Here is a 576,716-nt window from a genome sequence, read left to right as displayed (position 1 = left end):
CGGGCACGGGTGTTGAACTCGTCGCTGCGGGCACGGGTGTTGAACTCGTCGCTGCGGGCACGGGTGTTGAACTCGTCGCTGCGGGCACTGGTGTTGAACTCGTCGCTGTGGGCACGGGTGTTGAACTCGTCGCTGAGGGCACGGGTGTTGAACTCGTCGCTGCGGGCACGGGTGTTGAACTCGTCACTGAGGGCACGGGTGTTGAACTCGTCACTGCGGGCACGGGTGTTGAACTCGTCGCTGCGGGCACGGGTGTTGAACTCGTCACTGCGGGCACGGGTGTTGAACTCGTCGCTGCGGGCACGGGTGTTGAACTCGTCGCTGCGGGCACGGGTGTTGAACTCGTCGCTGCGGGCACGGGTGTTGAACTCGTCACTGCGGGCACGGGTGTTGAACTCGTCGCTGAGGGCACGGGTGTTGAACTCGTCGCTGGGGGCACGGGTGTTGAACTCGTCGCTGTGGGCACGGGTGTTGAACTCGTCGCTGTGGGCACGGGTGTTGAACTCGTCACTGCGGGCACGGGTGTTGAACTCGTCGCTGCGGGCACGGGTGTTGAACTCGTCGCTGAGGGCACGGGTGTTGAACTCGTCGTTGCGGGCACGGGGGTTGAACTCGTCGCTGCGGGCACGGGGGTTGAACTCGTCGCTGCGGGCACGGGTGTTGAACTCGTCGCTGTGGGCACGGGTGTTGAACTCGTCGCTGCGGGCACGGGTGTTGAACTCGTCGCTGTGGGCACGGGTGTTGAACTCGTCGCTGCGGGCACGGGTGTTGAACTCGTTGCTGTGGGCACGGGTGTTGAACTCGTCGCTGCGGGCACGGGTGTTGAACTCGTCGCTGAGGGCACGGGTGTTGAACTCGTTGCTGTGGGCACGGGTGTTGAACTCGTCGCTGAGGGCACGGGTGTTGAACTCGTTGCTGTGGGCACGGGTGTTGAACTCGTCACTGCGGGCACGGGTGTAGAACCCGTCGCTGTGGGCACGGGTGTTGAACTCGTCGCTGTGGGCATGGGTGTTGAACTCGTCGCTGTGGGCACGGGTGTTGAACTCGTCGCTGAGGGCACGGGTGTTGAACTCGTTGCTGTGGGCACGGGTGTTGAACTCGTCGTTGCGGGCACGGGTGTAGAACTCGTCGCTGTGGGCACGGGTGTTGAACTCGTCGCTGCGGGCACGGGTGTTGAACTCGTCACTGCGGGCACGGGTGTTGAACTCGTCACTGCGGGCACGGGTGTTGAACTCGTCGCTGTGGGCACGGGTGTTGACTCCGGGAGCGTGTCTTCTGGAGCTTCATCCCTGTAGATCAGCGATGGGGGGAGGGGGGTGTAGGCCATGTAGGGGCGGGGGCGATGTTCGGAGTAAGGTTAGGGTGGTAGATGATGGTCGTAGGGCAACCTGCGGGTGCCAGGTCCCGGTGGGAGACTGTATCTTGTCGGCCGTCGTGGTGCACCACGTAGGCATACTGGGTGTTGGCGTGAAGTAGCTGGACCCTCTCAACCAGGGCTCTTCACGTGTTTTCGGAGGAGTACCAGCCCCGGTGTCATCAGCCAGCACGGAAGCAAGATCCCAGAGGTGGATTTCCTATGGAAAACAAAGAGGCGGTCATGAGGCGCCTCGTTCGTGGCTGTGCAAAGGAGTGACCTAATGGAGTGGAGCGCGTCGGGGTGGACCTCCTGCCAGCGGAAAACTGGGAGACTCCTAGACCGTAGGGCCAGGAGGACGGCCTTCCATACCGTTGCGTTCTCCCTATCCACCTGTCCGTTTCCACGGGGATTGTAACTGGTAGTCCTGCTCGAAGCGATGCCCTTGCCGAGCAGGTACTGACGCAGTTCGCCGTTCATAACCGAAGAGCCCCGGTCACTGTGGACGTAAGTGGGGAAACCGAACAAGGTGAAGATACTATGCAGGGCCTTAATGACAGTGGCCGCGGTCATGTCGGGGCAAGGGATTGCAAAGGGGAAGCGGGAGAACTCGTCAACGACGTTGAGAAAATACGCGTTGCAGTCAGTAGAGGGGAGGGGCTCTTTGAAATCGATACTGAGGCGCTCAAAGGGCCGGGATGCCTTCACCAGGTGGGCCTTATCCAGTGGATAGAAGTGCGGCTTGCACTCCGCGCAGATTTGGCAGTCCCTGGTCATGGACCTGACCTCCTCGCTGGAATAGGGCAGGTTGCGGGCCTTGATGTAGTGGAGAAGCCGGGTGACCCCCGGGTGACAGAGGTCATCGTGGATAACCTGGAGCCGGTTATCTTGCACGCTGGCGTATGTGCCGCAGGACACGGCATCTGGGGGCTCGTTGAGCTTCCCAGGACGATACACAATATCGTAATTATAGGTGGAGAGTTCGATCCCCCACCTCAAGATTTTATCATTCTTGATCTTACCCCGCTGTGTATTCTCGAACATGAAGGCTACCGATCGTTGGTCGGTGACGAGAGTGAACCTCCTACCTGTGAGGTAATGCCTCCAATGCAGCACAGCTTCCACGATGGCTTGAGCTTCTTTTTCGACTGAGGAGTGTTGAATCTCGGAGGCGTTGAGGGTACGGGAGAAAAAGGCTACGGTCCTGCCTGCCTGATTAAGGGTAGCGGCGAGGGCGACCTCTGACGCGTCGCTCTCCACCTGGAAGGGGATGGACTCATCCACCGCGCGCATCGCGGTTTTGGCAATATCTGCCTTGATGCGGCTGAAGGCCTGGCGGGCCTCAGCCGTCAGTGGGAAGATGGTGACTTTGATCAGTGGGCGGGCTTTGTCCGCATAGTTGGAGACCCACTGGGCATAATACGAAAAGAACCCGAGGCATCTTTTCAAGGCCTTCGGGCAGTGGGGGAGAGGGAGTTGCAGGAGGGGGTGCATGCAATCGGGGTCGGGCCCTAGGATTCCATTTTCGACGACATAGCCGAGGATGGCCAGTCGGGCAGTGCGGAAAACCCATTTCTCCCTGTTATACGTGAGTTTGAGGGCTTGGGCAGTTTGGAGAAAGTTCTGAAGGTAGGCGGCGTGGTCCTGCTGATCGTGGCCGCAGATGGTGACGTTGTCCAAGTACGGACATGTGGCCCGCAGCCTGTACTGGTCCACCATTCAGTCCATCGTTCTTTGGAAGACCGAGACTCCGTTGGTGACGCCGAAGGGGACCCGGAGGAAGTGGAAGAGACGGCCGTCTGCCTCAAAGGCCGTGTAGTGGAGGTCCTCCGGGCGGATTAGGAGCTGGTGGTATGCGGACTTCAGGGAGAACACCCGGTAGTGTGCAATCTGATTCACCATGTCCGCTATCCTGGGAAGGGGGTACGCATCGAGGTGCGTGTACCAGTTTATGGTTTTGCTGTAATCTACAACCATCCGGTTCTTTTCCCCAGTCCTGACGACCACCACTTGGGCTCTCCAGGGGCTATTACTGGCCTCGATGATCCCCTCCCTCAGGAGCCACTGGACCTCGGACTTGATAAAAGTCCTGTCCTGGGCACTGTACCGCCTGCTCCTGGTGACGACGGGTTTACAGTTAGCGGTGAGGTTCGCGAAGAGTGAGGGAGAGGTGACCTTAAGGGTCGCGAGGCTACGTACGGTGAGAGGGGGTAGGGGCCCACCGAACTTCAGGGTCAGGCTCCTGAGGTTGCACTGGAAGTCCAGTCCTAACAGGAGAGGAGCGCAGAGATCGGGGAGGACATATAGTTTGAAATTGGCGTACCCGGCGCCCTGTATCGCGAGGTTCGCGACACAGTACCCCGGGATCTGCACTGAATGCGATCCGGAAGCGAGGGAGATTGTTTGGAACGCGGGGGAAATTTGGAGAGAACAGCGCCTTACCGTGTCTGGATGTACGAAGCTCTCCGTGCTCCCGGAGTCAAACAGGCAGGGCATTTCGTGCCCATTGAACCGGACGGTCATCATCGAGTTCCTGAGGTGCTTGGGGCGTAACTGGTCGAGGGTGACCACGCCGAGTTGTGGGTAGCCGGCGTGGTCGGAGGTGGTGGGGTGGTCTCAAGATGGCTGCCCCCGTCGGTCGCACGTATCGGGCGGCGATGAACATGGCGGCCAAGATGGCGGCCCCCATGAGTCGCACGTGTTGGGTAGGGTTAAAGGTGGCTGCCCCCACGGACAGCACGAGGCTGATGACGCGTCCGAAGGGGGAGGTACCCGCAGGCATGCAGCCACACTGCGGGGCCTGCGGGCCTGTGAGTCTGAAAGTCGGGCCTGTGATTTAGAAGATTTGGAGCTGGCCAGGCAAACTTTGGCAAAGTGTCCTTTCTTGCCGCAGTCGCTACAGGTCGCGTTCCGAGCCGGACAGCGCTGTCTGGGGTGCTGGTGCTGGCCACAGAAATAGCAGGGCAGCCCCCGGGTTGGGCGGGAAGCCGCGCGGCACAGGCCTGGGACACCCTCTGGTCGGGTGTCCACGAGGGGATCGCATGGTCAGAGGGGAAAGCGTTGAGGCTCTGAAACGCTACTTCTAAGGAGGTGGATAGTTTTACCGTCTCTTCTAGATCGAGGGCGCCCTTTTCGAGCAGGCGCTGTCTGACATAGTTGGACCGGACTCCAGCCACATAGGTGTCCCGGATGGCGAGTTCCATGTGCTGTGAGGCCGTAACGGCCTTGTAGTTGCAGTTTCGCGCGAGTACTTTCAGGTCGCGTAGGTACTCCTCCAGCGATTCCCCGGGGCGTTGACGGCGAGTGGTGTGGAGATGCCGTGCGAACACTTCGTTCTCCGGCCTCACGTATTGCCTTTTCAGGATTGCGACCGCGTATGCGTATGTGGTCGCTTCTTAGATCTGCAGGGAGATTCTGTGGCTCACCCGGGCGTGGAGGAGGCTCAGTTTCTGTTCGTCGGTGACAGAGGGCGAGGAGGAGGCAGCGAGGTAGGCCTCAAAACAGTGGAGCAGTGCAAAAAATCCCTTTGGCTTCAGCGGCCTGTGAGTCGAGTTCCAGTCGATCAGGTTTGAGAGCTTCCATCGCGATGTTGTAGCTGATTAAATTGATGCGACCATCAATTCACGCGAGGCGGAGAGTTGAAGTGAACAATGGTTTTAATCAGCTAGAACTGTGCCTGCCTGCGACTGCTCTGTACTGAGAGCCGTCTACAGGGCAGCAGATCCATATACCTCCCCCGAGGGGGCGGAGCCCACAAGGGCACCAACATAGTACAATGTAATGTAATGTAATACAGTGGTGAATGGTTGCCGTAATACATTCACCACAGTCTGGAATTCACTGCCTGGGAGTGTGGTGGAGGCAGGTTCAATCAAGGCATTCAAGAGGGCATCAGATAATTACTTGGATCGAAACAATGTGTAGGGGTACAGGGAAAAGGCAGGCGAATGGCATTAAGCCATGTTGCTCGTTTGGAGAGCTGGCGCACACACTATGGTCCCTTCTGCACCGTAACAGTTCTGTAATTCTGTGGGAAAGATCATTGAAACATATGTTGTGAATTGTGGGACTAGAGACAGACAGTGCACTCCTTGTCGGTAGTATCAATGTGACGGGCCAAATGACCTCCTTTTGTGCTGTCTGATTCTACCACTCTGTGAAGCTGATGCCTCTTGAATGGACTGTGGGGCCAGGTGGTTTAAAGACCAGGGGCTGGCGTGAATCCCGCCCCCGCCGGTTGCCGAATTCTCCGGCACCGGAGATTCGGCGGGGGCGGGAATCGCACCGCGCAGTTGGTGCCGCCCCCCCCCCCCCCCCCCCCACCCCCCTGCGATTCTCCGGCCCAAATTCTTCCGGCCGAAGTCCCGCTGCTAGAATGCCTGTCCCGCCGGCGTGGATTAAACCACCTACCTTACCGGCGGGACAAGGCGGCGCGGGCGGGCTCCGGGGTCCCGGGGGGGGCGCGGGGCGATCTGGCCCAGGGGGGTGCCCCCACGGTGGCCTGGCCCGCGATCGGGGCCCACCTTCCGCCTTCGCCACGGTCTCCACCATGGCGGAGCCAGAAGAGACTCCCTCCACAGCGCATGCGCGGGGATGCCGTGAGAGGCCACTAACACTCCCACGCATGCACCGCCCGGAGATGTCATTTCCGCGCCAGCTGGCGGGCACTTCCGCCAGCTGGCGGGGCGGAAATCAGTCCGGCGTGGGCCTAGCCCCTCAAGTTTAAGGCTCGGACCCCCCAAGATGCGGAGGATTCCGCACCTTTGGGGCGGCGCGATGCCCGACTGATTTGCGCCGGTTTTGGCGCTGGTCAGCGGACATCGCGCCGATACCGGAGAATTTCGCCCCAGTTCTTAACTGTGCCATAGGGAACAGTGAGGGCGAGCAGTATGGCTTCTGGGAGCACAGTGTTTTATTGATGGGTGGTGTGTCATTTTACAATTCTGTTTCTGGTATGTGTGGGTCAGTACTGGTTTGGAAATTGCACCCAGTCATCTGTTGATGTATCAAGAAGTGCCAAATGTGGAGGAACCTTACCTGCATTCCCTTGGCAAAAATTACTTGAAAAATGGAACATAAGATAAGATAGGGTTAGGGGAGGTTTCAACATTTTTTGCACAATTATTAGGACGCCCACAAGGTCTATTTATTTATTTAGCGTGCCCAATCCACCTAGCCTGCACATCTTTAGGTTGTGGGTGTGAGACCCACGCAGAGGGGCGAAAGCGTGAATTCCACACGGACAGTGACCCGGGGCCGGGACCGAACCCGAGACTTTGATGCCATGAGGCAGCAGTGCTAACCACTGCACCACCTTGCTGCCCGCCACAATGTCCATTTATATAATGATTTTAACACAGAAAAACAGCTCAAGGTGCTAAGCAGAGGCAACATGTAGAAACATATGTTTATGCGGACAGCTGTTGCAATCTGGAATGCGCTGCCTATAAGGGAGGTGGAAGCAGATTAAAGAGGGATTGGAAATAGAAAAATATTCAGGGTTGTGGGAAAGAACAGTGGTGATGTGCTCCAGATGTGTTCTCATCAAGGCACTTTACAGGTGCAATAAAACTTCCTTATTTTTATATTTCATTCCTTTTGCAATGAACGCCAAAATTCCCCATGTGTCTTCCTACTCATTTGTTGTACCTGCAAACCAACTTTTTCTGATTCATGTGCCTGAACATCCAGATCCTCTGCACTTCTAAGTTCTGTAATCTTTCTCCATTTAACTAGTATGCTGCTTTTCCATTCTTCCTGCCAAAGTGAACAAGTTCACATTTATTGACATTATACTCCATGTGCCAAGTTTCCCCCACTCTCTTAACTTGTCTATATCCCTTTACAGACTCTCTACATCCTCTTGACAACTTACTTTCCTACTTACCTTGATATACTCAGAAAAGTTAGCTGGCGGGACTTCCGGTGGCGGCGATGAGGGAGTAAGTCGCACATTTGGTGGCTCTTGCTCCGGTCGGACTTTTAGACCTTTTCCCCTGACTTTTTTGAACTTTTGAGCGCTGGATTGGAAAACAATATCACTCTAGATCTGAATCCAAACAGAGTTATATGGACTTAAGGAGTAGAAGGGAGCGAAAACAGGCGAAGAAGGGGCTGAGCAAAGGCTATGTGGAAGTTCAAGCGGGAGGAAAGATGGCCGACGAACGGACCATGGAATGGACGGTCCAGACGGCACTGGACAACATGCTGAAGGTCATGAAAGAGAGCTTTGCAGCGCTGAAGCGGGATAATCTGGAACCACTTCAGAAAGCATTTGAGCGGCTGGACCAATGGCTGGACGCCCAGGTTAAGAAGGTCCAGGCACTGGAGAAGACAGTGGAGGAGCAGGCGGATTTCCAAACGGTAGCGGACGTGGAAATTAGAAAGCTGAAGGAGAAACAAACAAGGCTGATGGACAGGCTGGAGGACCTGGAAAATAGTCTCGCCGACAGAACCTAAGAATCATTGGCCTCCCGGAGGGGGCCGAGGGAGTGGATGCCACGGCGTATGTGGCAGACATGCTGCAGAAGCTGGAGGGGGAGGATTTCTTCCCGCGACCGTTGGAGCTGGACAGGGCACACAGAGTGCAGGCGAGGCAGCCGCGAGGGGGGCGGCCTGGGCGATGGTGGTCAGATTCCACAGGTTCTACAGTGGGCCAAGAACTCAAAGAGCTGCACATGGAACAACAGTGTCCTGCGCATCTACCAAGATCTGAGCCAGGAGGTGGCCAGAAGGAGGGCAGCCTACAGACAAATTAAAGAGATTCTGTACAAAAAGGAGAAGTTCGGACTACTTTTCCCGGCGTGTCTTTGGGTCACATACCAGGAACTGCAACATTATTTTGAGGATCCCAAGGACGCGATGGACTTCGCAAAGGGACATGGACTGGTGCCGAACTGCGGACCCATGGACTCAAGTTAGAGAGTTTTAAGTGATGTTTACGTGTTTTCTTAGATTGCCCTTCTGTTCAGTTATTTTGTTCTGCACGTTCTTTTATTCACAATTCGGGGTGCTTTTCGTTGTTTTTTTGTGTCCTCTTATGTATGGAAGTGTTGTCGGGAAACAACGGGAGTCAAAGTTATCCGGTGCTGGGGGGCTTTACGGGTTCTCTTTGCTATTTTTCTTTTAATGTTCGGATGGGGGTAGTTGGTAGCGTCCACCTCTTTACACAACTTGAATTGCACTATTGTTGGGGTGGTCTTTGTTCTTTGTTTGTCTTTTTCTTTTTTCCCAGAGCGATTGCTCGAACAGGGCTGATCTGGGGAAGTGGTGTGGATGGGTGGGGGGGGGGGGGTGGGGGGGGGGGGGTGGGGGGGCGGGCGGAAGGGAGCGGGGGAATAATAGGTGGGAGACAGGTTGGCGCCGGAGTGGAGAGCCATCAGGCTAGCTGGGTGAGCTAGTCAACAGGAGCAAGGTGGGGGGGGTGCATACAGCCAGTATATAACAGGGGTCAGGTTACAGGGGGTTGTTGCTGGGGGGGGGGGAGGGGGCAAAGTTGATCTACTGATGAGGGAGGGAACAGAACCAGGTAACAGTGAAGAGGTCGGGGGTGGGAGCTGCCAGGTGTCGGACCAGGGGAGGCGCGGCACATGGACTAGGGGTAGGCCCAAGAAAGGGGATGGTTGATCGTCATAGGGGGGGGGGCAAGGTGCCCTCCAACCAGGCTGATCACCTGGAACATCAGAGGGCTAAACGGGCCAGTCAAGAGGGCACGTGTGTTCGCGCATATAGGGGCTCTGAAGGCGGATGTAATTATGCTGCAGGAGACACATTTGAAAGTGGCGGACCAGATTAGATTAAGGAAGGGCTTGATCAGCCAGGTCTTCCATTCGGGGCTTGACGCTAAGACCAGAGTGGTTGCGATCATGATTTAACAAACGGGTTCAATTTGAGGCGGACAGCACAGTTGCGGATGGGGGTGGTAGATTTCTCATGGTCCGGGTAAGCTTGAGGGGGTGAGGGTGGTCCTAGTGAATGTTTACGCTCCAAACTGGGATGATGTAGATTTCATCAAAAGGCTGCGGGGGAAAATTCCGACTTGGATTTGCACAAGCTGATTATGGGTGGGGACTTCAATACAGTCCTTGATCCCGACCTGGATCGGTCGTGCTCCAGAACGGGCAGGGTCCCGGCAATGGCAAGGGAACTGAGGTGGTTCATGGAACAAATGGGGGGGTAGACCCCTGGAGAATCAGATGGCCGACGGGGAAGGAGTTCTCGTTCTATTCACATGTTCACAAGGTTTATTCTCGAATCAACTTCTTTATTATGAGCAGGGATTTTCTGGAGGGGGTGAGGGATACAGAATACTTGGCGATCACTATTTCGGGCCATGCTCCACATTGGGTCGACCTGCAGGTCTGCAAAGAAAGTTACCAGCGCCCGCAATGGAGGTTAGAGGTGGGATTGTTGGAAGATGAGGGTGTGTGTGTGAGAGAGTGGGGAAATGCATGCAGAACTACCTGCAGATCAACGATACAGGGGAAGTCTCAGCAGCGGTGTTCTGGGAGGCGCTGAAGGTAGTGGTGAGAGGGGAACTGATCTCAATTCGAGCCCATAGGGACAGAACGGACAGGGCGGAGATGGACAGACTGGTTCAGGAGATGATACGGACGGACAGGGAATATGCGGAGTCCCCGAAGGCAGAGCTACTTAGGGAACGACGGAGACTGCAGGCGGAGCTGGGGGCGCTATCCACTGGGAAGGCCGTAGAGCAGCTCAGAAAGGCAAGGGGCACGGTGTATGAGTGTGGGGAGAAAGCCAGCAGAATGCTTGCACAGCAACGTAGGATGAGGGAGGCGGCCAGGGAAATAGGGACGGTAGTGGATGGGGCAGGGAACCGGGTTGGAGACCCGGCAGGATTGAACAGGGTATTCAGGGACTTTTACAGCAAGCTGTATACCTCGGAACCCCCCACGGGGCCGGAGGGGATGAGGCGCTTCTTAGATGGGCTGACCTTCCCGAAAGTGGGCAGGGGGCTAGTAGAGGGGCTGGAGGCCCTGATTAAGGCTGAAGAAGTAATGGGGGGCCTGAAGGCCATGCAGTCGGGTAAAGCCCCGGGGCCGGGCGGCTACCCAGTGGAGTTCTACAAAAAGTTCTCGGGGATAGCGGGGCCTGTGCTGGTTAGGGTGTTTAACGAGGCGAGAGACAATGTGGTTTTACCCCCGACGATGTCGCAAGCCACCATCTCGCTGATATTAAAACGGGATAAAGATCCAGAAGCATGTGGGTCCTATAGGCCAATCTCCTTGATTAATGTTGACGCTAAGGTACTGGCCAAGATCCTGGCGTCCAGAATCGAAGGCTGTGTACCGGACGTGATTGTGGAGGACCAAACAGGGTTTGTAAAGGGCAGGCAGCTGGCAGCCAACCTAAGAAGGCTACTCAATGTGATTATGATGCCCGCGGAGGGCAGAGAGGAGGAGGTAGTGGTGGCAAAGAATGGCGAAAAGGCTTTTGACCGGGTTGAGTGGGATTATCTATGGGAGGTGCTGGGATGGTTTGGGTTCGGGGAAGGCTTTGTGGACTGGGTTAGACTGCTCTATCAGGCCCCGGAAGTTAGCATAAGGACGACATCCGAATATTTTTACCTATACCGCAGGACAAGACAGGGATGCCCCCTCTCTCCTTTGCTGTTTGCATTGGCCATAGAACTGCTGGCAATTGCTCTGAGAGCGGCAAGGGGATGGAAGGGAATGGTGGTGGGGGGGGTGGGGGGGTGGGGGGGGGGGGGGGGGCGGATAGAACACAAGGTCTTGCTCTATGCGGACGATCTGCTTTTATATGTGTCGGATCCAGTGGCAGGGATGGACGGGATTATGGAAATCCTAGGGGAATTTGGCCAGTTTTCGGGGTATAAATTGAACATGGCAAAGAGCGAGATGTTTGTTTTGCAGGCGAGGGGTCAGGAGAATAGGCTGAGGCAGCTGCCATTTAGGCTGGTTGGGGACAGTTTCAGGTATTTAGGGATACAAGTGGCGCGGGACTGGGGCAGGATGCATAAGTTGAACTTGTCCAGACTGGTGGAGCAAATGAGGAGTGAGTTTCGGAGATGGGATGCGCTCCCGCTGTCACTAGCGGGGAGAGTACAGACGGTGAAGATGACGATCCTCCCAAGATTCCTGTTTATTTTTCAGTGACTCCCTATTTTCATTCTGCGGACCTTCTTTAAAAGGATCAATAAAATCATCCTGGGATTTGTTTGGGCGGGGAAGTCCCCGCGGGTAAAGAAGGGGATGCTTGAAAAGAACCATAATGAGGGGGGACTGGCGTTGTCGAACCTCAGCAACTACTACTGGGCGGCTAACATAGCCATGATAAGGAAATGGATGGTGGGTACGGGGTCGGTTTGGGAGCGGGTGGAGGCTGCTTCCTGCAGGGGCACCAGATTGGCAGTCCTGGTCACGGCTCCTCTGCCGCTCCCTCCGGCCAGGTACTCCACCAGCCCTATAGTGGTGGCGGCTCTGCGGATTTGGGGCCAATGGAGGAAACATACGGGGGAAGTGGGAGCGTTGGTTTAGTCCCCAATATGTGACAACCACCGATTTGCCCCGGGAAAAATGGACGGTGGGTTTCGAGCGTGGCGGAGGGCTGGGGTGGGAAGGATGGGTGACTTGATCCTGGAAGGGACCTTCTCGAGTATGAGGGAGCTGGAGGAGAAATTCGGGCTGGCAAGGGGATTTCGTACGTAGACAGGTACCGTCCTTTCCATGCCTTCCACCGAGTGGTATCCAGGACAGGGTAGTTTCCAGGGGAGAGGTAGGAGAGGGGAGAGCCTCGGATATTTATAAAGAACTTATGGGAGCGGAGGACACACAGACCGAGGAACTGAAACTCAAGTGGGAGGAGGAGCTTGGTGGGGCGTTGGAGGGCGGCTTATTACGCTCTGAGGAGGGTAAACGCAACCGCAACATGTGCCAGGCTCAGCCTGATTCAGTTCAAGATCGTCCACCGGGCCCACATGACGGTGGCCCGGATGAGTAAATTTTTGGGGCTGGAGGACAAGTGTGCCATATGTGCGGGAGGACCAGCAAACCATGTTCACATGTTCTGGGCATGTTCAAAACTCAGGAGGTACTGGCAGGAATTTGCGGACGTTATGTCCCGGGCACTGAAAACAAGGGTGGTGGTGAGTCTGGAGGTGTAAATTTTTGGGGTCTCGGAAGATCTGGGAGTCCAGGAGGGGATAGAGGCCGACGTTCTGGCCTTTGCTTCCCTGGTAGCCAGACGACCAATACTGTTGGCCTGGAGGGACTCAAAGCCCCCAAAGACCGAAGTATGGCCTTCGGACATGTTGAGCTTTCTCGGCCTGGAAAAAATAAAGTTCGCTTTAAGACGATCACTATCGGGGTTCGCCCGGAGGTGGCAACCATTCATCGACTTCTTTGCGGAGAATTAATCGTCAACTGGGGGGGGGGGGGGGGGTAGAATAGCGTAGAGTAGGGGAGAAGAGTAGGCGGGTTTATTTGCGAGAGAGGAGTTGCTATTTGCACTATGTTTGTTTTCTTGTTATTGATATTTGCACACTACTGTATATTGTTGCTGTTTACAATGCCAAAAATACCTCAATAAAATTGTTGGTTAAAAAAAAGAAAAGTTAGCTGGCACACATTCGATCTCTTCATCAAGGTCATTGATATAGATTCTAGATAATTGAGGAAACAGCACTGATCCCTGTGGCACTAGTTACAGCTTGCCAGTCCATAAAAGAACCATTGATCTTAACGCTCTTCTTCCTGTTAGCCAACCAATGCATTATACATGTTAATAAATTATCTCTACACAATGTGCTCTTATTTTGTGAAGTTAACTTTGATAAGACCATAAGACATAGGAGCAGAATTAGGCCACTCAGCCCGTCGTGTCTGCTCCGCCATTCAATCGGGGCGGTGTAGCCACCTGGGTTGGCCACTTCCCGACTTAAAATGGAGAACTGCAAAGGCTGCAGGGAAATTCAGCCAACACAGGCAAACACTAGCAGGTGCAAGGTTTCCTGTGTATTAGACTTTGCAGAAGCCCAGACAGCACCAAAACCAGCAGCCATCTGCATATTAATGAGCGATCCCCGGGAACAATTGAAACATTTAAGGTGAATAAGGCCAAGCCAGACTCCTTGGCGCCAGCAGGAGCCAAGACAAAGGAAGGCCAACGGACACTTAGGGACCGCCCAGCGATTGGGAACAGCCCCAGTGTTGGGGAAATCGATCCAAGTGGTCGGAACGTGGTCCAATCACTTGGAACCAGGTACGGGGTCCGCCCAAAGGGGAGGGAAGCCCCTGGGGACTATAAAATAAAATCCCCAAGTTCAAATCGTCCTTCTTGGCAGGGTCACTCAGCAGCGAACCAACCCTTGAGAGTGAACTGCCCAGCTGCCACAACAACCAAGTAAGTCTCCAGTCAACGCACGCTACGAGATAGGCGCCCCTAGCTACCAGTCCATGCCAGCTTTTGAATCCTGCAGACTCAGGACCGAACGAAAGGCCATTTGTTCCCCTGACCTGGTGGGCCAGTCCAAAGCTAAGTATAGGCCGATAGTGTAGAGATAGTCTAGAAAGTAGAGTTTATGCCTGAGTAGTGATTGACTGTGTACAATAAATGTGTTTTGATTTGAAACTTACTAATTGGTGTGTTGAGTTATTGATCAGTACTTGAACTTGAACCTCGTGGTGGTATCATAAAGATACCTGGTGACTCGAGAGCAAAGGTTATAAAACAGAGCAAATTGAACCAACCAAAAGTTAGCAACATATTACTGGCGACATCTGACGGGACCCGACTTAGAAGTGGCTTAACCACTCCGGGAGAATCCAAAATTTGAATTACAATCCAATTGGGAACAGAATAACCACAAGTGTTCAAGCAGTTCTGATCAATCCTCGTAATTCGGAAGTGTGTTCATGCATGTGTAACTAACAGGGCTATAAGGTAAAACTGATAGATTTTTGTTGCGATAAACTGTCGGGAGTTTGTATTCTGGAAAATAGCGAAAGCCGTACCCGTAATTACAGCACCGCCTTAGAACTCCTCGTTCCAAATTTCAAGAGAGTATTTAGAGAGGAAAGATGGCAATGCAGGCAATGCAACGCCTCATGAACCCTGAAGAATTTGTGGTCGCAGCGACCAGCAGTAGAGTAGGTCAGTGTCCCGTTTGGGAAGAGGAGATCAGGAAGTACCTCAAAGGGAAAGGATGGCCCCTTTGGAGTGAATTCTGTGACAATGAGGAAACAGGACCCAGGAGTATAGGACATACTTGGTGGGAGAACCTGTCAGAGATTCATAAGAAAAGCTTGGGAAAAGCTCGCAAGCCGGTGGCAATCGTTTCCTGTCTGGCACAATTGCGAGGCACAGAGGAGGTCGTTCGGACGCTCCGTAAAGAGATAGAAGGAGTACATCGAATGAGCAAGATCGATGTAAATGAGGTTGAGAAAGAGAACATAGAGTTGAGAAGGAAGTTAGCAGCAAAGGACGGAGAGGTGGATGATGCCAAGTGGGCACACCAGTCTTGTCTGGCGCACCTAAGCAGCTTCCAGACACAGTACAAAAAGGCATATCAGGACACACAACGTGCAGTCCTGGTAAGAGAGGAAACAGAGAAACAGGTAGAGGTATTGCAAAGGCAGTGTAGCAGTGTAGCGACCTGAAAGCAGCATTACGAGCACTCCATGCTGCCACCACGGAGCAGAGACAAAGCTCGTTAGATCACGCAAAGTGCCAGAAGCAGATTGCAGAACTGCAGTCTTTGCTTTCAGTTCAGAATGGATTCCACAGCACCTTTGGATCCAGTTAGATACAGAAGACCGCCCGGATTGGGAAGAATTAAATGAGACCGTGCATAGATATGTTCAGGGAACATGTGCGCAAGGAAAGCCCCAGAAGAGAAAAGCGCCCCAACCCCCCACAGAGCAGATAGTTCAGACACCAATGAACCCAGTAACCACCCACCGCACAATCACATCGAAAGGAGACACGGAATTCCTGTACACGACCCCATTAACCGTGACCCAATTACGGGACGCGTGCGAGAAAATCACACCGTTCCTCCCCACCTCAGACCCCCACCACTCCTTTGCTGGAGTAAAGCAGCAGGCGACCATGTACGGCCTGGATGACCGTGAGCAAGTGAAGCTCACAGTTTTGAGTTTAGACCCTTCAGTCGTAGCAGCCCTTCCCGACCCACAGAATGTAGGAGGAGGCACCCTTGCAGAAATGCACACAGCGATCCGAGACACGATCGGCTACAACAGAGGTGACCCCGTAGAAGGCCTGAATAAGTGCATGCAGAAAAAGACAGAACACCCCACAGCGTTTGCTGGATGCCTATGGATTCATTTCACAGCAGTTTTCGGTAATTTAGACCGTGCCCATTTGTCCCAAGACGGTATGGCCAAATGGACCCGCACCCTTATCTCCCATGCCACAGAGGCAGGACAAAAAGCCTGTACCAACTATGGCCCTTCAGAGGAAGCCCACAATGAGAAATGGGTTTTTAAAAGATTGTCCCGCACCTGGGAGCAATCTGTCTAAAACAAACCCGTAATTAAGAAACCCGAAGAACAGCAGGCAGAGGCCGATATCCACACAGTTAAGGCGCACCAGAACCCCAAATGGGTAAACGAAGGAAGGAACAGCCCCCCACAGAAACCACAGGAGTATTACAACTGTGGACAGTTAGGACACTTTGCACGAGAATACAATGCCCCACGAAAGCCACCGAGAGCCCAGCAGGCAGGCACTCTGAATAAGAATAGGACAGAGCCCATACATAGTGTGAGCTCCCGTTCAGACCAAGCAGGCCTGAACGGAACGGACTGACGGTGTTCGGGCTCCCCCAGTTGGGTCTGCGACACCCTTTGGGATAGGTCCGGCCGATCAGTAGTTGCAGCAAAGATACGGGGACAGCCCATCGAATTTCTCTGGGACACAGGAGGGTCCCGCACCACAATTAATTCCTCCACCATGTTTCAGAAAGACACGTGGCCCACTACAGCCACAATCACCCTCAGCGGCTTCACAGGCCACTCACAGCAGGGACACATCACAGCCCCTGTACCCATTCAGATTGGCAATATAACGACAAAGCACCCCATAGTTTTAGTCAATCTACCCCACACAGCAGAACACATTTTGGGAATTGACTTTATGAACTCCCACCACCTTTCATTTGGTCCGGTAAACCAATATGTCTGGAAAATGGCAAAATCCGCAAGAGCCCCCGCAACACTCACAGTAGGTGAATACGCAAACAAGATTAGCACAGTCGGCGAATTTTTGTTTGACCCGACCACGATTAGCACAGACAAGCAGATTAGGGCAGTTCTGCAGAAGCACAGGACAGCATTCGCGACCCACAAACACGACTGTGGCCGGATGACTGGTTCCGTTCAAATCACAGGACCTGACCCTAGACCCCAAAAGCAATACGGATTTCCCCAAGAGGCAGAGGGAGAAATCTTAAACGTGATCGACCGCTTATTAGAGCAGGGCGTACTCAGATCAGTAGCCTCTACTAATAATGCCACGATTTGGCCAGTGAGAAAGCCCGATGGATCATGGCGACTGACCATCGATTACCGGGAACTCAACAAAGTCACCCCCGCAGCAGCCCCCACAGTAGCCACAAGTCCCGAGACCATGCTCAAACAGGGACTCAACTCACAATACTTTACGGTTTTGGACGTCAGTAACAGATTCTGGTCCATTCCATTGGCAAAAGCGTGCCAATACAAATTTGCCTTTACTTTTAAAAGTCAGCAGTACACGTGGACATGCCCTCCACAAGGATTCCACAACTCCCCCTCCATTTTCCACCGACAGCTGGCAAATGGTTTGTCAAAATTTTCTCGCCCCGAATGTCTGGTCCAATATGTGGACGACCTATTACTGCAGACAGACACCAAGGCAGAGCACATTGATCTTCTGTCCGAACTCCTGGAACTCCTACAGCAAATTGGTTGCAAAGTAAACCCAAAAAAGGCCCAGATTTTGGAAAACAAAGTGATATATTTGGGTACGATTATCACACACGGTAAACGCGAGATCGAGCACAAAAGAATTAACTCGATTGCCAAATTGCTCCTTCCCCAGAATGTTTCAGCCCTCCGGTCATTTTTAGGACTGGTTGGCTACTGCCGGAACCACATTGACGGTTTCGCCAGCAAGGCAGCACCCCTCTCAGACCGCCTAAAGAAAGGAGCCCCTTGGGAATGGCTTCCGCAGCATACGGATGCTGTGGATGCTTTGAAAAGAGCCCTCATTGCAGCCCCCGCACTACAAGTTCCAGACCCGCTTTCGCCCTACGCTATAGAGATAGCGAGCACCGACTGCACCCTTTCGGCCGTGCTCCTCCAGGAACGGCACGAACAGTTAAGACCCGTGGCTTACGCCTCCAGACTTTTAGATCCTGTGGAGCAGGGATTTTCGGCCTGTGAAAGGCACCTGCTCGCAGTTTTCTGGGCAGTTCAATATTTTTCTTACATTACAGGACTAAACCCCATCACTATCCTCACAGAACACACCCCCACCCAACTTTTACTGGACGGACGACTTAAGGACGGTACAGTCAGCCAAATTAGAGCAGCAAAAGGACCAAGACCCACACTTTCTTAGCCGATAACCTTCAGTCCCAGGCACCCCCAATGAATGTGAAATCATCTCACTGCACCACAACACAGGCCCCTTTATTGTGAAAACACCCCCCAAAAAGATAGGTAGTTCACCCCAGAGCCGCCAGCACACAGACACGTGCGAACCCTTAAGAAGATATGTGGATGGATCTTCCACTATATTAGACGGGAAGCACATTACAGGATGCGGCATTTATGTCGAGGACGCGCAGGGACGCGCCCTAAAAGAAATCTCACTAAAACTACCAGGGCACTTAGGCGCACAGGCGGCAGAACTAGCAGCCATTGCGTATATTATAGATCACCCAGATTCCTTCCCCAGCCCAGCAGACAGATACTCGGACAGCCTCTATGTCTGTAACAGCCTTACAGAATTCCTACCCCTGTGGAAAGCAAGAGGATTTGTTTCCGCAGACGGAAAACCCCTCCCCTCAGCCCCATTGCTCCGCCACATTTTAGAGAAAGCACAGGACAGGACCTTTGGTATTGTTAAATTTCGCAGTCACCGCCGTTCCTCCCCCCCCTGGAAATGTAAAGGCCGACGCATTGGCAAAAGCAGGTTCCAGGCATGGATATTTTTGGACACCCCCTGAAAGCGCACCAGTGAGTGCAGTTCAGGTCTCGCAGACTAATATCGAGGATTTAGTGCAGGCCCAGAAGCAGGACAGCAATCTCAGGGAGATTTTAAAAGGACAATTTACAGCACCCTATGATAGGTTTAAAAATGCACTAACCACACATGATGGTGTCGTGTTAAAAGACACCCTTTATATGGTTCCTGAACAGGACAGGAATCAGCTTATTTGTTTGTTCCATGACAGTCATGGGCATCAGGGAATTGATCCCACTACAGCCCACCTCAGGCAGCTCTGTTGGTGGCCAAGTTTAAAAGAAGACGTAACGCACTACGTTGAGAATTGCCTTATCTGTGCCCAGAACAACCCGGACAGATACGCAAAGAAGGCTCAGCTTAGTCACACCCGCCCCGTTAATGGCCCCTGGACTAACCTCCAGATCGACTTTATAGGACCATTGTCCCCTTGCAGGAATGGTTACAAATACGTATTAGTTGTCATAGACACTTTTACGAAATGGTTAGAGGCATTCCCATCCAGAACGAACACGGCAAAGACCACCGCAAAGATCTTAACCCACCACATCTTTACGAGATGGGGACTCCCCCGCAGCATTGAATCCGACCAATGTTCCCAAGTTATGGGACGTGTCATGAAGAACGTCCTCACGATATTTGGCATTACCCAAAAATTCCACATCGCACACCACCCCCAGTCAAGTGGTATCGTGGAGCGCATGAATCGGACCCTAAAACCCACACTCAGAAAAATGGTCCAACAAAACAACACCACTTGGGATTCAGTGCTCCCTTTTGCGCTGATGTTTTTGAGAAATACTATTTCAACATCCACAGGTTACACCCCACACATTCCCATGACTGGAAGCCCCATGAAAGGCACAGAATTTTTATTAGGATTGGACTTGACCAGCCCCGAAGTGACGGCCCTCACACACGAGAATGCAGTCAAACAGTTAGTCGAAAATGTAAAAGCGGCTCAGCTAGCAGCCGCAGTAAGATTAGGCACACGAAAGAAACAAAGCAAGGCCTGTTTCGACAAGACAGTGCATGCGACTGAGTTTGAGGGAGGACAGCAGGTCATGCTCTCCATCTATAACCCCAGCACATTCCTGTCACCTAAATATTCGGGTCCGTACTCCATTGCAGACAAAGTAAGCCCCTCCGTGTATAAAATAAAGTACCCCAACGGAAAGACTGCGTGGTTCCATATTAACCAGCTTAAGGCATATGGCCCACAGTCCAGCCACGCACACCACGTCATGCTCGACGCAGCAGACCACACCCCGCCCACAGCCAACGTATCCCTACCCTCCCCCAACACGTCCACCCCATCCACGGCCTCGACTCCACCCCCGAACTCTAGACTCCGCCCTGGAACGCCAACAGACAGCAGCAGCAGAGACAGCGACTGTGACACAGACAATAGCCACAGCACGCCTCCCTACTATCCCAACGCAACAGGCCCCACACCCAGCGAATCTGAACACGATTCGAGTGATCCCTTCCTGATCACATTCCTCAACAAACCCCACCAAAGACCACTGCCCTACGATGACGACTCCGTCCCCACGGAATTAGATACGACATTTTGGCACCTTGACAATTCATTCAGGCTCGTCAGAACGACGAGATGGACCCCAAATCGCACCATGCAGCCCTATCAGCCCTAATACATTCGAGAGTATGGCATCCGGGAGAAGATGACGACTTTGAGACTGACTCCCAAAGCGAGAACCCCTTTGCGACCCTGTTCGCAACTGATAACTGAGGTGTCCAGATAATGTTTTAAAAGGAACCGCTTGAGAAAAAAAACACGGTGTCCTTTCTGATGGAACCTGCAGCATGTTGTTCAATGTTTGTTTGTTACTGTTATTGTTATGTGTTGTATGTAAGATCGGAAAAAAAATTTTCACTGCCCCACGCCATATTTGTCTGCAGAAACCTGTGAAAACTTGCCAGCACGCTCATCGGCAGAAACCTCTGAGAGCTTGCCATCCCCCGTTCATAACTGCTCTTCAGGTTCGACGGTAGAACCTTTACAGCAACCCCCCACGATGACTACATTTCTTGCCCGTTCTTGCCGGTTGCTCAGGCAGTGGAGAAACAGCATTGGTCTCCGCCCTGCCTGAGGACCCCCCCTCTGGTCAGCTACGCTCGGGTAGAGCACATTCGGCATTGATCACCGTCCTACCCGGGGATTCCATCCAAATCTTACCCGTCGCGGCCCATACGCACCTCATTTTGGCACCCTTGGTTCAAAAAGCTTTGTCTTGTTTTCGGGCAACCCTTAGGTTGCCATCCCTATGCTATTTACATCCTCAAACATTTGGATGGTAAATCGCACAGCCTGCGAGGCGGCTCGCACTGTTTCAGTATTTTTCAGTGTGTCTTGTCCTGAATATTCGGTTTTTTTTAAAAATGAGGGCGTCACACATGGTGACAAAATTGTAAAGGGAAATTGGCACTAAAGGACAGACATGCTAACAAATGAGATATTAACCAAGATAGTAACAGAGACTATGCTTGATCCCTCAGAACTCCAGAAGCCCCAAGGAAAGAAAAGAAGAGAAGAGAAAGAAGAAGAACAATGAGGACATCCTCCGTGTTGATCACCACCATTATAATGTGTATTTGGTTGCGCACGAACGCGAACCCCCTGACCCCAACCCCCCCCGTCCGTTAATGACTCACTTCCCCATAACACCCAGAGCCCAGTAACAGACAACACCACACCATCATGGTGTGATAAGCTCATAACGTGGTACTCCCTTTCCTACGTCGTCGAATCCCTATTAGCATTGGCGATATTCTGCAGCATCGTGCAGACTATCCGCATGAGGAAATGGCGAAGGAGAGCCTACCGCTCTCGCACCCCGGTATACAGGATAAGATCTCCTGTGTTCGGTTATGACCAGGACCCCGAACCCCTCGACCTATAATAAAGGACATTCTTTTGCGTTCTTTTTGTAAATTTAAAAAAAAATGTGTTTCATTTACGACGGAAAGATTGTACAACCCTGTGCTTGACTGCCAAGTCAGGAAAAATGTGAATGCTGCTTTCATTTTTGTATTGTTAGGAAGTTAGTATGATTGAATGTTTGAGTGAGTGTAGTTTATTGAGGATAGTTAGAGGTACCGTTTTTTATTTTGTAATGCATGCCCCTTTATGACATAGCGCCACTTAGAATGTTAGTTAACAATTTCTTGCATAGCTATGGTCAGTGGAGAGGCCATGGAAGAGTGCTCGCTGGGTCAGGGAATGAAGAAAACGCAGTTATGTGATCCTTCACGCTTCGTGTTAGGGATCACAAGGAGGGTGTGTAGCCACCTGGGTTGGCCACTTCCCGACTTAAAATGGAGATCCACAAAGGCTGCAGGGAAATTCAGTCAACACAGGCAAAGACTAGCAGGTGCAAGGTTTCCTGTGTATTAGACTTTGCAGAAGCCCAGACAGCACCACAACCTGCAGCCATCTGCATATTAATGAGCGATCCCCGGGAACAATTGAAACATTTAAGGTGAATAAGGCCAAGCCAGACTCCTCGGCGCCAGCAGGAGCCAAGACAAAGGAAGGCCAACGGACACTTAGGGACCGCCCAGCAATTGGGAACAGCCCCAGTGTTGGAGAAATCGATCCAAGTGATCGGAACGTGGTCCAATCACTTGGAACCAGGTACGGGGTCCGCCCAAAGGGGAGGGAAGCCCGTTGGGACTATAAAATAGAGTCCCCAAGTTCAAATCGTCCTTCTTGGGAGGGTCACTCAGCAGCGAATCAACCCTTGAGAGTGAACTGCCCAGCTGCCACAACAACCAAGTAAGTCTCCAGTCAATGCTCGCTACGAGATAGGCGCCCCTAGCTACCAGTCCATGCCAGCTTTTGAATCCTGCAGACTCAGGACCAAACGAAAGGCCATTTGTTCCCCTGACCTGGTGGGCCAGTCCAAAGCTAAGTATAGGCCTATAGTATAGAGGTAGTCTAGAAAGTAGAGTTTTATGCACGAGTAGTGATTGACTGTGTATAATAAATGTGTTTGATTTGAAATTTACTAATTGGTGTGTTGAGTTATTGATCAGTACTTGAACTTGAACCTCGTGGCGGTATCATAAAGATACCTGGTGACTCTAGAGCAAAGGTTATAAAACAGAGCAAATTGAACCAACCAAAAGTTAGCAACAGCGGCATGGTAGCACAGTGGTTAGCACAGTTGCTTCACAGCACCAGGATCCTAGGTTCGATTCCCAGCTTGGGTCACTATCTGTGCGGATTCAACGCGTTGTCCCAGTGTCTGCGTGGGTTTCCTCCCACAGTCCAAAGATGTGAACGTTATGTGGATTGGCCGTGCTAAATGGCCCTTAGTGCCCAAAAATGGTTAGGTGGGGTGACTGGGTTATGGGAATAGGATGGAGGTGTGGGCTTAATTAGGGTGCCCTTTCCAAGGGCCGGTGCAGATTCGATGGGCCTAATGGCCTCCTTTTGACTGTAAATTCTATGATTCTATGATATGTTTCTCATCCCATTTTCCTACCTTCTCCCCATAACCCCTGATCCCCTTATTAATCAAGAATCTATCTATCTCTGTCTTAAAGACACTCTGTGATTTGACCACCACAGCCTTCTGCGATAAAGAGTTCCACAGATTCACCACCCTCTGGCTGAAGAAATTCCTCCTCATCTCTGTTTTAAAGGATCGTTCCTTTAGTCTGAGATTCTAGTTTTTCCTACAAGTTGAAACATCCTCTCCACGTCCACTCATTTGTCAGAGCTCCAGGAGAATCAGGGGCACAGGTGAGTAGTGACCATCACTAAGGAGAAGGTTCTGGGGAAACTGAAAGGTCTGAAGGTGGATAAGTCACCTGGACCGGATGGACTACACCCCAGGGTTCTAAAAGAGATTGCTGAGGAGATTGTGGAGGCATTGGTGGTGATCTTTCAAGAATCACTGGAGGCAGGAAGGGTCCCAGAGGACTGGTGCTAATGTAGCACCGCTGTTTAAGAAGGGAGGGAGGCAGAAGACGGGAAATTATAGACGGTAAGCCTGACTTTGGTCATTGGTAAGATTTTAGTGTCCATTGTTAAAATGAGATTGCGGAGTACTTGGAAGTGCATGGTAAAATAGGACTAAGTCAGTCTGGCTTTGTCAAAGAGAGGTCACGTCTGACAAATCTGTGAGAGTTCTTTGAGGAAGTAACAAGGAAGTTCGACAAAGGAGAACCAGTGGACGTGATTTATTTAGATTTCCAGAAGGCCTTCGACAAGGTGCCGCATAGGAGATTGTTAAATAAGTTAAAAGCCCATGGTGTTAAGGGTAAGATCCCAGCATGGATAGAGGATTGGCTGACTGGCAGAAGGCTGAGAGTGGGGATAAAGAGGTCTTTTTCAGGATGTCACCCGGTGACTAGTGGTGTGCCTCAGGGGTCGATGCTGGGACCACAACCTTTCACAATATACATTAATGATCTGGAAGAAGGAACTGAAGGCACTGTTGCTAAGTTTGCAGTTGATACAAAGATCTGTTGAGGGACAGATAGTATTGAGGAAGCAAGGGGGCTGCAGAAGGACTTGGACAGGTTAGGAGAGTGGGCAAAGAAGTGGCAGATGGAATACAATGTGGAAAAGTGTGAGGTTATGCACTTTGAAAGGAGAAATGGAGGCATAGACTATTTTCTAAATGGGGAAATGCTTAGGAAATCAGAAGCACAAAGGGACTTGGGAGTCCTTGTTCAAGATTCTCTTAAAGTTAATATGCAGGTTAAGTCGGCAGTAAGGGAGGCAAATGCAATGTTAGCATTTATGTCGAGAGGGCTAGAATACAAGAGCAGGGATATACTTCTGAGGCTGTATAAGGGTCTGGTCAGACCCCATTTGGAGTACCCTTCAGACAAAGGTAAAGTGCAGGTCGGAACATTGGTCAAAAACTATGTACTGGTGAGTATATACATTGTGGTGCCCTGACCGCTAATTATTAGCTATGTGCTACAGCCAGGCCAATTCAAGAGTTATCTAACTTTCTTATTTTACGTGGCTTTCTCTCCTTCTAGGTGTTACCCCAGACAGCACATTAGAAGTGGAGGAGGCCTGCTGCGTGTTTCGCCCTATTACCTGTGATGCCCTTGGTGGCCGACCTCAGGAGGGCCTGGGCCTGGATGGGCCCGATTGACTATTGGATGGCACAAGTGATGACAAGTCACATTGTTCTCCCCATTGAGATGCGCCACTGTCAGGTGGGGGAGTTTTGGAAGGGCTGAGGTGATTCAGCACCTCCCCTGCAGGAGACACTGGCATGGGCCCCATCACTTCCTCCTCCCTCAGGGTGCTCAATGGCCCTTAAGCTATTCCATGGGAAGGAGGTGAGGCCAGAGTGTGCTCCACCACCACCTGGCACTGCCACTCTTGGAGGCCTGCCCTCATCAGAGCCATGGTCTCGATGCCCTCAACCATGGAGCACTGAGACTGGGACATGTCCCTCAGTGAGTGAGACATGGCCCTCACTGCCTCGGTCAGTCCCTCTCACAATGTACAATGTCCCTCTGTGCGGGTGACATGTCCCTCTGCGACTAGCCAAGGTCAGTAAGCATCTGGCCAATGCTCTCAATGCCCTTTGTGAATGGGCCATTCTCTGGAGCTTGGCAGTAATATCCATGTAGGCCTGGGACATGTCTGTCTGTGACTGGGCTCCCCTGTCCTGCGCGTCAGTCATGGACAGCGCAATGTGCCACAAGCCTTGGACATCCTGACCCATGGCTGTGATTTATTACCCCAGGCCTTCCACTGTGCATTCCACCTGTTTGCTATTGGCCAGGGTACCACACATTGTCAGCAACATCTCCTGTTCCTGAAGGTGATTGGACTACTCCAGCTGCACCTGCAGCCACTGGAAAGTTGTTGACATCCTGTAAATCCTGGCTCTGTGTCTGCACCTCCACCAGAGATAGGATCATACTTTCCAGAGGTGCGAAGCCTGCCTGGACTACAGCTGTTCCCTGGGCTCGGGCAGTCCTCTGACTGCCCGCTCCCTTGGTCCCTGCTTCAACCTGGTGTGTTGCAGCATGTGTGAAGTGCGCACCAGAAGGTGACCCAGGAGCCTCTTCACTAAAATATCCCACCAAGGTGGTAGCCTCTGCGAAAGTGAAAGGCTGCAGGCAACAGCAGTAATGAGAAGTCGGTGCCTTCAGGAATGGTGGGTTCTGTAGCTGGTGACATGTGTGTGCAAGGCTCCTGACCAAAGAGGACAATGCAGGTGTTGAGGTTTGGTGGAGTGTGGGATGTGAGGGAGATGCAGGCAGGTGAGCTGTAGTTGGTCTCTGGGGGATTGGGGGGTTGATGTGAGGAGTGAGGGGCGGGAGTGATGCCAGGTGTACAGAGGCGGTGACTCACCCAAGCTGCCCTAAGGAGGTCATTCATCTTTCTGCGGCAGTGGATTCCAGCCCTTCTAGTGAGGTTGGCAGCAGTGACCGCCTCTGCCACCTCCTCCCAGGACCTGATAACTACAGCCGGCTTCTGTCTCCGTCCCACCCTGGGAAAGAGGGTGCACCTCCTCTCCTCCACCTTGCCTCGAATTCTGTCCAGCTCACTCCAGGAAGCATGGCGCAGGTCTGCTCGGAGCCACCTTCTTGGGTTGAACGAGAGTGTGTGGGCAGCTTGATCAGGCTCTCCAGCGCTAATTCCAGATGCCAGCGGGAGTGGGAATTGCTCTGAATTCACACTGGGAGAGTGCTGGTCCATTAGTATGTCCTGAATCGCTGGTCGAATCGCACCCAAAGCGCAAATCATCGTCTCCGAAACGGAGAACCCAACCCATGATCATAGAATCATAGAATCCCTACAGTGCAGAAGGAGGCCATTCGCCCATCGAGACTATACTGACCCTCCGAAGGAGCACCCCACCTAGTCCCACGCCCCCGCCCTATCCCCGTAACCCCACCTAATTTTTTTTTTGACGCTAAGGGGCAATTTAGCGTGGCCAATCCACCTAATCTGCATATCTTTGGACTGTGGTAGGAAACTGGAGCATCCTGAAGAAACCCACGCAGACACAGGGAGAATGCGCTAACTCCACACAGACAGTCACCCGAGGTCAGAATCGAACCTGGGACCCTGGCGCTTGTGATGCAGCAGTGCTAACCACTGTGCCGTCCCGGTGAAACAAAGATGTTTCTTTGTTGATGACATTGTTTTCCATTTTGTATAAACATAGGTCTCAGCAACCAAGTTCTACTCATTCTGCTCCAGAGATTATTGTCTTATCTGGAATGTTTAATTGCTCTACCTCCCGCTCGGAGTCTCAACAAGTCTGTACTGTTCTATGCTATGGAACTTTGCCATGAGTACAGTCTGTCAGTCTCCCCATGCTTTCACTAATACCCCCAGCATCTCACACTGACTCTCGATTCTTGGTGAATAGCAATTATTATTTAGGTCTGGTTGTGGTTCAGTGGATGTTGTTTACGTTTCCTAATCAGATTCAATTCCTTGTTCCGAATTCCATAATCCAGACTGACATACCAATATAGTACTGAGGGAGCACTGCACTGTCAGAGGGTCAGTACTGAGGGAGCACTGCACTGTCAGAGGGTCAGTACTGAGGGAGCACTGCATTGTCAGAGGGTCAGTACTGAGGGAGTGCTGCACTGTCAGAGGGTCAATACTGAGGGAGCACTGCACTGTAAGAGGGTCAGTACTGAGGGAGCACTGCACTGTCAGAGGGTCAGTACTGAGGGAGCACTGCACTGTCAGAGGGTCAGTACTGAGGGAGTGCTGCACTGTCAGAGGGTCAAAGCTGAGGGAGTGCTGCACTGTCAGGCGGTCAGTACTGAGGGAGTCCTGCACTGTCAGAGGGTCAGTACTGAGGGAGTGCTGCACTGTCAGAGGGTCAGTACTGAGGGAGTGCTGCACAGTTAGTGGGTCATTACTGAGGGAGTGCTGCACTGTCAAAGGGTCAGTACTGAGGGAGTGCTGCCCTGTCAGGAGGGTCAGTACTGAGGGAGTGCTGCACTGTTCGGGAGGGGGTACTGAGGGAGTGCTACAATGTTAGGGAGGAGGGTACTGAGGGAGTGCTGCACTGTTATGGAGAGCGTACTGAGGGAGTGCTGCACTGTTGGAGGGGGTACTGAGGGAGTGCTGCACTGATAGGGAGGGGGTACTGAGGGAATGCTGCACTGTCAGAGGGTCAGTACTGAGGGAGTGCTGCACTGTCAGAGGGTCAGTGCTGAGGGAGTGCTGCGCTGTCAGAGGGTCAGTACTGAGGGGGTGCTGCACTGTCAGAGGGTCAGTACTGAGGGGTTGCTGCCCTGTCAGGAGGGTCAGTACTGAGGGAGTGCTGCACTGTTCGGGAGGGGGTACTGAGGGAGTGCTACAATGTTAGGGAGGGGGGTACTGAGGAAGTGCTGCACTGTTAGGGAGGGGTACTGATGGAGTGCTGCACTGTTATGGAGAGCGTACTGAGGGAGTGCTGCACTGATACGGAGGGGGTACTGAGGGAATGCTGCACTGTCAGAGGGTCAGTACTGAGGGTGTGCTGCACTGATACGGAGGGGGTACTGAGGGAATGCTGCACTGTCAGAGGGTCAGTACTGAGGGAGTGCTGCACTGTCAGAGGGTCAGTACCGATGGAGTGCTGCACTGTTGGAGACGGTACTGAGGGAGTGCTGTACTGTTGGAGACAGTACTGAGGGAGTGCTGCACTGTTGGAGACGGTACTGAGGGAGTGCTGCACTGGTGGAGGTAGTCCTGAGGGAGTGCTGCACTGTTGGAGACAGTACTGAGGGAGTGCTGCACTGTTGGAGACGGTACTGAGGGAGTGCTGCACTGTTGGAGACGGTACTGAGGGAGTGCTGCACTGTTAGGGAAGGGGGTACTGATGGAATGCTGCACTGCTAGACAGGGATACCAATGGAATGTTGCACTGTTAGTGAGTGGGTACTGAGGGAGTTCTGCACTGCTAGGCACATGATACTAAGGGAGTGCTGCATTTTGGAGGTGGTACTGAGGGAATGCTGCACTTTTGGGGAGGATGTACTGGGGGAGTGCTGCACTGTTGGGGTGGATGTATTGAGGGAGTGCTGCACTGTTGGGGTGGATGTACTGACGGAGTGCTGCACTGTTGTAGGCGGTACTGAGGGAGTGCTGCACTGATGGAGACGGGACTGAGGGAATGCTGCACTGAAGGAAACGGTACTGAGGGAATGCTGCACTGAAGGAAACGGTACTGAGGGAATGCTGCACTGTCAGAGGGTTAGTACTGAGGGAGTGCTGCACTGTCAGAGGGTCAGTACTGAGGGAGTGCTGCACTGTTAGGGAGTGGGTACTGAGGGAGTGCTGTACTGTCAGTGAGTCAGTACTGAGGGAGTGCTGCACTGTTGGGGTGGATGTACTGAGGGAGTGCTGCACTGTTGGAGGTGGTACTGAGGGACTGCTGCACTGTTGGAGGCAGCACTGAGGGAGTACTGCACTGGTGGAGGTAGTACTGAGGGAGTGCTGCACTGGTGGAAACGGTACTGAGGGAGTGCTGCACTGGTGGAGGCGGTACTGAGGGAATGCTGCACTGGTGGAAACGGTACTGAGGGAGTGCTGCACTGTTGGAGACGGTACTGAGGGAGTGCTGCACTGTTGGCGACGGTACTGAGGGAGTGCTGCACTGTTGGAGACGATACTGAAGGAGTGCTGCACTGTTGGAGACGGTACTGAGGGAGTGCTGCACTGTTGGCGACGGTACTGTGGGAGTGCTGCACTGTTGGAGATGGTACTGAGGGAGTGCTGCACTGTTGGAAACGGTACTGAGGGAGTGCTGCACTGTTGGAGATGGTACTGTGGGAGTGCTGTACTGTTGGAGACGGTACTGAGGGAGTGCTGCACTGTTGGAGACAGTACTGAGGGAGTGCTGCACTGTTGAAGACGGTACTGAGGGAGTGCTGCACTGGTGGAGGTGGTACTGAGGGAGTGCTGCACTGTTGGAGACGGTACTGAGGGAGTGCTGTACTGTTGGAGATGGTACTGAGGGAGTGCTGCACTGTTGGAGACGGTACTGAGGGAGTGCTGTACTGTTGGAGACAGTACTGAGGGAGTGCTGCACTGGTGGAGGTAGTACTGAGGGAGTGCTGCACTGTTGGAGACAGTACTGAGTGAGTGCTGCACTGTTGGAGACGGTACTGAGGGAGTGCTGCACTGGTGGAGGTAGTACTGAGGGAGTGCTGCACTGTTGGAGACAGTACTGAGGGAGTGCTGCACTGGTGGAGGTAGTACTGAGGGAGTGCTGCACTGTTGGAGACAGTACTGACGGAGTGCTGCACTGGTGGAGGTAGTACTGAGGGAGTGCTGCACTGTTGGAGACAGTACTGAGGGAGTGCTGCACTGTTGGAGACGGTACTGAGGGAGTGCTGCACTGTTGGAGACGGTACTGAGGGAGTGCTGTACTGTTGGAGACGGTACTGAGGGAGTGCTGCACTGGTGGAGGTAGTACTGAGGGAGTGCTGCACTGTTGGAGACAGTACTGAGGGAGTGCTGCACTGTTGGAGACGGTACTGAGGGAGTGCTGCACTGTTGGAGACGGTACTGAGGGAGTGCTGCACTGTTGGAGACGGTACTGAGGGAGTGCTGTACTGTTGGAGACAGTACTGAGGGAGTGCTGCACTGTTGGAGACGGTACTGAGGGAGTGCTGCACTGGTGGAGGTAGTACTGAGGGAGTGCTGCACTGTTGGAGACAGTACTGAGGGAGTGCTGCACTGTTGGAGACGGTACTGAGGGAGTGCTGCACTGTTGGAGACGGTACTGAGGGAGTGCTGCACTGTTAGGGAAGGGGGTACTGATGGAATGCTGCACTGCTAGACAGGGATACCAATGGAATGTTGCACTGTTAGTGAGTGGGTACTGAGGGAGTTCTGCACTGCTAGGCACATGATACTAAGGGAGTGCTGCATTTTGGAGGTGGTACTGAGGGAATGCTGCACTTTTGGGGAGGATGTACTGGGGGAGTGCTGCACTGTTGGGGTGGATGTATTGAGGGAGTGCTGCACTGTTGGGGTGGATGTACTGACGGAGTGCTGCACTGTTGTAGGCGGTACTGAGGGAGTGCTGCACTGATGGAGACGGGACTGAGGGAATGCTGCACTGAAGGAAACGGTACTGAGGGAATGCTGCACTGAAGGAAACGGTACTGAGGGAATGCTGCACTGTCAGAGGGTTAGTACTGAGGGAGTGCTGCACTGTCAGAGGGTCAGTACTGAGGGAGTGCTGCACTGTTAGGGAGTGGGTACTGAGGGAGTGCTGTACTGTCAGTGAGTCAGTACTGAGGGAGTGCTGCACTGTTGGGGTGGATGTACTGAGGGAGTGCTGCACTGTTGGAGGTGGTACTGAGGGACTGCTGCACTGTTGGAGGCAGCACTGAGGGAGTACTGCACTGGTGGAGGTAGTACTGAGGGAGTGCTGCACTGGTGGAAACGGTACTGAGGGAGTGCTGCACTGGTGGAGGCGGTACTGAGGGAATGCTGCACTGGTGGAAACGGTACTGAGGGAGTGCTGCACTGTTGGAGACGGTACTGAGGGAGTGCTGCACTGTTGGCGACGGTACTGAGGGAGTGCTGCACTGTTGGAGACGATACTGAAGGAGTGCTGCACTGTTGGAGACGGTACTGAGGGAGTGCTGCACTGTTGGCGACGGTACTGTGGGAGTGCTGCACTGTTGGAGATGGTACTGAGGGAGTGCTGCACTGTTGGAAACGGTACTGAGGGAGTGCTGCACTGTTGGAGATGGTACTGTGGGAGTGCTGTACTGTTGGAGACGGTACTGAGGGAGTGCTGCACTGTTGGAGACAGTACTGAGGGAGTGCTGCACTGTTGAAGACGGTACTGAGGGAGTGCTGCACTGGTGGAGGTGGTACTGAGGGAGTGCTGCACTGTTGGAGACGGTACTGAGGGAGTGCTGTACTGTTGGAGATGGTACTGAGGGAGTGCTGCACTGTTGGAGACGGTACTGAGGGAGTGCTGTACTGTTGGAGACAGTACTGAGGGAGTGCTGCACTGGTGGAGGTAGTACTGAGGGAGTGCTGCACTGTTGGAGACAGTACTGAGTGAGTGCTGCACTGTTGGAGACGGTACTGAGGGAGTGCTGCACTGGTGGAGGTAGTACTGAGGGAGTGCTGCACTGTTGGAGACAGTACTGAGGGAGTGCTGCACTGGTGGAGGTAGTACTGAGGGAGTGCTGCACTGTTGGAGACAGTACTGACGGAGTGCTGCACTGGTGGAGGTAGTACTGAGGGAGTGCTGCACTGTTGGAGACAGTACTGAGGGAGTGCTGCACTGTTGGAGACGGTACTGAGGGAGTGCTGCACTGTTGGAGACGGTACTGAGGGAGTGCTGTACTGTTGGAGACGGTACTGAGGGAGTGCTGCACTGGTGGAGGTAGTACTGAGGGAGTGCTGCACTGTTGGAGACAGTACTGAGGGAGTGCTGCACTGTTGGAGACGGTACTGAGGGAGTGCTGCACTGTTGGAGACGGTACTGAGGGAGTGCTGCACTGTTGGAGACGGTACTGAGGGAGTGCTGTACTGTTGGAGACAGTACTGAGGGAGTGCTGCACTGTTGGAGACGGTACTGAGGGAGTGCTGCACTGGTGGAGGTAGTACTGAGGGAGTGCTGCACTGTTGGAGACAGTACTGAGGGAGTGCTGCACTGTTGGAGACGGTACTGAGGGAGTGCTGCACTGTTGGAGACGGTACTGAGGGAGTGCTGCACTGTTGGAGACGGTACTGAGGGAGTGCTGTACTGTTGGAGACAGTACTGAGGGAGTGCTGCACTGTTGGAGACGGTACTGAGGGAGTGCTGCACTGGTGGAGGTAGTACTGAGGGAGTTCTGCACTGGTGGAGGTAGTACTGAGGGAGTGCTGCACTGGTGGAGGTAGTACTGAGGGAGTGCTGCACTGTTGGAGATGGTACTGAGGGAGTGCTGCACTGGTGGAGGTAGTACTGAGGGAGTGCTGCACTGTTGGAGACGGTACTGAGGGAGTGCTGCACTGGTGGAGGTAGTACTGAGGGTGTGCTGCACTGTCAAAAGTGTCATCTTTCAGACGGATGGCTGCCCTCCGAAATATAAAAGATTTCCTAGCACGATTCTGAAGAAAGGTAGGGGTTTTCTTGAATCCTGGAATCGACTCATCCTTCAATCAATAACTCGAAAACAGAGGCCGGGATTCTCCGTTCCAGATTCTAAGTGCACCCGCAGCGGAGAATCACCCGCTCACGCTGTCACTTGGAGTGCCGGCAGGGAGCAATTCACGATGAGGTGCTAATGCGTCAGCGCGCTGACAACGTGCATCCCGCTCCAGTCCTGAAACCCCAGGCATCTGAGGCGGGAATGCCCATTGAGAGGCTGACAAGCTGGAGCAGCTGTTAAACAGCCCACACTCTCATTGCAGCCAACAGGAAGGCAGCTAAAAGACCCACTCCCAGGTTTCTGGATGCTGACTTCAGCAGAATGCTGGGTGCCGTTGAGGCCAGGCACCCTTTTCCCCAGGGTGGGGCAGAGACAGCAGCAAGGTATAATGAATGAAGCCTAGGAGGAGGTGACGGAGGCAGTGAGTGCTACCAGCCTCACAAAGTGGACCAGCAATGCAGGGGGAAAAATGAACAATCTCCTTTCAGCTGCTCGGGTGATTAACCACCTGTGTGCCCCTGAATCACTCCTGTCCTTGACCCCTCACATCTACCCCCAGTCCCCTATATGTTGGTAACAGTCCACTTGCCAGCATGTCCCTCAGAGCCAATCCTCCAGGAATGCCCAACACATGCCCTGCCGTCCTTGGCTAGGCGTCTGGCCACACCTGCCATCAGCTAGAAACCGCTCCCCAAGCCCCCGTGCCGGTGTCTTACTGTGTCCTTTTTATGTTCCCAAGCATAAAGCTGGCCATAATCGGAGGGCGGGCAGGGCATCCCAGAGATTGGGATTCACACCCCCTTTTGAGAAAGGGCCATAGAACCCACGGGGGGAGGCCAAGGAGAGGGCAGTGGCTGACATGGAGTTCAGCATGCGGCGTGGAAGTGCGAGACCAATGCAACTCAGGTGATCCTATCTCAGTGAGTCCATCCTCTCCTGTCCACCCAGGCCTGTCCTTCCCAAGGCCTGACTCCGTCTATTTTGTCTTCTAGGATCCGCATCAGATGAGGCCTGGCCATCAGGGGTGGCAGCTCCCCCATCCTGACTCTCAGAACACTCCGGAGCACGACTCCGGGGAAGACACCGATGTCTCGGCACTGCTGTCACCTGCACCGCCCACCATCACAGAGACTATCACCTCGGTGGATAATGTTAGTGATCAGGCTCCCGGACTCTCCTGGACAGAGGGTGCCCTCTAGTGAGCACCACACACTTGCTGCAGCACATCAGGTGGAGGCAGGGACATCCGATGGAGCGGGTGGTCGGCAGGCTGACCAATTCCAGGGAACAGCTGCCACCAAGACACATGTCCTGAGTCGGATGCCCTGAAGTTGCGATAAAAATACACTCCTTTTGTGGTATTATGTCAAAGAATGGTCCCAGTTAAATATTCAGAAGAGAGAATGATTTGAGGATGACTCCAGACCCAACACCCTGTAAACCTGGAGAAGGATTGTGCTGTTGTTACTATTCACATTTCCCATTCATAGAAATGATTTGGGCAGATCCACAAATCGAATGATCCTGCACAATGTTAATGAACTAAATGGGAGTTTTGGGCAGTGCAAGGTATTACAGGAGTCACAGGCAGATTGGGAATGGGGAGCTGGCCGTTGGACGGTGCAGAACAGGTTAGACTCACTGCAGTGCAGAATGAAGCCTTTCGGCCCATCGAGTCTGCACTGAACCTCCGAAACAGCATCCCCACCCAGAGTCGCAGGCAGCACTTCTTGACCCTAACATGCACTTTATCCCATAAGTGCCTCTCACTCCCAGACACACTTAACTGGATTCTCTGCAGCCCCGCACCAAAATCACATTTGGTACGGGGCGGAGAATCCACTTTTACGCCCAAATCGGACTCAGTCCGCAGCTACCCTAGTGGGGGGATCAAGTACCGGGGGGGGCGATCGGGCGGGTTAGATGGAGCAGTGCGGGGCAGATCTTTGGGACCTTCTTTGTTGGTCCAGGTCCACCAGCTGAGTCCGCCATCGCGTTCGGCGTGACCGCAGGAGGCCGCCACCGTGCGCATGCGCGGACTCGGAACGGGAAGTGCGGGGGCCCATATCCACAGCTAAAGGAGCGAGAAGCACTCCGGGGCCCTGCCAGCCCCCTGCAGGTAGGTGAACAGGTCTTCATTTTTTTAAGGAAAGTCTGACGTGAAACGCCAGCATTTTTACACCGGGCTGGGGACATAGCCCCATTTTTGGAGAATCCAGCCCACTGTGTCCCAGCCTCTCACCCCCAGCAGACACTGCAACACAGCAAAGCCCCTCTGCACTAACGGAAAGGACAGGAAGAAATTTGGGTGTGTGAATTGAGGCTCTGGGAGCTGTTGCAATCAGCTTGCTTTGGCCTTTGTGATTTATCTCCTTAGTTACTGTTGAATGTTTGTTTAACTGCTGAATTGCCAAGAGCACAGTGTAAACCGAATAGAATGGGCGCGATTCTCCACTCCCACGCCGGTTGGGAGAAACGCCTGGGCCGCCAAAATTTCCCACGACGCCGGTCCGACGCCCTCCCGCAATTTTCCTAAGCGGCGGGAACGGCCCGGTCGAGTATCGCGGGCCGCAGGCCGGAGAATCGCCCGAGACACCCAAAACGGCGATTCTCCGGCACCCCTGCTATTCTCAGGCCCGGATGGGCCGAAGTCCCGCCAGTGTGACCCCAGTTCATGCCGTCGCCATGCACACTGTGGTGGTATGTATTAGGGGTAATACGGTACACCACGTGTCGACAGGCTATTGGTGGAGGGATGCCAGGTCCTGATAGGATCTGCCACCTACTGGACTCCACCCAGAAATGCCGGTATAAGAACCCAGTTTTTCCCTCCATTTCCCTCAGCAGCTGCATTCTGTAACCACACTGCTGGGGATAAAGTTCTGCTTAATAAAGCCTTCAATTGACAGTACCTCAACCTGCCTCGCGTCATATTGACGGTGCTACAATTTATTAAGCAGAATTTAAATTGAAGAAACATGGAGCTCCGAATCACCCCGGAGTGCCTGCGCATCGCACCCCAAGCAGCTAACTCGGCCTCTATCTTCAAACACTGGATGGCATACTTTGAGGGCTACCTCCGAACGGCCCCTGGCACGCGGACTGACGAACAAAAGATGCAGGTCCTCTAATCCAGGGTGAGTCCTGACGTCTACTCCCTTATCGAGGACGAGGACGGTTTCACCGGTGCCATCGCCGCGCTGAAGGATATCTACATCCGGTCCGCCAACCAGGTTTTTGCTCGCTACCAGCTCGTCACACGACGGCAATTTCCGGGGGAATCGCTGGACGAGTTTTATAATGCCCTACAGATCCTGGGTCGAAACTCCAACTGCCCGGCGGTAACAGCGAGTGAACACACAGAGCTCCTGGTCCGCAATGCGTATGTGGCAGGCTTGGCCTCTTCCCAGATCCGCCAGAGGCTTCTGGAGAAGGAATCTCTGGGACTTACAGAAGCTTGGTCCCTGGCGGCATCCCTCGATGTGGCCTCGCGTAACGCTCGCGCCTACGCCCCCGACCGCATTACAGCCCCTTGGGCTCCGTGGACCCCCGCTGCGGTCGACTCTCCGGCACCGCCCCCCCATCCCCGCAAACCTGCGTGGCCAAAACACTAGACCAACCGGGGGGGGGGGCCCCGCTGCTATTTTTGCGGCCAGCCGAAACACCCTCGGCAGCGATGCCCGGCCCGCGCGGCTACCTGCAAAAGCTGCGGGAAGAAGGGCCACTACGCGACGGTGTGCAAGTCCCGCGGGGTCGCCGCTATCTCCGGGGAAGAAACGGGACCACAGACCCAGCCCCCCCCCCCCAGCGATCCACGTGTGACCAACGGACGCCGCCATTTTGGACCCCGGACGCCATGAGGGAGAGATGGGCGCCGCCATTTTGTCCACCCCCGACCGCGCTCGATCCGTGGACGCCGCCATCTTGGCTGAAGGACCCCGACACAGACGGCCACATACTGCCTGATTACGATGCTCAACTTCAACAACCACGTCTGGCTTCGACGACCCTCGACCAGTCGCGACCCCGGACGCTCCAGACTGCAACCACTACAGTCCTAGTAAATGGCTACGAGACGCCGTGTCTTATCGACTCTGGGAGCACGGAGAGCTTCATTCATCTGGACACGGTAAGGCGCTGTTCCCTCGTAATTCGGCCAAGCACCCAGAAAATTTTCCTGGCAGCGGGATCCCACTCCGTTCAGATCACGGGGTTCTGCATCGCTAACCTAACGGTGCAGGGGAGGGAGTTCCGAAATTACCGGCTGTATGTCCTCCACCATCTCTGTGCGCCAACACTCCTAGGGTTGGACTTCCAATGCAACCTCCAGAGTTTAACATTTAAATTTGGCGGCCCTGTACCCCCACTGACTGTCTGCGGCCTCGCGACCCTCAAGGTTGAACCGCCTTCCTTGTTTGCGAACCTCACCCCGGATTGCAAACCCGTCGCCACAAGGAACAGACGGTACAGCGCCCAGGACCGAGCATTTATCCGGTCTGAAGTCCAGAGGCTGCTGAAGGAAGGCATCATCCAGGCTAGCAACAGTCCCTGGAGAGCCCAGGTGGTAGTTGTTAAGACCAGGGAGGAACAGAGGATGGTCATCGACTATAGTCAGACCATCAACAGGTGCACTCAGCTAGATGCGTACCCTCTCCCCCGCATATCCGACATGGTCAATCGGATTGCACAGTACAAGGTCTTTTCCACCGTGGACCTCAAGTCCGCCTACCACCAACTCCTCATCCGTCCCGGTGACCGCAACTATACTGCCTTCGAAGCAGACGGGCGGTTATACCACTTTTTAAGGGCTCCATTCGGCGTCACGTACGGAGTCTCGGTCTTCCAACGAGAGATGGACCGAATGGTTGACCAGCACAGTTTACGGGCCACGTTCCCGTATCTCGACAACGTCACCATCTGCGGCCACGACCAGCAGGACCACGACGCCAATCTCCAAAAATTCCTCCAGACCGCTCACGCCCTGAACCTCACTTACAACAAAGAAAAATGCGTGTTCCGCACCGATCGTCTAGCCATCCTGGGCTACGTAGTGCGTAATGGAGTGATAGGCCCCGACCCTGGACGCATGCGCCCCCTCATGGAGTTCCCTCTCCCCCACTGTGCCAAAGCCCTGAAACGTTGCCTGGGCTTCTTTTCTTATTACGCCCAGTGGGTCCCCCAGTACGCAGACAAGGCCCGTGCACTAATCCAGTCCACTACTTTTCCCCTGACGACAGAGGCATGCCAGGCCTTTAGCCGCATCAAAACGGATATCGCAAAGGCCACGATGCGCGCCATCGACGAGTCCTTCCCCTTTCAGGTCGAGAGCGACGCATACGATGTAGCTCTGGCGGCCACCCTCAACCAAGCAGGCAGACCCGTGGCCTTCTTCTCCCGAACCCTCCATGCTTCAGAAATCCGCCACTCCTCAGTGGAAAAGGAGGCACAAGCAATAGTGGAAGCTGTGCGACACTGGAGGCATTACCTGGCCGGTAGGAGATTCACTCTCCTCACTGACCAACGGTCGGTTGCCTTCATGTTCGATAATGCACAGCGGGGCAAGATCAAGAACGACAAGATCTTGCGGTGGAGGATCGAACTCTCCACCTTCAATTATGAGATCTTGTATCGTCCCGGAAAGCTGAACGAGCCATCCGATGCCCTATCTCGCGGCACATGTGCCAATGTACAACTGGACCATCTACAAGCGCTCCACGAGGACTTCTGCCACCCGGGGGTCACTCGTTTCTACCACTTCCTTAAGGCCCGCAACCTCCCTTACTCCGTCGAGGACGTCCGAACAGTCACCAGAAACTGCCAGATCTGCGCTGAGTGCAAACCGCACTTTCTCAGGCCAGATAGAGCGCACCTGGTTAAGGCCTCTCGACCCTTTGAACTCCTCAGTTTGGATTTCAAAGGCCCCCTCCCCTCCACCGATCGCAACACGTACTTCCTGAACGTCGTTGACGAATACTCCCGTTTCCCTTTCGCCATCCCCTGCCCCGACATGACAGCGTCCACGGTCATTAAAGCCCTCGGTACCATTTTTACACTGTTCGGTTTCCCCGACTATATCCAGAGCGACTGGGGGCCCTCCTTTATGAGTGACGAACTGCGTCAATTCCTGCTCAGCAGGGGCATAGCCTCGAGCAGGACGACCAGTTACAACCCCCGGGGGAACGGGCAGGTAGAAAGGGAGAATGGAACGGTCTGGAAGGCCATCCTGCTGGCCCTCCGGTCTAGGAGCCTCCCAATTTCCCGCTGGCAGGAAGTCCTCCCGGATGCCCTTCACTCTATCCGGTCCCTGCTGTGCACCACCACGAATCAAACGCCTCACGAGCGCCTCCTCCTCTTTCCTAGGAAGTCCTCCTCTGGTTCGCCACTTCCGACCTGGCTCGCAGCTCCGGGACCCATTCTGCTCCGGAAACATGTGCGGGCGCACAAGTCAGATCCGTTGGTGGAACGGGTGCATCTCCTTCACGCCAACCCGCAATACGCCTATGTGGAGTACCCCGATGGGTGACAGGACACGGTTTCCCTGCGAGATCTGGCGCCCGCCGGAGCTACCCACACCCCCCCAACGCCAATCACCACCTCCTCACTCCCGCCGGTTCATCCCGCAGCCACCCCCTTCCCGGGGGGTTCGGTTCTCCTCCCAGACCCGCCCAGGAGTAAGGACACAGGGGACAGCGCTACGCTCCCAGAGTCGACGGGACTCGAGCCAGCGCCATCACCACCACGCCCGAGACGATCGGAAAGGACGACCAGGGCGCCCATCCGGCTCATCGAATCACTTTAACTCTCAACGTTTTCAGTTATTGTGTCTTGTTATAGTTATGGCATCATACCGACCCCGTTTGGCCCGTTGGCCCAGTTGAAGCGATAATTTTGTGTTTTGTTCAAAGTTACGGCACAGTACCGACTCTGTAAACCCCTACCACCATGCGGACCACCATCCCGCCGGGTTTTTTTTCAACAAGGGTGAATGTGGTGGTATGTATTAGGGGTAATACGGTACACCACGTGTCGACAGGCTATTGGTGGAGGGATGCCAGGTCCTGATAGGATCTGCCACCTACTGGACTCCACCCAGAAATGCCGGTATAAGAACCCAGTTTTTCCCTCCATTTCCCTCAGCAGCTGCATTCTGTAACCATGCTGCTGGGGATAAAGTTCTGCTTAATAAAGCCTTCAATTGACATTACCTCAACCTGCCTCGCGTCATATTGACGGTGCTACACACACCTGCAATTTAAAGTCGTCAGCCAGTCGTGCTGGCTGACGCTGAGCAGGGAGGAGGTGAGCGGACTGTAGCTCAGCGCCCGGAGACCGGGTCGGCTTACCTGAGAAGGCTGCGGCCAAAGTGGGGGTCAGGGAGTGTGTGCAGGTGGGGGTGTGTGTGCGGGAGTGTGCAGGTGGGAGGGGGGGTGCGGGAGAGTGTGCAGGTGGGGGTGTGTGTGCGGGAGTGTGCGCAGGTGGGGAGGGGGGTGCGGGAGAGCGTGCAGGTGGGGGGGGGGGAGAGCGTGCAGGTGGGGGGGGGGTGCGGGAGAGCGTGCAGGTGGGAGGGGGGGTGAGGGAGAGTGTGCAGGTGGGGGGGGTGAGGGAGAGCGTGCAGGTGGGAGGGGGGGTGAGGGAGAGTGTGCAGGTGGGGGGGGTGGGAGAGCGTGCAGGTGGGGGGGATGTGCGGGAGAGCGTGCAGGTGGGAGGGGGGGTGAGGGAGAGTGTGCAGGTGGGGGGGGTGAGGGAGAGCGTGCAGGTGGGAGGGGGGGTGAGGGAGAGTGTGCAGGTGGGAGGGGGGTGAGGGAGAGTGTGCAGGTGGGAGGGGGGTGAGGGAGAGTGTGCAGGCGGGAGGGGGGTGTGGGAGAGTGTGCAGGTGGGAGGGGGTGAGGGAGAGTGTGCAGGTGGGGGGGTGCGGGAGAGTGTGCAGGTGGGGGGGGTGAGGGAGAGTGTGCAGGTGGGAGGGGGGTGAGGGAGAGTGTGCAGGTGGGAGGGGGGTGAGGGAGAGTGTGCAGGTGGGAGGGGGGTGAGGGAGAGTGTGCAGGTGGGGGGGAGGGAGAGTGTGCAGGTGGGAGGGGGGGGTGAGGGAGAGTGTGCAGGTGGGGGGGGTGGGAGAGCGTGCAGGTGGGGGGGGGTGTGCGGGAGAGCGTGCAGGTGGGAGGGGGGGTGAGGGAGAGTGTGCAGGTGGGGGGGGGGTGAGGGAGAGCGTGCAGGTGGGAGGGGGGTGAGGGAGAGTGTGCAGGTGGGAGGGGGGTGAGGGAGAGTGTGCAGGTGGGAGGGGGGTGAGGGAGAGTGTGCAGGCGGGAGGGGGGTGTGGGAGAGTGTGCAGGTGGGAGGGGGTGAGGGAGAGTGTGCAGGTGGGAGGGGGGTGAGGGAGAGTGTGCAGGTGGGGGGGTGCGGGAGAGTGTGCAGGTGGGCGGGGTGAGGGAGAGTGTGCAGGTGGGAGGGGGGTGAGGGAGAGTGTGCAGGTGGGAGGGGGGTGAGGGAGAGTGTGCAGGTGGGAGGGGGGGTGAGGGAGAGTGTGCAGGTGGGGGGGAGGGAGAGTGTGCGGGGGGGGAGGGTGAGGGGGAGTGAGCAGGTGGGAGGGGGGTGAGGGAGAGTGTGCAGGTGGGGGGGGTAAGGGAGAGTGTGCAGGTTGGGGGGGATGTGGGAGAGTGTGCAGGTGGGGGTGAGGGTGCGGGAAGAGTGTGCAGGTGGGAGGGGGTGTGAGGGAGCGTGTGCAGGTGGGAGAGGGGGCGGGAGAGTGTGCAGGTGGGGGGGGTGAGGGAGAGTGTGCAGGTGGGAGGGGGGTGAGGGAGAGTGTGCAGGTGGGAGGGGGGGTGAGGGAGTGTGTGCAGGTGGGAGGGGGGGTGAGGGAGAGTGTGCAGGTGGGGGTGAGGGAGAGTGTGCAGGTGGGGGGGGTGAGGGAGAGTGTGCAGGTGGGGGTGAAGGTGCGGGAGAGTGTGCAGCTGGGAGGGGGGTGTGAGGGAGTGTGTGCAGGTGGGAGGGGGGTTGAGGGAGAGTGTGCAGGTGGGAGGGGGGTGAGGGAGAGTGTGCAGGTGGGGGGGGGATGCGGGAGAGTGTGCAGGTGGGAGGGGGGTGAGGGAGAGTGTGCAGGTGGGAGGGGTGTGAGGGAGAGTGTGCAGGTGGGGGGGTGAGGGAGAGTGTGCAGGTGGGGGGGGGCGGGAGAGTGTGCAGGTGGGGGGGCTGAGGGAGAGTGTGAAGGTGGGGGGGGGTGAGGGAGAGTGTGCAGGTGGGAGGGGGGTGCGGCGGGAGAGTTTGCAGGTGGGGGGGTTGCGGGAGAGCGTGCAGGTGGGAGGGGGGGCGGGAGAGTGTGCAGGTGGGAGGGGGGGTGAGGGAGAGTGTGCAGGTGGGAGGGGGTGAGGGAGAGTGTGCAGGTGGGGGGGTTGCGGGAGAGCGTGCAGGTGGGAGGGGGGGTGAGGGAGTGTGTGCAGGTGGGAGGGGGGGTGAGGGAGAGTGTGCAGGTGGGGGTGAGGGAGAGTGTGCAGGTGGGGGGGGTGAGGGAGAGTGTGCAGGTGGGGGTGAAGGTGCGGGAGAGTGTGCAGCTGGGAGGGGGGTGTGAGGGAGAGTGTGCAGGTGGGAGGGGGTTGAGGGAGAGTGTGCAGGTGGGAGGGGGGTGAGGGAGAGTGTGCAGGTGGGGGTGGGATGCGGGAGAGTGTGCAGGTGGGAGGGGGGTGAGGGAGAGTGTGCAGGTGGGAGGGGGGTGAGGGAGAGTGTGCAGGTGGGGGGGTGAGGGAGAGTGTGCAGGTGGGGGGGGGGGGGCGGGAGAGTGTGCAGGTGGGGGGGCTGAGGGAGAGTGTGCAGGTGGGGGGGGGTGAGGGAGAGTGTGCAGGTGGGAGGGGGGTGCGGCGGGAGAGTTTGCAGGTGGGGGGGTTGCGGGAGAGCGTGCAGGTGGGAGGGGGGGCGGGAGAGTGTGCAGGTGGGAGGGGGGGTGAGGGAGAGTGTGCAGGTGGGAGGGGGGTGAGGGAGAGTGTGCAGGTGGGGGGGTTGCGGGAGAGCGTGCAGGTGGGAGGGGGGTGAGGGAGAGCGTGCAGGTGGGAGGGGGGGTGAGGGAGAGCGTGCAGGTGGGAGGGGGGGTGAGGGAGAGCGTGCAGGTGGGGGGGGTGAGGGAGAGTGTGCAGGTGGGGGGGGGTGTGCGGGAGAGCGTGCAGGTGGGAGGGGGGGTGAGGGAGAGTGTGCAGGTGGGGGGGGGTGAGGGAGAGCGTGCAGGTGGGAGGGGGGGTGAGGGAGAGTGTGCAGGTGGGAGGGGGGTGAGGGAGAGTGTGCAGGTGGGAGGGGGGTGAGGGAGAGTGTGCAGGCGGGAGGGGGGTGTGGGAGAGTGTGCAGGTGGGAGGGGGTGAGGGAGAGTGTGCAGGTGGGAGGGGGGTGAGGGAGAGTGTGCAGGTGGGGGGGTGCGGGAGAGTGTGCAGGTGGGCGGGGTGAGGGAGAGTGTGCAGGTGGGAGGGGGGTGAGGGAGAGTGTGCAGGTGGGAGGGGGGTGAGGGAGAGTGTGCAGGTGGGAGGGGGGGTGAGGGAGAGTGTGCAGGTGGGGGGGAGGGAGAGTGTGCGGGGGGGGGGAGGGTGAGGGGGAGTGTGCAGGTGGGAGGGGGGTGAGGGAGAGTGTGCAGGTGGGGGGGAGAGTGAGGGGGAGTGTGCAGGTGGGAGGGGGGTGAGGGAGAGTGTGCAGGTGGGGGGGGGTAAGGGAGAGTGTGCAGGTTGGGGGGGATGTGGGAGAGTGTGCAGGTGGGGGTGAGGGTGCGGGAAGAGTGTGCAGGTGGGAGGGGGTGTGAGGGAGCGTGTGCAGGTGGGAGGGGGGTGAGGGAGAGTGTGCAGGTGGGAGGGGGGGCGGGAGAGTGTGCAGGTGGGGGGGGGTGAGGGAGAGTGTGCAGGTGGGAGGGGGGTGAGGGAGAGTGTGCAGGTGGGAGGGGGGTGAGGGAGTGTGTGCAGGTGGGAGGGGGGGTGAGGGAGAGTGTGCAGGTGGGGGTGAGGGAGAGTGTGCAGGTGGGGGGGGTGAGGGAGAGTGTGCAGGTGGGGGTGAAGGTGTGGGAGAGTGTGCAGCTGGGAGGGGGGTGTGAGGGAGTGTGTGCAGGTGGGAGGGGGGTTGAGGGAGAGTGTGCAGGTGGGAGGGGGGTGAGGGAGAGTGTGCAGGTGGGAGGGGGGGTGAGGGAGTGTGTGCAGGTGGGAGGGGGGGTGAGGGAGAGTGTGCAGGTGGGGGTGAGGGAGAGTGTGCAGGTGGGGGGGGTGAGGGAGAGTGTGCAGGTGGGGGTGAAGGTGCGGGAGAGTGTGCAGCTGGGAGGGGGGTGTGAGGGAGAGTGTGCAGGTGGGAGGGGGGTTGAGGGAGAGTGTGCAGGTGGGAGGGGGGTGAGGGAGAGTGTGCAGGTGGGGGGGGGGATGCGGGAGAGTGTGCAGGTGGGAGGGGGGTGAGGGAGAGTGTGCAGGTGGGAGGGGGGTGAGGGAGAGTGTGCAGGTGGGGGGGTGAGGGAGAGTGTGCAGGTGGGGGGGGGGCGGGAGAGTGTGCAGGTGGGGGGGCTGAGGGAGAGTGTGCAGGTGGGGGGGGGTGAGGGAGAGTGTGCAGGTGGGAGGGGGGTGCGGCGGGAGAGTTTGCAGGTGGGGGGGTTGCGGGAGAGCGTGCAGGTGGGAGGGGGGGCGGGAGAGTGTGCAGGTGGGAGGGGGGGTGAGGGAGAGTGTGCAGGTGGGAGGGGGGTGAGGGAGAGTGTGCAGGTGGGGGGGTTGCGGGAGAGCGTGCAGGTGGGAGGGGGGTGAGGGAGAGCGTGCAGGTGCGGGAGAGTGTGCAGGTGGGAGGGGGGTGTGGGAGAGCGTGCAGGTGGGAGGGGGGGTGAGGGAGAGTGTGCAGGTGGGGGGGTGCGGGAGAGTGTGCAGGTGGGAGGGGGGGTGAGGGAGAGTGTGCAGGTGGGAGGGGGGGTGCGGGAGAGTGTGCAGGTGGGAGGGGGGTGCGGGAGAGTGTGCAGGTGGGAGGGGGTGTGAGGGACAGTGTGCAGGTGGGAGGGGGGTGAGGGAAAGTGTGCAGGTGGGAGGGGGGGTGAGGGAGAGTGTGCAGGTGGGAGGGGGGGTGAGGGAGAGTGTGCAGGTGAGGGAGAGTGTGGATATTATCGTCCATCCGCGGATGCCACATGTCAGCCGCTCTGATATGGCAGGACGGTGACGAGGACACGGCCGCAGGACGGTGACGAGGACACGGCCGCAGGGTGCGTGTGGCTGATGGGCACAGGCGACTGGCACACTGGTGAGCAGTACGGTGTGAAGTGACCGTTGGGCGCAGACAGTGACCAGGTGTTATGCTGGCTGCGTATCTGCAGCGCGACCAGGCCACCGGGGCACACAGGTATCCCATGCAGCCCGGCTGGCGAGGTGTGGAAGAACCTCCGAGTAACATGTTGTTTCTCTGCCCCCCACCACCCTCCTGCAGGTCACCATGTATACCAACCAGACAGCAACGTTCACTGCCGTGGTTGGAGCCGCAGCTCTGGAGTTTGCCATCCGGCAGCATAGAGTCGGACGGCCCACAGTGGCTGCAGATGCAGCGGTGGCCGGTGCAGCAGAGGGGATGGCCGCGGAGTGGCCCGTCGTCGACACGCAGGCCGCAGGCGCTCAGGACCCGAATGTACAGGGGGATGCCGAGGGGAACATTGACCGCCAGACGGCGAGGAATGCAGAGGAAGTGCTTGGGGGGAGCAGGAGGAGGGGGAGGAGCAGGCGGAGCAGGTGGAGCAGGAGGATCCACTGATGGTGGTGCCAGGGTGCCACAGGCGTCCAGCAAGGCCGAGGGTGTACCGTGACAGAATGTCGTTCGAGGCCCTACCGGACATCACATGCAGGAGGAGACTACGGTTCAGCAGGGAGACGGTCGCACATATATGCCAGCTCGTGGCACACCTCGCACCACGTGGAATGGGAGGAGGACACGCGATACCAGTCTCCGTCAAGGTGACGGTGGCCCTAAACTTCTATGCGACCGGTTCCTTCCAGGCGCCGAGCGGGGATCTCTCCGGGATATCACAGGCATCGGTCCACAGGTGCATCAGGGCCGTCACCGACGCCTTGTATGCCATCGCGGACAGGTACATTCAATTCCCCGAGGACTGAGCACAGCAGGAAGCACGGGCACGTGGATTCGCCAAGGTGGCCGGGATACCGATGGTCCAGGGTGTTATTGATGGTGTGCACGTCCCCATGCGCCCACCTGCAGACAGCAGGGACATGTTCATGAACAGGAAGGGCGCGGACTCCATGAACATTCAGGTGGTGTGCGACCCCCACATGAAGATCATGCACGTGTGTGCAAAGTACCCCGGCAGTGTGCATGACGCCTACATTCTGGCACAGTCGTTCATCCCCGCAATGTTCGATGGATGCCCCCCCCCCAGCTGAGGGGCTGGTTGCTGGGCGACAAGGGCTATCCATTGAGGTCATGGCTGCTGACGCCAATACGGAGGCCTCAGCCCAACGTGGCGAGCCTATACAATGAGGCCCATGCAGCAACCAGGGGTGTGGTGGAGCGGTGCTTCGGGCTGCTGAAGATGCGCTTCAGATGCCTGGACCGATCAGGAGGGGCCCTGCAGTACCAACCCGACAGGGTCTGTCGCATAGTTGTGGTCTGCTGTGCGCTGCACAACATTGCCATGCAGAGGGGAGATGCACTGGTGGAGGAGCCGGAGGGAGGACGGCACCGGAACCAACGCAAACGAGGGGGATGGGGAAGAGGAGGATGCGGAGGATGAGGATGATGGGGCGCATCAGGGTGGGGGGAGGGGCGCAGGACGCAGACACTGCCCGGGTGCTGGTTACGCCCAGGAGGCTGCGCGACGGCACCGCCGGGGACCGCGGGCACGTGACGCGTTGGTGGCCGCACGGTTCTCGCACTGTGGGGGTGGGATTCGCTGAACACTGCCACTTGCACCGTCACTCCTGTACACGGGCACCACAAAGCACCCACCACCTCCCCCCCCCCCCCCCCCCGCACCCCCGCACCACGTTCACGGCAACAATTCCACATCACCTTAACACTGCTGCACGACGGGATTGCACAACATTGATGATTGGGTAAGCGGATGTGAACAGTGCCATGTTGAATGATGACAGCCCACTCTGCAATGAGCTGTGTGCTCTGATTCGCCAGCCAAGGTCTGACTCATGGCTATAGCTGAACCATGCACTCCGGTGGTCACAGCCTTCCTAACGGATATTTCACCACATGCCCGTGGGGTGGCTGGCGTCGTTGTACTGAGGACAACGGTGTCCGATTATGGGGGGGCGGGGGGTGGGGGGGCGAAAAGGGTCACCACATCCGGAACAGACCTTGAACGGCTCGTATACCACGACGCCAATCGGGCACCCTCCCGAGCCCCCTGGCACCGGACATAGCACACAGTCTTACAAGTCAGATTTAACAGTGCGTTTATTCGTGTGGTAAACATGGGTGCCCTACCCACTACAACTAAACTGTGCCCTGCACCCGTGCCAACTTCTTATGTGCCTAACGACTTTGCCTTACGGGCCCTACCACGACGTCTAGGTGTGTTCCCAGATGGTACAGCAGGAGTGGAGGTGGACTGGTGAGAATCACGGCCTTCGACATGGCTCCCCGTCGGCGCACGTTTCCTGGGGCGGCCCGGCTTCGATGGGCCAGGCTGCTCTGCGGGCGTGCTGGATGGCGTGGTGCCACCCTGACCTGCCCGCTCCCCACCAGATGCGCCAGGGACGGAACAGGGGGAGGCTAAGTGTACCGGGACGTCCCTTGGTGGAGCTACTGGGACGGGCCCCAGAACCTCCTCCTCCCTCGGGGAGCCCGGTGGCCCCCGGGCCTCACTGTAGGACGGAGATGCGCTCGGAGACATGCCCCGTCTCACCCCCGACACCTGGCGCTGCCAGTCCTGGAGGCCTGCAGCGGTATCGACCACGGTCCGAATGTTCGCCGAGACGGGGCCCAGGGAGTGCCACATTCCTGCCAAGGTCTGTGCGATCTCGACCTGTGAGTGCGCGACGCCATCCATCACGTGCGCCAGGCGGTCTATGTTCTCCGCGACTGACTGCTGGGACTGAGCCATTGCTTGCTGGGACCGGGCCATGGCATGGTGAGACTCAGCCAGGGCCCGGAGAGCGGCGGCAATGTTGTGTTGGCTCTGGCGCATGGCTACCTGTGAGAGGGCAGCCCGCTCCTGGGCCACGGATGACGCGTGCACGTTAAGCCCAACGCCTTGCAGAACCTGACCCATGGCCAAAACCCCTTCACCCATTGCCTCCACCGCGGACGCCACCCGTGCGGTGTCGGCCTGGGTGGCTGCGATGAGCGGCACCACTCCCTGCTCCTGGACGCGGATAGACTGCTCCAATTGCGTGTGCGGGTCCTGGAAGATGGCCCTCATCCCGTTACTCCGTCCCTGGGTGTTGTTGCTCTTTTTAGCCTTAGTTTATTAGCTCTGATTACGTCACCTTTGCTCACGAGTCGCCAGGTATCTTTTTGATACCGCCACGTGGTTCAAGTTCAAGTTATGATTAATAAGTCAGCTCACCGCTTCGTAAAATTGAAATCAACGGTCATTTATTATATACAACAAGTAATGTTTATACAATAATCCTACTATCTATATGATAAACCTATCACTACTGGCCAATACTTAACTTTAGAAAGAGCCCACCAGGTCAGGGAAACGAATGGCTTATCCAATCGGATCTGGCCCGCGGGATTCAAAAAGGCTGATACGGGTCGATGGCTAGGAGTCTTTACCGGATAGCGATCGCTGGATTCAAATTTACTGTTGCCGGTTGCTGTTCTTGCGAAGGTCTCGAGCAGGCGAAGAAGGGAGAGAGAGCGATCTGAACTTGGCCCCTCACTTTATAGGGCCCAGGGGCTTCCCGCCTCCCGGGGTGGCCCTTGACCCTGAGTCCCAAGTGATTGGACTTGTTCCCAATCACTGGGTTCGATACGTCCAATTGCGAGGCGATTCCCCGATCGGGGGGTGGTCGTTCACCTACCTTTGTTTCGGCCACTGCAGGCGCCGACAGGTCTGGCCCGGTATTCAATTGCCAATATGTTGCAATTGTTCCCGGGGATAGCTGATTAGACTGCAGATGTCTGGGTGGATGGGCTGTTAATAGCCCTGAGTATCATCTGGGCCAACTTCCCCAGAGCCGAATATGCTATTCTGTCTGAAGCTGTCCGTTTGTGTCTTGTTACCTGCTTTTCCCAGCAGCCTTTCCGGTTAGCCATTTTAAATCGGGTTTTGGCCAAATTAATCGGGAACCAGCCATTTTACGTGGCTACAGTGTCCATACGCATCAGTTGTCCGGGTGGGTCAATTACATCCAGGAACCCGGGAACCGTCTGGGTGGCAGCTGGTTGCTGGGCCTGGGCTGCCCTCTGACCGTCCAGCCCCTCGGCTGCTCCAAACTCCACCTGCTGTACCGGCTCGGCTGTGGGGTGCGCACCAGACTGTGACCCAGGAGCCTCATCACTTATCTGCCCAACCGAGGTGAGTGTCTCTGCGATGGTGAACGGTGTGGGAGACAGCAGTGCCGCAAGCTCGAGATCATCATCCGTCAAGAAGTCTGGTGTGGACTGGTCCCCCTCATGGCCCGGCGCAAGCTCCATGCGGGCCATGTCGTCTTGACCTCCAGTTCGATCCAGCGGGTGGGTGGCCGTGATGTGGGCTTCGGCATGACTGTCCACCCTGTGCCCCTGACTAATGTCTGTCCCAGAGGTCTCAGCGTCCCGGTCCTGTGTCCCAGACTGTGAGGTCTGCCCTCCTGTCCGACCAACTGCCAACCTCTGGCGTGCGTCCCTGGGTGCCGTTGCAGTGGGTGGCGTTGCGCTGCTTCCTGGGCGAGACGCCCCTGAAGGTTCGGCGGATGGCCCTGGGGAACATAAAAGATTCGGGGTTTGTTAGACACGGTGGCCCGGGTGTATGGTGGTGGTGGGTGCACAGTGTGAGGGGGGATGGGATTTGGGGTGCAGTGGCCAGAGTGTGAGGGGGGATGGGATCTGGGGTGCAGTGGCCAGAGTGTGAGGGGGGATGGGATCTGGGGTGCAGTGGCCAGAGTGTGAGGGGGGATGGGATCTGGGGTGCAGTGGCCAGAGTGTGAGGGGGGATGGGATCTGGGGTGCAGTGGCCAGAGTGTGAGGGGGGATGGGATCTGGGGTGCAGTGGCCAGAGTGTGAGGGGGGATGGGATCTGGGGTGCAGTGGCCAGAGTGTGAGGGGGCCGATGACGGGTTGGGGGTGGCGAGGACATGCAGGGTTCTCTGACTTGCTTCTGCGCCTCCGACCTGGCATGGCGCGATCTCCCGGGTGGCGGATGCCCCAGCGAGGTCCAGGGCCCTCTGCTCGTGAATGGTTAGGGGGTGCAGGACCGGAGAACCCCCTCCGGTTCTCATGCGCTCCCTGGTTATGTGCTGTCTTGTCCTGGGGGGGGGGGGGGGGGGGGTCGGATAAAGCATCCCCATTAGGCGGGTATCATCAGGGCATGCAGATATTGACAACATTGTTGCTGCTTCAGGAGACAGCACGCCATGGGTTCGCTCCAGGGGGGTCCCGGGGCTCATGTGGGTCGAGTAGATAGTTGGGCACCGTAACCCCCCCCAAACCCCTGACCCCCCCCAACATTGCCCCTGATGCCCCAGTCCCCCCAACACTCCCAACGTCCCCCAAACCCCCTGACCCCCCCAACATCGCCCCTGATGCCCCAGTCCCTCCCAACGCCCCCCCAACCCCACTTCCCCCCCTTCCCATGCCGGGGGGTGGGGGGAGCCTGGGGGCATCCTCATGGCACTTACCCTGGCAGCCCGGGTGAGGTCGTGCAGCTTCTGGCAGCACTGCTCCCCCGTCTGGGGGGTCTGCCCCACAGCACTGACTGCAGTGCCCACCTCCCGCCAGCCGCGCCTTACCGCGCTGGATGGCTGGCGATGCCCACATCTTGGGCAGAGGGTGTCCCTTCTCCGCTCCACCTCATCCACCAGGGTGTCCAGGTCCGTATCCCGGAACCTCGGTGCGGCTCTTCGGGGCTCAGCCATCTCCTCAGTTCTCCTCCGGGTCCTCTGTGCGCGATTCACGCAATTTATGACGCAGCGGTGCATCATTCGGGCGTCGCATGGTGACGACGCGGCCTTCGCGTAACGCCCCCCCGAGGTTCCTGCGGCCCTGATCCTTGCCCTTTTTCGGGCCCTGAATCGGTCGGGATCGGGGCCCTTCCGCGCCATCGTGAACCTCGACGGCGTTCACGACGGCGCGGCCACTTCGGCGTGTGGAGAATCGCGCCCAATATGTTTTGTTTTATATTTTGCCAATCAAAAATCTAAAGGGGATATAGAGGTCAACCACAATCCAACTGAATGAGGAATCAGCTTCAGGGGCTGGATGCCATATCCTATTCCTATTCTACTCTCACCAGGAAGGGGTTCACTTGAAGTCAAGGCTCCTGAGTTGGTGTAAAGGTTTCATTACGTTTGAGTAATGTTTGCGTCTCCCTATGGGAAGAGGAGGTGGTGGACCATGTTGGATGGCAGCACGGTGGCACAGTGGTTAGCACTGCTACCTCACAGCACTCGGGGCCCGGGCTCAATTCTGACTTTGGGTGACTGTGTGGAGTTTGCACGTTCTCCCCGTGTGTGCGTGGGTTTCCTCCGGGTGCTCCAGTTTCCTCCCACAGTCCAAAGATGTGCAGGTTAGGTGGATTGGCCATGGGAAATTGCCTCTTGGTGTCCAAAGATGTGGAGTTATGGGGTTACAGGGATAGGGCGGGGGAGTGGGCCTAGGTAGGGTGCTCTTTCAGAGGGTCAGTGCAGAGTCAATGAACCGAATGACCTCCTTTTGCAGTGTAGGAATTCTATGGTTCTATAGTTGCCTGAGCAGCTTGTCAAGGTCATTTGGCAAATGCTTCATCACCAGAATTCTCAAACAAGCACCAAGACTTAGCTTGGTCGGTGGTGAGAAAGGCCCTCCCCGTCAGACCCTTCCTATACGCCCAGAGGCTCACCCCATTCACATGTTACCCTTGAGGCAACTGTGATGGGGACGAGACTATTGTTCATCTCCTTATGGACTGCGCCTTTGCAAAGAAAGTCTGGAAGGAGATGAGAAGGTTTTTGTTAAGGTTCATCCTGAGCAGTTCCATGAAACAGCACTCTGTGCTCTGCGGGCCGTTACCATTGAAACCAGAATTATCGCTGGAGAGCCTGACAAGCTGAAGCTGCTTCTAAGTGCTGCACTCTCCCCACATTCTCATTCTAGCCAAGAACATGGCTGCCAGGAGACCTGTGCCATGCTTCCTGCAGATTGAGCTGGACAGAATGCAAGACGCAGTGAAGGAGAGGCATCCTCTTCCTCAGGGTGGGGTGGAGACTAAAGTCAGCTGTAGTAAACAGGGCCTGGGAGGAGGTGACAGAGGCGGTCAGTGCTGCCAGCATGACGAGGAGGACTGGAACCTAGTGCCGCAACAAGATGAATGACCTCCTCGCCACCTATGTGTCCCTGACATCACGTCCATCCCTCACATCAGCCCCCAATCCCCTCGAGACCAACCACACCCCACCTGCCTGCATCTCCCTTACAATACTTCTCCACCAAACCCAACACATGTATTGTCCTCTTCGGCGAGGAGCCTAGCACACACATGCCACCAGCTACAGACCCCTTTAGAACTAGCCTGCATGTGTCTCACCATGTTCTTTCTGTGTCCCTAGAACAAGGTGTCCCATAACAGGCGAGAACACCAGAAGATCTGAGGGGGCATCCCTGATCTTGCAAGCAGACCCCTGAAGAGCAGAGGGCAATAGAACTACTGGGCAAGGTCGAGGAAAGGGCAGTAGCTGCCACGGGGGTTTGCAAGCGGCAACCAATGCAAAACTGATGTCCCAATAGCGCTCTCCCACAGACCACTCCATCCCAAGATCTCATCATGTCTCTTGTCTAGCAGGATCACGGATCACCAGCAGATGAGGCCGGTCCGTCCGGGGTCGCTGCCCCCCAACCACATCCCCAGCACATCAGTCCGGGGAAGACACCAACTTCTTGTCACTGCTGTCACTTCTACAGCCTTCACCATCGCAGAGACTATCACCTCGGTGGGGCATTTTAATGAAGAGGCTCCTGGGTCACCTTGTGGTGCACCCTTCACACATGCTGCAGTACATCTGGTGGAGGCAGGGACTCCTGAGGGAGCAGGCGGTCAGAGAACTGCCCGATCCCAGGGAACAGCTGCTGTCTGGACAGGTCTCGTGCTTCGGGAAAGAGATGTAGACACAGAGACAGAATTTACAAGAAGGGGTGGCAGCAACAATCCAGCGCCTGCAGGTGCAGCTGGAGGAGTCCACCTGGCTTCATGCACAGCAGGCAATGCATAGCACCCAATCCAACACTAAATGGGCGGCATCCACAATGGAAGGCCTGGGACAAGAAGTCACAGCCATGGGGTCAAGACATCCAATGCTTAGGGCACACTGTGCATTGATGGCTGAGGAGCAGGACGGAGAGCCCAGTCACAGGCAGACACATGCCAGGCCCAAATGGACATTGCGGCAGCGCTCCAGAGCTTGGCCCAGCCACAAAGGGTCATTGCTGAGGGCATCAAAAGCATTGGCTGGATGCTGACTGACTTTAGCCAGTCACAGAGGGACATTTCACAAGCACAGGGGGGCGTGACCAAGGCAGTGAGGGACATGTCTCACTCACTGAGGGACGTCTCTCAGTCACAGTGCTCCATGATTGAGGGCATCGAGACCATGGCTCAGACGAGGGCGGGGCTCCAGATTTGGCAGCACCAGGTGAGGGTGGAGCCTCCGGAGCTCACTCTGGCCTCACCTCCATCCCATGGAATACGAGGGCCAGCAAGCACCCCCAGGGAGGAGGAAGTGATGGGGCCCATGCCGGTCCCTCCTGCAGGGGAGGTGCTGGAACACCTCAGCGCTTCGGAATCCCTCCCATCTGACACTCTGGCACTGGTGTATCTGATGGGCAGCAGGCAGAACACGCGGATGCGTCATCATCCTTGATACCCATGGGCAGCACCGTGGCACAGTGTATAGCACTGCTGCCTCATGGCGCCGAGAACCCGGGTTCGATCCCAGCCCTGGGTCACTGTCCGTGTGGAGTTTGCACATTCTCCCCGTGTCTGCGTGGGTTTCGCCCCCACAACCCAAAGATGTGCAGGGTAGGTGGATTGGCCACACTAAATTGCTACTTAATCGGAAAAAAAGAATTGGGTACTCTAAATTTATTTGTTTTAAATAATCTGTGACACCTGAATGTCTATCAGGCCCATCCAGGTCCAGGCCCTCCAGGGGATGGTCACCTAGGGCATCACGGGTCAGAGGGCGAGACATGCAGAAGGCCGCCCCCAGGCTGTGCGGTCTGGGGTAACAGCTGGAAGGAACGGTGGGCCACGTAAAATACGAAAGTTAAATAACATTTGAGTTAGCACAGGTGTAGCACATAGATGATCGTTAGGGGTAGGGCACAGTAATGTATATACTCACCATTAAACACTTTTGCACCAACAGTCCCACCTGCCACTAACCTTTGTCTGATGGGTGCAAGGGTGTAGCCAGATGGGGAGGTGTTGGGGAGAGGATCTTGGATGATGGGGTGGGGCAGGGCCCCATGACACATGAATATCCTATCTGCTGTCACCCTCAGAGAGAAGTGGCAGGGCACAGGGCCAGGAATGTGAGCCTTCCTTTATGACAGCTTACCCACGAGTGAGCCCTAACCGTTCACCATCTCCCGAAACATCCTCCCAAGGATATATGGGCCTGTGAGATGGATTGGTCGGCACACATGCAGGGTGAGGCACGATCAATTTGGCTGGAGACGAAGTTGAATTCAAACTGAGGCTTTATTAGTGTCTGAAGTGTGGCCTCTACAGCAGCTGACGAAATGACTGCGAGCTCAAGGCCACGCATATTTATAACCCGGCTCCTGGGCGGAGCTAGCATGCTGGGGCCCAGGTGAACCTGTAGTGCAGGTTCTATCGTACATCCCTTAATGTAGGAACACAGTGGTTTACCACACAGGGGTCACCTGGGTGGACAGTGAAATGTGATCCTAAAGCCAGGAGTCAGACTTTGTCAGACAATGAGGAGCACGAGAGATCATCTCATAGTGAGTCATCATCACCCTCCATCCTGTGGACATGACCCACTAATACTGCCGGCCTAGGGCCAACACCCTGCTGTGATGCTGGTAGGACTCTCAGAGGGGGGAGGGGGAGCTGCAGTAGTGGGAAGAAGTGAAGAGTGACAGGAAATATGGAGTGAAGGACTGAGGGACAGGGAAGGTGGAGTGATGGACTGAGGGACAGGGAAGGTGGAGTGATGGACTGAGGGACAGGGAAGGTGGAGTGATGGACTGAGGGACAGGAAATATGGAGCGAAGGACTGAGGGACAGGGAAGGTGGAGTGATGGACTGAGGGACAGGGAAGGTGGAGTGAAGGACTGAGGGATAGGGAAGGTGGAGTGAAGGACTGAGGGACAGGGAAGGTGGAGTGAAGGACTGAGGAACAGGGAAGGGTGAATTGTTATGGGGAAGTGTGTTTCATTTTGAAGGGAGTTGTCCCATGTGCAGCGATCCTGGATGTCATGTTGGGTGGCCTAACCACCCCCTGCCGGCTGCACGCCCAGATTGTCCTAGACACCCTCATCAGATGAGGCCTGGCGTGCTTCTTCCTCCAGCTTGTCCGCTCAGCTGCGCAATGTTAAGGACGCAGCCGGCCATAACGATGCTCGAGACCCTCCTGGGCTATATTGAGAGCCCCACCAGAGCGGTCCAGGCATCGGAAGTGCATCATGAGGATGTCAATACGCTGCTCAGTAACGCTCCTGGTTGCTGCATGGGGGTCATTATAACAGGTTTCTACGTAGGTCTGGGGCCTTAGAACAGGTGTCATTAGGGTAAAGGCTGTTAGTGAGACAGCATCTGGAGTATTGTATCCAGTTTTGGTCTCCTTATTTGAGGAAGGATGTGGTGGCATTGGAAGCAGTTCAGAGGAGGTTCACCAGCTTAATTCCAGGGATGAAGGGGTTGACGTATGAGGAGAGACCAAACAGTTTGGGTTTATACTCGTTGGAGTTTAGAAGGGTGAGAAGGGATCTGATTGAGGTATGTAAAATACTAATAGGGATTGATAAAATAAACGCAGACCAAATATTCCCCCTTGTGGGGCAATCTAGAACGAGAGGTCAAGGATATAGAATGAGGCAGTAGATTTAAAACTGAGATGAGGAGGAACTACTTCTCGCAGAAGGTGGTGAATTTGTGGAACTCGCTGCCCCATAGCGCGGTGCAATCTGAGTCATTAAATGCTTTCAAGAGGGAGATAGATATATTTCTGATTCAAAAACGAGTTAAAGGGATATGGGGAACAGGTGGAGAGGTGGATTTGAGACCAGGAAGAGATCAGCCATGATCTGATTGAATGGCGGAGCGGACTCGAAGGGCTGAATTGCCTACTTATGCTCCTAATTCCTATGTTCCTATTAGCCATGACCTCAGCAGGTAACCCTTGTCGCCCAAGAGCCAACCCCTCACCCGAGGGAGTGCCTCAAAGGTGCCGACAAGCTCAGCATGCGCCAGAATGTATGCAACATGCACGCTGCCTTGGTGTCAGGCGCAGACGTGCATGATGTGCAGCTGGTGATCACACACCAACTGCACATTCAGCAAGTGTAACACCTTCCTATTGATGAAGGGCACCCCCAGAAAACCAGTGCTCATAGGGGGACACGCATGCCATTGATCATTCCCTGGACCTGGGGCATGCCAGTGATGGGGATGAATCTTGCTGCCAGGCATCCTGGTGACCCTGGTTCAGATTGAAGGTTATTTATACTGATGACAGAATGCATAGGGCATCCGCCACATCGCGGGTGCGCCTGTATACGGATGTCTGAGAGATACCAGACAGTTCCCTGCTGTTGGCCGCGCTCTGCTTCACAAACCAGCCGTCCTGTTAAGTGAGCTAAACCAGCCCCCATTGAGGGTATGCCACCCTCATCACATTCCCCCCCCCCAACCCCATCCCCGCCTGGACCCCTCGATATGTTGCCATCTGCACTGCACCCCTGTCCCCATCAGAAAATGGCACCAGGGCGGTGATGTGGGAAGTCTCTATCCTCACCACAGGTCCCTGTCAACAAAGGCACTGGTGGATGCCGTAACTACTGTCATCGATAGGTTATGCTGCCCCTGTCCTGTGCCCCCATGTGGGGTTTACTGTGGGTCTCCTCACGGTGGGTTATGTGTTGTCCCACCAGCAGGGTGACAATTGGTTATGCGGCGGAGAATCGGGACCGATGCCCTGAGTCGACGGGCTAGGCACTTGAGTCGCTCTCAGCTAATACCCCAGCCATGGAAGCCAACCCCAGCAAGCCCAACCATTTTGGAGAGTTTTTAAGAGTTTTCTTACCTTCTCACTGTCCCTCTACAGCCATGGCACCCAGGCCCCACCAGTAAATACTTGCACCAATGTACGCCCATGTGACTATCACATAAGGAGGGTAGAGCATCGCAGAAGGGTGGTGCATACTGTGCCCAACCCGCTAATGATATTAAAATCCATGGCAGCAACGGTTTTGTATGGACCAGCCAGTGCGGGCACAAACTTTGATTTTGTCACCAGAATCGTCGCTGGGTGCAAACCTGAATTTTTTTCAATTTCACAGGATTTTCCGCCCGATCGCGATTAGTGTTCCAGCATTGTGAGGCAGAGAAACCGCCGCTGATCTACGCAGACAATTGAAACAGCTTTGCACCATTTGTAATAACCGTTTTGAAATGTCTGTAATGTTTCTCTGACTGTATTGATGCACCTCAGACTGCAACATGATGTATGCAAAAAACCTGAATATTATTGTACTTTGTTTGTAATGTTCTTTCAGATATTTTACAAATGAAGTATATTTTCGCAAAAGAAATCTCACCACTTTGGTTAAGATCAAGCGTAGGATCAAGCCCGAGATTAGGTGTAATACCTATTCTTGTCAGCTTGGAGCTATATGCCCTAGGGTAGCACGGTAGCATTGTGATTAGCACAGTTGCTTCACAGCTCTAGGGTCCCAGGTTCAATTCCCGGCTTGGGTCACTGACTGTGCGGAGTCTGCACGTTCTCCTCGTGTGTGCGTGGGTTTCCTCCGGGTGCTCCGGTTTCCTCCCACAGTCCAAAGATGTGCAGGTTAGGTGGATTGGCCATGCTAAATTGCCCTTAGTGTCCAAATTGCCCTTAGTGTTGGGTGGGGTACTGGGTTATGGGGATAGGGTGGAGGTGTGGCTCTTGGGTTTCCAAGAGCCGCTGGAGACTTGATGGGCCGAATGGCCTCCTTCTGCACTGTAAATTCTATGATTCTATGTCCCTTTTCTGGGGAACATGAATTGGATTCAATTTGAATTTGAATTGTTTTTTAGAGATGGATAAAGAGCTTACCCCATCACTCTGCGCATTGGCTTTGTAACTCTTGAGGAAGGAATAAACATTTTTGAACAAAGTTTGCGTAGTGTTTTCACTAAAGTAGAATCCATTTTAAGAGCAAATATTTTGTTGAATTTGAATAAAGTTTGAAACAGCTCCCAGTGGGTTTGAATAACTTATTGAGTGTTTTTTTCCCCAGAGGGATTTATAGGCACCATAATTCTGGCTTCCACAGTGGCAGTTATGAATGAGTTAATATATTCTACAATGGGTTGCTATTCTGCATTGAAATTATGCCAGCCTTAAATTATTCAACAAAGGTATTTGGCAGATGGAGGAGGGTTTATTATTTAACAGATCTTCCATTTTCTGAATACATTACAGGGGATTAATATTGAACAATTTAACCGTCAACGCAGTCTGTGGAGTTAGACAATTGGTGATGTATTTATAGATAAATTAACAGCAACAGGCTTGTTCAATGTCCAAATTAAAGTTAATCAGTCAACATGCCTGCAGGCTGCTGTCTGTTCTCAGCTCTTGGGATTTAGCCTAATTCATTGCAACTCCGTTCTCACAATCTTCACGTCACTGACTAACGATAAATGACGTTAATTCTCAAGTGGAGTGACAGAGTCTTACCTTTAACTAAATAACGGGGCAAAATGGGACTCATAGAATCCCTACAGTGCAGAAGAAGGCCTTTTGGCCCATCGAATCTGCGCCCAGGCTCCAAAGTCGCCCAGGCTCCAAAGTAGCACTCTACCTAGGCCCACTCCCCCATCCCACCCCGTAACCCCCGTTGATCATGGCCAATACGCCTAACCTGCACATTTTTTGAAGAATAAAGGGATTAAGGGTTATGGTGTTCGGGCCGGAATGTGGAGCTGAGTCCACAAAAGATCAGCTATGATCTCATTAAATGGCGGAGCAGGCTCGCGGGGCCAGATGGCCTACTCCTGCTCCTAGTTCTTATTTTTGGACTGTGGGAGGAAAGCGGAGGAAACCCACACAGACAGGGGGAGAACGTACAAACTCCACACAGTCACCCAAGGCCGAAATTGAACCTGGGTCCCTGGCACTGTGAGGCAGCAGTGCTAACCACTGTGCTAACCACGAGCACTGCTGCTGCCACCAATTGACTGAAATGACATTGATACGCACATGCACACTTCTGCCATCAGCCTGGTGAGGACACAGCCACCTTCCACTGGTACTGTGCAGAGACAGCGGACCATAGAATTAACCAGCGTCCAATATTGATTTGACACTTGAGGTGTCAGTTTGGAGCTCAATGCTCTGGTTGACACCCTTCAGCTCGCATGGCTAAAACCTGGTGAGCGGCAGGCAGGACCCTGCACAAGCGTTTTTCAAGAGACCATTAACTACCAAGTTGCGGGTTGCTTTCTACTGGCTGTTATTAGGACTCTATAAGTGTTCGGTGCTTGCCATAGTTCGTTCCTGTTGTAACCCTCTTCAGGGAGTGCTGTAACAGTAATGGAAAGCTGGGCAGCACAGTGGTTAGCACTGTTGCTTCACAGCGCCAGTTGCCCAGGTTCGATTCCTGGCTTGAGTCTGTGCGGAGTCTGCACGTTCTCCCTGTGTCTGTGTAGGTTTCCTCCAGGTGCTCCGGCTTCCTCCCCAAAAGATGTACTGTTCGGTGAATTGGACATTCTGAATTCTCCCTCTGTGTACCCGAACAGGTGCTGGAATGTGGCGACTAGGGGATCTTCACAGTAACTTCATTGTAGTGTTGATGTGAGCCTATTTGTGACAATAAGGATTATTATTAAACAGGTGCTGAAGGACCTTTTGTGAACTTCAAGGCCTCTGCACAAATCAGTTGCTCCCAGATATGGGTGTACTCATAGGCATTCCACCTGAGAAGCAGCATGGCTTGGAGAATGATAAGAGGTGAGGTGCTGCTCCTCCAGCTTGCACTGGGCTTCACTGGAGCATTACAGCAGGCCAAGGATGGACATGTGGCCATGAGAGCAAGGTGCCAAAATGGCAAGCAACAGGAACGTTGGGGTCATGCTTGCAGATTGAGCAAAGATGTTCCACAAAGTGGTCACCCAGTCTGTGGTTAGTCTCCCCAATGTAGAGGAGACCTCATTGGGGGCAGCGAATCCAGTAGACCAAATTGAAGGAGGTGCAAGTGAAAAGCAAGCTGGAAGAGCAGCATTTCATCTTCCGATTAGGCACTTACAGCCCTCAGGAATAAACATTGAGTTCAACAACTTTAGACTGTGACCTTGGCCTCCATCCTAACCACTTTTTTTATATCCCATACATTGTTCGTTCCTATGCAAAAATCCTCTCTTCCCCCTCCCCCACCATGTCCGCACCGCCCCATACCATCTGGCATCGAATGGATTGGCAGAGAGGGCCGCAGATGGTTAAACAGGGGCTCAAGAAACAGATGTCTGGCTCGATGGAGCCAAGACTGGCAAAAATGTTATTCTCGTACAGGGCCATGCCACATGCAGTAACTGGGGTGCTCCCGCTTTGATGTAAACGGGTTGTAGGCTTCGTACATGACTGAGTTTGATTCTCCTGGACATTGGCGCGAAGGTGCGCCGTAACCAAGGTTTGCAAGGGCGTTGTCCAGTTCGGCGTCGACCTTATCGCCACTTCGCACCTAACAATGCGGTGTTCATTCCTAACTTCAATGATGGTGCTCACTGGCTCTCTGAGATTGTCTTCCATCAAACGGCACCAGTCTCTTGCCAAGTTCGGGTCCAGGGGCAACTAATGAAATAACACCTGGATCACATTCGGAGGTTGCTCCCTCGTGAAGTGCTTCGAAAGAAGCCTGTCCTGGATCCTCCGGGTCCATTGCCGGACCAGCCTGCTGTGACACCTCCAGTGTCTCTCGATGCTGACATGCCCGGCGTGCTGTCTTCCACAATGGAGACGCCAACTCCGCAGTTCAGCTGCCGCCTGACGACCATCCACCACGACGGTCCTGCTGCAGACGACGTTCACCAGGGAGGTGGACTCTGACGGATCAGCTCCATGATGCCTTAATGGAGCCGAAGAGACTCAAACGTCCTTCACCTGCTCCTCCTTCTCTGCCTTAATCCGCATCGAGGGAGTCTTCTGACGTGGGGGTGGGGAATGTAATATCTTGCACGGAACCTATGAGGTGGGAATGCTTGTCTTCCCTGTGCTCCTTGTGGAGCACGAGCTCCCCGCTAGAGGCGGGGTATCTCAATTAACCAATGGATTAAGGCACCGACCAGAACAGGAACCCGGTAAGATCTACTGGGCAATGTATATATTGTTTGTGTTTTACTCAATGTGGACTCCCCCAGTCCTTATTACAACATAGAAGGAACCCATTAAGCTCATCGTATCTGTGATGATTCTCTACGAGTGCAACTCAGCTAGTCCCACGTTGCTGACTTTATCCCAAATCCCTACAACACTTTTCTCTTCAGATAATTATCCAAGTCATTTTTAAATGCTTCAATTAAATCTGCCTGCTCCACATTCTCAGGTCCACTCACTAAATAAAAATAAATCCTGATGTCGCCTTTGGTTCTTTTGCCAATCAATGCAAACAATCAGAATTCAAGGCATCATATTGGTCACATTCGCTGATATCAGGTTATCATCAGGGAATGACTGATCTCGAGGAGACAAATGGTAACCTCTCCGCACAAGAATTTATCTGCGATAGTTTCAGAGCGTTTGGGCTGTATTCTGTCTGGTAACTCTTGATCTGAGAGGCTGTGGGCTGTTTGTAGTTCACAAAGATGTGCAGGTTAGGTGGATTGGCCATGATAAATTGCCCTTAGTGTCCAAAATTGCCCTTAGTGTTGGATGGGGTTACTGGGTTATGGGGATAGGGTGGCGGTGTTGACATTGGGTAGGGTGCTCTTTCCAAGAGCCGGTGCAGACTCGATGGGCCGAATGGCCTCCTTCTGCACTGTAAATTCTATGAAGTTCTATGAAGTTGACTTCAGCTGCTAATAATAAGCCTGGACAGCAGAGGGAGTCAACCGATAAACTTGTGTAGAGAAATCTGATTGGTGTGAAGGCAGTGGTATGTTTTCATCAACGAACAACCTGTGTGTGAAAGTGAATATGGCCATCTGCCAAGGAGCAGAAACTAGCTCCCATAGAAAGCCAGGAGCAGAGGGCAACAGGACGTAGAGAGGGTGCAAGGTTACTCCAGCGACATCAAAGAGCGGTCACACAGGTTCACCCTCTTCCCAGTCCCTCCGGCAAAACCATGAGCATCAGGAACTCTGCATGATGTTCAGTATTCCTGGCTGAGTCTTCCAGCCTGGCTTATTACAACAACCACCACATCACCAGCTCCTGGGTAATCCAGATTAATGTGTGTCAGAGGCTTCCCAGGAAGCTGGTCAAAGCATAACTTATCTGACAAGGTAATGGTCATAACCCAGTTCACCAGCTCCAAGTAAAACTCCACAACAAGCTGAAAAGTATAGGCGGGGATCTATTTCAGATTCTGTAAAGCAGCTATGTCACTGAACTCCCAGCTTCACCTCTCTACTCCCCTCTGTCACTCCTTCCACTGCTTCTCACTCAATACCCAGTACTGGATAAATCGCAAGTCACTCCAGCTAAACAATGCAAAGACAGAAACCATTGTCTCCAGCTCCAGTCACAAACTCTGTGCGATAGCCACTCTGGTCCTCCTCGGCCATTGTCTCAGACTGAACCTGACTTGTCAATCTTGATATGCCATTTGTCCTCAAGCTGAGATGCTAACTCATTTCCATCACTAAGACCAACTATTTCCACTTCTGTCACGTCACCGACCCTGCCTCTGCTAAAACCCTCATCCATGCCGTCGCTTCCTCCAAACTTGACTATACCAATCCTCTCTTGGCTGCCCTCCACCCTGGTCTTCCACCCTCCATAAACTCTGCGACCAGAATCCTAAATTGCATGAGGTTCCGTTCACACATTACCCGCAGTGCTCACTGTCCTACATTGACTCCTGGGCCAGTTACACCTAAAAGTTCAAATTGTCCTCTTTGAGTTAAAGCTCCTCCTCCAGTTTTATAACTTGCCTTGCTCATTCCCCTGACCCCACTCTCTTGTACATCCTCCCCTTCCTTTGCCCCAACATTGACGATCATAGATGCAGCACCCAAGACCTAAGCCCTGGAATCCTCACTCTAAATTTTTCTGTATCACTATCTCTGTTTAAACAACTCCTTAAAGTTCCATTGCTTTGGCCATTCCTCTGCTAGGGTGGTGGTGGTGTAATGATACTGTACCAGAGACCCAGGTCAATGCTTTGGGGACACGGGTTTGAATCCCACCACAGCAGGGGGTGAAATTTGAATTCAATAAAACTCGGGAATTAAAAGTTTGATGATAACCATGAAGCCATCATCGTAAAAACCCATCTGGTTTACTAGTGCCCTTTAGGGAAGGAAATCTGCTGGCTTTGCCTGGCCTGGCCTATATGTGATGCCAGACACACAGCAAGGTGGTTAATTCTTTTTTTTTTAATGCTAATTTAAAAAGTTTCAGAAGAAACAAAATCATACAAAACAATGAACCAAAGGTACACAAAGAACAGACTAACAAGCAAAAGCACATATTAACTTAACCCTCCAAAAATTAACTAAGCCTTCTAACAACTGACGGTGAATAGCTCCTTAAAAGAGGAAGTGAATGGCTACCATCTTAGGTAGAACTCCTTTACCGACCCTCTAATGGTGTACTTAACCTTCTCCAAGAAAGGCACAAGGTCACCCAAGGCTCTGGGCAGAGTAGGAGACCTCCACCAGCAGAACTCATCTCTGGGCTATTAATGAGACGAAGTGAGGACATCTGCCTTCACTCTCATCTGAAACACCGGTGAATCTGATACCCCAGATATGGTCACCAGCGGGTATGGATCCAAATCAACATTGAGTATCTCCGGCATGGTGTTGAAGAAAGAGGCCCAAAAGCTTACTAACTTGGGACAAGACCAGAATATGTGAGTGTGGTTAGCAGGTCCCGAGAGCAACGCTCACACTTGTCCTCCACCCAAGAGAACAATCCACTCATCCTCTCTTTAGTCAGATGCGCCCTGTGTACTTTAATAAAGACATGGGGAGTCGTCCACACCGAGTTAAGTAAGAACAAAGTTTTCTTTACATGAACGACCCAGTAGATCCTTACCGGGTTCCTCTCTGGTCGGTGCCTTACTGGCTGTCCTCTACAGGCTAATTGAGATGCCCGCTTGTAACGGGGGAGCTCGTACTCTGCAAGGAGCATGGGAAAGACAAGCATTCCCACCCTATAGGACCCGTGTGGGATATTACATTCCATCTCCAAAGTCCGAAGACTCCCTTGGTGAGCGATGAGGTGGAGAAGGCGGAGCAGGCTGATGTGCGCCGGTTGGTGATCGCCATCTGCGGCAAGAATGTCGTGGCAGACAATCATCAGGAGGCAGCTGAACTACGGAGTCGGCATCCAAGACCTCAGAGGTCAGCATCTCCATTCAGAATCGGAAGACACCACATCGAGCATGTCAGCGTCGAGAGAGACTGGAGGTGTCACAGCAGGCTGGCCTGGCAATGGAGCTGGAGGATCCAGGACAGACTTCTTTCGAGGCACTTCACAAGGGAGCAACCTCCGAGAGCGAATGTGATCCAGGTGTCATTTCATTCATTGCCGCTGGACCCAAACTTGGCAAGAGACTGGTCCTGTTTGACGGACAACAATCGCAGAGAACCAGCAAGCATCGTCGTTGAAGTTGCGAAGGAACGCCACGTTGTGGCACAATCAATTACTCACGAGTCGAGAAGTGATGAAGTCAATCGAGGCTTTATTAAGCAAGGCTTGTTCCCCAGCAGCTCAGTTACAGAATGCGGTTGCTGGGAGAACCCGGGCTCTTATACTCCGCTTACTGGGTGGAGCCAGCAGGCGGCAGATCGAATCAGGACCCAGTGTCTGTCTACCAATAGCCTCTCAGCATCACAGGTACCGTACTACCCCTAATACATACCACCACATTCACCCCTTGTTAAAAAGGTACCCGGCGGGGTGGTGGGTCGCATGGTGGTAGGGGTTTACAAAGCTGGTCCTGGAATTATCTCCATACAGTGGCTATGCCTTGATCTCAACAGTTAACTATTTACAGATTTTGGCTGAATTATTTACAGATTTTTGCTTTGTCACCCGGATTCCACGAGTCGAGTGGGTGCCCTGGTCGTCCTCGTTGATCGTCTCAGCCCCGGTGGTGGTGCAGGTGCAGGCTCGGGCACTGTCGTCTCTGGGAGCGTTGTGCTGTTTGTTCCTGTTTCCTTACTCCTGAGCAGGCACGGGAGGAGGACCGATCCACCCGGGAAGGGAGCGGCCGTGGGGTGAGCCGGCGGGAGGGAGGGGGTGATTGGTGTTGGGGGAGTGTGTGTGGTTCCGGCGGGCGCCAGGTCCCGCATGGAGACCGTGTCCTGTTGGCCGTCGGGGTAAGCCACGTAGGCGTACTGAGGGTTTGCATAGAGAAAGTGAACCCTCTCGACCAACGGGTCCGATTTGTGCACCCGCACATGCTTTCGGAGCAAGATGGGTCCTGGGGCTGCCAGCCAGGTCGGCAGCGACGTTCCGGAGGAGGACTTCATAGGGAAGACAAGGAGGCGCTCGTGAGGCGTTTGATTAGTGGTGGTACACAGCAGCGACCGGATGGAGTGGAGGGCATCCGGGAGGACATCCTGCCAACGGGAAACTGGGAGACTTCTGGACCGTAGGGCCAGTAGGACGGTCTTCCAGACCGTACCGTTCTCCCTCTCTACCTGACCGTTCCCCTGGGGGTTGTAACTGGTCGTCCTGCACGAGGCAATGCCCTTGCTGAGCAGGAACTGACGCAGTTTGTCGCTCATGAAGGAGGACCCCCTGTCGCTATGGATGTACGCGGGGAAACCGAACAGTGTAAAGATGGTGCAGAGGGCTTTAATGACTGTGGCCGCGGTCATGTCGGGGCAGGGGTAGGCGAAGGGGAAACGGGAGTATTCGTCCACCACGTTTAGGAAGTACACGTTGCGGTCGGTGGAGGGGAGGGGGCCTTTGAAATCCAGACTCAGGCGTTCAAAGGGATGGAAAGCCTTTATCAAGTGCGCTCTATCTGGCCTGAAAAAGTGCGGCTTGCACTCTGCGCAGATTTGGCAGTTCCTGGTGGCTGTTCGGACCTCCTCAACAGAGTAGGGGAGGTTGCGGGTCTTCACAAAGTGGTAGAATCGAGTGACCCCCGGGTGGCAGAGGTCCTCGTGGAGGGCTTGGAGGCGGTCTACTTGTGCGTTGGCACATGTGCCGCGGGATAGGGCATCGGACGGCTCGTTCAGCTTTCCGGGACGATACAAGATCTCATAGTTATAGGTGGAGAGCTCGATCCTCCACCTCAAGATCTTGTCGTTCTTGATTTTGCCCTGCTGTGCATTATTGAACAGAAAGGCTACCGACCGTTGGTCAGTGAGGAGAGTGAATCTCCTGCCGGCCAGGTAATGCCTCCAATGTCGCACAGCTTCCACTATGGCTTGGGCTTCCTTTTCCACTGAGGAATGGCGGATTTCTGAGGCGTGGAGGGTGCGGGAGAAAAAGTCCACGGGTCTGCCCGCTTGGTTAAGGGTGGCCGCCAGAGCTACATCGGATGCGTCGCTCTCGACTTGGAAGGGGAGGGACTCGTCGATTGCGGGCATCGTGGCCTTTGCGATATCCGCTTTGATGCGGCTGAAGGCCTGGCGGGCCTCTGTCGACAGGGGGAAGGTAGTGGACTGAATTAACGGGCGGGCCTTGTCTGCGTATTGGGGAACCAACTGGGCGTAATACGAGAAGAAGCCCAGGCAGCATTTCAGGGCTTTGGCACAGTGGGGGAGGGGAAATTCCATAAGGGGGCGCATGCATTCAGGGTCGGGGCCTATCACTCCATTACGCACTGCGTATCCCAGGATGGCCAGACGGTTGGTGCTAAACATGCATTTTTCCTTGTTATAAGTGAGGTTCAGGGCGTTAGCGGTCTGGAGGAATTTACTGAGGTCGGCGTCGTTGTCCTGCTGGTCATGGCCGCAGATGGTTACATTGTCGAGGTATGGGAACGTGGCCCGCAAAACGTGCTGGTCAACCATTCGGTCCATCTCCCGTTGGAAGACCGAGACTACGTTCGTGACGCCAAATGGGACCCTTAAAAAGTGGTAGAGCCGCCCGTCTGCCTCGAAGGCCGTGTACTTGTGGTCACTCGGGCGGATGGGAAGCTGGTGGTATGCGGACATAAGGTCCACGGGGGAAAAGACCTTGTACTGTGCAATCCGATTGACCATGTCGGATATGCGGGGGAGAGGGTACGCATCTAGCTGCGTGTACCTATTGATGGTTTGACTATAGTCTACGACCATCCTCTGCTTCTCCCTGGTCTTTACAACTACCACCTGGGCTCTCCAGGGACTATTGCTGGCCTGGATTATGCCTTCCTTCAGCAGCCGCTGGACTTCAGACCGGATAAACGTTCGATCCTGGGCGCTGTATCGTCTGCTTCTAGTGGCGATGGGTTTGCAATCCGGGGTGAGGTTCACAAACAAGGAAGGCGGTTCAACCTTGAGGGTCGCGAGGCTGCAGATAGTGAGTGGGGGTATAGGGCCGCCGAATTTGAACGTTAGGCTCTGGAGGTTACAGTGGAAATCTAACCCTAGGAGAGTGGGAGCGCAGAGGTGGGGAAGGACATAAAGCTGATAATTCTTAAACTCCCTCCCTTGCACTGTTAGGTTCGCGATGCAGAACCCTTTGATTTCTATGGAATGGGATCCCGCTGCCAGGAAAACCTTTTGGGTGCTCGGCCGAATGGAAAGAAAACAGCATCTTACCGTATCCGGATGGATAAAAGTTTCCGTGCTCCCAGAGTCGATCAGACATGGCGTCTCGTACCCGTTGACCATCATCGTTGTTGTTGCCGTTTGGAGCGTCCGGGGCCGCAACTGGTCCAGGGTCACTGAAGCCAGTCGTGGTTGTTGCATCGGGGCATTTTCTTCAGACCCCGTGGAGCCATCTATGCTGGGGTCCTTGGCTATCAGCCAAGATGGCGGCATCCATGGATCGCATGCCAATTCTCCGGGGTTCTCCGGGGTTTTGCCGTCTCATCGCGAGTTGGTGGCGTGCGTAGACTTGGTTTACGGGCCGAATGTAGACCCCTTTCAGCATGGTGAGCGCCGTCGGGAAATCCTCCGCGTCTTCAATGAGCGTGTAGATCTCCGGGCTCACCCTGAAATGCAGGACCTGCATTTTCTGGTCTTCTGCGGTCCGGCCGGGGGCCATTCGGAGGTATCCTTCGAAGCATGCTAGCCAGTGTTTAAATACGGCCGCTGAGTTTGCTGCATGGGGGCTGATTCGCAGACACTCCGGGGCGATCCGGAGCTCCATAGTCTTTTTAAGTCTGCTTAATAAATTGCGGCACAATCAATTACTCACGAGTTGAGAAGTGATGAAGTCAATCGAGGCTTTATTAAGACTTGTTCCCCAGCAGCTCAGTTACAGAATGCGGCTGCTGGGAGAACCCGGGCTCTTATACTCCGCCTTACTGGGTGGAGCCAGCAGGCGGCAGATCCAATCAGGACCCAGTGTCTGTCTACCAATAGCCTCTCGGCATCACAGGTACCGTACTACCCCTAATACATACCACCACACACGTCGAAAAGTGCGATGTTCCGAAGAGGCCAACAACAACCTTGGCAACTCCCTTGTAAATCTTGGTCACGGCTTTGCGTCGATGTCCAGTAGAATCCAGCTTGGTCGTATATGAAGCCTAAGATCCATTAACATTTCAGCAGGGCTACCCCTGTTAATGTGTGCGCCGTGGTCCTGTACAAGAATGAGAACCTTGCCAGTCTTGTGTCCATCGTGCCAGAGTTCTGTTTCTTGAGTCCCCACTTAACCATCTGCCAAACCATTTGATGCCGGATGGTAAGGGGCGGTCCGGACATGGCGAATCCCATTGTTCTTCACAAAATAGGTAAATGCTTCACTCGTGAATACCTCAGGGATTCCATGGGTGGGAAAAGAAATATGCAATCGCTCGATGGTTGCCCAGGAGGTGATCGACGTCATCTTGTGGACCTCCAGCCATTTTGAGTGGGCATCCACCAGGACGCGAAACATCAAACCCAAGAAAGGACTGGGGAAATTAAGCCAAGGGCACCCCGACCACTTGGTGGAAGGCGATTCCAGCCAGTGTGCGACGTGTGGACGCCGGTCTAGGCGTACCTGCCAGCAGCAGGAGGGTCAGCGCTCCAGATGCCCTGGTCGAGGCGGCATCAGCCCCAGGGCCAGGCCCTGCATCTGGATGAACCAAAAGAGGCCGAGGATGAGGTGCAGCTGAACTGTTTGGCAGTGCCCCATGTGGCCCCTATCTGTGTTCCGATAATGTGAATGGTCGTGTGCTCCAAATGGAGCCGGTACGGGATCGGCCATGTCTGTGGTGGAGCAGAGCACTTTTGACCTTATCAAACAGGGAGTGCAGACTTTGTCTTTGGTGACACAGTGGCTTGTTTGGCCACTTATACAGGGGAATGACTAAATATCGTGGTTCAATTCTGGTCGCCACACTACCAGAAGGATGTGGAGGCTTTAGAGAGGGTGCAGAAGAGATTGACCAGAATGTTGCCTGGTATGGAGGGCATTAGCTATGAGGAGCGGTTGAATAAACTCGGTTTGTTCTCACTGGAACGACGGAGGTTGAGGGGCGACCTGATAGAGGTCTACAAAATTATGAGGGGCATAGACAGAGTGGATAGTCAGAGGCTTTTCCCCAGGGTAGAGGGGTCAATTACTAGGGGGCATAGGTTTAAGGTGAGAGGGGCAAGGTTTAGAGTAGATGTACGAGGCTAGTTTTTTACACAGAGGGTAGTGGGTGCCTGGAACTCGCTACCGGAGGAGGTGGTGGAAGCAGGGACGATAGTGACATTTAAGGGGCATCTTGACAAATACATGAATAGGATGGGAATAGAGGGATACGGACCCAGGATGTGTAGAAGATTGTAGTTTAGTCGGGCAGCATGGTCAGCACGGGCTTGGAGGGCCGAAGGGCCTGTTCCGTTCCTGTGTTTCTTTATTCTTTGTTCTTTGTTCTTTTGTCCACCCTCACTCCAGTGGTTTATGGGTGCCAGTCGGTGTGCCTTTGTTGTGCAAGGAAATGGCCCTGGCCTGTTGGGCCGCGATTGGCTACACCAGCTGCAGTTGGACTGGCAGCATGCCCTCTAGGTGGGTTCTGGCGGTCTGTGTACAATACTGAGCAAAATCCCAGGGGGTTTCCAGCCTGAGTTGGGTACCATTGGCCGTGTGGAGTTTGCATATTCTCCCCATGTCTGCATAGGTTTCATCCCACAACCCAAAAGATGTGAAGAGTAGGTGGATTGGCCACGCTAAACTGCCCATTACTTGGAAAACATTTTTATTTTAAAATCTTTTTTAAAAAGAGAAAGAACGGCCCCAATCCCATATGGAGACACATTGCAGGACATGTTCCTTTCGAGAGTCAGAATGGATCAGTAAACTAGTGGACTGAAGATGCTGCTTCACTTGATTGAAGATCTCCTCCTGGAGTGCTTTCCAAAACCATTTCTGGTGCCTCTTCAACAAAGCATGCAATGACGCTAACAGAGTGGCCAGATTTGGGAGGGATCTATTGCAATAGTTAATCATTCCCAAGAAGGACTCCAACACTGTACTGTTTTTGGGGCGGGGCTCTCTGGTGGCTTTTACCTTCTACTCCATCGGGTGCAACCCTGTAGCCCAAATAGGTCATTTTGTTGGCCTGAAACGTATACTTTTCCCTTTTCAAGCTCACGCAGGCATTCGAGAGTCTTTCTCGCATTTCTTCCAAGTTGGCCAAGTGTTAATCTTCCGTGGAACTGGTAATCAGGACGCCATCATAATAAATGGCAACTATGGGCAGTCCATGCAACAAAGTTTCCATGGTGCGTTGGAAAATGGCGCACTTTGATGATACCCCAATGGTAACCGAGTATACAAGCCTTTGTGCATGTTGATGCAAAGGTACTCTTGGGATGCCTCATCTAACTCCAGTTGCAAGTAAGCATGGTTGCTGTCCAGCTTTTTGGTTTAGTCCTTTCATGGGACGTGGAGGTTATTGCCTATCCCTAAATCCCTAAGCTTAAAGTTAAGAGTCAACCACATCTGGAGTCACATGTAGGCCAGACCAGGTAAGGATGGCAGATTTCCTTCCCTAAAGGACATTCGTGAACCAGATGGGTTTTTACGACAATCGACGATGGTTTCATGGTCATCATTAGACATTTAATTCCAGATTTTTATTGAATTAAAATTTCACCCTCTGCAGTGGTGGGATTCGAACCTGGGTCCCCAGAGTATTCTGTGTCTCTGGATTACTAGTCCAGTGACAATACCATTACGCCACCACCTCCCCTGAACATCAAACCCCCAGTGAATTTAGCGTAACTTTCTGCAAACTGTACCGGTCTAATGATGGCTAGGTTTTTAAGGCACTGAAGCTCTGCTTCCACTTTTTCTAACATAGAATAAGTGACCTGTCTGGCCCCATAAAATCTTGGTGCTGCCTCTGAGTCTGCATATATTTTGGCTTGGAACCCCTTTTCCTTCCCCAGTTCATCCCAGAAGACCTCAGAATTCCTTCAGATGACTTCGTATAGGTCCTTCTCGCCCAGTTTGAATATTTCCACCCAATTCAATTTTATGTATTGGAGCCAGTCACGCCCCATAAGCTTGAAGCCTGTCCACTTACAACGAAAAGTGGGAGCCAGATCGACTGTGTAGGAGCAAGTCCAAGGCCTGAGTATTGAGCTATCTTTTATGTGGGGTTCCTCCCTCTTAGTTACAGCTCAGTTGAACACACAGATCTGCAGACACACATCAACTCCAGTTAAGACAGTCTTATTATTCCAAGCTTGGTCCATGTACGTGGGAGAGAGATCTGGGTAAATGCCAAAATCACTGTCTGACACCGGTACAAACACACCAATAATAGAGTTTTCCAAAAATCAATAGCCCACCCTAGTTGGACTTGATCCAATCCTTGTAGCTGTCAATTTTATATTGACCAGTAAAATTTACTTTAAGCAACATGATGATTTGTGATCATCTCATGATTTAACCCCATCCCGCCACCTGTTGTTTACTAAGATACTGTGTCCATTTTCTGACATTCCCGCCCTACGTGTCACAGTCAGTTCCTAACCACCTCATTGTTCATCTAGGGGCAGGATGCCAAAGTTGGTTCCTCTTTACACCATGGATTGTCTGAGACAGGATATTGGGGGCACTGATAAGAACTATTTACTGAGCTGACCGTGCTATTGCTGACGACACTACTTCTGTATATCCCTGTTTGTCTGAAAAATATGGGCAAGTTAGCTAGCTTAAATTCCATCATGCATTGTCGTCACTGCTTGTAGCAAGAGTCCCCCCTTTTGGCCCTTGGCTAGCCCAAGAATAGGCCATTAAATAGACATACTGAATTTGTTGGATTCAGGCCTAGGTGTGGTAAGAGCAGTAACAATTCCTCTTTATCTAGGGGGCGACTGTCTTTCCGACATTCCCTAATTTGTCGTCTGAGGCAACAGAGTGTAATAAAAAAGACGAGCAGTTTAAACAGCTGCAGAATTACAACAATGTCCATGGATGAATATTACTATTCAGTCCCGAATTCGAATATTTTAGAGAAAACGTTCCGTGATTTAAACAGTTCGTCAGCCTTCTCCGCGTGAGTCTTTATGAACTCCCGCTCCTTGTTCCAGAGGTGATCAATCTGCGTCGCCTGCTTCTTAAGTCCTTCCCAGTCGTGGGAGTCCCTTCTGGATGTATCGGTGAATCTGTCAGTCATCATCAGTCTGCTCGAGGGCATCTGCTTCCACGATGGACTCATTCCCGTATGGAGTCAGCTCATGATGGCCAAGGTAATTGACTCAGATAAGTTGGTTAGAACAACATTATGCCCAGGCAATTCACACACAATGCTTCGCTTGGTATAATTGCTACATGATGTCACAATGTAGTAATTGGTCAAATACTGAGCAGTATTTAAACACAGTCTGGTTGTTTGCTTCGACCGCTAACGTGCTGTTCTCATAGGTCGTGTACCCGCAGTAATCTTCCGTACTAATGGCTTTCTCCGGGCACAACCAGTTATTTCCCCCACCCCCTTTGCATACCCGGAGGTCGATGGAGTATATCTTATCTGCCTTTTCGATTGCATGTTCAGGGGCATCCTTTAGTTTAATTAACAATCCATTCCCATAGTATCCCAAATTGTTTACCCGGAGAAGTTCATGAGTACTGTTCTCCTCTGCCTGGGAATATGCAACATCATTCCCACTAGGAGGGTGTGGTTATCATTGGCAAAGGAAATGCGACTGGCTAACGTCAATTCCCTTAGGCGTTCAGGAGCTTGGTGAGTCGTTTTTATCCAAGCGTTCAATTGATCATTGCTCACCCAATTATGTACTCGGTATGCATCCAGCTGGAGTAGGTTGGCCTGGAGGCTTTGTAATAAGTGTGTTGCTTACATATTACATGCCTGCACTCTGTGCACTTTCTGCGAGATCGCACTCTGTCTATCAATTAACTCATTAATTATTGTCTGATATGACTGCAACTGTTTAAGTTCCTTCCACACTAACTGATTGACTTGCTGGTTAAGGTCTGTAGCCGTTTCGGCATCCTGGTATGTGGCCTTAACTGCAGCGCTCATTTGCCCTTTCATAGCCTCAAACTCTTCACTTATTTCTGCGATGTCAAGGGTGTTGACAGTTGAAACTCCTGCCCCATATCCTCCAACTGCTAGTTTCACTATGTCTCTCTGTTGTCAATTATGTGTTTTCAGTCTATTCTCTTCCAAAATCTCCCTCTCCAGGGCTACAAATAATCCCTGGCCGTAGCCATAGGCTGGTAAGTGTATGTTGGTGAGATTAATCATAACTTTTACATGTTCATATCCCGGTACTATTGTCACTGATTCATCAGTGGGGGTCAGGACTAACCCATGTCCCATTGTGTGGCTAGTGATATGCTCATCACATTCGGGCTTGGGGTTTGTCCTTGGGCTCGGTTGTAACCGAGCTGTAGCTCGCTGGTGTCACAGTGCTGGTGGTAGGTTTCTGCCTGGTCCCTACCTTTATCTGGTGTGGTCCTTGCTTCCTATAATATCCCGTCCGATTCTCGGGCTCCTGTGCTGCCTGGCTGCCTACCTCACATCCCTGGTACAAAACTGCTAATCTGTCACATATCATTTCATGATCTTTAGTACGGTTCGGTGCCTGGAAGGGATCGATACAGTGAATCTCCAGACGGTCCCCTATAACTTTATATTTCGCAATAAGGTCATTCGGGCCATCGAGGGCATTAACGTTTTCTGATCGGTCATTTTAAAAAATGTCATGGTGTTGGTAGTTCTGGGGTATCCTTCCCAGTCAGTTTGGTCCAATCTCTATGCTGTTGTTGTGCAATTACCTGACCCTTCAGGGAATGCAGGCGGTTCACCAGATCTTTCATACATTGGAGTACAGTCCCTTTAATTATCTCGTGTTCCACCCCTCCAGTTATCACCTCCTCCGGGAGGTGCATTGCTCTTCCTGTCATTAACTCAAAAGGGGTTAGGCCCGTTCCCTGGGCGGGGGTGGCCCTTTGTCGCAACAATATTGCAGGCAGGGCCCTTACCCAATTATTCCCTTCCTGCAATGTGGCTTTGGCTAGGCTGTTTTTTAAGGTTTGGTTCATCTGATTTCCCATTCCTGAGCTCTGAGGACCGTATGGGCTGTGGAATCTCTGCTGGATTCCCAAAACGCCACAGGCCTCCTTCATGGCTTTTCGCATGAAATGGGTGCCTTGATCGAAATCCAGTTGGAGGGGCCCCCCACCTTGGTATTATTTCATTAGCCACTATCAAAGCCACGGTACTAGTCCTTACATGGGACTTCTTCCATCCACCAGGTGAATTGATCTCCAACCACCAAACAGTATGTTTTACCCTCTACCCGAGACAAAGGCCCAGTAAAATCGAGTTGCAAATTTTCCCATGGTCTCTTGGCTGACTTCCCATTTATCTTGTAGGGATGGCCTGGTTCCACCAGGGCGCACTGTGTACATCGATGGCAGAATTGGGCCACATCCCTGCCCCTTCCCTTCCACCACTACCATTCCTCTAATAGTTTGATCATATTGTCTCTCCCGTGTGCGCTTGTCCATGGTATATGTCTAGCAGGAATTGTTGCACGGCCTCGGGAGCTATTATCTTTCCCTCTGGCCTCCATATTCCGTTATGGCCAATCCGTCCCCCGTTATTTCTCCACCTCTCTTTTTCCTCCGCTAGCGCTTGTTCTTACACCTGCCTTACATCAATATCGGCATTATTTGTGGCCTTCACGACTGCTATTCCTGGAGCCTGCATCTCCACCTGGTCCTGCTCTAATAGGTCTTTCGCTGCCTTATCGCCCCAACTATTACCTTGCGTGCATAATTCTCAATTTTCCGATGGGCTTGGACCTTAATCACGGCTGCTTCTAAGGGTTCTCAGATGACCAGGATCAAGTCCTTGATTAAATTCTCATGCTGTATGTGTCCTCCACTGGAGGTCATAAACCCTCGCCTACTCCAAGCTGTCATATAATCATGAACTACGCCAAAAGCGTACCTACTGTCAGTGTACACATTGATTTGCTTTCCCGTGCCCCATTCCAGGGCCTTTGTTAGAGCTATTAATCTAGCTATTTGTGCTGAGTGGTTCCCGGGAATCTGTTCTCCTGGAATCAACACACCTTCACTATCCACTACAGCCCATACTGTACGGGGCTCTCCTCCTATATACTTCCCTGCCGCATCCACATAAAAGGTGTTCACTCCCTCTCCCACTAGTGGCTCTTCTGCCAAGCCTCCACTTGTGTCCTCCTCTACTTCCACAATGCATTCATTCTCCGTTCCTTGTATCGTTAATCCTATCGTGGGATTTTCCCTCATATTGTTACAGATTTCCACATGTCTGTCCTCCGGTAAAATATTAGCTTCCCACTTTGAACATCTACTATCTGAGACACGCTTCAGTCTTCCAGCCTCTAAGAGTTGAACAATAGCATGAGGGCTATGGAAGATTATCTTACCCATCAGTGTGATGTGTTCTGGTGCATTTATTGCCCATGAAGCTCACGCTGAGGCCCGCACACATCTGTGCATGCCTGTGGCCACTGCGTCCTTTTGGGCAGAGTAATATCCTACTGGTCTTAATCTATCCCCATGCCTCTGGGCTACTACAGCGGCTTGCATTCCACTATCCTCCTGGCAGAACATATGGAATGGCTTACTGAGGTCCGGCTACCCCAGGGCAGGCGCCTTCACCGTCGCTTGTTTTAGATTGGAAAAAGCTTGCATCTCCTCCTCCCCACACTCTATTTTGTCTTCGTTAGCCCTTCCCCCCCTTTGCTAAATCTTGTAGGGGTTTCGCAAGCATTGCTTACCATTTTACCGTTCCACTAGATTTTAAATCATCCCACTATTGCTGCACTACTAAAAGTCTCCAAATAATTCTCGAGGCTACTGCAAACCTTGTTCCACTTGCAGTTACCTAGAAAGTAAAACACAAAGGATCCATCCTGCTTGGGGCAAAATGTGTTAATTAGTCTGGACATATCTGACAATTCAAAGTTAAAGTTCTCAATTCCTGTAAAAAATGCATCTTCAGCTGTTAACAGGCAAGGGTTAATTCTCTGCTGTTTGAAAAGAGGCGGGGTAAAAGTTTTCAACTGGATGTCTTTACGTCACCACCCTTCTTTGTTTGACTTAACCAGAAACACGATGAGGGACCTTCATTAATCTCTACTTTACACCCATTTCCCCCCCCCCCCCCCCATAATTTGTTTCCTTTCTTCCTAGTTGTATCAGTTGTGCCAGGAATAATTATTTTTTCAACCTGGCCCGAAGTTTTAACACAAAATCAATCCAACACAGGATTAGCCATAATAATTTTAGATACCCCAAACTCCAATCAATCCTATTAAATTAAAATGATCTCATTCTTACATGTGTGAATTTGTATCCAGATTAAAATTCCCACATGTTGATCAAAAATATCCTGGAATCATGCCTCTGGGCAGGAACATAACTGCAGGTTTTTGTCAACTGTTTTGACTTAAATCACTTCCACAAGGAACTCAACACACACAATTTCAGACAGCAAGTGCTTTTAATAAACAACATGAATTACGTAAATGTCCTTGCATTTTCTTTTTTACATTTCTGGTGTCTGTAATTTTAAAAACTCAAGGTTAATTCCCCAGAAAGATAAACCTTAATGATAACATTACTATACGAATCTCCCCAAAACAAACGAAACACGAATAGCTGGTTTCTCCGTCCCGCTGCACCAGTTTTCTGGTTGAGCACGCCGACGGGATGCTCCGTTTCACCAGCTGGTCAATGGGGTTTCCCATTTTGGGGCAGCCCCAAGCCGTCGGGAAATTCCCCGGGTTGCCGGCAAAACGGAGCATCCCAACGGCGGAGAATCCAGCCTGATACTTTTGCTTGTAAAGTTCACAGATAATCATCAGCCTTCTCTCGCTGAACTGCAAACTGACACTCTTTTGGCTAAAACAATAAACAAGATCCTCTACTCTTTTTCATTATAAGACTTAAATTATTTATCTTTTTCTTTCCATTTAAGCCAATCCTCAACACTTGATTTCATAGGCATTACCTATCCTTCACCAAATTCAAATCTCAAAGGTATTTCACTCAAACACATTATGAACTACAAAACCTTTGTTCCCTGACGGGGGTGATGTGATAGCATAATAGCATTCTCACATTTGCTCCAAATTCCTATAGAGCATGCTTAAAATTTCTACTTTTAATTGGTGTTATTGAATTTCCATAAATCCACAATTCAATCTTGTATCAAGTAATTTACACACATATGTTTCGGAGCAATTTAAAAACCAATCAATAGCACGCTGAAATAGTTAACTTTTGTGCTCCAATTTATTTTCCTTTGTCCTTTACTTTTTTCTTCAAACCGATTCAAATTCTGTTACTTCGCCAAGTTTGAAAGAAATCTTAACAGTGATGTTTCTCCACGGTTACTCTAAGCAATGGGGTTTAAATCTTGTTGTACATACAGACTCAGAGTAATGACACCAACTTTGTCTGACTTGTCACTTAGTCTGAACCTCTCTCCATTTCTTACTGTGTCTCAGTTCAGAGACTGTCATCGTAGCAGCAAGTATGACAGCTGCAATTGCTTTAAACTGCCCGACCAACCAAGCGTTCTGCTCGGTCTCAAGCTCTTCTGAATCATATCCTCTCTCAACCTTCTTTTTCAACAATCTCTTATGCTTAATATCAATGGTTTGTATCATACTGCCATTGGGTCCCCACTGGGGGGTTCCCTGTTTTGACCACCATCAAATCATCATGGGGCCCTACCCTTTCCAGTCTTTTTAACGTGTGACGGTTTATCTTGCACTACTCAACGGCGTGGTACAAAGGTCCGTCTTTGCCCACTCAACATTCGCACGTTCTCAGTGTTGCATGTGTCTGCCGCGACCTACTCCACAGCTTTTACCCCTTGTCGGGTCGCACAATTTATGGATCTGGCCGTCTGATACTCACCTCCTTTACCTACCGGATGGTAAATTAAAATGCACTCACCCGCATAAGCGACGCATCATTCTGCCGGAATCCTATGGACGACCCTGCTACAGCGCCAAAATCTGTAGGAGCATTTCCAAGGCCTGAGTATTGAGCTAGCTTTTACGTGGGGTTCCTTGCTCTTAGTTACAGCTCAGCTGAACACACACATCTGTAGACACACCAACTCCGGTTCAGACGCTTTATTATTCCAAGCTTGGGCCATGTTCACTGGAGAGAGATCTGAATAAATGCCACAATCTCTCTGTCTGACACTGGTACAAACACACCAATTATAGAGTTTTCCAAATATCAATAGCCCACCCCAGTTGGACTTGATCCAATTCTTTCAGCTGTCAATTTTATATTGACCAGTAAAATTTACTTTCAGCAACCTGATGATTTCTGATCAGCTCATGATTTAACCCCATCCTGTCACCTGTTGTTTCCGAGGATACTGTGTCCATTATAAAGTTGTTTTTCTGACATCATGTCGCAGTCAGTTCCTACCCACCACATTGTTCATCTAGGGGCAGGATGCCAAAGTTGGTTCCTTTTTACACCATGGATTGGCTAAGACAGGATATTGGAGGCACTGATAAGAACTGTTTACTGAGTTGACTGTGTTATTGCTGACCACGCTACTTCTGTATATCCCTGTTTGTCTGAAAAACATGGGCAAGTTAGCTATCTTAAATCCCATCATGCATTGTGGCCACTGCTTGAAGCAAGAGTTTAAATACTTATTACTGCTATGTTCTACAAATACAGGTTTAATGGTTAATAATAATTACTTGGTACACTTTCTATGATTAATCTCAATCCTTAATAAACTAACTTATGTAGAACTATTTTAGTGTTATCCTTGCTATTCAGTTTTAAGGGGTCTCATCTCAGGACACCCCCGTCAGACTGTTGCCCGCATGCCACTAGAGCCACCCTGGACCCCTTGATTTTTAGTGCCTCTCCTGTATAAGTGGCTAACTGGGCTGCAGTGTTCTTCAACCTCAATGGCTGGATCCCGTCTTGCAAATATTGATAAACTTGTTTGCCGATAACGGTCGCTGAAGCCCCGGTGTCTAATTACATCTTGAAAGGGCATCCGTTGACAAGTATCACTGTGGTTACTGGAGCCACTCTGCCCATGTCAGTGTGGTGCGATGTTAGCACATTCCACTCAGCTGACTGGTATTCCTCCGTACTGTGAACAACTGCCAGTTTTTTTCCTCTTCCTGGGCCAGGCAGGCTCTACTTGTCTCTGCATCTCTGCTGCAAGTGACCTTTTTTACCACACCTGTCTGGTGCACGGCTTCCCCTGCAACAAAAACATTTGTTGAGACTTGCCTTCTCGGCAGCACGGTAGCCTTGTGGATAGCACAATTGCTTCACAGCTCCAGGGTCCCAGGTTCGATTCTGGCTTGGGTCACAGTCTGTGCGGAGTCTGCACATCCTCCCCGTGTGTGCGTGGGTTTCCTCCGGGTGCTCCGGTTTCCTCCCACAGTCCAAAGATGTGCGGGTTAGGTGGATTGGCCATGATAAATTGCCCTTAGTGTCCAAAATTGCCCTTAGTGTTGGGTGGGGTTACTGGGTTATGGGGATAGGGTGGCGTTGTTGACCTTGGGTAGGGTGCTCTTTCCAAGAGCCGGTGTAGACTCGATGGGCTGAATGGCCTCCTTCTGCTCTGTAAATTCTATGATAGACTTCTGATCAAGGTGCCGGCTCCTGCCCCAGTTCCCTCCGTGGGTGAATCATCCCCTTTCTGCACCGTAAGCTTTGTTCCTGGTGCTACTCCTTGCGGCCCCTTGCTCCAACTGGTGGAGCTTGCCCCCAGGCACGTTTTGCAATCCTGGATGCTTTTCTCAGCCCCCTCCATGGGTAAAGCTATATCCATCACCTTTTTTAAGTCCAGCTCTCGTTCTGGCAGCAACCTCTTCTGAATAGCTGTGTTATTCACCCCGCACACCAGCCTGCTGCGTAACATATCATTCAGAGGCGTTCAAAAACATAATATTCTGTCAACCTTCTCGTGCCGGCCATAAAAACCGCAACGGATTCACTTGGGGCCCTCCCCATTGAATTGAATTTATGCCGCCAAAGGGTGACAGAGGATTTCAGGTGATAATGACTAGTAACTAATTCCATGGGATCATTAAATGATTTGGAATCAGGGGTCTATGGGTAGGTCAAGCTTCTTATTATACTGTAGATCTGGGTGCCACAGGTTGTCAGCAAAATTATTGTTTGCCTTTTGTCCCCTTCTATGTCATTTGCTCTGAAAAAGTAACGCATCCACTCCAACTTTTGTACCCAGTCTTCCTAATCCGCATTGAAAGGGACAAGCTTACTAAAGCTGGCATGATGGTGCTCCTTCCACTGTGCCCTGTAAGTAACTAGGAACCGGGCCTGGAAAAACGACCCTGCCTGCCCCGCAATCGGGTCCTTCTCCCTCGTCGCCAATGTAGTAACAGGAACTTCAGGCAACCATCAGCCTGAATAACAGCAACAGGCAGTTTATTTAAAGGCAGAAGCTATTTACAGAGAGTATAGAGGAACATTACAATACCAGCCTGCAACTCCAACTCTTCTCCTACCTCGGTACTGTTCTGCAGGTTTTGAAGGTTATAAAAGACTGCTGAAATCACACCCACTTTTCCCTGATAGGCTGGGCGTCAGGTGGCCTCCGAGGTTTGCCGAGGCCGCTGTCAGGGAGGTCACATGACCACCGACATTCACCGCAATCAAAAGCTTCCCTCCAATCATGCTCAAGAAAGTGGGCACCATAATACCATCTTCTATATCGTTTGCCGGCTCAAAATGATCAAACTGTTTAGTATCAGAGCTCCACTGTCCCACATTCTCATCAAAAGTTGCAACAATGCTGAAAAGTCCCATCATTTTTACTCGTGCAGGTTTCCCGTCTGCATGTTTTGCAACCACGTTTCCAGCAGCTGATGTGTTGGGTGCTCTGCTGCACAGACGAACCAACACGGTTGCGAATGGTACAACTCAGTTTTATTACTAACATTTATTTACAGTGGTAAACTGGTTACTGAGGTTCGATCATAACCCTCAAATCTGTGGACCTATTCCTAATACTATCTTGTAGTGGCACTCAGCACATGGTGGATGTCTGAGTGGCTTGCTCTGAGCTCTGTGCCCGGAGCTGTCTCCTGCTGGAATGCCCAGGAAGTGTCGTGATCCCTGTTTTGTAGTGTGTATGCTCTTGCCTGTGATTGGCTGTGGTGTGTGTGTTGATTGGTCCGTTGATCTGTCCATCAGTATGTATGTTTGTGCTATGATGTTTACCTGAATATCATGACATCCCCCCTTTTTTTACAAGAACATGTGCCTATGTGGTTATAAATAGAGATGTGTACTGAGTGCAGCTAAGTGTGTGTGTGTGCAATATCTACAGTATGTTCATGGGGCTAAACTATATACAAGGGGCGATGTCGGGTGCGACATAGCAACGGGGTTGTACCATAAACAAAGGACGGGGAAATGTTGAACGACAAAACAAACTCCTGTAACGACAAGTAAGAACAGAATCATATTAACACAGTGGTATTATGAGTTCAATGTACAAACAGGCTTATAAGTCCAGTCTAGTAGGTGGACGACGAATTCGGGTTGACCGCCTCAAGGGTGGGTCTGAATCCACCGGCTGAGGAATGGGCCTGGCCACGGGCGACGACGGAAGGGACATGGTGGCAGGAAGCTCCATGAAGTCGATACCAGGAACAACAGGAGGGCACGGTGTCGGTGTAAGTTCCCGTAGCGAGCGTGGAAGTAGGCGAAGAGCCCGGCGATTGCGCCTGCGAATGGATCCATCCGGCATGCGAACCAGGAACGAGCGGGGAGCCACGCATCGGAGAACTTCGGCAGGTGCTGACCAGCCACCTTCTGGCAGGTGGATGCGGACGTCGTCCCCAGGCGCCAGGGCGGGCAGATCAGTTGCCCGTGTGTCATATGCCCTCTTCTGGCGAACGCGCTGCTGTTGCATTCTGTGTAGTACCGGAGCATGGTTGGTTGTGGGTACCAGAATGGATGGCACAGTGGTCCTGAGGGCGCGACCCATCAACAGCTGGGCTGGTGAGAGGCCAGTGGCTAGTGGGGCCGAACCATAGGCCAGCAGCGCTAGGCAGAAATCCGATCCAGCAGCAGCAGCCTTGCAGAGGAGCCGCTTGACGATGTAAACGCCCTTCTCCGCCTTTCCATTGGACTGGGGATGCAGAGGGCTGGACGTCACGTGTGTGAAGCCATACGAAGCAGCAAAGGACGACCATTCCTGGCTGGCAAAACAGGGCCCATTGTCCGACATGACAGTAATCGGAATGCCGTGGCGAGCGAAGATGTCTTTGCAGGCCCTGATGACAGCGGACGACGTCAAATCGTGCAGGCGTATGACCTTTGGATAGTTGGAAAAGTAGTCAATGATGATTACATAGTCCCTGCCAAGCGCGTGAAAAAGGTCCACACCCACCTTCGCCCAGGGGGACGTCACCAGCTCATGGGGCTGAAGCATCTCAGGAGGTTGCACCGGTTGAAACCTTTGGCAGGTTGGGCAGTTGAGCACCATATTGGCAATGTCATCACTGGTGCCCGGCCAGTATACCGCCTCTCGGGCCCTCCGTCTGCACTTCTCGACCCCCAGATGGCCTTTGTGTAGTTGGTCGAGGACCAGCTTGTGCATGCTGTGCGGAATCACAATCCGGTCCAGCTTTAAAAGGACACCATCAATGACGGCCAAATCGTCTCGGACATTGTAGAACTGCGGGCACTGTCCTTTGAGCCACCCTCCCGTCATGTGGCGCATCACACGTTGTAGAAGGGGGTCAGCCGCAGTCTCCCGGCGAATACGGGCCAGACTGGAGTCGTCAGATGGCAGATTTGCCGATGTGAAGGCCACCTGCGCTTCGACCTGAAAGACAAACCCCTCCGAATCGGGCGGTGTGCTCACTGCTCTAGATAGGGCATGCGCTATGATAAGGTCCTTTCCCGGGGTGTAGACGAGTTGGAAGTCATACCTCCTGAGTTTAAGTAGGGTGCGCTGGAGACGAGGGGTCATCTCGTTCAGGTCCTTATTTATGATGCTGACCAGGGGGCGATGGTCAGTCTCAACGGTAAACTGGGGGAGACCATACACGTAGTCATGGAACTTGTCTATTCCGGTTAGCAAACCCAGGCACTCCTTTTCGATCTGCGTGTAGCGCTGCTCTGTGGGGGTCATGGCCCGCGAGGCATAGGCGACCGGGGCCCATGACGCAGTGTCATCCCGCTGTAGGAGTACCGCCCCAATGCCGGACTGGCTGGCATCAGTCGAAATTTTAGTGTCACGAGATGTGTCGAAAAACGCCAATACCGGGGCTGTGGTGAGCTTAATTTTGAGCTCCTCCCATTCCTGCTGGTGTGTGGGCAGCCACTGGAACTCCGTGGACTTCTTGACTAGGTGGCGCAGAGCCGTCGTGTGGGAGGCAAGGTTGGGAATGAACTTCCCCAGGAAGTTGACCATGCCTAGGAAGCGTAGCACTGCTTTCTTGTCTGCCGGCTGCGGCATGGCTGTGATGGCGCTCACCTTGTCTGCATCCAGACGGACCCCTGACCGGGATATGTGGTCCCCCAGAAACTTCAGCTCGGTTTGGCCGAGAGAACACTTGGCTCGGTTGAGGGGCAGGCCGTTTTCCCGTATGCGCACAAAGACGCGCTGGAGACGATTGATGTGCTCCTGTGGTGTGGTGGACCAGATGATGACGTCGTCCACGTAGACGCGCACCCCTTTGATGCCCTCCATCATCTGCTCCATGATCCTGTGAAAGACCTCGGATGCCAAGATGATGCCTAATGGCATTCTGTTATAGCAGAACCTGCCGAAAGGGGTGTTGAAGGTGCACAGCTTTCGGCTGGACTGATCCAGTTGGATCTGCCAAAAAACCTTCGAGGCATCCAGTTTTGTGAAGATTTTAGCCCGGGCCCTTTCGCTTGTGATCTCTTCCCATTTGGGTATGGGGTAGTGTTCCCTCATTATGTTGTTGTTGAGGTCTTTTGGATCAACGCAGATCCGGAGCTCGCCAGAGGGCTTCTTAACACACACCATGGAGCTGACCAATGGCGTGGGCTCCGTGACCCGGGATAGCACCCCTTGGTCCTGGAGATCCTGCAGCTGCTGCTTGAGTCAGTCTTTGAGTGGCGCTGGGACCCTGCGAGGTGCGTGAATGACCGGGGTGGCGTCCAGTTTGAGCCGAATTCTGCAGGTATAGGGCAGTGTTCCCATGCCCTCGAAAGCCTCCTGGTTGTGGGCGAGGAGCGATTGGAGCTGTGCCCTGAATTCTGCATCCGGGAAGTCAGTTGTGCCTTCTGGAGACAAAGCGTGCACTCGTTGCACGAGGTGGAGAACCTTGCATGCCTGTGCGCCTAGCAGGGAGTACTTTGATGATCCGACTATTTCGAATGAGAGTGTGGCTGTGTGTGTGTTGTGTGGCACCTGGAGCTGGCAGGATCCCATAGCCGGGATAACGTTCCCATTGTAGTCGACCATCTTGCAACGGGATGGCCGAATTGGCGGTCTGACCTTCATGGCGTAGAAGGCTGACCATGCTATGAGGTTGGCGGAGGCGCCAGTGTCCAGACGGAATGTTATTGGTGATCGGTTGACCGTTAGGGTGGCACACCATTCATCACCCGGATTGACAGTGTTCACTTGCAACGGCTGGTTGGACCTGGCTGGAGAAATCCGGTTCCCATCAATGACCGCAACACGGAAGGCGTCCCGGTTGTCTGTGTCACTGGTCTGGATATCGTCTGGGCACGACTCGTAGTAAGGAGGCTGAATGGTCCGCACGTCCCTGCGAGGCTGTCGGAATTGGGGAGCATTGGCAGGTTGAGCTGCTCGACAGCAGGCAGCGTAGTGGCCCATCTTGCCACAGCGGAGGCATTGTCGGTTTCTTGCGGGACATTGCCGCTTTAAATGTGCGGCTCTGCAGTTGCCGCACGTCGTGACGTCATGGCGTTCGTTGCACCACCGCACATGCGCAGTTCGGTCGTGCGTCGAGCGCGCCTGCGCATCACATTCCTCAGTGTCGATGTCGTTTTTGGCACATACAAACGCGGGAGGCCTTGAAACGCGCGCGAAATGGCCGCCCTCGTCCGTGCCGCGGGCCGGGAGGAACTCAATCGCCTAGACCCATTCGGCCTCGTAGGACGCCTGCCTCACCGATCCGGCCGCGTAGGACCCCTGCCGCGCCAATTCAGCCACCTGAAATTGGGAGTAGTGGCTAGTCGCGTTTTCATGCAGGCCACAGGCTTTGATTGCAGAGGCTAGGGTGAGGCCTTTAATTTTTAGGAGCTGCTGGCGTAGGGTGCCCAAGGTGATCCCAAAAACAATCTGGTCCCGAATCATGGAATCGGAGGTGGTGTCGTAACCGCAGGACTGCGCGAGGATACGGAGATGCGTAAGGAAGGATTGAAAGGGCTCATCCTTACCCTGCAGGCGCTGCTGGAAGAGATACCTCTCGAACCTCTCGTTGACCTCGACGTTGAAGTGTTGGTTGAGTTTGAGAAGGACCGTCTTGTACTTGGTCTTGTCCTCACCTTCCGCGAACACCAGGGAGTTGTAGACATGGATGGCGTGTTGACCTGCCGTGGAGAGGAGGATGGCGATCTTTCTGGTGTCTGAAGTGCTCTCCTTTTCGTTGGCTTCCAGGAAGAGCTGGAAGCGCTGTTTGAACAGCTTCCAATTAACGCCGAGGTTTCCAGCGACTTGTAGCGGCTGCGGTGAGCTGACGGTATCCATGACGCAGGATGGCAGATTCCGGAGGATTTGTAGGTAGGTCCCACAGTTACACCTGGTACTATGATGTGTTGTGTACTCTGCTACACAGATGAACCAACACGGTTGCGAATGGTACAACTCCGTTTTATTACTAACATTTATTTACAGTGGTAAACTGGTTACTGAGGTTCAATCATAACCCTCGAATATGTGGACCTATTCCTAATACTATCTTGTAGTGGCACTCAGCACATGGTGGATGTCTGAGTGGCTTGCTATGAGCTCTGTGCCCTGAGCTGTCTCCTGCTGGAATGCCCAGGAAGTGTCGTGTTCCCTGTTTTGTAGTGTGTATGTTCTTGCCTGTGATTAGCTGTGGTGTCGTGTGTGTGTTGCTTGGTACGTTGATCTGTCCTTCAGTATGTATGTTTGTGCTATGATGTTTACCTGAATATCATGACAGCAGCTACTTAGCTAGCACACATCCATTATCGACAGTTTTGTTGTGTATTTGGAGAATGACACTCAGGAACACTGGATAAAACAAACAAGCAACACTGTATTATGGTGTGTCCTCTCTTATACCTGCTGTTTCTCTGTTTGCCGCTCCACACCGCATTACTTCCTTGTATATATTACTACAGCAGGGCTCTGTGCTGAGCCAAAGGGGCAAATATATAACACTGGTGATGTCAGAATGAATCATTTGTTTCTGAACCCATCACTCTTCTTTCCTCGCCTCAATTCTCCCCTTCTGATTTCCTGCTTTCAAACATCCGCCTGTCTGTTCTTACAGGTAGTCTGTCCCTCTTAAATGGAAGCTGTATTGATTGGCAGGAGGCCTTTGCTGAATACTTTTGCTGTAGCAGTCAGACACTCAAGAATTGCTCCCTGCCTAGCCAGAGCACACCCAAGAGAAACAGCACAGATGAAAAGGACTCATCTTACACTCGCAGCCACCAGCTTGGATATTGGCAACTGCATCTACCTTGGAGGTTGCAGTAGAGTCAGGATCAGAACACTGTGAGTCATTGGGTTCAAGTGGGCAGTAGCTCGGCCATGGGGTGAAGAATAATTTGTTTGTCAGATCACCAGAGGGCGACTTCTCTATGAGAAAAAACTACTACACAAACTCAGATGGGGCAGTATGCAACATTGCATTGAATGGGTTTGTACAACAAGATGCTGGGTGTATCCTTTAACTTATCTCACTTTCTGCAAATAAATGGTGTGGCTATGGGTATCCACAAGGGCCCCAGTTATGCCTGACTATTTGTGGAGCATATGGAACACTCCTTGTTCTAGTCTTACTCAGGCCCTCTCCCACAACTTTGTTTCTGTTACATCGATGACTATATTGGTGCCGCTTCATGCTCTTCTCTGAACCTGGAAAGATTTATTGATTTTGCTTCCAATTTCCACTCCTCCCTCAACTTCACATGGCCAACAGAATAACTACAGTGCAGAAACAGGCCCTTCAGCCCATTGAGTCAACACCAATCCTCTGAAAGAACACACGACCAAGCCCACACCCACCCTATCCCCATACCCCAGCTAACTAGCACATCTTTGGACTGTGGGAGGAAAGTGGAGCACCCAAAGGAAACCCACGCACACACGGAGAGAACGTGACAGACACTCAAAGCTGGAATCAAACATGGGCCCCTGGTGTTGTGGGGCAGCAGTGCTAACCACTCAGTCATCATGCTGCCCTATCTCCAACACTTTCATTCCCTTCCTTGTCATCTTGGTCTACATTTCTGGTGATAGCCTGACCACCAATGTTAATTACAAATCCACCGACCTCCACATCGACCTTGACTACAGCTCCTCACACCCTACTTCCTATAAGGACTCCATCACATTCTTCTAGTATCTCCGCCCTCGCCACATCTGTTTCGATTATGCCACCTTCTAAACAGCACTTCTGACATGTATGCCTATTTCCCTCGACAATAACCCCCCCCCAGCACCCCATTGTGATTGGCAGGGTGCTCAACCATGTCCGACCCATCTCTCGCACCTCTGCCCTCACCACCGCCCATCCGTCCAAGAACCATGACAGGGTCCATCCTTCCTTCCTTTTCACTCCACCAGCCTCCGCATACAAAGGATCATCCTCCGCCAACCCCAGCATTATGCCGCCATTAAACACATCTTCCCCTCACCCCTCCTGCCAACAGTTCTTCAGCCAGAGGGTGGTGAATCTGTGGAACACATTGCCACAGAAGGCTGTGGAGGCCAAATCACTGAGTGTCTTTAAGGCAGAGGTAGGTAGGTTCTTGATTAATAAAGGGATCAGGTATGGGCAAAGGCATACCTCAACACAACACCTCTAAAAAAACACTCCACAGTAAATGCAGGCACTTTGCAAATAGCAGAGGTTCTGCAAATCCACTTTACCTGGAAGTCGGCTGCTTGGTCCCTTTTAAGTAAGGTCGCCATGGTCCCAGGTGATCATAGGCTGCTTTCCGCTTTGAGGGGGAGAGCTGACCGGCGGTGATTTAACCTGAGGATTACCACACCTCGGGCGAGGGGCAAGGTTGCGAAGGCAGGGCCTTCATGAATAACCTTAGCCGGTACGGGAGTTACTTTTTAAGTACCGTGAGTTCTAGGCCCATCATGCAGTTGAACGCTTGAAATTTTGTGACTGATGTGCAATTTTGTTTATTGGACCTGCATCACCAAACATGGGAGTAACATTAGCTGGAAGGTTACTTGATGCTATTGCCAATTCAGCAAGCCCCCTTCTCAAGGTGTTCACCATGCAGACTGTGCTGTGATTGGTAGGCAGAGCAGCTGTCACCTCCAGGAGGGTATTCAGTCTCCAGCTCCACGACTGATTCAAAGTTCTCTCAGGGACTATTGAGACAGAGGTTGATATATTTCAGGAGGAGGTTGAACCAACGAACCACAGCCCACGTCCTGAGTTTTAGGTGTAGGTTGAGGGATAATTGGTAGCTGAGAAATCACTGCTTCCCATCAGGCCGTCCACATAACTCAGTCCAACATTCACAGCTCATCTCGATTGGGGCTTCCAAACTGAGAATGAGGGCCCGCAGGCAATACTCTTACTATCCATGACTTCAAGGATAAGACACAGGCGACCCTCTTTAACAGCATTGTATAGTCAGAACTCTAAGCTCTGAGCTCTTTCAGTTACCAGAGGCAAGGGCAGCCACTGAATCTCAGGAGTCGATGCTGTGACAGGCTGTTAGCAGTTGACTCATGTCTCAAAAAAATCAGTGGGGAGTGTTGCCATAGTGATGTCTCAAAAAGTGCTTATAAATGGAGGAGGGGCCGGTGATGTGACTGTGAAGATCAAAACAGCCAATTATATCTGGCATTTAGCTTTAATAAAACAAACTGAGGTGGCAATGCAGAATCTAACCCTAACAGCTCCCGTTGGAGCAGATGTAAGAGACTGCATAATTCACCTCGACCTTTAACAGGTCCTATGTTAATTGTGTTCAAAATGTGACTGGTTCCCTTGGTTACCTTGTTGCTCCCTGAGACGCCAGTTCCTCAAAGGTGCTGCTCAGGGACAAGTAATCCAGGATGACAAGTGTCCCAGGGAAGGTGTCTTTCCAACTCTATTCATAGCAGATGTGTGTCCTCATTAATATTTATTCATTACCTTTGTGAATTTCTGCCGATCTGATCTCTTCTTGTGAACCTGCTCCTGACACATTTATGCTACAGTTACCACACTTCGACTCCTAGCTGCTGTATCTGCAACACTCACGAGGTGTGTAGAATCAGTGACATTACATAAGTCTTGACAAAGTGCCTTCTCTCTACACTTCACCAGAAACTCAAGGGCTGATAATGGACCACATTCATTGCCTTCTTTAAGGAACGACTGGCCCCTGCAGTTTGACAGGGCTCAGTGCCAAATTGCATATTAAGCAGATGCTGACCAATATTACTGGAGGTGCAATCTCAATGGCTGATCAACTGTGTCATCACAAACATATTTCCCTAGTTCTGCTCTTGGATCCTTGGGGAGTGAAATAATGGAAAGAACATTGTCCTGGTCAAAGAGAAGGATCTGCCCCACCCCACCACTGAATTTGTCGTTATAGTCTGTACTTAATGGCAACGGGAGGATCCCGTTGTCAGGAGCAGATTCTCAAGAGAGCGGGCGGCACGGATGACACAGTTGATCAGCCATTGAGATTGTACCTCCAGTAATATTGGTCAGCATCTGCTTAATATGCAATTTGGCACTGAGCCCTGTCAAACTGCAGGTTAGCACAGTTGCTTCACAGCTCCAGGGTTCCAGGTTCGATTCCCCGCTGGGTCACTGTCTGTGTGGAGTCTGCACGTTCTCCCCGTGTGTGCGTGGGTTTCCTCCGGGTGCTCCGGTTTCCTCCCACAGTCCAAAGACGTGCAGGTTAGGTGGCTTGGTCATGCTAAATTGCCCTTAGTGTCCAAAAAGATTAGATGGGGTTACTGGGTTACAGAGATAGGGTGGAGGTGTGGGCTTAGGTAGGGTGATCTTTCTATGGGCCTGTGCAGACTCGATAGGCCGAATGGCCTCCTTCTGTAAATTCTGTGGGTTGTGCTTCTGACGTGTTACTGATGTGGGTGGTGAGTCTCAAAGCAGGTCAATGGTTTCATAGTTCTACCAAACAGTCGTCCAGTTGTTCCCTCTCATACCTAAGATTGTAGTAAGAAGTCTTACAACACCAGGTTCAAGTCCAATAGGTTTGTTTCAAATCACTAGCTTTCGGAGCACTGCTCCTTCCTCAGGTGAGGAATCACCTGAGGAATCACCTGATTCACCTGAGGAAGGAGCAGTGCTGGGCAGCACGGTAGCATTGTGGATAGCACAATTGCTTCACAGCTCCAGGGTCCCAGGTTCGATTCCCGGCTTGGTTCACTGTCTGTGAGGAGTCTGCACGTTCTCCCCGTGTGTGCGTGGATTTCCTCCGGGTGCTCCGGTTTCCTCCCACAGTCCAAAGATGTGCAGGTTAGGTGGATTGGTCATGCTAAAATTGCCCTTAGTGTCCAAAATTGCCCTTAGTGTTGGGTCGGGTTACTGGGTTATGGGGATAGGGTGGAGGTGTGGGATTGGGTAGGATGCTCTTTCAAAGAGCCGATGCAGAGTCGATGGGCCGAATGGCCTCTTTCTGCACTGTAAATTCTATGAAAAGCTAGTGATTTGAAACAAACCTGTTGGACTTTAACCTGGTGTTGTAAGACTTCTTACTGTGCTCACCCCAGCCCAATGCCGGCATCATGGATACCTAAGATTGCCATAGGATCCTGACTGGTATACTTAGGAAGCCTAAGACCTGTTTGAGACAAGTGATCAGGACAACTCAAAGAAACACGGCATAATGTGAAATCAGAGCACTTCAGATCCAGATTGTGCGCATGAGATGTGAGATATGTAGGCCTGACCCCAATATTACTGGCATAGAACGAGTGTTGGGAATTGGGGATTTCTTCCGCGTATGGCAGACTCTGAAAGATGCTCTTTCTGAACAAGTTTTCGTCACAGATGACACGCATGGTTGTTTACTCAATTATGCATCTAGTTGAGGAGATCGTGACAAGGACACAAGAAAGACTCACATTTGTTTGACACCTCACTGCATCATCGAAATGAATCAAAGCATTTTGCTCATGAATTCCCTTTAAGTGAAGAGAGCATTATGTCGGCGAATCTCAGCAAGAGGCGATCTGCACATTTTTTTGATCTTATGAAAAGCCTTCCTGTCAAAGCTGTGCAGCAGTTCTGTGGGAGATAGCAGATCTCCGTGTGGAAAGTGGCCCTCAGTTTGACTGTCAAGCCCTTATTTCATTGTCAAAATCCTCCTACTCTCATTATTACTAAAAACAAACTGCACCGAGAATCCACAAACCAACTGTCTCACAGATCGGCACCAGCTGAAACAGAAGCTCATCTTTTGAAAGGTTTTCATCAACAGAATCATTGTCTCAAAAATCTCCTTGACTTAACGGGTGAAGACAAGAAGTGAGTGAGTAAAATAGCTGACCATACATTCTGGGTGCAATTCACCCGGAAGATTTCTATGTCCAGTTTCGGGCGTGTTTAGTGGGGTGTTTCACGGTGACTGCAGCTCCGAGAAAAATCTCGCTATTTAACGGCCTTTACTGTTTTTTTCGCCTTGGGGAGATTCTCTCCGCGAGGCAGTACTTAGAGGTACTTTCAGCTCGCCAGCAGGAAAGGCTCCTCGCAGATCGGAGCGCCATTTTGGAAGGTTGGCCTGATCTAACCCCCCCCCCCCCACCCCGTTCAGGCCCTCAACCCCACTTTTCTGACCCTCCCCTCACCCCTCCAACTTTGAGCAGGCCTCCGGGGAACTCCTCTTCAGCCATCCTCTACCTGGTAAGGCCCCCCCCCGGCAGTGCCCCTGCCAGGGTGCCCAGGTGGCATTGCTAGGATGCCAGGCTGGCAGTGCCAAGGTGCCCGAGTGCCAGAGAGAGGGCTGGGGTGCCACCCTGCCATGTCCCTGACCACCCAGTGGTCACCAACGGCCTGGGAGACCCCTCCCCAAGGTACCATTATGCCTAGTCCACTTTTGTGTGGGCCAGTACCAAACGGGGGGCCTGGCGAGGTCTCCCAGGCACAGCCGTTGAGTCCAGGGTGCCAGATTAATCTGGCCGGCAGCTCTCTCATCTCAGCAGTGCCACCAGGAGTGGTGGCCACACCTCGTACTGCAACAGACCCCAATGAAGGTATTAGACAATGGAACCTGGACTTGTCAGGGCCAAGCTGGCAAGCCCTGTCAAAGCTCACACCTTAGGGCATATAGAGCACAACCAGAAGGCACCTCTCCACTGCCCATCCACAAGATGAGCAGCTCTTGCTGTGTGCAGTCTGGAGACCTGAGGTGAACCTCTTCCACCACAAGTAAAATACCTGTGGTGGAGGAGGCACATCTGTGGCTGACGCAAAATACCTGTGGTGGCTGGAGGAGGCCCTTATGTGGCAGACATCTCCTCTGCCTCAAATAAAATACACATAGCATATAGAAGGGCAGGCAGATGATAATTATGACACCACTGGAATGGAGCTTAATCACACCCATGTTCTCATCCCACCTGTATTCCCCTTTGGAGGTGAGCATAGCCAGGATGGTGGGTGTCTGATGTTATAATACAAACTGTATTGAGGTCTGGAGTCAAGTGCCATTGGTGGAACCCAAACTGAACATCAGTGAGCTCAGTATCGCTTGGTATCACTGTAAATGACACCTTCCATCATTTTGCTGACGATTGTGGGTAGATTGATGGGTTGTTAATTGGTTGTTGGATTTGTCCTGTTTTTGTGGGCAAGGCATACATTTTCCACTTTTTCAGGTAATCTTCCCAGCCCCACATCCCTCTGAGGTATTTGTGCTGTAGCCAGTTAAAATGGCTAACTCCCAATTTAAAATGGCGAATGGCAAAGGCTGATGGGAAAGTCAGCCAACAGGACACAAACAAGCAGCTGCGGGTTGAGTGTGTATTTACCTCTGGAAAGGCCAGACAAGATCGCTACCAGCAACCATCAGCACAACAAAACACCAGCCACCTGCATACTAATGAGCAATCCTCGGGAACAATGAGCAACATTTAGACACATAAAGCCAAACCAGACTTTCTGGCGCCAGCAGAAGCCTACACAAAGGGAGGTGAACGACCACTTCCAGACCACCCATCGATCAGGGAACCGCTCCAGCATTGGAGAAAATCGAACCAAGTGATTGGGACAAAGTCCAATCACTTGGGACCAGGTACAGGGTCCGCCCCAAAAGGTGGGAAGCCCCTAGGGACTATAAGAATCAAGCCCAAGTTCAAATCGCCTTCTGCTTCTCTTGACCGGGTCACTCAGCAATGCGAACCAACCCTTGACAGTGACCGGTCCAGCCATCGCTGAAATAGAGTAAGTCTTACTTCAACGCTCGCTACGAGATAGGCGCTCCTAGCTACCAATCTGTACCAACTTCGAATCCTGCAGGCTCAGAACCCGAATGAAAGGCCATTCGTTTCCCTGACCTTGTGGGCCAGTTCCGAGTTAAGGATTGGCCTGTTAGTCGTAGAAGTAGCTTAGACGTAGAATTTCTGCATGAGTAGTGATTACTGTGTATAATAAATGTGCTTTGATTTAAATCTTACTAATCGGTGTATTGGATTATTGATCACTACTCGGACTTGAACCACGTGGCGGTATCAGAAAGATACCTGGCGACTCAAGAGCAAAGGTGATAAAACAGAGCAATTAAACTAAGGCAAAAGTTAGCAACAGTGCTCATCTAATTTTGGCCTCTTGTGTAACCCCAATTTTAATTGCTCCCGCCATTGGTTCTATTCTTCCAGCTGCCTTGGCCCTAAACTCTGGAATTCCCTCCTTAAATCCCTTTGCTTCTCTACCTCTCACTGTATTGCTTTATGACACAACTGAAAAATTACCTATTTGACCAAGCCTTTAGTCACCTGTTTTACTATCCCATAACATGTCTCAGTGGCAAACTTTGCTTTATAGTGCAATTGTGAAGCACCTTGTGATCTTCTATTATGTTAAAGGTGCTATATAAATAAAGATGTTGTTATTGTCATTGCAAATGTCAGTGTTGTAGCTGCATAGAAGTATCTTGGCTAGAGGCATGACTCTACAGTGTTACTCAGGCCTAGGGGAGATTTGAGCTTTGACTGTTCTCTTCTGTTCTGATATGCAGAATGGATATCTAGGGCAAGGTCTGTTAGTCCAACTGGCTTCTGCTTACATGAAGATTTAATTGAGTCAAACATTTTAAAATACTTTTACAGAGTTTGTGATGGGTATGAAGTTCCTTTGCTTGTATTTGATTTTAAAACATGAAGAATAGGTGTGGGAGTGGGTTGTAGCGCTCTTCAAGCCTGCACCGCTAATCAAGAAGATCATACTAAACATTTACATCAGCTCCCAGTTCTTCGTTTTCCACCTGCTTGATCCATGTTTGCTACTTTGGCAGATTCTACAGGTAGGTTACACTCGATCCCCTCACCTAAGTCATGTAGTTGTTTTCCTGTAACACTGATGACCAAAGGAGTCTCACCATCTACATTTTGCAGAGAATGGAAGTTGCTCCAAATGTGAAAGGTGGATATAAGAGAAAATGATGACAAGTCTCAACCATCTTCAAAGTTGAATTGGTAGAGCCACTGGAATTAGGGTGGTTTCAGGAACCTCCTGTTACCAAACTCTGTATTATCAAAGGGTAATATAAACACACAGAATTCTTCAAAGAAATAGTGTGCTGGAGGAAGGACATGATATTAAAACCTCCGTGCCCTGATGTTGGAAGTTTTGACTTCACCTGAGATCATTCTGCTTATATATCTGGATGGCTGTAATCGCCTGGCTATGTGTGAAGGTCAAGTTTTCTGGCCAAAGATCTTTCCTCCACCTAAAAATGATAATGTTTGGAAATTGCTGGGGAAATAAGGGTGTGTTTAATGGTGCTCATCATTATTAATGTATAAATAACCTAGCAACTTGAGGAAAAGCTGCCCTGTAAGTTAAAATGCACCACACATGTAGCCACCTGGGTTGGCCAACTCCCGACGTAAAATGGAGAACAGCAAAGGCTGAAGGGAAATTCAGCCAACAGAGGCAGAAACTAGCAGGTGCAAGTTACTGTGTGTTAAACTCTACAAAAGCCCAGACAGCATCGATACAAGCAGCCATCGGCATAATAATGTAGCAGCCATCTACATACTAATGAGCGATCCCCGGGAACAATCAAAACATTTGGGATAAACAAGGCCAAGCCAGACTCCTCGGCGCCAGCAGGAGCCAACACAAAAGAGGTTAACGGACACCTCAAGACCGCCCATCGATCAGGGAACCGCTCCAGTATTGGAGAAATCGAACCAAGCGATTGGAACGAAGTCCAATCACTTGGAACCAGGTACAGGGTCCGCCCCGAAAGGCGGGAAGCCCCTGGGGACTATAAAGTTAAGCTCCCAAGTTCAAATCGTCCTTCTTGACCGGGTCACTCAGCAACGCGAACCAACCCTTGACAGTGACCGGTTCAGCTGCCGCCAAGAGCACGTAAGTCTTAAGTCAACGCTCGCTACGTGATAGGCGCTCCTAGCTACCAATCCGTACCAACTTCGAATCCCGCAGACTCAGAACCCGAACGAAAAGCCATTTGTTCCCCTGACCTGGTGGGCCAGTCCGAAGCTAAGTATAGGCCTGTTAGTTGTAGAAGTAGCTTAGAAGTAGAATTTATGCATGAGTAGCGATTTACTGTGCATAATAAATGTGCTTTGATTTGAATCTTACTAATTGGTGTATTGAGTTATTGATCATTACTTGAACTTGAACCTCGCGGCGGTATCATAAAGATACCTGGCGACTCGAGAGCAAAGGTTATAAAACAGAGCCAATTGAACCAACCAAAAGTTAGCAACACACACTACCTGACAATTTGTATCACTCCTGGAAGTTGATCCTCAACCTTTCCTTCGGTTTCAGATATCTACCCATTAATTATCCACTAAACTCACCTCTGAAAGTTACGGCTGGCACTTAACAAGGTAAGGACACTTTTAATGACGAAGTTTATGTTCTTGCAATGTGTCACATGTTAACTGATACAATTCTATGTCAGATAATATTCTGCCCTTGAGTGTTACATTCACTGCACTGCCTACAAAGCACCGCCAGGATTTTCAAAGGGCTGTGAGGATGGAACCAATTGCATTGGAATTCCGGTGTCTCTGGGACAATTTTCAAATGTGAAAGGGCTAATGGGTGGATGGAGTCGGGAATGTGCTTTCTGCCGATTGCCAGCTCCTTAAGGAGCTTGTAAGCTTTTTCTGGTGAGCCTAGACAGTCTTGTCCACAGCTGTTGCGTTTGCTGCAAGGCCCAAATAAATCTCTCTGCAGTTGTCTTGGAAACAAATCTGAGGGACCATCTAGCACCAGCTAGAGCATTAGTCCTTACCTTGGTGTGGAAGACCATTGTCCACCTTATTCCACTTCTACAGCGCTTGCTGTTCTAATAGACGAGGTAGTAGCAGCCCCAATATGTTTTCTAACTGCCTTTACTGCAGGCACCAAGCTTACCTCCTGATGAGCTATTTACATTTAAAAATAATGTTGCAAGTGTGGTTACCGATTGGGCACAGGGTTGGGACCTGAATTCCTCTAGGTGTCAGGATCCCATTTCCCAACTGCACATTTAAAGCCCAGCCCAATATCTTTGGAATTTTGCAAGCTGGCAGCTGGTTCAATATGTAACCAATTTGCTTTTCCATGGTGTTGCAGGCTTGCAGTCAATTCTGATGTATTATTCCAGGTTCAAAGGCAGAAGAATACTTGGCCAAAAACCTACATTAAAATTTACCATTCTAAAGTTCAGCCTCGAAAAATAGATTCCACACATTTAATTCTTCTTGGGCAGCCCCTCATGGTCGATGATGACTTGTTTCCTCTCCGGGGACGTGGGTTCTGCGGTGGTTGAACAATCCAATCCTGGATCCACAGACTCTGCCACAGGTTTGGTAGGTGGTGTTTGATGAGGTGGGTGGGTGGTACATAGAACATAGAACATTACAGCGCAGTACAGGCCCTTCGGCCCTCGATGTTGCGTCGACCTGTGAAACCACTCCAAAGCCCATCTACACTATTCCCTTATCATCCATATGTTTATCCAATGACCATTCAAATGCCCTTACTGTTGGCGAGTCCACTACTGTTGCAGGCAGGGCAATTCACGCCCCTACTACTCTCTGAGTAAAGAACCTACCACTGACATCTGTCCTATATCTATCTCCCCTCAATTTAAAGCTATGTCCCCTCGTGCTAGACATCACCATCCGAGGAAAAAGGCTCTCACTGTCCACCCTATCCAATCCTCTGATCATCTTGTATGCCTCAATTAAGTCACCTCTTAACCTTCTTCTCTCTAACAAAAACAGCCTCAAGTCCCTCAGTCTTCCCTCATAAGATCTTCCCTCCATACCAGGCAACATCCTAGTAAAACTCCTCTGCACCCTTTCCAATGCTTCCACATCCTTCCTATAATGCGGTGACCAGAATTGCACGCAATACTCCAAATGAGGCCGCACCAGAGTTTTGTACAGCTGCAACATGACCTCGTGGCTCCGAAACTCAATCCCTCTACCAATAAAAGCTAACACACCGTATGCCTTCTTAACAACCCTCTCAACCTGGGTGGCAACTTTCAGGGATCTATGTTCATGGACACCGAGATCTCTCTGCTCATCCACACTGCCAAGAATCTTACCATTAGCCCAGTACTCTGTCTTCCTGTTATTCCTTCCAAAATGAATCACCTCACACTTTTCTGCATTAAACTCCATTTGCCACCTCTTAGCCCAACTCTGCAGCTTATCTATGTCCCTCTGTAACTTGTAACATCCTTCTTCCAGCTAGCCAATTTCTAATCCAAACTGCTAAATCACCCTGAATCCCATGCCTCCGTATTTTCTGCAATAGCCTACCGTGGGGAACCTTATCAAACGCTTTACAGAAATCCATATACACCACATCAACTTCTTTACCCTTGTCAACCTGTTTGGTCACCTTCTCAAAGAACGCAATAAGGTTTGTGAGTCACGACCTACCCTTCACAAAACCGTGTTGACTATCTCTAATCAAATTATTCCTTTCCAGATGATTGTACATCCATTCTCTTATAAACCTTTCCAAGACTTTGCCCACAACAGAAGTAAGGCTCACTGGTCTATAGTTACCGGGGTTGTCTCTACTCCCCTTCTTGAACAAAGGGACAACATTTGCTATCCTCCAGTCTTCTGGCACTATTCCTGTAGCAATGATGACATAAAGATCAAAGCCAAAGGCTCAGCAATCTCCTCCCTAGCTTTCCAGAGAATCCTAGGATAAATCCCATCTGGCCCAGGGGACTTAACTATTTTCACACTTTCCAGAATTGCTAACACCTCCTTATGAACCTCCAGCCCTTCTAGTCTAGTAGCCTGTATCTCTGTATTCTCCTCGACAACATTGTCTTTTTCCTGTGTGAATACTGATGAAAAATATTCATTTAGCACCTCTCCTATCTCCTCGGACTCCAAGCACAACTTCCCACTACTGTGCTTGACTGGCCCTACTCTTACCCTAGTCATTCTTTTATTCCTGACATATCTATAGAAAGCTTTAGGGTTATCCTTGATCCTACCTGCCAAAGACTTCTCATGTCCCCTCCTGGCTCTTCTTCTTCTTCTTCTGGATTCTGCACGCTCTTTCCGCTCTTTTCGCTTGGCCTCTGCGTGCTCCACCCTGCAACGCTCGAGGTGAATGGCGCCTTCGCGGATGCTTTCTTCTCCAGTTCGTCCGTTCTAAGGCAAGTGATTCCTACGTGTCGATGGGGATGTTGCATTTATTTAGGGAGGCTTTCAGAGTGTCTTTGCAGCATTTCCTCTGGCTTCCCAGTGATCGCTTGCCATTGTAGAGCTCGGAGTAGAGCACTTGTTTTGCGTCGGGTATATTGGTAATGTGGCATGCCCATCACAGCTTGCCGAGCATGACTAGTGCCTCAATATTGGAGACATTGACCTGGGAGAGGACGCTCACGCTGGTACGCTGATCCTACCAGTAGATTTGCAGGATTTTGTGGAGGCAGTGTTGGTGATATCTCTCCAAGGATTTGAGGTGTCTGCTGCACATTGCCCATGTTTCTGATGCACACAGGAGGGTGGGACCATGGCTGCTCTGTAGATCATGTGCCTGGTGCTGGGTTTGAGGTCTCGGTCTTCGAATACTCTGTTCCTCAGGTGTCCGAAGACTGCACTGGTGCATTGGAGTCGATTTTGGATTTTGTCATCGATATATGCTCACACCGAGACGAGGCTCCACAGGTATGGGAAATGCTCTACATTGTCCAAGGGCTCACCGAGGATCTTGATAGTCGGGGAACAGTTTTGTGTGGCAGGAGTGGGCTGGTAGAGAACCTTTGTTTTCTGGATGTTTAGTCTGAGGCCCATTCTCTCATAGGCCTCGGTGAATGCGTTGATGATGGTTTCTAGCTCGGCCTCAGAATGTGCACACACACAGGCATCATCTGCGTACTGCAGCTCGATGACAGAGGTTGGGGTGATCTTGGTTCTGGCCTGGAGGCATCGGAGGTTGAACAGTTCCCCGCTTATCCGGTAGGTTATCTCCACTCCAGCGGGGAGCTTCAGGGTGATGGAGGGAGGGGGGGTGGGGGTGGCGCATACGTTTAATACTTTTAGCCTGTTTGTAATTTCCATATACACCACTGTTGCAAACTCTTTTAATATACTCATCCGGCACAATTCTTGAGATTGGCTTTGGACCCTGTAGAGGTCCTGTCACACTGACCTACCTGGGATTGCCCAGGAAGTTGAAACTTCCACTGGACAATTGCCCTACTCTCCAGGATCCTCCGTGAATATCCCTGATACTGAACTAGATTTTGGGGTCAGTTCCACAGCACTTGGATAGTTATCCAGGACATTTTACACAGATTAACCTGGTCTAACATCTGGATAAATACACAACTGACCCTCCAATTACTCACACTGAAGTCGGCCTGACCCGACTACCCCCAATCCAACCCATCTATGCCCCCAAACTCCCAACTACTTCCTGACCACCCAACTGCCAATCAACCTGACCAACCTCCAATCCGACCTGATTACCCCCAAGCCAACTAAGCCCCCAGACCCAAATACCACCTCACCCACCTACCACCTCATCCCTACTCACTCATCCACCTACCCTTCTGCCACTTTACCTCACTGCCGTTTCACCCACCTACTCATCTCACTCACCTGCCAGCTCACCCATCTGCCATCTCATCCAATTACCCACCCTATCTACTTATCCACCTCACCCTACCTACTTCCACCCTACCTAATCATTCACTCATTTACGATGTTCAATGTGAGGGCAGCCCAAAACCCAGAAGGGAAACTTGGAATGACGGCTCTTAACCATTTATTTTTTGCGACTTGGAAAACAATGTAAGAAAAGAGATGAAACCCAGTGAGGAAAGGGATCAGTCTTGATGTAAATTATTCAAATAACAAAATGTTTATTGAACTTTGAAACACAACAAGAACGGCAACAGTAAAGACTAACATTTACAATTACTACAATAATGTTTAGTCAGACAGTATACTTCAATACCCCAAATCTAAATCTATCTACTTTCCTAAACTCCGAAAATACGCTTTCCCGAAAACAACATCCCATAGGTTTTAATGGACCCAAATCCAGCAAATAATTACCACACATGACCTGTAGCTTTCGTTCGGGAACCTTTCTTCTAGTTTGGGTAGAATCTATGGGGGTCTGACACAGTCAGACTTCTGATGCTTTTGTTTCTGTACAACAGCTTGATTCTCTGTGAAAGTTCTGCTTTGCAACTGGGTACGGCTATGATCTCGATCCATAGACCGCTCGTCTCCACTTTGCTTAACAAAGTACCTGTTTCAACCTGCCACTAAGCTAATTTGCATGTAACAAGTCCTCAGTGAAGCTAAACCCCTATCAGTTTATTCTTTTATCCAATTCTTTACATTTCATTCCAACTTCCTAACAATTCATCCACTTACTCATTCATCAACATTCTAAATGGACAGTTATGTATATTATGGCAGCTGGTGCCATTAAAAAAAGGGAGCATGTTCTCTCTCTCCCCGCCCAAACCCCCTGCTCCCTGAATCTACTCTGGTTCAACAAAGGTCCCTGAGGGATGCTGCGCTCAACATTTCTGGAAAAGCCAGGATCCGAAGGTCCCGGTGCAAATGCAGAACAGCATCAAGTCGGGGAACATTCAAGCAAATTGCCAATCCAATGATGATTGCCACTCCTCGGAAGATCTTCATCATCATAGAATTTACAGTGCAGAAGGAAGACATTCGGCCCATCGAGTCTGCACCGGCTCTTGGAAAGAGCACCCCACCCAAGGTCAACAACTCCACCCTATCCCCATAACCCAGTAACCCCACCCAACACTAAGGGCAATTTTGGACACTAAGGGCAATTTATCATGGCCAATCCACCTAACCTGCACATCTTTGGACTGTGGGAGGAAACCGGAGCACCCGGAGGAAACCCACACACACACGGGGAGGATGTGCAGATTCCGCACAGACAGTGACCCAAGCCAGAATCGAACCTGGGACCCTGGAGCTGTGAAACAATTGTGCTATCCACAATGCTACCGTGCTGCCCTAAGGCCAAGCTTGTTTTTGTTTAGTATAAATCTTCAGGATTTTCTTTAGGAGCTTTTGTTCATGCTCGTTTGGAAAGCTGGTCAGTGTATTTAGGGTTCTGATACTGCACAAATGCCTCTTTGCATTGGGGGATGTAAGATGTAATTATCATCACGCAAGATGTAAGTAACTTGGTTGTTCACAAAGCAGTGGCTGGTATTAGCATTCAGGTTGTAAGAGATGGGGAAGGGCAATTAAACAGGTTCCTGAACAATGGTTTGTTCAACTCCTGTTGCAGGCATGGATGTCAATGTAAGACCTACAGCCTTTTACAGCCTCCCATAGCGAGTGCGGAGCCATCAAATGCAAAGGTTCATTGACTCGCGCAGTGTAAAACACCACCAGCAGGAGGGGCTGTAAAGCTCCAACCATCTGTTTCTTTCTGTAAACAAAAGTCTCTCGCAATCACTAAGATGTATGATTAGTTCAAGGCACCAACACATTTTAAGCAGCTTTGTTTGAATGACCGCCAACCTGAAGGACGTACGGCAATGAACAGCTGAGATGTATTTCTCTTCAGTTACTCATGTCGCTCAAAGCTATGGCTTAATTTACTTATCTCCTATTCTCAGCCAGTGACATAAGGAATGACCTTTCCACTGATAATCACATAAATGCTGAGAAGAGCAATCAGTAAGATGCTGAATGAAAGAAAAGGAAAGCTCCCATTCATGTAGCCCCTTAGGATGTCCCAAAGTGCTTCACAGCCAATGATGTGCCTTTGAAGTGCAGTTACTGCTGTAATGTAGGAAATGCAGCAACCAATATTTGCACAGCAAGCTCCCACAAACAGGGGTGCAACAATGACCGGAAAATGTATTTTCCTGATGCCAGTTGAGGGATAGACTTTGGCCAGGACGCCAAGGTGGGCTCTCCCGCTTTTCTTCAAAATAGTGCAGGCGGATCTTTTCCCGCCACCCGAGAGAAGAGAGGCATTGGACTTAATATTTCATCCAGATGCACCCCTCTGTGGTGATGTGCATCAATGTAAATGCATGTAGGCTAGCTAGACACTAGAGGGAGCACCAAAGACATCACACACACACACACTCAACCAATAGATCAGGTAGATAGGACACGACCAATGGACATTCACGATACACACAGAGGTGACACGACCACAGGGGGCATTACACCAACCCATATATAAAGGACACCACACACATGATCTGCCTCTTTCCAGTGGAGACAGTCAGTGAGTACAGACACAGGGTTGATTCAATATTACACCCACCACGTGGATTGCAGCAACTGGTATGTCAGTCTGGGTAGCTATAGTAGGATTAGCAGTAGTGTCGAACCTGAGTAATAGAAGTATAAATAGTTTAATAAACGTGTTGAAGTTATCTCCACGTCTGAACCTTCCTTTGTCAAGTGCACCACAAGGAAGCCACTTATGTTACACCTACCACATAACAAATCATGGTACCAGGACTGAACTGTTTCAATCCATATAGCCATACCTCAGCGTACAGTGACAACCAGCAACAAAACCCAGGCAAGATATTCGAGATCCGGGTTCCGCAGCAGCTCCAGTGCCACGGCGATCTCCGCGAAAACTGGCGGGTATTCCGGCAAATGTTTGAATTCTTCCTGGTAGCAGCCGAACTAGAAGAAGTGGCCGATCCTGAAAAAACAGAGCTTCTCCTCACCATCGCCGCTGCCAGAGCAGAAGAAATCTTTTAAAAATTCAAGTTCTCCAAAGGGCAAAACAGGAGCGACTTCCAGGCAGTCCTGGACAAATTCGGCAAATACTGTGAGGAAAACACATTCCAACCAGCAAGAAAAGGTAAGAGAAGCGCCAGTATTCACCACGAGGCCGAGATCCCGGAACAGAGAACAGTTTGGATTGGCGGCCATCTTTCTAAAGGGACTGCACTTGCGCAGTTGCGAGACGCCGTGCATGCGCAATCACGAAAACGGCCCCCGGTAAAGGAACCACGATCTGTGCATGTGCAATCGTTTCCTACGCGCTACGGCACATGTGTCATGACGTTAGAGGACCCGGACCAGGCCGATTTAAAGGGGAAACATCCCAAATCAAAGAAAAAATCTTTTAAAGCCATAAAACAACCTTTCTTCACCTGGAATGACAGCACAATGCCTCAAATTGAACCAGGAAATGAAATTAACCTCCGAAGAACCCTGCAACAAGCAGTTACCTATGCCCAAACCGATGATTCCGACCTTGAATACTTCGATACCGACCTTTACATTTTCTCTGGTCCTCGCGAGCCCAATGCCAGCTCCGATGCATCAGTGATGATATGGTCCTGGAAGACAATGACTCGGACGAACCTTTCACCTTGGCAGGCTACCCCAGTACCAAATCCGAACCGCAACTAGACGTGTTGCACATTGACGACCCCGACGACGAATTCTTCGGATTTGAGGATCTTCAGCCCAGCAGATATGACATCCCAACTCGTGAGTGCAGGATAATGCTGCGGCCTGAAACCAAGAGACAGAGAGCGGTACAAGCCCACAGAGAGCGGCCTGCTGCCACACAGAGCGTGGTCCATGCACCGCTCAGGGTTCCCGACTCTACAAAAGAAGACACACAAGACTCAACACCGCAGTCCTTGCACGAACAAGAAGTGACTCCAGTGTCACAAGCCTCCACAGCGAGCTCGTGGACAGCCTCCACGATAGAAGAAACGCAAGACTCCGACACGCAGTCCTTGCAGGAACAAGACCATGAGGGTCTAGCAACCTCCTCTGACCAACTAGCGGCAGACGATGCAAGTTTGTCATGCTTAAGTAAACAGCAAGAAGACTATGACAGTCTACCACGCTCCAGTGCACCGCAGGACGACCATGACGGTCTATCATGCTACAGTGAAGAACAAAGCGACGATGACAGTCCAAACCCAAATGAAGGACAACAGCAAGACAATGACAGTCCACCCACATTGTTTGCACCACCCGATGAAGACTCTGACAATTTACCCAACCCAAGTGAACAACAAGCAGCTACTGAGGATCTACCCATGGTATGTGAGACGAGCGACGACAGCATCCCACTTCCCATGCATGATGTGCAAAGTGCAGACCTCAGCTAGTGTGTACAGAGGCACTCGACGATCACGGTGAGACCACTGGTGACTCCGGTGACACCATGATACTTCCACCCTCATTCGCTCGAACCTCTCCACAAGTCAATGCATTCCTGCATGTTCCGACTCCAGACGTGCAGCTTCAAGAAATCTCAGCTGACTCCAGTGAACCTGCTAAGACTCCGGACGGGGAGCATCAACAAACCAACACTGACTCAGTTAAAACAGTCCAGACTCCAGACTGGAAGCAACCAAACGCCGACTCTGATTCACGTAAACCGGACTTTACTCCAGACAGGGAGTGCCGCAACCTCAGTGATGGCACACTCAGGGTGACAGCAGATGCCACAACAACAGGAGATGGATCACTTAACAATTACACTGGGTCAGTAATAACAAGCAGCGGCTACAGTCCAAGAGGAATACACCAATATTCACCACAGCTGTATCCACACATTTTTTCCACACCAGAAGTGCAGCCAATGACAGCTCATGCTGGACAACCCCAGTATTCAGGCATGCAGCAGCCAGCAGTCGATGCAGCATATTCTCAAACAGGCCAGCACTACGGATTGCCCACTAATGGAATCAAGACCGAAGGAGGACTACCGCAAGCGCAATCTGCACTACAGACTGGATGTCTTAGTTACAGCCCAGGATTTGCTGCACCACAGCCTGGCCAGACGGCATATTCCTATCAGATGCAAGGTTCTAGTTTCACACCATCACCAGGTATTTATGCGCGCAGCAATTCTGTTTCCAATTCGACAAGCTTCAACGGTTCTCAGCAGGATCACCCTTCCAGCACAGCACGTGGCCAGAACCAGCATGCACAGTCTTATCCAACTTCACCATATGGCACATCCATGACCTCGAATGATACTGTTGATGGTACCTCTTCAACGTCAACGACTTATCAGCTACAAGATGCCATCCGACAGCACCATCACAAACATCGGAAAAAGAAAGGGACTCCAAATCAGACAGCGAAGTGATTTGACCACTTCGTGGTTCCTGTGGCACAGGGACATTGATGGCGTTCATAACCAAGAGAGACATTTGACCATGATGATTGATGGTTTTTGGACTCACATGAATGATTTGGACTTATTGTTTAATCACTGTTCCCATGACTTGTATATATACCTTACCTCATCTACCTGTTCTTTGTTCAATTTTCTTAAAGTGTGCAGAAAATATGAACATATAAAAAAGGGGGGATGTGGTGATGTGCATCAATGTAAATGCATGAAGGCTAGCTAAACAGTAGAGGGAGCACCAAAGACATCACACACACACACACTCAGCCAATAGATCAGGTAGATAGGACACGATACACACGGAGGTGACACGACCACAGGGGGGCATTACACCAACCCATATATAAAGGACACCACACACATGATCTGCCTCTTTCCAGTGGAGACAGTCAGTGAGTACAGACACAGGGTTGATTCAATATTACACCCACCACATGCATTGCAGCAACTGGTTAGTCAGTCTGGGTAGCTATAGTAGGATTAGCAGTAGTGTCGAACCCGAGTAATAGAAGTGTAAATAGTTTAATAAACGTGTTGAAGTTATCTCCACGTCTGAACCTTCCTTTGCCAAGTGCACCACAAGGAAGCCACTTAGGTTACACCGACCACATAACAGATCACCCTCGGCGCGGACTTTTCCAGTCCCATCTGCAACGGAAATTATGGCGCTCAGGTGTACAAAATCTGGCGTGATGGCAAAAGTCAATTTTCCACTGGCAGGATAATAAATCGGGTCTCACGTTTCCTGCTGCTCCATATGGGAAACCACATTTGCATTCCTTTGATTCTCATGATTGTTCATTGAAAATCCGGCTTGCCGGAATCATGTCCACCCCTCAAATTGAACTGCCCCACCAGCGGATAATTCGATCAGTCTGATTCATGACCGGATATAACGGATTGCACCAGGCAACCTGCACGCCATTCGCAACTTTGAGATTTGTACACGTAGCGTTTGCCTACCTTTAACTGCGTTGCTCTCACGGCTGCTTTGACTCAGTGCCAAGGCAGCGCAGTGCCAGGCAAGAATGGCAGGAAGGAAAGATGTAGAGGGCATTGTGAGGGGTCAGTGGAGCCCGGGGGGGGGGGGGGGGGGGGGAGTGGACAGAGACATGTGACTGGGGGTTGGGGGTGGATTTTAAAGGGAGAGGAGAGAAATGGAGCTGTGTGGGGCACAGTGTTGGGGCCAGAATTTAAAGGCAGTCTTAGGGCAGTGCGGGACATGCTACAGACTCGCATGTATGTAAGTATGTCTTAGTCCATGTCCAGGGAGGGGGAAGGCCTGCCTGTGCAATGCTATTCATGCAGGGTGTTGTCAGTGTGTGGGATTAGGTGGTGTGGTACTGGGCAGCAGGTGAAGCTCTCACAGTCAGGGGAGGCACCTGTAAATGGGGAACTAGGAAGTTGCTGGTCTCGTGCTGGGGGGGCGGGATGTTGGTGGTCACTGTAGATCACAATACATATGGCCACAAGATAGGGTGGGGTGAGGTTGACATGGGGCATGGGATCAATGACAGAAAACGGACCGAGGGGAGGTCAGGAATATCAACAACAATGACGATGGGTTAGGGGCAGGCAGGAGAGTAATCAGAGGAATGGAAATTTGCACATGATGAGCATTGAGGAGGGTAGCGGGATTAGGGCAGTGACAGGAGAGGGGTTGGAATGTGCCTAAATGCCCGCAGTATACGAAACAAGGTAAATAAGCTTGATGTGCGCATTGAAATTGGTCGGTACAAGGTTGTGGGCGTCAGAGACATGGCTGCAAGGGGATCAGGAATGTGATCTAAATATCCAAGGATATGTGGCCTATCAAAAGTACAGGCAGATGGGCAGAGGGGGCGGGATTGAATTGTAAGTGAGGAATGAAATTTAATTGCTAACAAGAAGCGATATAGGATTGGAAGGCTTAGAATCTGTGTGGGTAGAGTTGAGGAATCGCAAAGGTAAAAAGACCCTGATGGGAGTTATGTACAGGCCCCCTAGCAGTAGTCAGGATGTGAGAAAGAAAATAAATCAGGAGATAGGAAAGGCATGTCAAAAGGCAATATTACAATAATCATGGGGGACTTCAATATGCAAGTGGACTGGGAAAATCAGGTTGGCAGTGGATCCCAAGAAAAGGAATTTGTGGAATGTCTATGAGATGTTTTTTTGCAGCAGCTTGTGACAGAGCCGACAAGGGAACAGGCAATTCTGGATTTGGTGATGTGTAATGAGGCAGACTTGATTAGGGAACTTATGCTGAAGGGACCCTCAGGGAGCAGTGACCACAATATGATAGAATTTACCCTGCAGTTTGAGAGGGAGTGTGGTGAACCACTGTATTAGGGGATGTAAGGTAGGACCTGCACTACAGGTTCGCTGGTAGCCCCTGCCGGCTGGCTCCGCCCACTAAGATCTGTATAAATATGCATGACCTCCAGTGCCCTGCCATTTCGCCAGCTGCAGCAGGAGGCCACGCATCTGACTGCAATAAAGCCACAGTTGTGCCCAATCCGCGTCTTTGTGCATTGATTGCGCATCAATTTATTGCAGTCAGCAGAAGCACCCCCACCAACACCGCACTGCCGTTTGTAAATCCTGCAGTAAGAAGGGCCACTTCGCGGCTGTGTGCCAGGCCCGCGCAGTCGCTGCGATCGCGCCCGCTATCGCCACCTCCCCCATGCCAAACGCACTATGGGAGCCACCATCTTCCCCTCCCGGGGCAATGTGTGACCAATGGGCGCCGCCATCTTGCCCAGCTTCGGCCACGTGTGCCCCATGGGCGCCGCCATCTTGTCCCGACCCCACAATGTGCGCACCATGGGCGCCGCCATCTTGTTCCCCACAGGTTTTCGGACATCCCGAGATCGGAACCACACACCATCCGAAGCATCCGACGACTACCCGCAGCTCGCTTCTATGAAGCTGGACCAATCCCACCCGCACAACCTGGCCACCGCATCGACGACGGTGAAAATCAACGGCCACGCGACCTCATGCCTGCTGGTCTCCGGGAGCACCGAAAGCTTTGTACACCCAGATACGGTAAGGCGCTGCTCCCTCGCGGTCCATCCTGCCAATCAAAGGATCTCCCTAGCCTCCGGATCCCACTCCGTCCCGATCCGAGGCTTCTGTACAGTCACCCTCACGGTCCAGGGCGTAGAATTTAGTAACTTCCGCCTCTATGTCCTTCCTAATCTCTGCGCTGCACTCCTGTTGGGCCTGGACTTCCAGTGCAACCTCCAGTGCCTCACCCTCAAATTCGGCGGGCCTCTACCCCCCCTTACCGTTTACGGCCTCGCGACCCTCAAGGTCGATCCCCCCTCCCTTTTTGCCAATCTAACTGCGGTTTGCAAGCCCGTTGCCACTAGGAGCAGACGGTACAGCACCCAGGACAAGACCTTCATCAGGTCCGAAGTCCAGCGGCTGCTTAAGGAGGGTATTATCGAGGCCAGCAACAGCCCCTGGAGAGCCCAAGTTGTAGTGACTAAAACTGGGGAGAAACACAGGATGGTCGTGGACTGCAGCCAGACCATCAATCGGTAAACGCAGCTCAACGAGTATCCCCTCCCACGCATATCTGATATGGTCAATCAGATTGCGCAGTACCGGGTCTTCTCAACAATTGACCTGAAATCCGCCGACCACCATCTCCCCATCCGGAAGTCGGACCGGCCATACACTGCCTTCAAGGCGGACGGTCACCTCTATCACTTCCTTAGAGTCCCTTTCGGCGTCACAAACGGGGTCTCGGTCTTCCAAAGGGAAATGGACCGAATGGTCGACCAGTACGGTTTGCGGGCCACCTTTCTGTATTTAGATAATGTCACCATCTGCGGCCATGACCAGCAGGACCACGATGCCAACCTCGATAAATTTCTCCGCACTGCCACTCTTCTCAACCTGACCTATAACAAAGAGAAGTGTGTGTTCAGCACGACCCGGTTAGCCATTCTCGGCTATATAGTCCAAAATGGACTTCTCGGGCCCGACCCCGACCACTACTACGCCCAGTGGGTCCCAAACTATGCGGACAAGGCCCGCCCACTCATTCAGTCCACCCAATTCCCTCTCGCGGTCGAGGCACAACACGCTTTCGCTCGCATCAGAGCAGACATCGCCAAGGCCGGGATGCGTGCAGTAGACGAGTCGCTGCCTTTCCAAGTAGAAAGCGACGCTTCAGACGTCGCCCTTGCCGCCACTCTAAACCAGGCAGGCAGACCCGTGGCATTCTTTTCCCGCACCCTTCATGCCTCTGAAATTCGACACTCATCCGTCGAAAAGGAGGCCCAAGCTATCGTTGAAGCTGTGCGGCATTGGAGGCATTACCTGGCCGGTAAGAGATTCACTCTCCTTACGGACCAATGGTCGGTAGCCTTCATGTTCAATAACACACAGCGGGGTAAGATCAAAAATGATAAAATCTTGCGGTGGAGAATCGAGCTCTCCACCTATAATTACGAGATTTTGTATCGCCCCGGTAAACTCAACGAGCCCCCAGACGCCCTCTCCCGAGGTACATGTGCCAGCGCACAAGTGGACCAACTCCGGGCCCTACACGACAGCCTTTGTCACCCGGGGGTCACTCGATTGTACCATCTGGTCAAAGCTCGCAATCTGCCCTGCTCCGTCGAGGAAGTAAGGACAGTCACCAGGGACTGCCAGGTCTGTGCGGAGTGCAAGCCGCACTTCTACCGGCCGGACCGTGCGTGCCTGAAGGCTTCCCGCCCCTTTCAACGCCTCAGCGTGGATTTCAAAGGGCCCCTCCCCTCCACCGACCGTAACACGTACATTCTCAGTGTGGTCGATGAGTACTCCAGATTCCCCTTTGCCATCCCATGCCCCGATATGACGTCTGCCACCGTCATCAAGGCCCTCAACACCAGCTTCGCTCTGTTCGGTTTCCCCGCCTACATCCACAGTGACAGGGGATCCTCATTCATGAGCTATGAGCTGTGTCAGTTCCTGCTCAGCAGGGGTATAGCCTCCAGCAGGACTACCAGCTACAACCCCCGGGGAAACGGGCAAGTAGAACGGGAGAATGAGACGGTTTGGAGGGCCATCCAGCTGGCCCTACGGTCCAGGAACCTCCCAGCCTCTCGCTGGTAGGAGGTCCTCCCTGACGCTCTACACTCCATCCGGTCACTATTGTGCACCGCCAGTAATAACACACCCAATGAACGTGTTTTTACCTTCCCCAGGAAGTCCACACCCGGGGTGTCGCTCCCGACTTGGCTCGCAGCTCCAGGACCGGTCCTCCTCCGTAGGCACATCCGACTCCACAAGGCAGACCCCTTGGTGGACAGAGTTCACCTGCTCCATGCCAACCCTCAATATGCCTACATGGAGTTCCCCAACAGTTGCCAAGATACTGTCTCACTCAGGGACCCAACACACTCCGCACCCATGCCCCACCCATGCCCCCCCCCCCCCCCCCCCCCCCCCCCCCACCGCAAGAGGACAAAGAGGATTTTGGCACGCTCCCGGAGTTCCCCGATGACTGGCCAGCATCAGCACCGCCACCACCGCCATCGGTGCCACCTTCACCACCGCCAGCACCGGCTTCGCCGCCACCGTTACGCCGCTCCCAACGAAGCACCAAAGCACCGGATCGGCTGAACCTTTGATGGACTCCGGACCGTCAACATGGACTTTCTTTTCTTTTCTTCTTCCTTGTTTTCCCCATTCTTAACACTGTATATAATTGCACTATTTGTGTATAGTTTCAAAATGAGTCCCCGTCGGACTCATTTTTAACAGGGGGTGAATGCGGTGAACCACTGTATTAGGGGATGTAAGGTAGGACCTGCACTACAGGTTCGCCGGTAACCCCTGCTGGCTGGCTCCGCCCACTAAGATCTGTATAAATATGCATGACCTCCAGTGCCCTGCCATGATTGGAAGGGCAGCTTAGCAGGGAAGAAATGGAACAGCAATGGCAGGGGTTTTTGGGGGTTATTCGGGAGGCAAAACAGAAATTCTTCCCAAGGAGGAGGGAGCATGCTCAGGGGAGGACAAGGCATCCATGGCTAATGAAGGAAGGCAACGGCAGCATAAAAGCAAAAGAAAAAGAAGAGAAGGTGGTGAGGATTAGTGGGAAGCCAGAGGATTGGGAAGCCTTTAAAACCGAGCAGAGGACAACTAAAAAAACAAGAAGGGTGTAGAAGATATAATATGAGTGTAAGCTCGCTAGTAATATAAAAGAAGATAGGAAGAGTTTTTTTCAATATATAAAAGGTAAGAGAGAGGCAAAAATAGACATTGGACCACTGGAAAATGTGGCTGGAGAAGTAATATTAGGAAACAAAGAAATGGCAGAGGAACTGAATAGTTACTTTGCATCAGTTTTCACGGTGGAAGACGCCAGTGGGTACCAGAACTTTAGGAGAATCAGGGGGCAGAGTGAGTGCAGTGACCGTCACTAAGGAGAAGGCTCTGGGCAAGCTGAAAGGTCTGAAGGTGGATAAATAGCACCCCAGGGTTCTAAAAGAGATAGCTGAGGAGATTGTGGAGGCATTGGTGGTGATCTTTCAGGAATCACTGGAGGCAGGGAGGGTCCAAAAGACTGGAAAATGGCTAATGTAACACCTTGTTTAAGAAGGGAGGGAGGCAGAAGATGGGAAATTATAGGCCGGTTAGCCTGGCTTTGGTCATTGATAAGATTTTAGAGTCTGTTATTAAAGATGAGATTGCAAAGTATTTGGAAGTGCATGGTAAAATAGGACTGAGTCCGCACGGCTTCATCAAGGGGAGGTCATGTCTGACAAATCTGTTAGAGTTCCTTGAGGAGGTAACAAAGGAGAACCAGTTGACATGATATATTTAGATTTCCAGAGGCATTTGACAAGGTATCATATAGGAGGCTGTTAAATAAGTTGAGAACCCATGGCGTTAAAGGTAAGATAATGGCATGGATAGAGGCTTTGCTGACAGCCAGAAGGCAGAGAGTGGGGATAAAGGGGTCTTTTTCAGGATGGCAGCCGGTGACTAGTGGTGTGCCTCAGGGGTCGGTGCTGGAACCACATTTTTTCACAATATACATTAACGATCTGGAAGAAGGCTGAGGGCACAGTTGCTAAGTTTGCAGTTGATACAAAGATCTGTAGAGGGGCAGGTAGTTTTGAAGAAGCAAGGGGGCTGAAGAAGGGCTTGGAAAGGCTAGGAGAGTGGGCAAAGAAGTGGGAGGTGGAATACAATGTGGAAAAGTGTGAGGTTTTGCACTTAGGTGGGAAGAATTGAGTCATAGCATATTTTCTAAAGGGGAAATGCTCAGGAAATCAGAAGCACAAAGGGACTTAGGATTCCTTGTTCAAGATTCTCTTAAGATTAGCTTGCAGGTTCAGTCGGCAGTTAGGAAGGCAACTGCAATGTCAACATTCATGTCGAGAGCGCTAGAATACAAGAGCAGGGATGTTCTTCTCAGGCTGTGTAAGGCTCTCGTCAGACCCCACTTGGAGTATTGTGAGCCGTTTTGGGTGCCGTTTCTAAAGAAAGATGTGCTGGCCTTGGAAAGGGTCCAGAGGAGGTTCACAAGAATGAACCCTGGGATGAAGAGCTGGTCGTATGAGGAACGGTTGAGGACTCTGGGTCTGTACTCGTTGAAGTTTAGAAGGATGAGAGGGGGATCTTATTGAAACTTACAGGATACTGAGAGGCCTGGGTAGAGTGGACGTGGAGAGGATGTTTCCACGAGTGGGACAAACTAGAACCCGAGGCCACAGACGCAGACTGAAGGGACAATCCTTTAAAACAGAGATGAGGAGGAATTTCTGCAGCCAGAGGCTGGTGAATCTGTGGAACTCTTTGCCGCAGAGGCTGTGGAGGTCAAATCACTGTCTTTAAGACAGAGATAGATAGGTTCTTGATTAATCAGGGGTTATGGGGAGAAGGCGGGAGAATGGGGATGAGAAACATATCAGCTATGATTGAATGGCGGAGCAGACTCGATGGGCCGAGTGGCCTAATTCTGTCCTATGTCTTATGGTCTTATGGAATCTACTTTCAAACTGGAACTGAAGCAGCTTCATCTCGACAGCTAGCCAATGTATGATGCAGGTGAAATATAACCTTCGAAGAAATAGCCAGGGAAGGAATCTGAGGGCTTGTGGGATGAGTCGACTACTGCACTTTGGGGCCAATTGAAGGGGCACCCTAAGAATTACAGGTTCAGGACATAGAGAGGAAGGCTCAGCTGAGAGATGTTAGGAAGAATCAAATGCCAATTAAAGGATTTTGGCACCTAATCTCATGGTGCACATTCTTGCTAGAATACATTAGAGTTTGGGGTACATTTTGATTTAGCAGAATTGATTATTTGTCTGTCACAGAAGATTCATGGGAATCCAACTATTAAGGTGCCACGGCTGCAATACATATACAACATGCTTCAGACAACCTTACACATTGCAGTTGGGATGTTCAGGGCTTATGCTTGCAGTCATTAAATTAGTGTAAGACTGGGCTGTAGCATAATCAAAAGGAGACAGCCTGATTATGCCATGACTGAGGCAGATAGCACCTGGCTATACTCACCCAGATCCAACCCTTCTTGTGGATGTGCTGTCTTACATGGGTGGAGATACCTCAGCCATCTGTGATTCTTCAGGATGTGCTTCAGCTGCAAGGGAGTACCTGGGGTTGGAATGAGGGTAGTAACTTCCCAATGGCTCCCCAGCTTGGCGATGGAAGGTGACCATTGCGGAGTAAGGTGCAATCATGTCTCTAATCTAATCTTCCACAGATCCGTTGAGGAGTGCAGGATGCAGGCTGCAGATAATACTGCCTTTTTGATGGCTTTGAGGAGGAGGGTAAGGGCCCACCACCAGGACAAAGGTGTTACAATTCCACTTGATGTTACTACAAGACAGGAAAGCCCCAGAATGGAACCCTGACTCAAAAGGCCATAACCTTTACTTAAAATGCACCAGGAGAGGCCGCATCGCTCACAGCAGAAGAAATGACCAAGGTGATGGCTGTGGAACTTGAAAAACAGTTCACAAAGCACATGGAAGCGATGAAGAAGGAGATGGGGGCGGTATTGAAAGTGCTGGTGGAGGAGGCGATTGCCCCGGTGAAGGCGGTGGTATCGAGCACAGCGGCAGAGGTGCGGGAACAAGGCGAGACACTGAAAGAAGCGGAAGAGGTATTATCGCAGCACAGAGATCAACACACCTCGATGGGGAAGGAGTTGCGGAAGGCGACAGAGACCAACAAGGGTCTGCGAGCCAAAATGGAAGACCTGGAAAACCGATCCAGGCGGCAGAATCTGGGGATCGTGGGTCTGCCCGAATGGGTGGAAGGCCCGAGGCCGACGGAGTATTTTGCCACGATGTTGGCAAAGCTATTGGGGGAGAGGGACGATCCCTCTCGATACGAACTGTATTGGGCTCATCGGTCGTGGAGGCCTATACCAAAGGCGAGTGAGCCGCCAAGAGTAGTAACTGTATTTCCGTAGGTATGGTGTGAAGGAGAAAGTCCTGTGCTGGGCAAAGCAGAAGCGGGTGGTGCAGTGGGCTGGAGCTAGTATACGCATATAACAAGACTTTACGGTGGAGCTGGCGAGGAGGCGGGCTGCCTTCAGCCGGGTGAAGAAGGCACTGAAGAAGGTTCAGTGCGGCATAGTATATCCAGCTAAGTTGAGGGTGGCCTACAAATCCAAGGACTTTTATTTTGGGACGGTGGAAGCGGTGGAGGCGTTTGCGAGGAGTTTACGAAGGCAGAAGGACTGTGGCAGAATTGAGAAATGGGACTGAGAGTGGGTCTTGTACCGATGTAGCCTCATGTAACTTTATTTTTTCACTGCTTGTTGGTGTATGTACTAAATGAGTCGACGCTATATATTTGGACAAGGGAAGAGTTGGGACTTTCATTTGCAATGATGGTTCTTTGGGGCTTGGGTGTGTATGTTGGGGTTGTGTGCTCAAGGGGATTTCTTGGTTTTTCTGGGACCGGGCAAGGGGGAAGATGACCCAGGCAGGGGCCTTCAGTTTAAGCCAGCCAGTGAACGGGAGTGAGGTGGGGGGGAGGGGCTGCGGCCATCGGAGCCTGGTAAAACAGGTATCGGTGAGTCTAGCCAGGGTGAAAAGTTGGGGTAAGGAACCGTGGTTGGGGAGAGGAGTTTACAAGAGGAAGTGGAGGGGAGGAGTCTGGGAGGCGGGATGGGGGGGTGTCTACAATTCATGGGTGCCAGTCACGGTACTCTTTCAGGGATTGTATGGCATTGAATATTAGGGGGGGTTGGGGGGGGTGAACTATATGTGTCAACGGTGACCAGGGGCGATTCCTGATTCCTTTTTCTTTTTTCCTCCTTGGGAGGTTTAGGTTTATTTGATGCTTATATTGTCAGGTGGGCCATTGTTTGGGGGGTGGTGGGAGGATGGGATCGTTGTTGTTGGTAGGGGGAGTGACATTGTATTCGTTACCGTTTACTGTTTGTTGGTGGGGGGTAAACTCTGAAGAAAATGTGAAAATGGAGAATAAAAATATTGTTTTTTAAAAAAAGCTTTGACTTAAAACAGTGTCACAGGACTGCCAATTAGTTTTTAACAATGACAAAATATTAAACATGAAAAGTTTGACTATAATACAATGCTCCTTCACTCCCAATTATCTTCACAAATGTATTACTTGTGTAACCTACCTCTTCACTCGCCTGATGAAGGAGCTACGCTCCGAGAGCTAGTGATTCCAAACAAACCTGTTGGACTTTAACCGGGTGCTGTAAGACTTCTTATCATGTTGTGGGTGATCTTGTCCTGCATAAAGGCAGATGTGAGCTCAACAGGTGACAGAGATGATCATGAGAATGCTTGGCTGCTGTGTGTGCAGAATTGTCCCCAGTAAGATGCGACTTGTGCAGGATGTTACAGGAGATGATGATGTTGAAGAGTCCGTCAGACAATCCATGATGATACTCCTTCTGCTGGGAGAGTGTGAAAGCCCTGTGGACGGTTACCCTTAGACTACCTAATGACCTTATAAGAGTGTGGGATGGAGTGAGGCGAAGGTTGATTTACCTTGGCGGAGAAGACAAGATCATTGACCCGCTTCCTGCACTGCAAGGCAGTCCTCTTCTAGGGTGATTACGTGCTTATCCCTGGTGACCACCCTCCCCCTCCCAAGCCAGCGTGGTGAGAGTCGTAGCCATCTTTTGGGGGCTTGTGTCCATTTTAAAATATAAAACTCATCTTTTTAAAAGTTGTTGGCCGGGATTCTCCAATAATGGGGCTATGTCCCCACGCCGCCGTGAAAACCGGCGCCAACCACTCCGGCGTCAACGGCCCCCGAAAGTGAGGAATTCTCCCCTTTCTCGGGGGCTAGGTTGACACCAGAGTGGTTCCCGCAGCTCCAGCCGGCGCCGAAGAGCTGGTGCGAGTTCGCGCATGCGCGGAACGGCCGGCGTATTTCCGCGCGGGGGTTCCCTTCACCGCGACGGCCCCCGGGCAATATGGCGGAGCCCTACAGGGGCCCGGCATGGTGGAAAGAAGGTCCCCACGGAACCAGCCCACCCGCGGATCAGTAGGCCCCGATGGCGGGCCAGGCCACCATTGGGCCCCCCCGGGGTAGGAGCCCCCCCTCCCCAGGACGGCCCCCGCACACTTACCTGCCAGGTCCCACTGTGTGTGAGGTGAGTAGTCCACGCTGGCGGGACTGGGCAAAACTTCTCGGCCCATCGGCCCCCAGAGAATCGCTGGGGGGGGGCCACTGTCAACGGCCCCCAATCGGTATGGCGGGAATCCCGCCGGCGCCCACAAAATGGCGCTGGAGAATAGGGAAGCCGGCGTCGGGACGGCGGGGCGGGATTCGCGCCTCTCCCCAGGGATTCTCCGACCAGGGTCGGAGAATCCAGGCCATTGTGTTTGGACTTCTATACCTTGCAAAGGAATCCACCAAACACCTTTACTTGTCCAAACCAGGATCTTTCTTGAGTAGTGTGTGGTAAGATAGCAACCTATTACAGAGCACATTATTATGTAATCTTGTTATTACTACACCTAGCATTGACCATTCACCTGTACCTCTTACTACCATCTGCCGATGGCTGGATGTGTCTCCATTTATATGAGAGTCCCTGGTCACATGACCATGGTCTTGAGACCGCATGATGAGTCTGCACCGCCACCTGCTGGTTGGAGGACGCACACCATCCATCTGTGATATTGCTCACATGCATATCGCCACAAAGTTGAGAACTGCCTACAGATCCTGGACTGCCAGGAGGAATCTCTCCAAGGAGCTGTCACTGAACTAGGGGGCAGAGGGTTTGTTACTTCTCACAACAATAATCCGCCTAGGAACTGGAGGAGGTCATTCAGCCCCTCAACCTTCTGCTATTCAGTGAATCATGACTGGTCTGTATCCTAATTCCAGTTACTACCTTTGATTCTGAATCCCTTAATACCCTTATCAACAAAACTCTACCAATCTCAGTTGCCTGATAATGGAGAAAGAAACCACGGAATTACGCCTGAAATTCTGAACTTTTAAAAAGACCCGAGTTTTATATTTTAAAATGGACACAAGCCCCCAAAAGATGGCTACGAATCTACAGTCAGCCACTGACACGAATTGCTGCAGGGTAATTCTCTAAGGAACAATGGAACATCTCCCTATTTTCAGACAAGGTGCTTCTAAAAGCATCCAGAGATTGATTACCATCTCTGGTAAAGGCAAAAAAGACATAATGCCTATCCCGCTTCAAGGGATTCAACGTGCAATGCTTAGATAATCGAGTAGATCCCGTTTTCTGCTTTGAATTTACAAAGAAGAGGTTAAAATCTAACAGAGAGAGCTCCCCCAGTGTACGTGTATATTCTGGGAGGAGAAGCAGCAGTTTATCTCAAATCGCTCTCTCTGACTGTGGAAGCCAGCCCCAAGCAGCAAAAGGATTACAGCTGGAAAAAATAATTGGGGAATTTCTCTACCAAACCACAGAACACGAGAGTCCAAGAATTAACTATTCGCCTGTAAAAGTCAACTCAACTGGAACCAAATCTTATCGCCACACGCTACATCACCCACTTCTCGCAAGTCAAGGCCTGTTCCATATACCTTTATGTTTTTATTTACTTACTAATGGACTCAATTCTCACTAATCTGTATGAATATATATGCATACATGTGTCCATTTCTCCTTACCTTTTGAGTCGTTAATGAACCTACTCTTTCTTTAACTCAAGAGAGCCTGGTTAAATTGGCTACTTTTGAAACAAAACTATTGGGACTGGAAAAGGTATCCATAGGGAAGGAACCTTTTTAGATTTAACCATGGTGCTATCAACATGGAGGGGAGGGGGGATGGTGTGAATAAAGACACGCAGCCAGTCTGCCCTCCTTGCCTGGGTTTCTAACAATTGGAGTAAATTTAGAATACCCAATTCATTTTTTCCAATTAAGGGGCAATTTGGCGTGTCCAATCCACCTAGCCTGCACATCTTTGGGTTGTGGGGGCAAAACTCACGCAAACACGGGGAGAATGTGCAAACTCCACACAGACAGTGACCCAGGGCCGGGATCAAACCCGGGTCCTCGGCGCTGTCAGGCAGCTGTGCTAACTACTGCACCACCGTGCTGCCCCTGTCATAACACAGTTTTGACATTTTCAATTGACCTCCAGCCGCACCATCCTTTTGAGGGAGAGAGTTCCAGATTTCCAAGATTCTTTGTGTGATTAAGTGCTTACTGATATCCCTGAATGTCTTGACTCTAATTTCAAGGTCCTGGCCCCTTCTTCTGGACTCTCCCACTTGAGGAAATAGCTTCAATCTATTTACCCGATCAATATGAACATCCCGCTCTCTTTCCAATTTAATTTCTAGCCCTTACTCTGACGCCAGGAAGACTTTCAATCATGGCTGTCGACAGTGCTTTTTATTGCCCTAATTACAGTAACCCCTTGCATTTGTAGAGCACCTTTAATGTAGTAAAATTTCCCAAGATGCTTCAGACAAAATGCCAAGTCACAAAAGGAAATATTCGGGAGAGGTGATTAAATGCTGGTCAAAGAGTTTGATTTTAAGGAGTGGCTCATAAGCGGAAAGAGAAGATTAAGAAGGGAATTTCACCTTAGGGCCGAGGCAGCTGAAGGCTCTGCTGTCGATGGTAAAGCATTTGAAATTGAGGATGAACAATAGGCCAGGGTTAGCAGACACAGATATCGCAGAGAAAACGTGTGGCAGAGTTTTGGATGGACTGAAGTTTACGGTGGGTGGGGGAGGTGGTCAAGAGAATGCAGGAATATCTAGCAGGACTCACATATCAGAGTGGATGTTAAGGGCTGGAGGGGACAATCAATGGAATAGGATGTGTAAGGCAGGATGGGGAGGGTGCCTGCTGTTGCATGGAGTGACGGCAGAAAGTAAAAGTCACCAGGGCACTCTCCAGCCAGTTGCAGAGTTGTATGTGTACAGATCTAGGATCAGTGTGCTGACCTGTCTTGTTTCAATGCCAGTAACAGCCATCACTAACTGAGATCTTAAAACATCTGAAATTGCTTTGCACAGAATATAAAATGCAGGTGAAGATGTTCATGTTGTGGCTCTTTAATGGTCCTGAGAAACATGCACGGAATCTACAGCGGAACACTATCTCCGCCTGCAGCTCCTTTAATCTACTCTAATGAGGATTAATGAATGCGTTGCAAGCACATTCAAATTAAAGGGAATCCTGCTTGTGTTGCCAATGAGATCTGTCAGCTAAAATCACACAGTTAATGTATCTTCGCATACAACTCTATCTTATATTTACCACACAAACAGTTCCCTGATTTGACAAAGTTTTCAGGAACTCTCACTAAACTATTGCAAATCCTTGACTTGACGTCATCCCAGATACTGCAGATTAAATTAATCGAAAGTTTGTTCAGTCTCGTTGGTCACCATTTTAAGTGGAATTTTACGGAGGGGGTGGGGCTGGAGCTGGAAGAGGCGGAGAGCCATTTCACACCTATCAGGAGCTCAAGATGCCCCATGAAGTACTTTTAAATTGCAGACGCTGTTATAATGTCGGAACCATGGCAACCATCTTGTGAATGCACAATGTCCTTCAGGCAACAATGTGATAATGAGAAAATCATCTGTTTTTAGATTTTGATTGAGGGATAAATGTTGGTCCAAGATATAGCAGAGAGCCCATTTGCTCTTCTTCGAATAGTACCATAGGATCTGTTATGTCCTGAGGGGAAAAGCAGGACCTCTGTTCAACATCATGGGCGAAATTCTCCGGAAACGGCGCGATGTCTACCGACTGGCGCCCAAAACGGCGCAAATCAGTCGGGCATCGCGCCGCCCAAAGGTGCGGAATGCTCCGCATCTTTAGGGGCCGAGCCCCAACCTTAAGGGGCTAGGTCAACGCCGGACAAATTTCCACCCCGCCAGCTGGCGGAAAAGGCCTTTGGTGCCCCGCCAGCTGGCGCTGAAATGACATCTCCGGGCGGTGCATGCGCGGGAGGGTCAACGGCCGCTGACGGCATTCCCGCGCATGCACAGTGGAGGGAGTCTCTTCTGCCTCCGCCATGATGGAGGCTGTGGCGGAGGCGGAAGGGAAAGAGTGCCCCCACGGCACAGGCCCGCCCGCGGATCGGTGGGCTCCGATCGCGGGCCAGGCCACCATGGGGGCACCCCCCGGGGCCAGATCGCCCCGCGCCCCCCCCCCCCAGGACCCCGGAGCCCGCCCGCGCCGCCTTGTCCCGCCGGTAAGGTAGGTGGTTTAATCTACGCCAGCGGGACAGGCATTTTAGCGGCGGGACTTCGGCCCATCCGGGCCGGAGAATCGCGCGGGGGGGGCCCGCCAATCAGCGTGGTGCGATTCCCGCCCCCGCCGAATCTCCGGTGCCGGAGACTTTGGCAACCGGCGGGGGCGGGATTCACGCCAGCCCCCGGCGATTCTCCGACCCGGCGGGGGGTCGGAGAATCTCGCCCCATATCTGGACAACGACACCTCTGGCTTCGCAATTTCTGAAAGGAGGCAATACTCAAGGAAAACTATCCCAAAACAGGATCCGAACTCCAATGGGACATGGCAGGCCTTTTATCTCGACAAGCAATCTATCCATTCATGCTATGAGCGACTCCGAAATGCCTCCATCTCCATACCAGGAGATTATTCCAGAGCTAGCTCATGATCCACTTCTCCAGACTGAACTCCACACTCTACAGCAGATACTGGACATAGTTTTAGAGCAGGATCAGAAACAGTAAATATGGGGAATGTTCTGAATCCAATGCATATCCCATACCACCCATTTAACCAATTGTGGACAAGTTACTGTGTGGTGGTATGTATTAGGGGTAGTACGGTACCCAGTTATGCCGAGAGGCTATTGGTGGACAGACACTGGGTCCTGATTGGATCTTCCGAATGCTGGCTCCACCCAGTAAGGCGGAGTATAAGAACTCGGGTTCTCCCAGCAGCCGCATTCTGTAACTGAGCTGCTGGGGAACAAGTCTGCGTAATAAAGCCATCGATTGACTTCATCTCTTCTCGCCTCGTGAGTGATTGATTGTGCTACAATTTATTACGCACACTTTAAAGGACTACGGAGCTCCGGATCGCCCCGGAGTGTCTGCGAATTAGCCCCCATGCAGCAAACTCAGCGGCCACGTTTAAACACTGGCTTGCATGCTTTGACGGATACCTCTGAACGGCCCCCGGCAGACCTACAGAAGACCAGAAAATGCAGGTCCTGCATTCCAGGGTGAGTCCGGAGATGTACACGCTCATCGAAGACGCGGAGGATTTCCCAACGGCGTTCACCATGCTGAGAGGGATCTACATTCGGCCCGTAAACCAGGTCTACGCACGCCACCAACTCGCGATGTGACGGCAAATCCCCGGAGAATCGCTGGACGAGTTCTACAGCGCACTGCTAATATTGGGAAGGAGTTGTAACTGCCCATCGGTGACGGCTAATGAACATACGGAACTCCTAATCAGGGATGCTTTCGTAGCAGGTATGACCTCATCCCAAATTCGCCAGCGACTGCTGGAGAGAGACTCACTGGGGCTCACGGAGGCACGGGCCATTGCGGCCTCCCTCAATGTGGCCTCGCAGAATGCCCGCGCTTACGCCCCCAACCGCGTGGCAGCCCCTTGGGCTCCGTGGACCCCCGCCATGACCCACTCCCCGGCACCCCCCATCCCCCTGCAAGCCTGTGCGGCCAGAGCACCAGACCACCCGAGGGGGCCCCGCTGCTATTTTTGCGGTCAGTCGAAACACCCCCGGCAGCGATGCCCGGCCCGCTCGGCCATCTGTAAAAGTTGCGGCAAGAAGGGACACTATTCAGCGGTGTGCCAGTCCCGGGGGGTCATCGCAATCTCCGGGGGAGAACTTGGACCACAGACTCAGCCCCCCCAACGATCCATGTGCGGCCAACGGGCGGCGCCATTTTGGGTCCCGGACTCCATGCGGGGGGGATAGGCGCCGCCATCTTGTGACCCTCCGGCCACGTGCGATTCATGGGCTCGGCCATTTTGTCCGCCCCCGACCGCGTGCGATCCGTGGACACCGCCATCTTGGCTGACAGCCAAGGGCCCCAGCATGGACGGCTCCACGGGGCCTGAAGAAAACGTCCGATGCAGCAACCGCGACTGGCTTCGGTGACCCTGGACCAGTCGCGGCCCCGGACGCTCCAAACGGCAATGACGACGGTGCTGGTCAACGGGTACGAAACACCATGTCTGATCGATTCTGGGAGCACGGAAACCTTTATCCATCCGGATACGGTAAGACGCTGTTTTCTTTCAATCCAGCCGAGTACCCAAAAGATTTTTCTGGCAGTGGGATCCCATTCCGTAGAAATCAAAGGGTTTTGCTTCACAAACCTAACGATGCAGGGGAGAGAGTTTAAGAATTACCGACCCCCACCTCTGCGCTCCCACTCTCCTAGGGTTAGATTTTCAATGTAACCTTCAGAGTTTAATGTTCCAATTCGGTGGCCCTATACCCCCACTCACTATCTGCAGCCTCGCGATCCTCAAGGTTGAACCGCTTCCTTGTTTGCGAACCTCACCCCGGATTGCAAACCCGTCGCCACAAGGAGCAGACGGTACAGTGCCCAGGACCGAACATTTATCCGGTCTGAAGTCCAACCGCTGCTGAAGGAAGGCATAATCCAGGCCAGCAATAGCTCAGGTGGTAGTTGTAAAGACCGGGGAGAAGCAGAGGATGGTCGTAGACTACAGTCAAACCATCAATAGGTACACGCAACTAGATGCGTACCCTCTCCCCCGCATATCCGACATGGTCAATTGGATTTCACAGTACAAGGTCTTTTCCCCCGTGGACCTTATGTCCGCATACCACCAGCTTCCCATCTGCCCGAGTGACCACAAGTACACGTCCTTCGAGGCAGACGGGCAGCTCTATCACTTTTTAAGGGTTCCATTCGGCGTCACTAACGGAGTCTCGGTCTTCCAACGGGAGATGGACCGAATGGTGGACCAGCACGGTTTACGGGCCACGTTCCCGTACCTCGACAATGTCACCATCTGTGGCCATGACCAGCAGGACCACGACGCCAACCTCCGCAAATTCCTCCAGACCGCTAACGCCCTGAACCTCACCTACAACAGGGAAAAATGCGTGTTTAGCACCGACCGTCTTGCCATCCTTGGCTACGTAGTGCGTAATGGAGTGATAGGCCCCGACCCTGAATGCATGCGCCCCCTTATGGAGTTCCCCCTTGCTCACTGTTCCAAAGCCCTGAAACGCTGCCTGGGCTTCTTCTCTCATTACGCCCAGTGGGTCCCCAACTACACGGACAAGGCCCGCCCGTTAATTCAGTCCACCGTCTTTCCCCTGTTGACAGAGGCCCGCCAGGCCTTCAGCCGCATCAAAGTGGATATCGCAAAGGCCACGATGCACGCAATCGACGAGTCCCTCCCCTTCCAAGGCGAGAGCGACGCATCCGACGTAGCTCTGGCGGCCACTCTAAACCAAGCGGGCAGACCCATGCCCTTTTTCTCCCGTACCCTCCACACTTCAGAAATCCGCCACTCCTCAGTGGAAAAGGAAGCCCAAGCCATAGTAGAAGCTGTGCGGCATTGGAGGCATTACCTGGCCCGTAGGAGATTCACTCTCCTCACTGACCAACGGTCGGTAGCCTTCATGTTCAATAATGCGCAGCGGGGCAAGATCAAGAACGACAAGATCTTGCGGTGGAGGATCGAACTCTCCACATATAATTATGAGATCTTGTACCACCCGGGGAAGCTGAAGGAGCTGTCCGATGCGCTATCCCGCGGCACATGTGCAAACGCACAAGTGGATCGTCTCCGAACCCTCCACGAGGACCTCTGCCACCTGGGGGGTCACTCGGTTCTACCACTTCGAGAAGACCCGCAACCTCCTCTACCCGGTCGAGGAGGTCCGAACAGCCACCAGGTACTGCCAAATCTGCGCAGAGTGCAAGCCGCACTTTTTCAGGCCAGATAGAGCGCACCTGATAAAGGCTTCCCGTCCCTTTGAGCGCCTCAGTCTGGACTTCAAAGGCCCCCTCCCCTCCACCGATTGCAACACATACTTCCTAAACGTGGTTGACGAATACTCCCGTTTCCCTTTCGCCATCCCCTGCCCCGGCATGACTGCGGCCATGGTCATTAAAGCCCTCTGCACCACCTTTACATTGTTCTTTCCCCGCCTACATCCATAGCGATAGGGGATCCTCCTTCATGAGCGACGAACTGCGTCAATTACTGCTCAGCAAGGGCATCGCCTCGAGCAGGATGGCCAGTTACAACCCCCAGGGGAACGGTCAGGTAGAGAGGGAGAACGGTACGGTCTGGAAGACCGTCCTACTGGCCCTACGGTCCAGAAGTCTCCCAGTTTCCCGTTGGCAGGAAGTCTTCCCGGATGCCCTCCACTCCATCCGGTCGCTACTGTGTACCACAACTAATCAGATGCCTCACGAGCGCCTCCTTGTCTTCCCTAGGAAGTCCTCCTCCGGAACGTCACTTCCGACCTGGCTGGCAGCCCCAGGACCCACCTTGCTCCGAAAGCATGTGCGGGCGCACAAATCGGACCCGTTAGTCGAGAGGGTTCATCTCCTCCATGCGAACCCTCAATATGCCTACGTGGCATACCCTGACGGCCGACAGGACATGGTCTCCCTGCGGGACCTGGTGCCCGCCGGAGCTCCCCACACCCCAACACCAATCACCCCCTCCCTCCCGCCGGCGCACCCCACAGCCGCTTCCTTCCCGGGTGGATTGGTCCTCCTCCCCTGCCCGCCCAGGAGTAGTGAAACAGGAACAAACATCGCGACGCTCCCAGAGACAACAGTGCCCGAGCCAGCGCCTGCACCACCTCCGGAGCTGAGACGATCGGCAAGGATTACCAGGGCACCCACTCGACTCATCGAATCTGCGTGACAAAGCAAGATCTGTAAATAATTCAGTAGCCCAGTAAAAGCGGCATTGTAAATAGTTAACCGTTGATATCGATGCATAGCCACTGTATTAAGGGAATCCCTGTACCGACTTTGTAAACCCCTACCACCATGCGACCCACCACCCCGCCGGGTTATTTTTTAACAAGGGGTGAATGTGGTGGTTATTAGGGGTAGTACGGTACCCAGTGATGCCGAGAGGCTATTGGTGGACAGACACTGGGTCCTGATTGGATCTGCCGACTGCTGGCTCCACCCAGTAAGGCGGAGTATAAGAACCCGGGTTCTCCCAGCAGCCGCATTCTGTAACCGAGCTGCTGGGGAACAAGTCTGCGTAATAAAGCCATCGATTGACTTCATCTCTTCTCGCCTCGTGAGTGATTGATTGTGCGACATACTGTCAGTGAAATTTGAATGTTAATGAAAGCAATGATCAAAATAGCTTTGGTTTTCAGGTTTATTTAATTCTAATTATGCATTGAAAATGACACCACCTAGAGGCAAATCAGGATCGAAATAGAATCTTCACTTTGCTCAAATGCAGTGTGTTGAAATTTAAAGATGTGATCGTGTCTGTAAGCTAGTCCCCCTTCCTGTATTTCTTGAAGACCTGGCAGCGATACATAGTGGGCGGAACGGAAGCATAATGGTTAGCACTGTTGCTTCACAGAACCCAGGTTCGATTCCCGGCTTCGGTCACTGTCTGTGCGGAGTCTGCACGTTCTCCCTGTGTCTGCGTGGGTTTCCGCTGGGTGCTCCGGTTTCCTCCCAAAAGACGTGCTATTAAGTAATTTGGACATTCTGAATTCTCCTGCTGTGTACCCGAACAGGCGCCGGAATGTGGCGACTAGGGCTTTTCACAGTAACTTCATTGCAGTGTTAATGTAAGCCTACTTGTGACAATAAAGGTTATTATTATTTATTCCTGACAATCAGCCCCTGCTACATGACCTTGTGCAGAACTCTAAATATAAAAAATAAGTGATTGACCGGGAAGTTAAAATAAAATCTACTATTCTGATGAATGCACTCACAAATTTTCACACTGTCAGCTAAAGAAATATTAATCCTGTGGGTTACTGGATCGCTTGGAATCCAATTTGTGCAACAGATTTTCATTCAAAGCTGACCAAGAGATCAATGAGTTCCTTTTAACTGAGGCTGGATGCCTATTGGGCCAGGAGTAAGTAAGTAAGTAAATAATTCCTGTGTGGATTATACTGACAGGCCTGTCCTGACAGGGTATTTCACATCTGAAGGTCCACTTCAAACAGAGACACTTGAAAAGAAGGCAAGGAAAATGCAAAAGGCTAGACTTAAATCTCCTGTGTTTACGAAGGCAATATAAAATGTTCCCCAGTCAGTTACATCCTATCAGACATCCAAAACCCATCTCCTGTTCATTCATATCTCAGGATGTGTCAAAATGTTTCTGAGATTAAAGTGATATGGACTTTGGTACATGATCTGCCTATTTCCCCCTCCAGGGGATACACAGAGAAACAAGTTACAACTGACTGAAGACCAGTGTTTGACAGAGAAGAAACATAACATCAACCTTCTTAGAAAACTTTCTGGATAAGAAGAAAGTCCATCCGTCCTTCCGTCTGTCCATCCGTCCTTCCATCCGTCCATCCATTCATCCATCCATTCATCTCTCTCTCTCTCTATCACTCTCTCTCTCTCTCTCTCTGAACCGAGCCAACAAGTGCTAAATTGGGTTGATTCAGAAAATATGTAGCAATTCTAGACTGGGCATCCATGAGGTGCTGTAGAATTGTACAGCAACTGTAGAATTGTACTCAAACCACAATCTGTAACCTCAATGGTAGAGTAGCACAATCCCCACTCTACCATTACCATCAAGCCAGGGGATCGACTTTGGCTCACTGAAGAGTGAAGGAGAGCATACCAGGAGCAGCACCAGGCCTTCCTAAAAATGAATTGTCAACCTGGTGAGGCTCCTGCACAGGACTACATACATGCTCAACAGAAGAAGCAGCATTCTACAGACAGAGATAAGCAATCACCCAACCAATGGATAAAATCAAAGCTCTGTGGACCTGCCACATCCAGTTGTACATGGTACTGGACAATTAAACAGCTAGTGAGGCTTCACAAACATCCCCATTCTCAATAATGGGGGAACAGAGCACATCAGTGCAAAGGCCAAAGTATTTACAACAGTCTTCAGCCAGATGACCCATCTCAGCCTACACTTATAATAATAATCTTTATTGTCACAAGTAGGCGTGCATTAACACTGCAATGAAGTTACTATGAAAAGCCCCCAGTTGCCACATTCCGGCACCTGTTCGGGTACACAGAGGGAGAACTCACAATGTCCAAATAATCTAAAAACACGTCTTTTGGGACGAAACTGGAGCACCCGGAGGAAACCCACGCAGACACAGGGAGAATGTGCAGACTCCGCACAGCCAGTGACCCAAGCTGGGAATCGAACCTGGAACCCTGGCGTTGTGAAGCAACAGTGCTAACCACTGTGCTACCGTGCCGCCCATGGAGACTTGAGGTCTCCAGCATCACAGATGTCAGCCAATTCAATCACTCCATGTGATATCAAGAAACAACCGAACACACTGCATTCAACAATTGCTATGGGCCCTGGCAACATCCCGATTTAATACTAAATGTAGAATAAGAGTCTGGCACATATAGGGTTAATGTGGGACACAGTAGCATATCGCCCACACAGTGATGTAAGAGATACATGATCCTCCCCAGGGTCAGTCTACTGTTGAACTTAACTTGCATCTTTTACTATCCTCATCTTTCCCCCTGATTTCCATTGAGCTCAGTTTTGTGAGGTCTCCTTGATACCATACTCAGTCAAATGATGCCTTAATTGTCAAGGACTCTCGCTCTCAACTCACCTCTGGAGTTTAGCTCTTTTGTCCATGTTTGAACCAATGCTGTAATGAGGTCAGGAATTTAGTGACCTTGGCAGAACCCAAACTGAGTGTCAGTGATCAGGTTATTGCTGAGCAAGTGCCACTTGATAGCACTCTTGATGACTCTTTCCATCACTTTACTGATGATGGAGAGTAGACTGACGGGGCAGTAATTGGCCAAGTTAGATTTGTCTGGCTTTTTGTGTGCAGGGCATAAATGGGCAATTTTCCACATTGCCAGGTAGATGCCGAGGCAGATGTCTATTGGTCCAAACACGTTCAGCTATTAAACCATCAGATCAGAAGGATAGAGGGCTGGATTCTCCGATTTTGGGGCTATGTCCGGAGGTTCCGTGGCGTTTTACGTGGGAGAAATCGGCGCGGCCCCAGCACCGATCCTCCGACCGGTGAGGGGCTAGCAGCCGCGCCACGTAAAACACACGACCTTCCCGATGCACACGGCGACGACCTGGAGCGGTTGTGCCGTACATTATGGCACCGGTCGTGCGCAGACCCGACCTGGACACGGTCCAGACCGTGCCCCCCTGAACACCACCTCGCCACCCCCCACCAGTCCCCCCAGCTCTCGTCGAAGCCTCCCCACCCCGCCCCCCGCCACCCCCCCCTCCCCCAGCCAACGACATGGCTCCCACCCGACTGTTGGCGGTGCCGGACACAGTCTGCAGCCAACCGCTGAGACCATGAGTCAACCGCGCGGTCAGGAACTCGGCCCATCGGGGGCCGAGCATTGGGGGAGGGCCCTCAGATAACGTCCTGAGGCCATCCCAACATCGTGCAGTGCGCTCCACGATGACTCCTTTAAGAGGGGGCAGAGCATCCAAAAACAGGCGCTGCCCCGGATTCCAGCGTAAAAGGGATTCTCCGCCTGATCTCCGATTACGAAATCGGCGTTGGGGAAGGGAGAACCCAGCCCAGAGTGTCTGATTGACCAACCCCACAACACACAACTGCTCCCAATTAGTCAGAAAATTGAGAAAGTTGAAATCCAAGCCTTTGGCTTCAGACTGAGGGAGAATATGGTTTTGGGAGTTAAACTGTGGTGAAAAATAAATGAATAGAGCAAAATTGCACCATAAGATTTCTGAAAGAAATCAATGTGACTCAAACAGACACCACTGATTCCAGAAAATCAAATGTCTGGGAGGCTGGTTAATTTAATTCATCAACACTTTCCATCGTGTACTTGTTAAAGAAACACAAGAGGAAGCTGAGACAGTTGCACCTCTACAACTGGCCCCATGGTGAAGAATCCATGCCTAAATTTGAACTGGTCTCTCTGAATCAGGAGAACACTGATCAGAAATCCAGACTACATACCCCATATAACTCACCCTGACTGTGTACCTGCCCCACGTCCTTATCCTATGTATCTTCAGCATGAACCTGCCCATGTACTTGTTCTCTCCCACGCACCTGCCCCATGTACCTTTCATCTTCCATGTACCTGCCCATGTACCTCCCCTCTCCCATGTACCGGACCTGTGAACCTGCCCCAGGTACCTCTCCTCTACCATATCCCTACCCACATTCTTTCCCCATGTGCCTCTCCTCTGACTCCATGTATTGGTTCCTGAGTTTTGCCATGGAATTCCTACTGGGCTGGGGAAGATCAAACACCCAGCATTGCCTCTGCCCCTTCCCTCATCTTGCTGTTGCCCACCTCCCACACTGGTGCACTGTCAGTGGGGCAGTTTTGAGAGAGCACCGCCCTGTTGGAGGAGCAGTACTGAAAGAGTGCTCTACTCTTGGAAGTCCAGTACTGAAGGAGTACTACACTATCAGAGGAACAGTTCTGAGGGTATGCTGCACTGTTTGAGGAGTTGTACTGAGGGAGTGTAGCACTATCTGTGGCACAGTACTGAGGGAGTGTAGCACTGTCAGCTGGGCAGAATTGAGGGAGTACTTCACAGTTGGATGGACAACTCTGATGGAGTGCTGCACTCTTGTAGGGTTAGTACTGAGGGAGCACTGCAGTTAGAGGAGCAGTACTGAGGGGGTCTTGCACCGTCAGAGGAGCCATGGTCGGGGTTGGGCCGATTGGAGAGCAGGGGGGCCTCATACGGGGGACCGGGGTATTTTCGAGTGGTTGGTCCACGTTGGGTGCGCGGCCGATTGGGGGCGTTGTTTACAAGGTCCAGCTCCGCGGTCTCAGTCCGGCACGGAGCACAGCGCGGCTGCTGGAGGTCGCCGCCGTGCACATGCGCGGCCTCTGACCCAGGTGTGCGGGGTCCCGTATCTGCAGCAAGAGCTGCGAGCTTCACGACGGGTCCCTGCTAGCCCCCTGCAGGGCTGTGAATATGTGGCCATTTGACACTGGTTTTTCTGCCGTGAAAGGACACCGTTTTTAAAACGGCATGGGGGCATAGTCCCTGAAACGGAGAATCCAGCCCAACGCCTAGATAGATCTGGGCTGGCCCACCTTCTGTCCTAATCTGCACACACTGCAGCACTGTCCAGTCACGTTCCTCCCATCCAAGAGAGAGATATTGCAGCAATAGCCATACAGACAACTGAAGGCAATAGGAGACAGAGAAATGGATGTAGAAATAATGAGAGAATAGTCAACAGGCAAAGTGACAGCTAAAGAGGTTTCTAAAAAAAAAAGTAAAGCGGTGACCTAATAGACACTTTTGAGATTATAAAATAATTTTGACAGAACAGATGTAAAGAAGATGCTTCTACTTGCAGGGGGCCACAAAAGGGATCAAAAATATAGGATAGTCACCAATAACACCTACAGGGAATTCAGGAGAAATGTCTTTACTCAGAGAGTGGGGGTAAGAAGGTGAAAGTCGTCACCAGAGGGAGTGGTTGAAGTGAATAGTGTATGTGCATTAAGGGGAAGCTGGATAAACGCAGGAGAGAGAAATGAATAGCCAGTTATGTTGATGAGATGAGGTGAAAGAGGGAGGGAGGTGGCTTACGTGGAGCATGGTTCAAATGGTTTGTTTCTATGCTGTAAAGACTGTGTAATTCTGTCGAATCCGATGGGAGAAACAACATGAATGCACGCTAGGATACAAATGAACAAAGGTTTATTACGGTATACATAAAATCTACAACTCCTCTCCCTGAAGGGTCACCCTCCCTGACCTGCACCCAGGTCAGAGTTTTATCCTGAGAGGTTCCCTCCTTATTAAGGGGAAACCCACCCCCAATTACCAGGAGAGTCCATACTCTGAGGTGAAAGGGGGGGGGGGGGGGGTGGAATCGTATAGAGCACAGTCCTTAGCCCCCAAGGGGGTCGGAACAAATTCAATGTAAATCTCAATGTTCCAGCTGAGCTCTGAGCTACTGCGTGTCATTGGTGTATGTGGTACTTGGAGGAGTTTCTGAGAGGTGCATCCAAAGACTTTCTATCTTCTTCTTTCACACGCAAAGCTAAAATCTGGCACAGGCCTTTGGGAAAGAAGCATCATAACAAGTGTTTACGGTTTAGAAATAATCCAACACCAGTCAGCCGACAAGTTGTTCTGCCCCTTGGTTCGGACTCCAGTCTTGCGCACCCCCCCCCCCCCCCACCCCCCCCCCCCCCCCCCCACACACACACAGGAACTAGTTTCTTTTTATCTACCCTATCAACTCCTGTAACCATCTTAAAAACCTCAGTTATATCGCCCCCTAATCCTTTATTCTCATGATATGAAAGCCCAGTATCTGCAACCAGTCCTCATAATGTAACCCTTTTAACTCCTGGTGAATCTATTCTGCTGGCCCCTCCATCACCAATAATCCTTCCTGAGACAGGGTACCAGCTACTCCAGATGTAAATGCAGTTATTCCACGTGTTAATGCAATACTCCAGATGTGAGTGCAATATTCCAGAAGTGAATACAGTATCCTTGATGCAATGATAATAATAATCGCTTATTGTCACAAGTCAGCTTCAATGAAGTTGCTGTGAAAAAAACCCTAGCCGCCACATTCCGGCGCCTGTTCGGGGAGGCCGGTACAGGAATTGAACCTGCGCTGCAGCCTTATTCTGCATTACAAACCATCTGTTTAGCCCACTGTGCTAATTGTTCCAGATGTGAATACAATACTCCAGATGTGAATGCAGTATTCAGGCTGTCAATGCAATACTCAGGACATGAATGCAATATTCTAGTTTACCGTACTCCAAATGAGTACAGTGAATGCAATGCTCCTGAAGTGAATTCAATACTCCAGATGTGAATGCAATACTCAAGCTGAGAGCGCAACACTCCAAATGTGAATAGTGTTCCAGGTGTGAACAAGTGTTCCAGGTATGGACACAGTACTCCAGATGGGAATGCAATACTCTAGATGTGAACATGCCGCACCAGATGTGAACACAGTGCTCAAAATGTGAACGTAATACTCCAGATATGTGTATGTGGGAAGGAGGGGTAGGGTGTGATACTGCAGATGTGACTGCAGTACTCCAGGTATGAGTACTGTACTCCAGGTGTGAACACAATATGCCAGATTGGGTCTGGCCAATGCTTTATACAATCAAGAACAATGGCAGTAGCAGTAACAATAAGTAGTATTTCCAATAAGAAACAAATTAATGTTGGGAAATATATCAATGTGTTCCACAAACTCTAAAGAAACAACCTGGATGTTGAATAAAGAAGCAGATGTTGGCACTGAGGTGACGTGCTCCCTTACCTGGATGGCTCTGTGTTGGTCTGCATGTTCCAACTCCCAACATAGAAAATATGAGCAGGAGGAGGCCATTCGGCCCCTTGAGCCTGCTCTGCCGTTCATTATGATCATGGCCAATCATCCAACTTAAGACCTGATCACGTTGTCCTGCCATATCCTTTGATTCCTTTAGCTCCAAGAGCTCTATCTAACTCCTTCCTGAAAAAATGCTGGGCAGGATTCTCCGTGGCCCGATGCCGAAATTGGGATCGGTGATCGGGAGGAGATGGCTTCTGACGCTGGAATCGGGGAAGGTGCCGGTTTGGTGCCAGTTTGACACCGGTTGGTGATGCTCCACCCCCTTCAAATCAGCATCATCGGGACGCACGCCGTATGCGGTCGCAACACCATTGGCCCGTCATTAGCCAGCCAGCCCACGATGCTCTGTCCCCGATGAGCCGGGTTCCCTACCGCGTGGGCTACGTGTGGTCCCAACGGTCGGGAACCTGGCGTACCAACTGCGGACAGTGTCTAGCACCGCCACACTCGGCCGGGATCCATGCCACTGACGGGGGGGCTTCTGCTAGGGCTGGGGATGGCCAAGGGGTGGGCTGTGAGGTTGAGTTGGGCGGGTATCCGGTACAGCATGGTCGGCGCCATGTTTCCCGGCGCGGACGGTGGGGGCGTAGGTGTGCACGTCTGCAACCTGTCAGCCTGCGCATGCGTGCCTGGGACCAGGCGATTTTCTGGCTGTTCTCAGCGCGATCCGCGGGTGTTCCACACGGCTCTGGTGCTAGCGTGTATCAGAATTGGTGAGGGATTCATGCCGGTTTTCCCTCGTGGAGCACCACGGATTCTCCGAAGGGGCCGGCACTTCGCCACAGAATCAGAGAATCCAGCCCACAATGTTTTGACCTCAACTGCTTTCTGTGGAAATGAATTCTACAGGCTCACCACATTCTGGGTGAAGAAATTTCTCTTCATCTCAGACCTAAATAGTTTACCCAGTATCCTTAGACTGTGACCCCTGGTTCTGGACTCAACTGTGACTGGAATCATCCTTCCTGCATCTCCCTGTCTGTCCTGTTAGAATTTTATAGGTTTCGATAGAATTTCCCCTCATTCTTTTAAACTCCAGCGAATATAATTCTAACCGACTCAATCTCCCCTCATACATCAACCCCGCCATCCCAGGAATCGGTCTGGTAAACCTTTGCTGCACTCCCCCGAGAGCAAGAACATCCTTCCTCAGAGAAGGAGATCAAAACTGCACACAATATTCCAGGTGTGGTCTCACCAAGGCTCAGTATAATTGCAGCAATATAATTGCTCCTGTACCCAAATCCTCTCACGATGAAGGCCAACATATAATTTGCCTTCTTCACATGCTGCACCTGCATGCCTACTTTCAGCGACTGTTGTACAAGAACACCCAGGTCTTGTTGTACATTCCCTTCTCTCAATCTATAGCCATTCAGATAATAGTCTCCTGTCCCGTTTTTGCACTACTGTACAATCTGCACAGAGTGACCACAAGCAAACGATAGGTAGGATGTAAAAACTGTGTTTACTAACATACGTAAATCAGATGACTTCACTCCCCGAAGGGTTCTCTGGCCTTCACTTAGGTCGGGGTTTTTATACTGCACAGGCTCCCCTAGTTAAGGGGAAGCCACGCCTCATTACCTGGGACGTTTATACTCAGCAGAGGTCACGGGGAACCTGAAGGCCCACAACCCGTGACCTCCGTGGAGGTTGTAACACCTACCAAAGTGGATAACCTCACACTTATCCATATTACACTGCATCTGCCATGCATTTGCCCACTCACTCAGCTTGTTCAAATCACACTGAAGCATCACTGCGTCCTCCTCACAGCTCGACTCCCACACAGATTTGTGTCTTTGCAAATTTGGAGATATATTACATTTAGTTCCTTCATCTAAATCATTAATACATATTGTGAATAGCTGAGGTCCTAGCACTGATGTGTGTGGTACCCCACTAGTCACTGCCTGCCATTTGGAAAAAGATTTCATCGAATTTACAGTGCAGAAGGAGGCCATTCGGGCCATCGGGTCTACACTGGCTCTTGGAAAAAGCACCCTACCCAAGCCCACATCTCCACCCTATCCACATAACCCAGTAACCCCACACAACACTAAGGGCAATTTTGGACACTAAGGGCAATTTAGAATAGCCAATCCACCTAACCTGCACATCTTTGGACTGTGGGAGGAAACCGGAGCACCCGGAGGAAACCCACGCACACATGGGGAGAACATGCAGACTCCGCACAGACAGTGACCCAAGCCGGGAATCGAACCTGGGACCCTGGAGCTGTGAAGCAATTGTGCTAACCACTATGCGACCGTGCTGCCCCCAAAAAAAGATCCGTTTATTCCTACTCTTTGTTTCCTGTCTGCTAACCAGTTTTCTATCCGTTTCAGTACACTACCATCAATCACATGCGTTTTAATTTTACAAGCTAATCTCTTATGTGGGACTTTGTCAAAAGCATTCTGCAAGTCCAAATAAACCACACCCGCTGGCTCACCCTTGTCAACTCTGCTAGTTCCATCCAGTAAATTTGTCAAGCATGATTTCCCTTTCGTAAATCCATGTTCACTCTGTCTGATCCTGCCACTGTTTTCCACTGCTCTGCTATAAAATCTTTTATAATGGACTCCAGCATTTACCAAATTCAGGCTGACTGGTTTATAATTCCATTTACTCTCTACCTCCCTTTTTAAATAATGGGGTTACATTAGCTACTCTCAAATCTATAGGGACTGTCCCAGAGTCTATAGAACCTTGGAAGATGAGCACCACTGCATCAATTATTTCTAGGGCCACTTCCTTGAGTACTGTGGTTTGTAAATTATCAGGCCCTGGGAACTTATGGGCCTTCATCAATTTCCCCAACACTATTTCCCTACTAATACTGATTTCCTTCAGTTCCTCCCCCTCACTAAACCCTGTGCTCCCCAACATTTCTGGTACGTTATTTGTGTCTGCTTTGTGAAGACAGAAGCAAAGCATGTATTTAGTTGGTCAGCCATTCCTTTGCTCCGCATCATAAATTCCCCTGTTTCTGACTGTCTTCACCAATCCTTTTCTCTTTGCATACCTAAAGAAGCTTTTACAGTCAGTTATTATGTTCCTCACAAGCTTACTCTTGCAATCTATTTTCCTCTTCATAATCAATCCCTTTGTCCTCCTTTGTTGAATTCTAAGCTGCTCCCAATCCTCAGATCAGCTGTTCTTTTTGCCCAATGTATGTGCTTCATCTTTGAATATAATGCTATCTCTAACTTCCCTTGTAAGCCATGGATTGACCATGTTTCCCATTTTAGTTTTGCACCAGACAGGAATGAACAATTATTGCAATTCACCCAAAAACTCTTTGAATGTTGCCTGTTCACCATCATCCCTTTAGTAACGTTCCCCAATCTATCATAGCCAACCTGCGCCTCATTCTATTGTAGATTCCTTTATTTAGATTCAGGACCCTAGTCTCAGAATCAGCTATGTCACTCTCCATCTTGATTAATTCCCTCATATTATGGTCACTCATCTCCAAGGGGCCTCACACAACTAGATTGCCAATTATTCCTTTCTCATTGCACAACACGCAGTCCAGGATGGCCTGTTCTCTAGTTGGTTCCTCAATGTATTGGTCTGGTAAACCATCCAGTATACACTCCAGGAATTCCTCCTCTACCATAGTGTTGCTAATTTGATTTTCCCAATGAAAGAGTGGAAGACTAAATAGTTCAACACAAATCATCCCTGGCTACTTGCTTCAGTTGTTTGCAAGCTCTGTCAGTTACATAACACATATCTTGGACCGGAATTTGGAGACATCCATGGTGTGAAATTTAGTCATTTTATTCCATTGTGCTTTTGTCATTCAATTAATAGAATAGACTTTAGACACTATGTCTTAAACAGACGTTGACAATAAACAAGAGTCAAGTTCCTTTTTTTAAATAAATGTTTTTATTGATTTTCATGTTTTATGGTATATGGTTACGTTGCTAAGTCAAAGCTATATTTTTACAAATTTCCATCAGAGTGCGACATGTGTGTACTTCTGTGTTGTCATCTGGCACCGTCTGGTCCTGTTTCCGGGTCCCTCCTCCACAGCTCTGCCATCTATCTTCTGCCTTGCTGGATTCTGCAGTCACTCCCCACCTACATCATGGTTTTTCTGACGTTCTGTGCTGTTTCAACAATTTCCAGTTTATTGATCCTAACCATCTCTTCTTCACCATGGACATCCAATTGCTGTCCAACTGCATCCCCTACCTGGACAGTCTTACTGCTCCCCTCTTCTTCAGTGAGCGGAGGTGCAACTAGTGCCACTTCACGATCATCTCCCTCCGTCTGGCTGAACCTGTTCTCAAATTGAACAATTTCTCCTTTAACTCATCTCACTTCCTCCAAATAAAAGGTGTTGCTATTGGTACCCACATGAATCCTAGCTATACCTGCTTTTTTTGTCAGGTGTGTGGCGAATTCTTGCTTCAGTCCGACTTGGGGCCCCCTCCCTCAACTCTTTTTTCCTGATACATTGATGATGATATCAGTGCCATTTCCTGCTCTTGCCAGGAATTTAAAAACTTGATCAACTTGGCAGACAATTTCTACCCTTTTCTCACCTTCACATAGTCAATCTCCCACTCCTCCCTTCCCTTCCTTGACTTCTCCATCTCCATTTCTGGAGATGGCTATCTATTAATATTCATTATAAGCTCACTGTCTCTTTCAGCTCCCTCGACTACACTTCCTTGCACCCTGCCTCCTGTCAGGACGCCATTCCATTTTCCCAGTTTCTCCATCTCTGTTGCATCTGTTCTGATGATGCTACCTTCCACAGCAGCACTCCGAAATGTCCTTTATTTTCCTCAACCAAGGAATCCCCCCCCCCCCCCCCACATTGGTTGACGTGACCCTGAACCATGTCTGATACATTTCCCACACTTCCATTCTCACCCACCCCTATTCCTCCCTCCCAGAACTGCCCCTTCCTCCCCACCAGCCTCCACATCAAATGTATCACCCTCCACCATTCCTGCCACCTCCAGCATGATGCCATCACCAAACACATTTGGCCCATGGTTTAATAACAAAACGGGGACAGTGTTCATGGTCTGAAATTGTTGAACTTATTATTAAGTCCAGCAGGCTGAAAAGTGCCTAATTTAGGTGTTAGTACATTTCCTCTCACTCTGACCCTACCGATATACCTCTTTCTGACTCTAGTGTGACCTGTCTCTCCCAGTGTACAACTTGGGGTTTCCTCTCTAATTTACCACCTGATTCACCCACCCCCGCAATATCACCAGCAAATCACAAGGAAATTCGTCCCAGATCGGTTCAGGTGCAAATCGTCTAGCCTGTACAACTCCTTTCTGCCCCAAAACAAAGGAGGCCATTCAGCCCATTTGTGCCGTTACTAGCTCTTTTGATGGAGCTTACTCTGCTTTAAAGCCCCTCAACACCAGAATTGCACCACTCTCTCTCAACATGGTAATGGGTCCGATGCACAGCACACGCCTAACGCAGCTGTACACGTGTTCATAAATATGGCAAAACTATGTGTGGGTGGGTGAAAAGTTCCCCTGGCGGCTGGATGTACAGCACCCTCTCATACCACCTTGCACGTGTCTAGATTTACATCCTATAAAATAAGTTGGGGATCTTCCCAAATGGCTTTAGAGTCAAAGTACTTTTGAAATGTAGTCACTATTATAATGTAGAAAATGCAGCAAACATTTTTCACACAGCAAGATCCCAGGACCAGCAATGTGATAATGAGCTGGCAACATTGATTGATGTTTAATTAGGGATAAATATTGCCCAGGACACCAGAGAGAAGTCGCCCTGGGATACGCTACGATTGCCTGTACATAGAAAATACAGGGATTTGGGATATAGTTCCAGTGTGAGCTGTTTGCCTGTGTTCCCATATTCAGGCTTGTCTGATCTAAGCCAGGGCAGGATTTTGCAACACGCTCGACAAACTGGGAGCATTAAGGGAGTTCGGGGGAGCGCAGCGAAGCGAAGCGTCAGTCAGAGTCCCCCACCGGGCGGGGAAGCAGCTGAGCCGGCAGCGGGAGCCGGATCTCCGCCTGTCCCAGAGCGGAGGAGCAGACTGCCGCCCGGATCAGGGCGAAGGAGCTTCGCCTCTCGGCTCCTCTCCCGGGAAACTTCCCACACCGACCGGCCAGCCAGAGGTGCTGAGAGCAGGGCAGGGGACTGAGAGCTCCGGCACTGCGGTAAAGGGGGCTGGCGTCACGGGGCTCACAGGGGTGTTTCTGGGAGGGTCTCTGGGATCGCTGGGGGGGGGGGGGGGGGTATCTCGGTTCTGGGGTCTCTGGTTGGATCTGGAAACTCTCGGTTTCCGGTTGGGTTTGGGCTAGGTTAGGGGAGGGGGTGCTGTCGCTGGTCTAAGGGTCTCTAGTTTTTAAAGACATATTTGGGTTTAAGGTCGGGTCTGCCCAATATCTCTGCGTTGGGTGTTTGCTTTTGAGATTTCTGGTCGCGTCTTGCGGGGTGTCTGGGGTCCCTGCGTTTGAGGGTCGGGTCCGGGGTCTCTGGCTGGCTGGGGGGAGGGGGTCTCTGGCTGGCTGGCTGGGGGGGGGGGGGGGTCTCTGACTGGCTTTGGGGGGTCTCCGGGTTGGATCTGGGGGCTCTGACTGGCTGTGAGGGGGGGGTCTCTGGCTGGCTGTGAGGGGGGTCTCTGGGTCGGGTCTGGGGTCTCTGACTGGCTTGGGGGGGGGGGGGTCTCTGGCTGGCTGAGAGGGGGGGTCTCTGGGTCGGGTCTGGGGTCTCTGACTAGCTGTGTGGGGGGGGGGGTCTCTGGCTGGCTGTGAGGGGGGGTGTCTCTGACTGGCTGAGAGGGGGGTCTCTGGGTCGGGTCTGGGGTCTCCGACTGGCTTGGGGGGGGGTCTCTGACTGGCTGAGAGGGGGGTCTCTGGGTCGGGTCTGGGGTCTCTGACTGGCTGTGAGGGGGGGTGGTTCTGGCTGGCTGGGGGGGGGGGGTCTCTGGCTGGGTTTGGGGGGTTTCTGGGTCGGCTCCGGGGTCTCTGACTGGCTTGGGGGGGGGGGGGGGGGGGGGGTCCGGGCGGCGCTCCTCCCCAGTGGGATGTGGGGCTGGCTGAGTGTGAGGGGGGGCCAGGGGAGGTAGAGACCGGGGACCGGGGTCTGTAGCGGGGATCCCGGGACCCGGGGCTGGAGGGATGAACAATGTGAGCGGCAATGAGACGGAGCCGGATTCCCAATGGCAGGGACATGATTTCCCGGCTCTGATTCTGGGCACTCTGCTCATCTTCCTGATCAGCGCCGGCAACCTGCTGGTGTGTCTCAGTGTGTGGACCGAGAAACAGCTGCGGACAACAACCAACTTCTTCATCGTCAGTCTGGCCGCGTCCGACCTGCTGCTCGCCGTCCTCGTCCTCCCGCTCTATGTCTACTCGGAGGTGAGACCGGGGGGGAGAGACCGGGGGGGGGGGGGGAGAGACCCCCGGGAGGGGATGGGAGAGAGACCCCCGGGAGGGGGGGAGAGAGACCCCCGGGAGGGGGGGGAGAGACCCCCGGGAGGGGATGGGAGAGAAACCCCCGGGAGGGGAGGGGAGAGAAACCCCCGGGAGGGGAGGGGAGAGACCCCCCCCCCAACCGGGATGGGAGAGAAACCCCCGGGAGGGGATGGGAGAGACCCTCCCCCAACCGGGATGGGAGAGAGACCACGGGGAGGGGATGGGAGAGACCCCCGGGGGGGGGGGGGGATGGGAGAGACCCCCGGGGGGGGGGGATGGGAGAGACCCCCGGGGGGGGGGGGAGATGGGAGAGACCCCCGGGAGGGGATGGGAGAGACACCCCCGGGAGGGGATGGGAGAGACACCCCCGGGAGGGGGGGTGAGAGACCCCTGGGAGGGGGTGGGAGAGAGAGACCCCCGGGAGGGGGGAGAGACCCCGGGAGGGGGCCCCCGGGAGAGGGATGAGAGACCCCCGGGAGGGGGGTGAGAGACCCCCGGGAGGGGATGGGAGAGAAACCCCCAGGATGGGAGAGACCCCCCCCCCCGGGATGGGAGAGAGACCCCCGGGAGGGGATGGGAGAGAAACCCCCGGGAGGGGATGGGAGAGACCCCCCCCCCCCGCCAACCGGGATGGGAGAGACCCCCCCCCCCCCCCAACCGGGATGGGAGAGAGACCACGGGGAGGGGATGGGAGAGACCCCCGGGAGGGGATGGGAGAGAGACCCCCGGGAGGGGATGGGAGAGAGACCCCCGGGAGGGGATGGGAGAGAGACCCCCGGGAGGGGATGGGAGAGACCCCCCGGGAGGGGGGGTGAGAGACCCCCCGGGAGGGGATGGGAGAGAGACCCCCCGGGAGGGGGGGGGGGGTGAGAGACCCCCGGGAGGGGATGGGAGAGAGACCCCCGGGAGGGGGGGGGGGGGGGTGAGAGACCCCCGGGAGGGGGAGAGAGACCCCCGGGAGGGGATGGGAGAGAGACCCCCGGGTGGGGGGGGGGGGTGAGAGACCCCCGGGAGGGGACGGGAGGGAGACCCCCGGGAGAAGATGGGAGAGTGACCCCCGGGAGGGGGGGTGAGAGACCCCCGGGAGGAGATGGGAGAGTGACACCCGGGAGGGGGGTTGTGAGAGACCCCCGGGAGGGGGGGAGTGAGAGACCCCCGGGAGGGGGTGAGAGACCCCCGTGGGGGGGTGACCCCCGGGAGGGGGGGGAGGAGCACCAGAGCTGGGCGGGATTTAAATGTTGCAGTTTCTAATAGTGAAGTAAATGAGTTTATTTCACATCGCTGTATTCCAGTAACTAGCAGCTGTCCCGAATGAAAGAGCTGCTGTGGAGGAATTCTGTTCGGGAATGATTCCCCCAGAAAGAGCTGCGCTTCCAGGATCGCAGCTGGAAATATTTGTCCCATTTAAATTCCTGAACTGAGTTCCCAGTGCCCGGCAGGAACTGGCCAGAAAACGGATTTTCTAACAGCAAACTGAAAGAAGGGTTTTTAATCATAGACAAGCTTATTCCTTCGCACAACAGCACTTCCAATGCCATTTAAACTGGAGTCAGTGTCGCTGAGCAGTTAGTGTAGCGACAGAGAAGACAGGACAGCAGCACTGAATGTCCTTCAGTTGGAGAGTCAGGGTCTCACTCTCAGTTATAGGGTCAGGGTCTCACTCAGTTATAGGGCCAGGGTCTCACTCAGTTATAGGGCCAGTGTCTCACTCTCTCATTTATAGGGTCAGTGTCTCACGCTCTCAGTTATAGGGTCAGTGTCTCACTCTCTCAGTTATATGGCCAGTGTCTCAATTATAGGGCCAGTGTCTCACTCTCTCAGTTATAGGGCCAGTGTCTCACTCTCTCAGTTATAGGGCCAGTGTCTCACTCAGTTATAGGGCCAGTGTCTCACTCAGTTATAGGGCCAGTGTCTCACTCAGTTATATGGCCAGTGTCTCACTCAGTTATAGGGCCAGTGTCTCACTCTCTCAGTTATAGGGCCAGTGTCTCACTCTCTCAGTTATAGGGCCAGTGTCTCACTCAGTTATAGGGTCAGTGTCTCACTCTCTCAGTTATAGGGTCAGTGTCTCACTCTCTCAGTTATAGGGTCAGTGTCTCACTCTCTCAGTTATAGGGCCAGTGTCTCAGTTATAGGGCCAGTGTCTCACTCTCTCAGTTATAGGGTCAGTGTCTCACTCTCTCAGTTATAGGGTCAGTGTCTCACTCTCTCAGTTATAGGGCCAGTGTCTCACTCAGTTATAGGGCCAGTGTCTCACTCTCTCAGTTATAGTGTCAGGGTCTCACTCAGTTATAGGGTCAGTGTCTCACTCAGTTATAGGGCCAGTGTCTCACTCAGTTATAGGGTCAGTGTCTCACTCAGTTATAGGGCCAGCGTCTCACTCTCTCAGTTATAGTGTCAGGGTCTCACTCAGTTATAGTGCCAGGGTCTCACTCAGTTATAGGGCCAGTGTCTCACTCAGTTATAGGGCCAGTGTCTCACTCTCTCAGTTATAGTGTCAGTGTCTCACTCTCTCAGTTATAGTGTCAGTGTCTCACTCTCTCAGTTATAGGGCCAGTGTCTCACTCTCTCAGTTATAGGGTCAGTGTCTCACTCTCTCAGTTATAGTGTCAGGGTCTCACTCAGTTATAGGGTCAGTGTCTCACTCAGTTATAGGGCCAGTGTCTCGCTCAGTTATAGGGCCAGTGTCTCACTCAGTTATAGGGCCAGTGTCTCACTCTCTCAGTTATATGGCCAGTGTCTCACTCAGTTATAGGGCCAGTGTCTCACTCAGTTATAGGGCCAGTGTCTCACTCTCTCAGTTATATGGCCAGTGTCTCACTCAGTTATAGGGCCAGTGTCTCACTCTCTCAGTTATAGGGTCAGTGTCTCACTCTCTCAGTTATATGGCCAGTGTCTCACTCAGTTATAGGGCCAGTGTCTCACTCTCTCAGTTATAGGGCCAGTGTCTCACTCTCTCAGTTATTGGGTCAGTGTCTCACTCTCTCAGTTATAGGGTCAGTGTCTCACTCTCTCAGTTATAGGGCCAGTGTCTCACTCAGTTATAGGGTCAGTGTCTCACTCTCTCAGTTATTGGGTCAGTGTCTCACTCTCTCAGTTATAGGGTCAGTGTCTCACTCTCTCAGTTATATGGCCTGTGTCTCACTCAGTTATAGGGCCAGTGTCTCACTCTCTCAGTTATAGGGTCAGTGTCTCACTCAGTTATAGGGCCAGTGTCTCACTCTCTCAGTTATAGGGTCAGTGTCTCACTCTCTCAGTTATAGGGTCAGTGTCTCACTCAGTTATAGGGTCAGTGTCTCACTCTCTCAGTTATAGGGCCAGTGTCTCACTCTCTCATTTATAGGGTCAGTGTCTCACTCAGTTATAGGGTCAGTGTCTCACTCTCTCAGTTATAGTGTCAGTGTCTCACTCAGTTATAGGGTCAGTGTCTCACTCAGTTATAGGGTCAGTGTCTCACTCTCTCAGTTATAGGGTCAGTGTCTCACTCTCTCAGTTATATGGCCTGTGTCTCACTCAGTTATAGGGCCAGTGTCTCACTCTCTCAGTTATAGGGTCAGTGTCTCACTCTCTCAGTTATAGGGCCAGTGTCTCACTCAGTTATAGGGTCAGTGTCTCACTCTCTCAGTTATAGGGTCAGTGTCTCACTCTCTCATTTATAGGGTCAGTGTCTCACTCAGTTATAGGGTCAGTGTCTCACTCTCTCAGTTATAGGGCCAGTGTCTCACTCAGTTATAGGGTCAGTGTCTCACTCTCTCAGTTATATGGCCAGTGTCTCACTCAGTTATAGGGCCAGTGTCTCACTCTCTCAGTTATTGGGTCAGTGTCTCACTCTCTCAGTTATAGGGCCAGTGTCTCACTCAGTTATAGGGCCAGTGTCTCACTCAGTTATAGGGTCAGTGTCTCACTCTCTCAGTTATAGGGCCAGTGTCTCACTCAGTTATAGGGTCAGTGTCTCACTCTCTCAGTTATATGGCCAGTGTCTCACTCAGTTATAGGGCCAGTGTCTCACTCTCTCAGTTATTGGGTCAGTGTCTCACTCTCTCAGTTATAGGGTCAGTGTCTCACTCTCTCAGTTATATGGCCAGTGTCTCACTCAGTTATAGGGCCAGTGTCTCACTCTCTCAGTTATAGGGTCAGTGTCTCAGTTATAGGGCCAGTGTCTCACTCTCTCAGTTATAGGGTCAGTGTCTCACTCTCTCAGTTATATGGCCAGTGTCTCACTCAGTTATAGGGCCAGTGTCTCACTCTCTCAGTTATAGGGCCAGTGTCTCACTCTCTCAGTTATAGGGTCAGTGTCTCAGTTATAGGGCCAGTGTCTCACTCTCTCAGTTATAGGGTCAGTGTCTCACTCAGTTATAGGGTCAGTGTCTCACTCTCTCAGTTATAGGGTCAGTGTCTCACTCTCTCAGTTATAGTGTCAGTGTCTCACTCTCTCATTTATAGGGTCAGTGTCTCACTCTCTCAGTTATAGGGTCAGTGTCTCACTCTCTCAGTTATATGGCCAGTGTCTCACTCAGTTATAGGGCCAGTGTCTCACTCTCTCAGTTATTGGGTCAGTGTCTCACTCTCTCAGTTATAGGGTCAGTGTCTCACTCTCTCAGTTATATGGCCTGTGTCTCACTCAGTTATAGGGCCAGTGTCTCACTCTCTCAGTTATAGGGCCAGTGTCTCACTCTCTCAGTTATTGGGTCAGTGTCTCACTCTCTCAGTTATAGGGTCAGTGTCTCACTCTCTCAGTTATAGTGTCAGGGTCTCACTCAGTTATAGTGCCAGGGTCTCACTCAGTTATAGGGCCAGTGTCTCACTCAGTTATAGGGCCAGTGTCTCACTCTCTCAGTTATAGGGTCAGTGTCTCAGTTATAGGGCCAGTGTCTCACTCTCTCAGTTATAGGGTCAGTGTCTCACTCTCTCAGTTATAGGGTCAGTGTCTCACTCTCTCAGTTATATGGCCAGTGTCTCACTCAGTTATAGGGCCAGTGTCTCACTCTCTCAGTTATTGGGTCAGTGTCTCACTCTCTCAGTTATAGGGTCAGTGTCTCACTCTCTCAGTTATATGGCCTGTGTCTCACTCAGTTATAGGGTCAGTGTCTCACTCTCTCAGTTATATGGCCAGTGTCTCACTCAGTTATAGGGCCAGTGTCTCACTCTCTCAGTTATAGGGCCAGTGTCTCACTCTCTCAGTTATATGGCCAGTGTCTCACTCAGTTATAGGGCCAGTGTCTCACTCTCTCAGTTATAGGGCCAGTGTCTCACTCTCTCAGTTATTGGGTCAGTGTCTCACTCTCTCAGTTATAGGGTCAGTGTCTCAGTTATAGGGCCAGTGTCTCACTCTCTTAGTTATAGGGTCAGTGTCTCAGTTATAGGGCCAGTGTCTCACTCTCTCAGTTATAGGGTCAGTGTCTCACTCTCTCAGTTATATGGCCAGTGTCTCACTCAGTTATAGGGTCAGTGTCTCACTCTCTCAGTGAGATGGCCAGTGTCTCACTCAGTTATAGGGTCAGTGTCTCACTCTCTCAGTTATTGGGTCAGTGTCTCACTCTCTCAGTTATAGGGTCAGTGTCTCACTCTCTCAGTTATAGGGTCAGTGTCTCACTCTCTCAGTTATAGGGTCAGTGTCTCACTCTCTCAGTTATAGGGTCAGTGTCTCGCTCTCTCAGTTATATGGCCAGTGTCTCAGTTATAGGGCCAGTGTCTCACTCTCTCAGTTATAGGGTCAGTGTCTCACTCAGTTATAGGGCCAGTGTCTCACTCTCTCAGTTATTGGGTCAGTGTCTCACTCTCTCAGTTATAGGGTCAGTGTCTCACTCTCTCAGTTATAGGGCCAGTGTCTCACTCTCTCAGTTATAGGGTCAGTGTCTCACTCTCTCAGTTATAGGGTCAGTGTCTCACTCTCTCATTTATAGGGTCAGTGTCTCACTCTCTCAGTTATATGGCCAGTGTCTCACTCAGTTATAGGGCCAGTGTCTCACTCTCTCAGTTATAGGGCCAGTGTCTCACTCTCTCAGTTATAGGGTCAGTGTCTCAGTTATAGGGCCAGTGTCTCACTCTCTCAGTTATAGGGTCAGTGTCTCACTCAGTTATAGGGTCAGTGTCTCACTCTCTCAGTTATAGGGTCAGTGTCTCACTCTCTCAGTTATAGTGTCAGTGTCTCACTCTCTCATTTATAGGGTCAGTGTCTCACTCTCTCAGTTATAGGGTCAGTGTCTCACTCTCTCAGTTATATGGCCAGTGTCTCACTCAGTTATAGGGCCAGTGTCTCACTCTCTCAGTTATTGGGTCAGTGTCTCACTCTCTCAGTTATAGGGTCAGTGTCTCACTCTCTCAGTTATATGGCCTGTGTCTCACTCAGTTATAGGGCCAGTGTCTCACTCTCTCAGTTATAGGGCCAGTGTCTCACTCTCTCAGTTATTGGGTCAGTGTCTCACTCTCTCAGTTATAGGGTCAGTGTCTCACTCTCTCAGTTATAGTGTCAGGGTCTCACTCAGTTATAGTGCCAGGGTCTCACTCAGTTATAGGGCCAGTGTCTCACTCAGTTATAGGGCCAGTGTCTCACTCTCTCAGTTATAGGGTCAGTGTCTCAGTTATAGGGCCAGTGTCTCACTCTCTCAGTTATAGGGTCAGTGTCTCACTCTCTCAGTTATATGGCCAGTGTCTCACTCAGTTATAGGGTCAGTGTCTCACTCTCTCAGTTATATGGCCAGTGTCTCACTCAGTTATAGGGCCAGTGTCTCACTCTCTCAGTTATAGGGCCAGTGTCTCACTCTCTCAGTTATTGGGTCAGTGTCTCACTCTCTCAGTTATAGGGTCAGTGTCTCAGTTATAGGGCCAGTGTCTCACTCTCTTAGTTATAGGGTCAGTGTCTCAGTTATAGGGCCAGTGTCTCACTCTCTCAGTTATAGGGTCAGTGTCTCACTCTCTCAGTTATATGGCCAGTGTCTCACTCAGTTATAGGGTCAGTGTCTCACTCTCTCAGTGAGATGGCCAGTGTCTCACTCAGTTATAGGGTCAGTGTCTCACTCTCTCAGTTATTGGGTCAGTGTCTCACTCTCTCAGTTATAGGGTCAGTGTCTCACTCTCTCAGTTATAGGGTCAGTGTCTCACTCTCTCAGTTATAGGGTCAGTGTCTCACTCTCTCAGTTATAGGGTCAGTGTCTCGCTCTCTCAGTTATATGGCCAGTGTCTCAGTTATAGGGCCAGTGTCTCACTCTCTCAGTTATAGGGTCAGTGTCTCACTCAGTTATAGGGCCAGTGTCTCACTCTCTCAGTTATTGGGTCAGTGTCTCACTCTCTCAGTTATAGGGTCAGTGTCTCACTCTCTCAGTTATAGGGCCAGTGTCTCACTCTCTCAGTTATAGGGTCAGTGTCTCACTCTCTCAGTTATAGGGTCAGTGTCTCACTCTCTCATTTATAGGGTCAGTGTCTCACTCTCTCAGTTATATGGCCAGTGTCTCAGTTATATGGCCAGTGTCTCACTCTCTCAGTTATAGGGTCAGTGTCTCACTCTCTCAGTTATAGGGTCAGTGTCTCACTCTCTCAGTTATATGGCCAGTGTCTCAGTTATATGGCCAGTGTCTCACTCTCTCAGTTATAGGGTCAGTGTCTCACTCTCTCAGTTATAGGGTCAGTGTCTCACTCTCTCAGTTATAGGGTCAGTGTCTCGCTCTCTCAGTTATATGGCCAGTGTCTCAGTTATAGGGCCAGTGTCTCACTCTCTCAGTTATAGGGTCAGTGTCTCACTCAGTTATAGGGCCAGTGTCTCACTCTCTCAGTTATATGGCCAGTGTCTCACTCAGTTATAGGGCCAGTGTCTCACTCAGTTATAGGGCCAGTGTCTCACTCTCTCAGTTATAGGGTCAGTGTCTCACTCTCTCAGTTATAGGGTCAGTGTCTCACTCTCTCAGTTATAGGGTCAGTGTCTCACTCTCTCAGTTATAGGGTCAGTGTCTCGCTCTCTCAGTTATATGGCCAGTGTCTCAGTTATAGGGCCAGTGTCTCACTCTCTCAGTTATAGGGTCAGTGTCTCACTCAGTTATAGGGCCAGTGTCTCACTCTCTCAGTTATATGGCCAGTGTCTCACTCAGTTATAGGGCCAGTGTCTCACTCAGTTATAGGGCCAGTGTCTCACTCTCTCAGTTATAGGGTCAGTGTCTCACTCTCTCAGTTATAGGGTCAGTGTCTCACTCTCTCAGTTATAGGGTCAGTGTCTCACTCTCTCAGTTATAGGGTCAGTGTCTCACTCTCTCAGTTATAGGGTCAGTGTCTCACTCTCTCAGTTATAGGGTCAGTGTCTCACTCTCTCAGTTATATGGCCAGTGTCTCAGTTATAGGGTCAGTGTCTCACTCTCTCAGTTATATGGCCAGTGTCTCAGTTATATGGCCAGTGTCTCACTCTCTCAGTTATAGGGTCAGTGTCTCACTCACTCAGTTATAGGGCCAGTGTCTCACTCTCTCAGTTATAGTGTCAGGGTCTCACTCAGTTATAGGGCCAGTGTCTCACTCTCTCAGTTATATGGCCAGTGTCTCACTCAGTTATAGGGCCAGTGTCTCACTCTCTCAGTTATAGGGTCAGTGTCTCACTCTCTCAGTTATATGGCCAGTGTCTCACTCAGTTATAGGGCCAGTGTCTCACTCTCTCAGTTATAGGGTCAGTGTCTCATTCTCTCAGTTATAGGGTCAGTGTTTCACTCTCTCAGTTATAGGGTCAGTGTCTCACTCTCTCAGTTATATGGCCAGTGTCTCAGTTATAGGGCCAGTGTCTCACTCTCTCAGTTATAGGGTCAGTGTCTCACGCTCTCAGTTATATGGCCTGTGTCTCACTCAGTTATAGGGCCAGTGTCTCACTCTCTCAGTTATAGGGTCAGTGTCTCACTCTCTCAGTTATAGGGTCAGTGTCTCACTCTCTCAGTTATATGGCCAGTGTCTCAGTTATAGGGCCAGTGTCTCACTCTCTCAGTTATAGGGTCAGTGTCTCACTCTCTCAGTTATAGGGTCAGTGTCTCACTCTCTCAGTTATAGGGCCAGTGTCTCACTCTCTCAGTTATAGGGTCAGTGTCTCACTCTCTCAGTTATAGGGCCAGTGTCTCACTCAGTTATAGGGCCAGTGTCTCACTCTCTCAGTTATAGTGTCAGGGTCTCACTCAGTTATAGTGCCAGGGTCTCACTCAGTTATAGGGCCAGTGTCTCACTCAGTTATAGGGCCAGTGTCTCACTCTCTCAGTTATAGGGTCAGTGTCTCACTCTCTCAGTTATAGGGCCAGTGTCTCACTCAGTTATAGGGCCAGTGTCTCACTCTCTCAGTTATAGTGTCAGGGTCTCACTCACTTATAGTGCCAGGGTCTCACTCAGTTATAGGGCCAGTGTCTCACTCAGTTATAGGGCCAGTGTCTCACTCTCTCAGTTATAGTGTCAGGGTCTCACTCAGTTATAGTGCCAGGGTCTCACTCAGTTATAGGGCCAGTGTCTCACTCAGTTATAGGGCCAGTGTCTCACTCAGTTATAGGGCCAGTGTCTCACTCTCTCAGTTATAGTGTCAGGGTCTCACTCAGTTATAGGGTCAGGGTCTCACTCAGTTATAGGGTCAGTGTCTCACTCAGTTATAGGGCCAGGGTCTCACTCAGTTATAGGGCCAGTGTCTCACTCAGTTATAGGGTCAGTGTCTCACTCTCTCAGTTATATGGCCTGTGTCTCACTCAGTTATAGGGCCAGTGTCTCACTCTCTCAGTTATAGGGTCAGTGTCTCACTCTCTCAGTTATATGGCCATTGTCTCACTCAGTTATGGGGCCAGTGTCTCACTCTCTCAGTTATAGGGTCAGTGTCTCACTCTCTCAGTTATATGGCCAGTGTCTCACTCAGTTATAGGGTCAGTGTCTCACTCTCTCAGTTATAGGGTCAGTGTCTCACTCTCTCAGTTATAGGGCCAGTGTCTCACTCAGTTATAGGGCCAGTGTCTCACTCTCTCAGTTATAGGGTCAGTGTCTCACACTCTCAGTTATAGGGCCAGTGTCTCACTCTCTCAGTTATAGTGTCAGGGTCTCACTCAGTTATAGTGTCAGGGTCTCACTCAGTTATAGGGTCAGTGTCTCACTCTCTCAGTTATAGGGCCAGTGTCTCATTCAGTTATAGGGCCAGTGTCTCACTCTCTCAGTTACAGTGTCAGGGTCTCACTCAGTTATAGGGTCAGTGTCTCACTCTCTCAGTTATAGGGTCACGGTCTCACTCAGTTATAGGGCCAGTGTCTCACTCTCTCAGTTATAGGGTCAGTGTCTCACTCTCTCAGTTATAGGGCCAGTGTCTCACTCTCTCAGTTATAGGGTCAGTGTCTCACACTCTCAGTTATAGGGCCAGTGTCTCACTCTCTCAGTTATAGTGTCAGGGTCTCACTCAGTTATAGTGTCAGGGTCTCACTCAGTTATAGGGTCAGTGTCTCACTCTCTCAGTTATAGGGTCAGGGTCTCACTCAGTTATAGGGTCAGTGTCTCACTCTCTCAGTTATAGTGTCAGGGTCTCACTCAGTTATAGGGCCAGTGTCTCATTCAGTTATAGGGTCAGTGTCTCACTCTCTCAGTTATAGGGTCAGGGTCTCACTCAGTTATAGGGTCAGTGTCTCACTCTCTCAGTTATAGGGTCAGGGTCTCACTCAGTTATAGGGTCAGGGTCTCACTCTCTCAGTTATGGGGTCAGGGTCTCACTCTCTCAGTTATAGGGTCAGGGTCTCACTCAGTTATAGGGTCAGGGTCTCACTCTCTCAGTTATGGGGTCAGGGTCTCACTCTCTCAGTTATGGGGTCAGGGTCTCACTCTCTCAGTTATGGGGTCAGGGTCTCACTCTCTCAGTTATAGGGTCAGGGTCTCACTCAGTTATAGGGTCAGGGTCTCACTCTCTCAGTTATGGGGTCAGGGTCTCACTCAGTTATAGGGTCAGGGTCTCACTCTCTCAGTTATAGGATCAGGGTATCACTCAGTTATAGGGTCAGGGTCTCATTCAGTTATAGGCTCAGGGTCTCACTCAGTAATAGGGTCAGGGTCTCGGAGACTCTCAGTAATAGGGTCAGGGTCTCTCTCTCTCTCAGTTATAGGGTCAGGGTCTCGGAGACTCTCTGTAATAGGGTCAGGGTCTCTCTCTCTCTCAGTTATAGGGTCAGGGTCTCGGAGACTCACAGTTATGGGGTAAGGGTCTCAGTGTCTCTCAGTTATAGGGTCAGGGTCTTGGAGACTCTCAGTTATAGGGTCAGGGTCTCGGAGACTCTCATTTATAGGGTCAGGGTCTCCAAGTCTCTCAGTTATCGGGTCAGGGTTTTGGAGTCTCCCAGTTATAGGGTCAGGGTCTCTCTCTCTCTCAGTAATAGGGTCAGGGTCTTGGAGACTCTCAGTAATAGGGTCAGGGTCTCTCTCTCTCTCAGTTATAGGGTCAGGGTCTCGGAGACTCACAGTTATGGGGTAAGGGTCTCAGAGTCTCTCAGTTATAGGGTCAGGGTCTCGGAGTCTCTCAGTTATAGGGTCAGGGTCTCGGAGCCTTTCAGTTATAGGGTCAGGGTCTCACTCTCTCAGTTACAGGGTCAATCATAGAATTTACAGTACAGAAGGAGGCCATTCGGCCCATTGAGTCTGCACCAGCTCTTGGAAAGAGCACCCTACCCAAGCCCACACCCGCACTCTGTCCCCATAACCCAGTAACCCCACCCAACACTAAGGGCAATTTTGGACACTAAGGGCAATTTAGCATGGCCAATCCACCTAACCTGCACATCTTTGGACTGTGGGAGGAAACCGGAACACCCGGAGGAACCGCACGCACACACGGGGAGAACATGCAGACTCCACACAGACAGTGACCCAAGCCAGGAATCGAACCTGGGACCCTGGAGCTGTGAAGCAATTGTGCTAACCACTATGCTACCGTGCTGCCCAAAGGTCAAGGTCTCGGAGTCTCTCAGTTATAGGGTCAAGGTCTCCGAATCCCGCAGATATAGGGTTAGGGACTCCAAGTCCCTCAGATATAGGGTCAGGGACTCCGAGACCCCAGATATAGGGTCAGGGACTGCGAGTCTACAGATGTAGGGCCAGGGACTCCGAATCCCCCAGATATAGGGTCAGGGACTCCGAGACCCCAGATATAGGATCAGGGATTCCGGGTCCCTAGATATAGGGTCAGGGACTCCGAGTCCCTCAGATATAGGGTCAGGGTCTCCAAATCCCCCAGATATAGGGTCAGGGACTACGAGTCCCTCAGATATAGGGTCAGGGACTCCAAGTCCCTCAGATATAGGGTCAGGGACTCCGAGACCCCAGATATAGGGTCAGGGACTCCGAGTCCCTCAGATATAGGGTCAGGGACTCCGAGACCCCAGATATAGGGTCAGGGACTGCGAGTCTCCAGATGTAGGGTCAGGGACTCCGAATCCCCCAGGTATAGGGTCAGGGACTCCGAGACCCCAGATATAGGATCAGGGACTCCCAAGTCCCCAGATATAGGGTCAGAGACTCCGAGTCCCCCAGATATAGGGTCAGGGACTCCGAGTCCCCCAGATATAGGTCAGAGACTCCGAGTCCCCGAGATATAGGGACAGGGACTCCGAGTCCCCCAGATATAGGGTCAGGGACTCCGAGTCCCCCAGATATATGGACAGGGACTCCGAGTCCCCCAGATATAGGGACAGGGACTCCGAGTCCCCAGATATAGGGTCAGTGACTCCGAGTCACCAGATATAGGGTCAGGGACTCCGAGTCCCCCAGATTTCGGGTCAGGGACTCCGAGTCCCCAGATATAGGGTCAGAGACTCCGAATTCCTCAGATATAGGGTCAGGGACTCTGAGTCCCCAGATATAGGGTCAGAGACGCCGCGTCCCCCAGATATAGGGTCAGAGACTCCGAGTCCCCCAGATATAGGGACAGAGACGCCGAGTCCCCCAGATTTAGGGTCAGGGTCTCCGAATTCCTCAGATATAGGTTTAGGGACTCCAAGTGCCCCAGAGATAGGGTCACAGACTCTGACCCCATCGGATATTGGTTCAGGGACTCCAAGTCCCCCAGATATTGTTTCAGGGATTCCGAGTCCCTCAGATATAGGGTCAGAGACTCCGAGTCCCCCAGATATAGGGTCACGGACTCCGAGTCCCCCAGATATAGGGTCAGAGACGCCGAGTCCCCCAGATATAGGGTCAGGGACTCCGAGTCCCCAGGTATAGGGTCAGGGACTCCGAGTCCCCAGATATAGGGTCAGGGACTCCAAGTCCCCAGATATAGGGTCAGGGACTCCGAGTCCCCAGATATAGGGTCAGAGACGCCGAGTCCCCCAGATATAGGGTCACGGACTCCGAGTCCCCCAGATATAGGGTCAGAGACGCCGAGTCCCCCAGATATAGGGTCAGGGACTCCTAGTCCCCAGGTATAGGGTCAGGGACTCCGAGTCCCCAGATATAGGGTCAGGGACTCCAAGTCCCCAGATATAGGGTCAGGGACTCCGAGTCCCCCAGATATAGGATCAGGGACTCCGAGTCACCAGATATAGGGTCAGGGACTCCGAGTCACCAGATATAGGGTCAGGGACTCCGAGTCCCCCAGATATAGGGTCAGGGTCTCCAAATTCCTCAGATATAGGTTTAGGGACTCCAAGTGCCCCAGAGATAGGGTCACAGACTCTGACTCCATCGGATATTGGTTCAGGGATTCAGAGTCCCTCAGATATAGGGTCAGAGACTCCGAGTCCATCAGATATAGGGTCAGAGACTCCGAGTCCCCAGATATAGGGTCTGGGTGTCCGGATTTCTCAGATATAGGGTCAGAGACTCCGAGTCCCCCAGATATAGGGTCAGGGACTGCGAGTCCCCAGATGTAGGGTCAGGGACTACGAAAAGCCCAGATATAGGGTCAGGGACTCCGAGTCCCTAGATATAGGGTCAGAGACTCCGAGTCCCCAGATATAGGGTCAGGGACTCCGAGTCCCCAGATATAGGGTCAGGGACTCCGAGTCCCTAGATATAGGGTCAGGGACTGCGAGTCTCCAGATGTAGGGTCAGGGAGTCCGAAACCCCCAGATATAGGGTCAGGGACTCCGAATTCCTCAGATATAGGTTTAGGGACTCCAAGTGCCCCAGAGATAGGGTCACAGACTCTGACTCCATCGGATATTGGTTCAGGGATTCAGAGTCCCTCAGATATAGGGTCAGAGACTCCGAGTCCATCAGATATAGGGTCAGAGACTCCGAGTCCCCAGATATAGGGTCTGGGTGTCCGGATTTCTCAGATATAGGGTCAGAGACTCCGAGTCCCCCAGATATAGGGTCAGGGACTGCGAGTCCCCAGATGTAGGGTCAGGGACTACGAAAAGCCCAGATATAGGGTCAGGGACTCCGAGTCCCTAGATATAGGGTCAGAGACTCCGAGTCCCCAGATATAGGGTCAGGGACTCCGAGTCCCCAGATATAGGGTCAGGGACTCCGAGTCCCTAGATATAGGGTCAGAGACTCCGAGTCCCCAGATATAGGGTCAGGGACTCCGAGTCCCCAGATATAGGGTCAGGGACTCCGAGTCCCCAAATATAGGGTCAGGGACTCCGAGACCCCAGATATAGGGTCAGGGACTGCGAGTCTCCAGATGTAGGGTCAGGGAGTCCGAAACCCCCAGATATAGGGTCAGGGACTCCGAATTCCTCAGATATAGGTTTAGGGACTCCAAGTGCCCCAGAGATAGGGTCACAGACTCTGACTCCATCGGATATTGGTTCAGGGACTCCAAGTCCCCCAGATATTGGTTCAGGGATTCCGAGTCCCTCAGATATAGGGTCTGAGTGTCCGGATTTCTCAGATATAGGGTCAGAGACTCCGAGTCCCCAGATATAGGGTCTGGGTGTCCGGATTTCTCAGATATAGGGTCAGGATCTCTGAATTCCTCAGTTAAAGAGTCAGGCACTCCCAGTATCTCAGTTATAGAGTCAGTGCACCCAGGTTTCCAGTTGTAGGGTGGGCTCTTACTCTCTCAGATATAGGGGCAGAGACTCTGAGCCTCTCAATTATAGGTCTGGGACTCAAATCTCTCAGTTGTTTGAACTGTGTCTCCAAATCATACAGTTATAGGGTCAGGGACCCAGTATCTCAGTTATAGGGTCAGGGACCCAGTCTCTCAGTTATAGGGTCAGGGACCCAGTCTCTCAGTTAGAGGCTCAGGGACCCAGTCTCTCAGTTATAGGGTCATGGGCCCAGTCTCTCAGTTATAGGGTCAGGGGCCCAGTCTCTCAGTTATAGGGTCAGGGACCCAGTCTCTCAGTTATAGGGTCAGGGACCCAGTCTCTCAGTTATAGGGTCAGGGACTCAGTCTCTCAGTTATAGGGTCAGGGACTCAGTCTTTCAGTTATAGGGTCAGGGACACAGTCTCTCAGTTATAGGGTCAGGGACCCAGTCTCTCAGTTATAGGGTCAGGGACCCAGTCTCTCAGTTATAGGGTCAGGGACCCATTCTGTCAGTCATAGGATCAGGGACCCTGTCTCTCAGTTATAGGGTCAGGGGCTCAGTCTCTCAATTATAGGGTCAGGGACCCAGTCTCTCAGTTATAGGATTAGGGACCCAGTGTCTCAGCTATAGGGTTAGGGACCCAGTGTCTCAGCTATAGGGTTAGGGACTCAGTCTCTCAGTTATCGGATTAGGGACACAGTCTCTCAGTTCTAGGGTTAGGGACCCAGTCTCTCAGTTATAGGGTCAGGGACCCAGTCTCTCAGTTATAGGATCAGGGACCCAGTCACTCAGTTATAGGATTAGGGACCCAGTGTCTCAGTTATAGGGTCAGGGACCCAGTCTCTCAGTTATAGGGTCAGGGACTCAGTGTCTCAGTTATAGGGTCAGGGACCCAGTCTCTCAGTTATAGGGTCAGGGACCCAGTCTCTCAGTTATAGGATCAGGGACCCAGTCTCGCAGTTATAGGGTTAGGGACCCAGTCTCTCAATTATAGGGTCAGGGACCCACTCTCTCAGTTATAGGGTCAGAGACCCAGTCTCTCAGTTCTCGGGTCAGGGACCCAGTCTCTCAGTTATAGGATCAGGGACCCAGTCTCTCAGTTATAAGGTCAGGGACCCAGTCTCTCAGTTATAGGATCAGGGACCCAGTCTCTCAGTTATAGGGTCAGGGACCCAGTCTCTCAGTTATAGGATCAGGGACACAGTCTCTCAGTAATAGGGTCAGGGACACAGTCTCTCATTTATAGGGTCAGGGACCCACTCTCTCAGTTATAGGGTCAGGGACCCAGTCTCTCAGTTATAGGATCAGGGACCCAGTCTCTCAGTTATAGGGTCAGGGACTCAGTGTCTCAGTTATAGGGTCAGGGACCCAGTCTCTCAGTTATAGGGTCAGGGACCCAGTCTCTCAGTTATAGGATCAGGGACCCAGTCTCGCAGTTATAGGGTTAGGGACCCACTCTCTCAGTTATAGGGTCAGAGACCCAGTCTCTCAGTTCTCGGGTCAGGGACCCAGTCTCTCAGTTATAGGATCAGGGAACCAGTCTCTCAGTAATAGGGTCAGGGACCCAGTCTCTCAGTTATAGGGTCAGGGACCCATTCTGTCAGTCATAGGATCAGGGACCCTGTCTCTCAGTTATAGGGTCAGGGGCCCAGTCTCTCAGTTATAGGGTCAGGGACTCAGTCTCTCAGTTATAGGGTCAGGGACCCAGTCTCTCAGTTATAGGGTCAGGGACCCATTCTGTCAGTCATAGGGTCAGGGACCCAGTCTCTCAGTTATAGGGTCAGGGACCCAGTCTCTCAGTTATAGGGTCAGGGACCCAGTCACTCAGTTATAGGATTAGGGACCCAGTGTCTCAGTTATAGGGTTAGGGACTCAGTCTCTCAGTTATCGGATTAGGGACACAGTCTCTCAGTTATAGGGTTAGGGACCCAGTCTCTCAGTTATTGGGTCAGGGACCCAATCTCTCAGTTATAGGATCAGGGACCCAGTCTCTCAGTTATATGGTCAGGGACCCAGTCTCTCAGTTATAGGGTCAGGGACCCAGTCTCTCAGTTATAGGGTCAGGGACTCAGTGTCTCAGTTATAGGGTCAGGGACCAAGTCTCTCAGTTATAGGGTCAGGGACTCAGTCTCTCAGTTATAGGGTCAGGGACCCAGTCTCGCAGTTATAGGGTTAGGGACCCAGTCTCTCAGTTATAGGGTCAGGGACCCAGTCTCTCAATTATAGGGTCAGAGACCCACTCTCTCAGTTATAGGGTCAGAGACCCAGTCTCTCAGTTCTCGGGTCAGGGACCCAGTCTCTCAGTTATAAGATCAGGGACCCAGTCTCTCAGTTATAAGGTCAGGAACCCAGAGTCTCAGTTATAGGGTCAGGGACCCAGTCTCTCAGTTATAGGATCAGGGACACAGTCTCTCAGTTATAAGGTCAGGAACCCAGAGTCTCAGTTATAGGGTCAGGGACCCAGTCTCTCAGTTATAGGATCAGGGACCCAGTCTCGCAGTTATAGGGTTAGGGACCCAGTCTCTCAGTTATAGGGTCAGGGACCCAGTCTCTCAATTATAGGGTCAGGGACCCACTCTCTCAGTTATTGGGTCAGAGACCCAGTCTCTCAGTTCTCGGGTCAGGGACCCAGTCTCTCAGTTATAGGATCAGGGACCCAGTCTCTCAGTTATAAGGTCAGGGACCCAGTGTCTCAGTTATAGGGTCAGGGACCCAGTCTCTCAGTTATAGGATCAGGGACACAGTCTCTCAGTAATAGGGTCAGGGACACAGTCTCTCATTTATACGGTCAGGGACCCACTCTCTCAGTTATAGGGTCAGGGACACAGTCTCTCAGTTATAGGATCAGGGACCCAGTCTCTCAGTTATCGGGTCAGGGACCCACTGTCTCAGTTATAGGGTCAGGGACCCAGTCTCTCAGTTATAGGATCAGGGACCCAGTCTCTCAGTAATAGGGTCAGGGACCCAGTCTCTCAGTTATAGGATTAGGGACTCAGTCTCTCAGTTATAGGGTCAGGGACCCAGCCTCTCAGTTATAGGGTCAGGGACTCAGTCTCTCAGTTATAGGGTCAGGGACCCAGTCTCTCAGTTATAGGATCAGGGACTCTGAGCCTCTCCGTTATAGGGTCAGGGACCCACTCTCTCAGTTATAGGGTCAGGGACCCAGTCTCTCAGTTATAGGGTCAGGGACCCATTCTGTCAGTCATAGGATCAGGGACCCTGTCTCTCAGTTATAGGGTCAGGGGCTCAGTCTCTCAATTATAGGGTCAGGGACCCAGTCTCTCAGTTATAGGGTCAGGGACCCAGTCTCTCAGTTATAGGGTCAGGGACCCAGTCACTCAGTTATAGGATTAGGGACCCAGTGTCTCAGTTATAGGTTAGGGACTCAGTCTCTCAGTTATCGGATTAGGGACACAGTCTCTCAGTTATAGGGTTAGGGACCCAGTCTCTCAGTTATTGGGTCAGGGACCCAGTCTCTCAGTTATAGGATCAGGGACCTAGTCTCTCAGTTATATGGTCAGGGACCCAGTCTCTCAGTTATAGGGTCAGGGACCCAGTCTCTCAGTTATAGGGTCAGGGACTCAGTGTCTCAGTTATAGGGTCAGGGACCAAGTCTCTCAGTTATAGGGTCAGGGACTCAGTCTCTCAGTTATAGGATCAGGGACCCAGTCTCGCAGTTATAGGGTTAGGGACCCAGTCTCTCAGTTATAGGGTCAGGGACCCAGTCTCTCAATTATAGGGTCAGAGACCCACTCTCTCAGTTATAGGGTCAGAGACCCAGTCTCTCAGTTCTCGGGTCAGGGACCCAGTCTCTCAGTTATAGGATCAGGGACCCAGTCTCTCAGTTATAAGGTCAGGAACCCAGAGTCTCAGTTATAGGGTCAGGGACCCAGTCTCTCAGTTATAGGATCAGGGACACAGTCTCTCAGTAAGAGGGTCAGGGACACAGTCTCTCATTTATAGGGTCAGCGACACAGTCTCTCAGTTATAGGATCAGGGACCCAGTCTCTCAGTTACAGGGTCAGGGACTCAGTGTCTCAGTTATAGGGTCAGGGACCAAGTCTCTCAGTTATAGGGTCAGGGACCCAGTCTCTCAGTTATAGGATCAGGGACCCAGTCTCGCAGTTATAGGGTTAGGGACCCAGTCTCTCAGTTATAGGGTCAGGGACCCAGTCTCTCAATTATAGGGTCAGGGACCCACTCTCTCAGTTATTGGGTCAGAGACCCAGTCTCTCAGTTCTCGGGTCAGGGACCCAGTCTCTCAGTTATAGGATCAGGGACCCAGTCTCTCAGTTATAAGGTCAGGGACCCAGTGTCTCAGTTATAGGGTCAGGGACCCAGTCTCTCAGTTATAGGATCAGGGACACAGTCTCTCAGTAATAGGGTCAGGGACACAGTCTCTCATTTATAGGGTCAGGGACCCACTCTCTCAGTTATAGGGTCAGGGACACAGTCTCTCAGTTATAGGATCAGGGACCCAGTCTCTCAGTTATCGGGTCAGGGACCCACTGTCTCAGTTATAGGGTCAGGGACCCAGTCTCTCAGTTATAGGATCAGGGACCCAGTCTCTCAGTTTTCGGGTCAGGGACCCATTCTGTCAGTCATAGGATCAGGGACCCTGTCTCTCAGTTATAGGGTCAGGGGCTCAGTCTCTCAGTTATAGGATCAGGGACCCAGTCTCTCAGTTATAGGGTCAGGGACTCAGTCTCTCAGTTATAGGGTCAGGGACCCAGTCTCTCAGTTATAGGATCAGGGACTCTGAGCCTCTCCGTTATAGGGTCAGGGACCCAGTCTCTCAGTTATAGGATCAGGGACACAGTCTCTCAGTAAGAGGGTCAGGGACACAGTCTCTCATTTATAGGATCAGGGACACAGTCTCTCAGTTATAGGGTCAGGGACCAAGTCTCTCAGTTATAGGGTCAGGGACCCAGTCTCTCAGTTATAGGGTCAGGGACCCAGTCTCTCAGTTATAGGGTCAGGGACCAAGTCTCTCAGTTATAGGGTCAGGGACCCAGTCTCTCAGTTATAGGGTCAGGGACCAAGTCTCTCAGTTATAGGGTCAGGGACCCAGTCTCTCAGTTATAGGATCAGGGACCCAGTCTCGCAGTTATAGGGTTAGGGACCCAGTCTCTCAGTTATAAGGTCAGGGACCCAGTGTCTCAGTTATAGGGTCAGGGACCCAGTCTCTCAGTTATAGGATCAGGGACACAGTCTCTCAGTAATAGGGTCAGGGACACAGTCTCTCATTTATAGGGTCAGGGACCCACTCTCTCAGTTATAGGGTCAGGGACACAGTCTCTCAGTTATAGGATCAGGGACCCAGTCTCTCAGTTATCGGGTCAGGGACCCACTGTCTCAGTTATAGGGTCAGGGACCCAGTCTCTCAGTTATAGGATCAGGGACCCAGTCTCTCAGTAATAGGGTCAGGGACCCAGTCTCTCAGTTATAGGATTAGGGACTCAGTCTCTCAGTTATAGGGTCAGGGACCCAGCCTCTGAGTTATAGGGTCAGGGACTCAGTCTCTCAGTTATAGGGTCAGGGACTCGTGTCTCTCAGTTATAGGGTCAGGGACCCAGTCTCTCAGTTATAGGGTCAGGGACCCAGTCTCTCAGTTATAGGGTCAGGGACCCAGTCTCTCAGTTATAGGATCAGGGACTCAGTCTCTCAGTTATAGGGTCAGGGACCCAGTCTTTCAGTAATAGGGTCAGGGACCCAGTCTCTCAGTTATAGGATCAGGGACACAGTCTCTCAGTAATAGGGTCAGGGACCCAGTCTCTCAGTTATAGGGTCAGGGACTCAAGTCTCTCAGTTATAGGATCAGGGACTCTGAACCTCTCCGTTATAGGGTCAGGGTCTCTCTCTCTCAGTTATAGGGTCAGGGTCTCAGTGTCTCTCAGTTATAGGGTCAGGGTCTTGGAGACTCACAGTTATGGGGTAAGGGTCTCAGTGTCTCTCAGTTATAGGGTCAGGGTCTCGGAGACTCACAGTTATGGGGTAAGGGTCTCAGTGTCTCTCAGTTATAGGGTCAGGGTCTCGGAGTCTCTCAGATATAGGGTCAGGGTCTCGGAGCCTTTCAGTTATAGGGTCAGGGTCTCACTCTCTCAGTTACAGGGTCAATCATAGAATTTACAGTACAGAAGGAGGCCATTCGGCCCATCGAGTCTGCACCAGCTCTTGGAAAGAGCACCCTACCCAAGCCCACACCCCCACTCTGTCCCCATAACCCAGTAACCCCACCCAACACTAAGGGCAATTTTGGACACTAAGGGCAATTTAGCATGGCCAATCCACCTAACCTGCACATGTTTGGACTGTGGGAGGAAACCGGAACACCCGGAGGAACCGCACGCACACACGGGGAGAACATGCAGACTCCACACAGACAGTGACCCAAGCCAGGAATCGAACCTGGGACCCTGGAGCTGTGAAGCAATTGTGCTAACCACTATGCTACCGTGCTGCCCAACGGTCAAGGTCTCGGAGTCTCTCAGTTATAGGGTCAAGGTCTCCGAATCCCCCAGATCTTGGGTCAGGGACTCCAAGTCCCTCAGATATAGGGTCAGGGACTCCCGAGTCCCTCAGATATAGGGACAGGGTCTCCGAATCCCCCAGATATAGGGTCAGGGACTCCGAATTCCCCAGATATAGGGTCAGGGACTACGAGTCCCTCAGATATAGGGTCAGGGACTCCGAGACCCCAGATATAGGGTCAGGGACTGCGAGTCTCCAGATGTAGGGTCAGGGACTCCGAGTCCCCAGATATAGGGTCAGGGACTACGAGTCCCTCAGATATAGGGTCAGGGACTCCAAGTCCCTCAGATATAGGGTCAGGGACTCCGAGACCCCAGATATAGGGTCAGGGACTGCGAGTCTCCAGATGTAGGGTCAGGGACTCCGAGTCCCCAGATATAGGGTCAGGGACTCCGAGTCCCTCAGATATAGGGTCAGGGACTCCGGGTCCCCCATATATAGGTCAGAGACTCCGAGTCCCCAGATATAGGGTCAGGGACTCCGAGTCCCCAGATATAGGGTCAGGGACTCCGAGTCCCCCAGATTTAGGGTCAGGGACTCCGAATCCCCCAGGTATAGGGTCAGGGACTCCGAATCCCCCAGATATAGGGTCAGGGACTCCGAGACCCCAGATATAGGATCAGGGATTCCGGGTCCCTAGATATAGGGTCAGAGACTCCGAGTCCCCAGATATAGGGTCAGGGTCTCCAAATCCCCCAGATATAGGGTCAGGGACTACGAGTCCCTCAGATATAGGGTCAGGGTCTCCAAATCCCCCAGATATAGGGTCAGGGACTACGAGTCCCTCAGATATAGGGTCAGGGACTCCAAGTCGCTCAGATATAGAGTCAGGGACTCCGAGACCCCAGATATAAGGTCAGGGACTGCGAGTCTCCAGATGTAGGTCAGGGACTCCGAATCCCCCAGATATAGGGTCAGGGACTCCGAGACCCCAGATATAGGATCAGGGACTCCCAAGTCCCCAGATATAGGGTCAGAGACTCCGAGTCCCCAGATATAGGGTCAGGGACTCCAAGTCCCCAGATATAGGGTCAGAGACGCCGAGTCCCCCAGATATAGGGTCAGGGACTCCGAGTCCCTCAGATATAGGGTCAGGGACTCCGAGTCCCCAGATATAGGGTCAGGGACTCCGAGTCACCAGATATAGGGTCAGGGACTCCGAGTCACCAGATATAGGGTCAGGGACTCCAAATTCCTCAGATATAGGTTTAGGGACTCCAAGTGCCCCAGAGATAGGGTCACAGACTCTGACTCCATCGGATATTGGTTCAGGGATTCCGAGTCCCTCAGATATAGGGTCAGAGACTCCGAGTCCATCAGATATAGGGTCAGAGACTCCGAGTCCCCAGATATAGGGTCTGGGTGTCCGGATTTCTCAGATATAGGGTCAGAGACTCCGAGTCCCCCAGATATAGGGTCAGGGACTGCGAGTCCCCAGATGTAGGGTCAGGGACTATTAATCCCCCAGATATAGGGTCAGGGACTCCGAGACCCCAGATATAGGATCAGTGACTCCGAGTCCCTAGATATAGGGTCAGAGACTCTGAGACCCCCAGGTATAGGGTCAGGGACTCCGAGTCCCCAGATGTAGGGTCAGGGACTCCGAGTCCCCCAGATATAGGATCAGGGACTCCGAGTCCCCAGATATAGGGTCAGGGACTCCGAGTCACCAGATATAGGGTCAGGGACTCCGAGTCATCAGATATAGGGTCAGGGACTCCGAGTCCCCCAAATTTAGGGTCAGGGACTCCGAGTCCCCCAAATTTAGGGTCAGGGACTCCGAGTCCTCAGATATAGGGTCAGAGACTCCGAATTCCTCAGATATAGGGTCAGGGACTCCGAGTCCCCAGATATAGGGTCAGGGACTCCGAGTCCCTCAGATATAGGGACAGAGACGCCGAGTCCCCCAGATATAGGGTCAGGGACTGCGAGTCTCCAGATGTAGGGTCAGGGACTCCGAAACCCCCAGATATAGGGTCAGGGACTCCGAGACCCCAGATATAGGATCAGGGATTCCGAGTCCCCAGATATAGGGTCAGGGACTCTGAGACCCCAGATATAGGATCAGGGACTCCGAGTCGCCAGATTTAGGGTCAGAGACTCCGAGTCCCCAGATATAGGGTCAGGGACTCCGAGTCCCCAGATATAGGATCAGGGACTCCGAGTCCCCAGATTTAGGGTCAGAGACTCCGAGTCCCCAGATATAGGGTCAGGGACTCCGAGTCCCCAGTTATAGGGTCAGGGACTCCGAGTCCCCAGATATAGGGTCAGGGACTCCGAATTCCTCAGATATAGGTTTAGGGACTCCAAGTGCCCCAGAGATAGGGTCACAGACTCTGACTCCATCGGATATTGGTTCAGGGACTCCAAGTCCCCCAGATATTGGTTCAGGGATTCCGAGTCCCTCAGATATAGGGTCAAAGCTCTGAGTCCCCAGATATAGGGTCTGGGTGTCCGGATTTCTCAGATATAGGGTCAGAGACTCCGAGTCCCCAGATACAGGGTCTGGGTGTCCGGATTTCTCAGATATAGGGTCAGGATCTCTGAATTCCTCAGTTAAAGAGTCAGGCACTCCCAGTATCTCAGTTATAGAGTCAGTGCACCCAGGTTTCCAGTTGTAGGGTGGGCTCTTACTCTCTCAGATATAGGGGCAGAGACTCTGAGCCTCTCAATTATAGGTCTGGGACTCAAATCTCTCAGTTGTTTGAACTGTGTCTCCAAATCATACAGTTATAGGGTCAGGGACCCAGTATCTCAGTTATAGGCTCAGGGACCCAGTCTCTCAGTTAGAGGCTCAGGGACCCAGTCTCTCAGTTATAGGGTCATGGGCCCAGTCTCTCAGTTATAGGGTCAGGGACCCAGTCTCTCAGTTATAGGTTCAGGGACCCAGTCTCTCAGTTATAGGGTCAGGGACCCAGTCTCTCAGTTATAGGGTCAGGGACCCAGTCTCTCAGTTATAGGGTCAGGGACTCAGTCTCTCAGTAATAGGGTCAGGGACTCAGTCTTTCAGTAATAGGGTCAGGGGCCCAGTCTCTCAGTTATAGGGTCAGGGACCCAGTCTCTCAGTTATAGGGTCAGGGACTCAGTCTTTCAGTTATAGGGTCAGGGACCCAGTCTCTCAGTTATAGGGTCAGGGACCCTGTCTCTCAGTTATAAAGTCAGGGACTCAGTCTCTCAGTTATAGGGTCAGGGACACAGTCTCTCAGTTATAGGGTCAGGGACACAGTCTCTCAGTTATAGGGTCAGGGACCCAGTCTCTCAGTTATAGGGTCAGGGACTCAGTCTCTCAGTTATAGGGTCAGGGACTCAGTCTCTCAGTTATAGGGTCAGGGACACAGTCTCTCAGTTATAGGGTCAGGGACCCTGTCTCTCAGTTATAAAGTCAGGGACTCAGTCTCTCAGTTATAGGGTCAGGGACACAGTCTCTCAGTTATAGGGTCAGGGACACAGTCTCTCAGTTATAGGGTCAGGGACCCAGTCTCTCAGTTATAGGGTCAGGGACTCAGTCTCTCAGTTATAGGGTCAGGGACTCAGTCTCTCAGTTATAGGGTCAGGATCACAGTCTTTCAGTTATAGGGTCAGGGACCCAGTCTCTCAGTTATAGGATCAGGGACTCAGTCTCTCAGTTATAGGGTCAGGGACCCAGTCTCTCAGTAATAGGGTCAGGGACTCTGAGCCTCTCCGTTATAGGGTCAGGGACCCAGTCTCTCAGTTATAGGGTCAGGGACCCAGTCTCTCAGTTATAGGGTCAGGAACCCAGTCTCTCAGTTATAGTGTCAGGGACCCATTCTGTCAGTCATAGGATCAGGGACCCTGTCTCTCAGTTATAGGGTCAGGGGCTCAGTCTCTCAATTATAGGGTCAGGGACCCAGTCTCTCAGTTATAGGGTCAGGGACCCAGTCTCTCAGTTACAGGGTCAGGGACCCAGTCACTCAGTTATAGAATTAGGGACCCAGTGTCTCAGTTATAGGGTTAGGGACTCAGTCTCTCAGTTATCGGATTAGGGACACAGTCTCTCAGTTATAGGGTTAGGGACCCAGTCTCTCAGTTATAGGGTCAGGGACCCAGTCTCTCAGTTATAGGATCAGGGACCCAGTCTCTCAGTTATATGGTCAGGGACCCAGTCTCTCAGTTATAGGGTCAGGGACCCAGTCTCTCAGTTATAGGGTCAGGGACCCTGTGTCTCAGTTATAAAGTCAGGGACTCAGTCTCTCAGTTATAGGGTCAGGGACACAGTCTCTCAGTTATAGGGTCAGGGACAGAGTCTCTCAGTTATAGGGTCAGGGACCCAGTCTCTCAGTTATAGGGTCAGGGACTCAGTCTCTCAGTTATAGGGTCAGGGACTCAGTCTCTCAGTTATAGGGTCAGGGACACAGTCTCTCAGTTATAGGGTCAGGGACCCAGTCGCTCAGTTATAGGATCAGGGACCCTGTCTCTCAGTTATAGGGTCAGGGGCTCAGTCTCTCAATTATAGGGTCAGGGACCCAGTCTCTCAGTTATAGGGTCAGGGACCCAGTCTCTCAGTTACAGGGTCAGGGACCCAGTCACTCAGTTATAGAATTAGGGACCCAGTGTCTCAGTTATAGGGTTAGGGACTCAGTCTCTCAGTTATCGGATTAGGGACACAGTCTCTCAGTTATAGGGTTAGGGACCCAGTCTCTCAGTTATAGGGTCAGGGACCCAGTCTCTCAGTTATAGGATCAGGGACCCAGTCTCTCACTTATATGGTCAGGGACCCAGTCTCTCAGTTATAGGGTCAGGGACCCAGTCTCTCAGTTATAGGGTCAGGGACTCAGTGTCTCAGTTATAGGGTCAGGGACCAAGTCTCTCAGTTATAGGGTCAGGGACCCAGTCTCTCAGTTATAGGATCAGGGACCCAGTCTCGCAGTTATAGGGTTAGGGACCCAGTCTCTCAGTTCTCGGGTCAGGGACCCAGTCTCTCAGTTATAGGATCAGGGACCCAGTCTCTCAGTTATAAGGTCAGGGACCCAGTGTCTCAGTTATAGGGTCAGGGACGCAGTCTCTCAGTTATAGGATCAGGGACACAGTCTCTCAGTAAAAGGGTCAGGGACACAGTCTCTCATTTATAGGGTCACGGACCCAGTCTCTCAGTTATAGGATCAGGGACCCAGTCTCTCAGTTATATGGTCAGGGACCCAGTCTCTCAGTTATAGGGTCAGGGACCCAGTCTCTCAGTTATAGGGTCAGGGACCCACTCTCTCAGTTATAGGGTCAGGGACTCAGTGTCTCAGTTATAGGGTCAGAGACCAAGTCTCTCAGTTATAGGGTCAGGGACCCAGTCTCTCAGTTATAGGATCAGGGACCCAGTCTCGCAGTTATAGGGTTAGGGACCCAGTCTCTCAGTTATAGGGTCAGGGACCCAGTCTCTCAGTTATAGGGTCAGGGACCCAGTCTCTCAATTATAGGGTCAGGGGCCCAGTCTCTCAGTAATAGGGTCAGGGACACAGTCTCTCATTTATAGGGTCAGGGACCCACTCTCTTAGTTATAGGGTCAGGGACACAGTCTCTCAGTTATAGGGTCAGGGACTCAGTCCCTCAGTTCTAGGTCAGGGACCCAGTCTCTCAATTATAGAGTCAGTGACCCAGCCTCTCAGTTATAGGGTCAGGGACCCAGTCTCTCAATTATAGGGTCAGTGACCCAGTCTCTCAGTTATAGGGTCAGCGACTCAGTCTCTCAGTTATTGGGTCAGTGACTCAGTCTCTCAGTTATAGGGTCAGTGACTCAGTCTCTCAGTTATAGGGTCAGGGACCCAGTCTCTCAGTTATAGGCTCAGGGACCCCGTCTCTCAGTGAGAGGGTCAGGGACCCAGTCTCTCAGTTGTAGGGTCAGGGACCCAGTCTCTCAGTTATAGCGTCAGTGACCCAGTCTCTCAGTGAGAGGGTCAGGGACCCAGTCTCTCAGTTATAGGATCAGGGACCCAGTCTCTCAGTTATAGGGTCAGGGACCCAGTCTCTCAGTTATAGGGTCAGGGACCCAGTCTCTCAGATATAGGGTCAGGGACCCAGTCTCTCAGTTATAGGGTCAGGGACTCAAGTCTCTCAGTTATAGGGTCAGGGACCCAGTCTCTCAGTTATAGGGTCAGTGACCCAGTCTCTCAGTTATAGGGTCAGGGACTCAGTCTCTCAGATATAGGGTCAGGGACCCAGTCTCTCAGTTATAGGGTCAGGGACTCAAGTCTCTCAGTTATAAGGTCAGGGACCCAGTCTCTCAGTTGTAGGGTCAGTGACCCAGTCTCTCAGTTATAGGGTCAGTGACCCAATCACTCAGTTATAGCGTCAGTGACCCAGTCTCTCAGTTATAGGGTCAGGGACCCAGTCTCTCAGTTACAGGGTCAAGGACCGAGTCTCTCAGTTATAGGGTCAGGGACCCAGTCTCTCAGTTATAGGATCAGGGACCCAGTCTCTCAGTTATAGGGTCAAGGACCGAGTCTCTCAGTTATAGGGTCAGGGACCCAGTCTCTCAATTATAGGGTCAGTGACCCAGTCTCTCAGTTATAGGGTCAGGGACTCAGTCTCGCAGTTAGAGGGTCAGGGACCCAGTCTCTCAATTATAGGGTCAGGGACCCAGTCTCTCAGTTATAGGATCAGGGACCCAGTCTCTCAGTTATAAGGTCAGGGACCCAGTGTCTCAGTTATAGGGTCAGGGACGCAGTCTCTCAGTTATAGGATCAGGGACACAGTCTCTCAGTAAAAGGGTCAGGGACACAGTCTCTCATTTATAGGGTCACGGACCCAGTCTCTCAGTTATAGGATCAGGGACCCAGTCTCTCAGTTATATGGTCAGGGACCCAGTCTCTCAGTTATAGGGTCAGGGACCCAGTCTCTCAGTTATAGGGTCAGGGACCCACTCTCTCAGTTATAGGGTCAGGGACTCAGTGTCTCAGTTATAGGGTCAGAGACCAAGTCTCTCAGTTATAGGGTCAGGGACCCAGTCTCTCAGTTATAGGATCAGGGACCCAGTCTCGCAGTTATAGGGTTAGGGACCCAGTCTCTCAGTTATAGGGTCAGGGACCCAGTCTCTCAGTTATAGGGTCAGGGACCCAGTCTCTCAATTATAGGGTCAGGGGCCCAGTCTCTCAGTAATAGGGTCAGGGACACAGTCTCTCATTTATAGGGTCAGGGACCCACTCTCTTAGTTATAGGGTCAGGGACACAGTCTCTCAGTTATAGGGTCAGGGACTCAGTCTCTCAGTTCTAGGTCAGGGACCCAGTCTCTCAATTATAGAGTCAGTGACCCAGCCTCTCAGTTATAGGGTCAGGGACCCAGTCTCTCAATTATAGGGTCAGTGACCCAGTCTCTCAGTTATAGGGTCAGCGACTCAGTCTCTCAGTTATTGGGTCAGTGACTCAGTCTCTCAGTTATAGGGTCAGTGACTCAGTCTCTCAGTTATAGGGTCAGGGACCCAGTCTCTCAGTTATAGGCTCAGGCAACCACTCTCTGAGTTATAGGGTCAGGGACCCAGTCTCTCAGTTATAGGGTCAGGGACCCCGTCTCTCAGTGAGAGGGTCAGGGACCCAGTCTCTCAGTTGTAGGGTCAGGGACCCAGTCTCTCAGTTATAGCGTCAGTGACCCAGTCTCTCAGTGAGAGGGTCAGGGACCCAGTCTCTCAGTTATAGGATCAGGGACCCAGTCTCTCAGTTATAGGGTCAGGGACCCAGTCTCTCAGTTATAGGGTCAGGGACCCAGTCTCTCAGATATAGGGTCAGGGACCCAGTCTCTCAGTTATAGGGTCAGGGACTCAAGTCTCTCAGTTATAGGGTCAGGGACCCAGTCTCTCAGTTATAGGGTCAGTGACCCAGTCTCTCAGTTATAGGGTCAGGGACTCAGTCTCTCAGATATAGGGTCAGGGACCCAGTCTCTCAGTTATAGGGTCAGGGACTCAAGTCTCTCAGTTATAAGGTCAGGGACCCAGTCTCTCAGTTGTAGGGTCAGTGACCCAGTCTCTCAGTTATAGGGTCAGTGACCCAATCACTCAGTTATAGCGTCAGTGACCCAGTCTCTCAGTTATAGGGTCAGGGACCCAGTCTCTCAGTTACAGGGTCAAGGACCGAGTCTCTCAGTTATAGGGTCAGGGACCCAGTCTCTCAGTTATAGGATCAGGGACCCAGTCTCTCAGTTATAGGGTCAAGGACCGAGTCTCTCAGTTATAGGGTCAGGGACCCAGTCTCTCAATTATAGGGTCAGTGACCCAGTCTCTCAGTTATAGGGTCAGGGACTCAGTCTCGCAGTTAGAGGGTCAGGGACCCAGTCTCTCAATTATAGGGTCAGTGACCCAGTCTCTCAGTTATAGGGTCAGGGACTCAGTCTCGCAGTTAGAGGGTCAGGGACCCAGTCTCTCAGTTGTAGGGTCAGTGACCCAGTCTCTCAGTTATAGCATCAGTGACCCAGCCTCTCAGTTATAGGGTCAGGAACCCAGTCTCTCAGTTATTGGATCAGGGACCCAGTCTCTCAGTTATAGGGTCAGGGACCCAGTCTCTCAGTTAAAGGATCAGGGACCCAGTCTCTCAGTTATAGGATCAGGGACCCAGTCTCTCAGTTATAGGGTCAGGGACCCAGTCTCTCAGTTATTGGGTCAGGGTCCCAGTCTCTCAGTTATAGGGTCAGGATCCCAGTCTCTCAGTTATAGGGTCATGGGCCCAGTCTCTCAGTTATAGGATCAGGGACCCAGTCTCTCAGTTATAGGGTCAGGGGCCCAGTCTCTCAGTTGTCGGGTCAGAGACTCAGTGTCTCAGTTATAGGATTAGGGACTCAGTCTCTCAGTTATAGGGTCAGGGACCCAGTCTCTCAGTTATAGGGTCATGGGCCCAGTCTCTCAGTTATAGGATCTGGGACCCAGTCTCTCAGTTATAGGGTCAGGGACCCAGTCTCTCAGTTATTGGGTCAGGGACCCAGTCTCTCAGTTATAGGGTCAGGATCCCAGTCTCTCAGTTATAGGGTCAGAGACTCAGTCTCTCAGTTATAGGGTCAGGGGCCCAGTCTCTCAGTTATCGGGTCAGAGACTCAGTGTCTCAGTTATAGGGTCAGAGACTCAGTGTCTCAGTTATTGGGTCAGGGACCCAGTCTCTCAGTTATAGGGTCAGGGTCCCCGTCTCTCAGTTATAGGGTCAGAGACTCAGTCTCTCAGTTATACGGGAAGGGTCGCTCAGTTATACGGGCAGGGTCTCTCAGTGCCTCAGTTATAGGGTCAGGGACTCAGTCTCTCAGTTATTGGTTCAGGGACTCAGTGTCTCAGTTATTACGGGCAGCATCTCTCAGTGTCTCAGTTATAGGGTCAGGGACTCAGTCCCTCAGTTATTGGGTCAGGGACTCGAGCTACTCAGTTAGAGTCACAGACTCAGTCTCAGTTGAAGTGTTAGGGATTCCGAGTCTCTTAGTTATAGTCAGCTGGTGAGTCACTCTCCAGAGATTTCCCAGCTCCTGTCCTGCTTTACTGACCATGATGCCTGCTCATTGCAGAAAAGCATTTATTGACCTCGCCTCCCTCGTCCTTTTCCTCTTTACTTTTTTTCACAATGCTTTTTTACCCGCCTGCCACTGGAAACAGTTTCTCTTTATTTACTCTATGAAAATACTTAAGGATTGAAACAACTTCCTCTATTCAATCGGCCCTTACCTTTCACTGCTCTAACGAAAACAGTCCCATCTTCTCCAGGCGCTTCACATAACTTAAATGCTTCTTCCCCGTTATCATTCCCGTAAATCTCCTCTGTCCTCTCTCTCAGACATTGGTGTTATACCTAAAGTAAAGAGGTCAGAATTGACCACAATATTCAAGTTGTGGGCTGAGATTTGGTATAGCATTCTTGCCTTTGCCGTGTATTGCTTTATTTTTAAAGTCAAACTACGTTATGTTAAGTATCTCATCAAATGTCTTTTGAACAAATTTCTCAACTTGTCCTGCCACCTTCGATGATTTGTATAATGGTCTCTCTGCTCCTGTCACCCCTTTAAGATTGTGCCATTTAGTTTATATTGCCTCTCCTCATTTCCCCGACTGAAATGAATCACTTCACACTCCTCTGAGTTAAATTTCACCTGCCATCTGTCTGCCCATTTCACCAGCCTGGCTGCCTGTATTCTCCTGAAGTCGGTTACTATCTCGATCATTAATATATATGAAGAAGAGCAATGGTTGCTACCCAAACCCCTGGTGGACACCTCGGTATATTTCCCTCCAGTTTGAAAAATAATTGTTCATGGCTTCTTTCTGCTGTCTGTTCCTCAGCCAATTTTGTGTCCATGCTGCCACTGCCTCTTTGATCCTCTGGCTGTTAAGTGGTCTTTGTGTGAGTGCCCATCTGTCCAGATGGCACTACTACATTCATGGTGGTGCCCAGACCCATCAGCCTACTCCAAGGCATGCACAGCATCGCCAAGAAGCCTCAATGTACTGTTCTCGTGACAGTGTAAGCAACACATCCTCTGACTTAAATAAAATATTCAAGTGAATGCAGTATCCAAAATTAACCCCAAGCTGATTGAAAGCAAAGAGCAGAGAAGCTATTGGCAACAAATGCTTAGCAGATGCATTAAGTGATGAATTTTCCAACAAGTCTTCTAGAATTAAAGAAAAACTCCTTAAACAGGACAGTTTCTCCCATCAAATACCTTTCTAAGATTATTCTCATAATTAGTTAAAGTTCTGTAATTAATGTCTTAAACTTAAGTAAAGACAATTACAAAGATTTGCAGACAGAGTTGGCTATCATGGACTGGGAAAATGGATTAAAAGTTAAGTCCGTGGATAAGCATTGGCAGACACTGAGGGAATAGTCCATAATTATCAACAAAGATATATTCCATTGAGAAAGAAAGATTCTACAAGAGGGATGAGCCATCTATGATTAACTAAAGAAATTAAGCAGAGTATCAAATTGAAAATAAAGGTGCTTGATGATGTGAAGATTAAGGACGGCCAAAATATTGGAAACCAGCAAAAGCCGACTTGCAAAAATTAAGCGGGATAAATTAGAACATGAAAGTAAACTAGCAACAAATATAAAATCAGGCAGTAAGATTCTACAAGTATATGAAAATGCAAAGGGTTGTTCAAATAAATATTGGTCCTTTAGAGGATGAGGCCATGATTAATTGGGAAACCAGGAACGACAGAGACTTTGAACAAATATCTGCCTTCAAACAACAAAGAACAAAGAAATGTACAGCACATGAACAGGCCCTTCGGCCCTCCAAGCCCGTGCCGACCATGCTGCCCGACCAAACTACAATCTTCTATACTTACTGGGTCCGTATCCCTCTATTCCCATCCTATTCATGTATTTGTCAAGATGCCCCTTAAATGTCACTATCGTCCCTGCTTCCTCCACCACCTCCGGTAGCGAGTTCCAGGCACCCACTACCCTCTGTGTAAAAAAAAAAAACTTGCCTCGTACATCTACTCTAAACCTTGCCCCTCTCACCTTAAACCTATGACCCCTAGTAATTGACCCCTCTACCCTGGGGAAAAGCCTCTGACTAATCACTCTGTCTCTGCCCCTCATAATTTTGTAGACCTCTATCAGGTCACCCCTCAACCTCCGTCGTTCCAGTGAGAACAAACCAAGTTTATTCAACCTCTCCTCATAGCTAATGCCCTCCATACCAGGCAACATTCTGGTAAATCTCTTCTGCACCGAATCTAAAGCCTCCACATCCTTCTGGTAGTGCGGCGACCAGAATTGAACGCTATACTCCAAGTGTGGCCTAACTAAGGTTCTATACAGCTGCAACATGACTTGCCAATTCTTGTACTCAATGCCCCGGCCAATGAAGGCAAGCTTGCCGTATGCCTTCTTGACTACCTTCTCCACCTGTGTTGCCCCTTTCAGTGACCTGTGGACCTGTACACCTAGATCTCTCTGACTTTCAATACTCTTGAGAGTTCTACCATTCACTGTATATTCCCAACCTGTATTAGACCTTCCAAAATGCATTACCTCACATTTGTCCGGATTAAACGCCATCTGCCATCTCTCCGCCCAAGTCTTCAAACAATCTAAATCCTGCTGTATCCTCTGACAGTCCTCCTCGCGATCCGCAATTCCACTAACCTTTGGTCGTCTGCAAACTTACGAATCGGACCAGTTACATTTTCCTCCAAATCATTTATATATACTACAAACAGCAAAGGTCCCAGCACTGATGCCTGCGGAACACCACTGGTCACCGCCCTCCAATTAGAAAAGCATCCTTCCATTGCTACTCTCTGCCTTCTATGACCTAGCCAGTTCTGTATCCACCTTGCCAGCTCACCCCTGATCCCGTGTGACTTCACCTTTTGTACTAGTCTACCATGAGCAGCATGGTAGCATTGTGGATAGCACAATTGCTTCACAGCTCCAGGGTCCCAGGTTCGATTCCGGCTTGGGTCACTGTCTGTGCGGAGTCTGCACATCCTCCCCGTGTGTGCGTGGGTTTCCTCCGGGTGCTCCGGTTTCCTCCCACAGTCCAAAGATGTGCAGGTTAGGTGGATTGGCCATAATAAATTGCCCTTAGCGTCCAAAATTGCCCTTGGTGTTGGGGTGGGTGGGGTTACTGGGTTATGGGGATAGGGTGGAGGTGTTGACCTTGGGTAGGGTGCTCTTTCCAAGAGCCGGTGCAGACTCGATGGGCCGAATGGCCTCCTTCTGCACTGTAAATTCTATGAAAATGAGGGACCTTGTCAAAGGCCTTACTGAAGTCCATATAGACAACATCCACTGCCCTACCTGCATCAATCATCTTTGTGACCTCCTCGAAAAACTCTATCAAGTTAGTGAGACACGACCTCCCCTTCACAAAACCATGCTGCCTCTCACTAATACGTCCATTTGCTTCCAAATGGGAGTAGATCCTGTCTCGAAGAATTCTCTCCAGTAATTTCCCTACCACTGAAGTAAGGCTCACCAGCCTGTAGTTCCCTGGATTATCCTTGCTACCCTTCTTAAACAGAGGAACAACATTGGCTATTCTCCAGTCCTCCGGGACATCACCTGAAGACAGTGAGGATTCAAAGATTTCGGTCAAGGCAACAGCAATTTCCTCTCTAGCCTCCTTCAGTATTCTGGGGTAGATCCCATCAGGCCCTGTGGACGTATCTACCTTGATATTTTTCAAGACGCCCAACACCTCGTCTTTTTGGATCTCAATGTGACCCAGGCTATCTCACACCATTCTCCAGGCTCAACATCCACCAATTCCTTCTCTTTGTTGAATACTGATGCAAAGTATTCATTTAGTACCTCGCCCATTTCCTCTGGCTCCACACATAGATTCCCTTGCCTATCCTTCAGTGGGCCAACCCTTTCCCTGGCTACCCTCTTGCTTTTTATGTACGTGTAAAAAGCCTTGGGATTTTCCTTAACCCTATTTGCCAATGACTTTTCCTTCGTGGTGGACAACGCTAAAAGCATTCCAATGATAGTATAAATTTCAAGGAGCAAAATGGAGTGAGGAACTTTAATAAATCACTAGATTGATCACAAGAGAATAAGTGGTAGGAACATTAATGGGACCAATGGTTGACAAGATCCCTGGACGGCTCAGTGGGGTGATTGTGTGAAGTTTGCACTTTCTCCCCGTGTCTGCATGACTTTCCTCTGGATGCACTGGCTTCCTCCCACAGTCCAAAGATATGCATGATGTGGAGATGCTGGCGTTGGACTAGGGTGGGCACAGTAAGAATTCTTACAACACCAGGTTAAAGTCCAACGTTTTTTTTCCGAATCACTAGCTTTTGGAGCGCAGCTCCTTCAACAGATGAATGAAGAGATGGGTTCCAGAAACACATATATAGACAAATGATAGTGCAAAGATATAGAGGTTAAGTGGATTGGCTATGCTAAATTGCCCCTTATGCAGGTTAGGTTAGGGGGTTATTGGGATGGGGTGGGGGAGTGTGCTGAGGTGGAGTGCTCTTTCAGGGGGTCAGTGCAGACACGGTGGGCCGAATGGCCTCCTTCTGCACTGTAGGGATGCTATGACATGGTGTCCTTCATCTGAAGGTCTTAAAGGGAGTGGCTGTAGGGATAATGCATGCATTGGTTGTAAAATTTCAGAATTCCCTAGATTCTAGAAGGATTCACCAGTTTGGAAAACTGCATGTGTAACATCTGCAGTTCAAAAATGGAGGGGGACAGAAAGCAGAAAACTAACAGCTGTCATTGGGAAATGCTGGGATCCATTAGAAAGGAAGTGGTAGCAGGACACATGGAAAAGGGCGGCACGGTAGCACAGTGGTTAGTACAGTTGCTTCATAGCGCCAGGGTCCAGGGTTCGATTCCCAGCTTGGGTCACTGTCTGTGCGGAGTCTGCACGTTCTCCCCATGTCTGCGTGGCTTTCCTCCGGGTGCTCCGGTTCCCTCCCACAGTCCAAAGATGTGCAGGTTAGCTAAATTGGCTGTGCTAAATTGCCCTTAATGTCTAAAATGGTTAGGTGGGGTTACGGGGATAGGGTGGAGGTCTGGGCTTAAGTGGGGTGTTCTTTCCAAGGGCCGGTGCAGACTCGATGGGCCGAATGGCTTCCTTCTGCACTGTAAATTCTATGTAAATAAAATTATAATAAAATCAAAGCAGGCAACATGGTTTTATGAAGGAGAAAGCATATTTGACAAATTTATTCGAAGGTTCTTTAAGGATGTAAAAAGCAAGATAAATAAAGGGAAACCTTTATGTAGCGTAGATGTATTTCCAAATTGTATTCAATGAGGTGTGAAATAAAAAGTTACTGTATAAGCAAGACCTCATGGTGTTGAGATTAAGATATTAGTATGGATAGAGGATTGGTTAACTAACAGGTAACAGGGTCAAGGGGTCATTTATAGGTTGGCAAACTGTTCAAATGTCCAAATCCCGACCTCTGACCGCCAGCATCTTACACCCGACCCCCACCTCGGATCCCAGACCTTGGTCCCATACACCCCCAACCTCTGGCCCCCACCACCAAACCGATCGCCAACCCTGTCATCCAACCTCCAACCCCCACACCTCAACCTCTGACCCCCCACCCTGATCTCCCACCCCAACCTCCAACCACCCCCCCCCCCAACCTCCATTTTGAATCCTTCAATACAGGCTACTTTCCCTGCCAAAATGGCATTCTATGTGACTTTGACAAACGTAAAATTTTCCTCTTTGTCCTTCCCGCCCTGTCTGCAGCCTTGACACGGTTGACCACACCATCCTCCTCCAATGTCTCTCCACTGTGGTCTAGTTGGATGGGACTATTTTGACATGCTCCCATTCTTATCTGTCCAATCATAGCCAGAGAATAACTTACAATGGCTTCTCTTCCTGTTTTCCATTATCTCTGGTTTCCCCCACGGATTTACTCTTGTACTCCTGTTAGTTCTAATCTAACTGCTCCCCCAAAGCGACATCATCGAAGGTCACAGCGTTAGTTCCCACATGTTTGCTGATGACACCCAGCTCTACCTCACCACTGCCTCTTTCGACTCCTCCATTGTCGCTAAATTATCAGACTGCTTATCTGATATTCACTACTCGATAAACAGCAATCTCCTCCAATTGGGTATTTGGAGGACTGAAACCATTGTTTTTGGTCCTCAATCCAAATGTCGCTAACTAGCTATCAACTCCATCCCTCTCTCTGGCTACAGTCTGAGATTATGTCATTCTGTCTGCAATGTTGGTGTCACATTTGATCCCAAGATGAGCTCTTAACCCTCATCATATTCATCATATTCATGTTGCCTATTTCCACCTCCGTAACAATACCAGTCTTTGCACCCCCCCACCCCCTCATATCAGCTAACCAGTTGCTGAAACCCTCTTACATGCCTTTTTACGTCTAGACTTGACCATTCTAATGCACTACTGGCTGGTCTTCCACATACTTCTCTCTGTAAACTTGAGGTCAAACCAATAATTCTCAGCAAATCTTGGATGCTCTGTGAATTACACTGATTTCAGGTCAAGCCATGTCTTGACTTTAAAATTCTCATCCTTTGCTTCAGATTCTCTGGAGTCACTTCCACCCCCACAACTCTCCAATATGCCAGCATTTCTCTAATTGTGGCCTCTTGTGCATTCCCAATTAAATTGCTCCACCATTGGTGGTCGTGCCTTCAGGAGCCTATGGAATTGCCTCCCTGCACCTCGTCGCCTCTCAGCCATGCTTTTCTCCTTTGAGACATTCCTTAAAACTTGCCTCTTTGACCAAGCTGTTGGTCACCTGACCTGATATCTCCTTATGTGGCTCAATGTCATACTATGTTTAATAAAGCTCCTGTGAAGAAGCGAGAGAACTTTCATTACTTTAAAGGCACTTTCTAAGTGTAAATCATTGTTGTTGTTCACATTAGATGCGCATAATTGTGTCAATGTTATGATACCCCAGTTGTGAGCAAGTTTTGTTTTTTCAGTTCCAGGGTGGAGTCTGGACCCTCGGCCCAGGTCTCTGTGATTATCTCATGACTATGGATGTGATGCTGTGCACGGCGTCTATTTTCAATTTGTGTTCCATCAGTGTGGATAGGTGAGTACTTCTCAAATTTTCAAACATTGTATCCTAACTTGGAACTTTCAGACTTACCTCTCAAAGCCACCTTGAGGCCTGGTGAAACATTGACAGAAGGGCCACATTGAAAATTAAACAGGGTGTAATTCTCCGGAAAAAGTTTTAACTGTGGTAGTGAGCGGGAATTGCCGCGAGCTTTCCGGCCCTCGGCCCAGCGAGGCCGCAATGCAATTCAACATTAATTGGTCCACTTAACGAGGCTCACCAGCCGATTCGCTGGGACCGCGCTTGCCAGCCCCCCGCTAACAAGGACGAGCAGCACTTAAGCTGCACTTGCTCAGCCAACCCCAGCCAGCTTGCAACAATGGTGCCCAGAAGACCGGCCCCAAGATTCAGATATGCTAACCTGGGGAGACTCCTGGAAGGTCACTGATCTACCGGCGGGGCAGCACGAGTGAGTAGACGCCAATGCACCCCCCCCCCCCCCCCCCCACGACCACCACCAAGGGAGCATCCACCCTCCAACTCCCTCCACCCCCCCTCCCCCCACCCTACCCCACCCCACAACCCCTCCTTCACTCGCCCTCTCCTACCACTGCGAAACACACGTGTGGCTAACGATGCCCTCTCTATGTCTCCTCAGGAAAAGTTCTCCCATAATCGTCAAGAGAGGGCCCAGACTGGCGCAGATGTCCACACATAAGAACCCTCACCTCATTCGAGGAAGGGGCCCTGGAGGTGACTGGTGTGGCCGAGACAGATCGGTTAGTCACATGGAAGCTGGCGGACCTGCAGAGGTGAGGAACCACCGAGCTCCAACAGGAGTACCTGTCAAACCTGAGTTGTTATTGCCTAACTGACTGACCCATCCCTTCTACTGACCACATGTCCATCTTCCTGCAGGTCCTCCAGGCGACAGCGCGGCCCATCCTGGGCGGTCCCCTCTCCTGACTCCGAGGAGAACATCTCGGAGGAGAGCTCCGAGAATGCAACCGTGGTCGCAGCACAGCTGCCTTCACCACCCTCCACCAGCGCAGATACACATACCTCGGTCGGACATGTTAGTGGATAGGTTTCTGGGGCACAATGTGGTGAGCACCACACCGCTGTTGATGCTCATGAGGTGGAGGCAGGAACTCCCAGGCGAGACAGCACCCGGGAGGCTGCTGGATCCCAGGACCCCGCTGGGTCCCAGCCTGATGCTGAATCTGTGGAACAGGATTACCCGGAGCTGATGGAGACGATAGGGACCAACCTAGGCGTTCAGAGGGAGGTATCCGCGTCACTCCAGCAGATCCATAGCCACTTGGCGGAGTCCCAGAGGCTAGGGGTGCAGGAGATGTCACTAGCAATGCATGGCACCGAGGCCAACAGGATGCTAGGGTGGCGACCGCAGTGGCGAGCCTGTGCATGATGTAGGCACCATGAGTGAAGTTGTCCAAGGCATCGCGCAGTGGGTGACGGCCATGGCTGAGGGTCTCGGCAGAATGTCCGACTTGCTGGGTGATGTCACCCAGTACCAGGCTGACATTGATGACATTCTGCGGGACATGTCCCGCTCTCAGATGGGCATGGCTGAGGCTCTGCGGAGCTTGTCCCAGTCGCTGGTGGGCATTGCTGAGGGCGTCGGCACTATGGTGCACACCATGGGGAGCCGCCAGGGCCGGCAGAGCCAGATGATGCAGGGGCAGCAAGGGCTCGATCCAGCTGCCCCTCCATCCCAAGGAGGACCCCAGGGCCTTATGGACACCGACCAGGAGGAGGGGGCGCTGAGTGCCAATCTGGACCTGTCCCATGGAGTGGTAACGGTGGGCACCAGCTCCCCCGAGTTCCACCACTCTGAAGTATTTGCATCTCGCAGTCAGCACACGGGGCAGGTTGGCATGTCTGTGCATGTGCTGCCAAAAAGTGAGCCGGGCCCTCTGGCATGGAGCCCCCAGAGGACACCCGTCAAGGGCATCGAAGGCCATGGGACGATGTAGGCAGATGGCTGCCTCCATCTCTGATTTGCATTCTGGGAAAGCACCTAAAAGTAGTGGTAGAGCTAGGAGGGCAAAGCACGTTGAGGATAACTGAGGGCACCGGGGAGGGGGAGGGCAGATAGGTAGGGGGAGTGGGGGTTGGGGGGATGAGGGGGCAGCACCATTGGGAGTGGGGTTTGTCCAACACATAAAACACCTTTTCGCAAAGCAATTATGATGCCTCTGTCATTCCCTTCCGCAATGCGGGCTGACCCCCGGACCCTTTGCTCATCTCTCTTCCCCCCCCCCCCCCCCATCCCCGTGGCACTCGCCCACTCTCTGACTGTGGACAAGTCCTCGGTGCTGTGTCCCATCCCCTGTATGTTCGGATGTTGTGTCTGTGGTGTTGTCTCCTGCAGTGTTCAAGCACAGTGTTCAGGCATCAAGGTATGATTGGCATCTATGAAGTGATAACTTAACCACGATTGCCAATTCTCTATTAGCAATCGCAGCCAGAGACCTCGGCAGTCGGTGGCGGTTATGGGTGGCTGTTGGGGTAAACGGGCAGCGACAAGGCTTGGCCCGGAACTGGTAAATGATCCAGGGGTTGGCATGGTGTAGCTGCGAGCGGTTGCCCCCCCCCCCACCCCCCCAAATGGCGGCCCATCCCCACGGACGGTCCCCCAACCGAGCACTGGGGTGGCAAGCCCAGCACACCCGGGCTCTTTGCCTGTGAGCAGAGATGGCTACTCACCTCCTCCGCTCTCCACAGAAACTCTTCCACCAGTTTCACGTTTTTCAAAAGGAGTACTAATCGGCGCCAGCGTGAGCACTTGCTGGGGAGGCCGCTGAATGACTGGAGGCTGGTGGTTATGGGGTCACTCCCGTTAACTGTATGGAAATGGGGCTTAAGTGGTGATAATTGGTTTCTCGCCATGCTATGGCGAGATCCCAATTTAACTTACGGGAGTGGGCCGGTTGCATCGCAAACTGTTTGGCGCCTGGCACGGATCTCGTTTTTGGTCTCTCGCGTTATTCAACGGCCTCGTTACGCTTGAGTGAGAGTGCAACAGTGCCGGAGAGTCGCGCTCACAATCTCTTGGAGGTTACAAAGTTACAAGCCACGCGTCCAGGAATTAAAGATTAATCTTAAATGCAGTGTTATGATCAAAACTCGGGGGAAAACCATTGGGATATTTTTTTTTTTTAATGGTGTTGCCTGTCATGTTCTCTGATATTCATATTTAATCATTATAAAAATCTTGGAGATGGGACAAAAGTGCTGTTTGGCCACCTTCGACTGTTAGAAATAGGAAGCCACGTGATGGAACCTCCGAGAAACCATGTCCAGCCAGAGTGGGTAATTAACCTGCCGAATTTAGCAATTTGGTCAGGGATGAACTCCCACCCCTGAGGTCACCAGCACTGAAATGCGGAATGTTCCAGGTCTGACAGCGTTGGAATGAAAATGTTAAGAAGCATTTGCAACTCCTCAGATACTGAGGCATGGAATTCCTGCACGCAGCATGATTTGGACAATATTCAGGCTGATTAGTGACATTCATGGCACAGAATTGCCAGTTAATGGCCATCTCCAACAGAGAGAATCTAACTGTCAATGGGGTGGTCACATTGGTGGTGGGAAGACAGGAATACAAAAGGAGTCTCGCGTCAGGAGGCGTGAGTTCTCCCTGAGCGTGGGCTGAGGCACAGCATGTAAGAGCTACTCAGTTGCTGTTAATACACATCTACTGTCTCCGGTCTCCAGTTATTGGAACCCAATATTTCTACATGGTGTCAGGAGTTGGCAGATTGGCACAGAGCATTGACCCACTCACGTTGGACGAAATCATCACAGATAACTTCACAAAATTTGAAAAAGGGCGTCATATCTACTGCGGTGCTAGCCTATCGGACAAATCAAAGAGTTACAGGTGTACACTCTCCTAAATTTAGCGGGTCTTGAGGAGGTTGAGAAATACGCGTCCTTTGTTTTTTAAAAGGAGGAAAAGAAGGAGGATCCCGAAATACCGCTGAAAAAAGTTCAAGCACATATGCATACCAGTAAAGAACATCATACTGGATAGACATGTGTTCAATACAACCAACTAAACATTTGAAATGTCCATTCAAATTATGGTTATATGCTGTGAATTTAAACATTCTAACAAAGAAATGCATGTTTGGCACACTCACCACTGAGTTGGTGAGAGATAGCATTGTGTGTGGCGTCCAGAGTGATGTTGTTTGCAAGTAGCTTCTTTGTGAGAAAGGTTTAACCTTGGAATCTGCCATCAGCATCTGTATGCTGAGTAATCAGCCAGAAAGAGGCAGCAAAGAGTTAGGGTGGGAACAGGAGTTTTCATGCAACAGGGCAGACCCTGTTCCAACTGCAGCCTCACTCACGGAACACAACTACATGTCTGGAATTTGGTAAACTCTGTAACAAATGTGGCAAATGGAACCATTTTGTGAAATGCTGCAGATCCAAGCCACAGCAGCCTGCCCACGTCATCAGCCACACCATAGCTGGTCAGTTCTCTAGGTTGTGGGGCACACATAGGATAAATGAATTGGCGAGGAATCAGAGTAACCAAGGTGCGGAGCCTCCAAAAAACACTTTACTGTGAGAGTGTCGAAACCATTACGGAGAAGGGTGAGATTTTCACCGCATTAATCAATGCCTGCAGCAAAGCAAAACTAAAGTAAAGATCGGCACAGGAATAAAGTGTATTGTTGAGGCAGCTGTTGCAGGAAATAAACCCATCTGCTCCACTGGATCCCAACACTCAGGTGGATATTGTGGCGTACGGCATACAAACAATCCGCACAGAAGGTGTGGTCATCCTCCACTGCACACAGACCAGTTTTCAGTTTCATGTCTTGACAAAAATGTGAAGCCACTTTTGGGTCTTTGGGACAGCGTCACACTAGGGTCAATCCATCTTGATCCAGATGTACACAATCTGCAGCAGCAGGCTCCAGAAGTAACTGAATATCAAGATTTTTTCAACTGCGACATCATTGGCATGCTACCTGTAATATGCCATATGAGGTTAATATTATGATCCTGGACCAGACCCCAACAGTTGTTAAGATACCGGATAGAAACCCCAATATCTTATTTTAATTTTGTACGGCTTGAGGAAAGGATACTTCACGCGAGGAGTGATTTCACGCACAAATAGGGATATGATGTATTAAAACAAACTTTATTGCTAACACAGTATTACTAATTTTAACATCATAAAGAAAATAGCTTTCAATTACCAGTTAAACAATGCTTAGCAATACAATGCAACAATAACCCCGAACTGCTATCTTTATCGCCACTTAAACAAAATCTATCTCAGGTCAAAATCTACTTTTTAGTACAGTTAGCAGAATCAGGAATACTTGCTGTAAACAGATGTCTTGGATAAACCGCTTTGAGAAAGACCGATCCTTCAGGAACCAGCTGCAGATTCTTGCCTGTCTCAAACCACTGTTTAAATTGCCAGCCTGAGACACTGCTCCTGCCCTGTACACAAGCAAATCTTCAACTCACCGTCTTAGTACAGCTGCTTATCTGATCTGGCCAAATCTTTAACTGAACTGTTTTTCCCAGAAACTGCTAGTCTATCCACAGACAGATATAAACTCACTGTATTGAGATCAGCTGCTTCTCTGGTCACATCCCAACTAAACTGAAAACCCCAACACCTGACTGCTTCAGCCTCTGGCTCCTCCCATTAACTATATCATCTTCCGAAAACTAAACACTGGGGGTGAGATTCTCCACTCCCGCGCCGGTTGGGAGAATCGCCTGGGCCGCCAAAATTTCCCGGGACGCCGGTCCGATGCCCTCCCGCGATTCTCCCAAGCGGCGGGAACGGCCCGGTCGAGTTCCGCGGGCCGCAGGCTGGAGAATCGCCGGAGACACCCAAAATGGCGATTCTCCGGCACCCCCGCTATTCTCAGGCCCGGATGGGCCGAGCGGCAAGGCCAAAACGGCGGGTCGACCACACCTGGTCACTGCCATCGGGAACAGCGCGCGGACGCTGGGGGGGCGGCCTGCGGGGGGGCGAGGGGGGATCCTGCACCGGGGGGTACCTCAAATGTGGGGTGGCCCGCGATCGGTGCCCACCGATCGTCGGGCCGTCCTCTCTGAAGGAGGGCCTCCTTCCTTCCGCGGCCCCGCAAGATCCATCCGCCATCTTCTTGCGGGGCGGACTTAGAGAGGACGGCAACCACGCATGTGCGGGCATGGCGGATGACGCCAGTTATGCGTCGCCGGCCGCGTCATCTATGCGGCGCCGCCTTTACGTGGGCGACAAGGCCTGGCACGTGTAGATGACGCGGCCCTGATCCTGGCCCATTGTCAGGGCCTGAATTGATCAGGATCGGGGCCGTTTCGCGCCGTCGTGAACCTCAACGGCATTCACGACGGCGCGGCCACTTCGGCGCGGGGGTGGAGAATCTCGCCCAATGTCTCTAATTATCTATTCCCCAGGGAACCTTCTTAATATAAACAAAAGACTTCAGCAAACAATACCCAAGGCTGGAATGAATTATGATCTTTTGCGATGCTTTAATTGTATCTGTCTCCAAAGGGCTACCTGCCTTTCAAATCAGGATTTTAAAAAACACGACTGCAGCAGTCATACACACTCTAACCCAGGCTTTTAACCCTTATTGCATCAACCACATATAATACAATGTATCAGAAATTCCACATTCATCACACTAGGTGATGACCACCCATGGTCTGTGCTTTTAGAAGGGTCACCCTAGTGATGAAGCAGAAAGTAATCGATGAGCTGGACCGCATGACAGCATGTGATCTCACGCATGCGCAGACCGGCCGACGCATTTCCACGCATGCGAGGGGGTTCCTTTCTCTGTGCCGGCCCCCGGGCAATATGGCAGAGCTCTACAGACGCCCGCGCGGAGGAAAGAAGGCCCCCCACGGAGCCAGCCGACCCGTAGATCAGTAGGCCCCGATCGCGGGCCAGGCCACCATGGGCCCCCCCCTCGGGGTCGGACCCCCCGTGCCCCCCCCCAGGACCGTCCATGCACACTTACCTGCCAGGTCCCGCCGTGTGTGAGGTGAATAATTCACGCCGGCGGAACTGGCCAAAACTTTACAGCCACTCAGCTCATCGGGGCCCGGAGAATCGCTGGGGGGGCCGCTGTCAACGGCCCCCAACTGGCGTCGCGGGAATTCCACCAGCCCTCAAAAAATGGCGCTGGAGAATAGGGCAGCCGGCGGCGGGGCGGGATTCGCGCCTCGCACCGGGGAGGGTCGGAGAGTTCCGGCCAGGTCAACCAAGTTCCTTGTGTGGGCCACTTACTCACAGCCAATGGTGTGAGGCCAGATCCAGACAAGACACGACTGATGTCCATTTTTGTAGATAAGCACGCTTTGCAGTGCTTCCTTGTTCTGACAAATTATCTTTCCAAGTTAATTCCTTGCTATAGTGAGGTCACCGGCCCTCTTAGTCAGCTCCTCCATCAAGGGTCGAAAGGTGTTGGCAGGAGCACCATATTGTTGCATTTAACCAGCTCAAGCGGACGCTCTCAGCTCCTCCAGTGCTGTAATATTTCAACATTGGCATCCGCAATTGCAAACTAGTAGTCTTCATATTAAGGGCGCTTACTGACACTGAGACCCATTATGCCCAGTCAAGAAAGAGCTCCTTGTCCTCATCTCCGCTTGTCAGAAATTTCATGACTTCATATATGGTCGTCCTCTAAGTGTTGAAACTGATCATCAGCCACTTCTTAAAAAGCCTCTTCACAGTGTCTCTGCATGACTACGGAGCATGATGTTCAAGCCACAGCACGACAATCTCAGTGCCAACTACAAATGTGGTATGGAGATGTATCTTACTGATACTCTTTCCTACCCACCACTGACGAGGCAGATCGTGAGGAGGATATTGACATCATGACCATGTAGGTCCTCTCATCTCATCGAATCAACAAACTTAAGGATGCCTCACAGGCTGATATCATATGCAGACAACTCTACTAAGTCATTATGAAAGGCTGGCCTGAGTCCTCAAAGGAGCTTTCCCAAGAGCTCCACACATTCTTCTCTGTATGAGATGAGTTAACTGTACAAGACGGGCTCATACTGCGTGGTCAGTGATTCGCCATCCCTACCTCTTAGCAGAGGTACTACACGTAGCAACTCCACCAAGGTCACCCAGGTTTGGGGCAACAGGTATAGGGCAAAGGAATCCCTATACTGGCCATCGATGTATGCGGTCACGGGGAGTGAAGTATCCAGGTGTGCGGCATGCACTTCACTCCAGCCGCATCAAACGAAGGAACCACTGTGCCAACCTGAAGTCCCCAGATCTCCCATGTCATTCAGGGTGGCTGGTATTTTAGAATGGAGTGGTAAGCAGCCATTAGGTCCTTGTCGACTTGTACTCTGGTTGGTTTGAAATCGACCACCCACCGGACATGAAGAGCAACATGGCTATAAGCAAGCTCAAGAGATACATGGCATCCTGCTGTGCATAACGACAGGCAACATAGAACAATATAGAACATACAGTTCAGAAGGAGGCCATTCGGCCCATCAAGTCTGCACCGACCCACTTAAGCCTTCACTTCCACCCTATCCCCGTAACCCCAATAATCCCTCCTAACCGTTTTGGACACTAAGGGCAATTTAGCATGGCCAATCCACCTAACCTGCACGTCTGTGGACTGTGGGAGGAAACCGGAGCACCCGGAGTAAACCCACGCACACACGGGGAGAACGTGCAGACTCCGCACAGACAGTGACCCAGCGGGAATCGAACCTGGCATTGTGAAGCCACAGTGCTAGCCACTTGTGCTACCGTGCTGCCCCACAACGCTCATCAGTTTGCTTCCAGAGAGTTCAGGGACTTTGCACATGCATGAGACTTTGAGCACATCATGAGTAGTCCAGTATATCCACAGTCCAATGGCTTGGCAGAAAGGACAGTGTGTTCAGCCAAGCACCCACTTGAGAAATGTGCCCAAGACCACACAGATTTCTGTGCTGCACTCCTCAGCCTGCAAATCATGGCCAGGCAAGGACTGCCACCATACATGCAGCCTATGCTCTCTAGTCGTACCAGGACCACTCATGAAGCGGCGATGAAGGTGAAAGAGATATTAAGACGAAATACTTGCACACTTTTTCCTCTAGAACCTCGTCATGCGGTCAGGACCCACACCAAACGTGGCAACGACAAATTGGAGGTGGTACAAGCTCATGCCCACAGCCAAACAGCTAGGTGGCTTCCTTAGATGATGCTCAGTGCGTACAAAACCGGCTGGCACCTCAAAATGTCTGGAACGTAACACCCCTTGCAGAGCGAAAACATTCCAGCCAAGCCAACACAATGGCCCAGCAGACGGCTGATCTGCTGCAGCCAACTTCGAACTTCCAACTTTGCAGATCCTAATCTTCAATAACAGTGCTAATGGCCGAACCATTAACTGTTCTAACAAACGATTTCAACAAGCGGACCTTGTTTAACAACTTGAAACCAGCGCCTGACCAAGACTTGAGCCAGTTGGCCTCCTTTAATTATGCAGTCTTTAGACTTTCAGGGCAGTCATTGTTGGACCTCCAAAGGAAACAACAGCTCCAGACAAGCAGCCTGTACTGTCCATCATCTTACCATCAAGCTGGTGGCAGCAGAAAGAACTCTGACCCTCATCCAAAACTGCAACTGCTGGAACCTTGGAGCCCATGCCTCCAAGACTGACTCCCTCTACTTAACTTTCCCCAAGTCTCGCTCTGGAATGATGGATCACCCTACAACCAGTCAACCTCCCCTTGGAAGAAATCTTTCATTAGACTTCAGGGGCCAAATTCTCCCCCAACGGCGCGATGTCCGCCGACTGGCGCCCAAAACGGCGCCAATCAGACGGGCATCGCGCCACCCCAAAGGTGCGGAATGCTCCGCATCTTTGGGGGCCGAGCCCCAACATTGAGGGGCTAGGCCGGCGCCGGAGGGATTTCCGCCCCTCCAGCTGGCGGAAACGGCGTTTGTTGCCCCGCGAGCTGGCGCAGAAATGACATCTCCGGGCGGTGCATGTGCGGGAGCGTCAGCGGCCGCTGACAGTTTCCCGCGCATGTGCAGTGGGGAGAGTCTCTACCACTTCCGCCATGGTGGAGGCCGTTGCGGAGGCGGAAGGGAAAGAGTGCCTCCACGGCACAGGCCCGCCCGCGGATCGGTGGGCCCCGATCGCGGGCCAGGCCACCGTGGGGGCACCCACCGGGGTCAGATCGCCCCGTGCCCCCCCTCAGGTCCCCGGAGCCCACCCGCGCCGCCTTGTCCCGCCGGTAAATAGCAACTCTAATTTACGCCGGCGGGACAGGCAAATTATTGGCGGGACTTCGGCCCATCCGGGCCGGAGAATCGAGCGGGGGGGGCCCGCCAACCGGCGCGGCCCGATTCCCGCCCCCGCCCAATCTCCGGTACCGGAGACTTTGGCAACCGGCGGGGGCGGGATTCACGGCGGCCAACGGCCATTCTCCGACCCGCTGGGGGGTCGGAGAATGACGCTCCAGATTCTGGACACGTGTCAAACACTAACTTGTATTTTATTGTGGTCATGCCCTGAACCATTTTCAGTTTTCCTTATCACCTGTTTATTGTGTGAGTGAAAAGGGGTGGGCATTGCAAACCCTCTCTCGTGTATGTGTTTGCGTATGTGTGTGTGTGAGACCAACCCTTTTTGTTTTATCCTACCTCGAGTTTGGGCGGCATGGTGGCGCAGTGGTTAGCCCTGCAGCCTCACGGCGCTGAGGACTCGGGTTTGATCCCGGACCCGGTCACTGTCTGTGTGGAGTTTGCACATTCTCCCTGTGTTTGCGTGGGTTTCACCCCCACAGCCCAAAAGATGTGCAGATTAGGTGGATTGGCCAGGCTAAATTGCCCCTTAATTGGAAACAAATAATTGGCTACTCTAAATTATTTATTTTTAAAATCTTACCTCGAGTTTGCTGTGCGCGTTATTCTTAGATGATTGCAACATTCCAAATTTAAGGGTTAGGAAAATACGCCATATAATGGGGGAAATCAGAATTTTAAAAACCTGTTTATGGATGAGAGGTGAGTGAGGAAATCAGAGCAGTTTAAATTGACCTCCTTCCTGATTGTAACATCGGACTTTAATAAATTTGGAAAGCCGGATGATTATTCCATGGAGGGATAAGCCATGCAATTTAACAGACTGTATACAGGATTGCAAATATTCCATTTGGAAATTCCTGGTTCAGTGCTTTCTTTCAAGTTGGAGGAGTGAGTTGAAGTGTTGTGGATGGATAGGCTCCTGATCTTAACTCAAGTTTGTTTCTCAGAAAGAGACACGCTTTTGAATCAGATGTCTGAGGCTTCAAAAAGGTTCCCAGGAAAGCAATCATTTCCAGACACTTTCATGACACTGATGGGACTTTTGGCGCTGGCACAAAGGATGGAGGATTCAATGCCCACAGCATTTTAAGACCATTCAGTTATGGAACACAGGCTACAATACAACAGAATCACAGACAAAATAAATCAGGGTGGAGTCCTTTTTTGGCAGATTTGGCAGACAACAAGGAATGGAGTCAGAATAACAGAAAAATGAACCCCAGGAAAACCTGAGAAATTATTAATGGGTGTTTTGGATGTGATTCAAATATCATTATGCAGTAAATTGTCCAAAATCGAACAACTGAGTTTTCGAGGCATCGCACTGCACACAGAAGATTCAGAAGGGAAAGACGACGATATTGATAGGTCTGAGAGAATTGTAATAGTCACAAGAATTTTCTGTCCGACAATGAGTCATGGATTAATTGCGCTGTGTTGGACGGTGGTTGCACATCCACAGTATGTGGAATGGATTGATTAAAGTATTATATACATTCACTCATTTGTAAGGACTGAAGTAAGATTAAGGAATCTGAAAGTTCAGATTTGGGTCCAGGGTTGACAACACCTTAAGGTCACTGAAAAGAGTGGTGATTCCATGCAGAATTGTTGGAGTACGCCACGTTATTAGTACAGGTGTAGTATCTAGTGAGATACTCTTGCTGCTGAGCAAGCTATCCATGAAAAGGCACAAATGAAATTGGACATGTAACATGATGAAGCAATTGTCTTTGGAAAGTCAGTAGATTTGCCATTTACCCAATCAGGGCATGATTGCATCCCTTTAACAAAACCCATCATCTACAATCAGAATGTTAAGAAAGTGTGAATGGCAACATGGAATAGGCAGGTGAAAGGTAAAAAGGAAACGGTCATAAGACTGTGTCTACTGCCAATGCTGTGCATACGCAGGTATGCTGTTTTAATCCTTGACGTCATTGCAACACCACAGTGAACTTAATCACAATTATCAGATTAACTCAATAGATTTAACTCGGCACTTCGTCAAATAATCGGTTGAAGTGTTATGTAGATGGCATATTTCTCCATTTACAGCTTTTAAAAATGTAAACAGACATTGATGCGACCATCAATTCACTCGAAGACACGTGGAGAAGTAAACCGTGGTTTGAATCAGCTTAGAACTGAGCCTGCCTGTGACCGGTACAACACTGAAGGCGGCCCCGCAGGTCTGTAGCTCTTCTACTTCCTGTAAAGGGGGTGGAGCCATGGGCGGAGCCTGTACATGCCCCAACATATCCCCTGTGGGTGAAGCCACACAATGGCCCATAGGTAGAGCCCACAGGGTTAATAACATAACACAGTGCACTGGTAAATTATCAGTAATGATACATTCACCACAGACATTTAACGAACAAAGCACAATAACGTATTTAAAGGTTACTCACAGCGGCCAATATCTTAAGTAACTTTTTGCCTTGTCTGATAGCTGACTGAACTCCTTTTTAAAAAAGACTCACACTTAGTGTTGTTGCTAACGTGAATGTTTGTCTTTTTAAAACAATCGTGTTCAAGTGCTCATCAGCTCACTATCTGCCAGAGTCTGCAGTGGACTGGGGGGTTGGGGATGTGCTTTTCAATATAGCTTGATGTAGACCTGATCATTTCCACAGTTAATATAGGAATGTATCAATAATCTCTTCCTCTCTCAACAACGACACGAAGCAAACACATGCTTGCCCATCCAACCAGTTCTCATATACTCTCTGACATGGCTATCCTCAGGTAGAATCCCAACACAGTGAATTCTAGCAGCCTATTTTATCAGACTGCAATCCACATGGATCCACAGGGGTTTGACCAGTGTTGAGTTGGTCAGTCTGGAACTGGAAGCTGTAATAAATTACACTCCGCAAACTTGAGACTGGAAAGTGAGAAGTTTTTTTTGAACTGTATTCAACAACAAATATAAGTTTCATTTATATGGTGCACTTAATGTAGGACAATATCCCAAGTGCCTCACAGGAGGATAATAGGATAACATTTGACACTGAGCTCCATAAAGAAATATTAGGATTGAAGACTCTGGCAGCACGGTGGCCTAGTGGTTAGCACAGCTGCCTCACGGCGCTGAGGTCCCAGGTTCGATCCCAGCTTTGGGTCACTGTTCCAGTGGAATTTGCACATTCTCCCCGTGTCTGCGTGGGTTTCGCCCCCCGCAACCCAAAAATGTGCAGAGTAGGTGGATTGGCCACACTAAATTGCCCCTTAATTGGAAAAAATAATTGGGTAATCTAACATTTTTTTTTAAAAAAGGATTGAAGACTCTAAGTGGTAGGTTTTCAGGAGAGTCTTCTAGAGACGAGGGAGAGGTTGAGAGACAGAGAGAGGTTTAGGAAGGAAATTCCAGAGCGTGGGGCCCTGTTAATGGTGGAGGTATAAAAATTAAAATGTTCAAGATGCTGAAATTGGTGGAGACAAAGACCTCACAGAGTTACAGGGATGCAGGAGTTTACAGAGATAGAGGCCATGGAGGGATTTGAGAACAAGACGTGAATTTTAAAATTGAGCCACTGGTGGACTAAGAACCAATTGGGTTCGCAAACACATAGCAAGGACACCATGAAACTTCACAATGTACCCCCCTCTGACCAATATGCACAAGATTCAGACAGGACAAAGGTACCAGGAGGTCTGCACTTCTGCAGGATGTGCACCTTATTGAGACATCCAGGATTCTCAGAGGTTGTGACAGGGTAGATGCTGAGAGGTTATTTTCCCTTGTGGGAGAATCCAGTACCAGAGGGCATAATCTCTGAGTAAGGGGTCTCCCATTTAAGGCAGAGATGAGGAGGAATTTCTTCTTTCTTAGGGGGAAGTGAATCTATGGAATTCTTTACCACTGAGGGCTGTAAAGGCTGGGTTGTTAAGTATGTTGAAAGCTGAGATAGACACATTTTTAATCAGTAAGGGAGTCAAGAGTGATGGAGATAAGGCATGTAAGTGGAATTGAGGATTATCACATCAGATCAGTCATGATCATGATGGAGCAAACTTGTTGGGCCAAATGGCCTACTTCTGCTCCTATATCTTATGGTCTGAGAGTTTGCAAGATGCCTTCAGCCAAACAGGAGTCAGACATTCTCTGTCGCTCTTGGAGGAACAATGCACTGTCCTCATTACAAATCATCATCAACTTCCTCCAACATTATGACTACAGGCAGCCTTTCCCTTTGCATCACACAAGTCATATCAATGAATCTGTGTGCTGCCAGCAGTCAGATGGGAAGGGGCTCAGCTTGAGTGGACATAATCACTGGCCCTAATACTGATCGTCCACAGGAGGCTATGAAGCAACGCATGCCTTCCTGCCCCTTCCATCGCCACTGCCTGATGGCCTTCCTCCAGGGCTTCCTGCTCGTCTCCCACCTCAACATCCTCTTCATCAGAGGAGATGTGCTGCTCATCCATCTCCTCCTCAGGCAGCTCCTCACCCCGCTGAAAAGCCAGGATGTGGAGGGTACAGCACACAACCACGATATGCGACACCCTCTGGGGATTTTATTGGAGGTCTCCACAAGACCAGCCTAGGCATTGGAACAGCATTAGCAGGTATTCGAATGGTCCGCTCCACTAAAGTCCAGGTTGCAGCATGAGTCTCTTTATATCGGATCTTTGCTGCTCTCTGTGGTGTCCACACACGCATCATCAGTCATATCCTCAAGGGAGCTCTCTTTGTCCTCGAGAGGCAACCCTGTAGCTGTTGTGCTCCCTGAATGACATCAGATATCTGAGAGTGGCTGAGGATGAAGCTGCCGAGTTTACTCCCTGGGACTCTAACACAAATCTGGAGGATGTGCATTGTGTGCTCCCAGAGGAGCTGAAAATTGAGGGAGTGGAAACCCCTGCACTTGATAAAGTTGTTGCCATGGGGATCGGAGAGCCACGTGAGTGCAGTCAATGGCTCCCTGCGCTTGTGGAAAACCTGCAATCTGGGAATATCCTATGGCTCTTGCATCCTGATCCCAGTCAAAATGAAGGTAGCTGTGAGCTCTTGTGACGCGTCCATCCATCACCTCCTTTTTGTACTTAAGAGCAGAAAGATGTAAAAGTCACTGGTGGAGCCCTGAAAGGAGCTAGACGTGGAAACGTTGAGGGAGGTTGTGACTTTCAAAGCCACATGCAGTGGCTGCCCTCCAAGTCCATGCAGCGCCAACTCCAGCAGAAGGTGGCACAGATGAACTAACATGTCCTTGGAGAGGCAAAGTCTTCTCCAATGCTGCTTCTTGCTCATGTTAGCCAGTTCCACAGGCTGCACCTCTCATTCTACTCACTGTAAGGTGGGGGGGGGGGGGGGGGGGGAAGAGGGACAGTGAACATTGAGTTTTCTACCCTTTGCCCATCCACTCCATTGGAGCAGTGTCTCAATGGTCATTGACTACTGTGCTGGCCATTACATTGAGGACCATTCCGTTACAGTCTCCCAGAATGGTCAGGACCCCACACCACCCTTGGCCCATTCAGCATGACTGAGTGGCCACAGCTTTGGAAATCCTTCTGTCTCCTGAGCTTGCAGGAGACAGGAGGATTTCCTCTCTGAAGTATTGACCTCCTAATCCTTGCCACCTTACCTGCCCACACAAACGATGAGATCAACCTATCCACCCCCGTAAAAAATGATTTCGGCAAAAAAAAACAGCAAGCACTGAAATAAAAATAAAAACCGTGGCAAAATGTTCATCTTAACCACCTGCACCTGACCCGCCAATGATAGGGGAAGACTGTCCCACCTCGATAGATCCGCCTTGACCTTGCCCACCAGACTGGTAAAGTTCAACTTACGGAGCTGGGCCCAATCCCGAGCCTCCTGCTCTCCCAAATACCCCAACTTACCCCCCCACTCCCCCCCCCCCCCACCTCCGTAGAAGACACCACAAAATGCTCACTTTTTCCAAAATTTAACTTATAGCCTGAAAAAGCCCCAAATCTCCTAAGCAGTTTCATTATATCACCCACTGATGAGCCTGGGTTAGAGATATACAGCAACAAATCATCCGCATGCATCCCCACTATCCCCCTCCATTTATCCGAGCACCTCAGCGGTATGGCCAACGGCTCTATAACCAGCGCAAACAGAAAGTGGGACATAGGGCACGGCACCCCTGTCTTGTTCCCCTGTGCAATGGAAAGTACCCCAAATTCATCTCATTTGTGCGCACACATGGCATTGGATCCATATACAGAAATTTCACCCATGCCACAAACTTAGGCCCAATCGCAAACCTCTTGAACACTGGAAACAAATAGACATAGAATCCCTATAGTGCTGAAGGAGGCAATTTGGCCCATCGAGTCTGCACCGACCCTTCGAACGATCACTCTACCCATAGCCACTCACCCAACCACCCCTCCCTTTCCCCATAACCCCATAACCTTAGTTGCACATCCCTGGAAACTAAGGGGCAATTTACCAAGGCCAATCCACCCAACCAGCACGGTAGCACGGTAGCATTGTGGATAGCACAATTGCCTCACAGCTCCAGGGTCCCAGGTTCGATTCCGGCTTGGGTCACTATCTGTGCGGAGTCTGCACATCCTCCCCGTGTGTGCGTGGGTTTCCTCCAGGTGCTCCGGTTTCCTCCCACAGTCCAAAGATGCGCAGGTTAGGTGGATTGGCCATGATAAATTGCCCTTAGTGTCCAAAATTGCCCTTAGTATTGGGTGGGGTTACTGGGTTATGGGGATAGGGTGGAGGTGTTGACCTTGGGTAGGATGCTCTTTCCAAGAGCTGGTGCAGACTCGATGGGCTGAATGGCCTCCTTCTGCACTGTAAATTCTATGATAATCTATGAACCTGTACATCTTTGGACTGTGGGAGGAAACTGGAACACCCGGAGGAAACCCATGCAGATGCGGGGACAATGTACAAACTCCACACAGACAGTGGACCAAGCCGGAATTGAGCACAGATCCCTGGCGCCTGGCGCTGTGAAGCAGCAGTGCTAACCATTATGTCTCCGTGCCACCTTAGATTGTTCCACTCCACATGATCAAACGCCTTCCCCGCACCCAGTGCCAGCACCACCTTCAGCTCCCTCCTTTCTGCAGGAGAAAGCACTACAATAAACAGACGCCGCACATTTGACGACAACTGCCTGCCCTTTATGAACCTCATCTGATCCTCCCCAATCACCTTCGGAAGACACCACTCCAACCTAAGTGGCATCACCTTTGCCAATATCTTGGCATCCACATTCAACAAAGATATAGGCCAATACGACCCACACTCCACCGGGTCCTTATCCTTCTGAAGCAACAATGAAATGGATGCGTGTCCTATTGTCTCTGGCAGTGTCCCCTTAGCCACCGCATCCTCAAACACTTCCACCAACAGCGGCGCCAACTTATCCACAAACGTTTAATGAAACTCTACCGGGAAATCATCCAGCCCCGGTGCCTTAGCCCTCTGTATTTTCCCTATCGTTACCCACACTTCTTCCACTCCCACTTGCTCCTCCAACCCTGTCCTCTCCTCCGCTCCTACTTCAGGACACTCCAATCCCCCCCAAAACTCCCTCATGTCTGACTCATCCTCTGGAGGCTCTGACTTTCATTTAGAACTCCTCAAATGCCTTTGTTCACCTGCTTTGGCGCCACCACCAGCACCTCTGTCCCATACCAGACCTGAACAATCTCTCTCGCACCCTTTGCCGGCAGAGCTGGCCCACCTACAAGCGGCTGGCCTTCTCCCCAAACTTGTACGTGGCCCCCCCTCATCCATCTCAATGTTGAACTGCCTTCCCCATGGTCACAAGGTCAAACCTCGTCTGTAGCTCCTTCCCCCTCACCTGAAGATCCGGAGTCGGATCCTCTGCTTAGCCCCCATCCACCTCCAAAATCTCCTCTACCAACTGCTGCCACTCCTCTCTTGCTTCCCCGACCACCTGAGCCATAAACAAGATGACCTCGCCCCTCGCTACTGCTTTTAACGCTTCCCATACCACTGACAGCGAAACCCCCCCATTCCTATTGAACCCTACTAATCCTCAATCACCTTTTCTGATAATGGTACAGAGATTTGGGTCCGCCAACAACCCCACGCCCAACCTCCACACAGGCCTCTGTGCCAGCCCCTTCTCCATAACCACATCCACCCAATGTGGAGCGCGGTCCGAGATAACGATCGCAGAATATTCTGCCTTCCTCACCCCGGCCAACAGTGCCTTTCCATAACACAAAAAAAAAAATCAATCCTTGAAAACACATTGTGTACTGGCGAAAAGAACGGGTACACCCTATCCCATGGGTGCAAAAGCCTCGACGGGTCCATCCCTCCATCTCCTCTTAAACGCAGCCAGTACCATTCCCCCCTTTCCCCCAATCCGAGGGGGTCAGCGAATGTGGGTTGGATCTATCCACCTTCGGATCCAACACTGTAGTCAAGTCCCCCCCACTCCCCAGTCTTAACTGGTGCATATCCAAATTCAATATGGCAGCCAACATCCTCTCATAAATCCTACGTTGTCCCAATTCGGGGTGTATACGCTAACCAACACCATCAACCTACCCTCCAAAGCGCCCATCGCCATAACGATCAGGTTGCTTTACAAAAAGGAATGCTTGCTCCAAGACATTATTGGGGATCCTAGAAGAGGGACGTCATGTGTTTTGATAAGTAGTAAGAGAACTGGAAAACTATTTTTTTTCTTTGATTGCTTTGTAATTGATTGTGTTATGGAATTTTTGTTCAAAGAAAGGGGAATCTGTTAATAGTTGGTTGACTATATCGTTAAAGATACACAGGTGATGGTCGTTGTTTGATTAAGAACTGAGAGCACATATAAAGAGACTCCGAGGTCAAGTCAAAGCAGTGGCTATTCGAGGAATTGTCCGGCCCGACTGTCTGTCCCTCTACCACGGCTACGTTCACGGCCGGGTGGCCTAGGAGAGGGAGCACGTGGGTTCACCGGCCCTCTTTAGGCCTTCCGTAATCGGTGGGCACCTTGGGGGCTGGGGTATATATTCACCCGGGAATAATATTTTGATTTAATTTGTTAAGTTTCCTTTTGATGTTTTATTTTAGTTACAGTACCCCGCCAGGGGCTATAACCCTGTCATTTTTGTTCAATTTATTAATTATTGTTTTCTTAACGGTAGAAAGAGAATCAATGCCATTCACAAGTCCAGGCAGCAAGCATTTAAGGGGTCACTTATCCCTCCACCATGGCTATATTCACAGCTGGGTGGTCTCGGGGAGGCAGCTCGGGGGCTAGGTCACCCCTGGGAATGATATTTTGATTTTAATTAGCTACATTTTCTTTTGACTTTTTAGTTTAGTTATAATGCCCCCCCCCCCCCCCCCCCCCCCCCCAAGGCTGCCCTCTCCTGTTTAATTTATTGATTAACGTACGAAGAGAGTCAGGATCATTAACAAATCCAGGCAGGGCAGCACGTGGCACAGTGGTTAGCACTGCAGCCTGCGGCATTGAGGACCCGGGTTCGAATCCCAGCCCTGGGTCACTGTCCGTGTGGAGTTTGCACATTCTCCCCGTGTCTGCATGGGTTTCACCCCCACAACCCAAAGATATGCAGGCTAGGTGGATTGGCCATGCTAAATTGCCCCTTAATTGGGAAAAAATAAATAATTGGCTACTCTAAACTTATGAAGAAAAACAAATCCAGGCAGCGAGCATTCGAGGGGTTGTCTGACCCGAGTGTCTGCCCCCCTACCATGGCTATATTCATGGCCAGGTGACCTTGGAGCATGCGGTGTCCACCGGAACACTTCACATGTTCCACAACTGGTGGGTACCACGAATGCACCATCACTCCCAGAATGATATTTTAGCTTAGTTAGCTAAAGCTTCCTTTTGACATTTTGTATTAGTTACAGTGTCCCACCAGGTTCGGTCATCGCCTCTCATTTTTTTGATTAATTTATTAATCTTTTTGTTTTATTAAAAAGAATATAAAGAGAGTCAACTGGGATACCGACTTGGTAGTTAGGAGGCCAAATGCTGGATCCTGTGAATAAACATATGAACCAAGAAAAGATCTCGGACGAGATTCTCCGACCCCCGGCCGGGTGGGAGAATCGCCGGGGGCTGGCGTGAATCCCGCCCCCGCCGGTTGCTGAATTCTCCGGCACCGGATATTTGGCGGGGGCGGGAATCGCGCCGCGCCGGTTGGCGGGCGCCCCCCCCGCGATTCTCCGGCCCGGATGGGCCGAGGTCCCGCTGCTAAGATGCCTGTCCCGCCGGCGTAGATTAAACCACCTACCTTACCGGCGGGACAAGGCGGCGGGGCGGGCTCCGGGGTCCTGGGGGGAGCGCGGGACGATCTGGCCCCGGGGGGTGCCCCCACGGTGGCCTGGCCCGCGGTCGGGGCCCACCAACCTGCGGGCAGGCCTGTGCCGTGGAGGCACTCTTTTCCTTCCGCCTTCACCACGGTATCCACCATGGCGGAGGCGGAAGAGACTCCCTCCACAGCGCATGCGCGGGGATGCCGTGAGCGGCCGCTAACGCTCCCACGCATGCGCCGCCCGGAGATGTAATTTCCGCGCCAGCTGGCGGGGCACCAAAAGCCTTTTCCGCCAGCTGGCGGGGCGGAAATTAGTCCGGCACGGGCCTAGCCCCTTAAGGTTGGGGCTCGGCCCCCCAAGATGCGGAGGATTCCGCACCTTTGGGGCGGTGCGATGCCCGACTGATTTGCACCATTTTGGGCACCGGTCAGCGGACATCGCGCCGATACCGGAGAATTTCGCCCCTGTATCTTGTTTCGTACTTCACCATCTGATTTGGAACAATTTAACACTGAGGGGCAATGACATGTTCTAGAAACACCAACTTTCTGAAGTGAAATATATCTCTGTCATTCACCTCAAATACATCCTGCGGTAGTTTTCTTTTTAGAACATACAGTGCAGAAGGAGGCCATTTGGCCCATCGAGTCTGCACCGACCCACTTAAGCCCTCACTTCTACCCTATCCCCCTAACCCAATAACCCCTCCTAACCTTTTAGGTCACTAAGGGCAATTTATCATGGCCAATCCGCCTAACCTGCACGTCTTTGGATTGTGGGAGGAAATCGGAGCACCCGGAGGAAACCCACGCAGACACGGGGAGAACGTGTAGACTCCACACAGACAATGACCCAGCAGGGAATCGAACCTGGGACCCTGGCGCTATGAAGCCACAGTACTATCCATTTGTGCTACCATGCTACCCATGCTGTAAGGTTTACAATCTCACCACTCTCTGGTAAAGAGGTTTCTTCTCATTCAATGTATTAGTAATTATTCTTATGATTAGGCCACTAGTTCTGGTCTCCAGCCACAAATCTTGACATCTACTCTAACAAACCTTTACATAATTTTAAAGACTTCTACCAGGTTGGGTGGCATGTGGCGCAGTGGTTAGCAGTGGGACTACAGCGCTGAGGACCCGGGTTCGAATCCCGGCCCTGGGTCACTGTCCGTGTGGAGTTTGCACATTCTCCCCATGTCTGCGTGGGTTTCACCCCCACAATCCAAAGATGTGCAGGTTAGGTGAATTGGCCATGCTAAATTGCCCCTTAATTGGGAAAAAATAATTGGGTACTCTAAATTTATTTAAAAAAAAGACCTCTACCAGGTCACCCCTCCACCTACTCTATAGAAAAGAATGCAGCCTGTTCACTCGATGTAAAGTGTCAATGCACAAATTAATCCAGGAGTTTCACAGTAACCCCAGTGACAACAGAATATAAAAGGAAGCAAAGTAGATAATGCAATATGACCGTTTCCAGTGTATCCGATATGAGCACATTGACGCATGATGAAAAGAGTTTTTGTTCTTTCACGGGATGTAGGTGTCGCTGGCTGGGCCAGCATTTGTTGTCCATTGCTAATTGCCCTTGAAATGAGTGGCTTGTGCAGCCATTTCACAGTTAAAAGTCAACCACACTGTTGTGGGTCTGGAGTCACATATAAACCAGACTACATGAGGCTGGCAGATTTCCTTCCCTAAAAAGCATTAGTTTCAATTCCATGGCCGGGATTCTCCAATAATGGGGCTATGTCCCCACGCCGGCGTGAAAAGCGGCGCCAACCACTCCGGCTCAACGGTCCCCGATAATGGGGAATGCTCCCCTTCCAAGGGGGCTAGGTCGGCGCCGGAGTGGTCCCCGCAGCTCCAGCCGGCGCGGAACGGCCAGCGCAAATTCACGCATGCGTGCTACAGCCGGCGTATTTCCGCGCTTGCGCACTACGGCCGGCGTATTTCCGTACTTGTGCACTACAGCCGGCGTATTTCCGCGCTTGCGCACTACAGCCGGCATATTTCCACACATGAGCACTACGGCCAGCGTGATTCCGCGCATCCGCACTACAGCCGGCATATTTCCGTGCATGCGCACTATGGCCGGCGTGATTCCGCACATGTGTGGGGGTTCCATTCTCCGTGTCGGACCCTGGGCAATATGGCGGAGCCCTACAGGGGCCCGGTGCGGAGGAACATAGGCCCCCACGGAACCAGCCTGCCTGCCAATCGGTAAGCACCAATCGCGGGCCAGGCCACCATGGGGGCCCCCCCACCCCTTCCAGGATAGCCGCCGCAGACTCACCTTCCAGGTCCCGCCGTGAGGGACCTGAGTAACCCACGCCAGCGGGACTCGGCCGAACTAGTCGACCATTCGGCCCATCGGGGCCCGGAGAATCGCCGGGGAGTCGCTTTCAACGACCCCCGACTGGCGCGGTGGGAATCCCACGGGCGCCCGAGAATCAGCGGGGGAGAATCGGGAAGCCGGTGTCGGGGCGCGATTCCCGCGTCCTCCCGAGGATTCTCCGACCCGGCGCGGTGTCAGAGAATCCCGGCCCATATTTTAATTGAATTAAACTCCACCCATTGCCATGGTGGGATTTGAACCCATGTAAACTGAGCGTCCAAGTGCAGTGATATTACCACAATGCTACCATCTCCCCTGAAAGTATAGTTATGAGCCAGGAAACAGGCTCCAAAGAAAGAGCATTTACATCTAAATAACACTGTGACGTGACCCGTTACACCCAATAGGATTTATAATAAGTGTAATAACTTTAGAATTCAGTTTGCCCATAAGGGGAGGCAGTGGTATTGTCATTGGGCGAGTAATCCTGAGACCTGGAGTAAAGCTCTGGGGACCTGGGCTCGAATCCCACCACAGCAGGTGGTGAAATCTGAATTTAATAAAAATCTAGAATTAAAAGTCTAATGTTGACAATGAAACAATTGTCATAAAAACCCACTAATTACCTGGTCTAGCCTAAGTGAACTCCATACCTACAGCAATGTGAGTACTCATAAATGCCACCCCCCCCCCCCGAGGGCAATTAGGGATGCACAATAAATGTTGGCCAGCGATGCCATGTAATTATTTTTGTTTTAAAGTGAATGAATGACTGGTTAATCCGTTGGTGATGGTGTTAACTGAGGGAGAATGTTGGTGGAGCACAGGTTGATAGCTTTGTCTTCTTTCAACTGAGTGATAGGAGCTACAGTAGTGTGTGTGTGTGTGTGTGTGTTGGGGTCGATTTCTCTGTTCTGCAAGTGTATGAAGGTGGGGAGAACGGGAGCTGTAACCTGTCCCAGGATATATCTGGAGGCATGGCCCCTCAGTGCAGAGTAAAACTGACTGTCTGAAGTGAGAGCTCAGTTCAAGAGTTTAGAGTCGAACTTGTGCTAATGGACCTTGGCCAAGTACCTCCAACCAACGGAAGTATGAAATAAGGCCTTGCAGGCTGCGATACTCAGTAACTATCGTTCTCAAAAATCAAATCATCCCACTTCCCTTTGGAAGGAAAAACAGAACCAAACATTTACCGAGGTACTCAGTTTGTTAACTACAATATCTGTACCAAAAACTATTACATCAATGGACATTATCCTAAATCCAATGCGACTTACTTGAAAAGCAAGAACATTTAAAAGCAGCCCCGTATAAAGCTGCTTATTATCCACTCAAATCATGTTCACAGCACCAGCTTACACAGAGCAGTGAGGATAGTGAATAAAAACAGAAAATGCTGGAAAAACTCAGCAGGTTCTGCAGCATCTGTGGAGAGATAAATTAGAGTTAATGTTTCAAATCTGTATGACTCTTCTTCAGAATTAAAGAGAGGTATAAATGTGAAGGATTATGTACTGTGTAAAGTGGGTGGAGCAGCTGGAGCAGAGTAGAAAGCCAGTGATTGTGAGAGCGAGGAGACATTGCAACAAAGATATGTATATCATGAGACAGAGGAAACATTAATGGCAGGAGAAGGTGCTAGTAGTGTGTAAAGGTAATATCAGAATGTATTAATGGGAGAATACAGGTCCGTGCTCAGTGAAAGCAACACTTAAGAAAAAGTGATTGGTGGCCCGGTGGGGGACTGGGGAGTGAGGTTTGCATCGGGACAAAAAATGTTTTGGATAGATATACAAATAGGTAAAGATGGAGAAGAAAGGTCTTAGTTGTTGAACTCGATGTTGAGTCCTGGGGGCTGTAATGTGCCTAATCGGAAGAGGAGGTGCTGCTCCTCCATCTTGTGTTGGGCTTCACTGGAGCATTGCAGCAGGCCAAAGACGGACATGTGGGCATGAGGGCAGGATGGTGAGTTGAAATAGCAAACGATAGGACGGTTGGGGTCACGCTTGTTGAGTGAGCAAAGGTGTTCTGCTAAGCAGTCACCCAGTCTGCGTTTAGTCTCCCCAATGTAGAGGAGACTGGACTGGGAGCAGCAAATACAGTAGATCATGAGACAGAGGAAGCGTTAATGGCAGAAATAGGTGGAAGTAGGAGCATGGACGTAAGATATCAGAATATGTTAATGGAAGAATAAAGGTCAGTGCTCAGTGAAAGCAAAACTAAAGAACGAGTGACAGATGGCTGCTGATCAGGATCCAATGTAGAACAGTGAGTGCAGGGGAATGGTGGGTGAAAGGGACTTGGTGGCAGTTAGATTATGGGTAGCAAAGTCTGGATGAGCTGAATATGGGAGACCAGCTAGGAAAGTGTTGGAATAGTCAAGTCTCGAGGTTAGAAAAAAGGCATAAATGAGGGTTTCGGTAGCAGATGTGTACAATGCTGTGCCCATTCACTCCCAATACTCCAATGTCCCAATATGTCTGTAGCTAGATTGATATCTGAGATACAAATTCATCTTGAGAAATCAGATTGCCATCATAGACACCAGCCCATTGCGATGAATGTAGGAATTTCAGATGTATTGTATTATGTGTATTTGATGCAGTAAGGATTAATAGCTTGATATGTGTGTGTGACTGCTGCAGTCATGTTTTTAAAATCCTGGTTTGAAAGACAGCCAGTCGTTGTAGCTACGAAAGGGATAATTAAAGCATCGTAAAAGTCGGACCATAATGCATTCCAGCCATGGATATGGATTCCTGAAGTTGGGCAAATGTAATTTTGTTTATATAAAGAGGGTTCCCCGGAGATTAGATAATTGGAGACATTGGGCTGAATTCTCCGGTCCCGCTGCAGCGTGTTTCTCGGTGGTGCGCCATTCGCTGGCAGTGGAATTCTATCTTCCCGCCACTAGTCAATGAAATTTCCCATTGAAGTCACCCCACATCACCGAGAAATCCATGGGCTGTGGTGTGCTGTCAGTGGGAACAGATAATCCCAACAGCCGGAGAATTCCAGCCATTGTGTTAACCCTTAGTAACATGAATAGGAGGAACCAGGGGCTGAAGCAGTCAGGTGTTCAGTTCACTTAAAGATTGGGATGTGAACAGACCAGCAGCTTTTTCGCAAAAATAGCTAAAGGTTTGCCTGTGAACAGGCAGGAGCTTTTTGCAAAAGGCTGGCAGGTTAACCAGTAATCTGAGACAACCAAAAAGCTGCAGGCTATTTCCTGACCAGTTTTCTCTCTCTCTCCAATCAGTCTTTTAAAATCAAATCTATTCAAGTGTACAGGAGGTAACCCTGTGTTTGCTAACTGTATTTAAAAGTAGATTTTCACCTGAGATGGGTTTTGCTTGAGCGGAGATAAAAGATAGTCGTCAGGAGTAAGTGTTCCATTTTCATTGTTAAGCATTGTTTAATGGGTAATTGTAAGCTATTTTCATGCATGATAAAGTTATTTTAATCCTGTGTTCATAATAATGTTTGTTTTAATATAACATATCCCTGTTTGTGCGTGGAGTCATTCCTTGCGGTCTTACAAATTAAATAAAATATTGGTGTTTCTGTCTGGTATTCTAGCAGCTGTTGGGGTCTCGTCCGGGATCGTAATACCACCAGTGATGACACCATTCATGTAGCACGGTATTATTTTAATGAGCCTGTTTTAATAAATAACAACATTGGGAATGTTTCACTCTGCTAATATCAGCACTAGAATTCCTGCTGGTTCCATACTTACTGAATATTAATAAGGACCCTGTGAGTTCCAGCTTCATTCAACAGGACTGTTTTTCTCTCCCCTTCTCTCAGGTTTATTGCTGTGCTGATCCCATTGAATTACAACAGGAAACACGTTGATCTCCGGCAGATTGTCCTGATTTCGATGACCTGGATCTTGGCGTTTGCTGTTGCCTCACCGATTGTTTTTGGCCTGAACAATGTTCCTGACAGAGATCAGACCGTGTGTCAATTAGAGGATGACAATTACATAATTTACTCTTCTGTCTGCTCCTTTTTCCTCCCTTGCCCAATTATGCTACTCTTGTATTGTGGAATGTTCCGGGGCCTCAGGCGATGGGAGGAAGCACGGAAACGCAAGCTAAGACATAACTTGCATGGGTTCAGGAAGATTAACGGGGACCCCTCAGAGCCACAGAGTCCTCCTCCACTAATAGAACGAAGTCCGACACGTGTCAAACGTGAAGAACTGCATCTCTTTCCAAAGTCAGACTGTGACTTATCGAGACAGTTCGTAGACCGGTCCATACAGACCGTAACTTTTTCAGAAGTCAGGTACGTTCAGTCTCGCCCAGCGAACAGGAGGAAGCGTGCAAAGATTAATGGAAGAGAACGCAAAGCAATGAAAGTGTTGCCCATTGTTGTAGGTGAGTCTCTGTCCTGAATAACTTTGCACCTGTCACTAATTTATTTTCACCCCAATGCTACTTCAATTACTTCCAGTATGGCATTAGAATCTCACAGCACAGAAGAAGGCCACTCAACCCATCATACTTATGCTGACTCTTTTACAGAGCTATCCAATCAGTGCCACACCCCCTTGTTCCATCTCCATGGCCCTGTAATATTTACCCGTTTGAGTATTTATTCAAGTTACTTTTGGAAACTACGATTGAATCTGCTTCCACCGCCCTTTCAGGCAATGCATTTCAGATCACAACAATAATAATAATAATCTTCATTGTCATAAGTAGGCTTACATTTTTTTAAATAAATATGTTTATTAAGAATTTTTAACAGAATTTTCAACCATATAAACAACCCCCCCCCCCCCCCCCGTAACAAATAAGAAGAAAAAAACTTGCATAGCAAGACATAAACATGGCAAATCAATATGATACAGAACTTTGTACATTGGATTCCTCCCGTACATATCAGTTTTCCGGATCGTTTATGTTTTTCTTGCTCAGATGCCTCCCCCGAAGAACCCCCCTTCCCTATCCCTCCCTCTTCCCCTCCCCCCCAGAAAGAGATGCCCCCCCCCCACTCCCCTCCCCCCCCCCCCCCCTGGGTTGCTGCTGCTGTCGACCAAACTCCATCTAACGCTCCGCGAGATAGTCTAGGAACGGTTGCCACCGCCTGGAGAACCCCTGCACAGACCCTCTCAAGGCAAACTTTATCCTTTCCAACCTGAGAAACTCTGCCATATCATTTATCCAGGCTTCCACACTGGGGGGCTTCGCATCTTTCCACACTAACAAGATCCTTCGCCGGGCTACCAGGGACGCAAAGGCCAGAATGTCGGCCTCTTTCGCCTCCTGCACTCCTTGCTCGTCCACTACTCCAAATAGTGCTAGCCCCCAGCTTGGCTTGACCTGGACTTTCACCACCTTAGATACTGTTCTCGCAACTCCCCTCCAGAACCCATCCAGTGCCGGGCATGACCAAAACATATGGACATGGTTCGCCGGGCTTCCTGAGCACCTCCCACATCTGTCCTCCACCCCAAAGAACCTACTCAGCCTCGCCCCCGTCAAGTGCGCTCTATGAACCATCTTAAATTGTATCAGGCTGAGCCTGGCACACGAGGAAGAGGAATTAACCCTACTTAGGGCATCAGCCCATAGCCCCTCCTCAATCTCCTCCCCCAACTCCTCTTCCCATTTACCCTTCAGCTCCTCGACCAAAGCCTCCCCCTCTTCTTTCATCTCCTGGTATATCGCCGACACCTTGCCCTCTCCGACCCATGCGCCCGAAATCACCCTATCTTGAATCCCCTGTGCCGGGAGCAGCGGGAATTCCCTCACCTGCCGCCTCACAAACGCCCTCGCTTGCATGTACCTGAAGGCATTTCCCGAGGGTAGTCCAAATTTCTCCTCCAGCGCCCCTAAGCTCGCAAACGTCCCATCGATGAACAGGTCCCCCATTCTTCTAATCCCTGCCCGATGCCAGCTCTGAAACCCCCCGTCCATCCTTCCTGGGACAATCCGATGGTTATCCCTGATCGGGGACCACACCGAGGCTCCCATCGCACCCCTGTGTCGTCTCCACTGCCCCCAGATCTTTAGCGTTGCCGCCACTACCGGGCTCGTGGTGTACCTTGTCGGCGAGAGCGGCAGCGGTGCCGTCACCAGCGCCCCCAGGCTCGTTCCTTTGCAGGACGCCATCTCCAACCTCTTCCATGCCGCCCCCTCTCCCTCCATCACCCACTTGCGGATCATCGCCACATTGGCTGCCCAGTAGTAGCCACCCAGATTCGGCAACACCAACCCTCCTCCATCTCTGCTGCACTCCAGGAACCCCCTCCTTACCCTCGGGGTCTTGCTCGCCCACACAAATCCCATAATGCTCCTGCTTACCCTCTTAAAAAAGGCCTTGGTAATCACAATTGGGAGGCATTGGAATACAAAAAGAAACCTCGGGAGGACCACCATTTTAATCGACTGTACCCTGCCCGCGAGCGAGAGTGGCAACATGTAAACTTTTAAAGTCCTCCTCCATCTGTTCCACCAGCCGCGTCAAATTAAGTTTGTGCAGTGCCCCCCAGCTCCTAGCTACCTGGATCCCCAAGTATCGAAAGCTCCTTTCCGCCCTCCTCAATGGTAGGTCGTCTATCCCTCTTCCCTGATCCCCCCGATGCACCACAAATAGCTCACTCTTTCCCACATTGAGCTTATAGCCCGAAAAGTCTCCAAACTCCCTTAGGGTCTGCATGACCCCAACCATCCCCTCCACTGGATCTGCCACATACAGCAACAGGCCGTCTGCGTACAGCGACACTCGATGTTCCTCTCCCCCTCGGACTACCCCCCTCCATTTCCCTTAACGCCATGGCCAAAGGTTCAATTGCTAATGCAAACAGCAGAGGGGACAGGGGGCACCCCTGCCTCGTCCCTCGATACAGCCGGAAACACTCCGACCTCCGCCGGTTCGTGACCACACTCGCCACCGGGGCTCTATACAGGAGCTTAACCCAACTAATAAACCCTCCCCCGAACCAAACCTCCTCAACACTTCCCAGAGATACTTCCACTCTACTCGGTCAAAGGCCTTCTCCGCGTCCATGGCTGCCACTATCTCCGCCTCTCCCTCCACCGATGGTATCATAATCACATTCAGTAGACTCAATATTGGTATTTAGCTGCCTGCCCTTTACAAATCCCGTCTGGTCCTCGTGAATCACCCCCGGGATACAGTCCTCGATCCTCGTAGCCAACACTTTTGCCAACAACTTAGCATCTACGTTGAGGAGCGAGATCGGCCTATATGACCCGCATTGCAGTGGGTCCTTATCCTGCTTCAGGATCAAAGAGATCGTCGCCTCCGACATTGTCGGGGGCAGGGTCCCCCACTCCCTTGCCTCATTGAAAGTCCTTGCCAGCAACGGGGCTAACAGGTCTACGTATTTTCTATAGAACTCCACCGGGAACCCATCCGGTCCTGGGGCCTTCCCTGCCTGCATGCTCCCCAGTCCTTTAATCAGCTCCTCCACCCCAATTGGTGCCCCCAAACCAGCCACCTCCTGCTCCTCCACCCTCGGGAACCTCAGTTGGTCCAAGAATCGTCGCATCCCCTCTTTTCCCCCTGGGGACTGGGACCTATACAGCTCCTCGTAGAAGGCCTTGAATGCCTCATTCACTTTCACCGCACTCCGCACCGTAGTTCCCCTTCCATCCTTGACTCCGCCTATTTCCCTCGCTGCCATCCTCTTACGAAGCTGATGTGCCAGCATCCGGCTCGCCTTCGCCCCATATTCATACATCGCTCCCTGTGCCTTCCTCCACTGTGCCTCTGCCTTCCCTGTGGTCATCAGGTCGAACGCCGTCTGGAGACTTCGCCTCTCCCGGAGTAGTCCCTCATCAGGGGCCTCTGCATATCTCCTGTCCATTCTTAAAATCTCTCCCACTAACCTCTCCCTTTCCCTGCCCTCTCTCTTCTCCCTATGAGCCCTTATGGAGATTAACTCTCCCCTGACCACCGCCTTCAACGCCTCCCATACTACTCCCACCTGCACCTCCCCGTTGTCGTTGGCCTCCAGATACCTTTCGATGCACCCCCGCACCCTCCCGCACACTTCCTCGTCTGCCAGCAGTCCCACATCCAACCGCCACAGCGGGCATTGGTCCCTCTCCTCCCCCAACTCTAATTCCACCCAGTGCGGGGCGTGGTCCGAAATGGCTATGGCCGAATACTCCGTCCCCTCCACTTTCAAGATCAATGCCCTGCCCAGAACAAAAAAATCTATCCGGGAGTAGGCCTTGTGTACATGGGAGAAAGAAGAGAATTCTCGAGCCAAAGGCCTGGCAAATCTCCACGGATCTACTCCCCCCATCTGATCCATAAACCCCCTGAGCAGCTTGGCTGCAGCCGGCCTCTTTCCGGTCCTGGATGTGGAGCGATCCAGTGCTGGGTCCAACACCGTGTTGAAGTCCCCACCCATTATCAAACTTCCTACCTCCAAGTCCGGAATACGCCCCAACATACCTTTCATTAATCCAGCGTCGTCCCAATTCGGCGCGTATACATTTACCAATACCACCCCCGTCCCCTGCAACCTACCGCTCACCATCACGTATCGGCCTCCGTTGTCGACCACTATGTTCTTGGCCTCAAACGACGCCCGCTTCCCCACCAGTATTGCCACCCCTCTATTCTTTACATCCAGCCCCGAATGGAACACCTGTCCCACCCATCCCTTTCTTAACCTGAACTGATCTGCCACCTTCAGATGTGTCTCCTGAAGCATGACCACGTCTGCCTTCAGTCCCTTTAAGTGCGCGAACACTCGGGCCCTCTTAACCGGCCCATTTAGGCCTCTCACATTCCACGTGATCAGCCGGATTGGGGAGCTACCCCCCCCCCCCCCCCCCCGACTAGCCATCTCCTATTTTAGGCCAGTCCCGTGCCCACGTTTCCCGCTCCCTCCAGTCCCCCAAACGGGGAACCCCCGCCCCGACCACCTCTTCCGTTTTCAGTTCCCCCTCAGCCATTGCAGCAGCAACCCTATTGTCCCCCCCTCTCCCCCCCTTCCCACCTCCCTCCCCGCTAGATCCAAATCTAGCTCTTTTGCTCCCCCCATAATACTTCCGTAGGTCAGCTGACTCCTGCTGACCCCGGCTTCCCCCGCCTTCCCGTTGACCCCCCCCCCCCTCGTGTGGAAATCCCTCCTCCTCCTTGCGCTCCTCCATCCCCCCCCTCCCTAGCGCGGGAAAAAGCCCGCGCTTTCCTAAGCCAGCCCCACCCCCTGTGGCGCAGCTCCTGTTGCGGCCTTATCCTAATTCCCCCATCCCCGAGTCTCACCTCCCTCCAGCACCGGCACCCACATTCAAAAACTCTACCCACATCCCCATCCATCGTCCCACCCGTAAAACATTCTTTACCCATATTTACAACCCTGTATACAGTCAACATCTCCCCCACTACCACAGCCCTTCAGTTCGAGTCCAATTTTCCGTTTGGATAAAGGTCCAAGCCTCTTCTGGCGTTTCAAAATAGTGGTGTCGGTCCTGATACGTGACCCACAGTCGCGCTGGCTGCAGCATTCCGAATCTCACCCTTTTTTTATGCAGCACCGCCTTGGCCCGATTGAAGCCAGCTCTCCTCTTTGCCATCTCCGCGCTCCAGTCCTGGTAGACTCGGATCACCGCATTCTCCCATCTACTGCTCCGCTCCTTCTTGGCCCATCTCAGGACACTCTCTCTGCCCGCAAAACGATGGAACCTCGCCACTATCGCCCTTGGCGGCTCACCAGCCTTGGGTTTCCTCGCCAGGACCCGGTGAGCCCCTTCTAGCTCCAGGGGGCTCGGAGAGGCCTCCCCACCTATCAACGAATGGAGCATCGTACTCACATACGCCCCAACATCAGCCCCCTCCACCCCTTCGGGGAGACCCAGAGTCCGGGGATTCTTCCTCCGCGACCTGTTCTCCAGGACTTCGAATCTCTCGGCCCACCGCTTGTGCAGCGCCTCGTGCGCCTCCATCTTCACCGCCAGGCCCAAGATCTCGTCCTCGTTCTCATTAGTTTTTTCCTTCACCTCTTGGAGCTCTATCGCCTGGGCCTTCTGGGTCTCGTTCAGCCCCTCAATCGCCAACAGCATCGGCGCCAGCACCTCCTTTTTAAGCTCCTCCACGCATTGCCTGAGAAACTCCTGCTGGTCCGGCCCCCATGCTGCTCGATCTCCGCCCTCCGCCATCTTGTTTTCTCCCCCTCGTTTCTGCCGCTGCTCCAAAGCCTCTTGTTTTGTCCCTCCACTTTCAGTCCCCTCCATACACGACGGAAGGGGGACTTTACTTCACCTTCCCACACGGGATTAGATCAAAAAAGTGCAGTTGGGGCTCCTCCGGAGAGCCCAAAAGTCTGTTCTAGCGGGAGCTGCCGAAATGTGCGGCTTAGCTCCGCATCGCCGCAACCGGAAGTCATAAGTAGGCTTACATTAACACTGAAATTAAGTTACTGTGAAAACCCCTAGTCGCCACATTCCGGTGCCTGTTCGGGTACACAGAGGGAGAATTCAGAATGTCCAAACTACCTAACAAGCACGTCTATCGGTACTTGTGGGAGAAAACCGGAGCACCCGGAGGAAGCCCAGGCAGACACGGGGAAAACGTGCAGACTCCGCACAGACAAGAGACCCAAGCTGGGAACCGAACCTGGGACCCTTGCGCTGTGAAGCAACAGTGCTAACCACTGTGCTACCGTGCCGTAGAACTCTACTGATTAAAAAGTTCTCTTAATCTTCCCTCTGGTTCTTCTATAAATTGCCCTACACCTGAGTCCCGTAGTGACGCTCCTGCCAAGGAAAACAGTTTCCCCCTTATCTCCCCATTCAAAGCCCTTCATGAGTTGGAACACCTCCATTAACTCTCCATTTAACTTTCTCTGCTCGATAGAGAATGACCCCGGCTTTTCCCGTCTGTCCACATAATTCCTTGGCAGGATTCTGGTCAATTCTGTCTGGACTGTACACAGAACAATACTTTACACTGTACCTCGGTATGCGTGACAATAAATCAAATCCAATCTGAATCTGGGCTGCACCCTCTCCAAGGCCTTGACATTCTTCCTGAAGTGTGCTGCCCATGCAGGATCAGGCACAGTACTCCAGCTGCGGATCAGCTTGTAATTTATTAAATGTGACTTCAATATATTTGCTCAACATTGATTTTAATATTCTCACCAGATTTCTCAGTTTTCAAGCTGCTAGACGTTAGTAGAATCTCAGTGACAGGTTTTTCAAATACAGTAACATGCCTGTTTGAGTGAACACAAGGTGATAATTAGATATGTCACTGTGAACTTGTTGACCCAGTTTCTGGATGAAATCTATCTATAAGCTTCCAGAAAGTAGGTGATGTTAAAGGTATCAGCTCCTGTTGACATTTTTTATCAATATTTTATCAATAAAGTAACCCAGCGCAGACTCTTTCAGCTGCAGTGCTTTCATACTCATGGCTGAGGAGTTAGTTTAATGATTTCTTTCTGTTACTGAATAGTTTAAGGTGATGAGGTAACAGGTCAGGTTTAATCCCTAGTGAACAGAATCTACGCATTGCACGCAGGGAGCGCAGACGTGAGTGCCCGAGAGTTCAGACTAATCTTGTATCTGATCCAATAATCCCAGCAGATAGACTGTGTGCTGTACTCAGTAAGCAGCACATTGAGGGCATTAGGACTAGCCTTTAACAGTTTGGGGTATTAAGCCAGAAAAGGCCAGTCTCTGTATTGAGTGCTGATCACAGAGGTGTTTTTGCTCTGTGTCATCGATTCAAATCCTGCGTGTTAATTTATGAGGTATTTCCCTCGCATCTCTCCCCACCTTCAGCATTTCATTTTAAGTGCTCACAGTTGATTGGTCACTCAGGCTGCAAGACTTTGAATCAGTAGGTGGCAGGTTCAAGTCCTATTCCAGAGACTTGGGCTGAATTTCACAAGGTGCTGTGGCTCCATGACCCCCACTAAAAAGGGGGAGGCCGCCCACTATCCCCACACCTTGCCTGACTCAGCCTGCGCAGCTAAAGTTGCTGGGCTTCCCCACATGGCATTGGCCTTCCCCTGCCGAACATGAAATATTGGCGGGGCAGGATGAAGTCCTATTAAGTGATCATTAATTGTCTACTTGAAGGCTCCAATAGGCACAAGATGGGCAGGCTGCGACACCTTCCCTGCCCCCCACATAAATTTTCACAGGTCAGGGATAGGTAGGTAGATGACAGGAGTACCACCTACTGGATTTTCTGTGCCACCTACTTTCAAACCCTTTAGGGTATAAAAGCCAGCCCTTGAATTCATAATGTACAAAAACACTTCAGTATTGAAGGAGTGCTGCACTGTCAGAGGGGTAGCATTGAACTCTGTATTGCCAGAGAATTAGTTGTGCTGAAGTGTTGGAAGATTGGTACTGAGAAAAGCTGTACTGTTTGAGGGGCAGTGCTGCTTAGTTGGAGGGCAATACTGAAGGTGTGCTGCAGTGTATGAAGTTCAGTACTCATGGAACGCCGCACTCTATATGGAGCTGTACTGTTGGAAGACTGCAGAGTCGCAGGGGCAGTACTGAAGGAGTGCTGCACTCTTGCAGTCAATATAAGGAAGTATCGCACTCTCGGTGGAGCAGTACTGTGGGAGGACTACACTGTCAGAGGATCAGTACTGAAAGAATGCTACGTTGTCAGGGGACAGCACTGCAGGAGAGCTGCACTGTCAATGGATCAGTACTCATGGTGCACCGCCTCCCCTGGCGCACTACTGAGAGTACTATGATACTGAGGGAGTTCTACACAGTAATAGGGACAGTATTGTGGGTGCATTGCACTGTTGGAAATGTTACCTTTTGGGTTAGATGTTGGAAGGAGGCTCCATCTGCCATTTCACGGGAATGTAAAAAATTCCACATATTTGAAAAAGAGCAGGGGGAGCTCTCCTTAAAGTCTGGGGTCAATATTCATTCACCAACCAACATCACTGAAGCAGATTATCTGTTCTGTTTGTAGTAGGATCTTGCTGTGTGAAAATTGGCTGTCACATTGTTATGTTTACTGAATGATTGTCCCCCAAGTTGACCTGCTTACTCCTATGGACAGCAATTTCTTCCTCCTCAATTCACCGGCTCTCACAATTCTATCAACACTCACATCTCATGAACAAATAAGAAACAAATGCTAAGTTGTGCCCAATTACCAACGTAACCCCACCCCTCCCAACTCTCTCACTTGTGGTAGAATTTCACAATCATAAATCTGCTGGGAGAGAGATCCCAGGGGATCAGATAGCCAGTGTCAGATTCACCACATTGTGGGAAAACGCCCCAAAACAGATCAGAAAAATATAGATCAAAACAGCACCAACAACAACTTGCATTTTGATTGTGTCTTTAATGCAATAAACTGTCCCTAGGAGTTTCAAGAGCATTATCAAAACAGTATTTGCTACTGAGCCAGGAAGGTACTAAAACAGTTGAACATCTTGAAGAAGGAGACAGAGGTTTGAGTTGGATTTCCAACTCTTGGGGCCCAGGCAACTGGAGGAACTGGCTACCAATGACGAAGCGACTAAAATCGAGAATGAGCAAGGAGTCAGAATTGGAGGAGCACTGAGATCTTGAAGGCCTGTGGGGTTGAAGGAGATTATAGAAATAGGCAGGGACGAGACCATAAGAATTAAAAAAAGGATAAGAATTTTCAAAATCAAGGTGATGCTTAACAACGAGCCAATATAGGTCAAAGAATGCATGGGGCTTGATGTGAATTACGGCACAGGTAGCAGTGTTTGGATGACCTAAAGTCTACGGAGACTAGAATGTGGGAGACCAGCCTGCTGTGCACTGGAATAGTTGAGTCTAGAAGTTAGTAAAGGCATGAGAGTTTCAGGAGCATAATGAGCTGAGTTGGGTGATGTAATAGAGGCGGAAGTAGGTGGGTCTCAGAGATGGAGAGGAAGTGGTTTTGGAAACTTATCTCAGTGTCAAATCTGGGCAGTGTGATTTCTGTAGTTTTCTGTGGGTGTAAATCTTTATTTTGGCTCCTCAGTTCTTCCTCAAAATAAGAAAAGGTGAAACAAGACCGTACCACCCAGCCAATTGACCCATTCCTCCCTTGTAGAATCAACAAAGGTTGTTTGATGTGTTCTCACGGTGATCTAGGTTGCTGGTTTCATATGTTGAATCAGGAGATAAGAAAGGGAAACTGGGAAAAGGCGCTTACTCCAAATTGGGGAATTGTTTGTCCATCACAAAGCGGAGTGACTGAGATCAGCAGCATAATGGAATGAGATGAAAAGCACTGACCCTCTGGTCTGTCGTTCAAAACAAGGCAATCAGACCAATCAGCAACCTCCCAAGAGGGCCCAATGATTAAACACATGACTGCTCCTTACTCTGTCACATGGGATGATCTTTCTCAAGATACCAGGCTGCATTAGCCTGAGCTGGGGAAATCTCATTAAACAGCTTTCTAAATGCGAGGCTATTAATGATTGACAAGTGACAATTCGAAGAAGAATGATGGCTTGTGTTTATCATTCTAGAGAACGTTTAAATTAGGAATATAAGCAAAAGGTTCTGAGGGTAAAAATAAGATATTATGTGGTTTGTGAGAATAGAATTCCATATTTACCTTTCAAAGGACAGCGCAGCTTATCTCTATCCTACTGTAGGGCTGAATTAAGATCAAGCTCTCAATAACCCTCTTTTAACAATGCGTTCTCTGTGAAGGTGACAAACTGAACAATTCAATTATTTGTTGAATGGTTTGTTAAACTGTGAGTCTGGAAGAGACTGATCCCCAGAGACCAACAAATACCTGGAAAAGGTGATAGGGACAAGAGCAGATCAGATTCTTCCCTGTTCTCATTACAAATTATCAGTTTGCACTGGCACACTGTTGTGATAGATTTCAATTATGATGTCAAATGCACAACTAGGGTGAAGTTCCTCAAGGGCTCTCCCACTCTGACATGTAAACAGTTTCCCCACAAATTTACACCAAAGATTCGGCAGGGGAACAGGAGCTGCACCAAGAAAATTAACACTCTGGTAAAATAGCACCTTTTGCAACTATTAATTTATAGGTAGGATCAACCAGGTTAATGTCTGGGCATCAGAGGTAGAAATCTACCCAATAGATTATCAACTCAAATTATATCATGAGCATCACATTATTTACCCCCAAGTTGCATCCAGAACACTCATCATCCTGACTTGGAACTACATCACCGTTCCTTCATTGTCATTGGGCCAAAAACTGCTACTCCCTCCCTAGACTGCAGCAGTACAAGAAGGTGGCTCACCATTAACTTCTCAAGGGCAACTGGGGATAGACAATAAATGTTGGCCTTGCCAGCGACACCCACATCTCAAGAATGAATGAGAAAAGGAGGGAAATGGAAGGTCAATGAAGATCACAGCCACACTGCCAGCCTGCTTTCTTACTATGACACAGGAAAGTGTGTGAGTGCAAAAGGGCTGTCTTAGGTGTCCAGGATGTATCACATCACATCCACCCTCTCACACCTGCTACAAGGTCGCTCCAGATTTTCATCCCATCTCCTAAATTTGCTTGAAAAACTCAGCCCTCTCCATGGACCTTCCATTCTAAGCATTCCCCACCCACTGAGTTCAACCTTAATCTTTACCATTCAGGCTCTATACATGTTAAATGGTGACCAGTAAACATATTTATACACATATATATAAAGATATCGGGCGGGATTTTCCGACCCCACGCCGGGTCGGTGAATCGTCGGGGGCTGGCGTGAATCCAGCCTCCGCCGTGTCCCGAAGTCTCCGCCACCAGAGATTCGGCGGGGGTGGGAATCACGCCGCACCGGTCGGCGGGGGTGGGAATCGCACCTCGCCGGTCGGCGGGCCCACCCCCGCCGATTCTCCGGCCCGCGATGGGCCGAAGTCCCGCTGCTGGAATGCCTGTCCCGCCAGCGTGGATTAAACCACCTTTTGAACGGCGGGACAAGGCAGGCTCCGGGGTCCTGGGGGTGTGTGGACGATCTGACCCCGGGGGATGCCCCCACGGTGGCCTGGCCCGCGATCGGGGCCCACCGATCCGTGGGCGGGCCTGTGCCGTGGGGGCGCTCTTTTTCTTCCGCCTTCGCCATGGTCTTCACTATGGCAGCGGAAGAGACCCCCTCCTCTGCGCATGCGCGGGGATGACGTCAGCAACCGCTGACGCTCCCGCGTATGTGCTGACCCGCGTCGCCCGGCATAGACCTTTCAGCCCGGCTGGCGTGGCACCAAAGGCCTTTCCCGCCAGCCGGTGGAGCGCAAACCACTCCGGCACGGGCCTAGCCCCTCAACGTGAGGCTTGGCCCCTAAAGGTGCGGAGACTTCCGCACCTTTGGGGCGGCCCGACGCCGGAATGGTTCCCGTCATTCCATTACGCCGGAACCCCCCGCCCCGCCGGGTAGGGGAGAATCCCGCCCCTCATCTTTGTTCTGTTCTTGAATTTTTCTACATAATTATTCCTTTTTCAGTTTCTGCAGCCTCTCCTCATAACTCAGGGTTTATTACCATCCCTCAGCTCTCATGTTGGTTACTCAGTCCTTCACTGCTCAACCCCTGCACTGCCATAGTCTTTCTTTATACCATAACAAAAGAGCTCAACCCAGTCTCTCAATGGGGTAAAACCAATGCTATTTCCAAAGTGAGGGTCACTTTATGAAACATGAACCTGATCCCTCAGGTTCCACAGCCTCTCTCTAGGCCCATCCCATACATTAACTGAACAACTTCTGCCTTTATTGATAACATCTAGGATTGGGAATGAGGCTATGACAGCCATGGCTCAGTGAGTAGCACACCCGTGTCTCGTGCCACAAAGTCCCAGCTTCAAGTACCACTCCAGCTTAGGAATTCAGGCTGATACATTCAGTGCAGAACTAAGACAGCACTGCAATGTTGGAGAGATGGAGCTCTGCACTGTTGGAGGATCAGTCCTGACGGAGTGGTGTACTTTGGGAGGGCAGTACTGAAGGATTGGTGTATTGTTGGAGAGCCAGTATTGAAGGAGTTCTGCACTGTTGGAGGAACAATACTGAGGGAGTGCTGCAGAGTCTGAGGGACAGTAATGGAGGAGTGTTGTTGGACTGTTGGTGGATAAGTAATGAGGGAGCACTGTCAAAGAGTCAGTACTGAGGGGGTGTTGCACTGTCAGAGGGCAGTGATGTTTTAGGCAGGTTGGTTCGATGTGGACTGCACTCGATGCAGGGAAGTTAGAAACAGACGTCTAACACAGGAGAAGATCCAACACTGTTTTATTCAACTAGATGAACTGCTATACATATTCAGCATGGTGTTTGTGCTTGCCAGCTCGTGAACTCTGACTGTCTCAGTAGCTGGGTCCCGATAGAGCGGGAAACCTAGTGCCCTCTGGCTTTATAGTGGTAGTGTCCTGTCTGGTGATTGGCCGTGCTGTGTTGTATGCTTACTGGACATCCTATGTGTCAATCACTGCCTGTCTGCATCTCATTATAAACATGAGTGGATATTATGACAGGCAGTACTGAGGAAACTTTGCACTGCTTGAGGGTCAGTACTGAGGGAACGTGGCACTGTCTGATGTGTCACCTTTTGCATGAAATGGCAAACGACAGCTCTGTCCACTATCAGGTGAACATAAAAGCTCCCATGACACTATTTCAAAAAAAGAGCTGGGGTGTTCTCCCTGGCATCAGGAAATAAATACCAATATTTACTTCCTTAACCAACATCTAAAAAACAGTTTTTTTTATCCATCCACTGGATGCATATGTCGCTGGTAAAAACAGAAATTATTGCCCATCCTGAATTACCTGTGGGAAGGTGGCAGTGGATTGCTTTCTTGAATACAAATGAATAGCTTGCTATGCCACTTTGACAGTTAGTGCAGAGTCAACCACATTGCTATTGGTCTGGAGTCACATGTAGGCCAGGCCAGATAAAGGTATTTTCTAAATGAAATGAAAATCGCTTATTGTCACAAGTAGGCTTCAAATGACAGTGGTTAACCAGTGGTTTCACAATAATCCAATGTTTTCATGGTCACCATTGTGATGCTACCTTTTTATTCAATTGACTGATTCTAAATTCCCCAGTTATCTGAGGGATTTGAACCTGTGCCTCTGGATCATTAGTCTAGACATCCAGATACCAGGCCAGTAACATAACCACTGTGCTCCTGTACCTCTATCTGATTACCTGATAATTATCTCACCGTTGTTTGTGGTACCCTGATGTCTGTAAATTGGCCCCTGCAAAAAAAAAAAACCCACAATATTTTGGTTAGGATTCTGGATTGGCCTCGCAGCCAGTGAGAAAGTGGAATCAATGGGATATTAAAGGGTATGAAAAGTGAAAGAGAGAGTAGAATTACACTGGATGGGATATTAAAGTGAACGGGGAGTGAGGGGGGAAATGTAGGATCAGACTGGGTGGGAGATTAAAGGGTAGAGACTGGACTGGGTTGGATATTAAAGGGAATTTACTTCTAGATGTCTTACTCTTGGCTAGTTTGTTCTTGAACTCTGTTGATCTGCCCTTTTAATATTGTTCTAGTTGTTTGAAAATATTTTGCTCTGGTTTATCTCCTCTCATTTCATCACCATTAACACAGTTGGCTATTTTCCCTAATTCATTACTTTGGTTATTGTATTGTCTATAATTCTGAATCATTACCTCAAACCGCATTATATTTTGATCACTTCCCACACACTCATTTCTCTGATCTGCTTTGGTTCATTTACCCGGGAAATTCTGTAGCAACGTGACCTGTTTTAGAAATGAGGAATACAGTCAGTGGGTCATTATAGCAACACAGGAAAAGGAGGAGGCCATTCAATCCCTCAGGCCTGCTCCACGATTAAATGCGATCACGGCTGGTCTGCTTCTTAACTTCAAATACGCACTTTACCCAATATCATTTAATACCATTGGATAACAAAAATCTATCCTCCTCCGTTTTAATTTAACAACTGATCTAGCATCACTTGTCATTTGCACAAGAGAGTTCCAAACTTCAACCACTCTTTTTCTGTGAGAGCATTTCCTATTGGTCCCGAGAGCTCTGGCTCTAATTTCTAGATTATGTCGCTGAAACTCGCAGTCTCCAGGGGTGTTGGTAACAGAGCTGATCAATGATTTAAGGAAATTAGATGGACATTTAAGGGAAATAAAAGTGCAGGACTATGGGGATAGAGTGGGAGGTTGGGGCTGATAGGTTTGTTCTACAGAACTCAATGGACCGAACGGTCTCCTTCTGTGCCGTAATGAGTCTATGTCTCTATGCCGCTCGTCCTAGATTTTTCACCCAGTGCATTCTCTCTATACCTACCCTATCAGTTCCCCTTAATATCTTGAAACCTTTGATCAAATCATCCCTTAACCTTCTACATTTCAGTGAATACAATCCTCCAGTTGTGTAATCTCTCCTTATAATTTATCCCTTGGAGTCCAAGTGCCATTCTGATAAATCTATGCTGCACACCCCCCCTGATATATGATGTCCAAAATTGCTTACAGTATTCCTGGTGTGGACTATCCTTTTCCTGTGTTGCTATATTGACCCACTGACTGTATTCCTCATTTATAAAACAGGTCACGTTGCTACAGAATTTCACGGGTAAATGAACCAAAGCAGATCAGAGAAATGAGTGTGTGGGAAGTGTGGATTTATATAGTTGAAGCATAACGTCAACCCCATTGTATTCCAGTCCTAGAGGGATAACTACCAACATAGCATCTCTTTAGCCTTTTTGATTATTTTCTAGATCTGTGCATGACATCTTAATATGTGCCTGGACACCCACGTCTCTTTGAAACTCCATTGTTTCTAGCTTTTCACCATGAAGCAATGTGGTTGACTCTTTTAATTCCTCTTATTTTTTAAAGTTAGAGTACCCAATTCATTTTTTCCAATTAAGAGGCACTTTAGCATGGTCAATCCACCTAGCCTGCACATCTTTGGGTTGTGGGGGCGAAACCCACGCAAACACGGGGAGAACGTGCAAACTCCACACGGACAGTGACCCAGAGCCGGGATCGAACCTGGGACCTCAGCGTCGTGAGGCTGCAGTGCTATGTGGTTGACTCTTCACTGCCCCTCACTGAAATGGCAGAGCAAGGCGCTCAGTTCAAGGGCAATTAGGGATGGGCAATAAATGTTGGCCCAGCCCAGCAATGTCCACATCCCAAGAACTAATATTTTTTTTTAAATTAGAAAGTACTGTTTTATACTTTTTTAGGTCCAAAGTGGATGACCCCATGTTTGTCTGCATTGAAATCCATTTCTCATTTCAATGAATCTATCAATTTTTCCCGTAATTTTACGCTTCCATCTTCATTGCTTAATACCACCTATCTGTGTAATTAGCAAACGAGAATATGTGGCTTACTATTCCACCATCTAGGTTTCAGAAAATGCAGCGAATAGTTGAGGTCCTAATGTAGATCCTTTCAGGACACACCTTTCATTGTCTGTTCTGTGACCTGCCATTCGGCCAATTTCTGAACCAGGTCAATAATTTGTCTTAAATTCCATGAGGTACAATTTTAGCTAATTTTCTCTTATGAGGGATTTTATCAAATGGCTTCAGGAAATCCAAAGGAATAACATTTCCCTGCCCACTACTTTAGTCACCTTTCCAAAACAAATTCAATCAGGTTCATCAGGCATACTCTACCCGTTACAAATTCAAGCTGCAATTGCTGGAACCGGGGCGCGATTCTCCCAAAGGGTGACAAAGTCCCTATGCCGGAGTGAAAACCGGAGTGTTTCACTCCGGAGTCAGAGCCCGCTCCCAGCCACCAAGTCTCCCACCCCCGGGGGGCTAGGAGCGGGGTCGCGTATTTTACGCGCACTGGGCCTTGGCGCCGAGTAAAAAGCGGCGCCGCATAAATGACGCGGCGGGCGTCGCCTAAATGAAGTCACCTGCGCCAACCCCGCATGTGCGGTTGTCGTCCTCCCCGAGGCCGCCCCGAAAGAAGATGGCGGATGGATCTTGCGGGGCGGCGGAGGAGAGGAGATCCTCCTTTAGAGAGGTTGGCCCGCCGATCGGTGGGCACCGATCGCGGGCCAGACCCCATCGGAGCCCCCCCCCCCCCGGTGAAGGAACCCATCTCCCCCCCCCCCCCCCCCCACCAGCGTTCCCGCACAGTTCCCGCCGGCAGCGACGAGGTGTGGACGGCGCCGGCAGGAACCTGTCGTGTCGGAGCGGCCGCTCGGCCCATCCGTGCCAGAGAATAGCGGGGGTACCGAGAATCGCCGTTGTGAGTGTCTCGGGCGATTCTCCGGCTGGCGTGGCGCAGAACTCGACGGCGCCGTTCTCGCCGGTTGGGTGAATGGCGGGTCGGCCGTGCAACCAGCACGGCCTCGGAGAATCGCGCCCCAAAGGTCTGGGGCGATATTCTCCGTTATCGGTGCAAAGTCCGCCAATCGGCGCAAAAAACGGCGCAAATCCAACTTGCATCACGTCGGAAAAATGGGTCAAAAGTCTCCGGCCCGAAATGGGCTAGCAGCGACGTAACGGGATCCGCGCTTGCGCAGTGGTTCACGCCGTGCAGCGTCATACACGCCGCACGGGGTGACGGCTCATAAGGCCGCGCTGCTCCCCCGCACCCGACCGGAACACCCGACCGGAACACCCGACTGGATGGCTGGCCGTCGCTCAGCCCCGAGGTTCGATTCACGGGATGTGGAGGCTCTCCTGGACGCGGTGGAGCAGAGGAGGGAGGCCCTGTATCCCGGGCACGGCCGCAGAGTTGCCCCACGCCACAGCCGGCGTCTGTGGAGGGAAGTGGCAGAGGCCGTCACCGCTGTGGCCCTGACACCACGGACAGGCACCCAGTGCCACAAGAAGGTGAACGACCTCAACAGAGCAGGCAGGGTGAGCCTCCCCATATCCCCCATATCCCCCCTCCCCCATATCCCCCCCTCCCCCATATTCCCCCCTCCCCCATATTCCCCCCCTCCCCCATATCCCCCCTCCCCCATATCCCTCATATCCCCCCCTCCCCAATATCCCCCCTCCCCCATATCCCCCTCCCCCATATCCCCCCTCCCCCATATCCCCCCATATCCCCAAGTGAATCCAGCCCTAACCTTAACCTCTGCAATGCACGCGCAACCGATGGCGTGCATTCATATACCTGCCTAACAGTGTTGCCTTTTACCCCACTACCCAGGACACCACTACCCAGGACACCACTACCCAGGACACCACTACCCGGGACAGCACTGCCCAGGCCACCCCTACCCGGGACAGCACTACCCAGGAAGACGAAATACCCGACAGTGACTCAGAGTGGATGGGTGGAGATGAGCCCCCACCCCAAATGCCATGGACTCAGAGTGGGACGAAGAGCACGACACAACGCCACTGCTGTCACCAACACCCTCCACCATCCCAGAAACACTCACCTCGGTTGGGCACTTTAGTGATGAGGCATCTGGTACACTCACTGGTGTGCACAACACAGCCGTCCCGGTACAGCAGGTGGAGGTAGGAGCAGCAGAGGGGCCGGGCAGTCGGAGGGCAGCCCAGCCCAAGCGAACATCTGCCGTCCAGATGGGTCCCGGGTTCCTGGAGTTTCCACACCCACACATAGATCCGATGCAACCACCGACCCGGAGACGAGCGAAGAGGGTGACGGCCGGCTTGCGGCGGCTGCAGTCGCAGGTGGAGGAGTCCACCCGCGTCCAGAAGCTGAGAGTGGTGCCAGTCATGCGTGCCACCCAGGTCGACACCGCACGGGTGGCGTCCGCGGTGGAGGCAATGGGTGCGACGGTGTCAGACATGGGGAACGGTTTGCGAGGCCTGGGGCTTTCCGTGCAGGCGGCGTCTGTGGCCCAGGACATGGCTGCCCTCTCACAGGAGGCCATGAGCCAGTGCCAGCGCCAGATGGCAGAGGCGCTCAACACCATAGCCCAGTCTCAGCAGGCCATGGCCCAGTCTCTGCAGGCCATGGCCCAGTCTCTGCAGGCCATCGCTGAGGGCATCGGCGCCAGTGGCCATGTGCGAGCCGGCGTCGCACTGTCACAGACAGGGTTTGCCAACCCCCTGGGCTCCATGGCTGCAAACCTGCAGACCCCTGTCGATACCAGCACGGGCCTCCAGGACTGGCAGGGCCAGTTGTCGGGGGGGCGTCGGATGGCCAGTCCATTCGCATCCCCCACCCATGTAGAGGCCTGGGGGCCATCGGGCACCCCGAGGGAGGAGGAGGTCGTGTGGTTCGTCGCGGCTCCCCCTGTAGTGGAGGTCCCGGAACACCGCGACACCTCGGACTCCCCCCCCCCCTTCCGTCCCAGGTGCATCGGGTGGGCAACGGGCAGGACAGGCTGGCAGCTCGCCATCCCAGTCGCCCGGGCCGCAGCCTGGCCCATCTAGGCCAGGACGCCCCAGGAAATGGCCGCCAAAGGGATCCAGTGTCAGGGGGCAGGAATCACAGGAGTCCACCTCCAGTTCTGCTGTACCATCTGGGGAACCACGTGGACGTAGTCAAAGGGCCCGTAAGGCCAAACAATTAGACACTGAGTAAGTTGGCACGGGTGCAGGGCACAGTTGAGTTTTAGGGGCTAGGGCACGTGCATGAACTCGTTTGGTTATTAAAGTCAATGTTACACCTACAGAAGCTGCCTTTGTGCTCTGTCCAAAGCGTGCGGGGGTGTCATGTACGTTGAGCGCAAGTGTGTGTGTGAGGGGTGGTCTTACCTCAGCCCCAGGTGAGTCTGCCCCCTTCCCCCTGGGCCGCCATCAACATCCCCCCGGGCAGAGGACGGGACCGTGCGCTGCAGTGTCACAGCCGCATGCAGGGATGGTCCGGGTGGATGGTGGTACTGTGGCCATGGGTCAGACATAGTCCAACGATGTGGAGCCAGGAGCTCACCGCAGGGCGGGTTGTCATCATTCTCCATGGCCTGCAATAGACACGCGTCCACCCGCAACTGTGTGAGCCCGGCCCGTTGTGCCACAGGTGGATCGGCAATGGGGGGGGGTGGTGTGCATGCGGGTGGGGTGGGTGGGGTTGGGGAGGGGGGTGAGGGTGCTGGGTGGGTGGATGAGTGGGGGGGTGTGGGTGGTCGGCTGTTGCCATGGTGTGCGGTCTGTGGCCATACTACCCGATTCCCACGCCCATCTAGTCAGTGAAGCGGGCGGCTATCAGTCTGTCCCATGCCCACTGGGCCAGCCGGTAACGGTGGACAGCCACCCGCCTGTGTCTACCCCGTCTGCCCTGACCATTACCCCCATTCCCCTCATCTGGGGAGGACTGCGCCTCTTCCTGCTGCTCCTCCACTCCGCCCTCCTCTGCCTGCGGCACATCGTCCCTCTGCTGGGCTATGTTGTGCAGGACGCAGCACACCACAATGATGCGGCTGACCCTATCTGACCGATACTGGAGGGCGCCCCCAGAGAGGTCCAGGCACCTGAAACGCATCTTCAGCACGCCAAAGCACCTCTCGATCACTCCCCTTGTCGCTACATGGGCATCATTGTAGCGGTTCTCCGCCTCATTGCGTGGCCTCCGTATAGGCGTCATCAGCCACGATCGCAATGGGTAGCCCCTGTCGCCCAGCAACCAGCCCCTCAGCCGGGGATGGCGTCCCTCGTACATGCTGGGGATGGATGACCGCGACAACACGTATGAGTCGTGTACACTGCCTGGGTAATGGGCGCAGAGTTGCAGGATCATCATGCGGTGGTCGCAGACCACCTGTACGTTCATCGAATAGGTCCCCTTCCTATTAGTGAACACGGCCCTGTTCTCTGCAGGTGGCCGCACGGCGACATGCATCCCATCAATCGCGCCCTGGACCATGGGGAACCCGGCCACGGCAGAGAAGCCCACGGCCCGGCCATCTTGGCTGGCCCGGTCCACAGGGAAGCGGATGTAGTGGTGCGCCATGGCATAAAGGGCATCTGTCACTGCCCGGATGCACCGATGCACCGATGTCTGCGATATGCCGGACAGGTCCCCACTCGGTGCCTGGAATGACCCCGTTGCATAAAAGTTCAGGGCCACCGTAACCTTGACGGACACGGGGAGAGGGTGTCCCCCGCCAGTGCCACGCGGTGACAGGTGTGCCAGCAGGTGGCAGATGTGTGCCACGGTTTCCCGCCTCATCCGGAGTCTCCTCCTGCATTCCCGGTCCGTGAGGTCCTGGTATGACTGCCGGGGCCGGTACACACGGGGCGCCCTCGGGTGCCTCCGTTGCCGTGGGGCCGCGACGTCCTCCTCCCCTCCTCGTCCTGTCGGTCAGGTGTCCCTCCAGCTTGGGCGGCTGCCGCCTGTCCCTCTGCGGCAGCCTGCGCCGCCTCTCTGGCATGCTCCTCCTCCTCCTCCTCATCCAGGGCAACATGGACATTAGCGGCTGCCGCCACGGCGGCCAACATCGCTGGATGATCGGAAAACATGACGGCCTGGTTGGGGGGGGGGGGCGGTGGGGACCATGTCATCATTGCCCATATCCCCTCCTTCCCCCCAGCCAGGTGGCATGGACCGCATGGGTCCAACTGTTGGAGGCTGGCACCTGGCCAGGTGGACCAACTCACTTGCCCTCGCACCCCCCCTCCCCGGCACGGACCCGCCACCCCCCTCCCCGGCACGGAACCCCCCATCCCCCTCCCTGGCACGGACCCATCCCCCTCCCCGGCACGGACCCGCCATCCCCCTCCCCGGCATGGACCCGTCATCCCCCTCCCCGGCACGGACCCGCCATCCCCCTCCCCGGCACGGACCCGCCAACCCCCTCCCCGGCACGGACCCCCCATCCCCCTATCCCCCTCCCCGGCACGGACCCCCCCCCCCCGGCACGGACCCCCCATCCCCCTCCCCCGCATGGACCCCCCATCCCCCTCCCCGGCACGGACCCTCCCATCCCCCTCTCCGGCACGGACCCCCCCCCCATCCCCCTCCCCGGAACGGACCCCAACCTCCTCCCCGGCATGGACCCCCATCCTCCTCCCCGCACGGACCCCCCTCCCGGCACTCCCCCGGAGCCCAGCCCACTCTAACCACTCCCCCCCCCCCCCGCCGCACACACACACAACCCGAGACACACCTCTCCCCACACATTCAGACTGCGGCCACGCCATCGCCTGCCCAGCGGCCAACCCCCCAGGCCGTCAATCACCTCCACGCTGGTCGGCGTGAACCAGGAGCACACGTTCACGCCGATGAAAAGGAGGTTTGATTTACGTCGACGTGAACGGTCATCACGTCGACGGGACTTCGGCCCATCTGGAAGGGAGAATATCGGCAGGCCCAAAATCGGCTGCCTTGCACAGACCCGTGCCATTCTCCGACGTCAGCGGCGCCATTAACGCCCCGCCGACTTTTCTCCCTTCGGAGACTTCGGCAACCGGCGGGGGCGGGATTCACGGTGGCCAACGGCCATTCTCCGACCCACTGGGGGGTCGGAGAATGACGCCCCTGGTATTGTGTCTCCTACATGAGGCATCTGAGACTAGGGGCAAAATTCTCCCCCAACGGCGCGATGTCCGCCGACTGGCGCCACAAACGGCGCCAATCAGACGGGCATCGCGCCGGCCCAAAGGTGCGGAATGCTCCGCATCTTTGGGGGCCGAGCCCCAACATTGAGGGGCTAGGCCGACGCCGGAGGGATTTCCGCCCCGCCAGCTGGCGGAAATGGCGTTTGTTGACCCGCCAGCTGGCGCGGAAATGCGGCGCATGCGCGGGAGCGTCAGCGGCCGCTGACAGTTTCCCGGCGCATGCGCGGGAGCGTCAGTGGCCGCTGAAAGTTTCCCGCGCATGCGCAGTGGGGAGAGTCACTTCCGCCTCCGCCATGGTGGAGGCCGTGGCGGAGGCGGAAGGGAAAGAGTGCCCCCACGGCACAGGCCCGCCCGCGGATCGGTGGGCCCTGATCGCGGGCCAGGCCACCGTGGGGGCACCCCCCGGGGTCAGATCGCCCCGCGCCCCCCCCCCAGGACCCCGGAGCCCGCCCACGCCGTCTGGTCCCGCCGGTAAATACCAGGTTTAATTTACGCCGGCGGGACAGGCAGTTTCTGGGAGGGACTTCGGCCCATCCGGGCCGGAGAATTGAGCGGGGGGTCCCGCCAACCGGCGCAGCCCGATTCCCGCCCCCGCCCAATCTCCGGTACCGGAGACTTCGGCGGGGGCGGGGGCGGGATTCACGGTGGCCAACAGCCATTCTCCGACCCGGCGGGAGGTCGGAGAATGACGCCCCAGGATTCCAACATCGGGAATATAGCTGGAAATACAGCCCATACTCCATGATGTTTCATATTTAACAGTTTGTGCAAAACTAGTTTTGTAACTAGATAACAAGAGTGACTTAAGGCCTCTTACGTTACAGTAGATTTTCTACTTGTACAATTTTTTTTGTAAATGTCATTTAAAACCTCTCATGCAGTATTATTTGTTCAGTAATCCCTACAATTTTGACTTAATCCTTCTTCATACTCTGTAATAGCTTCTAATCTATGGACATCCCACTCCAAATAAATCACTCCATTAATATTGGTTTAAAAAAACAGTGACATTTTGGTAAATGCCAGTCTCTGCAAGGTTGAGTACAGTTAACTATCTCAAGGAACTTTGTTTTCATCACAACATTGGATAAAATCTCAGCTCAGATTTGGTGTTAGATCAACTTGCCATAGTTAGGCCCTCAAGCCTTCTCCACCATTCAATAAGATCATGGCTTAACTCTACCACCCAATCCTTCATGAGATAATTTAACAAAAAAATTTAGAGTAGCCAATTATTTTTCTTTTCCAATTAAGGGGCAATTTAGCGTAGCCAATCCACCTAAACAGCACATCTTTGGGTTGTGAGGGTGAAACCCACGCAACATGGGGAGAATGTGCAAACTCCACACGGACAGTGACCCAGGGCCGGGATACGAACCCGGGTCCTCAGTGCCGCAGTCCCAGTGCTAACCACGGCGCCACATGCCGCCCATCTTCATGAGTTAATCTGCTGCTCAAGGCCAAGTAGGGAGAGCAAGGATATTTTGAAATAGTATGTACCCCCCATTTTGTTATCTAAAAACTGATTGTGGGTGAAAGGTCATAGAATTAATAAATGGCAGCCCGTAAAGACTAATTTTGCCTGATTAACTTGATTGAATTATTTGATAAGTTTTCTCTTTGAGAGGGTTCATGAGGGTAGTCTGATTGATGTGTGTATGGATTTTCAAAATGTGTTAACAGAATTAAAGCCTATGGGATTAAATGGACAGTGCCAGCATTGATACAAAATTGGCTAAAAGACAAAAAGTAGTGGTGAACGGTTCTTTTTCAAACTGCAGGGAAGAATATAGTTGTGTTCCACAGGGATAAGTATTGAGACCACTGCTCTTTGATATAGGGTCGCATGGTAGCACATGGTTAGAACTGTTGCTTCATAGCGCCTGCGACCAGGGTTCGATTCCTGCTTGGGTCACTGTTTGCACGTTCTCCCCGTGTCTGCGTGGGTTTCCTTCGGGTGCTCTGGTTTCCTCCCACAAGTCCTGAAAGATGTGCTTGTTAGGTGAATTGGATATTCTGAATTCTCCCTCAGTAAACCGGAACAGGCGCCGGAGTGTGGCGAACAGGGGATTTTCACAGTAACTTCATAGCAGTGTTAATGTAAGCCCACTTGTGACACTAATGAAGATTATTATTATATTGATAATCTGGGTTTGGGGTATACAGGGATTAATTTCAAAGAACATAAGAACTAGGAGCAGGAGTAGGCCATATGGCCCCTCGAGCCTGCTCCACCATTCAATGAGATCATGGCTGATCTTTTGTGGACTCAGCTCCACTTTCCGGCCCGAACACCATAACCCTTAATCCCTTTATTCTTCAAAAAACGATCTATCTTTATCGTAAAAACATTTAATGAAGGAGCCTCAACTGCTTCACTGGGCAAGGAATTCCATAGATTCACAACCCTTTGGGTGAAGAAGTTCCTCCTAAACTCAGTCCTAAATCTATTTCCCCTTATTTTGAGGCTATGCCCCCTAGTTCTGCTTTCACCCGCCAGTGGAAACAACCTGCCCACATCTATCCTATCTATTCCCTTCATAATCTTATATGTTTCTATAAGATCCCCCCTCATCCTTCTAAATTCCAACGAGTACAGTCCCAGTCTACGCAACCTCTCTTCGTAATCCAACCCCTTCAACTCTGGGATTAACCTAGTGAATCTCCTCTGCACACCCTCCAGCGCCAGTATATCCTTTCTCAGGTAAGGAGACCAAAACCGAACACAGTACTCCAGGTACGGCCTCACTAACACCTTATACAATTACAGCATACCTCCCTATGCTTAGACTTAGTCTTAAACTCCATCCTTCTAGCAATGAAGGACAAAATTCCATTTGCCTTCTTAATTACCTGTTGCACCTGTAAACCAACTTTTTGCAACTCATGCACGAGCACACCCAGGTCTCTCTGCACAGCAGCATGTTTTAATATTTTATCATTTAAATAATAATCCCTTTTGCTGTTATTCCTACCAAAATGGATAACCTCACATTTGTCAACATTGTATTCCACCTGCCAGACCCTAGCCCATTCACTTAACCTATCCAAATCCCTCTGCAGACTTCCGGTATCCTCTGCACTTTTTGCTTTACCACTCATCTTAGTGTCGTCTGCAAACTTGGACACATTGCCCTTGGTCCCCAACTGCAAATCATCTATGTAAATTGTGAACAGTTGTGGGCCCAACACTGATCCCTGAGGTACACCACTAGCTACTGATTGCCAACCAGAGAAACATCCATTAATCCCCACTCTTTGCTTTCTATTAATTAACCAATCCTCTATCCATGCTACTACTTTACTCTTAATGCCATGCATCTTTATCTTATGCAGCAACCTTTTGTGTGGCACCTTGTCAAAGGCTTTCTGGAAATCCAGATATACCACATCTATTGGCTCCCCGTTATCTACCGCTCTGGTAATGTCCTAAAAAAATCCACTAAATTAGTTGGGCACTACCTGCCCTTTATGAACCCATGCTGCATCTGTCCAATGGGACAATTTCCATCCAGGTGCCTCGCTATTTCTTCCTTGATGATAGATTCCAGCATCTTCCCTACTGCCGAAGTTAAGCTCACTGGCCTATAATTACCCGCTTTCTGCTTACCTCCATTTTTAAACAGTGGTGTCACGTTTGCTAATTTCCAATCCGCTGGGACCACCCAGAGTCTAGTGAATTTTGGTAAATTATCACAAGTGCATTTGCAATTTCCCTAGCCATCTCTTTTAGCACTCTGGGATGCATTCCATCAGGGCCAGGAGACTTGTCTACCTTTAGCAAAGATGATACAAAACGAAGAAATGTAGTGAACAATGAGGAGGATAGTAACAGACTTCAGCATGATGTAGACAGACTGCTGAAATGGATAATACAAGGCAAACAAAATTTAATACAGAGAAGTGTGAAGTGATACATTTTGGAAGGAAGAACGAGGAGAGGGACTATAACCTAAATGACAGTTTTAAAGTGGGTGCAGGAATAGAGATTTTAAAGTTGCTATATACCTGGGATGTATGTGCACACATTCCTGAAAGTTGTTGAAAAAACATATAGAGCCCTTGGCTTTTTGAACCAAGACATTAAATACAAAAGTAAGGAAGATAAATTAAACCTTTATAAGATACTGTTTGGACCATGAGCATCGTGTTCAATTCGAGGCTCCATACTAAGAAGGGTGACAAGGGGCTAGATTCTTCCTCCCCTCCCACCACGGGCGGGACACAGTCCATGTAAAGATCCATTGACCTCGGGCGGGAATTTCCGATCGCTGGGCGGGTGCGGTCAAAGAATCCCGCCCAAGGCCTTTGAGCTGATGCAGAGGAGATTTACTAAAATGGTTCCAGGGATGAGGGGCTTCAGTTTCATGGAGAAACTGGAGAAGCTGGGAGTGTTCTCCATACAGCAAAGAGATTAAGGGGAGATTGAACAGGTATGTTCAAAATCATGTACGATTTTGATGAGGTAAATAAGAAGAAATTGTCCCCAGTTACAGCGGGATCGGTAATCAGAAGATACAAATTGATCGGCAAAGAACCCAGAGAGTAGGTGAGAATACATTTTTACCCACTTTAAAACTGTGTCATTTAGGTTATAGTCCCTCTCCTCGTTTTTCCTTCCAAAATGTATCACTTCACACTTCTCTGTATTAAATTTCGCTTGCCTTGTATTATCCATTTCAGCAGTCTGTCTACATCATGCTGAAGTCTGTTACTATCCTCCTCATTGTTCACTACATTTCTTAATTTTGTGTCATCTTTGAAATTAATCCCTGTATACCCCAAACCCAGATTATCAATATAATAATAATCTTCATTAGTGTCACAAGTGGGCTTACATTATCACTGCAATGAAGTTACTATGAAAATCCCCTATTCGCCACACTCGGGTGCCTGTTCCGGTTTACTGAGGGAGAATTCAGATAATCATCAGTAATGCGCTGTCTGAAAGGATGGGGGAAACAGATTCAGTCGGACCTTTCAAAAGGGAATAGCATAAATACATCGAAAGGAAAACATTTGCCAGGCTTTCGGGGAAAGAACAAAAGACTAATTGGATAGCTCATTCAAAATGTCAGCACAGGAACAATGGGCCGAATGGCAGTCTCCTGTACTATAAGGTTCAATGATTGTAATTCAAAGAAAGGTCATGTTGAGTCATTCCCATTTTAGAATTTACTTCATTAGTGTCCTGATGCACGATCAATGACCACTAAAGAGAGGTTGAAGTCCAACTGAAGGCTTTAATAAGCTAGATGGTTCCCCCAGCAGCTCAGGTACAGAATGAAGGCTGCTGGGGCGGCATGGGCTCTTATACCCCACCTAGCAGGGCAGAGCTACCATACAGCTAGACCAATGGGAAACATACAATATCTACCAATGGTGTTCCAGCGTTACCAGGTACCGTAATACCTCTACACAGACTACCACATTCACCCCCTGTCAAAAAAAGAGTCTGGCGGGGATGGTGGCCTGATATTGCAACATGGTAACGTGGTAGAAATTATAGTTATGGAGGTACCGTAATACCTCTGTACAGCATTTTCTAACTATTTACAATTCTATTTACTATTTACAATTTATGATTCATAATTAACTATACACTTTAAAATGAAGCAATCAGTCGATTGGGGGTCCTGGTCGTCCTCTGTGATCGTCGAAGCTTCGGTGGTGACTCCGGTGGAGGCTCGGGCGTCTGTGATTCCGGGAGCGTGGCCTCGATCTCTGTGGCAGCTTCGACACCCCGAGGCGCTGGTGGGGAAAACGGTTGACCTGGGAAGGGAGCGTCTGCGGGGTGCGTCGGTGGGTGGGGCCGGCGGAAGGACCGACCCTCCTGCAAGGTGCACAGGTGGGAGGGAGGGTGGGACTGGTGGCTGGGGTGTGCGTGGGGCTCCGGCGGGCGCCAGGCCTCGTAGGGAGACCGTATCTTGTCGGCCGTCGGGGTACGCCACGTAGGCATACTGGGGGTTAGCGTGGAGAAGATGGACCCTCTTGACCAACGGGTCCGACTTGTGCGCCCGCACGTGTTTTTGGAGCAGGATGGGTCCGGGAGCTGCCAGCCAGGTCGGGAGCGAGGTCCCAGAGGAGGACCTCCTGGGGAAGACAAGGAGACGTTCGTGAGGTGTTTGGTTGGTTGTGGTACAAAGCAGTGACCGGATGGAGTGGAGGGCAACCGGGAGGACTTCCTACCAGTGGGAGACTGGGAGGTTCCTGGACCGTTGGGCCAGTAGAACGGTCTTCCAGACCGTTCTGTTCTCTCTCTCTACCTGTCCGTACCCCGGGGGTTGTAACTAGTCGTCCTGCTCGAGGCGATGCCATTGCTGAGCAGGAATTGACGCAGTTCGTCACTCAGAAAGGAGGACCCCCTATCACTATGTATGTAAGCGGGGAACCTGAACAGTGCAAAGATGCTCTGGAGGGCCTTGATGACGGTGATTGCGGTCATGTCGGGGCAGGGGATGGCGAATGGGGACCGGGAGTACTCGTCAATCACGTTCAGGAAGTACGTGTTGCGGTCGGTGGAGGGGAGGGGGCCTTTGAAGTCCATGCTGAGGCGTTCAAAAGGACGGGAAGCCTTTATCAGGTGCGCTTTCTCTGGCCGGTAGAAGTGCTGTTTGCACCACGCGCAGATTTGGCAGTCCCTGGTGGCTGTCCTGACCTCCTCGATGGAGTAGGGCAGGTTGCGGGTCTTGATAAAGTGGAAAAAGCGAGTGACCCCCGGGTGGCAGAGGTCCTCGTGGAGGGCTCGGAGGTGGTCCGCTTGTGCGTTGGCACATGTGCCGCGGGACAGGGCATCAGGAGGCTCGTTTAGCTTCCCGAGATGATACAAGATCTCGTCGTTGTAGGTGGAGAGTTCGATCCTCCACCGCAAGATCTTATCGTTCTTTATCTTGCCCCGCTGCGCATTATCGAACATGAAAGCAACCGACCGTTGGTCAGTGAGGAGAGTGAATCTCCTGCCGGCCAGGTAATGCCTCCAATGTCGCACAGCTTCTACTATGGCCTGGGCCTCCTTTTCGACTGAGGAGTGGCGGATTTCTGAAGCGTGGCGGGTACGTGAGAAGAAGGCCACGGGTCTGCCCGCTTGGTTGAGGGTGGCCGCCAGGGCTACGTCAGACGCGCCGCTCTCGACCTGGAAGGGGAGGGATTCGTCGATGGCGTGCATCGTGGCCTTTGCAATGTCTGCTTTGTTGCGGCTGAAGGCCTGGCGGGCCTCTATCGACAGGGGAAAAGCTGTGGATTGGATCAGGGGACGGGCCTTGTCCGCATAGTTGGGAACTCACTGGGCATAGTAAGAGAAAAACCCTAGGCAGCGCTTCAGGGCCTTGGAGCAGTGAGGGAGGGGGAACTCCACAAGGGGGCGTATGCGTTCAGGGTCGGGGCTATAACTCCATTTTGCACTACGTAGCCGAGGATGGCTAGGGGGTCGGTGCAAAACACGCATTTATCCTTGTTGTATGTAAGGTTAAGGATCTTTGCGGTCTGGAGGAATTTTCGGAGGTTGGTGTCGTTGTCCTGCTGGTCGTGGCCACAGATGGTGACATTATCGAGATACGGGAACGTTGCCCGTAAACCGTACCGGTCAACCAATCAGTCCATCTCGCGCTAGAGAAGGCTTTAATAAGCTAGATGTTTCCCCCAGCAGCTCAGGTACAGAATGAAGGCTGCTGGGGCGGCACGGGCTCTTATACCCCTCCTAGCAGGGCAGAGCTACCATACAACTAGACCAATGGGAAACATACAATATCTACCAATGGTGTTCCAGCGCTACCAGGTACCGTAATACCTCTACACAGACTACCACATGTCCCCTGAAAAATGATTTGTAAAATCAGTTGAAATCTCATAAACCCAGATTTATTAGAAATAATTTTAGCCCCCAAAAAGGGAGGTTGGGTCAAGTATAATGTTAAAAATCTGAATCTCATCCCCGAAGACGCCCATTTTTAGGTTTATCAGAGGCAGAATGAGGGAAAGGATGGTAGATGGTCGGTTGTGACTATGTGCCTCTTATTCATGTTTAATCTCCATTTTAAACTGAATTCTGGGGACCAATTATTCCAGACTTCAGGAAAACCAGATAAAGGAAGGTGATAGAGTCTGTTCTCTCCCTTTGCTCCACTCTCCTCCCTGCCTGCAGTCAGAAAACAAAGATACATTATGCTAATCAGGACCGCTTCATGTCACGTTTGGTTCTTTTGTCAGTCACCTGGGGCGAAATTCTCCTACCCGCCCCGCCACATTTCTGCGCCGACCGGCCGGCGGGAGTCTCCGTAACACCGGCCGGTCAATGGGGTTTCCCATTGTGGGGCACCCCCACGCCGTCAGGAAACCCCCGGGCGCCGGCAGAACGGAGACTTCCGCCGGCGGAGAATGACGCCCCTGATATCTGAGTACTCTGGTTACTGGCCATTTCGGAAACTTTTTGTCCTTCTTCACTCGATCAAAACACTTCTATTTTGAAATGGTAGGTGAAATTGCTGGGAAAGCTCAGCAGGTTTGACAACAGCTGTTGTGAGAGAAAGAGTATTAATGTTTCAGGTGTGAAGTTTGATTCGGACTGAGAAAAGTAACATTTTGAGCAAGATGGGGGGGATGGTGACATAGTGGTAATATTACAGGATTAGCAATCGAGAGGCCCGGGTTTATGCTCTGGGGACATGGGTCCATAGCAGCTAGCGGAATTTAAATTCAATTAACAAATCTGGAAATAAAAGTCTCAATAAAAGTGAATTGTCAATTGTCGTAAAAATCTGTCTGTTCACTAATGCACTTTTGGGAAGGAAATATGCTGCCCTTAACACATCTGGTGACTCCAGACCCACAGCAATGTGATTGACTCTGAAATAGCCTAACAAGCCGCCCAGTTATATCAAACTGCTACAGAAAGGTCAACAAGGAATGAAACCGGACAGACCATCTAACATTGGCCTAGCCACCAGAAACGACAATGGCACACCTAGTCCTGTCAGCCCTGCAAAGTCTTAATCTTCCTCCTACCATCTGGCGGCACAGTGGCACAGGGGTTAGCACTGCTGCCTCACAGCATCAGGGGCCTGGTTTCGATTCCGGTCTTGGGTGATTATCTGTGTGGAGTTTGCACGTTCTCCCAGTGTCTACGTGGGTTTCCTCCGGGGTTCTGGTTTTCTCCCACAGACCAAAGATGTGCAGGTTAGGTGGATTGGCCAAGATCGAAAATTGCCCCTTAATGTCCACTTTACCCTTAACGCCATGAATCTTTATCTTCTGCAACCTGCATAACCCCCCAGACGAACCCTAATATTGATCCTCTCAGGGCGAACTTTAATTTTCTCAAGCCTGAGAAACCCACCCATGACACAAACCCATACCCCCGACTTCAGGGGCTCGAGTCCTTCCAAGCTAATAAAATCCATCTCCGGGCTACCAAGGAGGCAAAGGCCAAAACATCAGCCTCTCTCGCCCCCTGGACTCCCGGCTCTTCCGACACTCCAAAGATCGCCACCTCTGGACTCGGTGCCACCCTCATTTTTAACACCGTGGACATGACATCGGCATATCCCTGCCAGAATCCCCTAATCTTCGGACATGCCCAAAACATGTGGACATGGTTTGCTGGCCCTCCCGCACACCGCCCACACCTGTCCTCTACCCCAAAAAATCTGCTCATCCGGGCCACTGTCATGTGTGCCCGGTGAACCACCTTGAATTATATCAGGCTGAGCCTGGCACATGATGAGGACGTGTTGACTCTGTTCAGAGCATCCTCCCACAGACCTGCATCTAGCTCCTAACCCAGCTCATCTTCCCCTTGCGCTTCACCTCCCCTATCTGGGTTCCCTCCCACTCCATAAGTTCTTTATAAGTTTTGAGACCCTCCCCTCCCCCACCCCCTTTTTAGAAAATACATTATTCTGTATCCCTGTGGCGGTAGAAGCGGAAAGGTCGAAACCTGCCTTTGCACAAAGCCCCTGACCTGCAGATAGCGAAACCCATTCCCCCCGGCAATTTAAACCCCTCCTCCAGATCCTCCAAACAAGGAAAGCGCCCATCGATAAACAGATCCCCCAGTCTCTCAGGCCCTGCTCTCTGCCACCTCCGAAACTCCCCATCTAACCTTCCCCGGGACAAGCCGGTGATTGCCACAAATTGGAGCCCACACCGACGCTCCCTCCACTGCCATATGCTTCCGCCACTGTCCCCAAACTATCAGCCGCCACCACCACCGGGCTTGTAGAGTACCGAGCAGGCGAGAACAGCAGAGGTGCTGTTACCAGTGCTTCTAAACTTGTGCCCCTACATGATGCCGCCTCTACCCGCTCCCATATCGACCCCTCCCCCACTACCCACTTCCTGATCATGGCTATATTTGCCGCTCAGGAGTAATTCCAAAAGTTTGGCAGGGTCAAGCCTCCCACTTTGGCTACGCTCCAGCAGCACTTTCCTTACTCGCAGGGTTTTACCATACAAACCCAGAGATTACCGCATTAATCAGATTAAAAAAGGCCTTTGGTATAAAAATAGGGAGACACTGGAAAACAAACGAAGATCTCGGGAGAACCATCATCTTTACGGTCTGTACCCTCCTGCCAGTGACAACGGGAGCATGTCCCACCCTCCCCGCCAGTGACAACGGGAGCATATCCCACCCTCCCGCCAGTGACAACGGGAGCATATCCCACTTCAGTCCTCCTTCATTTGCTCAACTAACTGGGCCAGATTTAATTTATGAAACTGCTCCCAACCCCGTGCCACCTGAATTCCCAAGTATCGAAAACTCCCTCCCACCACTTTAAACAGCAACTCCCCCAGTCTCCTCTCCTGCCCCCTCGCCTGGATCACAAAAACCTCACTTATACCCCGAGAACCAGCCAAATTCCCCTGAGATCTGCATAATCTCTCCCATCCCCCCAGCGGGTCAGAAATATACAGTAGGTCGTCCGCATATAACGAGATCCTATGCTCCACGCACCCCCCCCCCTCCCCCCCCCCCCCCCCCCCGAACTAGCCCCTTCCAGTCCTTTGACGCTCTCAGCGACGTCGCCAATGGCTCTATAGCCAAGGAAAACAGCAGTGGGGAGAGTGGACACCCCTGCCTCGTCGCCCGGCTCAGTCTAAAATATTCCGAGCTCACCCGGTTCGTCCGCACACTTGCCATGAGCGCCTGATACAGCAACCGGACCCAGTCTATAAAACCCTGCCCAAACCCAAACCGCCCCAAGATCCCCCACAAATACTTCCATTCCACCCGGTCGAAGACCTTCTCCGCGTCCATAGCGACGACCACCTCCACCTCCCTCCCCTCGGAGGGCATCATGCTGACATTCAAGAGCCTTCTAATGTTGGCTGTTAACTGCCTACCTTTGACAAATCCCATCTGGTCCTCCCCTATCACCCCCGGAACACAATCCTCTATTCTCGAGGCCAAAGTCTTGGCCATCAATTTGGCATCAACATTTAGTAGGGAGATTGGTCTGTATGACTCGCATTGTTACGGATCCTTCTCCCTCTTCAGGATCAATGAGATTGAAGCCTGTTACATTGTTGGAGGAAGAACACCCCGCTCCCTTGCCTCATTAAATGCCCTCACCAGCAGCAGACCCACTACCCCAGAAAGCTTCTTATAAAATTCCACTGGGTATCTGTCCGGCCCCGGGGCCTTTACGACTAAAAGAACATAAGAACATAAGAACTAGGAGCAGGAGTAGGCCATCTGGCCCCGCGAGCCTGCTCCACCATTCAATGAGATCATGGCTGATCTTTTGTGGACTCAGCTCCACTTTCTGGCCCGAGCACCATAACCCTTAATCCCTTTATTCTTCAAAAAACGTTCTATCTTTATCTTAAAAACATTTAATGAAGGAGCCTCAACTGCTCACTGGGCAAGGAATTCCATAGATTCACAACCCTTTGGGTGAAGAAGTTCCTCCTAAACTCAGTCCTAAATCTACTTCCCCTTATTTTGAGGCTATGCCCCCTAGTTCTGCTTTCACCCGCCAGTGGAAACAACCTGCCCACATCTATCCTATCTATTCCCGTCATAATCTTATATATTCCTATAAGATCCCCCCCTCATCCTTCTAAATTCCAACAAGTACAGTCCCAGTCTACTCAACCTCTCCTCGTAATCCAACCCCTTCAGCTCCGGGATTAACCTAGTGAATCTCCTCTGCACACCCTCTAGTGTCAGTACGTCCTTTCTCAAGTAAGGAGACCAAAACTCAACACAATTCTCCAGGTGTGGCCTCACTAACACCTTATACAATTGCAGCATAACCTCCCTAGTCTTAAACTCCATCACTCTAGCAATGAAGGACAAAATTCCATTTGCCTTCTTAATCACCTGTTGCACCTGTAAACCAACTTTTTGCGACTCATGCACTAGCACACCCAGGTCTCTCTGCACAGCAGCATATTTTAATATTTTATCATTTAAATAATAATCCCTTTTGCTGTTATTCCTACCTAAATGGATAACCTCACATTTGTCAACATTGTATTCCATCTGCCAGACCCTAGCCCATTCACTTAGGCTATCCAAATCCCTCTGCAGACTTCCAGTATCCTCTGCACTTTTTGCTTTATCACTCATCTTAGTGTCGTCTGCAAACTTGGACACATTGCCCTTGGTCCCCAACTCCAAATCATCTATATAAATTGTGAACAATTGTGGGCCCAACACTGATCCCTGAGGGACACCACTAGCTACTGATTACCAACCAGAGAAACACCCATTAATCCCCACTCTTTGCTTTCTATTAATTAACCAATCCTCTATCCATGCTACTACTTTACTCTTAATGCCATGCATCTTTATCTTATGCAGCAACCTTTTGTGTGGCACCTTGTCAAAGGCTTTCTGGAAATCCAGATATACCACATCCATTGGCTCCCCGTTATCTACCGCACTGGTAATGTCCCCCAAAAATTCCGCTAAATTAGTTAGGCACGACCTGCCCTTTATGAACCCATGCTGCGACTGCCCAATGGGACAATTTCCATCCAGATGCCTCGTTATTTCTTCCTTGATGATAGATTCCAGCATCTTCCCCACTACCGAAGTTAAGCTCACTGGCCTATAATTACCCGCTTTCTGCCTACCTCCTTTTTTAAACAGTGGTGTCACGTTTGCTAATTTCCAATCCGCTGGGACCACCCCAGAGTCTAATGAATTTTGGTAAATTATCACTAGTGCATTTGAAATTTCCCTAGCCATCTCTTTTAGCACCCTGGGATGCATTCCATCAGGGCCAGGAGACTTGTCTACCTTTAGCCCCATTAGCTTGCTCATCACTACCTCCTTAGTGATAACAATCATCTCAAGGTCCTCACCTGTCATAGCCTCATTTCCATCAGTCACTGGCATGTTATTTGTGTCTTCCACTGTGAAGACAAACCCAAAAAACCTGTTCAGTTCCTCAGCCATTTCCTCATCCCCCATTATTAAATCTCCCTTCTCATCCTCTAAAGGGCCAATATTTACCTTAGCCACTCTTTTTTTGTTTTGTATATTTGTAGAAACTTTTACTATCTGTTTTTATATTCTGAGCAAGTTTACTCTCATAATCTATCTTACTCTTCTTTATAGCTTTTTTAGTAGCTTTCTGTTGCCCCCTAAAGATTTCCCAGTCCTCTAGTCTCCCACTAATCTTTGCTACTTTGTATGCTTTTTCCTTCAATTTGATACTCTCCCTTATTTCCTTAGATATCCACGGTCGATTTTCCCTCCTTCCTTTTTGTTGGTATAAACCTTTGCTGAGCACTGTGAAAAATCGCTTGGAAGGTTCTCCACTGTTCCTCAACTGTTTCACCATAAAGTCTTTGCTCCCAGTCTACCTTAGCTAGTTCTTCTCTCATCCCATTGTAATCTCCTTTGTTTAAGCACAAAACACGAGTGTTTGATTTTACCTTCTCACCCTCCATCTGTATTTTAAATTCCACCATATTGTGATCGCTCCTTCCGAGAGGATCCCTAACTATGAGATCCTGAATCAATCCTGTCTCATTACACAGGACCAGATCTAGGATCGCTTGTTCCCTCGTAGGTTCCATTACATACTGTTCTAGGAAACTATCGCGGATACATTCTATAAATTCCTCCTCAAGGCTGCCTTGACCAACCTGGTTAAACCAATCGACATGTAGATTAAAATCCCCCATGATAACTGCTGTACCATGTACATGGCCTCCAATCCCTCTACTACTTCCACAATCCCGATCGGGGCTCCCAGCCCCTCCACCAACCCTTCCTCCATCTTCGGAAACTCCAAACCCTCTAAGAATTGCCTCATCCCCTCCACCTCAGCTGGGGGCTCTGACTCATACTGCCGACTGTAAAATTCCTTGAACACCCCGTTCATTCCCGCGAGGGCCAAAATCGTGTTTGCCCCCTCTATCCTTCACTCTTCCTATCCCCCTGGCCGTCTCCCTTTTCCTGAGCTGGTGTGCTAGCATCCTACTGGCCTTCTCACCATACTCGAATATTGCCCCTCTCGCCTTCCTCAACTGCCGCACTGCCTTCTCTGTGGATATCAGACCAAACTCCATCTGCAGCTTCTGCCGCTCGCTCAATAACCCTGCCTCCGGGGCTTCCAAGTACCTTCTCTCCACCTGGAGGATCTCCCTAACCGCCTATCCATCTCTGCCTGCTTCACCTTTTCCCTATGAACCCGTACCAAAATCAGCTCCCCCCTAACTACTGCCTTCAGTGCCTCCCATACCGTTGCTGCCGAAACCTCCCCTGTGTCATTTATCTCCAAATAATTCTGGATGGCCTTCCTCACCCGCACACCTCCTCACCCGCTAACAGTCCTACATCCAATCTCCACTGCGGGTGCTGGCCCCCCCTCCTTGCTCACCCATAAAGCCACCCAGTGTGGGTCATGGTCCGACGCAACAACGCCGAATACCCGGCACCCACCACCCCGTCAGCAAAGCCCTGTTTAAAACGAAAAAATCAATCCGGGAGTACACTTTGTGTACATGGGGAAAAAAAAGAAAACTCCTTCGCTCTTGGTCCACGGCTCTAACCCTCCCATCTGTTCCATAAAGCCCTTTAGTTCCTTCGCCGCAGCTGGCACCCTCCCTGTCCTTGAACTCGAAATGAAATGAAATGAAAATCGCTTATTGTCACTAGTAGGCTTCAATGAAGTTACTGTGAAAAGCCCCTGTTCGGGGAGGCTGTTACAGGAATTGAACCGTGCTGCTGGCTTGCCTTGGTCTGCTTTCAAAGCCAGCGATTTAGCCCTGTGCTAAACAGCCCCTCCTAAACAGCCCCGACCGATCCAACCTCGGATTTATAACCGTATTAAAGATTCCCCCCTTCTCCTCCCCCCCCCCCCCCCCCCCCCCCCATGATCATCCTGTGTGAGTCCAGGTCCGGGATCTTCCCCAACACCCGCATCATAAACTCCGTGCCTCCCAGTTTGGTGCATAGATATTCATTAATACCACTGGCATCCCCTCCAGTTTCCCACTCACCATAACATACCTACACCCCCCCACCCCGAGTCTGCCACTATGCTCCCTACTTCAAATGACATCCGCTTATTGATCAAAATTGCTACCCCCCTAGGTTTTAAGAAAATATATTAAACTCTTACCTTCAGTTATCGCTGCAGATGCCTGAGGTAGGTCTTTATATCACTTACCTTCCCAGGATGCTCTCTGGATCTCTCCCTGCAGATTAACAGTTACAAAGCATGAAGAAAGAAAACAAAACAAAAAGGGAAAAAGCACCTCCTCTCACTCTGCACCAAATTACCACACTGCTCCAAATTACACTTTCAATCCTCACTCTGGCTGCCTCCAACTTCACGTGTGCAAAGCTTGCCACATCCAGTCGTTTAAGAAATAGTGGGTTGCTCTTTTAAGACAGAGGCGAGTATTTTTATGTGAGGGTCAATGTTTTTAAGACCGGTTTTTCAGCATCATTCATGACTCCTCAGATACTGAAGTAGCTCATGTTCATGTGCAGCAATTCCTAGACAACATTCAAACTTGGACTGACTAGTGCCAGGCAATGACTCTTCAACAAGAGAGAATCTAACCATCTCCCATTGACATTCAATAGCATTACCCTTGCTGAATTCCCTAGTATTAACATCCTGGGGTTACCATTGAACTGGACCAGCCATATAAATACTCTGGTTACAAAAGTAGGTGAAAGGCTGGGAATTCTGTGGTGAAAAACCCACCTCCTAACTCCCCAAAGCTTGTCCACCATCTACAAGGCACAAGTCAGGAATGTGATGGATTCCTCTCCACTTGCCTGGATAAGCGTAACTCCGACAACACTCAAGAAATATTCACGTCCTCAACCACTAATGCACAGCGGGGCAGTGTGTTTTATTGACAAAATGCATTGCAGCAATTCATCAAAGTTCCTTTGACAGCACCTTCTACCATCTAGGACAAGGGCAGCAGGAACTTGGGAAAACTGCAATCTGCAAGTTCCCCTCCAATGCATACACTACCCTGATTTCGAACTATATCACTGTTCCTTCACTGTCACTGAGTCAAAATCCTCCCTAACAGAACTGTAGGTATACCAACTTACACGGACTGCAGTGGTGGTTCAAGAAGTCCGCTCGCCTCCACTATGTCAAGGGCAATCTGGATGGGCTTTAAATGCTGGCCTTGCCAGTGATGGTCACATGCCTTGAAACAATACATTTTTTCAAAGTGAAAGGGAGGACGGTGTAGAAGAAGAACAAAAAGGAAAAGGTGGAAGGGTGGAGAGAATAACTGACTAAAGATTTCATGGCACAAGGTCAAAGTGATACTTGTCAAGTAAAGGAATAAAAGGTGTGTCTAGAGGAGGTGCGAATGGCACGATAGCAGCCATCCGAATGCAAAGTTAAAAGATTAAGGAAGATTCAAGAAGCAAATTGAACAGCAAAAAGGACACAAAACTAAATGAGGTTATAGGCACGATTTAGCCACCGCATTGCACCCTTGGGAGAATCCCACGAGAGCCCCAAATCGGGCTCTGCGCCATGACAATTGCGAGTCACCCAACTTGCCCAGCCCAGCACATTCTGGATCACGCCCAGCGAAGGTGTGATCCAGATCAGCATATTTAAATAAGCCATTACGCTCATTTGAATACCCGGACTCCGCTTTCATCCGGCACCCATTAGTCAACGGCCGCGCCAGGAAGACTTTGACCGGGCATCATTTAGCACTGGTTTCCACAAACATGGACCAGGCGTGATGGAATCCAGGGGGATCTTGCAGACCATTGCCACCAGAGTGGCAATTCCAGTGTGCCAGGAACACAGTCAGTGAGCCAGGCTGGCAGTGCCAAAGTGCCCAGGTTGGCACTGCCAGGACTCAGGCCCGGGTTGGGGGAAGGGGCCTTGCCCATTAGAGGTGGGGGTGAGGGTGGGTTCCAGGGGCCTCGGGATAGATGGAGGGATAAAAGAGGAGTCCATAAAGTGGGGGAATTTGCATTAATATCACCTGGAATAGTGGGGAATTTGCATTAATATCACTGGGAATAGTGGTGAATTTGCATTAATATCACTGGGAACAGTGGGGAATTTGCATTACCATCACGAGGAATAGCTGCAAAATTGCATTAATATCACTGGGAATCAATAATTATTCAACTCCTTTATGAAAACTTCAATTGAATCTGCCTCCTCCACACACTGAGTGCATTCCCGACTCTAACCACTTGCTGCATAAAAAAGGTGTTCCTCATGTAACTATTGTTTTTAACCAATCACCTTATATCAGTGTCCTCTGGTTCGCGACACTTCTGCTAATAGGAACAGATTTTCCCTATTTACTTACATCCCTCCTGATTTCGAACACCTCCCAACCTTCTCTAAGGAGAACATTTCCAACTTCGCCATATAACTGAAGTCTCTCCTCACTGGAATCATTCTTGTAAATCTTTCTGCCTTCACATCTTTTCTAAAGTGTTTAAAGAAGGCTCATCACAACTTGCTTTTGTACTCTCGCTCGATGAAGTCCAGGATCCCATATGCCTTTATAACCATTTCTCAGCCTACCCTGCAATCTTCAACAATTTTATACACCTAGGGCAAGATTCCCCAGACCACCAACCTGTATACATCTTTGTCTCGCAGTTCACAATACTTCCAAGTTTTGTATAATCTGCAGATTTTTCAATTGTGTCCAAGTCTAGGTCATTAATATAGATCAAGAAAAGCAGTTGGCTATATGGCCACCCCTAGGGAACTTCAGTCTGACAAACAACTGTTCAACACTACACTCTTGTCACTCTGCAAACTTTGTATCCGTGCTGCCACGTTCCCTTTTATTTCATGGCTTCTACATTGCTGACAAGCCTATTATGTGACTCTTTATCAAATACCTTTTGGAAGCCTATATACACCTCATCGACCTTCTCTGTGACCTCATCAAAAAACTGAGTCCAGTTAGTTAAACACTAACTTTCCTGAATTAATCCAAACTTGTCCAAGTGACTGTTAATTTTGTTCCAGATTATTGTTTCTAAAAGCTTTCCCATCACCAAGATTAAACTGACAGGCCTGTGTATTGCCTCTATTCTTGCACCCTGTTTTGAACAAGGATATAACATTTGCAATTCTCCAGTCTCTGGCACTAAGGTATGGTTAAGTCGCCATAGTCCCAGATGACCGTGGGCGGCTTTCCCCTTTGAGGGGAAGAACTGATTGATGGTGGTTTAACCAGAGGATCATCATACCTCAGGCAAGGTGCAAGGTTGAGCCTTCATGACTAACCTTAGCTGGTACAGGAATTGAACCCGCGCTACTGGCCTCGCTCTGCATCGCAAACCAGCTAACCCGGCCACCAGGAGAGTGTCATGATGATCTGGAAGGCTGTTTCCAGTGGGTTCCAAAGTGCTCAGTACTGGGTCCTTTGCTCTTCACGGTACATATTTAGACTTTGATGTAGGAGGCATGATTAAAGAATTTGCAGATTATAGAAAAATGGGCCATGTGTGGTAGTGAGAAAGACAGCTGTGGACTCAGGAATGCATTGGTCAGGTGGGCAGAATAGTTGCATGTTGAATTAAATTAGGAAATGTTTGAGATAATGCATTTGGGAAGGGAAACAAGACAAGAGAATACATTCTGAAAAATGTAGAGAATAGAGGACCTTGTTGCGCATGTCCACAGAGCCCTGAAGGTAAATTAAAAAACTTACACTCATATAGGGCTTTTCTGACCACTGGACATCGCAAAGCACCTTACAGCCAATGAAGTACTTTTATGAAGTATAGTCACTGCTGCAATGTAGGAAACACTGCAGCTAATATATGTTCAGCAAACTCCCATAAACAGCAACGTGATAATGACCAGATAATCTTTTTTTTGTGATGTCCTTTGAGGGATACATATTGGCCAGGATACCAGAGGGAGTTCCCATGTTCTATGTCAAAATAGTGCCAAGGCATCCCAAGCAGGCAGATGGGGCTTCAGTTTAACATCTCCATTCGAAAGACGGCACCTCCGACAATGCAGTGCTACCTCTGTACTGCACTGGAGTGTCAACCTTCATTTTTACATTCAAGCCCTGTCATGAAATTTATGATGCAAAGGCAAGTGTGCTAAAACCTCAGACACAGCTGACACCTGTAGGAAGCAGGACAGATGAGATTCTTGCCTTAATTAGCCATGGTCCAAAAAAACAACAGTGATGCTAAAACTATATAAAACACTGGTTAGACGGCAGCTAGATAGATTACTGTGTACAGTTCTGAGCACTGCATTATAGGAAGGATGTGATCACGCAGAGAGGGTACAGAGAGGTTTATGACAATGCTACCAGAAATGTGTAATTTTTGCTCTAAAGAGACAGTTAATTTGAAATTAAGAGACAGATTTGAAATTCTAGGTAATGGCTGAGAGGATTACCTGATAACATTTTGCATTTAAAAACTTTTACTGTTAACATTGACTAAAAAAGGGCAGCACGGTGGCGCAGTGGTAGCACTGCAGCCTTACGGCGTCGAGGTCCCAGGTTCAATCCCGGCTCTGGGTCACTGTCTATGTGGAGTTTGCACATTCTCCTCGTGTTTGCATGGGTTTCACCTCCACAACCCAAAAGATGTGCAGGCTAGGTGGATTGGCCATGCTAAATTGCCCCTTAATTGGAAAAAATGAATTGGGTACTCTAAATTTATTTTAAAAAACATTGACTAAAAAAATTTACTTTTATTTGTAGGCAACTTGTACTTTAACTACAGAAAGTAACATTTCCCTTGTTAACTCACCATCCATCGAAATCTCCACAGAATTACAATTTTTTTAGCAAGCATTTTGGTTACTCCCAGAATCTAATGGGTTCCTAAATCCCATCTTGCAATGTAGTAACTTTAAGTGACTGTCCCCAGGCACTTTCCTCAGTTTTCAGAGTTTCTTAAATCCACCACCAATAGTGGTGCCTGTTCCAATGATGATTCTTCTTTTTGACCATGCCAGAACAAATCTCCTGGAATTGGTGGAAGGCTATAGGATGTGCCTCTTCGATTAGAGACCGAGTCTATCCTGCATCCGGCTGCGGTAGCTCATAGCCAAGCAGCCTTTTCTCTCTGCAGGCCACACAGAAAGTCTGTTGTCTGTCTGTGCTCTTCACTGATGTGTAGGGAAGCCTGTAACCTGATCTCAAAAAGGGCTTCATCTGCCCTTTTTCTCCATAGCGACATGAAACACATCAACCTTACATCCAAGTAGAAAGAAATGTTAATTCATTATCTTTAATTACAACTCCCTTTCATTTTAGAAGTAAATGGACCATTTACAGCACTGTTTATAAGTTGGTACCTGTACCACTTTTCTGGGACTTTGGCGGACTGGGGGTCTACTCATGATTAACTCCGAGAATGCAGAGTCTCCAAGCATAAAAACATTGCCCTTTCTTCTCAGTAAAACATTTGAGCCTTCCTCTGATTTTTAACAATCAACCCACTCAGGTTTACGGTCAGCCAAACTTCAGAACAGATCACATGACCTCTTTAATTTACCTTGAATTTAAAGACTGCAAATCTATAATAATCTTATAAACTTCAATTATAATAAAACAAGAGTGAAAATTTAAGAACTTCTACTTCATAGAGACAAACTAAGGGTTGGAGAGAAACTTGCAGATACCTAGGCAGAGGCCACTGTGTCTTCACATGTTGGGTTGAAGAGGGGTAGGGACAGGGTGACATGAAATGCCAAAATCTGAAGTGCGCAGGATGTGGTCATAAGATTGCCATTAGCTATAAATTTCAGGTTGATGAGGCAGTGTAGAGATGGGTCCGGAGAAGAATTGTGGATGTACGCATACTACATGGTCTGCAATGTTAAGGTGGCGGCTCACCACTGATTTCTCAAGGCATGGGGAACAATGCTAGTCTTACCAGTGATGGCCACATCCCTTGAATAATTAAGAAAAGATTAAGTTCAGTGCTTTGACAGAAAGGAAGTCACTGTAGGTTCAGTGAGGACAGGAGATGAGCAGTTAAGTTTGGCGTAAAGGTGAAAAGGTAGGAGGATGAGGCAGAGACAGGAGAGCTTGGAGAGGTGGGGCAACAACAATGGATAGGGTGTAGGGTTCAACCCAAATTCGATTTGGCATGAATTGGTCTGAGTGCTCAGCTGGGGGAGGGGGGGGGGGGGGGGGCGGGAGGGAGGACTTGAGTCAATGGCAAAGGAACAGTGTTCGTGCTGGGTTTTGAACACAATATCTTCAGCCTTCCTGGTATTACGCACAAGATTTCGATCCATTCCTTTCAGGACGTTGGACAGTAGAGATATCTGCAGAGTCACCAAGACACAGAAGGAGGCCATTCAGCCCATCAAGTCCATGCTGGTGCTCTGTGGAGGAATTCACTTGGTCCCATTTCCCCCTCCCCGTGGCCGTGCAGTTTTGTTTCCCTCAAGTGGCCATCAATTTCCTTTTGAAATCATTCATCGTCTCTGCTTCCACCAGCCTCATGGTCAGTGAGTTCCATTACATTACCACTCACTTGGTAAAACGTGAGCTGGTCTAATCTTCAGCTTCAGAAGGAATCTCTTCTCTATGTGAATTTACACAATGATCATTTAATTTCTAGGCAGGGATATTTGGTCATTCCCTAATCTGATGTTCCTGTCCTTGTAAATCACATGTTTCAGTTTACTGTCAGCAAATGGCACCAGTGATTTTCCAGTACTCCCAGGGTTTCAATTATTCTCCTCCTTCTCATTTCAGGTGCTTTTCTCTTTTGTTGGACTCCGTTTTTTGTGGTTAACATAACAAGAGCAACTTGTGAGTCCTGCCACATCTCACCTCATCTCCTCAGCATCGTAACGTGGCTCGGATATGTCAACAGCGCTGTCAATCCCATCATCTACACCATCTTTAACATGGAATTCAGGAACTTCTTCAAGAAGGTTCTTCACCCCTGTTGCTGACGTGAAACTGAAATATTGAAATTATATCTATGTATATATTATATATAGTGGCGTCTGCTCATTTTGTATAGGTGATTAAAGTTGTTTCCTGCTGTGACATTCTCTTACCTTTTGCTAACCATAAATTCCGATATTTCCACATTTGGATATTGTTGGAGGGAAAATGAATCATTCCAAACGCCCCAATGAGCTGCAATAATCAGCAGCTGCACACAGTCCATGTAACAAACTAAAAGGAATATGCTGCTCTTTTTTAAATGTGCTAATTTACAAAAACGTGTATCTATGTAGCGCCTCTTACAACCTCAGGATGCCCCAAAAGCACTTCAGAGCTACCAAAGTGCTTTTGAAATTTTGTCAATGATAGAATGTGGGAAAAGTGGCAGCCAATTTGCACAAGACACCCTCCTACAATGACCAGATGGTTAGTTTTTAATGATAGTTGAGGATAAATATTACCTCTTCTTCAAATAATAACTGTCAGATCTTTTGCATCCATTTAAAAGGGCAGAATGCATCTCAGTTTGTCTCACCTGAAAGACAGCACAGCTGACAGTACAGTGCTTCTTCAGCAATACTGCTCTGATAGTGCAGTGCACCCTCAGCAATGGCCCTTTGGTAGTAGAGTACTCCCTCAGCAATACCCTTCGAACAGTGCTCATTACTGTCCCTCTGACAGTGCAGTACTCACTGATTACTTCTTTGATAGTGCAGTACTCGCTCATTACTGCCCCTTTGAAAGTGCAACATTCCCTCAGTACTGGCATTCTGACAGTGCAGTGCTCCCTCAATACTACACATGGGGTTTCTGGATTATGGGCTCAAGTCTTTGGAGTGAGACTTGAATCCACCAATTTCTGACTCACAGATGGGAAAGCTACCCACTAAGTCACAGCTTACACAAAAGGCCTGATGGTTGTCATGGTATTCCATCACTAATATGGTCGGTCAGGTGCCTGTAATATCCACCTTAAAATCAAGATATAGCAATTAATAGCTGCGCGGTAATCCAACAAAATCTTTCATAGCGTTTGGAGTTCAACGCACTATGCAAAAATCTTTTCCCACGGCTCAACAACGAAACCATTTTATTAGTGTGACATGACTGGTCGTCCCTCACTACAGTGCGATGTGACTGACTGTCCATCACTACAGTGCAATATTACTGACTGCTGCTCATTACAGTGCAATATGACTGATTGTCCCTCACTACTGTTCAATATGACTGATTGTTCCTCACTACTGTGCAATATGACGGACTGTCCCTCACTACTGTGCAATATGACTGACTGCTGCTCACTACAGTGCAATAAGACTGATTGTCCCTCACCACGGTGCAATATGACTAACTGTGCTTCACTACAGTGCAATATGACTGACACCCTCACTACTGTGCAATATAACTGACTGTCCCCACTACAGTGCAATATGACTGACACCCTCACTACTGTGCAATGTGACTGACTGTCCCTCACTACAGTGCAATATGACTGACTTTGTCTTTCACTACAGTGCAATATGACTGACTGTTCCTCACTGCGCAACAATATGACTGCTTGTACCTCACTACAGTGCAATATGTCTGATTGGCCCATCTCTACAGTGCAATATGACTGGCTCACTCTCACTACTGTGCAATATGATTGACTGCTCCTCAGTAAATGCAATATGACTGACTGTCCTTCACTACAGTGCAATATGACTGACTATGCTTCACTACAGTGCAATATGACTGTCCTTCACTACAGTGCAATATGACTGACTGTCCTTCACTACAAAGCAATATGACTGACACCCTCACTACAGTGCAATATGACTGACTGTCCTTCACGACAGTGCAATATGACTGACACCCTAACTGCAGTGCAACATGACTGATTGTTCCTCACCAAGGTGCAATATAACTGATTGTTCCTCACTACAGTGCAATATGACTGACTGTGTTTCACTACAGTGCAATATGACTGACTGTGTTTCACTACAGTGCAATATGACTGATTGTTCCTCACTGCAGTGCAAAATGACTGATTGTTCCTCACTACAGTGCAATATGACTGACTGTGTTTCACTACAGTGCAATATGACTGACTGTGTTTCACTACAGTGCAATATGACTGACTGTGTTTCACTACAGTGCAATATGACTGATTGTTCCTCACTGCAGTGCAAAATGACTGATTGTTCCTCACTACAATGCAATATAACCAACAGTCCTTCACTGCTGTGCAATATGACTCACTGTCCTTCACTACAATGCAATATGACTGACTGTTCCTCACTGCAATGCAATGACTGATTGTTCCTCACTACAGTGCATTATGACTGACTGTTCCTCACTACAGTGCAATATGACTGATTGACCCATCTCTACAGTGCAATATGACTGATTGACCCATCTCTACAGTGCAATATGACTTGACTCATACTCACTATAGTGCAATATGACTGATTGTTCCTCACTACAGTGCAATATAACTGACAGTCCATCACTACAGTGTAATAGGACTGACTGACTCACCCTCACTACAGTGAAATATAACCAACAGTCCTTCACTACAGTGCAATATGACTGTCCTTCACTACAGTGCAATATGCCTGACTCACCTTCACCACAGTGCAATATGACTGCCTGTCCCTCACTACAGTTCAATGACTGACTGACTCTCACCACAGTGCAATATGACCGACTGTCCTTCATTACAGTGCTGATATGACTGATGGACATGATAACATCATACTCTTCTGATTAAAATGCTATTGCTCAATTTTTAGTTTTAACAGCCACATACATAACAATTTGGAAGTTTAACCACATAGCGCTTCTTAACATAACAAAGTGAAAACTATGAAACTGCTAGTTTGACAGTTTCAAGTTTGACCTTTAAGTCTTGCATTGACTCCATCTTCTTTGGCTCACCATCAAGAGACTGTGATCACTCACAACGCTTGCACAGTCTGTGTCTTGTTTGTCCAGAGCTGCTACCAAGTTGTCAAAGATGTCACTGGCTGTTATTGTAAGGAGGGTAAAGACTGTTCTGTTGCCCAGCAGGCAAGGGAGAAGAGATGCCAAGTATGTTATCTAGGAGGTCATTGAACATTTACTGGGAGTGTTGTACAGTGGTGGGAGTAAGGCACCTACCCTCCAGGTGCCACAACTTACATTTATGGGTGTTTTGTGTAGCACACATATCCAGGGGTGTGGATGTCTTCCTTCAATCTCCAGGAAGGCTTAGCCGCCTAAATCAGTGAAGCTCTGCATTGCAGAACACCAGGTCCTGCTGCCTTCTGGATTCAGATGGTGTCTGCATAATAATAATTCTGTAAACGTTCAATAAAAATTTTTCTATGGTATGCAGTGAAATCATTGGAAATTGAAGCACTGCTCAGTCTGCTGTGGGAGAGAGCATGATTCTGTGATGTGGAATTTACAGGGAACACACTTTGAGTACAAAACTCATGATCTCCGACTCACCAAGCTTACCCATTTGACAAGTTCCACTTCCAGACACAGCACCAGATGCTGGAATCACCTCTCAGATTAAAAAAATATTTGACACTGAGAAAGTTTATATAAAACACTATCATCATTTACTGAACATGTACAGCAAAGCATGCTTTATGACAATTAAAAATACAGAAAACGTACAAAATACAAGAATAACTTGATAATGGGATTGCAAGAAATTATATAAAGTACATTGGCTGAACCTGTTCTTATCAAAAGTAATATTCGGTGGGAAGGGCATCTGTTACCATAACCTGCAATTTTCCCTCTATGTATAAACACCCCTCACATCAACTTATACCCTTATTTACAAGCATTCACTTCCACTGGCAAAATAGGTTCACTTTCCCAGAAAGGAGGCATTCTGCTTTAATCTCTCAGAGACATTCTATTCATTGTGAATTTCCCAGCTCCTTGAGAGAAGCATTTCGGAAACACAGTTTCCCAAATTTAAAAAAAGTTCATCCAGTTAATGTCTGGACTGCCAAAAATAATCCACACACACACAAATATTGCTGTAATCCTTCGAGTGTGAAGTTAGTTACAGGAAGTGATTAATCAGCAGTGATTAATCTCCCATGAGAACTGCTCCTAATTTCATTGAACCTTCTCAGCGGTCCTGTTTGATCACAGTCTCTGCCCGGTTATTACGATATATTTTGTGCCAGTAAATTACACAGCGTTTCTTTGTTCCTTGATTTGCTCAAGCATGAGCATTCATTTGAATTAAAAATATAGTTTACTACAAAATTCAAATCTTTCCAATAACAAAACAAGTGACATCAAAACTTTTGGTATACTGCATTCGAGATACGATCTGTCTCCACACTCCAGGATCGCAGTGATGGTGTAAACTCATTAACTCATTCGCTCAATCGGGCTCTTGGTTACATAAACCTCCGATTTCCATTTGTTTAAGTATGTCTGAACAATGTTTCATGTACAAAGACACACTGCAAGCTCGAGGATTTCTCAATGGGAATGCAGCAATTCTATCCCAAAGCTCAAAGCCGAAGTCCGACATCACTAAGTACACAATTATCGCATCAAGGACGCGCCTTTTAATTGTTCTTTTCCCCAGAAGGGTGCCTCCTACAGGCAAACTACAGGGAGACTATGTGGTTAGTCTGCAAGTTAAAGATAGGAAATGACAAGAGCTCACGGTCCTCACTGGATGAGATAAGGTGTGTAGAATAGAGCTCATCAGGTGTAGCTTACAAATGCAACCATCTACTTTCCTAAGCAGCGAAAACTCATCAGCAGGACCCTTGAAATTTATAGAAAACACAAGCAACCAGATTTCACAGCCCATCCCCGAATCAATTGGCCCTCGTCCGAACCAGATTGTTCTCCTCCCTCTGGCCACCTTGCTTGAACCAGACAAAGGTGTAATGGTGGGTGTTGGGATATGAGAGGGTATGTGTGTGAGGCTATGAGAGGGCGTAAATATGAGAGGTTGTGTGGGCGTATGAGGGTGGGCATGAGAATGTAAGGGTCCGTATATGTGTGTGTGAATATGCATGTTGATGGTATGGAAGAGTGTATGTGTGTGCGAATGGGAGCATGAGGGAGTGGAAGTGTGCGAGTGGGAGCTTGAGGGAATGGAAGTGTGTGAGTGGGAGCGTGAGCGAATGGAAATGTGCGAGTGGGAGCGTGAGGGAATGGAAGTGTGTGAGTGAGCGTGAGGGAGTGGAAGTGTGTGAGTGGGAGTGTGAGGGAGTGGAAGTGTGTGAGTGGGAGTGTGAGGGAGTGGAAGTGTGCGAGTGGGAGTGGAAGTGTGTGAGTGAGAGCATGAGGGAGTGTGGAAGTGTGCGAGTGGGAGCATGAGGGCGTGGAAGTGTGTGTGAGTGGGAGCGTGAGAGAGTGGAAGTGTGTGAGTGGGAGCATGAGGGAGTGGAAGTGTGAGTGGGAGCGTGAAGGAGTGGAAGTGTGCGGGTGGGAGCGTGAGGGAGTGGAAGTGAGTGAGTGGGAGCGTGAGGGAGTGGAAGAGTGTGTGAGTGAGAGCGCGAGGGAGTGGAAGTGTATGTGAGTGAGGGCATGAGATGTGAAAGTGTGAGTGGGAGCGTGCGGGATGGAAGTGTGCGAGTGGGAGCGTGAGTGAATATAAGTGTGTAAGTGGGAGCGCGAGGGAGTGGAAGTGTGCGACCGAGAGCATGAGGGAGTGGAAGTGTGAGTGGGAGCGTGAGGGAGTGGAAGTGTGTGTGAGTGGGAGCGTGAGAGTGGATGTGTGGGAGTGGGAGCGTGAGGGAGTGGGAGTGTGCAAGTGGGAGCATGAGGGAGTGGAAGTGTGTGAGAGTGAGAGCATGAGGGAGTGGAAGTGCGAGTGGGAGCATGAGGGAGTGGAAGTGTGCGAGTGGGAGTGCAAGTGTGTGAGTGAGAGCATGAGGGAGTGGAAGTGTGCGAGTGGGAGCATGAGGGAGTGGAAGTGTGCGAGTGGGAGTGCAAGTCTGTGAGTGAGAGCATGAGGGAGTGGAAGTGTGCGAGTGGGAGCATGAGGGAGTGGAAGTGTGTGTGAGTGAGCGTGAGGGAGTGGAAGTGTGCGAGTGAGAGCATGAGGGAGTGGAAGTGTGTGAGTGAGAGCATGAGGGAGTGGAAGTGTGTGTGAGTGGGAGCGTGAGGGAGTGGGAGCGTGAGAGTGGATGTGTGGGAGTGGGAGCGTGAGGGAGCGGAAGTGTGTGAGTGGGAGCATGAGGGAATGGAAGTGTGCGAGTGAGTGAATATGTGAATGAGCATGTGAGAGGATGAAGGTATGCGTATGAGTGAGTGAATGCAATGAGCAGTAACTCAGTTCCTGTATAAGGCGAAGGAGAAAAAACAACTAGGAACAGGCAGCGGTGGCTGAGTTATGAGTCAAGGCTCAGTTTGCGACATTTCTACAGGGCATCTTCTGCAGTCAGACATCAAGTGGGTTCATATGATATAGGAGTAATCCTAAATCTGCTTCCCTGGGCACTCAACATTTGGAAACAAGCAGGCATCAACCTTCTGTCAAACTGGAGCATTCCCGGACAATAAAAGGTCCAGCCTGCAGAGTAAGAACACGTATCATCACAGCGTGGCAGTGCCGAACTCCATGTCCCCTTCACTCACTCAAGTCGATGCGCTGAATTCTTAGAGGGGACATTCAGACTTTGACTTTCTCCACATCGACCTCTGTCACCTGCACCTCCTCTGCCTGCACAGTGAGTGCTGTTGGTTGACCACACACATGCTGATGATCCTTCCAGTCCTAGACAAAAATTGATGCCAAAAAAAAATCCTTTTCAGTCACAAATTAATGGGCAAAATCAGTAGCCTGATAACCCTAGTCAAAGCTCTTGTAATTTTATTGCTTTTATTGCATTGAAATATTCAAAAATAATAAAACTGCTGCAATCTGAACGTTTATCCTTACTGCATGGGTCAGACACTGGCCACTCACTTTCCCACTACAAAAACAAACCTGCTGAACTAACCAAAGCAATGTGGTTTACTCTTAATTGTTCTCTGAAATTACTTAGCAGGCCAAAACGTTCAAGGGCAATTAGGGGATAGGTAACAAATGCAGTCCTTGCTAGTGATGCCCACATCCATCCAGAACCGGCTGTCAGTCTAATTCAGTGACTATCATAACAAACAGTAAAATATCACCCTGAAGAGGAGATAGTCTGAAGTTGGGTCAAAACACATTGACAGGACAGTGCACAACTGAGCTTTACTTGGCATCTAACCCTGCGCTGCATCCATTATGGGAGTGCTGGTGGGGCAGTGTAGAGAGTGCTTTACGATGTATCTAACCAGTGCTGTATGGAACCTGGAATGAGTGTTTGATGGGGCAGTGTAGAGACAGTGTCCCTAACCCACTTTACCTGCAGTGTTGGATGGGATGGGACAATTTACATCATATTGAACCTGTGCTGTACCTAACATTGGGTAACTGGTGATGACATTATGACAGGTATTACAGTTATAAAAAAGAGCAAATCACAAAGTATCTGCCATGACCCAGTGAGTAGAATTCTCACCTGAGACAGAAGACTTGAATTCAAGTCCCACTGTAGACACCTGGGCACATAATCCAGGGTAACACCATGCTGCAATACTGAGGAAAATCAGTACCGTAGTAGCAGCAGTGCTGAGGGAGTTCTGCACCATCAGAGCGGCAGTCCTGACGGAGTGCTGCACCATCAGAGTGGCAGTGCTGAGTGTGTGCTGCACCATCAGAGTGGCAGTGCGGAGGGGGTGCTGCACCATCAGAGCAGCAGTGCTCAGGGAATGCTGTGTCCAGAAAGCAACAGTGCTGAGGGGGTTCTGCACCATCACAACCGCAGTGCTGAGAGCGTGCTGCACCATTAGAGTGGCAGTGCTGAGGGGGTGCTACACCATCAGAGCAGCAGTGCTCAGGGAGTGCTGTGTCCACAGAGCAACAGTGCTGAGGGGGTCCTGCACCAACAGAACAGCAGTGCCGAGTGTGAGCTGCACCATCAGAGCGGCAGTACTGAGAGAGTGCTGCACCATCAGAGCGGAGTGCTGAGAGGGTGCAGCATCATCAGAGTGGCAGTGCGGAGGGAGTGCTGCACCATCAGAGTGGCAGTGCGGAGGGAGTGCTGCACCATCAGAGCGGCAGTGCTGAGGGAGTGCTGCATCATCAGAGTGGCAGTGTTGAGGGGGTTCTGCACAATTCATAGTGGCAGTGCGGAGGGAGTGCTGCACCATCAGAGCGGCAGTGCTGAGGGAGTGCTGCACCAGCAGAGTGGCAGTGCTGAGGGAGTGCTGCATCACCAGAGTGCCAGTGCTGAGGAAATGCTGCATCATCAGAGCAGCAGTGCTCAGGGAATGCTGTGTCCAGAGAGCAACAGTGCTGAGGGGGTTCTGCACCATCACAACCGCAGTGCTGAGTGCGTGCTGCACCATCAGAGTGGCAGTGCTGAGGGGGTGCTGCATCATCAGGGTGGTAATGCTGAGGGGGTGCTGCATCATCAGGGTGGCAATGCTGAGAGAGTGCTGCACCATCGGAGTGGCAGTGCTGAGAGTGTGCTGCACCATCAGAGCGGAGTGCTGAGGGTGTGCTGCACCATCAGAGTGGCAGTGCTGAGGGGGTGCTGCATCATCAGGGTGGCAATGCTGAGGGAGTGCTGCACCATCAGAGCGGCAGGGCTGAGAGAGTGCTGCACCATCGGAGTGGCGGTGCTGAGGGGGTGCTGCACCATCAGAGTGGCAGTGCTGAGGGGGTGCTGCACCATCGGAGTGGCGGTGCTGAGTGTGTGCTGCACCATCAGAGTGGCAGTGCTGAGGGAGTGCTGCATCATCAGAGCGGCAGTGCTGAGGGAGTGCTGCACCATCAGAGTGGCAATGCTGAGGCAGTGCTGCACCATCAGAGTGGCAGTGCTCAGAGAGTGCTGCACCATCAGAGTGGCAGTGCTGAGGGAGTGCTGCACCATCAGAGTGGCAGTGATGAGCATGTGCCGCATCATCAGAGTGGCAGTGCTGAGGGGGTGCTGCACCATCAGAGTGGCAGTGATGAGTATGTGCTGCATCATCAGAGTGGCAGTGCTGAGGGGGTGCTGCACCATCAGAGTGGCAGTGCTGGGGCGGAGCTGCATCATCAGAGTGGCAGTGCTGAGGGGATGCTGCATCATCAGAGTGGCAGTGCTGAGGGGGTGCTGCATCATCAGAGTGGCAGTGCTGAGAGAGTACTGCACCATCAGAGTGGCAGTGCTGAGGGGGTGCTGCACCATCAGAGTGGCAGTGCTGGGGAGGAGCTGCATCATCAGAGTGGCAGTGCTGAGGGGATACTGCATCATCAGAGCGGCAGTGTTGAGGGAGTGCTGTGTCCTCAGAGCAACAGTGCTGACGGAGTGCTGCACCATCAGAGAGAGTGGCAGTGCTGAGAGGGTTCTGCGCCATCAGAGCGGCAGTGCTGAGGGAGTGCTGAGTGTGTGCTGCACCATCAGAGCGGCAGTGCTGAGGGAGTGCTGAGTGTGTGCTGCACCATCAGAGTGGCAGTGCTGAGCGTGTGCTGCACCATCAGAGTGGCAGTGCTGAGGGTGTGCAGCATCATCAGAGCAGCAGTGCTCAGGGAGTGCTGTGTCCACAGAGCAATAGTGCTGAGGGGGTTCTGCACCATCAGAGTGGCAGTACTGAGAGTGTGCTGCACCATCAGAGCGGAGTGCTGAGGGTGTGTTGCATCATCAGAGTGGCAGTGCTGAGGGTGTGCTGCATCATCAGGGTGGCAATGCTGAGGGGGTGCTGCATCATCAGGGTGGCAATGCTGAGAGAGTGCTGCCCCATCAGAGTGGCAGTGCTGAGTGTGTGCTGCACCATCAGAGTAGCAGTGCTGAGAGAGTGTTGCATCATCAGAGTGGCAGTGCTGAGAGAGCGCTGCACCATCAGAGTGGCAGTGCTGAGTGTGTCCTGCACCATCAGAGTGGCAGTGCTGAGGGAGTGCTGCATCATCAGAGCGGCAGTGCTGAGAGAGTGCTGCACCATCGGAGTGGCGGTGCTGAGTGTGTGCTGCACCATCAGAGTGGCAGTGCTGAGTGTGTGCTGCACCATCAGAATGGCAGTGCTGGGGAGGAGCTGCATCATCAGAGTGGCAGTGCTGAGGGAGTGCTGCATCATCAGAGTGGCAGTGCTGAGGGAGTGCTGCATCATCTGAGTGGCAGTGCTGAGGGGGTGCTGCACACTCAGAGTGGCAGTGCTGGGGAGGTGCTGCATCATCAGAGCGGCAGTGCTCAGGGAGTGCTGCACCATCAGAGTGGCAGTGCTGAGGTAGTGTTGCATCATCAGAGCAGCAGTGCTCAGAGAGTGCTGTGTCCACAGAGCAACAGTGCTATGGGGGTGTTGCATCATCAGAGTGGCAGTGCTGAGGGGGTGCTGCATCATAAGGGTGGCAATGCTGAGGGAGTGCTGCACCATCAGAGCGGCAGGGCTGAGAGAGTGCTGCACCATCGGAGTGGCGGTGCTGAGGGGGTGCTGCACCATCAGAGTGGCAGTGCTGAGGGGGTGCTGCATCATCAGGGTGGAAATGCTGAGAGAGTGCTGCCCCATCAGAGTGGCAGTGCTGAGTGTGTGCTGCACCATCAGAGTGGCAGTGCTGAGAGAGTGTTGCATTATCAGAGTGGCAGTGCTGAGAGAGCGCTGCACCATCAGAGTGGCAGTGCTGAGTGTGTCCTGCACCATCAGAGTGGCAGTGCTGAGGGAGTGCTGCACCATCAGAGCGGCAGTGCTGAGAGAGTGCTGCACCATCGGAGTGGCGGTGCTGAGTGTGTGCTGCACCATCAGAGTGGCAGTGCTGAGTGTGTGCTGCACCATCAGAATGGCAGTGCTGGGGAGGAGCTGCATCATCAGAGTGGCAGTGCTGAGGGAGTGCTGCATCATCAGAGTGGCAGTGCTGAGTGTGTGCTGCAGCATCAGAATGGCAGTGCTGGGGAGGAGCTGCATCAGCAGAGTGGCAGTGCTGAGGGAGTGCTGCATTATCAGAGTGGCAGTGCTGAGGGGGTTCTGCACCATCAGAGTGGCAGTGCTGGGGAGGTGCTGCATCATCAGAGCGGCAGTGCTCAGGGAGTGCTGCACCATCAGAGTGGCAGTGCTGAGGTAGTGTTGCATCATCAGAGCAGCAGTGCTCAGAGAGTGCTGTGCCCACAGAGCAACAGTGCTGTGGGGGTTCTGCACCATCAGAGTGGCAGTGCTGAGGGGGTTCTGCACGATCAGAGCGGCAGTGCTGAGTGTGTGCTGCACCATCAGAGTGGCAGTGCTGAGGGAGTGCTGCACCATCAGAGCGGCAGTGCTGAGAGAGAGCTGCATCATCAGAGTGGCAGTGCTGAGGGGGTGCTGCACCATCGGAGTGGCGGTGCTGAGTGTGTGCTGCACCATCAGAGTGGCAGTGGTGAGGGGGTGCTGCATCACCAGATTGGCAATGCTGAGGCAGTGTTGCATCATCAGAGCAGCAGTGCTCAGGGAGTGCTGTGTCCACAGAGCAACAGTGCTGAGGGGGTGTTGCATCATCAGAGTGGCATTGCTGAGGAGGTGCTGCATCATAAGGGTGGCAATGCTGAGGGAGTGCTGCACCATCAGAGCGGCAGAGCTGAGAGAGTGCTGCACCATCGGAGTGGCGGTGCTGAGGGGGTGCTGCACCATCAGAGTGGCAGTGCTGAGGGGGTGCTGCACCATCGGAGTGGCGGTGCTGAGTGTGTGCTGCACCATCAGAGTGGCAGTGCTGAGGGAGTGCTGCATCATCAGAGCGGCAGTGCTGAGGGAGTGCTGCACCATCAGAGTGGCAACGCTGAGGGAGTGCTGCACCATCAGAGTGGCAGTGCTCAGAGAGTGCTGCACCATCAGAGTGGCAGTGCTGAGGGAGTGCTGCACCATCAGAGCGGCTGTGCTGAGTATGTGCTGCATCAACAGAGTGGCAGTGCTTCGAGAGTGCTGCACCATCAGAGTGGCAGTGATGAGCATGTGCTGCATCATCAGAGTGGCAGTGCTGAGGGGGTGCTGCACCATCAGAGTGGCAGTGATGAGTATGTGCTGCATCTTCAGAGTGGCAGTGCTGAGGGGTTGCTGCACCATCAGAGTGGCAGTGCTGAGGGAGTGCTGCACCATCAGAGTGGCAGTGCTGAGAGAGAGCTGCATCATCAGAGTGGCAATGCTGAGGGAGTGTTGCACCATCAGAGTGGCAGTGTTGAGGGGGTGCTGCATCATCAGAGTGGCAGTGCTGAGGGGGTGCTGCATCATCAGAGTGGCAGTGCTGAGAGAGTACTGCACCATCAGAGTGGCAGTGCTGAGGGGGTGCTGCATCATCAGAGTGGCAGTGCTTAGTGTGTGTTGCACCATCAGAGTGGCAGTGCTGAGAGAGTGCTGCATCATCAGAGTGGCAGTGCTGAGAGAGCGCTGCACCATCAGAGTGGCAGTGCTGAGTGTGTCCTGCACCATCAGAGTGGCAGTGCTGAGAGAGTGCTGCATCATCAGAGTGGCAGTGCTGAGAGAGTGCTGCACCATCAGAGTGGCAGTGTTGAGGGAGAGCTGCACCATCAGAGCGACAATGCTGAGGGAGTGCTGCACCATCAGAGTGGCGGTGCTGAGGGAGTGCTGCATCATCAGAGTGGCCGTGCTGAGGGAGTGCTGCACCATCAGAGAGAGCGGCAGTGCTGAGGGAGTGCTGAGTGTGTGCTGCACCATCAGAGTGGCAGTGCTGAGCGTCCGCTGCACCATCAGAGAGGCAGTGGTGAGGGGGTGCTGCATCACCAGATTGGCAATGCTGAGGCAGCAGTGCTCAGGGAGTGCTGTGTCCACAGAGCAACAGTGCTGAGGGGGTGTTGCATCATCAGAGTGGCAGTGCTGAGTGTGTGCTGCATCATCAGAGTGGCAGTGCTGAGGGAGTGCTGCATCATCAGAGTGGCAGTGCTGAGGGGGTTCTGCACCATCAGAGTGGCAGTGCTGGGGAGGTGCTGCATCATCAGAGTGGCAGTGCTGAGGGAGTGGTGCACCATCAGAACTGCAGTGCTGAGGGAGTGCTGACCCATCAGAACGGCAGTGTTGAGGGGGTTCTGCACCATCAGAGTGGCAGTGCTGTGGGAGACCTGCACCATCAGAATGGCAGTGCTGAGGGAGTGCTGACCCATCAGAGCGGCAGTGCTGAGAGAGTGCTGCACCATCGGAGTGGCGGTGCTGAGGGGGTGCTGCACCATCAGAGTGGCAGTGCTGAGAGAGAGGTGCATCATCAGAGTGGCAGTGCTGAGGGGGTTCTGCATCATCAGAGTGGCAGTGCTGAGAGAGTACTGCACCATCAGAGTGGCAGTGCTGACGGGGTGCTGCATCATCAGAGTGGCAGTGCTGAGGGAGTGCTGCACCATCAGAGTGGCAGTGCTGAGAGAGAGCTGCATCATCAGAGTGGCAGTGCTGAGGGGGTGCTGCATCATCAGAGTGGCAGTGCTGAGAGAGTACTGCACCATCAGAGTGGCAGTGCTGGGGAGGTGCTGCAACATCAGAGTGGCAATGCTGAGGGAGTGCTGCATCATCAGAGTGGCAGTGCTGAGAGTGTGCTGCATCATCAGAGTGGCAGTGCTGAGGGAGTGCTGCATCATCAGAGTGGCAGTGCTGAGGGGGTTCTGCACCATCAGAGTGGCAGTGCTGGGGAGGTGCTGCATCATCAGAGTGGCAGTGCTGAGGGAGTGGTGCACCATCAGAATGGCAGTGCTGAGGGAGTGCTGACCCATCAGAGCGGCAGTGTTGAGGGGGTTCTGCACCATCAGAGTGGCAGTGCTGTGGGAGACCTGCACCATCAGAATGGCAGTGCTGAGGGAGTGCTGACCCATCAGAGCGGCAGTGTTGAGGGAGTGCTGTGTCCTCAGAGTGGCAGTGCTGAGGGGGTGCTGCATCATCAGAGTGGCAGTGCTGAGGGAGTGCTGCATCATCAGAGTGGCAGTGCTGAGTGTGTGCTGCAGCATCAGAATGGCAGTGCTGGGGAGGAGCTGCATCAGCAGAGTGGCAGTGCTGAGGGAGTGCTGCATTATCAGAGTGGCAGTGCTGAGGGGGTTCTGCACCATCAGAGTGGCAGTGCTGGGGAGGTGCTGCATCATCAGAGCGGCAGTGCTCAGGGAGTGCTGCACCATCAGAGTGGCAGTGCTGAGGTAGTGTTGCATCATCAGAGCAGCAGTGCTCAGAGAGTGCTGTGCCCACAGAGCAACAGTGCTGTGGGGGTTCTGCACCATCAGAGTGGCAGTGCTGAGGGGGTTCTGCACGATCAGAGCGGCAGTGCTGAGTGTGTGCTGCACCATCAGAGTGGCAGTGCTGAGGGAGTGCTGCACCATCAGAGCGGCAGTGCTGAGAGAGTGCTGCACCATCGGAGTGGCGGTGCTGAGTGTGTGCTGCACCATCAGAGTGGCAGTGGTGAGGGGGTGCTGCATCACCAGATTGGCAATGCTGAGGCAGTGTTGCATCATCAGAGCAGCAGTGCTCAGGGAGTGCTGTGTCCACAGAGCAACAGTGCTGAGGGGGTGTTGCATCATCAGAGTGGCAGTGCTGAGGAGGTGCTGCATCATAAGGGTGGCAATGCTGAGGGAGTGCTGCACCATCAGAGCGGCAGAGCTGAGAGAGTGCTGCACCATCGGAGTGGCGGTGCTGAGGGGGAGCTGCACCATCAGAGTGGCAGTGCTGAGGGGGTGCTGCACCATCGGAGTGGCGGTGCTGAGTGTGTGCTGCACCATCAGAGTGGCAGTGCTGAGGGAGTGCTGCATCATCAGAGCGGCAGTGCTGAGGGAGTGCTGCACCATCAGAGTGGAAACGCTGAGGGAGTGCTGCACCATCAGAGTGGCAGTGCTCAGAGAGTGCTGCACCATCAGAGTGGCAGTGCTGAGGGAGTGCTGCACCATCAGAGCGGCTGTGCTGAGTATGTGCTGCATCAACAGAGTGGCAGTGCTTCGAGAGTGCTGCACCATCAGAGTGGCAGTGATGAGCATGTGCTGCATCATCAGAGTGGCAGTGCTGAGGGGGTGCTGCACCATCAGAGTGGCAGTGATGAGTATGTGCTGCATCTTCAGAGTGGCAGTGCTGAGGGGTTGCTGCACCATCAGAGTGGCAGTGCTGAGGGAGTGCTGCACCATCAGAGTGGCAGTGCTGAGAGAGAGCTGCATCATCAGAGTGGCAATGCTGAGGGAGTGTTGCACCATCAGAGTGGCAGTGTTGAGGGGGTGCTGCATCATCAGAGTGGCAGTGCTGAGGGGGTGCTGCATCATCAGAGTGGCAGTGCTGAGAGAGTACTGCACCATCAGAGTGGCAGTGCTGAGGGGGTGCTGCATCATCAGAGTGGCAGTGCTTAGTGTGTGTTGCACCATCAGAGTGGCAGTGCTGAGAGAGTGCTGCATCATCAGAGTGGCAGTGCTGAGAGAGCGCTGCACCATCAGAGTGGCAGTGCTGAGTGTGTCCTGCACCATCAGAGTGGCAGTGCTGAGAGAGTGCTGCATCATCAGAGTGGCAGTGCTGAGAGAGTGCTGCACCATCAGAGTGGCAGTGTTGAGGGAGAGCTGCACCATCAGAGCGACAATGCTGAGGGAGTGCTGCACCATCAGAGTGGCGGTGCTGAGGGAGTGCTGCATCATCAGAGTGGCCGTGCTGAGGGAGTGCTGCACCATCAGAGAGAGCGGCAGTGCTGAGGGAGTGCTGAGTGTGTGCTGCACCATCAGAGTGGCAGTGCTGAGCGTCCGCTGCACCATCAGAGAGGCAGTGGTGAGGGGGTGCTGCATCACCAGATTGGCAATGCTGAGGCAGCAGTGCTCAGGGAGTGCTGTGTCCACAGAGCAACAGTGCTGAGGGGGTGTTGCATCATCAGAGTGGCAGTGCTGAGTGTGTGCTGCATCATCAGAGTGGCAGTGCTGAGGGAGTGCTGCATCATCAGAGTGGCAGTGCTGAGGGGGTTCTGCACCATCAGAGTGGCAGTGCTGGGGAGGTGCTGCATCATCAGAGTGGCAGTGCTGAGGGAGTGGTGCACCATCAGAACTGCAGTGCTGAGGGAGTGCTGACCCATCAGAACGGCAGTGTTGAGGGGGTTCTGCACCATCAGAGTGGCAGTGCTGTGGGAGACCTGCACCATCAGAATGGCAGTGCTGAGGGAGTGCTGCACCATCAGAGCGGCTGTGCTGAGTATGTGCTGCATCAACAGAGTGGCAGTGCTTCGAGAGTGCTGCACCATCAGAGTGGCAGTGATGAGCATGTGCTGCATCATCAGAGTGGCAGTGCTGAGGGGGTGCTGCACCATCAGAGTGGCAGTGATGAGTATGTGCTGCATCTTCAGAGTGGCAGTGCTGAGGGGTTGCTGCACCATCAGAGTGGCAGTGCTGAGGGAGTGCTGCACCATCAGAGTGGCAGTGCTGAGAGAGAGCTGCATCATCAGAGTGGCAATGCTGAGGGAGTGTTGCACCATCAGAGTGGCAGTGTTGAGGGGGTGCTGCATCATCAGAGTGGCAGTGCTGAGGGGGTGCTGCATCATCAGAGTGGCAGTGCTGAGAGAGTACTGCACCATCAGAGTGGCAGTGCTGAGGGGGTGCTGCATCATCAGAGTGGCAGTGCTTAGTGTGTGTTGCACCATCAGAGTGGCAGTGCTGAGAGAGTGCTGCATCATCAGAGTGGCAGTGCTGAGAGAGCGCTGCACCATCAGAGTGGCAGTGCTGAGTGTGTCCTGCACCATCAGAGTGGCAGTGCTGAGAGAGTGCTGCATCATCAGAGTGGCAGTGCTGAGAGAGTGCTGCACCATCAGAGTGGCAGTGTTGAGGGAGAGCTGCACCATCAGAGCGACAATGCTGAGGGAGTGCTGCACCATCAGAGTGGCGGTGCTGAGGGAGTGCTGCATCATCAGAGTGGCCGTGCTGAGGGAGTGCTGCACCATCAGAGAGAGCGGCAGTGCTGAGGGAGTGCTGAGTGTGTGCTGCACCATCAGAGTGGCAGTGCTGAGCGTCCGCTGCACCATCAGAGAGGCAGTGGTGAGGGGGTGCTGCATCACCAGATTGGCAATGCTGAGGCAGCAGTGCTCAGGGAGTGCTGTGTCCACAGAGCAACAGTGCTGAGGGGGTGTTGCATCATCAGAGTGGCAGTGCTGAGTGTGTGCTGCATCATCAGAGTGGCAGTGCTGAGGGAGTGCTGCATCATCAGAGTGGCAGTGCTGAGGGGGTTCTGCACCATCAGAGTGGCAGTGCTGGGGAGGTGCTGCATCATCAGAGTGGCAGTGCTGAGGGAGTGGTGCACCATCAGAACTGCAGTGCTGAGGGAGTGCTGACCCATCAGAACGGCAGTGTTGAGGGGGTTCTGCACCATCAGAGTGGCAGTGCTGTGGGAGACCTGCACCATCAGAATGGCAGTGCTGAGGGAGTGCTGACCCATCAGAGCGGCAGTGCTGAGAGAGTGCTGCACCATCGGAGTGGCGGTGCTGAGGGGGTGCTGCACCATCAGAGTGGCAGTGCTGAGAGAGAGGTGCATCATCAGAGTGGCAGTGCTGAGGGGGTTCTGCATCATCAGAGTGGCAGTGCTGAGAGAGTACTGCACCATCAGAGTGGCAGTGCTGACGGGGTGCTGCATCATCAGAGTGGCAGTGCTGAGGGAGGGCTGCACCATCAGAGTGGCAGTGCTGAGAGAGAGCTGCATCATCAGAGTGGCAGTGCTGAGGGGGTGCTGCATCATCAGAGTGGCAGTGCTGAGAGAGTACTGCACCATCAGAGTGGCAGTGCTGGGGAGGTGCTGCAACATCAGAGTGGCAATGCTGAGGGAGTGCTGCATCATCAGAGTGGCAGTGCTGAGAGTGTGCTGCATCATCAGAGTGGCAGTGCTGAGGGAGTGCTGCATCATCAGAGTGGCAGTGCTGAGGGGGTTCTGCACCATCAGAGTGGCAGTGCTGGGGAGGTGCTGCATCATCAGAGTGGCAGTGCTGAGGGAGTGGTGCACCATCAGAATGGCAGTGCTGAGGGAGTGCTGACCCATCAGAGCGGCAGTGTTGAGGGGGTTCTGCACCATCAGAGTGGCAGTGCTGTGGGAGACCTGCACCATCAGAATGGCAGTGCTGAGGGAGTGCTGACCCATCAGAGCGGCAGTGTTGAGGGGGTTCTGCACCATCAGAGTGGCAGTGCTGAGGGGGTTCTGCATCATCAGAGCGGCAGTGTTGAGGGAGTGCTGTGTCCTCAGAGCAACAGTGCTGAGGGAGTGCTGCACCATCAGAGAGAGTGGCAGTGCTGAGAGGGTTCTGCGCCATCAGAGTGCCAGTGCTGAGAGAGTGCTGCATCATCAGAGTGGCAGTGCTGAGGGGGTGCTGCACCATCAGGATGGCAGTGCTGGGGAGGAACTGCATCATCAGAGTGGCAATGCTGAGGGAGTGCTGCACCATCAGAGAGCCAGTGTTGAGGGGGTTCTGCACCATCAGAGTGGCAGTGCTGAGGGGGTGCTGCATCATCAGAGCGGCAGTGTTGAGGGAGTGCTGTGTCCTCAGAGCAACAGTGCGGACGGAGTGCTGCACCATCAGAGAGAGTGGCAGTGCTGAGAGGGTTCTGCGCCATCAGAGCGGCAGTGCTGAGTGAGTGCTCAGTGTGCTGCACCATCAGAGCGGCAGTGCTGAGCGTGTGCTGCACCATCAGAGTGGCAGTGCGGAGGGAGTGTAGCATCATCAGAGCAGCAGTGCTCAGGGAGTGCTGTGTCCACAGAGCAATAATGCTGAGGGGGTTCTGCACCATCAGAGTGGCAGTACTGAGAGGGTGTTGCACCGTCAGAGCGGAGTGCTGAGGGTGTGTTGCATAATCAGAGTGGCAGTGCTGAGGGAGTGCTGCATCATCAGGGTGGCAGCGCTGAGTGTGTGCTGCACCATCAGAGTGGCAGTGCTGAGTGAGTGCTGCATCATCAGAGTGGCCGTGCTGAGAGAGTGCTGCATCATCAGAGTGGCAATGCTGAGGGAGTGCTGCATCATCAGAGTGGCAGTGCTGAGTGTGTGCTGCACCATCAGAGTGGCAGTGCTGAGGGAGTGCTGCATCATCAGAGTGGCAGTGCTGAGGGGGTTCTGCATCATCAGAGTGGCAGTGCTGAGGAGGCGCTGCATCATCAGAGTGGCAGTGCTGAGGGGGTGCTGCACCATCAGAGTGGCAGTGCTGGGGAGGAGCTGCATGATCAGAGTGGCAATGCTGAGGGAGTGCTGCACCATCAGAGCAGCAGTGTTGAGGGGGTTCTGCACCATCAGAGTGGCAGTGCTGAGGGGGTTCTGCATCATCAGAGTGGCAGTGTTGAGGGAGTGCTGTGTCATCAGAGCAACAGTGCTGACGGAGTGCTGCACCATCAGAGAGAGTGGCAGTGCTGAGAGGGTTCTGCGCCATCAGAGCGGCAGTGCTGAGGGAGTGCTGAGTGTGTGCTGCACCATCAGAGCGGCAGTGCTGAGGGAGTGCTGAGAGAGCGCTGCACCATCAGGGTGGCAGTGCTGAGAGAGTGCTGCATCATCAGAGTGGCAGTGCTGAGTGTGTCCTGCACCATCAGAGTGGCAGTGCTGAGAGAGTGCTGCATCATCAGAGTGGCAGTGCTGAGAGAGTGCTGCACCATCAGAGTGGCAGTGTTGAGGGAGAGCTGCACCATCAGAGCGACAATGCTGAGGGAGTGCTGCACCATCATAGTGGCGGTGCTGAGGGAGTGCTGCATCATCAGAGTGGCCGTGCTGAGGGGGTGCTGCATCACCAGATTGGCAATGCTGCGGCAGCAGTGCTCAGGGAGTGCTGTGTCCACAGAGCAACAGTGCTGAGGGGGTGTTGCATCATCAGAGTGGCTGTGCTGAGTGTGTGCTGCATCATCAGAGTGGCAGTGCTGAGGGAGTGCTGCATCATCAGAGTGGCAGTGCTGAGGGGGTTCTGCACCATCAGAGTGGCAGTGCTGGGGAGGTGCTGCATCATCAGAGTGGCAGTGCTGAGGGAGTGGTGCACCATCAGAACGGCAGTGCTGAGGGAGTGCTGACCCATCAGAACGGCAGTGCTGAGGGAGTGCTGACCCATCAGAACGGCAGTGTTGAGGGGGTTCTGCACCATCAGAGTGGCAGTGCTGAGGGAGTGGTGCACCATCAGAACGGCAGTGCTGAGGGAGTGCTGACCCATCAGAACGGCAGTGTTGAGGGGGTTCTGCACCATCAGAGTGGCAGTGCTGTGGGAGACCTGCACCGTCAGAATGGCAGTGCTGAGGGAGTGCTGACCCATCAGAGCGGCAGTGTTGAGGGGGTTCTGCACCATCAGAGTGGCAGTGCTGAGGGGGTTCTGCATCATCAGAGCGGCAGTGTTGAGGGAGTGCTGTGTCCTCAGAGCAACAGCGCTGAGGGAGTGCTGCTCCATCAGAGAGAGTGGCAGTGCTGAGAGGGTTCTGCACCATCAGAGTGGCAGTGCTGAGAGAGTGCTGCATCATCAAAGTGGCAGTGCTGAGGGGGTGCTGCACCATCAGAGTGGCAGTGCTGGGGAGGAGCTGCATCATCAGAGTGGCAATGCTGAGGGAGTGCTGCACCATCAGAGCGCCAGTGTTGAGGGGGTTCTGCACCATCAGAGTGGCAGTGCTGAGGGGGTGCTGCACAATCAGAGCGGCAGTGTTGAGGGAGTGCTGTGTCCTCAGAGCAACAGTGCTGACGGAGTGCTGCACCATCAGAGAGAGTGGCAGTGCTGAGAGGGTTCTGCGCCATCAGAGCGGCAGTGCTGAGTGAGTGCTCAGTGTGTGCTGCACCATCAGAGTGGCAGTGCTGAGCGTGTGCTGCACCATCAGAGTGGCAGTGCTGAGGGAGTGTAGCATCATCAGAGCAGCAGTGCTCAGGGAGTGCTGTGTCCACAGAGCAATAATGCTGAGGGGGTTCTGCACCATCTGAGTGGCAGTACTGAGAGGGTGTTGCACCATCAGAGCGGAGTGCTGAGGGGGTGTTGCATCATCTGAGTGGCAGTGCTGAGGGGGTGCTGCATCATCAGGGTGGCAGCGCTGAGTGTGTGCTGCACCATCAGAGTGGCAGTGCTGAGTGAGTGCTGCATCATCAGAGTGGCCGTGCTGAGAGAGTGCTGCATCATCAGAGTGGCCGTGCTGAGAGAGTGCTGCATCATCAGAGTGGCAGTGCTGAGGGGGTGCTGCACCATCAGAGTGGCAGTGCTGAGGGAGTGCTGCATCATCAGAGTGGCAGTGCTGAGGGGGTTCTGCACCATCAGAGTGGCAGTTCTGAGGGGGTTCTGCACCATCAGAGTGGCAGTGCTGGGGAGGTGCTGCATCATCAGAGTGGCAGTGCTGAGGGAGTGGTGCACCATCAGAATGGCAGTGCTGAGGGAGTGCTGACCAATCAGAGCGGCAGTGTTGAGGGGGTACTGCACCATCAGAGTGGCAGTGCTGTGGGAGACCTGCACCATCAGAATGGCAGTGCTGAGGGAGTGCTGACCCATCAGAGCGGCAGTGTTGAGGGGGTTCGGAACCATCAGAGTGGCAGTGCTGAGGGGGTTCTGTATTATCAGAGCGGCAGTGTTGAGGGAGTGCTGTGTCCTCAGAGCAACAGTGCTGAGGGAGTGCTGCACCATCAGAGAGAGTGGCAGTGCTCAGAGAATTCTGCACCATCAGAGTGGCAGTGCTGAGAGAGTGCTGCATCGTCAGAGTGGCAGTGCTGAGGGGGTGCTGCACCATCAGAGTGGCAGTGCTGGGGAGGAGCTGCATCATCAGAGTGGCAATGCTGAGGGAGTGCTGCACAATCAGAGCGGCAGTGTTGAGGGGGTTCTGCACCATCAGAGCGCCAGTGTTGAGGGGGTTCGGAACCATCAGAGTGGCAGTGCTGAGGGGGTTCTGCATTATCAGAGCGGCAGTGTTGAGGGAGTGCTGTGTCCTCAGAGCAACAGTGCTGAGGGAGTGCTGCACCATCACAGAGAGTGGCAGTGCTGAGAGGGTTCTGCGCCATCAGAGCGGCAGTGCTGAGGGAGTGCTGAGTGTGTGCTGCACCATCAGAGCGGCAGTTCTGAGGGAGTGATGAGTGTGTGCTGCACCATCAGAGTGGCAGTGCTGAGCGTGTGCTGCACCATCAGAGTGGCAGTGCTGAGGGTGTGTAGCATCATCAGAGCAGCAGGGCTCAGGGAGTGCTGTGTCCACAGAGCAATAGTGCTGAGGGGGTTCTGCACCATCAGAGTGGCAGTACTGAGAGTGTGCTGCACCATCAGAGTGGAGTGCTGAGGGTGTGTTGCAGCATCAGAGTGGCAGTGCTGGGGAGGTGCTGCATCATCAGAGTGGCAGTGCTGAGGGAGTGCTGCACCATCAGAATGGCAATGCTGAGGGAATGCTGCACCATCAGAGTGGTAGTGCTCAGAGATTGCTGCACCATCAGAGTGGCAGTGCTGAGGGAGTGCTGCACCATCAGAGAGGCTGTGCTGAGTATGTGCTGCATCAACAGAGTGGCAGTGCTGAGAGAGTGCTGCACCATCAGAGTGGCTGTGATGAGTATGTGCTGCATCATCAGAGTGGCAGTGCTGAGGGGGTGCTGCACCATCAGAGTGGCAGTGCTGAGGGAGTGCTGCACCATCAGAGTGGCAGTGCTGAGAGAGAGCTGCATCATCAGAGTGGCAATGCTGAGGGAGTGTTGCACCATCAGAGTGGCAGTGCTGAGGGGGTGCTGCATCATCAGAGTGGCAGTGCTGAGGGGGTGCTGCATCATCAGAGTGGCAGTGCTGAGAGAGTACTGCACCATCAGAGTGGCAGTGCTGAGGGAGTGCTGCACCATCAGAGTGGCAGTGCTGAGAGAGAGCTGCATCATCAGAGTGGCAGTGCTGAGAGAGTGCTGCACCATCAGAACGGCAGTGCTGAGGGAGTGCTGACCCATCAGAACGGCAGTGCTGAGGGAGTGCTGACCCATCAGAACGGCAGTGTTGAGGGGGTTCTGCACCATCAGAGTGGCAGTGCTGAGGGAGTGGTGCACCATCAGAACGGCAGTGCTGAGGGAGTGCTGACCCATCAGAACGGCAGTGTTGAGGGGGTTCTGCACCATCAGAGTGGCAGTGCTGTGGGAGACCTGCACCGTCAGAATGGCAGTGCTGAGGGAGTGCTGACCCATCAGAGCGGCAGTGTTGAGGGGGTTCTGCACCATCAGAGTGGCAGTGCTGAGGGGGTTCTGCATCATCAGAGCGGCAGTGTTGAGGGAGTGCTGTGTCCTCAGAGCAACAGCGCTGAGGGAGTGCTGCTCCATCAGAGAGAGTGGCAGTGCTGAGAGGGTTCTGCACCATCAGAGTGGCAGTGCTGAGAGAGTGCTGCATCATCAAAGTGGCAGTGCTGAGGGGGTGCTGCACCATCAGAGTGGCAGTGCTGGGGAGGAGCTGCATCATCAGAGTGGCAATGCTGAGGGAGTGCTGCACCATCAGAGCGCCAGTGTTGAGGGGGTTCTGCACCATCAGAGTGGCAGTGCTGAGGGGGTGCTGCACAATCAGAGCGGCAGTGTTGAGGGAGTGCTGTGTCCTCAGAGCAACAGTGCTGACGGAGTGCTGCACCATCAGAGAGAGTGGCAGTGCTGAGAGGGTTCTGCGCCATCAGAGCGGCAGTGCTGAGTGAGTGCTCAGTGTGTGCTGCACCATCAGAGTGGCAGTGCTGAGCGTGTGCTGCACCATCAGAGTGGCAGTGCTGAGGGAGTGTAGCATCATCAGAGCAGCAGTGCTCAGGGAGTGCTGTGTCCACAGAGCAATAATGCTGAGGGGGTTCTGCACCATCTGAGTGGCAGTACTGAGAGGGTGTTGCACCATCAGAGCGGAGTGCTGAGGGGGTGTTGCATCATCTGAGTGGCAGTGCTGAGGGGGTGCTGCATCATCAGGGTGGCAGCGCTGAGTGTGTGCTGCACCATCAGAGTGGCAGTGCTGAGTGAGTGCTGCATCATCAGAGTGGCCGTGCTGAGAGAGTGCTGCATCATCAGAGTGGCCGTGCTGAGAGAGTGCTGCATCATCAGAGTGGCAGTGCTGAGGGGGTGCTGCACCATCAGAGTGGCAGTGCTGAGGGAGTGCTGCATCATCAGAGTGGCAGTGCTGAGGGGGTTCTGCACCATCAGAGTGGCAGTTCTGAGGGGGTTCTGCACCATCAGAGTGGCAGTGCTGGGGAGGTGCTGCATCATCAGAGTGGCAGTGCTGAGGGAGTGGTGCACCATCAGAATGGCAGTGCTGAGGGAGTGCTGACCAATCAGAGCGGCAGTGTTGAGGGGGTACTGCACCATCAGAGTGGCAGTGCTGTGGGAGACCTGCACCATCAGAATGGCAGTGCTGAGAGAGTGCTGACCCATCAGAGCGGCAGTGTTGAGGGGGTTCGGAACCATCAGAGTGGCAGTGCTGAGGGGGTTCTGTATTATCAGAGCGGCAGTGTTGAGGGAGTGCTGTGTCCTCAGAGCAACAGTGCTGAGGGAGTGCTGCACAATCAGAGAGAGTGGCAGTGCTCAGAGAATTCTGCACCATCAGAGTGGCAGTGCTGAGAGAGTGCTGCATCGTCAGAGTGGCAGTGCTGAGGGGGTGCTGCACCATCAGAGTGGCAGTGCTGGGGAGGAGCTGCATCATCAGAGTGGCAATGCTGAGGGAGTGCTGCACAATCAGAGCGGCAGTGTTGAGGGGGTTCTGCACCATCAGAGCGCCAGTGTTGAGGGGGTTCGGAACCATCAGAGTGGCAGTGCTGAGGGGGTTCTGCATTATCAGAGCGGCAGTGTTGAGGGAGTGCTGTGTCCTCAGAGCAACAGTGCTGAGGGAGTGCTGCACCATCACAGAGAGTGGCAGTGCTGAGAGGGTTCTGCGCCATCAGAGCGGCAGTGCTGAGGGAGTGCTGAGTGTGTGCTGCACCATCAGAGCGGCAGTTCTGAGGGAGTGATGAGTGTGTGCTGCACCATCAGAGTGGCAGTGCTGAGCGTGTGCTGCACCATCAGAGTGGCAGTGCTGAGGGTGTGTAGCATCATCAGAGCAGCAGGGCTCAGGGAGTGCTGTGTCCACAGAGCAATAGTGCTGAGGGGGTTCTGCACCATCAGAGTGGCAGTACTGAGAGTGTGCTGCACCATCAGAGTGGAGTGCTGAGGGTGTGTTGCAGCATCAGAGTGGCAGTGCTGGGGAGGTGCTGCATCATCAGAGTGGCAGTGCTGAGGGAGTGCTGCACCATCAGAATGGCAATGCTGAGGGAATGCTGCACCATCAGAGTGGTAGTGCTCAGAGATTGCTGCACCATCAGAGTGGCAGTGCTGAGGGAGTGCTGCACCATCAGAGAGGCTGTGCTGAGTATGTGCTGCATCAACAGAGTGGCAGTGCTGAGAGAGTGCTGCACCATCAGAGTGGCTGTGATGAGTATGTGCTGCATCATCAGAGTGGCAGTGCTGAGGGGGTGCTGCACCATCAGAGTGGCAGTGCTGAGGGAGTGCTGCACCATCAGAGTGGCAGTGCTGAGAGAGAGCTGCATCATCAGAGTGGCAATGCTGAGGGAGTGTTGCACCATCAGAGTGGCAGTGCTGAGGGGGTGCTGCATCATCAGAGTGGCAGTGCTGAGGGGGTGCTGCATCATCAGAGTGGCAGTGCTGAGAGAGTACTGCACCATCAGAGTGGCAGTGCTGAGGGAGTGCTGCACCATCAGAGTGGCAGTGCTGAGAGAGAGCTGCATCATCAGAGTGGCAGTGCTGAGAGAGTACTGCACCATCAGAGTGGCAGTGCTGGGGAAGTGCTGCATCATCAGAGTGGCAATACTGAGGGAATGCTGCATCATCAGAGTCGCAGTGCTGAGTGTGTGCTGCATCATCAGAGTGGCAGTGCTGAGGGAGTGCTGCATCATCAGAGTGGCAGTGCTGAGGGAGTGCTGCACCATCAGAGTGGCAGTGCTGAGAGAGAGCTGCATCATCAGAGTGGCAGTGCTGAGGGGGTGCTGCATCATCAGAGTGGCAGTGCTGAGAGAGTACTGCACCATCAGAGTGGCAGTGCTGGGGAGGTGCTGCAACATCAGAGTGGCAATGCTGAGGGAGTGCTGCATCATCAGAGTGGCAGTGCTGAGTGTGTGCTGCATCATCAGAGTGGCAGTGCTGAGGGAGTGCTGCATCACCAGAGTGGCAGTGCTGAGTGGGTTCTGCACCATCAGAGTGGCAGTGCTGGGGAGGTGCTGCATCATCAGAGTGGCAGTGCTGAGAGAGTACTGCACCATCACAGCGGCTGTGCTGAGTATGTGCTGCATCAACATGAGTGGCAAAGCTGAGAGAGTGCTGCATCATCAGAGTGGCAGTGCTGAGGGGGTGCTGCATCATCAGAGTGGCAGTGCTGAGAGAGTACTGCACCATCAGAGTGGCAGTGCTGAGGGGGTGCTGCATCATCAGAGTGGCAGTGCTGAGGGAGTGCTGCACCATCAGAGTGGCAGTGCTGAGAGAGAGCTGCATCATCTGAGTGGCAGTGCTGAGGGGGTGCTGCATCATCAGAGTGGCAGTGCTGAGAGAGTACTGCACCATCAGAGTGGCAGTGCTGGGGAGGTGCTGCAACATCAGAGTGGCAATGCTGAGGGAGTGCTGCATCATCAGAGTGGCAGTGCTGAGTGTGTGCTGCATCATCAGAGTGGCAGTGCTGAGGGAGTGCTGCATCACCAGAGTGGCAGTGCTGAGTGGGTTCTGCACCATCAGAGTGGCAGTGCTGGGGAGGTGCTGCATCATCAGAGTGGCAGTGCTGAGGGAGTGCTGCACCATCAGAATGGCAATGCTGAGGGAATGCTGCACCATCAGAGTGGCAGTGCTCAGAGAGTGCTGCACCATCAGAGTGGCAGTGCTAAGGGAGTGCTGCACCATCAGAGAGGCTGTGCTGAGTATGTGCTGCATCAACAGAGTGGCAGTGCTGAGAGAGTGCTGCACCATCAGAGTGGCTGTGATGAGTATGTGCTGCATCATCAGAGTGGCAGTGCTGAGGGGGTGCTGCACCATCAGAGTGGCAGTGCTGAGGGAGTGCTGCACCATCAGAGTGGCAGTGCTGAGAGAGAGCTGCATCATCAGAGTGGCAATGCTGAGGGAGTGTTGCACCATCAGAGTGGCCGTGCTGAGGGGGTGCTGCATCATCAGAGTGGCAGTGCTGAGGGGGTTCTGCACCATCAGAGTGGCAGTGCTGGGGAGGTGCTGCATCATCAGAGTGGCAGTGCTGAGGGAGTGGTGCACCATCAGAATGGCAGTGCTGTGGGAGACCTGCACCATCAGAATGGCAGTGCTGAGGGAGTGCTGACCCATCAGTGCGGAAGTGTTGAGGGGGTTCTGCACCATCAGAGTGGCAGTGCTGAGGGGGTTCTGCATCATCAGAGCGGCAGTGCTGAGGGAGTGCTGACCCATCAGAGTGGCAGTGCTGAGTGTGTGCTGCACCATCAGAGTGGCAGTGCTGAGGGAGTGCTGCATCATCAGAGTGGCCGTGCTGAGGGAGTGCTGCACCATCAGAGAGAGCGGCAGTGCTGAGGAAGTGCTGAGTGTGTGCTGCACCATCAGAGTGGCAGTGCTGAGCGTCTGCTGCACCATCAGAGAGGCAGTGTTGAGGGGGTGATGCATCACCAGATTGGCAATGCTGAGGCAGTGTTGCATCATCAGAGCAGCAGTGCTCAGGGAGTGCTGTGTCCACAGAGCAACAGTGCTGAGGGGGTGTTGAATCATCAGAGTGGCAGTGCTGAGGGGGTGCTGCATCATAAGGGTGGCAATGCTGAGGGAGTGCTGCACCATCAGAGCGGCAGTGCTGAGAGAGTGCTGCACCATCGGAGTGGCGGTGCTGAGGGGGTGCTGCACCATCAGAGTGGCAGTGCTGAGGGGGTGCTGCACCATCGGAGTGGCGGTGCTGAGTGTGTGCTGCACCATCAGAGTGGCAGTGCTGAGGGAGTGCTGCATCATCAGAGCGGCAGTGCTGAGGGAGTGCTGCACCATCAGAGTGGCAATGCTGAGGGAGTGCTGCACCATCAGAGTGGCAGTACTCAGAGAGTGCTGCACCATCAGAGTGGCAGTGCTGAGGGAGTGCTGCACCATCAGAGCGGCTGTGCTGAGTCTGTGCTGCATCAACATAGTGGCAATGCTGAGAGAGTGCTGCACCATCAGAGTGGCAGTGATGAGTATGTGCTGCATCATCAGAGTGGCAGTTCTGAGGGGGTGCTGCACCATCAGAGTGGCAGTGCTGAGGGAGTGCTGCACCATCAGAGTGGCAGTGCTGAGAGAGAGCTGCATCATCAGAGTGGCAATGCTGATGGAGTGTTGCACCATCAGAGTGGCAGTGCTGAGGGGGTGCTGCATCATCAGAGTGGCAGTGCTGAGAGAGTACTGCACCATCAGAGCGGCTGTGCTGAGTATGTGCTGCATCAACAGAGTGGCAAAGCTGAGAGAGTGCTGCATCATCAGAGTGGCAGTGCTGAGGGGGTGCTGCATCATCAGAGTGGCAGTGCAGAGGGGGTGCTGCATCATCAGAGTGGCAGTGCTGAGGGAGTGCTGCATCACCAGAGTGGCAGTGCTGAGTGGGTTCTGCACCATCAGAGTGGCAGTGCTGGGGAGGTGCTGCATCATCAGATTGGCAGTGCTGAGGGAGTGCTGCACCATCAGAATGGCAATGCTGAGGGAATGCTGCACCATCAGAGTGGCAGTGCTCAGAGAGTGCTGCACCATCAGAGTGGCAGTGCTGAGGGAGTGCTGCACCATCAGAGTGGCAGTGCTGAGAGAGAGCTGCATCATCAGAGTGGCAATGCTGAGGGAGTGTTGCACCATCAGAGTGGCAGTGCTGAGGGGGTGCTGCATCATCAGAGTGGCAGTGCTGAGGGGCTGCTGCATCATCAGAGTGGCAGTGCTGAGAGAGTACTGCACCATCAGAGTGGCAGTGCTGAGGGGGTGCTGCATCATCAAAGTGGCAGTGCTGAGGGAGTGCTGCACCATCAAGGTGGCAGTGCTGAGAGAGAGCTGCATCATCAGAGTGGCAGTGCTGAGAGAGTACTGCACCATCAGAGTGGCAGTCTTGAGGAGGTGCTGCATCATCAGAGTGGCAATGCTGAGGGAATGCTGCATCATCAGAGTCGCAGTGCTGAGTGTGTGCTGCATCATCAGAGTGGCAGTGCTGAGGGAGTGCTGCATCATCAGAGTGGCAGTGCTGAGGGGGTTCTGCACCATCAGAGTGGCAGTGCTGGGGAGGTGCTGCATCATCAGAGTGGCAGTGCTGAGGGAGTGGTGCACCATCAGAATGGCAGTGCTGAGGGAGTGCTGACCCATCAGAGCGGCAGTGTTGAGGGGGTTCTGCACCATCAGAGTGGCAGTGCTGTGGGAGACCTGCACCATCAGAATGGCAGTGCTGAGGGAGTGCTGACCCATCAGAGCGGAAGTGTTGAGGGGGTTCTGCACCATCAGAGTGGCAGTGCTGAGGGGGTTCTGCATCATCAGAGCGGCAGTGTTGAGGGAGTGCTGACCCATCAGAGTGGCAGTGCTGAGTGTGTGCTGCACCATCAGAGTGGCAGTGCTGAGGGAGTGCTGCATCATCAGAGTGGCCGTGCTGAGGGAGTGCTGCACCATCAGAGAGAGCGGCAGTGCTGAGGAAGTGCTGTGTGTGTGCTGCACCATCAGAGTGGCAGTGCTGAGCGTCTGCTGCACCATCAGAGAGGCAGTGGTGAGGGGGTCCTGCATCACCAGATTGGCAATGCTGAGGCAGTGTTGCATCATCAGAGCAGCAGTGCTCAGGGAGTGCTGTGTCCACAGAGCAACAGTGCTGAGGGGGTGTTGCATCATCAGAGTGGCAGTGCTGAGGGGGTGCTGCATCATAAGGGTGGCAATGCTGAGGGAGTGCTGCACCATCAGAGCGGCAGTGCTGAGAGAGTGCTGCACCATCGGAGTGGCGGTGCAGAGGGGGTGCTGCACCATCAGAGTGGCAGTGCTGAGGGGGTGCTGCACCATCGGAGTGGCGGTGCTGAGTGTGTGCTGCACCATCAGAGTGGCAGTGCTGAGGGAGTGCTGCATCATCAGAGCGGCAGTGCTGAGGGAGTGCTGCACCATCAGAGTGGCAATGCTGAGGGAGTGCTGCACCATCAGAGTGGCAGTGCTCAGAGAGTGCTGCACCATCAGAGTGGCAGTGCTGAGGGAGTGCTGCACCATCAGAGCGGCTGTGCTGAGTATGTGCTGCATCAACAGAGTGGCAAAGCTGAGAGAGTGCTGCAACATCAGAGTGGCAGTGATGAGTATGTGCTGCATCATCAGAGTGGCAGTTCTGAGGGGGTGCTGCACCATCAGAGTGGCAGTGCTGAGGGAGTGCTGCACCATCAGAGTGGCAGTGCTGAGAGCGAGCTGCATCATCAGAGTGGCAATGCTGAGGGAGTGTTGCACCATCAGAGTGGCAGTGCTGAGGGGGTGCTGCATCATCAGAGTGGCAGTGCTGAGAGAGTACTGCACCATCACAGCGGCTGTGCTGAGTATGTGCTGCATCAACAGAGTGGCAAAGCTGAGAGAGTGCTGCATCATCAGAGTGGCAGTGCTGAGGGGGTGCTGCATCATCAGAGTGGCAGTGCTGAGAGAGTACTGCACCATCAGAGTGGCAGTGCTGAGGGGGTGCTGCATCATCAGAGTGGCAGTGCTGAGGGAGTGCTGCACCATCAGAGTGGCAGTGCTGAGAGAGAGCTGCATCATCAGAGTGGCAGTGCTGGGGAGGTGCTGCAACATCAGAGTGGCAATGCTGAGGGAGTGCTGCATCATCAGAGTGGCAGTGCTGAATGTGTGCTGCATCATCAGAGTGGCAGTGCTGAGGGAGTGCTGCATCACCAGAGTGGCAGTGCTGAGGGGGTTCTGCACCATCAGAGTGGCAGTGCTGGGGAGGTGCTGCATCATCAGAGTGGCAGTGCTGAGGGAGTGGTGCACCATCAGAATGGCAGTGCTGAGGGAGTGCTGACCCATCAGAGCGGCAGTGTTGAGGGGGTTCTGCACCATCAGAGTGGCAGTGCTGTGGGAGACCTGCACCATCAGAATGGCAGTGCTGAGGGAGTGCTGACCCATCAGAGCGGCAGTGTTGAGGGGGTTCTGCACCATCAGAGTGGCAGTGCTGAGGGGGTTCTGCATCATCAGAGCGGCAGTGTTGAGGGAGTGCTGTGTCCTCAGAGCAACAGTGCTGAGGGAGTGCTGCACCATCAGAGTGGCAGTGCTGAGAGAGTGCTGCACCATCAGAGTGGGAGTGCTGCACCATCAGAGTGGCAGTGCTGAGGGTGTGCTGCACCATCAGAGTGGCAGTGCTGAGAGAGTGCTGCACCATCAGAGCGACAATGCTGAGGGAGTGCTGTACCATCAGAGTGGCAGTGTTGAGGGAATGCTGCACCATCAGATTGTCAGCGCTGAGAGAGTGCTGCACCAGAGTGACAGTGCTGGGGGGGGGGGGGGGGGGGGGGAGGGCTGCTGCACCATCAGAGCGGCAGTGTTGAGGGGGTGTTGCACCATCAGAGTGGCAATGCTAAGGGAGTGCTGCATCATCAGAATGGCAGTGCTGAGTGTGTGCTGCATCATCAGAGTGACAGTGCTGAGGGGTGCTGCATAGAGTGGCAATGCTGAGTGTATGCTGCGTCATCTGAGTGGAAGTGCTGAGGGAGTGCTGCACCATCAGAGTAGCAGTGCTGAGTGTGTGCTGCATCATCAGATTGGCAATGCTGAAGGAGAGCTGCATCATCAGAGCAGCAGTGCTCAGTGAGTGCTGTGTCCACAGAGCAGTTCTGAGGGGGTGCTGCACCATCAGAGTGGCAGTGCTGAGGGGGTTCTGCACCATCAGAACAGCAGTGCTGAGGGAGTGCTGCATCACCAGAGTGGCAGTGCTGAGGGGGTTCTGCACCATCAGAGTGGCAGTGCTGGGGAGGTGCTGCATCATCAGAGTGGCAGTGCTGAGGGAGTGGTGCACCATCAGAATGGCAGTGCTGAGGGAGTGCTGACCAATCAGAGCGGCAGTGTTGAGGGGGTACTGCACCATCAGAGTGGCAGTGCTGTGGGAGACCTGCACCATCAGAATGGCAGTGCTGAGGGAGTGCTGATCCATCAGAGCGGCATTGTTGAGGGGGTTCGGAACCATAAGAGTGGCAGTGCTGAGGGGGTTCTGCATTATCAGAGCGGCAGTGTTAAGGGAGTGCCGTGTCCTCAGAGCAACAGTGCTGAGGGAGTGCTGCACCATCAGAGAGAGTGGCAGTGCTAAGAGAATTCTGCACCATCAGAGTGGCAGTGCTGAGAGAGTGCTGCATCGTCAGAGTGGCAGTGCTGAGGGGGTGCTGCACCATCAGAGTGGCAGTGCTGGGGAGGAGCTGCATCATCAGAGTGGCAATGCTGAGGGAGTGCTGCACCATCAGAGCGGCAGTGTTGAGGGGGTTCTGCACCATCAGAGTGGCAGTGCTGAGGGAGTGCTGCACCATCAGAGCGGCTGTGCTGAGTCTGTGCTGCATCAACATAGTGGCAATGCTGAGAGAGTGCTGCACCATCAGAGTGGCAGTGATGAGTATGTGCTGCATCATCAGAGTGGCAGTTCTGAGGGGGTGCTGCACCATCAGAGTGGCAGTGCTGAGGGAGTGCTGCACCATCAGAGTGGCAGTGCTGAGAGAGAGCTGCATCATCAGAGTGGCAATGCTGAGGGAGTGTTGCACCATCAGAGTGGCAGTGCTGAGGGGGTGCTGCATCATCAGAGTGGCAGTGCTGAGAGAGTACTGCACCATCAGAGCGGCTGTGCTGAGTATGTGCTGCATCAACAGAGTGGCAAAGCTGAGAGAGTGCTGCATCATCAGAGTGGCAGTGCTGAGGGGGTGCTGCATCATCAGAGTGGCAGTGCAGAGGGGGTGCTGCATCATCAGAGTGGCAGTGCTGAGGGAGTGCTGCATCACGAGAGTGGCAGTTCTGAGTGGGTTCTGCACCATCAGAGTGGCAGTGCTGGGGAGGTGCTGCATCATCAGATTGGCAGTGCTGAGGGAGTGCTGCACCATCAGAATGGCAATGCTGAGGGAATGCTGCACCATCAGAGTGGCAGTGCTCAGAGAGTGCTGCACCATCAGAGTGGCAGTGCTGAGGGGGTTCTGCACCATCAGAGTGGCAGTGCTGGGGAGGTGCTGCATCATCAGAGTGGCAGTGCTGAGGGAGTGGTGCACCATCAGAATGGCAGTGCTGAGGGAGTGCTGACCCATCAGAGCGGCAGTGTTGAGGGGGTTCTGCACCATCAGAGTGGCAGTGCTGTGGGAGACCTGCACCATCAGAATGGCAGTGCTGAGGGAGTGCTGACCCATCAGAGCGGAAGTGTTGAGGGGGTTCTGCACCATCAGAGTGGCAGTGCTGAGGGGGTTCTGCATCATCAGAGCGGCAGTGTTGAGGGAGTGCTGACCCATCAGAGTGGCAGTGCTGAGTGTGTGCTGCACCATCAGAGTGGCAGTGCTGAGGGAGTGCTGCATCATCAGAGTGGCCGTGCTGAGGGAGTGCTGCACCATCAGAGAGAGCGGCAGTGCTGAGGAAGTGCTGTGTGTGTGCTGCACCATCAGAGTGGCAGTGCTGAGCGTCTGCTGCACCATCAGAGAGGCAGTGGTGAGGGGGTCCTGCATCACCAGATTGGCAATGCTGAGGCAGTGTTGCATCATCAGAGCAGCAGTGCTCAGGGAGTGCTGTGTCCACAGAGCAACAGTGCTGAGGGGGTGTTGCATCATCAGAGTGGCAGTGCTGAGGGGGTGCTGCATCATAAGGGTGGCAATGCTGAGGGAGTGCTGCACCATCAGAGCGGCAGTGCTGAGAGAGTGCTGCACCATCGGAGTGGCGGTGCAGAGGGGGTGCTGCACCATCAGAGTGGCAGTGCTGAGGGGGTGCTGCACCATCGGAGTGGCGGTGCTGAGTGTGTGCTGCACCATCAGAGTGGCAGTGCTGAGGGAGTGCTGCATCATCAGAGCGGCAGTGCTGAGGGAGTGCTGCACCATCAGAGTGGCAATGCTGAGGGAGTGCTGCACCATCAGAGTGGCAGTGCTCAGAGAGTGCTGCACCATCAGAGTGGCAGTGCTGAGGGAGTGCTGCACCATCAGAGCGGCTGTGCTGAGTATGTGCTGCATCAACAGAGTGGCAAAGCTGAGAGAGTGCTGCAACATCAGAGTGGCAGTGATGAGTATGTGCTGCATCATCAGAGTGGCAGTTCTGAGGGGGTGCTGCACCATCAGAGTGGCAGTGCTGAGGGAGTGCTGCACCATCAGAGTGGCAGTGCTGAGAGCGAGCTGCATCATCAGAGTGGCAATGCTGAGGGAGTGTTGCACCATCAGAGTGGCAGTGCTGAGGGGGTGCTGCATCATCAGAGTGGCAGTGCTGAGAGAGTACTGCACCATCACAGCGGCTGTGCTGAGTATGTGCTGCATCAACAGAGTGGCAAAGCTGAGAGAGTGCTGCATCATCAGAGTGGCAGTGCTGAGGGGGTGCTGCATCATCAGAGTGGCAGTGCTGAGAGAGTACTGCACCATCAGAGTGGCAGTGCTGAGGGGGTGCTGCATCATCAGAGTGGCAGTGCTGAGGGAGTGCTGCACCATCAGAGTGGCAGTGCTGAGAGAGAGCTGCATCATCAGAGTGGCAGTGCTGGGGAGGTGCTGCAACATCAGAGTGGCAATGCTGAGGGAGTGCTGCATCATCAGAGTGGCAGTGCTGAGTGTGTGCTGCATCATCAGAGTGGCAGTGCTGAGGGAGTGCTGCATCACCAGAGTGGCAGTGCTGAGGGGGTTCTGCACCATCAGAGTGGCAGTGCTGGGGAGGTGCTGCATCATCAGAGTGGCAGTGCTGAGGGAGTGGTGCACCATCAGAATGGCAGTGCTGAGGGAGTGCTGACCCATCAGAGCGGCAGTGTTGAGGGGGTTCTGCACCATCAGAGTGGCAGTGCTGTGGGAGACCTGCACCATCAGAATGGCAGTGCTGAGGGAGTGCTGACCCATCAGAGCGGCAGTGTTGAGGGGGTTCTGCACCATCAGAGTGGCAGTGCTGAGGGGGTTCTGCATCATCAGAGCGGCAGTGTTGAGGGAGTGCTGTGTCCTCAGAGCAACAGTGCTGAGGGAGTGCTGCACCATCAGAGTGGCAGTGCTGAGAGAGTGCTGCACCATCAGAGTGGGAGTGCTGCACCATCAGAGTGGCAGTGCTGAGGGTGTGCTGCACCATCAGAGTGGCAGTGCTGAGAGAGTGCTGCACCATCAGAGCGACAATGCTGAGGGAGTGCTGTACCATCAGAGTGGCAGTGTTGAGGGAATGCTGCACCATCAGATTGTCAGCGCTGAGAGAGTGCTGCACCAGAGTGACAGTGCTGGGGGGGGGGGGGGGGGGAGGGCTGCTGCACCATCAGAGCGGCAGTGTTGAGGGGGTGTTGCACCATCAGAGTGGCAATGCTAAGGGAGTGCTGCATCATCAGAATGGCAGTGCTGAGTGTGTGCTGCATCATCAGAGTGACAGTCCTGAGGGGTGCTGCATAGAGTGGCAATGCTGAGTGTATGCTGCGTCATCTGAGTGGAAGTGCGGAGGGAGTGCTGCACCATCAGAGTAGCAGTGCTGAGTGTGTGCTGCATCATCAGATTGGCAATGCTGAAGGAGAGCTGCATCATCAGAGCAGCAGTGCTCAGTGAGTGCTGTGTCCACAGAGCAGTTCTGAGGGGGTGCTGCACCATCAGAGTGGCAGTGCTGAGGGGGTTCTGCACCATCAGAACAGCAGTGCTGAGGGAGTGCTGCATCACCAGAGTGGCAGTGCTGAGGGGGTTCTGCACCATCAGAGTGGCAGTGCTGGGGAGGTGCTGCATCATCAGAGTGGCAGTGCTGAGGGAGTGGTGCACCATCAGAATGGCAGTGCTGAGGGAGTGCTGACCAATCAGAGCGGCAGTGTTGAGGGGGTACTGCACCATCAGAGTGTCAGTGCTGTGGGAGACCTGCACCATCAGAATGGCAGTGCTGAGGGAGTGCTGACCCATCAGAGCGGCATTGTTGAGGGGGTTCGGAACCATAAGAGTGGCAGTGCTGAGGGGGTTCTGCATTATCAGAGCGGCAGTGTTAAGGGAGTGCCGTGTCCTCAGAGCAACAGTGCTGAGGGAGTGCTGCACCATCAGAGAGAGTGGCAGTGCTAAGAGAATTCTGCACCATCAGAGTGGCAGTGCTGAGAGAGTGCTGCATCGTCAGAGTGGCAGTGCTGAGGGGGTGCTGCACCATCAGAGTGGCAGTGCTGGGGAGGAGCTGCATCATCAGAGTGGCAATGCTGAGGGAGTGCTGCACCATCAGAGCGGCAGTGTTGAGGGGGTTCTGCACCATCAGAGTGGCAGTGCTGAGGGAGTGCTGCACCATCAGAGCGGCTGTGCTGAGTCTGTGCTGCATCAACATAGTGGCAATGCTGAGAGAGTGCTGCACCATCAGAGTGGCAGTGATGAGTATGTGCTGCATCATCAGAGTGGCAGTTCTGAGGGGGTGCTGCACCATCAGAGTGGCAGTGCTGAGGGAGTGCTGCACCATCAGAGTGGCAGTGCTGAGAGAGAGCTGCATCATCAGAGTGGCAATGCTGAGGGAGTGTTGCACCATCAGAGTGGCAGTGCTGAGGGGGTGCTGCATCATCAGAGTGGCAGTGCTGAGAGAGTACTGCACCATCAGAGCGGCTGTGCTGAGTATGTGCTGCATCAACAGAGTGGCAAAGCTGAGAGAGTGCTGCATCATCAGAGTGGCAGTGCTGAGGGGGTGCTGCATCATCAGAGTGGCAGTGCAGAGGGGGTGCTGCATCATCAGAGTGGCAGTGCTGAGGGAGTGCTGCATCACCAGAGTGGCAGTGCTGAGTGGGTTCTGCACCATCAGAGTGGCAGTGCTGGGGAGGTGCTGCATCATCAGATTGGCAGTGCTGAGGGAGTGCTGCACCATCAGAATGGCAATGCTGAGGGAATGCTGCACCATCAGAGTGGCAGTGCTCAGAGAGTGCTGCACCATCAGAGTGGCAGTGCTGAGGGAGTGCTGCACCATCAGAGTGGCAGTGCTGAGAGAGTGCTGCATCGTCAGAGTGGCAATGCTGAGGGAGTGTTGCACCATCAGAGTGTCAGTGCTGAGGGGGTGCTGCATCATCAGAGTGGCAATGCTGAGGGAGTGCTGCACCATCAGAGCGGCAGTGTTGAGGGGGTTCTGCACCATCAGAGTGGCAGTGCTGAGGGAGTGCTGCACCATCAGAGCGGCTGTGCTGAGTCTGTGCTGCATCAACATAGTGGCAATGCTGAGAGAGTGCTGCACCATCAGAGTGGCAGTGATGAGTATGTGCTGCATCATCAGAGTGGCAGTTCTGAGGGGGTGCTGCACCATCAGAGTGGCAGTGCTGAGGGAGTGCTGCACCATCAGAGTGGCAGTGCTGAGAGAGAGCTGCATCATCAGAGTGGCAATGCTGAGGGAGTGTTGCACCATCAGAGTGGCAGTGCTGAGGGGGTGCTGCATCATCAGAGTGGCAGTGCTGAGAGAGTACTGCACCATCAGAGCGGCTGTGCTGAGTATGTGCTGCATCAACAGAGTGGCAAAGCTGAGAGAGTGCTGCATCATCAGAGTGGCAGTGCTGAGGGGGTGCTGCATCATCAGAGTGGCAGTGCAGAGGGGGTGCTGCATCATCAGAGTGGCAGTGTTGAGGGAGTGCTGACCCATCAGAGTGGCAGTGCTGAGTGTGTGCTGCACCATCAGAGTGGCAGTGCTGAGGGAGTGCTGCATCATCAGAGTGGCCGTGCTGAGGGAGTGCTGCACCATCAGAGAGAGCGGCAGTGCTGAGGAAGTGCTGAGTGTGTGCTGCACCATCAGAGTGGCAGTGCTGAGCGTCTGCTCCACCATCAGAGAGGCAGTGGTGAGGGGGTCCTGCATCACCAGATTGGCAATGCTGAGGCAGTGTTGCATCATCAGAGCAGCAGTGCTCAGGGAGTGCTGTGTCCACAGAGCAACAGTGCTGAGGGGGTGTTGCATCATCAGAGTGGCAGTGCTGAGGGGGTGCTGCATCATAAGGGTGGCAATGCTGAGGGAGTGCTGCACCATCAGAGCGGCAGTGCTGAGAGAGTGCTGCACCATCGGAGTGGCGGTGCAGAGGGGGTGCTGCACCATCAGAGTGGCAGTGCTGAGGGGGTGCTGCACCATCGGAGTGGCGGTGCTGAGTGTGTGCTGCACCATCAGAGTGGCAGTGCTGAGGGAGTGCTGCATCATCAGAGTGGGAGTGCTGCACCATCAGAGTGGCAGTGCTGAGGGTGTGCTGCACCATCAGAGTGGCAGTGCTGAGAGAGTGCTGCACCATCAGAGCGACAATGCTGAGGGAGTGCTGTACCATCAGAGTGGCAGTGTTGAGGGAATGCTGCACCATCAGATTGTCAGCGCTGAGAGAGTGCTGCACCAGAGTGACAGTGCTGGGGGGGGGGGGAGAAGAGTTGGGGGGGGGGGGGGAGGGGGGGAGGGCTGCTGCACCATCAGAGCGGCAGTGTTGAGGGGGTGTTGCACCATCAGAGTGGCAATGCTAAGGGAGTGCTGCATCATCAGAATGGCAGTGCTGAGGGAGTGCTGCACCATCAGAGAGGCAGTGCTGAGGGGGTGCTGCAGAGAGTGGCAATGCTGAGTATGTGCTGCACCATCAAGTGGCAGTGCTGAGTGTATGCTGCATCATCAGAGTGGAAGTGCTAAGGGAGTGCTGCACCATCAGAGTGGCAGTGCTGAGTGTGTGCTGCATCATCAGAGTGACAGTGCTGAGGGGTGCTGCATAGAGTGGCCATGCTGAGTGTATGCTGCGTCATCTGAGTGGAAGTGCTGAGGGAGTGCTGCACCATCAGAGTGGCAGTGCTGAGTGTGTGCTGCATCATCAGATTGGCAATGCTGAAGGAGAGCTGCATCATCAGAGCAGCAGTGCTCAGTGAGTGCTGTGTCCACAGAGCAGTTCTGAGGGGGTGCTGCACCATCAGAGTGGCAGTGCTGAGGGGGTTCTGCACCATCAGAACAGCAGTGCTGAGGGAGTGCTGCATCACCAGAGTGGCAGTGCTGAGGGGGTTCTGCACCATCAGAGTGGCAGTGCTGGGGAGGTGCTGCATCATCAGAGTGGCAGTGCTGAGGGAGTGGTGCACCATCAGAATGGCAGTGCTGAGGGAGTGCTGACCAATCAGAGCGGCAGTGTTGAGGGGGTACTGGACCATCAGAGTGGCAGTGCTGTGGGAGACCTGCACCATCAGAATGGCAGTGCTGAGGGAGTGCTGACCCATCAGAGCGGCAGTGTTGTGGGGGTTCGGAACCATAAGAGTGGGAGTGCTGAGGGGGTTCTGCATTATCAGAGCGGCAGTGTTAAGGGAGTGCCGTGTCCTCAGAGCAACCGTGCTGAGGGAGTGCTGCACCATCAGAGAGAGTGGCAGTGCTAAGAGAATTCTGCACCATCAGAGTGGCAGTGCTGAGAGAGTGCTGCATCGTCAGAGTGGCAGTGCTGAGGGGGTGCTGCACCATCAGAGTGGCAGTGCTGGGGAGGAGCTGCATCATCAGAGTGGCAATGCTGAGGGAGTGCTGCACCATCAGAGCGGCAGTGTTGAGGGGGTTCTGCACCATCAGAGTGGCAGTGTTGAGGGGGTTCTGCACCATCAGAGTGGCAGTGCTGAGTGTGTGCTGCACCAGCAGAGCGGCAGTTCTGAGGGAGTGCTGAGTGTGTGCTGCACCATCAGAGTGGCAGTGCTGAGCGTGTGCTGCACCATCAGAGTGGCAGTGCTGAGGGTGTGTAGCACCATCAGAGTGGCAGTGCTGAGGGTGTGTAGCATCATCAGAGTGGCAGTGCTCAGAGAGTGCTGCACCATCAGAGTGGCAGTGCTGAGGGAGTGCTGCACCATCAGAGCGGGTGTGCTGAGTATGTGCTGCATCAACAGAGTGGCAATGCTGAGAGAGTGCTGCACCATCAGAGTGGCAGTGATGAGTGTGTGCTGCATCATCAGAGTGGCAGTTCTGAGGGGGTGCTGCACCATCAGAGTGGCAGTGCTGAGGGAGTGCTGCACCATCAGAGCGGCAGTGCTGAGAGAGAGCTGCATCATCAGAGTGGCAGTTCTGAGGGGGTGCTGCACCATCAGAGTGGCAATGCTGAGGGAGTGTTGCACCATCAGAGTGGCAGTGCTGAGGGGGTGCTGCATCATCAGAGTGGCAGTGCTGAGGGGGTGCTGCATCATCAGAATGGCAGTGCTGAGAGAGTACTGCACCATCAGAGTGGCAGTGCTGAGGGGGTGCTGCATCATCAGAGTGGCAGTGCTGAGGGAGTGCTGCACCATCAGAGTGGCAGTGCTGGGGAGGTGCTGCAACATCATAGTGGCAATGCTGAGGGAGTGCTGCATCATCAGAGTGGCAGTGCTGAGTGTGTGCTGCATCATCAGAGTGGCAGTGCTGAGGGAGTGCTGCATCACCAGAGTGGCAGTGCTGAGGGGGTTCTGCACCATCAGAGTGGCAGTGCTGAGGAGGTGCTACATCATCAGAGTGGCAGTGCTGAGGGAGTGGTGCACCATCAGAATGGCAGTGCTCAGGGAGTGCTGACCCATCAGAGCGGCAGTGTTGAGGGGGTTCTGCACCATCAGAGTGGCAGTGCTGTGGGAGACCTGCACCATCAGAATGGCAGTGCTGAGGGAGTGCTGACCCATCAGAGCGGCAATGTTGAGGGGGTTCTGCACCATCAGAGTGGCAGTGCTGAGGGGGTTCTGCATCATCAGAGCGGCAGTGTTGAGGGAGTGCTGTGTCCTCAGAGCAACAGTGCTGAGGGAGTGCTGCACCATCAGAGTGGCAGTGCTGAGAGAGTGCTGCACCATCAGAGTGGCAGTGCTGAGAGAGTGCTGCACCATCAGAGTGGCAGTGCTGAGGGTGTGCTGCACCATCAGAGTGGCAGTGCTGAGAGAGTGCTGCACCATCAGAGCGACAATGCTGAGGGAGTGCTGTACCATCAGAGTGGCAGTGTTGAGGGAATGCTGCACCATCAGAGTGTCAGCGCTGAGAGAGTTCTGCACCAGAGTGACAGTGCTGGGGGGGGGGGGGGGGCTGCTGCACCATCAGAGCGGCAGTGTTGAGGGGGTGTTGCACCATCAGACTGGCAATGCTAAGGGAGTGCTGCATCATCAGAGCGGCAGTGTTGAGGGGGTGTTGCACCATCAGAGAGGCAGTGCTGAGGGGGTGCTGCATAGAGTGGCAATGCTGAGTATGTGCTGCACCATCAGAGTGGCAGTGCTGAGTGTATGCTGCATCATCAGAGTGGAAGTGCTGAGGGAGTGCTGCACCATCAGAGTGGCAGTGCTGAGTGTGTGCTGCATCATCAGAGTGACAGTGCTGAGGGGGTGCTGCATAGAGTGGCAATGCTGAGTGTATGCTGCGTCATCTGAGTGGAAGTGCTGAGGGAGTGCTGCACCATCAGAGTGGCAGTGCTGAGTGTGTGCTGCAGCATCAGATTGGCAATGCTGAAGGAGAGCTGCACCATCAGAGCAGCAGTGCTCAGTGAGTGCTGTGTCCCCAGAGCAACAGTGCTGAGGGGGTTCTGCACCATCAGAACAGCTGTGCCGAGGGAGTGCTGCATCATCAGAGTGGCTGTGCTGAGGGAGTGCTGCACCATCAGAGTGGCAGCGCCGAGGGGGTTCTGCACCACCAGAGTAGCAGTGTTGAGGGAGTGCTGCACCATCAGAGTGGCAGTGTTGAGGGAGTGCTGCACCATCACAGTGGCAGTGCTGAGGGAGTGCTGCATCATCAGAGTGGCAGTGCTGAGGGGGTCCTGCACCATCAGAACAGCAGTGCTCAGGGAGTGCTGTGTCCACAGAGCAACAGTGCTGAGGGGATTCTGCACCATCAGAACAGCAGTCCTGAGGGGGTGCTGCACCATCAGAGTGGCAGTGCTGAGTGTATGCTGCACCATCAGAGTGTCAGTGCTGAGGGAGTGCTGCATCATCAGAGTGGCAGTGCTGAGGGGGTCCTGCACCATCAGCATGGCAGTGTTGAGGGAGTGTTGCATCAACAGAGCAGCAGTGTTGAGGGGGTTCTGCACCATCAGAGTGGCAGTGCTGAGGGAGTCCTGCATCATCAGAGTGGCAGTGCTGAGGGGATGCTGCATCATCAGAGCTGCAGTGTTGAGAGGGTTCTGCACCATCAGAGTGGCAGTGCTGAGGGAGTGCTGCATCATCAGAGTGGCAGTGCTGAGGGGGTGCTGCATCATCAGAGACGCAGTGCTGAAAGTCATGCACCATCAGAACAGCAGTGCTGAGTGTATGCTGCACCATCAGAGTGGCAGTGCTGAGAGAGTGCTGCACCATCAGAGTGGCAGTGCTGAGAGAGTGCTGCACCATCAGAGTGGCAGTGCTGAGTGTGTGTTGCACCATCAGAGTGGCAGTGCTGAGAGAGTGCTGCATCATCAGAGTGGCAGTGCTGGGGGGGTGCTGCATCATCAGAGTGGCAGTGCTGAGAGAGTGCTGCACCAGAGTGGCAGTGCTGGGCGGGTGCTGCATCATCAGAGTGGCAGTGCTGAGGGAGTGCTGCATGATCAGAGTGGCAGTGCTGAGTGTGTGCTGCACCATCAGATTGAGAGTGCTGAGGGGAGTGCTGCATTATCAGAGTGGCCGTGCTGAGGGAATGCTGCATAATCAGAGTGGCAGTGCTGAGGGGGTGTTGCATCATCAGAGCAGCAGTGCTCAGAGAGTACTGTGTCCACAGAGCAACAGTGCTGAGGGGGTTCTGCACTATCAGAGTGGCAGTGCTGAGGGGGCTCTGCACGATCAGAGCGGCAGTGCTGAGTGTGTGCTGCACCATCAGAGTGGCAGTACTGAGCGAGTGCTGCACCATCAGAGCGGCAGTGCTGAGTGTGTGCTGCACCATCAGAGTGGCAGTGTGGAGTGAGTGCTGCACCATCAGAGAGGCAGTGCTGAGTATGTGCTGCATCAACAGAGTGGAGTGCTACATCATCAGAGAGGCAGTGCTGAAAATTATTACACCATCAGAACGGCAGTGCTGAGTGGGTTCTGCATCATCAGAGCGGCAATGTTGAGGGAGTGCTGCGTCCTCAGAGCAACAGTGGTGAGGGAGTGCTGCACCATCAGAGTGGCAATGCTGAGTGAGTGCTGCACCTTCAGAATGGTAGTGCTGAGGGAGTGCTGCACCATAAGACTGGCAGTGCTGAGGGAGTGCTGCATCATCAGATTGACAATGCTGAGGGAGAGCTTCATCATCAGAGTGGCAGTGCTGAGGGAGTGCTGCACCATCAGAGCAGCATTGATGAGGGAGTGCTGCACCATCAGAGTGGCATTGCTGAGGGGATGGTGCATCATTTTCAGCACTGCCTCTCTGATGATGCAGCACCCCCTCAGCACTGCCGCTCTGATGGTGCAGCACTCCCTCAGCAATGCTGCTCTGATGGTGCAGCACTCCCTCAGCACTGCCACTCTGATGATGCAGCTCTCCCTCAGCACTGCCACTCTGATGATGCAGCACTCTCTCAACACTGCCGCTCTGATGGTGCAGCACTCCCTCAGCACTGCCACTCTGATGATGCAGCATTCCCTCAGCACTGCCGCTCTGATGGTGCATCATTTTCAGCACTCCACTATGATGGTGCAGCACTCCCTCAGCACTGCCGCTCTGAGGGGCAGTGCTGAGGGAGTGCTGCACCAGAGTGGCAGTTGTGAGGGAGTGCTGCACCATCAGAATGGAAGTGCTGAGGGAGTGCTGTGTCCAGAGAGCAACAGAGCTGAGGGGGTTCTGCACCATCAGAACAGCAGTGCTCAGGGAGTGCTGTGTCCACAGAGCAACAGTGCTGAGGGGATTCTGCACCATCAGAACAGCAGTGCTGAGGGGGTGCTGCATCAACAGAGCGGCAGTGTTGAGGGGGTTCTGCACCATCAGAGTGGCAGCGCTGAGGGAGTCCTGCATCATCAGAGTGGCAGTGCTGAGGGGGTGCTGCATCATCAGAGCTGCACTGTTGAGGGGGTTCTGCACCATCAGAGTGGCAGTGCTGAGGGAGTGCTGCACCATCAGAGTGGCAGTGCTGATGGGGATCTGCATCATCAGAGCAAAAATGCTGAGGGAGTACTGCACCATCAGAGCAGCAGTGTTGAGTGAGTGCTGCCTCATCAGAGTGGAGTGCTGAAGGGGTGCTGCATCATCAGAGACGCAGTGCTGAAAGTGATGCACCATCAGAGTGGCAGTGCTGAGGGGGTTCTGCACCATCAGAGTGGCAGTGCTGAGGGAGTGCTGCACCATCAGAGTGGCAGTGCTGAGGGGGTTCTGCACCATCAGCGTGGCAGTGCTGAGAGAGTGCTGCACCATCAGAGTGGCAGTGCTGAGGGAGTGCTGCATCATCAGAGTGGCAGTGCTGAGAGAGTGCTACACCATCAGAGTGGCAGTGCTGAGGGAGTGCTGCATCATCAGAGTGGCAGTGCTGAGGGAGTGCTGCACCATCGGAGTGGCAGTGCGGAGTGAGTGCTGCACCATCAGCGAGGCAGTGCTGAGTATGTGCTGCATCATCAGAGTGGAGTGCTGCATCATCAGAGAGGCAGTGCTGAAAATTATGCACCATCAGAACGGCAGTGCTGAGTGGGTTCTGCATCATCAGAGCGGCAATGTTGAGGGAGTGCTGCGTCCTCAGAGCAACAGTGGTGAGGGAGTGCTGCACCATCAGAGTGGCAATGCTGAGTGAGTGCTGCACCTTCAGAATGGCAGTGCTGAGGGAGTGCTGCACCATAAGACTGGCAGTGCTGAGGGAGTGCTGCATCATCAGATTGACAATGCTGAGGGAGAGCTGCATCATCAGAGTGGCAGTGCTGAGGGAGTGCTGCACCATCAGAGCAGCATTGATGAGGGAGTGCTGCACCATCAGAGTGGCATTGCTGAGGGGATGGTGCATCATTTTCAGCACTGCCTCTCTGATGATGCAGCACCCCCTCAGCACTGCCGCTCTGATGGTGCAGCACTCCCTCAGCAATGCTGCTCTGATGGTGCAGCACTCCCTCAGCACTGCCACTCTGATGATGCATCATTTTCAGCACTCCCTCCCTGATGATGCAGCACTCCACTATGATGGTGCAGCACTGCCGCTCTGAGGGGCAGTGCTGAGGGAGTGCTGCATCATCAGAGCGGCATTGCTGAGGGAGTGCTGCACCATAGAGCGACAATGCTGAGAGAGTGCTGCATCATCAGAGTGGCAGTGCTGGGGGGGTGCTGCATCATCAGAGTGGCAGTGCTGAGAGAGTGCTGCACCAGAGTGGCAGTGCTGGGCGGGTGCTGCATCATCAGAGTGGCAGTGCTGAGGGAGTGCTGCATGATCAGAGTGGCAGTGCTGAGTGTGTGCTGCACCATCAGATTGAGAGTGCTGAGGGGAGTGCTGCATTATCAGAGTGGCCGTGCTGAGGGAATGCTGCATAATCAGAGTGGCAGTGCTGAGGGGGTGTTGCATCATCAGAGCAGCAGTCCTCAGAGAGTGCTGTGTCCACAGAGCAACAGTGCTGAGGGGGTTCTGCACTATCAGAGTGGCAGTGCTGAGGGGGCTCTGCACGATCAGAGCGGCAGTGCTGAGTGTGTGCTGCACCATCAGAGTGGCAGTACTGAGCGAGTGCTGCACCATCAGAGCGGCAGTGCTGAGTGTGTGCTGCACCATCAGAGTGGCAGTGTGGAGTGAGTGCTGCACCATCAGAGAGGCAGTGCTGAGTATGTGCTGCATCAACAGAGTGGAGTGCTGCATCATCAGAGAGGCAGTGCTGAAAATTATTACACCATCAGAACGGCAGTGCTGAGTGGGTTCTGCATCATCAGAGCGGCAGTGCTGAGGGAGTGCTGCACCATCAGAGTGGCAATGCTGAGTGAGTGCTGCACCTTCAGAATGGTAGTGCTGAGGGAGTGCTGCACCATAAGACTGGCAGATCTGAGGGAGTGCTGCATCATCAGATTGACAATGCTGAGGGAGAGCTTCATCATCAGAGTGGCAGTGCTGAGGGAGTGCTGCACCATCAGAGCAGCATTGATGAGGGAGTGCTGCACCATCAGAGTGGCATTGCTGAGGGGATGGTGCATCATTTTCAGCACTGCCTCTCTAATGATGCAGCACCCCCTCAGCACTGCCGCTCTGATGGTGCAGCACTCCCTCAGCAATGCTGCTCTGATGGTGCAGCACTCCCTCAGCACTGCCACTCTGATGATGCAGCTCTCCCTCAGCACTGCCACTCTGATGATGCAGCACTCTCTCAACACTGCCGCTCTGATGGTGCAGCACTCCCTCAGCACTGCCACTCTGATGATGCAGCACTCCCTCAGCACTGCCGCTCTGATGGTGCATCATTTTCAGCACTCCCTCTCTGATGATGCAGCACTCCACTATGATGGTGCTGCACTCCCTCAGCACTGCCGCTCTGAGGGGCAGTGCTGAGGGAGTGCTGCACCAGAGTGGCAGTTGTGAGGGAGTGCTGCACCATCAGAATGGAAGTGCTGAGGGAGTGCTGTGTCCAGAGAGCAACAGAGCTGAGGGGGTTCTGCACCATCAGAACAGCAGTGCTCAGGGAGTGCTGTGTCCACAGAGCAACAGTGCTGAGGGGATTCTGCACCATCAGAACAGCAGTGCTGAGGGGGTGCTGCATCAACAGAGCGGCAGTGTTGAGGGGGTTCTGCACCATCAGAGTGGCAGCGCTGAGGGAGTCCTGCATCATCAGAGTGGCAGTGCTGAGGGGGTGCTGCATCATCAGAGCTGCACTGTTGAGGGGGTTCTGCACCATCAGAGTGGCAGTGCTGAGGGAGTGCTGCACCATCAGAGTGGCAGTGCTGATGGGGATCTGCATCATCAGAGCAAAAATGCTGAGGGAGTACTGCACCATCAGAGCAGCAGTGTTGAGTGAGTGCTGCCTCATCAGAGTGGAGTGCTGAAGGGGTGCTGCATCATCAGAGACGCAGTGCTGAAAGTGATGCACCATCAGAGTGGCAGTGCTGAGGGGGTTCTGCACCATCAGAGTGGCAGTGCTGAGGGAGTGCTGCACCATCAGAGTGGCAGTGCTGAGGGGGTTCTGCACCATCAGCGTGGCAGTGCTGAGAGAGTGCTGCACCATCAGAGTGGCAGTGCTGAGGGAGTGCTGCACCATCAGAGTGGCAGTGCTGAGGGGGTTCTGCACCATCAGCGTGGCAGTGCTGAGAGAGTGCTGCACCATCAGAGTGGCAGTGCTGAGGGAGTGCTGCATCATCAGAGTGGCAGTGCTGAAAGAGTGCTACACCATCAGAGTGGCAGTGCTGAGGGAGTGCTGCATCATCAGAGTGGCAGTGCTGAGGGAGTGCTGCACCATCGGAGTGGCAGTGCGGAGTGAGTGCTGCACCATCAGCGAGGCAGTGCTGAGTATGTGCTGCATCATCAGAGTGGAGTGCTGCATCATCAGAGAGGCAGTGCTGAAAATTATGCACCATCAGAACGGCAGTGCTGAGTGGGTTCTGCATCATCAGAGCGGCAATGTTGAGGGAGTGCTGCGTCCTCAGAGCAACAGTGGTGAGGGAGTGCTGCACCATCAGAGTGGCAATGCTGAGTGAGTGCTGCACCTTCAGAATGGCAGTGCTGAGGGAGTGCTGCACCATAAGACTGGCAGTGCTGAGGGAGTGCTGCATCATCAGATTGACAATGCTGAGGGAGAGCTGCATCATCAGAGTGGCAGTGCTGAGGGAGTGCTGCACCATCAGAGCAGCATTGATGAGGGAGTGCTGCACCATCAGAGTGGCATTGCTGAGGGGATGGTGCTTCATTTTCAGCACTGCCTCTCTGATGATGCAGCACCCCCTCAGCACTGCCGCTCTGATGGTGCAGCACTCCCTCAGCAATGCTGCTCTGATGGTGCAGCACTCCCTCAGCACTGCCACTCTGATGATGCAGCTCTCCCTCAGCACTGCTACTCTGATGATGCAGCACTCTCTCAACACTGCCGCTCTGATGGTGCAGCACTCCCTCAGCACTGCCACTCTGATGATGCAGCACTCCCTCAGCACTGCCGCTCTGATGGTGCATCATTTTCAGCACTCCCTCCCTGATGATGCAGCACTCCACTATGATGGTGCAGCACTCCCTCAGCACTGCCGCTCTGAGGGGCAGTGCTGAGGGAGTGCTGCATCATCAGAGCGGCATTGCTGAGGGAGTGCTGCACCATAGAGCGACAATGCTGAGTGAGTGCTGCACCATCAGAGTGGCAGTGCTGAGGGAGTGCTACACCATCAGAGTGGCAGTGCTGAGGGAGTGCTGCATCATCAGAGCGACAGTACTGAGGGAGTGCTGCATCATCAGAGTGGCAGTGCTGAGAGAGTGCTGCAGCATCAGAGTGGCAGTGCTGAGGGTGTGCTGCATTAGAGCGGCAGTACTGAGGGAGTGCTGCACCATCAGAATGGCAATGCTGATGGAGTGCTGCGTCCTCAGAGTGGCAGTGCTGGGGGTGTGCTGCATCAGAGCGGCAATGCTGAGGAGGTTCTGCACCATCAGAATGGCAATGCTCTGGGAGTGCTGCGTCCTCAGAGCGGCAGTGCTGAGGGAGTGCTGCACCATGAGAGTCGCCGTGCTGAGGGAGTGCTGCACCATGAGAGCGACAGTTCTGAGGGAGTGCTGCACCATGAGAGCGACAGTTCTGAGGGAGTGCTGCACCATCAGAGCAGCAGTGCTGAGGGAGTGCTGCACTGTCAGAGCAGCAGTGCTGAGCGAGTGCTGCACCATCAGAGCGGTAGTGCTGAGGGAGTGCTGCATCGTCAGAATGGCAATGCTGAGGGAGTGCTGCACCATCGGAGTGGCAGTGCTGAGGGAGTGTTGCACTGTCAGCCAAGGCAGGATCAGGGATGGTCAGTGTTGAGGATGTACTGTCCTGTCGGGGGAGCAGGAATGTGGATGTACTGCCCTATTCGGGGCAGTACTGAGCGAGCATTGCCATTTCAGAGGAATAGTCCTGGGGAGTGGCACACCATCAGGGGGCAGTGTTGAGGTAGCGCGGCACTTTTGGATACGTTTCCTATCTGACAAGATATTAAACTGTTGTCTCGTCTATTCTCTTAGCTGGATTTATAAGATCTCAGCATTATTTGAAAAAAAGGAAGGGAATTTTCCCCACTGTTCTGAGGCAAGTATTTCATCAACATCACTAGAAACAGATTATCCAGTCATCATCATCTTTTTATTTGTGGGAGCTGGCTGTGGGCAAATTGGCTATCAAGGTTCCTACATTGCAACAGTGACTACAATTCAAAAGTATTTAATTGGCTGCAAAATGCTTTGGGACATCTTGAGTTTGTAAAATGTGTTATAGAAATGGAAATTCTTTCTTTCTCACCTTTCGCTGACAGAATGTTGAACAGTAATGAACCTTGTGACATCCGGTGCATTCATTCATTGCTTCACGCCCACAGTTCACACAGGTTTGCTATAAAAGTTGTGGTTAGGAAAAAGATGAGTTACAGATGTTCCAGGGAAGCTTTGTTTTTTACACTTGGTACAAACCATTATCTGAATTTGGCAAAAATGCTTTTTCAAAAATTAAACGGACTGCACAGTGCAAGATATACAAACCATGGAAACCAAGCTAGTATCTTCAGCAAATGGGCAACAACCACGGCCAACTATTTACACACCAGCAAGTACTTAGGAGTGAACAGAATGACATGGATTCTGTGTTACAAATTTACAGACGCCTACTTTGCCAAATGCTCCACAATAACAAAGTAGGTTTTACAAAGCATTACACAGAATTAACAGCACAGAAACAGATTGTTTGGGCTAACTGGTCTGTGCCAGTGTTTATGCTCCACATGAGCTCCACTACCTCTACTCCACCAAACCTCATCAACTCATCTTTCTATTTCTTTCCAAAGATGTGGGTCCCTCGCTTCCTCTTACTTTTCGAAAACTGAATAAAAAATTGAAAGGGCGATTTCAAGATGCCTGTTTAAGGGCTGTAGATATGTTAATTGAGCGGATATCTTGTCAACAACTCGCAATGGAAGTATAGTTTAGCACTGGCTGACCCCTGCTTTTGTTTCGCCTCCATTCATAACCTCTGCTGAGGGTATGAACACATCCAGGGCAATAAGCTGTTGGTGTTTGCCACCTCCATCCCGTAGCACTCCCACCCGGGTAGTCACTTTCTGTATGTGAGTTCCCACAGCAAGTGACCGCTGGCTGGACTTTCATCCATGGAGGGAAAGTCATTGATGTGCCCGGGGGGGGGGAGGAGCTGACCCCAGGGTGGGAAGGAAGGCAGAGTGGGATAAGCCAAACACAGGTTGGGAGAATCAAAGTGTGGGAGTGCTTCACTGTCTGAAGGTACAATACTGAGAGTGCTGCAATGTCATCTTTTGGAATGAGATCTTAAATCCAGTCTGTTTTCTCATGTACACGTAAAAGATCCCACAGCACTATACAAAAAAAGAGCAGGGTGTTTTTCCCAGTGTATTATTCCTCAATCAAAATTAATACAACATATGTTTTATCAATTATTTCATTGCTGCTGCATTTCCTACATTAAAACAGTGACTAAACTTCATTGGCTATAAAGCACTTTGGGTCATCCTGAGTTTGTAAAAGGCACCATAAAACACAAGTTTCACTGGACTAACATTGACCAGAAGTTAACGGTGAGTTAGTGATAGCTTGGTATCAGATTGTTTCCTGTAATTAACTGAAATAAACTTTCAAAGTAAACCAGACAGCACTGGAAGGCCAAGGTTGTTATCAGTAGCTGACAGAGGGCTATATTTTATAAGCTGAGATACTAAGGGTGATATGCCTATGAGCTATATCATAGTTGAATGGAGTGTGACCTCCAACCAGCAGGTGGTGGTACAGACACACCATGCGGTCTCCAGAGCAAGGTCATGTGACCAGGACCCAGCTAGAAAGGGAGACACATTCAGCCATCTTGAGAAGAAGATTGAGAGGGTAATAAGACGTACATGTAATTTGTCAGTGCTAGGTGTAAATTCCAGAGGAGTAGCAAGACTCCATGATAACGTGCTCTTAAGACTGCCACCTTACCACACGAGGCACAATGTGATGAATGGTTACTGTATTACTGTACCCTTATCATCATGTAAGGTGATGTCCCCTTTAAGACCGGGCTTGGAACCCTGGGGGACTCCGCCTCCAGCTCCATCCACCTGGGAGTCATATATAAGGGGCTGCCTTGTGGGCGGCACCCAGTTAGCACTTGTCACGGCACCAGGCTAGTTCTTAGCATCCACGCCCACGCTGCCCAGCCTGCTCCGCTATCTGCAGCGACTGCAGGAAGAGGGGGCATTTTGCGAGGGTCTGCCTGGCCAGGCCCAGGGGCCAGAAAAACAAAGAACAGCCGGCCCGAAAATCAGGCTCCCAGGCCCGCAGGCCTCGCAATGCGGCTGCGCACCGACCCGACACGCCCCCTTCTGACGCGTCATCCGCTTCGTGCGAATCATGGGAGCGGCCATCTTGCTGGCAGCCATCTTCTCGACCCAACACATGCGACGGACGGCAGCGGCCATTTTACAAGTCCGACTCGGCTGAGGGCTCGGACTACCCGCGGCGAGTGGGAGCGATCACCCTCGAAGAAACTCGGCCAAAATATCTGCAGAACTCGATGATGAAGGTCCAAGTCAACGGGCGCGACACTTCATGCCTCTTCGACTCCGGGAGCACGGAGAGCTTTATTCATCCAGAAACAGTAAGGCACTGTTCCTTGCGCACCCATCCCGCGTCCCAAACCATAGCCCTCGCATCCAGGTCCCACTCCGTACAAATCAAGGGGTACTGTATTGCGGATCTCTCGATCCAGGGCGCCGAATACACCCGTTTCAATCTTTATATCCTCCCCCACCTCTGCGCCCCCCTACTGCACGGACTGGATTTCCAGTGCCGCCACCGAAGCCTGACACTGAAGTTCGGTGGACCCTTGCCTCCCCCCCCTCACGGTATGCAGCCTTGCGACACTGAAAGTCGCACCCCCCTCGCTATTCACGAACCTCACTCCCAACTGTAAGCCCGTCGCCACCAGGAGCCGGCGGTACAGTGCCCAAGACATGACTTTTATCAAGTCAGAGGTCCAGCGTTTACTGGCAGAGGGGGTCATTGAGGCTAGCAACAGCCCCTGGAGAGCACAAGTGGTGGTAGTCCGGTCCGGGGATAAGAAACGGATGGTCGTGGATTATAGCCAGACCATAAACCACTTCACGCAGCTTGTTGCGTACCCCCTTCCTCGCATAGCAGAAATGGTAAATCGGATCGCCCGATACCGAGTATTTTCCACAGTCGACCTCAAATCCGCCTACCACCAGCTCCCCATCCGACGAAAAGACCATCCCTATGCTGCCTTCGAAGTGGAAGCTCTTCCACTTCCCCAGGGTCCCCTTCAGCGTCACAAATGGGGTGTCCGTCTTTCAAAGGGCGATGGACCAAATGGTGGACCAGTACGGTTTGCGGGCTACATACCCGTACTTGGACAATGTCACCATCTGCGGCCATGACCAGCAGGACCATGACGCAAATCTCGAAAAGTTGCTCCAGACCGCCCGAGCCCTTAACCTGACCTATAACAAGAAAAAATGCGTTTTCCACACAACCCGGCTAGCCATCCTCGGCTATGTCGTGGAAAACAGGGTCCTAGGTCCCGACCCCGACCGCATGCGCCCCCTAAAGGAACTCCCCCTTCCCCGCAGCCTCAAGGCCCTCAAACGGTGCTTGGGGCACTTCTCCTATTATGCCCAGTGGGTCCCCAAATATGCGGACAAAGCCCGCCCACTCATAAAGACCACGATATTTCCCCCGTCGGCTGAGGCTCGATTGGCCTTCAACCGCATCAAGGCCGATATCACCAAGGCCGCTATGTGCGCGATGGATGAAACTATGCCCTTCCAGGTAGAGAGCGATGCGTCAGACATCGCCCTGGCTGCTACCCTCAACCAGGCAGGCAGACCAGTAGCGTTCTTCTCCCAGACCCTCACCGCCTCCGAGATTCGACACTCTGCACTCGAAAAGGAAGCACAAGCCATTGTGGAGGCTGTGCAACACCGGAGGCACTACCTAGCCGGTAGGAGGTTCATCCTCGTCACCGACCAACAGTCGGTCGCCTTTATGTTCAATAACGCACAACAGGGCAAAATAAAAAACAATAAAATTTTGAGGTGGAGGATCGAACTCTCCACCTACACGTACGATATCAAGTATCGTCCAGGGGAGCTCAACGAGCCCCCAGATGCCCTGTCCCGCGGCACGTGCGCCAACGCGCAGGAGGACCGCCGACGGCAGGCAAGATACGGTTTCCCACCAGGATCTGGCACCCGCTGGCACCTCGCAGCTCCCCTGCAGGACCCGGCACCCACTACAACACCCCCCCTCCCGGCCCCACTCCCCGTTGGTGGGCACCTACCGCACGCGCCCCCCCAGCGCCCCCCCTCTACACACCCCGCCGGGGCCGGCACCACTACCCCCAGCCCCAATTATTCCTCCTGCGCCCCGATCCCCTACCCGGACCAAGGCTCCGATCACCGTACTCCCGGACGTACCCTCAACTAAGACATCCGTGTCCGCTGCACCACCGCCCGAGCTTAGGTCAATAAGGACGATCAGGCCGCCGAGACAAATGGACTTATGATGGCACTTCACCCCCGCCGGACTTTTTTTAAAAACAGGGGGTGAATGTGATGAACGGTTACTGTATTACTGTACCTTTATCATCATGTAAGGTGATGTCCCCTTTAAGACCGGGCTTGGAACCCTGGGGGACTCCGCCTCCGGTTCCGCCCACCTGGGAGTCGTATATAAGGGGTCGCCTGTCACGGCACCAGGCTAGTTCTTAGCTTAGAGCCTTCTTTACCGTTTTACTCTCTAAGCGTGGTTATTGAGGGTACAACACACAATAAAAGGATCCTGGTTTGGACATATCAAAGTATTTGGTGAGTTACTTCATAAAGTACAAGGGACCAAACTCAACATGGTACCACGAGTGCTTTGAAGTTGGCAATTGCAATGACAACGTTAGGCATTCAGCTTGAAGACCAGTCTGGATGAACTGCAACTGAGACGGCCAACGCGTAAAAAATGCTGAAGCTCGAGATAGACGGACTGAGGGGCCCCCCCACCAGCTTTAAATATCCGGTAACGTAGGTGAGAACTGGCGGCTGTTCAAACAGCAGTTCAAACTTATTATTTCGGCCGTGGGCCTGCAGGCCCAGCCCGATGAAAGGCGAATCACGTTCCTGCTAACATTGGCAGGTTCACAAGCGCTCAAACTATGTAACTCTTTTGTCTTTAAACGTGAGGGGTTCAGAAGAATTTTGATGAAGTGATAAAGCACATTGTTGCCCCAAGAAGAATGAAACGTTTGAGCGCTATGTGTTTCGTATGCGTACCCAGAGACCTGCCGAATCACTTGACAGTTTTGTCACAGACTTGAGGCTGAAGGCCCAGTCATGCAAGACCGATGACTTAAAATCTTCCATAATCTGCGACCAAATTGTCTTTGATTTGCTTTATGATAGGTTTTGGGCGATATTATTGCGGGAGAAAGATTTGGTGCTGGAAAAGGCAGCAAGATTTGCAAGGCACGCAAGATTGCTGCACACTTAACAAAGTCCAGGGGAGGGCTAGCCCTCCCAAACCTACAATTCTACCACTGGGCGGCGACAGCAGAACGAGTAAAGGGATGGATTAAGGAGCCAAAAGCCAAGTGGGTGCTCGCGGAGAAGGCCTCTCCGGGCCCTCGCCACGGCTGCACTCCCATCCCCATTTCAAAAAACACTCTAGCAGCCCAGCGGTGGTAGCCACCCTCCAGGCCTGGAACCAAAATCAGCAGCAACTTGGCCTGACCGAAATGTCCGTCAAAGCCCCCATCTGCAACAACCATAGGTTCGTATCAGTGCTCACCGACGTCACCTTTAAAAAGGGGAGACAGGACAGGGGGACACTGACAGTCAGGGACTATACAGCGACGGCAGGGTCACAACACTAGATGAACTGACGGAGAGATTTCAACTAGCTAGGGGAAACAAACTATGGTAATACCAGGTATTGCGGTGCCAGAGAGAGGAATAACCATTGGCGAGACCGCGGGGTCTACCATTGGGCAATGTACATAGCCCCGCCCTGAGAGGCGGGGTATAAGAACCAATGCCGTCCCAGCAGCCCTCATTTCTGTAACTTCACTGCTGGGTACAGTTCTATCTGATTAAAGCTGAATCGATATGACTCCACGTGGACTCAAGCATATTGATTGCGTATCACAAACTAAGGTACCTGCAGCTTAAAAACTTCCTTTCGGAAGGAGACAGGGCCATACCCACCACAACAGACACTACTTGAGGAGTTACTTGACGCAGACATTCTAGATAAAGGAACCTGTAGAGCCATGTACGAACGACTGGTAGAGAGGGTCGACACTGTACTGAACGCAACAAGGAAGAAATGGGAGGAAGACCTGGGGCTCAAAATAGGGTGGGGACTCAGGAGTGAAGCACTGCATAGGGTCAACTCCACCTTCACGTATGCAAGACTCAACCTAATGCAACTAAAGGTGGTACATAGAGCCGACTTAACAAGAACCCTAATGAGTAGGTTCTTCCCAGACAGATGTGAACAATGCCAAGGAGGCCCGGCTTACCACGCCCACATGTTCTGGTCTTGCCCCAGACTTGCTGGACACTGGACAGCCTTCTTCGAGGCAATGTCCAAACTGGTATGGATGAAGGTGGAGCCGTGCCTGAAAGTGGCGGTCTTCGGGGTATCAGACCAGCCAGATCTCATCTTGGTGAGGAGGGCAGATGCCCCTGCCTTTGCCTCCCTGATCACCCGCTGTAGAATCCTGCTCGGCTGGCGGTCAGAAGCACCATACCACCCAAAGCTGCAGACTGGCTGTCCGACCAATCAGAATCTCTCCAAATGGAGAAAATCAAATTCGCCATCCGAGGGTCGGATGATAACTTCTTCAGAACATTGGAGCCATTCACCCAACTGTTCCAGGACCTGTTTGTGGCCAACGAACAGGCTGATAAATAATCAAGTAGCCAAAAGCCAGGGGAAAGTAGCCGAAACATGAGAAAAGAGAAGGAAGGAGGGAATAACCCGGGAGGGTGGGGATCAGTGCAAGAGGGGCTAGCTAAACACAATAGAAAAGAAAGGTGAGCTGCAGGGAGGGAGAGGGAGAGGGGGGGAGGGGGGAGAGATAAAGAAGGAATGATAGGGGGCAAAAAACAATAGAAAGGAACGAGAGGGGGGGAAAAGACAAGGGAACACAAACTGGAAGGAGAGCACAGGAAATGACAACGACCATAACGAACATAGCATCAGAGAATAAGAAAGTACAGGAGGAAGAAACAACGAAAGGCCGAAGCAGAGGCAAACACACAACAGCGAAAAATGACCGGGAGAAGCAAGCAACATCAGGGGTGCCACTCACCCCACCCCCCCACCCCCCAAGCAACATCAGGGGTGCCACTCACCCCACCCCCTCACCCCCCAAGCAACATCAGGGGTGCCACTCACCACCCCCCCCACCCCCCAAGCAACATCAGGGGTGCCAGTCAGCCACCCCCCCCAAACAACATCAGGGGTGCCACTCAGCCCCCCCCCCCCCCCCCCCCCCCCCCCGCCCAAGCAACATCACAACATCAGGGGTGCCACTCAGCCACCACCCCCGCCCAAGCAACATCAGGGGTGCCACTCAGCATCCCCCCCCTTCCCCCAAGCAACATCAGGGGTGCCACTCAGCACCCCCCCCCCCAAGCAACATCAGGGGCGCCACTCAGCACCACCTCCCCCAAGCAACATCAGGGGTGCCACTCAGCATCCCCCCCCTCCCCCCAAGCAACATCAGGGGTGCCACTCAGCACCCCCCCCAAGCAACATCAGGGGTGCCACTCAGCACCCCCCCCAAGCAACATCGGGGTGCCACTCAGCACCCCCACCCCAAGCAACATCAGGGGTGCCACTCAGCACCTCCCCCTCCCCAAGCAACATGAGGGGTGCCACTCAACCCCCCACCCCCCAAGCAACATCAGGGGTGTCAGTCAGCCCCCCCCCCGCCCAAGCAACATTAGGGGTGCCACTCAGCCACCCCCCCCCACCCCCGCCCAAGCAACATCAGGGGTGCCACTCAACCCCCCCCCCAAGCAACATCAGGGGCGCCACTCAGCACCCCCCCCCAAGCAACATCAGGGATGCCACTCAGCCACCCCCCCGCCCAAGCAACATCAGGGGTGCCACTCAGCATCCCCCCCTTCCCCCAAGCAACATCAGGGGTGCCACTCACCCCCCCCCCCACCCCCCAAGCAACATCAGGGGTGTCAGTCAGCCCCCCCCGCCCAAGCAACATCAGGGGTGCCACTCAGCCACCCCCCCCCCAAGCAACATCAGGGGTGCCACTCAGCACCCCCCCTTCCCCGAAGCAACATCAGGGGTGCCACTCAGCCCCCCCCCCAAGCAACATCAGGGGCGCCACTCAGCACCCCCCCCCAAGCAACATCAGGGGCGCCACTCAGCACCCCCCCCCAAGCAACATCAGGGGCGCCACTCAGCACCCCCCCCCCCAAGCAACATCAGGGGTGCCACTCAGCACCCCCACCCCAAGCAACATCAGGGGTGCCACTCAGCACCTCCCCCTCCCCAAGCAACATGAGGGGTGCCACTCACCCCCCCCCACCCCCCAAGAAACATCAGGGGTGTCAGTCAGCCCCCCCCGCCCAAGCAACATCAGGAGTGCCACTCAGCCACCCCTCCCCACCCCCCGCCCAAGCAACATCAGGGGTGCCACTCAGCACCCCCCCTTCCCCCAAGCAACATCAGGGGTGTCACTCAGCCCCCCCCCCCAAGCAACATCAGGGGCGCCACTCAGCACCCCCCCCCAAGCAATATCAGGGGTGCCACTCAGCACCCCCATCCCCGCCCACCCAAGCAACATCAGGGGTGCCACTCAGCACCCCGCTCCCCACCCACCCAAGCAACATCAGAGGTGCCACTCAGGCCCCCCCCAGATCTATTTTGTAATACTGATGTTGTATGTACTCTCTTTGTTTAAAAAAAACGGAAGAATACACAAGACGTGTATACAGGTATACTGCAATTGTCTCTTCAGTACCTCGATGTATATACACTTCCCCAGTTTTTACCTCCCACACCTTGTTTTTTTAAACTTTTTATTTACTTGATTTTGCTAATTATATAGCGTTGTTGTTTTTATCTTGTTTGTATTATCTTCTAATTTTTTCCCTCTTCCTTGTGTATACCTTTGTGTATACCTGTAAATATACCATGTTTGAAAAACCCAATAAAAAAATTTATTAAAAAAAAAATAGGCACACTCTGCTCAAAACATTTTGGCATCAACATGGATGAAGACGCCAGTGCCATTAGTGCTGTGACACACGTCATGAAATGTGGTCTCAGTGTGGACGGCCATTTTAAGCTGTCGACAGGAGCCGCCGCCGCCATCTTGTGCCCAAACTGTGGCACTCGACATCTCCCACGTCCATCCCCCTTGTCCGGCCTATGAAAAGTTTTGTTCCAGGTGCGGCCATATTGGGCACTTTGCAAAGCAATGTTTTGCCCTTTCCACCATAGATCATGCACGAGCAGTGCATGCTGTAAATGAGATGAACACAGAAGAACAATTTTTCATTGATCTCATCGCGCAGAGAAACCCCACGACCAACAGAAACAAAGATGGAAGCAGAATCGGAACAAAGCATGAAGACAATCAGAAAGTTCCGAAAACTTTTGCGTCCATACTCAAATCGAAGGTAATGCTCAATGATACTTTCATTCGGTGTGACTTTGACCCTAAAGTGACAACCAACCTCGTAAGTCGACATGTTTTGCAGAAGCTAAATACGCAGCGAGACTTTGCTAACTGGTCAGGGATCATGATAGACTTCGGCACAAGAACCCCAGAGACCTTTGATGTTTGTGAATTAGTACTTTCGGTGGCAGGCATGAAGCATGCAATATTCTTTTATATTGTAATTGGTATAAAATCCTTGTATCTAGTCGAGCGGCTAAATCCCCTGGGAGATAGCTGCTCACCTGAGCACAGTGAATCACTGCAAGGCATTACGGTGTGCACGGTGTATGAGGATTTAGAAGAAATCCTAGTGGAAGACGACAAACCAAGCAGAGGGGCAGAACTGCCGGTGAGCATTCTGCAATTCTGGTTAACAGTCTTGAAGAAAGTGCATAGACTCAATGGCATGATACAAGGATATGATGAACCCGTATTAAAGCATCTGCGAGATGAGTGTTAAATGGACAGAGATTGACAAGCTGTGGAGCTTCACTCTGGAGTTTACATTCGGGCCTAATGAGTATTTCATGAATGAGGTGATCACTAAAGTGTATCAGTTGGACTCACAGCCGCTGAAATCGTGCATGGATGAGCCGCAAATCAGCAGCTGCACAATCGCCTGGAGGGATGGCAAAAATGTAACAGTACGAACAATTCGAACAAAACCAAAGTACAGGGATCGAACCAATCCAAGAACAGCGACAAGAATCATATCCAAGGAATTGTTCTTCAACTTCTTCAGTCCCACTGAAATTCCACAGGGCGGAATTTTAAGCCAAGCTTTGGCGGCCAAACAAAAGGTTGATTTTGAACTTGGCGCGCTATTTCGAAAACAAATAATTCCGTATGTGAAGTTATATTTTTCAGGCAAAAAGACTGACGATGATGCTGAATCCGAGGCCAACTGCGATGAAAATCTGTTTGAGGTTACTAACGATGATGAAGGTGAGATGGATGATGAACACTATGAGCTGCTTGTACATTACTTCTCCAGCAGCACAGGTGAGGCTCCAACCGCACGGCTCCAGTGGTGTGCAAGCAATGGTGAGGTGGTCATGAGGGACGTCCAGACCACGCTGGACTCTGTGGAGTGCGGGAATTTGCAGATGGCGTATGTAGAATTCAAGGCTGCTGATACTACTGAAGATCGGCTACTGAGAGGACCAGTGAGGCAAGAAATCGTTCCGATCTTGGAAAAACTGGCCTCAGAGATATGTGATGTCCCGCCACAAGTCCTTGAAACAGCTCCAGTAATTTACTCCCAAGCAGTCGACGACACCGATGACAAGTGGGAGGACGTAGATAAAGTTGCTGATTGCAGCGATGAGGAGGTTGAGATATTAGGCGACTCTGACACTGACTGAGGACGACCTAATGACCACATCATTATGCAGCTCCACGGACCACTTGCACATTTGCGAGTTCAATTTAAAAGACCCAGGGCTTAGATCAGCTAAGCCAGACACTATGGTCATCTACAGTGATGATGAGCAAGTCACTGATGCTCCAGCACGCTGAGATGAGGCGAGACCTCCAACCATGGCTCCATCCTCCATGCCGGCACTGGAAACCGAGGTGATCCAGCATGTTGATGATGCCGCAGAAATAGGCATGCTCACACCAACCAGAGATGATAGGGCAGCACGACAGCACAGTGGTTAGCACTGCTGCTTCACAGCGCCAGGGTCCCAGGTTCGATTCCCGACTTGGGTCATCGTCTGTGCGGAGAATGACCACATCCCGCCAGGTAACCAGCACTTGCAGGTAGCAAGCAACAAGGTGCCAGAAAACGAAAACGAAAGGTAACACAACTATGGCAGTCTTGGGCACAGGCCTTTTAGAGACACAGGGTGTAAGAAAAGCAAGACGCCGGCAAGCAAGCCAGATTCTGCGGACGTGGGCACCGACTTGAAACAATGATGTCTACATAGAATGCAAATGGACACGTTTGGTAAAAACTTGCTCACTGTACCAGCTACATGCCATTCCTGTAGAAAATGTAATGTGTAATGTCGCCTGTAAAAATAATTTTATATTAATGTTTTGTGAGGAAGGGAGATGTGGTGATATGCCTATGGACCATATCATAGATGGATGGTGTGCGACCTCCAACTAGCAGGTGGTAGTACAGACACACCATGCGGGTCTCCAGACCAAGGTCATGTGACCTGGGACCCGGATATAAAGGGAGACACATTCGGCCATCTTGAGAAGAAGACTGAGAGGGTAATAAGAAGTACATGTAATTGGTCAGTGCTGGGTGTAAGTTCCAGAGGAAAGCAAGACTCCATGATCACGTGCTCTGTTTCAAATTGCCATCTTACCAGACACAATAAAAGGATCCTGGTTTGAACATATCGAAGTGTTTGGTGTTTGGTAAGTTACTTCATAGAGTACAGCGGACCAAACACAACAGGTGGGAGGGGCAGGAGAGAGTTTCTGCAGTGTATGCAGGATAATTTTATCGACCAGTATGTTTCCGGCCCAGTAAGAAAGGAGGCATTGCTGGATCTGCTTTTAAGGAATAAGGTGGGACAAGTGAATCAAAAGTCAGCCAGGGAGCCTTTGGGAAACAGTGTCCATAGTATCATAAGGCTTAGGTTAGCTATGGAAATGGGTTGGCCTATTTCAATGGGTTAAGCACAAATTTGTAAGATAAATTGGAATCAAAACGGAACAATGGGCAGCGTTTAAAGCAGAGATGCTTTGGGTACAGTCAACGTACATTCCCAGAAGAGGAAAGCTGTGACCAGCAAAGCCAGAGCTCCTGGATGAAAGGATAGGGTAGGATGAAGCAGAAAAAAGGTTTCAATGTCAGATCGATAACATAAGAGAACCTGGCTGAATATACAAACTACTGAGTGGAAATGAAAAAATAAATGTCGAGCAAGGAGAGTATGAAACTGGCACTGGTATGAAATCAGACTGGTTCACTAATGTCCTTTTGGGAAGGAAATCTGCAGTCCTTACCTGGTCTGGCCTACATGTGACACCAGACCCACAGCAATGTGATTGACTCTTAAATATCCTCCTAAATGGCCTACTTAGCAATTCACTCAGATGCATCAAATCCCTGCAAAGTCAATAAAATGGAAAAGAATAAAAGCAAATTACTGCAGATGCTGGAATCTGAAACGAAAAGTGAAAATGCTGGCAGCACGGTAGCACAGTGGTTAGCACAGGGACCCGGGTTCGATTCCCAGCTTGGGTCACTGTCTGTGCGCAGTCTGTTCGTTCTTCCCGTGTCTGCATGGGTTTCATCCGGAAGCTCCGGTTTCCTCCCACAGTCCAAAGATGTGCAGGTTAGGTGGATTGGCCATGATAAATTGCCCTAGTGTCCAAGAAGGTTAGGTAGGGTTACTGGGTTACAGGGATACGGTGTGGGCCTGGGTAGAGTGGTCTTTCCAGGGGCCGGTGCAGACTCAATGGGCCGAATGGCCTCCTTCTGCACTGTAAATTCTATGATGAAAGAAAATGCTGGAAAATCTCAGCAGGTCTGTAGGGAGAGAAAAGAGCTAACGTTTTGAGTCCAGTTGACCCTTTGTCAAAGCTAAAAGGCATAGAAAGTGGGAGATATTTATACTGTAGGGTGAGGGAATAAAAGATTCATAGCACAGAAACCAAAAGAAAAGAGTGCTAGTGGCAGTTCCCGGAGAGAATAAAATGTGTGAAAGGCCAAACAGCAGAGAAATTAAAATATCTCCCACTTTCTATGCCTTTTAGATTTGAAAAAGGTCATCTGGACTTGAAACTTTAGCTCTTTTCTCTCCTTACAGATGCTGCTGGGATTTTCCAGCATTTTCTCCAAATGGTAAAGAAACCGGACGGAACACTTGGCATCAACCTAGGCACTGGAAATGACAACGGCAAACCCAGCCCTGTTGACACTGTAATGCCTTCTTACCAACGACTGGGAACTTGTGCCAAAATTGGGAGTGCTGTCTCACAGATTAGTCAAGCAACAGCTTGACATAGTCACACTCACAGAATCAATCGTTACAGATACCATCTCAGACATCACCATTACTATTCTTGGGTATGTCCTGTACCTCCAGTAGGACAGACCAAGCCGAGGTGGTGGCACAGTGGTACCGAGTCAGAAGGGAGTTGCCCTGGGAGTCCTCAGGACTTTTGGACTGCAAAAAGTCTCAAGGTTTCAGATCAAACATGGGTTAGGAAATTTCCTGCTGATTACCACATACCATCCACTGTCAGCTGATGAACCAGCACACCTCCATGTTGAACACCACTTGGAGGAACCACTGAGGGTGGCAAGGGCATAGAATGTACTCTGGGTTGGGGATTTCAATGTCCAGCACCAAGAGTGGATTGGTAGCACCACTACTGACTGAGTCTTAAACATAATTGCTAGTAGTCAGAGTCTGCGGCAGGTAGTGAGGGAACTAACAAAAGGGAAAAACATACTGGACCTCATTTTCACCAACTTGCTTGGCGCAGATGCATCTGTCCTTGCGAGTATTGGTAGGAATGACCACTGTACGGTCCTCGTGGAGACAAAGTCCCGTCTTTGCATTGAGGATACCCTCTATTGTGTTGTGTGGTACTACCATCGTACTAAATGGGATAGATTCAGAACAGATCTAGCAACTCAAGACCAGGCATCAATGAGGCGCTATGGGCCATCAGTAGCAGCAGAACTATGCTCAGCCACAAACTAACCTCATGACCCGGCAGACCCCCTATTTTACCATCACCACCAAGCCAAGAGATCAAGCCTGGTTCAATGAAGAGTGCAGGAGAGCAGGCCAGGAGCAGCACCAGGCATACCAAATATTGAGGTGTCAACCTGATGAAGCTAGAACACAGGACTACTTTCATGGCAAACAACATAAGCAGGAAGTGACAGACAGAGCTAAGTGATCCCACAACCAATGGGTCAGATCTAACCTCTGCAGTCCTGCCACATCCAGTCATGAATCGTGATGGACAACTGAACAACTCACTAGGAGGAGGAGGCTCCACAAATATTCCCATCCTCAATGATGGAGGAGCCCAGCACATCGGTGAAAAAGACAGGGCTGAAGCATTTGCAATAATCTTCAGCCAGAAGTGGCGATTTAATGTCCCATCTCGGTCTGTTCCAGAGGTCCCCTGAATCACAGATGCCAGTCTTCAGCCAATTCAATTCACCCCATGTGATATCAAGAGACGTCTGAAAGCACTGGATACTGCAAAGACCCTAGTAATAGTCCAACAATAGTAATGAAGGCTTGTGTTCCAGAATTGCCCCTCCACTAGCTAAGCTGTTCTAGTACACCTAAAATCCTGGCATCTACCCAGCAATGTCCTGTACACAAAAGGCAGGACAAATCCAACTCGGTCAATTACCACCCCATCAGTGTCAATGCCGCCTCAATCATCAGTAAAGTGATGGAAGGGGTCATCAACATGGCTATCAAGCGGCACTTACTTAGCAATAACCTGCTCATTTATGCTCAGTTTGGGTTCCGCAAGGGTCACTCAGCTCCTGACCTCATTACAGCCTTGTTTGAAACATGGACAGAGGCTAGGTGAGAGTGACCCTTGACATCAAGGCAGCATTTGACCGAGTATGACATCAAGGAGCCCTAGCAAAACTGGAGTCAATGGGAATCAGAGGAAAACTCTCCACTGGTTGGAGTCATACCTGGCACAAAGGAAGATGATTGTTGGAGGTCACTCATCTCAGTCCCAGGACATCACTGCGGGAGTCCCTCAGGGTAGTGTCCTAGGCCTAACCTTCTTCAGCTGCTTCATCAATGACCTTCCTTCCAACATAAGGTCAGATGTGGGGATGTTCACTGATGATTGCACAATGTCAGCACCATTTGTGACTCCTCAGATACTGAAGCAGTCCATGTGCAAATGCAGCAAGACCTGGACAATATCCAGGCTTGGGCTTACAAGTGGCAAATAACATTTGTGCCACACAATGACCATCTCCTACAAGAGAGAATCGAACCACCGCCTTTTGACATTCATTGGCATTACCATCACTGATCCCCCACTGTCAACATCCTGGGGGTTACCATTGACCATAACCCGAACTGGACTAGCGATAAACAGGTCATAGTCTAGGAATCCTGCAGCAAGTAACTCACCTCCTGTCTCGCCAAAACCTGTCCACCATCTACAAGGCACAAGACAGGAATGTGATGGAATACTCTCATCTTGACTGGATGAGTGCAGCTCCAACAACACACAAGAAGTTCAACACCATCCAGGACAAAGCAGCCCGCTTGAAGGGCACCCCTTCCACAAACATTCACTCCCTCCACCACTGACACACAGTAGCAGCCGTGTGCACCATCTACAAGATGCACTGCAGGAACTCACCAAGGTTCCTTAGGCAGCACCTTCCAAACCCAAGACCAGCACCAACTAGAAGGACAAGGACAGCAGATAAATGGAAACACCACAACATGGAAGTTCCCCTCCAAGCCACTCACCATCCTGAATTGGAAATATACAGCCATTTCTTCACTGCCACTGGGTCAAATTCCTGGAACCCCCTCCCTAGTAGCACAATGGATGTACCTACACCACATGGACTGTAGCAGTTCAAGAGGAAGCTCAACACCACCTACTCAAGGCTGAAGGTTGTGTTGCCTACCTGGTGCTTGGGTTCGGGATATTTCATCTGGGCTGCAGAGGAACTTGGAGTGGGAGGGTAAAGATCCAGTTGTCGTAGTCCACGTAGGTACCAACGTAGAACACGGACAGAGGTTCGGCTAAGGGAGTATAAAAGCTTGGAGCTAAATTAAAAAGCAGAACTAAGAAGGTAATAATCTCTGCATTGCTACCTGAGCCACAAGCTAATTGGCATAGGGTCAATATGTTTAAGGAGGTAAATATGTGGCTCAAAGAATGGTGCGGGAGAAATGGATTTGAATTCATTTGACATTGGCACCAGTACTGGGGAAGATGAGACCTATTCCATTGAGATGGTCTTCACCTGAATATGCTGGGACCATGATAAAATAAGGCTGAGTCAGCATGGCTTCCTGAAGGGGGGGTCATGTCTGACAAATCTGTTCAAGTTCTTTGAGGAGGTAACAAGAATATTGGACAAATGAGAACCAATGGACATGATCTAGAACATAGAACAGTACAGCACAGAACAGGCCCTTCGGCCCTCGATGTTGTGCCGAGCTTTGTCCGAAACCAAGATCAAGCTATCCCACTCCCTGTCATTCTGGTGTGCTCCATGTGCCTATCCAATAACCGCTTGAAAGTTCCTAAATTGTCCGACTCCACTATCACAGCAGGCAGTCCATTCCACACTCTAACCATTCTCTGAGTAAAGAAAAATGTATTTAGATTTCCTGAAGGCCTTTGACAAGGTGCCACATAAGAGGTTGTTAAATAAGTTAAGAGCCCATGATGTTAAGGGTAAGATACTGGCATGGATAAAGGATTGGCTGACTGGCAGAAGGCTGAGAATGGGGATAAAGGGGTCTTTTTCAGGATGGCAGCTGATGACTAGTGGTGTGCCTCAGGGTTCGGTGCTGGGACCACAACTTTTCATGATTATACATTAACGATCTGGAAGAAGGAACAGAAGGCACTGTTGCTGAGTTTGTAGATGATACAAAGATATGCATCGGGACAGGTAGTATTGAGGAAGCAGGTGGACAGGCTAGGAGAGTAGTCGGCAAAGAAGTGGCAGATGGAATACAATGTGGAAATGTGTGAGCTTATGCACTTTGGAAGGAAGAATGGAGGCATAGACTATTTTCTAAATGGGGAAATGCTTAGGAAATCAGAAGCACAAAGGGACTTAGGAGTCCTCGTTCAAGATCCTCTGAAGGTTAATGAGCAGGTTCAGTCGGCAGTTAGGAAGGCAAATGCAATGTTAGCATTCATGTCGCGAGGGCTAGAATACAAGAGCAGGGATGTACTTCTGATGGCTGTGTAAGGCCTCCCATTTGGATCCCATTTGGAGTATTGGGAACAGTTTTGTGCCCTGCATCTAAGGAAGGATGTGCTGGCCTTGGAAAAGGTTCAGAGGAAGTTCACAAGATTGATCCCTGAAATGAAGAGCGTGTCATATGAGGAGCGGTTGACGTCTCTGGGTCTGTATTTGTTGGAGTTCAGAAGGATGAGGGGGGATCTTACAGGATAGTGCGAGACCTGGGTGGAGTGGAGAGGATGTTTCCATTAGTTGGAAAAACTAGAACCAGAGGGTACAACCTCAGACTAAAGGGACGATCCTTTAAAACAGAGATGGAGGAATTTCTTCAGCCAGAGGGTGGTGAATCTGTTGACCTCTTTGCCGCAGAAAGCTGTGGAGGCCTGAGTGTCTTTAAGACAGAGATAGATAGATTCATGATTAATAAGGAGATCAGGGTTATGGGGAGAAGGCAGGAGAATGGGGATGAGAGGAATATCAGCCATGATTGAATAGTGGAGCAGACTCAATGGGCCAAGTGGCCTAATTCTGCTCCTATGTCTTATGGTCTAATTAGGGATGGGCAACAAATGTTGGCCTTGCAAGCAAAGTCCACATCCCGCAAAAATGAATTTTAGCAAAGGTAGCATAAAAGAGAATTCAAAATTTTCTACAGGCATATAAATAGTAAAAAGGTGGTAAGAGGAGGAGTGGGACTGATTAAGGACCAAAAAGAGGGTCTTGTGCATGGTGCAGAGGGCATGAATGAGGTACTAAATGAGTACTTTGCATCTGTCTTTACCAAGGGAGATGCTACCAAAGTCACACTGAAAGAAGAGGTTGAGCGACTAGATGGGCTACAATTTGATAAAGAAGGGGCATTGGAAAGGCTGGCTGTACTTAATGTTGATAAGTCACCACGACCGGTTTAGATTCATCCTAGAATGCTAAGGGAAGTGAGGGAGGGAATTGCAGAGGCACTGGCATAACCTTGCAAACTTCAGTTATATGGAGAGATTGGAGAAGTTGGAACTGTTCTCCTTCGAATTTAGGAGGGATGTAAATAAATAGGGAAAATCTGTTCCTATTAGCAGAAGTGTCGAGGACCCGAAGATATAAAGTGATTGGTTAAAACAATCGTTACATGAAGAACACCTTTTTTATGCAGCAAGTGGTTAGAGTCAGGAATGCACTCTGTGGAGGAGGCAGATTCAACTGCAGCTTTCATAAAGATGTTGAATAATTACTGATGCCCAGTGATGTTAATGTAATTTTGTAGCAATTCCTCATGATTTTAATGCAAATTCCCCACTATTCCCAGTGATATTAATGCAAATTCCGTACTATTCCCAGTGATATTAATACAAATTCCCCACTATTCCTGGCGATGCTAATGTAATTTCTTTGATGTTTCTGGTGATGTCAATGCAATTTTCTGCTATTCCCAATGATGTTAGTGTGATTTTCCTGCTAGTTCCAGTGATATTAATGCAAATTCCCCACAATTCCTAGTGATGTTGATGTAATTTTCCCACTGTCGTCTATGATATTAATACAATTTCCTTGTTATTCTCGGTGATATTAATGTGATTTTCCTGCTATCCCCAGTGATTGATGAAGTCAAAAATTAAAGTAACATTTCTTTTTGTAAACAGGAAATCTCTGTTCGATTTTGCCTCTCCTATTTGTTCAGTTACATTCAGAAACTCATCACTCAGATAATCACATAATCCATGTGCAAACAGCTGATTAGAAATGAGCAAAGCACCGACTTTTGCAGAAAGCTGCGGGGTTTCTTAAATAGGCGAGTAAGGGGCAAGTACGGAGACGCATGGGGCAAATACTTATGGAACTGCCCAACATAGTCAGCATGGCCAATACAATTTAAGTTTATACGCCTTTCTAATTGATGCTTGTGATGATGCAAAATATTCAACGATATTCGGCCAATTGAGGCAGCATCTCGGGATCAGCTGGTGTAGGTGGTCATCACTGTCATTGCAATAAAACATCAAGTTAAAAATGATGTACAAAAAAGACACTTCTCCAGCAGCTTTCAAAACTTCAAGATGTCACAACACACTTTACAGCCAATGGCATGTTGTTTTTTGAAGTGTAGTCACTCTTGTATGGCAGGATATGATCCCAGTGGCAGCACCATGACGAGACGTTTCTGCAGCCAACATTCCATGAGCTCCATCCCTCTGTTCCTGTCAGGCAGCAGTAAGTGAGGAAAATGTGAGATAATTCTCCGTCACTCACCTTGATGATGATCTCAGTTTTCCCATCCACATCCTCAGTTGAATGGAATGGCATCTGGCTCTGGTACTGGTTCAGGCTCTACATTTCACACAAAACAGACTGTCAGTGGACTGCACTTCAGCCTCACTTAATGTCAACTGTATAAAACCTAAAACTTTGAGCCAAACCTTTGAAACATGGTTTTAAACATCCCATGTCATACACATCCCTCATTAATTTGGCCACCTCGCTACCTTTACCCTCACATTTACCTGGAGACATAGGGACTGATATCCCTTTCCTCCAATCAACTTTAGTGTAAATGCACGAAACAGAAGGTTAAAAGTTTGGGCTTATTTTGTCCCACAAAAATCACTGATGGGAGGCAACTTTCCCTATTGATTTCTGTCATTATTTAGCCCACCAGGGAGCAAGAGCGTGCCGGAGAGGAGTGTCTATAGGTTTATCAAGAGGAGAGGGTGTAAAGAGGGAATTGATGGAGAAATTAAGGCCGACAGAGGTGAAAACGTTGTCACTGAATAGACAATAGAGGATGGGGAGTCAGAGGAGGCCAGTGTAGGAGATGGAGGAGGATTTTATATCTGAACATTTGAACACCATCAGCCATTGTAGAGTGGTGAGGGGCAGCAAGTTGGTGAATGGACCTTAGGGACAAACAGATGCTGGGACCTATACTGGGTGCTTTGAGGTTGCAGAGAGGCCAAAGAAGTGTACAGCAACAACTTGTATTTATCTAATGCCTTTAACGCAATGAAACATCTCACTACTTAAAGATGTAGGAGCAGAAATAAACCATGTGGCCATTGTCATGTGAGAGTTCCTTTAAGAAATGGATGTTTAAGCAATGTACCTTTAAGAAATGGAGCTGATCATATTACTGAAGTGATGTCAGAGGGTGGAAGGAGCTGAGCTGACTTCTGCTTTTTTGAGTTTCAGTTTGAGAACGCAGCTGGGGGTGTCTGTGTGTTTTGCTGTGAGCTGCAGGAAGAAACACAGAGCTGGTCTGTTGATGTATGCAATCCAAAGACTATATATATATTGAATGTAACCTATTGTATGTTTTTGAAGGTTTGCAGTCTTTTGGATGTTTAAAGGAACAGTTTGAAGGATTATTTAGTGTTGTAGTCTTTTGGGGTTATCTTGGAAGTAATGAGTGTTAAGATATTCAATGTTTGTTTTTAAAAGGTTAACTTGAGTTCATAGAACAAACATTGTTTTGTTTTAAAAACCACTTGTCCATTTCTGCTGTATCACACCTGGAGAGTACGCTGTGTGCTTCCCACACCACAATCTATTAAAAGTTGTGGGTCGGTTGAACTCCATGAGACACTTTGGGGTTCTGTATACCCGGACCCATAACACCATCGAGTCTGCTCTGCCATTCAATGAGATCATGAATTATTTGATATAATCCTCAACTCACTTTCCCACCTTATCCCCATAACCCTTGATCCTCTTACTGATTAAAAATTTGTCTATCTCAGCCTTGAACATAATTAACGACCCAGCCTCTATAGCTCTCAGCGGTAAAGAACTCCAGGTTCATTATCCTCTTGAGAGAAGAAATTCCTCCTCATCTTTGTCTTAAACGGGCAACACCTTACTCTGAGATAATATTCTCTGGTCATACACTCTCCCACAAGAGGAAACATCCTCTAAGTATCTATGCTGTCAAGCCCCCCGAGAATCCTATATATCTCAATAATGTTGCTTCTCCTAAACTCCAATGAATACAGGCCCAGCCTACTTAACCTCTCTATATCTTTCCTTAGATAAGGGGACCAAAACTGTTCACAGAACATTATAAAACAAAGTATGACACAGCCACACAGGAGTTATGAGGTCAGGTGAAAAGGTAAGTTTTAAGGCGTGTTTTAAAGGAGGAAAGTTTATAATCAGTAAGGGAATCAAGGGTTATGGGGCTAAGGCAAGAAAGTGAGTTGAGGATTACATCAGATCAGCCATGATCTCATTGAATGGCAGAGCAGACTCGATGGGGCAAGCGGCCTACTTATGCTCCTACATTTTATGGTCTTAAAGTGAGGTAGAGAGGTGGAGGGAGGAAATTCCAGATTTCACCAGAAGGTACAGCCACCAGTGACGGAGAAATTTGAATCAGGGATGCCCAGGGGGCACAGTTAGAGGAGCACAAATATCTCATAGGATTGTGGGGCTGGAGAAGATTACAGAGATATGGAGGGGCAATGCCTTGGAAAGATTTGAAAACAAGGAAGTAAATTTTAAGATCAGAGACCAGTATGGATTAACGAGCGCAGAGGCAAGAGGGAATGGAACTTCCTGTAAGTAAGACATGGAGAGCAGAGTTTTCAATTTATAGAAAACAGGACGTGGGACACCAATGAGGGTTTCAGAAACTCATGAGGTGTGATTTTCCCATCCCGTTGCTCCCTGTGTCAATCCTGTTGTGCCAGGCGCACAGCAGGAGAGGCCCAAAATGGGTTTTGTGTCGAGCCAATAGCAATGCACCCGACTCGCCACCACAGCGCGATCTGGATTACACCATTAGGCTCATTTAAATATGCACAGCCCGTTCGACGCCCTATTCTCCCGGTAGTCACCAGCCACACCAGCAAGACCTCACTCCAGCATGGCTTAGTACAGGTCTCCACTAACGGAAACCAGAAGTGATGGCCACGTTGGAGGGCTTGAAGGTCATTGGAGCCCCTGAGTGGTCAAGTAGAGGGCAGAGCAGTTCCCTGGCAGTGCCAATCTGGCACCCTGGCAGTGCCAACTTGGCAGTGTAGGGGTGCCAGGCCAGCACTGCCAGGGTGCCGGGGCAGTGCATGTCTACCAGCTTGGCACTGCCAAGTGTCGTGCCTAGGTGCCAGGTTGGCACTGTCAGGGTGCAAGGATCACTGCCAAGTGGTGGGGCCTGAGGGGGCCATGCATGAAAGGGGGGAGGTGAAAAGGTATGAAAGGTGGAGGTGTGAAGGGGGAACTGAAAGAGGGGAGCCGTCAGCGACCCCATAGTGGGGGAGGGTGGGGGGGGGGGGGGGGTAATGCCCTGATGCCCACGAGGATGGATGGGTGTGGAGTGAGTCAGCCTCACGCCTGGGGGATAATCACACAGATTTATAGTGATGGGGGAGGAAGTGGGGGGAGGAGAGGTTGCCCCTCTGGGGTAGAGAGCTGGCGGTGTTGCCTATGTCTGTGGGGTGTCATGATGTCTCTGGGTGGGGGATTTGGGGGACCCTCAACCTCATTTTGAGATATGACCACCCTTTAAAAATGGTGCCCTGATCTCCAAGGAACCTGGTCTTGCCAGCAACTTTAGTTCCCAAATGTTACAGAGGTGCTCTTAGTAGTGGCAAGAATATGAAGTCAAAAGCTCATCATAGCATCAAATGTGGCAGTAAGGTTGCAAATAGACTGGCCTAATCTCAGGATGTTACCAGGAAGCGTGTGGAGCCAGTAGCTAGGGAACAAATTTTGGAACGAAAACTGGAAACAATGGTTTTAATTGTTTCAATATTTAATTGGAGGAAATTTCTGCTCATCCAGTACTGTAAGTCGGATAAGCAGTCTGACAATTTACCAACAGTCGAGGTGCTAAGGAAAGTAGAGCTGGCTATTAAGACCATAAGACCATAAGACATAGGAGTGGAAGTAAGGCCATTCGGCCCATCGAGTCCACTCCACCATTCAATCATGGCTGATTTCAACTCCATTTACCCGCTCTCTCTCCATAGCCCTTAATTCCTCGAGAAATCAAGAATTTATCAACTTCTGTCTTAAAGACACTCAACGTCCCGGCCTCCACCGCCCTCTGTGGCAATGAATTCTACAGACCCACCACTCTCTGGCTGAAGAAATTTATCCTCATCTCTGTTCTAAAGTGACTCCCTTTTATTCTAAGGCTGTGCCCCCGGGTCCTAGTCTCCCCTGCTAATGGAAACAACTTCCCTACATCCACCCTATCTAAGCCATTCATTATCTTGTAAGTTTCTATTAGATCTCCCCTCAACCTCCTAAACTCCAATGAATATAATCCCAGGATCCTCAGACGTTCATCGTATGTTAGGCCTACCATTCCTGGGATCATCCGTGTGAATCTCCGCTGGACCCGCTCCAGTGCCAGTATGTCCTCCTCCAGTATTGTCAGCATTCTTGTGAAATGTATTGCTGTGCTTTCGTATGATGTTGCCAAGCGGCAGCATATAGATGAGACATAGGGGAGGGCCAAAGATAGATCCTTGGGGGACACCAGAGATGCGGGAGCAAAAAGAGAAGCCATTACAAGATATTATGTCTGGAAGTGATGAGAAGATGGCGAAGGTTTTCAGCAGCAGTGAAGGTGTTATGGGGCAGAAGAAATAGTGCTACAAAGCTGGAAATTGTCAGTCTTGGTGATGAATTGGATATGGTTTCAGGAGTGAACAGAACTCCGAGGTCATGTACTCCTTAAGAGAGCAGCCAGCGAATGGGACGCAGCTGTGCAGCGGAAAACACCAGATCAGCTGGGGGGTAGAGGCAGCAGAGTGCGGCAAGAGGGAGTGGGTCAGGGAGCGGAATATTGAGGAGCAGTGAAGATTCCCCACCCCCACCAAACCTGGGATTGCAGCAGTCGTAGGTTGGATTGGGGTTGGTGTCCTGGCACCAGCTTCCCCAAACAGGCGCCCGGAATGTGGCGACTAGGGGCTTTTCACAGTAACTTCATTGAAGCCTACTTGTGACAATAAGTGATTATTATTATTATTATTATTAGATTGTGGATTGGTGTCCCTGGTTGGTGCAGGATAGTCTACTCGCTCCAGGCTTCCACATCCCCTCGATTCTCCAGCCACACGGTGTCGTCCAATCCTCTGACTAACATTGGGGCCAGTGTGTTTACAGAGATTGTCCCAGCAGCTGTACCATGTACTTCACTTGCCATGAGGCAATGCTGACACCACTCACCCCTTTCCTCTCACGATCGGCCTGGAGTTTGGCTTGTGCAATGGCACCATCTTTTGAAGCGATGCTGGCTTGTTTTGCTTGCTCAATCAGTGTCTTCAGTTGCTGAGCTGTGGCCATCAATGAGTTGACCATTTCTTCTAGGTACAGCCAGCTGCGTTGCTCAGCTACCTCCAATCCATTCAAGGCTGTGGGTGAGATGATTTTGGTCGGGGTGGAAGGAGTTGGCACTGCAAGGGCAGGGAGCTCGGTTAACACTGTAGAAAACAAAGGAAGAGGATGGTGATGGTTAAATTAAATCTCTCAGACACATCATTATCCAGAGATGTGAAGTGTCTACACGGTTTCAAACTAAGCGCAACTGTCTTATTGTATCCTGAGCCTAGTGACTCGTAGCAAACACTATTCAATGTGGATGGAATCACAGAACCACTCAACAGGTCTGTGTCCATCCTGTACCCTTGCACAGCAACACTCAGCCCTTCTTTCACCTACCACCTGTGCCCCTACCTTACTCATGACTCACCCTGTGTTCCCTCCTCAAACTCACTGATACTCTTTGATGTGTGAGTGTCTGGGCTGGCAGCTGCTCCCAGAGACGTTGGTGAGACAGACTGTGGAGATGACCGTGAGGGTCCGGTCGTATTTGTTTCCACCTGTGTTTGTGGTCGTCCTGTGAAAAGAGATGAAACACCCTGATCTAAGCTCACAACGACAGTACAGACATCATGCACATTGTCCGTACAATGATAGAACTTGTTGTGCTTTACATCGAATCCAACAAACGTCACCATCACTGTGACTATATGTTACAAATCACTCTAGTTACCTTGAGCACCATCATCGCCACAGACTTCAGGAACCCCCAGGCCCGTACGGCCTCCCTGCCTGTGTGCCTCGTGCCCTTGTAGGGGATAAGGTGTTTTATTTGCTGCGTCCCACCACCAGTCTCGACAAGGCTGTGTCTGGTGAAGGCCGTCTTCTGCACAGAAAGAACAGAATGCATTGCCTGAGAATATGCCGTAACTCAATGTAAGTCCTTACATGTGTGTCGGAACAAAACACAAAATGCCTCTGGCAGCTGAAAATGAAGAAACAGGGTGAGTGTACTTCTGTTGGACTTGCTGTGCTCAAGTTAGCCAGCAATTACTCCCAACTAACATTCAGCAGCTTTGCCTTTTCTGAAACAAAAACAAAAGACTTTGGTTGCTGGAAATCTGAAATATAAACAGAAAATACGAGAAATATTCAGCAGGTCAGGCAGCATCTAGGGGAAGGAAAACACAGTTAATGGGCTGGACTCAGTCCGCGCCCACCCTGGTCGGGGGCGGGCGGATCGTAGACCGGGGGGGGGGGGGCCTTATAGTCGGCCGGCGATTAAAGACGCGGGATTTGAGGCTCGGGCGCGCGGCCGATCGGAGGAGGGGGGGGTCTCTTTCCTCAGTGTGACTCAGCGGTCCGAGTCCGCCATGGAGCATGGCGCGGCTGTTGGAGGTTACCGCCGTGCCCCCGGACATGTGGGGGCCTGTATCTGCAGCAAAAGCTGCGAAATTGACTCCAGGTCCCTGCATGGCTATGAATTTGTCTATCTTTTTTCAAGGAACTTCGGGAGTAAAACTCCACCGTCTTTACGCCGGCGTGGGGACATAGTCTCATTATGGGAGAATCCATTCCCATGTTTCAGGTGGATAACTTTAAGAATTTACAGATTTTAAACAAGCACAGAGGTAGGGAAGATGGAACGGTCGTGCGTAGAAGAAAAATAAACGTCTGTGATAGATTTGTGACTGTGGCCCTTCACTGATGTCCTAATGATAGTGTTCTTGCTGGTGCATGACAGTCAGAGACCATCAAACTGGACAAACGGAGACCATGATTCAGGTTTGTCCCCACCAAAGCTGCACCTACTGAAAGTCTTGGTGGTGCAGGTCAAGATAAGGTTGGCCCTGGTAATGGAGGCCCTGGTGTGGTTGGCATCAACAATTTAGATTATTAAGCTTTGTAAGAAAATCACACAATAAACAAATTTAAGACCATGAACGATCAACTACCTTCCAACATAAAAACAGAGAACACTGGAAATATACAGGGCTTTCAGTGTCTAAGGAGACAACTTAGTATTTCAGCTATGAGCTTCAAACATACAGAATCACACAATTATATTATATAGAATTATAGAATTTACAGTGCAGAAGGAGGCCATTCGGCCCATCGAGTCTGCACCGGCTCTTGGAAAGAGCACCCTACCCAAGGTCAACACCTCCACCCTATCCCCCTAACCCAGTAACCCCACCCAACACTAAGGGCAATTTTGGACACTGAGGGCAATTTATCATGGCCAATCCACCTAACCTGCACATCTTTGGACTGTGGGAGGAAACCGGAGCACCCCGAGGAAACCCACCCACACACGGGGAGGATGTGCAGACTCCGCACAGACAGTGACCCAAGCCAGAATCGAACCTGGGACCCTGGAGCTGTGAAGCAATTGCGCTATCCACAATGCTACCGTGCTGCCCCTACGATAGAGGACAGGAGGCCATTCAGCCCAAAGTGCCAACACCAGCTCTTCGAAAGAGACTCACTTCCCTTTGCTTTCCCTGTAACCCTGAATCTTTTTCCTTTCCACGTATTTATTGAACTCGGTTCTCCACCCCCAATATAAGCTCGCTTTACAGGTGCGGAGTAGTTTCAGTTTCACTTTCTGAAGCCCTCCGTGTGCACTTTTAGAGTGGAACAATCTGGGACTGAGTAGATGAGTAATAATCAATGCACTGGGGGGGGGGGGGGGCGCGGTGGGGTGCAGAGGAAATTCACCAGGATGTTGCCTTGGATGGAACATTTAAATTATGAAGAGGGGTTAGATAGGTTTGGGTTGTTTTCGTTGGAACAGAGAAGGCTGAGGGGTGACCTGATTGAGGTGTGCAAGATTGAGGGGCATGGACAGGGTGGATAGGGAGCAACTGTTCCCCTTAGTTGAAGGGTAAGTCACGAGGGAACACAGGTTCATGGGGGTTTAGGCGGGGATATGAGGAAAAATCTTTTTGCCCAGAGAGTGGTGACGGTCTGGAATGCACTGCATGGAGGGTGGTAGAGGCAGGTTGCCTCACATTGTTTAAAAAGTATCTGGATGATCACATGGCACATCATAGCATTCAAGGCTATGGGTCAAGTGCTAGCAAATGGGATTAGGTAGGTAGGTCAGATGTTTTTCATGTGTTGGTGCAGACTCGATGGGCCGAAAGGTCTTTTCTGCACTCTATTTTCTGTGATTCTGTGTGTAACTTGAGGATTCAGTTAGGGCGGCACAGTGGCACAGTGGTTAGCACTGCCTCACGGCTCCGAGGATCTGCATTTGATCCTGGCCCCAGGTCACTGTCTGCGTGGAGTTTGCACATTCTCCCCGTGTGTATGTGGGTCTCACCCCCGCAACCCAAAGATATGCAGCGGAAGTGAATTGGCCACACTAAATTGCCCCTTAATTGGAAAAAAAAAAGAATTGGGCACTTTAAATTAAAATTTAAAAAGACTTGGAGATTCAGTCTATCAGTTCTAATGGAGCCAGAATAGCCTCACAGCCAACATATCCAAATTAACAACTCTTTGGCATGTGCATTCTTTTATGATAAAACATTACAAATCATTTTAATTAACGTTAAATTATATCTACGATCCAGTGGGTTGTGCAGACACCTTTATAGAAAATTGTTCAACCAGTATAATTGCAGTCATTGAGTGACTGAGCACCCAAAGTTCATTAATGTTCCTGTTGCGGAGAAGCTCAGAGGCGACATGTTCAGGAGTCTGTGAAATCGTCTTCCAATGCCAAGAATTCTTAATTCAATCTGCTTTGATCTTAGCTCTGTACCAAACACTAAGCAGTCTTAATACAGTTAAATGCACTTAATGTAGTCTTAACAAAAAATCAAAAGGATTCTCAGAATATAGAGTTCCTTTACTCTTGTACCAGCAACCCTTTTGTCATTTAGTCTCTCCTGCCCAATTCCCCTTTGTTCTTCCCACCAACCCCCACCCCATCTTTCCCTTTTATATGGTTCTGGGCTAACTTAAAAGCTGTTCATCTCGAATGTTTTCCGGTTCTGATGAAAGGTCATTGGCCTGACATGCCAAGCTATTTCTCCTTTCACAGAAGCTGGCTGCTCAGTTGAGTATTTTAGACATTTTCTGCTTTTATTTCAGGATTTCCACTCTCTGCAATATTTTCCATCATGGGTCAAAATCTTTAAATTCTCATCTGACAGCACTGGGGGGGTATCCTCACCGTCTGGATTGCAGTGGTTCAAGAAGGAAGCCAAGGCCAAGTGCAGTCTTTAGATGGTTTTCTTTGATTCTAGGGATGTGGGCACCACTGGCATGGCGAGCATTTATTGTCCATCCCAAGCTGCCCTTGAGAAGATGGTGGGGAGCTTTCTTCTTGAACTGCTGCAATCCAGACGGTGAAGGTACACCCCCAGTGCTTTCAGACGAGTGTTTAAGGAATTTGGTCCATGAAGGAAACAGCTGCTAGATTTAGGCAAGGCTGACTTCAATGGCATGAGATGGAGACTGTCCATTGTAAATCTGCTAATGGGTAAAATAGAAGATCAAGTGAGTGGTGTTCAAAGAATTTTATATGACACAGAACAAATTTATATCCAATAAGTGCAAGAGCTTTATTTGTCAAAGGAAGACAGCTAAAGAGGTAAGAACCAAAAGAAAATTAAATGAAAAAGCTTACAAAAATGTGATACGGACTTCCGGGTGCGGCGATGACCAGCTAAGTCGCACGTTTCGGCACCTCCCGTTGAAACGGGCTTTTGGGCTCTTATTAAGAACCCCAACGGCAATTTTTAACGGCCAAAATCATTGTGCGGTGAAATAGGAGGGAATCCCCCTGTATAAATATGGATAAAGGAGAGGATAGCGGCCGGATTGCAGTGGAGCCACTGGAGCAGCGGCAAGGAAGGGAAGCTCGAAGCAAGATGGCGTTGGAAGGTGGCTGTTCGGTATGGGGCCCGGAGCAACAAGAGTTCCTGCGGCGCTGTGTGGAAGAGCTGAAGAAGGAGGTGTTGGCCCCGATGCTACAGGCGATTGAAGGGCTAAGGAAGGCGCATAGGACCCAGGTGTTGGAGCTTCGGGTCGTGAAGGCAAAGGCTGCGGAGAATGAGGATGAAATACAGGGCCTGGTGGTAAAGACAGAGACGCACGAGGCGCAGCACAAAAGGTGTGTGGAGAGGTTGGAAGCCCTGGAGAATAACTCGAGGAGGAAGAATTTAAGAGTCTTGGGTCTTCCCGAAGGCATAGAGGGGGCGGACTTCGGGGCATATGTGAGCACGATGCTTCACTCGCTAATGGGATCGGAGGCCCCGACGGGCCCTTTGGAGGTGGAGGGAGCTTACCGAGTTCTGGCGCGAAGACCAAAGGCAGGAGAAATACCTCGAGCCATAGTGGTGAGGTTTCACCGCTACAATGACAGAGAGATGGTTCTAAGATGGGCGAAGAAAACTCGGAGCTGCAGGTGGGAGAACGCGGTGATCCGCGTGTACCAGGATTGGAGTGGAAGGTGGCGAGAAGGAGGGCAAGTTTCAACCGGGCCAAGGCGGTGCTCCACAAAAAGGTTAAATTTGGAATGTTGCAGCCGGCGAGACTGTGGGTCACACACCAAGGGAAGCACCACTACTTTGAGACGGCAGAAGAGGCGTGGACATTCATTGTGGACGAGAAGCTGGAATAGTCTGGCGAGAGAAAAAGCTTCTGTAATAAAGTGGTGGGGTGATTATGTGGGACGAGAAAGGGGAAGGGGAGGGGGAGAATTTTTTCAATTTTGTAACTTTTCTCTTTTCCCCTCGTGGGGGGGGGGGGGGGGGGGGGGGCGGGGGTATGGGGAACTGTGGGCGCCGGTGGGAAGGAAAGGGGAAGGAGAAGGGAACTGCGCCATCAGGGGCGGGGCCGAGTGGGAAACACGGGCTTTGCTCCCGCGCTATGGTAATTGTGGCGGGAACGGGGACGCAGGAAGGAGGGGGCCTCGCACAATGAGGGGCCGAGGACAAACGGGGGAAGCCGAGGTCAGCCAGAGTTTGCTGACTTCTGGGAGCAACATGGGGGGTGCAACTACGCTAGAAAGGGATCTAGCGGAGGTGGGGGGGGGCGGCGGGGGAGTTAACTGGGTTGCTGCTGCTAAGGGGAAGGGGAGCTGTTATGGGGCGGGGTGGTCGGGACGGGAGAGCACCGTCGGTGGGATATACGGGTACGTGGGAACCGGGTGAGGAGCTGGGTTAGAAAAGGGGATGGCTAGTCGACATGGGGTGGGGGGGTAAAGAGCCCCCCAACCCGGCTGATCACGTGGAACGTGAGAGGGCTGAATGGGCCGATTAAAAGGGCACGGGTACTCGCACACCTAAAGAACTTAAAGGCAGATGTGGTCATGTTGCAGGAGACGCACTTGAAACTGGCAGATCAGGTCAGACTACGTAAAGGATGGGTGGGGCAGGTGTTCCATTCGGGCTTAGATGCGAAGAATAGGGGGGTGGCTATCTTAGTGGGGAAACGGGTACAGTTTGAGGCAAAGACCATAGTGGCGGACAGTGGGGGTAGATATGTGATGGTGAGTGGCAGATTGCAAGGGGAGGCGGTGGTTCTGGTGAACGTATACGCCCCAAACTGGGATGATGCAAACTTCATGAAGCGCATGCTGGGGCGTATCCCGGACCTAGAGGCGGGAAAGCTGGTAATGGGGGGAGACTTCAATACGGTGCTTGATCCAGGGCTGGACCGGTCTAGGTCTAAGACCGGGAGGAGGCCGGCAGCGGCCAAGGTGCTTAAGGACTTCATGGAGCAGATTGGAGGAGTAGACCCCTGGAGATTTATTAGGCCTCGGAGTAAGGAGTTTTCATTTTTCTCCCATGTTCACAAGGTGTATTCACGGATAGACTTTTTTGTCCTGGGAAGGGCACTGATTCCGAAGGTGACAGGGACGGAGTACATGGCCATAGCCATTTCGGACCACGCTCCACATTGGGTAGATAGGAGATAGGAGAGGAAAAGGAGCAGTACCCACTCTGGAGATTGGATATGGGGTTGTTGGCGGATGAGGGGGTATGTCTAAGGGTGAGGGGGTGTATCAAAAGGTACCTGGAGCTTAATGATAACGGAGAGGTCCAGGTGGGAGTGGTCTGGGAGGCGCTGAAGGCGGTGGTCAGAGGGGAACTGATATCCATAAGGGCCCATAAAGGGAAGCAAGAGAGCAAAGAAAGGGAGCGACTGTTGAGAGAACTTCTGAGGGTAGACAGGCAATATGCAGAGGCTCCGGAGGAGGGACTGTACAGGGAAAGACAAAGGCTACATATGGAATTTGACCTGCTGACCACGGGCAAGGCAGAAGCACAGTGGAGGAGGGCACAGGGAGTACAATATGAGTATGGAGAGAAGGCGAGCCAGTTACTGGCCCAACAACCAGGGAAGAGGGGAGCGGTGAGGGAGATAGGTGGGGTGAGGGATGAGGAAGGTGAGATGGAACAGGGAGCGGAGAGGGTGAACGGGGTGTTTAAGGCATTCTACGAGAGGCTGTATAAGGCTCAGCCCCCGGAAGGGAAGGAGGGAATGATGCATTTCCTAGATCGGCTGGAATTGCCGAAGGTGGAGGAGCAGGAGAGGGCGGGACTGGGAGCACGGATTGAGGTGGAGGATGTGGTAAAGGGGATTGGGAGCATGCAGGCGGGGAAGGCCCCGGGACCGGATGGGTTCCCGGTGGAATTTATAGGACAAACATGGACCTACTGGCCCCGCTTATGACGAGAACCTTTAATGAGGCCAGGGAAAGGGGGAAGTTGCCCCCGACTATGTCGGAGGCGACGATATCGTTACTCTTAAAGAAGGAAAAAGACCCGCTGCAGTGCGGGTCTTACAGGCCTATTTCCCTCCTGAACGTGGATGCTACGCTCCTGGCCAAGGTGATGGCGACAAGGATAGAGGATTGTGTCCCAGGGGTGGTCCACGAGGATCAAACTGGGTTCGTTAAGGGGAGACAGCTGAACACGAATATACGGAGGCTACTAGGGGTGATGATGATGCCCCCGCCGGAGGGGGAGACGGAGATAGTGGTGGCGATGGACGCTGAGAAAGCATTTGACAGAGTGGAGTGGGACTACTTATGGGAAATGTTGAGGAGATTTGGTTTTGGAGAGGGGTTTATTGGATGCGTACAGCTGCTATACAGGGCCCCGGTGGCAAGTGTGATCACGAACAGGCAGAGGTCCGACTACTTCCGTCTTTATAGAGGGACAAGACAGGGGTGTCCCCTGTCCCCGTTACTGTTTGCATTGGCAATTGAGCCGCTGGCCATAGCACTGAGGGGCTCTAGGAAGTGGAGGGGAGTACTCAGGGGAGGAGAAGAACACCGGGTATCATTATATGCAGATGATCTATTGCTGTATGTTGCGGACCCAGTGGAGGGGATGCCTGAGATAATGCGGACACTCAGGGAGTTTGGGGAATTTTCGGGGTACAAATTGAATATGGGGAAGAGTGAGTTGTTCGTGGTGCATCCGGGGGAGCAGAGCAGGGGAATAGATGATTTACCGCTGAGGAGTGAAATAAGAGATTTCCGGTACTTAGGGATCCAGATAGCCAGGAGCTGGGGAACCCTACATAAGCTTAATTTAACACGATTGGTGGAACAGATGGAGAAGGATTTTAAGAGATGGGACATGGTGTCCCTGTCACTGGTGGGTAGGGTGCAGGCAGTCAAAATGGTAGTCCTCCCGAGATTTCTTTTTGTGTTCCAGTGCCTCCTGGTGATGGTTACGAGGGCTTTTTTCAAAAAAATTGAGAAGAGTGTTATGAGCCTTGTGTGGGCTGGGAAGACCCAGAGAGTGAGGAGGGTTTTTTTGCAGCGTAGCAGGGATAGGGGGGGACTGGCACTGCCGAGCTTAAGTGATTATTATTGGGCCGCCAATATCTCAATGGTGTGTAAGTGGATGGGAGAAGGGGAGGGAGCGGCGTGGAAGAGACTGGAAATGGCATCCTGTAAAGGAACCAGCCTACAAGCATTAGCGACGGCGCCGTTGCCGTTCTCCCCGAAGAAATACACCACAAGTCCAGTGGTGGTGGCCACGCTGAAAATTTGGGGGCAGTGGAGACGACATAAGGGAATGGCGGGTGCCTCGGTGCGGTCCCCGATAAGGAATAATCATAGGTTTGTCCCGGGGAGAATAGATGGGGGATTTAGAACATGGCAGAGAGCAGGGATTGTGCAACTGAGGGATCTGTTCCTAGACGGGACGTTTGCGAGTCTGGGAGCGCTGACGGAAAAATACGGGTTGCCCCAGGGGAATGCATTTCGGTATATGCAATTGAGGGCTTTTGCGAGGCAACAGGTGAGGGAATTTCCGCAGCTCCCGACGCAGGAGATTCAGGATAGAGTGATTTCGGGGACATGGGTGGGGGATGGTAGGGTGTCAGATATATACAGGGAAATGAGAGACGAGGGGGAGATCATGGTGGATGAGCTGAAGGGAAAATGGGAAGAAGAGCTGGGGGAAGAGATCGAAGAGGGGCTGTGGGCAGATGCCCTACGCAGGGTAAACTCTTCGTCCTCGTGTGCCAGGCTTAGCCTGATACAATTCAAGGTCTTGCACAGGGCGCACATGACCGGAGCAAGGCTCAGTAAATTTTTCGGGGTAGAGGATAGGTGCGGGAGATGCGCGAGAAGCCCAGCGAACCACACCCACATGTTTTGGTCATGCTCGGCACTGCATGGGTTCTGGGTAGGGGTGGCAAATGTGCTTTCGAAGGTGGTGGGGGTCCGGGTCGAGCCAAGCTGGGGGTTGGCTATATTCGGGGTTGCAGAAGAGCCGGCAGTGCAGGAGGCGAGAGAGGCTGATGTTTTGGCCTTTGCGTCCCTAGTAGCCCGGCGAAGGATATTGTTAATGTGGAAGGAAGCTAAACCCCCGGGCGTGGAGGCCTGGATAAACGACATGGCAGGGTTTATAAAACTGGAACGGATAAAGTTCGCACTAAGAGGTTTGGCTCAAGGGTTCACCAGGCGGTGGCAACCGTTCATTGACTATCTCGCAGAACGATAAAGGAACTGGGAAAGTAGCAGCAGCAACCCGGGGGGGGGGGGGAGGGCTCGGGTGTGTTCTCAGGGGTGCTTTTGTATGGATATTTTTACTTGGATATGTATATTGGCTTGTTTGACTTTATTATTTGGGAGAGTTAATATTTTGTTATGGCAGTTGCCATTTAGTTTATATATTATTTATTTATTTGTTAAAAAACGGTCACTATTATTTATATTGTTTTATTGTTGTAAAAAGGGAAAACATTTTGTACTGTTTTGTTTGGCTGAAAAAAATTTGAATAAAATATATATTTTTTTTTAAATGTGATACGTGGCACAGATTCTGGTGACTGGGAGAGATACAAAGAAAGGCAAAGGGTGACAAAACCATTAGAATGAGCTATAAAAAGAAACAAAATCAACAAAAATGTTTGCAATCATGTTAAGAAATAAAAGAGGTTGATCAGGAGCAATATGGACAACAACTGATAATGAAAGGCTAAATGGTCTTCTGTACCGTATGCTCGCTGTGTTTCTACTGTTGTAGGGGCATAGGAACTAGGAGTAGGCCATTTGGCCCATCGAACATGCTCCGCCATTCAAACAGATCTTGACTGATCATCTACCTCTTACAACATTTTTCCCCACTGTCCACATATCCCTTGATGTAATTAGTATGTAGAAATCTATCGATATCTGTTGTGAACATGTGCAAGGATTGAGCTTCCAGTCTTCATGGATAGAGAATTCAAAAATTCACCATCCTCTGAGTGAAAAAATCCTTCCTCACCTCAGTCTCAAATGCACTGCCCCTTATTCTGAAACGGTGCCTTCTGGTTCTAGACTTTTTTTTGCCCAGGACACATTTTAACCAACCGGCCATCCTTCGGAACCGACGCCGTCAAGCCGACCTTTGCGGCCCAAGCCGGCCGACCTTCATGACCCACGTTGCCCAAACTTTGCGACTGACTTTTTTAAGTACCTTTAATTTGACAGATGAGCTTGCTTTCTCCTCATGATCTCACTAACTTTGTCATTCAATGTTACATTTCTGCAAAGGGCTTCAGCTGATGATTTTAGTTCTCGCTGAATCCTTTGAAAAAATCAAGAGGTTTGTCCTCGAACTAGCCATGCGTTGTCTTCAGATGCTTCTGAAGTTTTGAGGCTTTAATCTTTCATTTGCCAGTAATTCCGTTCAAAAAACGCACATGGGCTTTGCATCCTGATTTGCATTTGACACAATTGATAAAGCCATACCTCAAGAAATCATCTTCATTCTGCTTTGTTTCCGATTTCAGCTTCTTCTTAATGATTTGTTCATCAGAGGCCCTGGAGCTCACACCAGCACTGCTTTGTCCTGCCATGGAGTCACCTGAGAAGCTCTCTCCAGCAGATTTGGTTGTGAGTTCCTGGTTTGTTTGAGTTTCTGGTCCTCTCTTGCTTATTACAAACTGATCCATCTTCAGTTCTTCGCACATTCCTGTTGCTTGCTTGCGGGCAGCTACAAAATGAAGGTATCTCTCCTCCATGATTTTGCGGCCAAATCACGGGTCATGTGACGTCAGTGTACGTGCTGGGCGTGCGACCTGCTCACACTCACCACTTTTGGTGGGAAGACTCTGCCGTTTTAAAAAAGAAATTTGGTCCTGGGACAACCCGCTGACGTCAGGAGAAGATGGTACTGGGACAGCGTGCTAACGTCAGGATGATGTGGTACTGGGACAGCGTGCTGACATCAGGAGGAGTCGGTACTGGGACAGTGTGCTAACATCAGGATGATGTGGTACTGGGACAGCGTGCTGACATCAGGAGGAGTCGGTACTGGGACAGTGTGCTGATGTCAGGAAGTGACGGTACTGGGACAGTGTGCTAACGTCAGGATGATGTGGTACTGGGACAGCGTGCTGACATCAGGAGGAGTCGGTACTGGGACAGTGTGCTGACGTCAGGACGAGACGGTACTGGGACAGTGTGCTGACGTCAGGAGGGACGGTACTGGGACAGTGTGCTGACGTCAGGAGGGACGGTACTGGGACAGTGTGCTGACGTCAGGAGGGACGGTACTGGGACAGTGTGCTGACGTCAGGAGGAGACGGTACTGGGACAGTGTGCTGACGTCAGGAGGAGACGGTACTGGGACAGCGTGCTGACGTCAGGAGGAGACGGTACTGGGACAGCGTGCTGACGTCAGGACGAGAAGGTACTGGGACAGTGTGCTGACGTCAGGACGAGGTGGTACTGGGAAAGTGGGCTGACGTCAGGACAAGACTGTACTGGGACAGTGTGGGGACGTCAGGATGAGTCAGTACTGGGACAGTGTGCTGACGTCAGGACGTGACGGTACTGGGACAGCGTGCTGACGTCAGGAGGAGACGGTACTGGGACAGCACGCTGACGTCAGGACGAGATAGTACTGGGAAAGTGTGCTGACGTCAGGACGTGACGGTACTGGGACAGCGTGCTGACGTCAGGAGGAGACGGTACTGGGACAGCGTGCTGACGTCAGGACGAGATAGTACTGGGAAAGTGTGCTGACGTCAGGACGTGACGGTACTGGGACAGCGTGCTGACGTCAGGAGGAGACGGTACTGGGACAGCGTGCTGACGTCAGGACGTGATGGTACTGGGACAGTGTGCTGACGTCAGGATGAGACAGTACTGGGACAGTGTGCTGACGTCAGGAGGAGACGGTACTGGGACAGCACGCTGACGTCAGGACGAGATAGTACTGGGAAAGTGTGCTGATATCAGGAGGAGCCGGTACTGGGACAGTGTGCTGACGTCAGGACGTGACGGTACTGGGACAGTGTGCTGACGTCAGGACGTGACGGTACTGGGACAGCGTGCTGACGTCAGGAGGAGACGGTACTGGGACAGCGTGCTGACGTCAGGAGGAGACGGTACTGGGATAGCGTGCTGACGTCAGGACGAGACGGTACTGGGAAAGTGGGCTGACGTCAGGACGTGACGGTACTGGGACAGCGTGCTGACGTCAGGACGAGACGGTACTGGGACAGCGTGCTGACGTCAGGACGAGACGGTACTGGGACAGCGTGCTGACGTCAGGACGTGACGGTACTGGGACAGTGTGCTGACGTCAGGACGAGACGGTACTGGGACAGCGTGCTGATATCAGGAGGAGACGGTACTGGGACAGTGTGCTGACGTCAGGAGGAGACGGTACTGGGACAGCGTGCTGACGTCAGGACGTGACGGTACTGGGACAGCGTGCTGATGTCAGGAGGAGACGGTACTGGGACAGCACGCTGACGTCAGGACGAGATAGTACTGGGAAAGTGTGCTGATATCAGGAGGAGCCGGTACTGGGACAGTGTGCTGACGTCAGGACGTGACGGTACTGGGACAGTGTGCTGACGTCAGGACGTGACGGTACTGGGACAGCGTGCTGACGTCAGGAGGAGACGGTACTGGGACAGCGTGCTGATATCAGGAGGAGACGGTACTGGGACAGTGTGCTGACGTCAGGAGGAGACGGTACTGGGACAGCGTGCTGATATCAGGAGGAGACAGTCCTGGGACAGTGCGCTGATGTCAGGACGTGACGGTACTGGGACAGCGGGCTGACGTCAGGAGGAGACGGTACTGGGACAGCGTGCTGATATCAGGAGGAGACGGTACTGGGACAGTGTGCTGACGTCAGGACGTGACGGTACTGGGAAAGTGTGATGTCAGGAGAGACGGTACTGGGACAGTGTGCTGATATCAGGAGGAGACGGTACTGGGACAGTGTGCTGAGGTCAGGACGTGACGGTACTGGGAAAGTGTGATGTCAGGAGAGACGGTACTGGGACAGTGTGCTGATGTCAGGAAGTGACGGTACTGGAACAGCGTGCTGACGTCAGGAGGAGACGGTACTGGGACAGCGTGCTGACGTCAGGAGGAGACGGTACTGGGACAGCGTGCTGACGTCAGGAGGAGACGGTACTGGGACAGCACGCTAACGTCAGGACGTGACGGTACTGGGAAAGTGTGATGTCAGGAGAGACGGTACTGGGACAGCACGCTGACGTCAGGACGTGACGGTACTGGGAAAGTGTGATGTCAGGAGAGATGGTACTGGGACAGTGTGCTGATGTCAGGAAGTGACGGTACTGGGACAGCGTGCTGACGTCAGGAGGAGACGGTACTGGGACAGCACGCTAACGTCAGGACGTGACGGTACTGGGAAAGTGTGATGTCAGGAGAGACGGTACTGGGACAGTGTGCTGACGTGAGGACGAGGCGGTACTGAGAAAGCGTGCTGACGTCAGGAGAGACGGTACTGGGACAGTGTGTTGACGTCAGGAGGAGACGGTACTGGGACAGTGCGCTGACATCAGGAGGAGACGGTACTGGGACAGCGTGCTGACGTCAGGACGAGATAGTACTGGGAAAGTGTGATGTCAGGAGAGACGGTACTGGGACAGTGTGCTGACGTGAGGACGAGGCGGTACTGGGAAAGTGTGCTGACGTCAGGACAAGCGGTACTGAGAAAGCGTGCTGACGTCAGGAGAGACGGTACTGGGACAGTGTGTTGACGTCAGGAGGAGACGGTACTGGGACAACACGCTGACATCAGGAGGAGACGGTACTGGGACAGCGTGCTGACGTCAGGACGAGGTGGTACTGGGACAGCGTGCTGATGTCAGGAGGAGACGATACTCGGACAGCGTGTTGATGTCAGGACGAGACGGTACTCGGACAGCGTGTTGATGTCAGGACGAGACGATACTGAGACAGCGTGCTGACGTCAGGAGAGACGGTACTGGGACAGTGTGTTGACGTCAGGACGAGGTGGTACTGGGACAGTGTGTTGACGTCAGGACGAGGTGGTACTGGGACAGCGTGCTGATGTCAGGAGGAGACGAAACTCGGACAGCGTGTTGATGTCAGGACGAGACGATACTGGGACAGCGTGCTGACGTCAGGAGGAAACGGTACTGGGATAGCGTGCTGACGTCAGGAGAGACGGTACTGGGACAACACGATGACATCAGGAGGAGACGGTACTGGGGTAGCGTGCTGACATCAGGAGGAGACGGTACTGGGACAGCGTGCTGACGTCAGGACGAGGTGGTACTGGGACAGCGTGCTGACGTCAGGACGAGGTGGTACTGGGACAGCGTGCTGATGTCAGGAGGAGACGGTACTGGGACAGCGTGCTGACGTCAGGACGAGACGGTACTGGGACAGCGTGCTGACGTCAGGAGACGGTACTGGGGTAGCGTGCTGACGTCAGGACGAGACGGTACTGGGACAGCGTGCTGACGTCAGGAGGAGACGGTACTGGGACAGCGTGCTGACATCAGGACGAGGTGGTACTGGGACAGCGTGCTGATGTCAGGAGGAGACGGTACTGGGACAGTGTGCTGACGTCAGGAGACGGTACTGGGGTAGCGTGCTGACGTCAGGAGGAGACGGTACTGGGACAGCGTGCTGACGTCAGGAGGAGACGGTACTGGGACAGCGTGCTGACGTCAGGACGAGGTGGTACTGGGACAGCGTGCTGATGTCAGGAGGAGACGGTACTGGGACAGCGTGCTGACGTCAGGACGAGACGGTACTGGGACAGCGTGCTGACGTCAGGAGACGGTACTGGGGTAGCGTGCTGACGTCAGGACGAGACGGTACTGGGACAGCGTGCTGACGTCAGGAGGAGACGGTACTGGGACAGCGTGCTGACGTCAGGAGACGGTACTGGGGTAGCGTGCTGACGTCAGGACGAGACGGTACTGGGACAGCGTGCTGACGTCAGGAGGAGACGGTACTGGGACAGCGTGCTGACGTCAGGACGAGGTGGTACTGGGACAGTGTGTTGACGTCAGGACGAGGTGATACTGGGACAGCGTGTTGATGTCAGGATGAGACGGTACTCGGACAGAGTGCTGACGTCAGGACGAGATGGTACTGGGACAGCGTTTTGACATCAGGACAAGACGGTACTGGGACAGTGTTTTGACGTCAGGAGGAGACTGTACTGGGACAGCGTGCTGACGTCAGGAGGAGAAGGTACTGTGACAGCGTGCTGACGTCAAAACGAGGCGGTACTGGGACAGCGTTTTGACATCAGGACAAGACGGTACTTGGACAGTGTTTTGACGTCAGGAGGAGACTGTACTGGGACAGCGTGCTGACGTCAGGAGGAGAAGGTACTGTGACAGCGTGCTGACGTCAAAACGAGACGGTACTGGGACAGCGTTTTGACATCAGGACAAGACGGTACTGGGACAGCGTGCTGACGGCAGGATGAGATGGTACTGGGACAATACGCTGATGTCAGGGCGAGACAGGTCTGGGATGGGCGCTGATGTGAGGAGGTGGCAGTCTGCCACACTGGGCACCGGGGCTGAGCACTGCAGGATCTGCCTGAGGGGGCATGTATGCAGATGGCATTCTTTGTTTTTTAAACAGCTCATGGCGTCCTGTGAGTTTTATTTGTGAAGACTTATAACTTATAACACACTATTATCGTGACACAATTACAGAGGTTTCAAACATTCAACAAATTTCACATTCTGGTGCTTAAATTACACTTTCCCTGTCCCAGAGGAGAACCGCACAATTTATTTTCTGTGATTGCTGCTTGGGCCTTCTTCTTGGATCTCAGTTTGAAGAACAAACAAATTGCTTCAATCCCTCTTTATGTGGCTATCACGTACTTCCTCCTCCCTGAGATGGTGTAGGCATTGAAGAACTTGTGGAAGCCACTGAATTGGTACTGATTGTCAGAATCGTGCCTCGCCATTCTCACCCCTCACACAAACTTCGCTCGGCCGCTCTCCGTGTCCTTCACAGGCCCCGAGCTCCAACAGTCCACTGCTGAGAGTACCACCCCCGCCTCCTCCTATTGGTCAGTGGAACAATGGGGTGCCAGATGAGACATGAGGAAAGCTGATTACCCATTGGATAATCTGGGTGCCAATCGGATAGAACAAGACAAAATGGTGTGTCTGCTGGCAGATGTGGGCGGCATTCAACCCAAAAGCCGGTCACGGTTATTGGGCACTTCTCCCGCGATCGGGGGCGTCATGACTGATCGCTCTGTGACCCTCCCTACACCCGTCTGTGACCCACCCACGGGTCGCAACCCTGAGTTTGAAAAACCTTATTCTAGACCCATCAGCCAGGGGAAACATCCAGTGCACATATACCCGGTCACACCCTGTTAGAATTTTGTATGTTTGAATTAGATCACCTCTCATTTTTTGAAACTCTGGAGAATATAGGCCCAGTTTCCTCAAAGTCTCCTCAGAAGACAATCCCGCCATCACAGGGAATGGCTTGGTGAACCTCCCTTGTTTCCCTCTTTGGCAAGTACATCCTCCAGATGAGGTCTCACCAAGACTCTATACAATTGCAGTAAAATATCCTTACTCCTGTACTCAAATTTCCTTGCAATGAAGGCCAACATTTGTCTTCCTAATGGTTGCTGCATGCTAGCTTTTAATGACTCATAAACAAAGGCACCCAGGTCTTTTTCGACATCAGCGCTACCTCTCACCATTTAAGAAATAATTTGCCTTTCTGCTTTTTCTATCAAAATGGATAACTTCACATTTATTCCATCTGCCATGTTCTTGTCCATTCATTTAGCCTGTCCAAATCTCCCTGAAACCTCCTTACAACCCACATTCTCACCCAGTTTTGAGTCATCAGTCAACGTCAAAATATTAAACTTGGTCCCCAAATCCAAATCATTCTGTAGATTGTGAACAGCGGAGGCCCAAGCACTGAGCCCTGGGGTACCCCAAAGTGTAAAACCTTTTTTCTAGCCCTCTTTTTACTGTCTGAGTGTGGAAGTGACATTGCAAACCCTCCTTCCCACGTTTTGAGTGTGTGCAAATAAACAAAACCTTTGAGTTCATCCTATCAGCAAACTTGGAAATATTACATTTGGCCCCTAATCATTATATAGATTGTGAACTGCAGTGCCCCAATCACTGAGTCTTGGTAAGAGTAAGAGTCTTCCATCCTGAGAATGGCCCATTTATTCCTACTCTCTGCTTTCTGTCTGTTAACTAATTCTCAATCCATAGCAGTATATCACCTCCAATCCCATGTGCTCTAATTTTGTTTACTTTTTGAAAATCCAAATCTACTGGTTCTCCTTTATTCTATGCTACAAGTAACATCCTCAAAAACTCCAATGGGTTTGTCAAACATGTATTTGATAACCCAGCTGGCCAACAGGAGACACAGGGTCTGCTGAGACAAAGGGCCTTCAAACATTCCTTTCAACTCATAATGGCTGGGGCAGTTAGCAGTCTTTGAGACCCAGCTGAATTCCAGATGGTGGATACACATCCTTTGTTGAAGACCTGGTGGAGCAATAGAGATCATGTAACCAAGGCCACTAGCTTGTTGAACAAGTTAATATCGCCTTGCTGAATTGGATAACTCAGTATGCTCCTTAACATCTGACTAGGGCCACACAGATAGGTTGAACACCTGGCCTCAACTACACGGCTTCTGTTGGACGTTCTGTAATATCACCTACAAAACTGATTTATCTCTGCGTGCTTATCCCATCTTGTGAAGTCAACACTCCCAGAAAAGCCTCCCCAAACAGGCGCCGGAATGTGGCGACTAGGGGCTTTTCACAGTAACTTCATTTGAAGCCTACTTGTGACAATAAGCGATTTTCATTTTATTTCATTTCAAAAGTGAAATTACAGAGCATCTGTTTTTAGCCTGTTGACCTCCATGTAGGAATACCTCATTGGACTTTGATTCTGGACTCTGGAACACACGTGAACCAATATTTATTTTCTCTGTGGTCTCTGCATTGCAAATCCGTTTTTCTATCACTCTCTTTACTGTTTGAGTGTGGAGGTGACATGGCAAACCCTCCTTCCCACGTTTTGAGTGTGTGCAAATAAACTAACCCTCTGGGTGCTCCAGTTTTCTCCCACAGCCCAAAGATGTGTTGGTAAGGTGGATTGGCCATACAAAATGTCCAACGGTGTGCAGGTTAAGTGCGGTTACAGGGGTAGGATGGGGAGGAGGCCTAGGTAGGGTGCTCGGCGCAAACTCACTGGGCCGAATGACCTCCTTCTGCACTGTAGGGATTCTATTGATACTATTCTATGAGCCTGGGAGCTTCCTCTGTACATAACTTGAAATCACACTGTGAACTGCACTTACTCACTAGACTCGGCAGAAAATGATATGCATCACTGAACACAGAAATATGGGGGGGGGATATGATAAATCTACAGAAAAGCTATCTCGAGTCATTTGTTCCAGCCCCCATAGATAGTAATTTGCTTGATAAAATCCTGGTGCACATATGGTGCCTTTCATCCGTGATAATTACAAAACATTTACAATTACTAACTTTAGACTGAAAATTAGCAGAAGATAAGAGAGCAATTAACACAGCGAATGGTGCCAGAAAATGATTTAGACAATTTCACTCTTTTCTTTGAGGGTTTGAACTCTGCAGTCTGTAAAACGCTGCTGTTTATTAGTAGAATGGTGATGAACTGCAATTTCTCAACCACTTCAGCACAGCTCAGGAACAGTACAGATCCTGAAAGGCAGCTCTCTCTAATCTGCTCTCTACCTGTCACTCTCCCCTGCCTGATGGAAATTACAGATCAAACGCACTGAAGCAGTTAGCCGTTGGGCCAGAGAAGGCAAGGTTTTTACAATGAATTCACAAATGAGTCAGTGATGAATCAGAGACCATTTAAACATTTACAAATCAGTTTGATTGGTGGGCAATTAAAGGATAAGGGAATGGGGTGACCACCTGGGATTAACACTGCTGTCCAGGTGAAGATAGACATCAACACAGACTGGCTGAGCCAAATGGCCAGTCTCTGTGTTATAAATGCTATGTACCTACCTTTGTTAAAAAGTCCTAATTCAACACAGCTGTAAAATTTATTCTGCATTCAAATGTTCTATTAAAATGTCTGCCTCACAAACCGTTTTGCATACAGCAAAGAGGAAAATACATAAGGGCAGGAACACGATTATTATTTATTATTTTCTGTATGATTGGTTGGTTATTCATATTTGTGTCTCTAATTTTGGCTGTGGAATGACCCTTACTGTTAACTAATGGCAGCATGGGCAGCAGGTTGGCGCAGTGGTTAGCACTGCTGCCTCATTGCGCTGAGGACCCGGGTTCGATCCCATCCCCGGGTCACTGTCCATGTGGAGTTTGCACCTTCTACCCGTGTTTGCATGGGTCTCACCCCCCACAACCCAAAAGATGTGCAGGGTAGGTGAATTGGTCACGCTAAATTGCCCCTAAATGGGAAAAAAAAAGAATTGTGTACTCTAAATTTTTTTTTTTTTTTAAACTAATGGAAGCAAGAAAAGGGAGCTGGAATTTGTTTAAATAAACATTAGCCTGAGTAAACGCCACTCCACCAAATTATAACTGTTATGAATGTCATGGCCACTCTATGGGTTTGTGCTGGGAATTCTACCGGAAATAACTCACACTCTGAGTTCCCTGTCCACCATCTACATGGCGCATCAGGAATCAAACCACTCTCCAACAAAGGACCCAATGTTGGGTTCTTTTTCTCAGCTCTTTGTGATTTTTAAGACTGAATATTTGCTTCATAAACAATAGAATCAAGCATTTCAAATTCTGTCAGAAAGTCATGGTTCACACTTGCAGGAAACAGGAGGTATGAAGCGTCAGCACACAGATGGCAACCATGGGACTTCCGCAGCCCTGGGGATTAGATAATCTATTTAAACTGGAGGTAATTACAGAACTGCCACATGATGCACCCTCCACATAGTGCCTGGGTATGTCACAAGCATAGAGTTAACTGCAGGGGTTGGAATGTGCCAGCTTATGAATTGAACAAAGGCTTCTGTGAGTTCTGAATTGCTTCCATTTCCCTCCTGCTTGTCCTCTAATCGACATAAAGGGAGCTCTTCCTGCAACACTCAAGCTAGTAACGGGTGAAGAGGGATATTCAGATCATTTGAGTTCAACCACCCAGGGAGACCCTACACCCTCGCACTGTAACATCCAAATGGTTCCTAACAGATTCTGTGGCTTCCGCTTGTACCACAATGTTCAAAGTCAATGCCAAATGCCAATCATTCTGAGCATTAAGAAGAATTTATTTCCATCAATCTTTAATTTGCATTTTATTAGTCTGAATCCCTGTCCTACATTCACAATTTAACTTCAGATAATACTCTAAATCTCCAATTTTCCATTTCCTCAGTGATCTTATAAACCTCTAGGGTCACTACTTAGATGAGAAGAGCCATTGGTTGCCACCAGGCCAGCTCCAGTGTTTGAAGTTCGATCAACCAAGGAGCAGCAGAGATTTCTGAGGAGGGCTTCAAACTAGCTCAGCCATCGCTCCTTCATCAGTACATATGTGAGAAAGGAAGAGTGTACAAAATAGAGACAAAAATACAAAGGAGGTTGAAAAAAGTCTTCCTGAACCATCAGACTGAGTCATTGAGATATAGCGCTGCTCACATTGACTTGAATAATAAACTCTATCCGCCCTTGCTAATCTAATCCATTCTCACCCAGCTCCCACAACTACCCTGCCATCGCCCTGACCAGCATGGCCACACCCCCAGCGTCTGCCACCCGTAGTTTCAAGTGAATGGAACACTTTTCTCCCCATCATAAGAAATTGTTCAATGTCTGAGATCAGTAGAGCATGGAACATAAATTATTAAAACATGGAAAATTTATAGCATACATGGAGGCCAGTCACCCATCCTGTCTGTGACAGCTGAAAAAGGGTTATCCAGTCTAATCCCACTTTCCAGCTCTTGCTCCGTAGCCTACAAGTAACAGAGCCTCAAGTGCATATCCAAGTAATTTTTAAATGCAAGGAGGGTTTCTACTTTGACCATCCTTACAGGGAGCAAATTCAAGACCCGCAGCACTTTCTGGATAAAAAAAACTCTCCTCAACTCACTCAATTACTTAAATCTATTCTCCTGGTTACTTAGGAAATACTACTAGGTCACTATCATTTTACTCACCTCAATTAAAGGCTCCTCTGTTTCAAACTAAACAACCCCAATCTATCCAATCTTTCCTCATGGCTAAAATTCTCCATTCCGGCAACATTTTGGTAAACATCCTCTGAATTCTTTCTGTGAGATCACATTCTTCCTGTCTTTCTGTGTGATCACATTGTTCCTGTCTTTCTGTGAGATCACATTCTTCCTGTCTTTCTGTGTGATCACATTCTTCCTGTCTTTCTGTGAGATCACATTCTTCCTGTCTTTCACACAAAGGTAGAGGAACTGAACCCAGAATATGAATTGAAGGTTGGTCGGGTTACTGCGTTGGAAGGACATTGTATAAATTAGCGAAAAGGACATTTGCACAGGATTGTGGATAAAAGATCTAGTGGAATAATGTTCACACTGCGACAGTAGAACTGAAGAGATTAAGGACACAGTTGCCTACTGTTTACTGTACTGAAGATGGAACCCAGACTTCATTGCTTCAAACCCCAACACGGCACTAGAAGAATCAGGAATCTAAGATAAGTGCCACCACCCCCAGGGAACAGGTTATAGATGGGCCATGGTCTGGGAATGTTGGGAACTGGACTAGGTGGACACTGTTGCTGGTGAAGAACAATCATGTTGGACAAAGTAGCAGTTTCTTGACTTCTGAAATCACATCTCCAGTGACAGTGTGGATCAAGCAGTGCTATTTACCTGTGGTATTGGTGAAGACATCTCCCTGTGCCGCACTATCTGAAATAATGGCAGTGGCATCTGCAGTGGATGCTCGATCAAAGGCCAGCGTCCCGGAAGGAGTGATCTGTCCAGCCGGTGTCACTGTAACTGGAAATCAATCAGTTAAATATTTTAAAGTATTGGACTTTGACCAATCGCCATAAATTGTCAGAATTCAATCTTTAACTCTCCCAATTACTAATCGTGTTTAACAATAATTCACTACAACTTGATGTAGACCCTATCATTTCTACAGTTAATATAGGAATGTTTCAATAATCTCCTCCTCTCAACAATGACTTCAAGCAGTTCTACCGGTTAAAAGACTTCAGAGAGTTAAAGGGCTGCAGGATGTTATAGAGATAGATACAGGCAGACCATGGTGGGATTTGAAAACAAGATGTGAATGTTAAAATTGAGCCATTGGGGTTCTAAAAGCAAATTGGGTTAGCAAACACATAGCAGGGACACAATGATACTTCACAGTGTATCCCCCTCAGACCAATATGCACTCGAGTCAGACATGGGCAGTGCGGTGGCACAGTGGTTAGCACTGCTGCATCACAGCATCAGGGACCCGGATGCAATTTTGGCCTTGGGTCACTGTGTGTGGAGTTTGTAGGTTCTTCCCGTGTCTGCATGGGTTTCCTCCGGGTACTCTGGTTTCCTCCCACAGTCCAAAGATATGCGGGTTAGGTGAATTGGCCATAATGAATTCCCCCTTAGTATCCAGGGATGTGCAGATTAGGTTATGGGATAGGCAGGGTGGACGGAGAAGTGGACATGGGAAGAGTGCTCTTTCGAATGGTCGGTGCACACTCGATGGACTAAAAGACCTCCTTCAGCACCTTAGGGATTCTATGATGAAGAAGGCACCAGGAGATCTGCACTCCTGCAGGATATGCGCCTTATTGAGACATACAGGATTTGCAAGGGGGCTTGACAGGGTAGATGCTGAGAGGTTGTTTCCCTTTGTGGGAGAGTCTAGGACCAGAGGGCATAACCTCAGAGAAAGGGGTTGCCCATTTAAGACAAAGATGAGGAGGAATTTCTTCTTCAGAGGATAGTGAATCTATGGAAATATGTTCAAGGCTGAGATAGTCAGATTTTTAAATCAGTAAGGGAATCGTGGGTTATGGGGATAAGGTGGGAAAGTAGAGTTGAGGATTATCAGATCAGATCAGTCATGATCTCATTGAATGGCAGAGCAGACGCGATGGGCCTAATGGCCGACTTCTGCTTCTACATCTTATGGTGAACAGCAAGGCATTAAAGGGAACAGAGATGAGGGAAAAGATCAATTTTTAATAAATATGCAAAGCAATAAGGTCAAATTGTTCCGTAGAAAATGTTTCACATTCCATTCGCCTGAAACTCAAGCTCAATCTGAAGACACCCCCCACTGATTGCTGAGGCTGACAACTGCTGGACAGGCAATGTATGCTGCAGATACCCCTCTCATTAAAGCACTCACTCTGACTGGGCTATAGTTACATTGCAATTAGCAACTCAACTGCCTCTCCCAAGTGCTGCTCTTCATGGGAATTTCTGTAAGAGACCCCCCCAGCACAGAGGATGACAGTCAGATACTTCGATGTTGTTTGACGTACAGGTTGTTCCAGTTGTCGCAGGCAGTAAAGTGATGTTCTTGGGAGATTCCTTCTTGACTGGGGTCGTACTTTGTTCATTTTCCTTTTTGCGTCTTTTGTAAGGGACAAAGAGCCTGACTGGTCCAGTCTGTGTGCAAAAAGCAAAGGGCACTGATTATACCCCACACTCCTCTCTCCGTCATAACGAACATGTTCTTCTTGTTATGGGCCTGGGTTTAAAAGCTCCAAAGTATATTATGGAGTTTACCTGACCTATGACTTTTTGTTGAATTTGGCAAGGATGAGCACAAGAGCCTTCTTTACAGGTGTTATTCAATGGACTTCTTAGACGCTTTTAATCAAAAAAACAAGCTTTACTCTAAACATTGTTAACATTTGTATAAACACACAGCAAGAACTTTTATCAATTACAAACATAAAGACCCCACACAGCTACACTAATCTATGTATAACCCTTAATGAAATCCCCCTTAACTGTTCCAATTCAATAACAAAATCCAAGTAAAACTAGAAACCCCTTTTCAAAGACGTGGCCCAGCCCACAGCATTCTCACTGGTATAGGACTGTTGTTACTAATATTCTATTCCGCTTTTCAAACAGCAGCTTTGAATTCCTTCCAGAAAGCAATTATCTCTTTTGTGTTACCAAGCAGTCTGGAACAGCTTTTAAAAGGAAGACAGAGAAAGACACTTCTTTCTTCCTATGCAGTTCAAACCAGTCCAAAACTCAAAGCGAAAGTAAAATTCACAAAGCCACAGCCCAGCTCCACCCACTCAATGACATCACTGAAGTCATGTGATAAGACAAAAGCCTTTCTTAAAGGCACACTCACATGACATTCTTCCTATCACAGCATTTTACTTCATATTCATCAACATAATCTTTACACTTTAAAGATTAAAGGCACAAAATATCAAATGTAAACAGTAAAACCACTCAAAAGTGTTCAATTCCATTTGCATTGCCTTAACAAGGCACTTCCAGCCTTAGGTGTTTTCATAGAAATTTCATATAATTTACAGTGCAGAAGGAGGCCATTCCCCCATCAGACCTGCACCAGTTCTTGGAAAGAGCACCCTACTTAAGCCCACACCGCCACCCTACCCCATAACCCAGTCACCCCACCTAACCTAAGGGCAATTTAGCATGGCCAATCCACCTAACTTGCACATCTTTGGATTGTGGGAGGAAACCGGAGCACCCGGAGGAAACCCACGCAGACACGGGGAGAACGTGCAGACTCCACACAGACAGTGACCCAAGCCGGGAATCGAACCTGGGACCCTGGAGCTGTGAAGCAACTGTGCTAACCACTGTACTACCATGCCGCCCTTCAACTCCTCACAACTTTATTCAGGAGGGAGTTGGGAATAGACCAAACCTCTGACAGTGAAGCTCCCCATCCCCAGGATTAACTGACTACATGTGAGCTTTGCTAAGGTCATGGAGGTGTGATAATAGGGAGCACGGAGGTTTAAAACAATGGAGCTTATAGTATGTAATCTCTTACATGGCTGTTCTTCTCTCTGTTTCCTGCGCTAGGACTTATGATGCCACTTCTGCCGAATACATTAATACAACAGAGCTTCAATGGGGTGTCAGTTTAGCTCAGTTGGCTGGAGAGCTGTTTTGTGATGCAAAGCGATGCCAACAGCGTGGGTTAAATTCCCCTACCGGCTGACATTATTTATGAAGGCCTTTTCAGCCTTGCCCCATGCCTGAGGTGTGGTGATCCTCAGGTTAAATCACCACCAGTCAGCTCTCCCCCTCAAATGGGAAAGCAGCCTAGGGTCATCTGGGATTATGGCAACTTTACTTACTAGAGCTAATGGGAATTAATGCAAATACATAACATTTCCTCCCCCTTAAATTGAACATCTCCAACAAGTTCAACATGAACAATAGTTGGTAAGTCAGAATGTATGGGGGTCGTCGCTCTTGGAACGGTTGACGGCCATCTTCTTCACACTGGTGGCAACCTCCTGCCGTTTTTGTTTTTGCATTAACGTCATTGGTATTTGGTTTAACCAACGTTGACATAGGAACTAGAGGTTGTCCTTGAGTCTGATCAGAAGATGAGGTTTTGCTTTCCTCAACAGTGTCTGTTAGTGTCGGGGTTGTAGGAAGAGTCAAGTCATGACTTTGTTGGGTTGAACCTGGATTTTCCACAGGCCCAATTCCGTTCTTCCAGCCAGCAACTGGTCTACATGTCTCCTCCAGATAACGTCATCTCTGGTCTGGACAGTATCAGAGACTGGTCAACAATGTGAACTTTCTCCAGTACAGGAACTGATGGAATTTATTTACTCCCAAAATGATCTCCAATGCTTCCCTTTCAATCTGGTCATAGTTACTTTCAGCTTTGCTCAAGGTTTGAGAAGCAAAAGCAATGGGTCTTTCTTCACCCAATCGCATGATGTGGGAGACCACCACTCCTACACCATAAGGAGATGCATCGCAAGTTAACTGTGAGGGTAACGTAGGATCAAAGTGCATAAGAACTTCAGATTTAAATAAGTTTTCTTTGGCTTACAAAAAAGCATTATTGCATTTATCTGACCACTTCCACTTCTTGTTCTGGCACAAGAGGTTATGTAATGGTTTCAGAATCGTTGCCAAATTTGAGACAAATCTTCCCTCGCAGTTCAACAATCCCAGGAAGGAACATTACTGCTCACTATCCTGAGATGCAGGCACATTTGTCATGACCTTAACCTTTGAAGGAGATTTATGATAGCTGGTGGCATCAATCACATGTCCCAAATACTTAATGAAGGATTGGAAGAACTCACACTTGTCCTTAAAGACTTTCAAACCATGGTCTCCGAATCTCTGGAGAGTGGCATTGAGGTGTTGCTTTTTGAAGGTGCTGCTCTTAATCTCTTCCAGTGACTAGGATGTCATCCAGATAGCACTGGACTCCACTCAATCCACTCAGGATCTGATTCAATGCTATTTGAAACTATTCATGAACTGATATGATACCAAATGGCAATCTTCAGTACCGAACAAGCCTTGTTGAGGCCATGATGAGATCTGCCATGATCGCATTGAACAGTGGAGCAGGCTTGTGAGGCTAAATTGACTACCTCTGCTCCTAGTTCTTATGTTCTAAGAAAGAACTATTCGGTCTAATTCCACCTTCCAGTTCTTGGTCTGTAGTCCTGTAGGTAACTGCACCTCCAGCACAAGTCTGGTGTTCTTGATTAATAAGGGGATTTCTTGATTAATATGGGGATCAGGGGTTATGGGGAGAAGGCAGAAGAATGGGGATGAGGAACATATCAGCCATGATTAAATGGCAGAGCAGACTCAATAGACCAAATGGCCTAATTCTGCTCCTATATCTTCTGGTCTTATGGGCACCGAGAGACCCTCCCCAGCGAAGACTCGACATAGGGGCAACGGAGAAGATCGATGGCAGATCAAAGAACACACAGAAGAGCCGTGTGAGAATTACCTTTGCAGATGAGGGCCCTGAGACGACTGAAGTTCAAAGGATTGGACCCGCAGCTCGATCAAGTTCATCGGCACTGGGGATAATATTTGGGATAATTTGGAAGAATAATTATTTTATTGTATTTGTGAATAAATTTGGGTTGAATCATGAACCTGTCTGTCCTTTGTTCATCTCGTAAATAAGGCCACCTGGGTAAAACATTTTCATAATAAATTGGTCAAAGTGTCTGGTAATTTACAGAAAATGCAGGTTCCAAGAGTCCAGACTTCACAAGTTGCTCTAAGTCAGCCTCCACTTTTGGCATAATAGTATATGGAACAGACCTTGCCTACAAGCATTTTGCTTGGCTTCCTTCTTGAGGGCAGAGATTAGTATTTAGCATTTAATTTTACAGTAAAAATCTAGAACTAGGAACCATAAAGTTTTTAAAATAAATTTAGAGTACCCAATTCATTTTTTCCAATTAAGGGGCAATTTAGCGTGACCAATCCACCTACCCTGCACATCTTTGGGTTGTGGGTGCGAAACCCATGCAAACACCACACGGACAGTGACCCAGAGCCGGGATTGAACCTGGGACCTCAGCGCTGTGAGGCAGCGCAGGGACCATATAGTCATTTGTAACTTAATCTGATAACAATTTAAGTATTTATTTTTAATTAATTAACTAGTGCTTAAATGTCACTCGGCGAGGTGCAGTGCTCCAACTGTGAGTTGTGGGAGATCCGTGACCCTTCCAGCATTCCGGTCGACCACATCTGCAGGAAGTGTAACGAATGGCAGGTCCTCACAGACCATGTGCTTCGGTTGGAGCAGCAGTTGGATGCACTTAGGAGTATGCAGGTGGCGGAAAGTATCACGAATAGGAGTTATAAAGACGTGGTCACACCCAATGTGCAGGCAGACAAATGGGTGACCGCTAGAAAGGGCAGGCAGTTAGTGCAGGAATTCCCTGTGGCTGTCCTCCTCTCTGACAAGTATACCATTTTGGATACTTTTGGGAGGATAGCCTATCAGGGAAAAACAACAACAGCAGCCAGAACAGTGGCACCACAACTGGCTCTGTTGCTCAGCAGGGGAGGGCAAAATGGAGGAGAGCGATAGTTATAAGGGACTCTATAGTAAGGGACACATATAGGCGCTTCTGTGGACATGAAAGAGACTCCAGGATGGTATGTTGCCTCTCTGGTGCTAGGGTCGAGGATGTCTCTGAATGAACACAGGACATTCTAAAGGGGGAGGGTGAACAGCCAGAGGTCATAGTACACATAGGTGCAAACGACATAGGCAGGAAGAGCAGAAGGAGTTCAGGGAGTTAGGCAGTAAGTAAAAAAGCAGGACCTCTAGGGTTGTAATCTCAGGATTACTCCCTATGCCATGTGCCAGTGAGGCTAGAAATAGGAGGATAGTGCAGCTAAACACGTGGCTAAACTGGTGGTGTAGGAGGGAGGGTTTCAGGTTTCTGGACCATTGGGATCTCTTCCGGGGCAGGTGTGACTTGTACAAGAAGGACGCGTTGCATCTAAACTGGAAGAGCACCAATATCCTGGCTGGCAGGTTTGCTCGAGTCACTCATAAGGATTTAAACTAGTATGGCAGGGGGGTAGGAACCAGAGCATTAGATTAGAAGGTGTAATAACCGAAGGGGGAATCGAAAACAGAAATAAGAGAACACCATCATCCTGTCTGCTCAAGCAGTTTGAAATGTATTTGTTTCGACGCCAGGTAAGGCAGATGAACTTAGATCACTGGTTAGTACTTGGAACTATGATATTGTGGCTATCATAGAAATGTGGTTAAAGGAAGGGCAGGATTGGCAGATGAACGTTGGAGGATACAGATGCTTCAGAAGAGAGAGAGGGGGATGTAAAAGGGGTGGGGGAGTAGCATTACTGGTTAAGGAGAATATTATAGCCGTACTGCGGGCGGACACCTCGGAGGGCTCATACAATGAGACAATCAGGGTAGAGCTCAGGAACAGGAAGGGGGCAATCACAATGTTGGGGGTTTATTACAAACCCCCCCAACTACCAGCGAGAGATATAGGAGCAGATAGGTAGAGAGATTTTGGATAGGTGCAAAAGTAAAAGGATTGTTGTGGAAGAGGATTTTAATTTCCCCTATATTGACTGGGACTCACTTAGTGCTAGAGGCTTGGATGGGACAGCGTTTGTAAGGTGTATCCAGGAAGCCTTCTTGATGCAATATATAGATAGTCCAACTAGGGAAGGGCAGTACTGGACCTGGTACTGGGGAATGAGCCTGGACATGTGGTTGGGATTTCAGTAGGCGAACATTCTGGAAGTAGTGACCACAATTCCATACGTTTTAGGGTACTTTTGGATAGGGATGAGGGTAACCCTCGTGTTGAGGTGCTAAACTGGGGAAAGGCAAATTACGATAACATTAGACAGGAATTGAAGAATTTGGATTGGGTGCGGCTGCTGGAGGGTAAATCAATATCGGACATGTGGGAATCCTTCAAGTGACAGTTGATTAGGATTAAAGAAAGTCATGTTCCTGAGAGAATGAAAGAAAAGTATGGGAAGTTTAGGGAGCCTTGGTAACGAGGAATGTCAAAAAGAAAAGGGTGGCTTTTGTACGGTCTAGGAGGGTGGGGCTAGTTGAACCCCTTCAGGAGTATAAAGTAAGTAGGAAGGTACTTAAGTGGGAAATTAGGAGGGCTAGGAAGGGTCATGTAAAGTCCTTGGCAAGTAGAATTAAAGTGTATCCCAAAGCTTTTTATTTATATGTAAAAAGGAAGAGGGTGACCAGGGAAAGGGTTGGATCACTTAAGGACGAGAGGGCAATCTATGTGTTGAGCCAGAGGAAATGGGTGAGGTACTAAGTGAGTGCTTTGCATCAGTGTTCACCAAAGAAAAGGACTTTGTGGAAGATGATTCTTGGGTAGGGTGTGTGGCCAGTCTGGGTCATGTTGACATCCAAAAGGAGGAGATATTGGGTCTTTTAAAAGACATTAAGATCGATAAGTCTCCTGGGCCCGATGGAATTTCCCCCAGGATACTGAGGGAAGCAAGGGAGGAAATTGCTGGGGCCTTAACTGAAATATTTGTATCCTTATTGGCTACAAGTGAGATCCCAGAGGACTGGAGAATAGCTAATGTAGTACTGCTGTTTAAGAAAGGTTGCAAGGATAACCTAGGTGGACGATGGAAAGTGCTACCATGTACAGGAGTCAGACCTCGTCAGACGATGCGGAGCACCAGAGCTCATTGCAGAGCGGGTCGTCATCACCCTCCATCCCATGGACCAGACCCGCTGTTACTGTCAACCCAGGGCCCGCACCCTTGTGTGCAGCAGGTATGTATCATGGAGGAGGTTGCAGGCGGAAGGCTGGCCGGGAGGGGTTGTGGGCTAGGGAAATGGTGTCCATGCCCCGGGCCAGTCATCCCCCCCCCCGCCTAGTTGGTGAACCTGGAGGTGACCAGAGGGTCCCATATGCTTTAGCCTTGGCTCACACATTGTGCGGCCTCCCATGCCAGTCTCGGTCCCATTTCCTGCCCATCCTCTCCCCCATCCGCATCCTCGTCGTCGGGCGAGGCCTGGGCCTCATCCTCCTCCTCCAGGACGTCACCCTTCTGCTGCGCGATGTTGTGGAGGACACAGCAGGTCACCACGATGTGGCGACCCTCTCAGCATCACAGTGAAGGGTCCCTCCAGAGTGGTCCAGGCACCTTCATAGAATTTACAGTGCAGAAGGAGGCCATTCGGCCCATCGAGTCTGCACCGGCTCTTGGAAAGAGCACCCCACCCAAGGTCCACAACTCCACCCTATCCCCATAACCCAGCAACCTCACCCAACACTAAGGGCAATTTTGGACACTAAGGGCAATTTAGCATGGCCAATTCACCTAACCTGCACATCTTTGGACTGTGGGAGGAAACCGGAGCACCCGGAGGAAACCCACGCACACACGGGGAGAATGTGCAGACTCCGCACAGACAGTGACCCAAGCCGGGAATTGAACCTGGGACCCTGGAGCTGTGAAGCAATTGTGCTAACCACAATGCTACCGTGCGAACCGCATCATCAGGGGGGTCTAAGCACCGCTCAATCACACCCCTGGTCGCTGTGTGGGCATCGTTGTAGCGGGTCTCGACGTTAGTCTGTGGCCTCCAGATAGGTGATCAGCCACGACCACAGTGGATAACTCAGGAGCCAAATACCCAGTGGGGCAAGGGTGTCTCGAACATCAGGAATTGTCGAGTGTGCCAGGATGAAGGCATTGTAGCAATAATCAAGGCCTAGTTTTAAGGCTGATTAAATTGGATATCCTAAATTAAAGAATTAGGCACTTTAAAAACCAGTCTGCAGAAGCCTGCAGAATCCAAATATACAGAACTCAGACAAGCTGCCCGAATAACCCATCAAGTAATTATTATTGCTACTTAAGATGGTTTGGCCTATTGTCCACAGTTCCCAATAACCCATCAAGCAATCATCGCTCCTCCCAGGGTGGGCTCAGGTGCCATGTCAACAGGTCATCAACCAGACCATTGGGCATGGAGACCCTGCCTCCTGAGACTCCATTGGATGAAGGCCAAGGGCAGGTGGGTGGTTACAGGGGGATTTTTTAAAAAATAGGCATTCCAGACATCCAGAGAAAGGACTGGAATCTAAGACTCAAAGAGTCTCAAGGCAAAAGACTCGAAGCAAGAGACTCGAAGTAAGAGACTCAAAGCAAAGACTCGAAGTTTGGTGTGTGAGGTGACCTTGACCAGATCAGAAGGAAGCAAGCAAGGAACAGCCAGCGAGAATCACCTTTACAAAGAGGAACCAGAGGGAGTCAGGGATCGGATCTGCAGCTTACCAAATCACCTTTACGGGAAGTATAGCTGAATCCTGGGTGTTTCTTGTATGTATGGTGGGTAATTTATGGGTTAACTATATTTAATAAAGTGTGTTGCATTATATCTGTGTCCTACTTTGTTCGACTCATAAATAAAGACACCTGGGTAAACTTTAATTAAAGAGCTGGTTGAAGTGTCTGAATTGGACAGATACACCAGCATTGTGTACCCTGCCTGGGTATCAGGCGCAGATGTGTATGATGCGCAGCTGATGGTCAAATATCAGCTGCACGTTCATCGATGGAACACCTTTTGGTTGGTATAGAGCGTCTGTCATCTGCAGGTGCTCGTAGGGGGACATGTCGATCACCCCCTGGACCTGGGGCATCCCGTCAATAGCAGTGAACCCCACTGCCCTGGCATCTTGGTGGGCTCGGTCCACTTTTAAATGGATGTATTGAGCCGCCTGGGCATATAGGGCCTCTGTGACGGCCTGGAAGCACCTGTGCACCAAGGTCTGAGAGATCCCGGACAGGTTCCCACTTGGCACCTGGAAGGACCCTGTTGCGTTAAAGTTCAGGGCAACCGTCACCTTGATGGCCACCGGGAGCGGATGTCCTCCTCCATACCCACGCGGTGCCAGGTGTGCCATGATCTGGCAGATGTGTCGCACTGTCTCTCTGCTCAGCCGGAGTCTTCAACGACATGCCTGGTCCAGTAGTCCTCGAATGACGGGCGTTGCCGGTACACACGAGGTCTCACGTGGCACCACCTTGGCACCTCCTCCTCCTCGGCATCTTGGGCGACTGGCTCTCAATCCTGGGCGGTTGTCACCTGTCATTCTGCGGCATGCTCCGCAGCTGCATCTTCCTCCTCCTCAAACTGCGCCAGCTCGTACAGCCGCAGGGCGTCCACAGGGCTGCAGCGACTAGGAGGAAGGCCACCATTGCTGGTTGAATTCTAATATCCATTGTCTGCAGGTGGTGAAAGGCTGACATGTTAGCATGGTGCATACCCCCCGTGCCCAACCAGGTCCACCGGGCTATATGGTTGGCACTGCGTGGTCCGCCCCCGCTTGTGCCCCCCACAATCTGAATAATGAAAATTGCTTATTGTCATAAGTAAGCTTCAAATGAAGTTACTGTGAAAAGCCCCTAGTCGCCACATTCCGGCGCCTGTTCAGGGAGACTGGTACGGGAATTGAACCGTGCTGCTGGCCTGCCTTGGTCTGCTTTCAAAGCCAGCGATTTAGCCCTGTGCAAACCAGCCCCTGCATCTCCGCATCCCTGGCCCTTTCGGTGGCCGGCACCGTGGGCGCCTCCGGCCCTGGCGCCCGTCCCTTTTGTCAGGGGTACAGTCAACTGGCAGTGCCCTTGCCAGAGGTATGCTCCACTGCCCACGCCCGTCACCCCCGTAGGGGCTACGGTCGGCACTGCCGTTTTTCTACAAATGGAGGATTACCGTATGCACACTTCACAAACACATTTTCAGCAGCTCCCTTGACTCCCGCACATACAAGGTAACAACCCAAGCTTCAGCCTCTTATTTATGACAGACAGCTGTACAATCTGTTCTGCAGGCAGATTATCATTATTCATGTACACCTAGCCCTGTAGTTCTACATAGCTTTTCCTTTAGTGACATGGCCCTCTGGTGGACAGAATAATCCTAAAACTGAACCAGGCTGTTCAGGGGCGGGATTAGGAAGCAGTTCTTCACACAAAGGCTAGTGGAACCTGGAACTATCTCCTCCAAAAAGCTGACGCAGGAGGATCAATTGAAAATTACAACCTTGTGGCGATGAATAGTCTCTTCCTGATCCCAATCCACTCTCCCTGGAGACAGCCTTATTTGCAGGGAGTATGGGTTGGACGAATCATGTTACAATCTTGCTACTCTTGCCGGAATCTTCTTAAGTTGTAAAAGTCACAGGTATTGTGACGATTTCCTCACTCCCCTGATGTCCGAGTTCTGTCCCAGGCATTTTTAACAAAGACAGCCAGTTAACAAGCTCCAAATCCTTGTCCAATTGAGGGTGATGGTAGATTTCAATGAAGAGTGGTGCATTCAGTGCAGCCTGTGGCTATGACTACCTTTACATTGTGGGTGCTGCTGAGAGGCAAGCACGAGTGGTTGTGTCACAATGGAGGCACCTTCAGTAAATAAACAGCTGTCACTGCAAAAAGTACTGCATTAGTGGAGACATCTCCAATCGCCATGAACTGACTGCAACCTTTTGCATTGTGAACCTGGCCAATTGTGAAACATAAGCATTGCGAATTACTGCCAGAAAATGATTGAAAGACCTCAACTGAGGGTGGCATGTGACGCAGTGGTTAGCACTGGGATTGCAGCGCTGAGGGCCCGGCTCCGAATTCTGGCCCTGGGTCACTCTCCGTGTGGAGTTTACACATTCTCCCCATGTCCCGCGTGGGTTTCACCCCCACAACCCAAAGATGTGCAAGTTAGGTGGATTGGCCACGCTAAATTGCCCCTTAATTGGGAAAAAAATAATAATTGGGTACTCTAAATTTATATTTTAAAAAAAGACCTCAACTGTTTCGTAGCTTGGAACTCCTGCTGTAAAGCCACCTCCAATTCGCCAGCGACGCCGGGAAATTAATCTCCATCTCTGAAAATGCCCATTAATTGAGGCCGTTACCTGTCTTAATTGCATGCAGAAGAATCTATCTCTGACTTGCATCGTGTTGTGGCTTCACAGATGAGAGCTCATAATTAGCATGTACATGTCTCTCTCTCAGCAACTCTCAGAGATATTATACCATGGAAACCTGTATTCATACAATACATGTGCGAAATTGGATAGTCAGTAATTCTAAACATTATCATTATAACCACTAATTCCTAACTAGTAACTTACCAAAGACATGTCATCACAGCAAGCAGCACAGGTGCACGAGGCTGCATGGGGATTTAGGATGCCATCCTGAAAAATAGAACCACAGAAATATGAATACAGATAGTCACAGAATTGATCCTGGCCTGGGGAGAGATTAGAGGCTATCTATCACTGCATACATGCTAAATGTTGCACTGAACCAAACTTCTCATCTTCTTCATAAAATGAGATTATGCTCATAACAATTTCAGGCACTATTCAGTGAATTATCTTCCTCAATCTCTCTGTCCCATACCCTCCTTCCTCTTTTATGCCACTCCTTAAAATCTTGCCCTTTGATCATAATTTTATTCTCACCTGTCCGAATACCTCACATGACTCGGTGTCAAATGTCATTTGATAACTCTCCTGTAAAGTACATTAAAGGCACCACAGAAATGCAAGTTGTTTTTAGTGTTATTGCATCCAAACTCACAGGAGCTGCTCAAAGGGATTTAATTCATATCCACTAGTCTCCGAATGCCTGACGAGTAGGTGAATCCAATGTTTCCACATATCTCACGAAGAGTAAACAATGTAGATTCACGTGGATGATGCCACGGATGAAACTAGAACTATGAGCAGATACTGGGGATACTGGGACTGTTTCCACTGGAGCAGAGAAGATTTACTAGAAGTTTCTAAAATTAGGAAGGGTTTTGATAAGAGTGAAGAGTGAAAGATGAACAAGGTCATGCCGGTACAGTCGTCCATGAGCACAGTGTTTGTGAGAACTGGACAGTGGGAGGAGCAGTCACCTCTATGATGCAAACATGCATTCTGAATCATGTGTTGCCTCTCACACACCAGGGCAAAGAAAATATTGGAGCAGCTGCCAGAGTTCTTACAGAGGTAGTGGGAACAGATAGAAGTGGTAGATCATATTGGAAGCAATAACATGGAGAACAGGATTCAGGCCATCAGGAGTCAGATTGAACAATTGGGCTTCATAAAATGGTAAATTTAGTATCATAACTGGTACTATACGAGAGCCCAATCAGGGCTCAGGGTTGGGACTAAGGCACAGAGTTCCAAGTCAAAAGCAGCTAGTGGGATATTGTAGCCATTTAAAATGGCCACTTGCAAAGGACTATCGGAATTATGGTCAATTTGGGACACAGACAGGTACACAGCCTCTGTGTATTGTGCAAAGAAACCAGACCTGGTAAGAAATCCCAGTACATTAAAGATCGATCACCATTTTCCCCAAGACAATAGCATTTGCATTAAGGGCCATCAACAATAGCAGACTAACCCCCCCCCCCCCCACTTATTTGGAAAGGCCTACGAGCCTGGGACAATGATAGCTAGGACCTGCTCAGCCATCGAGGCATCTGCCCCCTAAACGGCTAAGATCGATGAAGGGGATCGAAACCCTATCGATGCATTGGACCTGGAGTGAGGACCGCCCAAAAGGGAACGAGAGAGACGAAGGATAAAAAACCCTGCGCACAAGAGATCGGCCTCTTTTGGGACTGGTCTGTGCGTGACCAACTGTAGCAGAACAACCAAGTTCAAGGACCGCGACCATTCCTGAACGACGAGCCCAGCTGAGACGAACCCAACAACTTCCAACCGACCACGTGGACCCAGATAAAGGCCTTATCTCGCACAGTGCCGGTCACTCGAAATTAAGTAAGTCATCTCAGTTGTTAGGTGTCGTTTAGTATGGAGCCGCGTGTATTATTGCATCGAGATACAAGTCCTGTGTTATTAATAAACTGTGTTTTGAGCTAACATACTGGTTGTGTGGTCATTTGGTCAATGTAAGAAACAGCTTGTGATTCACCTAAAGGGTAAAGACAAAGGCAACAATATTAAAGGGTATGGGGAGTGAGCAGGAGAGCAAAGTTAGACTAGATGGAAATATTATAGGTACAGGGAGTGAGCAAGAGAATGGTAAGGGCAGCACAGTGGTTTGCACTGTTGCTTCACAGTGCCAGGGACTCGGGTTCGATTCCCAGCTTGAGTCACTGTCTGTGTGGAGTCTGCATGCTGTCCCCGTGTCTGTGGGGATTTCCTCCTGATGCTCCGGTTTCCTCTCACAAGTCCAGAATAGGTGAATTGGACATTCTGAATTATCTCTCAGTGTCCTGTACGGGTGCCATAGTATGGTGACTGTTGGATTTTCACAGTAACCTCATTACAGTGTTAATGTAACACTAAAAAAGATTATTATTATAGGATTAGACTGGGTGGGATGTGAAAGAGTACGGGGAGCATGCAGGAGAGGTGGGATATGAACAGGTTAGTGAGTTGGATGATCACATGATCATAATTAATGGTGGAGCAGGCCCAAAAGAGCCGAATGGGCTACTCCTGCTCCTATTTTCTATGTTTCTATTAAAGAACATCACTCTAGCATCTGCTCGGTCCAAGATCACAAGAAACTGCAGAGTGTGGTGAACTGAGCCCAATGCATCACACAAGCTTGCCACCCTCACATTGATTCTGTATACAGCTTCCGTGGACTCAGGAAGGCAGACAGCATTATCAGAGGCCCCTCCCACCCAGATATTGCCTCCTTTTAGACCCTTCCATCAGGCAGAAGGTACAGAAGTCTGAAGACCTGCACATCCAGACATAGGAACAGCTTCTTGTCCACAGCTACAAGACTCCTCAACGACTCCCCGTTGGACTGATCTGTTTCCTGTAAGAACACTGTTCACGACACCCTATGCTGCTCTTGCTCATGTATTTGCTTTGATTGACCTCTTGTTCTGCACTGTAACCAATCACTGTTTGTCGATGTTCCATTTGTCAATGTACTCTGTTGATTATTCTTCTTGTCTTCTATGTACGTACTGTGTACGTTCCCTCGGCCACAGAAAAATACTTTTCACTGTACTTCGGTACATGTGGCAATAAATCAAATCAAATCAAATCAAATCAATCTATGGGGCCAATTTCCCATTGTTAGAGGGGAGAATTATTCATATTAAATCACTGCATTCTTTGATATTCAGCTATAGTTGAGATAATTTGTTTGAAATGCAAGATAAACAGAAGTAAACAAAAAGCTTATGGTTATGTGCAAGGTGTGAAGTGGCCACTGTGTCAATCTGCTGCAATGGAAAGTAGTGCAACAGCATCCAGACATCCCAGGAATAACAGCAGCTCAGAGATTGTTCAGCCTAAATGATGATTTCGAACATATTCCAAGATTGAAATGAATATTTAGAGTGATGCGATTTAGCTCCCAGAACAATTTGTCCTGTACTTATTCTGAGTCAATGCTGTGTGCCTAACGGTGCATTTAATATTTTCCCTGTGGTATGTTACAAGGGTAATTGTCAGAGGTCAAAACACTGTAGATGATTCAAAAGTGCGGACAAATATGTTGCACCTAATGTGGATGGTCTTCAATTACCGTTGCATCATAGTCAAGAGCAGCAGAAGTGTTAAACAATTCCCACATTGTGATAAGGTACCTACACAGTTTAATAAATGCAAAACTGTAAGTTTGTAGATTGTAAACAATTACTGACTAATGGATATAACAGTTTGCAATAATTAGCTCATAGAAAAGTCAGCTCAGAAAACAGATCGCAATTTGATACAAATTGGCTGCTGCGTTTCCTACATTATAACAGCGACTATACTTCAAAAGTACTTATTTGGTTGTAAAGTGCTTTGGGATCCCTGAGAAGTCACTATATGAACACATTTTTTTCTTTCATCCTTTTTATAAAAGCCAGCACAACTCATACATTTGCTTCTTCACGTTATTCTCCACACTGACTGGTGTTTACTCAATTCTCTGTAGCATGGTTAGGCGAAAGTTCACAGTACTACTTGGTCTCCCTCCTGCTATTCTTCTATTCCTGTACCCATTTCTCTACTCTTCAACTAGAGTACTCTCTTAATTCTCTTATGTCTCAATCTTGTCTGCCTGTTTGTCCTTCTAACCAGCTGTGGCTGTGTGCAGCACTCTGGTCTCTGAGTCACATATTTCTGTGTTGAAATCCCATTCTAGAGACTTGAGTGCATTATTTGAGCTGCACGGTCAGAGATGCTATCCTTCAGATGAGTCATTAAGGCGAAGATCCATCTGCCCTCTCTGAAGGAAGTAAAATACCCTGTGTAATTATGCAGGAGAGACATCCTGGTCATTAGTTATCCCTCAACCAATATCACTAAAATGGATTATCAGATCATACAACACAATGTTGTTTATGAGATCTTGTTGTATGCAAATTTCTCTAAATGAATAGGGAACTCTAGGCCGCTGAGCCTTACATCAGTGGTAGGGAAATTACTGGAGAGAATTCTTCGAGACAGGATCTACTCCCATTTGGAAGCAAGTGGACGTATTAACGAGAGGCAGCACGGTTTTGTGAAGGGGAGGTCGTGTCTCATTAACTTGATAGAGTTTTTTGAGGAGGTCACAAAGAGGATTGATGCAGGTAGGGCAGTGGATGTTGTTTGTATGGACTTCAGTAAGGCCTTTGACAAGGTCCCTAATGGCAAACTGGTACAAAAGGTGAAGTCACACGGGATCAGAGGTGAGCTGGCAAGATAGATACAGAACTGGCTAGGTCATAGAAGGCAGAGATAGAAGGCAGAGAGTAGCAATGGAAGGGTGCTTTTCTGATTGGAGGGCTGTGACTAGTGGTGTTCCGCAGGGTTCAGTGCTAGGACCTTTGCTATTCGTGGTATATATAAATGATTTGGAGGAAAATGTAACTGGTCTGATTAGTAAGTTTGCGGACGACACAAATGTTGGTGGAATTGCGGATAGCGATGAGGACTGTCAGAGGATAAAGCAGGATTTAGATCGTTTGGAGACTTGGGCGGAGAGATGGCAGATGGAGCTTAATCCAGACAAGTGTGAGGTAATGCATTTTGGAAGGTCTAATACAGGTAGGGAATATACAGTGAATGGTAGAACCCTCAAGAGTATTGATAGTCAGAGAGATCTAGGTGTACAGGTCCACAGGTCAATGAAAGAGGCAACACAGGTGGAGAAGGTAGTTAACAAGGCATACGGCATGCTTGCCTGCATTGGCCGAGGCACTGAGTATAAAAATTGGCAAGTCATGTTGCAGCTGTATAGAACCTTAGTTAGGGCACACTTGGAGTATAGTGTTCAATTCTGGTTGCCACACTACCAGGAGGATGTGGAGGCTTTAGAGAGGGTGCAGAAGAGATTTACCACGATGTTGCCTGTATGGAGGGCATTAGCTATGAGGAGAGGTTGAATAAACTTGGTTTGTTCTCACTGGAACAAAGGAGGTTGAGGGCTGACCCGATAGAGGTCTACAAAATTATGAGGGATATAGACAGAGTGAATAGTCAGAGACTTTTTCCCTTGGTAGATGGGTCAATTACTAGGGGGCATAGGTTTAAGGTGCGAGGGGCAAGGTTTAGAGGAGAAGTACGAGGCAAGTATTTTACACAGAGGGTAGTGGGTGCCTGGAACTCACTGCTGGAGGAGGTGGTGGAAGCAGGGGCGATAGTGATGTTTAAGGGGCATCTTGACAAATACATGAATAGGATGAGTACAGTAAGGAGTCTTACAACACCAGGTTAAAGTCCAACAGGTTTGTTTCAAACACTAGCTTTCAGAGCACTGCTCCTTCCTCAGGTGAATGAAGAGGTATGTTCCAGAAACATATATACAGTCAAATTCAAAGATGCAAGACAATGCTTAGAATGCGAGCATTTGCAGTTAATTAAGCGTTTACAGATCCAGAGACTGGGGTAACCCCAGGTTAAAGAGGTGTGAATTGTCTCAAGCCAGGACAGTTGGTAGGATGTTGCAAGCCCAGGCCAGATGATGGGGGGTGAATGTAATGCGACATTATTCCCAGGTCCCGGTTGAGGCCGCCCTCATGTGTGCGGAACTTCACCTTCGACAACAAGTTCTTCATCCAGACGCACGGAACAGCCATGGGGACTAAATTCGCACCTCAATATGCCAACATCTTCATGCACAAGTTTGAACAAAACCTCCTCACCTCACAGGACCTTCAACCGACATTATACACCAGATACATCGATGACATTTTTTTCCTTTGGACCCACGGCGAAGAATCACTGAAACAACTACACGATGACATCAATAAGTTCCATCCCACTATCAGACTCACCATGGACTACTCTCCAAAATCAGTTGCACTCTTGGACACACTCATCTCCATCAAGGACGGTCACCTCAGCACTTCACTTTACCGCAAGCCCACGGATAACCTTCCGATGCTCCACTTCTGCAGCTTCCACCCTAAACACATTAAAGAAGCCATCCCCTATGGACAAGCCCTCCGTATACACAGGATCTGCTCAGACGAGGAGGAGCGTAACAGACATCTACAGACACTGAAAGATGCCCTCGTATGAATGGGATATGGCGCTCGACTCATCGATCGACAGTTCCAACGCGTCACAGCAAAAAACCACACTGACCTCCTCAGAAGACAAACACGGGACACAACCGACAGAGTACCCTTCATCATCCAGTACTTTCCCACAGCGGAGAAACTACGACATCCTCTTCGCAGCCTTCAACACGTCATCAATGAAGATGAACGTCTTGCCAAGGTCATCCCCACACCCCCACTACTCGCCTTCAAACAACCGCGCAACCTAAAACAAACCATTGTTTGCAGCAAACTACCCAGCCTTCAGAACAGCGACCACGACACCACATAACCCTGCCATGGCATTCTCTGCAAGACGTGCCAGATCATCGACATGGATACCAGCATTACACATGAGAACACCACCCACCAGGTACGCGGTACATACTCGTGCGACTCGGCCAACGTTGTCTACCTCATATGCTGCAGGAAAGGATGTCGCAAAGCGTGGTACATTGGCGAGACCATGCAGACGCTGCGACAACGAATGAACGGACATCGCGCGACAATCACCAGGCAGGAATGTTCCCTTCCAGTCCGTGAACACTTCAGCAGTCAAGGGAATTCAGCCTCTGATCTCCGGGTAAGCGTTCTCCAAGGCGGCCTTCAGCACACGCGATAACGCAGAATCGCCGAGCAGAAACTTATAGCCAAGTTCCGCACACATGAGTGCGGCCTCAACCGGGACCTGGGATTCATATTGCATTACATTCACCCCCCACCATCTGGCCTGGGCTTGCAACATCCTACCAACTGTCCTGGCTTGAGACAATTCACACCTCGTTAACCTGGGGTTACCCCCATCTCTGGATCTGTAGACACTTAATTAACTGCAAATGCTCGCATTCTAAGCATTGTCTTGCATCTTTGAATTTGTCTATATATATGTTTCTGGAACATACCTCTTCATTCACCTGAGGAAGGAGCAGTGCTCCGAAAGCTAGTGTTTGAAACAAACCTGTTGGACTTTAACCTGGTGTTGTAAGACTTCTTACTGTGCTCACCCCAGTCCAACGACGGCATCTCCACATCATGAATAGGATGGAAATAGAGGGTATCACTCCCTCAGTACTAATCTTCTGATCGTGCAGTACTCTTAGTACTGCCTTTATGCTCCCTCAATACTGCCACTCTGACAAAACAGTGCTCTCAGTACTGCCCCCCACCAACAGTGCAGCACTCATGCAGTACTGTCCCTCCATCAACGCAGCCCTTCTTCAGTATCACCTCTTTGAGAGTGCTACTCTCCACCAATACAATCTTTTAATCCTCATTTCATACAGGAGTATTATCAAAGAGGTTTGCTAATGATTTATAACTATTCAACAAAGGGAAGAAGGATAAACCAGGAAGCTGCAGGCCAACCAGCCAAACATGATTGATGGGAAAGTTACTGGAAACCATTATCAGGGACAAAAAGAAAATTTCCAAATGCCTTTCATTTGGAAAGGCAAAATTATTTACGGAATCAGCTTCCATCAGCTTTTCAGATAGAATTTCCAGAACCTGATTCTGAGTGAAAACATCTCTACTTATCACCACTCTAATTCTGTTTTTAATTATTTAAAATCTATGAACTCTGGTTCAAACCACCTCCTAGTCTGAAAAACATCCATTCATCACAATTATTCTTTGCTTCCTGTAACTGAGCCATTTCTCTCAATCCCATTGACTTCCATTTTTCTTACAAGTTTCCCTTATGGCACTTTGTTGAATGCCTTCTGAAATCCATATATACAGCATCTACTACATTACCTTGATCAACCTTCTCAGTCATCACTCAGATTAGTCAGACACGATTTATCTTCAACAAATCCAGGTGGGATCTCCATGAATAGCCATGCCTTTCCAAATGTAAGGTTTGTTTTGTCCCTGATAATGGTTTCCAGTAACTTTCCCATCAATCACTGTTTAATAATAATAATAATAATAATAATAATAATAATCGCTTATTGTCACAAGTAGGCTTCAATGAAGTTACTGTGAAAAGCCCCTAGTCGCCACATTCCGGCACCTGTTCGGGGAGGCCGGTACGGGAATTGAACCCGCGCTGCTGGCATTGTTCTGCATTATAAGTCAGCTGTTTAGCCCACTGTGCTATACCAGCCCCTTTTTCAGATTGGCAGTATTGAGGGAGCATAATGGCAGTACTAAGAAGATTAGTACTGAGGGAGTGTTACCCTGTAGGAATGGCAGTACCAAGGGAACGCTGCACTGTTGGAGAGTCATTACTAAGGGAGCACTGCACTGTTGGAGAGGCAATACTGAGGGAGTGCTGATTTGTTGGTAGTTGGACCATTGATATACTTGAAGATCAAGATCTTGCAGGGCTACCGACAAAAATGTTATGCACTATGTCGCTTTTAACCAGCTGGCTTGACATGATGGACCAAATGATTTCCTTTCATGCTGTAAGTTTCTATAATTCTACAAAAGCATGTGCATTGTAAAATGTTTGTAAGTTTCAAGCTGCATATGACAAGCAGCTAGCATTTTATCTCTCATCTTCTGTGTTGCTTATCAGTTGTGTATTCCCTTGCTTTTGAACAATATCTAAACTGAGCTTTACAAGAATAATACTGAACTCTATCCTCTCAACTGCTCATGATGCAGATTCACACAACAGTAAAATATACAGAATATTCTAAAGTGGCAATGATTAGAAAACTATTATCACTGACATTTACAATGATTATATCACCTTACTTGTATCAGGCACTGGAGGGGGCGCCCAGCATATCGAATGCTCCTTTTCCAGTCTTTGCTACTAGCTCGTCCTGCCATGCCTTCAAACTCTGTGGGAGTGAACCAGTTGTCTCCGTGTTTAATGCAACGCCCCCGTCCTCCTGGAAATAAGACCACAGGTCATTTGCCCTTCCTTGTAAGCCTACATGTCTGGCCCAGTTATGAAAGATAAAGGTTGAAAGGAAATAAACTCAATATGAACACTAATTTCATTTGGAAGAGCCAATTAAAGATCTCCAACCTTATTGTAGCCATCTGAGATGGCCACCTGCAAAGGATCATGGGAATTATGGCCAACCCAGGACTCAGACAGATACAGAGCTTCTGTGTATCTGATACGCAGGTAGCTAGACCTGATCGAAATCCCCGCTCGTTTGCATTTTAATGGCCCGTTCCCCAGAACAATAGGACTCCAATCAAGAAATCAGTACAGCCACAGACTGATCAGCACCACTCCCTTTTTTCAGAGAACCCAATTGCCAAGGTCAATGACCGCTAAGGACCCGCCCAGCTACCAAGGCGCCTGCCCCTTTATTGGGCCGAAATTGAAGGTAGTGATCAGAGCCCTGTCGAACTATTGGGTCCAAGATCAAGGACCGCCCCAAAGAGCACAAAATCCCAGAGGGATAAAAGGGGACACAGCCATGTGTTCTGTCTCTTTTGGACCCAGACTGAGTCAGCCTCTTTTGGGATCGTCCTGTGCCTACACCAACTGCAGCATAACCACCAGATAGCCAAGTTCAAGACCAACGATCGCTATCTGACGTTATGAGCCTAGCAGAGACAGAGCCACTTCTTCACCCAGCCACGTGAGATCAAGATAAAGGCCATATCCATCTGCACAGTGCCGATCGCCCTGAAGTTAAGTATAGGTTATTGTAGCTGATAGGTGTAGTTTAACTCGTTGTAGATATTGTGTTTGCATGACAAAGTAATCCTTGTGTGTGTAAATAAACCATCTTTTGAACTGACTAACTGATTGTGTGGTCATTTGACCAATATAAGGGAAAGACTTGTGGTTCACCGAGATAAATAGAAATACCCACAGTATTGGCGACGCTGTTGGAACATAACATCATATTATAAATAGAGCCTCATTATTAAAAAGGGCAACATTATTGGCGAACTCTGACGGGATTCGATTAGAAGTGACTTTGTCACTCCGAGAGAACCCACAAACTTTAAATCCAATTGCGTGAAAGAGAAAGAACCACAAGTGCAAGCACCATATCGACCAAATAACCAAATTTCAAAATTGTGTACTAACCTGCATGCGTACCTAACAGGGAAAGTAAGGAATACTCGCTAGCATTGTGTAAAACTGTCGCGAGAATTGTGAACCGGAAAATAGCTTAGGCCATACCCGCTGTTCGAATCGCCGCCTTATTCCCCTGTCCCAAATTAAAGGTAGGGAAAGAGAAGTTAAAAGTAGAGCAAGAGATATTAGAGGTAGAGCAAAAGAGATATTAGAAGCAATGCCACTAACGCAATGGAACGTTTAATGAACCCACAGGAACCCGAGGTCGCAGCGACCAACAGAGCAGAGCAATGCCCCATATGGGAGGAAGAGTTGAGGAAGTATTTAAAGGGGAAAGGATGGCCCCTTTGGTCCAATTTTTGTGCAAATGATGAGTCAGGTCCAGGACGCATAGGACAAACTTGGTGGGACAATCTAAGTGAGGTTTATAAGAAAAATGTAGCAAAGGTCCGAAAGCTGATGGCAATAGTGTCCTGTTCGGCACAGTTGCGAGGCACAGAGGAGGTCGTGAAGACGCTCCGTAGGCAGTTAGTTGAGAAGGAAGAAAAGAACGAGGGAAACAGTAGTGAAAGCGAAAAGATAATCGAGCAACTCCGGGAACAGTTAGCAGCTAAAGATAAGGAGATGGCTGATGTGAAAGTAGCACACCAATCTTGTTTAGTTCACCTTAGAAGCTTTCAGACCCAGTACGATAAAGCCTACCAAGATACACAGCGCGCAGTCCTGGTAAGAGAAGAGACAGAACAGCAGGTAGCACAGTTAGTGAGTCAATGCACGGATTTAAAAGCAGCTTTGCGAGCGCTCCACAGCGCCACAAAAGAACAGAGACAGAGTACAGTAGACCACGCGAAATGGCGACAACAGATAGAGAAGTTACAGTCACTGCTCTCAGTGCAGAATGGATTTAGGTATACTTCTGGCCAGAATTTAGATGAGGAAGATGCTCCCGATTGGCAAGAATTAAACGAAAGCGCCCAAAGATATGTAGAGGACACGGGAAATCAGAAATGAGTTCCACATGCCCCGAAAAGAAAAGCACCCGCACCACCGACTGCACAGGCAGCACTCACCCCCACTCACAATTCGACCCCCATGAATCCGGTTACCACGCAGCGCAAGTCATCGGATCAGGATGAGCCTGATATCGTTTACACCACCCCACTATCCATAACCCAGTTGAGAGAGGCTTGCACGAAAATTAGTCCATTCCAGCCCACTGCAGACCTGCACAGTTTCTTTGAGGAAGTGCGCCAACAAAAAGTTATGTACGGCCTAGACGAGAGCGAGGAAGTCAAACTCATAGTTATGAACCTTAGCCAGTCCGTAAGATGTGCTTTGCCTGAACCTCAAAATGTAGCAGGAGGAACCCTACAGGAAATGAAAACGGCCATTTTAGGCGCAATCGGGTATAACAAAGGAGATCCAGTCGAGGGTTTAAATCACTGCAGGCAAAAGAAGGGAGAGCATCCGACCGCATTTGCTGGTCGCCTTTGGATTCATTTTATGGCAGTTTACGGACAATTGAACCGCGCACACCTAAGTGAGAACGACACCACTAAATGGTCCCGCACCTTAGTCTCGCATGCCACAGAAGCAGGTCAAAAGGCTTGTGTGAATTACGACCCCGCAGACCACACACATAATGAAGTGTGGGTATTAAAACGACTTTCCAGAGCATGGGAACAATCCCTACACCAACAGACAGGTCCGGAAGAGATAGAAGAAAATATGCACCCAGTTAGAACTAACCAGGACCCAGCATGGATAAGTGAGGGTAGACATGAGGGACAGCACCCCAGAGCACAGGCACCACAAGGTTGTTACAATTGTGGACACATGGGACATTACGCCTGCGAATGCCGACAGAACCCCCCCGGACCAGCACCGACACCAACAACCAAACCCCCCACCTAGGAACAATGTTAGGCCCATGCATAGTGTTAGCGCCCGTTCAGAGGATTTAGCGATCAGTTCCACAGATTGATGGTGTTCGGACTCCCCAACTTGGGTCTGCAACACACTCTGGGACAAATCAGGCAGGCACAGGCACAGTCCGGGGACAACCAGTCGAATTTCTATGGGACACAGGAGGATCCCGCACCACTTTAAACTCCTCCAACATGTTTCAACGTGACAAATGGCCCACGCCAACGGACTTTCTAAATTTTCCCGACCCGAATGCTTTATACAATATGTGGACGATTTGCTCCTGCAAACAGACACAAAAGAGGAGCATGTACAGCTCCTATCAGATGCAAAGTCAACCCCAAAAAGGCCCAGATTTTAAAAGAAAAGGTTCTTTATTTAGGCACCATCATCACCCACGGGAAGAGAGAAATTGAACAGAAACGAATCGAATCGATAGTTAAATTGCCTCTGCCCCAAAACGTCACCACACTCCGGTCATTCCTAGGTTTAGTACGATATTGCCGCAGTCATATAGATGGTTTTGCCCCAAAAGCAGCCCCACTCTCAGAACTCCTTAAAAAGAACGCCCCATGGGAATGGCTTCCGCAGCACACAGATGCAGTGAAGATTTAAAACGCGCCCTAGGAACAGCCCCCGCTTTACAAGTTCCAGACCCAGGCTTGCCCTATGCCATCGAAGTGGCAACCACCAACCGAACCCTATCAGCAGTACTCCTGCATGAACGACATCATCGCTTAGGACCCGTAGCCTATGCCTCAAGGGTTTTGGACCCATTAGAGCAAGGATTCTCAGCCTACAAACGGCACTTGCTTGCAGTCTTTTGGGCAGTACAGTATTTTGCCTATATCACAGGCCTTAACCTAGTCATGATCTTGACCGAGCACACCCCCACACAACTATTACTAGACGGTAGATTAAAGGACGGTTCAGTCAGCCAAATCAGAGCAGCTCGCTGGACACTACTGTTACAAGGCAGGGACATTACAGTGAAACGCACCAAGACCCACACATTTCTAGCCGATAATCTCCAATATGCAGGGACCCCACACGAGTGCCAGATCATAGCAGCCCAACACCACACAGGACCCTTTATCCCAAAGTCACTACTCCCACGAGCAGGCAGTAAAGCACAGCATTCCCAAGCCACAGGGAATGCTTTAAAAATGTATGTAGACGGTTCCTCCACGATTGGCAATGGAAAGAGAATAACTGGTTGTGGAATTTATGTGGAAGACACGCAGGGATGCCAACTGGAAAGAGATCTCTTTTAAATTGCCCAGCCACCTAGGTTCACAAGCAGCAGAACTCGCAGCCATAGCATATGTAGCTCAACACCCGGATTCTTTCCCAACCCCCACAGACATACACTCGGACAGCCTGTATGTGTGCAACAGCTTAACAGAATTCCTACCCCTGTGGGAATCTCAAGTTTTCGTATCAGCCGATGGAAAACTCCTACCCTCTGCTCCGTTGTTAAAGCATATTCTCAGGACAGCCTCAGACCGCAGATATGGTATTATTAAAGTAAGGAGCCATCATCACTTGTCCCCACCCGGTAATGTAAAGGCAGACGCCCTAGCCAAGGCAGGATCACGCCATGGTCACTTTTGGCAGCCCCCAGCAAGCGAACCGATATGCTCAGTCCAGGTTTCCAAGACCAATATTGAGGATCTATCTCAGGCCCAAAAAGCAGACAACACCCTCAAACAGGTTTTAGATGGCAACTTCCCAGCCCCCTATGATAAATGGAAGGACGCACTGACGGTACAGGACGGCATGGTTTTAAAAGACGGAATTTATGTGGTCCCCACCCAGGACAGATATCAGCTCATTTACCAGTTTCATGATGGACACGGACATCAGGGGATAGACAATACCACTGCCCATTTAAGACCTTTGTGTTGGTGGCCCGATTTAAAAACCGATGTAACACATTATATCGCGAATTGTCTTAACTGTACTCAAAACAATCCCGAACGGTACACAAAGAAAGGACAATTACATGACACCCGACCTGTTAATGGCCCTTGGACAAACTTGCAACTCAACTTCATTGGCCCCCTCCCCCCTTGCAGAAATGGTTTCAAGTACGTGCTAGTTGTAATCGACACCTTTACTAAATGGGTAGAAGCATTTCCCTCACGGACAAACACAACAAAGGCCACCGCTAAGATTTTGTCCCAATAGATATTTACACGCTGGGGTCGCCCCCGCAGCATTGAGTCAGACCAGGGTTCCCATTTCACCGGCAAAGTCATGCAAAATGTTTTAACGATTTTTGGAATCAAGCAAAAATTCCACATAGCATATCACCCCCAATCCAGCGGCATTGTTGAGAGAATGAATCGCACTTTAAAAGCGACCATTAGAAAGATGGTGCAACAGAATAATACCACATGGGACACAGTTCTCCCATTTGCCCTTATGTTTATTCGGAACACCGTTTCCAGTTCCACAGGTTTCACCCCCCACACTCTCATGACCGGACGGCCCATGAAGGGAATTGAATATTTATTAGGTCTCGATTTGGCAAGCCCCATAGTAACCGCCCTCACCCACGAAAAAGCAGTCCAACAGGTCACAGATAATATTAAAGCAGCACAGCTCGCTGCAGCTGTCCGACTAGGCGCTAGAAGGAAGCAGCACGGTAGCATTGTGGATAGCACAATTGCTTCACAGCTCCAGGGTCCCCGGTTCGATTCCGGCTTGGGTCACTGTCTGTGCGGAGTCTGCACATCCTCCCAGTGTGTGCGTGGGTTTCCTCCGGGTGCTCCGGTTTCCTCCCACAGTCCAAAGATGTGCAGGTTAGGTGGATTGGCCATGATAAATTGCCCTTAGTATCCAAAATTGCCCTTAGTGTTGGGTGGGGTTACTGGGTTATGGGGATAGGGTGGAGGTGGTGACCTTGGGTGGGGTGCTCTTTCCAAGAGCCGGTGCAGACTCGATGGGCCGAATGGCCTCCTTCTGCACTGTACATTCTATGACAATTCCAGAGTAAAGCCTGCTTTGACAAAAACGTCCACCCAGTAGAGTACACAGTCGGTCAGCAAGTAATGGTTTCCCTTTACAAGCCCAGTTCTTTCCTCTCCCACAAATTTACAGGACCCTACTCCATTTCGGACAAAGTGAGCCCCTCCGTGTGCAAGATAACGTACCCCAATGGCAAAACTGGTTGCTTCCATGTCAACCAACTCAAAGTCTACGGATTCCAATGTAGCCACTCCCACCACATCTCTCTGGCAATAGGAAACGATTCCGCCCCGACCCCTACGCCGACCCTTCCCCAGACATGCCAGCACGTCCTCGCCCTCAGACCCGAACTTGTCTCTGCCCACAGGTACAGACTTTCACCTTGAACTTGACTCCGACGACAGCTTCCCCGAATTGGTCAGACTCTGCCTGACCACTGGTGCAATCTCTCTGCCCCCAGTCACCCCAGCCCCCGGAACCACGACTTAGATATCTTTGGCCCCCTTTCCCCTCTTTGGCACCACGCCAGCCCCCTCCCTCGACCAGGCGATGAAATTCAGCCCTTTAGGTGGAATTTTACTCTGGTAGGATTTTTCGCTCTCGTCGAAATTCCGCCCAATTGACTTCCGGTTGCTGCTATGCTGAGCTAAGTCGCACGTTTGGCAACTCCCTTCAGAAACGGACTTCTGGGCTCTTTTTAGGGGCCCCAGTGGCATTTGTTTGATGGTTCCCAGTGTGGGAAGGCAACAGTACGATTCCCCCGGCATTGTATGGATTGGACCAGGAATGGAACGGTGAATAAAGTGATTTTGGTGCAGTGAAAAGTGCGAGGGAGGAGAACCAAAATGGCGGCGGGTGGAGACCAGGCAGCGTGGGCGCAATGGTCGCAAGAGCAGCAGGAGTTCCTCAAGCGCAGTTTTGCGGACCTGAAGGCAGAGCTGCTGGAGCCAATGGAGGCATCGATCGATAAGCTGGTCGAGACCCAGAAGGCCCAAGAGGCGGCGATCCGGGAGGTGCGGCAAAAGGCCTCGGAGAACGAGGACAAGATCTTGGGCCTGGCGGTGAAGGTGGAGGCATACGTGGTGCTGCACAAGAAGTGGCAAGAAAAGTTCGAAGACATGGAGAATCGGTCGAGGAAGAACCTTCGGATTCTGGGTCTCCCGGAGGGAGTGGAGGGGTCGGATGCTTGTGCATACGTGGTCACGATGCTGAACACGCTGATGGGCGTGGGAGCTTTTCCGAGGCCCCTGGAGCTGGATGGGGCTTACCGAGTCCTGGCAAGGAGGCCAAAGGCCAACAAGCCGCCGCAAGCGGTAATGGTGCGGTTCCACCGCTTTGTGGACAGGGAGTGTGTCCTGAGGTGGGCTAAAAAGGAGCGGAGCAGCAGGTGGGAGAATGCAGAGGTCCGTATATATCAGGACTGGAGTGCGGAGGCAGCCAAGAAGAGGGCCGGGTACAACCGGGCTAAGGCGGTTCTGCTTCGGAAGGGGGTGAAATTTGGGATGCTGCAGCCGGCGCGATTGTGGGTCACGTTTAAGGACCGACACCATTACTTTGAGACGCCGGAGGAGGTGTGGACCTTTATCCAGGCCGAAAAGTTGGACACGGACTGAGGGTTTGTTGGGAGGGGGTGTCGAGGGGGGGTTATTGTGGTTATTGTGTTTTGGGGGATGTTCTGTTCTGTTTTCTTTGGTGCTGGGTGGGGTTGGGTAAATGGTTTGAAGTGGGGGTTGTATGAGAGTGTGGGCGTCGGTGGTTGGAAGGACGGGGCCCCGCCGAGGGGGAGAGGGAATGGGAGGCCCGAGGTGGGGGAGCTGAGATAAGGCCGCAAAAGGGAGCTGCGCCAGAGAGGGCGGGGCCGGCATGGTGGAAAGCGCGGGTTTTTTCCCGCGCTAGGGAAGGAAGGGGGCGGGGCAGGGGGGAAGGGCGGTGTTGGAGAGGAGCGCACGCTGACTGCCAGGAGGGGGAGGAGAGATTCTAACACTGGGGGGTACATGGTGTGGCGGGAGAGGCCGGGGTCAGCAGCCTTACGGAAGTGCCGTGGGGGGAGCAATATAGCTAGGGAGGGTCCTAGCTGGGGGGGGGGGGGGGGGGGGGTGGGGGGGCACTGGGTTGCTGCTGAATTGGCCAAAGGGGGGTTGGAGTTCGGAGAGGGAGTCGGGGCGGGGATCCGCCGCCTGGGGGAATGGAGGGTGCAGGAGGCGTGGGCATGTGGCTGGCCTAGAAAGGGAGATGGCTAGTCGGCAGTGGGGGAGGGGGCGGGAAGCCCCCTGATCCGGCTGATAACTTGGTATGTGAGAGGCCTGAACGGGCTGGTCAAGAGGGCCCGTGTGTTCGCGCACCTGAAGGGACTGAAGGCAGATGTGGTTATGCTCCAGGAGACGCATTTGAAGGTGGCAGATCAGGTTAGGCTGAGAAAGGGGTGGGTAGGGCAGGAGTTTCCACTCGGGATTGGACGCGAAGAATCGAGGGGTGGCGATCTTGGTGGGGAAGCGGGTGTCGTCTGAGGCGCTGAACATCGTGGCAGATAATGGAGACCGGTACGTGATGGTGAGTGGTAAGCTGCAGGGGGTGCGGGTGGTACTAGCGAATGTATACTCCCCGAATTGGGACGATGCCGGATTCATGAGGCGCATGTTGGGTCGGATTCCAGACCTGGAGACAGGGAGCTTGATAATGGGGGGGGACTTCAACACGGTGTTGGACCCAGCATTGGACCGCTCCAGGTCCAGGACGGGTAAAAGACCGGCGGCGGCCAAGGTGCTTAGGGGGTTTATGGACCAGATGGGGGGAGTGGACCCATGGAGGTTTGCCAGGCCGGGGGCCAGGGAATTTTCCTTTTTTTCCCACGTCCATAAAGCCTACACCCGGATAGATTTCTTCATTATGAGTAGGGCACTAATCCCGAGAATGGAGGGCACGGAATATTCGACCATAGTCATCTCAGATCATGCCCTGCATTGGGTGGAGCTGGAGTTGGGGGAGGAGAGGGACCAGCGCCCACTGTGGTGCCTCGATGTAGGACTGTTGGTGGATGAGGAGGTGAGTGGGCGGATCCGGGGGTGCATTGAAATATATTTAGAGGCTAACGTCAATGGGGAGGTGCAGGTGGGGGTAGTCTGGGAGGCGCTGAAGGCGGTGGTCAGGGGAGAGCTAATCTCCACTACGACCCATAAGGGGAGGAAGGAGAGGAGAGCGAGGGAGAGATTGGTGGGGGAGATATTAAGGGTGCATAGGAGGTATACAGAGGTCCCCGAGGAGGGATTACTCAAGGAGAGACGAAGCCTCCAGGCCGAATTCAACCTGTTGACTACCAGGAAGGCAGAAGTGCAGTGGAGGAAAGCTCAAGGGGCGGTGTACGAATATGGGGAGAAGGCTAGCCAGATGCTGGCACATCAGCTTCGGAAGCGGGAGGCAGCGAGGGAGATTGGTGGAGTTAGGGATAGAGGGGGGAACACAGTGCGGAGTGCGGTGGGAATAAATGGGGTATTCAGGGACTTTTATGAGGAGCTGTATAGGTCTGAGCCCTCGACGGGGAGGGGGGGATGTGCCGATTTTTGGATCGGCTGAGGTTCCCGAGGGTGGAGGAGGAGCAGGTGGTTGGGCTAGGGGCACCGATTGGGCTGGAGGAGCTGGTTAAGGGGTTGGGGAGCATGCAGGCAGGGAAGGCCCCGGGGCCGGATGGGTTTTCGGTGGAATTCTACTGGAAGTACATGGACCTGTTGGGCCCACTACTAGTGAGGACTTTCAATGAAGAGAGGGAGGGGGGAGGCCCTGCCCCCGACAATATCCAGGGCGCTGATCTCGCTGATCCTGAAGCGGGACAAGGACCCATCACAGTGTGGGTCGTACAGGCCGATCTCGTTCCTCAACGTCAACGCAAAGTTGTTGGCGAAGGTGCTGGCTATCAGAATTGAGGACTGTGTCCCGGGGGTGATTCACGAGAACCAAATGGGATTTGTGAAGGGTAGGCAGTTGAACACCAATGTGCGGAGGCTCCTCAATGTAATTATGATACCTGCAGAGGAGGGGGAAGCGGAGGTAGTGGCGGCTAAGGATGCGGAGAAGGCCTTCGATAGGGTGGAGTGGGAGTATCTTTGGGAAGTGCTGAGGAGGTTTGGGTTCGGGGAGGGGTTCATCAGTTGGGTTAGGCTTTTTTATGAAGCCCCGGTGGCGAGTGTGGCCACGAACCGGCGGAGGTCGGAATACTTTTGGCTGTACCGAGGGACAAGGCAGGGGTGTCCCTTATCCCCCTTGTTGTTCGCATTGGCAATTGTGCCTTTGGCCATGGCACTGAGGGGGTCCATTGTCACTGGAGGGGCCTGGTTCGGGGGGGAGAAGAACACTGGGTGTCGCTGTATGCCGATGACCTGTTATTGTATGTGGCGGACCCAGTGGAGGAGATGCCGGAGGTTATGCGGATCCTCAGGGAGTTCGGGGACTTTTCCGGATATAAGCTTAACGTAGGGAAGAGTGAGCTCTTTGCGATACACCCTGGGGACCAGGGAAGGGAGATAGACGAGCTTCCGCTGAAGAGGGCGGAAAGGAGCTTTCGGTACCTGGGGATCCAGGTGGCTAAGAGTTGGGGGCCCTGCACAAGCTCAATTTGACGCGGCTGGTGGAGCAGATGGAGAAGGAGTTTAAAAGGTGGGATATGTTGCCACTGTCATTGGCGGGTAGGGTGCAGTCGGTGAAAATGACGGTCCTTCCGAGGTTCCTCTTTGTGTTCCAGTGCCTTCCCATCCTGATCCCTAAGGCCGTTTTTAAACGGTCAGCAGGAGCATCATGGGATTCGTGTGGGCGAATAAGGCCCCGAGGGTAAAAAGGGTGTTTCTGGAGCATAGCAGGGACTGAGGAGGGCTAGCACTGCCCAATCTATGTGGGTGCTACTGGGCTGCCAATGTGGCGATGATCCGTAAGTGGATAATGGAGGGGGAGGGGGCGGCGTGGAAGAGGCTGGAGATGGCGTCCTGTGTGGGCACGAGTCTGAGAGCGCTGGTGACGTGCCGATCCCGCCGACAAGGTACACCACGAGTCCGGTGGTGGCGGCGACTCTGAAAATTTGGGGACAGTGGAGGTGCCACAGGGGTGAGAGGCCTCGGTTTGGTCCCTGATCTGAGAGAACCATCGGTTCGTCCCGGGGAGAATGGATGGGGGGTTTCTGAGCTGGCATCGGGCAGGAATTAAAAGAATGGGGGACCTGTTTATAGATGGGCGTTTGCGAGTCTTGGGACGCTAGAGGAGAAATTTGGGCTGCCCCCCGGAAACGCCTTCAGGTACATGCAGGTGAGGGCGTTCGTGAGACGGCAGGTGAGGGAATTTCCGCTGCTTCCAGCACGTAAGATTCAAGATAGGGTGCTCTCGGGTGTGTGGGTTGGAGAAGGCAAGGTCTCGGCGGTCTATCAGAAGATGCAGGAAGAGGAGGAGACCTCGATGGAGGAGTTAAAGGGTAAATGGGAGGAGGAGATAGATGAGAGTCTGTGGGCTGAGGCCCAGGGTAGGGTTAATTCTTCCTTCTCTTGCGCCAGGCTTAGCCTGATACAATTTAAGGTTCTTCACAGAGCGCATATGACAGGGGCGAGGTTTTTGGGGTAGAGGACAGGTGTGTGAGGTGCTCGGGGAGCCCAGCAAACCACGCCCATATGTTCTGGGCGTGTCCGGCGCTGGATGGGTTTTGGAGGGGCTTTGCGAGGACTGTGTCTAAGGTGGTGAACACCCGGGTAGATGTTTGTTATTGTTTCATGGGGGGGTTTGTACATTGGGGGAATTCGCGATATAAGTGTACGATGTTGATCTGTGTGTTTTATGTTTTTCTTTTTTCTGTGAGGGGGGCACAGCAGTATCCGAGAGGATTCTTTGGTATGAAGAGGAAAACAATTGGGCGGAATTTCTTTTAAAAAAAAATTTTTAAATTCAATTTTAGCAAATTTTCAACAATCCCCCAGATTGTTGAAAATTTGCTAAAATTGAATTTAAAAAAAAAAAATTTTTAAGAAATTCCGCCCAATTGTTTTCCTCTTCATACCAAAGAATCCTCTTGGGCACTGCTGTGTTTTTAATCTGTGTGTGTGTGTTTCAGACTGAACCACCTTGCAACTTAACAGAGGATGATGCAGCACAGGAGAATACCATTGGGTCTATAGTGCCTGTACTATATCCCCGAGAAAGATGTTTTTTTCGCCCTAAACCTAGGGTTTAAACTCATTAAACAGACTAATCAAGGCTTTAATCGTGCTGGGTGCGGTTCCAAGTCTGTTTGGTACAGAACCCCGAGGTGTCCAGATGATGAGAAAGAGACACCGCCTAAGTATTAAGGTATCCTAATTTCTGATGGAGCCTGCCCGCCTTTTTCCTTCTTCTTTTCTTCCCAATACAAGGTTTTAATTGATGTCGGCCTGACACCCAATTTCTTGATACAATCATAGTTACTCTTCTCACAGAGACACAGACGCAATTTACAGACCAATGGCCATTAAAGGCACAATTGTTGGATCTCACATGACTACAAATTCTTTCCGCTCATTCGGTCACCCAGGTAGGGAGTCACGGCACTAATTCCCGCCCTACCTGAGGACCCCAATGCATCCGGTCAGTTAAGCTCGGGTAGTGGAGCAACGGCACTGATCACCGCCCTACCCGGGGATTCCACCCATTCTTGCCTTGCCGCGGCCCACGCGCACCTCATATTCCCGTCACTTTGAGTACTCTGGAATGGTTCCCTCCACTCTACGCTGTCCTTGGCAGGTCTTAGTTTCCCCTTCTCTGCTCTTTTATTGTGGTTTAAGAATGCCCTTTACCACGCTCTGTACGCTCACCCCCTCTTTCCTTTACCTTCCGCGACCCTCTGGTCGCTCTCCACCTGCTATTTACACGTAGCACACAATTGGTTGCCACATATGCTGCTACACGCGAACTACCTCTGGACCCTGGGACAAAGAAACTTTATAAAGCTGGCCGCCTTAAAATTCGGCTAGTTAAGATGAGCCTCAGCCACCACTGGTTGGAGTAAAGAAAAGACTGGTCGAGGAAATTGTCATACCACTCCCCGCATCGACCACAAGCTGCGAGAGTCTCTGTACTTTAAAATTATGCATTTCTTGTCTCTCAAAATGGTATTTCGAAAAAAAAAGTGAGGGAGTTACACATGGTGACAATCATAATGGGTAATTGGAGTAAGGAGAGAAAGACTAATAAAACGAGATATTAACCGAAGATAATAACAGACACTATGCTTGCACTCCCAGGAATACACGGAAGACAGAAGACAGGATGAAGCAAGGACTGCTGACATGCGTTTTGATCATCGCTGGACTTCTGCAACTGCGCGCGCAATGGACTATTTTAATGTACACCACACCAGGCCCGAACACTACCACACAACATGACACCCCTAGCCCGGACACCACACCACACACAAAGATAGACACCAAAACCCTCACTTGGTGCGAAAACATTGCCAAATGGTACCCCCTTTCATACACTAGAGGCCCTTCGAGGAATTGCAATAATCTGCAGTGTCATTCAGACACTTTGTCTCCATAAATGGCGAGCGAAAGCTGCCTGGTCCCCGATATATACAGTCCGAGTCCCCTTCTTTGGAATTCAACAAAACTGAACAAATGTATTAACTGCTGCTAAGAATTAAAACCATCTACCTCTGTAAACGTTACCAGAATTAAGTAGAAATGCTGCTGTTATAAAATTTTTGTATTGTACATAAGTTCTTTTGATATTTACCAGCAGCATGAGAGTAGCTTAGATAGTATTAGCTAGGGATCAACGGTACGGATAAGTTAAATGTTTAATAGTGAAATGTTTTATAGTGACCCGTTAGAGAGTAATTAATTTATGATGTGTTAATAAATATTAGGTAAATGTCTCAAACCATAGGATAGAGTAGAGTAGAACCTTGCCTTGACCAAGGGTGACCGGTACACCAAGGATGGATAGGGATCAATAGTGTGATCCACCACGCTTCGCGTTCAGGATCAAGAGGACGGGTTGTAGCCATCTGAGATGGCCACCTGCAAAGGACCATGGGAATTATGGCCAACCCAGGACTCAAACAGATACAGAGCTTCTGTGTATTTGAAACGCAGGTAGCTAGACTTGATCGAAAACCCGCTCGTTTGCATTTTAATGGCCCATTCCCCAGAACAGTAGGACTCCAATCAAGAAATCGGTCCAACCACAGACTGATTGGCGCCACTCCCTTTACTCAGAGAACCCAACAGCCAAGGTCAATGACCGCTAAGGACCCGCCCAGCTACCAAGACGCCCGCCACTTTATTGGCCGAAATCGAAGGCAGTGATCAGAGCCCTGTCGAACTATTGGGTCCAAGATCAAGGACCGCCCGAAAGAGCGCAAAATCCCAGAGGGATAAAAGGGGACACAGCCATGTGTTCTGCCTCTTTTGGACCCAGCCTGCGCCAGCCTCTTTTGGGATCGGCCTGTGCCCACACCAACTGCAGCATAACGTGCAGACAGCCAAGTTCAAGACCAACGATCACTACCTGACGGATTAGCCCAGCAAGAACAGAGCCACTTCTTCAAACCAGCCACGTGAGATCAAGATAAAGGCCTTATCCATCTGCACAATGCCGGTCGCCCTGAAGTTTAAGTATAGGTTATTGTAGCTGATAGGTGTAGTTTAACTCGTTGTAGATATTGTGTTTGCATGTCAAAGTAATCCTTGTGTGTGTAAATAAACCATCTTTTGAACTGACTAACTGGTTGTGTGGTCATTTGACCGATATAAGGGAAAGACTGGTAGTTCACCAAGATAAACAGAAATACCCACAGTATTGGCGACACTGATGGGACATAACATCATATTATAAATAGAGCCTCATTATTAAAAGGGGCAACATTATAATAAAATGCACTTTGGATAACAAATTTTCTTTATCATAACATCAAGTCTCGTGAACCTCACAGCTGGAGGTCAGAGCCAGGGAGGAAAGAATCAGGTGATAACAGATAGATTTTCCAAAAGGCCATATAGTTTGCTTTACCTAAGGGGTCATGACGTTTCAGGTTTTCTCTTACAAAAGCAAGCAATTTAAACAAAACCTTTATAAAGAACTGGTTCATCTGGAGTAATGTGTCCAATTCTGGGCACCATATTTTAGGTAGGATGTCAAGGCCTTGGTAAGGGTGCAGGAGAGATTGACTAGAATAGTACCAGGAATGAGGTTCTTCAGTTAAGTGGAGAGACTGGAGAAGCGAGAAAGATTTACCTGGCATCACCACTGAAGAACCAATTTGGCTAAATGGATTATCCCCACCGAGGTCAGTTTTCCCTATGCTGGCTTTCCTGAGCTGATTTCCTCACCCACTCCGGTTCTTCCGAGTCAGTGCTTCTCCCCACCACATCTCAACCAGGTTGATTCATCCAAATCAGTTTCATCCCCAAAGGCTGGTATCCCCACCCAAACAGGTTGCTCTCCCAGTCAGTTTCCCCACCCCCAAACCAAGTCAGTTACGAACAGAATGAAGTTCCATTCTTGCAGTACAGGACTGGTAGTGAACTGATCTAATACGAAGCCTGCACACACATCAAGGCTACATTTTAGAAATATTTATTGTACAAAGTAGCTAATTTTGGTTCTACTTTGGCAGAGACACAAATCATCAGATAGACCAGTCAGCTTGCCCACTGTGGTGGGGAAGTTGCTGGAATCAAGATGACTGAACATTTGGAAAAACAAATCTAAATCCACCATTATCAGCATGGTTTTATGAGGGGCAAGTCATGCTTGACAAACTTGCTTGAGTTCTTTGAGGATGTAACCAGCAAGGTGGACAATGGGGGACCTGTGGATGTGGCATATCTAGACTTCCAGAAAGCTTTCTACAAGTGCCACATTAAAGACTGATCCAGAAGGTGAAACTGCAGGGATTGGAGATAAAGTACTAGATTGGATTGAGGATCGGCTGACTGACAGAAAGCAGAGGGTTGGGATAAATGGGTCCTTCTCTGGCTGGCGAACTGTAACTAGCAGGGTTCCTCAGGGGTCAGTCCTCAGACCTCAACTATTTACAATCTATATAAATGATCTGCAAGCAGCGACAGAGTGTAACATAGCAAAATTTGCAGATGACACTAAAATAGGTGGAAATGTAGGCACTGCTGAGGACTTAAAGATTTTACAGACGGATATAAATAGGCTAGGAGATTGGGCCAAAATTTGGCAGATGGAGTTTAATGTAGATAAGTGTGAGGTTATCTATTTTAGCCGAAAAAGTAGAAAGACAAATTATTATCTAAATGGAAAGCTGCATCAAGGTGCATCTGGGCAGGGCAGCACGGTGGTGCAGTGGTTAGGATTGCTGCGTCAAGGTCCCAGGTTCAATCCCGGCTCTGGGTCACTGTTTGCACATTCTCCCCGTGTTTGCAGGGTTTTGCCCCCACAACCCAAAGATGTGCAGGGTAGGTGGATTAGCCACGTTAAATTGCCCCTTAATTGGACAAAATGAATTGGGCACTCTAAATTTTTATTTTATTTTTATAAAGTGCACCTGGGCAGAGGGATCTGGGTGTCTTTGTTCATGAATTGCAGAAAGTCGGTACGCAGGTACAGCATGTAATTAAAAAGGCAAATGGAATGTTAATGTTTATTGCAAAAGGACTGGAGTACAAAAGAGAAGTGTTTTTGCAAATGTATAGGGTATTGATGAGGCCACATCTGGAATATTGTGTCCAGTTTTGGTCTCCTTATTTGAGGAAGGATGTGGTAGCATTGGAGGCAGTTGAGAGGAGGTTCACCAGATTGATTTCGGGGGTGAAAGGGTTAACGTATTAGGAGAGATTAAATAATTTGGGCTTAGACTCGCTGGAGTTTAGAAGGATGAGAGGGGATCTGATTCAGATATATAAAATACTAAAAGGGATTGATAAAATAAACGTAGACCAAATATTCCCCCTTGTGGGGCAATCTAGAACGAAAGGTCACGGATATAGAATGAGGTGGTAGATTTAGAACTAAGGTGAGGAGGAACTACTTCTCGCAGAGGGTGGTGAATTTGTGGAACTCATGCCCCATAGTGCAGTGGAACCTGAATCATTAATTGGTTCAAGAAGGAGATAGATATATTTCTGATTTTAAAAACGGGTTAAAGGAACATGGGAACAGGCAGAGAGGTGGATTTGAGACCAGGAAGAGATCAGCCATGATCTGATTGAATGGTGGAGCGGACTCGAAGGGCTGAATTGCCTACTTCTGCTCCTAATTCCTATGTTCCTAACAGGAATTCAGGATTGGATCCCAGGAACGTGGAAATTTCTGGTTGATAGTCCATCAAGTTCCTGATTGGCTCAATCATGGCTCAATCATGAGACTTTGACTAATCACAGTAATCAATCGTCATCAATTAGTCTGTGCCAAACCTAGACACTGAGGAAAACCAGAGAAAATTGTGATTGTCTCACCTGAACCCAGTTTGTTTTTGAACAAAATTCCACTAGTATTCCGGCATCTGACTGGCAGCTCGTTCTCATACACAGAAGGATCCCAGTTGTATTTTGTCCCCTCTTTGTCGGAGCATTGTGTCAGAGGAGTTGAAGCTATCTGTGGACCTGGTAGAAAAGCAACAGAAAAATATAAAACATAAAGGCCCGTCTTTTTTCAATTATTCAAATAGTGTCCCTTTGAATAAAAATGATAATGCAGTTATCAGACAATAATAAGTTTCAGAGGACATCTCATAGCCTCTCAGTCCCAGAATGAAGGAAACCCCAAAGGAACCTCAGTTCTTACCTGGAATTCCTGGGAACCAGTTAGTCTCTTAGATGATAGAACCTTAGAGTGTGCAGCATGGGAACCTGTCATGTTATGCCTGTGCTAACTCCACATCAAAGCTATTTACTCCAAAACCTAGCCGACAAGTTAAATATAGTGACGTAACTTGCATACATTACTGGAGACAGTGGCCTGGATTTTCGTGCTGGAGTCAGGTAGTGTGAGTCATAAGATTTTCTGTTTTGCAGCACCCGCCTCAGGAAAAATTGCCCAAAATGGCAGGACCTTCCTTCCACTGGGGGAGGGGTGGGTGGGTGCATAGAGTCAGGCCTGCTACTCCTGGACACAATTTCAGAGGAAGCCGTAGGAGCAGCCAAGTGCCAAGGCAGGCTGTTTAAAAGGCCTGCCTAGCTTCTCCGAGACTTCATCCTAGTTGTTTTCTTCAACAATAGGTCTTCTAACCCTCACCCCTCTTCACTCCTCCACCTACTCCTCATGCCCATTCATGCCAACTCATGCCCTCACTCACCCCATTGGCCTCCCATATCTTCCAAGCCAACCCAACCCATACCCACCACCCAATCTCTTGGCCCAATATAGCCTTTATGCCAACTTAGTGCCAATTCATGACCCACCAATCACTACCTTTTGCATAACTCATCCAGTATCTACCATGGACAGGCCTTGGGCACCATGCTGAGATGCAGTCAAATAAAGGTTTAGTTATCTATTGCAGAGTTCACTATATTAAAAAAGTCCATTCGTGAAACCCATTCAAAACATTCAAAACCCTCAAATACTTAATCATTTATCAAAACAAGACTTATTTTTACTACCCATGTCAAAGACAGCTAATCCTTTAAAAACCTCTTTCAGCTGTCAAATCAACTGTAAACTTACACACCCTGTACCCCATGGTGACAATAATAGGTTGCTGAAAATACTGAAACAGTAATAAGGCAATAATGAGAGCACTTGCGGCTATGTCAACAAACAATTGTCAAAACTATTAGAACATAGGCGGCACAGTAGTTAGCACTGTTGCTTCATAGCACCAGGAACCCAGGTTGAATTTCCGGCTTGCGGCACTGTCTGTGCGAAGTCTGCACATTCTACCAGTGTCTGCGTGGGTTTCCTCCGGCTGCTCCAGTTTCCTCACTCCAGTCCCAAAAGATGTGTTTGTTAGATGAATTGAACATTTTGAATTCTCCCTTAGTGTACCTGAAAAGGCTCCATAGTGTGGCAACTAGGGGATTTTCTCAGTAACTTCATTGCAGTGTTAATGTAAGCCTACTTGTGACACTAATAAAGATTATTATTACATATATTTTCGGGTGGCACAGTGGTTAGCACTGCTGCATCCCGGCGCCGAAGACCTGTGTTTGATCCCGGCCCTGGGTCGCTGTCCGTGAGGAGTTTGCACATTCTCCCCGTATCTGCGTGGGTCTCACCCCCCCAACCGAAAGATGTGCAGAGTAGGTGGAGTGGCCACACGAAATTGCCCCTTTAATTGGAAAAAAAGAATTGGGGGCGAAATTCTCCGTTATCGGCAGAAAGTCCGCCGATCGGCGCAAAAAACGGCACAAATCCCACTTGCGTCACGTCATAAAAATGGGACGATAGTCTCCGGCCCGAAATGGGCTAGCAGCGACGTAACGGGATCCGCGCTTGCGCAGTGGTTCACGCCGTGCAGCGTCATACGCGCTGCACGGCGTGATGGCTCATAAGGCCGCGCAGCCCCCCCCCCCAACCGACCGGAACACCCGACCGCAACACCCGACTGGATGGCTGGCCGTCGCTCAGCCCCGAGGTTCGAGTCACGCGATGTGGAAGCGTTCCTGGACGCGGTGGAGCAGAGGAGGGACGCCCTGTATCCCGGGCACGGCCGCAGAGTTGCCCCACGCCACAGCCGGCGTCTGTGGAGGGAAGTGGCAGAGGCCGTCACCGCTGTGGCCCTGACACCACGGACAGGCACCCAGTGCCACAAGAAGGTGAACGATCTCGTCAGAGCAGGCAGGGTGAGCCTCCCCCATATCCCCCCCTCCCCCATATCCCCCCTCCCCCATATCCCCCCCCTCCCCCATACCCCCCTCCCCCATACCCCCCCCTCCCCCATATCCCCCCTCCCCATATCCCCCCTCCCACATATCCCCCCCTCGCCCATATCCCCCCTCCCCCATATCCCCCTTACCCCCCCTCTCCCATATCCCCCCTCCCCCATATCCCCCCTCCCCCATATCCCCAAGTGAATCCAGCCCTAACCTTAACCTCTGCAATGCACGCGCAACCGATGGCGTGCATTCATATACCTGCCTAACACTGTTGCCTTTTACCCCTGCCACCCCCCCCCCCCCCCCCCACAGGAGAAGCGCGCACACAACAATAGGGAGCATGTGAGGACTGGAGGAGGGCCCGCTGATGAGAGGCCACTGACCGTACACGAGGAAAGGGCCCTGGAACTGGCTGGCGGACCTGAGGACCGGGAGGTTGCTGATGCAGAGGTCGGGGGCCCACGAGCAAGTGAGCCACCAACAGCCCGTCCCCATATCCCCCCTCCCCGATATCCCCCTCCCCCGTATCACCTGGTCACTGCCTGATGTCTAACCATGCATGCTTCATTGTGTATCGCAGGACCAAACGTCCAGGCACCCATCCCCGCAAATGCACACCGCCCGCAGGATGCCCCTCGGAGACCACAGGAGACGGAGAGACCCGCACCCTCCAGCATGCAACGCCCGCAGGATGCCCCTCGGAGACCACGGGAGACGGAGAGACCCGGACCCTCCAGCATGCGACGCCCGCAGGATGTCCCTCGGAGACCACGGGAGACGGAGAGACCCGGACCCTCCAGCATGCGACGCCCGCAGGATGCCCCTCGGAGACCACGGGAGACGGAGAGACCAAGGACCCTCCAGCATGCGACGCCCGCAGGATGCCCCTCGCACACCACGGGAGATGGAGAGACCCGGACCCTCCAGCATGCGACGCCCGCAGGATGCCCCTCGCACACCACGGGAGACGGAGAGACCTGGAGCAACAGGGAGACGACACCCCCGTCACGTGCGGGAGCAACCACCCAGCAATGAGGGGGGCAGCCACAGGCCCCCGTCACATCCGAGCCAGGACACCACTACCCAGGACACCACTATCCAGGACACCCCTACCCGGGACAGCACTACCCGGGACAGCACTACCCGGGACAGCACTACCCAGGACACCCCTACCCGGGACAGCACTACCCGGGACAGCACTACCCGGGACAGCACTACCCGGGACAGCACTACCCGGGACAGCACTACCCGGGACAGCACTACCCGGGACACCCCTACCCGGGAAGACGAAATACCGGACAGTGACTCAGAGTGGATGGGTGGAGACGAACCCCCACCCCAAAGTGCCATGGAGTCAGAGTGGGACGAAGAGCACGACACAACGCCCCTGCTGTCACCAACACCCTCCACCATCGCAGAAACACTCACCACGGTTGGGCACTTTAGTGATGAGGCGTCTGGTACACTCACTGGTGCGCACAACACAGCCGTCCCGGTACAGCAGGTGGAGGTAGGAGCAGCAGAGGGACCGGGCGGTCGGAGGGCAGCCCAGGCCAAGCGAACATCTGCCGCCCAGATGGATCCCGGGTTCCTGCAGTTACCACACCCACACATAGATCCGATGCAACCACCGACACGGAGACGAGCGAATAGGGTGACGGGTGGCTTGCGGCGGCTGCGGTCGCAGGTGGAGGAGTCCACCCGCGTCCAGGAGCTGGGAGTGGTCCCGGTCATGCGTGCCACCCAGGCTGACACCGCACGGGTGGCGTCCGCGGTGGAGGCAATAGGTGCGACGGTGTCAGACATGGGGAACGGTTTGCGAGGCCTGGGGCCTTCCGTGCAGGCGGCGTCTGTGGCCCAGGAAATGGCTGCCCTCTCACAGGAGGCCATGAGCCAGTGCCAGCGCCAGATGGCAGAGGCGCTCAACGCCATAGCCCAGTCTCAGCAGGCCATGGCCCAGTCTCAGCAGGCCATAGCCCAGTCTCTGCAGGCCATGACCCAGTCTCTGCAGGCCATGGCCCAGTCTCAGCAGGCCATGGCCCAGTCTCAGTAGGCCATCGCTGAGGGCATCGGCGCCAGTGGCCATGTGCGAGCCGGCGTCGCACTGTCACAGACAGGGTTTGACAACACCCTGAGCTCCATGGCTGCAAACCTGCAGACCCCTGTCGATACCAGCACGGGCCTCCAGGACTGGCAGCGCCAGATGTCGGGGGGGCGTCGGATGGCCAGTCCGTTCGCATCCCCCACCCATGTAGAGGCCTGGGGGCCATCGGGCACCCCGAGGGAGGAGGTGGTGGTGTGGTCCGTCCCGGCTCCCTCTGTAGGGGAGGTCCCGGTACACCGCGACACCTCGGACTCCCCCCCTTCCGTCCCAGGTGCATCGGGTGGGCAACGGGCAGGACGGGCTGGCAGCTCGCCATCCCAGTCGCCCGGGCCGCAGCCTGGCCCATCTAGGCCAGGACGCCCCAGGAAACGGCCGCCAAAGGGATCCAGTGTCAGAGGGCAGGAATCACAGGAGTCCACCTCCAGTTCTGCTGTACCGTCTGGGGAACCACGTAGACGTAGTCAAACGGCCCGTAAGGCCAAACAATTAGACACTGAGTAAGTTGGCACGGGTGCAGGGCACAGATGAGTTTTAGGGGTTGGGGCACGTGCATGAACTCCTTTGGTTATTAAAGTCAATGTTACACCTACCGAAGCTGCCTTTGTGCTCTGTCCAAAGTGTGCGGGGGTGTCATGTACGTTGAGCGCAAGTGTGTGTGTGAGGGGTGGTCTTACCTCAGCCCCAGGTGAGTCTGCCCCCTTCCCCCTGGGCCGCCATCAACATCCCCCGGGCAGAGGACGGGACCGTGCGCTGCAGTGTCACAGCCGCATGCAGGATGGTCCGGGTGGATGGTGGTACTGTGGCCATGGGTCAGACATAGTCCAACGATGTAGAGCCAGGAGCTCATCGCAGGGCGGGTTGTCATCATCCTCCATGGCCTGCGATGGACACGCGTCCACCCGCAACTGGGTGAGCCCGGCCCGTTGTGCCGCCGGTGGATCGGCAATTGGGGGGGGGGGGGGGGGGGTGTGCATGCGGGTGGGGTGTGTGGGGAGGGGGGTGAGGGTGCTGGGTGGGTGGATGGGTGGGGGGTGTGGGTGGTCGGCTGTTGCCATGGTGTGCGGTCTGTGGCCATACTACCCGATTCCCACGCCCATCTAGTCAGTGAAGCGGGCGGCTATCAGTCTGTCCCGTGCCCGCTGGGCCAGCCGGTAACGGTGGACAGCCACCCGCCTGTGTCTACCCCGTCTGCCCTGACCATTGCCCCATCCCCCTCATCTGGGGAGGACTGTGCCTCTTCCTGCTGCTCCTCCACTCCGCCCTCCTCTGCCTGCGGCACATCGCCCCTCTGCTGGGCTATGTTGTGCAGGACGCAGCACACCACAATGATGCGGCCGACCCTATCTGACCGATACTGGAGGGCGCCCCCAGAGAGGTCCAGGCACCTGAAACGCATCTTCAGCACGCCAAAGCACCTCTCTATCACTCCCCTTGTCGCTACATGGGCATCATTGTAGCGGTTCTCCGCCTCATTGCGTGGCCTCCGTATAGGCGTCATCAGCCACGATCGCAATGGGTAGCCCCTGTCGCCCAGCAACCAGCCCCTCAGCCGGGGATGGCGTCCCTCGTACATGCCGGGGATGGATGACCGCGACAACATGAATGAGTCGTGTACACTGCCTGGGTGACGGGCGCAGACGTGCAGGATCATCATGCGGTGGTCACAGACCACCTGTACGTTCATCGAATACGTCCCCTTCCTATTAGTGAACACGGCCCTGTTATCTGCAGGTGGCCGCACGGCGACGTGCATCCCATCGATCGCGCCCTGGACCATGGGGAACCCGGCAACGGCAGAGAAGCCCACGGCCCGGGCATCTTGGCTGGCCCGGTCCACGGGGAAGCGGATGTAGCGGTGCGCCATGGCATAAAGGGCATCTGTCACTGCCCGGATGCACCGGTGCACCGATGTCTGCGATATGCCGGACAGGTCCCCACTCGGTGCCTGGAATGACCCCGTTGCATAAAAGTTCAGGGCCACCGTAACATTGACGGACACGGGGAGAGGGTGTCCCCCGCCAGTGCCACGCGGTGACAGGTGTGCCAGCAGGTGGCAGATGTGTGCCACGGTTTCCCGGCTCATCAGGAGTCTCCTCCTGCATTCCCGGTCCGTGAGGTCCTGGTATGACTGCCGGGGCCGGTACACACGGGGCGCCCTCGGGTGCCTCCGTTGCCGTGGGGCCGCGACGTCCTCCTCCCCCTCCTCGTCCTGTCGGTCAGGTGTCCCTCCAGCCTGGGCGGCTGCCGCCTGCCCCTCTGCGGCAGCCTGCGCCGCCTCTCTGGCACGCTCCTCCTCCTCCTCCTCCTCATCCAGGGCAACATAGACATGAGCGGCTGCCACCACGGCGGCCAACATCGCTGGATGGTCTGAAAACATGACGGCCTGGTGGGGGGGAGGGGAACGACGACATGTCATCATTGCCCATATCCCCTCCTCCCCCCAGCCAGGTGGCATGGACCGCATGGGTCCAACTGTTGGAGGCTGGCACCTGGCCAGGTGGACCAACTCATTTGCCCTCCCATCACCCTCCTCGGCACGGACCCCCTCCCCAACCTCCACCCCAGCACGGACCCCATCCCCAACCTCCACCCCAGCACGGACCCCCTCCCCAACCTCCACCCCAGCACGGACCCCCTCCCCAACCTCCACCCTGGCACGGACCCCCCCTAACCCCCAACCTCCACCCCGGCACGGACCCCCTCCCCAACCGCCACCCCAGCACGGACCCCCTCCCCAACCTCCACCCCAGCATGGACCCCCTCCCCAACCTCCACCCCAGCACGGACCCCCTCCCCAACCTCCACCCCAGCACGGACCCCCTCCCCAACCTCCACCCCGGCACGGACCCCCTCCCCAACCTCCACCCCGGCACGGACCCCCCCCCCCAACCCCCAACCTCCACCCCGGCACGGACCCCCTCCCCAACCTCCACCCCAGCACGGACCCCCCCCCCAACCTCCACCCCGGCACGGACCCCCTCCTCAACCTCCACCCCAGCACGGACCCCCCCCCCCCCAACGTCCACCCCAGCACGGACCCCCCCCCCAACCTCCACCCCAGCACGGACCACCTCCCCAACCTCCACCCCAGCACGGACCCCCTCCCCAACATCCACCCCGGCACGGACCCCCTCCCCAACCTCCACCCCGGCACGGACCCCCTCCCCAACCTCCACCCCGGACCCCCTCCCCAACCTCCACCCCGTCACGGACCCCCCCCCAACCTCCACCCCGGCACGGACCCCCTCCCCAACCTCCACCCCAGCACGGACCCCCTCCCCATCCTCCACCCCGGCACGGACACCCCCCCCAACCTCCACCCCAGCACGGACCCCCTCCCCAACCTCCACCCCAGCACGGACCCCCTCCCCAACCTCCACCCCAGCACGGACCCCCTCCCCAACCTCCACCCCAGCACGGACCCCCTCCCCAACCTCCACCCCGGCACGGACCCCCCCCAACCCCCAACCTCCACCCCGGCACGGACCCCCTCCCCAACCTCCACCCCAGCACGGACCCCCTCCCCAACCTCCACCCCGGCACGGACCCCCTCCAACCCTCAACCTCCACCCCAGCACGGACCCCCCCCCCCCCAACCTCCACCCCAGCACGGACCCCCCCCCCAACCTCCACCCCAGCACGGACCCCCTCCCCAACCTCCACCCCAGCACGGACCCCCTCCCCAACATCCACCCCGGCACGGACCCCCTCCCCAACCTCCACCCCGGCACGGACCCCCTCCCCAACCTCCACCCCGGACCCCCTCCCCAACCTCCACCCCGGCACGGACCCCCCCCCAACCTCCACCCCGGCACGGACCCCCTCCCCATCCTCCACCCCGGCACGGACACCCCCCCCCCAACCTCCACCCCGGCACGGACCCCCTCCAACCCCCAACCTCCACCCCAGCACGGACCCCCTCCAACCCCCAACCTCCACCCCAGCACGGACCCCCTCCCGGCACTCCCCCGGAGCCCAGCCTACTCTAACCACCCCCCCCCCCCCCCCCGCCGCACACACACACACACACACAAGCCGAGACACACCTCTCCTCACGCAATCAGTCTGCGGCCACGCCATTTCCTGCCCAGAGCCAACCCCCCAGGCCGTCACTCACCTCCTCGCTGGTCGGCGTGAGCCTGGAGCACCGGGTCACGCCGATGAAAAGGAGGTTTGATTCACGTCGACGTGAACGGTCATCACGTCGACGGGACTTCGGCCCATCCGGAAGGGAGAATATCGGCAGGCCGAAAATCGGCTGCCTTGCGCAGACCCGTGACATTCTCCGCGGCAGCGGCGCCATTAACGCCCCGCCGACTTTTTTCCCTTCGGAGACTTCGGCGGGGGCGGGATTCACGGCGGCCAACGGCCATTCTCCGACCCGGCGGGGGGTCGGAGAATGACGCCCTGGGTACTCTAAACTTCTTTAAAAAATTATTACATTTATTTTCAAATCTCACAGAGACAGTTTTATTTACTTTTTAAGGGATGTACATTTAAATAACTTGACAGTTTTACAGACCTTACCCACCCTTCAAGAGCATATACAATTTCTCTAAAGATACATAACTTCCACTCAGCGCTGAGTTCAAATGGTCCAGCTGAGTTCAGGATTCCCACATGTAGGAATTATACCCTGTCCCTGTTCCTCTGTCCAACCCCACCCCCATTCTCCCCTCCACAAGGTGAAAATAGAATTGGTTGGAAATAAGAGTGGAATCTCTGGAAGTACCCATCATTCTGGAAGCTCCCTGGAATTTTCCAAATTCTGTGAAAATCCAGGTTACTGTGTCCATTTGCATCACATGCTTCGAGCAGTTGACAGCAAACACAATAGGAAAAGACTATCATTTAGATAATGCCTTTCACAATCTTTGAACATACTAAAACTCTACAGTCAATGAAGTACTTTCAAACTGTAGTCACTGTTGTAATTTTAAAAAAGTGACAGCTAGTTCATGCACCAGCCCCGTACCAGCCTCCCCGAACAGGCGTCGAAATGTGGCGACTAGGGGCTTTTCACAGTAACTTCATTTGAAGCCTACTTGTGACAATAAGCGATTTTCATTCATTTCATTTTTGCACAGTAAGATCCACAAACAGGACCAAAATAATGGCAAGATAATCTGTCTTTTCTCTTGAAGTGACATAGGTTCAAAGATATCGGGGGAAGGGGGGGATTTTGTCACAGGTTTAGAGGTGGGGGCACTGGGAAAAAGGAAAATCCCCAACAGGACAGCTCCTCCACGTAGCCCTGCCTCTGGATGAGCTTTCCAAGGCAGGTTATCAGGTGAATTGGCAATCCATTCGCCAGAGGCAGCCAGGTAATAAAGACATTTAATGCCTCAGTTAGCAACCATTTTCAGAGAAGGAGACATGTTTGCTGGCATTGTTCAAGATCCTATCCGCCTTGCAGCCCCCATCAGCCCAGTGTATCTATAGTCTGGCAACACTTCAGAGGTACCTGAAGGTCAGGGGGCCATCAGCAACTTCTGTAAATGGCAGCATAAAGGATCAGAATAGTGAAACAAATTCATTTGGAGGCATTCCCCCTTACACTGATAAAATAATTGAATGGTTACAACACAGGAATTTATTTGGCCCACATGTCCTCTACGAGAGCAGTTCTGCAGGTCCCTCTGCCTTCCCTTTTCCTGTAGACCTGCAAAAATGTTTCTCTTCAGATAATTATCCAATTCCCTTTTGACAGCCCCAATTAAATCTAGCCTCACCACACTATCAGGCAGTGCATTCCAGATGCTAACCACTTGCTGTGTAAAAATGTTCTTCCTCATGTCATCTCTGGTTCTTTTTTCAATTATCTTAAATTGGCATCTTCTGGTTCCAGCCCTTCCACCAATGGGAACAGTTTCACCCTATCTTCTCGGTCCAAAGCCCTCATGATTTTGAGCATTTCTACCAAACCTTCTCGCCACCTTCCCTTTATTGCGATCCCAATAGTGGCTAGGATACTGGATCAAAACCCCAATATTTTAGTTTATTTGAAGATTCTGCTGAAAAGAATGATTCGCTCCAGGTGAGAATCCCTGAAAAAAATAGGGTTTTGGTATTTCTAAAACAATACCTTTTTTTTAAACCATCATACCGGTGATATTATGGGTTTTAAAAAATATATTTAGAGTACTATAGATAGGATGCAGAGCTGGGCTGAGAAGTGGCAGATGGAGTTTAACCCTGAAAAGTGTGAGGTTGTCCATTTTGGAAGGACAAATATGAATGCGGAATACAGGGTTAACGGTAGAGTTCTTGGCAATGTGGAGGAGCAGAGAGATCTTGGGGTCTACGTTCATACATCTTTGAAAGTTGCCACTCAAGTGGATAGAGCTGTGAAGAAGGCCTATGGTGTGCTCGCGTTCATTAACAGAGGGATTGAATTTAAGAGCCGTGAGGTGATGATGCAGCTGTACAAAACTTTGGTAAGGCCACATTTGGAGTATTGTGTACAGTTTTGGTCGCCTCATTTTAGGGAGGATGTGGAAGCTTTGGAAAAGGTGCAAAGAAGATTTACCAGGATGTTGCCTGGAATGGAGAGTAGGTCTTACGAGGAAAGGTTGAGGGTGCTAGGCCTTTTCTCATTAGAACGGAGAAGGATGAGGGGCGACTTGATAGAGGTTTATAAGATGATCAGGGGAATAGATAGAGTAGACAGTCAGAGACTTTTTCCCCGGGTGGAACAAACCATGACAAGGGGACATAAATTTAAGGTGAAAGGTCGAAGATATAGGAGGGATATCAGAGGTAGGTTCTTTACCCAGAGAGTAGTGGGGGCATGGAATGCACTGCCTGTGGAAGTAGTTGAGTCGGAAACATTAGGGACCTTCAAGCAGCTATTGGATAGGTACATGGATTCGGTAAAATGATATAGTGTAGATTTATTTGTTCTCAAGGGCAGCACGGTAGCATTGTGGATAGCACAATTGCTTCACAGCTCCAGGGTCCCAGGTTCGATTCCGGCTTGGGTCACTGTCTGTGCGGAGTCTGCACGTCCTCCCCGTGTCTGCGTGGGTTTCCTCCGGGTGCTCCGGTTTCCTCCCACAGTCCAAAGATGTGCGGGTTAGGTGAATTGGCCAATGATAAATTGCCCTTAATGTCCAAATTGCCCTTGGTGTTGGGTGGAGGTGTTGAGTTTGGGTAGGGTGCTCTTTCCAAGAGCCGGTGCAGACTCAACCGGCCGAATGGCCTCCTTCTGCACTGTAAATTCAATGATAATCTATGATTAATCTAGGACAAAGGTTCGGCACAACATCGTGGGCCGAAGGGCCTGTTCTGTGCTGTATTTTCTATGTTCTAAGTACCCAATTCTTTTTTTTCCAATTAAGGGGTAATTTAGCGTGGCCAATTCACCTACCCTTAAAACAAACCTTTATTATAAATACAATATTAAACATTTAACTTCACATCCGAAAAAAAAGCTTACAATTGCTCCTTAACGATTTCCCATGAAATAATAAGAAATATACAACTCTTAATCCACCTTAAAATTAGCAGGGCATACTGCGGTACAGAAGAGATTCTGGCTCTTGTTAGAACTCCTTCAGACTCTGGCTTAAAGTCTTCAAATAGCTGCTTCAACTCGGTTGTTTCAGCCTCTTGTCTTCAAATACGACTGCTCATGCTTTTAAAATATTATTCCTCTTTATTCCCTGTCATATCCTACTGGGAAAGAAAATTGCCTTTATCTGTGGTCAATAAAAAACACAAGGATTGCCAGATCAGACTTCACTTCGGACAGACTCTCGCATAAGTTCTGTCTAAGTAATCCTGACATTATCAAGCAGGTAGGGAGTTTCTGTGATAGCTTCCAGAAATTTTCTAAAGCTGCTTGAAGACGAGTTAATTTAGTACAAGCCCTTCAGCCTTTGGATCCAGTATTCCACCACTGAAGGTTCTCTCTATGAAACAGTGAGACAGCTCCAGTGCTTCATCTTCCCTCCTGACCAGATAGAATATCATCACTTCCTGTGGCTACCATGATAGGAATTTGGAGCTCCACAGTTCCTGCATTTTCTTTCACTGCAACTCCCTCTCTTATTGAAGTTGTTGTTGCTCCTCTTCTAGCTCATGCAGGTGACTGCTGGTATGCTGGAGTTCCTATGAAATATGATCTCAGTTTTTGGATCACAATTTTCTCCCAAATCTGCCTTTCCAAGCTAGCTTTCTCTTGTGTAACCAGCACTGATACCTTCTGCCTGATGAAGCTCCAATGCGAGCTGCTCCCTAGCCTTCAGCTCGTCATTAACGTTGACAAGGAGTTCTGTTTTGCATTTACATAAATCAGCCATCTCTGTTTGTACCTGTTCTAACTATAGTGGATTGCGTCTGTATGGATGTTGTCTAATGGGAGTAGCATTTCCTATATCTACATCATGCATAATTACTTTCATACTTCCCAATTTAATCCCTGGTTGGGGGGGCCTCCAGGACGGCCAGGCTCGCAATCGGTGGCCATCGATCAGCGGGCGCGCGCGATTTGCGGGGGGTCCTATATTGTTGGGGCCGGCTTGCTGTGTGGGTCCACCATGTTGTGCGGGGCCGCCGCCGCCGCAGGCCCACGGCCAGAAGTGCAGGGCCCCGTATCGGCAGCCGGAGCTGCATGGACTACTCCGGGACCCTGCCAGCCCCCTTCAATACGGAGAATCACTCTGGACATTCTCCAGGAAAGTCCAGGATGATTCGTGCCTGTTTTCTCATGAGCGTGGGGACATAGCCCCATTTTCAGAGAATTCCGCCCAATGTTTCTTAATGGAATTGCCTCCGCAAATCTAGTCAACACATTCATTATAGTCAACAGATACAGATTCCCACTTTTGATTTTAGGCAGGGGATCCACGCAATCAAGTAAGACCCTAATAATAGGTTATTCAAATGCTGGAATGGGTATTAAAGGCTGGTTTGATTACCGCCAGAGGTTTCCCTATTATCTGACATGTGTGACATGTACGGCAAAACTCAACTACATCCTTATGCAGTCTAGGCCAATAAAAATATTTTTGTATTTTTGCTTGAGTTTTCCTTATTCCTTAATGACCTCTTCCTGGAAACTCATGCGCTACCAGCAAACCTCCTTTTGATAACCTACCGGTAAAACCACTTGATGGATATCTGCCCATTTCTCATCTGCTTGAATAAGTAACGGTCTCCATTTTCTCACTAATACATTGGGCAAAATTCTCTGGAAACGGCGCGATGTCCGCCGACTGGCGCCCAAAATGGCGCAAATCAGACGGGCATCGCGCCGCCCCAAAGGCGGAATGCTCCGCATCTTTGGGGGCCAAGCCCCAACCTTAAGGACCGTGGCGGAGGCGGAAGGGAAAGAGCGCCCCCACGGCACAGGTCCGCCCGCGGATCGGTGGGCCCCGATCGCGGGCCAGGCCACCGTGGGGGCACCCTCCGGGGCCAGATCGCCCCACACCCCCCCCAGGACCCCGGAGCCCGCCCATGCTGCCTTGTCCCGCCGATAAGGTAAGTGGTTTCATTTATGCCGGCGAGACAGGCATTTTAGCGGCGGGACCTCGGCCCATCCGGGCCGGAGAATCGAGCAGGGGGGCCCGCCAACCGGCGCGGCGCGATTCCCGCCCCCGCCGAATATCCGGTGCCGGAGACTTCGGCAATCGGCGGGGGCGAGATTCACGACAGCCCCCGGCGATTCTCCGTCCCGGCGGGGGGTCGGAGAATCTCGCCCATTATTTCTAAAGTAAAAACACTCTGCTATACACTCAGATTCCATTTCGGTATATGCTTTCTTATATAACTGCTTTATCTCCGAATCTTTCTGTTGTAATTCAACCAACTTGTTTGAACTAAAGATATCAGCTTCATTCACCACCTGCTCTTGTTCTTTACTGAACATCTGATCAAACATGGGCTGGATTCTCCGTCAGCGGGATCCTCCGTTTCGCCGGCATTGCATTCACGCCCGCAGATTTCCCGATGGCGTGGGGGTGCCCACAATGGGAAACCCCATTGGCGTGACTGAGGATCCCGCTGCTGGCGGGGATGCGCCAGACCAGAACATTGACGGGCATGACGTAGAATCCCTCTCTTGGTTTCTGACAACTGAACCTCGGCCTCCCTATCAGCACTCCTCAAGTTCTCTTCCTCTTGTTTCGGCCTGTAGCTTTGTGATCTGGTTACAACACAATCAGGAAACATTCCCGGGCATATTTCTTGAAACATCTCAATTGTTTGACTTTCCACTGGCTTTTGAACCCCAATAGGCTGCATGCCCACCTGTGATCCAGCTATCTCATGACTTTGGATGAATTGTACCCTGAAAAGGATAATGTTTCGATTACTCCTACTACCACTTCACCACTTTTCACGGACTCTCTAACCTTACCTTACATAGTGGCATACTACTGTTCTCACCACTAATTCCACATATTAGTAGATTGACTTGCTCCTGTATCCCGTAAAATCTTAATCTCCTTACCTACTCCACCTTGTACACACGAGTAAACCTTACCCTCACAAATAAAATCCTTAAATGTTTCTGGAACCTGCTTATTCAGCCTTTGAACAGGCTGTGCACTCTGTTGCAACTCTTCCACTGGGACAACGCCTTTTCTCCCCACTATCATAAAACCCACCTGCTTATCCTGTTTTACCAATTCTGTCTTCCCACTACTTTTCTTAAGCCTCCAGCACTGCGACTTCACATGCCCAACTTTATTATAATGAAAACACTTGTTTTCTTATCTCTCTACCACTATCCTAGGTTTCCCTTTTACTCTGAGGCACACATTCCTTAAATCACCAACTAAACCTCACTTGCATTGACCACCTATGAATTTCTCATTTCCCCAGTTTCTATCCTTCACAGATTGAAATTGATATTGAAAACCAAACTCTGTTTTATGAACCAATTCAAACTCATCAGCCATTTCTGCGGCGTGTCTAGCAGTTTTGATTCTTTGCTCTTCCACACGATTTCTCACTGCTGCGGGGAGTGAATCTTTAAATTCCTCCAAAATAATTGTTTCCCATAGAGCGTCATATGTTTGGTCTATTTTTAATGCTCTTATCCACCTATCAAAATTATTTTGTTTAATTCTCTTGAATTTTACATCTGTCTCACATGGTTCTTTTGTTAGATTGCTAAACGTTTGTCTGTAGACTTCTGACACTAGCAAACGCACTCAATATGGCTTTTCTCACCTTATTATAATCCCTAGAAACCTCCTCTGATAGTGATGCAAACACTTTGCTAGCTCTACCTACCAACTTTGTTTGAACCAACACTACCCACATGGTCTGTGGCCAGTTCGATTGTTTAGCCACTTTCTCAAATAAAATGAAAAAGGCTTCCACCACATCTTTCTCATCAAATCTTGGCAATGAACATAGAACATAGATTATACAGTGCAGAAGGAGGCCATTTGGCCCATCGAATCTGCACCGACCCACTTAAGCCCTCACTTCCACCCCATCCCCGTAACCCAATAAGCCCTCCTAACCTTTTTGGTCACAAAGGGCAATTTATCATGGCCAATCCACCTAACCTGCACGTCTTTGGACTGTGGGAGGAAACTAGAGCACCCGGAGGAAACCCACACAGACACAGGGAGAACGTGCAGACTCCGCACAGACAGTGACCCCAGCGGGGAATCAAACCTGGGACCCTGGCGCTGTGAAGCCACAAGCTATCCACTTGTGCTACCGTGCTGCCCGAATGCTTGAATATATTTAAACATATCCCTACTAAGCTTTTGACCAGGAAGTATTTCTTCTTCCTCTAGACCTTCCACAGCTTTTGCCTTTAACTCTAATGTTTTAAATTGATAATCTCCTTGCAGTGCCAGTTTCCAAAGTTGAAATTCTCTGTCTCTTTCTTTATCCCTTTCTTCCTTTGTTGATCCGTCCATTTCTACCTCAATATTCCTCCTTTCCATTTCATTTTGAAAAACCCTCTCTTTTTCCTTTTCTGCCCTCTCTTTTTCCTTTTTTTCCCTCCCTTAATCCTTCTCTTCTGCCTTTGCCAATCTTTCCTTTTCCTTTGCTTCTATTTCCAATTTCTTCATTTCTATTTGTAATTGAATTCTAGCTATTTCTAATAATTCAGGCTATGTCTGTGGCAAATTTAAATATTAAGCTATGACTTGTATTATCTCTACCTTCCTCACCCCTTTCGATAAAGTTAACTGCAGCTTCTCCGCAAAACCCAGAAGTTTGGCTTTTGTCTTCCTTTGTAAACCATCCCGGGTAATTGCTTCCACTAAAACTTTTGCAACTGAAAGACCCATCTCCAGTCACTCCTTATTTAAATTTCAAAACCTGAAAGAATGCAATCATTCCACACACACTCACTTTAAGTTCAATGACGCTCAGCCAAATAAAGAATTATAATTAAGATCCCGGAAGAGTCTCCAATTTTATTACAATCCCAGACCAAACCCTAACTGTGCCTAGGATACAGGACCGAAACCCCAATATTTTAGTGTATTTTAAGACTGTGCAGAAAGAATGATTCGCTCCAGGGGTGATTGCATGAAAAAAATAGGGCTTTGGTATTTCTGAAACAAACCTTTATTATAAATACAATATTAAACTTTTAAATATTATTTTCCCATTAAACAACAAAAAAGAAACATAAATATAAAAGCAAATTACTGCGAATGCTGGAATCTAAAAGAATCTAAAAATCCAAAAGAAACATTACAGCTCTTAATCCAGCATAAAATTAGCAGGGCATAGAGTAATACTCGCAGTACAGAACTGATTATGGCTCTTGTTAGAACCCCTTCAGACTCTGGCTGAATAACTTCAAATTGCTGCTTCAACTCAGTTGTTTCAGCCTCTTCCTTGTCTTTAGATAAGAATGCTCTGCTTTTTCCCCTAGCTTCCTGGGAAAGTAAACTGCCGATATCTGTGGTCCTAAAATACCCCACAAATATTGCCAGGTCAGACTTCACTTCAAAAGCCCTTTCTCCAACACTGTCTCCACAGCTTTCTCCAATACTGCCTTTCTCCACAGCTTCTCAGAATGTCTCAGTGCCTTCATTGGCTCCTCACAGTAATGACCTCATCTCCCCAAGCTAAAAAAACAAATTCTCTCCAGGGGCTGAAAAGCACTTCAACTCCCCAGGGACTTCGCCAGGCAAACCACCAGGCATTAGCCATGGCTGGAAAATACATTCCTTGGTCAATTTCTCCACTTTTCCTCGAAGCAAAATAAAATCCTTTTTAAAACCCTGACCACTGAAAGGAAGCACCTTCTCACCCCAGGCTGTTAACCATTAAATTGTCCAATATTTAGAAGCTAATATTCCTAAAATGTTCTATCATCACATCTTCTCTAAGAAGAACAGCTGTGGCTTCTCCAACCTACCCTCGTGACTGAGGCCCCTCATCTCTGGAACTATCTCATGGAATTTTCTACACCCTCTCTATTGCCTTCATATCCTTCTGTAAGTATCATGCTTAGAAGTGGGCACACCACACCAGTTGAGGTTGAATCAATGTTCCTTAAAGGTTGACCATAACTTCCTTGCTTTTGTAGCCTATGCCTATTTAGAAAGTCCAGAATCCTATATCCCATTCATGCCACTTTCTCAACTAGCCACCTTCAATGATTTGTGCACATATGTCCCAGGTCTGTGTTCTGCACTCCCTTTGGAATTGAATACTTTCCAGTATTTTGCCTTTCCTCATTCACGCTGCCAAAATGTATTATTTCACAGATCTCTGTATTAAATTGCATCTGCCCATTGTTTGCCCATTCCACCAACCGATGTCCTCTGAAGACTTTGAAGTTGTGCCCTGTATATCCAAGTCCAGGTCATCAAATGGATCAACAAAAACAGTGGTACTTGTTCCGACCCCTAAGGAACACAACTATAAGTTTCCTTCAGTCCAAAAAGCAACTCTTGGTTTCTTGCCACGCAATCAACTTCCTATTTCATGCAGACACTGTTCCTTTTATTGCATGGGCTTCAACTTTGCTGACAAGCCTCTTATACGGTACTTAATCAATGCCTTTTGGAAGTCCGTGTCCACATGAACCACATTACCATCAGCAACGTTCTCAATCAAATTAATTAAACATGATTAATTTACCATGGGCGCGATTCTCCGCTCCCGCGACTAAGTGCCCACTCCCTTGTGAACGCCATCGAGGTCCACAACGGCGCGAAACGGCCCCGATCTCGACCGATTCAGGGCCCGAAAATGGGCTAGGATCGGGGCCGCGAGAAACTCGGGGGGCATGTCGTGAAAGCAGCGTCGTCAACACGCGCCGGGCATTGGCGCCGCGTAAAAGCGGCGGCACTTAAATCACGCGGCCGGCGCCGCGTAACTGCCATAACTAGCGTCACCCGCGCAAGAAGATGTCAGATGGATCTTGCGGGGCACGGAGGAAAGGAGGTCCTTCTTCAGAGAGGCCAGCCCGCCGATCGGTGGGCACCGATCGCGGGCCAGACCCCTTTTGAGTCCTACCCCGGTGAAAGAACCCCCCCCAGCCCCCACCCAACGTTCCCGTGCTGTTCCCACCGGCAGCGACCAGGTGTGGATGGCGCCGGCGGGAAGCCGTCGTTTTGGGCAGGCCGCTCGGCCCGTCCGGGCCGGAGAATAGCAGGTGTAGTGGAGAATCGCCATTTTGGGTGCCGCGGGCGATTCTCCGGCCTGCGGAGCGCAGAACCCGACGGGGCCGTTCTCGCCGCTTGGGTGAATCGTGGGAGGGCGTCGGACCGGCGTCACGGGGAAAAATGGCGTGCCAGGGGATTCTCCCAACCGACGTGGGAGCGGAGAATCGCGCCCCATATCTATGCTGGGTTTCCCTAATTAATCCACATGTGTCTGAGTGACTGTTAATTTAGTCCTGGAACGAAAGGGAGCATCTGGGATGGGCTAGGATGGGTGGAATTAAGGGGGCGGGAGTTAAGTAGGGAAGATGACGGACGGTAGAGGGGATTGGAGTCGCAAGCCTCCGGTAAGGTTGGTAACGTGGAACGTCCGGGGACTGAATGGGCCGGTTAAAAGGTCACGGGTGTTTGCGCACCTCAGGAGCTTGAGGGGATGGTCTTTCTGCAGGAGACACACCTCAATGTGAAGGACCAGGTTAGGTTAAGGAAGGGGTGGGTCAGGCAGGTTTTTCACTCGGGGTTTGATTTGAAATCGAGGGTTGTGGCGATTTTAATGAGCAAAACAAAAAGGGATTTGCGAGTGCAATGGAGGTGGGGGATCCGGGTGGAAGATATGTGATTGGGAGTGGGGTATTGGAAGGGGCACCGGTTGTGTTGGTAAATGTGTATGCCCCAAATAGGGATGATGTGGGTTTTATGAGGGGGTTGCTGGCAGCAATCCCGGATTTGGCCACACACCAGTTGATCATGGGAGGAGATTTTAACTGTGTCCTGGAGCCGAGGGTGGATAGATCGAGCCCCAGGTCGATGAGTAGGGTACGAATGGCGAGGGGGGGGGGGGGGGGGGGGGGGGGTGAGTATGGTGGATCCATGGCGCATTCAGTACCCGGGGGGAAGGGAGTATTCCTTCTTTCCACACGTCTATAAGGTGTATTTGAAGATTGACTACTTTGTAGTGAATCGGAAGATTTTAGTTGGGGTGGAGGGGGCAGCGTATGCGGGGATAGCTATCTCGGACCATGCATCGCACTGGCTGGACATTCGGTTTAGAACGGGATGAGAGCAGAGGCCTGCGTGGAGGTTTGACTCGGGGTTGTTGGCGGATGGAGGTTTTTGTGATAAGGTGCGGTTGGCGATTAGGGATCATGTGGAGTTGAATCAGAATGGGGAGGTGTCGGTGGGCATTTTTTGGGAAGCACTGAAAGCAGTGGTCCGGGGATAAATTATTTTGTTTACGGTTCTTGCGGATAAAGAAAGGAGGGCGGAACATGACCGTCTAGTGAGCGAGATAGTGGAGGTGGACAGGGAATATTCAAGGGTGCCCGCCGTGGACAGATTGGCGAGGAGGAAAACGTTGTAGGGGCAGTTTGACAGGCTGACAACGGGGAGGGCGGTAGGGCAACTGCGTAGGGCAAGAGGGGTGCAATACGAGTATGGGGAAAAGGCGAGCTGCATGCTAGCGCACCAGCTGCGGAAGCAAGCTACGCCCAGGGAAATGTTGACGATATGGACTGGGGCTGGGGGCGTGGTGTCGGAGCCAGGGAAGATAAATGAGGCATTTAGAGAGTATTACCAAAGACTTTATGAGGCGTATCCGGGGTGAGAGGAGGGGGGCATGGGGCGGTTTCTGGACAAGCTGGAATTTCCCCAGGTGGAGGAAGCAAAGAGGCAGGCATTGGAGGAGCCGCTGGGGCTGAGGGAGGTGCTGGATAGTATCAGGGGTATGAAGTCGGGGAAGACCCCTGGGCCTGATGGGTACCCGGTGGAATTTTATAAGGAATTTGCGGCGGACCTGGCACCACATCTGTTGGGGGCGTTTAATGAAGCACTGGAGAAGGGCGAGTTGCCGGAGACGATGATGCAGGCAGTAATCACACTAATCCCCAAAAAACGGAAGGGTCCGGTGGAATGTGGGTCGTATAGACCCATATCACTATTGAACACGGATGTGAAAGTATTGGCTAAGTTGTTGGCAGGGAGGATGGATGATTGTATCCCAGGGGTGGTTGCAGAGGATCAAACAGGCTTCATGAAGGGCAGGCAGCTCGCGAGTAATATAAGACGGCTGTTTGAAAGTGGTGATGAATTCGTCGGGGCCTCTGGTACCGGAGGTGGTGGTGTCCACGGGCACAGAGAATGCATTTGATCGGGTGGAGTAGCGGTACTTGTTCAAAGTTTCGGGAAGGTTTGGGTTTGGGCCGAGATTTGTGGCATGGGTGCGGTTGCTGTATGTGGTGTCAAGAGCGAGGGTGAGGACGAATTATATGAGCTCATGAAGATTTGACTTACACAGAGGTACGAGGCAGGGGTGCCTGCTGTCGCCGCTGCTGTTTGCGCTGGCCACAGAGCCATTGGCGATGGCTCTCAGGGGGTTGGCAGAGTGGCAATGAGGGGACAGAGGGAGCATCAGGTGTCGCTCTATGCCGATGACCTCTTGTTGTATGTTTCGGTTCCGTTGGAGAGTATGGGAAGGATTATGGGCCTGTTGGGGAGGTTTGGAGGGTTTTCGGGGTACAAGCTGAATGTAGGGAAAAGCGAGGTATTCCCGGTGAATGAGCTGGCACAGTGGGATAATTTAGGGGGGATGCCATTTACGGTAGCGAGGGATCGGTTTAGGTTTTTGGGGATTCAGGTAGCGAGGGAATGGACGGGGCTCCATAAGTGGAAGTTAATGAAGCTGGTGGAGGAGGCCAGGGAGGATCTTAGGAGGTGGGATACACTGCGCTTAACATTGGCAGGGAGGATCCAAGTGGTGAAAATGAATATTCTGCCGAGGTTCCTGTTTATCTTTCAGGCTCTCCCGATCTCTATACCAAAGGCCTTTTGTCAGAGAGTGGACACGATCATCTCGGACTTTGTATGGGCGGGGAACATGCCAAGGGTGGGGAGGACCCTGCTACAGAGGCAGAGGCAGCAGGGGGAGTTGGCGTTGCCGAACTTGCTTCATTATTATTGGGCGGCGAATGTGGACAAGGTGCGGCGGTGGTGGGAAGGAGAAGGGGTAGAGTAAGGGGTCCAGTTTGAGGGCTATGGTGATGGCAGCATTGCCAATGGCTCCGAGTAGGTATTCAGGGAGCCCAGTGATGCAGTCCACGGTGAAGATATGGAATCAGCTGTGGAGGTGTTTTAGGGTGGAAGGGATGTCGGTGCTCACGCCGCTGTGCGAGAATCATGTGTTTGAGCCGGAGGGATGGATAGTGTATCAAGGAGGTGGAAGGAAATGGGGCTGATCAAGGTGCAGAAGGGTATTTGGAGGAAGGGTTCGCCAGTCTGGAGGAGCTAAGGGAGAGGGTAGAGCTGCCGAGGGGTAGTGAGTTCAGGCATCTGCAGGTTAGGGCATTTGCACGAAAGGTCTGGAGAGGGTTCCCTAGGTTGACGGGATATAGCCTGCTGGAGCGATTGCTGCTTCCGGATGTGGAAGGGGAGGGATAAATTGGGAATATATATAAGTGGCTGGGGGAGCAGGGAGGTGAGCAGTGGTGAAGATCAAGGAGAAATGAGAAGCGGAGTTGGGAATGGAGATCAATTGGGGAGTATGGAGTGAGGCACTGCGAAGGGTAAAAGGTTTAAGGTGGTGCACAGGGTGCATATAACTCGGGCGAGAATGAGTGGGTTCTTTCAGGGGGTAGCAGCTGAGTGTGAGACGTGTGGGCGGGGGCCAGCGAATCACACGCACATGTTTTGGGTTTGCGAAAAATTAGGAAGGTTATGGGTGGGAGTGTTCGCGGTCTTAGCCAGGATAGTGGGAGGGTGTGGATGCGAACTCTTTGGTGGCAATATTTGGGATTTCAGAGAAGCCGGAGCTCATGAAGAGGACGAAGGCCGATGTCGTGCCCCTTGCCTCTGATTGCACGGCAGCGTATTTTGCTGGAGTGGCGGTCGGCATCGCCAAGCAGCATGCTTGGGTGGCCTGTACGACTTCCTGCGGTCAAAGAAAATAAAGTATGAATTAAGGGGCTCAGCAGGGGAGTTTGAGAAAATGTGGGGGATATTTGTGACCGTGTTTGAGGAACTGTTCGTCGCAGGGGGCTGGGGGGTAGGTGATGGGGAGAGGAGGGGTGGTGAAAAAGGAGAAAAATCTGTACAAACTGTATAGTTGATTGTTAGGAAGTAAGTTTCCCGTGGTGTTTACTTGCTGTAACCTGCTTTGATATAAGTTTGTAATAAAATACGTTTTAAAATTTAGTCCTGGAACATTGTTCTTAAATGCATTCCCACCACTATGATTAAACTGAGTGACCTACCGGCTTGGGTCACTGTCTGTACGGAGTCTGCACATCCTCCCCGTATGTGCGTGGGTTTCCTCCGGGTGCTCCGGTTTCCTCCCACAGTCCAAAGTTGTGCAGGTTAGGTGGACTGGCCATGATAAAGTGCCCTTAGTGTCCAAAATTGCCCTTAGTGTTGGGTGGGGCTGCTGGGTTATGGGGATAGGGTGGAAGTGTTGACCTTGGGTAGGGTGCTCTTTCCAAGAGCCGGTGCAGACTCAACGGGCCGAATGGCCTCCTTCTGCACTGTAAATGCTATGATAGTCACTGGGCTTTTCCTTATACCCTTTTTTGAACATGGATGTAAGATTTGCAATTCTCCAGTGCTCTGGCATCACCCGGTATAAAAATATATGGTCAGTGCTCCTGCAATTTCTCCCCTTACTTCTCTCCGCATCCTCACCTGCATATGATCTTGTCCGATAACTGACCAAATTTACCTTTTCTTTATAAATTTTTAGCTCATCCAATATCGCACTATCTCCTCTTTCACCACAAATTTGACAGCTACTTTGTCCTTGCTAAGTAGCCATTTAGAATCTCAATAATTCCTTCTGCTCTATGCATAAACCCCCTTTGTGGTCCCCAATCAACTCCACTCCTCCGTTAACCACCCTCTTACTAAATATAAGCCCATCCTTCCCTCTATTGGGAATGTAGCCAAACTTTATACAAACTATCTCCACTTTAAAACAACCAATTGTTCACTGAGTTTTACCTGCCAATCTTTGATTCCAACTTACCTGGGACAGATCCTTTCTTACCCCATTGAAATTGGCCCTCCCCAAATAATTATTTTTACTCTGGGTTGCCTGGTGTTCTTTTCCATCAGCTAATCTAAATTTTTGCATACTATAATCATTGTCCCCTAAATTTTTCCCTCGTGACACTCACTCATCTGTCACCTCATTCTCCAGATCCATAAGTGCCTCCTTTCTCAGTGGTGCAGAACTATACAGATCGAGAAAATTCTCTTGAATACAAACTCTTCCCTCTCTCTGCCCTTTATATTATTACTATCCTAGTCAATATTAGGATAATTAATTTCCCTTATTATAACGATTCTATAGCTTTTGCACCACTATAATTTCCTCAAAAATATGCTCTTCCAAATCTTTCCATGTGTTGGCGGCCTAGAGAATATACCCAGCAGCGTAACAGTACCTCTAATGTCTCTTAACTCTAATCAAATTGATTCTGCCCTTATCAGTTTGGGGGAGCTATTCGTCGCAGGGGGGTAAGGGGGTAGGTGATGGTGAGAGCCTATTGTCTGAGCCTATTTGAGTCCACCGCCTTATCAAGATGATCCCAAGGTCACCCACTGCCTCAGCAACTTACCTCTCCCAGTGAGTCCACTAGCTGCCATTTCTTCAGGCCCTCCATTGGCAATCCCGTGTCTGTATATTGTCCACCATCCTTAATTGGATGGTAAATACGGTGCACTGTTGAGAAGTGCAGGCTCGAGAACCATAAATTGTTCCAAACTTTGACCTGTGGCAATTAGACTCCACTTGCTATCTTGTTGTCCATTTATTTAATTTGTTTATAACAGCCTCCTTGTGTCCTCCTCACAGCTTATATTCATTCTCCTGGTTCCCTTTTATCGATTCTGACAATTACATCTCAAAAAGCTCTTTTTTTGTCACGCGCAATTTCCCTTTTATAAAAACAAGTTTCCAAGCTAACTAAATGCTTCCACTCCCATCATGCTACTCCACACCTTTTATGTGACTCTTTCTATCACAAAACACCCAATGATACACATTGCACTCAACTGTGGTCTAACCAATGTCTTGTACAGATTCCTCATTATATCCTTATATCTAGGCGAGCTATGAATCTTGATTTTAAACCACGGAGGAGGAAGAGGGGGCTGATGACAATATTAGGCTTTAAGGAGGAAAATTTAGAAGTGCAGTTAGCCACGACTTATGAGAATCAGTAGATTCAAAACTGAATATATGTTTTCAAATTGAAAATTTGAATAGACTTTTGGCTGTTCTCCAAATTTTCCTGTCCCACCCACAATGAAGCACGTCGCTGGTAGGGCTGGAAAATCCCGCTCTTGAGGTATCTGTTGGATTTGGGAACCAGTCCATGTAATATACTTGGACTCCCAGAAGGCATTCAGCAAAACAGCGCCAGGTCCCAGGTTTGATTCCTGGCTTGGGTCACTCTCTGTGTGGAGTCTGCACGTTCTCCCTGTGTCTGCATGGGCTTCCTCCGGGTGCTCCAGTTTCCTCCCACAAGTCCCGAAAGACGTGCTGTTAGGTAATTTGGACATTCTGTATTCTCTCTCTGTGTACCAGAACAGAAGCCGGAATATGGCGACTAGGGGCTTTTCACTGTAACTTCATTGCAGTGTTAATGTAAGCCGACTTGTGACAATAAAGATTTTTTAAACTTATTAAGTGCCACATGAAAGGTTGATATGCAAGATAAGGACACATAGGGAGACTTATCAGCTGTTCACGCTAGCGGGAAATTCCGGTCCCACGCCAGCGCACGGATTTCTCGGCGACGAGGGGTGGTGTCACCAGGAAATCCCATTGACAATGGTGGGGTCTGTAGTTCACGCATGCGGGCTGTCATCTCTGCTGCCAAAAAACATGCGGCGGGGTGGTAGGTAAATCCCACCCGTGGAGTTGGGAGTCGACATATTAGCATGGATGAAGATTGGTTAATCGACAGAAAACAGAATATGAGTAGACGTGGCATTTTCAAGCTGGATGGCGACGATGATCAGTGCAGGGGCCTCTGCTGTTACAGTATTTATGACTTGGATACATTACTCAATCTCTTCATCTACGTTTGCTGACAACAAAAAACTAGATTGGAATATAAGCTGTGAGGACGACATAAGGAGACTGCAAAGAGATATAGACAAGTTAAATGAGTGGGCAACAAGATGGCAGATGGAAACTAATGTGGGGAGTGTGAGGTTATTCACTTTGGTCGTAAGGATGGAAAAGCAGAATGTTTTTTTAAAGGTGTGAAACTTCTAAATGTTGATGTCCTGAGTGATTTGGGCGTATTTGTACTAAGAACACAAGAAGTTAGTATGCAAATAAAGCAAACATTAGGAAAGAAATGCCATGTTGGGTTTGAAGTATAAGAATAAAGATGTCTTGCTACAATTGTAGAGGACTTTGATGAGACTCATTTCAAATACCTTCATGATACTGTCTTTCTGCAGCCCTAAAACCTGCCGAGATACCTCCATTCCTCCAATTTGGGCCTTTTGCACACCCGTGGTTTTAATCACTCCACCACTGGCGCCATGTATTTAGTTGCCTAGGCCTAAGCGCGGGAATTTGCTCACTAAACCTGTCTGCCCCTCTCTTCTCTTTAAGGTCCTTCTCAAAACCAATATATTTGACCAAACTTTTGATCACATGTCCTCATATCTTTTTGCATGGTGCAGTGTCACCTTTCATTCAATAATGCTCGTGAGCCACCGAGGGATGCTTTGCTGTTGAAATTCAAGTAGTTGTCATTGGTTTGTTTTGAAGGATACGGGTACTAGTTTGGGGTGATTGTGAGGAGGGGAGCTGAAATTTGCATCGTTTAATGACAAAAGGCACTGGTTGGTGCTTTAAATTTTAGGTAGCATGATTGGAGTATCAATCAAAAGTAACCTTGCAGCATAGCAGCTATATTCACTCAACAACGCCCCTCCGCTTCCCCCCCGCAGCCAAAGAGCATTCCTTCCAGTGCTTCTCATGATTCAATCCCCCTGCCAGCTCTTCTTCCCCTGATTGTACCGAGAAGTGATCAGCACAGGACAGTACCTGGAGTTATAGGTGCGCTTGGTGTTTTCAATCCAGTCGTTTCCACAATGCTCCCATCTGTGTGAACTACTATCAGCGTTGCTTTGTCGGTGGGGAGTCCTTCTCCAATCTGAAGTGTGGTTCTTCCCGACTGAGAAAGATGAAAATAAGCACCATCTGAACAGGGAATCTTAAATTGTGAGGCCACCCACACAAAGTCAGGACCCCAACCCCAAGTAACAAACTGACTGGATAAAAGGTCGTACTACAGGCAGTCCTCGGACTTATAGCACAATTGTTTCCTGAAAACCACGTCTCAAGTCAAAGCATCATAATCGCATAAGAATAATGTAATGGCGGATTGGTTCCTGAACCAAGTCCTGATACCCTATTTTCACCAAAATAACCCAGAATTTTGTATTCAATCAATTATGGACCAGTAACATTAAGGTATTTATTCACGTAAAAATTCCTAGTATTGTGCACTGTACATTACCGACAAATCAACTAAAAAAAAGCATAGACAATTGTTAAAGCCTTAATTTTTCAACATTCCTGAACTGATGGGTGGGTCTGACTGGGTAAGGATTTCAGGGGTTTTTGAGGTGATTTAGAAAACTTCTTTGAGGTGACTTTGCTGAACTTTTTGAAGGGCTTGTTTGGACATTTTGAAGGGTTCCTGGTTGGAGTCTTAGGACACTTGGCTGCAGGTTTTTGCACGAGTCTTGTTTGCTTTCTTCAGGAAAGTGACCAGGGAAGTTTGGTTCTCTTTTCCTTGTAAATCTCTCAATAGCAAACTGTTCATTTTGTCTATGCTCTTATTCACTGATGCATTGCATTTAAAAGTGGGATCATGATCCACAAACAGGGACATGGCAGCTTCTAAATTTGAAATGCCTCAGCCAACACTTGTGCTGTCACAACTTTACGAGGAGGTGTCTCTTCAATAGTGGGTGCATCTTCTTATTCCTCTGCCACTTCCTGCTATTCAAATTCAATGAGGTCTTCATTAGTTCATTTTTCAGAATGTGATGCCAGGAATTCAGCAACATCCTCTGATGCAACGTCTAAGTTGAGTTTTTTGCTAATTTCTACAAAATTTCTGGTTACCCCTTCAATGGTATCTGTAAAGCCCTTTAATACACAAACTCCGGATAGTTTTTTCCAAACACCGTGCAAATTTGATTGTGACTTCATTCCATGCCTCATCTACGTTCTTAAATGTTGAAGCCTTCAAGAATCCCTTCAGAGTTGGTTCACCTTTCTTCTCAGTCGCCCTGATGGCCTGGGCAAATATGCGCCTAACATAGTAGGTTTTAATGAACACAATTACCCCCAGTCCATCGGTTGCAACAGTAAGGTAGCTTTGGGCGCAAAAAAACACCACTTTGATGTCAGGATGCATGTCATCAAGGGTGTTTGGATGACCAAGAGCATTGTCGAGGGTTAAGAATCCTTTAAATGCAAGACTGATTTTGCCGCACTAATTCCTGACGCTTGACACAAAATGATGGTTAAACTAATCATAGAATCATAGAATAGAATCATAGAATTTACAGTGCAGAAGGAGGCTATTCGGCCGATTGAGTCTACACCGGCCCTTACAAAGAGCAGCCTACTCAAGCCCACTTATGTACCCTATCCCCGTAACCCAGTAACCCCCACTTAATTTTTTTTTTGGACACTAAGGGCAATTTAGCATGGCCAATCCACCTAACCCACACATCTTTGGACTGTGGGAGGAAACCGGAACACCCGGAGGAAACCCACACATACAAGGGGAGAACGTGCAGACTCCGCACTGACAGTGACCCAGTCGGGAATGGAACCTGGGACCCTGGAGCTGTGAAGCAACTGTGTTAACCACTGTGCTACCGTGCTGCCCCTACAATCCTCAGAGATATTCCTACTGGCTCATGCCTTAGGATTGGATTTCCGATTCACCGGGAGAATTGTTCCTTGAAAGCCCTGGAATTTACCGAATTGTACACAAGCAAAGGTTTAAGTTTAAAGTCACCAGCACATGGCACCGGGCAAAAGTGTGAGCCTATCTTTAACAGCAGTGCCCCCTGGCATGGATTTCTCCTCTTTGGCAATGTAGGTTCTCAACTGCAGATTTTCCCCAAATGAATCCAATTTATCAATATTAAAAATTTGCTGAGCACAATACCCACCCTCATCAATAATTTTAGCCAATATCTCAAGAAAAACATGAGTAGCCTCCACATCAGAACTGGCAGCTTCACCTGAGACCATGTTATGCAAATTGGACCTGGCTGTAAAACAAGTAAACCACCTTCTTTTTGTATTAAAAGGCTGAGCATTAAAAATCAGCCCCTGTTGTTTTTTATGCCATCATAATAATAATTATAATCTTTATTATTGTCACAGGTAGGCTTACACTAATACTGCAATGAAGTTACTGTGAAAATCTACTCATCACCACACACCGTCACCTCTTTGGGTCCACTGAGGGAGAATTCAGAATGTCCAATTCACCTAACAGCACGTCTTTCGGGACTTGTGGGAGGAAGCCGGAGCACCCGGAGGAAACCCACGCAAACACGGGGAGAACGTGCAGCCTCCACTAGACAGTAACCCAAGCCGGAATTGAACTTGGGGCCCAGGCGCTGTGAAGCAACAGTGCTAACCACTGTGCTACCGTGCCGCCCATAAAGACTCTTGGTCTTTTCCTGAATTATGCCCAAACTCAAAGGGCCACAGCGTCAATTCAAATGAACAGTTGCTCAACCTGAGCAATATGTCCAACCCACTACTTAGTTATCACAGTTGACTGCATCGGAGCAGAGCCCTTAACATGTTCCTGATTTCTTAGCTTGGCTTTCAAGATGGTCACGATAATTAGTCAGGAGATATCCATAGAATCCATTCAGTGCAGAAGGAGATCATTTGGCCCACCAAATCTGCACCAACCCTTTGAAAGAGCACCCTGGGCCCACTCCCCTGCCTTATCCCTGTAACCCCACTTAGCCTGAACATCTTTGTATACTAAGGGGCAATTCGTTTTTTTTAGCATGGCCAGTGCCATGCACATCTATGGACTTTGGGAGGAAACTGGAGCACCCGGAGGAAACCCACACAGAAACGGGAAGAATGTGCAAAACCAAGGCCGGAATCAAACCCAGGTCCCTGGCGCTGTGAGACAGCAGTGCTAACCACTGTGCTACCGTGCCACCTACTAATCCAAAGCTTTACCACTTTCAGTGTGCGTCTCACCTTTTTTAGACTTCTTAATTATTTCCATTTTTAGTAATTGTTCTAAGTTCCTTCAAAGAAGAAACATTACTTGCACCAGGTTTTGCCATTAGTATGGGCACAAAACTCTAAAATTTAAGAGTTTGGTAAAACAAAGGTACCAAGTGCTGTAAAAACATCTCAAAACAGCAACTGGACGGCGACGTGCACATTTGAACACTGCTGCTGTGGCATCATAAAGTCTGAACCGACATGGGAAAGTTGAAACAGGGTGTTAATTTGTATACGTCTTAAGCACTATTCTTCATAACTTGAACGTTGTAAAGTTGAGGACTGCCTGTACAAACATTTAAACTGAAAATTTAGAAAGACAGCAGCTGAAAAGAACCGTGAGGGTCCTCGGGGCATTACTGAAATTCTAACCTTTATCCGCTGCTCAGCAAATTGTTGCGTATTTTGCCATTAGTGTCACACAATATTCAGAGAATTCAGACTGCACTTACCAAAAATCTCTGTCCCCATTTCGTTCCCCTTTTTCTTTGCAGGTTTTAGTTTTATTGCTTTGTTTTCCTTTCTTTGCTTTCAGGCAGCAGTTGTTAATCGTTCTACCATTCACAGTTCCTTCAGGCAAATATTTTGTTTCTTTACTTGCCATTAACCATTCCCTCTTGCCTTCCTACCACCAGCCCATTTGTCATTTATTTTCTCCTGCCCTGTCCCCTATCACAGACCTTTTCTTTTGTCCTTCTTCCCACCCTCCCTCCTTTCACTTGCTTAAAACCTAATACATAGGGGCTGTTTAGCACAGGGCTAAATCGCTGGCTTTGAAAGCAGACCAAGACAGGCCAGCAGCACGGTTCAATTCCCGTAACAGCCTCCCTGAACAGGCGCTGGAATGTGGCGACCAGGGGCTTTTAACAGTAACTTCATTTGAAGCCTACTTGTGACAATAAGCGATTTTCATTTAATTTAATTTTCATTTCACATTTTGAACTTTTCCCAGTTTTGATAAAAGGGTATCAACCTGAAATGTTAATTCTCTTTCTCTCACCACACACACTGCTCGGCATTCTGAGTATTTTCAATATATTGTAACAATACTCAGGTTTCAAAACGTGCTCTATATTAATACACCTCTCATCTAATGAACCGGCTTCACAATCTGAGGCTCTCTTCCTGCTCTCAAAGGCTGCTCCTCATATTTCCCCACCACCAACTACTCTGTTTAAACTATTCTTTAGGTATAGAAAGGGTGAATAGCAAGAAGCTTTTTCCCAGAATGGGGGACTCAATTACTAGGGGTCACGAGTTCAAGGTGGGAGGGGAAAAGTTTAAGGCAGATATGCGTGGAAAGTTCTTTACGCAGAGGGTGGTGGGTGCCTGGAACGCATTGCCGGCGGAGGTGGTAGAGGTGGGCATGATAGCGTCATTTAATACATGAATGTGCAGGAAGCAGAGGGATACAGATCCTTAGAAAATAGGCAACAATTTTAGACAGAGGATCTGGATCGGCGCAGGCTTGGAGGGCCGAAGGGCCTGTTCCTGTGCTGAAATTTTTCTTTGTTCTCTTTCTTTCTTCTTTTCTTATTCTGTTGTCCTGCTTGTTCTGTCCCACCAATGGGTGTATGCTTCTTGGTGCGAGCTGGAGGGTGTGAAAAGAAAGAGGAATAGGTAGAGAGGTAGAGGATGAAGAAACAGGGGTAGTATAAAAAGTAGCGGGAGGGAGGGTCACATGATGGGAGCACAGGAGGGGTTGCATTTTCACAAGCTTCGGCTATGCTCGACTTTTAATCCTGGTGCACATTTCATACTTACTTTTTCTTGGGTTCCACGGCTTGCACTATGCCCCTGGAAGTTCCTGATTGTTTTTTTTTTGCGAGAACAGGGATAAAATGCTAAAATCGTTGTTTGTTCATGGCGGTCGGAGTGGGCTGGGGTGGGCCCAGCTTGTAGTTGTGTAGTTGCTGCTGAGCGGGCATTCGGTCTTGGAAGTGCCGTGTGCATCGGATGATGGCTGCCATCGAAGATGTTGTCTTGACTTCCCATAATGGGGATGTGCTGAGAAGTCACACATCAGGTGGCTCTCCTCCCCGCTAAAACAGGGGGGAAAAAGTATCCCCTCACCCTAGCTAATAGTACTACAAGAGAGGATGTCGAACAATAGTGATTCCAGAGGCGGCAAGGAGACGAGAAACGGGAGAAATCAAGAGAAACAAGCGGCTGAGATGGCAGATGCATGGGGCGACAAAGTGTCGGCCACACCAGAGCGAGATGGAACGGCAAACCGCACACGGGTTCCCCCTCACCAGAGGACGGATGGAAGATGTTCCTCTCCAGGGAACTAAGAGAACACAGGGAAGAGACAAAGACAGAATCCAAGCTGCGGTCAGGGTGGCAGTCACGGAGGCCATGGCAACCATGCAAGTCGCCGTAGACAAGGCAGAGAGGCAACTGGAGGCCCAGAGGAACACCGTAAAAGATTTAGAAAAAGCCACAAGAGACCAGCGCGATCGGATTGCCGCACTGGAGATGGAAATGCAGAGGAGTTTGAAGGGGAAAATAGAGGACCAGTAGAACCGGTCACGGTGCCAAAACTTAAGGATAGTGGGCTTGCTGGAAAGAATCGAAGGTAGTTGCCCCACGGACTATGTGGCCCAGATGCCAGGAAACCTGGTGGGAAGGGATAGTTCCCCAACCCACCAGAGCCCACCGGTCGCTCCGGCCAAAGCCCAAGTCTGGAGAGCAGCCGAGGGCGATAATCACCAAAATACACCGGTACCAAGACCGGGAGAGAATACAGACAAGGACCTGCAACTGGGAAGGGCACCAGATCAGCATTTACCAAGACATTGGGGCAGACCTGGCCAAATGCTAGGCAGAAAGGGCAAAGGCGGCCCTGGACAAAAGCCAAGTCAAATTTGGGACGCTGAATCCATCCAAACTCTGGGTCACATTCCAGGGCAGAGAGCTTTTCTTCACAGCCCCTGCGGACGCAGACAAATTTGTCGTGGAGAACGGGCTGGGAAAACAGCAGCAGAGACAGCAGTGAAGAGGACCACCCAAAAGGGCTTCAAACAGCCTGAGGCACCATGCTTAGGACTGCATTACCTCACTATGAAGAAGGGAACTAAATCGTAGGAAGGAAGGGGCGAGGGCAACGGAGCACAAGAGAGCGTGCGGAGGATGGCAGGAGGGGAAAACTGATAGCGGGCAAAGGGTAGACTCATAGCCGACCTCAGGAGGGGGGCCACCACACGAGCGGGAACGCTAGCGCCAGGCAGTACGAGGGGCGGCCGTGGCACGCCTCCCGCGGGGAATGGGGGAGGAGAGCGCCTGGCCACCCGGGGGAGGGGGGGGGGTTGGGTGCACAACACCAATGGGGGGTCAGTCAGGGGAGTAAACAGGGATAGGGGAGCGGAGGGTGCAGTAGCAGGAGGGGAGAGGGCAAGGGGGGAGAAAAATCATAGAGGAAATATAGGGACAAGGGTAGTAAGGACAGTAGGCTGGCTTCAACAGGCCACACATGGCGACTTGGAACACAAAGGAACTGCAAGCAACCACTTTGGAGGGTCCCTGAACAAAGGGAAACCCCGGAGTGCAGGGGAGAAGCACATCAGGTTAAAGTCACGACTGAAAACATTTATTTTCTGAATTCACCAAATGATCAAGAGATAGTCTTTTGATGGCAGAGAGAACAGCAGTACACCTGCTTGGTCTGGCTTCAGCTCCAACAATGAAAACGAAACTAAAACGCACCCTGCAGCCTGCACAAAAACGAAAGCAAAAAGCTGACAGGCAGCCCAGCTCCACCCACTCTCTGACATCACTGCAGTAGTAAATACCCATTTCTTAAAGGTACTCTCACTACAGATATTTATATACACACCCATTTCTTAAAGGTACTCTCACATGACACCTCCCCCAAGAAAAAAAATAAACCATCAACTTCAAGATGGTTTCATTTTTCACCTATTTACTATCCTTTAAGAAATGCACAAAGGACTTCCGGTTGCGGCGATGACCAGCTAAGCCGCACGTTTCGGCGGCTCCAGCTCCAACGGACCTTCGGGCTCTTTTAAGAGCCCCAACGGGAAATTTTCGCACGACGAAACCCGGTGTGGGGTGAGCTAATAGGGAGTCCCCCCCAACAAAAGAGGAAAATATCGGCGGCGGCGGCTACAGCGCGAGGAATCCTCGACGATAGGGACAGAAAGGAAAAAGAAGCAAGATGGCGGCGGAGAAAGCCCAGGCGACATGGGGGCCCGATCAAGACGAATTTTTAAGACGGTGTGTGGAGCTACTAAAGAAGGAGGTGCTGACCCCGATGCTACAGGCAATTGAGGGGCTTAAGGAGGCACAAAGGACCCAGGAGACAGAGCTCCGCGTGGTGGAGCAGAAGGTGACGGATAATGAGGACGAGATCCTGGGCCTGGCGGTCAAAACACAGACGCACAAGGCGCTCCACAAAAAGTGCATTGAAAGGATTGAGGCCCTAGAAAACAGAGCACGAAGGAAGAACCTTTGGATTCTGGGTCTCCCTGAGGGAGTGGAAGGAGCGGACTGCGGGGCTTACATGAGCACGATGCTAAGCTCACTGATGGGAGCTGAGGCCACTTCGGGCCCCTTAGAAGTGGAGGGGGCTCATCGGGTCCCGGCGAGGAGACCAAAAGCGGGAGAACCACCTAGGGCGACAATCGGTGCAATTTCACCGCTTTAATGATAGAGAAGTGGTTCTGAGATGGGCCAAAAAGGTACGGAGTAGTAGATGGGAGAATGCAGTGGTACGGGTGTACCAGGATTGGAGTGCGGAGGTGGCGAGAAGGAGGGCGAGTTTTAATTGAGCCAAGGGGGTGTTACACAAGAAGGTGAAGTTCGAGATGCTGCAGCCGGCGCGACTATGGGTCACGTACCAGGAGAGACATCACTACTTCGAAACGGCGGAAGAAGCATGGACCTTTATTAAAGATGAGAAATTGGATCGGAACTGAGGGACTGATATTACAGGGAAATGTTACTGTCGATGTATATAGAGATGTAAATTGGGAAGGGGGAGACACTAAGAAATGTGGGCGCCGGTGGGGGGGGGGGAAGAGACATAGGCGGAGGATGAGGAATGGGAGTGGGGTGGGAAAGGGAGCTGCGCCACAAGAGGCGGGTCAGCTACAGAGATGTTCCCGGGGCAGAAAGATAATGGCGGGAAGATAGGCGCAAGGCAGATGGGAGTTCCCCACACGGGGGGGTCAAGGAGTGAGCAGGAGAAGCCGGGGTCAGTTGAAGTCAGCTGACTTGCGGAAGTAATATGGGGGGAGCAATCACGCTAGAGGGAGATCTGGGGGGGGGGGGGGGGGATAACTGGGTTGCTGCTGCAGAAATCAAAGAGGAACTGGCTAAAGAAAGGGTGGTCGGGGCTGGAATGCGACACCTGGGGAACGAGTGGGAGCGCGGAATCGGGACGTGGGACTGGCCTAGAGAAGGTGATGGCTAGTCGACACGGGAAGGGGGCAGGTAGCCCCCTAGTGAGGCTGATCACGTGGAACGTGAGAGGCCTAAATGGACCGATTAAAAGGGCCCGTGTGCTCGCGCACTTGAAAGGACTGAGGGCAGACGTGGCTATGCTCCAGGAGACGCACCTGAAGGTGGCGGACCAAGTTAGGTTAAGGAAAGGATGGGTGGGACAGGTGTTCCATTCAGGGCTAGATGCAAAGAATAGAGGGGTGGCCATACTGGTGGGGAAACCGGTATCATTCGAAGCAAGGAGCATTGTAGCAGATAGTGGAGGCAGATATGTAATGGTGAGTGGCAGGCTGGAGGGAATGGAGGTTGTGTTGGTTAACGTATATGCCCCGAATTGGGACGATGCGGGATTTATGAGGCGGATGCTGGGACGTATACCGGACCTGGAGGTAGGAAACTTGATATTGGGGGGAGACTTCAACACCGTGCTGGACCCAGGGTTAGATAGATCCAGATCTAAGACCGGAAGAAGGCCGGCAGCGGCCAAGGTGCTTAAGGGGTTAGGGGCTGGGGAATATGCAGGCAGGGAAGGCTCCGGGACCAGATGGGTTCCCGGTGGAATTTTATAGAAAATATGTGGACCTGTTGGCCCCGCTGTTGGTGAGGACTTTTAACGAGGCCAGGGAAGGAGGGACTCTACCCCGACAATGTCGGAGGCGACGATATCGCTAATTTTGAAGCGAGATAAAGATCCGCTGCAGTGCGGGTCCTATAGGCCTATTTCACTATTAAATGTGGACGCCAAATTGCTAGCAAAGGTGCTGGCATCGAGGATAGAGGTCTGTGTCCCGGGGGTGGTGCACGAAGACCAGACAGGGTTCGTAAAGGGGAGACAACTAAATGTCAACGTGCAACAGTTATTAGGGGTGATAATGATGCCCCCAGTAGAGGGGGAGGCAGAGATAGTGGCGGCAATGGATGCAGAGAAGGCATTTGACAGGGTGGAGTGGGAGTACCTATGGGAGGTGCTAAGGAGGTTCGGGAACGGGTTTATTAGCTGGGTCAAACTCCTTTATGGGGCCCCAACGGCAAGTGTGGTCACGGGTCGGCAAAGATCGGAGTATTTCCGACTATACAGGGGAACAAGACAGGGATGCCCGCTATCTCCATTACTGTTCACGTTGGCAATTGAACCACTGGCCATGGCGCTGAGAGACTCCAGGAAATGGAGAGGGGTGATTAGAGGGGGAGAAGAACACCGAGTGTCACTCTACGCGGATGACCTACTGTTGTATGTGACGGACCCAGTGGGGGGGATGACAGAGGTCATGCAGATATTGAGGGAGTTCGGAGATTTCTCGGGATATAGGCTTAACATGGGGAAGAGTGAACTTTTCGTGATACACCCTGGGGACCAGAGTAGAGGGATAGATGGCCTGCCTCTAAGGAAAGTGGAAAGAAACTTCCGATACCTGGGGATTCAGATAGCCAGGAGCTGGGGAACCTTGCACAGACTTAATCTGACACGATTAGTAGAACAAATGGAAGAGGACTTCAAGAGGTGGGACATGCAGCCACTGTCATTGGCGGGCAGAGTGCAGGCAATTAAGATGATGGTCCTCCCGAGGTTCCTATTTGTATTCCAATGTTTCCCTATACTGATTACTAAGGCCTTCTTTAAAAAAATAGACAGGAGCATCACGAGCTTCGTGTGGGCAGGGAAAGTCCCGAGGGTAAGGAGGGGCTTCTTACAACGTAGCAGAGACAGAGGGGGACTGGCGCTGCCAAATTTGGGCGACTACTATTGGGCCGCCAATGTGGCGATGATCCGTAAATGGATGATAGAGGGAGAGGGGGCGGCGTGGAAAAGGCTAGAGAGAAAGTCCTGTAAAGGGACGAGTCTAGAGGCGCTGGTGACGGCGCCACTACCGCTCTCAACAAAAAGATTTACCACAAACCCAGTGGTGGCGGCAACATTAAATATCTGGGGACAATGGAGGCGACAGAGAGGTGTGCTGGGAGACCTGGTGGGGTCCCCAATCAGGAATAACCATAGGTTTGCCCCAGGGAGGATGGATGGAGGATTCCAGAGCTGGCACCAGTTGGGAATTAGGAGGGTGGGAGATTTATTTATAGACGGGACGTTTGCGAGCTTGGGAGCGTTGGAGGAAAAGTATAAGCTGCCCCGGGGAAACTTCTTTAGGTATATGCAGGTGAGGGCGTTCACAAGACAACAGGTGAGGGAATTTCCATTGCTCCCGACACAGGGGATCCAGGATAGAATGCTCTCGGGGGTGTGGGTCGGGGAGAGCAAGGTGTCAGAGATATACCAAGAGATGAGAGAAGAGGGGGAGGAGCTGGTGGGCGAACTAAAAGGAAAGTGGGAAGAAGAGCTCGGGGAGGAGATAGAGGAGGGTATGTGGGATGATGCCCTAAGCAGGGTAAATTCCTCTTCCTCGTGCGCCAGGCTTAGCCTAATTCAATTTAAGGTGCTACATAGAGCACACATAACGGGAGAAAGGTTAAGCAGGTTCTTCGGAGTGGAGGACAAGTGTGGGAGGTGCGGCGGAAGCCCGGCAAACCACACACATATGTTTTGGTTGTGCCCGGCACTGGAGGGGTATTGGAGGGGAGTGACGGGAGTGATTTTGAAGGTGGTGAAGGTCCGGGTCAAACCAGGCTGGGGGTTAGCTTTATTTGGAGTTGCGGATGAGCCGGGAGTGCAGGAGGCGAAAGAGGCCGATGTCGTGGCCTTTGCGTCCCTAGTAGCCCGGCGTAGGATTTTACTCATGTGGAAGGAAGCGAAACCCCCCCGGACTGGAGGCCTGGATAAACGATATGGCGGGGTTCATAAAACTGGAGCAGATGAAGTTTGCGCTGAGAGGATCGGCTCAAGGGTTCACCAGGCGGTGGCAGCCATTCCTCGATCACCTAGCGGAACGTTAGAGGGAAGATAGATGACCAGCAGCAGCAACCCAGGGGGGAGGGGAAAGTTTTATTTTATGCTAATTGATTAGTTTACCATGTTGGTTAGTTACTTTTTATTAGACTGTGGTTACTATGTTACATGTACTGTTAAATTTTTTTTTTCATGTTTGATGTGTAAGGGGAAAAAATTGTGATCGAAAAATTTTCAATAAAATATATTTTAAAAAAAAAAGAAATGCACAAAGTAAATATACGTTTTTGTTTCAAAAACAAAACAACACAGGCAAACAGGTACAATAATATAGTCCATTTTTGTTCTTTTTCCTCCAACTGAAATCCTTCCTGATTGACAGTCTCTTTGGACAAGAAGGTCTCTGCACGATCCGTCCATTTCTCTACGCCTCGGCATTTCTCTTTAAAGTCAGATACCTTAGTTCAATCTGATCACAGAATCCCGTGTAATTCTCCAACACAGGAGCATTGGTTATCACAGCTTTCAGGCCGTCAAATGCCTGTTGAAAGTCAGCTGTCCACTGAAATTTTCGACATTTCTTCAGCAAGTCCATCAGTATAGCAATCACGCTATAAAAATTTTGCACAAATGTTCGATCAAATCAACTCATGCCAAGAAATCGCATTATTTCCCTTCGTCTTGAGGGTATTGAAAACACCTCAATAACTGTTCGTTTCACATCCTGTGTGACCATTCGACCCTGTCCATTTGTATGGCCAAGGAAAGTGACTTGGGCTTTTCCAAATTCACTTTTGGCTAGGCTTATCACCAAACCCGCCTCCTGAAGTCGATCGAATAACTCCATCAGATGTTTCAAATGTTCTGTCCATGTCTGGCTGAAAATTGCCAGATCGTCGATGTATATCACACAATTGGGTAATCCTGAAACAACTTTGTTAGTTAACCATTGAAATGTGGCTGGTGCGTTTTTCGTGCCAAATGGCATAACTTTGAATTGGTACATACACATCTGGAGTCACAAAAGGTGAAATCTCCTTCGCCCTTTCGGATAAAGGTTTCATCACATTTTGTGTAATTTTTAAATGTTGTCCAACCAATTCACCTGCTCTATTTAATCGCTCCCTAAAATTTGACATGTAATCTAATAATGTAATTTCCGATTTCTCACCCAACAATTTTTCCTTAATCAATTTAAGTGGTCCTCTTAACTCATGACCAAAAATTACTTCAAAAGGACTAAATTTGGTTGACTCATTAGGTGCATCCCAAATTGCAAACAGTACGAATGGAATTCCTTTATCCCAATCCTCTGGATTATCTTGACAATAAGCCCTCAACATTGTCGTTAATGTCTGATACCACCTTTCGAACGCTCCCTGCGATTCTGGATGGTACGAAGTTGATTTAAATTGTTTTATCCCCAAGCTATCCATAACCTCTTTGAATAACCTTGAGGTAAATTTCGATCCTTGATCTCATTGTATTTCTGTGGGTAGTCCATATCTAGTAAAGAATTTAAGCAAATCCTCCACAATCTTTTTAGCTATAATATTACTTTTGTGAGGGCCACGAAGAATCCAGCACAAGTTTTAAGGATACAAAGTAATAACATTTATTTACAATAACATATATACATAACAGCAGCAGCAACTTCTCTTGCTGCACACTCCTTCCTGCTGGTTCCTAAACTGGCCAGCTTTATTTATACTAGGAGTTTACGAATGGTTTCTCCGCCCCCCCTCATTGGGGAAGCTCATACTCCCACAGGATTGTGGGATAGTCATTAGTCCCCAGCCAATGGTAAGTAGGCAGGTTATAACATCCCTCCCCCCCAAAGTCCAAGGAATCCACCGAAGACCCTGGCGAAGGAGGGCGTCGGGCTCGTTTTGCCGCAGGCCGGACACCATTTGCACGCGGCGCTGGATCAGGCGGCGTGTAACGAGACGGAGACCGGCACTTCCGTGATGAACGGCGCAACGGTTGTACATCCACGGCCCGTGGACCCGAGGATTCCCCCGCTGATGCATCCTGTGTCTCCATCTCGGAGTCAGAGTCTGCTGCCTCCGTCATGTCAGCGTCTCTATCTCCATTCGGTTCTGTAACGACCTGCGCAGGCTTCGAGTGAGGCACCAGTGGAAGATTGTGAGGACTACCTTCCCATGTCTCTGGTCTCTGCGGCTGTAGAAATGAGCTCCGGGGGCGGGGAGTCTTTTGAGGGGATAGTCTTCTGGACCGAACGTGGTCTACATGTTTGCGCTGGAGATGACCCTAGGCTTGCACCTGGTAAGATATAGGGCCCGTTTGGCGAAAGATTACACCTGGAACCCACTGGGCACCACCAGCAAAATTCCGAACGAACACTGGGTCACCGGGCGCAAACTGCTGAATCGGCCGATGCCGAGAAAATCCCTGTCCCTGCCGTTCTTGTGTGCAGCGTACTTTTGAGCCAATGTCCGGGAAAACCATACTAAGACGGGTGCGAAGTCTCCGGCCGATTAGGAGTTCTGCGGGAGCTACCCCAGTCATCGCATGGGGGGTGGTCCTATACGTAAACAAAAGGCGAGCCAGTCTCGTGTCCATTGATCCGGAAGACTGCTTCTTTAGGCCTCTTTTGAATGTCTGCACTGCGCGCTCTGCCAACCCATTTGAAGCCGGGTGGTAAGGGGCAGTGCGGATATGGCGTATGCCGTTCATCTTCGTGAACCTCGCAAACTCCTCACTCATGAATGGAGTGCCGTTATCCGTGACCAGCACCTTGGGGAGGCCATGCGTACTAAATGACAAACTCATCTTTTCAATTGTTGCGCAGGACGTTGTCCCCTGCATCTTATGCACCTCTAGCCATTTAGACTGGGCGTCAATTAATAGAAGGAACATGGATCCTTGAAAAGGGCGTGGGAAATCTGCATGCAAGCGTGCCCAAGGCCGCCCTGGCCATTCCCAGTGATGTAGGGGCGCGGCCGGCGGAAGCTTCTGATGCTCCTGGCAAATGGAGCAGTTTTGGGCCACCTTCTCAATGTCGGTGTCGAGGCCTGGCCACCAGACATAACTCCGGGCCAACATTTTCATTTTGGTCACACCTGGATGCCCATGGTGCAAGTCTGTTAGTATCAGCTCCTGGACTTTTTCCGGGACAATCACACGCGTCCCCCACAAGAGGATGCCGTCTTCCACGCTGAATTCTGACAGCTTGGAGGAAAATGCCCGTAACTCGCCTGGGAGCTGTCTATGCTGCCCACCATACAGGACTATGTGCCGAACCTTTGACAGGACTGGCTCCGTCTGGGTCCACTCACGGATCTGTGATGCCGTGACAGACAAGGTGTCTATAAAATTTAGGGTTGCAACCACCTCACCGGTTGTGGGGGTCGACATGGGGCCGGTCGATAAAGGCAATCGGCTCAGTGCGTCGGCATTTGCTATCTGCGTACCTGGTTTGTGCTCCAGAGAATACTCGTATGCAGCAAGCAACAAAGCCCAGCGCTGGATCTGTGCGGAAGCAATGAGCGGTATTGGCTTATCCTCTCTGAAAAGTCCCAACAGAGGTTTATGATCAGTCACGATAGTGAAATGGTGGCCATACACGTACTGGTGGAAGCGTTTCACCGCAACAATCACTGCCAGGCCCTCCTTCTCGATCTGCGCGTACTTTTTCTCCGCTGCAGTCAATGCGCGGGAGGCGAAAGCTATCGGTCGCTCGGCCCCGTTCTCCATCTTGTGGGACAGGACGGCCCCAATACCATACGGGGATGCATCACATGTGACGAGCAAAGGCTTTCCAGGATCATAGTGGGTTAGTAACCCAGACGACGACAATTGTTGCTTTACCCGCCAGAAAGCGGTTTCTTGCGGCTGACCCCAAACCCAGGTGTGATTTTTCTTTAGCAGAAGGTGCAAAGGGGCCAGCGTAGTTGCCAGATTGGGGAGGAACTTCCCGTAATAGTTTACGAGACCGAGAAAAGAACGAAGATGCGAAGTGTCAGTCGGGGCGGGGGCCTGTTGAATTGCACGCACCTTCTCTGCGACGGGGTGCAAACCTTCGCGGTCCACCCGATAACCTAGGTAGACTACTTCCTTTGCCTGAAATACGCACTTTGTGCGACGTAAACGGACTCCAGCCTCCGAAAGGCGTCTAAGGACAGCCTCCAGATTTTCCAAATGTTCCTGCTCCGACGTCCCTGTAATCAAAACGTCATCTAAGTAGACAGCAACACGTGGTAAACCTCTCAAAATGCCCTCCATAACACGTTGAAAAATTGCGCAAGCAGAGGATACTCTAAAGGGCAACCATGTATATTCATACAGGCCCCGGTGTGTCTTAATCGTTACATATGGTCGGGAGGCAGGGTCCAGCTCCAACTGCAGGTAGGCGTGACTCATATCTAATTTTGTGAACGAGAGTCCACCTGCAAGCTTCGCGTAGAGATCCTCTATGCGAGGCATTGGATATCGGTCGAGTCGGGAAGCCGTATTCACTGTAAGTTTATAGTCGCCACACAAGCGAACTGTGGCATCTGGCTTCATTACAGGTACAATTGGTGCTGCCCAGTCAGCAAAACGGACAGCCTGATAATACCCAAACTCTCCAAACGAGTGAGCTCCCCTTCTACCTTCTCGAGCAAGGCGTAAGGCACCGGGCGCGCCCAGAAATAGCGCGGCGTGGCTCCTGGTTCGACTTGGATACGGGCTACGGCCCCTTTATTTTCCCCAAACCAGGCTGGAATACATCTGGGTATTGTCCTAGCACCTCAGTCAACCCTTCAGAAACTGTTTGGAGGATGTGCTGCCATTGCAACCGCAAATGGCGCAACCAGTCCCGACCCAACAGGCTGGGCCCACGGCCGCGCACCACGATAAGTGGGAAACGCCCCTCCTGGTGTCCATAAACAACAGGGGTCATTGTAGTTCCTGCAATGTCCAGTGGGTCCCCCGTGTAGGTGGCCAACCTGGCCTGTGAGTCGGTTAATGTAAGGGTCTGTATACCCTGCTTGATGCGGTCGAATGTCCTCTGGGCGATCACGGAGACCGCTGCGCCAGTGTCCAACTCCATCTCAAGCGGGTGGCCATTGACCCGTACTGTCACCTTAATGGGGGCCACAGGGGGAGCTGCCACACAATGCAACTGCAGGCAGTCGTCCTCCGTCTCCACGTCCTCAGGAGTAGTCGCCGCAGGTTCATCCACATGGAAGGTATGGCCCCTGGGCTGTTCCCAGTTACGGCCCCTGGGCTGGTCCCAGTTTTGGTCGGAACGGGCGCCCCCAGGACCGCCGTCCGCGACGGGGTCGGCGCCTACAAGTCTGACATGGACACGGCTCCTCATCCATTGGCTCTGGAGAAGGCTCCCTTCGGGGAGGATTGTCCGACGGCCACGGCGTCAGTCCAGACGTTGCCTTGCCCAAGGTACCGCAGGAGTGCGGGGGGACCTTTTCGGACGGAAGGGGTTACGCCCCAAGGCATGCTCTTCCATTCCCTGTAGCTCCTGCACTCCTCGTTCTGCGCTCTCTCGGGACAATACTATTTGAATGACCTGCTGAAAAGTCAATATTGGCTCAGCCAACAACTTTCTCTGGGTGGCCGCATTGTTAATACCGCAAACCAAACGGTCGCGTAACATTTCTGACAAGGTCTCACCATAGTCACAGTACTCCGCAATCCTGCGTAGCCTGGTTAGAAAATCGGCAAGGGATTCTCCAGGGGTCCTCTCAGCGGTATTAAACCGGTAACACTGGACTATCGTGGACGGGATTGGGTTAAAATGTTGCCCCACTATATTCACAAGTTCATCAAACGTTTTGGTGTCCGGCGCAGCTGGGTATGTAAGGCTCCTAATCACCCCAAACGTGTGCGGGCCGCAGGCGGTGAGCAATGTGACCACCTGGCGCTCGTTTTCGGTGATATTGTTTGCCCGGAAATAGTAACGCATCCGTTGTGTGTACTGGTTCCAGCTTTCCAGCGCAGCATCAAAAACATCCAAAAGTCCGTACAGAGGCATGGTATAATAGAAAACAACTTCCAACCTGTATCCAACAAAAATCCAGGGCGGTGGCTTCAGCAGTGTAGACAGCTATTCACTTTAACCTTCATCGCCAGTTTTGTGAGGGCCACGAAGAATCCAGCACGAGTTTTAAGGATACAAAGTAATAACATTTATTTACAATAACATATATATATAACAGCAGCAGCAACTTCCCTTGCTGAACACTCCTTCCTGCTGGTTCCTAAACTGGCCAGCTTTATTTATACTTGGAGTTTACTAATCGTTTCTCCGCCCCCCCTCATTGGGGAAGCTCATACTCCCACAGGATTGTGGGATTGTCATTAGTCCCCAGCCAATAGTAAGTAGGCAGGTTATAACAATTACTTACTGGAATGGCCTCTGGAAACCTAGTAGACATATCCATTATAGTCAAAAGATATTGATTCCCGCTTTTTGTGTTAGGAAGCAGTCCTACACAATCAATTAGGACCCTTGTAAAAGGTTCATCAAATGCTGGAATGGGTATTAAGGGTGCTGGTTTTATCACTGCATGAGGTTTCCCTTTCACTTGACATGTGTGACATGATTGACAAAATTTAACTACATCTTTATGTAGTCCAGGCCAATAAAAATGTTTTTGGATTTTAGCTTGAGTTTTCCTTATTCCCAAATGACCTCCCACTAGTACCTCATGTGCAACTCGCAACACCTCCTTTCTATAACCTACCGGCAATACTACTTTATGAACTTCTGCCCACTTTTCATCCACCTGCATATGTAAAGGTCTCCATTTTCTCATCAAGACATCACTTTTACGGTAATAATACACAGGTATACACTCAGATTCCTCTTCAGTGTATGCTTTCTGATACATCCATTTAATTTCTATATCTTTTTGTTGTAACTCCGCCAATTTTCCTGAACTAAAAATATCCGCCTCATCCTCCACCTGTTCTTGTTCTTTTTCAACCATCTGATCAAAAATCGTTTCTGATAATTGCACTTCACCTTTATCTTCACTCTCTGATTTCTCCTCTTGTCTTAACCTGTGACTTTGCGACCTTGTTACTACACAATCCGGAAAAATCCCAGGATATTCATCCTTCAACACTTCAGTTGTCTGATTTTCCACTGGCTTATCAACCACAGTAGGCATCACTCCCATCTGCGATCCAGCTATATCATTACCCAAGATAAACTGTATTCCTGGACAAGATAGATTCTCTATTACTCCTACTACCACTTCACCACTCTTCACTGGACTTTCTAACCTTACCTTATATGATGGAACACTACTCCTCTCACCCTGAATTCCACATATTACCACCTTTTCTGGCAACATTCTTCCCAAACTACCTAACTCCTCATCTTTTACCAGTAAAGATTGACTAGCTCCCGTATCTCTTAAAATTGTGACTTCTTTACCTGCTCCTCCTGATGCACATGAGTAAACTTTACCCACACAAGTAAATTATTTAAAGAGACCTGGCACCTTCTTATCAATCACCTCTTGATCTGGCCGTACAATCTTTTGCACCTCCTTCGCTTCACTTGGGTTTTCCTTTACCACTTTAACAAACCCCACTGTCTTATCCTGTTTTACCACATCAGCCTTCCCAGTGCTTTTCTTCAACCACCAACACTGTGACTTTACATGGCCTAGTTTATTACAGTGAAAACATATGAAACTTTTCATTTCTTTTCCACCGTCCTGGATTTATTTTTTAATCTGAGGTACACTCTCCTTATTATCTCCCATCAGATCACCTTTACCTTTACCACTTGAGTATTTCTCATGTCCCCAGTTTCTATCTCTCACAGGCTGAAACTATGTTGGAAACTAAGCTTTGATTTATGAACTAATTCATAATCCTCTGCCATTTCTGCTGCTGACCTCGCAGTTTTAACCCTCTGCTCTTTCACATGAGTTCTCACTACATCAGGAATTGAATTTTTAAACTCCTCCAAAAGTATAATTTCTCTGAGTGCTTCATACGTTTTGTCTATTTTCAAAGCCCTTATCCACCTATCAAAATTACTCTGTTTGAGCCTTTCAAACTCCATGTATGTTTAACCAAATTCTTTCCTTAAATTTCTAAACCTGTGTCTGTAAGCTTTAGGCACTAGTTCATATGCACCTATGATGGATTTTTTCACCTCCTCATACGTCTCAGATACCTCCTCCGGTAGTGATGCAAACACTTCACTAGCCCTACCTATCAGCTTTGTTTGAATCAGTAATACCCACATGTCCTGTGGCCATTTCATTTGTTTAGCTACCTTCTCAAATGAAATGAAAAAGGCTTCTACCTCCTTCTCGTCAAACCATGGCAATGCTTGGACATATTTAAATAGATTCCCACCAAGCCTTCAACTTTGACGCTCTTTCTCACTATCCTCATCACTATCATCCAACTGTACGTTTACGCCTGTCAATTTTAACTGACTGTCATGTTTCATGGCCATTTTCTGAAGTTCAAACTCTCTCTCTTTATCTTTTTCCCTGATTTGTATCTCCCTTTCTCTTTCTTTTTGTTCTGCTAGGGCTATTCTTTCTGTTTTCCTTTCTTTCTCTTTTTCCTCTCTCTCTCTTTCTTTTTCCTCTCTCTCTCTCTTTCTATTTCTATTTCGTTTTCATCTCTCTCTCATTCTCTTTCTTTTTCCTCTCTCTCTCTTTTGTATTCAAGCTGCTTTAATTCTTTCTCATGTTCCATTTGTTTAATTTGCAACTGAATTTTTGCTATTTCCAATGAGTCAAACTGCATCTCAGGCAACTTTAAATGCTTAGCCTCATCTTTTCTCATTTTGTCAGGTGATGTTAACTGCAATATTTTTGCCAAATCTAACAGTCTGCTTTTAGTCTCTATCCGAAAGTACTGCATGTGACCATTGCCAAAAACGTCTGAGCCTCTGAAAGAGCCATTGTCCACAACACACCCGCTACTTAAACTAAAATACCACACCTGAAAAGCACCCACAATATGCTCACCCCTCGTGCGCGAGGTTGGGGCTGATACAGCTGAAGGTGGTATACAGAGCACACCTCACGAGGGCGAGGATGAGTCGATTCTTTGAAGGAGTAGAGGATGTGTGTGAACGTTGCGGGGGGGGGGGGGGGGGGGGCTAATCACGTTCATATGTTTTGGTCCTGTCCAAAGCTAGAGGATTACTGGAAGGAGGTTTTTAGGGTAATTTCTAAAGTGGTGCACGTGAAACTGGACCCGGGCCATGGGAGGCCATATTCGGGGTGTCGGACCAGCCAGGGTTGGAAACGGGTGCGGAGGCAGATGTCGTAGCCTTCGCCTCGTTGATCGCCAAAAGGCGGATCCTGATGGGTTGGAGGGCAGCCTCTCCACCCTGTGCCCTGGTGTGGCGGGGGGATCTGTTGGAATTCCTGACTCTTGAGAAGATTAAGTTTGAACTGAGGGGAAGGATGGAGCGGTTCTACAATTCATGCGCATTATTCATTATGCACTTTCAAGAACTGGATAACATCGAACATTAGTTGGGGGGGGGGGGGGGGTGTTAATGGTGGTCATGGGTGATTCCTGATTCCTTTTTGTCAGTTGTTTATGTGAACATGTGGGCAAATGTTTTGGGTTTGGTGGGAGGATGGGATCGGTGTTATTGATATGGGGATTGACATATTTGTTACTGATTATTGTTTATTACTGATCATTGTTTATTGTTTGTGGGTGTAAATTTGGGAGAAAATGCGAAAAAGGAGAATAAAGAAATATTTTTTTAAAATATGCTCACCCCTCACTGTCTTTAAGTTCACTAGGCCTATCCAATAGATAGACTTTTATCCCCCTCGAGCCCCCAATTTGTTATGGGGCAGGGTTTAGAGAACCCCAAAATGTATCATGGAGTTCATCTGACCCACAACTTTTAATAGATTGTGGTATGGGGAGCACACGGCTCACTCTACAGGTGTGGTACAGCAGAAATGGAAAAGTATTTTTTAAAGCAAAACCATGTCTATTCTATGAACTCAAGTTAACTTTTTAAAACATATAGTGAACAGCTTAGCAACCATTAATTCAAATACAACCCCCAAACACTAAGTAAACCTTTAAGCTTTCCTTTTTAACATCCATACGACTTAAAAACAAAACCTTTATCAGAAGCACATCAGGTTAAAGTCACTACTGAAAACAATTATAATTCTGAATTCACCAAATGATCAAGAGATAGTCTTTTGATGGCAGAGAGAACAGCAGTACCCCTGCTTGGTCTGGCTTCAGCTCCAACACTGAAAACGAAACTAAAACACACCCTGCAGTCTGCTCAAAAATGAAAGTAAAAAGCTGACAGACAGCCCAGCTCCACCCACTCTCTGACACCACTGCAGTAGTAAACACCCATTTCTTAAAGGTACTCTCACTACAGATATTTATACACACACCCATTTATAAACACCCATTTCTTAAAGGTACTCTCACATGACACATCCCCCAAGAAAAATAGTATGGTTGATCCCGCAGGAGCGGGGTGGGGGGGATAGTCACCTGGAATGTCAGGGGACTCAACGGCCCAGTGAAAGGATCCAGAGTCTTCGCCCACCTGAAAAGTATGAAATTTTACACAGACTTCCTCCAAGAGACACACCTGAGGGAGAAGGACCGACTGAGGGTAAGGAAGGACAGGGTGGGACAACCTATCATTCTTGGTACGGGACGAGGGCCATGGAGGTAGCCATACTGCTATATAAGAGGATGATGTTTACTGCAATTCAGACAGTTACGGACCCAGCGGGATGTCATGATCAGAGGTGTCCTGGACGGGGCACTTAGTGGTCCTGGTAAATGTGTATGTTCCCAAATGGGACAACATGGAATTCATAATGAAGACCAAGGTGGAATCACCGACGTCAACAAACACCGACTTATCAGAGGGAGAATTATTGCTTACAAAGCACAAAGAGATAGGGACGAGAGGGTGGCTAGGCGACAGCTAGTCGATTCCATACTGGAGGTAGAGCGGCAATACTCCGAGGCCCCCATTGTAGAGCTCTTGGCGAAGAGGAGGAAGCTACAAATGGAATTTGACCTGCTATCCACTGGAAAAGCACCAACTCCGCTAGACACGGGGACCCTTTATGAATATGGAGACCAAGCCAGCCGCCTGCTGGCTCACCAGCTGAGAAAGCAGACAGCCACGAGGGAAATGGGCGAGGTACTAAATGTACCTAACTTTTACGTACATAAAAAGCAAGAGGGTAGCCAGGGAAAGGGTTGGCCCACTGAAGGATAGGCAAGGGAATCTATGTGTGGAGCCAGAGGAAATGGGTGAGGTACTAAATGAATACTTTGCATCAGTATTCACCAAAGAGAAGGAATTGGTAGATGTTGAGTCTGGAGAAGGGTGTGTAGATAGCCTGGGTCACATTGAGATCCAAAAAGAAGAGGTGTTGGGCGTCTTAAAAAATACTAAGGTAGATAAGTCCCCAGGACCTGATGGGATCTACCCCAGGATACTGAAGGAGGCTGGAGAGGAAATTGCTGAGGCCTTGACAGAAATCTTTGGATCCTCACTGTCTTCAGGTGATGTCCTGGAGGACTGGAGAATAGCCAATGTTGTTCCTCTGTTTAAGAAGGGTAGCAAGGATAATCCAGGGAACTACAGGCCGGTGAGCCTTACTTCAGTGGTAGGGAAATTACTGGAGAGAATTCTTCGAGACAGGATCTACTCCCATTTAGAAGCAGATGGACGTATTAGTGAGAGGCAGCATGGTTTTGTGAAGGGGAGGTCGTGTCTAACTTGACAGAGTTTTTTGAGGAGGTCACAAAGATGATTGATGCAGGTAGGGCAGTGGATGTTGTCTATATGGACTTCAGTAAGGCCTTTGACAAGGTCCCTCATGGTAGACTAGTACAAAAGGTGAAGTCACACGGGATCAGGGGTGAGCTGGCAAGGTGGATACAGAACTGGCTAGGTCATAGAAGGCAGAGAATAGCAATGGAAGGATGCTTTTCTAATTGGAGGGCTGTGACCAGTGGTGTTCCGCAGGGATCAGTGCTGGGACCTTTGCTGTTTGTAGTATATATAAATGATTTGGAGGAAAATGTAACTGGTCTGATTAGTAAGTTTGCAGACGACACAAAGGTTAGTGGAATTGCGGATAGCGAAGAGGACTGTCAGAGAATACAGCAGGATTTAGATTGTTTGGAGACTTGGGTGGAGTTATGGCAGATGGAGTTTAATCTGGACAAATGTGAGGTAATGCATTTTGGAAGGTCTAATGCAGGTAGGGAATATACAGTGAATGGTAGAACCCTCAAGAGTATTGAAAGTCAAAGAGATCTAGGAGTACAGGTCCACAGGTCATTGAAAGGGTCAACACAGGTGGAGAAGGTAGTCAAGAAGGCATACGGCATGCTTGCCTTCATTGGCCGGGGCATAGAGCACAAGAATTGGCAAGTCATGTTGCAGCTGTTTGGAACCTTAGTTAGGCCACACTTGGAGTATAGTGTTCAATTCAGGTCGCCACACTATCAGAAGGATGTGGAGGCTTTAGAGAGGGTGCAGAAGAGATTTACCAGAATGTTGCCTGGTATGGAGGGCATTAGCTATGAGGAGCGGTTGAATAAACTTGGTTTCTTCTCACTGGAACGACGGAGGTTGAGGGGCGACCTGATAGAGGTCTACAAAATTATGAGGGGCATAGACAGAGTGGATAGTCAGAGGCTTTTCCACAGGGTAGAGGGGTCAATTACTAGGGGGCATAGGTTTAAGGTGAGAGGGGCAAGGTTTAGAGGAGATGTACGAGGCAAGTTTTTTTACACAGAGGGTAGTGGGTGCCTGGAACCCGCTGCCGTAGGAGGTGGTGGAAGCAGGGACGATAGTGACATTTAAGGGGCATCTTGACAAATACATGAATAGGATGGGAATAGAGGGATACGGACCCAGGAAGTGGAGAAGATTGTAGTTTAGTCGGGCAGCATGGTCGGCACGGGCTTGGAGGGCCGAAGAGCCTGTTCCTGTGCTGTACATTTCTTTGTTCTTTGTTTGAAATAGCCCACGTCAGAGACAGCAGAAGCAAACTAACTAGCAGCGGAGCCGGAAAAGGTCAATGAGGCATTTGAGGCCTTCTACTATCCACCCCCCAGGGGATTTGGGGATGAAACAGTTCCTTGACGGACTGGACATACCAGTTGTGGGGGAGGATAGGAAACGGGAGCTGGAAGCACCACTAGAACTGCGAGAAGTCATGGAGAGCATCATCTCCATGCAGGCGGGGAAGGCACTGAGACCATATGGATTCCCAGCAGACTTCTACAAAACATTTGTGACAGCACTAGCCCCGCACCTGCGGGATATGTTCACGGACTTGATAGCTGTCTATGCTAGCACAAGCCTCAATCTCGCAGATACCAAAAAGGACAAAGGCCCAACAGAATGCGAGTGCTACAGACCCATTTCGCTGCTAAACGTAGATCTGAAAATACTGGCCAAAATCCTAGCCAAACGACTGGGGGACTGCGTACCAGAGGTGGTGGCAAAAGACCAGATGGGCTTTGTCAAGGGTAGGCAGCTAACATCGAACATCAGGCGCCGCTGGACGTGATAATGACCCCAACCAAGGAGAGAATACCAGAGGTGATCATCTCCCTGGATGCAGAAAAGGCTTTCGACAGAGTCGAATGGAAGTACCTCATAGAGGTACTGGAGCAGTTCAGGCTGGAACGGGGTTCACCGCCTGGGTGAAACTCCTGTACAGTGCTCCCATGGCAAGCTCCAAGTATTTCCATCTGCACAGAGGCACAAGGCAGGAATGCCCTCCCAAACCTGCAATATTACCATTGGGCAGCATCAGTGGTAAGAGTAAAGGAATGGATAATGGAACCGGAGGCCGAATGGGTAAGAATGGAGGAGGACTCCTGCACGGGGTTGTCCCTCGGGCCCTGGCCACGGCAGCTCTCCCATCCCACCGACTACACACTCAACAAGCTACACTCCAGTCGTGGAACCAACTACAACAAAACCTCAGTCTAACCCAGATATCCTTTAAGGCCCCCATCTGCAACAACCACAGGTGCACACCAGCCAAAACAGACACCACTCCAAAAGGTAGAGACAGGACAGGGGAACGTCGACAGTTAGGGACTTCTATACAGACAACAGACTGACAACACTAGAGGAACTGACAGAGGGGTTCCAACTGACTGGGGGAAACAAATTAAGATATATGCAAGTCAAAAACACCTTACGTATGGAAACAAAGACATACCCACGACCACCGCAACAATCGCTATTAGAGGACCGACTGGACGTGGACATTCTAGGGAGAGGAAACTGCGGGGACCTGTATGGGCGACTACTGGGAAGGGCTCGCTCACCACTGGACAAGACAAGGGCAAATGGGAGGACTTGGGGTTTGAAATAGGATGGGGACTCTGGAGCAAAGCATTGCACAGGGTCAACTCCACCTCCACTTGCGGAGGGAGGGAGGGAACAAACAATCAACAGAACCCAACCATATCTAACACAAAACAGTACACCATGCCACGCCAACAGGACCAGGTTGGAAGACCCAACGAGCAAAGAAGGCATGCCAGGTAACAGGAAGAGGAGGGGGATCAGGAGAGAAGGGGGAAGTGAAGAGCAGGGGACCTAGCCAAAACTAGGCACTTGCTGAGAAATATAAATTGTAACTGATGTGTATAGTGAGTGGTAACCGATGTATATGGTTTCTGTGTGTGTTCACATTCATCTCTGCTTTGTATAAAAAGAAAAACCCAAGTACAAATATTTTTTTAAAGACATCATGACTGAGAATTACGGCTCTGCGGTGCAGGTCATTCGAGCTCACTTCGAAGGACAGCAGGGTACGTTTAGAAGAGCGGTGAAGGTGCACAAGAGGGTTCTTGCACTCAAAAGAGCACTGCCACTGGTTAGGGGCTGCCTTTGTGTCATCAAACTCCTGCTGCATGATGTGTTTATCCTGATGGGTTTGAGAGATGGGGGCCGGGCTGGGTGTCACCCTGAGCCCAGTTCCTGGCGAGAAATGGGTGACAGGTTCCCAATTGAGTTTGAGAATTGGCTGCCATGCTTTGGTAAATCTGATTTGGAGGCTGGAAGCATCAGATTCTGCAGCACAATGTATCCTGTCGTTGAGGACAGGGCCCACCGATCACTGGTCCTATATCGTCCTATTCTTGCTTCTCACCGTGAAGGATTGAAGGTGGCCGAGCGGGTCGAATCATTCTTCCTTAGGCTGTGGACCTCCTGGGTGACTCGTGCTTTGATGATCGGAATCATCAAGAGATCCTGAAGAGTGCTCGTTGATCCTGCCTTATTCCTTTGTCTTGTTGTGTGACATGGAAGATAGCTTTATCCTGTAATTTACCCTGCAGTTCCTCTATAATCCTGAACGTTAATTCCTGTTGATTATGCTGCTGACTTTTTATTGCTGTCTTATTTCCCTGTAGTGTGAAATGTGAGCATGATGGCTTGTGTCGTTGATTACCCTGTTCGAGCAAAATCACTTTGAGTCAATTCTAGGAAGTGTGATTTGTGCACAGTTTTACTCCTTTTGGTTATTGTTTTATAATCCTTGTGGTTGGGGAGAGTAATCCGATTCAGGTTTTTCTTTTGGATTTATATTTTTTGTTTATGTTCTCCAAATTAAGAAAAGTGGGCGCAATTCTCCACTCCCACGCCGGTTGGGAGAATCGCCTGGGCCGCCAAAATTTCCGGGGACGCCGGTCCGACGCCCTCCCGCGATTCTCCCAAGCGGTGGGAACGGCCCGGTCGAGTTTCGCGGGCCGGAGAATCGCCGAAGACACCGAAAATGGCGATTCTGATGGGCCGAGCGGCCAGGCCAAAACGGCGGGTTCCCCCCGGCGCCGTCCACACCTGGTCGCTGCAGTCGTGAGCGGTGCATGAACGCTGGGGGGGCGGCCTGCAGGGGGGCAAGGGGGGATCCTGCACCGGGCTTTACCTGAAATGTGGGGTGGCCTGCGATCGGTGCCCACCGATCATCGGGCCGTCCTCTCTGAAGGATGACCTCCTGCCTTCCGCGGCCCCGCAAGATCCGTCTGCCATCTTCTTGCGGGGCGGACTTAGAGAGGACCGCAACCACGCATGCGCAGGTTGGCGCCGGCCAACCCGCGCATGTGCGGATGATGCCCGTTATGCGACAAGGCCTGGAGCGTGTAGATGACGCGGCCCCGATCCTGGCCCATTGTCAGGGCTTGAATCGGTCGGGACCGGGGCCGTTTCACACCATCGTGAACCTCGACGGCGTTCACGACGGCGCGGCCACTTCGGCGCGGGAGTGGAGAATCCCGCCCAGTGTCTTTATCTTTCTTTGGCCTGGGAAGGGTTTGCACCCTGGGGAGGACCGGGTTCCTTCTGTCTCCCCCTTTAGGTCGAGTTTTTCCCTTTCTTCACTTGGGTTTCTCTCAGTGTTACTCTCCTGAACTATTATGGTGGTTGGGTTGTTGAGAAGAGAGGTTGCTCTGGGTATCCTTTCTGCGACGGTGCTCACCTTGAGCTAGGCTGGGTGTCCCTAACTTTATTTCTTTTTTCTTCCCTTTGTCCAGGTGAGCATTATGTGGTTCTTATCCTGATTGGGTCCGGTGGTTTGGGAGGGGGTTTCTATGGTTGTGCTGGGGAGGAAGGCATCGAAATTCCCTCCCAAAGTTTTAAAACTCACCTGTGCAATACACCTACTGGCTCAGGCAGAGGAAAACCAATTAACTGGGTTTAAACCCCTTCAGATCTTTGATGTGTAATGCTTTCATTCGTATCAATATGAAATTGATTTAACTCTGTAAACTTGCCATAGTCCCAGATGCCCATAGGGTGCTTTCCCCTTTGAAGGGGAGAGCTGACTGGTGGTGATTTAACCTGAGGATCACCACACCTCAGGCGAGCGGCAGGGTTGAGAAGGAGGGCCTTCAAAAATAACCTCACCTGCTAAGGGAATTGAACCCGTGCTGCTGGCCTCGCTCTTCATCACGAACCAACTGTCTAGCCAACTGAGTTAAACCATCCCAGCTACTATGCTGTGATTGACAGCTTCCTCACTGGGTCAGCTGTCTGGATTGTTCAATCTCATATGCCTTCGTGCTTGAGTGGATTTCAAGTAGTCAGCTGTGAAAGTAACTGCAATATTTGGAAACATCTAGTTATGAATTACAGCTCTTGGACCACATCAAAGACAGTTAAGTGCTCTCACTTCTTTTTCGCTGCAGAGGTGGGGTCTCTGGGTGGGATCTCTGTAACAGGGCAAGGTCGCTGCTGGGGCTCTCTCTTGTGGGGGTCTCTCTTGTGGGGGGGGGATTTTTGTGAGAAGACTTTTGTGGACAGGGTCTGGTGGTGGTGGAGTGGGCAGGATTTACATTGTGTGTGTGTGTGTGGGGGGGGGGGGGGGAAAGAGAGACTTCCGATTAACTTAGGGGGCAACTCCCTTGAATAGTTACCCCTAGCCCACCTTCTCAGGGTCACGCTAGGAAATACCTGCACCAATTCTCACCCACATGAATCCCAGCCCAGAAGATCAGAGATTCACTCAGGCTTGGAAAGTCCATTTCCTAGCCCATTAAGAGGATGCAAATGGACCAATTTAATACACTGGCACGAACCTCGATGCCACCGCCAGCCGGTGGCCAGAGCATCAGAAAGGGATCGGCACCGCCGACAACTGGATTCTCCGCTGCATCAGGAACTCCACTACTGGTGGAGGGCAGTGGAGAAACTAGCCAAATATATGTAATTCTAGACTGAAAACTCCATGTAATCTCTAAACTGTAGGGCGCGATTCTCCGAGGCCGCGCCGGTTGGGAGAATCACCGGCCGCGCCATTATATCGTGCGACGCCGGTGCAACGCCGTCCTGCCATTCTCCCAACCAGCGAGAACGGCCCCGTCGAGTTCTGCGCCGCACCAGCCGGAGAATCGCCTGAGACACTCACAATGGCGATTCTCCGGTACCCCCGTTATTCTCCGGCCCAGATGGGCCAAGCGGCCGCTCCGACACGACAGGTTCCCGACGGCGACGGCCACACCTGGTCGCAGCCGGCGGGAACGCTGGGCGGGTGGCCTTTGGGGAGGGAGGGGGGTCCCTTAACGGGGGGGGGGGGGGCCTCCGATGGGGTCTGGCCCGCGATCGGGGCCCACCGATCGGCTGCCCGACCTCTCTAAAGGAGGACCTCCTTTTCTCCGCCGCCCCGCAAGATCCATCCGCCATATTCTTGCGGGGCGGCCTCGGTTGGGATGGCAACTGCGCATGCGCGGGTGACTTCATTTCCGCAACTCCGGCCGCGTCATTTACGCGGCGCCACTTTTTACGCGGCGCCAAGGCCCAGCGCGCGTAAAATACACTACCCCGCTCCTAGCCCCCCGGGGGCAGGAGAATAGGGGGCTGGGAGTGGGCTCCGACGCCGGAGTGAAACACTCCGGTTTTCACTCCAGCATCGGGACTTTGTCTCCCTTTGGGAGAATCGCGCCCGTAATCTCCATATAATTTCTAGTCTACTAACTCTTTGCAATTGCTAAACTATTATTTCTACACATAATTTAGGTTTTAGTCCCCATTTAATTTCCAGACTAAATTTCAGGAAAGTATTTTCTAAAATTTCTCGGGTATAATCTCTAATCCCAGCATCTAACAGTCATAAAGTGGAAATAGGAGAAAAGACAGAAATTCTGAGTCTGACAGCATGCTGCTGAGAATATTGATGCTTCATAGACAGCCCCTCAGTGCGTCAGTCCAGAGTCTGGGTGGAAAAGCTGAACACTGATGCTCTCTAGTGGTGCTTTTGCTGCATTACAGTGGAACAATTAAGTAATGCCTATCGATGAAACATTCAGCATCAGTATAAGGCATTCACGAGTCAGAACAAAGCTCCCTCTGCTTTTCCCAGGGGTTCCTAACTGCACCCGGAGTACTTTTTCCTGCTCTCACATCAGATATCTTGACCTCTTGGATATTCCCCAGTTCAGAGAACCTTAGCAAAGAGGACATTGGTGGCTGATGTTATGCATATGTGGTAGCTACTTGTGAGATGCTGTAGGTGTCTGCAGCAGAGCCCTAGAAGGATCCAGCTGCATAAAGGTTGAGGGCCATGGAACATTGATGGCATTTGGCAGGACATGAACACTGAATGTTCGAGGCTCGAGGTCAGCCTCCAGCATACCACAGATCTCGAGGATTCAAAGCCTTCGTCTACACTGCATTTTAGTCATCTCAAAAAATGCTGAACCTGTTTCAGTAGACCCTTCGCTCAGGATAATATCTCACCTTTTTGCTGCTCTCTCTTGAGGGCTCTGCCATCTCATTCCCAGATACCCAGCTCTAGCTGCACAATGCGGCTTTTTCCCTATATGCTGCATCTGAGAATATCCTGTGCCCATTCTTTTGTTTTGAACAACACACTTCTCACCCAACGAGATTGGCAGTCTGTAATGTTGCCCACTTGGCTGATGCTGCAAGGAATGATGGACAGGACCCCACCCAGATGTGTCCTTCCTCTTTTCCATCCACCCCACCCTTGCCTTCCCTGAAGTCAGTGAGCAGCCTTTATCTCAGAGACAACTACAGCTTTTAATGTGCTAATTTACATAGCTTTACTTAAGACTTTGAAACCTTTACCTCGGGCCTTCAGAGTTACTCACATCTTCAACACCAAATTGTGGAACTGACCCTGTAAGTTGAGGGCATTTTGGGAGTGAAAATCACAACTTCCTGTTCCCTCCTATCTTGTTAAGGGGCCTGGCTGATTTGTAACTGCCGTGTGTGTGCTTTATGTCACACAGGTGAAAATCGACAACCCTGATATTGGGGGCAAGATCCAATAATGCCACCGGATAATGGGGGAGGCAATGGCACAGTGATATTGTCACTGGACTAGTATTCCAGAGACCCAGAATAATGCTCTGGGGACCCAGATTCAAATCCCAACATGACAGATGATGAAATTTGAATTGAATAAAAATCTGGAACATCGAAATCTGGAAGTCCAGATTAGGTGCATTGGTCATGCTAAATTTCCGCTAGTGTCCAAAAGGGTAGGTGGGGATACTGGGTTATGGGGAAAGGATGGGGGCATGGGAGCTCTTTCAGAGGGTCGGTGCAGACTCGATGGGCCAAATGGCCTCCTTCTGCACTGCAGTGATTCTATGGTTCTATTCTAATGATGACCATGAAAACATTGTCTATTGTTGTAAAAACCCACCTGGCTCACGAATGTCCTTTAGGGAAGGAAATCTGCTGTCCTTACCTGTCTGGCCTACATGTGACTCACAGCAATGTAGTTGACTCTTAAATACCCCCTCAAGGGCAATTGAGGATGGGCGATAAATGCTGGCCCAGCCAGCGACACCCACATCCCGTAAAATAATTTTTAAAAACCATCCAGATCCGGATTCTGCCCAGTATTTTCATACCTCCATGGAGTCTCTCTGACTCCATGAAAATCTAGCCCTTATCTCCAGAGTGGGACTCGAACCCAAGATCTGACTCGGAGGTGAATGCACTGCCCACTAAGCCATGGCTAACAATGATAGAAATCTAATTGTCAGAAATAGAATCACTGCTGCGAATACTGTACCGACACAGCAAACATAACTGAGATTATCACCATGATCAGTGCAAAATAAGGTTAAATGATAAAGAAAACGGGATGTACGAGCCAATGTGTGAATAAATGAAACCACTTACCAGCACGTGTTCTGATATAGAAGCGTTTGCAACAGATGTTGTAAAAACATTGTCTGCAGGTCCAGTAATATTCCCCACAGTCACTGTCGTCACTTCTGGAAACCAGAAACCAGCAGAACAAAAAACTATTAACTGTGTTTCATCATTAAAAATAATGAGCTTACTTCTTCCATGCATCAGTGTTACAATCAGGCAGTCCAAATCTGTGCGGCTGCACAGTCTCAGGTTTAAAATGCTAGGATTTTGTTTGTTTCTGGCCACACTGCCAGGTCAATGTAAAGTGGAATACTGATCCCATGACCTCCCTAGAAATATTGAAATATTTCCAGAAGCCGAGCTAGCCTGCCCTCCTCCTCCCAGAATACTGACACATTCCCAAACCCTCCGTCCCCAACCCAAGGAACACTGTCAAAATTCCTGGGACCACCCTGAAACAATTGACGTAAACTCGGGGCACCACCCCAGTGGAACTGACACTTTCCTGGGGGGGAGCACACCATTCTCCCACCTTGCCCAGAATACATACACAATCTCGGGATGTCTCCCCTCCACCCCGAATGCTGACACACTCCAAGGGCCCCCTGGGAATTGGGAATACTAACAAACTCCTGAGATCTCCTCCCAGGGATAGACACCCCCACAGAAATACTGCTGAGTTTCCACCACATGCTCCTCCTCCTCCTCCCCCCCCCCCCCCCCCCCCCCGCCCTCTGCCCACAACCCCTGGGAATGCTGACACTCATGCCTCTACGCAACAATGCTAACACACTCCTAGGACCTCTCTTCTCAAGAATACTGCCATATTCCCTGGGAAAGCTGACACCCATCTGGTACCACCATGGGTATGCAGTGTCTTAAAACCAAAGACCTTCTCTGCTGCTAATCTATACCTGTACCAGCCACGTGAAAGCCAAATCTGTATTAACTTTTAATTTATAAAACAAACATAGTTTTAGAGCTCTACTGCATAGAAAAGGCCCTATGGCCCATCGTGTAGGCACTGGTAAAAAACAACCGAATTATTCTAATCCCATTTTCCACCACTTGGCCCATAGCCTTGTAGAGGTGATATTCCCCACACAACAATTAAACACAACACTTTCCCACATCCCTCCTCCACGCAATTTTTAACAATTCATCCTTTGGATGTGAGCACCGCTGACAAGGGCAGTGTGTAAAATTATAAGAGTATAAAAGTGGGAAGTGATGTTGTAAACTGTAAAGGGCAGTGAGAGTGCATCTGGTGTACTCCGCACTGTTTTGGTCCCTTTACTTGAGAGGTTCAGAGGTGGTTCAGAGAAGGTACACTAGATTGATTCCAGGGATGGAGGATTTGTCTTATGAAGCGAGATTGAGCAGTTTAGCCGATAACTCGCTGGAGTTTATAAGAATGAGAGATCTAATTGCAATATATAAGATGCTAAATGGGATTGACAGGGTCGATGTAGAGCAGACATTTCCCTTTGTTGGACATTCCAGAATGAGAGGCCCTAGGTTTAGGCTAAGGGGTGACAGATTTCACTCCAGATGTCACAAATCTGTGGAATTTTCTACCCCAGAGGGCAGTGGCCACCAGAACTATAAACAAATTTAAGGCGAGAGATAGGTTTTTAATTAGTAACAGGATGAAGGATCATGGAAGATGGCGATGAGGCCGAGGTTAGATCAGCCATGATTGTATCAAATGAAGGAGCTGGCTCAAGGGGCTGAATTGCCTCTCATAGTTCTTATTTATTGTCAATCCCTACCTTGCCCTTGAGAAAGTGACGGTGAACCGCCTTCTTGAACCACTGCAGATAATTGTAAACATTTCAGCCTTGTCTTTTGGACTTGTGCTGATTTCCACCAGCATGGCAATGTGTTGTTTGTGGAGTCTCCTCCTGTTAGTTGCTTCATTGCCCATCACCATGTGAATGTGAACACGGCAGCACTGCAGAGTTCTCAATCTGATCCAGTGGTAATGGGATCGCATTGTTGTGTCTGTTGCATGCTGCTTCCACAGTTTAGCATGCATATTGTCCTGTGCTGTAGCTTCGCCAGCTTAGCAACTCACTGTCAGGTCTGTCTAGTGCAGCTCCTAGCATGCTCTCCTCATTGAACCAGGGTTGGTTCCCTGGCTTGGTAACAATAGAATGGGGGATATGCTGGGCCATGAGGTTGCAGATTGTGTTTGAATAGACTCATAGTCATAGAGTCATACCATACAGAAGAGGCCCACCAAGTTGGCACCAACAAAACTACACTAAATCTACACTAATGCCACTTCCCAGCTCCTGGCCCAGAGCCTTGAACTTAATGACATTTCAAGTGCTCATCCAAGTACTTTTTAAAAGATTGTGAGGTTTCCTGCCTTAACTACCCTCCCAGGCGGTGCATTCCAGACTCCCACCACCCTCTGGTGAAAAAGAATTTTCCTCAAATCCCCTTGAAACCTCCGGCCACCAGTTTTCGGCCTGTCCCGCCAGCGTAAATTACACAAGGTTCTTATCGGTGGGACCTGGCTCTGCGGGCGGCCTGCGGAGTCCTCGGGGGGGGATCTGGCCCCAGGGGGTGGGGCCCAAGGTGGCCTGGCCCCCGATCGGGGCCCACCAATCTGCGGGCGGGCCTGTGCCATGGGGGTACTCTTTCCCTCCGCGCCGGCCATTGTAAAGCTCCGCCATGGCCGGTGCGGAGAAGAAATCCCCTGCGCATGCGCTGGGATCACGCTTGACCCTCCTGGCGCTCCCACGCATGCGCCAACTCGCACCGGCTGGCGGAGGCCCTTCGGCGCCGGTTGGCGCGGCGCCAACCTCCTGAAGGTTCGGAGGATTCCGCACCTTCCGGGCGGCCCGATACCAGAGTGGTTCACGCCATTCCTCAGCGCCGGATACCGGAGAATCCCGGCCTTTGTTATTGACCCTTCAACTTAGGGGAACAGAGGCTTCATATCCACTGTGTCCATGCCCCTCCTAATCCTATACACCTCAATCAGGTCCCCCTTCAGCTTTCTCTGCTCTAAAGAAATCAACCTAAGTCTATCCAGCCTCTCTTCATGGCTAAAATGCTCCATCCCAGGCAACATCCTGGTGAGTTTCCTCTGCACCATCTCCAGTGCAATCATATCCTTCCTGTAGTGAGGCGACCAGAATTGCACACAATACTCTAGCTGTGGCCTAAGCAAAGTCCTATATAGCTCCAACATAACTTCCCTGCGCTTATAATCTATGCCACGACAGATAAAAGGCAAGCACCCCATATGGCTTCACTACTAATCTCGAGATTTAGGGTAATGTGCTGGGCCATCAGGTTCAAATTCAGGTTGACCCTGATTAATCAAGGCATTGCTCTGGGGAATTAACCATTTTATTTTGTGAAAAAGGCACATTGTGCGCATATGTTCTTTCTGTCTGCAAAGGACAGGGGCATGTATATTGATATATAGCTTAAGCGAGCCACAATGCATGTTGTTGAATTTAAACAAAGCTTTGTTTAAATTGTCAGTTAACTGTCAGTTATTAGTTCATTGGTGCATTCTCCATGGCAATTAGAGGCAGGACAGTGGCTCAGTGGTTAGCAGTGCTGCCTCACAGCACCAGAGACCCAGGTTCAATTCTGGTCTTAGATGACTGTGCGGAGTTTACACATTCACCCCATGTCTGCGTGGGTTTCCTCCCACAGTCCAAAGATGTGCGGGATAGGTGGGGTTATGGGGATAGGGCGAGGGAGTGGGCCTAGCTAGGGTGCTTTTCGGAGGGTTGGTGCAGACTTCACGGACTAAATGGCCTCCTTCTGTACTGTAAGGATTCTATGATTCAAACCTCTACCAATCAGTTAACTTGCCAACCAGGAAACAGTGACAGAATGGCGATATATTTTCAAGTCAGGATGGAGGGGAACTTCCATGAGAAGGTTTTCCCATGTTTTTGCTGCCCTCATCCTTCTAGATGGTAGTGATCATGGGTTTGGCAATACATTTTCAAGTCAGGATGGAGGGGAATTTCCATGAGAAGGTTTTCCCATGTTTTTGCTGCCCTCATCCTTCTAGATGGTAGTGATCATGGGTTTGGAATGTACTGTCTAAGGAGTCTTGGTGAGTTCCAATAGTGCAACTTATAAGTAGTACACATTGCTGCCGCTGTTCGTCAGTGGTGGAGGGAGTAAGTGTATGTGGAAGGGCAGCCAATAAAGCAGGTTTTGTCCTTCAGCTGCTCTTGGAGCTGCACTTATGATGGCCAGTGGAGAGGTCAACAGGCTTTGGGGAGTCAGGAGTTACTCGCCGCAGGAATCCGAACCTCTGACCTGCTCTTGGAGCCACCGTATTCTTTTGGCTCATTTAGTTCAGTTTCTGGTCAATGACCACCCTGAGGATGTTGATAGTGGGTAATGTGGCAATGTTAATGCCATTGAATGTCATGGGGTGATGGCTAGATTCTCTCTTTTTCTATATGATCATTGCCTGGCACTTACTTGTGTGGCACAAACGTTGCTACTTGTCAGCCCAAGCCTGGATATTGTCCAGGTTTTGCTGTATTTGGACATGGACTGCTTCAGTATCTGAGGAGTCGTGAATGGTGCTGACCATTGCCCAATCATCAGCAACCATCCCCACTTCTGGCCTTCTGATGGCAGGAAGATCACTGGTGAAGCAGCTGAAGATAGTTGGACCTAGAACACTCCCCGGAGGAGCTCCTGCAGTGGTGTCCTAGAACCAGGTTGGTTGACCTCCAAAAAATACAACTATCTTTCTTTGTGCTAGGTATGACTCCAACCAGTGGAGTGCTTTTATCCCAATTCCCATTAACTCTAGTTTTGCTAGGGCCCCTTGATATCACAATAGGTTAAATGTTGCCTTGATGTCAAGGGTAGTCACTCGCACCTCACCACTTGAGTTCCGTTCTTTTGTCCATGTGTGAAACTCAGACCCTGGTAGAACCTAAACTGAGCGTTAGTGAGCAGGTTATTGCTAAGCAAGTGCTGCTTGATAGCACTGTTGATGACCCGCACATCACTTTGCTGATGATTGTAAGTAGATGATGGGGTGCTAATTGGCTGGGTTGAATTTGTCCTGGTTTTTGTGTACAGGTCATATCTGAATAGTTTTCCATGAGTCAAGGTAGATGCCAGTGTTGGAGCTGTATGGAAAAACTTGGCCAGGGGTGCAGCTAGTTCTGGAGCACAAGTCTTCAGTACCAGGACCCATAATCTTTACAGTATCCAGTGCTTTCAACCTTTATCAATATCACATGGACTAAATCTAATTGGCTGAAGACTGATATCTGTGATGTTGGGACCTCTGGAGAAGGCTGAGATGGATCATCCACTCGGCACCTCCCAAGGCTAACACCAAATTAGCACAATACGAATGTCTTTCTGAAAGTAAACCTACTGTCCTTACCTTATCTAGGCAATGTGTCACAGCAAACATGCTTGGTTCATCGTCCCTCACTGAAGTGATCACGCCTAGTGAGAAAACCCTTCCACTTTAACTTACTTCTGCTCATATTCTCACAGTTTACTGTTAAGCTGTCTGTCTCAGAAGAATTTTCCTTCTCCAAATTTATTAGCTTTCCAAAAATATTTGGAGTTTACTTGCTCGGCTGTCAGCACTTTCACCTGAGGTAGGATATGCATCAAACATAACACTATGGAGTGAAACCTGGAACCCAGGCTAAAGGTTTGCAGCACTGGTCCCAAGGCTCGTACAGTGGTCCTATTTCTCCTCTGTACATCCAATACCCCCTTACATTGCCCCACAAACACTGTCCTTCCACTGGATGTCCTTTCAATTCTGTACACTTGGACCCTGGTTTCCCCCTTACCCCAATGACACCATGTCCCCCAACCCCGGAATACGCCTCAGCCCAGTCACCCCTCACCACATGCCCATCCACATTTACCAATCATCTCCTGTACTGTACTTCCTGACAACACCCACACTTTAATCCACTCATTCATCCCCAAACATATTAAAGCCCCATGGGCAAATCACCACCAACCCCTTATCCCACCCCCTCCAAATTCTCCCCATCCCTTTCCCTCCCTCAACACTTTCCCTCCCCTCACTTCCCACAGAATCTCTCCCACCCCTTCCTCTCCACCAAAATCTACTCCCTACTCCTTTTCAAAACATACCCCACCACTTCCCCCCAAAATCTCCCCCCCACTCCTTCTCCTTCCCCAAAATCTCCCCCTACCCTTCTCCATTCCCCAAATCTCCCCGCCCCTTCTCCTTCCCCAAAATCTCCCCCACTCTTTCTCCTTCCCCCAAATCTCCCCCCACCCTTCTCCTTACCCCCAAATCTCCCCCACCCCTTTTCCATCCCCCAAATCTTTCCCCACTCTTCTCCTGCTCCAAATTCTTCCCAAACCCTTCTCCATCACCAAAATTACCCCCGCCCCTTCTCCTTCCCACTCCCTCAAATCTACCCCCACCCTTCTCCTTACCCCCAAATCTCCCCCTGCCCTTCTCCTCCTCCAAATTCTTCCCAAACCTCTATCCTCCACAATAATCTTTGCTCACTCCTTCCCCAGAATCTCACCCTCCACCTTCCACTAGACCCCCAAATTCTACACACTATAGCCCTCACATTTTCCAGAGCCCCCACCTAGTCAGTCCTTAACCCCCACCAAATCTCATCCTCCCCCAAAGTCCTCTCCCACCCTTTCCTCCAAAAAACATTCCCCAAAAGGTTGCCCCCAACATACCTCCTCCAGCTCATCCACAAAAATCTCCCCACACTTTCCCCTTCCCCAAATCTTCTCCACCCTCTCCCCAACCTCAAAGAAATCTCCCCAACCTTCCCCTACCAAAAGTCTCCCCACCCCTAAACTCCCCTAATTTTGCCCACAGCCTCTCACCTCCCTTAATCTTCACACCTACCCCCTTATCTTCCCTTCACCCCAAATCCTTCCCGCACGGTGACACAGTGGTTAGCACTGCCTGCCTTACGGTGCCAGGTATCCGGGTTTAATTCCAACTTCGGGTGACTGACTATGTGGAGTTTGCACTTTCACCCCGTCTTCGTGGGTTTCCTTTGGGTGCTCCGGTTTCCTCCCACAATCCAAAGATGTGTAGGTTAGGTGGACTGGCCATGCTAAATTGCCCCTTATGTGTCCAGGAATGTGCAGGTGGTATTGGGATAGGGTGGGGAAGTGCGCTCGGTGGAGTGCTGTGTCAGAGGGTTGGTGCAAACTTGATGGACCGAATGGCCTCCTGCTGTAGGGATTCTATGATCCCCTTACCCCCCACAATCCCCCATCCGCTTAATCTTCCCACCAGACCGATTTACCACCCCAATCTCCCTCCACCCCACCTTAGCCCCACACCCTTTCCCCCTTAATCTCCTCACTCCCCTAAATCTTCCCCAACCTCTTTCCCCCTAATCTTCCCACCAAACCCTATCTTCCCCCACCTATTCACCTCCCCTCCCACCACCTTACCTCTCCTAATCTTCCCCCCAATCTCCCTCTACCTTCCTAATGTTCCCCCACACCCCCTAAATTGCCCCCATCCCTTTACCCACTCATCTTCCCCCCATTCCCTTACCTCCCCTAACCTTCGCTCCCGCCCCCATACCTCCCACTAGAGCCCCAATCTCCCCGACCCTTTACTCCCCATATCTTCCCCCAACCCCTTCCACCCTAATATCCCCACCATACCCTTATCTTTCCCCACCCCCTCACCTCCCACCACCTTACCTCTCCTAATCTTCCCCCAATTTCTACCTCCCTCACCCCCAATCTCACTTCACCTCCCTAATCATCCCCCACCCCTTAATCTTTCCCATATCTCTTCATCCCCTAATCTCCCCCCCACTCCCTTACCTCCCCTAGTCATCGCTCCCACCCCCATACCTCCCTCTCATGCCCCAATCTCCCCGACACTTTCCTCCCCATATCTTCCCCACTCCCTTACACCCTAAACTTCGCACCATACCCTCTTAGCTTCCCCACCCCCCTACCTCCAATCTTCCCCCAATCTCGCTCTACCTCCCTAATCTTTCCCCACCCCGTAATCTCCCCACATCCCAATATTCCCCATATCCCTTTACCCCTAATCTTCTCCCCCACTCCCTTACCTCCCCTAATCTTTGCTCCCACACCGCCCTCAAGCCCCAATCTCCCCCAACTTTTACTCCCCATATCTTCCTGCCATACCCTCTTATCTTCCCCCACCCTCTCACCTCCCCTTCCACCCCCTCCCCTCCCACCCCCTCCCCCACCCCTACCCGCTCCCCTCCCTCCACCCACTCCCCTCCCTCCACCCACTCCCCTCCCCCACCCGCTCCCCTTCCCCCACCCGCTCCCCTTCCCCCACCCGCTCCCCTTCCCCCACCCGCTCCCCTTCCCCCACCCGCTCCCCTCCCCTTCTACCACCCCCTCACCTCCCCTTCCACCACTTTACCTCTCCTAATTTTCCCCCCAATCTCCCCCTACTTGCTACCACCGCCAATCTCCCTCTACCTCCCTAATCTTCCCCCCCACCCTCTTCCCCCATATCCCAAATCTTCTCCCACCCAATACCTCCTAATCTTCCCCACCCATTTATCCCCTAAATTTGCCCCACCCTCTAATCTTGTCAGGGGCGGCACGGTGGCACAGTGGCCAGCACTGCTGCCTCACCGCTCCAGGACACGGGTTCAATTCCCGCCTCAGGTGAATGTGTGTGTGGAGTTTACACCTTCTCCCCCGTGTCTGTGTGGGTTTCCTCCGGGTGCTCCGGTTTCCTCCCAGGTTGGGTGCAGGTTAGGTGGATTGGCCATGCCAAATTGCCCTTGGTGACCAAAAAGGTTGGGTGGGGTTCCTGAGTTACGTGTTTACGTAGAGTGCTCTTTCTAAGGGCCAGTGCAGACCCGAAGGGCCGAATGGTGTCCTTCTGCACTGTAAATTCTATGATTCTCCCACTCCTTACCTTCTAATCTTCCCCATCCCCTTATCTCCTAATCTTATCTATCCCTTTACCGCTCTAATCTCTCCCTAACACTAGTTTTTTTTTACGCCGTCAATAATTTGTTTTCCTGGCGTGGCGATTCCATCACCTTTAAACACTTAATATCGGTCGGCGGTAAAATAATTCAGGTTGGATTGGGCCGAGAACGGCTGCAGCCGAAGCCCTTCGGGCCTGCTCGGCTCTACTCGGCTTTTCCTGTCACCTCCCCGAGCCTGAACGGCTGGGTGGTCGGCGATACCTCGCTTCATTTAATTTTATTTATTGTTTTATCTGCGGCAGGGCCCGGCCGGTTCCTTTTATATTTCACATGCAGCTGATGTTCCCCTCCCCCTTCCCGGCCGCACTTGCCTGCGAAGCCGCCCTCGTCCGCACTCGGCAGCTGCTCGGCGATGTCGATCTGCTCTTCCCCCATTACCGAGACCGCCGTCACTTCAGGCGACTCCATGCCGATTCCCTTCGCCTCCATCGCCTCTTCGCCGAGCGGCGATCGGCCGCTGCCGAACTCTCCCGCCGGCCCGAGTGATCCCGATCCCTCCCGCCGGCCCGAGTGATCCCGATTCCCCCCCCCACCCGCCGGCCCGAGTGACGCCGAAACCCTCCCGCCGGTCCGAGTGACGCCGAAACCCTCCCGCCGGCCCGAGTGACGCCGAAAACCTGCCGCCGGCCCGAGTGATGCCGAAACCCCTCGCCGGCCCGAGTGACGTGACCCTGGCCCGAGTGACGTCAGCCCTCCCGCCGGTCCGACTGATGCCGATCTTTGCCGAGCCAGAGAAAGAGTGAGTTCGACTCAGTGGCACAAACCCTTGGCCAAATTTATGTCCTCTCGAACTTCAATTTTGCCTCTTTAACCACGCTCAGATTTTAGTGAAAATAATTCAGCAAGAATCATTTTGCTAACTGCACTCAAAAGTGAATAAACATAAAATCAGAGGCCAAAGTATAAAAGCGAAATATGCTAGAAATCTGAAATAATACAGAAAATGTTGGAAATTCTCAACAGATCTCAGCATAGGGGCTGTTTAGCACAGGGCTAAATTGCTGGCTTTGAAAGCAGACCAAGGCAGGCCAGCAGTATGGTTCAATTCCCGTACCAGCCTCCCTGAACAGGCCAGAATGTGGTGACGAGGGGCTTTTCACAGTAACTTCATTTGAAGCCTACTTGTGACAATAAGCGATTTTCATTTCATTTCATCTGTGAGTGAAAAGTTAATGTTACAGGTGCGTGCCATTTCAATCAGACGCCACTCTGTTGTGTGAAGTTAATTTACAAGGTTGCGGTGAGTGTCCCTTTTCGGGCAACACAGGCCATGTTACTCTTACTCTGCTGTGTTGCCCTGAAAGGGACAATCACCAAGGGCAAAACAAAAGTAAAACTGGATTTTAATCTCAGAATCACAGAGCTGTTACAGTGCAAAAGGAGAACTTTCGGCCCATTGTCTCTGCACTGGTTCTCTTGAGCATTTCACCTGGTGCCATTGTCCTTCTCCCCATAGCCCTGCTTATTTTTTCTTTTCAAAGAATCAACTAATTCCTCTTGAATGCCTCCACTGAACGTGCATCCACCAGATTTCCAGGCAATGCATTCCAGACCCTAACCACCCGCATCGGTGTTGCTTCTTTTACCAATTTCCTTTAATCTGTGCCCTCTCATTTTCGAGCCTTCTGCCAATGGGAACAGTTTCTCCCTATCTACTCTGGTTTTGCATACCTACATTAAATGTCCACTCAACCTTCTTTTCTTCAAGGAAAATAGTCATAACCGATGTCATCATAATATGCTATATTAACTGCCCTCCAACCTGTCCTGCTACCTTGAATAATTTATGGACATGTACACCCAGGACCCTAGGCCCCTGTACTCCCTTGAGAGTTGTATCCTTTATTTTCTAGTGTCTCTCCATGTTTTCACTCCCAAAATGTATCAACTCACATTTATCTGCAGTGAACTTCATCTGCTGGTTCTTCTTGAATGCCTGGACTCGGATCCTGTACAAGACCTGGCTCGTCTAGTCCAGCACCACACCCAGGAGCCACATTGCACCATCTCTAAAATTACAGACAAATATGGTGTCTCCAAGGCGGAGCGTTCATCCTGATGTACCAGCCCCACGGCGACTCTTCAGCCCTTCCTGATGCCGCTCAACCTTGGTCCCTAGGCTAGGAAGATCAAGACTCAACTGAGCCCGGAGCCGTTGCCCCATTAAAGGTTCAGCTGGATCAAACCTGGTGGTCACATGTGACTTTGTGCGATAACTGAACAAGAAAACGCACGAACCGTGTGTCCATAGATCCAGTCGATTGTTTTTTTAAACCCGCTTAAAAGTTTGGACCGCCCGCTCAGCCAGACCATTAGATGAAGGATGATAAAGGTACGGTGCAGATGTGGCGAATGCCATTATGCTTCATAAAAATGGCAAAACACCGATAATAAGAGTGCCATTTTCTGTCACCAACACCTCCAGCAGTCCATGCATACTGAAAAAGCCCTGAACCTTCTCAATGGTGGTCCTGGACATTGTGGTAGACATCTTGCAAGCATCCATTACTGTGCAAGGGACATAGTAGCATAGTGGTTTGCACTATGGCTTCACAAAGCCAGGGTCCCAGGCTCAATTCCCGACTTGGGTCACTGTCTGTGCGGAGTCTGCACATTCTCCATGTGTCTGCGTGGGTTTCCTCCGGGTGCTCCGGTTTCCTCCCACAAGTCCCGAAAGACATGCTGTTAGGTGAATTGGACATTCTGAATTCTCCCTCAATGTACCTGAACAGGCATCGGAGTGTGGTGACTAGGGACTTTTCACAGTAACTTGTGACAATAAAGTTATTATTATTCAGTTGGCGTGGGAACATGGAGCCCATGAATAATCAGCGAAATCCACGTGGAGACAAATCGGCAGACGACCCAATCATTCCTAAGGGTGGAGAGGGGCTGATGACGGAAGATTCTGAAACTCCCGGAACGCTGAGCAGTTCTTTACAATGCGCTCAATGTCCCCATCAATACCTGGCCACCAGACATAGCTCGGGGCCAACATCTTCATTTTTGCAAGCCTCCGCATAGCCAACATGCAAGTCTTGTAACAGGGCTCCCAAGGACATTGAGAGGGAATGACAACCCAAGCATCCCACAAAATCACTCCGTTCTCAAACTCAGTTCGGAGCACTTTTGAGTGAAGGGTCACAGGGACTCAGGAAAAGCTTCTTTCCTACCAATGAAACTTCGCCAATGTTGGATCCCTCCCTGTCCATGCGGCACCTGTGCTGCCGTTACTGGTAAGGTGTCCATGAAGTTCAATGTCGTGATTACCGCACCCGCCACAGGCAGGGACGGGCAACAACAAACAGCTGAGGGCATCCGCATGGGCAATCGTGGTACTCAAACGTATTGGAAAATGTACTCAGAAGTGGCAAGCAGGAGTCCCCCCGGCTGGATCTTTGCCGCACAATAGGCAGGATGCTCAGATCTTCCCAGAAAAGGCAGAGCAATGGCTTGTGGACCTTTATGAGAGTAAAAAGCCGTCCATTCACATATTGGTGGAATTTTGTTTTTCCAAAGGTGACAGCCAGACCTTCTTTCTCAATTTCTGCATACCAGCGCTTGGCGTCTGCCAAGGTTCTTGAGATAAATGTTATGCACGTGGACGCCCAGGAGGACCTGACCTTCCCGAGACCCCCGAACACAGTGGTAGCATGTGGCCGGCTCTCCCCATCATCCTCGGGCGAAACATCCCTCAGGCCTGCGGCAGGGCCCAAAAACTGAACTCCGTCACGAGCTTGCCTCGGGGGTCATTCCATCAGAGGAATCCTGGCCAGACCTACACCATCCTGTGACTGATATGGAGTCCAAAGGGAACAGCGACCCAAACTATGCATACCATAATCAACGGACCCTTGCAGTTCCTATACACCCGTCTCCGCATGTTCGCGAGGTAGGGAAAATTCAATGGCTCGCATTAAATCCAGTATAGTTTCCGCTAACAGTTTCCATTGAGTGGCCAAATTATTTGTACCACACACACGAGTCATCTCCATAACATTTCAGAAAGGGACGGCCCGAATTCGCAGTGCTCAGACAAGCTCAGTCAAAAAGTCCGTCACTGACGCCAGGGGGGCATATCGCCGTGTTAAACTGATGTCGCTGCATTATCACAAACGGCTTGGGCCATAGTTGCCCGAAACCATTGCAATCGAACGACCTGGAATCTGGTGCAGGCAGGTTGTTCAAGCTTTTGATGATCCCAAATGCCTGGGTCCCACAGGCGGTCAAAAGGAGAACTTTTTCCCAGTCCTCCCCCAATACATGCAACCTCCATAATGATTCCAATCCTCCAGCCCTGCAGTGAATGCATCCAATTTACCGAACGACAGTGGTTAGCACTGCTGCCTCACTGCTCCAGGAACTCAGGTTTGATTCCAACCTCGGGACACTGTCTGTGCGGAGTCTGCACATTCTCCCCATGTCTGCATGGATTTCCTCCGGGTGCTCCGGTTTCCTCCCACAGTCCAAAGATGTGCAGGTTAGGTGGATTGGCCAGGCGAAATTGCCCCTATGTGTCCAAACGTTAGGTGGGGTTACGGGGATAGGGCAGGGGATTGGCCTAGATAGGGTGCTCTTTCGGAAGGTCGGTGCAGACTCGATGGGCCAAATGGCCTCCTTTGGACTATAGGGATTCTATGATACCAACCCCTGGCAGACTCCACAACAAATCTTCCTCCAACCTGAAAAACACCCATTAATTATTACTCTCTATTTCCTGTCAGTCAGCCAATTTTTATCCATGTTGATACGGTCTGTTTTATTACTCGAGTCATAACTTTTCTCACAAGTCTGTTGTACGGCACTGTATCAAATGCCTTTTAGAAGTCCATGTACACCACATCAAAAACCTTGCCCTCATCAACCCTCTCTGTTACCACTTTGAAAAACTCCCAACAAATTAGTTAAACACAATTTGCCAATAAGAAATCTATGCTGCCTCTCCTTAATTAACCCACATTTGTCCCTGTGATGATTGATTTTGATCCGAATTATAGTTTCTAGAAGCTTCCCAACGACCAAAGTTAAACTGACTGGCCTGTTGTTGCTCGGCTTATCCTTACCCCTTCTTTTGAACAAGGGTCTCACGTTTGCAATTTTCCAGTCCTCTGGCACCACCCCTGAGTCGGATAAAAGCTGTGGCCATAGACTCTGTAATTTCTACTCTCGTTCCCTCAGTATCCTTGGATGTATCTCAATCGGTCCCATTTTCTCAGTTAGAGTATTGTGACCAATTCTGGGCACAACACCTTGAGAAGGACATGAAGGCATTGGAAAGGGTGTACAAAAGATTATGAGAGTGGAGACGGCATTGTGCAGAGGTATGTGTTTTGAGGGATTTGTTGTTGGTGCTTATACCGTTCTCGCCGGCCAGATACTCCGCAAATCTGGTGGTGGTGTCGGCCCTAAGGGTGTGGGGTAGTGGAGGCAGTATTGGGGCTGGAGAGGGCCGTTTATTGATTTCTTTAAGGGGATTGAGAGGCCAGCATGGTAGCATAGTGGTTAGCACTGTGGCTTTACAGCGCCAGGGTCCCAGGTACGATTCCCTGCTGGGTCACTGTCTGTGTGGAGTCTGCACGTTCTCCCCGTGTGTGCGTGGGTTTCCTCCGGATGCTCCGGTTTCCTCCCACAGTCCAAAGACATGCAGGTTAGGTGGATTGACCATGATAAATTGCCCTTAGTGACCAAAAAGGTTAGGAGGGGTTATTGGGTTAGGGGGATAGGGTGGAAGTGATGGCTGAAGTGGGTCGGTGCAGACTCGATGGGCCAAATGGCCTCCTTCTGCACTGTATGTTCTATGTCAGTGAGGGGGAGGGGAAAGATTTGGAAGTGGGTGTCAGGGGGTTAAAATGGGGACGGTGGGATGAGAGGTAGGGTTAGTGTCGGTGGGGGGCAGGCAGGACGTGGTTGTACATTGAGTTGTGTATTCTTCTGATTTGTTGTGTGTATATGTGAAAATGCCTTGAATAAAATATTTTCGTTAAAAAAAATTATTTGAATATGTGAGGTGCATCATCTATTAATTGTAGATTTAAAACATCAAACTTTTTATAAAACTCTACCGGGAACCCATCTGGGCCCAGTCCCTGAACCAGCCCCATCTCTACCCATCCAGGAACCGCCACATCCTCTCCTCCCCTTTCGGGGCTCTGACTCCTATAAAAAACCTCAAACACCCCATTCACCCCATTCAGGGGCTGGTTAGCACAGGGCTAAATCGCTGCCTTTGAAAGCAGACCAAGGCAGGCCAGCAGCACGGTTCAATTCTCGTACCAGCCTCCCTGAACAGGCACCGGAATGTGGTGACTAGGGGCTTTTCACAGTAACTTCATTTGAAGCCTACTTGTGACAATAAGTGATTTCCATTCATTTTCATTTCATTTCACCCACTCTGGGTCCCCTTATCATCCCTAACTCTACCGATCTCCTTCGCCACCTCTTGCTTTCTCTTTTTTTTAATTTTTAGAATATCCAATTCATTTTTTCCAATTAAGGGGCAAATTGTGTGGCCAATCCACCTATCCTGCACATCTTTTGGGTTGTAGGGGCGAAACCCACGCAAACACGGGGGAGAATGTGCAAACTCCACACGGGCAGTGACCCAGAGCCGGGATCGAACCTGGGACCTCGGCGCTGTGAGGCAACAGTGCTAACTACTTGCGCCACCATGCTGCCCTTCAACATCTTGCTTTCTCAACTATGGGCCAACATCCTACTTGCCTTTTCTCCATACTCACTGGCCCTCCGCAGCTGCCCCACTACCTTCCCCATTGAAACGTGCCTCAGCCTCTCCTTCAACAACCCCGCCTCCAGCACCTCCGAATATCACCTGTCCACCCTCAAGATCTCCCCCACCAGCCTTGCCCTCTCCTCCTGCTCCGGTTTCTCCCTACGCGCCCAAATTGATATGTACTCCCCCTGACTACAGCGTGTCTCTCACAGCATGGCGGCTGTGACCTCCCCCATGTCATTCAGCTCCATGTAGCCCGGAATGGCAGCCTTCACACACTTCCTCATCCACCAGCAACCCCACACTAACCTCCATGGCGGGTGCTGCTCCCCCCCAAAAAAAACCCTGCGGGAGGCCCTCCCGCAAATCCACCCAATGCGCCGCTTGGTCGGAAACCACAATCGCCTAATACTCCGAGCTGCCCAACCCGCCTGCAATGTTTTGTCTAACGTAAAAAAAATCAATCGGGGTGTACACCCGGTGCACATGGGAGAAATATGAAAACTCCTTCGCCCTTGGCCTCCCAAGCCTCCACAGGTCCACCCCGCACCCCCCCCCCCCCCCACCCCCATGCGGTCCATAAACCCCCTCAGCTCCTCCGCCACTGCCGACACCCTCGACGACTTGGGATCCAACTGGTCCCAAGTACACTTCATGGTCTGCCTCACCCATTGAAGGATCTTCTTCTTGTCCAGAAAGCTGTGCAACCGCACCATCATTTCCTTCAGTGGCTCGCCCGCCTGCAGCCTCATGGAGAGATTCTCCAGATCCTCCACCTTCTCCCTCAGCCACCAATGAAGCCAACTGGTCCTCGTGCTCCCACACCATCTCCTCCACTTTCTGATTTGCCCGGCCCTGGGACTCCGAACTCTGCTCAATTCACTCGATCCCAGATCTCAGTGGTTCCACCACCTTGGCCAGGTCTTCCAAGGCCACAATCCTCTGTTGCTGAAACCTATTGATGAAGAACTCTACCCACTGCTCCCTCGTCCATTGGGCAGGTAGCGCAACCCCTTGTCCTCCGCCATCTTTTTCTGTGGTGCACCATGAAGACTCTCCTGCTTCCGCTGCACTTTCTTTCTTGCACCGCTCCTTGTCCGTGGATCCATCCACCAACCACACCAGAGGAGTATTACCTCCCCCAGGCACTCCTGTACCTTTTGCCCTCAAATACTGTGGGCTGGATTCTCCGCAGCTCGACGCCATAATCGGGCCCGGCGCCAGGGCGGAGAATCCAGTTTGATTGAAGGTGCGGGTCCGGCAATTCTCCGGGCACCGAAAATCGGTGTCACCGTGGAGTACGCCGGGGGCCCATTGCCAGAGGCCCACTCATCAATCCTCCACTCCCGACCGGCCGAGTTCCCGACGGCGTGGAACTAACCACCTATTGCCTGTCGGGATGCTTGCGGGCCGTCTGGGGACTCAGGCCGCCGCCCTGGTCGGGGGCGGCCGGATCGGAGACCGGGAGGGGGACTTATAGGCGGCCAGTGATTAAATGTGCGGGATTTGAGGGTCGGGCACGTGGCCGATCGGGGGGTCTCTTTCGGCGGTGTGGCTCTGCGGTCCGAGTCTGCCATGGAGCACGGCGCGACCGTTCGCGGTTGCCGCCGTGCGCATGCACGCCACCTGACCTGGAAGTGCGAGGGCCCATACCGGCAGCAAAAGCTGTGAGAGTCACTCTGGGTCCCTGCTAGCCTCCTGCAGGGCTATGAATTCGTTGAACTTATTTGCAAGAATTTCTGGAGTAAAACTCCACCGTTTTTACGCCGGCGTGGGGACATCGTCTCATTTTGGAAGAATCCAGCCCCATGCCTTACGGGTAGGAAAAGACCAAAAAAAATCCACCTTGAGCTGAAGCCACCAAATGTGCGACCACTCACTCCATGGACGCCACCGGAAGTTCATTCAAATAAAATTTTAATGTTTAGTGGGCACTACATAACTGTATTTCTGTTTATCTAATATATAATTGATACAGGAGTAGTTCAGTCCTTCCTTGGGTGATCTTGTCTGCAGAGGCACTGAAAATCCTGGGAAATGTAGTCACCATGACCAATCTTTTGAATAATCTTTCTTAATTTGTACAGAGAGCGCTAGAAATACTCAGCCTGCCAGACGGCCTCTGTGCAGAGAGAATCCCAACATTTGCTGCTTTGAGTTCAAGCCCCCAACGCAAACAGTGTTTCACTTTTATGTTCTCTAAAATTAGTTTAACTGTGAGATTGTTTTTTTAACATATGTACATTTCCCTCCTTGGATACGGGGTGGTGCCAAAGAACCCGGGGCCAGTGCAAGAGTACGAGGCTCCCTGGGTGAACTTTCAGCCTTGTGCCTCCCCACCCCACCCACCAAACCATGCCACGTGACCTGTTTGCTTACTTATCTGGGACTTTATATGGACAAACTGTTGTGTATTCATAGTGTTTTTAATGTTTCCTCAAAAGCAGCCTTGTAGCTGAACAGGGACACTTTAAGAGAACAGTCACGTGACTTCATCTGGGTCGTTTGCGTTGACAGTCTGTAGTGTTAACATCTTCTAAATAAAGCCCTACATTTTGGTTGAGCCTCCAAGACCTGAATGCTCAACCTTGAACCCACCACATAAAAACAGGCGACGAGGCAGGCCAACAGCATTTGTGGACACCCAAAATAATAATAAATAATTGGAATCGTTGCTCCATGAAAGCTGGTAATGGGGGGGCGGGGAAGCAAACAACGGTTGTAGCCACCAAAGGAACAGAAACATCTGAAGCAAACAACTTTGGAGAGAAGCCTGCTGTGTGCTCTGCCCAAAATGAACTAGGTCGCTGTGAATGAGTAGCAAGTACCCTACAATGATAAATTTAGAGCTGGGGGTGTTACAAAACATAAAGGGAAACAGACTGAGCTTGGTTTGTGCCTTGTTTTGGGGAGAAAGGAAGCAAGGGTGTGCTAAAAATTTGTGGCACACTGTGCACAGGCAGGGCCTTCCATAGAGAAAAATGGCAGGGGTCTTTGCTGCTGCGGGGCCGTTTGATATTATAACAGAGCGATGGAACTCGTATACAGAACAATTCGACTATTTTGTTCAAGCTAACAAGATATCAGCAGACATAAAAGTCCCAACATTCCTGAGCATAATGAGGCGAGGGGGATATTCAATCTCCTTCGGAGATCTGGTGCAGCCAGTAAAACCAGGCAAAGAAATAGTGGAAATTGTGCAGGGCCACTATTCAGCAAAATAGCGGCAAGGTAGCACAGTGGTTAGCACAGTTTCTTAACAGCTCCAGAGTCCCAGGATCAATTCCCGGCTTGGGTCACTGTCTGTGCGGAGTCTGCACGTTCTCCCCGTGTCTGCGTTGGTTTCCTCCGGGTTCTCCGGTTTCCTCCCACAGTCCAAAGATGTGCAGGTTAAGTGGACAGGCCATGCTAAAAGATTGGATAAAATTAGGCCAAGGCAAATCTCATGACAGATTCCGAATCAGGCCTACCCAAAAACTTGAAGAAACATGCCACTGTCTTCAACGGTGAACTGGGAAGCATGAAGATTATCTCAGCTGAGCTGAAGTTCAAGGAAGAAAATCAAGTGAGATACTTAAAGGTTAGGTCAGTGCTGTACGCAGTCAGACCTAACGTAGAGGCAGAATTAGAACAGCAAGTTAGAATGGGAGTCCTTGAACCCATTAACATGAGTGGTTGGGTCACGCTGATCTTACCTGTGATGAAAAAAGATGGATCTGTATGTATTTGAGCCGATTTTAAGGTGTACTGTGTGCAAAGCCTATACCCCTGATTGATGACCTATTCACTGAGTTGACTGGAGGTCAAAACGTCAGTAAAATCAACCACAGTCAAACATAACTTCAAATGAACGTGGATCAGGATTCACAACAATTGTTGACGATTGTGACACACAAAGGGTTATTTTGATACAAAAGATTACCATTTGGCATCACTTCAGCACCAGTGTTGGATCAGATTTTAAGCAGATTAGACGGAGACTGGGAAGAATGAGGAAGAACATCTCCACAACCTAGAGGCTACTGTGGTAATACCAGGTATTGCGGTACCTGAGAGGTGGATGACCATTGGCTAGACCCAGGAGTCTACCATTGGCTGATGTACATAGCTCCGCCCTGAGAGGCGGAGTATAAGAACCGATGCCGTCCCAGCAGCCTTCACTTTCTGTATCGAAGCTGCTGGGGAACAGTTCTAGCAGATTAAAGCCTATTAGTTATGACTCACCTTGTCTCGAGAGTAATTGATTGCGCATCAGCTACACTCCAGGGATGAGAAGATTATGGATTAAGAGTCAGAAAAGACAAAGGTGAATTTTTCCAACCTTCAATTCAATATCTGGGTCATGCCATCGACACAAAGAGACTGCATAAGTTGCCTTCGAAAGTCAAAGCCATTACTGAGGCACCCAGGCCTCAAAATGTCAACTAACTAAGATATTTTTTAGCCTTACTAAATTACTATGGAAGGTTTTGTCCCTAATCTGGCCACTATTCTAAAGCCCTTGCACGATCCATTGTGTCAAAATAAAAAGTGAAAATGGGGGATCAATGTGAGGGAGCATTCATGCAAGCCAAAGAGGCGGTATTCAAATCCGAAGTCCTGACACATTTTGATCCAAATTCACCCCTGCACTGGCATGTGACTCATTGCCTTATGGGATTGAAGCGGTGGCTTCCCAATAATGCCCACAGATGAAGAGAAACCGTTAGCCTTCACATTGAGGACCTTGAATAAAGCCGAAAGTAATTATATGCAGATAGAGACAGAAGCCTTTGGAATCATTTTTGGAATAAAATGGTTCTACCAATGCCTGTATGGGAGGAAATTCACTTTACTACAGACCACCATCCACTAACAACAATGTTGGACCTCATACCGGGATTCCATCACTGGCAGCAAGCAGAATGCTGAGGTGGGCATTGCTCTTGTCAACACACACATACACAATCAAGTATCATCAGTCAAACTGATGGACTCTCCTAACTACCCTTACCAAATAGTATGTTGATAAGCAGTTTGTGTGGAAACATTTTCTTCTTTGTGCAAGTAAATAACACTCCTGTAACCGCAGGATAGGTGTAGAAGCATACAAGAAGTGATCAGGTACTGTCAGACGTTATGGACATGGTGCTTTGAGGCAAGACTTCAGGATCAACGTGAGTTTAAGCCATATTCTACCCGAAAGTTTGAGTTTCTCTACAGGAAAGTTGTCTCCTCTGGGTAATGAGTCATCATTCCACCATTATTAAGAAAACATGTATTAAACCAATTACACGAAGGTCACTGTGGTATTGTAAGGATGAAGGAGTTAGCCAGGAGTTCTTTTTGGTGGCCGGGGCTTGATGCCTAAATTGAGGAGAAAGTGGGAATCTTGTGCAAAAGTGCAGAACATGCTGCCATTAGCCACGTTGCACCCATAGAAGAGGCCTGGCAATGGGTACATGTTGATTATGCCGGACAATTTGAAGTTTCTCATTCTACTCAATGTTCACTCAAAATGGCCTGAAGTTTTTTTCATGAAGTCAACGTCATTGGAGAAAACAGTTGAGAGATTGGGTGAAATCTTCAGCAGATTTGGTTACCCTGAACAACTGGTGAGCAATAATGGACCTGAGTTCATAACTCAAGAGTCCATAAACTACTACAATTAAGGGAAAATTGTGCTTAACTAACTTGCTAGAGTTTATTCATGAGTTAACAGTGAGGGTTCTTGAGGATATTACAGTTGATATGGTGTATAAGGACTTTCAAAGGGCATTTGAAACAGTGTCACATGAATTTCAACAAAGTTAAGTTGGAGTCCATAGTCTCAACTTGCGTTCAGGACACAGCAGACCAGCTGCGGAACACCGCCAAACAGATGAGACAACGATACTATGCACACCAAAAACAGGAAGCTTGAGAAACTCAGCATCACCACCAGCAGCAACCAAGCCTCCCCGGTACCACAGTAGAAAACAATACAGGGAAATCTATTGTCAACTTGTCGGATTACACCCTTCAACCAGACAAATTCAAAATCCTCAGCAGAAGGCTCAATTTCTGCACCACCACCAAAATGGACCCCATCAGTCTCGCGGCAGACACGGAGGAATTCATCAGGCGAATGAGGCTCCGGGAGTTCTTCCACAGACCACAAGAGGCCAACAGCGAACCCAATGAGACAAGCAATGAACCAGAGCAGCAGGCCAAGAGATCTGCGGTGCGGCAACCCAAGAGGAAAGAGTCGAATTGGACCCCTCCGGAAGGCCGCTGTCTGAGACTCGACATGTATGCTCAAGCCATCAGGAGTCACGTCAATGCCAGATTCATTAGTCGCATTCACAAGACAGCCCCGAACGTCACCCAAGCACAACGTAACGCCATCCGCGCTCTCAAGACCAACCGCAACATAGTCATCAAACCAGCAGACAAAGGAGGGGCCACCGTCATACTGAACAGAATGGACTACTGCAAAGAAGTGTACTGATAGCTCAACAACCAGGAACACTACAGATAGTTACCCGCAGATCTAACCAAGGAACACACCTGCCAACTCAATAGACTGATCAAGGCCTTGGATCCAGACCTTCAGAGCACCTTACGTGCTCTTATCCCACGTACTCCCCGCGTTGGAGATCACTACTGCCTCCCAAAAATACACAAGGCCAACACACCAGGCCGTCCTATCGTATCAGGCAATGGGACCCTGTGTGATAACCTCTCTGGCTACATCGAGGGAATCTTGAAACCCATTGTACAAGGAACGCCCAGCTTCTGTCGCGATACGACAGACTTATTACAGAAACTCAGCACCCATGGACCAGTTGAACCAGGAACATTCCTCGTCACAATGGACGTCTCGGCATCCTTCATGACGACGGCATTGCTGCAACAGCCTCAGTACTCAACACCGACAACTGCCAATCTCCAGACGCAATTCTGCAACTCATCCGCTTCATTCTGGGTCACAACGTCTTCTCCTTCGACAACAAGTTCTTCATTCAGACACACTGAACAGCCATGGGGACCAAATACGCACCTCAATATGCCAACATCTTCATGCTCAAGTTTGAACAAAACCTCCTCACCGCACAGGACCTTCAACCGACGTTATACACCAGATACATCAATGACATTTTTTTCTTTGGACCCAGGGTGAAGAATCACTGAAACGACTACACAATGACATCAGTAAGTTCCATCCCACCATCAGACTCACCATGGACTACTCTCCAAAATCAATTGCATTCTTGGACACACTTATCTCCATCAAGGATGGTCACCTCAACACGGATAACCTCACGATGCTCCACTTCTCCAGCTTCCACCCTAAACACATTAAAGAAGCCATCCCCTATGGACAAGCCCTCCGTATACACAGGATCTGCTCAGACGAGGAGGAGCGTAACAGACATTTACAGACGCTGAAAGATGCCCTTGTACGAACAGGATATGGCGCTCGACTCATCGATCGACTGTTCCAACGCGCCATAGCAAAAAACCGCACCGACCTCCTCAGAAGACAATCACGGGACACAAACGACAGAGTACCCTTCGTCGTCCAGTACTTCCCCGGAGCGGAGAAACTGTGACATCTTCTTCGCAGCCTTCAACACGCCATCGATGAAGATGAGCATCTTGCCAGGGTCATTCCCACACCCCCACTAGTTGCCTTCAAACAACCACGCAATCTCAAACAAACCATTGTTTGCAGCAAACTACCCAGCCTTTAGAACAGCGACCACGACACCACACAACCCTGCCATGGCAATCTCTGCAAGACTTGCCAGATCATTGACATGGGTACCACCAGGTACGCGGTACATACTCGTGCAACTCGGTCAATGTTGTCTACCTCATACGCTGCAGGAAAGGCTTTCACGAAGCGTGGTACATTGGCGAGACCATGCGGACGCTGTGACAACGGATGAACGGGCATCGCGCGACAATCGTCAGGCAGTAATGTTCCCTTCCAGTCGGGGAACACTTCAGCAGTCAAGGGCATTCAGCCTCTGAACTTCGGGTGAGCGTTCTCCAAGGCAGCCTTCAGGACGCGCTACAATGCAGAATCGGCGAGCAGAAACTTTAACCTGGTGTTGTAAGACTTCTTACTGAGCAAAGTTAAAGATCATGGAATAAAAGGGTAGCAACAAGGAGACAAAATTGGTGTAAGTTGCCTTTTGGACCGGAGGAAGGTACATAGTGGGGTCCCCCAGAGGTCAGTATGAGGACCCCTCTTTTTTCCTTATATATGTTAATCGACTTTGCTGTACAGAGCACAATTTCAAAATTTGCAGATGACAAATGTTAGAAAAACAAAGGTAGTTTTAAGGGATTTATATTTGTATTGGTGAACATTAGAAAGAAAGTATTGTTTAAGTGAGTTTAATTTAATGCTTCTGTGGAAGCAAGGCTGGACAAAGGTGTTTATATGTGTGGGGGTTTGCTCAATTCAAACTGTGTTTCTATTGTGCTTAGAGAGGGTTACGGCGTGAAGAGTAAATAAACTAGCAGAAACACGTGACCGTTGCTTAGCAACGGGGCCCTTTTAGGGTAGAAAAGCTTTTGAGTTTAATTTTCAGTTGAATTTGTTTGCATTTGGAGACAGGACGCCGGAGAGTGAACATTTCTCAACACTGCCAGAAGAAAGACTGGACAGGAAAAGACAGCTGCAAAGAGGCAGACCTCCGAAATAACCAGATACTGTCCAGACAGAAAGAATGTTTTAGGAAAACTGAAGTTAAGATAACAGAGACCAAGGTATTGTTCAGAGGGGACTTCAAGGGAAATGCAGATAAAGTGTTGTGAGTGAAACAGACAGCTGTAGTAAACAGGCTTAGAGTGGAAAAGCAGATTTCTGAGATAAATCATACGTTTGGTGCCTTAATAGATTCTGGGAATCGATAATTAAAGCAATGGTGAACAATTGGTGCAACAATCAAGACAAAGAAATCCTGAAGTGGAGCTGTAAATCCTAGATTTTGGATTCCTTGTTAAAAGTCGAGCAGAAGCTTTGTTTGGAAGCATAGTTTAGAAAACCTGGGGTGGATTTTCAATACAAACAACTGAGAGAAAACACTGTTTAAAATAAGATTTGAATGTGTGTCTTTTTGGAAGCGGAATTTAAAATCATCTGTGTGGAAGTTCAGTGAGACAAGGTGGCTCACAGTATAAAGAAAATCTTGGGGGAGGGGAGATTCTGAGGAAAAATCCACAAACATTTACTTGGGTTCCGAGCAGAGTGTCTGTTTGGACACAGTGCATCTGTGTGCTTAAAGGGACTTTGTGTTACTGAGCCCATTGTAGCTTAAGATGTACTTTGTAATCCTTGTTAACTTTAAGATCTGTGTATATTTGTGAAGCTAATGGGGAGTAAAGGAGTATTGTATCATAATCCAATTTCTCATGTTTAATAAATGTTTTTTTGTTCTCGTTGTTAAAACTAGTTGGCAGCCCTGTGACTTTGTTCCTCCATGTTTTCTTTTGAGCCATAATGGGAGCTTCCCGACCAGTTATAACATCAACTGGGATCGTTACACAGAAAATTTGGGAGCATTGTGAACTGCAAAGAGGATGTTCTTTAAATGTTCTCGGGCTAGTGTCCTTAGCCTGGACGACCTGGGTGTTTCATTGGTGTGCCCAGTGGGTGCGTAGCTCGTTGCATAGACCTCTGGAGGGGCTTCCATTTCCATTGGTGTAGGGTTCTGCGTTCATAGAATCCTAGAATCATAGAATTTACAGTACAGAAGGAGGCCATTCAGCCCATTGAGTCTGCACCGGCCCTTACAAAGAGCACCCTACTTAAACTTGCGCCTCCACCCTATACCCGTAACCCAGTAACCCCACCTAATATTTTTGGACACTAAGGACAATCTAGCATGGCCAATCCACCTGTAGCCAGTTAAAATGGCTAACTCCCGATTTAGAATGGCTAACCCCGATTTAAAATGGCGAACGGCAAAGGCTGATGGGAAAATCAGCCAACAGGACTAAAACAAGCAGCTACAGGTAGACTGTGTATTCACCTCTGGGAAGGCCAGACAAGATCGATACCAGGAACCATTAGCACAACAAAACACCAGCCATCTGCATACTAATGAGCAATCCCCGGGAACAATGTGCAACATTTTAGACACAAAGCCAACCCAGACTTTTTGGCGCCAACAGGAGCCTACACAAAGGGAGGTGAACGATCACCTCAAGACCGCCCATCGATCAAGGAATCGCTCCAGCATTGGAGAATATCGAACCAAGTGATTGGGACAAAGTCCAATCACTTGGAACCAGGTACAGGGTCCGCCCCGAAAGGCGGGAAGCCCCTGGGGACTATAAGAATAGAGTCCAAGTTCAAATCGACCCTTCTGCACACCTTCAGCGTCCTCCTGCGCCCCCTGCTTCTCTTCTGGACCGGGTCACTCAGCAACGCGAACCAACCCTTGACAGTGACCGGTCCAGCCATCGCTGAAATAGAGTATGTCTTACTTCAACGCTCACTACGAGATAGGCGCTCCTAGCTACCAATCTGTACCAGCTTCGAATCCCGCAGGCTCAGAACCCGAACGAAAGGCCATTCGCTTCCCTGACCTTTGTTCTTTGCTTTTCCCCAGGGTAGAGGGGTCAATTACTAGGGGGCATAGGTTTAAGGTGAGAGGGGCAAAGTTTAGAGTAGATGTACGAGGCAAGTTTTTTACGCAGAGGGTAGTGGGTGCCTGGAACTCACTACCGGAGGAGGTAGTGGAGGCAGGGACGATAGGGACATTTAAGGGGCATCTTGACAAATATATGAATAGGATGGGAATAGAAGGATACGGACCCAGGAAGTGTAGAAGATTGTAGTTTAGTCGGGCAGTATGGTCGGCACGGGCTTGGAGGGCCGAAGGGCCTGTTCCTGTGCTGTACATTTCTTTGTTCTTTGTTCTTTGACCTGGTGGGCCAGTTCCAAGTTAAGTATTGGCCTGTTAGCTGTAGAAGTAGCTTAGACATAGAATTTGTACATGAGTAGTGATTACTCTGTATAATAAATGTGCTTTGATTTAAATCTTACTCAGCAGTGTATTGGATTATTGATCATTACTCGGACTTGAACCACGTGGCGGTATCAGAAAGATACCTGGCGACTCAAGAGCAGAGGTGATAGAACAGAGCAATTAAACTAAGGCTAAAGTTAGCAACAACACACCTAATCTGCACATCTTTGGACTGTGGGAGGAAACTGGAGCACCCAGAGTTAACCCTCACAGACAAGGGGCGAATGTGCAGACTCCGCACAGACAGTGACCCAAACCAGGAATTGAACCTGAGACCCTGGAGCTGTGAAGCAACTGTGCTACCCACTGTGGTACCGTGCGGCCCATACAGTGCTACCATGCCACCCATACTGTGCGACCGTGCCGTCCGTACTGTGCTACTGTGCTGCCCATACTGTGCTACCATGCCACCCATACTGTGCGACCGTGCCGTCCATACTGTGCTACCGTGCCACCCATACTGTGCTACCGTGCCACCCATGTTGTAGGCTGAATGGCTGAGGTACTGGGGTAGTGTGCTTGTGCTGGTTCCGATGCCTGTAGTCGGTTGCATACGTAGTGGGTACCATCTGAGGCTGCCATGTAACTGTTTGGCTGTTGTTCCAACACCCTGGGTTAGTGCATGGTCAATTCTAGTCCCCCAGACCCCGGAGTCCCAATGTCATGTAAGAGTACCTTTAAGAAATGAGTGTTTAAGAAATGTACCTTTAAGAAATGGGTGTTTATCAGTAATGTCAGAGTGTGGGTGGAGCTGGGCTGTCTGTCAGCTTTTTACTTTCATTTTAGGCTGTTTGCTGCAGGGTGTGTTTTAGTTTCGTTTTCAGAGCTGGATAGCTGCAGTCACAGCCAGAAAGTGTATGAGTCTCTCTCTCTGTAATCTAAAGACTGTAAATCGATCCTTTGGTGATTTAAAACTAACAACTGCTCTCAGTAGTGACTTTAACCTGATGTGCTTCTGTTTAAAGGTTTTTTAAAAGTCTTATGGATGTTAAAAGGACAGCTTAAGGATTACTTAGTGTTATATTCTTTGGGGGTTGTATTTGAATTAATGGTTGTTAAGATGTTCACTGTATGTTTTAAAAAAGGTTAACTTGAGTTAATAGAATAAACATTGTTTTGATTTAAAAAGTACTTTTTTACATACCTGTAGAGTGGGCCATGTGTTCCCCATACCACAATCTATTAAAAGTTGTGGGTCAGGTGAACTCCATGATACACTTTGGGGTTCTTGAAACCCTGACCCATAACACCAACACAAGTGAATTATCCAATAATTCATATAAAGTTTCTGAGATATTAGCCCTTGACTGCTGCAAAGACTTAATAATAATAATAATAATAATCTTTATTGTCACAAGTAGGCTTGCATTAACACAGCAATGAAAAAAGCCCCTAGTCCCCACATTCCAGCACCTGTTCGGGTACACAGAGAGAGAATTTAGAATGTCCAATTCACCTATCAGCACGTCTTTCAGGACTTGTGGGAAAAACCAGAGCACCCGGAGGAAACCCACACAGACACAGGGTGAACGTGCAGACTCCGCACAGACAGTGACCCAAGTCTGGAATCGAATCTGGGACCCTGGCTACCCACTGTGCTACTGTGCTGCCCATAGGCACTCGATTTGCAAGTTAAGCACAACAACTGTTTATTTATAACAAAAATAGAGAGAAGACATGCAATAATTATAATAACTTAACGGCCAGCTAATCTACTACTCCCCCTCTTTTACCATCCCACCTTCTGCCTAAACACACACAAGATATACACATACAGAGGGAGGGGGAAGGGAAAATAAATAAAAGAGGATTAATGTGAGATGTAAGATGAGTGCCCTTGCTTCGGATGTTGAAGTTGTTTTCAGGTGACTGTCCTTCCAGGACGTGGAGTGATTGGAAACCACTGGTTTGATGGCTAATGAGGATCTTCTGGCTGGAATATTCTGTCTGAATCCCCAGAGTGTGGGATTCCCTCTGGGGAGTCACTTTCACTTTTATTAACCTGGGCCTTCACTCAAAAGAACAGCCTCAGACTTTTTTAATTCTTATTTGTTTCCATCTGCACCCAAACAACCAATAGCTTATCTAAGATAACTGGAATAGCAGGGAAGCTACTTCCACAAGGTCTGGTAACCTTACAGGGAGAGAAATGCACAAAGTTCCCTCCAGTGCTGTCTTCAGGCATTAAACACCCACAGGTTGGGTAGAGAAGAAAAGCTGACTGCTTCATTTACCTGGAGTAAGCCCCAGCAGAGGGGTTTGAGAGAGTGCTACCCTTTTAGGGAGAGAGACATTCAAAAGAACTTCCTTCAGCTGAGTTCAGACTGTACAAAACTTTGGTAAGGCCACATTTGGAGTACTGTGTACAGTTCTGGTCGCCTCATTTTAGGAAGGATGTGGAAGCTTTGGAAAAGGTGCAAAGAAGATTTACCAGGATGTTGCCTGGAATGGAGAGTAGGTCTTACGAGGAAAGGTTGAGGGTGCTAGGCCTTTTCTCATTAGAACGGAGAAGGATGAGGGGCGACTTGATAGAGGTTTATAAGATGATCAGGGGAATAGATAGAGTAGACAGTCAGAGACTTTTTCCCCGGGTGGAACAAACCATTACAAGGGGACATAAATTTAAGGTGAAAGGTGGAAGATATAGGAGGGATATCAGAGGTAGGTTCTTTACCCAGAGAGTAGTGGGGGCATGGAATGCACTTCCTGTGGAAGTAGTTGAGTCGGAAACATTAGGGACCTTCAAGCAGCTATTGGATAGGTACATGGATTACGGTTAAATGATATAGTGTAGATTTATTTGTTCTCAAGGGCAGCACGGTAGCATTGTGGATAGCACAATTGCTTCACAGCTCCAGGGTCCCAGGTTCGATTCCGGCTTGGGTCACTGACTGTGCGGAGTCTGCACGTCCTCCCCGTGTCTGCGTGGGTTTCCTCCGGGTGCTCCGGTTTCCTCCCACAATCCAAAGATGTGCAGGTTAGGTGAATTGGCCAATGATAAATTGCCCTTAATGTCCAAATTGCCCTTGGTGTTGGGTGAAGGTGTTGAGTTTGGGTAGGGTGCTCTTTCCAAGAGCCGGTGCAGACTCAAAGGGCCGAATGGCCTCCTTCTGCACTGTAAATTCAATGATAATCTATGATTAATCTAGGACAAAGGTTCGGCACAACATCGTGGGCCGAAGGGCCTGTTCTGTGCTGTATTTTCTATGTATGTTCTATGAAACAAAAAACCCTAGATGCAGCCTTCCTGTCTTTGGCAGAACACCAATCAGCCATAAACTATTAGCTGAGATCCTGGCAAAGTAAATAGCTCATTGGCTGACAGCCAAGTCCATCAAGGTAAGTCATCACCAATGTCAGAGCACATTCTGCTGGATTTGGTTCATTTTAATTAAAGGTGAAGTCCCTCTTAAAGTCATAGGCAAATTTTTTGTCCAGGTACAAAAATTCCTTAAAGCCTACCCCATTGATCAAGCTCTTGGTCACCTGTTTTGAAATCTGCTTATGTGTCTAGTGTCATATTCTGTTTCATAATGCTGTGGTGCTTTGGGACATTTCTTTACGCTAAAGGTACTACAGTAATATAAGATGGTGGTGATGACAGTAGTCAAAAATATGCTCTGCCTGAATCGGCGGTGGAAGCAGAGTTAATAGTAACTTGTTTGTGGGGAAAGCGCTAGGAGTGAAAATAATTGGTTTGCTCTTCCAAGAGCTGGCGCAGGTACAATGGGCTGAATGGCCTTTTTCTGTGCTGTTTCCTTGTATGACATTTTAAAAACGTAATTAAAATACTGATGCAATCATTGTATACGGTAACAGTAAGCATAGCAGAAAGGTAGCAAATTCTGTTTGCACCATACACCTAAGAAAATCATAGAATTTTAGAATAGAATAGTTACAGCATAGAAGGAGGCCATTCGGTCAATTGTATTCAGGCCAGCTCCCTGCGAGAACAACTCAACTAATCCCACTCTTGCACCTTTTCCCAATAGCCCTGCAAATATTTTTTTATTTTTAGATTATTATCTAATTCTCTTATGAATTAAATTTGCCTCCTACAAGGTCTCATACAGTTGTGATGAAATCTACAGTGTGTGAGCTTTGCACATATATCCAATTCCTTTTTTAAGTTGCCAACAGCTCTGCTTCCACCACTGCTTCAGGCAGAACAGTGCAAATTATGTCGTGGGCAGCAGAGTTTTGGATGACTTCAAGATAAAAAGCTTATTCTCTCCTTTCCTCTGGTTTCTTGCCAATTATCTTAAATCTGTGTCATCTGCTTACTGCATTCAGTTTAGTGCACAAAATAATTATAATGGAACATAGCTTCCAGAATGTTTCACATCATTAAAGCTAAGACAGGCAACAGCTTACAGGGGGAAAAACACAGCAGCAACCAACAGTTCTAACTCCAACAATTATTCAGGGCTCAGTTGGGACCATAGTTGATTCTGGTTCTAAAGGCTGTGGGTTCAAGTTCCACAGACGTGGCTCAGTTGGCTGGGCAGCTAGTTCGCCAAGCAGAGCGAGGCCAACAGCGTGAGTTCAATTCCTCCTCCGGCTGAGTTAATCCATGATCGCCCTGCCTTCTCCGCCTTGCTCCTTGCCTGAGGTCTGCTGATCCTTAGGTTACATCATCACCTGTCAGCTCTCTTCCTCAAAGGGAAAAGCAGCCTATGGTCATCTGGAATGTGACTTTACTTTTACTTTTAAACTGTAAAATAGGCTAGCAGAATGGACAGACAGGTTTGAGGCGAGCATTTTGACGGAAGGAATACGTGGAGGAAATATAGTTTTAATGGCCCAGTTCTAAAGAGTGTACCAGAACAGGGCGACCTGGAAATTTATTAGCATTGATCTTTGAAGGTGGTAGGACACATTAACAGAATAGTTAGTGAAGCATACGAGATCTTGGGCTTCATAAATAGAGGTATTGAGTACAAAGGCGGGGAAGTAATGCTGCACCTTTTCAAAGCCCTGTTTAGGCTATAAGTATCACATCAAGTTCTGGTCACCACACTTTAGGAAGGATGGGAAGATCCTTTGGAGGATGCAGAGAAGATTTACCAGAATGATTCCAAAGATGAGGGATTTTAGCTACAAGCTTAGCTTGGAGAAACTGGAGTTTGTTCTTGGAGCAAAGGAGATTGAGGAGAGAATCTGAAGAGGCGTGCGTGATCATGACAGCCTTGAATAAGATAGAGAAAGGAAAGCTGTTCCATTAACTTAAAGTACGGTAGCATTGTGGACAGCACAATTGCTTCACAGCTCCAAGGTCCCAGGTTCGATTCCGGCTTGGGTCACTGTCTGTGCGGAGTCTGCACATCCTCCCCGTGTGTGCGTGGGTTTCCTCCGGGTGCTCCGGTTTCCTCCCACAGTCCAAAGATGTGCAGGTTAGGTGGATTGGCCATGATAAAATTGCCCTTAGTGTCCAAAATTGCCCTTCGTGTCCAAAATTGCCCTTAGTGTTGGGTGGCGTTACTGGGTTGTGGGGATAGGGTGGAGGTGTGGACCTTGGGTAGGGTGCTCTTTCCAAGAGCCGGTGCAGACTCGATGGGCCGAATGGCCTCCTTCTGCACTGTAAGTTCTATGAAACTGTGAGACAGAGTTGTAAGATTTTGGGCAAGAAATGCAGAGGGAATGGGAAGAAGAATTTTTTTATGCAGCGAGTTGTAACAATCTGGAACTCATTGAATACAAGGAGGTTGAAGCCGAGACGATAAATGATTTCAAAAGGAGATTGGATAGAAATATCAGGGAATGAAGGGATACTGGAGTAATAATAATAATCTTTATTCGTGTCACAAGTAGGCTTACATTACACTGCAATGAAGTTACGGTGAAAATCCCCCAGTCGCAACACTGTAGCGCCTGTTTGGGTACCCTGAGGGAGAATTTAGAATGTTCAATTCACCTAACAGCACGTCTTTCAGGACTTGTGGGAGGAAACCAGAGCACCCATAGAAAACCCATGCTGATAGGGGGAGAACATGTAGATTCTTCACTGATAGTGACCCAAGCCACTGTGATAACCACTGTGCTACCGTGTCACCCAGCAGGGGAATGGGACTGACATGGTTGCCTCCCAGAGAGCAGGCATGGAGTTGATGGGCAGAATGACTTCTTTCACTACTGCAAAGACTAAATAATTCTATAACTCTGACAGTGCAGCTCTCCCTGAGCACTGAACTGGGAATGTCAACCTAGATTATGTGCTTAAGTCCTTCGGGTGGGACTTGGACCATGCTGTTCAGACCCAGAGATAGGAGTGTTACCCTATTAGGAGTCTCATTGACAGCACGGTACACAGTATCCATATAATTACATTACAAGCTTCTTTGTGAAGATCAGGTTTAAAATGTCATTGGACGAGTGCACATAAGGAATTTTCTGCGAAGCATCCCTTACAAAGGTGAAGAAATAGCCATAAGGCCTCATAATTAAAGATGTGGAGATTGAGCTGAAGAACAGGAAATATTTTAATTCTGTGAAGGCATTATGGAAGAACAAGATAATCTGTAAGAATGGAGTATGAGAACTGTTGTCAAGAGTTATCTTCAATTCACTGTTGCAGTTTTCACAACATTTGATTTGACATTTACAACTATACTATGGGTGCGATCTAACCAAAAAGAATCAGACTCTGTTCGGGTGGGATTCACAGGATTGTTCTCGGCGTTTATAGCGACCCCACTATCTAACGTCACTCTGCTTCTATTTCAGGCCCGGGGGGATAACGCCCCTCGAGGCAGCACTTTAGCGTCATTTCCTGCATTGAGGAGGTCCAACGGGCGGAGCTACTCAATGCAGGAAGAGATCGGGAGAATATGCAAACTCTACATGGACAGTGACCCGGAGCCGGGTTCGAATCCAGGTCCTCAGCAACTTGAGGCAGCAGTGCTGACCACTGCGCCACCGTGCCGCCCCTATAATTTATTAGGATAAATGATAAAATTCTGGCAAATACTTGGGATGCCCACCATAGTCTTGTATCACCTCCAAAGATGGAAAGTATCACATTGCTAGACTAATGTGCACAGGCAAAACCATTTGGTCAAATTTATTTTTAGAGAAATACAAAGAAACCTCCCCAAAACACATAGCAAAACCTGTAATCAAATTTATGTAATAGATAAACTGCTTAAAAAAAGTAAACGCAAAAAACTTGGGAGTTTTCCTCAGCAAATCCTATACCCACAGTCCGGTGGTGAAGTATATGGGTACAATTCTTCAAAAGGACCCTATTAACATCAACTCACAGGGAAGAGAATAGAGATCCAGAGATGCTTAGGAAGTCTCTGCATTATATTCATTGCCCTCCTTTTACACACAAGCATAAAAGGATATGCAGCTTGGATTCAATTGATATCAAATTAACATCATGTGACTGTGCACCCGATCTACGTCATACTGTATAATTAATTTTCTGACTGACTTAGTTATTAGCGAAGATAAGAATCATCTAAAACCCACTTGTCAATATTGCAGCCTTTCACCTGTAGATCCCCAGCTAACAAGAAGATTTACCAACCATTACTTGTATATTTGTGTCAGTTTTAATTTAGTCAACCATCCGCAAGACACAAGTAAGGAGTGTAATGGAATTCTCTCCATTTGCCCGGATGAGTTCAGCTCCAGCAATGCTCAAGAAAATCAAAATCATCCACAAGACAACCCACTTGATTGGCACCCCTTCCACAAACATTTACTCTCTCCACCACTGACACACAGTAGCAACAGGGTGTACAATCTACAAGTTGCACTGCAGGAACTCACCAAAGGCTCTTTTGACAGCACCTTCCAAACACACAAACCATGACCACCTAAAAGGACAAAGGTGATCCTTCCAGGTCCTTCCAGGTGATAGAGATCGCAAGTTTGAAAGGTGCTGGTGAAGGAGCTTTAGTGAATTGATGCAGTACATTTTGTAGATGATACATACCCCAGGCTTTGTATGCCATTCATGGAGAGAATTAATATTTAAGGTGTTGGATGGGTGCTAATCATCTGGACTGCTTTGTCCTGGATGGTGTTGAGCTTCTTGAGTGTTGTTGGAGCTGCACTCATCCAGGCAAGGGGAGAGTATCCCATCACACACCTTACTTATCTAATTTCACGTTTTCGAAAATAAGTTTTAGTTTGGGATTGGAGTTTTTTAATGTCGATAAATGGAAAACATGATAAGAAACAGGTAAGCACAATCTTAATGTAAATGCAAGTCAATTACAGTGAAATGGTAGCATCTGTTTATTCAATAAGGACAGAGTTAGAAGGTGGGGAACCTTAAACAATGGATGATTCACCTTGGAGAATTCAGAATGGCCAAATTACCTTTTGGGACTGTGGGAGAAAACCGAAGCACCCGGAGGAAACCCACGCAGACACGGGGATTACGTGCAGACACCGCACAGACAGTGACCCAAGCAGGGAATCGAACTTGGGACCCGGGAGCTGTGAAGCAACAGTAGCACGGTTGCTTCACAGTGCCAGGGTCCCAGGTTCGATTCCCGGCTTGGGTCACTGTCTCTGCGGAGTCTGAACGTTCTCCCCGTGACTGCGTGGGTTTCCTCCCACTGTCCAAAGCTGTGCAGGTTAGGTGGATTGGCCTTGATAAATTGCCCATAGTGTCCAAAAACGTTAGGTGAGGTTACGGGGAGAGGGTGGAGCTGTGGGACTTAAGTGGGGTGCTCTTTCCAAGAGCGGGTGCAGACTCGATGGGCCGAATGGCCTCCTCCTGCACTGCAAATTCTATGTAATTCTATGGAAGAGCCAACACAGGTACCATGGACCGAACATCTGTGTGCATCACACACACACACACAACATATTAAAGCGACACGGCCCTTTCATTCATTCTTCCTCCTGATCACCAAACCATCTCCATGGACAGGATTTATCTGGAGCCGCGATATGGTAACTCTGATTTGCCATAACCTCCCAGGACGGACGCTAATCCGGAGTAAATCCTGAGACCCGCACTGACACAAGCTGTGGCCTGAGCCTGTCCCGGGGTCCTGCTCTGATGCGGTGTAGTACTCGGAAGTGTTGCTGTATCCTGGTGTGGAGAGGATTGCTATGGGGATTGTGTACAGTCTCCATGGAGATGGGAAGTTCAGGGCGAGTTTGTTTGTTGGATTAAATCTGAACTCAGAGGCAACAAGACAACCTCCTCGGGAGACGGCTCCGAGCCTCGGGCAGCACTGCATCGGTAAGTACCTCAACCCCGGCCAGTGCCCCAGACCCACTGCCTGCCCCACACACCCACTGCCTGACCACCAAACCTACTACCTGTCGCCCACACCCACTGCCTGTCCCCCCCCCCCCACACACACACACTGCCTGCTCCCCACACCCACTGCCAGTCCCCCAAACCCACTGCCTGTCCCCCCCCCACACACTGCCTGCCCCCCACACCCACTGCCAGCGCCCCAGACCCACTGCCTGCCCCCCACACCCACTGCCAGTCCCCCACACCCACTGCCTGCCCCCCACACCCACTGCCAGTCCCCCACACCCACTGCCTGCCCCCCACACCCACTGCCTGTCCACCAAACCTACTACCTGCCCCCCACACCCACTGCCTGTCCCCCAAACCCACTGCCAGTCCCCCAAACCCACTGCCAGTCTCCCAAACCCACTGCTTGTCCCCCAAACCCACTGCCAGTCCCCCACACCCACTGCCTGTCCGCCACACCCACTGCCTGCCCCCCACACACACTGCCTACCCCCCAAACCCACTGCCAGTCCCCCAAACCCACTGCCAGTCCCCCAAACCCACTGCCTGTCCCCCCCCACACACTGCCTGTCCCCCCCCCCACACACTGCCTGTCCCCCAAACCCACTGCCAGTCCCCCACACCCACTGCCTGTCCGCCACACCCACTGCCTGCCCCCCACACCCACTGCCTGTCCACTAAACCTACTACCTGTCCCCCACACCCACTGCCTGTCCCCCAAACCCACTGCCTGCCCCCCAAACCCACTGTCAGTCCCCCACACCCACTGCCAGTCCCCCACACCCACTGCCTGTCCCCCAAACCCACTGCCTGTCCCCCACACCCACTGCCTGGACCCCACACCCACTGCCAGTCCCCCAAACCCACTGCCTGTCCCCCACACACACTGCCTGTCCCCCAAACCCACTGCCAGTCCCCCAAACCCACTGCCTGTCCGGCAAACACACTGCCTGTCCCCCAAACCCTCTGCCAGTCCCCCTAACCCACTGCCTGTCCCCCAAACCCACTGCCAGTCCCCCACACCCACTGCCAGTCACCCAAATCCACTGCCTGTCCCCCAAACCACTGCCTCTTCCCCATAACACTGCCTCTTCCCCATACCACTGCCTCTTCCCCATACGCACTGTCTCTTTCCCATACCACTGCTTCTTCCCCATACCACTGCCTCTTCCCCATACCACTGCCTCTTCCCCATACCACTGCCTCTTCCCAATCTCCATACCACTGCCTCTCCCCCATACCCATTGCCTCTTCCCCAAGCTCCTCACCCCTCCCTCCTCACCCCCTCCCTCCATACCAGACCCACTGCCTCTTCCCCATACAAACTGCTTCTTCCCCATACACACTGCCTCTCCCCAAACCTCACACGCCTCCCCCTCCCTCTCCCTCCAAACCCACTGCCTGCCCCCAAACCCACTGCATGCCCCCAAACCCACTGCCTGCCCGCCAAATCCACTGCCTGCCCCCAAACCCACTGCCAGTCCCCCAAACCCACTGCCTGTCCCCCAAACCCACTGCCTGTCCCCCAAACCCACTGCCTGCCCCCCAAACCCACTGCCAGTCCCCCAAACCCACTGCCTGCCCCCAAACCCACTGAGTGTTATGTAATGAGCCAGACTTGATTAAAGATCTTAAAGTAAGGGAGCACTTAGGAGGCAGTGATCATAATATGGTAGAATTCAATCTCCAATTTGAAAGAAAGAAGGTAGAAACAGATCTAAAGGTGTTACAGTTAAATAAAGGTAACTACAGGGGCATGAGGGAGGAACTGATGAAAATCGACTGGGAGCAGAGCCGAGTGGGAAAGACAGTAGAACAGCAATGGTAGGAGTTTCTGGGAGTAATTGAGGACACAGTACAGAGGTTCATCCCAAAGAAAAGAAAGGTTATCAGAGGGGGCTTAGGCAGCCATGGCTGACAAAGGAAGTTAGGGAATGTATCAAAGAGAAAGCCTATAATGTGGCAAAGAGTAGTGGGAAGTCAGAAGATTGGGAAGGCTACAAAAACAAACAGAGGATGACAAAGAGAGAAATAAGGAAAGAGAGGATCAAATATGAAGGTAGGCTAGTCAGTAACATTAGGAATGATAGTAAAAGTTTCTTTAAATACATTAAAAACAAACGGGAGGCAAAAGTTGACATTGGGCCACTCCAAAATGACGCTGGTAATCTAGTGATGGGAGACAAGGAAATAGCTGAGGAACTAAATAAGTACCTTGCGTCAGTCTTCACAGTAAAAGTCATGAGTAATATCCCAAAAATTCCGGAGAGTCAGGGGGCAGAGTTGAATATGGTAGCCATCACAAAGGAGAAAGTGCTAGAGAAACTAAGAGGTCTAAAAATTGATAAATCTCCGGGCCCAGATGGACTACATCCTAGAGTTCTAAAGGAGATAGCTGCAGAAATAGTGGAGGCGTTAGTTATGATCTTTCAAAAGTCACTGGAGTCAGGGAAAGTCCCAGAGGATTGGAAAATCGCTGTTGTAACTCCCCTGTTCAAGAAGGGAACAAGGAAAAGGATGGAAAATTATAGGCCAATTAGCCTAACCTCGGTTGTTGGCAAGATTCTAGAATCCATCGTTAAGGATCTGGGGCGAAATTCTTCGTTATCGGCGCAAGGTCCGCCGATCGGCGTAAAAAATGGCGCAAATCCGACTTGCGTCACGTCGGAAAAATGGGTCGAAAGTCTCCGGTCCGAAATGGGCTAGCAGCGACGTAACGGGATCCGCGCTTGCGCACGTGGTTGACGCCGTGCAGCATCATACACGCTGCACGGCGTGACGGCTCATAAGGCCGCGCTGCTCCCCCCCACCCGACCGGAACACCCGACTGGATGGCTGGCTGCCGCTCAGCCCCGAGGTTCGAGTCACGGGATGTGGAGGCTCTCCTGGACGCAGTGAAGCAGAGGAGGGACGCCCTGTATCCCGGGCACGGCCGCAGAGTTGCCCCACGCCACAGCCGGCGCCTGTGGAGGGAAGTGGCAGAGGCCGTCACCGCTGTGGCCCTGACACCACGGACAGGCACCCAGTGCCACAAGAAGGTGAACGACCTCGTCAGAGCAGGCAGGGTGAGCCTCCCCATATCCCCCCTCCCCCATATCCCCCCTCCCCCATATCCCTCCTCCCCCATATCCCCCCTCCCCCAAATCCCCCCCTCCCCCATATCCCCCCTCCCCATATCCCCCCTCCCCCAAATCCCCCCTCCCCATATCCCCCCCTCCCCCATATCCCCAAGTGAATCCAGCCCTAACCTTAACCTCTGCAATGCACGCGCAACCGATGGCGTGCATTCATATACCTGCCTAACAGTGTTGCCTTTTACCCCTGCCAGCCCCCCCCCCACAGGAGAAGCGCACACACAACAATAGGGAGCATGTGAGGACTGGAGGAGGCCCCGCTGATGAGAGGCCACTGACCGAACACGAGGAAAGGGCCCTGGAACTGGCTGGCGGACCTGAGGACCGGGAGGTTGCTGATGCAGAGGTCGGGGGCGTACTAGCAAGAGAGCCACCGACAGCCCGTCCCCATATCCCCCCTCCCCTATATCCCCCTCCCCCATATCACCTGATCCCTGCCTTCGTGTCTAACCATGCATGCTTCATTGTGTATCGCAGGACCAAACGTCCAGGCACCCATCCCCGCAGATGCAGACCGCCCGCAGGATGCCCCTCGGAGGCCATGGGAGACAGAGAGACCCGGACCCTCCAGCATGCGACGCCTGCAGGATGCCCCTCGGAGGCCACGGGAGACAGAGAGACCCGGACCCTCCAGCATGCGACGCCCGCAGGATGCCCCTCGGAGGCCACAGGAGACAGAGAGACCCGGACCCTCCAGCATGCGACGCCCGCAGGATGCCCCTCGCACACCACGGGAGACGGAGAGACCTGGAGCAACAGGGAGACGACACCCCCGTCACGTGCGGGAGCGACCACCCAGCGACGAGGGGGGCAGCCACAGGCCCCTGTCACATCCGAGCCAGGACACCACTACCCAGGACACCACTACCCAGGACACCACTACCCAGGACACCACTACCCAGGACAGCACTGCCCAGGACACCCCTACCCGGGACAGCACTACGCAGGAAGACGAAATACCGGACAGTGACTCAGAGTGGATAGGTGGAGACGAACCCCCACCCCAAAGTGCCATGGACTCAGAGTGGGACGAAGAGCACGACACAACGCCACTGCTGTCACCAACACCCTCCACCATCGCAGAAACACTCACCTTGGTTGGGCACTTTAGTGATGAGGCGTCTGGTACACTCACTGGTGCGCACAACACAGCCGTCCCGGTACAGCAGGTGGAGGTAGGAGCAGCAGAGGGGCCGGGCGGTCGGAGGGAAGCCCAGCCCAAGCGAACATCTGCCGCCCAGATGGATCCCGGGTTCCTGGAGCTTCCATACCCACACATAGATCCGATGCAACCACCGACACGGAGACGAGCGAATAGGGTGACGGGCCGCTTGCGGCGGCTGCAGTCGCAGGTGGAGGAGTCCACCCGCGTCCAGGAGCTGGGAGTGGTGCTGGTCATGCGTGCCACCCAGGCCGACACCGCACGGGTGGCGTCCGCGGTGGAGGGAATGGGTGCAACGGTGTCAGACATGGGGAACGGTTTGCGAGGCCTGGGGCTTTCCGTGCAGGCGGCGTCTGTGGCCCAGGACATGGCTGCCCTCTCACAGGAGGCCATGAGTCAGTGCCAGCGCCAGATGGCAGAGGCGCTCAACACCATAGCCCAGTCTCAGCAGGCCATAGCCCAGTCTCTGCAGGCCATGGCCCAGTTTCTGCAGGCCATGGCCCAGTCTCTGCAGGCCATCGCTGAGGGCATCGGCGCCAGTGGCCATGTGCGAGCCGGCGTCGCACTGTCACAGACAGGGTTTGCCAACACCCTGGGCTCCATGGCTGCAAACCTGCAGACCCCTGTCGATACCAGCACGGGCCTCCAGGACTGGCAGCGCCAGATGTCGGGGGCGCGTCGGATGGCCAGTCCGTTCGCATCCCCCACCCATGTAGAGGCCTGGGGGCCATCGGGCACCCCGAGGGAGGAGGAGGTGGTGTGGTCCGTCCCGGCTCCCCCTGTAGGGGAGGTCCCGGAACACCGCGACACCTCGGACTCCCCCCCTTCCGTCCCAGGTGCATCGGGTGGGCAACGGGCAGGACAGGCTGGCAGCTCGCCATCCCAGTCGCCCGGGCCGCAGCCTGGCCCATCTAGGCCAGGACGCCCCAGGAAACGGCCGCCAAAGGGATCCAGTGTCAGAGGGCAGGAATCACAGGAGTCCACCTCCAGTTCTGCTGTACCGTCTGGGGAACCATGTAGACGTAGTCAAAGGGCCTGTAAGGCCAAACAATTAGACACTGAGTAAGTTGGCACGGGTGCAGGGCACAGATGAGTTTTAGGGGCTAGGGCACGTGCATGAACTCCTTTGGTTATTAAAGTCAATGTTACACCTACAGAAGCTGCCTTTGTGCTCTGTCCAAAGCGTGCGGGGGTGTCATGTACGTTGAGCGCAAGTGTGTGTGTGAGGGGTGGTCTTACCTCAGCCCCAGGTGAGTCTGCCCCCTTCCCCCTGGGCCGCCATCAACATCCCCCCGGGCAGAGGACGGGACCGTGCGCTGCAGTGTCACAGCCGCATGCAGGGATGGTCCGGGTGGATGGTGGTACTGTGGCCATGGGTCAGACATAGTCCAACGATGTGGAGCCAGGAGCTCATCGCAGGGCGGGTTGTCATCATCCTCCATGGCCTGCAATAGACACGCGTCCACCCGCAACTGTGTGAGCCCGGCCGTTGTGCCGCAGGTGGATCGGCAATGGGGGGGGGGGGGGGGTGGTGTGCATGCGGGTGGGGTGGGTGGGGTTGGGGAGGGGGGTGAGGGTGCTGGGTGGGTGGATGGGTGGGGGGTGTGGGTGGTCAGCTGTTGCCATGGTGTGCGGTCTGTGGCCATACTACCCGATTCCCATGCCCATCTAGTCAGTGAAGCTATCAGTCTGTCCCGTGCCCGCTGGGCCAGCCGGTAACGGTGGACAGCCACCCGCCTGTGTCTACCCCGTCTGCCCTGACCATTACCCCCATCCCCCTCATCTGGGGAGGACTGCGCCTCTTCCTGCTGCTCCTCCACTCCGCCCTCCTCTGCCTGCGGCACATCGCCCCTCTGCTGGGCTATGTTGTGCAGGACGCAGCACACCACAATGATGCGGCCGACCCTATCTGACCGATACTGGAGGGCGCCCCAGAGAGGTCCAGGCACCTGAAACGCATCTTCAGCATGCCAAAGCACCTCTCTATCACTCCCCTTGTCGCCACATGGGCATCATTGTAGCGGTTCTTCGCCTCATTGCGTGGCCTCCGTATAGGCGTCATCAGCCACGATCGCAATGGGTAGCCCCTGTCGCCCAGCAACCAGCCCCTCAGCCGGGGATGGCGTCCCTCGTACATGCTGGGGATGGATGACCGCGACAACACGTATGAGCCGTGTACACTGCCTGGGTAACGGGCGCAGACTTGCAGGATCATCATGCGGTGGTCGCAGACCACCTGTATGTTCATCGAATAGGTCCCCTTCCTATTGGTGAACACGGCCCTGTTATCTGCAGGTGGCCGCACGGCGTCGTGCATCCCATTGATCGCGCCCTGGACCATGGGGAACCCGGCAATGGCAGAGAAGCCCACGGCCCGGGCATCTTGGCTGGCCCGGTCCACAGGGAAGCGGATGTAGCGGTGCGTCATGGCATATAGGGCATCTGTCACTGCCCGGATGCACCGATGCACCGATGTCTGCGATATGCCGGACATGTCCCCACTCGGTGCCTGGAATGACCCCGTTGCATAAAAGTTCAGGGCCACCGGAACCTTGACGGACACGGGGAGAGGGTGTCCCCCGCCAGTGCCACGCGGTGACAGGTGTGCCAGCAGGTGGCAGATGTGTGCCACGGTTTCCCGCCTCATCCGGAGTCTCCTCCTGCATTCTCGGTCCGTGAGGTCCTGGTATGACTGCCGGGGCCGGTACACACGGGGCGCCCTCGGGCGCCTCCGTTGCCGTGGGGCCGCGACGTCCTCCTCCCCCACCTCGTCCTGTCGGTCAGGTGTCCCTCCAGCCTGGACGGCTGCCGCCTGCCCCTCTGCGGCAGCCTGCGCCGCCTCTCTGGCACGCTCCTCCTCCTCCTTCTCATCCAGGGCAACATGGACATTAGCGGCTGCCGCCACGGCGGCCAACATCGCTGGATGATTGGAAAACATGACGGCCTGGTGTGGGGAGGGGGGGTGGGGGGGGGGGGGGGGGGACGACGACATGTCATCATTGCCCATATCCCCTCCTTCCCCCCAGCCAGGTGGCATGGACCGCATGGGTCCAACTGTTGGAGGCTGGCACCTGGCCAGGTGGACCAACACACTTGCCCTCGCACCCCCCTCCCCGGCACGGACCCCCCATCCCCCTCCCCGGCACGGACCCCCCATCCCCCTCCCCGGCACGGACCCCCCCAACCTCCTCCCCGGCACGGACCACCCCAACCTCCTCCCTGGCACGGACCACAACCTCCTCCCCAGCACGGACCCCCCATCCCCCTCCCCAGCCCGGACCCCAACCTCCTCCCCGGCACGGACCCCCCATCCCCCTCCCCGGCACGGACCCCCCCCATCCCCCTCCCCGGCACGGACCCCAACCTCCTCCTCGGCACGGACCCCCCATCCCCCTCTCGGCCCAGACCCCAACCTCCTCCCCGGCACGGACCCCCCATCCCCCTCCCCGACCCGGACCCCCCATCCCCCTCCCGGCATGGACCCCAACCTCCTCCCCGGCACGAACCCCCCCATCCCCCTCCCCGCCACGGACCCCCCATCCCCCTCCCCGGCACGGACCCCAACCTCCTCCCCGGCACGGACCCCCCCCCAACCTCCACCCCGGCACGGACCCCCCATCCCCCTCCCCGGCACGGACCCCCCTCCCGGCACTCCCCCGGAGCCCAGCCCACTCTAACCACCCCCCCCCCCCCCCCCCGCCGCACACACACAACCCGAGACACACCTCTCCCCACACATTCAGACTGCGGCCACGCCATCGCCTGCCCAGCGGCCAACCCTCCAGGCCGTCACTCACCTCCACGCTGGTCGGCGTGAACCTGGAGCACACGTTCACGCCGATGAGAAGGAGTTTTGATTTACGTCAACGTGAACGGTCATCACGTCGACGGGACTTCGGCCCATCCGGAAGGGAGAATATCGGCAGGCCCAAAATCGGCTGCCTTGCGCAGACCCGTGCCATTCTCCGACGTCAGCGGCGCCATTAACGCCCCGCCGACTTTTCTCCCTTCGGAGACTTCGGCAACCGGCGGGGGCGGGATTCACGGCGGCCAACGGCCATTCTCCGACCCGCTGGGGGGTCGGAGAATGACGCCCGAGATTTCTAAATTCTTGGAAGTGCAGGGTCGGATTAGGACAAGTCAGCATGGATTTAGTAAGGGGAGGTCGTGCCTGACAAACCTGTTAGAGTTCTTTGAAGAGATAACAAATTGGTTAGACCAAGGAGAGCCAATGGATGTTATCTATCTTGACTTCCATAAGGCCTTTGATAAGGTGCCTCACGGGAGACTGCTGAGTAAAATAAGGGCCCATGGTATTCGAGGCAAGGTACTAACATGGATTGACGATTGGCTGTCAGGCAGAAGGCAGAGAGTTGGGATAAAAGGTTCTTTTTCGGAATGGCAACCGGTGACGAGTGTTGTCCCGCAGGGTTCAGTGTTGGGGCCACAGCTGTTCTCTTTATATATTAACGATCTAGATGACGGGACTGGGAGCATTCTGGCTAAGTTTGCCGATGATACAAAGATAGGTGGAGGGGCAGGTAGTATGGAGGAGGTGGGGAGGCTGCAGAAAGATTTAGACAGTTTAGGAGAGTGGTCCAAGAAATGGCTGATGAAATTCAACGTGGGCAAGTGCGAGGTCTTGCACTTTGGAAAAAAGAATAGAGGCATGGACTATTTTCTAAACGGTGACAAAATTCATAATGCTGAAGTGCAAAGGGACTTGGGAGTCCGAGTCCAGGATTCTCTAAAGGTAAACTTGCAGGTTGCGTCCGTAATTAAGAAAGCAAATGCAATGTTGTCATTCATCTCAAGAGGCTTGGAATATAAAAGCAGGGATGTACTTCTGAAGCTTTATAAAGCATTAGTTAGGCCCCATTTAGAATACTGTGAGCAATTTTGGGCCCCACACCTCAGGAAGGTCATACTGGCACTGGAGCGGGTCCAGCGGAGATTCACACGGATGATCCCAGGAATGGTAGGCCTAACATACGATGAACGTCTGAGGATCCTGGGATTATATTCATTGGAGTTTAGGAGGTTGAGGGGAGATCTAATAGAAACTTACAAGATAATGAATGGCTTAGATAGGGTGGATGTAGGGAAGTTGTTTCCATTAGCAGGGGAGACTAGGACCCGGGGGCACAGCCTTAGAATAAAAGGGAGTCACTTTAGAACAGAGATGAGGAGAAATTTCTTCAGCCAGAGAGTGGTGGGTCTGTGGAATTCATTGCCACAGAGGGCGGTGGAGGCCGGGACGTTGAGTGTCTTTAAGACAGAAGTTGATAAATTCTTGATTTCTCGAGGAATTAAGGGCTATGGAGAGAGAGCGGGTAAATGGAGTTGAAATCAGCCATGATTGAATGGTGGAGTGGACTCGATGGGCCGAATGGCCTTACTTCCACTCCTATGTCTTATGGTCTGTCCCCCCAAACCCACTGCCTGTCCCCCCAAACCCACTGCCAGTCCCCCCAAACTCACTGCCTCTCCCCCAAACCCACTGCCTGTCCCGCAAACCCACTGCCAGTCCCCCAAACACACAGCCAGTCCCACAAACCCACTGCCTGTCCCCCAAACACACTGCCTGTCCCCCACACACACTGCCTGTCCCCCAAACTCACTGCCTGTCCCCGTACTCACTGCCTGTCCCCAAACTCACTGCCTGTCCCCCATACTCACTGCCTGTCCCCCAAACCCACTGCCTGTCCCCCACACCCACTGCCTCTCCCCCACACCCACTGCCTGTCCCCCAAACCCACTGCTTCTCCCCCACACCCCACTGCCTGTCCCCCCAAAACCACTGCCTGTCCCTCACACTCGCTGCCAGTACCCCAAACCCACTGCCTGTCCCCCCCAAAACCCACTGCCTCTCCCCCACACCCCACTGCCTCCCCCCAAACCCCACTGCCTCTCCCCAGACCCCACTGCCTCCCCCCAAACCCCACTGCCTCTCCCCCAAACCCCACTGCCTCCCCCCAAACCCCACTGCCTCTCCCCCCAAACCCCACTGCCTCCCCCCAAACCCCACTGCCTCTCCCCCAAACCCCACTGCCTCTCCCCAAACTCCACTGCCTCTCCCCAAACCCCACTGCCTCCCCCCAAACCCCACTGCCTCTCCCCCCAAACTCCACTGCCTCCCCCCAAACCCCACCGCCTCTCCCCAAACCCCACTGCCTCTCCCCAAACCCCACTGCCTCTCCCCCCAAACCCCACTGCCTCCCCAAACCCCACTGCCTCCCCCCAAACCCCACTGCCTCTTCCCCAAACCCCACTGCCTCTTCCCCAAACCCCAGTGCCTCTCCCCAAACCCCACTGCCTCTCCCACCAAATCCCACTGCCTCCCCCATACCCCTCTGCCTCTCCCCAAACTCACTGCGTCTCCCCCAAACCCACTGCCTGTCCCCCAAACCCACTACCTGCCCCCCAAACTCACTGCCAGTCCCTCAAACCCACTGCCTGCCCCCAAACCCACTGCCTGTCCCCAAACTCACTGCCTGTCCCCCAAACTCACTGCCTGTCCCCCACACTCACTGCCTGTCCCCCAAACCCACTGCCAGTCCCCCAAAACCCACTGCCTGTCCCCCAAACTCACTGCCTGCCCCTCAAACCCACTGCCTGTCCCCCAAACCCACTGCCTGTCCCCCAAACTCACTGCCTGCCCCCCAAACTCACTGCCTGCCCCCCAAACTCACTGTCTGTCCCCCAAACTCACTGCCTGTCCTCCAAACCCACTGCCTTTCCCCCAAACCCATTGACTGTTCCCCAAATCCACTGCCTGTCCCCCCAAACCCACTGCCTGTCCCCCACACTCGCTGCCAGTCCCCCAAACCCACTGCCTGTCCCCCCAAACCCACTGCCTCTCCCACAAACCCACTGCCTGTCCCCCCAAATCCATTACCTGCCCCCCAAACACACTGCCAGTCCCACAAACCCACTGCCTATCCCCAAACACACTGCCTGTCCCCCCCACACACTGCCTGTCCCCCAAACACATTACCTGTCCCCCATATTCACTGCCTGTCCCCCAAACTCACTGCCTGCCCCCCATACTCACTGCCTGTCCCCCAAACCCACTGCCTGTCCCCCACACCCACTGCCTGTCCCCCACACCCACTGCCTGTCCCCCAAACCCACTGCTTCTCCCCCACACCCCACTGCCTGTCCCACCAAACCCACTGCCTGTCCCCCACACTCGCTGCCAGTACCCCAAACCCACTGCCTGTCCCCCCAAACCCACTGCCTCTCTCCCACACCCCACTGCCTCCCCCCAAACCCCACTGCCTCTCCCCAGACCCCACTGCCTCCCCCCAAACCACACTGCCTCTCCCCCAAACCCCACTGCCTCTCCCCAAACCCCACTGCCTCTCCCCCCAAACCCCACTGCCTCCCCCAAACCCCACTGCCTCTCCCCAACCCCCACTGCCTCTCCCCCAAACCCCACTGCCTCCCCCCAAACTCCACTGCCTCTCCCCAAACTCCACTGCCTCCCCCCAAACCCCTCTGCCTCTCCCCAAACCCCACTGCCTCTCCCCAAACCCCACTGCCTCCCCCCAAACCCCACTGCCTCCCCCCAAACCCCACTGCCTCCCCCCAAAGCCCACTGCCTCTCTCCCCAAACCCCACTGCCTCTCCCCCCAAACCCCACTGCCTCCCCCCAAACCCCACTGCCTCTGCCCCAAACCCCACTGCCTCTGCCCCAAACCCCACTGCCTCCCTCCAAACTCCACTGCCTCTCCCCAAACCCCACTGCCTCCCCCCAAACCCCACTGCCTCTCCCCCAAACTCCACTGCCTCCCCCCAAACCCCACTGCCTCTCTCCCCAAACCCCACTGCCTCTTCCCCAAACCCCACTGCCTCTTCCCCAAACCCCAGTGCCTCTCCCCAAACCCCACTGCCGCTCCCACCAAATCCCACTGCCTCCCCCATACCCCTCTGCCTCTCCCCAAACTCACTGTGTCTCCCCCAAACCCACTGCCTGTCCCCCAAACCCAATACCTGCCCCCCAAACTCACTGCCAGTCCCCCAAACCCACTGCCTGCCCCCAAACCCACTGCCTGTCCCCAAACTCACTGCCTGTCCCCCAAACTCACTGCCTGTCCCCCACACTCACTGCCTGTCCCCCAAACTCACTGCCTGCCCCTCAAACCCACTGCCTGTCCCCCATACCCACCGCGTGTCCCCCAAACTCACTGCCTGCCCCCCAAACTCACTGTCTGTCCCCCAAACTCACTGCCTGTCCTCCAAACCCACTGCCTTTCCCCCAAACCCATTGACTGTTCCCCAAATCCACTGCCTGTCCCCCCAAACCCACTGCCTGTCCCCCACACTCGCTGCCAGTCCCCCAAACTCACTGCCTGTCCCCCACACTCACTGCCTGTCCCCCAAACCCACTGCCTGTCCTCCAAACCCACTGCCTGTCCCCCAAACCCATTGACTGTTCCCCAAATCCACTGCCTCCTCCCAAACTCACTGCCTGTCCCCCCATACCCCACTGCCTCCCCTCAAACCCCACTGCCTCTCCCCCAAACCCCACTGCCTCCCCCCAAACCCCACTGCCTCTCCCCAAACCCCACTGCCTCTCCCCCAAACCCCACTGCCTCCCCCCAAACCCCACTGCCTCGCCCCAAACCCCACTGCCTCCCCCCAAACCCCACTGCCTCCCCCCAAACCCCACTGCCTCTCTCCCCAAACCCCACTGCCTCTCCCCCAAACCCCACTGCCTCCCCCCAAACCCCACTGCCTCTCCGCAAACCCCACTTCCTCTCCCCCCAATCCCCACTGCCTCCCCCCAAACGCCACTGCCTCTCCCCAAACCCCACTGCCTCTCTCCCCAAACCCCACTGCCTCTCTCCCTAAACCCAACTGCCTCTCCCTAAACCCAACTGCCTCTCCCCAAACCCCACTGCCTCTCCCCAAACCCCACTGCCTCTCCATCCAAACCCCAGTGCCTCCCCCCAAACCCCACTGCCTCCCCCCAAACCCCACTGCCTCCCCATACCCCTCTGCCTCTCCCCAAACTCCACTGCCTCCCCCCAAACCCCACTGCCTCTCCCCCAAACCCCACTGCCTCTCCCCCCAAACCCCACTGCCTCTCTCCCCAAACCCCACTGTCTTTCTCCCCAAACCCCACTGCCTCTCTCCCCAAACCCCACTGCCTCTCTCCCCAAACCCCACTGCCTCTCTCCCCAAACCCCACTGCCTCTCCCCAAACCCCACTGCCTCTCCCCAAACCCCACTGCCTCTCCCCCAAACCCCACTGCCTCCCCCCCAAACCCCACTGCCTCCCCCATACCCCTCTGCCTCTCCCCAAACCCCACTGCTTCGCCCCCAAACTCCACTGCCTCTCTCCCCAAACCCCACTGCCTCCCCCCAAACCCCACTGCCTCTCCCCCCAAACCCCACTGCCTCCCCCCAAACCCCACTGCCTCCCCCATACCCCTCTGCCTCTCCCCAAACCCCACTGCCTCGCCCCCAAACCCCACTGCCTCTCTCCCCAAACCCGACTGCTTCCCCCCAAACCCCACTGCCTCTCTCCCCAAACCCCACTGCCTCCCCCCAAACCCCACTGCCTCTCCCCAAACCCCACTGCCTCTTCCCTCAAACCCCCACTTCTTCCTTAAACAACATGATTCTCCCCAAACTTCTGAAATGCACATTAATGGACATATATCACATTGTAAGAAATTTTATTCCCTAATCTGGTGTTGCTTCCCTTATATTTTTGCTACAGCCTGTGTGAAAAGGGTGGCTTTGTTGAATTAGTGGTGAATGGTTTCTCTTCAGAAGGTCCTGTCAGTTTAAGCTGCAGCGATGAGCAATGGGTTGTGGGTCGGAAGCTGGAGACCGCATCGGCCCAGAGGACCAATTGCAGCTTTTTATCGCAGCCCCGGGCCTAAGTATGGACTCCCGGGCTCCACAGGTAGGTGCCAAAACACACAACCTCTGTTTATTTCAGAAACCTGGCACCTCCACAGAATTGACAATGCAGGTGTTTCTGGGGCAGCACAGTGGTTAGCACTATTGCCTCACAGCGCCAGAGACTCTGGTTCGATTCCAGCCTTGGCTGACTGCATGTGTGGATTTTACACATTCTCCCCATGTCTGTGTGGATTTCCTTTGGGTGCCCCGGTTTCCTCCCAAAGCCCAAAGATGTGCAGGTTAGGTAGATTGGCCATGCTAAATTGTCCCTTAGTGTCCAAAGGTGTGCAGGTTAGGTGGGGTTACGGGGATAGGGCGGGGAAATGGGCCTAGGTGGGGTGCTCTTTCAGAGGATGGCTGCAGACTTGATGGGCTGAATGGCCTTGTTCTGCACTATAGGGATTTGATGGTTCTTTCGAGGAATGGAAGCGTTTTCTCTGTGCTCGAAGCTAACACTCCCATTCTAGAGTCGCAATAATGAAAACTGGGACCTGGGTTGAGTTTCCCGACTGCTCAACGAGAGAAAGAAACAAAAGCAGAGCTGAGTAGGAAATTAATGTGAGTTTTTAATCAGCGAAAATAAGGGTCAGCATTGATGCGACCATCAATTCACGCGAAACAGAGAGTGGACGTAAACTGTGGCTTTAATCGACTAGAACAGTGCCTGCCTGCGACTGCTCTGCTAGTGAGAGCCGCCTACAGGGCTGCTGCTCTTTATACCTCCCTTCAAGGGGCGGAGCCAGGGGCGGAGCCCACAAGGGCACCAACATGATACATTCCATGTAATATCGTACAATGGTCCATAGGTGGAGCCCACATGGGCAACAGCATGATACAATGACATACAGGGTGAATGGTTAATACAATACGTTCACCACATTCACCCTCTGTTAAAAAATTGAAGTCCGGCAGGGGTGAAGGGTTCACAGGTTCAGCCTGTCTGGTGCCCTGATCGTGCGCTGTGATCGTCGAAGCTCTGGTACCGCAGCTGGCCCAGGTGTCAAACTCATCCGTGCGGGCATGGGTGGTGAACCCGCCGGTGCGGGCACAGACGTGGACTCAAGGAGCGTGTCTTCTGGAGCTTCGTTCCTGTGGTTCAGTGAAGGGGGGGCAGGAGGGCGTGCGGGTGCCATGTAGGGGCGCTGGTTGGCATAGGTTGGGGGGGTAGGTGGTGGTGGAACCTGCGGGTGCCAGGTCCCGGAGGGAAACCGTATCCTGTCGGCCGTCGGGGTGTTCTACGTATGCGTGCTGGGGGTTGGTGTGAAGGAGCTGGACCCTCTCGACCAGGGGGTCGGACTTATGGCTCCTGACGTGTTTGTGGAGTAGGACGGGCCCTGGTGTCTTCAGCCAGGAGGGCAGCGAGATCCCGGAGGTGGATTTCCTGGGGAAAACGCACAGGCCGTCATGAGGGATCTCGTTTGTGGCCGTGCCAAGGAGGGACTTGATGGAATGGAGCGCGTCGGGGTGGGCCTCCTGCCAGTGGGAAACTGGGAGATTCCTAGACCGTAGGGCCAGGAGAACGGCCTTCCAGCCATCGCGTTCTCCCTCTCCACCTGTCCGTTTCCCCGGGGGTTGTAACTGGTAGTCTTGCTCGAAGCGATGCCCTTACCGAGCAGGTACTGACGCGGTTCGTTGCTCATGAACGACGAGCCCCGGTCACTGTGGACATACGAGGGGAAACCAAACAGGGTGAAGACACTATGCAGGGCTTTAATGACGGTGGCCGCGGTCATGTTGGGGCAGGGGATTGCAAAGGGGAAGCGGGAGAACTCATCAAAGACATTGAGGAAATACGTGTTGCGGTTGGTAGAGGGGAGGGGCCCTTTGAAGTCGATACTGAGGCACTCAAAGGGCTGGGATGCCTTCACCAGGTGGGCCTTATCCGGCCAATAGAAGTGCGGCTTGCACTCCGCGCAGATTTGGCAGTCCCTGGTCATGGCCCTGACCTCCTCGGTGGAGTAGGGCAGGTTGCGGGCCTTGATGTAGTGGAGAAGCCGGGTGACCCCCGGGTGGCAGAGGTCATCGTGGATGGCCTGGAGTCGGTCATCTTGCGCACTGGCACATATGCCGCAGTACAGGGCATCTGGGGCATCGTTGAGCTTCCCAGGATGATACACTATACCGTAATTATAGGTGGAGAGTTTGATCCTCCACCTCAAGATCGTGTCATTCTTGATCTTGCCCCGCTGTGTGTTGTCGAACATGAAGGCTACCAATCGTTGGTTGGTGATGAGGGTAAACCTCCTACCAACGAGGTAGTGCCTCCAGTGCCGCACGGCTTCCACGGTGGCTTGGGCTTATTTTTCTACCAAGGAGTGTCGGATTTTGGAGGCGTTGAGGGTACGGGGAAAAAATGCTACTGGCCTGCCCGCCTGGTTAAGGGTGGTGGCGAGGGCGACCTCTGACGCGTCGCTCTCCACCTGGAAGGGGACGGACTCGTCCACCGCACGCATCGGGCTTTGGCAATATCTGCCTTGATGCGGCTGAAGGCCTGGCGGGCCTCAGCCGCCAGGGGGAAGATGGTGGCCTTGATCAGTGGGTGGGCTTAGTCCGCATAGTTGGGGCCCCACTGGGCATAATAGGAAAAGAACCCGAGGCACCTTTTCAGGGCCTTGGGGCAGTGGGGAAGGGGGAGTTGCATACGGTCGGGGTCGGGCCCTAGAACTCCGTTTTCCACGACGTAGCCGAGGATGGCTAGTCTGGTTGTGCGGAAAACGCATTTCTCCTTGTTATAAGTGAGGTTGAGGGTTTGGGCGGTTTGGAGAAATCTGTGGAGGTTGGCGTCGTGGTCCTGCTGATCATGGCCGCAGATGGTGACATTGTCCAAGTACGGAAATGTGGCCTGCAGCCCGTACTGGTCCACCATTCGACCAGTCGCAACCTCTGAAGCTCCATGATGACCGTCCGGGTCAATGGACACGAAACGCCTTGCCTGTTCGACTCCGAGAGTCGGTCACGGGGGCCGCCATCTTGGCCATCGTCGCCCATGCGGCCCGCCACGTGCGACTCATGGGGGCCGCCATCTTGGGTGCCATCTTCATCACCACCCGACACGTGCGACCGATGGGGGCCGCCATCTTGGCCACCATCTGCAGCGACGCCCAACACGTGCGGCCGACGGGGGCTGCCATCCTGGGACCACCCCAGCACCTCTGACCACGCCGGCTACCCGCAACTCAGCGCGGTCAACCTCGACCAGTCGCAACCTCTGAAGCTCCATGATGACCGTCCGGGTCAATGGACACGAAACGCCTTGCCTGTTCGACTCTGAGAGTCGGTCACGGGGGCCGCCATCTTGGCCATCGTCGCCCATGCGGCCCGCCACGTGCGACTCATGGGGGCCGCCATCTTGGGTGCCATCTTCATCACCACCCGACACGTGCGACCGATGGGGGCCGCCATCTTGGCCACCATCTGCAGCGACGCCCAACACGTGCGGCCGACGGGGGCTGCCATCCTGGGACCACCCCATTGTGGCGAGGTCCATATGTTGAGAGGCCGTAACGGCCTGGTAGTTGCAACTTCGCGCGAGGACTTTGAGGTCGCGTAGGTACTCCTCCAGCAATTCCCCGGGGCGTTGGCGGCGAGTGGTGAGGAGATGCCGCGCGTACACCTCGTTCACTTGCCTTAAGTATAGGCGCTTCAGCATCGCGAGGGATCCTGCGTAAGTGGAGGCTTCCTCGAGTTGTACAGAGATTCGTTGGCTCACCCGGGCGTGGAGGAGGCTCAGCTTCTGATCGTCGGAGACGGAAGGCGAGGAGGCGGCGGTGAGGTAGGCCTTGAAACAGCGGAGCCAGAGAAAAACATTCCCTTTGGCCTCTGTGGCCTGTGGGTCGAGTTCCAGTCGGTCAGGTTTGAGGGCCGATTCCATTGTGGTGTTGTAGTCGATTAAATTAATGCGACCATCAATTCACACAATGCTAGTGAGAGCCGCCTACAGGGCTGCTGCTCTTTATACCTCCCCTCAAGGGGCGGAGCCAGGGGCGGAGCTCACAAGGGCACCAACATGATACATTCCATGTAATATCATACAATGGTCCATAGGTGGAGCCCACATGGGCAACAGCGTGATACAATGACATACATGGTGAATGGTTAATACAACAAGCATCTTACTGGTACATTTTTAGAATATATTGTACCGTGTACCGTTTTGGGGACAGTGCGTAGCGTAGCAAGAAGTCATGGTGCTCCTGGCTCGGGTGAAATCAGACTAGTTCACACATTCTCAACTGGAAAAGGGGCTTGCATTTGTTGAACATCTCAGCAAATCTCAAAGTGCAATTGGTGTTTGGCAGGAAAATTGTGAGATGCCACAAGCAGAAATCAAAATGAATGACTGTTCCCTTCCATCTTGAAGCCAAACTTTCCTAGTTTAAGATGTGCCTACTTCCCATCACCTACTTCTCGTCACCTGTCCCAACACTTCATTATGTGACTCATTGTCAAATTTTGTTTGGTTCTGATCCTTTGAAGCTCCCCGCATCGTTTTATTGCATTACAGGTACTTTACACAAGTTCTTTGTTCGTCTCACTTTGGGTGGTAATGATTGAGGGAAGAATGTTTTTTTTAAATATTTTGATTCAGAATGGTGTTTCATTATAGCAAAATAGAATAACAGTAGCATATAGAAAACACCATTACAAAATAAACCCATCCAAATCCATCTGCTCCCCGCCCCAACGCCCCATAAACAAACCAAACTTTCAGGAGGCACAGTAGCACAGTGGTTAGCACTGCTGCCTCATAGCACCGAGGACCCGGGTTTGATCCCGGCTCTGGGTCACTGTCTGTGTGGAGTTTGCACATTCTTCCCGTGGCTGTGTGGGTCTCACCCCCACAACCCAAAGATGTGCAGGGTAGGTGAATTGGCCATGCTAAATTGTCCTTGAATTGGAAAAAAAAATGAATTGGGCACTTAAAATTTATTAAAAAACAAACATAACTTTAGAAAAAAAAACCTAACAGCTGACAGTGACCAATTCCCTGAAAACGGAGATGAAATGCCGTGCTCTCGAGTAGAACCCTCCCACAGACCCCCTCATGTTGTACCTGACCTTCTCAAGATACAGAAATTCCATCAAATCACCCAGCCAAGCCAAGGCACAAGGCGGTACCGGGGACTTCCACCCAAGCAGAACTTGCCACCAGGTTATTACTGAGGCGAAGGCGAAGACATCGGCCTTCACCCCCGGCACCAGCAAGTCTGATACGCCAAAAATAGCCACCAATGGGCACGGCTCCAGCTGAATACCCAGGATCCCTGATATGGTGTTGAAAAAAAGAGATCTAAAGCTTACCAGTTTAGGACAAGACCAAAACATTTGTGCATGATTTGCCAGCTCCCCAGAATAGCGTTCACACCTATCCTCCAGCCCCAGGAAGAAACCACTCATTCGCTCCCTGGCCGGGTGCGCTACCTTGAACAGGATCAAGCTGAACCTAACACGTGAGGAGGCGAAGTTGACCCTGTGAAGAACCTCACTCCACACACCTCCGCATCTAAAACCGGACGCCGTTCACCCACATTCTCTTTACTTCCTCCAACGAAGGCTGTTCCCGTCTACAGAATCCGACACAGATATCCGAGATCCTTCCCTCACCCAACTTGGCCAGGGACAAGACTCTAACCAAGAGCGAGAGCAACGGGGCCAGAGGAAACAAAGGAATCTCTTTACACAGAAAGTTGCGAACTTGCAAGTATTTTGTTTTCAGGAGCTGGAACCTCTCCAACAACTCATCCATACTGCCAAACCTACCATCAATAAACATGTCCCCAAACCTCTCCAACCCGTCCCTCTCCCATACCCTGAATGACAAACCCAAGCCAGAAGGCACAAACAAATGGCCCTGCAAATAGGGGCGAACACTGACTTCGAGCCCAGCTTAAAATGCTGCCTAAACTGCCTCCAAATCTTCAAAGTGGCCGTCACCACTGGGCTCGAAGTGAATTTTGCAGGGGCAACAGAAGCGGGACAGTAACCAGGACCTTCAGACTCCAAACTCTACACGAGCCCCCCCTCTATCTGCCCCCATACAGAATCTGAATCCCCAAATTACATTGGAGAGTGGGTCCATAATATATGTAATATACAGTAGGTCATCCGTATGTAGGGACACGCTATGCTCCCCCATCATCCCCGCTCTATCCCCCTCCATCTAGTGGATGACCTCAATGCAATGGCCACAGACTTGATTGCTAAGGTTAACAAAAGTGGGGACAATGGACTGCCTACCTTGTATTCCTTTTCAATTGAAAGCAGGCCAAATTCAGGGCATTCGTATGCACACTCACATGGGGGCTCGAATCCATGATATAGATTTTGGCCCAAAGTCAAACCTTCCAAGAATTTCAAATAGGTACCCTCTCTCAACTCTCTCCAACGCTTTTTCAGCGTCCATTGAATCAATCGCCTCGGGTTCAGCCACTGAGGTGGGCGACAGAACGACGCTTAGCTATCTCCGTATGTTGGCCGACAACTTCCGGCTCTTAACAAAACTAGTCTGCTCATCCGAAATCACCCCTGGAAGGCAGGGCTCCAAACGCATTGCCAACACCTTCGCCAACAACTTAACATCAGCGTTCAACAACGAAATGGGTCGGTCTGACCCACACTCCATAGGATCCTTATCCTTCTTCAGGATCAGGGAAATCGATGCCTATGCCAACATGGTCAGTAACAGCCCCTGGAACAAGGAATCAATAAACATATCCAGCAAAAATGGGATCAATTGACTCAAAAGTTTTTAATAAAATTCGATAGGGAACCCATCCGGACCCGGTGCCTTACCCAACTGCATCAATCGGATGCACTCCATGACCTCCTCCAGTCCTAACATCGCCTCCAACTCCTCCCTTCTCTCCTGTTACACCACCGGGAAGGACACCCCGCCTAAAGCAGCATCCTTCATAATCTCTCCTCTGGAGGCTCTGACATATATTGCTCTCGATAAAAAGCCTCAAATGTCTCATTAACCTTCCCTGTTGTGGGGTGGGGTACACACGAACCCACCGCCCCAATCCCTGATGTGTTCTATCTCCGGGGAGGCAGCCTGCCAGAAGACTACTGGCCTTTTACCCATATTCATAAAAGGACCCCTCAAACGCCGCAGCTGGTTCACTGCCTTGCCGGTCAAAAGCAGTTCAATCTCTGTCTGCAGTTTCTTCCTGTTTGCCAACAACTCCGGTGTTGACGCAATCAAATATTGGCGGCCCACCTTGAGAGTTGAATCCACCAGCCCCTGTCTCTCCACTCTCCCAGATTTATCCCTATGTGCCTTGTAGGAGGTTGTCCGCCTTCAGAGCCTTCCACAACGTGGAAGGCGAGACTGCCTTGCTCCTATTGAACTCAACATACTCCCCATTGGCAGCGGATATATATTCACAGAATCCCTTGTCCGCCAGCAACGTCATGTCCAATCCCCATGGGGGTCACTGAGTGGGGTCTGGCTCCAAAATGAGATTCACAAAATGCACATATGTAAAATAGTGACTGTCAAGTACCCCGCTCTCCCTCACTTCCAGAAGAGACCTACCCACCACAAAGAAGTCAATCTGGGAGTAGACCCGATGGATGTGAGAAAAAAAAGAAAACTCCTCATCTCTCAGATTCTTAAATCTCCACGGATCTGCTCCCCTCCATCTGTTCCATAAACACCAATATCCTGATGGAACCAGAGGCTTGACCTATCCTACCTAGGATTCAAAATGCAATTGAAGTCCAGCCCAGAATCAGTTGATGTGAATCCAGATCCGGAATAGAAGCCGCCACCTTATTAATAAATGACATATCATCCCAGTTCGCTACATACGTGTTGACCAGAATCGCTAGCTTGCCCACCAACGACCCACTGATTATGTACCTCCCACATGGATCTGCTAATATAGTAGCAGCTGAGAATGACACCCCCTTGTTGATCAATACTGCAGCCCCCTATGCCTTACCATTGCAACCTGAATGATGTACCTGCCCCAACCAGCTCTTCTGCAACCTCGTCTGGCCCTTGATCCGCAAATGGATCTCTTGTAAACACACCACATCAGCCTTCAAACTTCTCAAGTGCGCCAACACATGTGAGCTTTTTACTAGGCTGTTTAACCCCCTTACATTCCAAGCTATCAACTAGATGGGGGGTCTCTTACCCGCCCCCACCCCCCCCCCCCCCCCCAACAAAGAGGCAGCCATTCCCACCATTGGAAGTAGTCCAGCAGCATCTCAGGCCCACCCAAAATGGCAGCCAAACCACCTATAATACCAGAACAAAGACAAAGAATTTGTCATCTTCAGCAGGCTACCCCTCCACTTCCCCACCCCGGCTCCCAGCCATAACCCACCCCAATAAACAAACAGCCAAAAGGAGAACAAAGGGCCCTTTCCTCCCCCCTCCCCCCACCCCCAAACAAAACAAGAACAAAAATCCTAAACTCATCACCTAAAGAAATAAAAAGTACTGAGCTGCAGATGCCCCACTCCTCTGCTCCCGAGAACTAACTTTACAGCCAGCAGGCTGGTCTCTGCACAGAGTAAAACCAGAAAAGCAATCATACCAACAGCCAGCAGCCGCCCCCCCCCCCCCCCCCCCGCCCACCTCCAACAAAAGACAGAGGAAACAGAAACCACCACCCATCCCACAAACAACTCCAAAAAATACAAACTTCAAATTTGCCCAGAACCCCCCCCCCCCCCAGCAAATCCTTATAATCACATGCCCTCACCCACAATACAAAAAACCTGCAATAAATATGATACAACTGCACCTAACAGCTAAGAATTATTTAGTTTGCCCCAGTCCATGCTTCTTAATGAACTCATTTGCATCCTCCGGTGCATCCAGGTAATAATCTTTCTCTTTGAAAGTCACTCAAAAACGAGATGGGTATGTGGTAGCCACCACTAACTGTATATTAGATGTAGTAACTGTATATTAGATGTAGTACGGTAAGGCTCCTGTACTAGAGGTACATGGGTAAATCCCTGCCTGCTGGCTCCGCCCAGTAGGCTGTATATAAATGTGTGTGCATACCGGAGCTGCTCCCATTCTGGTAGCAGCTGCAGGAGGCCACACATCTCTGCTTAATAAAGCCTCAATTATTCTCTACTCTCATCTTGTAGTAATTGATAGTGCATCAATTTATTGAGCAGAGATTTTACAGCGATGGAACTTTGTATCAAGCCTGATCACCTACAGCTGCACCCTCAAGCAGCCAATGCCACATCGGCCTTCGACCACTGGCTAGCCTGCTTCGAAAGCTACCTCCGGTCATCGGCTGAACAACCCTCGAACGCACAGAAGCTCCAGGTCCTTTATTCACGGGTGAGCCCTGACATTTTTCCCCTTATCCGGGATGCGCCCACTTACACTGAAGCAATGGAGCTCCTGAAAGGACATTACGTTCGGCCGGTTAACAAACTCTACACCAGGTATCTACTGTCCACAGGACAGCAATTCCCTGGTGAGTCCTTGGACGATTTCTGGCGTGCCCTGCACAACCTGACGAGGAACTGTGACTGCCAGGCAGTTTCGGCAGTCGAGCATACAGAACGTTTAATCAGAGACGTTTTTGTTACGGGCATGGGGTGAGCGTACATCCGCCAGCGCCTATTGGAAGGGGGTATGCTTGACCCTGCGGCAACCTGGCAGCTCGCGAATTCGCTAACAGTAGCCTCCCGTAACGTACAATCGCACGCCCCCGACCGCACGGCACCCTCATGGACATCATGGGCCCCACCAGCTACCGCCCCCAGCCCACCCCAAGCCTGCGCCGCACGGCAGCCAGCCAACCCCAGGGGGCCCAAATGCTACTTCTGCGGGCAGACCAAACACCCCCAGCAGCGCTGCCCGGCGCGTAGCGCAACTTGCAAGACCTGCGGAAAGAAGGGACATTTTGCTGCTGTGTGCCAGGCCCAATCGATTTGGTCCTGTTTCTAGGCCCCCATGTGCAACCCGTGGGTGCTGCCATTTTCGTCCCCGCAGACCACGTGCAGCCCGTGGGCGCCGCCATCTTCTCTACAGACCACGTGCGGCCCGTGGGCTCAGCCATCTTTAATGCCGCCCGCCATGTGCGCCCTGTGGGCGCCGCCATCTTCGGCGCCATTTTTGACGGCGCCTCAGGACCCCTGCTCGTCGGGAACCTCGGCTGGCCGTTCATCGCCTTCCACCACCGCCGACCAGCCCGGGCCTACCAGCACCAGCTGCAGCTCGCCTCGATCACCCTCGACCAGTCCCAGCCTCACATCCTCGCAACCGCGACGACTGTGGTGAAAATCGATGGGCACAAGATTTCCTGCCTTTTTGACTCCGGGAGCACAGAAAGCTTCATCCACCCCACTACGGTAAGGCGCTGCTCCCTCGCGGTACACCCCGTTACCCAGAGAATCTCCCTGGAAATCCGGGGGTGCTGCATCGCCACCCTCACCGTCCAGGGCGTAGAGTTCAGCAACTTCCGACTCTACGTCCTCCCCAACCTCTGCGCTGCCCTGTTACTCGGTCTGGATTTCCAATGCAATCTCCAAAGCTTAACTTTAAAATTCGGCAGACCCCTACCACCCCTCACTCTTAAGGTCGACCCACCTTCCTTGTTTGCAAACCGCACCTCGGATTGCAAACCCATCGCCACCAGGAGCAGATGGTAGAGTGCCCAGGACAGGACCTTCATCAGGTCGGAGGTCCAGCGGCTGCTGCGGGAAGGCATAATTGAGGCCAGCAACAGCCCCTGGAGAGCCCAAGTGGTAGTGGTAAAGACTGGGGAGAAACACAGGATGGTCATTGACTACAGTCAGACCATCAATCGGTACACGCAGCTCAACGCGTACCCCCTCCCACGCATATCTGGTATGGTCAATCAGATTGCACAGTATCGGGTCTTCTACAGTGGACCTGAAATCTGCCTACCACCAGCTCCCCTTTCGCAAAGCAGACCGCCAATACACTGCGTTCAAAGCAGATGTCTCTATCATTTCCTTAGGGTTCCCTTCGGCGTCACTAACGAGGTCTCGGTCTTCCAACGTGAGATGGACCGAATGGTTGACCGGTATGGACTGCGGACCACCTTCCCGTACCTAGATAACGTCACCAGCTGCGGCCACAATCAGCAGGACCAAGACGCTAACCGTCTCAAATTTCTCCACACCGCCAAACTCCTTAATCTCACGTACAATAAGGAGAAGTACGTGTTCCGCACCAACCGCTTAGCCATCCTTGGCTATGTTGTGGAAAACAGAGTTCTAGGGCCCGACCCCGACCGCATGCGCCCCCTCCTGGAACTCCCCCTACCCCACTGCCCAAAGGCCCTAAAACAATGCCTGGGGTTTTTCTCCTATTATGCCCAGTGGGTCCCTAACTATGCGGACCAAGGCCCCCCCATTCATTCAGCCCACAGTTTTCCCCCTGACGGCTGAGGATCACCAGGCCTTCAACCATATCAAGGCCGACATCGGAAAGGCCACGATGCACGCAGTCGACGAGTCCCTCCCTTTCCAGGTCGAGAGCGATGCATCGGACGTCGCTCTAGCCACCACCCTCAACCAGGCAGGCAGGCCCGTGGCATTCTTTTCCCGCACCCTCCATGCCTCCGAAATTTGGCACTCCTCTGTCGAAAAGGAGGCACAAGCCATTGTGGAAGCTGTGCGGCATTGGAGGCATTACCTGGCCGGCAGGAGATTCACTCTCCTCACTGACCAACGGTCGGTTGCCTTAATGTTCAATAATACACAGCGGGGCAAGATCAAAAATGATAAAATCTTAAGGTGGAGGATCGAGCTCACCACCTACAACTACGAGATTTTGTATCGCCCCAGGAAGCTCAATGTGCCCCCCGATGCCCTATCCCGAGGTACATGTGCCAGTGCACAAGTGGACTGACTCTGGGCCCTACACGATAGTCTCTGTCACCTGGGGGTCACACGGTTCTTTCACTTCATAAAGGCCCACAACCTGCCCTACTCCATTGCGGAGGTCAGGGCTGTCACCAGAGACTGCCAGGTCTGCGCGGAGTGCAAACCGCACTTCTACCGGCCAGACCGAGCGCACCTGGTGAAGGCCTCCCGCCCCTTTGAACACGTCAGCATGGACTTCAAAGGGCCCCTCCCCTCCACCGACCGAAACACATACTTCCTGAACGTGGTCGATGAGTACTCCTGATTTCCCTTTGTCGTCCCATGCCATGATATGACTTCTGCCACGGTCATTAAAGCACTCAACAGCATCTTCGCCCTGTTCGGTTTCCCCGTTTACGTCCACAGCAACCGGGGATCCTCCTTTATGAGCGATGAGCTGCGTCAGTTCCTGCTCAGCAAGGGCATTGCTTCGAGCAGGACGACCAGCTAACCCCTGGGGAAACGGGCAGGTGGAGAGGGAGAATGGCCCTAAGGTCTAAAAATCTCCTGGTCTCCCGCTGGCAGGATGTCCTCCCCGACGCGCTTCACTCCATCCGATCGCTCCTCTGCACTGCAACTAATGAAACACCCCATGAACGTCTCCTTGCCTTCCCCAGGAAGTCCACCTCCGGGGGTTTCGCTCCAAACATGGCTGGCAGCTCCTGGACCTGTCCTCCTCCGCAAACACGTGCGGGCTCACAAGGCGGACCCGTTTGTCGAAAGAGTACAACTACTGCATGCGAACCCGCAGTACGTCTACGTGGCGCACCCCGACGGGCGCCAGGACACAGTCTCCCTCCGGGACCTGGCACCAGCTGGATTCCCACCCACGGCCCACCACCCAAAACCCCCCCCTCCAATTGCCCTGGCGCTACTCACCTCCCCCCAGCGCACCTCACCACAGCCCCCGCCCCAGGACGATCCGGCCTCCCACTCGGGGATGAAGACGAGGACAACACGCTCCCGAAGTCACAGGCGACCAAGTCGGTGTCCGCATCACCACCAGGGCCGAGGCGATCACAGCGGAGGATCAAGGCACCCGACCGACTGAACGTGTAGATTTTGCCTGAACTTGTAAATTTTGCCTGAACTGTAAATTTTTCCACCACCCCTGCTGGACTCTTTTTTAACAGGGGGTGAATGTGGTAGTCACCACTAACTGTATATTAGATGTAGTACGGTAAGGCTCCTGTACTAGAGGTACGGGGGTAAATCCCTGCCTGCTAGCTCCGCCCAGTAGGCGGTGTACAAATGTGTGTGCACACCGGAGCTGCTCCCATTCTGGGAGCAGCTGCAGGAGGCCACACATCTCTGCTTAATAAAGTCTTGATTATTCTCTACTCTCATCTTGTAGTAATTGATAGTGCATCAGGGTACATTACACCAAATCACACATTGGTTTTGTACAATGCGGCCTTGGCCTTGTTGAATGCCGCACGTCTTGTCGCCAGTTCTGTTCCCATGTCCCGAGTTTTCCTGACGGCGTGGTCCTCCCATCTATAGCCTCGATGATCTTTTGTCCACGTCACAACCCGTTCTTCATCTTGGTACCTGTGAAACCTGATGATGATCATCTTGTGGTGGTTTCCCAGATCGGGGCTTCTGCATCAGCAACCGATGGACCTGGTCCATCTCGGGACAGGCTGACAATCCTCCCTCTCCCACCATCTTCCAAACATCCTAGACATATTGCCTGTGGGATTTGGGCCCACCAGACCCTCCAGTAGCCCAACGATTCTTAAATTTTAAAGTCTGGACAGATTTTCCAGATCTTCTACCTTGGCCTTCAACGCTTTGTGCCCTTCAGCCAGGAATGCCATCTCCACCTCAAGGGAGACAATCCGATCACTCTGGTCCCAGAGTGCTACCTCCACCTTTTGCATCACCGTGCCTTGCTCCTTTACCTTCCAATCTGCCTTCTCCAAGTCCACATGGATGGGGACTAGAGCTCCTTCCATTGCCTCATCAGGTTCTTAGAGACTGCCTGATGCTGATTTTTGAATTTGTCCACCAAGAAGCTTGCCAACACCTTGGTCATCCACTGAGAGGCCAAGGTCACAGCAGGAGCCTTCGCCATTTTCTCCACCAACAAGGCTCGAGGGGCTTCCGAGACTGACGACGATATTTTGCCCGACTGCTGCCTTGTATTATACTTGTTGGGCATTATTTTTATCTGGAGACCTTACCCATCGAACTAATCAAATTTCCCCCCAAACATCACCCAAAAACTGGGCAAAAGGGGCTTTAAGCAAAATACCCTGGCGGGAGCAATTGTGCGAGCGACTGTTCACCACATAGCTACCACCAGAAATCTATTGAGGGAAGAATGTAGGCCAGGACAGAGTGCTCACACTGGCATCGATTAGTACTCCTTTTGAAAAACGTGAACTTGGCGGCAGGGCTTCTATGGTAAGCCGATGAGGCTCACATGCAATGAGTCCAGGGGGCACTGGAATTGCCACCCTAGTGCTCGTTGGCGGTTGAGGGACCCTCGGCTGGTAGTGGGTGTCCCGCCGCAGGGGTGGGCAGCCATGGGAGGTGGGGGGGTGAGGCATGGGGGAGCAACCGGGGGGGCAACCGCTCGTGGCACCACCATGCCAACCTCTGGATTGTTTACCCATTCCAGGGGCAACCCTTGTACCTGCCCGCCTGCCCGAACGACCACCCGTAACCCCCACCGACTGCTGATGTCTCTGCTGCGCGGCTGAAGGCTATTGCCAATAGGAAATGAACAATCATGGTTAGGTGAGCACTTCACAGAACCCGCGGCCATGTAGCATATGGGAGACATTGCCCAGCACCCCAATCACACCCTGCTGCCTGGACACTGTGCTTGAACACTGCGGGAGGCAACACCACACATGCAGCATCCAAACTCCCAGGGGATGGGATACAGCTCCAGGGACATGTCCAATGCCAGAGGGTGGATGTTGCTTATTTGCAACAGAACTTCCTACATCTACATCATGTATAATCACCCTTGTACTTACTAGTTTGTTCCCACATATAGCTCCAAGTGATTGTAATAACTCTTTCAAGTCACTCTGATTTTCCTTCAGAAGATGTCCAATTCAGAATACACTGGATTTATCTCTTCTCCCTAAGTTACATCTACTCACACATCCTCCTGCTTTCCTTCTGTATCAAAATACATTTTGTGCATATTAACATGACACACTGTAAGTTTTCCTTCTATCTGGAATTCTTGTCATACAATTCACCTCAGTCAATTCCCTTTCAATTTGGTACGGCCCACTAAATCTTACTTTTGTTGTGGTCACCTACCACTGGTAAAATCACTCATACTTTCTCTGAGTTTTTGATTTCTTAACCGGCTCTTTTTTCATCACATGCTGTGACACTTCTAAATGCTTCCTAGCCAACTCACCAGCCCAATTTAAACCCTCGCTAAAGTTTGACACATAATCCAAAACTGTGGACTCAGAACTCTGACTCACCAATTTCTCCTTAATCAATTTAAATTGTCCTCTTAACTCATGACCAAAAATTAATTCGAATGAACTGAATTTAGTTGATTCATTCGGTGCGTCCCTAACTGCAAATAATACCAATGGAATTCCTTTATCTCAATCCTCTGGATAATCCTGACTATAGGCCCTCAACATGTTTTTTAAAGGAGGTGCCACTCTTCCAAAGATTCTTGCAATTTGGGATGATACGTGGTTGATTTAAATTGCTTTACCCCAAATCTATCCATACCTTCCCTGAATAACTTCAACTTGATCCCTGATTTGATTGGATTTCTCTTGGGAGTCCGCATCTGGTTAAAAAAAAATGATGACCTCTTTTGCAACCCTCTGAGATGTAACATTTCTCCCAGAATCCTGGCCAACACTTATCCCACAACAGACACCAGAAACAACAATTAAATGAATGACCAGGTCTTCTGTTTTTAGGTGCTGTTATAAAAATTGTGTTGGACCTGAGGGAGACGTCCCCTGTCCTCCTTCAAAGAGTCCCACAGAACCTTTTACCTCCATCTGAGAGGCGAGGTGGGGCCTCGGTTCAACATCTCATTCAACGGTGCAACACTCCCTCAGTACTGCCTCCCTGAGGCAGTGCTATCTGAGCATTTCCCGCTGTCAGGGCAGCAATCCTTCAGCTCACTCATCAACATGCGGTACTAGCTCAGTACCGCCCCTCTCATAGTGCAGCTCTCCCTCGGTACTGCCCATCTGAGAATGCAATGCTCCCTCCTGAAGTAAAAAACTCACCACTATTCTTAGAATTCCCCCTATACCAAAAAGGGTCAATAAGACACTCTAAATGGTGAACAGGAATTCTCACTCCCTGACTCCTATGCAGAGTTAGGTGGGTGCTATTCAGGTCAATCTATATTTTCAAGTTATCCCCCGGTATAACCCATATCTTCATAGAAGAATGTTATCTCCTTACCACTTAGTAGCATCGATCCTGGGTCCCGCATTGCTAAGTAAGTAAAGTAGACTTTGTAATAACCACTGTTTCAGGTTAAAACTTTAATTTATTTTCTTATTATATTTTTTCTTTTAAAAGATGCAATCACTGTCTTTACAGAAAAGTAAAAAGATCTTCCTTCTGGATTCTCCTGGTTGGTTGAAAAGACCTTCGGGTCGACCTTGACAATCTCTCTTCGTTAGCTTTTGGTCTTCCTCAGATGGATTCGCTGTTCCGCTCGGTTTCTGTGCTCTATCCTTCCTATGACCGAGGGCAGCTATGAGAGCTGACTCTGCTGGCTGTCCCCAAGGGTTTATATTCTCCTTCTAGCAGTTATTAAGTTTATATGACATTATCGTAAAGTAACTTTATTTTACTCTTGATTGTACAAGGTACCTTTAATCTGAATTATTTCTAACACGACTATGTATTCATGTTGAGCATGACTTTCGCTCATCGAACTCTGATTACATTTTTTCCCTTGTGATGTTCAAAAGTGCTTTGATCCGAGAGGGGTGTTACATCTGGTTCCTGTCACTTCTAAAGTTGCTTTATTACCAAATAGTGCCCTTAGCTTGTCAGAACTCTGACTCCGATTTGGGGTTAACGCGTGTTCTTGTGGACACATTGTCCCCAGCTTCCCATATTCAACTGGTGTCAGCAGGATTTCACACCTAAACATTTGGCACCCAATTCAACTGAAGGTCCTAGCAATTCTTTTTTAGCTGCTTACTAAAATAATTAACTTCAAAGAAGGTGCGAAATATTGTTTTTTTCCATATAATTAAAGTCCAATCTACTGTGACTTAAAAGACATGCATCAGTTTTACAGCTTGAATAGTCACAAGCTGTTTTCTTAATGCCTGTTTGATAAAGGCTATCTGCATTTCAAAATCTTCTTTTGCAGCTGCTGTTAACCCTTTGTGGGATTTTTCCCTACATTTTCTCATGTACCCTTAGGTCAGGTTTTGCCAGACTTCCATGTTTCAAATGACATATTGTCCCATTTTTACTTTTACGCCCTACTTGGCATTTGAAACATAACTATATCTTTCGGTCAATTATCCCCCCATCCAATTGTACTGACTAACATATATCCCCGATCTTTGTCATTTGTATGTACATGTCGTGATTTTAAATTGTGCACCAAAATCCATTGTAAATTTATCCATATCTCAGACCAGTGTCGATAGACTCTTTTTTCGTTCTTTCCTCAAGTCCAATCACCGTGAACCATAGCTGTAGCTGCTCAGGAAGGGAACCCAATGGCTATATCCGTGTGTTCCACTACCTCCAAAGCATTTTACTTCCTTGGGTAGCAGCACCGTAGAAGCTTTCTCATGTCCCTTAGAAACAGCACACAGCTCAGTCCATCAGTAACCAAAAAGGTCTTTTGTCCATCACTGGCTGTCTAGTGTCCCATTTCTTCGTCATCCAAATTGCTTTACGTTTCTCATTGGAATGGTAAATTATGATATCATGTACTATCCACTGATTCCCTGGCTTCATCAATTTAAAAGGTTCAATAGATCCTGCTTCTATTCCTAACTTCCTCACATTGATGTCTAACATCGTTCTGAACCATGGACGTCTGCCAGCCCTAGTTTACATGAGGTAATAACTTTCTGCCAAATTTCCTTCAAATCCCCTTCTTCTGTTATCATTTCCCTTACCACATGAAGCGTATATTTGCAACATAATCCAACAGTAGTCGCAAAACCACCCCTAGAACATCAGTTGGCACATTTAATACATTCAACTTTTGGGGGACAACCCAATTGAATCCTCTTTCGTCACATCGAACCATCACTTTTTCTTCCTCCAAATAAATTCTCCAAATAAACTCTCCAAATAAACACAGTCAAAAAAAAAAGTCTTATCTTAACACATTGCTTATTACCTAACCACACAAATAGTTTGTGTGTTACAACTTTACATATTTTCAGCAGTTATCACAATTTCAACACTAAAAGATAAAGTACAATATCGACACATCCCTTCGTGGCTCTATCCGAGTGCTTTATGAGCCAGCACTTGGGACCAATAATTATTACATACAAAATATGGCGTGTTAACAACATCAATATTATTTGTGAGGTTGCGTGCAGTTAAATCACGAAAACACACTAAACTACCACCATTATACTTTGTTTATTTATCCCATGTTTACCCCCTGTATTAAAACATTCACACAGTTTAGAAAATTCCTCACTCTTGGTGATTGCTGATCAAGTTCTTGAACGGCACACAACCCCCATTATCATACATACATAACAGTCCCTAACAATTTACATGACATTTCTTCCTTAATAACTATTACAGCTCTCCAATGCAATATTGTTTGCTGCATTGGTTACAATTTTCCCACCGTGGCATCAAGCTGCAAATTTTAAAAAAAAACTATTGTCATAGTTGTGGGGGTTCCTCGTCAGTCGCTGCTGTCTGCCGAGACCCTTAACAACTCCACCGCGTAGTACGTGCCCCGTGGAGACCACAGATCATCTATCAACTGATGTCCAGGACACATGCCCAGTTAGAGATGTGTGACCGAAGATTTCACTGCTCAGTAATAATTTGATATTTTGATTTGTTTCTAACCCGTAAAGTTTTACTCCGGGCTCTGTCATTTAATTCTCTCAGATATGTAGCCAATTGTATAATTTTTCGTTCTTTCTGTTGAGTAATTTTATTGCAACATTTGCAACATAAGTTTTGACTTAATTTAAAACTTCCTAATTTCCAGAGCAATGTAGCGACTATTACTCCTACTTGTGGTTTTGTTTTGAAACGCATTTCCTATGTTAACTTGCCCTTTCTTGGGGTCCCATTGAGTACCATTAGTTTTCCCCGAATACTGTCTAAAAATTTTTAATTTATCTGATAAGTTTAGTACATAGCCCAGGCTGCTTGTAAGTGCTCCCCACATTTTAACCCATCTAGCCTACTCCTAGTCCTAGCTTTTTCCCTTCCTTCTTCAAACTTGATCCTTATTTTTCTCTGGAGTGTAGTCCTCTTTCTTCGTCCGAACAAGTATGTCTGTATTATTTTTTCCATCTGAAAAATCAAACGAACAGGTCAAGGGTGGAGAGGGCCCTATTCTTTAATTTGTATTTCCTATTTTTGTTTGGATACTCCAGAAGTGCCCTCTCCAGGACTTCCGGATTTCCTTTGCCATCATTTCTTTCTTTTTTCTTTTTTAACTGGTTTATTTTCCTTATCATTTATGTACATCATACAATTAAGACCTGTTAAGCCTCCTCCTTCTGTCATTGCACCCCTGAGTGAGATTCGAAGAATCTCAAACTCCTCCTCTTTTGCTCGCTCAGTGATCCAATCTGGTCGAAACCTTACCCTGATACATTTCGGGTATTGCTACTGCTTTTACTTCAATTTCTTTATTCCTGATTATGACAGGATCTTTATGAAAAGTAAGTTCCGAACATGACATTTTAACTCTATCATCTGTCCTATCAATGCTGCTAACGGGTTTTAATTCACTGTCTTCTCACCAATTGGGTCATGTATTTTAATTGTGATACAATTTATTTTGCTCCAGACACCGTGCTTCTCTAATTCAACTGTATGTCCACCCAGATTCTGAACGATCTTGTCTTTACATTTTACGGCTTCACTGATTACTTTGCCTGTGGTTTTAGTTGGTAGCTTCACCCAAACATCCTCTGGGTTGTCATTTGGTTTTAATATCTTAATTTTTCTTGCATCTGTTTTTTAAAAATCTTTCCCTGCCATCTGATTCTCATTTCCTGATACTGCAAGTAATCCTCCTAATCTAACTTCTGGTCTAATATCTTTATTCCCTAAAGCTCTTTCTGCCATGTATTTAACATTCTAAACATCATTTTTCCTGCTCCTGACTTTCTTGTGAATCATCGAGCACTAGGACGCTGATGGAGCTGTGCCGTGTCAATTTCAACACATTTAGTTTCGAAGTAATTTCCTGCACACAGCTCTGACTGCTGCCCAGTTAACTTCTTTATGTGTTTATGCTAAGACCAATTTAGTTCTGAACATACTGATTTATTACCTCATAATACTGAACACATTTCTGCCTGCCATTTATAACGTCTAATTGATGTGAAACTCGGTTTTGCAAAATACAACATTTTAAAAACTACAAACACCAAAGGATATTCACAAATCCTTATCAAACACACACTCATTTATCCACTGAGATCTTGGATCTCTATTCTGTAGGGTTTTAGGTACTCTAGCAAAAATTAAGACCCCTACGTTCTGATAAGTCTCTCTTATCCAGGAGTTTTTTTGCCTCTGTTAATTTCTTCCGCTCTTGTTTCATTGCTTCATCTCTCTTGAGAGCAAGAGGTTTACCCTAATTGCCATTTTTTGGATTTCTAACTTCTGTTCCTGGTTGTCCCTTTCAGGTGCACTCTGAAATTGTCCCTTCCTGAGAGTGCAGCATCCCCTCAGCACTGTCCCTCCTGAGAGTGCAGCACTCCCTCAGCACTGTCCCTCCCTGAGAGTGCAGCGTTCCCTCAACAATGTCCGTCCTGAGAGAGAAGCACTGCCTCAGTACTGCCCTTCCTGAGAGTGCAGCGCTCCCTCAACAATGTCCCTCCTGAGAGTGCAGAACTCCCTCTGCACTGTCCCTTCCTGAGAGTGCAGCACTCCCTCAGCACTGTCCCTCATGAGAGTGCAGCACTCCCTCAGCACGGTCCCTTCCTGAGAGTGCAGCACTCCCTCAGCACTGTCCCTCATGAGAGTGCAGCACTCCCTCAGCACTGTCCCTCATGAGAGTGCAACACTCCCTCAGCACTGTCCCTTCCTGAGAGTGCAGCACTCCCTCAGCACTGTCCCTCCGAGAGTGCAGCGCTCCCTGAACAATGTCCCTCCTGAGAGAGAAGCACTGCCTCAGTATTGCCCTTCTTCAGAGTGCAGCGCTCCCTCAGTACTGCCTCCCTGAGTGCAGCACTCCCTCAGCAATGTCCCTCCTGAGGGTGCAGCACTGTCCCTCCCTGAGAGTGCAGCATTCCCTCAACAATGTCCCTCCTGAGAGAGAAGCACTGCCTCAGTATTGCCCTTCTTGAGAGTGCAGCGCTCCCTCAGTACTGCCTCCTTGAGTGTAGCACTCCCTCATCAATGTCCCTCCTGAGGGTGCAGCACTCCCTCAGCACTGTCCCTCCCTGAGAGTGCAGCGCTCCCTCAGCACTGTCCCTCCCTGAGAGTGCAGCGTTTCCTCAGTACTGTCCCTCCTGAGAGTGCAGCGCTCCCTCAGTACTGTCCCTCCCTGAGAGTGCAGCACTCCCTTAGCACTGTCCCTCCTGAGAGTGCAGTGTCCCCTCAGTACTGCCCTTCCTGAGAGTGCAGCGCTCCTTCAACCATGTTTCTCCTGAGAGAGAAGCACTCCCTCAGCACTGTCCCTTCCTGAGAGTGCAGCGCCCCCTCAACAATGTCCCTCCTGAGAGTGCAGCACTCCCTGAATACTGTCCTTCCTGAGAGTGCAGCACTCCCTCAACAATGTCCCTCCTGAGAGTGCAGCACTCCCTGAATACTGTCCTTCCTGAGAGTGCAGCACTCCCTCAACAATGTCCCTCCTGAGAGTACAGCACTCCCTGAATACTGTCCTTCCTGAGAGTGCAGCACTCCCTCAACAATGTCCCTCCTGAGAGTGCAGCACTTCCTCAGCACTGGCCCTCCCTGAGAGTGCAGCGTTCCCTCAACAATGTCCGTCCTGAGAGAGAAGCGCTCCCTCAGTACTGTCCCTCCTGAGAGTCCAACGCTCCCTCAGCACTGTCCCTCCTGAGAGTGCAGCACTCCCTCGACAATGTCTCTCCTGAGAGGGAAGCGCTGCCTCAATACTGCCCTTCCTGAAAGTGCAGCACTCCCTGAATATTGTCCTTCCTGAGAGTGCAGCATCCCCTCATACTGTCCCTCCTGAGAGTGCAGCACTCCCTCAGCACTGTCCCTCCCTGAGAGTACAGCGCTCCCTCAACAATGTCCCTCCTGAGAGAGAAGCACTGCCTCAGTACTGCTCCTCCTTAGAGTGCAGCATCCCATAGCCTTGGCCCATAGCCTTGAATGTTAGGTGATGGGGAGAAACTGTTTCCAATGGCAGGAACGTTGGTAGCAAGAGGACACATGTCCAGGGTAATTTGCAATGGGGTGGGGGGAAGATGAGGAGAGAAATATTTTTGTACAGGGAGTTGTTAGGATTTGGAATGCAGTGCCTGAATGGGCGGTGGAAGCAGATTCAAGAGTAACTTGGAAAACAAAATTGGATAAATACCTGACAAGGAGAAAACTACAGGATGATGAGGAAGGATCACAGTGGAGCGGACGGTGCTTTCAAAGAGCCAGAACAGACATAACAAGCCAAATGCCTCCTTCTGTTCTGTATGATTCCACAAGTAGAATTTTTCTCATTGAGAGGATGTCTCAGTGACGAGGCCAAATCCATGCAGTCGCCAGCATGGGTGTTCAAGGGTGTTCCCGTCTTCAGCCAAGTAAAGTTTGACAGGGCAGCTGGTCAATAACAGGTGGCAGGCAGAGAAAATTCCAGCATGCCAAAGGAAGGTGCCATATTTAAAGTGCAGTTGGCAGCCTTTATATAAGTTGCACACATAGAGGGCATTGGAAGGGATGCAGACAAGGGAGGTTGAGCCGGAATAGCTAGAGTCAGAGGAAGGGTGACTCCAAAGTGCAACTTTGTCTACTTGGAGATGCTTCTGAAGGGGGCTAGGGAATGGAGAAGGATTCTGTTCCCAGAGGACAGGATGAGAAGGTCAATGAGCCTCACGAAAAAGGCAAGGCTGGAGGTGGCCCAAGAAAGTCAGCAGCCATGCAACCTGAATTTGACCTCAGCGTCAGGGTTTCTTCGCAATTTGAAAAATCCTGCCCATTGAGCAGAGTAAGCATAGTAAGAAATAGGAACATCTTGGGATAGAGGGTACAATTATTCATATTCAACATTTTTGATGGTAAAAATTCTAAACGTTTTCTCCTTTTTATCTACTGCCTAGTGTTTATTATTACATTGTGGTAAAGCTTGTCTCTCTTTTCACTTCTCCATAGTCATTATTATTAATTAATATGAGACCTTCCTATGACTCTGTTTAGAGGAAAAACACACCACGTTTAGTGCCACCAATGTTCAATGCAGATAAAGATTGACCTGCTTTGGACACCATGAAGTAGCCTGGAGTATATTAACAGCAAGTCTTTATTAACATAACTATGTACAATAGAAAGTACAGATATGGAGCGGACTCCATTCTCGGTCTTACCCAACTATGTCCATATCTAGGTTGGTTTTGGCTCTGCGTTAGGTGTTTCCTTATATTACTGTGTGGTACTCAGTCCCACATTAACCCTTTATGCACCAGACCCTTCTACTACAGATTTAGCACCTACCCCTTGCCCTACCAATGGTGGAGGTGGATGTGATGTGGGCAGATGTACCTTCAGGCAGAAAACTGAATAAGATTAATGTATTTGGAAACTCAGATTATGATTATGTGCAAGAGTGAAAAATGGATTCTAGCAAATCAGCAGTCCCCTCTATATGTCTCCATTTTTATTATCATTGACTTCAATGGGAATAAAATCCAACTGCCACTTGCAAACGTTAACAGACTCGGGAATAAATCCACCATGGCCCTGTAAAGGTTAAGAGATCCATTGATCCACAATGCCTTGTAACATAGAGCAGAATGATAATTGAGAAGTGGAACAGAAACCGCTCTCAGTCTCCAGGCCACTGCAACCAGCTTGTTCATACAACCCCCTTCCCTCTACCTCCATTCTCTTCACTCTGCCTATTCACCACTCTGCTCCTTCACTCCACCTCTCATCTCCTCCACTTTGCCTCTTCACTCTGTCCCATCCAACCTTCACCCTGCCTCTCTACCTCTTCCTCTATGTCACAATCTTCACTCTGCCTCTTCACCTCTTCACCCTATCTTGTCTCTTCTCTCCGCCTCTCCACTCCACCTCTCTGCCCCCAGCAGCCAGTTTCTGATACTATCGATATTTATCCAGGTTTCGTCCAGCATGATGCGACCAAGTACAAATCTCCAGCTTACAGCTTTGGAGTGACGCATGCCAGATTCACCGTGGACAGCTCACCAGGCCCAGCCTACCTCATCCCATCACTACTCACTAGGAAAGGCAAAGGCGGGACACCAGCTTACTCCCTCTATGGCAGACCAAAGGACATCAATCCATTCCAGACCCCGGGTCCAGGTAACCCTGCACCAGGAGTGAAGTATGAATACGATCACATTGCAGGATTTACAAAATTTGAAAATAATTGACAGTACAGAGTGAATGATAAGGCCAGTGTGGGCAGAAGGTGAGAAAGAGTTTCCAGTACACTAAAAAAGCTGAATGTTTCATTAATATTTAATTTTAAATACTCTTCAATTTCATAATTAATACGTTTTTAACATAACAAATGTAAAATGATGCTTAATTTCAGTATAAAACAAACCAAACAGCACACATCACCGAAATGTATCTCAATAAATCACATTCTACCATCTAACTCCCCCTTTCACAGACATTGTATCCCATCCAACTTGCCATCTCCTCTCTCTTTTTTAATACATTTACAGTACCTAATTCATTCAGTTTTTCTAATTAAGGGACAATTTAGCGTGGCCAATCCATCTATCCTACGAAACCCACGCAAACACAGGGAGAATATGCAAACTCCACACGGACAGTGACCCAGAGCTGGGATCGAACCTGGGACCTCAGCACCGTGAGGCAGCAGTGCTAACCACTGTGCCATCGTGCTGTCCCCCATCCCCTCTCACACACACTCAACCCCACCCAACCCCCCCCCATCCTTTCACTCACACAGACAAACTTTACCCCATCCAACACACCCTTTCAAAGAAATTGTACCTGATCCAACACCCCACCCTTTCACAGACAGACTGTATCCTATCTGACTCCCTCTCATTATAATACGGTGCTGACTGCCTCTCTCTGCCCCTGGCTGCAGTTCGGCCTGATTCCAGCCTTACCGATGGAACAATAATTCACTTGTGGAGAGACACAGCCAATGCTGCACATTACCAAGGAGTGTCCCCTCCACAGATTAAATGGCAGGCTAATCACCTTAAACACCACAAATGAGCTTGGCTTCAGGAAGTTGCATTTGCTAAATAATAACTAATGGAATTATATTTTTGACAGGTGTTAAATGTTGTCATGTCTTTGTACAGGTACCTATTCCCCGGAGAAGGCCGGGAAGTCAGCCTTCAGTGCGGCTCCTTCATTTTCCATTGCAGGGAGGACAAAAGGCTTCAGAACTGACCGGTCACCAGGTGTGGTCACTTTATTTGTCCTGTTACCATTAGCGGGACTGGGTTTAGTCACTCAGGGGTGTAGATTCTCACAGGACTAACACCTGTTTGTATATAATTGTCCTGGAAACAGATTAATTTGCTGACCTGTTTTGTTAGATTTTATCATTTTGCCACAGCAGAATTTCTTATTATTTAAATCCTTCTCCAGAGCAAATCCATCAATGAACAGAGTCTTAATTGTTTCTTCTTCCAGGTCCTGCGGCCTACCTACTGCCTTCCGTACTAGGCCCGAATGTTGTAAACAAATCGTCCTCCGCCAATTTCTCCCTCAGTGGACGAAATAAAATCGGCAGTTTCCACGAAGACTTCCAGAAGGTAACATCTGTTTACACCTGGTTCCGAGCAGCAATTTCACCTCAGCAACATCTGTTACTACCTGGTGTCAGAGTCTTGGCATGCCAGCAGTAATCTCAGCTCTATAATTCCCAAACCAACTTGTAGCAGTGCAGACCCACGCGTGGTTTGGGGGAATCACCATATACACCAAATAATTACTCCTATATCATTTGTTTGTAAGTTTATCAAAGGAATTATAAGATATGGGGCAAAGACATGTATATGGAGTTAGGATATAGATCAGTCATGATCTCAGTGAATGACAAAGCAAGCTTGATGGGCCGAATGGCCTCTTCCTGTTCATATGTTCCCGGGATGTGATTGTTATTGGCATGGCCGGCACATGCTTTTCTAAATTTAGAGTACCCAATTCATTTTTTCCAATTAAGGGGCAATTTAGCGTGGCCAATCCACCTAACCTGCACATCTTTGGGTTGTGGCGGCGAAACCCACACAAACACGGGGAGAATGTGCAAACTCCACACAGATAGTGACCCAGTGCCGGGAACGAACCTGGGACCTCGGCACCGTGAGGCAGCAGGGCTAATCCACTGTACCACCGTGAAGGCCGGCACTTATTGCCCATCCCTCGTTGCCCTTGAGAAGATGGTGGTGAGTCGTTTTCTTGAGCCACTGCAGTCCCATGTGATGTAGGTACACCGACAGTGCTGTTAGGGATGGAATTCCAGGATATTGGCCCAGTGACAGTGAAGGAACAGTGTATCATCCCAAGTCAGGATGGTGTGCGGCTCGGAGGTGATGATATTCCCATCACATCACAACATACAGTTCAATCTCAAGATAATGTTACGAGGTCCTGCTCTGAACTGGTCTCCAACTGGTCGACATGGAGCCTGAAACATAGTCATCGATAAGCACTGGACAGAAAATATGAGAATGCTCTGAAACTGGAACTAAAAGAAAAAGTGGCGGATGTGTAACTTTGAAGATTGTTGCACACGGTGGATAGCGTTTTGGCATCACATAATGTGTTGAGAGGGTTGTTAAGAAAGTGTACGGTATGTTAGCTTTTATTGGTAGAGGGATTGAGTTTCGGAGCCATGAGGTCATGTTGCAGCTGTACAAAACTCTGGTGCGGCCGCATTTAGAGTATTGCGTGCAATTCTGGTCGCCGCATTATAGGAAGGATGTGGAAGCATTGGAAAGGGTGCAGAGGAAATTTACCAGGATGTTGCCTGATATGGAGGGAAGATCTTATGAGGAAAGGCTGAGGGACTTGAGGCTGTTTTCATTAGAGAGAAGAAGATTAAGAGGTGACTTAATTGAGGCATACAAGATGGTCAGAGGATTGGATAGGGTGGACAGTGAGAGCCTTTTTCCTCGGATGGTGATGTCTAGCACGAGGGGACATAGCTTTAAATTGAGGGGAGATAGATATAAGACAGACATCAGAGGTAGGTTCTTTACTCAGAGAGTAGCAAGGGTGTGGAATGCCCTGCCTGCAACAGTAGTGGACTCGCCAACACTAAGGGCATTCAAATGGTCATTGGATAGACATATGGACGATAAGGGAATAGTGTAAATGGGCTTTAGAGTGGTTTCACAGGTCGGCGCAACATTCAGGGCTGAAGGGCCTGTACTGCGCTGTAATGTTCTATGTTCTATGGTCTATGTTTTAATTTTGTGCCATTGTGTGACAGGGCACAGGTTCCACTCCAGTGCCTCAACACATGGTTAAGTTTCTGATGGGGTGTGTTTCAGTCTTCTCCACAGAGAACGAGGCAAGCTGTCCCATTCTGTACAAGTCTCAGCATCCCATCCCATCCAAAGGTCACCATTCAGTCCTTTGCAGGACACTGAAGAGGTCAGGAAAGAGAAACACTGGCACAGGCCAGCTAGCTGACAGCATTGGGTTACAGCCGTTACCTTACAGTTAACCTACGTAAGGCTATGAAGAATTCTTTAAGACCTATCGAACGGTATCTAACACCCCACAACAGGAATGGGTAATGAGTCAGGATTGGACCTCCGGTGGTGCAATGTGAAAGGAAGACACCCATGAGGTGGTTCCCATTGGAAACCTGGTCTTTTAACCCTTTTTCCCGGCACCACGAGTCTTTAATTTACCCCCAAAAATCTTGAAAGTAACTGGGTAGAGTTCCCTCATCTCTGCAATGCCCTGGGGAGGCAAAGCCAGAAAAGAATCAGCCTGAATTTCGATGGCAGCCTCAGACTCTGAAGCCTCCCACGGATCAACTGGGGGTAAGCTGGTGATGGCAGCTTCTTCCCCAGCCACTCAACTATAGGCAAAAGCACTTAGCAAAGTTTTGACAGTTGAGCACGAGAAATATCAACAATGCTTGACTTTGGATGTTAAAAGATCAATCGAGGAGGCCTCGGCCCCTATTTGTTCAGCTCTCGAGATCACCAGCCAGACCGTCGCAGCACTAGAGGCCACAATCAAAAGCATGGAGACTACATTGTCTGACCATAGCAATCAGATCACCTCCTTGGAGTCCGACTTTGCCACTGTGAACAGGGCATTAACACCCAAGCAGAACGACCTGGAAAACAGATCCAGAAGACAAAATGTTTGTGTTATGGGGTTGCCGGAGGGTTGTAGGCCACACCCCTACTCAGTACTTCTCAGTACTTCCACAAAATGGTGCGTGAAAACGTACTTCCATCCCTCCCAGAATTAGACTGCGTCCACTGGCCGCTTCAACCCAAGCCTCACTCTGGAGATCCTCCTTGTGCAGTATTCGCAAGGGTTCACAGCTTGAAGGTGCAAGAGAACATCGGGATTTAACATGGGAAGGCCACGCTATCAGATTATACCAGAACATGAGTGTAGACCTAGCCAAGAAAAGGGCCGCCTTTAACAAAGTGAAAATTTCCTTGTATAAGAATGGAGTCAACCTCTGGATGATTTATCCAACCTGCCTTCAGGTAACAGTCTGTGCAAAATACTATTTTTTTGACTTACCGGAAGGTGCAGACTCCTTTGTCCAGAAGCACAATTTGTACTCTGTTTAATCTGATCGACGGCTCATTGTATGGGCGCATTCTTGATGACCATAGTTATATTCGAGGGATTTCTACTGTTCGCTTCTTACAATAACCTATTTTCTTTCTTTTCATTATAACCATTTGGCGTGACTTCCAGTCGCCCTCGTGGCTCTCTAAGTTAAATAAGTTTTTACTCCCCAGTTGGGAGGCTCCCTGCTAACAAGGTGTGTTACTTAACGGAGTGATATTCTGCAGTTCAGTTTTTAAAGTGAGCCTAGAATTTGTGTTGAGTTCTGTTATTTGTAGGTTTGAGGTTAAGTTATTGTTTTCCACTGTTCCATTTGTTTGTGGGTGTGATTATGCTTGACTGTGATGGTGTATTTGGGTTGGGGGGGGGAGGGGAGTGGGGTGGGGACCTGCTGGCTTCTCTTGACTTGGCTCGGTGGTCATCTTGGGTTGGTCTTCTGGTTTTATCTTCTCAGTGCCCGTTGTTTAACATCCACCCTTGGCAATGGTCGACTCCGGTTTGCCTGATAGCGGGAGACCTCCAATCCGACTGATTACCTGGAACATTAGGGTTTTTAATGGCCCTGTAAAATGAGAAAGAGCATTCGCGCATCTAAAGAGCCTAAATTCGGATTTTGTTTGTGCAAGAAACCCATTTCCATATTAAAGATCAGACCAGGCTGGCAAAGGATGGGTTAGGCAAGTGTTTAATTGTTTTTAATAACGGGGTCAGGGGCACGGTGACTTTAATCAACAAAAGAGTCCAATTCTCCTCATCCCAGATTGTGGCTGACCCAAATGGTTGACATGTAATAGTATGCGGCTCCCTATTGAATACCCCAGTAGTTCTGGTCAACTAATTGGGGTGATACAAATTTGTCCCTAATTGGGATCTTACGAATGACATCGAGTCTTTGTTATCTTCTCTCCTCAACCTCGACAGGGGCAGCACGGTAGCATTGTGGATAGCACAAATGCTTCACAGCTCCAGGGTCCCAGGTTCGATTCCGGCTTGGGTCACTGTCTGTGCGGAGTCTGCACATCCTCCCCGTGTGTGCGTGGGTTTCCTCCGGGTGCTCCGGTTTCCTCCCACAGTCCAAAGGTGTGCGGGTTAGGTGGTGGATTGGCCATGCTGAATTGCCCTTAGTGGCCAAAATTGCCCTTAGTGTAGGGTGGGGTTACTGGGTTATGGGGATAGGGTGGAGGTGTTGACCTTGGGTAGGGTGCTCTTTCCAAGAGCCGGTGCAGACTCGATGGGCCGAATGGCCTCATTCTGCACTGTAAATTCTATGGACACACACCATCTTATTTTATGAGGTGACCTGAACTGTGTTCTGAACCCAAAATTGGATCGCTCAAAACTCATAATCATTTCTCTCATCGGGGGTGGCGGGCGCGGTGGTGTATGCCCCTGGCATTTGTTTTTACATCCGAATGACAGGGATTTCTCCTTTTTCTCATGTTCACCATGTGTACTTTTGCATTGATCTTTACATTCTAGATAGTGCTCTCCTCCCATCGGTTGTGGCAGCTGAGTACTCTCTGACCACGCCCCACACTTTGTTGATCTGTTGCTGGAGTCTGGCCGCACACAATGGCCACCCTGGAGGTTAGATACTACTTTGCTGGCTGCTAAAACTTTTTGGGAGCACCTGCCCACCTCTATTTACGACTACATTAAATAGATTCAACTCCATCTGCCCTTCCACGCTGTGGGAGGGTAGTAAGGTTGTTCTCAGGAGGGAAATTATTTCTCAAAGCGCACATGTGCTAAAGATGAAAAATTCAGAACAACAGAAGCTGGTGGACTCCATTTTAGACGTAGATCACCGGTTCTCACAACACACTGGAATGATATGCAAGCAGACAAAAGTTGCAGACCACCAATAAGGCCGTATGACTGCTACAGCGCTCCAGGGATACTTTCTACCAATACGGCCAATAGTCTTTTAACACACCAACCTAAATGCAAAGCAGCCTCCTGAGAAATCCCCCAGATACTCAACCTGGGCAGCAACCTCATTTCCGCCCCTCTCCAGGTCAGTGCGGCTTTTACATCCAACTACTGTGACCTGTATAGATCTGAGCCTCCTGCAGACAAGTTGATATCGGTTGATTTTCTGAAGAGCCTGCCCATCCCATCTATTGAAACAGTCAAGAGTTGTGACCTGGGCTCCCCATTACGACCCAACAAGATTTTAAAATGCACTGGTCGAATGCAGGCTGGTATGGCCTCTGGTGCGGCCGGCTTTCCAATCGAGTTTTATAAGAAATTCTCGGAATAACTTACACCCTTGTTGTTAGATATATTCAACGACTCCCTATCTTGCGGTTCATTGCCTCCAACCCTTACTCAAGTCTCTACTTCATTGCTCCTAAGGACAATGACCCGACCGAGTGCAGTTCATACTGATCCATCTGGCTCTTACACGCAGATTTAAGCTGCTTCCTAAGGTTCCGGTGCTCTGGTCGGAATCTTGCCTTCCAAGCATAATTTCAGAGGACCAAGCAGGCTTTGTAAAGGGCCGCCAGTTATCAGCTAATATATGTCGGTGTTTGAATGTTATACTTTCACCCTCCCCTGCACCCGAGCCAGAGGTGATAGTATCTATAGGCGCAGAGAAAGCATTTGACAGGGTAGAATGGGACTATGTTATAGGCAAGGGTTTAGAGAACCCTAAAGTGTATCATGGAGTTCACCTAACCCACAACTTTTACTCGATTGTGGTATGGGGAGCACATGTCCCACTCTACAGGTGTGGTGCAGCAGACATCTAACATATTTTTTAAAGCAAAACAATGTTTATTCTATGAACTCAAGTTAACCTTTTTAAAAACATAGAGTGAACATCTTAGCAACCATCAATTCAAATACAGCCCCCAAAGAATACAACACTAAGTAATCCTTAATCTTTTCTTTTAACATCCATAAGACATTTAAAAAAAACTTTTAACAAAAGCACATCAGGTTTAAATTCACTACTGAGAACAGTTATCACTCTGAATTCACCAAATGATCAAGAGATAGTCTTTGCATGGCAGAGAGAACAACATTACACCTTCTGTGGCTGACTGCAGCTCCAACACTGAAACGAAACCCAAAAAAACACAGACACACCCAAGCTTTCTCTCAAAGTGAAACTAAAAGCTGACAGACAGCCCAGCTCCACCCACACACTGACATCACTGCAGTAATAAACACCCATTTCTTAAAGGTACACCCACTACAGTTATTCTATAAAAACACCCATTACTTAAAGGTACTCTCAGATGACACCTCCCCCCAAGAAAAAAAAATAAACCATCAACTTCAAGATGGTTTTATTTTTCACCTTTTCACTATCCTTTAAGAAATGCACACAGTAAATATACATTTTTGTTTCAAAAAAACCAACACATGCAAACAGGTATAATAATATAGTCCATTTTTGTTCTTCCGCCAACTGGAATCCCTCTCGATTGACAGTCTCTTTGAACAAGAAGGTCTCTGCACGATCCTCCATTTTTCTACGCCTCGGCATGTCTCTTTAAAGTCAGATACTTTAGTTCAATCTTTTTTTTAAAGAAATATTTTTATTCAAATTTTTACATATTTTCAACAAACATTACAGAAAAAAGAAAAACAAAGAACACATAAATAAACATCTTACAACTACATCCCGAATTCCCCCAATATACAAACCCCCTTTAAGCAATAATAAACACTGTAGAAAACACAATGTACACCCCCCTCCCCCCCCCGGGTTGTTGCTGCTGCTGACCACCTCCTAACGCCCCGCTAGAAAATCTAGGAACGGTTGCCCCGCCTGAAGAACCCTTGCACAGACCCCCTCAAGGCAAATTTTACCCTTTCCAATTTAATGAACCCTGCCATGTCGCTGATCCAGGCTTCCACGCTCGGGGGCCTCGCATCCTTCCACTGCAGCAGAATCCTCCGCCGGGCTACCAGGGACGCAAAGGCCAGAATATCGGCCTCTTCCGCCTCCTGCACTCCCGGCTCATCCGATACCCCAAATAGTACTAACCCCCAGCTCGGCTTAACCCGGGTGTTCACCACCTTAAACATCGTCCTCACAATACCCCTCCAGAACCCATCCAGCGCCGGGCACGCCCAGAACATGTGGGTGTGATTTGCCGGGCTCCCCAAGCACCTCCCACACCTGTCTTCCACCCCAAAGAACCTGCTCAGCCTCGCCCCTGTCATATGCGCTCTGTGAAGAACCTTAAATTGTATCAGGCTAAGCCTGGCGCAAGAGGAGGAAGAATTAACGCTACCCAGGGTGTCCACCCACGTACCCTTGTCTATCTCCTCCCCAAGCTCCTCCTCCCATTTACCCTTTAGCTCCTCCACCGAGGTCTCCTCCATCTCCTGGTAGATCGCCAAGACCCTGCCCTCTCCAACACACACCCCAAGAGCACCATATCCTGGATCCTGAGTGCTGGAAGCAGCGGGAACTCCCTCACCTGCCGTCTTACAAACGCCCTTACCTGCATGTACCTGAAGGCATTCCCGGGGGGAAGCCCAAATTTTTCCTCCAGCGCCCAAGCTCGCAAACGTCCCTTCTAAAAACAGGTCCTCCATCCTTCTAATTCCTGCCCTGTGCCAGCTCAGGAACCCTCCATCCATTCTCCCCAGGACGAACCGATGGTTCTCCCGGATCGGGGACCAAACTGAAGCCTCTGCCTCACCCTTGTGGCGCCTCCACTGCCCCAAATTTTCAAAGTCGCCGCCACCACCGGACTCGTGGTGTACCTAGTCGGCGGGAGCGGCAGCGGTGCTGTCACCAGTGCTCCCAGACTCGTGCCCACACAAGATGCCATCTCCATCCTCTTCCACGCCGCCCCCTCCCCTGCCATTACCCACTTGCGTATCATCACCACATTGGCAGCCCAGTAATACCCACACAGATTAGGTAACGCTAACCCTCCTCTGTCCCTACTCCGCTCCAGAAACACCCTTCTCACCCTCGGGGTCTTTTTCGCCCACACGAATCCCATGATGCTCCTACTGACCCGCTTAAAAAAGGCCTTAGGGATCAGGATGGGGAGGCACTGGAATATAAAAAGGAACCTCGGGAGCACCATCATCTTCACCGACTGTACTCTACCCGCCAAGGAGAGTGGCAGCATATCCCACCTTTTAAACTCCTCCTCCATCTGCTCCACCAGCCTCGTCAAGTTGAGCTTGTGTTGGGCCCCCCAGCTCCTGGCCACCTGGATCCCCAGATACCGAAAACTCCTTTCCGCCCTCTTCAGTGGAAGCTCGTCTATCCCCCTTCCCTGGTCCCCTGGGTGTACCACGAAGAGCTCACTCTTCGCCACGTTGAACTTATACCTGGAAAAGTCCCCAAACTCCCTGAGGATCGGTATCACCTCCGGCATCCCCCCCCCCACTGGGTCCGCCACATACAGTAACAGGTCATCGGCGTACAACGAAACCCGGTGTTCCTCCCCCCGCCCCCCCCGGACCAGCCCACTCCAGTTCCTGGACTCCCTTCGAGCCATAGCCAAAGACTCAATTGCCAATGCAAATAGCAAGGGGGATAGGGGACACCCCTTCCTCGTCCCCCGGTACAGCCAAAAGTATGCCGACCTCCTCCGATTCGTGGCCACACTCGTCACCGGGGCATCGTAAAGTAGCCTAACCCAACTAATGAACCCCTCCCCGAACCCAAACCTCCTCAACACTTACCAGAGGTACCCCCACTCCACCCTATCGAAGGCCTTCTCCGCGTCCATCGCCGCCACTATCTCCGCCTCCGCCTCCACTGCAGGCATCATGATTACATTAAGGAGCCTCCGCACATTGGTATTCAGCTGCCTTGCCTTAACAAAACCCGTCTGGTCCTCGTGAATTACCCCTGGGACACAGTCCTCAATTCTGGTAGCCAACACCTTCGCGTCCACGTTGAGGAAAGAGATTGGCCTATACGACCCACACTGTAATGGGTCCTTGTCCCGCTTCAAGATCAGCGAAATCAGCGCCCTGGACATCGTCGGGGTAGGGCCCCCCTCCCTCGCCTCATTGAAAGTCCTCACTAATAGAGGGCCCAGCAGGTCCATGTACCTCCGGTAAAATTCCACCGGGAACCCATCTGGCCCCGGTGCTTTCCCCGCCTGCATACTCCCCAGCCCCTTAGTCAGCTCCTCCAGCCCTACCGGTGCCCCAAGCCCAGCCACCTGCTCCTCCTCTACCCTCGGGAACCTCAGTCGATCCAAAAATCGACGCATCCCCCCCCCATCTCCGTCGGGGGCTCAGACCTATACAGTCCCTCATAAAAGTCACTAAATACCCCATTTATTCCCACCGCACTCCATGTTCCCCCCTTTATCGCTAACTCCTCCAATGTCCCTCGCTGCCTCCCGCTTCCGAAGCTGGTGTGCCAACATCCGGCTAGCCTTCTCCCCGTACTTATACACCGCCCTTGCGCTTTCCTCCACTGCACCTCTGCCTTCTTGGTGGTCAACAGGTCAAACTCGGCCTGGAAGCTTCGTCGCTCCTTGAGTAGTCCCTCCTCGGGGACCTCTGCATACCTCCTATCCACCCTTAAAATCTCCCCCACCAATCGCTCCCTCTCTCTCCTCTCCTTCTCCTTGTGGGCCCTAGTGGAGATTAGCTCTCCCCTAATCACCGCCTTCAGCACCTCCCAGACCACCCCCACCTGCACCACCCCATTATCGTTAGTCGCTAGATAGCTTTCAATACACCCCCGGATCCGCCCGCTCACCTCCTCCGGGGGTGTATTGGGCATGGTCTGAGATGGCTATGGCCGAATACTCCGTGCCCTCCACTTTCGGAATTAGTGCCCTGCTCATAACGAAGAAGTCTATCCGAGAGTAGGCTTTATGGACGTGGGGAAAAAAAGAAAATTCCCTGGCCCCCGGCATGACAAACCTCCATGGGTCCACTCCTCCAATCTGGTCCATACACCCCCTCAGCACCTTGGCCGCCGCCGGCCTCTTACCCGTCCTGGATCTGGAGCGGTCCAGTGCTGGATCCAGTACCGTGTTGAAGCCCCCCCATTATCAAGCTCCATGCCTCCAGGTCCGGAATCCGGCCCAACATGCGCCGCATAAATCCGGCATCGTCCCAGTTTGGGGCATACACATTCTCCAAGACCACCCACACTCCCTGCAACTTACCACTCACCATCACATACCTACCTCCATTGTCTGCCACGATGTTCAGCGCCTCAAACGACACCCGCTTCCCCACCAAAATCGCCACCCCTTGATTCTTTGCGCCCAACCCCGAGCGGAAAACCTGCCCGACCCACCCCTTTCTCAGCCTAACCTGATCTGCCACCCTCAAATGAGTCTCCTGGAGCATAACCACATCTGCCTTCAGTCCCTTCAGGTGCGCGAACACACGGGCCCTCTTGACCGGCCCGTTCAGGCCTCTCACATTCCAAGTTATCAGCCGGATCGGGGGGCTTCCCGCACGCAGCCCCCCCCCCTCCCCGCCGATTAGCCATCCCCTTTTCTAGGCCAGCCACGTGCCCGTGCCTCCCGCACTCTCCATCCCCCCCAGCGGCAGACCCCCGCCCTGACTCTCTCTCTGAGCTCCAGCTCACCTTTGGCCAATGCAGCAGCAACCCAGTTCCCCCCTCCCCCTCCCCCCCTATTTCCCCCCTAGCTGCGTTGCTCCCCCCATAGCAGTCCCGTAAGTCAGCTGACTCCTGCTGACCCCGGCCAGTCCCGCCACTCCATCAACACCCCAGTGTGGTAGTCTCCCCCCATCCCCCTCCTGTCCATCAGCGGGCGCTCCTCCCCAACACCGCCCTTGACCACCGGCCCTGCCCCCTTCCTTCCCTAGCGCAGGAAAAAGCCCGCGCTTTCCATCCACCCGGCCCCGCCCTCTCTGGCGCATCTCCCTTTTGCGGCCTAATCCCAGCTCCCCCACCTCGGGCCTCCCATCTACCCTCCCTCCAACGGGGCCCCGTCCTTCCAACCACCGACGCCCACACTCTCACAAAACCCCCCCTTCGAACCAATTCACCCTACACCACCCAGCACCCAAGGAAACAATACAGAACAGAACAGAACATCCCCCAACATCTCCCAAAGCACAGTAACCACAGTAACCACAGTAGCCCCCCGCAACCTCCCCTCACAACCGACCCTCAGTCCGTGTCCAGCCTTTCGGCCTGAATAAAGGTCCACGCCTCCTCCGGCGTCTCAAAGTAATGGTGCCGGTCCTTAAACGTGACCCACAGTCGCATCCTGAATTTCACCCCCTTCCGTTGCAGAACCGCCTTAGCCCGATTGTACCCGGCCCTCTTCTTGGCCACCTCCGCGCTCCAGTCCTGGTACATACGGACTTCTGCATTCTCCCACCTGCTGCTCCGCTCCTTTTTTGCCCATCTTAGGACACACTCCCTGTCCATCAAGCGGTGGAACCGCATCAATACCGCGGCAGCTCGTTAGACTTGGGCCTCCTCGCCAGGACTCGGTGGGCCCCATCCAGCTCCAGGGGCCTTGGGAAGGCACCCGCGCCCATCAACGTGTTCAGCATCGTGACCACATATGCTCCAGCATCTGACCCCTCCACTCCCTCCGGGTGACCCACAATCCGCAGATTCTTCCTCCTCGACCGATTCTCTATGTCCTCAAACTTCTCCTGCCATTTCTTATGCAGCGCCTCGTGCGCCTCCACCTTCACCGCCAGGCCCAATATCTCGTCCTCATTCTCCGAGGCCTTCTGCCGCACCTCCCGGATCGCCGCCCCTTGGGCCTTCTGGGTCTCGACCAACTTGTCGATCGAAACCTTCATCGGCTCCAGCAGCTCTGCTTTCAATTCCGTGAAGCAGCACTTGAGAAACTCCTGCTGCTCTTGCGACCACTGCGCCCACACTGCCTGGTCTCCACCCGCCGCCATCTTGGCTTTCCTTCCTAGCTCTTTTCGCTGCACCAGAATTACTTTTTTCACCGCTCCACTCCTGGTCCAATCCATACGGTGTGGGGGAAATCATACTGTCACCTTCCCACACTGGGAACCGTCGAACAAATGCTGCTGGGGCCCCTCAAAAGAGCCCAAAAGTCAATTTCTGGCGGGAGCTACCGAACGTGCGACTTAGCTCAGCATAGTCACAACCGGAAGTCCTTTAGTTCAATCTGATCACAAAGTCCCTTGTAATTCCTCAACTTAGGAGCATTGGTTATCACAGCTTTCAGGCAGTCAGATGTCTGTTGCACCTCCGCTGTCCACTGAAAGTTTTGACGTTTCTTCAGCAAGTCCATCAGTGGACTCATGCCAAGAAATCACATTATTTCCCTTTGTGTCGAGGGTATTGGAAACTGCCCAATAACTTTTGGTTTCACATCCCGTGGGACCATTTGACTCTGTCCAATTGTATGGCCAAGGAAAGTGACTTGGGCTTTTCCAAATTCACTTTTGGCTAGATTTATCACCAAACCCGCCTCCTGAAGTCAGTCGAATAACTCCATCAGATGTTTTTAATGTTCTTTCCATGTCTGGCAAAAAATGACCGGATCGTCGATGTATACCGCACAATTGGGTAATCCTGAAACGACTTTGTTAGTTAACTGTTGAAATGTGGCTGGGGCGTTTTTCATGCCAAATGGCATAACTTTGAATTGGTATATACCATCTGGAGTCACAGAAGCTGAAATCTCCTTCGCCCTTTCGGATAAAGGTACCCGCCAGTAACCTTTAAGGTAAATCCAGTTTGGAAATAAAAGCTGATTGTCCCACTTTTTCAATGCAATTCTCCAAACGTGAGATAGGATAAGAGTCCGTTCTTGTAACTGCATTAACCTTTCTATAGTCCACGCACAACCGTTGGGTACCGTCTGGTTTAGGTACCATCATTATGGGTGAGCTCCATTGGCTGCAACCCACTTCAATTATGCCATTTTGAAGCATTCTCACAATCTCTTTGTTAACCTGTGGCAATTTTAAAGGGTTAAGTCTATATGGATGCTGTTTGATTGGAACAGCCTTTCCCACATCTACATCATGTATAGCCATTTTAGTACTTCCCAATTTATCTCTGCAAACTTGCCCATGTGATATCAATAACTCTTTCAGGTCAGTTTGTTTTTCCTCTGGAAGGTAACTCAACAATTTATCCCAATTTTTAAGAACATCCTCATTTTCCAATTTAATTTGAGGTATGTCAAATTCACAGTCATCTGGGTTTGATTCGTCACTTTGAGTTAGAATCATTAAAACCTCCCCCTTTTGCTCTCCTTCCCTTTCAAAGTACCTTTTAAGCATATTCACATGACACACTCGGTGAGTCTTCCTTCTATCTGGTGTTTTTACCACATAATTCACCTCACTTAATATCCTTTCAATCTGATCAGGTCCACAAAACCTAGCTTTTAAAGGTTCACCTACCATTGGTAACAACACTAAAACTTTATCTCCACTGGCAAAACTATGAACTTTGGATTTCTTGTCCGCTACCCATTTCATCACATTTTGTGCAACTTTTAACAGTTGGCTAGCCAGTTCACCTGCTCTATTTAATCGTTCCCTAAAATTTGACACGTAATCCAATAATGTAATTTCCGATTTCTCACTCACCAATTTTTCCTTAATCAATTTAAGTGGTCCTCTTACCTCAGGACCAAAAATTAGTTCAAAAGGACTGAATTTGGTTGACTCATTCGGTGCATCCCTAATTGCAAACAGTACGAATGGAATTCCTTTATCCCAATACCCTGGATAATCTTGACAATAAGCCCTCAACATTGTCTTTAATGTCTGATGCCACCTTTCTAACGCTCCCTGTGATTCTGGATGGTATGCAGTTGATTTGAATTGTTTTATTCCTAAGCTATCCATAACTTCTTTGAATAACGCGGACTTCCGGTGTGGACCATGGAGGCGGACTTCCGGTGTGGACCATGGAGGCGGACTTCTGGTGTGGACCATGGAGTAAGTGGTCACATACAAGGCAGCTCCTGCCCAAGGTTACAGAAAATAACTCTTTTTAATCAATATGGGGAGAATTTTGATGAAAAGATGTCAGTGAATGTTGGAGGAGTACTTTCCCCCAGGAATGGTATGTCTCTTGGTTACCAGACCCGGCAGAAACAGTGAGGGATTTGGCTGGTGCTGCAGTAAAGACAAAAGCCTCTTCCAGCATGCAGGTGGGGGAAGGGCAAGCTCAAAGGCTTCAAACTGACTTGAGGGCCTTTATTAAAGCTGAATTCCAGCAGCAGAGGGAACAACTGCGAAAAGATCTTGCAAAGGCCATTGAAGAAGCGGTGACGAGACTTCCGGTGGCGGCCATGGAGGAGTAAGTCGCCCATTCGGCAGCTCCAGTCTGGAACGGACTCTCGGACCCTTTTTCAGGAGTTTTCACGGACTTTTTAGGGCAGATTGGTGAAGCGAACAATGACAAAAGGATTCCCTCTCTGTTGTATGGATAGCTGGACCAGGAGTGGCTGGGTGAAGCATTTAAGTCCCAACAGACAGAAGCGTGCGGAGCGGGCGCCGAGGCACGGCATGGCGGCCGGTATAGACCAGGTGCATGGGCGCAGTGGTCACAGGTGCAACAGGAGTTCCTTAGGGGCTGCTTTGCTGATCTTAAAAAGGACATGCTGGCCCCGATGAAGGCATCAATAGACCAAATGATCACAACTCAGCCGACACAAGGAAAAGCGATTAAGGAGATGGAGAAAAAGCTATTCGACCATGAGGACGAGTTGGTCGTATTGGCCCTTAAGATGGAGGCGCAAGATGACCTCCACAAGAAGTGGCAGGAGAAGCTGGAGGACCTAGAAAACAGGTCCAGGAGACAGAACTTGAGAATTGTGGGCCTCCCCGAAGTTGTGGAGGGGTCGGATGCGGGAGCATTTGTGTCCAAGCTGCTGGAGATGCTGATAGGGACGGGGGTATTCCCTAGACCCCTGGAGCTGGGCGGGGCGCACAGAGCCCTCGCAAGGAAGCCCAAAGCGAATGAACCACCAAGGGCCATGGTGGTGAGATTTCATCGCTTCTCGGACAAGGAACCTGTCTTGCGGTGGGCTAAAAAAGAACGGAGCAGCAGGTGGGAGAACAGCGTGATACGCATCTACCAGGACCTGGGTGCGGAGCTGGCCAAGAGGCGTGCTGGATTCAATCGGGTGAAGGCAACCCTCTTCAGCAAGGGGGTGAAATTTGGGATGCTACACCCAGCGAGGCTATGGGTCACGTACAAGGAACGGCATCATTATTTTGAGACGCCGGACGAGGCGTGGTCATTCGTCAAACAAGAAAAGCTGGACTCGAATTAAAGGACAGTTAAGCTTTGGTGGAATGCGGCGGTGGGGCTGGGTAACACGGTACCGTTTCTAATATAAGATTGTATACAATGTTGGGTGCGTGTAAGGGCTGTGGTGGTGGCTGGAGGGTGCAGTGGTTTCGGCAAAGTTGAGAGACGGAGGGGGGAGGGGCCCTGTACCTAGTGCGATTTTTTTGGGGAAGTTGGAGCCTTGGTTCAACAAGTGTCTCCTCACGGGGCAATGTTAGTGTTTCTGTTTATTTTTCGTTTCGTATTACTATTTACTCACTGGGGCTGGAGAGGTAGCTTAATTGGTTTATTCATGTGGGGAGAGGGGTCCGGACAATGAGGCGACAGTCTGATCGGCGCCAGGGGCGGGAGCTGCCGGGGTCAGCATGGGTCAGCTGACTCTCGGGAGCGTAGTGCGGGGTGAGCAAGTGCTCAGCTGGTGCTTGGCGGGGGGTTTTGGGAAGTGGGGCTGTTGTGGGGGGGGAAGGAAGGGGGGATGCAGCTTTGCTGACAGAGGAGGTATCAATTTCGGGGTACCAATTGAGGGTCGGGGGCGGTCGAGGAAGCAAAGGGCGCGGGCCCGAGGTTGGCCAAAAAAGGGCGATGGCTAGTTGGGGGGGGGGGGGTTAGCACCCCGTCCAGGCTGATCACGTGGAGTGTGAGGGGTTTGAAGGGCCAGTCAAAAGAGCGCGCGTGTTCGCGCATCTAAAGGGGTTAAAGGCAGATGTAGCAATGCTGCAGGAGACACATTTAAAGCTCGCAGATCATATGAGATTGAGAAAGGGATGGGTAGGCCAGGTGTTCCATTCAGGGCTGGATTCGAAGACCAGGGGGGTAGAAATTCTGATCAGGAAGGGTGTGACATTCGAGGCTGGGAGAATTGTGGCAGATAAGGGGGGCAGGTATATAATGGTGAGAGGAAAGTGGAAGGGGGTCCGGGTGGTGTTTGTGAACGTCTATGCTCCGAATTGGGATGATATGGAATTTATGAGACGCATGCTAGGCAAAATCCCGGACTTAGAGTTACACAACCTGATCATGGGGGGAGACTCTAACACAGTCATTGACCCCGAGCTGGACCGGTCGAAGTCCAGCACAGGGAAGCGACCGGCAGGGGCTAAGGGTTTTAGGGGGCGGGGGGGGGGTGGATCCCTGGAGGTTCGCGCAGCCGAGAGCGAAGGAGTTCTCTTATTTCTCCCATTTTCATTAAGGTTTATTCCCTCATAGACTTCTTTGTCTTGAGCAGCGCGTTAATCCCAAAGGTGGCAGGGACAGAATACTCAGCAATCACAGTCTCGGACCATGCCCCGCACTGGGTGAACCTGCGGATAGTGAGGAGAGAGGGCAGCGCCCACTCTGGAGGCTGGATGTGGGGCTGCTGGCGGACGAAGAGGTTTGCGGGCGGATTAGCAGGAACATCCAGGATTACCTGGAAACAAACGATATGGGTGAGGTAGCAGCGGCAAGGGTATGGGAGGCACTGAAGGCAGTTCTCAGAGGGGAGCTCATCTCAATTCGATCCCATAGGGAAAAGAGAGAAAGAGCGGAGAGGGAGAGACAGGTGGAGGAGATACCCCAAGTGGACAGGAGATACGCAGAGGCCCCCGAGGCGGGGCTACTGAGGGAGCGGCGGAGTCTGCAGGTGGAGTTTGAACTGCTGACCACAGGGAAAGCGGTAGCACAGCTGAGGAAGGCAAGGGGGGCAGTCTATGAGTATGGGGAGAAAGCGAGTAGAATGCTGGCACACCAACTGCGAAAGAGGGAGGCAGCCAGGGAAATCGGGGGAGTAAAGAATAAGGAGGGTAACATGGTCTTGGATCCAGGGGGGGTGAATTGAGTCTTTAAGGAGTTCTGTAGTAAACTATACGAGTCGTAGCCCCCGACGGGAGCAGAAGGGATGAGGCAATTTTTGGACCAGTTGAGGTTTCCAAAGGTGGAAGAGGACCTGGTGGAGGGGCTGGGGGTCCCAATTGAATTGGAGGAGATTGTCAAGGGTATAGAGGGCATGCAATCGGGTAAAGCCCCGGGGCCGGACGGTTACCAGGTAGAATTCTATAAGAAATTTTCGGAAATATTGAGCCCACTCCTGATGAGGACCTTCAATGAGGCTAGAGAGAAAGGAACCCTCCCCCCAACAATGTCACAGGCCTTGATCTCGCTCATTCTTAAACGAGGGAAGGACCCGGAACATTGCGGGTCATACAGGCCGATTTCGCTTTTAAACGTGGATGCCAAATTGCTAGCTAAGATTCTGGCCACAAGAATTGAGGATTGCGTCCCAGGGGTGATAGAGGAAGACCAGACTGGGTTTGTTAAAGGACATATCAATGTCCGGAGACTTTTGAATATTATTATGATGCCCTCAGAGGGAGGGGAGGCGAAGGTGGTAACAGCGATGGATGCAGAGAAAGCCTTTGACCAGGTGGAGTGGGAGTACCTGTGGGAAACGCTGGGGATGTTAGGGTTTGGTGAGAGCTTTATTGGCTGGGTGAAATTGCTGTACCAGGCGCCTGTAGCAAGTGTATGTACAAACCGGCTGAGGTCGGGGTACTTCGAGCTTCACCGGGGAACGAGGCAGGGGTGTCCCTTCTCCACATTACTATTTGCCCTAGCTATAGAACCGCTAGCTATGGCGCTGAGAGCCTCGAGGAACTGGCGGGGACTGGTTCGGGGGGGGGGGGGGGGGGGGGGGGGGGACATCGGGTCTCGCTATACGCAGATGATTTGCTCCTGTACATTTCGGACCCTATGGAGGGGATGGGGGGGGGGGGGGTTCTGCAGATCCTGAGGGATTTTGCACAGGCTCAACCTGACCCGGTTGGTGGAGCAAATGGAAGGGGACTTTAAAAGGTGGGACATGCTCCCGCTGTCACTGTCAGTGAGGATGCAGACCGTGAAAATGACTGTCCTCCCCAGATTTCTGTTCGTCTTCCAGTGCCTCCCCATCTTCATCCCTAAGGCCTTTTTTAAGCGGGTGAGTAGGATCATTTCGGGCTGTGTGTGGGCGAATAAGAACCCGCGAGTAAGGAGATCGCTGTTGGAGCGCAGTCGCAACTACTACTGGGTGGCGAATATAGCTATAATTAGAAAGTGGGTGATTGGGGGGGGGTGCGTGGGAGCAGCTGGAGGCGGCGTCATGTAAAGGTACTAGTCTGGAGCTTTGATAACGGCTCCTTTGCCGTTCTTGCTGACCCGTTACTCCACAAGTCCGGTGGTCGTGGCGACACTGCGGATCTGGGGACAGTGGAGGAAGTACAAGAAGGTGGAGGGAGCGTCGGTCTGGACCCCGATATGTAACAACCACAGGTTTGTCCCGGGTAGGATGGATGGTGGGTTCCAGAGCTGGCAGAGGGCAGGCTTCAGAAGGATGGGAGAGCTGTTCATAGACGGAAGCTTTCCCAGTTTGAAGGCGCTAGAGGACAAATTTAATCTGTGGCCAGGAAATGCCTTTAAATATCTGCAAGTACAAGCCTTCCTGAAAAAAACTGGTAGTGGCCTTTCCGACGCTGCCGCCACTGAGGATACAGGACAGGGTGGTCTCCGGATATCTACCAGGAACTATAGGAGGCGGAGGAAGCCCCGGTGGAGGAGCTCAAGGGCAAGTGGGATGAGGAGCTAGGTGAGGAGTTGGAAGCGGGTCTGTGGGCAGAGGTCCTGGGCAGGGTTAATTCCTCCTCCTCATCATGTGCCAGGCTCAGTCTAATTCAATTTAAGGTGGTCCACCGGGCACACATGACGGCAGCGAGAATGAGCAAGTTTTTGGGGTTGAAGATAGTTGTATGAGGTGCAAGGGCAGCCCTGCAAACCATGTCCACATGTTTTGGGCATGCCCGGAGCTTAGAGAGCTCTGGCAAGGGTTTGCGAGGGCAATGTCCAAAGTGCTTAACACACGGGTGGTGCCGAGTCCAGAGATAGTGATCTTTGGAGTGTCAGAAGACCCGGGAGTTCAGGGGGCGAAAGAGGCCGACGTCTTGGCCTTTGCCTCCCTGGTAGGCCGGAGATGGATTTTATTATTGTGCAGGGACTTGAAGCCCCCGAGTGCAGAGACCTGGGTTAACAACATGGCTGGGTTTCTCAGCCTCGAGAAAATAAAGTTTGCCTTAAGAGGGTCTAGGCTAGGGTTCTCTTGGAGTCGTCGACTTTCTCGTGGAAATTAAAATGTCAGCGGCAGCAGCAATCCGTAGGGGGGCGGGGGGGGGGCGGGTGTGATGGGTGGTTAGTGCTTCATTGGGATGGTGTGGGAAGACTGAGTCGCGTGGGGTAATGTCTATTTAATTGTTATTGTATATTCTCTTTTTGCACTATGTCAATGTTCACTTTTGTTTGTTTTGTTATTATTGTTACTACTGTTTTATTATGAAAAATTCTGCAAAACCTTAATAAAAATACTTTAAAAAAAAACATTTTTGAATAACCTCGAGGTAAAATTCGATCCTTGATCAGATTGTATTTCTGTGGGTAGTCCACATCTAGTAAAGATTTTAAGTAACTCCCCCACAATCCTTTTAGCTGTAATATTATGTACTGGAATGGCCTGTGGAAACCTAGTAGACACATCCATTATCGTCAAAAGATATTGATTCCCACTTTTCGTTTGAGGAAGTGGTCCTACGCAATCAATTAGGACCCTTGTAAAAGATTCCTCAAATGCTGGAATGGGTATTAAGGGCGCTGGTTTTATCACTGCTTGAGGTTTCCCTATCACTTGACAAGTGTGACATGATTGACAAAATGTAACTACATCTTTATGTAGTCCAGGCCAATAAAAATGTTTTTCGATTTTAGCTGGAGTTTTCCTTATTCCCAAATGACCTCCCACTGGTACCTCATGTGCAACTCACAACACCTCCTTTCTATACCCTGCCGGCAATACTACTTGATGAACTTCTGCCCATTTTTCATCTGCCTGCATATGTAAAGGTTTCTATTTTCTCATCAAGACATCACTCTTATGGTAATAACCCTCAGATTTTTCTTCCGTATGTGCTTTATGATACATCCGTTTTATTTCTACATCTTTCTGTTGTAACTCCATCAATTTTCCTGAACTAGAAATATCCGCCTGATCCTCCACCAATATAGCTATGATTAGGAAGTGGGTGATTGGGGGGGGTGCGTGGGAGCAGCTGGAGGCGGCGTCATGTAAAGGTACTAGTCTGGAGCTTTGATAACGGCTCATTTGCCGTTCTCGCCAACCCGTTACTCCACAAGTCCGGTGGTCGTGGCGACACTGCGGATCTGGGGAAGTTCTTGTTCTTGTTCTTTTTCAACCATCTGATCAAAAATCGTTTCTGCTAATGGCACTTCAACTTCATCTTCACTCTTTGATTTCTCGTCTTGTCTTAACCTGTGACTTTGCGACCTTGTTACTACACAATCCGGAAAAATCCCAGGATATTCGTCCTTCAACACTTCAGTTGTCGGATTGTCCACTGGCTTATCAACCACAGTAGGCATCACTCCCACCTGTGATCCAGCTATATCATTACCCAAAATAAGCTGTATTCCTAGACAAGATATTTTCTCTATTATTCCAACTACCACTTCACCACTCTTCACTGGACTTTCCAACCTTACCTTCTATAATGGAACACTACTCCTCTCACCCTCAATTCCACATATTACCACCTTTTCTGGCAATATTCTTCCCAAACTACATAACTCCTCATCTCTTACCATTAAAGATTGACTAGCTCCCTTATCTCTTAAAATTGTGACTTCTTTGCCTGCTCCTCCTGATACACATGAGTAAACTTTATCCACACAAGTAAATTCTTTAAAGAGATCTGGCACCTTCTTATCAATCACCTCTTGATCAGGCTGTACAATCTTTCGCACCTCCTTCGCTTCACTTGGGCTTTCCTTTACCACTTTAACAAACCTCACTGTCTTATCCTGTTTTACCATATCAGCCTTCCAGTGCTTTTCTTCAACCACCAACACTGTGACTTTACATGGCCTAGTTTATTACAGTAAAAACATTTGAAACTTTTCATTTCTTTTCCACCCTCCTGGATCTCTTTAATCTGAGGTACATTCTCTTTATTGTCTCCCATCAGATCACCTTTACCTTTACCACTTGAGTATTTCTCATGTCCCCAGTTACTATCCCTCACAGGCTGAAACTGATGTCGGAAACCAAGCTTTGATTTATGAACTAATTCATAATCATCTGCCATTTCTGCTGCTAATCTTGCAGTTTTAACCCTCTGCTCTTCCGCATGAGTTCTCACTACATCAGGAATTGAATTTTTAAATTCCTCCAAGAGTATAATTTCTCTGAGAGCTTCATATGTTTGGTCTATTTTCAAAACCCATATTCACCTATCAAAATTACTCTGTTTGAGCCTTTCAAACTCCATGTATGTTTGACCAAATTCTTTCCTTAAATTTCTAAACCTTTGTAAGCTTCAGGCACTAGTTCATATGCACCTAGGATGGATTTTTTCACCTCCTCCTACGTCCCAGATACCTCCTCCGGTAGTGATGCAAACACTTCACTCGCCCTACCTACCAGCTTTGTTTGAATCAGTAATACCCACATGTCCTGTGGCCATTTCATTTGTTTAGCCACCTTCTCAAATGAAATGAAAAAGTCTTCTACCACCTTCTCGTCAAACCTTGGCAATGCTTGGGCATATTTAAATAGATCCCCACCAAGCCTTCGACTGTGACGCTCTTTCTCACTATCCTCATCACTATCTTCAAACTGTACATTTCCCTTTAAATCCGCCAATTTTAACTGACTGTCATGTTTCATGGCCATTTTCCGAAGTTCAAACTCTCTCTCTCTCTTTCTTTGTCCTCTCTTTCTCTTTCCTTTTCCTCTCTCTCTCTTTCTTTTTCCTGTCTATCTCTTTTGTATTCAAGCTGCTTTAGTTTTTTCTCATGTTCCATTTGTTTAATTTGTAACTGAATTTTTGCCATTTCCAATGAGTCAAACTGTATCTCGGGCAACTTTAAATGCTTAGCCACCGCCATAATTACCTCATCTTTTTGCATTTTGTCAGGTAATGTCAACTGCAATGTTTTTGCCAAATCTAACAGTCTGTTTTTAGTCTCTGTCCGTAAGGTACTGTGTGTGACCATCTCCACCCCCAAAAACTTCAGAGCCTCTGAAAGAGTCATTGTCCACAACACACTCCTCACTTAAACTGGAATACCACACCTGAAAAGCAACCATAATATGCTCACCCCTCACTGTGTTTAAGTTCATTAAGCCAATCCAATAGATATACGTTTATCCCCCTCGAGCTCCCAATTTGTTATGGGCCAGGGTTTAGAGAACCCCAAAGTGTGCCATGGAGTTCACCTGACCCACAACCTTTACTCGATTGTGATATGGGGAGCACACAGCCCACTCTACAGGTGTGGTACAGCAGACATCGAACAGTAATTTTTAAAGCAAAACAATGTTTATTCTATGAACTCAAGTTAACCTTTTTAAAAACATACAGTGAACATCTTAGCAACCATCAATTCAAATACAACCCCCAAAGAATACAACACTAAGTAATCCTTAAAACTTTCCTTTTAACATCCATAAGGCATTTAAAAACCTTTTAATAGAAGCACATCAGGTTTAAATTCACTACTGAGAACAGTTATCACTCTGAATTCACCAAATGATCAAGAGATAGTCTTTACATGGCAGAGAGAACAACATTACACCTTCTGTGGCTGACTGCAGCTACAACACTGAAACAAAACCCAAAAAACACAGACGCACCCAAGCTTTCTCTCAAAGTGAAACTAAAAGCTGACAGACAGCCCAGCTCCACCCACACTCTGACGTCACTGCAGTAATAAACACCCATTTCTTAAAGGTACACCCACTAGTTATTCTATAAAAACACCCATTCTTAAAGGTACTCTCACATGACAACTATTTGTTTGAGATTCTTGGAAGATTTGATTCGGCCAAAAATATGTCTCATGGATCTGTTTGCTATGGCCAGCGTTCACACAAATACTTTATATTCAGACTACTTCCCCTTCAATAGGGCACTAGGCAGGGCTGCCCACTCTCTCCACTTTTATCTGCCCTGGCAATAAAGCCTCTCTCTATAGCCTTGAGAGCTTCCAATCAATGGAGGGGTATTATTCGGGAGCAGCTAAACATTGGGTATCTCTTTATGCGGATGGCCTACTTTTATAGATTACAGACCCAATTTCCTCCATCAATGGGATAATGAAGACACTTAACAGTTTGGGCTCCTGACTTCCGGTTGCGGCTATGCGGAGCTAAGTCGCACATTCGGCGGCTCCCGCAAAAACGGACTTTTGGGCTCTTTTCAGGGCCTTTTTCGACGTTTCCCGGTGAGGGAAGGAGTCTACAACAGCTCCCCGTCAGTATATGGCTTCAACTAGGAGCGGGGCGACAAAAAAGGTGGTGGTGGACCCGAAGAAGGTGCGAGGGAAGAAGGACAAAATGGCGACGGGCGGAGACCAGGCAGCGTGGATGCAGTGGGCGGAAGAGCAGCAGGAGGGTATCCAGCGCGGCTTCAGAGAGATTAAAACGGACCTGCTCGAGGTGATGAAGGCGTCTATTGATAAGCTGTTGGAGACACAGAAGGCCCAGGGAGTGGTGATCAAGCGAGGCTCGACAAAAGATCTCTGACAATGAGGACGAGATCTTAGGCCTGGCGGTAAAGATGGAGGCGCACGAGGCGCTCCACAAGAAATGGCAGGAGCAGTTTGAGGAGATGGAGAATCGGTTGAGGCGGAAGAATCTGCGGATTCTGGGCCTCCCGGAGGGGCTGGAGGGGCCGGACATGAGGGCCTAAGTGGTCACCATGTTGAACTCGCTGATGGGAATGGGGTCCTTCCAGGGGTCCCTGGAGCTGGAAGGGGCCCATAGAGTGCTGGCGAGGAGGCCCAAGGCTAACGAGCCTCCGCGGGCGGTGCTGGTGAGGTTCCATCGGTTCGTCGATCGGGAGTGTGTGCTCAGGTGGGCCAAGAAAGAGAGGAGCAGCAGGTGGGAGAACGCGGGGGTTCGGATATATCAGGACTGGAGTGCGGGGGTGGCGAAGAGGAGGGCCGGGTACAATTGAGCGAAGGCGGTGCTGCACAGGAAGGGGGTGAAGTTTGGCATGTTGCAGCCGGCGCGACTGTGAGTTACCTACAAGGACCGGCACCATTATTTTGAGTCTCCGGAGGAGGCATGGGCCTTTGTTCAGGCCAAGAGGTTGGACACAGATTGAGGGTCGGGACGGGCGATTGGGGACTGCGGTTGATATGCTATGTTTATTTTTGTTTCGAGGGGGGGGGGTCTTTGTATTGCTCCGGGTTTCTTTTTCCTTGTGTTTTTTCTCTTTTGGGTCGGTGAGGGTGGCTGGGGCGGGTTGGGCACTGTTTTGGTTGGGTCGGTGGGGGTGGGGGGCTCTTGGAGGTGAGATGGGGCCCCGCGGGGGAGGGGGAGGCCCGAGTCAGGGGTGAGAGACCGGGCCTGTAAAAGGAGCTGCGTCAGAGGTGGCGGGGCCGGGTAGGTGGAAAGCGCGGGCTTTTCCCCGCGCTGAAGACTGGAGGGGGCGGGGCCGGGGAGGGAAGCGAGGGTTGTTTCCCGCGCTTAGAACAGAAGAGGGAGAGCCTATGGATGGGGATGGGAGTGGAGGGTGTGCCACACAATGGGAGGAGTCGAAGGAGAGGCGGGAGTGGCCGAGGTCAGCAGGAGTCAGCTGACTTGCGGAAGTGCAATGGGGGGAGTAAATCAGCTCGGATGGGTCCTAGCTGGGGGGGGGCGGGGGGGGAATCGAGTTGCTGCTGCTAAGGTCAAGGAGGAGCTGGAGCGAGTGGGGGGTCGAGACGGGGGTATGCCGCTGTGAGGAACGGGCTGGGTGTGGGGTGCGGGCGCATGGCTGGCCGAGGAAGAATCATGGCTAGTCGGTGGGAGAGGGGGGCGGGTAGCCCCCTGATCCGGCTGATAACCTGGAATGTAAGGGGACTGAATGGGCCGGTTAAGCGGGCCCGCGTGTTCGCGCCTCTGAAGGGGCTCAAGGCGGATGTGGTTAGGCTTCAGCAGACACACCTGAAGGTGGCAGACCAGGTAAGACTGAGGAAAGGGTGGGTAGGTCAGGTGTTTCACTCGGGGCTAGATGCCAAAAATCGAGGGGTGGTGATCTTGGTGGGAAAGAAGGTGTCGTTTGAGGCGTCGAGCATTGTGGCAGATAATGGCGGTAGGTACATAATGGTAAGTGGTAAGTTGCAAGGAGAGAGGGTGGTGCTGGTCAATGTGTATGCCCCGAACTGGGACGATGCGGGTTTTATGCGGCGTATGTTGGGTCGGATCCCAGACTTGGAAGTGGGGGGCCTGATAATGTGGGGAGACTTTAACACGGTGCTGGATCCGGCACTGGATCGCTCCAGGTCTAGGACGGGTAGGAAGCCGGCGGCGGCTAGAGTGTTGAGGGGATTTATGGACCAAATGGGAGGGGTGGACCCTTGGAGATTTGCAAGGCCGGGGGCTAGGGAATTTTCATTCTTCTCACATGTCCATAAGGCTTATTCCCGAATCGACTTTTTCATCTTGAGTAGGGCGTTGATAGCGAGAGTAGAGGATACTGAGTATTCGGCAATAGCCATTTCGGACCACGCCCTGCATTGGGTGGACTTGGAGATGGGGGAGGAGAGGGACCAGCGCCCACTGTGGCGCTTGGAGGTGGGGCTGTTGGCGGACGAGGAGGTGAGCGAGCGGGTCCGAGGAAGTATAGAGAGGTACTTGGAGACCAACAACAACGGGGAGGTCCGAGTGGGGATGGTATGGGAGGCACTGAAGGCGGTGGTGAGGGGAGAGCTGATTCCATTAGGGCCCACAAGGAGCGGAGGGAGCGGGGGGGAGGGGGAGAGGCTGGTGAGGGAGATGGTGAGGGTAGACAGGAGGTATGCGGAGGAGCCCGAGGAAGGATTGTTGAGGAAGAGGCGTAGCCTCCAGGCCGAATTCGACCTGGTGACCATCAGGAAGGCGGAGGTGCAGTGGAGGAAGGCCCAGGGGGCGATTTACGAGTATGGGGAAAAGGCAAGCCGGATGCTGGCGCATCAGCTTCGGAAGCGGGACGCAGCTATGGAGATCGGGGGAGTTAAGGACAGGGGAGGGAGTGTGGTGCGGAGTGGAGCTGGCATCAATGGGGTCTTCAGGGACTTCTACGTGGAATTGTACCGATCCGAGCCCCCACAGGAGGAGGGAGGGATGGGCTGCTTCCTGGACCAATTGAGGTTTCCAAAGGTGGAAGAGGGACTGGGGGCCCCAATTGGGCTGGAGGAGCTTATCAATGGGAGAGGAAGCATGCAGGTGGGGAAGGCACTGGGGCCGGGCGGTTTCCCAGTCGAATTCTATAAAAAAATATATGGACCTGTTGGGCCCGCTGTTAGTTAGGGCCTTCAATGAGGCAAGTGAGGGGGGGGTGGCTTTGCTCCCGACGATGTCCCGGGCACTAATCTCCTTGATCCTGAAGCGGGACAAGGATCCCCTGCAGTGTGAGTCTTACAGACCGATTTCCTTGTTAAATGTAGATGCCAAGGTGCTGGCGAAGGTCTTAGCCACGAGGATTGAGGATTGTGTGCCACAGATCATCCATGAAGACCAGGCAGGGTTTGTGAAGGGGAGACAGTTGAACGCGAATGTGCGGAGGTTTTGAACGTTATCATGATGCCGGCGAGGGAGGGGGAGGCGGAGATAGTGGTGGCGATGGACGCTGAGAAAGCCTTCGATAGGGTAGAGTGGGGGTACCTGTGGGAGGTGCTGAAGAGTTTCGGGTTTGGGGAGGGGTTTTGTCAGTTGGGTTAGGCTGTTGATGAGGCCCCGATGGCGAGTGTGGCCATGAACAAGAGGAGGTCCGAGTACTTTCGGTTGCACTGCTCTTCGCACTGGCGATTGAACCCCTGGCTATGGCACTGAGGGAGTCAAGGAACTGGAGGGGGTTAGTGCGTGGTGGAGAGGAGCATAGGGAGTCACTTTACGCGGACGACCTGCTGCTGTATGTGGCGGACCCGGTGGGAGGAATGCCAGAGGTAATGAGGATTCTTAGGGAATTCGGGGACTTTCCGGTGTACAAGCTCAACATGGGGAAGAGCGAGCTGTTCGTAGTTCATCCAGGGGACCAGGAGAGGGGGATTGGTGAGCTCCCACTAAAAAAGGCGGAGAGGAGCTTCAGGTATCTGGGAGTCCAGGTGGCCAGGAGCTGGGGGGCCCTGCATAGGCTTAATTTTACAAGGCTGGTGGAGCAAATGGAGGAGGAGTTCAAGAGGTGGGACGCGTTGCCGCTGTCCTTGGCGGGTAGGGTGCAGTCAACCAAAATGACGGTGCTCCCAAGGTTTTTGTTCCTGTTCCAGTGCCTCCCCGTGTTTATCCCGAAGGCTTTTTTCAGGCGGTTTAACAGGAGTATAATTGGGTTTGTGTGGGCGCGAGGGACTCCGAGGGTGAGAAGGGTGTTCCTGGAGCAAAGTAGAGATAGGGGGGGACTGGCGCTGCCCAACCTCTGTGGATACTACTGGGCCGCCAATGCGACGATGGTGCGCAAGTGGGTGATGGCGGGGGAGGGGGCTGCATGGAAGAGGCTGGAGATGGCGTCTTGTGTGGGTACGAGTCTGGGGGCGCTGGCAACGGCGCCGCTGCCGCTCCCTCCAAGGAGGTATACCACGAGCCCGGTGGTGGTGGCGGCCCTCAAAATTTGGGGGCAGTGGAGGCAGCACAGGGGGGAAGTGGGGGCCTCGGCGGGGACCCCATTACGGGGTCCCCGCCGGTTCTTCCCAGGAAGAACAGGTGGAGGATTTGCGGGGTGGCACTGGGCAGGGATACGAAAGCTGGGGGACCCGTTTCTGGACGGGAAGTTCGCAAGCCTGGGTGAGCTGGAGGAGAAGTACGGGCTCCCCCCCGGGGAACATCTTCAGGCACTTACAGGTAAGGGCGTTCGCCAGACGGCAGGTGGTGGATTCCCGTGGCTACGGCCACACACAGTACAGGACAGGGTGCTCTCGGGGGGTGGGTGGGAGTGGGGAAGATCTCGGAAACTTACCAGATGATGCAGGAGGAGGAGGAGGCCTCGGTGGTGGAGGTAAAAGGTAAGTGGGAGGAGGAGTTGGGAGAGGAAATTGAGGAATGGAGGTGGGCAGATGCCCTGGGGAGGGTGAACTTTCTTCCTCATCGTGCGCAAGGCTCAGCCTCATACAATTTAATGTGCTGCACAGGGCACACATGACCGGGACAAGGATGAGTCAGATTTTTGGGGGTGAGGACAGGTGTGTTAGGTGCTCAGGGAGCCCAACAAACCACACCCATATGTTCTGGGCATGTCCAGCGCTGGAGGAATTTTGGAAGGGCGTAGCGAGGATGGTGTCGAGGGTGGTAGGATCCAGGGTCAAGCCTGGCTGGGGGGCTCGCAATATTTGGGGTGGCAGAGGAGCCGGGAGTGCAGGAGGCGAAAGAGGCCGGAATTCTGGCCTTTGCGTCCCTGGTAGCCCGGCAAAGGATTCTCCTTCAGTGGAAGGATGCGATGCCCCCAATTGTGGAATCCTGGATCAACGATATGGCGGGGTTTATTAAGTTGGAGAGGGTGAAATTCGCCTTGAGAGGGTCGGTACAAGGGTTCTTTAGGCGGTGGCAACCGTTCTTAGACTTCCTGGCAGAGCGGTAGACATTGGTCAATGGCAGCAGCAGCTCGGGGGGTGGGGGGGTCACTTTATTTATTTATTTTATTTATTTTATTATTCACACTGGAGGGTCTGAGGGGGTGTATATACTTGTTGTATTAAGTCGGGGTGTTAATGTTAATTTATTATTTATGTACAGGGGGGAAGGGGGGTATGGAGGGTTGTTTTTCTGGACTGTGTTTTGTACTTAACCCTGTTGGGTTCCTTTTTCATTTTGTTATTGATATTTTATGAAAACCTTTAATAAAAATTTTTTTTTAAAAAACAAAACAGTTTGGGCTCCTTCTCTGGCTATAAATGAAATCTAGGCAAGAGTGGATGTTTTCCGCGTCAATGCCCCCTGGAAGACAAGCCCACTTAGGCACATTACCCTTTTGCTTCGAGTACAAGTTTTCATTACTTGGAGGATCAGGATGGCCCACAATTGGATCTCACTCCACAAATTCCAGCCTGATCAACAATGTCTACAGAGATGGAATAACCTTCCTTTGTCTTTCGCTGGCAGGATTCAAACAATAAAAATGAACAAACTCCCAAGATTTTTCTTTTTCTTTCAATGCCTCCCCACTTTCTTGCTCAAATCCTTTATCAATGTTAATACATCGGCCTCCACCTTCCAGGGGAGGATTCTATCCTGAGCTAGCCTGTCTCAGTCCTATATGGCCACATTCTCTCATCTGATCCCTCCCCAGCGAACAGGATGAGGGCGAAATGGGAGAGTGAACTGGGCCCCACACTCACAAGCGAGGTTTTGAGATAGGCCCTGTACAGAGTCAACTCCATGTCTTCATGTGTCCGGTTGAGCCTAATTCAATTCAAAGTGCTACGTGGGACAGACTGGACCATGGCAAGGGTGCGCGGGCTTTCCCCCAAATGTTGAAAACAGATGTGACCCCTGTTCGCTTACCACTTCAGATCACAGGCACATGTTTTGGTCCTGCCCCAGACTCGCCAGCTTCTGGGCTTCCTTTTTTACACTATGTCTAATATTCTCCGATAAGAATGGCAAACTCTCTGGCAGTTTGCCTTATTGATAGCCCGGAGGCAGATATTGTTTGTTTGGAGGTCTCCCGCTCTGCCTCGTGCTTTTGGCTGGTTAGGGGACTTAATGTCCTTTTTGCATTTGGAGAAAATTAAATTTACCACCAGGGGTTCTGTTGAGAGATTCTGTGATGGCAACCGTTCATCTCTTTTCAAAGATCGAGACACTGTCACCTGTTAGGGATTTTGGGTATAGAGTTGAAGTTATTTGGTTTTTTATTGTTTTGTTTGTATCATTGGAAAGATTTTCTTGGGAGTGGGGAGGGGATTGGTCGTTAGATTTAGGGATAGGTTTTACTTTTGCCAAACACTTATAACTTCTATCTCAGGATTTTTCATAATTGTTTATGTGAATGATTGTCTCGAGCTGTTCTCCTGTCCTCCTCTGTATCTATGCATGATGAGACATTTTTGCTAAGCTGTACCATTCCTGTGTTTTTGTTGCATTATTTGTTAAAATGGAAAAACCGCAATTAAAATACTTTATTAAAAAAATGAGATAATTAATTAATGACCTCAAAGAGAAAGATCCTCTAGGTAAGTGTGATCATAACATTGTGGAATTTCACATTCCGTTTTGGGGTGATAAATTTGGATCTCAGACTAGTATCTTCAGCTTCAGTAAAGTCAGTTACAGGGGTATGAAGTCAGAGTTGGCTAAAGTGGAATGGGGAAATAGGTTAAAAGTTACAACAGTAGCGGAGCAGTGGCAAACATTTAATGAGATGTTTCATAACTCTCAGCAAAAAGATGTATTCCTTTGAGAAAGAAAGATGCTACGAGGATGCATCATCCATGGATAACTAAGGAAGTCAAGTATGGTATCAACTTGAAAAGGAAGCTGTGCAATGCTGCAAAGATCAGTGGTGGCCCAGAAGATTGGGAATATTTTAGAAACCAGCAAAGGATGACTAAAAAATAAAGAAGTAGAAATTGGAGAGGGAGAAAAAAAACTGGCAAGAAATATAAAGATAGACAGTAAAGCTTCTATAAGTATATAGGAATGAAGAGATTAGCTAAAGTAAGAGGGTGAGACTGGTGAATTCATAATGGGAAACTGGAAATGGCAGAAATCTTGAAGAAGTATTTTGGATCTGTCTGAGCCATCACTGACAAGAACTCACTTTCCAAAATTCTGGAATGATGAGTGGAGATATTGGTCTGTTTAAACCCAGACAGCAATTCTGTTCTGCGCCACGAGGGTGGTAGATTATCAACCAGTTCTCATGGGGAGACAGCCTTCTTTCTGAAAAGAATGAGTGCTACCCACAGAGCTACAACTGGCACCTTAAAAAGCAAAAGGCGTCTGTTTTTAAATCAATTATTGAATTTGAAGATTGGCCTATTAAATAAAGATGGTTGAATTTTATCTCTTGGTTATGACAACATTCTTTCCAAATGCATTTGTTAATTGAGCATGGCTGGCAAGGCCCGCATTTATTGTCCACTCCTAACTGCCGCAGAGAAGGTGGTGGTGGTGAGCCATCTTCTGGAACAGTTGCAGTCCATGTAGTGTAAGTACACCACAATGCTGTTAGGGACACATTCCAGGATTTGACCCAGTGACAATGATGGAACAGCAATATAGTTCTAAGTCAGGATAGTATGTGACTTGGAAGGAAACTTGATGGTGTTCCATGTTTCAAGTGCCCTTGTTCTTCGAGCTGGTAGACGCCATGTATTACTGAAGAAGACTTGGTGTGTTTCTGCAGTGCATCCTGTACACAATACAGACCGTTACCACTGGGAGTAAATGTCTCAGGTAGAGAAGATGGTCAAAATAACGTTTAAAAATACTATTTTGATTTTATTTCCCTCAGACTCCAGGACCCGGTGCATACAAGGTCACCAGTCCCAATACATACAAGTACAAACCTCCTCAGTACAGCATAATAGGCAGGAATCAGCTGCCCAGCGATTCAACAAGGAAACCAGGGCCTGGGAGCCACAGTCCAGAGAAGGTAATAAATATGAATTCCCCAGAATTGTCTGACCTATTCAGTGTCATGCTCATCCAAAACTCTTGATGTCTGTATCCTAACACACCAAATCCCATTCACCTATCACCTCTGTGCTTGCTCACCTTCATAGTTCAGATAGTACCTCAACTTTGACTCCTTGTTTTCAAAACCCTCCATGGCCACTCCCATTCCCAATCTCTGTAACCTCCTCCAGCACCACAATCCTCTGGCCACCTCTAATTTCAATCACTCCACCATTAGTCGTTGTGCCTAAGCTCTGAAATTCCTTCCCTAAACCTGTCCGTCTCTCTCTCCCTCCTTTAATATGCTCCTTTAAATCCACCTCTTGGAGCACAACTGTCCTAATATCTCCTTGAGTGTCTTAGTGTCACATTTTCTTTAGTAATCCTCCTGTGAAACTTCTTGGGATGTTTCACTACCTTAAAAGGGCTATATCAATGGAAGTTGTTGTTGACCACTGAGTTCAAGACTTATTCTCTTTGTTACATGACTTAACTAGGTTTTGGAACCATAGAAAAGTCACAGCACAGGAGGCGGCCATTTTGCCCAACTTGTCCATGCCAGCCCGAGTACACCCAGGTGCTCTTTCTAATCCCTTCCTGCACCCGCCCCATAGCTCTGAAGCTTAGAGCACTTAAGGTGCAGATCCAGGTACTTTTAAAAAGAGTTTAAGGTCTCTGCCCCCACTACCAGCTCAGGCGGCAAATTCCAGCCTCCCACTACCCTCTGCATAAAAAGGTTCTTCCTCATGTCCCCTCTACGCCCCTCTACACTTCCTGCCACTTATCTTGAATTCATGCCTAACCACTGCGCCACCGTGCTGCCCCGTTTACTTTTGTGAGCAATCTGCCATGTCAAACGCCTTGTTAAAACCCTTGCTAAGTGCCACATGCATAACATCCACTGCATTACTTTCATCAACCTTTATTGTCCCTTCCTCAAAGAATTCAATCAAATTTGCAAGGCAAGACTTTCCTTTAACAAATCCATGCTGACCATCCCTGACTCGTCCATGCCTTTCTCCGTGACACATAATCCTATCTCAGGATTGATTCTACCAATTTTCCCACTACCGACATAAGACTAACTGGCCTATAATTGTTTGGCATTTCCTTCAATCCCTTTTTAAACAATAGAACTATGTTTGCATTTCTCCAGTCCCTCCCCTGTGTCTAGTGAAGATAGCAAAATCATCCTACGAGCATCTTCTATCTCCTCCCTGACCGCCTTCAGTAGCCTTAGAAATAATCTACCTGGCCCTGGAGACTTATCAACTTTCAAGGATTCCAACCATTCGAGTACTTCCTCTCTCTTTATGATTATCGCTCCAATATCTGGACTATGATATCTGCATCATCCCTTTCCTTTGTAAAGACAAAATATTCATTTAAAACCCTCCCCACAGCCTCTGCATATACACACAAGATCCCTTCTTCATCTTTGATATGTCCCACTTTTTCCTTAACTAAACTTTTACCACTAATATTTTGGGAAAACATCTTTAGAGTTTCTTTAACTTTACCTGCTAATCTTTTTTCATGCCCTTTCTTTGATTTCCTTATTTCCTTTTTTACTGTGTCCCTGAACTTCCTACACTCGTCTAGGTTATCCGCAGTGTTTTAATTCAGTTGTCACGAGAAAACAGCAATTAGCAGTGTTGCTAACTTTTGGTTGGTTCAATTTGCTCTGTTTTATAACCTTTGCTCTAGAGTCGCCAGGTATCTTTATGATACCGCCACGAGGTTCAAGTTCGAGTAATGATCAATAACTCAATACACCAATTAGTAAGATAAAAATCAAAGCACATTTAGTATACACAGTAAATCGCTACTCATGCATAAACTCTACTTTCCAAGCTATTTCTATCACTAACAGGCCAATACTTAGCTTCGGACTGGCCCACCAGGTCAGGGGAACAAATGGCCTTTCGTTCAGGTTCTGAGTCTGCGGGGATTCAAAAGCTGGTATGGACTGGTAGCTAGGAGCGCCTATCTCGTAGCCAGCGTTGACTTGAAACTTGCGTTCTTTGGAGGCAGCTGGACAGGTCACTGTCAAGGATTGGTTCGCGTTGCTGAATGACCCTGTCAAGAAGGACGATCTGAACTTGGGGGCTTTACTTTATAGTCTCCAGGGGCTTCCTGCCTTTCGGGGCGGACCCCGTACCTGGTTTCAAGTGATTGGACTTCGTTCCAATCGCTTGGTTCGATTTCTCGAATACTGGAGCTGTTCCCTGATCGTTGGGCGGTCTTTAAGTGTCCGTTAACCTCTTTTGCATTGGCTCCTGCTGGCGCCGAGGAGTCTGGCTTGGCTTTGTTTACCTTAAATGTTTCGATTGTTCCCAGGGATCGCTCATTACTATGCAGATAGCTGCTACATTACTATGCAGATGGCTGCTTGTATCGATGCTGCCTGGGCTTTTGCAGAGTCTAATACACAGTAAACTTGCACCTGCTAGTTTTTGCCTGTGTTGGCTGAATTTCCCTTCAGCCTTTGCTGTTCTCCATTTTAAGTCAGGAAGTGGCCAACTCAGGTGGCTACAGCAGTGACAATAAAAATGTACAACCTGTGATGAATTCTAACAGTCTTGGAAGTTAAAAAAAAAATCCATGATTAGTACCAACAAGAAAAACAGTGGTCGCAGAACCAAATTGGTTATTCTCTCTTCAGCCATTCCACCTTCAGTTCACGTAGAGCATAGAGAATATGCCTTATTCATCCTGCACTGATTCAGTGAAAATAAAACTAAAGAGCGATTCCTTAACACAAGGTGGAAGGACAGATAGATAACATTTGAGTAGGTGCCATTGGACATTCCTTAATATCCATACACAAGGTCACAGGAAAGAGCATTCAGTGTCAGTAAGGTACAGATTCTGCAGCAAGTATTGGCTCCCCAGCTGTCTTTAAAGTAAAAGATTTAAAGCATAAAATGCACAAGGATGGATTGAAAGGTATTTATTTGTGCAAGAACCTTAAAGTATTCAGCGCAATGTTCTCTTCCTCTAAATGCCCACCACTGCAATGGTGTCTTGGTTTTACCCGGAACAAAATACTTTATAAGTGACCAAGCGTGCATTTGTGCCACTGAGTGAATCCTACCCAACTCTCAATGGCAGTAAATTAGACATTGGAATTTACGTTCCATTGTCAGTTCAAAGTGGAAATGAGGGAGAACAGAGATTCTGCAAACCCAAACAAGAGAAATTAAAAGTCGGCCACGTTTATAAAACTCAGAATTAGACAAACATTAGAATGCAAGATAACTAGAATTGCAAAAGCACCTGCTGCTTTGGAATCGCATTCAACAATTGATTAAGACTAGTTAAATGCTGTATTTATCACAGAGGACTCCGCCTGGGTTTTTGGGGATTGTGTTCTGTGATCCCATTCATTTTCCTAAGGCCCCAGGTATGGTTTATGGGATCTGAAAAATGGGAGAGAGCTAGAGTCAGCAACAGAAATTAAATTTTTAAACTTTCATCAGCAAATAAATTTATATCTGTCAGGAATGATGATCTGATCTGCTGCCCTGTTTGATCAGAAATGGCTGCTTCAACTGAAGATTTTCAAATACATCAGTATGCTATTTAGACTTTTCATTTCCCAAGTATATTTTTGCTGTGAGTATTGAGTGCTGAACTGTGTTGAGAGTGTGAAGAGAGCATAGCATTCAGTAATGTGCACAGACTGCTTCCTTACACAAGCTACCTACCGAATCATAGAATAAATAAATAAACTGCCTTTACAAAAGAGTGAGGGAGGTGTGCATGGAACGGAAATGCCAGTACAGACCAATTGGAGAGAATGGCTTGTTCCTGTTCTGAAAATTCTGTCTAAAAGGCAATTTGAGATACGGTGAATTGTTTTCCGAGGATTGCAAAGCAGTGCCATTTTAATTCACTTTACAATCGGAGAACATTTTGGGGTTTAAAAGATAGAGTTGGTTTAAATATGCTTATTGTTTTGAATTCTGAAATGAACAACAACTTTGAAATGCTCATTTTACTTGCCTGAAATTGACACAATGCCTCTCTCTGATTCACACAGGTTATAGCGAATCGCAATATAGCTCCTGCTTTCTCCTTTGGCATCAGGCACTCTGAGTATCTGGCACCAGTAATCGTCAATGCCGTGTAACATCACAAATTTCTTGTTACTTGGAAAATGTTAAACCTTGTATACAATTTGCCATTTCTGATCCAAGTTGCTTTCCTTTGATTTTTTTTTTCCGAATCATTTACAACGTTACTATTTCTATGGAGATCATCCCAGGTGATAACATTTTTTTTTTAAAAATCAGCCACCAGATAACAGGGCCTGTGCCTGTGATTACCTCCCAAGGATGATGGGACATGGCTCTGTGTTTGTGATTTTCCTGCACGGTGCTGGAATGTGGATCGGTGTCCGTGATTCTCCCACTCGGATGATGGGACGTGGGTCTGTATCTGTAATTCTCTCACATGATGCTGGGACATGAGTGTGTCTCGACAGTTTTCCCACATGGTGATGGGACGTGACTCCATGTCTATGATTCACCTATATTCCTCTTCCACTTTCAGTCACGCCACTTTGTGTTGCAAAATATAGTCAGACATTTCCTTCAGGAAGAAAATAAATGTTAGCACCAAGAACTGGAATAAATTGGGTAAAGGTTTCAGGTATGCGGTCTTTCGTCAAAAGTCATCAATGTGAAAGATTAATTCTGGAGAGAGAAATGCAGATACTGCTTGACCCATTAAATATTTCCAGCATTTTCTGTTTTTATTTCAGACTCCCAGTACATGCAGTATTTTACATTTAAATTGTTTGGTTTTTAAAGCTCCCGGATACTTGCTGTGCAGAAGTCAGAATAAATGTTCCCTTCTTCTTGCGAGCAAGTAAAGGGGAAGAACAGCCATGAACGCCAGTTCGATCAAACTCACAGCCAGGCAGGCCAAGCAAAGGACAGACAGGAGAGTAGTTTGTCACAGGTCACACATGGTGGCCTATGAACCAAAGTAGGCCTGGGATCCAACCTTCGTAGCTGTGAATTAGTCCAAGAAAAACTATTATCCAGCACTGCCCCAAATAGAATAGAATAACAACGTCTAGGTAAACTGCAATTCCTCAGGTAACATATCATTTTGGTTAACACATCAATACAAGTTGCACTGATCTAAGGATTTTCACCAAGGTTCATTCACTGAGATCAAACCAATTCAAAATATTAGCATGAGTTCTATTCTGGGTAGCTGCAATGTATTGGGTTGCAAATGTAAAATTAAACCCTTGAATTAAAGGAATAGTTTAATTGTAATACCTTGAACTATTTAATAAACCATTTAGTAAGATATTTTCTGTCTCATTTACTTGTTTTTTTTGTGGGTTTGAAGAGCATGATATGGAAATTGTTCCAGAGAGGAAAATCTGATAAGGCAACATTGTAAGACCAGAATTGTTAATTCACAAGGCAGTCCCAGGGATGGGTATTACAAGACTCTGCTTGATAACATAACAAACAGCAAGCCCAAAATTCTCATAGGCAAGGCACTTCAGCTCTGTCTAGCATTGGCATACAAGAGGCTTGCAGCTATGTTGTTGATAATGTTGGTCCAGTTAATCTTTGGTTAATGTAGCACAGATCCTGCTATCATTGAGGAATTGTGAATGAAACTGGATAGATTTAAGGAAACACTAAACAGGAAGGAATAGATTCAGAGATGACTGAAAGGTTGGTCAAACAAGGGGCGGTGGTGAAGGAGGATGCTTTTAAAAGGCAGACAGATAGGCTGAGAAGTATAGAGGAAGGAATCCAGAGCACAAAGTTATGTCACTAATATTGGGATGGCATGGGGACATGTACAACAGTCAAAGGAGTGGAGTATTCTCAGGATGGGAAAGATTGTCGGATTCATATGGATGAGGGACTTCAGAGATGGTGATTATAAATTTAACAGGCTGAAGAGTTTCGATTAGTCAGAGTATGTTGGAGAGAAAGAGGAACAAGAGGGCTGAACACATACAAAGGTGTTTGGACCAGGTGGAGTTTTCCACAGGGAGGCTGAGCATTGAAAAAGGAAAACTTTGGAACATTTAAGGTGATAAATATATATCAAGAGGATGTGACAAGCTATATAAACGTAAGCAGATACTTTACTATACAAGAATATTGTGACCTTTGTCAATGTTAAAGACACCACAGAAAAACGGTGGTATAAACCATCAAACATTCTGAAGTTATCTTCAGTTGTAACGCTTTATAGCTGAACTCACTTCACTATAATAATCCATTTGTGCATATTATGTTAAGCGATTCTATTATTGAAACACAATTCGGCAGCAAACTCTCAAATTAATCAATATACAATTTGGTGCACCAATCATCTGCTTCCATTTACTTTGGACTACCATTGGAATCATTTTGAGTTCTTAAAATACAGACAGCAGCAAGATCTCCATTACAGCCTCATGATTCCTCCCCACAGCTCCAATCCCCCTCATTCACAGCCCACTCACCCGCATCTCCCTTGTCTCAGCAATGCGATGCAGTTCAATGTCAGAACCACCCATTCCCTCTCATGTTTCATGAGGAGAATCTCACAAGCGACAGTTTGCCAACAACCTACTGTTCATGCTGTAACCATCTGGCATGGCCACTTACAATAAGAAACATAGAACATAGAAAATACAGCACAGAACAGGCCCTTCGGCCCACGATGTTGTGCCGAACCTTTGTCCTAGATTAATCATAGATTATCATTGAATTTACAGTGCAGAAGGAGGCCATTCGGCCCTTTGAGTCTGCACCGGCTCTTGGAAAGAGCACCCTACCCAAACTCAACACCTCCACCCAACACCAAGGGCAATTTTGGACATTAAGGGCAATTTATCATTGGCCAATTCACCTAACCTGCACATCTTTGGACTGTGGGAGGAAACCGGAGCACCCGGAGGAAACCCACGCAGACACGGGGAGGACGTGCAGACTCCGCACAGACAGTGACCCAAGCCGGAATCGAACCTGGGACCCTGGAGCTGTGAAGCAATTGTGCTATCCACAATGCTACCGTGCTGCCCTTAAGAACAAATAAATCTACACTATATCAAGCATAATGGGAAAAATGGACAATGGAAGGTTCAGGCAGGCTCAGAGCCTGAATGTATATTTGTGAGCGAAGAATCCAGACAGTATCGAAACCCCCAACTGATTAGCATTTTGATGGCCCATCTCTGTAAGATAAAAGACTGATACTTGAGCAACCGATACAATCCCAGACATTTCGGCGCCACTCCCTGTACCCAGGAAGCATCAACAACAGGGTCAATGACCGCTTAGGACATGCCCGGCCATCAAGGCACCCGCCCCTTTATTGGCTCAAATCGACTACCATGATCAAGAACTACCCAATTAAGGGGTCCAAACAAAGGACCGCCCAAAAGAGCGCAAACCCCCCCCAGGATAACGAGAGAGACCACCATGTGTTTGATGTCTCTTGGACCTGGCGCTCCGGCAAAGTCTACCTTCAATTGCAGCACCACCAGAAGCAAGTTCAAGTTCAACACCCGCTACCAGGCGGATGAGCCCAGCTGAGCAGCATTTACTCCTTCAGACCCGATAGATCCAGATTTGAGCAAAGGCCACGGTTCCTCTGACCTAAGCCGGGTGCCTGAAGTTAAGTACAGGTTGTCATAGTTGATAGGTGTAGTGTAACTAGTAGTGTTTATGTTGCATGATTAATCGTGTGTAAATAAAGTACCATTGATCTTGAACTAACTAACTGGTGTTTGGCTCTTTGATCGATATCCGGTTGAACCTTGTGGTGGTATCATTTGATACCTGGCGACTCTGAGCAATATAATATCGATATCTAAAGAAAGAAGGGCAACCTCATTGATTGCCATATTTATAGCAGGTAAAAAAGGCAACAGTTATTGGCGACTCCGCCGGGACTCAACCCAGAAGTGACTGTGTCACTCAGAGAGAACCCACAAAACGGTTGAATTAGAAATCCAAATTGGAAAAGTAAAAGAAACCACAAGCGTAAGACCAGTATCGATCAAACCGCCACGATTCAGAAGTGTGTAATTTGCATGTGTACAAACAAGGGATAGAAGGTAAACTCAATAGATTTTGTTGCGTGAAACTTTCGGGAGTTGCGTGAACCGGAAAATAGCTTGAGCCGTACCCGAGTTTGCCCCACCGCTTTATTCCCCTTGTTCCAAATTCCCGGTAGAGATAAAGATAATCGTAGAGATGGCAATCAAGGCAATGGAACGCCTTATGCATCCACAAGAACCCGAGGTCGCAGCGACTAACAGAGCAGAACAGTGTCCCATATGGGAAGAAGAGATTAGGAAGTACCTAAAGGGGAAAGGATGGCCCCTATGGTCTGAGGTTTGTGTGAATGAGGAAACAGGTCCTGGTAGCATAGGACATACTTGGTGGGACAACCTGACCGAGATCCACAAGAAGAATTTGAGTAGAGTTCGTAAGCCGATGGCAATAGTGTCCTGCTTGGCACAATTGGGAGGCACAGAGGAGGTCATGAGGACACTCCGTAGTCAGCTTGAGGAGAAGGAGAGGAGTAGAGAGGGAAATGTTAGCGAATGTGAGAGAGTAAATGAACAACTCTGAGAGCAGCTAGCGGCGAAGGACAATGAGATGGCTGATGTCAAAAGGGCACACCAATCTTGTCTCGCTCACCTAAGCAGCTTTCAGATTCAATACGATAAGGCCTACCAGGACACGCAACGTGCGGTTTTGGTAAGAGAGGAAACCGAGAAAACCGAGCAGAACAGTTGAGAAAACAATGTGAGGACTTAAAGGCAGCCCTAGGAGCGCTCCACAGTTCCACCATGGAGCAGAGGCAGAGTTCGGTGGACCATGCCAAGTGCAGGCAGCAAATTGCAAGATTGCAATCACTGCTATCTGTTCAGAATGGGTTCAGAGATACCTTTGGCCCACAGTTAGATCAGGAAGATGGCCCCGATTGGCAGAAACTTAATGAAACGGCACATCGATATGTGAACGAGACAGAAAGTCAGAATAGAGCCCCCCAGGCCCCGAAAAGGAAAGCACCCGCACCACCGACTGCACAGGCAGCACACAACCCAATGAATCCCATTACCACGCAGCGTAGAGTAACAACAGAAGACCAACCCGATTTTGTGTACATCACCCAGTTAAGAGATGCCCGCGATAAAATTGAAACTTTTCACCCCATGTCAGACCCACACCACTTTTTCGAACAAGTTGGGCAACAGACCGTCATGTACGGTCTGGACAAGCAGGAAGAAGTAAAACTCATTATAATGAGCCTTGACCTGTCTGCTAGTTCAGCCCTTCCCGACCCACAAAATGTAGGAGGAGGTAACCGATGTAGACAGAAAAAGGGAGAGCATCCAACAGCATTTGCTGGATGCCTCTGGATCCACTTCACTGCAGTATTCGGTGATTTAACACACGCCCATTTATCTGCAGACAATACGGCCAAATGGACCCGTATTTTAGTCTCCCACGCCACGGAGGCAGGACAAAAGGCACGTGCGAATTACGACCCCTCAGACCCGGCACACAACAAAATGTGGGTACTGAAGCGACTATCTAGAGCTTGGGAACAGTCCCTACAGAAAAGACAGAGCAGGAAAGAGTAGGTGCCAACATGAATCCAGTAAGGGCACACCAAGACCCCGCATGGGTAAATGAAGGTAGGGTAATACGCAGCACCCTAAAGCGCAGGGATGCTACAATTGTGGACACGAGGGACATTATGCCCGAGAATGCAATGCCCCCCCGAAACAGCAACGGAATCAGCCCACAAATCCCCCCCCCACCCAGGAACAATGCCAGACCTATCCACAGCATTAGCGCCTGTGCAGACAATTTGGCCATAAACGGCACCGATTGACGGTGTTCGGACTCCCCAACTTGGGTCTGCGACACACTTTGGGACAAGTCCGGAAGACCAGTAGTTGCAGGCAGTCTGGGGACACCCCGTAAAGTTCCTTTGGGACACAGGAGGGTCCCGAACCACGTTAAACTCCTCCACGATGTACCAGCAAGATATATGGCCCACTACAGACACCATCACCCTTAGTGGCTTTACAGGTCACCTCCAGCAGGGACACATTACAGCCCCTGTGGATATCCAGATTGGTAACATTAAAACTAAGCACTCAGTCGTTTTGGTAAATTTACTCCAGACAGCAGAACACATCTTGGGAATAGATTTTATGAGCTCACACAACCTTTCTTTCGACCCCGTGAATAAATGTGTGGGGAAAATGGTTAGAGCAGCATGAGGCCCCGCCACGCTCACAGTAGAAGACTACGCACACAGGATTAGCTCAGTGGGAGAGTACTGGTTTGATCCACAAACCATTACCATGGACAAAACAGTTAGAGAAGTCTTGAAGAGACATAAAGCATTGTTTGCCCAGCACAAGCATGATTGTGGTAAAATCCCAGGAATGGTCAACATCACAGGTCCCGATCCTAAGCCCCAGAAACAATTGGATGCAAAATTAACCCCCAAAAAGCCCAAATTCTCCAGGAAAAGGTCACTTATTTAGGTACGGCCATTACACATGGTAAGCGTGATATAGAACAGAAACTGATCGATTCAATTGTAAAATTGCCCTTGCCCCAAAATGTTACAGCACTCCGGTCATTTTTAGGACTGGTCGGTTACTACAGGAACCACAAACGGTTTCACCAGAAAAGCAGCCCCACTTTCCGAGCTCCTTAAGAAACAGGCCCCATGGAAATGGCTTCCACAGCACACGGATGCCGTAGATGCGTTGAAACGCGCCCTATGCACAGCCCCCGCTTTGCAGGTCCAGACCCACACACCCCATACGCAATAGAGGTAGCGACCACCGACCACACCCTGTCGGCCGTATTCCTACAGGAAAGGCACGATCGTTTAGGACCCGTAGCCTATGCCTCACTAGTTTTAAATCCCGTAGAGCAAGGATTTTCAGCCTGCGAAAGGCACTTGCTCGCAGTTTTTTTGGCTGTCCAATACTTCTCATACATAACAGGACTCAACCCCGTAACCATTTTGACCGAGCACACCCCGATACAGCTACTATTAGACGGTAGGCTAAAAGACGTCACAGTAAGCCAAATTCGCGCAGCGCGCTGGACCCTACTCCTACAAGGACACGACATTACGGTAAAAAGGACAAAGATGCACACGTTTCTGGCCGACAATTTACACTATGCAGGAACCCCACATGAGTGCGAGATCATTGCAGCAAAGCACAGCACAGGCCCCTTTGTTCCCAAATCGGTGCCGAAAAAGACAGGCATCCGACCAAAAGACGACCCAGCCCACAGATAAAGCTCTAAAAATTTATGTAGATGGCTCCTCCACAGTTCTAGATGGTAAAAGGATCACAGGATGTGGAATTTATGTAGAGGACGTGCCGGGACACGCTTTAGAGGAAATCTCATTAAAAGTGCCAGGACATTTAGGTTCGCAGGCAGCCGAGTTAGCAGCCATCGTTTACATTGTGCAGCACCCAGATTCGTTCCCGACCCCAGCAGACATATATTCAGACAGTTTGTATGTCTGCAACAGCTTGACAGAATTCCTGCCCCTGTGGAAATCTAGCGCCATTACTCAAACACATTCTCCAGACAGCGAAACGTAGAAAATACGGAATCATAAAAGTTAGAAGCCACCATCGTTCCTCCCCACTCGGTAACGTGAAAGCAGACGCCCTAGCAAAAGCAGGCTCACGACACGGTCACTTTTGGCAACCCCCCGAGAATGCCCCAGTACACACGGTTCAGGTCTCTCAGACCAATATTCAAGATTTGGCACAGACACAAAAGGAAGATGACATGCTGAAGGAAATTTTAAAAGGAGACTTCCTGGCTCCCTATGATAAGTTAAAAGACAAGTTAACGATTCATGAGGGAATCGTATTAAAGGATGGTATTTATGCGGTCCCCACCCAGGATAGGAACCAGATTATTTGCCAATTCCATGACAGACACGGACACCAAGGGATAGAATCCACCCTTGCCCACCTCAGACCTCTCTGCTGGTGGCCCGATTTAAAAACCGACGAAACCCATTACATTGAGAATTGTTTGATTTGCGCCCAGAACAACCCAGACAGATACACAAAGAAAGGTCAGCTAAGACACACCCGCCCTGTTAATGGCCCATGGACGAACGTGCAGTTAGACTATATTGGTCCCCTCCCCCCCTGCAGACATGGATTTAAATGTGTTGGTCGTCATCGACACCTTCACGAAATAGGTAGAAGCATTCCCTTCAAGAACAAAAACAGCCAAAGCCACGGCAAAAATTCTAACCGAGCAAATTTTTACTAGATGGGGACGCCTCCGTAGTATTGAGTCGGACCAAAGTTCGCACTTCACAGGCAGAGTAGTGAAAAACGTCCTGACGATTTTCGGAATAAAACAGAAGTTTCACATTGCCTATCACCCACAGTCCAGCGGCATTGTGGAACGCATGAATCGAACCCTAAAGGCAACACTTAGGAAGATGGTACATAATACAACATGGGACACAGTGCTCCCATTCACACTGATGTTTATTAGAAACACGGTGTCGAGTTCGACAGGATACACCCCCCATACCCTCATGACCGGATGATCCATGAAGGGTGCCGAGTATTTATTTGGACAGCCCCGCAGTCACTGCCCTTACCCATGAAAAAGCGGTCCAAAACATAATGGAGAATATTAAAGCAGCACAGCTCGCTGCAGCTGTTTGACTAGGTGCTAGGAGAAAGCAGAGTAAGGCCTGCTTTGATAAAACAGTACACCCGTTCGAGTATACAGTCGGACAGCAAGTCATGATCTCCTTGTACAATCCCAGTTCATTCCTCTCCCCCAAATTTGCAGGACCCTACTCAATTTCCGATAAAGTAAGCCCATCAGTTTACAAGATCACATATCCGAATGAAAAATCGGGATGGTTCCATATAAACCAGCTTAAGGTTTATGAACGCAGTGCAGCCACTCACACCACTTCTCACTGACAATGGCAGACAGCGCAGACCCGCCCACTGACAACCCAATCCAGCCCTCCCCCAGCCGGGACAGCACGTCCACAGACACAACCATGACTCCGCCCCCAGAGTCCAATTTCACCCTCACACTCGATTCGGCCGCTAGCGATAGCAACAGCGAAAGCACAACGGACGCCCTTGATACTCCCGACCAATGGAAAAACACACCAGGCCCCAGTGACACCGACCACGATATGTTCGGCCCCTCAGACAATTTATTTGCCGTTACCGGAACCTGACCCACCATCCGATGATAGCGACACCCCACTTGCCCCTACAGGATAAGAAACAATGGCACCGCGACAATTCTTATCGACTGATAAGAAACAACAAGATGGATCCCAGATCGGCCCACGCCGCTTTGGCACAGAAACTCCAGTAACGGGTTTGGCAACCGGGAGATGGTGACGACTCAGAGTCTGACTCCCACCATGCTAACCCCTTTCGACCCATTTTGGAATGGAACCCTGAGGTGTTCAGATGATGAGCGAAAGGAACCGATTGAGATTTCCGGTGTCCTATTTCCTGGTGGAGCCTTCCTCGTTTTTTTTTGTTAGTTTGTTCTTTTAATGTTGAATGTTCTCTCTCTTGTACGACTTTGTTTGTTGATCTCACAAAAATGTCTTGATAGTTAGGACTACTCCTCTGACGCCACATGGCAGTTAAAGGCACAAGTTTGTTGAAAGTCGATAAATATTCGAATTCTTACCGTTCTTGTAAGGTCACCCAGGCAATGGAGTAACAGCACTGATCCCCGCCCTGTCTGAGGACCCCCTATGTATTTGGTCAGCCAAGCTCGGGTAGTGGAGCAACGGCACTGATCACCGCCCTACCCGGGGATTCCACCCATTGTTGCCCTGCTGTGGTTCATACGCACCCCATTTGGAAAATTCTTTTTGAAACTCTTTTGCTGCTCTTTTAAAAATGTGGTTTAAAGAATGCACTTTGCCACAACTTTTGTTTCCTTTCAGGCGACCCTTTGGTTGCTAACCGCCGCCTGCTATTTACATGTTAAAACATTTGGTTGAAACAAATTTGCATCGGACGGAAAAATTGTCCGCCCACTCAGCCCATCAAACACAGGCTGTGAGAGTGCTCGCACTGTGACAGAATTTTTTTCAGATGTTTTGTCTCCCAAATGGTTGTTTTTTTTTTAAAAAGAGGGAGTCACATATGGTGACGATTCTAAATGGGAAATTGACGTTAAGGAGAAACAGACAGACAAACAAGATATTAAACAACAAGATAATAACAGATACCAGAAGACAGAGGAAGAAACAGACAAGATGAAGACGGACCTGCATCATTATCGTCGTTGGATCAATACAGTTGTGCGCGTTATCCGCCCCCACACCCCTCACCACACAGGCCCTAAACATGACCACCCAACACGATACCCCTAGCCCGGATACTACACCACACATTGACACAGCCACTGATGCCCCCACAAGGTGTGGCAATATCATAAAGTGGTATTCCCTTTCATACACAGTAGAAGCCCTAATGATTATAGCTATACTTTGCAGTGTCATCCAGACGATCAGACTTTGGAAATGGCGAAGGAGAGCCTCCCGCCCTCCAGTGTACACACTCAGAGCCCCCTTTCTCAGGCTTCAGCAAACCCCACACTCTTTTTGAACCTTTTTCTCCCTAATAAATTCCGCGGTTGTTTTTTTAATAAAATTACTTTCTCTGTAAATTGACATTAGTGTTAAGTAGGAATGTGATGCTGCTATTGTTTATTTGTACTGTAATATAAGTTCTTTGGTTATTAGATAGCAGCATGAGTGTAGTTTAGTTAAGGATAGTTAGAGGTCCCCCTTTTTGTGTAAAGAAATTGAAATATATGATTGAATGTTATAGTGCCCCCTTAGAATTTTTAGAGATAGGTGTTGTATCAGGGAAAACATAGGTAAATATTTCGACCCATAGGACAAAATAGGACAGAACTTGTCCTTGATTGAGGGTACCCGGCATATCAGAGAACAGGAGAAGATTCAGTAGTGTGATCCTTCACGCTTCGCGTTCAGGGTCAAGAGGACAGACTGTAGCCATCTGGGATGGCCACTTACAATAAGAAACATGGACGGTCGCAAAGCATAACAGGAAAAATGGACAATGTAAGGTTCAGGCAGGCTCAGAGCCTGAATGTATATTTGTGAGCGAAGAATCCAGACAGTATCGAAACCCCCAACCGATTAGCATTTTGATGGCCCATCTCCGTAAGATAAAAGACTGATACTTGAGCAACCGATACAATCCCAGACATTTCGGCGCCACTCCCTGTACCCAGGAAGCATCAACAACAGGGTCAATGACCGTTTAGGACGTGCCCGGCCAACAAGGCACCCGCCCCTTTATTGGCTCAAGTAGAATACAATGATCAATAACTACCCAATTAATGGGGTCCAAATCGAAGGGCCGCCCAAAAGAGCGCGAAACTCCCCAAGGATAAAGAGAGAGACCACCATGTGTTTGGCCTCTCTTGGACCTGGCGCTCCGGCAAGGTCTACCTCCAAGTGCAGTACCACCAGAAGCAAGTTCAAGTTCAACGCCCACTACCAGACGAATGAGCCCAGCTGAGCAGCAGTTACTTCTCCAGACCCGATAGATCCAGATTTGAGCAAAGGCCACTGTTCCTCTGACCTAAGCCAGGTGCCTGAAGTTAAGTACAGGTTGTCATAGGTGATAGGTGTAGTGTAACTAGTAGTGTTTATACATCATGAGCTTTGTCTGGGCGGGAGAATCCCCGCGGGTGAAGGTGATGCTTGAAAGGAGCCGCAGCGAGGGGGGACTGGCATTGCCGAGTCTGACCAACTACTACTGGGCGGATAACATAGCCATGATAAGGAAGTGGATGGTGGGTACGGGGTCTATCTGGGAGCGAGTGGAGGCGGCTTCGTGCAGGGGCACCAGTTTGGCAGCCCTGGTCACGGCTCCCCTACCGTTGTCGCCGGCCAGGTACTCCACCAGCTCGGTAGGCCCTGCGGATATGGGGCCAGTGGAGGAGGCATGTGGGAGGGTGGGTGCGTGTCTGGGCTCCAATATGTGGTAACCATCGATTCGCCCCCAGGAACATGGATGGAGGGTTTCGAACATGGCAGCGGGCGGGGGTGGGCGATATGTTCCTGGAGGGGAGCTTTGCGAGTTTGAGGGGCTTGGAGGAGAAATTTGGGCTGGTAAGGGGAAATGACTTTAGGTATTTACAGGTGCGGGACTTTGTACGCAGACAGGTCCCATCCTTCCCACGCCTCCCGCCAATAGGGATCCAGGACAGAATAGTCTCTAGAGGGGAAGGAGGAGAGGGCAGAGTCTTGGATATCTACAAGGTGCTCATGAAGCGGGAAGAGTCCCAGACGGAGGAACTGAAACTCAAATGGGAGGAGGAGTTTGGCGGGGAGATGGAGGACGGGCTGTGGGCGGAAGCTCGGAGTAGAGTAAACTCAACCGCAACATGTGCCAGGCTCGGCCTGATTCAATTTAAGGTCGTTCACCAGGCCCACATGACGGTAGCTCGGATGAGCAAATTCTTTGGGGTAGAGGACAAGTGCCCTAGATGCGTGGGAGGACCAGCGAATCATGTTCACATGTTTTGGGCATGTCCTAAGCTTAGGAGGTACTGGGAGGGATTTGCGGGGGTCATGTCCCGGGTGCTGAAAACAAGGGTGGTGATGAGTCCAGGGGTGGCAATTTTCTGAGTTTCGGAAGACCCGGGAGTCCAGGGGGAGAAAGAGGCAGATGTTCTGGCCTTTGCTTCCCTAATAGCCCGGCGGCGAATACTGCTGGCATGGAGGGACTCAAAACCCCCCAAGACCGAACTATGGCTTTCGGACATGTCAAGTTTTCTGGGTATGGAAAAAATGAAGTTCGCCTTGAGGGGATCTGTACTGGGGTTCGCCCAAAGGTGGCAACCATTCATCGACTTCTTCGTGGGTGAGTGAACGTCAGCAAGGGGGGGGGGGGGGGAGATTATAGTAGAGTAGGAGGGATAAATAGGCGGGTAGTGTCTCGGGGAGAGGAGCGGGCATGTGCAGTCTGGTTTGATTGAAGTATTGGTTTTATATTGATGTTTTCACATTTCTGTTATCTGTAACTGTTTACAATGCCAAAAAATACCTCAATGAAATTGTTTGTTATAATTTTTTAAAAAACTAGTAGTGTTTATGTTGCATGATTAATCTTGTGTGTAAATAAAGTATCCTTGATCTTGAACTAACTAACTGGTGTTTGGCTCTTTGATCGATATCCGGTTGAACCTTGTGGTGGTATCATTTGATACCTGGCGACTCTGAGCAATATAATATTGATATCTAAAGAAAGAAGGGCAACCTCATTGATTGCCATATTTATAGCAGGTAAAAAAGGCAACAATGCGCAGCTTGAAGATTATTATTGTAACTAGTTCTCAGCATACCCAGAGGTCCATCTCTTACACCATGGATAGAAACAACACTGGAGCGATGAGGGTGCTGAATTGTTGTGCTGCTCCTACTGACAACATATTGTCAATTAACATTGATCAGAGAATGAGTAGGAGGGATGATTCCTTCAATTGTGTGTGTGATAAAGATGGGATAGTCAGTCAAAGGCCTGACATTTTTGTTTGTAAGAGAAAATGTTTCATTCAATCCTGAAAACTCCCAAATATTTGATAAACTTCAAAACTAAACATTTGAAATAACAATCCCCTAGGAAATTAAGTTGTGGTCACAAGAAACGCAATTCTGTGTAGAATCAGAATAGTTACAGCACAGAAGGAAGCCATTCAGCCAGCTGAATCCATGCAGCACTCTGCCTGTTCCACTCTCACTCGTAGTATTACACAACCACATATCCACTGGGGGGGGCTGGTTTAGCACAGGGCTAAATCGCTGGCTTTTAAAGCAGGCCAGCAGCGCGGGTTCAATTCCCGTACCAGCCTACCCGAACAGGCGCCGGAATGTGGCGACTAGGGGTTTTTCACAGCAACTTCATTTGAAGCCTACTTGTGACAATAAGCGATTTTCATTTCATTTCATCAAAACACCGATCAGAAAAGTGATCGAACTGTGGCTAACCAGGCTTCATGGCAGAAGGCACAAAAGAATTCCAGAAATAGTGGGGAACCGAGGGACCTAGAGAGAATGAAAAACTTAATGGGATTGATAGCCGACAAATTCCTTGGAACTGATGGCCTTCCTCAGAGGGTTTTAAAAGAGATGGCTGCAGAGATAGTGGATGCTTGATTTTGATCTTTCAGAATTCCGTAGATTCTAGAAAGCACTAGAAAGCTCTCTGTGAATTGAAAGGAAGCAAATATAACGCTGAAGTTCAAGAGGAAGAGAAAATAATCAATGGCAAGGCCACTCAGAAAATCATATGATTGGACAGAGTTAAAAAAAGATTTATAAAAGGGAAATTGTGTTTGACAAATCTGCTATGAGTATCTGGAGGGTGTAAAGTGCAAGGTGAATGAGAAAGAACCGGTGGATGGAGCATATTTGGATCTTCACAAAGCATAACATGGCACAAATTACGACACAACATTAGTGCTCATGGGATTGAGTGCAACAATTTAGTTTGAATTGAGGATTGATTATTTTATGACGGCTGTGTAGTCCAAGGGTATCTGAGTTAGCAAGTGTTGATATGGGACTCGGAAACAGTATTGTCACAGTGTGGTGTAAAGAAACACATGACCTGAGACTGGGGTCAGTTGTGAACTTGACGAGAGACCTGTGTGGAAGCAAGCATGGAGTTAGCTCATAGCTTGAGTTATACCCTGTATATGTACATAATCATGTGTTATCAATAAACAGTTAATGTTCAACCACACAAGACTCAGAATATCTATGTGAGCCCTACTGAACATATATGGTGGCAGCAAAGGGAAAAAAACCCAGAATCTGAGAAACTGCAGAAGATTCAAATGCTGGAAAACTAAAGGAACAGAATTCTGACCTGATTAAAAGCACCTTAAGTGAAGACACAGAGGAGATCGCCTGTGAGAAGCTCCATTGCAGAACTGGAAGCTGAAAGACAGAAAGAAAACTCCACTGGCAGCAGAGAGCTCCACAACAGTTCATGGGCCCTACTGTAAATTCCCGCAGAGTCAAAGGACATAGTGGGGTGAGCAAAAATAAAAATCATTTCTCAGCCAGGACCTGTTTAAAAAGCCTCAATGCTGAAAAAAAGTCAGAGCTGCCCATTTCCAAAAGTACTGTCGCCAGACCGGGTTGAGGCAGTGCTGTACCACATGCTGGCAGAGCTTGTTGGAAGAAAAACACAAGGCTTAAAAACCTCAGCAAGAGCGGAGGATCCATTGTGAAGCACCCAGAAATTTTCCAATAGCAGGGAAGGCTCCAAATAATGAATTTAACAAATCATTGCAAAAAAACTAAAGCCCAAAGAGGTCTGCTATCACAATGGGAGTCCAAAATGCAACTCTGACAAACCGATTATACTGTGGCACCATCTTTAAAACCTGCACAGCATTTAAAGCTGTACTCACCTGAACTTTAAAGCAACCATTGACAACAAATCAACATTACCAGACCAATTTGGACTCATCCAAGGGCCAGACCAAATAAGAGATTGGGGATTTTGACAGAAAAGATTGTTAAGATATAAGATGGTTTCAGAATTATATAAAAGACAGAAGCTAAACAAATGAATACACTACTTTATTGAGTAGGTCCGATAGCCGATGATATTATTGCAAGGCAAGGAATAAACAAATCCTCAGATACATTTCATTAAGTTCTAAAATAATTCGACACATATTTTAATCTAAGAAGCAACAATATTTAGAGAGCGTGAAATTAAGCAAACATGTCCAACAACCTGGAGAACTGGTTGATTCTTTTCTAAACAAATTATACAGATTTGTTGAAAGTTGTAACTCTGTTATCCCCAAGTCAGAACACATAAGTACATAATTGTTGTTAAGAGTGCATAATGATGCCCTTTAAGACATACTACCAAGGAAGGTCTGACTCCAGAAAAGGCCATCCAAATAGACAGTCAGAAATCCGCCAACAGTACTGATCCATTTTACACGGCAAAAGTCAGCCATGTTACAGAGCAACTCCAACTGTCCAGATAGTAAAGCAAAGGGGCAGAGAGACTCCAGGCCAAGTAAGGCAATATCCAAACCAACCACAAAAGAATGGGCGACCACACCAGCCCTGTGGAACCTGTCCAGCAATCTCAGTATAGGGTTTCAAACTGCAACTGCCTGGGACAATTCCGAAAGCTATGCAAAGCTGAGACATCTAGACAGGCAAAGGATCCCAAGACAATCCCTAAGATTGCGGTTCCACGCCAGTAAGACATCCAACCTTATTTTTTGGATGAGGTCAAGGAACCTGGATTCTTTTTTTGGAATGCAGACATCTCAGTAAATGGTCACCCCATCAAATTCAAATTGGACCCCGGAGCCAGTGTTACTGTCCTCTCGGATAAGGAACCGAGGCTGAGAGATGTTTGGCTACGAATGACAGACACCACTCTCCACGCCTCGAGGAATCTGACTTCTGGTCATTGGTATAATTCTCAAACCACTAAGGTATGGCAACAAACAGATATTCAAAATCATGTAGCTAATCCAAAACCAATAATTTTCTCTCTTGAGCAAAGATTGTCTGTGCTGCCCTTAACCTTCTTGTGTTAAGACAACCTTTGTCGTCAACTACTTGGAACTTCATTTTGCTGAGAGGCCCACCAGTAAAGAGACTCTTGACCGGAACCTCAGCTCTGAATTGTCTTCACTCTTCGCAGAGTTGGTTTGCCCAATCAGGAAAATGACCAGCGTCAGAATAAGCCCCAATCCCAGGTTCCAAGAGCTGGCATGGTCGCCCATTCTTTACTACCTGTAAACACCACGGCATAGACACTGCAGCATCTAGCTAAGCACAAAGCTACAAGGTGATAGTAGAGCAAGGAACTAGTGACAATCAACTCACTAGAGCACAACTCACAACTCATGGAAGAACAGCATTGCAATGAAAGCCAAACTGCAAGGTGAGCCCTCCCACAAACACCACGGCAGATCACACAGAAAAGAAAAACCGTGTTTGTAACACAAATGGTTAAGTGAACACCAGAAAGAACAAGACAAGCTGGAGGTCCCTGAGCAGAGCAAATTAAGAGTTGACAAAGAGAACTGCAACCCCAATGTAACAGAAAAAGCATATCAGAAGATGGCAACCAAATGCCAGAATCAGACTACAACTCAGACTCCAAATCAACAAAGGTTGCCCAAATCAACATAGCCAACCACTGGTATGAATGTGACCAAAATGAGATTTGGAAAATTTCTCAAGCTTCCAGGACATCTGAATTTATAAAGCCGGGACCTGATGGGGATTGCGGGGAA

At 50.7% G+C, this 576,716-nt stretch overlaps 3 protein-coding genes across 5 annotated transcripts; 2 read left to right on the top strand and 1 right to left on the bottom strand.

Annotated features, from left to right (window-relative positions):
- Positions 1-141,940: 141,940 nt before the first annotated feature.
- LOC140384429 (D(4) dopamine receptor-like) lies at positions 141,941-255,363 on the top strand. The gene is made up of 4 exons (XM_072466117.1): positions 141,941-142,226; positions 180,144-180,256; positions 207,007-207,581; positions 251,816-255,363. The coding sequence occupies exons 1-4, from the start codon at positions 141,987-141,989 to the stop codon at positions 252,016-252,018; spliced, it is 1,131 nt and encodes a 376-aa protein (XP_072322218.1). The 5' UTR covers positions 141,941-141,986; the 3' UTR covers positions 252,019-255,363.
- Positions 255,364-255,589: 226 nt separating this feature from the next.
- Positions 255,590-456,740, bottom strand: LOC140384428 (deformed epidermal autoregulatory factor 1 homolog). 2 transcript variants are annotated; one of them, XM_072466115.1, is made up of 14 exons: positions 456,561-456,740; positions 447,284-447,378; positions 415,086-415,215; positions 387,965-388,111; positions 370,337-370,476; positions 361,254-361,319; positions 350,100-350,226; positions 348,469-348,597; positions 326,560-326,712; positions 326,257-326,403; positions 325,734-325,987; positions 320,817-320,894; positions 301,199-301,288; positions 255,590-258,752 (listed from the first exon to the last, which is right to left on the bottom strand). In XM_072466115.1, exons 1-14 carry the CDS (start codon positions 456,676-456,678, stop codon positions 258,648-258,650), a joined length of 1,779 nt encoding a protein of 592 aa, XP_072322216.1. In that variant the 5' UTR covers positions 456,679-456,740; the 3' UTR covers positions 255,590-258,647. The 2 variants fall into 2 exon arrangements, with proteins under 2 accessions (XP_072322216.1, XP_072322217.1); XM_072466116.1 differs by lacking the exon at positions 301,199-301,288.
- A 26,311-nt stretch (positions 456,741-483,051) lies between these two features.
- On the top strand, positions 483,052-560,660 carry LOC140384426 (ciliary microtubule associated protein 1A-like). Of its 2 annotated transcripts, none has more exons than XM_072466113.1 (7): positions 483,052-483,196; positions 497,250-497,438; positions 521,768-521,971; positions 522,961-523,062; positions 523,298-523,419; positions 555,167-555,307; positions 559,376-560,660. In XM_072466113.1, the coding sequence occupies exons 2-7, from the start codon at positions 497,330-497,332 to the stop codon at positions 559,463-559,465; spliced, it is 768 nt and encodes a 255-aa protein (XP_072322214.1). In that variant the 5' UTR covers positions 483,052-483,196; positions 497,250-497,329; the 3' UTR covers positions 559,466-560,660. The 2 variants fall into 2 exon arrangements, with proteins under 2 accessions (XP_072322214.1, XP_072322215.1); XM_072466114.1 differs by having other exon boundaries at positions 483,067-483,196; positions 497,303-497,438.
- Positions 560,661-576,716: the final 16,056 nt, after the last annotated feature.

The sequence above is a fragment of the Scyliorhinus torazame genome, chromosome 10 (assembly GCF_047496885.1).
Source record: "Scyliorhinus torazame isolate Kashiwa2021f chromosome 10, sScyTor2.1, whole genome shotgun sequence".
In the NCBI taxonomy this organism is placed as follows: domain Eukaryota; kingdom Metazoa; phylum Chordata; class Chondrichthyes; order Carcharhiniformes; family Scyliorhinidae; genus Scyliorhinus; species Scyliorhinus torazame.
Note: the sequence above shows the minus strand (reverse complement) of the source record. Positions and strands in the feature narration are given on the sequence as shown.

What these genes read in the sequence shown, in the direction of transcription:
- LOC140384426 (XM_072466113.1), top strand. Translation starts at nt 497,330, where the DNA reads ATGAGCAATGGGTTGTGGGTCGGAAGCTGGAGACCGCATCGGCCCAGA. An exon ending in CAGAACTGACCGGTCACCAG is followed by an intron (nt 523,063 to 523,297) that starts GTGTGGTCACTT and finishes TTCTTCTTCCAG; the next exon opens with GTCCTGCGGCCTACCTACTG. An exon ending in TCCACGAAGACTTCCAGAAG is followed by an intron (nt 523,420 to 555,166) that starts GTAACATCTGTT and finishes TATTTCCCTCAG; the next exon opens with ACTCCAGGACCCGGTGCATA.
- LOC140384428 (XM_072466115.1), bottom strand. Translation starts at nt 456,678, where the DNA reads ATGGAGGCGAAGGGAATCGGCATGGAGTCGCCTGAAGTGACGGCGGTC. An exon ending in CCCTCCAGTGCCTGATACAA is followed by an intron (nt 361,320 to 370,336) that starts GTAAGGTGATAT and finishes TCTATTTTTCAG; the next exon opens with GATGGCATCCTAAATCCCCA. An exon ending in AAACTGAGATCATCATCAAG is followed by an intron (nt 301,289 to 320,816) that starts GTGAGTGACGGA and finishes CAACTTTTATAG; the next exon opens with CAAACCTGTGTGAACTGTGG.
- LOC140384429 (XM_072466117.1), top strand. Translation starts at nt 141,987, where the DNA reads ATGAACAATGTGAGCGGCAATGAGACGGAGCCGGATTCCCAATGGCAG. An exon ending in CGCTCTATGTCTACTCGGAG is followed by an intron (nt 142,227 to 180,143) that starts GTGAGACCGGGG and finishes TTGTTTTTTCAG; the next exon opens with TTCCAGGGTGGAGTCTGGAC. An exon ending in AGTGTTGCCCATTGTTGTAG is followed by an intron (nt 207,582 to 251,815) that starts GTGAGTCTCTGT and finishes TTCTCATTTCAG; the next exon opens with GTGCTTTTCTCTTTTGTTGG.